This window comes from Equus caballus, chromosome 1 (assembly GCF_041296265.1).
Source record: "Equus caballus isolate H_3958 breed thoroughbred chromosome 1, TB-T2T, whole genome shotgun sequence".
NCBI classification, from domain to species: domain Eukaryota; kingdom Metazoa; phylum Chordata; class Mammalia; order Perissodactyla; family Equidae; genus Equus; species Equus caballus.
Window position 1 is genome coordinate 28,384,261 of NC_091684.1, and position 468,745 is coordinate 28,853,005.

Consider the following 468,745-nt stretch of genomic DNA (forward strand, 5'->3'; position numbering starts at 1 on the left):
TGTAGCTGTCGTAATGTCGTAGCACAACAAATCACTCATGTGTTTGTGGTGATGCTGGTGTAAACAAATCTTCTGGTCCTGGGGGCTGGCCTGATGGCGCAGCGGTTAAGCTCACATGTTCTGCTTCTTGGTGGCCCGGGGTTCCCCGGTTCAGACCCCGGGTGCAGACATGGCACTGCTTGGCAAAAGCCATGCTGTGGTAGGCGTCCCACGTATAAAGTAGAGGAAGATCGGCATGGATGTTAGCTCAGGGCCAGTCCTCCTCAGCAAAAAGAGGAGGATTGGCAGTAGTTAGCTCAGGGCTAATCTTCCTCAAAAAAAAAAAAAAAATTCCAGTCCTTCAGGAGGTATTCCAGAAGAACGAATTGTTATCCTAGGAGATGACAGCTCCATGTGTGTTATTGCCCCCAAAGACCTTACAGTGGGACAAAATGTGCAGGTGAAAGAGAGTGATATTCATGATCCCGACCCTGTGTAGGCCCAGGCTAATGTGTGTGTTTGTGTCTTAGTTTTTAACAAAAAAGTTTAAAAAGTAAAAGAATATGGGGCTGGCTCAGTAGCGCAGCAGTTAAATTTGCACGTTCCTCTTTTCGGTGGCCCAGGGTTCGCCGGTTCAGATCCTGGGTACGGACATGGCACCGCTTGGCAAAAGCCACGCTGTGGTAGGCATCCCACGTATAAAGTAGAGGAAGATGGGTATGGATGTTAGCTCAGGGCCAGTCTTTGTCAGCAAAAAGAGGAGGATTGGCAGTAGTTAGCTCAGGGCTAATCTTCCTAAAAAAATAAAATAAAAATAAAAGAATGAAAAAAAAATTTTAAATAGAAAAAGCCTATTGAATAAGGATATAAAGGAAATATTTTTGTATAGCTGTACAATGTGTTTATGTTTTGTGTTATTACAAGAGTAAAAGTTTAAAAAAGTTAAAAAGTTTATACAGTAAAAAAGATTAAAGGTAAGCTAAGGTTAAAAAAATTAAAGTTAAAAATGCTTTTTTATAAATTTAGTGTAGTCTAAGTATACAGTATTTATAAGTCCACAGTAGCGTACAGTAATGTCCTAGGCCGTCACATTCACTCACCACTCACTCATGGACTCACCCAGAGCAGCTTCCAGTCCTGCAAGCTCCAGGCATGGTAAGTGCCCTATATGGGTGTACCATTTTTTATCTTTTGTTTTTTTTGTCTGTTTTGCTGAGGAAGATTCCCCCTGAGCTAACACCTGTGCCAATCTTCCTCTATTTTTTGGTATGTGGGCCACAAGCACAGCATGGCTGCTAAAAGAGTAGCATATGTCTGTGCCTGGGAGCCGAACCCAGGCTGCTGAAGTGGAGCACACTGAATTTAACTGGTAGGCCATTGGGACTGGCCCCATTTTTCTCTCTTTTATACTGGATTTTTACCCTACCTTTTCTATGTTTGGATATGTTTATATATACAAATACTTATCGTGTTACAATTGCCTACAGTATTCAGTACAGTAACATCCTGTATAGGTTTGTAGCCCAGAAGCAATAGGCTATACCAAATAGCCTAGGTGTGTGGTAGGCTATACCACCTAGGTTTGTGTAAGTACTTTCTATGATGGTTCGCACAACGAAATCACCTAACGATGCATTTCTCAGAACATATTGCTGTAATTAAGTGATAGATGACTGTAATTGCCTGCAAAGTCCTCCACAATCTGGCCTCTGGGTAAGTAATCTCCTATTATTCCCCTTGTCGCATTCTGCTCCAGCCACACTGGCTTCCCCTCTTGTCCCTTGAATACACTTGGTGTGTCTCCCCAACCCCTCAGGGACTTTACAGTTGGTCTTCTCTTTGTCTATGTGTGCAAGTGTGCAGATATCCCTATTGCACACTTCTTCCTGTCATGGAGATCCTTAGTTCAAATGTCACCTATGCAATGAGGCTTTCCCTGGCCTCTGTATTTAAAACCGCACCCCTCCCCCAGCCCTCACTATCTCTCCACCTCTGCGTTATTTTTCTCCATAGTGCATATCTCCATTACTATGTATTCTACTTTAAAAAAATATTATGTATCTCCCATCATTAAAATATAGCATCTATGAAAGGAAAGATTTTCTTTAATGCTGTTATCTCCGGTGTCTAGAATAGGACCTAGCACATAGGTGGTGCCCAATAAAGATTTGTTGAATCAATGACAGTCCCATTCTCTCCATCCCTACTGCTTCTATCCTGATCCAGGCTTGACTGGTTTCCTTGCCTCCAGTCTTGCTCTCTTTCAAAATGCTCTCCACCCAGCAGGCAGGGGCATGGTCCTAAAATGAAAGCTTGATGCCTTCGACCATATACTCTGGGCAATTTGAAGTCTACAGTTCCCAAAAGTTTTGGGGCTTTTGCCTTTGTTGTTCTGTCTGCTTGGAGAGCTTTGCAAAGTAAAACCCCCTCTGCTTTTGCCCAGTTCATCTTTTAACATCCTTCAGGCTTTGATTTACATGTCACTTCTTTCAGGAAGACATTTTTAATCTTCCCAGACTGGGCGGGGCATCTTTTCTGTGTTTACCTATAAAAGGTAAACGCTAATTGAGCAATTCCTATGTGCCAGGCATCTCAGGTATATTATCTCATATAATCCTTGTAAAAACTCTATGAAGTGAGTATCCATTTGCAGATGAAGAAACAGAGGCACAGGCTAGTTAACCTGGCTAAATCACACTGGTAATAAGTGGTGGAGCTGGGGTAGGACAGAAAGCAGCTTACTGGCTTTCCTTTTTAAATGGCTCTTCCTTGTAATTGTTTCCTTGTCTGTTTTCCCCTACTGTACTAAGAGCTCCTTAAGGCCAGGCCTGTGTCCAGTCTCCCAGCACACAGCAGAGTGCCCAGCACACGTCTGTTCAAAGAACAAGTGAATGAACATATTTTCTAGTTCTTAACGTTTCCCACAGTGTTTTTGCAGACGCTCAACAATGCAGGTGGCCTTCCTCTGTCTTGTAAAGGTTGTGACCCAGAAGCCCCATCCTCCTTTCTTTCAGTGCTCTCTGGCCTGAGATGGGGTGTGGGGTGGCAGTGGGTGAAATTGGAAAAACAAAGGCACAGGGTGACTGCCCTCAATTCTCTGGCCCCAATAAGGCCACTACTCTCATACAACCCCCTCAAAGTCTCCCTTGCCCCTGAAGTTCCTCAGAAAGCTATGCTCACACAAACCACGGACACCCACCAGCAGTCATCTTGCCCCTTCCTCCATCCTGCCCTTAGCTGTCTCCCAAGGACTTCCTGGCACTACGAAGGAGAAGAGGAGACTGCGTCAGTGTCACCATGCCCCCATGGAAGGGGCCTGGAGGTGGCTGCCCCTCCCAGAACACATCCTGACCTGCCCATGCATCCCTCTCTTCTCCTGCCCAGCAAATCACTCCTCTCACCCTACCCTGGCCTCCCCCCTCCTCCCCCTCTGCAGGCTGCAGCTGCCTCAGTGCCTGGCAGGCTGGGTTGAGTCACTTCCAGCTTGCATTCTCCTTCTGGTCAGGCCAGTTTGGCAAATCTCTCAGGCTTCTCAGCCCCATAGCTCTGGAGCCCTTGGGCCCCCCTCCCCAGCGCCCCTGATGCTGCCCTAGATGGGGCAGGGCAGACACCTGGAAGAATGTACAGGCCTTTTTGGAGGAGACATTAAAGATCACATGGCAGATTTCTCCCCTCCCTAAATCTAGGGATGGGGTCTCTGCTCTAGGCCAAGGAGCCCTTCTCTTCCAGAAACAACCCCAGCCTAGTCCTGTCTCCTGGAATTACCTAAGCACAGGATCTCACTATTCTGTACTTTCTGCGGTAAGAACTTCACCCTGATCCTAGGTCCTTCTAGGCTAGTCAGATGAGGAGGATTAGATCCCTCTGTCTAAGCTCCAAGGAGAAAGGGGTGTGGCCTGGGCCACCCTGAGGTTGTCAGCCTGGCTCCAGACTCTCCCAGCAAACTTTCTCTGACTGCCAGAGGGACTTAGGGCCCCAGACGGGACCTGCCCCACTACTCCAGGGGCCAGCCACAGTTCAGCAGGAGGTCACGGGGAGGAGGAGTGCTGACCTCCTCCTGGGGAAGGTCCTCCAGGTATGGCTGGTTCTCATAGAGGACAAGGAGGGGAGCTAAGAGTCCCTTCACAGGAGCTGACACCCCCTCCTTCCTCCCCTCTTGGGATGACCCCAAGACCTCTGCCATCAGCCCTAGCAGAACCTCTTGGGTTCTGCTCCATCCTGAGGACCGGGAGAAAAGACCCTGCTACTCTCCAGGACAAACAACCCAGGCCTAGCAGGAAGGGAGAGTGCGTGCGGGCCCAGAGCAGTCCTGCAGGTTCCGGGAACCCTGTCTAGGTGTAGACACCCTCCTGCCTGCCTCCAGGTTGTCACCTCCTCCCCCATGGGCATTAGGCTTTGTTTTGCCACATTAGGCCCTGGAGAGTCAGGAGCTGGGCAATCCAGGGAAGAAAGACCCTCCTGCCTCCTCACCAGACCAGGACCAGAAGAGTTGATAGGAAGGGGGGCTGGCTTCTGTGTCACCAGTGGGTGTGGTTCCGAGGCTGCCCCTCCATCCTGCCCCTGGCCCTGGATTAGGAAGTTGAATTTAGATGGCTGGTGAGGGTAGTGGCTGTCTCTTGGCCCTAGCTGGAAGGGGGCACAAGGACTCCAAACTGGAGGGGAGGAAGGCCCGCTTTCCCAAGGGGAAAGGGTGTTTTGGTGAGAGAAGGGTAGAAGAGGAATGAAGTGGCAGAAAGGGTCTTCCCCACCCATTCATCTCCCCAGACCGTGTCCCACACTCCTACCCTCTTGACCTTAGAGGAATTCAAGACCAGTGAAAGAGCCTGATCCTGCAAAGTCATTTCTGCATGACTGAAGAGTCATCAGCTGCATGATCCTGCTCCTTGACGCCCCCTCCACTCCCAACAGTCCTGGGGCCTTTCCTCATCCTGGCTGCTTCTAAGTGGCTGAGTCCAGCCCACCCCCTCTGCCAGGCCCCAGGCTTTCTGCTCCCTTACTCTAGGCAGCCAGAAAGGAGCACAAGACACAGGCACTTCTGCAAATATGTTTAATGCACTTAGATTACACAGAGGAAGAGGGAGCAAGAAGGAAACGACATCTAAGTGAGTCACCCAAAAATTCTTACAAAAGTCCCAGGCTGGCTGCAGCCCCCAGGAACTGAGTCGCCATTGACATTAGAAACTAATATAAAATTTTACAAAAGTCTGCTCATTGCAGCATTCAGGTACTTGTACAAAAGGAGGGCTCTCTCTACAGGGCTCCTGACTTGTAACAGGGACCCAGGTACCTCACTTGGCATGGAGGACCCAGAAGCCAGAGAGGAATAACCATCAGATAAAAAAATACAGTCAAGGGAATTCTCTACTGGTCTGCCCCATAGGGGCACCAACCTTCAGTTTTTTTCCCTGCTCTCAACTCAGTCTCAAAACCCATCCCAAGACCCTGTGTTTATTTTTTTAAACGCTCTAGCCCTTTACACTCTCCCGAAGTCTTCCCAGTCCTTGCCCTGAAGCCTCACCTTTGGAAGAGGAAGAGGCACCAGCTCCCCGACCAGACCTGAGACCTTACGTGAGCCTCTTCCCCTCTGAATGGCAGCTTGGTCTGTAGTCCTCTTGCAGCTCACACTGAATCGGGGGAGCCACAGGAGTCTGCCTCATGCAGCAGGCAAACAGCAAGGGGGAGCCCCTTCCTCTCAGAAGCTTTAGCCATGGGGACCTGGAGGGAGGGGGTGGGATTGAGCAGGCCTTAAAGAAGCTGGTAGAAGAGGCTTCCTACCTCCCAGCTCACTCTCAGGTCAGGGTTCCCAAAGAGCTGCAGGGAGGGAAAGCAGGGGTACATTTAGTGAGCACTCCCCCATACGCCAGGTGCTGTGCTGGGCATGCTACATGGTCAGTCTCACTTGATCCTCAGTGAGGGTCCCCTCTCACCAGCCAGAAGCTCAATGGAGAGCACTCCCCCACAAGAAACCTCCAGAAGGCACCACTGCCCAAGGAAAGGAGGTCTGGTCAGAGATGGTGGACACTGCCACTCCCCCAGAGCCAATGCACTGTAGGGAAAGGAGATGGAGGCCTGGCCCCAGCCGGACCTTGGAGGTTCCTGACATGGCTGGGCAGGAAGGGGCCACAGGCTTCCTGGGCTCACTGTCTCTGAGCTCAGCTGCTTCCCTCCTGCCTCCCATACTGATGACAAAGCTTAGCTCAGAAAATACCCTCCTTCCCCGCAGCCAAACCAGGCAGGTGAAGGCAGGTCCCCAGAGAGAAAGAATTTGTGGAGGGGCAAGTCAGGGTGGCAAGGAAAGGAGGCAAGCTGGTGGTACCTCTCTGGCCACAAAATGTCAGAAGACAAGAGCTTCAAAGGCAGGGATGCCGTGGTGGGCAAAGGCCAGGAAATGTCCTTTTGGAAAAGTTCTCAGAGCAGAGGGCACAGCTGCTGCCAACATCAGGTCCAGAGGGGCTTCCATCTTCGCTGGTGGGGACCTGGAGCCCGTCTCTCCCAATATTCCAGACTGATCTGCCTTGAAGCTCTGAGTTTGATGGAGTTAACTTGGTAGCCCTGAGGGTGTGTGCAGAGAAGGGGCCAGGCCCTAGCGGCCCCTTGGAAGTTCAGATCCTGCTCCATGGAGAGCCTGGCCACTGCCCTCATGGCGCCTGGAGGCAGCTCTTTGGCTGGCTCTCTCATCAGAGGGGCCCTGCACCCCATGGGCCTCCTGTGACACTCCTGGTGGTAGCCGTGAGTGTGGGGTGCAGACAGGGGCAGTGCATGGTCTTGTGTGGTCCCTGACAGACAAAAGGACTTTGCTTTGGAAAGGCCTGAAGGGTGATCTTGAAATAGTGGTCCCTAGAATCTGGGTTAAGAGGGCATGAAAGGGGCTTGTGGATTCCAGGTCAGAAGTGAGAGATAACCCAAGAGGATCCCCATACCATGGGCCAGGGATAGGTTGGCTTCTGGGAGGAAGACCATGAGATCTGTGGTATTGGGGTGAGGGACCAAGGACCATGGGAGGCCAGGATGCAGGAAAGGAGACAGGACAAGGAATGAGGAATGAAAGATGAGAAATGAATGGATACAGGGAGGATGGGTGGGTGGTAGAGTGCATTGTTTGCAAAGTCAAAGTGAAAGACATGTTGAGAGGTTGACTTTTCCATTTTTAATAAGCCAGAGTCCTACAGCCTGGAGGCTGGGGAGCGCGGGGGGATGAGGAAATGGGACAGGAGTGGTCAAAGAGCTGGAAACCCAGGCCCTGAGTGGCAGGTGGGGATGGTCTGTGAGGTGCCGGGCCTCGCTGTCTCCCAGGCAGGCCTGGTTGGGTGGAAAAGGCCTGGAAGATGAGGCTGCGGCCATCAAGTTTCCAAGAACCTGATGGTCCTTGAACTTTGTGGGGGCCCAGTCCACTTGAGAACTAGCAGCACCCTTTCCTGGCCCCAGCTGAACTGGGCTCAAGGCTGCATGGGGGAGTGTCTCAGCGTTCCCCCTGCCTCAGGCTCCCTTAGGCCCAGCCGGGAAGAAAAGCCTCTCTGTGCAGCTGGCTCCATGTGCCTGGGGCTGGCAGGAGCACACCAGCACCTTCTCTGGTGGCGGCTCAGGGGGAGATGGCCCCCAGCCCCTGTCTGAGAGAATGAGAAAGTTCATCTGGGAATAAAGTTGCTTAAAAAACATTATATACATGGCTTCTGGACATCTTTGAAGAGCAATAAAATACCATCCGGTTTCTACAAAATAAAATGAGGAGGAGGAAAACCAAACCCAATCAGAGGGATCGCTCTGTGGCCACAGGAGCTTGACTACCAAAGGCTTCCCAGGGTTGAGCTGGGCAGTGGCCCCACACGCCACTCCACCTCCCTCCCGCGGGGCTGTGTGGCAGGCGGTAGGAGGGAATGAGGCCCTTCTCCACCTAAGGGCACAGCGAAGGTCCAGAGTCAAATCTCAAACCAGAACCTGCGGCAGCAGGAGGGGAAGGTCTGCATTTGCCCGCTCACGGCCCGCTGGGGCCAAGGCCTGGTCACATGGGCTCGGCTGGCTGGGAGGTGAGGCCCCTGAGCTGCAGGTGAAGTGGGGCCTGTGGCCTGTGCACGGCACCCCACCGGCTGTGGGTGCAGTGGCTGCGCGGTCATCCTCACACTTGTCCTTTTATTTGTGGGAATCTCTCGCACGCAGTTGTTACACTGGCAGTCACCGGGGAGCAGCTGGGCTCTCCCTTGGCCCCTGCAGGGCCAGCCCAGGCTAGTGCAGAGGACTGTCGAACACCACGTCGGGTAGGATGGAGACTTTCAGCTTCTTTTCAGGCCAGCTGTACTCTTTGGGAAGTTTGAACTGTGGAGGGAGCAAGCACAGACCAGAGAGCACACTTAGCAGGACCCACCCCCTTCTTCCCGGATTGCCTAGAGAGAGGCCAGGATCCTCACCCAGGCCCTGTCCCCTGGGTACTGGGGGCAAGACAGGCCCCTGGTTGCCTGGCTTCAATCTCAAATGCTAGACCCAGGTGGGTGGCTGGGGTCAAGCAGCTGGAGTTCGGTGACCCCTTGTGTCTCCTTGCCCTGCCAATAATTAACCAGGGTTGGAGGAGGCCTGTTTTCTAACTCTTTCTTGACTGTGCTGACCTCCCTCCAGCTCACTTCCTTGGTTCTGCCTCTGGCCACAAGCATGTCAGGAATCTGCTCCCTGAGGCCCTGGGGCTAGAGGATGGGGGACAGGGGGAGGGTGCAGATGCTACAGGGAAGTGGCTTGAGGTCTGGAACTCTGTGGTCCTGTCCCCACCATGGCTTCTCTTTCAGAAGCTGGTGTGGAAGGACCCTGGAACCTGCCCTCTGTAGTCTTTGCAAAGCCTCAGCCTCAGTGGGGGAAGAGCAGCAGGATGAGTGCAGCTGGAGGTGATTTCTTGGGCTGGTGCATCCTCAGGAGGAGTGAACTCCCATCCTGCTCCCCCTTGTTCATTCTCATCTGCTTCCCAGGGTTACCAGCCTGAAAGTGGTCCCAATGGTGGCCAAGGAGAGCCCAAGGCCTTCCTGTCCCAACCAGGAATCACTGATTTGCTTACAGTTTTGTTTCTTGAGCTTCTGGTTGGGGTAGGGGAAGAGGCTGACATATCTTATTCCCTCTGTATTCCAGGACCTTGCATGTGGTCTGGCACACAGCTGGTGCTCAATAGATGCTCACTGACTTGGAAACAGGGTCTGCCTTTTATGACTCTCACTGTCCCAGGTCTCAAAAAGAAGTCAGGCCAGGCTGGAGAGGAGGAAGAACAGAGCCCTCAGCCTGCCTAGAGCTGAGGCTGGAAGTGGACAGACCTGACACTTCCTGGCTGGCTTCGTCTCTCCCTCTGATGGGGGACTGTCCAAGCCAGGACCAAAGTGGAGAGTGGGGCAGGGTGTGGGGACAGCCTCTAGACAGGAAAGCAAAAAAAAAAAAGAAGTCATTTTTAGTGACCTACTTTCCTAAGCTCCCCCTGGCTCGTGTCCTTCCTGCCTGGACTGTCCCCCTCCCATCCCCTCAACACCCAAGCTCAAAGCAGCAGTCTGGCACAGCGCCATCCCAGTGCAACATGGCCTCTCTGGAAAGCGCTTCTGGGCAGCTGGCTCTGGTCTGACTGAATGGGAGCCAGGCCTCAGGGACTGGTGATCTGTGGGGGTTGAATGGCTGGCATAGACTGGGTGCTTGGTGACTTCTGAATGTATAAATGAGTTATTTATCAAGCTGCATCCCAGAGGATAGAGAAGACACTATCCTATTAGGGGTGACTTCAGGCTCTGAGGAGTTCCTGTTCACCTGGAAACCTGGACAGGACAGTCCCACCCTGTGCACGCTCCTCTACCCCGTGGACATCACAGGCCACCATGTCCTGGCTGATGCAGCTTGGGAGCCTGTGCAGCTGGAAGCTCCAGCACTGGCTGAAAGCTAGCTCCTGCCTGGTCTCCCTCTTGCTTGAAAGCCTGGTCCCTGGGAGGTGAAGGAGCTCTCCCCCAAACACACTTCCCGGCAGACAGGGCGAGGGAAGGGTCTGTCTCTGCCATAGGCAGAGGAGGGCCCAGAAGAGCTCTCTAGAGGCCAGGCCGCTTGCTAATGTTCCACTAACCTATCAGGCATTGAGGCCAGGAAGGCTCAGATCCTGCTGGGGTGCTGCTTAGTAGGAGGCCGGGGGAGGGGAAGGGGAAGGGACTTTCCAGGATGAGGTAAGTCCCCACAAATGAGGATGCCGGGAACAAGGAAGAAAAACAAAGGGGATTATGGGCTCCATTCCTGTACCCTGGAGGAGTAGCCAGAGAAGGCACAAACCTCCACCTGGCCTGCCAGCTCCTTGGGCTCTGGGCTAGGGCTGCAAGAGGCAGACCAGAGGGGAGGGCCTATGGTTGGGGAAGGGAAGAAGGAGAGTGGCTCCTGGGTGGCCTGAGTCAAGAGCAGGAGTCCCTCGCTGCCCACCAGAACTCCCCAGTGGAATGTTCTCTGGCAGCAGGCGTGGGCTTTCTGTTCAGAACCTGCCAGGGAACAGCAGGGGCTGGGGAGAACTCAGACTAGCCTGAAGGCCCTGGCTGACTCTTCAATGAGGTTCTCAGGAGCCGGCAATTCAGACAATTTGCTGGGTGTCCTTACGAGGGCTGGGGGTGGGGCAGGGGGTAGTGGGAAGACAGAGAGAAATAAAGATGTTTAACATCTCTAGGGTCTCCTTTCCAGCCTATCCCCACAACTCAGACAGACAGACAGACAGACACACACACACACACACACACACACACACACAGAGGCTCCTGGAAGCTGGAACCCACTATCAGTGAGAATCAAACATGCTTACTTCCTCTGGAGAAGTCAAATCTTCTAAGTCCTCCAACATTTTCTCTACAAACTCTCCGGTCAACAGAATCTGGGAAGAAGACACAAGACAGGCTTTTATTTTTTTTAATATGTGGTCTTTTTGCCAACCGCCAAGCTATAGACCTTTCTTCTGGCCACGGAGGAGGTATGAGCCCACAGTGATCTGCTCTAGGGACAGAGGCAAGGCGTGAGGTCCGTCCCCACCCCCTGCCTGCAATCCTATCAGAAGGAAAGGCACCAGAGGACAATGAGGAAGCTTGGGGCCATGTGGTGGATGGAAGTGCGGGTTGCAGAAGGGGCACGGACATGGGTGGGAATTTACCCTATTTTGGCTGTTCGGGCCTCCTGCATGTTGCAGTGCGGTAGAGGGGAAACAGAAAAGCCGATGGGCAGAGAAGAGCGACTGCCAACATCCTCTTTGCCCAACCAGGCTCACATGTTCCCCCCACCTCCCACTTGATAGGACAAAAGGAATCTGTTTGGGTTTGGAATACAAGCCTTGTCTGGAATCTGGAAATGCCCCGGAAGGTACATCCAAGAATGTCTGAGTTGGAGAATTTGGAGATTGTGCACCAATCTGTCTCATTTTACAGATGGGAAAGGGACTCTCAACTCCCATTTCCATCAAGGTATCCGCATTCTCTCAGGCCGGGAGCTCCCAACTCCCTGCCCTGCAGGCCCCATTCAGCCACTGAGCTCTTCAAGACTTCCTTTGAGAAAACTTCTCCAGGTCACCTCCTAGCTGGCCCACTTTGCTGCTCTAGTCTGATACCTTGTTCTTTGATGTCTAGGACAGCCTGGCCCTGCTATTCAGCTGGTACAACCACCGCCCTCACCCCCTAAAGAAGATTTCACAGCCAATGGGAATGTCCAAGGGCACTCAGGCCTTCCTCAGCCTGATGGGCTGTTTTCTCAACCAGCTCCTCTGCTCAGGCTGGCTCTGCAGAGCCAGGCCAAGCTCACCGCAGGCCTGCACCACACCGGGCCCAGGCTGAGGATGTCTTTCCTCTTCCCAGTCTGACCCCTACCTCTACCCCTCTCCTCCCTGGGCTGGTCCATGGGGCCTCCTGGCCTCTGCACCAGACCCTTCTGTACGGCTGGCTCTACCTGCCTCTGCTTTGCCTCCTCCAGCAGACTTTGAATGCCCTGGGTGGGGCCCACAGGAAAAGAGACAATGGGGTGAAGACCAAGGTGAGGGGCTCCTCTGAGGGAAACCCTCCGGTGAGAAGGATGGGGATCAAGAACTTGAGAAAATACCCATCAGGTTTCCCCTGGGAGTTGTCCACTCTGTTCGTCTCACAAGCTGACTATATCCCAAATGTTGTCCAAGAGTTTCAACACTTGGAAATGGTCAGCTTGTGAGATGAAGTGAAATGGCAAAGAAGAGAAAGCAGGGTCACTAGGGGCCCCCCAGGATGGAGGACTCCAAAGGAAGGAAGTTGACGGGGTGGAGGTGGGGACAAGGAACGAGAAAACTACTCAGGTGAGCAGACAAACCCCCACCAGGCAATGTGCTCATTGCTCATATACCTTATTTCCTTCAGTCTGCTTACAGATGAGGAAACAGAGGCACAGAGAAGTCATGTAATTTGCCCAATGTCACACAGCTTGTGAGTGGTTGAGACAAGGCCATATTCTGCTCATGTCTGGACTCTAAAGTTAGTGCCTGAAGTACTGTTTCCAAACTCTGAACTCTTACCCCCACGACATTTACTCATTTTTCCATTCATCTGTCCATCAATCTATTTGATTTCACAGCATTCTCTGGGAGCCTCTGCTAGGCCCAGTCCTGAATGGAGCCCCAGAGACAGGCATGAAGGCAGTCCATTCCCACCTGGACATGCACCCTCCCTTGATTGACAGGGAGCCAAAGGACGTCTCCCTCCCAGGCTGCAAGCCCACATCAGGAACAAAACTGACCACTGGCCCATATCTCACCGAAGTTTCTGTTTGAGGAGCTCAGGGCTCAAGTGAGGACAGAGACAAGGTTTAGATAGGCAAAGTTGGTCCAGGGAGATGCCACTCGAGATGCCCCCTCCCTGCCCCGTTCTTCCTCCACATTCTCCAAGAAGGGGCTAGCTGCCTCCTCTCACGGACTGCAGTGGCCCCTTCCCAGTCACCCCGATCCTCCCACAGCCCGAGCCCGTGCTCCTCTTCCTCTTATCCCAGGGGCTTCCCCCCCACCAAAAGTCCAGTTTCTCTACCAGTTATCACCAGTCTGCTTGAGTAGTACAAAAGTCACATTCATATTTTTGGCATTTCCGGGGCTTGTTGCCATCTCTGCAAATGCTAGCACAAACATGAGCATACCTAAAACCCAATTATATTACAATGGCTCCAGTCCGGGCCAGGCTGGGCTGATTTCTAACCCACAAATAATTTGGAGGAGGGATTTTCTGCCAGAGAGGTAAATAGGTCTGGGGCTGTAACTAGTGCTGGGGTGGGGGGAGGGTTCACAGGAACTGTGGCCACCCAGCGAGACTCCAAAGAGCTGTGTTTCAACAACCCCACCAGCACCGAGTTCAGTCCTAAGCCAGCTCCTCCGACACAGACCTGGAATTGGTGGTTGAGAGAGGGTGAGTTATGGCAGCTTTTAGTAGAGCAACTACCAAGTGTGTACCATCTGTGTGTGGATTCATTTCATACTCAGCTGGGGGAGGGCATGGCAAGACCACAGAAGGGGACAAACCCTAGTCGCTACTCAATTTTCACTTTTGGTGATTTGCTGATTCCTTCTGGAAACTTCACCTTATTTTAAAAGAATTAAACAGGGAAAATTATACATGAGATCTGCATGATATTAAGGGTGACATACCCTGCAAAGAAACACGACAGACTGTCATAGCTCCAGGCATCTAATTTAATTTCCTTTGGGAGTTAAACCTTAGAAGCTTGGACTGAACAAACAGGCCCTGTTCTTTGTATATTTCAGACCTGGAGCTGAGAATGTTCACAGATCTTATCAACAGGACACTGGAGATAGACAGCTATGATGGAGCGCCTCCTGGGTGCTCTCACGAGCAACAGACTCGCCGTTGTGATGCAACTGTGGGAAAAGCCTGTCCAATTCTGGGGCTTGAGGCTCTTGAAGCTTGCTGGGTCCCCATGGAGCTGCCTGGCTTTGCCACAAATAATAGCAGAAATGGTTATGACAATGGCAGCAGTAACGATAACACCACCAATAGCAGGAACAGTGCCTCCTCCATGTGCCACGTGTAAGTGCTTGACGGTATCGTTTCACTGAACCCTTATGGTGCTCCTGCAAAGGAGGTACTTATCATCCCCATTTTGCAGGTGAGCAGGTGTCAAGAGGAGACAAGTCTCCTGGACTTTACAAGAACAGTGATCTGACCTCATGGTGGTAGAGGATGCTCTTTTCCTGTCTGAGGAAAATACCCCAAATCTAGAAGCCTTGTGTACTCAGTGCTGTGTCCTCTCGCTCCTCCAGTGGGGTAGGTGAAGGTGACTTTGGCTTTGACCAATGGCCTAGAAAACTAGCAGTCCCAACCCAACCAGGCACACAGCTCCTGGCCACATGTTCAGTTCAAGAGGGCTGGAATCCTGAGTGTCACAGACACACAACTGCTCAAAAACCAGGTTGACCACCTGGAAAGGAAGGCAAATCATGCCCAAAGATAGTTTCCAAGTGGTAATAGTGGGGCAAATTTCCAGGCCAGCTTACAGAATGTATACAGAAGGAAACAGTTACTCTGGCCCAGAAAACAGCAGTAGAAATAATAATAATAATAATAAAAACGATAATAGCACTCTGACATCTGTACTCACCAAGAGTTGGGCATAAAACGCTTATGTTTGTGCACAAACAGCCCTTAGAGGTAGGCATACTCTAGTGAGGGGAAATCCCCCCAACCAATCTGAGCAGCAAACTTCCCTGGGAAGCTTTCAAAAATATGAAGATGCTAGGCCCCATCCAGACCTTCCGAATCCAGACCTTCTGAAGCAGAATATCCTGGGCAAGGCCAAGACATCGGCATTTAAAAAGGCAGCCCAGGAGATCGTGGTGGGGGGAGTGCCAGGAAATACTGAGGCTCACAGGGGAAGGGACAGTGGGCACGGCTACAGAGCCCCCACCATCTAATTGGCCGAGCTGTGAGGGAGTAGTGGCTCCCAGTTCCCTTCTTCCAACCCCACCTTTGGTCAGGGAGGGGGCTGGGAATCTAGGCCAGCAGCTTACTCCGAGGTGTTCACACCAGGTACCTTAGGATAATCTGGCTGGTTGGTGACAAGGGAGGATTGTCAACAATCTCTCAACTCCCTAGGCCCCAGCAAGTTGCAGAAGGAACCCAAAAAGTGATGTTCCGCCAGCGCCTGCCCTGGGCAGGCCTGGCTGTGCTGCAGGCAGGAGCCCAGCTGCTGCAGATCTGACTCAAATGTCTGTGGTCAATGATATTTCTGAGTCTGCAAACAGCGCTGACAATGCCCACTCCTTCCCCTTGGTACGACAATCCACACTTTGTCCGGGACCTTGTTTGCTCTTCGTGTTGACACGTTGTTCTTGCTTCCCAACAAGTTTGGCTTTCTTTTTCCCTCCCTTTCCTTCTCTCAGGGAAGGAAATGGGTTGTTTACAGGGTAGGGCCTGCCAAGGAGCTGCTCTGGCACCCACAAGAGCAGTGGAGGAGGCAGGGACAAGGAAGTAGTCCAGTCTGTGTCCCCCCCCCCCACACCCACAGGCCAGATAAAAGCCAGAAAACAGCCTGGAGACCCCCCAGGCTCGGGGGCAGAGGTGCGTGTGGCAGGTATGGCTGCGGTGGTGGCACAGTGAGGCCTCACTTGTCTCCTGTTCTTGGTGGGTGGTGAGAAGTTGGCCTTGGTGGCCAGGAGCAGGCTGACTCCTCCTGCCCTGGCTGTTTGCTGGTGAGGGCAAACTCACCAAGAGCCGGGCATTAAGGACTGTGGGCCATCACAGTCCTCTCCCGAAAGGGAGGGTGCTGGACTCCCCAGGTACAGCACTAGGATTTAACCCTAATGGGCGGACCCCTGGGTGATGAGGTCACCATGACAGCCCAAGCAAAAGTCTCTAGGGAGAACACGTCTCCAGGTGCATCAGTGGAAGGAGAAAAAGTAGAGGCACCAAAGAGGAGCTGCCCAGCACCTGGGCCACGGATTGCCAAGTGTCTTCTAGACAATGTCCAAATGGGTGGATCAGGACAGGAGAAGGCAGGGGCTTGTCCAGAGGACTGTGGTGAGTCAGCTGCTGGGCTAGGAGGAGAGCCCAGCCATGATTTCTCAGGCCTGGCTGGAGCAGCAGAGCCCACTCAGAACAGCTGCCGAGTGTCTTCTCCCAAGCCTGGGGCCTCCCATCAGGGCTGGTGGGGAATGGCTAGAAATGGGGGCGCCACCTGGGTGAGCTGTCAGACACCACACAGCTGAGAAAGCATTAAAGGGCTTAAAAAAATATTCTCATATTTGGTGATGTGACCCCTATGTGACCTCTGGGGCTGACTTCTCCCGCTTCAGATCAACCCTGGCTGGGGACGGATGAACGACTCATCTCTGGGCTCGGCTCCCACTCAGAGGACTAACAGCCTGGTGTTGACAGACTCAAGGGAGAGAGGCTTGTTGGAGCCACTGGGATGAGGAATGCTGGGGGAAGGTGTGCAGGAGAGGATGCTGGCAGGCCTCCCCTAGGGTCTGAAGACCCTCCTGCAAAGCTCTGAAGTTGGCTGATGGGCTTTACCATCTCAATGAGGATGAAAACAGCAAATGGTAGGGCAAACAGAGTCAAGGTGTTGACCTCCGGAAACTGAAAAGCTTGCGGAATTGGAACAGGATTCCTGCCTCTCCAGCTCCTCCAGGAAGCAGGGAGTGTCCATTGTGCTCAACCTGGGGTTTCAGATGGCCCTGCCTTTCTGTCTGCTGAGGTCTTGAGGTTCCTGGGGCTGGAGAGATGGGGCGGGGAGCTTGGAGAGCAGGTGCAGGCCCAGGAGTAGGTGGGTGTGGAGGCCTGTCTGGGGCCACCCCACAAGCTCTGGAAAGGGCTGATTCCCTCACCTGCCTTTTTCTCTCAGCCTCTCCTTTGTCACTCTTCCCCCATGTGGGGTGTCTTTGCCATGCCCTTTCCCCAAGAGATAACAGGCCTGGGCTAGTAGCCAGAACAAGGCGCCAAGGCTGGGAGCTAGGGCTTCCAAGGCTGTTGAAGGCTGATGCAAGAAAGTCATCCCAGTCCCTCCCAATTCAGCTGGGACCAACAGGGAGTAGTCAAGCAGTAGCCAAGGGAACAGAAGTCTGGGTCTCTTCAAGTCCTAGGTCTGCTGCATTCAGCAACTTCCTGTTCCTCTGCCCCCAACAGGCGTGGGCACACAGGAGTCAAGGAGACACCCCTGATCCTGGGAGCATGAGCAAGAGCGTCCTGCAGGGGTGAAGGCAGGCCTTTCTGTGCTGGGTTCTCCCTCCAGAGGGGCCTGGGGCTCACTGGTGACTACAAGCCTAACCTCAGGCCTCCAGGAGGTCCTGCAGACTCCTAAGGAGACAGCCAGCCCCAGAGGGAGACCTAGAGGCCCACAAATAATTACAAGCCCAGGTTCCCACAAGCTAGGGAGCTGCCTGTGACTGCAGTGGCAAGACCCTAAGGAGGAAGGTGGGCTGGCAATCACATGCAGAAAACACTGACTGCTTTGGGGGCAGGGAGGAAGGCTGGTGTGGGTGTTGGCTCCACAGCTGAGGACCAGCTGGGCTGGGGGCAGGGGCGGAGAGTTTCCCAGGGCTCCTTGGAAAGGGCCTGAGAAACCCCTCAGTGAACGAGGGTGCGTGCTTGGGGAGTGGGGCCCCAGCCAACCTTCCTGGGAGCTCCCCTGTGAGCTGGCCCCTGTGGTGGACCACACTAATGAGCCCATAACACAGGCCTTTGATTAAGCAGCTCCCAGCACAGCAACTTTATTGAAACATGCCGAGGCCAGCGGCTGGTTCCCACCGCTCCCGGTTCCCAGGGCAACAGTGCATGGGAGGGGACCATGTGCTGAGTTTCAGCGGTGCTGCCCAGTGCTCAAGCTCACTGAGGGGCTGCTAGCGAGGCGAGGGGGAGTGGAGCAGGAGTGGAACATCAGCAGGGGATAAGGGGCTTGGGAACTGGGGTTGAGTCCAGAACTCTGGGGGAACTAAGGAGAAACATGACATCTGCTGAATCCTCTGGGGGCCAAGGTCTCCTGGCTGCTGAGCTTTGGAGATGCTGACCACCCACCTCCTCAGGGAAGAAAGATGTTCTAAGGGAGATGGCAGGACTCCAAGGACAGATTCAGAGTTGAGCATGTGAAAGGTAACTGGAATTTCTTCTTGAGTTTGGGGAGACCCCAGTCCTTACTTTCTTAAGGAAATGTGCTTGAGCCTTCATACACACAAACAGCTATCTGAGGACACTTCTGCTGAGACCTGTTGGCACACTGTGGCCTACTGGGAATGATGACCTGCGACCTCTCAGGGCCTGGGGTCTCCTGCCCCAACCCCACCTCCCCCCTTCTTACCAGCTCTGCCCAGGCAAGAGGCCTACTGCCTTCCTGCTCTCCACAGACGCAGCCTGGCGGCCTGGAGTACGCTGGGGCTGGGGAGAGGCCCCTTCCACTTGTGCTGGGCTAATTTCAAAGGTTACACTTCAGAGCTTTTGCTACAGTAACCACCAACACCACATGGACAGAAATCTAATGTTACCAAGTGGGACTTTTAAAATGTATTTATAACTTTATGGTTCAAAGTAATTTTGTTATGAAACAATGTAATAACAACAGTAGAAAAAGGCAAGATAATTTATGGAACACAATATCCCTAAAGCATCAGCTTCCATTTTGACCTTGGCTCAGTCTGGGGAGTGTGGTTGGTGTCCTTTGTTTGCTGTTTGTTTTAATTAAGGGTTAGTATTTTGGTGGGAGGGGGAGGAGGGAGCTGGCCTGAAGGAGGAGAAATTCGGCTGCAAGCCGGCACACACACGGACAAAAAGTATGCCCACGTTAACAGTATATATGCTTCACAGACCCCCCAGACTGGGTTAAGCTCACAAAACCAGCATAATTCTCCTCCCCTCTACTGTAATCCCTCCTGCTCCCATACACCACAAACAAGGCATGATCACCTTTTGGATTAGGGTCAGATTCCCTTTCTCGTTACTCCTGAGAGAGGTATGGTAGAGTGTTCCTCCTCCCACACCCCCAACAAACAAGAAAGGATGTTGTTCCTCTAACACATCTGGGAGTGTGCTGGACCAGGCCAAGGACCCATGAGAGACCTAGGACGGGTGGCGTCTGGAAGGAGGCCTATGGCTTTCAGGCCCTAGCACCCCGCTTGGCAGTGGCTCTGAAGCAGTGCTCCAGCCAGAAAAGCAAAGGAGGGACGAAGTGTTCTGGACAAGCCAGCAGGTTTCTGCACAGAGAAGCTGGGTTTCCATCAGGAGGAATGGAAAAGCCATTAGATGAGGGGATGGGGGAGGCTGTGTCTGCCGAGGCGTCCCCATCCCAGCCGCAGGTCGAGTTCCAGATGCCTACTTTCTAGGAATTCTGGTGGGACTTCCATATAGCAGTAGAGAGAGGCTTCCACACTGCCTCCCATCCTGTTTCACCCTCGGTTTCCTATACCTTGGTTTACCCAGGGTGCAGAAAGTGTCAGATGCCTCAAACCTGGATTTCCACAGCAAACAGAACTATCAATGGTCAGGGCCTGGAGAGTCATCTCTCATGTCTCAGGCAATAGGCAGAGAGGCCAGCAAGTGCTCCTGAGCTGGTAGGATAGGCAGCAGCATCCACGTTCTACATGGAATTTCACAACCAGCCCCTCAGGAAAGGAGTTGCCAAGGGAGGAGATGGAGGGAGTGAGGGCGGGAAGAGCCCACAGAAAGGAGGTAGGGAGAAGAAAAAGAGCGTTCTCACTTGTAACCAGGGTCCATGAGCTGCGTAAGGGTGCTCCTCAGTGGCAAAGGCACCTTCCACTCCCGTGGAGACGAATGTGATGGCCATGTCGCCGGTGATACTTTTATATGTAAAGTGCCGTCCATGCAGGAGCCTGCCCCTGGGGACGGGAATAAGGAGACAGTGAGCAGCAGGCCTGGCTAAGGCTCAGGGACTGTGGGGACTATGTTCCCCGGGACAGGGTGCCTGGAAAATGCCCTCCTGACTGCCCACCTGCCCACTAACAGGGCACTGTAACCAAGCATGTTCAGTTCAACACCTTCCAAGAGAAGCCTCTCCCAAGTTCTCTACTGTCATTCTTCCAAAGCGCTCAAAGCTAGCAGAGACACTAGCTCAGTGTTCAAAGGGTCTGCAGGGGTAGTGAATGCACCTCCTTTGTGTCCATATGAGGAAACTGAGGCAGAGAGGGTAGTTAGCAATGTGCTGCAAGGTCATGCCCAGTGCTAAGAGGGGAGGTCATGTCCCCCTTTGTTTGGAGGGTGGGGGTGAAGTTGTACCTAAACGAATTTCCCACACCCCTGGATGATGGCATAGTGCCTTCACAGCACAACCCCTGTGCCCAGGGTAGAAGCTTCCACCTGCTCCTGGGCCCTCCCACAAGATTTAAATGGCTAGCTCTAAGGCGACAAGCACATCTTAAAAAAATAAAAAATAGGGGACGGCCCAGTGGCGCAGCGGTTAAGTTCGCACATTCTGCTTCTCAGTGGCCTGGGGTTCACTGGTTCCGATCCCAGGTGCGGACCACTTGGCACGCCATGCTGTGGTAGGTGTCCCACATATAAAGTAGAGGAAGATGGGCATGCTGTTAGCTCAGGGCCAAGCTTCCTCAGCAAAAAGAAGAGGACTGGCAGTAGTTAGCTCAGGGCTAATCTTCCTCAAAAAATAAATAAATAAATAAATAAATAAATGGCTGAAGCCAAGTGGGGTCACTCTGAGGGAGCCACAAGAAGTTACTGCTAATCCCCTGTCTGGAAATACACCTGGGAGAAGGGCAGGCAGGGGCAACCCATGGGGCAGAGATGCCAGTCAGCAAAGGAAGGAAAACCTGCTCTCTGCTTTCTCAGGCTGCCTCAGATTAACCCTTCACCAGACCAAAGGCCCTGAGGTGGGCCAGAGAGGGAGCTGGGGAGGGAATGGCTGGGGTCCTGCCAGGGGGGCCCTGCCAGTCCCTGTTTACTCCAATCATGTGTTGTCTTTGCCCTGTTGCCCAGGGTGGCTGGCCAAGGCTGGTTACCATGCAAGCTCCTTCCCCAGGCTCCGGGGACAGTGGGGAGGGTCCAAACCAGGTAAGTCCTTTCTTCCTTGTCACTGTTGTCTGAGTTGAGTTATTCTTGTTGCCTTCCCTGCTATAAAAGTGAGGGTAGAAGCCCTGAGGGCTTGGAGGAAGCCAGCTGCAACAGATTCAGCCCTGTGCAGCATCCCCAAGCAGAGGGCTGAATTCTGGCCACAGGGCTGGGTTTCCGGCACTGTGGACAGCAGCAGAAGGGACACAGCTGGGCTTCCAAGTCCCTCAAGGAGTCTGCTGGGCTGGTCAGTGGATTTGGAGAAGTGAATGTTTTGCATGGGAAAAGCAGAAAGCAGGAGAAAACAGAGCCCAACCCCAGAGCCCCTGCCCTGCTACCCCAGTTCTACTGGGGACCCTGCCACCCCTGACTCTGGGCTCACGGGATGCCAGGGCCATCCAAGACTCCTAGGTCACTGAACCTTCCTCAGGAAGCAGGGCTGAGGGACACTTCTCTGGACAAAGGAGAGTTCTTCAGCACAGTGGGGGTACTGGCTGGTTCAGAGACCTCAAGCTCCCCCACAGGCCAAGATGGAGCTGCCTGACTAGCTCCCCTCCCTCCCTGGGCCCCAGACTCCACCTACGTCTGGGGGAGACGGCAAGCATAGGCCTGGGGGCTCCTAGGGGCAAGTTGTGTGATGTGGTGCTCACCTTAGGCAGAGAGGAATGAGGGCTCCTGACTCTTGGTTGAATTTCAGGTGCACGCTCTCGAGTTGCCGGGTGCGGATCAGCTCATGGGGAATAATGGCCGTGGAGCTGTCACTCTCCAGGCTGTCTTTGCGGCTCCTGTGAAGGAAGCAGAGGAACAGGTTCAGCACAAGGTAAAAACCACAGGGAGGAGCAAGACAAGAGTTTCTCAGGCTGGGCTCCTGAATGATGACAATGACAGTGACCGATGGTAACAACAGCCACCATTCACTCTGTGCTTGCCAAGTGCCAGCCACTGTGCAAAGCACTCCTCACTGACTGACTACTCAAACACTGCCACGAGGTGGGCACTATTCTTATATCCCTTTTACGGATAAGAAACTGGGGACCAGGGAGGTTAAGCACTTGCCCAGATCGTACAGGCAGGGAGTGTGGAGTTGGGGTTTGGTCGCAGGTACGTCTGGTTCTAAAGCCTCATCTTTGGTCAACACACTAATAAAAGTTTATGTCACAGAGGCTTGTTCTTCCCTATGATAGCAGTAGGAGCTTCTGGAAGCCCTTCTCCCCCTGCCTTGGAGCCTCAGACCCCAAGGTCTCTAAGGCTAGGGTGCTAGAGTATACCAGGAGATGCGGCTCCAAGAGCTTCCTTCCAGCTGACCCTGAAAAGGCTGTGACATCAGAGCAGGCTCTGAGCACGCACACTCCTACTGACGGCCAGGAGCTGCAGTGACACACATATCCTTCATCTAACCAGGAAGTGACACAATCCTCATTGAGGGGGTGGAAGCCAGGCTCTCAGGATTCAGACCAGTGGGCTTGGCTGGGCAGCGGAACCGGGCCACCACCCTACTGGGCTTCAAGGTCCCAGGAGCCCTGTGCCAGATTCCTCCAGACTGTGGCCTCGGCCACAGTGAACTGTCACTGCTATCTCACATTTCCTTCTGTCCTGCTTCCCACCAACAGCTTGTTCCACAGCTGGGCCTCAGGGTCCCTTTGCAATCTAAGGTTTGACCTTTCAAATTCAGCTGCCCCCACTGACAAACTTTTAAATCTGCCTCAGCCGGAAATGAGGGTTACCCACTGATCCCATTCAAAAGGCCGGATCCTGGTCTGGGCTGTGAATCTCAGAACAATTCCCCAGGTGTCCATCAAAATACTAGGTGAAGAGCTCTAGTTATTTACCATTCAAGCAGGAGGAGCTACCCAGGGTGTCTGGGCATAAGAATCGGACAGCCAGTGGGGGTCCAACCTCCTCACACACTAGGGGGCTGAGCGCTAGGGCCTGCGGCCAATGAGGCACCCTGACAAGCAGAGCCCCTCCCCAGAGGGAGGGTATGAGGTCAGCAGACAAAAGGATGGTGGGTGACATCAGACAGCACAGGGCCCTGCCGAGGCAGTGGTTTATAAAAGCCCTTGAGGTAATGGGGACCATTCCTACCAGCTGGGTGGGTCCAGCTGCTCTTTCACGAAGCAGTCTCTTCCTCTGGCTTCCCAAAGCCAATTCTGAAACCGCCCTTTGCCCTACCTTTTCCTTTGACAAACCCTTTCACAAGATCTGTGAAGGAGACAAATGCTATGGCCAAGAAGGTCACGGAATTTCAGGACTGGAAGGAAACTCTGAGACTGTTTAATCTACCTCTTTCCTTTACAGAAGAGAGCCGGTAATGCGTCCAAGGCCACAGAGCTGGTTTGTGACAGGCCAGTGTGGAAGCCTAGGACCTCTAACCAGCTCTCTTTCCCTTACACTTCGGCTGCTACGTCTTTCTTGCGAGGAGGAGGACAACACCAAGCACTAGCTCTCGGCGGGTGTCCTGGGCCCAGACAGGAGCAGAACCCTCCTGTGGTGGGCCCTTACTCTGCTCTCCAGTAAGAAGTCCACAGATTCACTCGCTGCTGAGTCCTCACAGCAAGCACCCCAGGCAGATTCTGTGGTTAACCCCTTCTTTTCCAGATGAGGAAACTGAGGCTCAGAGAGGCGAGGTGACAAGCCTAAGGTCACAGAGTGAGTTTCAGTGGAAGAGCCAGTGTGTGACTCTTACAATCACTTCTGTCGAGGGTCCCACATGGAGACAGCCCACCACGTTTCCGCTCCCGGAAGGAGCGGAGGCCTGGCTGCCAGGCGGGGCCCCGAGCCTGCAGGGCCTGCTGGAGGATCCCCGCCTCTCTGGCACAAGTGAAAATGCTGATGAATAGCAACTGGGGGTGGGGATGGAGGCAGGGGGGCAGGAATCAACAGCACACAGGGCTAGAGACGTCTCAAGCTGGAGGGAAAAATAAATTGTTGAAAGTCAGCTAAAGTCACCTTGGTAACTGCTACAGCACACTCACCCGGAACGGGGACATAAACCCCACTGCAAACAGCTTTAAAGAAATGGAAAAGAACTTAATCATCTGAAGAATTAATGTGACAAGTGCCCACATTTACACCTCCCACCAACCTTCAATCATTTGAAAACGTACTTTAATCTTTTAAGAGAAAAAAAATTGCAAAATGCTAGATCTGCAGTCCTGGAGCCTGGGTATTTCCGGCACGCTGCTTCGATGGAAACGCGGCTGCTCCACACACACCAGGAGCCCAGCTTTTTGCTGATTTGTTTTTTCTGGACATCGATGCAGAAGCATGAATTATTTGTGTGGGCTGGGTGAGGTATTAAATCTGCAGCCGACACAGGTTTCCAATGTTTTGCATGGTTGTCAGCTTAATCTTAGTCATAAAAAAGTAAGTAGTGTGCTCGCCAGAGTGGCCTAATTTTTCAGCCGGGCTGTTTTCTCCCTGAGTTCCCAGTGGAGGGGAAAGTAGAGCTTTGGGGGTTTGGAAGGGAGAAGGGCTCCCAGGGAGGCACGGCCCGCACCCACTAGGGACTGTTAGGGGTACGGGACCAGGGGATGAAGGATGAGCTATTGCTCCAGGAGGCAGAATGGCTAACAGCATATGTTCTGAGTTTGAGTCCCTATGACCTTGGGCAAATGACTTAGCTTCTCTCTAAGCTTCACTATCCTGTTGATGGGAATAAATAACAATACCCTTTCGTTATAAGGATTAAATGAGATGACTCACGTGAAGCACGCAACAGTGCCTGGGATGTAGTAGGTACGCAAAATATATCTGGAATGCATTAACAGGATGTCAGCTGGCTGCCTCTAGAAGTCTATCTGATTCTCCTGCAAGAATATTGATAGCTTAACAGAGACTTATTTGCTTTTACCCTGGGCCCAGAGTCCAACTGCCTCTGGCCAAGTCAGTTCCCCTTCCGAGCAAAGGTCCCTGCCCCTGAGCTTGGGAGAGGGGACTTCTGAGAAGGCGCTTGAAAGGGCTCCTGACTCCCTGAGCAGACATTGTGGGCCCTGGTCCACTGCTGGTGCTCTGGGAAGGCCTGACTACAAGCCAACAAAAACCCTTGAGGCCTTTGTTCTCCTGAGAGAGGCACTGGCAGGGCTGTCTTCCTTCTATGGAGCACAATCAGCCTTCCTGCAATTCTCCTCTACTGGTCCTCAAGTCGCCCAGAAGTCATTTAATTCATCCTCCAAGACAGCCTTTCAAGTCCCTGAGGCTGCTCTCACTGCCCGTCAAGTTTCTCTTCTCCAGTATTTGTGGCCCCAACTTTCAACTATATTCTTAAGACAAGGTTCTGCAGTCTTCCATCCATTCAAGTCAGTCTCCCTTAGATTCACTCTAGCTTGTCAAAGCCAGAGTGTCATAAAGTGTCGTGTGCGGAAATAAATACAGTATGTGGTCTAACCAGGGCAGATCACAGAAGGACTATGAACTTTCCTGTTTGGGATACTTTATTTCTATTAGAACTGTCATAAAATTGTCTATTCTTTGTAACCTCATCACACTAGCAACTCATACCGCACTCCCTCTGTCAACAAAATTTCCTTCAGGCTTTCTCTCATGGGCTGAGCTGAGACCTCTTCTCTTCCATCTTGCCTGTACCATGGATAATTTGGAGCTAAGAGTAGAACTCTGCATTATCTGGCTAGTGTTTCAAGCAGCCTGGATATTTCTGAAACTTGACTCTGGCATCCATCATGTCGGCATTCCCTCCTGACTTCACATCACTGACAAACTGATAAACCCGCCACTGATGCTCTCATCCCAGGCTTTGATTAAACAGTGAAGGGGACAGGGCCAGGCAGACAGGCTGACAGACTGACATCATTACTCTTTGGGTATGCTCATCCAACCAATTATAAATCAACCCAACCATCCCATCACCAAGCCCCTCACCCTCCTGGGTGCTCTGTGGACATTTCTCTGTCTTGCCAACAATGATCTCAGAAAACATTCTCCAAATGTGTTGCTAAACCCCACCTATGTAAGGTCTACAGCACTTCCTTTGTCTACCAGGTAAAAATAGGTAACTGTTTCTTAAAAGGCAGTGAGGATGGTCTGGCAGGCCTGACTGTGAATCTGTGCTGACTCTCAGGGCTCATGGTTTTCCCGTAGAGTGTTCACAGCCTACTTGCTGAATAATCTAGTCCAGAATTTTTCCTGAGAGTTGACACAAGGCTCACTAGTATACAAAGTTGTTTTGTTTTTTTTTTGAGGAAGATTAGCCCTGAGCTAACATCTGCTGCCAATCCTCCTCTTTTTGCTGAGGAAGACTGACCCTGAGCTAACATCCATGCCCATCTTCCTCTACTTTATATGTGGGACACCTATCACAGCATGGCATGCCAAGCAGTGCCATGTCTACAGCCGGGATTTGAACCGGCGAACCCCAGGCCGCTGAAGGGGAACGTGCAAACTTAACCGCTGTGCCACCGGGCCAGGCCTGAGAGTGTAAGTTTTTTGTGTTGTTTTTTGCGTGTGTGAGGAAGATTAGCCCTGAGCTAACATCTTTGCCAATCCTCCTCTATTTTTCGTATGTGGGAGGCCTCCACAGCATGGCTGACGAGTGGAGTAGGTCTGCACCCGGCATCCAAACCCACAAACCCGGGCCACTGAAGCAGAGCTTGTGGAACTTGAACCATTCGGCCATGGGGCCAGCCCCCCAAGATGCTTTTTGCATCTTGAAACTTTTGAGTGTTTTCAGTCTGGCAACACCTCTCCCCCATCTCTCAAAGATTACTGACACCAGCTTCATGAATCTCATCTGCCGATTTGCCTGGTATTCTGGGGAACAATACATGTGCCCCAGGAGATGTGAAATCATGGCCTCAATCCTCTTATCAATGCCTATGTGACCCTTCCTAGTCTGATAACCATTCTTTTTGAGATGGAAGCATAACAGAAGTCGAGTAAATTTCACTTTCTCTCCGCCACTGATTAACGTTACTCTGTCCAAACAATTAGGCCTAGGTTTTCTTCTTCTTGTCGCAAACAGAAGTATAAAAAATAAAGTCCTTTTTGCTGGTCATAGCACTTTTTTGCAAGACTAAGTTCTTCTTGAGTTTCAACTTGTCTTGATCCTGTTCCTCAAAGTCTGTGTTGGTACAATATACTTCTCCTTCCAGCTTTTGTTCAAATTCTTCAAAAAAAATCTGAGTTATATAAAGGATTCTCTATATATCTATACTGGTCCCTGGAGGTATTATACCTCCTTTTAATTTTCAGGAGACTATTCACAATAATAATATTAAGAGGTACATTTTATTGAGTGCAGATTATGCTGTCAGGTCCTATGCTAAACCCTTTATATAATTTGCTTCCTTTCATTTCCATGACGATGCTATAAATAGATATTATTTTTCCCATTTTACAGATGAAGAAACTGAAACTAAGGGACTTAAATAACTAGCCCAAAGTCACACAATGAGCAAATAAAGAGCTGAGACAAAACCCCCAGATCTTCCTGATGCTAGCTAAAACATAACCACAATATTTCTTTTCAGGAACCTCCCATCCCTTTGAGTGGTCCTTCCTTCTGGGGTTTCGAGGCCATGAGGACATCTATTTTTTCCCTGAACTCTTTAAAAGAACTGCTTCCTAGAAGCCAGGGCAGGGCTTCTCAAAGGGTATTTGATGGAATTTTCATTTAAAAGAAGCTTCTAGAAAAGCAGATGTGGAAAGGGCTGGATGCAATAATATGCATATCTCAGATTTGAGATTCACAAAATGTTGGCATTTTGAAGACTCAGGAGGACTCAGAGAGCAAACAAACCAGTTTCATTTTGTGTAAGCCAGTATCTTCCAATCTTAGCCAAACGAACCTCTTTTCACTTACTATCCAACAAAACCCCCTAAAAGGCTGTGTGGGGACCCTCCCCTCTGGGGACCACTGGCCAGGCACTGCTCTGACAGGGCTCAAAGTTTTCCCTCTTGAACTCTGCTGTAACCAAGCTGCTTTCTTCCAAGGCCGTGTCACTCCTACTCCATTAACGTCCTTGCTGGTCAGAATATGGTGCACAGCCGAGTGCCCCTCATCATTTCCTTCACCCCAAGACAGACAAGCTCAGGAGGCCTGCTGGACAGTCATACACTGTTCATCTCCAGCCCTTAGCATGATGCCGGGAAGCTGAAGTTCCTCTGTATTGACCAGGGCTTGCCTTGGTGCCAGTTTTGTGCTTTTTACCTGGAAATGTGTCATCCTTTCTTTTTACTGGGCAGGGTAAGCTGTAACAGCTCCTCCAATATACTTGGTTGACCTTTTTTTTTTTTCACTTTTCCTTTTTAAAGTTTAAAGAGTCAAATAGTTCTAGAAGGCTCATTACAGTAGCCAGCAGTCTTCCCACTCCCTCCTCCTCAGAGACAACCACTTTCATCTCTGTTAGCTGATTCTCTTGGTATTTTCCTCACTATTTCTAATATACTTTATTTCTACTTCCTGGTATTCCCTTTTCAGCTTTACCTACTCACTTCCCACTACAGAAGACGAGCTTTCAGCTCCCTTCCATCCCACACTACCACCTTCCCATCTTCCCAGGGTAACCGTGTCACAAGTTTGTTTGGATCAGTATTAAGTGTTTACATTATTAGGCTATACCAATGCTATTTACAACTGAGCCATGTGGTATACCAGGACTACTTTTCCCTTCTGGTGTAACTTTCTATTTTCTGGTGTAACTTTCTATTTCATTCGATTTAGTAACTGTCTTGGTTTTCTATGTGTCTATCACTAACTCAATCCTAAAGTAACTACCAACGGTATACAGATTCTCCTAAGAGGTTCAAATACATCAAGTATTTATCAATTTTATCTTCTTAAAGACATTTCTTCAGAGGATCCTCCCAAACTACTCCAGTCTGAATTGGTGCCTTCTGTTCTTGCTGCACAGCTGTCTTCATGGGATCACTTGTCCCTCTAACCCTGATGATTCCTCTTGCTTCTTTCTCATGTTGGAACCCATTTCCTGTACCCCATATGTCTTTCTCACTCATTTTTTTTTTTTTTTTTTTAAAGATTTTATTTTTTCCTTTTTCTCCCCAAAGCCTCCCAGTACATAGCTGTATATTTCTCGTTGTGGGTTCTTCTAGCTGTGGTATGTGGGACGCTGCCTCAGCGTGGTCTGACGAGCAGTGCCATGTCCGCGCCCAGGATTCGAACCAACGAAACACTGGGCTGCCTGCAGCGGATCGCGCGAACTTAACCACTCGGCCACGGGGCCAGCCCCTGTCTTTCTCACTCATTTTGATGGAGCATATCCTCTAGCAGATTTCACTTTATTTTTTAGTATGCCTCTCTCAGCCAAATGGTCCCCTCTGACCTGCCACCCTTCTGGGTTTCCAGGCAAACTAAAATACCAACTTCACCCTGTGCACTAGTATGCAGACTTCCAAGGCCCTCTTTCCAGTTATTTTTTCCTGTGAATTGGCAGGCACTTCCTCCATGTTTATCTTCTTTTACAGGCAGTACCCAGTGGTGAAGAGGCCCAGATCTGGAGTCAAACAACCCAAGGTTCAAATCTTGGCCTGGACAGTTATTCCAGCATATTGACCCTAGATTAAGTTACATAATCTTACCTAAGCCTCCACGTTCTAATTTGTAAAATGGGGACAACAGCAGCCCACAACACAGGGCCTGGCACATGGTGATACTCAATAAAAACTGCCTGCTCGGCCTCAGGAACCCGTCCAGCCCAGGACTCTTCCTGTATCTGGAGCACTGAGGGGCAGTTTATGGAATACCACAGGCACACATTTGGTAATTCAGGAATTGATTACATTTTTCCATTTATTTCTTCTCTTTACCACTGACTATATAACACATTCTATATTTACGCTTCCCACTGGATAAGGTGACTTTTTAAGTATCTGAAAACAACTTCTCCTTCCAGTGTCAAGACAGATCCCAGATTTCTAGTGCTGTGCATGCCCCTGTTCACCCTGCCCATGCTTTAGAGACTAACAGAACCTTACCCAGGTTGCCTCTCCACCTTGGTCTCTTCAAATTTAAAAGTCTTAATTTTTCCATTTTAGCCCAAGGGTACTGGTCATATTCTATCAATGGCAGCAGGCATGGAAAGGAGAGGAGCCGAACCACCGAGACTCCTTTTAGCCACAATTCCAGTCCTGTGACAGTGGTGACGTCTGCACTGGCCACATGACTTGGGGCCTTCTCCTTGGGGACGCCCGGGAGCAGGAACCAGGGCATCAGGGTTGGCAACTATTCAGATGTGAAGTGGGTTTGGCCTGCTGAGCCCAGCCCAACCTCTGGCTTCTGCTTCTAGCCTGGGAGATTATTCCTTTTGCTTTCAGATTGCTGACGAAAGCTCTGAACTTTCCAGAGAAAGAACCACTTGCAGGTCTCCCCTCAGGGCAGGACTGGAACAGGGTGTGGGCATGGTGGGGGTGCCTCACTTGCTCGGCTCCACAGCTACTGTTAAGTACAAGGCTGTACCACCTGGTCACTTTGACAAATTCTCTCACGGGGAAGATACGAGGGGTAAAAGGTCTCAAAGGTTATCAGTAAACAGCAACAACCAAACGATATAATGCAACCTTTTCATTATGAACATCCCAAGGATGGAATGCGATACTGGAACAGTGGGTCAGAGTGTGGCCGAAGAAGAGAGGGTGACTAAAACTTGCATTAAGGTTAGTGGATTCCTTAATCAACTATTAACTCCTCTGGGCACCAGGGCCCTCCATCCCCAGACCTGCGCTCCGACTTGGGTGGGAGGTTAGGACCCCTGCTTTCCTGAATGAGCCTGTTCTGGCCAGGGCCCTTGGCTTTCCGATTTCTGAGACACTGAGTCATTTCCTCTCTCCAGCTCTCACCTTTGAGCCTTCCTTTTCCCTTCTCTGGAGAAGTGACTCACTGCTGAAGTGTTGGGTGACACTGATGGGTGATAAAAATGTTCCTGATTGTGCAACTCAAGGAAGGGGGATGCCGTTTAGACTGAGAATCCAACATGTTGGCCATGAACTCTGAGGCTGGGGTGTTAACAGTGGTCACGGCTTCATCTCTTTGGGGAAGTGGAGCAGAGAAGGGAGTTTAAATAGAAATTCACCCGTGCTGGCCTTGCTGTGGGGCCCCTTGTTCCTCCCCTTCAAAAACATGTATTTCTGAGAAAGGCACATAAAGGCAGGCACTTAGCAAGACATACATGGATCACAGAGGCCTGGGCCCTTCATCCCATCAGCCTTTCGGGGCCTGGCTGGGGCCCTGAAAGCAGGGCTGTTTCTCTCCCGTGAAAACAACCCTACTTCCCCAGCGTGGGCGTGGTGAGGGAAGCCAATGTGACAGACGCAGGCTCCGGGCTGGCCGCTGCCCTGATGCGCCAGACCCCTTAAAGCAGGGTTACCCAAGACTATCCTGTGGGCAAGTGGCCATAGCAACAGCCCAGCTGTTTTCCCAGACAGAAACTCACCTTCCTTCACTCAATTCACTGGATGCAAACTAGATATTTTCTTCTTCTAATTAATGTTCATGGACCTCATAAGCTGAGCAAAACAAAACACAATTTTCTCTAAAGGATGACTCCCTGGCCAGGTCACAAACTATTCAAGATGGGAGGCAGTAAAGTCACTGCAACCAAAAGGCCAAAAAGATGGGAACAGAGACACTCATAAAAGTGGAGAAAAATACATGTGTGTACTTGTGTGTGGATTGGGGGGTGGGTGCAGCTGAGAATGTTACAATAGGAGAATTGATGCTACAAAACCTTAATTCTCCAGAAAATTAAGGCAAAAAGAAAAAAAAAAGTCTTAAAAGCTGCTGGTGCAATTCCAGAATACCGAGAAACTTGGCTCAGCAATGATGGTTAGTTTGCTTTTTAAAGGTGCCTCAACTCCAAAGTGCTTCTCCCACAGTCAGGAACCTTTTCCACCAAGACATGTGTACACACATGCATGACCCCTGCTCTTCTTGGGGAGGGTATGCGACCCAGAGAGCTCCTCAAAGGTCCCCCAAGCTCAGTCAGTGAGTCACTGGCAGAGGGAGGAGGAGGTCCTGGTGCACTGATGCAGGTTCCCAGCATCAGAGCAACAGTTTACAGACATGCGAACCTCCCCATGTGATGCACCTGACCACGCACGTCCTCCAAGTCACTGTGGAGAGGCGGGAGCAAAGGCCAGACTCTGTCGAACAGTCCATGTCTAACCAGGCAACCTCAGACAGAGAGGACGCCCAGTGAACCGCCCCCCTTACAAAAGTTGGCAGCCGCAGTCCGTAAGCCAGGCTCCCCTCAGTGGCACAAAGGGATTGCTTCCCAAACTCACCCGGGCAGGCCGTGGGAAGGGAGGCGCCAGCAAGCCGAAGGAGGCTTTTCTCAACTGATCATCTTGGGAAAAGCCAGATACAAATTTCACGGCTGGAATGCAATGGTTGTGAAACGCTGGAAGAAGCCCCAAAGAGGGCCAAGGACTCTCCTTCCCGGAAGGCGGTGGGAGGAGGGCCGGCAAGGGGGAATGGGAGAGGAGCAGGTTACCCACAGGGGCCTGCCTTTCTGGGAAGCAGGAAGTAAGGCCTCAAGAAAGAAAGAAAGAACTCCCCTAGCCCTGAGGAGTTGGAGGGGCTGGAGACAGGGTTGGTTTTGTTTCTGAACATGAGGAAAACAAGGCTTTGTGTCAAAAAGTAATTCTGGTATAAATGAGCCAATTATGACACAGCCTGTTATCTCTGGGATTTGGAAGCACCGAGGCTGACAGCAGGTCCTCCCTAGAGTTAAATGCGCACAGTGAGCTTCTAACACGGGGCTCTACCCTTGTCCTCGGGGTCATGTGAGAGATCTCTATTCATGCTCTGACTGGTTAGATGAGGCCCATCAAAGAGGGTTCTTACTATTTGAGACACACAGTCTCATGTGTCTCTCATGGAGTTTCTGAGAATGGAGTGAGAAGACCACACAGTGTTAATAGCTGATGGACTGCCCTAAGCTCTACCCTCTTCTAACCTTGGCCAAGTTACTTACTAGCCTCTCTGTACCTCAGTTTCCTCATCTATAAAAGGGGGATAATAAGATTATCTACTTCATAAAGTGACGATGAGGATGAATTAAATTAATACAGAATAAAGCACCTGGAACATTTCCTGGCATACGCTAAGCACCATCTAAGTGTTAGTTGCTACTGAGGTATGAAAAGATCAAGTGCCTGACTCTGCCAAGTAGACAGAGCCCAGCTCTAATGTCCAGGTTCCACCCGCTCTTCTGAACCTCTGGCCTATCTCTGAGGCCTCCTCAGACCACATTCAGACCCATGAAGACCCACGCTTCAGAGCGCCCAGCCCAGAAAGCCTGACTAAAGGAAAATCAGACACGAAGACACAATTAGGCCCACGCTGGATGCTCCCTCATAGGGAGAGAGCAAACACTGATGCCAGCACATTTTGGGTCGGCTTTCTTAGTGGCAATCCATGCAGTTTATCTGAAACGGGGTCAGGTCCCAGAGTGGGCAGCACAGATATTACAATTGTGCTTGCTAATCTGAACTGAGTCCATCACCATCGATCTTGAGGTATAACAGGGAGCTGGAGTCTTGAGGGGTGTGTTGGACAATGTTCTTGGCAAAGGAGGAGGAGCCATTTCTCAACCAATTGGTGACCAGCACCGAGAACTTCAGAGGAAATGTTCTGATTCCCCACAGACTGCAGATTCTGGCACCTTGGAGACCTGACTGGGTCCTTGACCTGCAGGGAAGGGAGATGACCCCAGAGGGCTGGCAGCTCTGATGTATTCCCACCTACCTCTCTGTAGCTCAGCCAACTCAGGCCAAAGGGTAGAGGCTGCAGCTTCTGCCTTGTGACCACATATAGCCAGCGGACCAGCTCTGATGCCCTGCTGCCCAGTCAGAGGGTAGGCTGAATTTGGGCTGTATGTGGGCATCCAGGAACCCAGAGCCTTGTGCCCCCTTACAATGTCTGGGAGATGCATCAGCTGGAAGTATGCCTAAGACAGGGGGTGATATCTCAGGCCTGTCCCAGATATACAAGAGGGGCAAGTGGGGTGTCTCTGCAGGAGCCCTGGCTCTTCTGCCCAGAAACCTGCACCTTCCAGAGGTGGGAGGACCATCTGGACTGAAACTGTCTAGAAGTTACAGGGCAACCTGCTTGAGCCTTTAAGTCCTCAAGCACCTCCCAGCCTCCCACCAGTACCAATGGGACCCAGAGGGAGAAGCCAAGCTCAGGGCACAGGAAGGAGTGTAGCCCTGGGACAGGGCATAGACTCACAGGTGGAGTTCTCAGATGCCCCAGCCTGGCCATCTGCTGCTGCCACGGCAAGATCATGTGCCGTAAGCCATCTACTTTAAGGCAGCTGGGCAGAGAAACCCACTGGCTGAGTTGGAAGCTGCTCAAGATGGCAGTGGAGGTTTCTCTAGGCTATTGCTAAAGAGCTCAACTCTCATGGCTTCTGATGGCAGATTCTCTAGGGAACCATCCTGGGCGGCCAGAACAACTCTCTCTACTCCACAATCTGCTCCCAGGTTGCAGCCTCAACTTTAACCAGCCAGGTTGCCCCTGTTTCATCCCTGTCAGCTCCTTCCCTTGCTTGTTAAAATTCTAGGGTGCCTTTAAGGTCCAGCTCATGTTCTTCCTCCTCCAAGAAGCCTTCCCTAACTCTCCAGATCATGCTGTCTTGTCTTTTCTGGAGTGCATTAAATCACTACCACTTCTGAAGATCATGGAGGAGCAAGTGGAGCTAGAATTCAAAGAAGTAGCTATTTCCATCAAATTGGACCTACAGCCAGACTCATGCCAATTAATTAATTAATCCATTGTTTTAGCTCATGCATCCCCAAAAGAGCCTACACCCCAGATGGCTCTCCGGGCCCTGAGCTTGCCCCATAGGGAGTATGTAATAAAGACTTCCTAGAAGAACGATGGATCACCCTGGTCTTGAAGGAGTGGTCTCCCTCCCTTTTAGCCCAGGGCACAGCAACTTCCTCCCTGGCAGGCAAGGTTCCTGCTCTGGGCTGCCAGCTCCCAGGCATCCCCTGCCAGCAGCTATTCCCTAGAGCTGCCCTGGGACTAAGGGCAGAGGGGGTGCCCAGATCCAGCCCTGCCCATCATTTGTCCTCTACCAGAGGAAGAGAGGTCAGCAGGAAGCGGATCTGACCTCTGGGGTGGCCACAGTCTCTCCCAAGGGCTAGAGGGGCCCCCGGACAGGCAGCAGAGGCCTGCAAAGGACTTCCCTTCCCTTCCCTGGGCCCCCATGGAAGGGAGGCAGGAAGAAGGGCCTCAGCAGCAGGCGTCCAATATGAAGCTGGCCAGACAGGGAGGCCCCTGGGGTTGCAGCTATCAGCCGGAGACCAGGCTCCAGGAAGGAAGGAAGGGCAACTCTGGCCGAGGCTGAGATAAGGAGGGGAACTGTGCTCAGCACAATGGGCTCCCACAAGGCTGGGAGGCCCCAAGTCAGATTTTGCCCCAACTTGGCCTCCCGTCTGCTCACACAGCCCATGTAAATATTTACTGATGTTTATATTCCTGGTCTGCTGGGTCCCCTCTGAGGCCCTTTCCTCTGACCCACAGATCTGTGTGCTCCAGAGACCCTGGGCCCATCCAGCAAGGACTATGGACCTTGTTTTCTCTCATGCAAGCCACAGGGACAAGCCCTTCAGAATAAAACTGCCCCCTTGTCCCAGCCCCAGGACACTGCTGTCAGGAAGCTGTACTAACCCCTCTGTGGGCGGGGAACTTACGGGGCCCGGTCGTGGGTGAGGCCGTTTTGCCGCTGAGGGTTGATTGGCGGAAGGACGGGTTTGCTGTTGATCTCAAGTCCTCTCCTCAGAGTCTCCCGGATCTGCTCCGTGTCTGCAACGACACCACTAAGTTGCCTGATGGCCCTCTGGGCTCCCAGCATCCCCCAACACTGCCCTTGGAACCTGGCTCTGCAGATGTGCTAGGGAAAGAACCCCATGAAGGCTGGTCCTGAGCCCACTCGAGGCATCAGCCGTGAGATCTGAGTGAACACAGCGTGAGGACACAGGGCAGACGAGACACCGTGCTCTCAAGCAATTTCTGATCTGAAGAGTGCCATTCTTATGTAACACAAAGCGTGGCCTCCAGGCTTCAGAAGGGCACCCTCCAAGACCGGGCTCTTCTCCACTGTCCTTTCCCTTCCTGCATCACAGCCCCTAGATTTACCCTTAACATAGCTCCAGACGGCGACCGACAAGGCCTTTGCTACTGCCCAGACCACCCAAAGATCTGTCCGCTGAAATGGACGCCATTAGGGGCTGCAAGTGTCCTGCCAGGAATGGGCAGGCACCTTTTACACAAGTTTCTCGGTTCTAGGTGATCAGCTGGTATCTGGCCCTGTCAACTCTTCCCCTTGGGCTGTGTCAGAGGAATGCTGAGGTCATCTCCTCACCTTGGTCCTATCCCAGGAAACCCTGCCTCTCCATGGGTCTGCCAAGGGCCAGGAGGTGAGAGAGCAGTCCCTTGGAGGGATTATTTCTTTGCAAGGTGCTTTGCTGGTCTTTGGGGTGAAGAATACTAGTCTGGTCCCCTATATTGAGGTTTTTGGTCTAAGATTTACTTCTGTAAACTACAAACACACACAAAAAAGCAAACTAATGGTGGTTGCTCAATGGGTAGGCTTAGAGTAGCGATAGAGGGGATTACTAACTTTTCTAACTGTTTGACTTGTTATAGTGACATGGATTACTTTTATAATTTTTTACTTTTTTTTGAGGAAGATTAGCCCTGAGCTAATGTCTGCTGCCAATCCTCCTCTTTCTGCTGAGGAAGAATGGCCCTGAGCTAACATCCATGCCCATCTTCCTCTACTTTATATGTGGGACGCTTACCACAGCATGGCATGCCAAGCAGTGCCATGTCTGCACCCGGGATCCGAATTGGTGAACCCCGGGCCACCGAAGCAGAATGTGCGAACTTAACCACTGTGCCACCGGGCCGGCCCCTACTTTTATAACTTTTAAAAAATAGCCAATAATAGTTAAAATTTTGGACAAAACTAGGAATCCCTCCTTAAATTACCTCTTCTGTCAAAAGCAACTAAATGAATCTACTAACTGTATACTTTCTCTCGCAACCCCCATGGGCTTGGCACACCGTTAGAACAAGCGGGAAGGAAAGAAGAGTCAGATGTTTGCAGCAGGGGTTTAAGTTGCTCTTTATGGAAAGAAAAAACCTTTATAAATGCTATCACGTGTGAGGTATTTTATTCAGGACTGGAGGTATCTTATTCTTCAAAAAATGAGAAAAGTGGAGAAATAAAGAAAGGAAGTAAAAAAGAAACTGTAAATACATGTATTTGTAAATGGATGCGTTTCTATTGGACTTAGTGATGCCCTTTGTTAAAAACCACAACAGTTTCTTTGGCTAAGACCAGCATGGTAAGCATAGTAAGCTTCCAAAAGGAGAGCCATATCCTCCTTCCCCGAGGCCCCACCCAGAATGCAAAGGGTAAGGGTGCCCTGCCCATGGCCCCTTACACTGTATCTGCAGGACAGTGGGGTGGGGAGGTTTGCAAACTGCCCTCACACTCAAGCCTGTCTCATCTAAGGCCTGGGAAGGCCTGAGGCCAGAGTGACCCTCGGGTCTGGCATGGCTTTCAGGCCCTGCATCAATTCCGTGGGCGGCCGGGGCTTGTTCTCTTGCACTTGGGTGGACTATGGCCTTTTCCTGCAACTGTTCTATGGCTTCCACTCACCTCCACAGCCTCAGATTGCAAGGGGCAAATCTAAAACACAATGTCACTGCTGGTGGTGCATTTGAAACACACACAGGAAACAAAGGAGAAATGGCTCAATAGAGCTCCCTTAGTTTCACCCAATACTGGGAGACTCCACTTGCTGTTTAAATCCTGCCAGGAAATAAACTATTGAATGGGCTGTTTTTTGTTAGTGACCCATCCTAGAGAGCCCGAAAACCAGGCCTAGGGAAAGGGAAGGGGGACATCTCCTACCTTTGCCAGAGAGCCGCCGGGGCTGTGTGCCAATGCAGATGCTCCGGCTGTCCTCGTCATCCTCAGGGGGCCGGCTCAGGTCATCCCAGGCGCACTTGGCACTGACACCACTCAGATTGGACCCATCCATCTCGATGCCTTTGTCAACTCTCTCCTGCTTGGAAAGAACCAAAGAGCCAGAGTTCCTTCAGCGAACTGGTAGCCTAAGGTCACAGCCACCTTTCCAGCATTTACTGAGCCCTTGTTAGTGCTGCGCATGGGACAGGTGCTAGAAGACCAGGATCTCTGATCTTACTCTCCCTGGCTACTAATGCGTGGCAGTCTCTGCTGCCCCTGGACTCCTCCAAGGGAACCAGGAATTAGGGGAAGCTGAGAAGAAGGAAAATCCCAAGGGAAGCTTCTCCTCCAGCATCAACCTTCCAGTAAAATGACCTTCACACTTGTTTCAGAGCCCTGACTCAGCCCCCTCCTCCCACCTCCCCTAAGCTGGCCCATGGAGCTGATGTGGCAGAGCTGGGAACTACTTCTCTGTGGAAAGTCACAGTACTTCCTCTCTTCACTGATCATCCAGTAGAACCCCCCAGTCAATGCTACAGAGGCCAGGTTGGAAGCCTGCCACAGGCGGGAGAAGCCAGGACTCAGCCCAACTTCTGACTACACACCTGCAGTTCCCTCTTCTAACAGCAGAGGGTGTGGTCATGCAGCGAAGGGCCACCAGAGAGCAGAAGGGCAGGCCTTTCACTAGCTGCACAGCTAACTTGTTTGGCAAAGGACTTTGGATGGAGTTTCTTTTCCATTTCTTAAACTGAAATGGCCTCGAGGGCAGTGACCATCTGAAGACCTGACCAGAGGCGCTGCCTTCATGCAGGCCTTGGCACTGCTGAGTCCAAACACTCTCCAAATGGCCTCAAGGAGCAGTTGTACCCAAACATCCCTGGGACCTCTGGTAAAACTTAGTTCTGTGATGTTGGGCTTTGGATGAAAGGTCATCTGGAAGGCTCTTGCAACCTTGCTCATAAACAGCCATGTGGGCCAAATAAAGCTCCCAGTGAGCACCTCAATAGGAGTGTACACTTCCCTGTCTGCCTGACTTTCTCCCCACAGTGCCACAGGTTCAAACCGGCCTGCTGCTAGGCTAGGGAGCTTCCCTGGGGAAGCACAGGTTAAGCTTACACCAGGTCCTTATTTCTTGAGACCCATCAGCAGGTGACCTTGTCCTGATGCCTCCTTCCCATCAATCACACTCCCTTCCTTTCTAGTGCTACCATCAGCCTGGGCAAAGCAGGGGGTTCTGAACAGTCAGGGAGAGGCTGATGACAGGGGGCAGCTCTCTGTGCTCTAGGCAGGAGCATGTGGGCCCTGGTTTGCTGGGGATAGAGTCTGAGCTTCTCCCTCTCCACTGCTGCCCTGAGGCCCCTCATCTACGCAAAGAGCTAAGGACACTCTTGGCTCAACTAGTTCAGCCCACTTACTTTATAAGTGAAAAAGAAACAGTTAAGACCCAGAGAAGTTGAGGGATTTGTTTAGGCACACAGCCGGCTAGTGGTAGAGCTGGGAGCAAAGGAACAGGAGCCTGCTCTAAAATGAACACCCTGCAAGCAGGCCCCAGCAAGGCACAAGTGAGCACGGAGGAGTTCCCACTTGATGCACAGAGCCACCAGGAAAGAAAGTTTGACTTTCTCACCAAGGTCCCCTTGCTTGCTTTTAAAAGACCACTTGGTGCTCTGGGTTCTGCTGGCTGGTCTCAGGGAAGCCTGACGATGTGGGAGAAAAACTGTTCTCGGCATGCTGCTTACCCCACCAGCTCAAACGATCAGGTTCTTTCTTAGTACTTGGCACTTACAACAGGGGCCGAACCACAGCCCACAGGGCCCCATGCTGGATCCCAGTGTGGCTGTAGAACAAGAGCTTATGGAAACATAGCCTTCATGATTCCTGGTTCTTGCATAAGCAGAAGCTACAAGGAAACCAAGTTAAAGTAGAGGTAACAGAGGATCCTGGCAGCAATTTGAAAACTTCAGTGTTAAAGGCACTAGGAAAATAGAGGAGCATCATCTGTGAACGAGTAGGGTTTCTGCTCAAGAACTCACAGGTCTGCAGTCAAGAACCCAAGGACTGCTGGCTCCATGTCCGCCCGCTAGCTCGCCCTAGCCACTTCTCATTCCTCCTAAAGGACATATAACTCCTGGCAGCTGCCTCAAGCCTACCAGATTTCTACAGAGGCATAAGAGGTTCAGAGATGGCAATGACCTGCAACTGGAAGGGGGAAGGTAGAAGGAGGCAGACACGTGCCAGGCACATTATTAGCTGTCTGCTGTTCCTGCTTCATGAAGCAGCTCCAAGAAAAAAAGTTAGGCTCTATGTGGCTTTCAAAATTCACCTGCATGGAAAAAGAGTGCTTCTTCTAAAAAACCAAAGATGACACTGAAATCCTGTATAGGCGGCTCACAGTACCTGAGCAACTGCAGGCCTGTGTGTAAAAAAGACTTCCTTTTACACATCAAGAATGTCAACCCACCCAGGGGAGGAGCCCGGTGTCTGCCTGCCCAAGATGAAAAAGTGTATCTAAAGCGGGATGGGATCATTAGACCAATCAGCGCTACTCCCTGCAGCCTGGCTGCGGGCTCAGAATCACCTATTCTGCTGTCTGTTACAGGGTAGTGGCGGCAGTGGGGTGGCGCCCTGAAAGAAAGTCTGTGTTCTTTCACAAAGGGGAATGTGGGAAGATGAATACTGGGCAAGCAATATCCACTATCCTGCTTTTCTTTCATTGTTGGTGATCTAATTTTTTTAAGTCAGGTTTATTGATGTACAATTTGCATACAATAAAATTAATCCTTTTTAAATGCAAAAATACATGTGTCTGAGACAAGCTTTCCTGGCCTGAAATCTCTGCTCCCTTATGCACTCTGCAGAATTCAGGGGACAAGTTCCAAATTATGCCATATTTCTACTCACTCACGAATAAGCTCCTCCGTTTTCCCAGGATGAAAGCCAGTGTTATGTGGAAGAGGCCTAGGCACAGTGTGCTAAAAAGGTATTCCTCACTCAAGACATACTTGCAGGTGTGGATCGATCTCAAATATGGTCTCTCCCCTCCGCATGTCAGTTATCAGCCAGGGGCCGCCAGCGCTGTGGACAAGGAAAGGGGACAGGATGGTTACTGAGGGTCTGGGGCTGAGGGCTGAGCGTACAGCCTGCCATTTGCTGCCCCAGGCCCAGAACACAAGGGAGTGGTTAGTGGTCAGGGACCACCAGGGAGAGCTGTCAGGAAGCTCTGATGTGAGAAAAACAGCGCCTGAACAACAGTGTAAGGGGGATCCCACATGTGAGCGGAAGGGGGGACTCCCACCCCCAGGCCTGGGGAGCTCGTAGGGCAGGGGTGTACTCACACGGGTACTGTCCGCAGAAGCTCCAGGATGCCTTGCCCGTTCCACTGCTGAGCTGCATGGAGCTCCTCAGTGCAGACACCAACAATCTGAGACCCAGGGAGAAGATGCCATTGTGCATTAATGGCCATTCCTCCCACCCATCCAGAAGATCAGCCACCCAGGCTCTCTCAGTATCACTCAAGTGGAAGGACCACAGGCAGGATCTATGCTCAAAGGCTGGTGTGTCCAAAACGGGATGGTTCCCTTAGGAGCAAATAGCTGCCTAGCAAGGAGATGGATGGATCCACAGTTGAGGCACTGAGGACTGACCCTTGCCCTGCTGTGATGGGGTGAGTCCCTGGGTGACACAGTCTAGCTCTAGACTGCAGAGGAGAAAATCAGGGCCCTGCCAACTCAGGGTGGGGGCCCAGCCCCTGTGTCTAGAAACAGGGGAAGTCCAAGGAGATGTTCCTGTCCAGTCTAGAACCATGGGGAATGTAAACAGGAGATTTTGAGACCCTTCAAGCTCAGAACAATGATCAAAGGGCCCCAGCAGCTTGCAGAGAAGCTCCCTTCCTTATCAGGGGCTGAGCCTTTGAGTAAATCTCAAGGGAAAGGACTGAACCTGCACAGACCCCATCATGACCACAGTAAGCCCAAGTGCAGCCAGGGGAGACGTGCACCCCTCCTGGGTAAGGGCAAGTCCAGCCCAAAGTTGCCCTCCTGCGGGGAGCTCCTGTGCCTGTGGCTGTCCGGGCCTTCACTAGTTCGCAGAAATATCCTCCCTGTTATCCCCCTCAGCTACAGCCATTGTCTCCCACTCGAATGGCCCCCTCTTCTCCCATCTCAGCAGGTCAGATCAGACCATCTGAATTTACCTGACAAACCATTAGAAGGAAGGAAAAATGGAAGAAGACCAAAGGAAATCTCCTGTTCCCTTCACTCCCCCCACCCGAGCCTCCTATCTCCCAGGACTTCTCCCACAGGGAAGGCTCGAGCTCATGTCCAACCTGTGCCTCACCTGGAGGAAGGTAACTACTCCAAAGGGTGTCTGCACGGGTTGCATCTGTGGGTCCTCTGTCAGCAGCATGTGCTGAATTCTTGACTCACTGTTATCCAAAGGGCTGTGCCAAGACACGTGGTCCCCGCTGCAGAAGGTGTTCTCTGTGGGAGAGACATGAGGACCCCCAGTGTTTGAGGCCCTGCATCTAGGCCTGGAACCCGACCTGGGATCTGAGAAGCCCAGGCAGAGAGGCTCCCCAGCCTTCCAAGGTAGCCCCTGTGAAGGAGGGGAAGCCTTTACTTGAATGGAAGTAAAGAATGTGGATATGTCCCCAGAAACAAATGTGTTCCTGATGGTCAATTCTGCCAGTCTCCAGTAAAAAGGGACAGGCTGCTAGCATGGATGCTCACTTGGCTTGCAAGGCCAGAGACTTCTGGCACCTTCACTTCTGTAGCACCTTCCATTATTTGCGGGGGGCAGGCAGCCATGATCAGGTCTGCTAAGAAAGAATAAAGTGCTTTACTGATCGGCCACCTGGTCAGAAGTCCTCAGGAAGGCTGGAGGGCAGTGAAAGCCCTTCACCTTGGAAACACATACCAGGATTTCAGTGCTGCTGAAACAGTGTTCGAAAGGGAACCGCAAACCCTGGAGGGCCTTTGAGAACTGTCACCAGTTTCCCACAGGTAGATGAATTCAGGGATTTCTGAGGAACGCTGAAGGATTCAAGTAAATGGAGGTCTGGATCACGCCTCACACGCCTCAGCAGACATGGACAGTCTGGAGGGGTGGCTGTCTCCACGAGGACACAGATGTTGTTCCCAGGCTGCCCAAGAGGAATGTGTACACACAGCCACCTCATAGCCTCACCACTGCACTTCACACAAGCCTATTACTTTAAAAAAATGTATTTAAGGTAGCATAACCACAAGGGAAAAAACACCCCTGTGGTATGAAGTCTCCCACCACCCCTGGCTCTGATCTTGGGTACCCTTCCACGGGTATTCTGCATTTACCAGCCTACATGCATCTATGGGTCCTCTCCATTTTCTTCCTTCTAATACAAATGGCAGCACACTCTTTGGTACATTTCACTTAATTACATATCTTGGAGATCATTTCATATCAGCAGAGAGAAAGCTACCTCATTCTTTAAATGGCTGTATGGTAGTTCACCGTGGTCTATCACTTATGATGTAGGAATCTCAATAGCTGAAGTCCCTTTCCTTTTGATCAATATTTATGGCAAGGTAGAACATGAATGAACACACACAGACACACACACACACACAGACACACACACACACACACACACCAGCCTGAAGGCTCCCAGGAAGGTCTGAAAGCGCTTCTGCTCTCACTTGTCTCAGTCTGAATACTAACTCCTAACTCCTTCCTTTGTCAGGTGAAGTTATAACCACCTTGTCCATGCAAGAACAGGCTAACCTCAAAAGTATTCATTCAGGATGGAGAAGGAAGACTGCTTCCTCTAAGAGACAGGGGATAATAAAGGAGAGAGAAGGCATGGCTCCAGGCAGAGCCTTCTAGAAACCTCCAAACTTCCTAACTCCTGCTGGGCCCACTCACTCTACATTTCCTCTTCTTTTACAGGAATGTGTGTCTATAAGCAACTTGCATGATGTACATGTAAGAAACAATGCAACAAGTAAAAAGATTGAATTAGTAATCCCCCTCCCTACAAGTCCAGGTCCAGATGGCTTCACTGGTAAATTTTACCACACATTTAGAAAAGAATTAATACCAGTTCTTCACAAACTCTCCCCAAAAATAAAAGAAGAGGTACCACTTCCCAATTCATTCTATGAAGCCAATATTACCCTGATACCAAAAACACCAGACAAAGGCATTACAAGAAAATAAAGCCATAGATCAATATCTCTTATTCATACAGACACAAAAATCCTCAACAAAATACTAGCAAACCAACACAGCAACGTATAAAAAGAGTTTTACACTATGACCAAGTGGGATTTATCCCAGAAATGTAAGGTTGGTTTAACATAAAAAATCGATGTAATATATCACATCAATAGAATAAAGGTTAAAAAAAACAACAAAACAAACAGGATCATCTCAATAGACACAGAAAAAGCATTTGGCAAAATCCAGTACTCTTTTATGACAAAAATACTCAAACTAGGAATAGATGGGAAAGTCTTCAACCAGTTAAAGGGCATCTACAAAAAACCTACAGCTAACATCATACTTAATGGTAAAAAACTGGATTAATTTCCCCTAAGATCAGGAACAAGAGAGAGGTACCCACTATCGCCACTTCTATTCAACATTGTATTAGAGGTTCTAACCAGGGCAATTAGGCAAGAAAAAGAAATACAAATCTAGATAGACTGGAAAGTAAATAAAACTATCTCTATTTGCAGATGACATGATTTTGTGCATAGAAACCCTAAGGAATCCACTGAAAAACTATCAGAATAAACATGTTCAGCAAGGTTGCAGGGTACAAGAGCAATATACAAAAACCAGTTGTATTTCTACACACTAGCAACGAACAATCTGAAAATTATATTAAGAAAACAATTCCAGTGGGGCTGGCCCCATGGCCGAGTGGTTAAGTTCGCACGCTCCGCTGCAGGCGGCCCAGTGTTTCGGGTTCGAATCCTGGGCATGGCACTGCTCATTAAACCATGCTGAGGCAGCGTCCCACATGCCACAACTAGAAGGACCCACAACGAAGAATATACAACTATGTACTGGGGGGCTTTGGAGAGAAAAAGGAAAAAAATAAAATCTTAAAAAAAAAAAATTCCATTTATAATAGAATGAAAAAGAATACAATACTTAGGGATAAACTTAACAAAAGAAATGTAAAACTTGTACTCTGAAGACTATAAACATTGTTGAAAGAAATTAGAGAAGACTTACATAAATGGAAAGACATCCAATGATCATGGATTGGAAGGCTTAAATATTGTTAAGGTGGCAATATTCTCCAAATTGATCTACAGATTCACTGTAATCCCTATCAAAATGCCACATGCCTTTTCTGCAGAAATTCATAAGCTGATTCTAAAATTCATATGAAAATGCAAAGGACACAGAATAGCCAAAACAATATTGAAAAAGACAAAGAAAGTTGAAAGACTTAATTTCCTGATTTCAAAACTTACTACAAAGCTACAGTTATCAACAGTGTGGTACTGGCTTACGGACAGACTTTTGATCAAGGTAACAGAATTTAGAATCCAGAAATAAACCCGCACATTTACGGCCAATAAATTTTAGACAAGAGTGCAAAGACTATTCAATATACGAAAGAACAGTCTTTTCAGCAAATGAGGCTGGAAGAACTGGATAGCCACATACAAAAGCATCAGGTTGGATCCCTTCCTTACACCATAAGCAAAAATTAATTCAAAATGGATCACAGGCCTAACTGTAATAGTTAAAGCAATCAAACTCTTAGAAGAAACATAGGAGTACATCTTCTAACCTTGGATTAGGCAATAGTTTTTAGACAAACACCAAAAGCACAAGCAACAAAAGACAGAAAAATTGGACTTCACTAAAATTAAAACCTGCTGTGCTGGAAACAGTACCATCAAGAAAGCAAAAAGAAATGCAAATCAAAACCACAATGAGACACTACTTTACATCCATTAGGATGGCTATTATAAAAATAAAAAATAAAATACCCCCCCTCCAAGAAAATAACAAGTGTTGGTGAGGATACGGAAAAATTGGAATCCTTGTGCACTGATGGTAGGAATATAAAATAGTGGGGCTGCTTTGGAAAACAGTTTGGCAATTCCACAAAATGTTAAACATGGAGTTACCATATGACCCAGCAATTCCACTCCTAGGTACATACCCAAGAGAAATGAAAACACGTCCACACAAAGACTTGTATATGAATGTTCATAGCAGCATTATTCATAAGAGCTTAAAGGTGGAAACAACCCAAATGTCCATCAACTAATGAATGAATAAATAAAATGTGGTATATCCACACAACGGAATATTATTTGGCAGTAAAAAGGAATAAAGTGCTGATACATACTACAACATGAACCTTAAAAACATGCTAAGTGAAAGAAGCCAGTCACAGAAGTCACAAAAGTCCACTTATATGGAATCTCCAGAATAGGCAAATCTATGGAGACGGCTAAATTAGTGGGTGCCTGCGGCTGGGATGGTTAGGGAGGAATGGGGAAAGACTGGTATGGGGTTGCTTTTGGGGGTGATGAAAATGTTCTAGGGCTCATTGTGGTGATGGTTTCACAACTGTGAATTACATGGGATGTGAATTATATCCCAATAACGAGGTTTTACAAAAAGAAAGGATGCAGTAGGTGAAAGGGAAGAATCCTGGGGGAAAGGCAAAGTGGGTGAAGCAAGCCCAAGGCCCTGGGTTCCTTGTGACCACCACCTCAGGGAAGGCAACTTGGCCTGGGAGAAACATGACACATAATGCCCAGACATCACAGCATTTTATAAGTCTACATGACCTGAAAGATCACCTAGTCCAACATTTGCATTTTCTACAAATGAGGAAAGCAAAGTCACGGGGCAAGTCAGCGATGTGGGCACAGCGCAACATTTCCCAAACTTCTGAGTCATCTCTAACACCCCTCAGGATTGTTGACATATCTATGTGCCACCCGTATCATTACCTACGTGTATTTTTCCCCCTAAACTTGACTGACTTTTCCTAACCTAAACAAACTTACTTTAAAAGGAAACTTCATATCACCATACTAAATAAGGAAAATAAAAAAATTAGTGTTGATTATCGTAAAGTGGAAGATAATTTGATAACTTCAAAATAATTCAATGAAAATAAAATGTTATTAATTTATCACTGATACTGTTGCCTCCCTACCTTTGTTAAAAACTGAAATGAACACGGTGTAAAGAGCTGTTAGAGGTTTAAAGAGTCGTATCAAATTGACAAAACCAGCAGGATTGAATCAGAGAACTGAAGGGGGAAGAGAGTCCTCACTAATCATGTTATTGAACATCTTGTCCAGTTACCACCTAAAATCTCCTGCTGGCTCTGGCAAACTCTGGCAGACTGGTTAACTTTGCAGGTGGGAAGGCCCTGCTCCTATTTGCCTCTGCCCCTTACTAGTTGTGACCCTGGGCAACTTGCCCAATCACAATTTATAAGTCTGTTTCCTCATCTGTACGCAGGAAATAGTGTGTCTACTCAGTGTTCTTTCCCCTGCTGCATGTTATTATTCCCGTACTGGAATATAAGACAGCAGCTACTCCCACCCAGGTCCTAGTCCGGTTACCAGAAAACAAGACATGCCACAGAGCCTGTTGTTAACAGCAAGTGCCAGTAGGTGGCACCATCACCCCTGGTTTAAGAAAGAGCTGGGCCCGTTCCCTCCAGTGCCCCTTGTCTAGCTGACGTCTGGTCTGCAGAAATAAATACCCCAAACCTGGCAGGGACTTAGGCTGGAAAGATTTGGAGTCATGACCTTTTATTAACCAGAATTGACAATGATTTAAAAATAAATGCCGTGCAAACGCAAACTGTTTAAATGAAATTAGAATGAACAGAATGTACTTTGTGGACTTCATTTGGGAAGGGGCTTAATTTAGACAGCTAGGAGGGGAGACTCCAAGGCAGGAAAGGGAGACAGACCCAGGTGCTGCTCTAGGACCAATACACTCCATCCTGAGTGCGCGTGATCAAGACTGAGTTAGAGGGGAGAAGAGGTAGAGAAGGCAGAGCCACCCACAGAAAGGTTTGGAGAGCAGGATGCTAAAAACCTTCTAGCCCAGGGGCAGGGTCTTTCCTCCCCAGCCCCGCCTGGTGGCGGAACCAGACTTACTAGCTCTGCTGTGGCCAAGAAACAGTCTTTCTTAACAATGAAAGAGCCTTGGTCACAGTTTTCAAGCCTGGCACAAAGCCACAATGGGCTCATTCTCAAGTCTGGTCTGGTCTTTATGCCCTGGATGCTCGGCCCCATTCTGTGTGGAGCCACCATGGGTCTCAGCACTCAGGCCCCAGCGCCCACCCCAGGAAGCTCTCAGCCCCTTCAGAGGGGTTTTCAAATGCTAATAATGCCTCAGTAGGAGGCCCAGCTGTTCAGTGCAGTAGTTAGAGGAGCTGGCTCCCTCTCCCTTCTCTCTCTAGATCGCTGAAGAATCCTTACCAAGACATTAGGATGCAAATCCCTGGGACACTCACCCAACGACACAGCAGAGGCCCCACCTGGGGTCTGAAGGCAGGCCATTCCAGGTGAGGCCCGGCTGCTCACTTTCCATTCCCTCCTTCCCTCTTCCTCTGAGACCTGCCTCCAAGTACCACGAGAAACCTCCGGCAGCTGCTGCCTGTTTGGCAAATTCACCGGAGGGGAAACACCTCTCCAAGGTGACAAAGAGTCCAAACACTTCCAGGTACAGTCTGCCCCTTGCTTAGTTGAAAGTTTTCATTACTCTGTCTCCTTCTCCATTAACAGACAACTCCCTGGCAAGAACTCTTAAAAGTTGGGGGCGCTGCATGGGTATGCAGATTCTAACTGGCCCCTCAAATTGGCCGTCACTCTACCCCTACCTCCAAAGCATCCAGCTTTAGTCATGGTGGTTTGAAGCTTGACTGTACTGGATATAAGAAGTTAGCAAAATCGACAGAAATGGGTTGCAGAAGAAAACAGCTATTGTTTGCAAAATAATTAGTGCTGCCTTTGAAACACTGAGAAACAAATACATTCTTCAGGAGTCCTTAATTCATCCCAACTCTGGAGAATGACTGTCTCAATTCTGTGTGAAAGTACAGTGCCAGTGATGTTTTTACACAATAGCTCAGAAAGCAATGCCCCATGTCCCACTCCCCATCTCAGTGGTCAGAACTAATACACTTGGTGCAAGGAGAATGCGTTAATGTAGTCTTTTGGAGCCCAAAAGCTCCATGGCTGTAGCTTGAAGTCCCGAAGTTAAACGCCCTTTCGAGTGGTCTGAGATGGTTACATGTTCCAGGGATGGAGGGTGAGGGAAGGAAACCCAGCTGAATAGTGCTAGGTGTCAAATGAGTGGCTGGTCTGCATGAGGTGTTTTAGAGAGAGCAGGAAGGTGGGAGGTGGCCCAAAGCAGGCTGGAGTTTGTCAACTTTAAGTCAAATTTCTGAACAATGGGGTAGCCATCAGAGTCCCTCAAACAGTTTCCATCCTTCTTGCCTTCTTTGTGTTCAAAAATCACTTTGACAACCAGGGCCTAAATATCCTACTGAAGACACAGTGCTGGTTTAAGGGGGTTTAGCAGTTCTTCCCTAAAATGCCAGATACACCCCTAGATGCTCCCAGCAACACAGACTGCTGATAAGGAAGGGTAAGGGAGCCTGTCCTCCTGTCTCCAGAAAGTCCCAGGATGAAGCCAACACACATGGGGAGAATCTGGCAACTGCCTAACCTCACCCTCCTTCCTGAGAACGCCCAGGCTGCTGCTGCAGCCACTGTGGGCTGCTTGGCAGAGCTGGGCCCAGAGAAGGTCTCCTCTGAGATTGGAAGAGAGCCCTTTAAAGTCAACTGAAGCCCATGAACTGAACTATATTTATGAGAGCAAAAATACAAGTCTGCACAGGCCCAGGCAGCCTCATGACCCCCAGTGAGACAAGACAACCTGGAGGTTTTGCTGGATGAACCAGCCCTGGCTGAGGAGTGGAGGAGGTAAAGTTCAAAGTCAGTCCTGTTGGCCTTTGCCCAGCCCAGATGTTCCTAATTGGGGCCATTAAGTGTGCCCACTGCCCTTGCTGGACCCCTCGCATAATCCTATTCTAATTTCTGAAGCCCAGATGTCTTCTCCGCACTCTAATCCAAGCTGGGGGGAGGTAAGCGGGGATGCGTGTGCCTAGTCTATTTGTTTCTTGGTATATTTCCAGAAATGAAGAGCCTACAAAATTTTAGGAAGTCATAGGGTGTAGGACAGCCTGATGCCACTGCCACAGACTACATTTCTGAAGCCCTTAATATACCCATGAGATGCTATGCTCATTCTGGGGAAGGAGTGACCCCCAGCATTGCACAGAGGGCTCTGCCCTAGCTATCCTAGCACCCTAGGACTCAAGAGCATCCAGGCCTCCTCCACCTCCACCTGACAGCACCCACCAAAGGAAGGACACAGGCCCTTTTCCCACTGGGGAAGATCAGCACTCACCTCTTCCTGGTAACAGAAACTCGCCTTCCTCCAGGGATCCTCACAAAGCTGCGAGTGAGCACTGCCTGCCTGCCTGCCCTACTCCCCATCCCCAAGCCAAAGCTAAGAGTTCAGTCCAGAGCCTTGCAGCATGGTGAGGCAAGGCCCCCCCAGGTACTCTGGATAGCAGTGGAGAGCAACGATGTATGCACATCATATAGGAGCAAAAAACAGGTATGTCCTGGGTAATTCCCCTTTAATGCTTGAGCGCTGCAAGGAGAAGATAAGAGTGGGATACTCTGGAGCTCAGGGGCTTCAACTGGTGGAAAACAACAGAATTTGGCACCCGCGCCCTTCTCCACATACATGCACAGCAGACAAGATGCTTATAGAGAAGGAGACTCCAGGAGCATGAGTGCACAACAGCCCCACTACAGGGTTTCAAATCAAACACTTCCAAAGAAAGGCCAAGACAGAAGCCTTTCTTCAAGAACGACAACATAACAATAAAACAAACTGTGTGTGCAGAAGGGAGAGGCAGATTCCCCGCACGGGTGAGAACGAGCCTCTGTGGGTAGCAGGCGAAGTTCTTCATGGCTGGGCGGATAGTGTGGATGGTGGCCAGTCGTCACTTTTCCAACCTGGTCAAGGGGTGGAAGCAAGAATGAAACCCCTCTCCCACCTTTTTAAAGTTCTGAAAGCAGTTTCATGACTTGAAAGTTAATTTGAGTGTTTGGTTAGAGAGCTTCCCTCAACCAGTTCTGTCCGATATTAATTTGGCTAAATGTGGTTGCAAGACACTGTGCGGGAAACAGACGTGCTGTACCGCTTGATTACAGAAAGAGCAAGAGAAAGCATGTTTGTTCTTAAAAAACTGAAAGGAAACATAAAGGATATTCCTTTTAGGTTTTGCCCAGAATCAAACAAATCACCAAGGATTAGAAAGCCAGTCAAAGGAGACTCAAAATTGTTTCCCTATGTATTTTCTTAAAAACCTCTGGCTCTCCAGCTTCCTCCCTCTCCCTCAAAGCCACAATCACAAAGGCAAATACTGAAGTGTAAGGGAAATCTCTTTCATAAGCTCAGCAAACTGGAATAGGGGTTGCAGCAGGGGAGGCAGGAGGCTCATGGGCTGCTGGGGCTCTGGGGCTCTCACCCAAAAGCGAGTCTCTGGGGGCGCTGCAGACCTTTTCAGACTGGCTCACCACCCGGCAATGGTGTGGTTCCCCCAGAGGCAGGCTGCAGATGCCTGACACTCACCTTGAGTCTGCACGCACACGCACAGGGCCACGGCAGGACAACCTCATTCTCTCCAAGGTGACAGTGGGTACCTTGACTGTAAACAGCTTGGCAGGGGTTTACCCGCCACAGCTTGTAGCTGTCACTAGTCAAATCCTATTCATTCATCCACTATGTGCCATGCCCTCCTGTAAGGAATACAGGTCCTTGCTCACCGTTTCAAGGGAGCCTTGAGTCCTAAGCTAGTAGCTGCTTTCACTTTTGTTCTAAACAGCTCTGTCTGTTTAGATGCCTGTCAGTATGGGAAGGAAGAGTCTTCTGCCCAGAGGCTTGTAACAGGGCAAAAACTGCTCTTGCTCCTCTCACTCTCCTTAACCAGCACAGAGGGCCCAACCACCCACATGCAGGTCAGAGTACAAGCTCCTTTGTTCTTAAAGCCACAGTGACAGGGGGTTTTAAACTTGCAGTCCATATATACATTTCAACCAAAGAAATGCCAGGAGATCCTTTAAAGCTTTAAAATCAAGCCTATGACTCTACTTCTTCCCTCTTTTTTCCTGAATAGACTAGCTCGATCTACATGATCGAGAGTAAATGAAAATCTATTTACTTGCCAGGCACATGTAAACTAGTACAGTCACTCTGGAGGGCCACATGGCAGAACCTGTTAATATAAAACCTAATCATTCTACCTCTTAGTATCTATACTACAGCAAAACATTCTCACAAGGAGGAATGAACAAGGATGTTCACAGCATCCGTGCACTGTTTGCAATAGTGGAAAAATGGAAACAATCTAAATGTGCGTCACTAAGAGAATGGCTAAATTATGGCTTATCCATACTACAAAGTCACAGGCAGCAGTAAAAACGAATTAGATCAATCTTCATATATTGACATGGAAAGATCTCCAAGATATACCGTTAACCAAAAGATCCAATTGTGAAAGACAGTACAATTTCACTTACATTAAAGAAGGAAAAAATATATATATAAACCCAAACCATTTCTATAGGTACCTAGAAGGAACATGAATACACAGAAGAAAGTCTAGATGGTTGCAAGGACCCACACCAAACAGAAAAGTGGTTCCCTTTAGGGAAAGGCCTAGGATTGGGTCATGCAATCAAGGGGGACTCTGACATTATCTGTAGAGTCTGAATTTTCAACCTCCAAAATGCATTTATGAATTATCGGGATATTTTTAAAAAATAAAATTAGAGAGAAGAACTCCTCCTTGCTATCTCTGACGTGCAGCAGGAAGTCCTTTAGCAGCTCCGACAGCCATCGCACTGGCTACCCCACCACTCTGAGCGCAGATCTGGACGGGCCTGGAATCTACTGGACCATCCTTGGCTCACATCTAAAATGTCACCAGTGGCACTTTCACCAGCTAAGCTTTTAAGTTCTTAAACGCCCCACCTTCTCCTGAATTAACCAAACAAATGATGCTGGTCCTCTTGCCACGGACTTCAAACTTTCCCCATTTCTTTATTTTTCTTCCTCTCTTAGTGGTTATGGTCAGTTACCTAAAAACAATACCCCTTCTCTCCCTTGCAGTTTTTGTTCTTAGTCCCATTTCTGTACACGGTACACTGTTTCTTATTAGTACTTTCAGCATTCTTACTGCTTTGCAGCTCAGGGTTAACACTGCTCTTAAAACATCTAAATCTAAAATCAAAATGGTAAATACATTTATAGGCCAACAGCCAGACAGGCCCAGTGAAGAGGAGCGTACACACCGAAGAGTCCCATTTGTTAGGGGTGGACAGAGCCGATGCCCTTCTGCTCCGGGGCACAGCTGCATTTCTATCTATAATCATTCCTGAGTCAAAGAACTTTAGCATAGCCCTAATTTTGCCTAATTCCAAAGAGAGAGGGCATTTTGCCCCTTTGCAGAAGTCTGGAAATCTGGAGGGACACACTACTCTAGGACAAACTTTTTTGCTTTACTGTCAATTTGCGTTTGCTTTGGGAAGGGAGAGAGTTGTATTCTTGACATTTATAGGCTAGGAGGTGCAGAGAGAATAAGCATCTCTGTTCTTCCTTCAGGAGAGAGGGTAATGAGGACAGAATGGTCCCGGCACCTTTCAGAAGAAGAACCTGGTTATGCCCTGGCTGTATGTACAGGAAGCATTTGGTTTTCAATTAACACAAAGAGAGAAACCTTCTGGAGCCAGATAAGAAGTTAAGTAGAACAAAAAAGAAATGCTTATCTCAAGTACTGTCCTGATCACAGAAAACAAGTCTACCCTCACCCAGACTACAAGTTCAAACGTAATCGAGAGTGGAACCGTTCAATGGCAGGCCTGGTGCAGCTCAGGGTTTCACCCCAACACTCTCAGGAAAGAGTCACTAGATTCAGTCTGGCGGCAGAGAAAACTGGATGAATCAATCAAACCAAAACAATAAATTTCAACCCTTCTTCCCAGCCACCAACCACACTGAAACCGTCTGACGAGAAAGGAAAGCACGTGGTATGAAGGTGACTTGAGAGAACAGGAGGACATGGTTTCTAAGGAATTCTTTCTCACTTAATCCACTAGGGCTTGCCCACCCCACCAGATAGCTTCTTTGCACTTTGTACCTCGTGAAAGCACGTTAGAAAAAAATTCTGTCACTCCTCATGTGAAACTTAGGTACTGAAAACAAGAAAATAAACAAATAACTTAAGGTGAATTTTCAACCAAAGTAGAGAAAATAATACAATGAACTCCCATCTAACCATTACTTGGCTTCAGTAATTATCAACTCATGGACAATCTGAATCATCTATAACCACCCCCACCAACTTCCCGCCCTATCCCCATAGGATTATTTTGAAGCAAATCTCAGACATCCTATCATTCATCCATAAACATTTTAGTATGAATCTCTAAATGATAAGGACTCTTTCTAAAAACATAACCACCATTACAAGCATCACACCTGAAAAATGACACTAGTTTCTGAATATTATCAAATACCAAAGTTATTGTTCAAACTGACTATCCATAAATGTCTTTTACTGTTGGTTTGTTCAAATTACTATCAAAACAAGGATCACACAGTGTATTGGCTGTTTTATTTTTATTTATTTTGGTGAAGAAGACTGGCCCTGAGCTAACATCTCCACCAATCTTTTTTTTTTTTTCTTGAGGAAGATTGTCCCTGAGCTAACATCTCTGCCAATCTTCCTCTATTTTGTATATGGGACGCCTCCACAGCATGGCTTGATGAGTGGTGTATAGGTCTGCACCCATGATCTGAACCCGTGAACCCAGGGCTCCTGAAGTGGAGCACACAAACTTAACCACTATGCCACCAGGCTGGCCCTTGGTTTGTTTGTTTGTTTATTTATTTATTATTTTTTTTTTAGCAAGATTAGCCCTGAGCTAACATCCATGCCCTTCTTCCTCTACTTTACATGGGGGATGCCTGCCACAGCATGGGTTGATAAGCGGTGTATAGGTCTCCACTGGGCCAGCCCCCCTGGTTTATTTTTTTAAGGCTTTTTATTCTTTTTTTTTTTTTTTTAAGATTGGCACCTGAGCTAACAACTGTTACTAATCTTCTTTTTTTTCCCTGCTTTTTCTCCCCCAATCTCCCCAGTACATAGTTGTATATTTTAGTTGTGGGTCCTTCTAGTTGTGGCATGTGGGACACCGCCTCAACATGGCCTGAGGAGCAGTGCCTTGTCCACGCCCAGGATCTGAACCAGCAAAAACCTGGGCCTCCAAAGCACAGCGCAGAACTTAACCACTCGGCCCCGGGACTGGCCCCAAGGCTTTTTATTCTAAAAGTTTTTCCCTCTTCCTCTTTTTTCCCTCTTGTTGAAGAAACACAGTTGTTTGTCCAGCAGAATTTCCCGCAGCCTGAATTTTGCTGATTGCATTCCCATGGTGTCATTTATCATATTCCTCCGTCCCTTGGCGTTTCCCGTAAATACCAAAGGTGAGAACTAGAAGTTGTGACATTAGCAGCCAGTGATGACAACTGCCTAGATCCAGTATTTTGTTAGGATGTTCCAAATATGATTCTATCATTCTTTATAATTTTTTAGCTGGAAATCTTCTCTAAAGTTACCCTAAGGTAATTTATACAGGAAAATTAGATTAAATGTGTGGCCCTTTTCCTTTATTTGCCAGTTTGAGAATAATAAATTGTCAATCTTCTAAAGATGATCAGTCAAGTTTTTTTGTTGTTTGCCTTTTTAAATATTATTATGAACATATGGATTTTAATATATTTGATGTGTTTCAATCCATTGCAGTTGCTATTGTATTAATACTTATATTGTCCTATCTTTGGCTGGTGGAAGTCTCTACAATAGACTTCTGGGTCTGTTGATATGACCCTCGCAATCTTTGGTAGCTTCCTTGTTTTCTGGTATAAAAAGATGTTGTAAGTTCATCTTGTATATTTTCTGTACCATATCTGGAATCAGCCATTTCTCCAAAAAGACCTGGTTTCTTTTAATAAGAAATGGTAAATAGTGACCACAATCTGGGCCCAGAAGTGCTTATTGCTATTGGATTGATTATTGTTTCAAGAGTTTTTTGGTGAACAGATATTAAATTTCTTTTTTAAAAAGAGAAAACACACCTTGAGTTCATCCTGATATTTCCAGTTAAAATTTAATAATACAGCATTTTTACTTATTTGATTTTTATATCTGTACTTTTTTCTCTTATGCTGAAAATCTTGGTTTCTAATGTAATTACTTATTTGCTTTATCCTATTACATACATACACTAGTTTCAGAATAATAATATTATTATTAACAATATGATTACTGAAAAGTGTTTTTTGTCTTTGTGATATACCTATTAGGGATATACAGTTAAATTACTGTGTTTTAAAATCTATGTGTATTTTTCTGACATTACACTCATCTGCTGTGAATTTTATTTGTTCCATTTTGCTTTTAATTTTTAGGAAATGCAGCAGGCCGACTTTAAGGCTGCCCCCCGACCCCCACTCCTCTGGTGTTCACACCTTGTATAATTCTCTCCCCTTGAGCGTGGGCAAGACTTATAACTTGCTTCTTGCCAACAGAATATGGCAAAAGTAAAGAGATTTTACAGATGTAATTAAGATCCCAACTCAGTTGGTTTTTAAATTTTTTGATTTTTGATTTTTAGTTGTAATAAAATACACATAACATGAAATTTACCATCTTAACCACCTTTAAGCGTACAGTTCAGCAGTGTCACATAACCCACAGTGTTGTGCAGCCAATCTCTAGAACTCTTTTCTTGAAAAACTGAAATTCTGTACCCATTAAACAACAATTCCTCATTCCACCCCTCCCCACAGCCCCTGGCACCCACCATTCAACTTTTCGTCTCTATGAATTTGACTTACTCCAGATATCACATATACGTGGAATATCACAATATTTGTCTTTTTGTGACTGGCTTAATAATAGCATAATGTCCTCAAGGTTCATCCAGATTGTGGCATGTGTTAAAATTTCCTTCCTTTTTTAGGCTGAATAATTTTCCATTGTATGTATATACCATGTTTTGTCTATCAATTCGTCTGTTGATGGACATTTGGGTTGCTTCCACCTTTTGGCTATTGCAAATAATGTTGCTATAAGCATGGGTGTACAAATATCTCTTTGAGACCCTGCTTTCAATTCTTCTGGATATATGCCCAGAAGTGGAACTGTTAGATCATATGCTAATTCTATGTTTAACTTCTTGAGGAACCGTTATACTGTTTTCCATAGTGACTGCACTATTTTACATTCCTACTAGCAACACACAAGCATTCCAGTTTCTCCAAATCCTTGCCAACACTTACTACTTTCTGGGTTTTTTTTTTTTTTAATAGTAACCATCCTAATGGGTGTGAGGCCAAATCAAATGGAGATTTTCTTTAGTAGACTTGACTGAATCGGGTGAAAACCCTTTTAAAAAGGACTGTACACACACACACACACACACACACGTCAGAGACTCTTTCTGCGTTGCTAGCTTTGAAGAAGCAAGCTGCCTTGAATCCTATAGGTGCAAGGAAAGGAATTCTGCCAACAGCCTGAGGGAACTTGAAGGCAGGTCCCTCCCCGGTAGAGCCCCCAGATAAGAATGCAGCGCAGCAAACACTTTGATTTCAGCCTCGTGAGACCCCGAGCAGAGGACCCAGAAAGCTGTGCTCAGACCACTGACCCAACAAACTGTGAGGTAATATTAAATGTGTGTTGTTTTAAGCCACTAATTTTGTGATAATTTGTTTTATAGCACAGAAAGTGAACACAGGAAAAATGTTCATGTTCATTTTGATTTAATTTTGTTTTATAATTATATGAAATTTTACATGGTTCCAAAGTCATAAATCTGAAAAACAAAGCATACTCAGAAAAGTCTGGGTTCCTGTGCTCCCCCTTCTGTTCCCTCCTTTTCCCATAGATCGCCATTTAAAAAATATTATGGTTTATCCTTCCATTTAAAAATATAAAGAAAAACATGTTTTCTTATGCAAATGATAACTTACTATACATACTTTTCTCCACATTGCTTTTTTTTTTTCCTTTTTTCTTTCTTAAGATTACAATAGCCATAGTTTTATTTCAGTCACAATGCCTTCTATTTGATTCTATATCCCTGAATATTTGACAACTTTTTAGGCTGAATGAAAAAGAAAATGTTTTGCATTGATTCATTTGCCTGCCATTTTAAATAATCACCCTGAGGACACTGCACAGACATTCTGTTTTTGTTCTTGTTTTTTGGTGAGGAAGATTGGCTCTGAGCTAACAGCTCTGCCAATCTTCCTCTATTTTGTATGTGGGACACCATCACAGCATGATTTGACGAACGGCGTGTGGGTCTGCACCCGCAAACCTTGGGCCACCAAAGCGGAGGGTGCAAACTTAACCACTATGCCACCAGGCCAGCCCCACAGACATTTTTGATGAGGCAGTTCCACTGGTTACGCTCACCAACGTTATCACTATTACCATCAAGTCCTTTACTGCACAGATAGAATGATGAGTATTCATATTCCCAAACATAACTGCCTAATGTATACTGAAATATCTGAAATACAGTGGTTGGATTTATACATATTAAGAGATATCTCATTAACCTAGAATGTATTCTATTTATATGACCAAGATCATAAACACATAAAACATGCTGTATGAATTACAAGAAAGACTTTAATTTCCTGGTGCCAAACTGATTGCATTAGTAACCCCAATTAATATTCTCTCTGCATTCATGTATTTTACCTATAACTCCTTAATCCCCTCCCCCTCTGACCCTAGGCTTGGCCATGGGACTTACTCTGGCCAACGGGACAGGAGCAAACACAAGCAGAGGCTTGACAAAGCAGGCACCCATGTCCACTTCTTCCCACGCACCCATCACTGCTGTGAGAAGATGCCTGCACTGGTTATTACAAAGAGTGCTTCAGTCAACAGCCATTTGTGAATGTCTTCATATTTTTGCTCAGATCTTTGGGATTCCTAGAAGTGAGATTGCTGCGTCAAAGGGTAAACAGATAAGCATTTTGCTAGATACTCATCCGTTCTCTTCCACACAGCACCATTTTGCATCTCCCCATGAAAGGATGAAAGTGCCTGTTTCCTCCGAGCTTGACAACAGGGTATGCTATCAAAATTGGATTTCTGCTAATCTGACAAGTGAGAAGTTGTATCTCAGGGTAGCTTAACTTGCATTTCTCTTATTATGAGTGAGGCAAACATCTTTCTTTTCATGTCTTTATGGGCCATTTGCTTGAAACATCAACTTTTAACCCAAAGAGCTTTTTAGTTGACCTCATCTATGGCAACCCCCAGGGTTAAATTAATAAAACACTGACTTCTCTTAGCTCTGTCACTGGCCACCAGAGCGTAAGGTGAGAGCATCAGGGGACAGTCACCTCAAATGCATGATGTTTACCCTCAAGTCCAAGGCAAAAACAGATCCTCAAGTGAAGATTCTCCACGTAATGGCACTTCTCTTGCTTTATTCTCAGATTTTCCTTTGCTGTGTAACTTTAAAAGTGTCTTAACTTCTCTGTAATCTTTATTTTGTGTATCAAAACATGACGGTACTGTCTACCTTGCAGGGTAGTTTTTAGAATCAAATAAAAGAGTTAAAATACATAAAAATTGCCTTGTGTGATGAAAATGCCGTACAAATTAAGCAACTGTTATTTATTTGAAAGATTCTACCACTGGAAAACATGGCCACTGTTTACAAGAAAAAAGAGTGAAGGCAGAAGAGTGCAGCGAGAAGTGAGACAGAGAGTCCATCCCCGGGGGCAAAGCAGACCACTTCCTCAGGGAGCCAGGATTCTAATTTTTGGCTCAGGAAACTAACCCCACTCCTTCCTTAGTTTACATCAAGAAACACAGCTACAGTATTTATGAGTGTTCTCAGAGATCACCCAGCTGGGTCAGACCCGAAGGGGCCTGGAACAGAAAGCACCAGGCAGGGGAAGGAGGCAGGCCGTTTGCAGAAAGTCAGATTGGAGCACGGCAGAAGTGGTTCTCAGCATGCTGGATTAGAAGAAAAACAAGCGTGTACTAAGTAGCCTCTGGCTTCAGTGGTCTGAGCTCCCACATCAGCAATCCCATGGCCAGCACTTAAAGCCCCTCTACCAAGACCTGGGCCAGAGATGCCCAGACTTCATTCGTGTGTTTCAGAGATGGTGAGTGTGCTGCCTCCAGAGGCTGCCCACGTGAGGAAATGCTTCCACATCCCAAAGAATGGTTAACAGCTTTCTGGTTCTCTCCTCTGGGTAACAAAGAAAAAGTCAAATCCCTCTTCCATATGGCAAGACCTCAAATATTTTTAAAACACCTGTTGTGGGTCATAGTTCACCACTCCCCACACCTCATCTCAAAGTCTTTTCTTCTTCAGACTAAAACATTTCCAGTTTCCTCACTTTTAAAGCCATTCCTCACATACCACAGTTTAAGAGAGTTTTTGCCCGTCTGAAAGCCACTCTTCTCTGGATACGCTCTGACTTGTCAATGTCCCTCGTAGGACGCGGCACCCAGGAGGGGCTGTTGGGTTGGAGATGGAACACGAAGCAGCCACTTACTCTTCTGAGTGTATGTGTAAAGACCAGACTGTCTACGTGTCTGCCCATGTACTTCTAAGGTTCCCCACCGACCAGATACAGGAAAAGGTTTGGGGATAACCAATTTTGGGTGATCTGGTTATAGGAAGCAGCAGCAATAAATTTTGGTGTTTAGGCCAAACTCCTTGCCAGGACGTTTCTTCCTGCTTGGAGGGACGGAGTAGGGACTGAGTTGTGAGAGTGACCCTGGAAGTGCATTTAGCTGGGCCTTCTGAGAGCCATGGAGTTTTCTCAGCCTATAGGCCTCCAAGCCTCAAAGAATTCCTTGACATTGGAATAAAGCCAGCCTTGAAGTTTTCAAAAGCTGGAAGACTTCTGTGACTCATTTTGTGGACTTGAAAGGCTACACAGTGCTTCCGTGGTGCCTGGGCTGCCAAGTGGCCGTGACTGCAGGTGACAGCACAGTGACAGTCGTGGCTGGGTACCATCCAGCCTCGTGGAATTACTTTCATGGAGGGCAGCTGGACATAAAAACTAAACTGGAAAATGCGCAGACCCTTTGACCCAGCAACCCCACTTTAGAAATTTATTCTGAGATAATTGAACACGGTTGCCAAAATGTACACACATGCATGTTCCTTAGAGTGTTTTTTAAAGTGGGGAAAACTGGAAACTATCCGAAAGTTCATCAAGAAGGGTCTGTTTATACTGGAGGGGTCTGTTATCTTACTATCTGTGATATTGTGATATAATAAGAAATATATTTGTTGGGTTTTGTCCCTGGCTCCTGGCTAGAGCTCCAAAAACCTTTGTAATTTCCTAAGCAATAAATGTGCTAGAAGCATCTTTTATTTTTGGTCTTTGACCCTGGTTCCTGACATAGAGCTCCTAAATCCCTTGGAATTTCCTGGGTGATAGGAGCATCTTTTGTTTTAATGAGGCACCTCTTAGCAGGCTCCTGAATAGCTTAAGGATGGGGGCTGGTCACCAGAAAGACCAAGCCATGATTAGAAGCTTGGAACATTCAGCCTCACTGCCCATCTTCTAGGGAGGGGAGGGGGCTAGAGGTGAAGTTAATAATCAATCACGCCTACGTGATGAAGCCTCCATAAGGATCCCTAAAGTATGGCGTTTGGAGAGTTTCTGGGTTGGTGAATATGTGGAGGTACTGGGAGGGTGGCACACTTAGAGAAGGCATGGAAACCCCACACTTCTTCCCATATACCTTGCCCTATGCATCTCTTCCATCTGGTTGTTCCTGAGTTGTATCCTTTTATAATAAACCAGTAATCTAGTAAGCAAACTGTTTTCCCTAGTTCTGTGAGCTATTCTAGCAAATTATCAAACCCAAGGAGGGGGTCACGGGAACCCTGATTTATAGCTGTTGGTCAGAAGAGCAGGCGACAACCTGGTGCTTGTGATGGGCACGTCTGAAGTAGGGGCAGTCTTGTGGGACTGAGCCCTGACTTGAGGGATCCAATACTAACTCCAGGTAGATAGTATCACAACTGAATTGAATTGGAGGACACGCAGTTGGTAACTGCAGAGAATTGGAGAATGGCTTGGTATGAAAAAACCTACGCATCTGGTCACCGACGTAAGTAGAGCAGCAGAGGAAAACCCCATTTTCCTTTGGCTATCATGCAGTGCAACACCATACAAACATTACAGACGTTGCTATTGATCTCTATTTACTTAGCTAGAAAGACTTCCGTGACATAATGCTGGGTGAAGAAAGCATATACATATAATACTAAGTTAGTTAGCTTGTCTAGTTATTTTATGCATAGAGACATGTCTAGAAGGATGGCAACCAAATGTTAAGAGTGGTTGTCTCAGGGGCTGGGATTTAGATAATGTTTATTTTTCATTTTCAATTATATATTTACTTAAGGTACAAAGTAATACAGGCTTATTATAAGAAATCCAAACAGACAAATATATAAAGTAAAATATGAAACTTTTTTCCCATCAGTCCCATTTCTCAGATAGAATCACTGTTAACATTTGACGTGCATTCTTCAAGATTTTCTTAAAAGCATATATAACCAAATTCATACTTTTTTTTTTTTAAAAGATTTTATTTTTTCCTTTTTCTCCCCAAAGCCCCCTGGTACATAGTTGTCTATTCTTTGTTGTGGGTCCTTCTAGTTGTGGCATGTGGAACGCTGCCTCAGCGTGGTTTGATGAGCAGTGCCATGTCCACGCCCAGGATTCGAACTAACGAAACACTGGGCTGCCTGCAGCGGAGCGCGCGAACTTAACCACTCGGCCACGGGGCCAGCCCCCAAATTCATACTTTTTTAAAAGTAAAATTACAAACCCACTCTACCCATTATTCTGTGACTTACTTTTTTCATGTTTTCAACATTGCATGGATTTTTTTTTATTATTTATTTATTTATTTTAGATTTTATTTTTCCTTTTTCTTCTCAAAGCCCCCCAGTACGTAGTTGTGTATTTTTAGTTGTGGGTCCCTCCAGTTGTGGCATGTGGGATGCCGCCTCAGCATGGCCCGACGAGTGGTGCCACGTCCGCACCCAGGATTCGAACCAGCAAAACCCAGGGCCGCCACAGCGGAGCGCGCAAATCCAACCACTCAGCCATGGGGCCGGCCCCAACATGGATTTTTTTTAAACATCATTTTTTAAACTGGAAAAAACAATAAGGTTATTTTTGTTTGGGGGAATAAAAGTGCATCCAGTCAGGAGAGAACACAATGCACGTGTGATCTGAGAGGTCCACTGAAGAGAGGCACAGGATGAAGGCTTCCTGTGTTCAGGTCACCAGACTGGCCAATATGGGTGGGGACCAAGACAAGCCCAGCCGGCCCAGGAAGTTGGTAAGTGTCCTTTTCTTCCTAAATCTTCAAACCCAAAGAGGGACTGCCAGAGCAAGGCCTGGGGTTCAGGAAGCCCCGGCACTCAGGAAGGCCCGGCCACTGGGCTGCAGCCTGTCCCAGAGATACCTCCCTGCCCAGTGCAGTGCCCCAGAGTCAGCTTTCACTGGACCAAGGCAGAGGATGACCACCCCTCTCCTGTTTTAGAGGTCCCCTGCCAGATGTCAGCAAAACAACCCACCACCCAGGCTTGCTGCAATCTCTCCTGAAAAGCACCCAAGTTCTTTTCTTTTCCTTCCCTGGTACTAGTTTCAAATGACATATTCTTGGAGAAGGAGCTCTGTGAGGGATCAGACATGCTGCTGGAACCTCATCAGAACTCTGCAGGGAGGGGCAGGCCGGTCTCCTGGCCCCTGAGTTCTGGAGAGAAACCAAACAACAAGCCTATCACCATGCCTGCCCTGCAAGGCAAGAAGACAGGCCTGGCTGTGGAGACTCATTGCCAGGGGAGCAGGAGCAGAGCTGTGTCTGGCTTAGGGGAGCCATCTATTTTCCAGTGACAGAGCAATGAAGAAACTAAGCAAGAAAGTAACTAAGCAAGAAGGTAACTGCGCCAGAGAGCACACCTTGAGGTGGTGACTTGTCTGGTGGTAGTGGCCTGGGGCTGCTTCTCAGGGCTCACTGTCCTGTCCTCTGGGAAGTTCTCTGAAAAATTCAGTCATGGCTATCCTTTTGGTTTTCCTTTTCTGATAATAAAACGCATACTCTATGCAGGAAATTCTAAAATGGCAGGAAGGTACCAAAAGGAAAATGTCAATGACTCATAACCCATCACCCTAAGGTGGCCTCTGTGAGTATCTTCATGAACCTCTTCTAGCCATCTATGGGTGTGTACATACTAACAGAATTAGAACCCAACTCTACATAGTGTTGTAATAGGATTCTTTTTTTTCCTTTTAAGCCTGTTTCCTTCTGTTCTGCAACATGCTTCTTAAATGACAACATAAATAATATTAATTGCTTCCATATTTTATGTCAAGTACTGTACTAGGGTCATTAAATATATTATAAAGTAGATATTACTATTACCCCATTTCATAGATGAAGTAACCAAATCTTAGAGATGTTCAGTTTTGACCCCAGGGCCCACATGGGCAAACTGGGAGCCTGTCTCTTGGGTTCCTGCGCTGTTGTTCTCCAGCCCTCTTCACTGAACCTTCTATATGAGCCACTTCAGGTTACCAAAGGGCTTTACCTCCTGCAGAGGTGCTGGGTCTACTCCTAACTCTCCGGCTGCTTTGCTCCACTTGCCAGGGGCTTTCACTGCCCCCTGCAGGGAGCATCCCTGAAATGCAGGTGCTAGAGACAAAGGAGCCACTTTCTGCTGAAAGAGCCAACCAATTAAGACTCCACGGGGGCCAGCTATGAGAGAACTAGTCTGAGGGTGAATTATCCCAGCTTAATGGCTTTATCCAATAGCCCCTTTCTACTAAGAAGCTCAAAGCATTTCATACAGTTCTCCAAGTTAGATACAGGCCCATGGAAGCTAAAGGATTTGTCTCAAACCAAGCAGCAGCTCAGCAAGGGATGCATTCCCGCCCCAGCTAAAGCGATTCATTTCACAGGGCCTCTGGATATCTCACAGAGATTTAAAGATGGTGACCTCTCCACTTAGGTCATTATTCAGAATGGAAAACACTATGTCAGAGGTCAGCAGACTTTTTCAGTAAAAGGCAAGATATCAAATATTTTAGGCTTTGAGGGACATGAGTTTCTGTCATAACTACTCAACTCTGCTGCTGAGCACAAAAGCAGCCATAGATAATACATAATGAGCATAGCTGCGTTCAAATACAATTTTATTTACAAAAACAAGTGATCGTCAGTATTTGGCCCACAAGGCAACTTCTGCTCTTAGGGTTTACCTCTTCTCTAAAAACACCCAGATTTAGATATTGGCTGGATTATCATTTACATGTAAACCACTTAAACTTTAGGGCATAAGCTCATTTCTGAGGGGTTGACCTGTTTTTCTTCAGTGGAGTAGGAACACAATCTTTCAACTATTAATCTAAAATCTTGGGAAAGTGCAGAGAAATCAAGGATTGTTTTGCCTTATAGCTGGTCAGTATTACTAACAGATGAAAGGGAAAATATTTTACAGATCCATAGCAACCAAAAAAGAGGATAAATCAGGCTGAGGGAAAGAAAACGTCAGGAAAATAAAAGAGTGTCTGAGGAAGAAAAATGATATTAATATAACCAGGCAGCTCCATTTGGCTTCAGTTAGCTGACTGGGGCAATGGGCAGCTTATCCAAACCAGGAAACAAGAGGACTCGACAGCTCTCATTGGTAATGATGGAGCATCGCCTTTCAGAAAACTTTACTTGAGGCAAAGATATTAAGATCCCATACACTTGGGACACGTAGCAAGAAGAAAGCCAGGTAAGCTGTTGATGAAAAGCTGAACTGCAGCCCAGCAATATCGCACACCTGGGGACATGCTCGAAGCTCCTCACTCAATCTTCCTGACTTCCTTCACTCACCTGCAGAGCAGGGATGAGGAAGCCAAGCCCCATCTACCTCCCGGATCTGGAAAGAGAGACTGTGGTGTGCTGTTGGGCATAGGTATGCAGAGGCTGCTAACATCCCCAAGAGAGAAGAGGGGTCTCCTCCCTGGGCTGGAGAGCCTTGGAAGAGGCAGGCTGGGGGCAGGTTTCTTTTTTTGTTTTTAAAGACTGGCACCTGAGCTAACAACTGTTGCCAATCTTTTTTTTTTTTCTGCTTTTTTCTCCCCAAATCCCCCCAGCACATAGTCGTATATTTTTAGTTGTGGGTCCTTCTAGTTGTAGCATGTGGGATGCCGCCTCAACGTGGCGTGGCGAGTGGTGCCATGTCAGCGCCCAGGATCTGAACCAGCGAAACCCTGGGCTGCAAAAGCGGAGTGTGTGAACTTAACCACTTGGCCACGGGGCCGGCCCCTGGGGGCAGGTTTCTACTGAGGTAAGGTCCCAAGGATTAGAATGGCAGAGCCAAGAAGCATCCACGACTCTGATGGCTGAGCTCCAAGTGCTGCAGCAGCCCCAGCACCCTCTATGGAAGAGCCACTCTCAAAATGCAGGCAGAAAATCTCAAGTACTTCAAATTCAAGCATGTCTTAATTAAAACAAAACAAAAAACAAAGTTTTTTACTCCCCAAACTGGTCATTTCACCTTCTTCCTTAAAATGCTTTCATAGCTTTCCACTGCCCTTAGAATCACATCCAGACTCTTCATCCCGACTTTGAGTGCAAGTGTGAGGCCCAGCACTTTCCCACGCTGGCTAAGCCTCCAGCTTTCCCTGGGCGCTTTCCTCTCCCTCACCTCCCTCCAGCCACAGGAGCCTTCTTCCAGTTCCTCATATTCCTCAAGCTCTTTCTCTCCTCAGAGGCCTTCAACAGCCATTCCCTCCGCCAAAAAAAATTCTTCTCCTCACTCTTTGCCTTCAGCCCTGTCCTTGCTCAACTCTACAATCTAAAATGAGTCCACCGCTTTACTCTTTTGGAGTACCCTGATCTCTCCCTATCGGCAATCTTAGGGAATCAAACATTTATTCGCCTGTGTTCAGTGTCTCTCCCCTAAGGGCAGGGATCCTATCTGTTTTTCCACACTGTTTACCCAGAATCTGACAGACTCCCTGGCATGTCGCAGGTACTTAAATAAAAAATAGAACTGATGAGGGGCCAGCCCGGTGACAGTGTTTAAAGTTCCCCATGCTCTGCTTCAGTGGCCCAGGGTTTGCAGGTTCGGATCCACAGTGCTGACCTACTCCACTCATCAGCCATGCTGTGGAGGCATCGTGTGTGCAGAGTAGAGGAGGACTGGCAGAGATGTTAGCTCAGGGCTAATCTTCCTCAAACAAAAAAAGAGGAGGATTGGCAAGAGATGTTAGCTAAGAGCAAATCTTCCTCAAAAAAAGGAAAAAAAATGCAACTGATGAAAAAGAGTTCCTTTCCTCCAAGTCCTCTCTCTCCACTTAAATGGATCCTTGCAGGCTCAGAGGTTACAGCACGCAAACTAATGCTGGTTAGGGCATCCCAGGCTTGCTCTTGCCATTCACCAGCTGCAAGAAATTCTGTAAGGCCCACATCTCTCTGAGTTCATTTCCTCATCTGAAAAGTGGCAATGTCACTATCTTCCTCATCAGGCTACCTACTGCAGAGGTTAGATAAGAGAATGCAATTGCCTAAGATAGCTTGGTGTTCAGTATCTACTGTCTCATTTACTACTTTCAATTAAAGTCGTCCCTGGGTATCTGCTGGGGATGGTTGCAAGACTCCTGCAGATACCAAAATCTGCGGATGCTCAAGTCTCTTATATAAAACGGTGTTATATTTGCACAGAACCTATGCACATCCTCCAGTACACTTGAAATCATCCCTAGATTAATATAATACCTAATACAATGTAAATGCTACGTAAATAGTTGTTATACTGTATTGTTTAGGGAAAGATGACAAGAAAAAAACCCCTGTACACATTCAGTACAGATGCAACCACTGCAGGCCTTTTGAGGCATGGTTGGTTGAATCCAGGGATGTGGAACCTGAGGACACAGAGGGCTGACTGTATAAAAAAGCAAATTAACAATAAAAAAAGGCCTCAACAGGAAAAGACTGAACTGCATGGGTAATTTTAACTTTAGGAAAGGAAGGAGGAGGCAAAACTCAAGAAAAATCCACAATTCATTGAGATTCTTTATATAAAACTTGATCTGCTGTCAGTATCTGGAAAAGTCTCTGACCTCAGGCGGCAGGCTGTGTCCCTCACCACTTCCAACTTCAGAGACAGGAAGCATGATGGATGGGTTCCTGTGCTAAATCCGCACTGCATGAGACACCGTATAGGGGCTTGCTCTCTTTCCTAACCCCAAATGTACGCCATTTAACAGGTATTAATGATCTCTCTCAGGCCAAGTAACTTAAGAAAGGGGACTCATTCTCGGGGACTCAGAAGAGGACTTTGTTGCTATAAAAATCATTTTATATGACAATCATTCTGTTGTTTCTTGAGAACAACTGTAACATTTACTGGATGATCACAACAATATTATTATAATAATACAATCATTCATCTGGAATGGCTATTAACATGTAAAATGTTCATTTCCCTTAACCTAGCAATCCTACTTCTAAGAATTTATCCCACAGAAATACTTAGGCAAGAGTACAAACCCACACATGTACAAGGATGCTCACGGCAGGTTTGTGGGAGGGAAAAGCTGGAAATTATCCAAATGCCCAACAACAGGAGACATTAAACAAAGTACAGTACATCTAGACAAAATATAAGTGCACAGTTAGAAAGAACATACTAACATGGGAAGATATTCAAAAGATATTACGTTAAAAAAGCAAGTTGAAAAACTGAAAAGCAGAGTCCCTTTTTATAAAATAATGATAATTCTATATAGATATATGCATTGAAAAGAAAATGTGGAAATAGGAACACCAACGTTTTCCTAGTCGGGGAATGAATTATGAAGGATTTTCACTTTCAGTGTCATACGTTTCTATGCTTCAGTTTTTATAATGACCAAGTATTTCTTTTATAAATGGGAAATGGAAAGAAAATGTAAAAAAAATCTCTGTTAGCGTTAGTCTGTCAACACCCCAGAGTTCAATGAGCCGTGAGCTCTGGTGGCTCAGGATGCTCACGCCGGGCCACCCTGTCTCCCTGCCTGGGCCCGAATCACAAATTGAGCCGACTCAGCACATGTCATGAGGTTGCCATTAAACAGCAGCAAGGGAAGGCGCTTCAATTTCCACAGCATCAGTTACAAGGTTGCCGGGCCATGTTTCTCCTAAAACTCAAGTGAAATTGCCTTGGAATTTGTGGTTAAGGCCTACCAACGGCAGAACGAAGAGCAGACAGCCTCTCCAGCAGAATTCTAAAGCGCAGCTAAGAAATCAAGCCCTGCTGAGTTGGGGAACGGTTTCTTTCTAATGAAACCCAGAGTGTGGGGGGCAGGGGAGCAGTCACCGGCAATCTGAGAAGAAAGAATAAGCTGATCATAAAATTAAAAGGGAATGGGTAAGTAAGAGAAACTGGCTGCAAAGTGGGAAGGAAGAAGTTGAAGTGTCTACTTGATACTGACCCTGGTATCAGTTTCCCCACATTAAACCCAGCATATATGGGGTTAAAACCAAAACACTCATTCCCTGCTTACTCTCTGGCTTCCTGCCTCCAGAATCCACTATCCTCCATGGAGACAGACACCATCAAGGACAAGCACCTGGACCATCTCCTCCCCACAAAGAGATACGGGCTGGTGGGAAAGCTGCTGACCAGCAAGGTCACGAGCTCCCTCCTCTCTGCAAGTGTCTCAAGGCCAAAGACAGGCTGGTGGGAAACCTCCGACCAGCAAGGCCATATGCTTACCCTCCCCTACCTAAAGCCCCAAATAAAAACCCTTCCTTTTAGCTTTTCGGGGAGTTTGGGTTTTCAGCGTTAGCTGCCCTCTCTCCTTGCTCAGCGCTGTGCAAAAATAAAGTTCCTACTTTCTTCCACCACCCCCGGTGTCAGAGATTGGCTTGCTGCACAACGGGTGAGCGAACTCACTTCAGGTTCGGTAACATACTGGCGAAGTTACTGATGTATTTACTGCAGAACTTTCCAAATGATTCATGCTGGAGGTGGGATTTGGTTCTAAGCCTGCTGTAGCAGGTGAAATGACAGCCACCCCGTCCTCATGACTGGAACATTCTCTCCCCATATGACACTTCTGTACTGGCCCAGCATCCAGATCAATTATGAAAGGCTCCTCTGACCCCAGGCAGGGCTGGGCCTTCTCAGGAGTGCAGATACTGTTTGCCCACCTGGTGGCCATTCCCCTCCTTATTAACAGAACCCCAATTTTCTTCCTCTGCTTTTCCTAGGTCATGACCTTCAGGGAACCAGGGCCCATCCCCAGCCCTAGGAAGTGGATATTGATTAGTAAACCAAAGTGCCTGTCTCACTTTCCTGACTAACTCTAGCCAATGAGATCCAAGGAGGAATCAATAAGAGCAGTTCTGTGGAGGTTTGGACTGGTCTTTAAAAGAGACGCAGGACAGAAACGTCTCTTTTACTGCTTGTAGACTCTGTCAAGTGTGATTCCACGATGGTAGGGATTATGGCAGACATCTTTGGAACATGAGGGAACCAGCTTAAAGAGACAAGCCAAAGTGCTGAGGAAGGCAGAGCAGGAAGTTAGAACTCAGGTCCTTAACAACGTCGTTGAACAGATGACAACCAACCCCGGAAGCGCCCACCTCCAGATGACTTGCTGTGTAAGATAAGAGCCCTTTCTGTTAGGCCATTTCAGTCAGGGTGTTCTATTACTTGTAGTCAAAACCATCCCAACAGATACAAGGCAGAACAAAAGGTGCCCACTCCACCTATGCATTCTCTAGTGGTTCAACTTCCAAGCATAACTGCACACCAGGATTACTGAGGTAACAGATGCCCCTACGGCCCTGGCAACTGATTCTGCCTACCCAGAACTATACCTATTCTTTTTCTGCCAGTAGTTACCCTTTGCCTTAGAGGACCTCCTTCTCACTCCATGTGGCTGAAAGTGAGGAGTGGGGAGAACTTTAAACAGAAATCCTGGTGCTCCATCTGGACCACTACTACCAACCAGGGTGGTCACACGACCCAGGCAGAACTAATTTGAGTCCTTCCCTAGGATTGAAGTAGGGATGTTGGAAGAAAAAAGCCGTCTGCCTGCTGGGACTACAAATGGAGAGAACAAGAACTCGGACTGGTGGTGCTCATCTTTCCTGGCACAGGGAGAGAGTCAGCCTAGAGTACAAGACAACACAGGAGTCAGAGCCCTGAGGACTCTGGTTGAACACATAGAACAAGCCATACCTGAAACCCTGGATGTCCCAGTGACCTGAGCCAATAGTTGGTTATTGTTTAAGGTATTCTGAGTTGGTTTCTGTCATTTTCTTATAATAAGCATCCCAACTAAAATAAACACTAACCTGCCCCACCCTCATATCTTGAATCCTTCAGCTTCTCTGGACACTCTTCTTTCACAGGCCTCTCTCATTTCTACTTCCTTTTCTCTTCAGCTCAGCTTCCTACTTCTGAGCACCAACCAAAAGGTAATTGTCCTCTGGCAGTTACAGGACCCATCTGAGTCATTCTTCAGAGCACGCTTCAGAGGCGGCCTCACACAGCCACACAGCTGGATGTGGGGATCACCCCCCACCCCACCCCCCAGAGTTTCGTCATTCCTCTTTTCCTTGCCTACCACTGCCCTGATGCTATTTCCAAGCCTGGATGGTAAAGCTGTAGATGCTATTTAGACCTGGAAAAGCAGGTCTAAGCACTCTATTCACTTTATGACACCGCTCAGCATGTTCTCACATGCAAATGGGCAGGGTGCTCCACATAAAGGCACTGAGTTTAAAGTGGACAGCACAGGTGAGGCAAGACCATCAAACAGAATTACGCAGCTAGTTACACATGTAGGTATATCTATGTACACATCAGACATAAAATACGTGTGCTGTACAACAGCGTGTGTGTAACCCTTGTGAAGTGTCACCACTCAGGGGCAGAGCAACGCCTGCCCGTCACAATGGAGGTTCTCTGCAGCCTCAAGAGACTGTGTCCTGCTCTGAGACAACCTGAAAGGCCTAAACTCAGTCTGACAAAACAGTTACAATAAGAGGAAACTATTCAAACTGTAAAAAGCTTCCTCACTTTATAAAAGGATTTACTATAAGGTCCCACTATTCCTACTGCATTTAGAATAGGACTTAATTTGTATGAGACTTTACAGGCACTATCAACCACGTAAATCAAGGAACCACATTTGAGCTGAATTTGTTTTTTGGTTGTATAACGTGATGTACAAAACAAGGTAATTTTATTTGTGTCACTATTATTGATTTTTCTGTGTGGGAGAAAGATAATGGCACCAAACGTCATCAGATCAGCTGAGGCAGGCATTTGATTCAGGAACAAGCAAGGCACTTCCTTCCTAACAGCACTTTGCTGTTAAATGGGGTCTTATTGTCACTGCAAAAAAAGACCAAGGTACCCACCTTCTCTATCCATATGAAGTTTTTAAAGACTGAGTAATAATAATAACTGCAGGTAATATTTATATAGTACTTACTATGTAGTAGGCACTGTTCTAAGTGCTCTGCAGGCATTAACTCAATTCATCCTCTCAATAACTTCATGCATAGTTACGGTTATTATGCCTGCTATACAGATGGGCAAGTGGCTTACGCTGCCCAAAGTCAGGAGGATGTACGAAGCAGGGCTGAGATAAGAACACGCACAGTCTGGACCCAAGGGCCATGCTCTTAACCATCATACTATGCTGTCCCCTTGATCTGGCAGTCACGAGCAGGGTGGCAAAGACTACGGGGAGAGGCATGGACATGGGAGCTCCTTAGCCTATTACCAACGAATTCAGGCACATGGTGCTAAGGACCTGTACTACACAGTGAAATAGAAAAAAAAGGAAGGGATGGTGACTAAAAGGAGGCTCTATGGAGGTTTCTGGAGAACTAGCCTGTTTCTTGACTTGGGTGCTGGTTATGTGGGTGTGTTTAGTTTGTGAACTCTCATTAAGCTGTACTTTTTTTTTCTTTTTTTTGCTGAGGAAGATTCAATCTGAGCTAACCATGTGGCAACTCTTCCTCTATTTTCTATGTAGGTCACTGCCACAGCACAGCCACTGCCAAGTGGTGTAGGTCTGCACCTGGGAACTGAACTAGGCCACCAAAGCAGAGCGTGCCAAACTTAACCACTAGGCCACAGGGCTGGCCCTGAGCTGTACTTTTTATATACATATTTTCATGAATAAAAAGTTAAAAGATGAAAGGATGGATTTAAGAGGATTTGAGTAATATGAATGGCTTTTGCCATCCTCTATTTTCCAAATGTTCTAGAATGCCCGAGCAAGGCATCATGGAGCTCGCAGGCCGTGTGCACAAGTGCTGTCATCCATGCAGACGATTCTCAAATCTCACTGTCCAGCCCAAGACATTAGCAGCCCAGATGTCAGCTGAGCTACAGGCAACATGGCATCATGGTTAAGAGAGTGGCATTAAGAGATACAATGCCTGGGTTCAAATCTAGCCTTTGTACCTACTAGATGTGTGATCTTGAACATGCTACTTCACCTCTCTGTATTGTCTTGCTTTCTGCAACTGTAAAGCTGGTATAGCACAGTGCCTAACTTACAGGGCTTTACTACATATGAGATGAGCGCTACAGCCATGCCTGGCACAGAGAACACACCACTAAATGTTAGCTCTTGTCCTCACCACTTAGACCTATAGCCATGGTCACCTATCTTACATCAGTCACCACATTTATTTTACTTTCCCATTATTTAAATAATTTATTATTATTCCCTGCCATGTTCCATAAAAGAATTTAAGGTAGATTCGTTTTAGCTACTATTTAAGTAGTACAATCATATTACAGGAAATCTGGCAAACAGAAAATCCAGTATTATTTTAGGAGTGTAGTTGTCCTGCCACTGCTGTGAAACGCCTGAAGCGATCTGCAGGTACAAACTGTAGCCATCACATTGTTGGCACCATAAAAGGGGCATCGGCACAGAAGGGACTGTGGAGCACACGCCAGTCAACGTACACTCAGGAAACAGCCACAACTTGTTATTTTGAAAATTCTCAATCCCACAGAAAAGTTAGAAGGACAGTACAATGAATACCCATATACCCTTCACCTTGATTCACCAGTTGGTAACATTTTGCCACATTTGCTTTCTTATTTCTCTCTCTCTCACAGTTAATTTTTTTGCTGAATCATTCAAAAATTAAGTTGCAGACATCATGTCATTTTATTCATAAATACTTCAGCTTTTATCTCCTAAGAACAAAGACATTATCCTATATAACCACAATACCATATCACCCCCAAGGAATTTCACAGTTGTACAACAGTATAATCCAAAATACAGTCTATATTTATATTTTTCCAATTGCCCTAAAAATGACCTTTTTTTAATTCAGGATCCAATCAAGGATCCTAAGTGCATGTAAACTGTCATGTTTCCTTTAATCTAGGACAAGTTCTGCCCCTTGACTTTTTATATCTTTCACAGCCTTGACATTTTGGAAGAGTCCAGGCAGTTGTCTTGTGAAATATCCCACAATCCGGATTTGTCGGACTGTTTGCTCATGATTCAATTCAGGTGAAATATTTTTAGAAAAGTGCTACAAAGCTGATGTTTTATACTTCACACTGCAATACATAAGGTGGTACATAACAATAATTTGTTCCATTATTGGTGTTGGTACTGTTTAGTTTTTTTTTTTTCTGGCTGAGGAAGATTCACCCTGAGCTAACATCTGTTGCCAATCTTCCTCTTTTTTGGTATGTGAGCTGCCATCACAGCATGGCCACTAACGAGTGGTGTAGGTCCACACCTAGGAACCGAACCCAGGCACTGAAGCAGAGTGCACCAAACTTAACCACTAGGCCACTGGGGCTGGCCCGGTGTTGCTACTTTTGATTATCTGGTTAAGGTGATGTCCTCTCAAATCTTTCCACTGTAAAGGTATTCTTTTTCTCTTTGTAATAAAAGTAATCTGTGGAGGGAGTCTTTGAGTCTTTGTGAATATCTTATTCCCCTTTTTCTAGGAAGATTAGCCCTGAGCTAACATCCGCTGCCAATCCTCCTCTTTTTACTGAGGAAGACTGGCCCTGAGCTAACATCCGTGCCCATCTTCCTCCATTTTATAAGTGGGATGCCTGCCACAGCATGGCTTGATAAGTGGTGCACAGGTCTGCGCCCGGGATATGAACCTGCAAACCCCCAGGCCGCTGAAGCAGAGTGTGCAAACCCAATCGCCAAGCTACTGGGCAGGCCCCCAATGGTCTTTCTCATCCAATGGTTTTAGCAACTATTGATAATCTGCCTGAATTAACCATCATATTAGTGTTGCAAAACAGTCACTAGTGATGTTTACGGTGTGGATGAAATGAACCCTTGCAAATTAAATCCTATTTTTCCACTCACTTACATTATTATTTCAGAACTATAATATCAGAACTATTTCAGAAGTTCATCTGTTTGACTCCATCTGACAGTGATTCATAACACCTGTTTTACATTTCTCTGATCTCTTATCTACCTGAGCAGGTACAGTAAGCAGAAACAAGCATATAAATGCATTGGCTTAAGTAGTAGGCAAGAAGTTACCTGTCTATGCAAGCAAGAGACTGCCTAGCCTTTATAGCCCCCTTTCCTACGGCAGATCAAATTTTTCCCAAAGACAGTTCTATATCGGAGTCAGCTTCAGGCATCCCAAGAAGGAAGTGAGGGGGCACAAAGGGTTCAGGCAGTAGACTCCTGGCACAATTTTAAAAGACTGTGCAAACCACACTAGGAAAGTACCAACCACATGGGCCAGCCGTGTCAGGCAGCCTGTTTTCACTGCCGCTGTGAATGTTACTTCTTCCTGGTCAACAACAGTCCTTTAGAGCCCAAATACCACCCCGAGACCAGCTGCATTAGAATCCCCTGGGAAGCTGGTTAAGAAATGGATGCCCTAGTCCCACTTCTGGCCAACTGAATCAGAGCCCTGTGGGGGGTTTTGGAATTAACGTGTTGACAAGCTTCCCGGGGATCTCATGAGACGTCAGGTTTGCAAACTCTTGCTTAGGAAAGATCCACTGTAGCCTCCAAAAGGAGGCGATCTCACAGACACACAATGGTAGATTAATGGAATTTATTTACCTTAATGGTAATTAAGGAACAGTCTCAATACGTGACAGCCACCCTGCCAACAACTGACTCTCAGCGGTCTGCAACGAGGGCAGAGGGGTTCAAGTTAGAGAATCTATAGCACCCCCAATTTATAACCTACTCAAGGCTGAAAAAGAAGGTCACTGTATTTAGAGAAGCTGCCAGATCTATGGTTCTCCAAATTTAGTCTCTATCAGAAGCATCTGGGAACATCACCCCTAAAGATTCTAAGTCAGAGTTCTCCTGTAGGGTCCAGGAGTATGTGTTTGCAAAGCTCTCTAGGTGCTGCTGATGCAGGGAGTCTGAGGACCACACTTTGAGGAACCCTGGCCTAGATGTAGCTCTGCCGTTATCTATGGCAGTCAAAGAGCGAAAGAGTTGGATAAAAGTATCTTGGCCTCAAACCCAAGAAAGAAAATCTGAGATGATATGGGAAACGTTCCTGGGCAATTAATTAGCCACGGAAACATTCAGATGATATGAAACCCTCCATAAAAGGTACTAAATGTCACTCCAACATTTCATCCCACTGAAGGGCTAACGGGCAGGCTGAGCCAAGAGTGGAGACCAAGGCTCCCAGCACAAAGCCCCACTTCAGGTTCCATCTTAGTAGTCTTCAGAGGGGCACCAGCAGCACAGGACCATTCCCTGGAGGGCACTTGAATCATCTGAATCAAAGAATATTTCTTTTTTTTTTAAGATTTTATTTTTTTCCTTTTTCTCCCCAAAGCCCCCCGGTACATAGTTGTATATTCTTCGTTGTGGGTCCTTCTAGTTGTGGCATGTGGGATGCTGCCTCAGTGTGGTTTGGTGAGCAGTGCCATGTCCACGCCCAGGATTCGAACCAACGAAACACTGGGCCGCCTGCAGCGGAGCGCGCGAACTTAACCACTCGGCCACGGGGCCAGCCCCTCAAACAATATTTCTGACTGTTAAAGTCCTGCCTGATTCCAGCTTCCCCTCAACACTGTGAGGGAGCAAGCTCCTGGCAATTCTTTCTCTCTCTCTGCCCCACTCTCTATTGTTGGTTAACCCAAGGCTCAGCCAAGATTAACATGTGTGCTGGTGGCCCCAGAAACAGAGATGCCTAGGCCACTGGTAGCAGGGAGCAAGGACTGTGCTAATGATGGGAAATGGGGCAGACAGAAAGAGCTTGTCCACTGCACGCTGAGTCGGCCTTGGGCTCACTAGGAATCACAAGCATGGCTGCCAGACTGCAACAAGGGCTCAGGGTGTCAGATCAGTGGCAGAGACTCCCACTTGCTGCCGGAGGTCAAAGTGATGTATCCTTCTCTTCCATGGCCCATGTAGCTTCCAACCCCAGAAACATCAGGCAAAATAAGCCACCCTCATGGTACAAATGGGGTATAGTACTCTCAGGAAAGGTCACTCCGCAGACATTAAAATATACTGCGAGTTCCCAAAGCCAACCAGGCTCAGGGCAGAAGGACCAGCACACGAGCCAGCTCCTGGGGCTCTTACCTGACTGGAACACGTATCTGGCCAAGCCCTGCATTAGCTCTGCTGGCCACGTTGGAGGGGCGGACTCCCCTGTTTCTCTCTTCAGACGAAATGTTAACTCAAAGCCAAAACCACTAGGTCCGTCTGTTCCTGTAAATCTGAAAGGAATAAAAAGCAAATGTTTTTAGTTCAAATACCTTAGGAAAAACACTGTTTTGAAAAGTCTAATTAAAGTTCTCCCCTACTTTGGTGGGCTCAGCATCCAAACCCCTAGTCAGAGGAATCTCTCAGGGTGTGAGCCTTCGGGGAGGAAGGACCTCAATAGCCTGTAAGAAGCCAGAACTCCAGCCTCGCCCTCCTGCCCGCCACAGTATACATGTATGACCTCTGTCCAGCCAATCAAATTCCCCTGCCAGCACTCTGAATTACAAGTTCCACATTTTGTGGCTCCAGAACATTCCTTTCTGTGTGATTGAGGTTCCATTACTGAAAATCTTCCTTATTTTTTCAAGCTACTAATAAGCACCCACTTAGTTTGCTAAGGATACATGTCCTGCTGTATGCTCTGTGAGGACAAGACCCTGTCTCCACTCCCAGCTCCACCCCACCCCACAAGGGTACAGTCCTCGGGATGAGCTGGCTGGCCTCCAAACTCGGCATTTGCAGACCAGTCCCATGGCAGATTCCAAATACCGGAAGGGACCACATTCTTCCTGAAACCCAGCACCCCACATGCACCTGTCAGTCAGCATATGCTCTTCCTGAAACCAGGCACCCCACATGCACCTTTCAGTCACTGGAACCTTAAGGAAGCATGGTTTGCCCTCCTTTCCATCCCCAAGTGGCCCAGAGTGAAGAAAGTTACTGCCTCCGTGGCCACACGCATCACAGCGACGATGAGGGAGGGAAGGAATGCCTCCCTCCCTGAATGCTAGGAAACGCTCAGCAGCCCCAAGTCTCCAGGGAAGTCCTTGAAATGGACTTCTGCCAGAGAGGAAAAGGATGTCGATTAGAGAGCAAGGCCTGACTGGGGGTGACATGCCTTCTCAGGTGAGGGAAGTGTCCAGGGAGGAGTGCCTGAGAGCTGCAGAAGCCTTGCCACCACGCGAAGGGTTAAAAGTTAAGTCTGTTTATGAGTTTATGATATAATTTTCAGTAATTATATCTTGTACAAACATGAGCCACAATGATTATACACATGTAAACTCCTGAGCATACAAATACAAACCATAAACTAAGATGACAGCCAACACCTCCTTGCTAGCCAAGCTACTGGAACAGGCGGTCAGAGGGGAGAATGCTGAAGGGACGATGATACAGTCAGTGCCCAACCCTGGAATTCCACCTGGCATTTTTCCTTCATCCTCATCATCACTCCCAAGAGCCCAGGCCAGGAGACTGGACAGAAGAAGATTCCAAAGTGTCATAAGCTCTGACACCAGTCCTAGCCTGGCTTATGTGCCTGGGTGAGCTCAGCCCTCCTGCCCTTGCTGCAGCGGGGAGGTCACCTCTGATAAGCTAAGTTCTCTAAAGGACTGAAAAGGAATCCTTAAAGTCATCATGGTCATACCCAATTACACTTAAAGGAGATGTCCATGCTTTGCATTTCCTCTGGGTATCTGACAATGTGGGAAGCAGAATCCATTTTGAGGGTATACACCTAGAATTTTGGAGACCAGGCTAGAAGAAGATGCGTGGCAGGACACACTGTAAGCTGTTTTCTTTCCTTGTTGATCTGCCCTGTTTGGGGCAATTCTGTGCAGGGAGGCTAAGGGAATAGCTAAGCAAACTGAGGCTGGAAGAGCTGCCTCCTCGGGGCTGCAGGCTTGAGAGGGATGTGAAAACCTGGGGTAACGCAAGACTGCCTTGGAGTTAAAACTCTACAAAAGGAGATGTGTCACTGGGGCAAAGGGAAGACTTCAGCAGCCACCAATTAGAGGCAGCTTTGTAAAACGTATTAGACCATTACTCCAGGGCTTTCATCTCGGGCCAAGAAAAATACATGATTTCTAACCACAAAAACTTGAGAAACAGACTAAAAGAAACACATTCTTCAGGCTGTGCAATGGGGAGAACCCTCAGATGCAGAGAGAGAAATCATACGCATCCAAGCAGCACCACCTCTCTAAAGACGGCTGTGCACACACGCATGTATGAGTGTGCTTGCACGCACATGCACGTGTACACCATCTGTCTCTACACGGGGTGCTCTCTGGGCCAACTCTGTGGTGGGCAGGCCAGCCCTCACTTGGCTGGTCTGGGAGGGACAGGCCCCGCCAGATGGTCTCCACCTGCGTTTGATTACCACCCACCAGGCTGGCTGGACGCAACCTCTAAACTCTGAAACATGAGTTTGGAACGGCCCAGCCTCAGGATAAACATACAACCTGGAGCCTGTCAGAAGGTCTCTTTTTCAAAGCAGACTGCCCAGGCAATAGCTAAGTGACAAGGTCATTCAGTCTTTAAAGTTCCCTGGAGGAGCCTGGCGTGGTCTGGACTTCCTCACGTGAGGGCTTCTCCAGCCAAAGCGGTTTTGTCTGACCAGAGGACGAAGGCCCTCGTAGGGAGCGGCTGTCTCTCAGACTCTATGAGAAAGGAAAGCAGGGGAGGAAATTGGCATGTGCTGCAGAAGGTAGGATCTGGGTCAGAGCAAAGAATTTTTCTAACACAGAAGGGTGCTAAAATATCGGCTGGTGGTAAAGGGGGCCAGTGGAATTCCTAGAGGGATTTTTAAAGGAATACATTACAGAATCTCCCCAGTCTAGCAGGGAGGGGGTGAGGGGTTCTAACTGTCTTGTTGCAGAAGGATGGATGAGGTGGCCTCTCGAGATTGTTTCCAGCTCAAGAACTTCTGATCCTGTTCACTGAGGTGCCCAGGGGAGAGGCTGGCTTTGCCTCAGCAGTTTGGTGAGCCTAGCACTGGCTGTGCCAGCCTCAAGAGCAACATCAAACCTGCCAACAGGAGGAACATGTGCCTTCCATCTTAGACACAGTTGCCCAACCACTGGAAGCTGTCCAAAGGTCTGCCCCGAAGCACCTAAGAAGGTACCAATCAGCCTCCAAGATGCCAAAATGACCACTAAGTACAGGCAGAAGATGAACAGGAACCCAGGAGAGACTTTCCGGAGGAAACACAATGGCCGAGATGGGCAGAAAGAGCTGACCTAAAAGTTGGCATCTCACACTCAACACCACTAGTTACTGGGGAAATTAAAATCAAAACCACAATGAGGTACCACTTCACACCCTCTAGGATGACTAAAATAAAAGATAGACAATAACAAGTGTTGATGAGGATGTGGAGAATTTGGAACACTCACTCATACATGGTTGGTGAGGACGTAAAATGGTGGAACTGCTTTGTAAAACAGTTTGGCAGTTCTTCAAAAAGTTAAACATAGGGTTACCATATGACCCAAAAGTTCCACTCCCAGGTATGTACCCAAGAGAAATGAAAACGTATGTTCACACAAAAACTTGTACACTAATGTTCATAGCAGCATTATTCATAATAGCCAAAAAGTGGAAGCAACCCAATGTCATCAATGGATGAATGCCTGAACAAAATGTAGAATATTCACACAATGGAATAAAAAGGAATGATGTACTGATACTTCCTACAACACGGATGAACCCTGAAAACGTTATGCAAAGTGAATGAAGCCAGATACAAAAGGCCACTTACTGCATGAGTCCATTTATACGAAATGTCTAGAATAAACACATCCATAGAGACAGAAAGTAGGTTAGTGGTTGCCAGGGGACATGGGGAGGAGAGAATGGGGAGTGAGTACTAATGGGTACAGTTTCTTTTTGGAGTGATGGAAATGTTCTGGAATTAAATAGTGATGATGGCTGCACAACCTTGTGAATATACTAAACCCACTGAATTGTACACTTTAAATGGGTGAATTTCATGGTAAATGAATTATATCTTTAAAAAAAAAAAGCTGGCATTCAAGGTCCACCTAAATGCTAGGGAAGGCAGGGCCAACCACACCAAGTAAGCCAGGGCTTTGCCTGGCTCTACCTATTAAGAACCACTATGATTAACCGAATACCTACTAAGTTGGAGGCCTTGGACTAAGCACTTTTCTTATGTCATAGCGTTTAATTCTCCAACAACTCTATGACTCAGCCATTGTTATTCCCATTTAACTAAACATATAAGAAAATGACACGACAGAGTTTAAGTAATATTCCATAAGTCACACGGCAAGCAAGTGATAGAGCTGGATCTGAGGTCTGTCTGACTCCAAAGACCATCTTCTTATTGCTGTGTGACCTCAGGCAAGACATTTAACCTCTCTGTACCTCAGTTTCCTCATCTATAAAATGGGGATAATAACTGCAACAGTAACTATTTCAGAGTTGTTACGAGGATTAAATGTTTAGAAACCGCCTGGAACACTGTAAGCATTATATTACTTAAATAAAGTGAAGGAAGCCAGTCACAAGCCAGACCACATATTGTATGACTCCATTTATATGGCAGGATAAATAATTTATAATATGTAATATAAATTATATGTATATTATATAAAATGTCTAGAATAGGCAAATCTATAGAGACAGAAAGTAGAGCAGTGATTGCCTGGGGCTGGGAGACTGAAGACAAACGTGCAGTGACTGCCAACAGGGGTGGGACTTCTTTTTAGGGTGATCAAAAAGTTCCAAAATTAGATTATGGTGACGGTTACATAACTCTGTGAATATACCAAAAACCACTAAATTGTACACTTTAAGAGGGTGAACGTATGGTATGTGAATTATATCTCAATAAAGCTGTTTTTAAAAATTGAGTGGAAAAAAACAGACTCAATAGTAAAAAAATTCAAACTATAGATACAGCTAAATCTGCTTTAAGCATACAATAAGATGTTCAACCTCATTCATGATAAGAGAAATGCAACTTGAATACAAATTAAAACAACGTGATACCATTCTTACCTATCAGATTGGCAAAAACTAAAAACGATGAGATCACGTTCTGCTGATGAGGATGTGAGGAAGAGGCCTTCTCAGATGGGGGGCTGCAAATTAGTACAGCCTTTTTTGGGGGGGAAGTTAGCAATACCTAACAAAATTACATATATATTTACCTGTTGACCCAGCAATCTCACTTCTAAGAATTTGTAATTGCAAAATATTGGAAACAACCTAAACGCCCACTCATAGAAGAGTGGTTCAAAGAGTACTATGCAGCTATAAGAAAGCACGAGGAAGAGCTCTACAAACTGATGTGGATAGTGTCAAGTAAGAAAAGCGAAAAGGACTATAATATGCTACCTTTCAAGGAAGGAAGAAGGGAAGAGAGGAAAACATACATATACCTGCGCATTTGTGCAAAAAGCAACAGAGGAGGGGTAAATCAGAAGCTGCTAAAATTGCTTGCCTATAGGCGGTGGATGAGAACGAGGTGGAAAGGACTGCGGGGTAAGGGGTGATATTTCTCTGAATATATATCCCGGTGCATGATAGGTGCTCCTAAGACTTAACGAGTGAGTTAACAGGCTGAGGCAGCAGCCCTTTCCATCCAGATCCAGCCTGACTCCAGAGGAAGTGGCCCTGCTGACCTCCAGTTCCTGACACCCAGGAGAAGTGCTCTGGCAATCCTACAGCATAGCTGGCAACAAGCCTTCCCCATGTCACGTCACAAATGTGACCACCCACCTATCTTTTCAAGATGTGTTTGCCCACTGTAAGCCCACAGCTTGGGATGTTGCGACATACTGGAGCTGCAAGGTAAACATTCTTAGCATTGTATAATCACACCCAACTGGGCTCCGGGCTGAAGAAGTGAGTTGCAGGGGAAGGCTGAGGTGACAGCCAGCCCACACGTCCAGGCTTCTTTTACTTCTCTCTCCAAAAACACATAATCTCATCTACTGCTCTGTCTGGGCAGTTTAAATTCCACAACACCGAGTAGGACCCCTGGTCAGTCTGCCCAGAAACAAAGTGAAGAGGCCAGCAAACAAGAAGTGGATCTGGCCCTTCCCCTCATCCTTCTCCTGGCCATCTCCAGACTCCCATGATCTGGGGAGGCTCCAGCTCTTGACCTAGCTACTAAAAAGACTTCATCGTGGGCCCCAGGACTCTGGTGTTGCTGAAGCAGGGTGACCAATTTGTCCTTGTTGGACAAGGACTTTCCTGGCTTTAGAATTAAAAGCCACACATCCCAGGAAAGCCATTAGTCTCAGACAAATTGGGACAGTTAGTCACCCGACACTGAGGTATCACTATCTGGCCCACACAAAGCCAAATGTTACCACATGCAAAAACCATCAAATATGCATCAGGGGCCACCAAAATGTGAGCAGTGCAGGGGCAGAGTCTTTGGAGTTAAGCTGCCTATGTTCAAGTCCTGGCTCTGCCACTTCCTGGCTGTGTGACCTTAGGCAAATCACTTATCCTCTCTGTGCCTCAGTTTCTTCATCTGTAAAAATGCAGATATAAAGAGCGGACCCTAAGGTAAACTAAGGACTCCAGGTGATGATGATATGTCAATGTAGGTTCATTAATTGTAACAAATGTACCACTCTGGCACTGGATGTTGATAGTGGGGGAGGCAGTGCATCTGTGGGGGCAAGGGGCATACGGGAACTCTGTACCTTCCATTCAATTTTGCTGTGAACCTAAAACTGTTCTAAAAAGTAAAGTCAATTTCATTTTTTATTTATTTATTTATTTTTAAGATTTTATTTTTCCAGAGCCGGCCCAGTGGCCAAGTGGTTAACTTCGCGCACTCTGCTGCGGCGGCCCAGGGTTTGGATCCTGGGCGCAGACATGGCACCACTCATCAGGCCACGTTGAGGCGGCATCCCACATCCCACAACTAGAAGGACCTGCAAGTAAGATATACAACTGTGTACAGGGAGGGTTTGGGGAGATAAAGCAGAAAAAAAAAAAAAAGATTTTATTTTTCCTTTTTCTCCCCAAAGCCCCCCGGTACATAGTTGTGCATCTTTAGTTGTGTGTCCTTCTGGCTGCGGCACGTGGGACCCTGCCCCAGCGTGGCCTGGTGAGCGGTGCCATGTCCGCGCTCAGGACTCAAACTGGCGAAACCCTGGGCCGCCAAAGCGGAGTGCACAAACTTAACCACTCGGCCACGGGGCCGGCCCCTGTAAAGTCAATTTTTAAAAAATGGAGATATGAGTAGCTATCATACGGTAACTACGTAAATGAGTAATATATAGAAACCACTTAGAACAGCGCCTGGAATGCAGGGGGTACCACCTAAGCGTCAGCTATTAGCTATAGTAGTAGCTCCCAGTTTGGGGAATTTACCCTAAGAGAATAACTTGTATTTGGAAAAAGCCTTTTGTGTAAATATATTCAGTCGTATTCACAAGAGTATAAAATTTAGAAACAATCTAAATGGTCTACAAGTAAAGGTATTACAAGTTCTGGTGCATTGTGTGGTGGGACATTACACAGTCTTTAAACACGAGAGTTCTGGAAGCAGAGGACTGTCTCCGAGCTTTGAGAGGCAAAGGGCTTTCCACCTCCAACTGGGGAGGAGAAAGAGGAAGTTGACATTAGAACTCCATCTACAGCCTCTGTTGTTTGCTGATCACCTATTGTTAACTACAGGACAAAAACATACATAACTCTTTTTAAAGTGGTCATGAAATTGGAACCCTTGTGCATTGCTGCTGTGGAAAACAGTATGGTGGTTCCTCAAAATATTAAACATAGATTTATCATACAATTCAGCAATTCCACTTCAGGGTATATATCCAAAAGAAATGAAAACAGGGACTTAAACAGATATTTGTGCACCAAAGTTCGTAGCAGCATTATGCACAGTAGCCAAAAGGTGAAAATAACCCAAGTGTCCATCGACGGAGGAATGGATAAACAGAATGTGATATGTACGCACAATGGAAAATTATTCAGCCTTAAAAAGAAAGGAAACTCTGACACACGCCACAACATGGATGAACCTTGAAGACATTATGCTAAGTAAAATAGGCCAGACACAAAAGGACAAACATTGTATGATTCCACTCATATGAGGTACCTAGCACAGTTGAATTTATAGACACACAAAATGGAACGGTGGCTGCCAGGGGTAGGGGGAAGGAGGAGTGGGGAGTCATTTTAATGGATACAGAGCCTCAGTTTAGGAAGATGAAAAAGTTCTGGAGATGGATGGTAGTAATGATAGCACAACAATGTGAAAGTACTTAATTTCACTGAACTCTACATCTAAAAATGGTTACAATGGTAAACTTCCTGTTATGCATATTTTACTACAAACAAATGGTCATGAGAAAGCATGAAACAAAATTCAATATAAAGTGTGATTCAAAATATTTGTGTATATACACACACAATGTAAAAATATATGAGAAAAAGAGAGGAAGAAAACATAATAATAATATAGTGGCTATCACAGTGCAATTTTTCTTTTTCAAACTGCTTTGTATTTTCTAAATTTTCTACCATTTACAATCTCCAGCTCAGATCATAAGCCCGCAAGGGCAGGACCGTGTCTCGTTCCCGCTGTACCTGCAGGTCTTGCCTGCCAGGGTTCTCACAGAATCTGTCGGCTAACTGTACATATTGGTGCACCAAGGTTATGACAGGAGAAACCACAGTCATGCCCCCTTTCTCTAGGGGTGGCCTGGATACTTCCATTGGTATCTGGAGCAAGGAATGCTGGGCCAGCTAAGGCTGCTGCTGACCTTGTGAAGGTGGTACCTCTCAAGTCAGGTCTAGGGACTGTGGCTCAGCCTCAAGCTCAATGCTGGTGTGAGAAGAAAAAGAAGAGGGAACCATTTGCTTCAGGAAACATAGGGCAGAGGAGGCCAGTCCAGTCCAATTCCAGAACCAGGGGTGATGTCACCTCATTCCCTACAAAGGCTCCTGATGTCCCTCCTTCCCTACCCGCTGGTCCAGGGCTGGCTAGAGAACTGGGCAGACCAGTCCTCCATCTTCGGGTTGGTCTTCCCTTCTAACCCAGCCCTCCTCCTTGGGAATTAGGCCTAGTTCCCTGCCTTGTTGTTGTTCGTGCCATTGAGTTGATCCAACTCCTAGAAACACTGTGTCCAGCAGGGTGGAACGCTGCCTGGTCTTTTTCCACCATCCTCTCACCTTCCAGTGCTATATCAGACAATGCTCCACTGCTATACATATGGTTTTTATGGCCAATTTTTTTTAGAAGTGTGTGGCCAGGTCCTTCTTCCTAGTCTGTCTAGTCTGGAAGTGCCACTGAAACCTGCCCACCATGAGTGACCTTGCTGATATTTGAAACCGGTGGCATAGTTCTCTGACCAAGAAATGAACCCAGGCCGCGGAGTGAGAGTGCTGAATCTTAACCACTAGACTACCAAGGCTGGCTAGTTCCCTGCTTTACCGGGTTGGATATTCGCCCCCAGAAGAAGAGAGCCTCTAGGTCCTGTCCTGGGGGAACAGACACCATACTTTTTCCTTCCGAAACCTCCCTCCAAGTACACACACACATCTTCCATGCACATCTCTAACAGGCATAGGGTGAAGCCTAGCCTTAGCCCCAGCTGGACCCAGGGCTTACAGAAAGACCTGAACCAAAGACCTCCAGTAGCTCTGGGGTTCTGCACAGGAGGCTGTCCACCTCTTCTCTATGAGCTGTCTGTCTCCCAGGGCAATGCCGAGCAAGTCCAAGGACCATTCATCCAAACTCTGGCACATGCTTGGATTGCCAGTTGCCTTTGCTATTTGCACCAAGTTTCTCAAGAAGGTAAATCTGCTCCAGAGCCCTTGGGCTGCCCCAAGCCCCATGATGCCCTGGAATTAGCCACTGCTCTGCCCCTTACACCTGTGCAGAGAATAAAGAGCTGCCTGGCAAAGGGAGGGCACCACTGGAAATCACTTCACCAGGGAAAACAGAATGTGAATATTTCCCTGTGCATGGCCTCTACCTGTCCCCTAGGGGACTTCCTAGGTGAAAAAAGAGGGACAAAAGCCAGAGACTTGCTTTCTCTGGGGCTTGGTTCCTGCCATCTCCTTACTGCACACAGTCTCCCCAGGTAACCTCATAAAATGGCTTCAGGCACCAAGCCTCTGTTGAGGATTCCCAAATCTATCCCCAAGCAAAGGACCAAACCCAGACACCTCAAACTCAGTATATACAAATATGAACTCAGTATCTCCCCAGATCTGATCCTTCTCCATCTCTCCCTAACTGAAGAAGAGCACCTCTGCAGTGTCCTGCATAATGGCCCCCAAAGCTGTCGGCATTCTAACCCCTGGAGCCTGTCTGCTGCCTTCTATGGAAAAAGGGGCTCTGCAGGTGTGATTAAATTAAGGACCTTGAGATGGGGAGATGATCCTGGATTATCTAGGTGAGCTCAATCTAATCACACAAGTCCTTAAAAGTGGCAGAGAGAGGTAGATGAGTAGGGCAGAGAGACGTGACATGAGGACTTGGCCTGCCGTTGCTGGCTTTGAAGACAGAGGAAGGAGCATGAGCCAACGAAGGCGCATGGTCTTTAGAAGCTGGAAAAAAGATTCTCCCTCAGACCTTCCAGAATGGAACACAGCCCGGCTGACACCTTGATTTTAGCCCAGTGAGACCCAGGTCAGACTTCTGACTTCCAGAACACTAAGATAATACATGAGGGTTGTTTTAAGCCACTAAAAGTATGGTAACTTATTATGGCAGCAATAGGAAACTAATCCAGCCACCAAATCAGAGTCCCAGGAGTCATCCTCCAGCCCCGCCTCGTCCCCTGTGCAGCCGGGGAGGCAGTCACCAAGTTCTGTTGACTCTGTCTCCTCCCTCCTCAGCAGCTCTCAAATTTGTCCTCTTCTCTCCATCCTAACTGCCACATCACGGTTGGCTCTCTTCATCCTTCACTTAGATCGCCAACAATGTTCTTTCTCACCAATCTCCGGCCTCCTGCCCTATTTAGTTCTTCACTCCGACATTCCCAAAATAGAGTGATATACCTCTCCTCTTTAAAAAATTCTCCAAAGCCCACCCCCGCTAAACCTGGACTTCTCAGCTAGTCTCACAAGACCACCATGAACTGGGTCCCACTCACCTCTTCTGCCTCACATTCTAAGCACCAGGCCCCAATGAAGGGACTGGCAGAGCTTTGGACACGCTGATGACTTCCTCGCCGCTGAGACTCTGCACAGGTTGTTCCCTTTTTCTTTGCCCTCTGCTAATCTTCAGGAAGGATAAGGTGCTACCTTCTCTGAGCTGGGTGCCTGTGCTGAATATTTTCTGTTTGCCCTTCCAGGTCCACCCCCACAGTGGCAGGCAGATCCTGAGGTAGCCCCTACGATCTCTGCCTCCTGGTATTCATGCTTTGTAGAATGCCCTCTCCTTGAATGAGGGCAGGACCTGAGACTTGCTTCTAGCAATAGAACATTGCTGGGTAACGGATATCACTCCCATACTCCCACAATTATGTTACATTATGTAAGACCCCATCTTGCTAGCAGTCACTATGTCTGTCCCTAGCTTTGAAGAAGCTTCCACAACTCCTGCAAGGAAAAGAATTCTGCCAACAGTCCGAGGGAGTTGGAAGCAGAAATTTCCCTAGTGGAGCCTCAGATGAGAATGTAGCCCAGCTGACACTGCAATTGTGGCCTTGTGAGACCCTAAGCAGAACACTCACCTAAGCTACAGCTGGACCCCTGACCCAAAGGAGATGTGAAATTATGTGTGTCGCTTTAAGCTGCTAAACTTGTGGTAATTTGTTACGCAGTAATAGAAAACAACACACCCACCTTGCTCTCGGCCCTGAGAAGCCAACCTGTGTGGGGCCCCTGAGCCCTCTGGCTTCCAACTGGGGTTAGCCAGCGGAAGCAAGCGCTGACAGGAAGTCAGCGGGAGGGAGGAGAGAGAGGCCAGAGGCCCCTCCCTGCGGATGGCCTGGGGCTGGTCATGCCCCTCACCGAAGGTTACTGCTATAGGTCACTCTGAAGAGGGACACTCTACACAACTCACTCCCTCCTCTGGTCCCTTCAGTGCTAGGAGAGTAGCAGCTAAGCCAACGATGAGCCCCACCTTAGTGTACTATCCTCTATGATGCCGCTCCTTTATAAACAAACCCTCCTCCGGTTATCCTGTTTTGGAGGGACTGAACTCTTTCTTGTTGGGACCCTCACCAATATAGGGCACCTACCACCTCTTCCTCACTCCTGTGCAAACATCCATCACAGGACCCCCTTTGCTGCACTGTAACTGCCTTCCTAGCTCCTCCATTAAGACTGGATTTGCCTGGGGCCAGCCCTGAGGCCGAGTGGTTCACGAGCTCCACTTTGGGTTTCGCTGGTTCGGATCCTGGGTGCAGACCTAGCACCACTCATCAAGCCATGCTGAGATGGCATCCCACATAGCACAACTAGAAGGACCTACAACTACATTGTACTGGGGGGGCTTTGGGGAGAAGAAGAAAAAGAAGAAAAAAAAAAGAAGATTGGCAACAGATGTTAGCTCAGGGCCAATCTTTAAAAAAAAAAAACGACTGGATTTGCATCCCCAGTGCCCAGCGCAGGGATGCTCAGTGAAGGCTCGCTGAAGACGGGAACAGGTAACAGCCCAACGAGATGAGTGACCTGCTTGGCAAAGCCAGCTGGGACTCTGAAGGCCGTGCACATGGTGGGGGCGGCGGGGGGAGGAGGAAGGTAATAAGTCCGAACCAGTGCCACGACTTAGAGCTTCTGAAACTAACCACTGGGGTGCCTGACACCTTGGTCAAGACTCGCAAACAAATATTTTTAAACATATTGATCTGTCAGTTTACACGATAAAGAAATAACTATTTTCTTGGTTCGCAAATGTGGTTAAATTTTTCATAGTGGGATTTGTTTTCCCCATTATGAGAGCAGTATAACAATCATCTATTACAAAAACAGGAAATCGTATATGGTCCTTTACTCGATCATTTCTTTCTTGTTGGACATGAGGTTGCTTCCAAAGCTGCACTCTTTTGTGCTTTGGCAAACATCTTTATGCATATAGCTTTTTTCCCCCAAACAACCCATATTTGGATTATTTCCTTGGGTTTAGGAGTCCCAGAATAATAGATTTTTTTTTTTTAAGATTTTATTTTTCCTTTTTCTCCCCAAAGCCCCCCGGTACATAGTTGCATATATATATATATATATATATTTTTTTTTTTTAGTTGTGGGTCATTCTAGTTGTGGCATCACCTCAGCATGGCTTGATGAGCAGTGCCATGTCCACACCCAGGATTCGAACTGGCAAAACCCTGGGCCGCTGAAGCGGAACACATGAACTTAACCACTTGGCCATGGGGCCAGCCCCAGAATAAGAGATTTTAAAGGTTGGTTTGTGGGCCGGCCCCATGGCCTAGTGGTTAAGTTCAGTGCATTCTGCTTTGGCAGCCTAGGTTCGGTTCCCAGGTGCAGACCTACACCAATCTTTGGCAGCCATGCTGTGGCAGTGACCCACATACAAAACAGAGGAAGGCTGGCACAGATGCTGGCTCAGGGCAAATATTCCTCAAGCCAAAAAAAAAAGAGGAAAATTGGCAGCAGATGTTAGCTGAGGCCAAATCTTTCTCAGCAAAAAAAAAAGATGTTCTGTGAGCACTTAGCAAAGAAGGTGTTATCTCTAGGATGCAGCTGTGTGTGTATGTGCATGTGTGTGCATAACCAAGACTGCATCATGGTATCATCTGTGGCTAACTTCATCCCCCTTTTTGGGTCGGGTCATCAAATTGGTGGGTCAGGGAAATGAGACAGGCCTGTGCTGTGACCCCCAAACAATCCTCATTCCCCAAAAACATCCCCCACCCCATACCATGACTCCTGCTGACCCCTCAGCCTGGAAGGCCCTTCTAATCCAGCTTTATTTTCTCAAGTCCTCTTGTCAAAGCCCTTTTCAAATCACATTACCATGTCTGAAAGTGAAATCATGTTCTTTTCCCATGCCATGTTCTCTCAAAGTACTGTTTTCTCTCTAAGACAGTACCTCACAAGGTCTCCCTTACATTTTAAGCAGGGATCTCTCACATAGTTGGACTCTTGCCATTCTTCTACTTCTCCATAGTCTCCCTAAGTGACAAATGCTGAACACAGAATGATGCTACACACTTAGTAGGTATGTAATAGATATCAATTGACTGACTACTGGTGACATACACATGCTGAGACTTAAATACACGTTTACTAACTAGACTGAATCTGAGAAAAGAAGCACAGTTTTACACGATTTAGTATAATGGGTGAGGGGTAAGACAGTAAACGCCAGCCTAAAGTTATGGACTAAAGGGCTTAGGCAGAGTGGTGAGCCTGCCAAGATTGCAGAGAAGCTGGGAAGTAAGGAAGGCAGACGTCAAAGAACCTTAGTCTTGGGTTCCTTGAACCCTTTGGAGGTCCCAGGGGGGACTTAGGGTAGAAACTGCATAAAATTATACCACCCTAGGATCCCAGTGAGGAGTCCAGTGACATGGGCAAGAACACAGGCAGTGGAGGTCGCCTGAGCTGACACAAACCCCAGCTCCACCACTCTCCAGCTGACCCTTGGGCAGATTAACTTCCATGTGCCCCAGTTTCCTCATCTGTTAAACTGGGACAAGAATACTTGCTTCACAGGGCAACTGGGAGGCTTTTAATAGCATGACACAGGGTCCAGCACCCAGCAAGCACCCATACACGGATGCTAGTATTCATCCTTCCTTTGCTTAGTGCTCACTAGCAGCAGTCCCTGCTCATCATTCCTTCCTAACATTAGCAGACACCTCTAGCTTCCCCAACTTCTGGACTCTGAAGCTTTATCAGCCCCGTCCTTCAGGAGCTGCCCAGGTCTTCGAGCTTTGCCCAAGTTCCTGATGTCGGATCCCTCCCAGAATCCTCAAACCAGGCCCAAGTTTCTTCCTGACTGACGACATTCTTTGAGGGACATTAAAATAGAATTCAGTAAACAATTACTAAATAAACATTTGCAAAGATTATGTTTCCATTCTGAAAAATTCACAATTACTGATATTTCACTAGCTGTTTTGAAATGATGTTTGGTGACTATACAAGGTACTATAGTACTGGTAGTAAAACTCTGTAAAATTCTTTTGAAATATGTTTATATGGTAATATTCTGACATAGCTAAGGTTTTCTAAAAAACTTCTAGCTATATTATATTAATTTTGTATACTCTTAAAAAAAGAAAGAAAGAGCAAAACCACATCAGCTGAGACTCTGCACCCCCACACTGAGCTGGGAGTCTGGTGAGGCTCCAGCGCAGAGCAGCTGCCTTTGAGTTTTAACTCTGAGTAGTAGATGCTCTTTCCACTACACACTATCCAACCAGATTCATGGAATGCGTTTGCCTCACTCAAGTAGATATTTCCTGAGATCCCTTGCTGGGAGCCAAGGACTGCGTTCCCACAGCATTACTCAAGTTTAAAAACAGTAGCTCCCAGGACCGATTCAGCTGAGGATCCAGACAAACTCACCTGGTTCCCAACACTTAGGGTGGCTTAACTCTATCCTGAGCTTTCAGTGAGCAAAGAGCTTCCCATACAGAGACACTGAATCTAAGAAAAGCACCAAGCCAAGAGCAGCAGACCCTTTCTCTGCAGGGTGGTGAAAGCTCACAGTTCATGGAGGTCTTAGTTCAAATGGTATATCTTCAAGGAAGTCATCACTGATTACCTGCTAAATGCATCCGCTCCACCCACCTCAACCCCTACTTCTACCTGGGTTCTCTTCAGTACATCACCCCTGCTTTATTTTCAACATGGAACCAGCATTATCTAAAACTACATATATATTTTACATGTTTCTCCTATTAAAATGTAAGATCCATAAGAGCGGAAACCTTGCCTGTCTTGCTCCCATGATACCCCCAGCATTTAACAGAGCACCAGACATTCAGGTAATGTGCACTAAACACTTAGGGAAATCAGTTAAGGGCTTACCTTGTACCAAGCACTGTGCCAGGTCCTGGGGGTACTCCACACCTCAATAAAGCAAGGTTCAGACATTTTTATCAAAATCACACCCCTCCTCCCAGAAAAAGGCTCTGATCCCTATGAAAATGCCTGTGGAGTGTCAATCCTCTTATGGGAATAAGGGTCCAGGCTGAAGAAAAGCCCCCTAAATGAGCTAAATGCTCAGACTCAGCGCTGGGCCAGAAGAATCCCTCGCCTCTGGTGTGAGAACGCTTTCCTAACAGTCAGAGAAACCCCAAAGCAAGGGCTGCCTCCACCTTATTCATTCACTCAATACATATTTGTTGATGCACTGAGGAAACATCAGTGCATAAAACAGATACACCCTACCCTCCAGGAGCTTACATTCCAGTAGAAAGCAGGGGAGACTGACAACAAGCAAGACAAAAAAGTAAAGTTAGATGGTGATAAGTGCTTTAAAGAAGAATCCAGCAGGAAACAGAGACAGCACCTTGTGGAGGGGGTGAGGGTTCCCACTTTAAATAAGGAGGTCAGGTAAGTCCTCACTGAGAGGTGATATTTGAGGAAAGACCTAAGGAGGTGAGGGAGTAAGGCACGGAGCTATCTGAGGGTAGAGCTTTCTAGGCGTGGGGAGAATAAGTGCAAAGTCCCTGAAGCAGGAGAGTGCCTGGCACTTTGGAGGAATAGCAATGGACTAGAATGGGGGCAGCAGAGTGAGGAAGAAGGAGAGCAGCAAGGGATGAGGTAGACTGAAGGACATTTGAGGCTCAGGTTGTTGGCTTTTACTCAAGTGAGGTGGGAAGCCACTGTACGGTTCTGAGCAGAGGAGTGACATGCATGAGATGCTGTGGGTACTGCCCCCAGCCACAAAGCTAGCACAGAACCAAGAGATCCACATCAGCAATGTTCCTACAAAGCTCCAATCCCAAGGGCTCACTACTCAGCTACTGCCTTCCTTCTGGGCCCTTTCTCTGTGCAAAACCCCTGGCTACAGGAATGAAAAATGGCCAGACTGGCTCCAGGAGGGTGGGAATCCAACATGTCTGCAACCTGATATACTGGAAAAGCTAGAGCGGGAAGCAGAAGGGGTTAGGGCAAGCCATGGTGTCGTCTGTCGGTTTTCTCTACATTTTTCCCTCTAACCAACCAAGCTTTTCAGAAGCATTTAGGAGTCAAATCCATCACAGGCAGAAAGTGCAGGCAGCCAGCTTGACCCTGTGGGAGCAGGAGCCTGGGCCAGGCCCCATTCTCTAGTAGTTGCCCCTCCCCACAGGCATGGCTCCTGAGCTCCTGCCCTCATGTTGAAAAGCCTGAGATCAGAGTAAGGGAAACCAGTGGTCAGAGGCAGGGCTCCAAGCGCCCCCAGGCACCACAGGGAGGTCAGTACTGGAAAAACAAAAATGTCTCCTGGATTGGCCTCCTTATGGCAAAGCTGGTTCTACGACTGGGGACTCAAGACGCCTGAATAATGTGGGAGGGAGAAGGAAGGAAAGGGATCTTTGAAGGCCACTATCTTTTACTAACCTGCCAATAAGGGCCTGGAGTCCAGTGAACCATATCTCTCTGAGAAGCTGCTATGAACCCACACTCTCACTGACAAATGGGCAACTGGCCCAGCCCCAAACATAGCCCTGGCCATGTTTCTGAGCCTCAGGACACCTCCTTGCAAAGAGCCCTCCACTAGGCCTCAACGCATGGACTGCAGAAAAGGAGGCAAGGAGGTTCCGTGTGATGACCTTAGGCTCTGAGGCTGTATCAGGCCCACCTCCACACAATGTATTCCAGTTCAAGGACCCTTCAGCCAAAAAGACTGGAGGCTTCACGAAGACCAGCACTAGAAGTCTGCTGTTCCTTACTATACACCTCGTGCCCAGAACTGTCCCAACAAGGACCATCCCTGTAACGAATGAAGGGCTGGCCTCCAAACGAAGAAGACAGACCAGTGATCAATGCTGAATGGAAACCAAGTGTCCCCACCCATCACCTGGTAGACCCAGTGCTAGAAGAGAACAGCAGGCCACCCTTTCTCCTAGATCCATTGATCAGATCCTGCTGCAAACATACAGCATTATTACATTATTTGATTCCCATCTACGGCATAGATGGTAGCCCATTTATTTCAGGCAATTACCTAAAAAGGGTCTCACTCTTCTTTGTCTTTGTGTTTATACTGGTGAATCTTCTGTATACCTTGGGAACAAGGAGCGTGGGGCACTCTGTAAGCCCAGTCTCAGTCTTCTGTATCCATATAGCCAAGAAAGGGAGAAATAAGGAAGCATACTGTGTTTATTTCCAGCTGACAGTGATCATCAAACCTAATCACTGATCACCTCTCGAAGGGGAGAACAACAGGAGCAACACACCCTTGGAACCACCACCACCCTGTGTGGTGATTTCTTTTTAAAGGATCAAGGTATTAACTGAGAGGTGGAGGGCCAGCACAGTTGGTACATTTACGACCTAAACTGCTCTTCACTTCTATGAAAAGTCAAGCAGCAAAAAAAAAGGATGTAGTGAATGCACATGGCAATGGGTAGGTTCCCTCTTCCCAAGCAAATGTGCTGTTTCCTGGGGCCGGCCCCCAGGCCAAGTGGTTAAGTTTGCATCCTCCGCTTCAGTGGCCCAGTGTTTCCCTGGTTAGGATCCTCGGCTCAGACATGGCACCGCTCATCAGGTCATGCTGAGGCGGCGTCCCATAGAGCACAACCAGAGGCACTCACAACTAGAATATACAACTAGGTACCGGGGGGCTTTGGGGAAAAGAAGTAAAAAAAAGATTGGCAACAGATGTTAGCACAGGTGCAAATCTTTAAAAAAAAAAAAAAAGTGCTGTTTTCAGAATTTGGAACCCTAGCAGCCTCGGGCCAGCTGTATTTAGGAAATAGCATTAGCCAGGTAGTGGGGAAGCCTTGGAAGATGTTAAGTCCCAAACTGAGGGAACTCACAGAAGACAGAAGCCCTACACACACCTGGGAAATGGGCATTACTCATGAGGGATTATTTACAGAAATCATCATGAGGACAGATACAGGATCGCAAACAAAAGGATTAGGAATGATTTTATTTTCCCCTTCTCTAATTTCCAACATTTTTGGTAAAACGGTTGAACTGTCTTTATAAAAGAAAAAAGTGCATTTATAACTAAAAAGTGACTACAATAATGGATGGAACAGGAAAAGCACAGGCCAGGAAAGTTTTGGATTTTGGAAAGTCTTCTTGATGTTGGTTCAACTAAGACAGTCTGAGGTCTGGCTGGGGCCTCAGGAGCCTGGTGTACTCAATTCTCATCTAAGGCAAGGTTAAGCTCACTAGGGTCTAGAGAGGACAAGTTTGTACACCAGTCTTTCTACAGTCTCTACTGGACGGCACAATCAATCTTGAACCTTGGGACTGAGGCTGTAGGCCCAGTACCAGCTATAGACTTTATGGAAGATATCATCATTGGGGAAAAGAAGGTATAGAACTCATCAGCCAGCCCCTGTTAAAACCAACAGAGACAGAGGAATTCAGATGTGGACCCAGCAGCCACTCACGGGAACTAACACACATAATGGCTTGAGAAGTGACCAAAAGGAAAATATGCCCGGAAAACATAATTAGCCCCATTGTATGAACTCCTGATGTGAGAAAAAGGGTCTATGTGGTCGGGGGTGAAGTAGGGAATGGGAGGTGAGGAACAAGAACAAAGATATGTCACTGAAGAAGAGATACAGATGGCAGATAAGCATATGAAAAGATGCTCAACATCGTATGTCATTAGGGAACTGCAAATTAATACAACAATGAGACACCACTCCACTCCTATTAAAATGGCTAAAATAAAAAAAAAAAAAAATGACAGTACCAAATGCTGGTGAGAACACAGAACAAGAGGAACTCTAATTCACTGCCAGTGGGAATGCAAAATGGTACAGCCCACTTTGGAAGATAGTTGGCAGTTTCTTACAAAGCTAAACATAGTCTTACCATATGATCCAGTAATTTTACTCAAATGAGTTGAAAACTTATGTCCACACAAAAATGCACATATGAATGTTTATGGCAGCTTTATTCAAAATAGCCAAAAATTAGAAGCAATCAAGATGTCCTTCAATAAGTGAATGGAGAAACTATGGTACATACACAATGGAATATTATTCAGCAATAAAAGGAAATGAGCTTTTGAAAGCCTCCAAGCCATGAAAAGACATGATGGAACCTTAAACACACACTGGTTAGGGAAAGAAGTCACTGTGAAAAGACCACATACGGTATGATTCCAACCATATGATATTTCGGAAAAGGCAAAACTAAAAAGACAGTGAAACAATCAGCGATTGCCAGGGGTTTTGGAGGAGGGAAGAAAGGATAGAGAAGCCAATCACAGGGCATTTTTAGGGCAGGAAACTATTCTGCATGATACTCTAAATGTGGGTACAGGACACGTGGTTGTCAAAACCCATGAACTGTATAACACAAAGAGTGAACCCTAATGTAAACTAGGAATATTAATTAATAACAATGTATCAGTACTGGTTCATCAATTGTAACAAATGTACCAAAATAATGCAAGATATTAATAATAAGAGAAACTATAAGGAGAGGAGAAAAAGGGTGTATGGGAATTCTCTATACTATATGTTTAATTTTCTATAAACCTAAAACTGTTCTAAAATATAGTCTATTAATTAAAAAAGTCATTACAGAAATTAAAATATTAAAAACAATCTGCACAGATATAAGGACAGAGGGGAAAAAATTTCTTCTGCAGGGTGATAAGACATCTTTATATCAGAACAAAAATCCTTCCCAGATTGGCACTGCAGACACCTCAGCTAGATGGTGTGGGTACCCCCAGCTTTGAAGTGTTCCTCATTTCCACCCCCTCCCCTCTCGCCCCAGGAGAATGATCAGGTACTCCATACATCCTGGTCAAGACATGTGCTGGACTGTTGGAATGCTGGACACATCGCTGACCACACAAGAAGCGTGACCATGTGAATTTGACATCCAAGCTGCAGAAGCCTTGACTTGAGAGATGACACAGGATCCAGTCACCTACTCTCCGGTTTTACCCTCCTTGCCATTATCTAGCAGGATTTTGTCTTCTCCATAAAGCTGCTTCAACATCCAGCTCAACATTTCCCCAACAAAGCACTTCCTGTTTAACTATTCACACTCCATTAATCCAAGATACCTTTGAACTTAGGCGCATAATTGTAATAGGAGTCTCCAGGTGCCCCCGCCTTCTCTCTCTGCACAGGTAGAGGAAGGGAAGGGTGAGGACAGCTGGAGCCAAACTGCCTGGGTTTACAGCCCAGCTCCAGCATTCACTGGCTGGGTGGGTAAGTCCCTTAACATCTCTGTGCCTCAATTTCTGAGATTAATGAGATTAATAATACCTAGGCCACAGAGCTGTTGTGAGGATTAATAGAGCCTTGCACACAGTAAGAGCTTTAAGTGTTTGCAATTATTACTACGTTTTAAGTTTCTTGAAGCATGGACGATCACAGGGTGAGGGGAGACAGCCTCAAAGCCACAGAAGTCAGGCAAAGCCAAAAGCTGCTCCCAGCCCCAATCCTCATTGTCCTCTTCTTTCCCAGGGACTTTGCCATCTCTTACCGAGAAGATGCTGTGTTTTTCAAGGACAGGAGCTGGGTATGACTTCTCATTGTAATGTCACACTCCCAGTGGAACATATCATCTTCTCCAATGTTCTGCCTGTACCGGGGACTCAACATAGCTTTGCTGGTGGAGTGTGTTGCACAGACCAATGCCCTGTGGCAGAGAGCTCAGCAGGCAGGTCAGCGAGCTGCAAAAGTATGTGCAGGGGTGAGGACACCATTCCTCCGGGGCCCAAGTCCCAGAGGACAGATCACTCCACACATATCCTACGACCAGACATAGACCTGAGCTACTGAAACAGGAAATATAGCTGAGTGGGACACCCCAGAGGTAGGATGGAGGAATGAATTTAGGAGTCAAAGGCCAAAGTCCAGAGTCAGAGCCTCTGAGTCAGAATACTGGGCAAGGGAGGTGCCGGTAAACCCAGACCCAAAACATGGCAGCCATGAGGATGAGCACTCAATATGGAAAAAGCCGTGATGTGGAAGATGGGAGCCTAGAACAGTGGGCTGAACAGGGAAAAATCTTGGGATGAGAGAGCCGATCATGTCAAACCCAGAGGCTTCCAAGTCTCTGCCTCTCCCTGTGGGAAGAAAAGGAAACCTCTCAGTGTTAACCGGTGCCACTCTGGCCGGGCAATCACTCCCCAGTAATCAGGTCTCTCGGGCTGTTTAAAGTGAGTTTGACTGGGCCAGTTCAAGGTATCTCTTTCCAACTGTCCCCCCGCTGCTGAGGGACTCTTGGAATTGGAGAATTTGGAATCCCTAGCCTATGAGGAAGAGATAACCCATGCTTCAAATGAAATGCTTTATAAAGGATGAAGCCACATACCCACAGAGATCTGCTGGGAACCCCATAATGCCTTAGGTCTTTCAGTGGTTACAAAAGAAAAGGAATTCTCAATGTTTCAAAATTCTGAGATCTGGGGCCTGAAATCCAATCCAGAATGGTGGTTTCAGCTTCAGGGAGAGCTCTAGCCCCGCTGCTGACCCTTATTCCCACCCTGGGCCAAGACCAAAGGCCCCTCACTCTTTCTAGGTGGCCCAGATCCCCCGCCCTTAGCAGAGAGCACCACCATTTCACACAAACAGTCAAACACCTCTGAGATGAAAGGGAGGGACCAAAGCCTCAGGGAGGCCTGCCCTCCAATGAGCCTACAGAGCACTTCCTCAGCCTGCTGTGCCCACGGGGGGCAGGGCTGGGACCTGCCATCTGTGGGTGGCTTAGAGATGCATTCCAGTTGTCAGCTTCCAGGGAGCTTGGGAAGAAAGCAAAGGCCCAACCAGAGGAGGGACCATACTCGCAAGACAGGTGTGTTATGGCAAAGGCAGGATTTCCATTGGAAACCCCAGGGGATGAAATGGCACATTAAAAAGTTCCTGCAAATCAAGCTTTGAGGAGGGAAAATTAGCATTTCCCAACTGCAGGGGACCAAGGCCACACAAAACAACAAATGGAAAAGTTAATCTGTATCCAGTGTTTTAATAAATAACTCATTCGTGCAGAGCCCAGCTGAGAGGAACCTGAAGGGAAAAGGAGGTTCTCCACCAACCCAGGAGAGGAAGCCACAGAAAGCCAGCGCGCAGCAGTCCCAGCCCCAAGGGGTGCAAGAACAACTCCACACTCCATGGACATACCCTCCAAGAAGCCAGCGTTTGTGGGGCAGAGCCCAGATCAACGATGGTGGTAGAGGTGAGGTGTGGGCTCTGCCATGTGGAACTGCCAGCCTTCAGGCCAACACCACACAAAGCCTGTCTTTGGAACCAGCCCGATGCATACAGCAGATGACCTGCCCAGTGGAATCCCACCAGGGAAGTCTGCCTGAGATCACAAACACACCCTGCAACTAGCCAGCCTCTCCCGCCTTGGTTAGATCCCCAGGGCTGCTGGTGAGTACTGGGGGCAGCCAGAAATCCTCACGGGGAGCCGTGCTGAAGCCACCTCTTCCACAGCCCCACAAATCCCCACATTCCAGTCCACAGCTGCCTGGCCACAAAGGGAAGGGCCAGAGCTGCAGGCTTCCGACAAGCACTTGGCAGCTGAAGCTCAGCTGTCTCACACCTCCCAAGTCCCCGGGAAGAGCAACAGGACAGTCTCTGCCACTGAAGTCAGCTGGGGGTAGCCTTAGGGTTCCTAGAAAAGCACTTCAGTCTCCCCCGTGGCTGCTCCGAGCTGTAAGTTGTTCCATCTCTCCAACTTCAGAAACAGCCTCTTAAGAACCTTTTAAGCCAAACAAGTGCTCCTTTGTCCTGTTTCCTTTAGGGAAGGTGAAGAGGGAAAGAACTTGGGGGAACTGGCCATCCCAGGGCTCAGCCACCCAGCTTGCTCTTCACCCCTCTTGGGGTTACCAGGATGGGGCTCCCCTCCTGCCTCCGAAGCAAGCCTGCCAAGAGCAAGAAGAAATGCAGGGGACCCCTGGGCTTCTGCTTGTCCCTATCCTCAACAAGGTGTGAGGAGAAGGAAAGATGTTAACGGGAGGAGGTACACAGGAGGCATTTACTAAATGCTGTTGACAGATTAATATGGAAAGGCAATAAAGCATAGTGGCTAAGAATACAGGCTTTGGGATCACTAGACTTGGCTTCTAATTTAACACCCACGCAGTAAACTCTAAGCCTAAATTTCTGTACCTATAAGCAAGAGGTAACAAGAATTCCTTATGGCACAGAATTACTACAAGGATAACATAAAATGGTAATTTTATATAAAGAACTTAGCACTAACCTGGAATATAGTAAAAACTTTAAAAAAAGTTCGCTTATATTATTATCTTAAAGACAGATAATGCCCCACGTATTTCTTTCTCCCCAATCACAAGTGAGCAAGGACCAGTGGGGATGTCAGGAAATCCTGCTGCTCTCATGAACTTGCTAGATGCCCTTCGGCAGTTACTGTACTTTCCTCGACTGTACAACTGAGGGAGATGGACTAGATCAGTGCTTCCTATTTGTCTGTGACAATAAAAAATACTGAATCAGGGCAGGCCCCATGGCCGAGTGGTTAAGTTCACTCGCACCACTGTAGCAGCCCAGGGTTTCGCTGGTTCGGATCCCAGCACCACTCATCAAGCCACGCTGAGGAGGCATCCCACATGCCACAACTGGAAGGACCCACAACTAAAAATATACAACTATGTACCGGGGGGCTTTGGGGAGAGAAAGGAAAAATAAAATCTTTAAAACAAAAAATACTGAATCATACTTTTTAAATAAAAGGTTCCCTTTTCAATTCTCTTTCAGTTTTTCTAATCATGTCTACGGTCAGATTCTACTTGGTGTTAGCATACCTTTTTAACACCTTTCCCATACTTGCTAATCGTTTGAACAAAGAGAAAGCTGAAACTATGCCAAATAAGGCCAGCCCTGGTAGCCTAGTGGTTAAGTCTGGCACTCTCTGCTTCAGCAGCCCGGGTTCGGTTCCCAGGCATGGACCTACACCACTCGTCTGTCAGTGGCCATGCTGTGGTGGCAGCTCACATACAAAAAAGAGGAAGATTGACAGCAGATGTTAGCTTGCAGCAAACCTTCCTCAGCAAAGCAAATAAACAAGCAGAGAAAGCTGACCTCAGGCTTAGAATCTTCTGTGATAGGTCACAGTGTTAAGCTAGAATTTAATAACACTGCTTGGTTATCACTGTGTTTATTTCCATAATGACCTTTAAATTACTGGTTTCTATATATGGTAGTGACTTAGCATTTAAAAATATATTGATACCAGTTTTAAAAAGCGGGATTAATGGGGCTGGCCCCGTGGCCGAGTGGTTAAGTTCGTGCGCTCCGCTGCAGGCGGCCCAGTGTTTCATTGGTTCGAATCCTGGGCACGGACATGGCACTGCTCATCAAAGCACGCTGAGGCAGCGTCCCACATGGCACAACTAGAAAGGACCCACAACGAAGAATATACAACTATGTACCGGGGGGCTTTGGGGAGAAAAAGGAAAAAAAAAAATAAATAAATAAATAAAAAGCGGGGTTAATTTAAAGGGAACATAAAGTAGATAATATACTACAGGTGGCAAAAATTATGAAGCTGGCACTAGAAGTTTTGGAAACACTGGGCTAGAAGATTTTTAAAGCCGCTCTCAGTCCTAAAAGTGAATGTTGGTGCCCTAGAGTGTCAGGCTGCAGATGTCAGTCACCCCAGCCCCTTCCTACAAGGTTCCCCTCAAACTTCACCTCCTCTCTGGAGCTTCCTCCCATCCAGCAGCCTGACTAAAAGTCACTCGCTCCACTCTACTCCCAGGTCATGTTCTACATCCATGGATTGTAGCATTTATTACTAGTTACAATAACCATCTCTTTATGTTTATCTCCCCCATAGAACACGAGCTCCTTGAGACAAGAATTATGCCTTGGCATTTTACAGCTATTATGATGTTCTGTGTTTGGTACAAAATAGGTGCTTAATGAATGTATGCCGAATAAATGAACCAATGCTTCTGCCCTTTTTTTACTAAATGAGAAGACAAAAGACAGCAGAAGAAGAACATTGCCAGAGATTCATTTGCCATAATTACAATCCAACATCTCTTAGTACTTAAGCTGGATGGTAGAACACTCATCTCTGACCTCAGCTTCAAGCACTAGATTAAATGAGAATCCATGAATCTGTTTCAGAGAGGCCTCGCCATATGAAAAATTTGGAAAAGCAAACTTTTCTTCAAGAAACTTACCAGGATTGGGAAGAGACCAGTCACACCAGCACAAGGCCAATTACAAAGGTACTTTTGACTTCTGCAATATAGACCAGAACCGGGTAAATATCCAAGAACATTCCTTCCATGTCCTTCTAGTGACAGGATATAATACCAGAAACACTAGGCTTGAGTGGTGAGGTGAAAGCCCAAATGGAGGCCTCACTATTGTCATAAATGACATATGAATATCAAAGTGCTTTATCACATAGAAATGATACACATATAAGGGGGTACGTTAAACAAAGGAAGGCCCTCTTTCAAATTCAGAGATGGCTCCTTCTGAAATACAGGGCTTTCTCAATTATGTCCTTCACGTCATTTTGGGCCTCGGACCCATATCTGATAAGCAGGTAGACTGTAAGAATCTTTAAGCCACATAGGAAATGGTATTCTTTTAACTGGAATAAATCTGTCAACAAGAAGGTATAGGCTAGCTGCACTGAATACCCTTTGCAGGTTCTTATTAAAAATATAAATTAAAGTCCAGCATAGTGCCCTTCCTCTCCGCATCTGTTTGCTATTCTGGCTCCATTATTAATACTGTAATGCAGGGTCCCCATTCAGGCAAGATTAATTCCCTGTTCCCAAAGCCTCCTGCTGACATTGCAATAGATACGTTTGGAAGACTGTGAAGGCAGGCCCAGACACCGCTCCCCACACGTGATCAGTGAGGAGATGAGGCCTGGGCTTCCAAGCTTAACAAAAGAGAAGAGTAAGTTGGGTTGGGCCTGTGATCAGAGAGGTGGTGTAGCCCAGTGGTTAAGAGCTTAGACTTTGGACTCAGACAGCTTGATTAAATCCCAACTCTTTCACAGCCTAGATGTGTGACTTTAGGCAAGTCATTTAACCCTGCACGGGACTCGATTTCCTCATCTATAAAATGGAGATAACAAAAGAAGCTGATAAGACTGTAAAGTATTTGACACAATGACACGAAGGTAAGAACTAAAACAAAGTGGAGGGTGGGGAGGACTATTATCATCTTCAAGTCATCATCATCTACAGAATCAGCCTCTTGTGCTGAGGCAGGGCAGGAAGAACCCTGCTACTCTTTCAACCTACACATGCTAAGCAGCCACCACCAAGATCCCAAAAAGATGGTATAAGAGGCAAAAATGATAGTACAAAAGCAAAAAAACAGAAGAGGATATGATAATAGAAATAGAATCAGTTCTTGATTAACCATGCCAATGAGGGAGAGGGAAGACCATACTTAAATTGAAGAAAAGAACCCCTCCCTCAATAGAGTACAGATGGAAACAATTTTTTTTTAATTATTAGATAATAGTGTATTGAAGTATGTGATGTAATGTTTAAGCGGCAATAGAGCACAGTCATGAAGAGTACAGACCCTGGAGCCAGACCGCCTGCATTAGAATCCTGGCTCCACCATTTCCAAGCAATGTGACCTCAAATAAGTTATGGAATCTCTTTGTGTCTCAGTTTCCTCATCTGTAAAATGGCGCAAATATTAGTACCTACCAGTATTATATGGTTGTGATGAAAATAAAATTAATACATATACAAAGAAAGTGATTAGAAGAATACCTGGTTCATAATCAATGCTGAATAAATGTTAGCTTTTATTATTATTACTGTTGTTGTTATTGTTTCAGCCAATTTAAGACTAAGTTGATTATGTTTAACTTAATATTAAAATTTGTTTAAATTCAGTGATTACAGAGGGAAGTAGGGAAGGCAGGTAGGGTTTAGAAGTGTCCAGGGCAGGAAATGGAAGACAGACTAGGATAAAAAAATGTACTGTGGATAATCTGAGCACAGCTAACTGCAGGTTAAAAGGAAGTAGGTAAGACCAAAAGAGGGATAGAAATGGATATATTCATGATAAAGCAAATATACTAAAATGTTAATGATAGAATCGAGGTAGTGGGTATATGAGTGTTCACTGTAAAATTCTTTCAACTTTGCTTTATATTTAAAATTTTTCATAATAAGCTAGAGGGAAAAAAGAAGTAGATTTAGAGGCATCAGCCTAAGTTCTGGGTCATAGCTATGCTGCCTGTCCTCTGAGCTCAAACACCAGAGGAAGCTTGGGAAAAATATGACGATTTTGGAACTCTTGATCATCACTGACATCTTCCTACACCAGATAAGCAGAGCTCAGGTGCTGACCTGAACCATCTCAGCACGCAGATACTGGCAGAGGGCAGAAACCCAGAAGTTCCACCTGAGAAGTGCCAACCTCACTGGACTATGACATTATCACCCCTGCTCAGGAAAACCTCAGAAATAAGGCTCAAGGCTAAGGAACAGGCAGGTGAAGGGTGGGCAAGTGGTACACACTCACTCATGGACTCTGCTGTCACCATAGAGATCACTCAGGCCAAAGCTGATGTAGTGCCAGTGCTCAGGGATGTTGGCAGAAGGGCTCCCCACGTTCCTGTACATGCTAACATAGTCCAAGGGGTCTGGGCCGCCCAACCTGCAAAAGACAAAACACAAGGGTGTCAGTGTGAGCCTTAAAGCAGCCAATGTGACGCTAAGGGGCTCTGACTTACAAACCTAAAGGCCCCATCCTAGAGGAACCTGGGGCATAAAACAACTAAAGGGAGGCCACACCTCTCTGGGATAAGACCAAGGGATGGGCAGCTGGAGGATGGCTGCCCATCCACAAGCACAAGAGGTTCCCTTCTATCCCCAACAGCCAGGACTTCTTTTAGAGATAAAACAGACTGGGTGGTTGCCCCTTTTGCTTCCTCCTGTTTCAAATTACCAATCCTAAATGGGACTGGCAGAGATTACTTCTCCTCTGTGGTGCCTGTAAACATGCCAAGCATTGTGGCAAGAGGTGCATCAATCAATTGGCCTCTGTTGAAAGACCATCCTGAGCATTCCCAATGGACATTGTGCCTGGGAGAAGAAGCTTAGCCCCACTCCTGCCTCTTAGACAGCTAATTCCTGAAAGACTATACTGTGTCCTATGTTAAACACAGTTTGTTCTAAACAAGTCCAATGCCTCCAAACCGCAGCTCACACCCCACAGACCAAAGCTAGTCTTTTATCACGTAAGTGACAAAGGCCAAACTTAGGCTAGCTCAGCTCTGCACAGAGGACTGCAGCAGGAGCTTGGCTAAACCCCATGAGCACCTGCATCTAGAAGATGATCCCAGGAGACTGCTGCCTCAAAGGTAGAGCTGGAACATTAAATGATTTGGGGCCTCTGTAGACCACATTAAACTTCACCCATAATTCCAACAGCGAGGCAGTTGAGAAAGAGACTCAGTCATTGTCTCACTCTAAGGATTTAATTCAATAAGGGTTCTCCTTAGTAGAGTAATTAGTGCTCTTCAAAAAAAAATCCTGCTTTTCTTCCAAATGGACACGGAAACTTGGTAGATTTAAGAAACAGACTAAATGGAAACCATCAGTAGAAGGACGTCTGCATTTAGCCCACAAACATTCTGCATTTGAGCTGCCTCAGACATCTGACTGTTCCACAGACTGCAAAAATTTTGCCTGTCCCTGGGACATTGACGGAGTGCACTTCACAATTGGGATCGTATGCTGAAGAGATATTAACAACCAAATAAAAGACATGTTACATGTGATCCCAGCAAGCATGACAGTACCACGCAAGTTAAACACTATTTAAAACCAGTAGGTCTGGTTTCATCCTCTTTTGCCAGAATATTATTCGCCTCTGTAGAAATCCTTATTCTCTGCTAGGAAATGCTAAGTTATTTATAGAACTTGTAAGAAAGTCACTACAAATAGCTTAGAATCTCAACTGAGTGGATTAGGAAAAGGGACAAATCTCCATGTCTTTCCTTAACTCTGATTTTACCAAATCACTTGACTAATTCCACAACCAGCTGGATTTTAAAAAGTTTGTCAGGGGAAGGAGGAAAGAAAAGGGTAGCTCTCCCTGGAAGGACCCCATGAAGGCTGCAGAACTCTGGTACAGATGGGAGTGACTACAGGCTTCATATCTGCTCCAGTTTCCTGCTGCAAATTCTCAGTCCTGCCCCTCCCTTAGCTTAGGTCCGTCCAGCAACAAGTGGCAAAACTACATCCACTCTTCCATGCTCCAGCTGCCACCTCACTGCAGTTCTCTTTCTGGCCAAGTCTCCCAGGAGGTATTGCATCCAGGAGAAAGACTTTACCTTAAAACTCCAACTGCAGAGAATGACCAAGAGTCCAGACAAAATTAAGCTGGTCCCCAAGCACAGAATGCAATGTTCTACTAACTCAGAGACTTGATGGGAAGCAGATGAGTATATAGAAAATAGTCATATTTTGCACTTAGAAAAAAGATGCTATCCAAGGACCCAGACCATCCCTCAACTTAATTCCTTAAACAACTGACTTCACTCTGCAGGGTAGCAGCAGGACAGGAGTGGCCCCAGGGCACAGGCTCTGTCTCTCTGCTTCTGCTCCCTGCTCACTCAAGTCTCAGCTGTCAGCCAGGATGTCCTGCTGGCTAGGAACCACTAGCCAAAGAGCCACTCTTCTGTCTCAAGAAAAGGAATCTCAAGGTACCCCGAGCCACAGCCAAACCCAGACAGCCTCAGTCAGTCATTCTGCTATGAGAACTGAAGAGGCCTTGTGGGATCCCAAATGTGAGGAATATCAATTAATTTCAGGATCTTAATTATGCAACCCCCCTTCGAATCTTAGAAAGGACCATTCTCTGAGCTGTTCCCTCATATTTTTCTCTATCTAGGTAACATTTCTAATTTCACACTCCTTTCTAGTGATCATTACATGATGCCCCATCTCTGGCCTGGTTAACAAGCTTGCAGCAAGAAGAAAAAAAAGTCCCAACCAGTCTTAGTCCTTTGCATGTGCTTCAATACCTTGCACACACAATTCTATCCTTCATGGCCATGTGGGTGACATAAAAACAGTTGCCCAAGTCTGTGCAGGGATTTCTCCTTACACTCAAATGCAGCCTGAGAAAACAGCATGGCAGGAGCTGACCCAATTCTCGTGATAAAATCCAAGACTTCATCACAACACATATTTAAACATAAAGGTGCAATTAGAATGGGTGATTAAGTTATCAAGAGCTGCTTTTCACTCAGAAGCTCTCTTCAAAAACTCCTCTCAACCAGAGAACAGTGTGTTTATCAGAGAGAACTCTACCCCTGGCCACACCTCCTCCCGGCTACCAGACAGACAGGCTGCTCCCCACAGCACTAGGAGGAGCAGGTGGCTGGTCCTCAGGCCCTCCACACTGTCAGCCCCTTCACATCCTCCGAAGGACACAGGCAGCTGGCCTCAGCTCTATACAGCCTAGCTTCTGCCATCTACGGAGGAAGTAAGAGGTTGTCAGGGAGGAGAAGGACTCAGTCCTAAAGGGAAAGGTCATCAGCAAAGACATCCCCTTCATTCACTTCCGCCTTGAGTGGCCACAGGCCAAGCAGCTACCTGAAAAGTCTTTCAGGATTCAACGAAGGGGATCATCTCATACAGGGCCTGCATGAATGTGGTTCTGGACAGATTCAACCAATTTTTCAGTCAACTTTTGGTCCCGAAAGACCATGAAGACAGGCTGTTTTCCAGAGTCCCCATAAACCCGTTTTGCCCAGAGGCTGCAGGAAGAGACAGGTTGCAAAGAGGAATGAGAAACTAGAAAAGACCATTCCTACTCCAAGGGCAGCCCATCTGTAAACAGATCTGATCCTTCACAGAGCCACTCGAGGGTTACTCTCGGCTTCCCCGAGAGAAACTGCTGCCTAAATCCCAAGGCTGGTGGCCCGGAAGCTCCTCTTAACATCTCACTGCACTTCTTTCCTCCCTGTCCAAGTCCCTGGTCCTCATCGTTTAGTGTGGTCCCCTTCAATCCTGAGCCAAACCAAGGATCTTTCTGACCCTATCTACCTCTGTTCTAGTCAATGACCTAAAGCAAAGCAGCTGCAGAGCCAGAGGAAGCTCTGCGTAGAGAACGAGAACTGTGTGCAGAGGAAGCAGAAAGTTTATCATGAAAAGTTGCTCCGTGAAACTTCAAACGCAAAAGCACTGCGCTGATACGATGTCTGAGCTTACTAGGCAGGTATCAAAAGAAGACCTCCTCCTCATCTCTTCACAAGCACGACGCTCACAGCTTGCTCCCCTCCTAACCCACAGGAGAGCCCGGGGCCCCAGACCGCCCCCAACCCTATGCAGTCTCGTGCCCTCTGAGCTCCTCCAGCCCGGCTCCTCCAAAGCTCTCTCATATGCTCCCCAGGCCCCGCCTCGCCTCCCCCACCCCGCTTCAGCCTTCCCCCCTTGGCTTCCCCTCGCCCACTAATGACCCCCTACAGGCGCCCCCTCCTTTCACCACGTTTACAGTTCCCTCTCTCCTACCGTTCCCCTCTCAGCTCCTACACACACCCCCAATTCACTCCATTCTCCTAATCCCAGTTAACCCTTCATCCTTCCCTCCCTCGTTAACCTTTCGCTACCCACAGGCTCCGTTAACCCCTTTGTCCCCATTTCCAACTTGAGCCTTAACTCCTTCCCTCGCAGCAGGAATCCCTCCTTCCAAGGGCTTTAACCATTCTCCTTCTCCGCCTCCAACCCTGCAAATTACTTCGCCTCGGGCACTTTAACCCTTCCCAGCCAGCCCCTGTCCGTCCCCCGCGGCCCAGGGCATACCAGTACTTGACGATAGCGGTAACCTGGAGCGGGTTTGGCTGGTCAGGGTAAAGGCGGCGACACTCTCCGTAGATGGCGTGTAGTCCCGGGGGGAAGAGCGAGGCGAAGGCCGGGGGGGCAGTAGGGCCAGGGGCCGGGGGCGCAGCAGGGCCGGGGGCGCCGCTAGGCCGCAGCTCCGCCATCGCGGCGTGTAGGGCGCTGGGGGAACCAGGGAAGGCGGACGAGACGAGAGCACTGATGCGCCAGCGGGCGGACTCCGTGGGTGCGACTCCCCGAAGCGATGGGGGCTGCAGCGAGGTGTAGGCTCCGCGCCTGCGCACGGCGCACCGTCCGCCCAGGCAGTCGCCGCCGCAGACACGGCCAGAAGGTGCCTCTGCGGCCGCGGGGCGCTCAAGGGGGCGGGGCGCCGGCGCGCCCTGTCCCAACATCCATTGGCTAGTGTCTGTGCCAGTCACAAGTGAGGAAGGCGTGGCTTGACCATAGGTCCCGCCTCCTTCTCCCTGTGTTTGGGTTGTCCCAAGGCTCTTGGCCTCCCCCTAGTGTTAGGAGGAACCCAGATTTAAACAGAGATGTTGGATCCTTCTGAGGTGCTAGGGTCTCAGGAAAGCCAGGGGAAGTGCATCGACAAAAGGCTTGTCACTGTTCTACTGATACGCTGCTAACAAGGATTTAAACATAAATCTGACAGTAGATTGATTCATTCGTCCATGTGGTATTCGTTTTAATAGATCTGAATGTTTCCTACCGTCTTTGAATGTCCATTGACCGTATTGACTGACACTAACACCGCCAAATTCAGGGGTCATATGTTGAAATACCTATTTTTGAATTCTGTCAGAAAGTAACAAGAATTAGGTAAACTAGGATCAATTAAAAAGACGGTAATTATTTAATAAATGCTTTTAGCGATGATGACTTTCTTCTTTGTTCTGTTTTAGGCAGATGTATACAGATTACCTTGAGGAACATCAACATTCATTATCTACTGTGGTCCGCCTTTCGTTATTACCTTGACTCTGTAACTGGAAATATTTTTAATTCCTAAGGCACTGGGTTGGGAATTATTTTCCTGTTTACAATAACTTTTCATATAGTAATGTCTTCCACTCTATGATCTTAAAGAAACTCCAAGAGAAAGGGATAGAAGGGAGTCCTGCTTACCAGTACTGTTGACTTAAAGGTCCCTGGAGCTTGAAGGCGGGGAGGAAATAATCTAGAGAACAAAGCACTGGGCTCATTTGAAAGCAGCGACACATAACCTCTCTTCACCTCAATTTTCTCACTCATCAACGTAAATTCTAGCTCGCCATGAAAATTAAAGAGATACCAGAGCAGTTCCTGAAGCTGTTAGATGAACGATGTTTTAATGACCAAAAAAATCACCTGTACCAGTAGTTTCAAATGTCAGTCTTCAGACCAATGTTAGCCTATTGCAAAGTTTACACCTATCCAGGAAAAATAAGAAAAGCAACAAAAATGTACTTCTTTTCCTCAAAATCAAATTTTATGCAATTTATTTTCTTTTGTTCTGGGAATATGTCCTTTCTCGTGTGTGTGTGTGCGTGTATTAAAATTTCCTTTATTAGAGTGTGATGGTGATAGATTTTTATTAATGTCTTACAGACCCAGATGAAGACATAGCAACCTTGTATTATCCAGGGGAAGTGGTGGGGAATGGTAGGACTGATCTGTAAAATCCGAACATGCACGAATTACTGACCAATCCAAACCGAACTACAGACAAGTACTCAAGGAGACTACATACTTCAGCATGCACTGTGAATCCCTTCAAAGGGACTACAGACCCAAGCATGCAATACTACCATCAATCAGTGTGCCTATTATCTATGGAGACTACAAAGCCCAGGGTACTGTGCGTCGGAAACGCGACGCCCCGTCTCGTAAACTAGGCGGGTCTCCGAAGATGACTGGCCGGCTAACCCAGGCGCAAGGCCTGCTGGGGTTGTAGTTCCTCGGAGGCGAGGTCGAGCCGCTCCCTGGCCGCCCTGTACCGGCGGCTAGACTGCGCATGCGTGTCAGTGGCGTTAGCGGCGGACCCGGCTGGCAGTTCCTTCCTCGGAAGGAGAGATTCCTCTGCCATGGAGTCCTACGATGTGATCGCCAACCAACCTGTCGTGATCGATAACGTGAGTTGCGTCTTTCCTATCTTTAAAGGGACTTATGCTCTCCTTCCCGCAGGGACTGCTTCCCGGGGTTCAGCCTGGGCCGCCGGCTCTTTGTCACTGGCCCGGCCTGTCAGGCGGGTTCAGCCGCCGCCGCCGTCTCCGCCCTCCCCCAACCCATAATATGCAGGCAGGGCGGCTGGCCAGCAACCATGGGATGGAGAACTTTGGGGTGGGTAAAGGGAAAAGCTGTAGTCCGGGCCAGGTTCTTGGGCCCTTGGCTTGAGGGGCCTTAACCGCTGTGAGCGCCCGGCGCCCATCCCCTCCCCAGTTTCCGATAACTCTATTGGCTGCTGTAGCTGTCCATCTTGACCGGTGACCCCGCCTCTGGGCCTTGCCGGATGAGGGCAGCCCTCTGCAGTGATTGGCTCACGCCCCTGCCGTTCTTTCAGGCGGCCATAGTGTTTCCTCTCTTTAAGGGGCGGGGCGGTGCACGAGGGCTGTGGGGATTGGCTTCGGGGTTTCCCAGTGTTGGGGCCTGATGGGCTAGGGCCGGCCCGTGGATGCAGAAGGGATAAGTTTCCCTCCGTCCGCAGCCGGTCCGAGACTTGGCGGTGTATCTGGGTGGGGCCCGAGAATCTGGTGCCAAAAATGGCCATAGGATTTCGGTTATTTCTGTGATTATAAATTATACCGTTAATAAAGGTCGAGAAGAAAGGAGAGTGACAAAGCAAGCAGGGAGGTACCTTCGTCTTCGGAACGCCTAGTTACTGGGAGAAAAATTTCAGGACACAGTATTTGCCAGGCGCTCTAGCGCTGACGGGGACGTTTGACATACGTTCGAATTGGATCCTCACAAAACCTAGGTGGATGGTTAAAGCAGGAAGTTTAATCCTTGTTTTACAAATGACAAAACTGAAGCGCGAAGAGAGAATGTGAGCCCAAGGTCGCACAGTTGAGGTGCCCTAAATCCAGTGCTTTATCCGTTAAAATGAAGAGTGACAAATGGAGAGAATCTAAGTACTGCTCTTATTTTGAGTGGAGGGGTACAATTGTAAAACAACTATTTTACATTTCTGTCTTCCACTCGAAGGTTTGGTTCCACCAAGATTGGTTGATACCTTTTCTGTGCCCCTTCTGAGCCCCTCGATTTAGGCAAAACTCAATTCCCTGTCCTAAGCTGACTGTCAGATGCCCTCTGTTGACCTAGTCCTTGGGACACCTTAGGCACGTTGCAGGGTTCTTGCATTGTATCATCTCGTTTAAGCGCCTGGTAGGTAGATAGGAATGACTACCCCGGTTTATGCAGGAAAGTGAAGCTTGGAGAGGTTAAACAACAATATTCAAACTACCTGGCTTATGAATTGAGTACCCAAGGTTCCAATTGCGACTGGGTTCCAAGTTCCTCACTTTTTCCAAGGAAAGGTGCTTTTTTTGTTGTTAGCTTTCCTTCTCTCCAGGGATGTGGCTTCTGCCTTGAAAAGCAGGAGGTTGAACTCAATGAGACACCTCGTTTTGGGAAGGACTTTTTTTTGTCTCCCTCACTAGACTATTAAATCCTTCTGGGGAAAAATGGTTTTCCTTCATTTTTCGTTACTCTTCTCTTCCCCACCTCACTCCACACACACACTACCTAGGGCCTGGCACCACTATGTGCTCAATAAATCTTTTTTCATTGGATTGATGGGTGGGTGGATGAATGGTTGAGTAGCTCTATCCCATTAACAAAGATGTCCCTAAATAAAGACAGGATGGGGGCAATGGGGACCCTAGTTAGTTACTGCAGAGGGTTGAGCAGAACTCCTTGCTCTTTGTGTTGAATTTCAGAGAACACTATCTCTGTCTTCAGTCAGTTTGTGTGTGCGTCATCTGCCTTTTTCTTAGTTTTAAAAAGGAAAAAAAAAAGAAATTAGCCATTTCCTGTTTTCATCAGCGATGCAGAAGGAGCAGTCTGTCCATCCCACCAGGTCCTTTGCTTCTTGAATTGCTGCTGGCCACTAGTTCCATCTCCATCCATTTTCTTTAATGTCACTTAAATTAATGCTTCTTAGTCTCCTCTTTCTCTTTCTTGATAGTGTATTTGAAAGGCATCAAATCAGTGGTGAATTTTCAGTTTTAAGATTTAAAGAATTGACTTGTTTTTTTCCTGGGAAAACATTTCCTTTATTATGCCAATAATTCTGCCAAAAGGTGAAGTAGGAGAAACTTAAGTAGTTTTCCCATTAGAATTTAGTGAGCATCTGCCACATTTTTGGATTTCAGGCCTCAGGTAGTTCTTGCTGTTTGACATTTAGAGAGTTTTGTTTTGTTTCAAAGTGAAAGAGGGATTGGAAAAATCATTTGAAATATTTGAGCCAACTCTTTATGATAATAATGTGTCTCTAGCAGATTTAACAGCTCCATAGTTTAACATGTTGCTACAATTTTATTTTCTAGGCTAAGGAGAGTGTAATTAAAAGAAAGAAGAACAAAGAAAGCAGGGAAAAGAGGGAGGAGCCCTAATATCAGTTCACAGCCTTTCACAATTATTGACCACTCCTTTCATCCTAGTCTGGCACCAAACCAATTCTCAGAATTTAATGAGGAAAATGGAGTGGGGGAGGTGTGCACACTTTAACGACAACAATAAAGTGATAGGTATTTTTAAAAACTAAACATAAGTCATTCTTCCCAAAGGCATATCACAGATAGTAACACAAGAGGAGGGCAGCTCCCAGGCCACATTTTGAGGACCACAACACTGATCAGAATACTATGTTTATTCTGAAGCTGAAATCTTTGCTAAGATCCCAAAGGCTAAGTTCTGTCCTAAAATGAATCAATATTCTGGTCAATCTTAAAACTGTCTTTGTGGGGACTATGTGGGCCTAAATGCACAAACAGTATTAGATCTTTACAAGTTCATCAATAAGGTCAGTGTTTCACTGTTTTGGGGGCATGTTATGCTGCTTTAGCCACCTTTCTAAAAAATGAGATACTTTAAACATACAGAAATATTCAGAGAAGTATATAGCAAGCACCCAAGTAGCATGTGTCTACCATTTTTAATAAAAGTTGACATTTGCCATATTTGCTTCAGATTGTTTTTTAGAAAATAAAGCATTACAGATATAATTGAAGACTCTTTGTACCCCTCCACAATCCTATCCTTTTTTTCTGTTTCAGAAGTAATCCCAGAAGCAAATCATCATCATGAAATTGATGTGTTCCTTTCCATCCATGATTTTATGGACTATGTATTTTATTGTGTGTGTGTGTGTGTATGTGTAGTATTTGTGTTTTGAATTTTTACTTAAGTGCTATCATCTTATTTGCCAGCTCTTCGTTTTATTATAGAAAATTTCAAACAAAAACAAAAGGAGAGGGAATAGTATTAGTATAACAAACATACACATATCAATCACCTAGCTGTAACAGTTATCAACTCCTGTCCAATCTTTTTCTTTTTCTTTTTCTTTGTTTTTTTTGCTGAGGAAGATTCGCCCTGAGCTAACATCTGTGCCAATCTTCCTCTATTTTCTATGTGGGTCGCTGCCACAGCATGGCTACTGACAAGTGGTGTTGGTCTGCGCCGGGGAACCAAACCCAGGCCACCGAAGCAGAGCATGCCAAACTCCTGTCCAATCTTTTTAACCACATTCCCACCCACTTCCCTCTCCTGCACTCTTTTAAAGATGTAATCAGTATATTATTGTCAAACCTAAAATAATTAACAATAATTCCTTAATATCATCAAATATCCAGTCAATATCCAAATTTTGTTGTCTCCATTTTTTTTTTAAAGCTTGTCTATAGCTCTTAAAATCTGCTGATTCACTTAAATTGTTTTTTTTTTCTCTTCTTCTCCCCAAAGCCCCCCAGCACATAGTTGTATATTCTAGTTGTAGGTCCTTCTGGCTCTGCTATGTGGGATCCTGCCTCAGCATGGCCTGATGAGCAGTGCTAGGTCCACACCCAGGATCCAAACTAGCAAAACCCTGGGCTGCTGAAGCAGAGCAGGCAAACGTAACCACTCGGCCACAGGGCTGACCCCTCACTGAAGTTTAAGGAACACTAGAATTAGCTGAGGAGATGAAGTCACTATATTTAACACTGTCACTTGTCATGTGACCTTCAGGCTATTGGTTATCCAACTTCAGCAAGAATCCATTCCCAGCTTGATGGAAAGGGTGAAGAAGAGGCGACTTGTTGAGATAGCTCACTGTTCAATTATGTGTATTTTGAGAGCCAAGGATATGCTTCACACCAAGCTAGGTGCCCTGAGGGTAAGAAAGAAACCAGATGCTATGTGGAACAAGAAACATGCTGAATTAGTTGGTGAGAATGCCTAGAATAGGGTTCTCAAACTCAACACCTGCAGAGGCCAAGCAGAAACATTAAAAAGACGCAGGAAGAGGGTAGCCTTAAAGACAGTGTGAGGAATCTGGAAGGTGCGTTGAGCATGACTGACCAAAGGGCCAACTGCTTCTCATTTCCAACCAGCTGTCCCCAGACAGGAATGCAGACCCAGTGTTGCCAGATCTTCTGATTTTTCAAGAGAAATCAGAAATATTAAATTTCATATGCAGTCGCCAGTTTTTAACTGTTGAAAGTTAATGTAAAAGTAGTTTGTGGTCTATGGAGATAAAAAGTGGAATAGTAGTTGCCTAGGGCTGGTGAGGTTGTAGGATGGAGAGTGATTGCTAGTGGGTACAGTTTCTCTTTGGGGTGATGAATAACCTCTAAAATTAGGTTGTGGTGCTGATTGTACAGCCCTGTGAATATGCTAAGAACCATTGAATTATACGCCTTTAATGAGTAAGTTGTGTGGTATGTGAATTTTATCTCAATAAAGTTGTTTTTTAAGAAGTACTTTGTGAGCCAAACAAAATATGTCTTTGGGCGAAAATGAGCCACCAATGTCGTAGACTCTTGAGTCTCCACCTCTCAGCACCCTTTTCCCCTCCGTGAAATGGGAGATAAATAGCCTCCTTCCCAGCATGTCAAGAACAATCAAGAGTGCTTAGGAAAGGAGCTGGCCCTGTGGCTTGGTGGTTAAGTTCTCATGCTCTGCTTTGGCGGCCCAGGGTTCGCAGGTTCAGATCCCAGGCACAGACCTACACACCACTCATCAAGCCATGCTGTGGTGGCATCCCACATACAAAATAGAGGAATACTGGCACAGATGTTAGCTCAGTGACAATCTTCCTCACTAAAAAAAAGAGTGCTTAGGATAAAGGTTGCCCAAGCCACAAGGCCAAAGCCAGCAGGTACTGGGAGAACCTTGCTGAGAGCTTTGCTAGTTCTTTGCCTGCATCAGAAAGAGAATGGTCAGTGGTGGCTGGCAGCAGACTTGAGTCTTCAAAAATCAAATATTTAGTGAGACTACTTTTTCAAGAGGCCCCGACAAGGTATTCGTTTACTTGGTTTTGCCAGAGTGAATAACAAAGAATGGCAGCTCATTTGCCAGATACACAGTTCCTAGTTACAAATACCGTTAAAGAAATTGCGGGGGTGGGCCCCGTGGCGGAGTGGTTGGGTTTGCACGCTGTGCTGCGGCAGCCTGGGATTTCGTGGATTCAGATCCTGGGCGCGCACCTGGCACCACTCATCAGGCCATGCTGAGGTGGTGTCCCGCATGCCACAACTAGAAGAACCCACAACTAAAAATATATACAACTTTGTAGTGGGGGGCTTTGGGGTGAAGAAGGAAAAATAAAAAAATAAAATAAATCGCAATGAGCCTCTTATATACTCTCATGGTATGGTTGAGCACAATAGAGGCAGCTCAGCTTCCTGCCCCATCCCCACCTATTCTTCACTCAACTGCTGGCCTGGCAGGCCAGCTCATGGGGCTGCAGGGACAAGCTGGGTCTGGTTCTACCTTGTGCATCATTCTTAATGCTGCCTTCACCTTCCTGGCACCACCTCTGCCTGGGGCTTCTGGAATTCCAGCTGCTCATTCAGATTCCATACTTTCGGCTTCATCTGCCAATCATTTGAGCTTGATTTTAATTTTAGTCAGCCAGCATCTGAGTACCCTGTAAATGCCAGGTACTGCTGATCTGCAGAGTCTCTGACCTCGAGGAACTTGGGCTGAAAAGAGACAAAAATGCAAACCATAAATTCAAATAGCAGAATGAAATGCATGCTACCTAGTGGGACAGTAATGGTGATTTTTTGAGATAGTAGGAAGAGGATAATTAATTCCAACTGGAGATTATTCTTCAGGAGGAAGGCAGTGATATTTGAACAGGGCCTGTTATACTCTTGCTGGGAAGGACAGAGAGGAAAAAAATGAACCTAACATCTTAACCTGCTTTGTTACTCAGACTCTAGTCCTTTTGCTAGTAAACTCAAAATGAAATATCCAGGAAAATCACCTCTTAAAGATATCCAAAGTCTGAAGTACAGCTCTCATCTTTACTTTTCTTGTTTTCAACCTCTGCCAGGAGATCCAATTAGTCTGTTGACATCACCACACCCAGAGAAGGCGGTGAGCAATTACGGGAAGCTTGAGCTAACAAGTTCTCGGAGTTCTCTTGTACAGTGCTGTTCTCACTAACCATGTCGCCGAGCCTGCGGGTTTGCAGTAGGATGGTTCTCCCTCCTTCCCCATCTTTCAGCTCAGTTTACAGCTGCACCTTTTCCAGGCTCCTTGCTCTTCTGCCCAGGCTGATGAGTTTGCACATTGTCTCTTGTTTTCTCTCTTTTCTGTTGGCAGAGCTTCCTGCTGTCTTAGAGAAGTGGCTTGCCCTGCTCTCCCGCCATACCACTTTCCCTGTCCTTCAACCACTTCTTATTTCCTCCCTCTGTCTTGCCAGAGTCCGGCACCCCCCCTTCTCCTATACAAGAACTGGAATGAGAGACAGAGAGGGAACCAGGGATGTTGCTGGGAAGCCTTTGGTACAAAGATAACCTTGGCTATTTAGCGTCTCCCCATGTGTTTACTGCTTGCTGTGTGGGTTCTGGAAATATCACACTCCACCCCAGGAGAAGTTGACTGGCAGCAGGAAAAGGCTTGCCCCAATTACCTGTGCAGCTGCAAACCTTGTTGGGGTGGAAGGGCAAAGGTAGCAGATGTAGGGGTAGAGGGAAGGTTAAGAAGGAAGAGAACGGGGTGTATCTGCAAGCAGTATCAAGCCTCGACATCTGTCCTGCATGGAGTTGGTATCTGTGTCTAGAGTCAGTGTTTACTTTGGTTGGGTCCTGGGTGGTACCAGAGATGCTGGGGTGAGAAGTCAGATTCTTTGCTAGGCACCTCACCCAACATACCAAGGACTGGAGCAGCAGAATTGTAATCTTGGGTCTCTTCTCTTCTCAGACAGTGCTTTAGGCTTCCCTGCTCTTTACCATCAGGAGACCAATGAGTAAAACAAAGCATAGTAACAGAACAAAACAGCCCCGACAAACACCCTGCAAAGCCAGTGCTCTGCCCCTGCAGTGAGAACCAGACACTTGTGTTCTTTGATGCTTATAGGGACTTTCCTTTTCTCTCGTCAGGTTTTCTCTTTTTCTTCTCTTTTTAATATCATTTTTAATCCCAAAGTAAAATATGTTCAGTGTAGAAAAGTCAAAGAATACAGAAAAATCAAATAATATTTTGAGTGTACGTTGAAAGTTCTCACCATCTCCAATCCCACATCCCTCCCTGTGGCGTACACTATACAAATGCTCAAAGAAATGGGTACATTCTTCACAAATATAAGGTTTCTGTCTTTTTAAAATAAAAATGGAGCCATATTGTATGTATTGTCTGAGGTATATCTCCTCTTGTTTTTGTGATACTTCTGACGTCCCTTTCTCTCTCCTCTCTCCTCAGGGATCTGGTGTGATTAAAGCTGGTTTTGCTGGTGATCAGATCCCCAAATACTGCTTTCCAAACTAGTAAGTCATTCTGTAGCTTAGCCAGAAGCTTGGGAGGCTTGTCAGCTTTGTTACAGGGTCAACCCTCCATCTTTTAAGGAGAAGGGGTCTCTCTTTTGGGTCAGCCTTGGTACTCAAAACAACCATGAGCAAGGGACAGGAGCTGGCTTTTGGAATAACCAAAGGAAATAATTGCCTACGTGGTACAATTTGAGAGGCACAGGCAAGAGACCTCTTTTTTAAGTTTGATTTTATCTGACACCAAAAATGTTATCATTGGTGACTCATTGGTTTGGATAACTGCCTCTTCCTGGCCTCTTTTTAAAATCCTCCGATCACCCAGGATGGGTTTAATATTAAACCGTCCCTACCGTCTTAGTGAGAATGAGTTTCTCAGTGCTTGCCTCCTAAGGCAGAGAGCCTACAGGCAGCAGAGGGGCATGGGTGCCTGGAGAAGGGGCTTAAAGCGGGAGAAGAAGGAAGAAGGCTGTCTATCGCAGCGACAACACCGCAGTTTTCCTTCGTGGAAGTCCTGGGCCAGGGGCTAAGGACACTAAAATTGTTTGAGTTACCCATTCATTTAGAAATTCTCGTTTCCTTGTCTCTCTTGGTCTGCACATACACTGGGGAAAGAGAAGAACTAGAGACAGTGAATCCTCTAAAATTTTTTTAATAATGTAAAAATATAAATATAATAAAAATAGGAAATAATAGACAAATAAATTAATACATGTTCATTGTAGAAATTGCGGGAAATGCAGAAAAGTAGAAAGAAGAAAATCAAAGTCAACTCTAACATCACTCCTTAAAGATAATCACAGTAGAGCTGAGTATGTTTCTTCCCATCTGAGTATGTACGTCTGCGTATCCTTCCTGTGTTCTGCCGTGAAATGAAAAGTGATGGTCCTCCCCGTTCTCTTTTGTAGTGTGGGCAGACCTAAGCACGTTCGAGTCATGGCGGGAGCCCTCGAAGGTGACATCTTCATTGGCCCCAAAGCCGAGGTAATTCCCAGTTCTATTGAAGAAGCCTCAAGCCAGCAGAAGACCTTCATTACTCCCCACGTGGGCAGTGTCCCAGCAGTGGGACATAGCATGAGTAAAAGGAGCAATTTCCTCTTCAAATCTCCCCTTTGGTTCTCTCATCCTAGGCCTAATCAGTTTATTTATCCCAGGAGTGGCCTGTTGTTTTGGAGAGGAAACAGCTGGAACCCCACTTTGGGAAACAGAGACCAGTCTAGAAAACAGCTTTTGCCTTCCTTCTGTATTGTCACTACCTTGCCAATGTTCAAATTGACTGGCTTGGTTATTTTTTTGGCAAGAGGTATTTGGAGAGAGATCTTGGCTGGGATACCCGGGGATGAGTTAATTAGCACAGTTTGGCAGAGCTCTATGGCATCTTCTAGAAGCAGAACAACAGAATCATTGTTGCCAACCTTGGCTGCAAGTGCTGAGGCCCAGAGTTGGGAGCCAAGAGGTTATGTCCTGGGACCAGGCAATGAGAAGGGGGCCTCCTGTCACTTGCCCTAGGGGCACCTGAGGGCCCATGGAAACGCAGAAGCCCTCAGCTTTGCCAGCTGATTGGGCGGTGAGAGCAGTTTGCAGCATACCATTTAGAGACTTGGAGAATGGGTGCCCCCCCCTTAGCCCTGGGTAAGGACTATGGGGTGGGAAGTCCTAGTCCTGAAAGAGCAAGGTCCACTGGGCAGCCCGGCTGAGAGGCTGGCTGCTACTGTAAGTCCTGCTCTCTGCCCCCAGGAGCACCGAGGGCTGCTCTCCATCCGCTACCCCATGGAGCACGGCATCGTCAAGGACTGGAATGACATGGAGCGCATCTGGCAATATGTCTATTCTAAGGACCAGCTTCAGACTTTCTCAGAGGAGGTGAGGGTCCTGTGCCCAGGGCACCCCTGTGTGGTGTGCGGAGCTGGGCAGAACCCCTACCCCAGAGATAAGCAGGATGACAATGATAACTGCCAAGAGTGTTTGAGTCTTACTATGTGCCAGGCACTGAGCCACGTGGTTTTCAGACATGTTCGCAGTTAATCTTCACACCATTCCTATGAGATGTAGGTCGTAGTATCTCCATTTCACAAACAAGGGGACAGAAGTTCAGAGAAGCCAGTAGTATTTCCAAGATCACCCAGTGAATAAAGTGGTAGAGCTGGGGTTCAAACCCGTGTCTCTCAGACTTCAGAGCCTATGCTCTTTAACTCCTAAAGAAGTAACTCCCAACTCAGAAACAAAAGAAGTTGTATACTAGGTGTGTCAGAATTTACAGGGGAGGGATATGTTCTGTTTTTAAAAGTGCATTCAATATTGAAATTTAATTTTCTATTTTGAATTTTTTTAACTGTTTTTTATCATAATAATTCCAAATTTGGAGTTTAGCAAAATCTTCTCGACACTTGGAGATACACAGTAGATACAGGGCCAATATAAGAATCTTGGAGAACAAGGAGGGGAGTAGGGAGTGGAAGCGAGGACAGAATGAGACTTTAAAGAGGGCGTGAATTTAGAAAGTTGAGAAACTGATTTAGGCAGGGGTAGGTGACAGACCCAGCTTGCATTTTTTTTGGAGGGAGGCTGACAACTGTGCCCTCCCTGGGCTCTAGCCAGCCACACAGGGGCTTCTCTTCCAGTACTAATGAGGGGTGGGAATCTGGCCTCACCCTGATTGCCATCTGGGCATCTTTCACCAGCATCCTGTGCTCTTGACGGAGGCACCTTTAAACCCGCGGAAAAACCGAGAACGAGCTGCTGAAGTTTTCTTCGAGACCTTCAATGTGCCAGCCCTTTTCATCTCCATGCAAGCTGTGCTCAGCCTGTGAGTAGCAGCCTGGCTGGCTAGCCTGGCCCCTCACGGGGGAAAGTAGGTTCTAGTTTCTGCCTCTCCTTTGAGTTGGTTCTGAGCAACTTGAGCACCCGCGCTAGGGCAGGGCTAAGATGGTGGGAAAAGGACTGCTGACACTGTCTCCCAGTCTGGTACTCTCAGCAGGTTTGGCACCCAAGGCTCTCCACTCGGCCTGCTGGGAAGGCCCCTGTACTGTGTTCAGACATTTATTTAGTGCCTACTTGTGCCAGATACTCTGCAAGGCTGGTGATAGGGTTGTGACGAAGACACCATCATGGTCCTGTTCTCACACCCCTGTCATTCCTGTCATACTCCCAGCCTGCCTCACACCAGGGTTAGGTCTATTGTCGAGACTGTACGTTGGTGACCTGCAGATGGGATGTATTTGACCCCATTAAAAGTTTGTGGGCTAGCATTTAAAAATTGGGAGATTTCCTGCCAAAATTCAAATTTCTGGCTTCTCTGAAAAAAATGTGAAGATCTGGTAATGCTAGGCCTGCATTCCTATAGGGCAAAACTCAGTGGGAGCTGAAGCAGCGGTCGCCATTTGAGATAAGAGCTTGCAAATGTGACTTCCCCACAGTCTGCTCCATTCCCTGTTGTCCTCCCAGCATGAAGGCAGAGTGTTGCTTGCTGTTTGTCAAACACTGTGGGTTTTTTCCCCTCATATCACAGAAATACTATCTGTACCCTTGTCTCTACCAAAAGAGAAGAAAACTAAGGACAGACCTAGAGGGCCATGTGGGAGAAAAGCTAGTTTTTTGTGGAAGTGGAAATATTTTTATTTTCCTTTACTTGTTTACTTTCCCTGCCTGGCCCCTGTAGGCATTTGGGTTTTTTCCTCTTGTCTAAAGTGTAAAAACTGCCCCTCAGGCCTTGTCCCAGAAGCAATTGAAGGGCAGGCCATCTCTGAGATTGGAAGGCCCGCTCCTCTGGGAGTGGGGGAGGGAGTTTAGAGAGGCTCGGCTCCTTCATTCAGGTCTTTCAAGGCTTGCTTCAGTGCTCCGGCTTCCTTAGTCCTCAGTCCAGTCTGAGGGCCCTGGAGAAAGGCGGGCCCCAGCTTTAGTTTAGCTGACATTGGACTCTGAAAAGAAGTGAGTTTCTTCCCAGAGTGAGGAGGCAGGGGTAGTGATGGTTTGCCCCCTTTGCTTCAGTTATGCCACAGGCAGGACCACAGGTGTGGTGCTGGATTCTGGGGATGGTGTCACCCATGCCGTGCCCATTTATGAGGGCTTTGCCATGCCCCACTCAATCATGCGCATCGACATCGCTGGCCGAGACGTCTCTCGCTTCCTTCGCCTCTACCTGCGTAAGGAGGGCTATGATTTCCACTCATCCTCCGAGTTTGAGATTGTCAAGGCCATAAAAGAAGTGAGTGCTGCCCCATGGGCCCAGGGATGGGATGGGGAATGGGAATAGAGCAGCCAGGATGTCTATGACCTGGAGTGAAGAAAGGCGAAGCTCCTGTCCTGGGGGTCTCGGGTCAGGCTCTGTTCTCCCCAGCCAGGCCTCCTGGCAGCTGTGTGATCCTCCCCCGGGGCCCCCTCACACCGACAGATTCACCTTCCCGAAGGGCTGCCCTCTTGTGGGGGAAAGGGAGCTGTTTCTATTTCTTAACCTGGGTGATGGGTGCATGGGTATTAGATATTTTATATTTTATGTACATATATTCTTTTATATCCTTGAAGAAGTCAGAATACATTTTTCTTTTGAAGTAAACTGAATCCTCCTGCCACCTATGGCTCTAGGGAAACCTCTGAGCTGGGTAGGCAGGACCCAGAACATGTGAGTAGTAGAGAAGAAAGGTGCCGCACTCTGGACTAAAATTAGGTTATGGTCTTAGACCCAGATCCAGAGAGCCGAGCTTCCGTGCTTGCCCACCAGGAAGGTGGAACAAGTAGGAAGTCATATCCAAAATGCCAAGCAGTAAAGGCCGGCAGAAATCTGCCTGCTTCTCCCTGGGGCAGTAGCTCTAACAGCCTTTAGGGCAGTCATCATGGATGCACACATTTCTGCAGCAGCACATCACTGCCCTGGGACTTTGACCAGGTAGGTGCCAGGTTTCCTGCCTGCCTGACTTGCCCTTGGTTCTGCAGAGAGCCTGCTACCTATCCATAAACCCCCAGAAGGATGAGACACTAGAGACGGAGAAGGCTCAGTACTACCTGCCCGACGGCAGCACCATTGAGGTAGGCAGCTGGACCAGTCCCCAAAAGCTCTGGGCCCAAGCAGAACTCCCCATGGGGAGGCTGGAGTCAGATGTATCCATCCTTATACAGCCTCTGCCTGGAGCAGTGTAACTCTTGAGCAGCACTGTCTCCTGCAGAGATAGGCACCAGGGACTTGGCTTCTCCTGTGTGGAGGGGAGGAGGCACCAGAGGCATTTTCTTAGGTCAGGATAGGATTAGGAAGAGGGGTGGTAAGTGCTGTCCTTAACCACTTGGCCACAGTGTAGGGCAAGTTGCCTCTCCCTGGGCCTCCACTGATAGGAAGAAATTTCTATGAATGAGTGAATCCATGTATTAATGTCAAAGGTCTCTTGGCTGGAAAATGCCAGAGCTAGGATTAAACTAGAAGCTTCTTCTCTCTAGTTTCCCAGGAGCCCTATCTTTGTTCCTTGAGACCCTTGACATACAAGGTCTTCCCTGAGCCTGGCCTTCATAGCCACCTGGTTACTAAGATATGGGCAGAGGGGCCTCTTCCATTCCCACCCCAAAAGGGACCTTGGCCCCAGTCCCAGCCTCTGAAGCTTGCCCTCCATCTTGCAGATTGGTCCTTCCCGATTCCGGGCACCTGAGCTGCTGTTCAGGCCAGACCTGATCGGTGAGGAGAGTGAGGGCATCCATGAGGTGCTGGTGTTTGCCATCCAGAAGTCTGACATGGACCTGCGGCGCACACTTTTCTCTAACATTGTCCTTTCAGGAGGCTCCACCCTGTTCAAAGGTTGGTCTTTGCTCTCGGGGCCCTTCCCCAGGAAGCTTCCAGATCCTGCTGGACCCAGACACCCAGAGAATTGACTCGAGATTCTCTTTTCCTGTCCATTCAGGTTTTGGTGACAGGCTACTGAGTGAAGTGAAGAAACTGGCTCCGAAAGACGTGAAGATCAGGGTAGGAGCATGCTGGGGGCTGGGGCTGGGTGTAACTGGGCCTCCAAGGGTCTGGAGTGCCCATGGTATGGCCTCCCCTCCAGCTTTGCCCAAGCTTTTCGGGCAGCCAAGCCTATACAGGCACTGCCAGATGGCTCCCTGCTTCCACGCTCACCCTGAGGTCTGCCAGAAGGGAGGACCCATTCTCACTCTCCCTCTTCACAAAAGGAGGGCATGTCTGATACCCAGATGTGGCAGGGTGCTAGGCTCAGGGCCCCACATGTGGTCTTTCAGGGGGACTAACAATGACAGGAGATTGGCTTTTACTGCTCCCCTGTGACACAGTCCAACATCTTAGTGACGGCTGAGGGGAGCTAGCCTGGCTGAGGAAGGAGGGATCCTAAATGAAGGATTGTGGCTCCTGCCATGGAATCTGCTTCCCCTTTGCCCCTCACAGAGCCGAATCTTGCCCCCAGAGAGCCCCAGTTTCCCTGGGAACTATGGATACTTAGGGCTGCTGGAAGCTGTCTTCTCCAGATGAGTGTCAGGCTGGTCACAGTACCGCCCAGAAAGCCCACAGAGTCCAACAGGGCCATAAGTTAAAGCCGGTTGTGTGAAATATATCTATTGCCTTGGGCAGTGAGAATTGGCCATAAAGATGAGCCTTGGAAGGGAAAGGGAGAAGGGAGGATGAAAGTCTCAGGTTCCTCTTTCCACCCACCCTTGCAGATATCTGCACCTCAGGAGAGACTGTATTCCACATGGATTGGGTGAGTAGCTCTTCCGGAAATAAGAGCGGAAGAGGAAGCAAAGGCATTGATTACCCCTCACTACCCCACCCCTTTAAAGAAAGGCCTGATCTAGTTTGGCCCCATGGGGACTGGCTGCCTCCACCAATACCCACTCCCTCCCTCTCTCTCTCACGATGTTCCTTTGGATTCCCTCCACTCCAGGGGCTCTATCCTTGCCTCCCTCGACACCTTTAAGAAGATGTGGGTCTCCAAGAAGGAGTACGAGGAAGACGGTGCCCGATCTATCCACAGGAAAACCTTCTAATGTTGGGACATCATCTTCACCTCTCTCTGAAGTTAACTCCACTTTAAAACTCGCTTTCTTGAGTCGGAGTGTTTGCGAGGAACTGCCTGTGTGTGTGAGTGTGTGTGTGGGTACGAGTATGTGTACATATGCGAGTGCCGTGTGGCCCAGGGAGCCCAGGGCCCAGAAAGGACGATGAACTACCCACGATGGTGATGGCCTGAGGCCTGGGGTTGACCACTACCTGGCCCCTGGCAAGGAAGAGTGCCGGCAGAGGGCCCCACTCCTTCGCCAGCTGGGCCTTTGTCTGGTTGTGTGGGACTATGTTTACTACCATAGGGAGACAGAGAGGGAGGTAAACCCAACCCCCGAGTGACCTTGCTGCTGTCCATCCTAGGCTGGGCTAGCCCCACCCCCACTGCACCCTCAGGGTGCCCTGAGGCCCAAGGCAGCTGCTTCCTCCCTTGCTCATCATTCTGCTCTCGATGCTTCTTGATCGTGGACTGAGGACGGGTGCCAGGGTTGAGTTCTGTCTGGTTTTGTTACAGTTTGGGTTTGGGAGGCTGGAAAAGCACTCCAGGAGTTACTGAGACTCTGGGGTGAGGAGAAGGCAGGATGCCCTCAACTTCCCCTGGGGACCAGGACCACACTGGGCATTTGAGAAGGGCAAGAGTCGCGCTACTTCTGATTGGCAGTGGAGTCAGTGCTCTAATTCCCAGCCCCATCCAGGGGGTCTCAGGAGAGTTTGAGAAGCCTGTTGGCCCCAGGCCCTCTTAATTGCTTTCCATCCATCCTTGGGCAATGCCATCTTCACAGTTTTATTTATTGAAGTGTTTGTTCAGTATGGGGACTGGAGCGAGGGGGCTCATCACCTCCTGCCCACCAGTCACCATGTTCACACTAATGTTTACAGCACCTAAGCTTAGCGTAGCATCCAGGGCCCTGCCACTCCTTGCTAATGGGGAACTGACAGTATCCATAGGCCTCAGGACCATTTGGGATCGGAGGCTACACTCAAAGTCACTCCCATAGCCTCTTTCTTTCTCTGTCTTCTACTTGCTCACTGCCCTGGAATCAACAGGCTGGTTGCTGGTTGTATTTTCTGAAACAGGAGGTAGAATCACTCTTTGGCAGAGACCCCTAGCAAAAGAGGGGTATTGGGGATCCAGCCCCCTTAGGACTGGAGAAAGAGCCTCAATTAACCACGTTGCCTTTTCCCACTCTAGCCAACCCAGTGGGGCTAGACTGTAGAGGCAAAAAGGCCCCCTCTGGGCTGACTTGTGCCATTCTAGACTTTGGACTTGTTTGGTTAGAGTGGGAGGGGGTCAGACCAGAGTGCGAGGAGCTCATGGGCTGAGACTCATCTTTCTGGTCCAGTGGGGCCAGGTGCCGACCCTGGACTGGGCTGGCCTAGCAGTGGTCCAAAGGCTCCTCAGCCCAGATGGTCAAAGCTGGGGCTAGCAAATCTTCACCGGCACCCTCATCTGTAACACCAAGACCTGCCCCAATCCCAGAGTCCAGGCAGTATTCTCCCCCATGCCGTCCAACGACCAAAGGCCCTGCCAGGTGTGGGCCGCAGCAGCAGGTGTGTGTGAAAGCTATGTGGCGACCCGCGGACTGCAGTGTGCTTAACCAGATCACCTCCCTTCTCTTAGCCCAAGCCTGTCCTTTGCACAGCCTCGCACAAACCACATTGCCTGGTGGGGCCCAGTGTACTTAAATAAAGTCGTTCCCATAGACACGTCGGCTGGTCATCTGTACACGTTGCTGGGTGGGAAGGCCAAGCTGCAAACCCTGAAACTGAGGCAGTGACTGGGACTGGTCGTCCTCTAGAGGGCACTGTTGCACCAGCCAGACTTGTCCAGACCTTAGCCTAAGTCCCAGCGGTCAGGTGGATGCAGAAAAGAGGGTGTTCAGGCCAAAGCCCAGGTTCAGGAACTGAGGGTCCCAGTCCTGTGTACACACTCAAGCCCACAGATCAGACTTCATCCCGAATAAAGGGAGCCACTCTTGACATCCCTGAAGTCAGAGGCTCTTAAAACTTCCATGTGGGGGCCGGCCTCGTGGAGAAATGCTTAAGTTCACGCACTCCACTTTGGCGGCCCAGGGTTTCACCAATTCGGATCCTGGGCGCGGACTTAGCACTGCTCATCAAGCCACGCTGAAGCGGCATCCCACATGCCACGAGTAGAAGGACCTACAACTAGAACATACAACTATGTACTGGGGGGCTTTGGAGAGAAGAAAAAGAGGAAGATTGACAACACATTGGCTCAGGGCCAATCTTTAGGGGAAAAAAAAAAACTTCCATGTGGACAAGAAGCTTGAGAGCTTATTAAGATGCAGTTCAGATATTCTGATTAATCAGTCCTCCATTCTAAACCTGTATGTTGCGGGGTGGGGATTGCCAGGCACTTTGCAAATGTTAACCTATTTGAGCCTCCCAACAACCCTATAAAGTGCAGGTATTTTTATCATCCACTTTACAGGTGAGGAAATAGAGCCACAGAAAGATTATGTCATTTCCCAAAGCTCTGCCCTACATTAGCCAGAATTTGAACTCAGGCAGTGTGGCCCTAGAGCCTCTTATTAGCCACTGTGCAGACCCTCAAAACACCATTGGCCTAGAGCAGTGGTTCCTAATTAAGGACAATTTTGCCCCCCAGGACACACTTGGCAACATCCGGAGATGTGCTTGTCACAACTTGCAGGGGAGATGCTGCTGGCATCCAGTAGGCAGAGGCCAGGGATACTGCTAAATACCTACAACAAGGAACTACGCGGCTCCACATGTCTCAGTGCTGAGGCTGAGAAACATGGCCTGGAGCAGAGGCTCTCAGTCCCAGCTGCAGGCTAAAATCCCCAGAGCTTTCCTAAACCCCAGTGCCCAGGCCATACCCCAGACCCAGGAAATCAGAATCTTGGGGAACAGAACTCAGACATCAGCCATTTTGAAAGCTCCCCAATGACTCCAAGCTGAGGACAAGCGGCCACTCTTCCTTGCTCACCATGTCCAGCAGTGGTACACGGGAAACGCACTGGGGCTATGGCCCAAGTTTTCGCTCCCCAGTGCCCACACAGCTATGGGTCTGCACACACTCCCTGCTACCTCAGTGAATCTGATGCAGGTGGCTGCCACTCATCCTTGGGAAAATGTTCTCAGGGTGCTTTTCTGATTAAGTGAAGAATCCTGTTCCCCAACCCACCACTCCCACACACAGCACAGACCTCAGGAATGGGAATAGAAATGGCTGACTTTAATCAGTCTATGAAATGAACCTCTTTTAGAGGCCAGGTAGGGGTGGGGGAGCCCTGCCACAGTGGGGCATGCTACTTCAGGCACAACTGAAGCAGAGAACTCTGAGAGAAACCAGTGGAAGGGTGGCAGGAGGGGGCAGGGGGGACTTAGAGTCAGCTTTCCCTGACTGGGTGAAAGTGGTTCCTGAGCCCACGCGGAGAGCCAGCCCCAGCCAGGTAGTGGGAGAAGCCTCCACGCCCCACAGCCACCCCATGTGACCACAGGGCAGCCCCACCCCTTCTTGGTCCTCTTCTTCTTCCTGCCCCATAGGGAGAAGCAGGTCCCTGAGCACACAGAGCCCAGCCCTTGCCCAAGCTGGGCCAGAGAGCGAAGCAGGAACTTAGACCTCAGTGACACTGCTGGCTCAGTCCCAGAAGCTCCCATGTTATCGGTGTTCCAGGCAGCACCCCAGGAAGGCGGAGGAGCAGGACGCTAGGCTGGCAAAAGCGGCTCCTGCCCGGGGCTGCAGGCAGTGTCCTTAGCAGGCTGGCCTTGCCACACCTCTCACACCGTCTTAACGTCCAGGGTTTGGGCCCGTGACAGGTTCTGGCGCTGGGCTTTGACCATATGCAGGCGCCTCCCATGCAGCGTGAACTGGGACCAGGTGAACAGCTGCAGCAGAGCACAGGTGATGGGCACCAGCACCAGCAGGTAGAAGCAGCCCTGGCGGAGTGTCGGGGCCTGCGCTGGGGGCGGGGCCGGGGGCTCTGGCCAGGGCTGGGCACTCCCCACAGGGGTCAGTGGGGGCTGGTGGAAGAGATCATGACCTAGGATGAGAGCATGAAGAATACAGTCAGCCCTGGTCTCCTCCAAAGTCCACAGAGCCACATCTCAAATGTCGCACGTACACATCCAAACCACAACTCTTGATTCCTCCCCCAAACTTGCTTCTCCTTGCTCTTGCCTTCTCGGGGAACCGCACCACCATCCACCCAATACCTCAAAGTCTTACTAGATTCCTCAGTTAACTTCACCACTCCCCAGCAGCCAATCCTTCACCTCCCCCAACTCCAACACACACCCAAACCCAAATACTTCTTCCCAACCCCTGGCCCCACCTGCTCCAAGCCTCCACTGCCTCTGCTACAGCCTTCCTGCAATCCATTCTCCATACAGCAGTCAGAGGGAACTTCAAAACAACGCAAATCAGACCATGCCACTCCCCTGCCTAAACCCCTCCCAATAGCTTCTGTTTGCACAGAGAAATATCCAAACTCTGCCCTGATCTACAGAGCCCTCATCCCCTAGCCACTCCGGATACCTCGGGCATTCACACTTGCCACTCCCTCTGTCTGGGATTCCGAGATCTCTCTAGACCAAATCCTTGCCATTCAGTTCATATCCTGCTGTCACCTCCTCGGAGAGACCTTCCTGGACTACACTAAGTAGCTTCTCAGTCACACGGTCTATTTTTCCCATGGCACTTACCACTACCTGCTATTCTCTTGTTTGGCTGTTTATTGCAACCCCTCCTCCAACTAGAGTATAAGCTCCATGATGGCAAAGATCTTGTCTGTCTTATTCATCGTTACCTCCTGAGAGGCACCTAGAGCAGCACCTGGCAGGGAAGGTATTCTAGACCTATTTGTTGAATGAATGAATGAACTATTGAAAGAACGGAAGAATCAGAGACCCAGTTCCCCCATGTGGGGAGAGGCAGAGGAGGGGTGGCAGCCCGGGGCGGCCCAGGCCCAGCCTCTGTCGGCTGGTTGCTATTCTCTCCCCTTACTGGACCTACAGCCCAGGCTTGCCAGCTGGTGTACCAGGTAAGCTGTGCCCCCTGGAGCCTTGAGAACCCCGTGCCAGCCCCCAGGCCCCACCTGTGTAGAAGCACAGCAGCCAGGTGCCCAGCAGTGGTGCGAAGGTCTGGCCTGGCTTGGTCACCAGGGCCACCATGCCAAAGAGAAGCGCGGAGGCCGCCTGCTTGCGGTGGTTCAGCACCAGGTCCTCGTCCACCAGGTCGGTGACCACCAAGGTCAACAGCTTACAGGTGCCCTCAGTGAAGACACGGTTGCTGCCAGCAGAGAGAGCGGGCCAGAATGAAGGGGTGAGACAGAGGGGTGAGGGTGAGGGAGGGCAAAGCATACCTGGCAATGAAGAGGCAGAGCAGGCCAGGGCGGTCGGGGCCAGCCAACAGCATAAGCAGGCTCAGGCCCAGCTTGAGCAGGAAGAGCCCCCGCACCACAGTGTAGACTCCCCAGCGCCGGCACAGGGGCAGGAAGTAGAGGTTGTTGAGATGGGGAGCGACGTAGGAGATGCCTGAAGAGAAGGGGTGAAGCCTCGTCAGGGGACACTGCCACAGCTCCCACTATCACCCACACTTTAAGATTCAGAATCAGAGTTTGCATTGATTGAACACTAACCATGTGCAGGCTCTGTGCTAAGAGCTTCATGTCCTTTTATTTAATCCTCACAATGCTTTAAGGTAAGTCTCATTATTATCCCTACTTTACAGACGAGAAATGTAGGACCAAAGAGATTAAATAGAAACACGAAAGGCCGCACAGTGAATAAGCAGAGTCAAGACGCACACTTGGGCCTGTCAGACTTAATCTTCACTGTTAACCAGCCACTGCACCACATTACCTCTGGGTGGCACCATCACCAAGAGGACCACCATGAGAGCAGCCCCACCCCTTCACACCCATAACAGGCTCCCGTCCCTTCCTCCAGAAAACAGAGCTGGGGGCTGCGGAGGTGCAACTTCTGCCACCTGGGCCCCAGCTGGAGAGGTGGCTGTGCCTGCAGCTGGGCTAGGGGTTTTGGGGTGCAAGCCTCTGTCCTTCTAGGCTGCCCGAGGCACCCACTCACCCAACAGGAAGGAGCCCATGGAGAGGGAGATGTGGTCTGACAACAGATGCTCCAGGAAGAGGGGGAAGAAGTTGCTGTTGAAATGGCAGTGAAAGACCTGCAACCCAACAGCAGCAGTGAGGAGGTGCAGGGAAGGGGGGTGCCGGGAACAGGGCGAAAGCCCACGGGAGAGCAGCAGGAGCAAGAGCAGCCTTTTATCCCCATGTCCCTCAACATGCAACATGCCAGAAAACCTAAAACCAAATTCCTGTTGCTTATCTAATTTTGCTAAAAGTTAGCAGGAATGATCAAATCGTCATTAGAAAAATTAAAAGTTTTTTATTTTTATTGAAAACACCTTAGTAAAAGAAGCTTAATGACATAAAAACAATCTACTTCTAAATTTGGCTAGCTTACATACTACATGTGTTTTAGGTGTGGCACTTGGTGTTTTAAAAAGATTGTCACAGAGTCCCCAAAGGGGCATCTCTTTTTTATATCCCCACTTTGCTGGTGAGGATGTGGCTGCCCAGAGAGACTGAGACCTGCCTAAGATCACACGGGGAGTTAGGAGCTCAGATGGTGCTAGAATCCAGTGTCCTAACTACCCAACCTGTGTTCCTGACATCAAATCACCCAGCAGTCCTCACTCGAGGGCCAGTATTGATTTCCCAGTTTTTGAGGAGCCTGTTCCCTTGAGTGAGGCATACTGTAGCCATCCTGGGTTGGGGTGAAAAGTGGGGGGACTGCTCCCATACCTGTACCAGGTCCATGCCCACGAACCACAGGAAGTTCCGGTGGTGTGCCAGCTGCCGGAGGTACTGGCCCAAGGTGATGCTGCCCGCCTCCTCACCGCCTGCAAGTGGCTCCTCTCCACACAGGCTACCGGGCAGAGGGGAGTCAAGAATGGCCCAGAGTTGGGCCACAGGGCAGCCACCATCAGGGGACCCAGGATTGAAATCACACCAGGTAGAGTGCTGGTGGGATCCTGGAGAGCTGGGGCTGACTACTCACCTGCCATCCACGGCCAGGGCTGGGTACCCTGGATCCCTGCCAGCTGCCTCAACCCGCCGCTTCAGCAGCCGTGTGGCCCCCACAAAGCCCAGCCCAGAGCCAGCGGCCAGTGCCACGCAGAAGACGCGGAAAGAAGAGAAGTCCTCTTTGTCCCAGAAGGCATAGGAGGCAAAGACAGAGAGGGAGCCAGCCGCACTGAAGAGGGAGCAGTAGAAGTTGAGGTGGGTGCGGTCGTGGGCTGAGAGGGCCAGGTCAGCCAGCAAGGCGTGATGGTGCAGGTCCACGAGCGTCAGGAAGCCATCATAGAGGCACAGGCACAGCAAGAACTGCAGGCCAGCTGGGGCCCAGGGCACCCAGAACGCCAGGAATGACAGTGCCAGCAGCGGCCCGTGCCAGCCCAGTGCCCGCACCCGTGCCAGCACCACGGCCCTCGAGGATAGCCCGGTGCCCAACCTGCCAGGGAGAGGAGGGCTGTTGGGAGATGCCCTCAGAGCCTTGGCAGGCCCCAGTTCCCCCTGCCCCAAAGGAAGGACAGAGGCCCAGAGTGTGAGACTCACACAGGGTGAGACTCTCACAAGGTGGCGCCACTGAGCCCCGAGTCCTCAGCCTCCAACTTAGGAAGCACAACTCACCACTGGGTACACTCTTTTCTCTGCTCCCTTGCCAGCCTGCCAGGGCTGATGGCCAAAGGGTGGGGGATACCCATTTCTCAGTGCTAGGGGCAGTGATGGACCCAAGCAGGGATGGGGTGAAAGAATCTGCCAGAAGCAGCAGAGGGTGTTTGCTGTACAGTGCCCAGTTCTGAGTGCCCTACAAGCCAAGCTGGGGTGAATTTCTCCCCCAGGAGAGCAAAGCAACAGTTGGTCCAGGCCACTTCTCCAACCCGGACACAGCCTGCCCTGACCCTGGGGAAGGGAGGAAGCCTGGACGACAGCTGAAAATAGTCTCCCTTTTTTTCTCCACCCAAACACAGGCAGGGGTCCTCCAGCACTGCGGTAGGGTGGGGTGGGACTGGACCAGTTATGAGCCAACCCCAGGACACAAACCGGGGCTGGGAGCTGAGGAACTGACGGTCACTCAGCCAGCCGAAGAGGGGGTCATTGAGGCTGTTCCAGAGGAGAAACACCGTCTGTAGGCAGAGGGGAGACGGGGCAGGTGGGCTCCGGGCAGCTCCTCTCCAGGCCTTTCCCTACCCCAGCCTGCTCGCCACCCCTCAAAGATGACTCCAGCTTTCCTGCCTGCAAATCTTTGCTCAGGTCAGTCCCTCTGCTAAAACCCCCTCTACCAGCCACTGCCCCAATCAAACTCCCACCCATCCAGGGCCCAGCTGGTAAATGCAACCAGCTGATAAATTAATATATGTGAATATATTTTATTACATATATGAACACACAGAACAGTGCCTGGCTCACAGGACAGTGGCCAGGGGTGCTGGTGTAATCCCCACTGAGGAGGAGTCATCAAAGCTTCCAGCTCCAGCTTTTCTTGCTGAGTCTTGGTAGGCAACCTGGCCCACCCCATGCTCCTGACCAGGGGTCCCTGTACTGCAATCTGCCCAGCTCCCCTGGGCTGGCCCCCCAGCACTGGCCTACCTCTCCAACCCAGAAGGCAGCTTTGTTGATCTTGTACACTGAGACAAAGGTGTCCACGTAGTAAAGCAGGAACACGTTGTGCAGGACAGAGATGAAGAGGGCCAGGGAGCCATAGACCACGGCTGTGGGCAGGCCCAACAACCAGGCCTGGGGCCTGCCCAGCCCCATGGCTGCCAGCCCAGCCTCAGCCCCGGGAGAACTGAGGAGTGCTCATGGCCATGGGCAGTCTGGCCATCCTTGTCTCTGGGGAAGAAGAAGCCAGTTAGCTGCAGGGATCAGAGCCAGCTCTGTTCCTAACCCCAGATGTCTGAGTCATTTAAAAACTCATTTCCACTGGGAGAAAGTTTGTGCGTAAAACAAAGCTGGGGAATCATTAATGACGCAGAGCTGAAACAATGCTGGGCTAGATACCACCACCCGGGAGCAACCCAAGGAAGCTGATAAAGGCGTGGGAAGGGAAGGCAGGCATCCAACAAGTGCTGAGCCAGGTCGTGTGCTGGGCAGTGTGCTCAGTATCTTCTTTCATCCAGACTATCCAACCTTAACGGTCCAGACATAACAACCCTGGGCTTGGGCACATGATGTACCTACAGTGTAACCTCAGGCAAGCTGCTTAACCCAAGCCTGTCTCCACTTCTGTAAGAGGGAAAAGGGGACGATCATGACTACTCTGCAGAGGAATGCAAGGATTAAGTAAGACAACTCAGAGAAAGTGCTCAATAAATGGATGTTGGTGGTGTCATTATTATCTTTATAAAATCCCTACAAAGTTTATAGCACTATTACAGTGTTATAGGAGAGCAACGCCAAGCTCAGAGATGTTAAGTAATTTGCCCAATGTCACACAGCAGAAAAGTAGCAGATGGAACCCTGGCCTGTCTGGCTCCAAAGCCTTTTCTGCCACTTGACCTCCCAAACTGGGCTCCTGTGAACTGCTGGGTGGAATGGAGAAAGCTGCTGTGATGTCAGGTTCCAGAGGTTTATAACAATGATAAGATGCGATAAGAGTCCAGAACTGCTTACACACTTTGATTCCAGAAATTCCAGTTGAAGGAACTAATCCCAAAGGAACGTGTAGAGAGATGTTCGTGGCAGCAACATTAATAAAGAGCAAAAAGTTGGACACAGCCCAAGAAGGCAACAAAGGGACTGGCTCGGCAAGCCCAATGCTCTCCAGAAAGGGCAATCACGTGGGCGACCTCCACACATGGGACAGAAACTCAAGAACATGTTACATGAAGAGAGAACAAAGGACAGCAAGGGTGCATGGCTTCCAACCAGGCCGACTCGTGCACAGCCTGGCAGGCTAGACGGACCATGAGTGGGAAAGGAAATAAAAGTCGGATTTTTACTAGAGCAGCGCTTCTCAAAGTGTAATGTGCTTTCAAGTCACCTGGGGACTTTGTCAAAATGTAGATTTTGACTCAGTAGGTCTGGGGAGGAATCTGAGATTCTGCATTTCTAATCCAGGTGATGTCCCAGGTGACACCGAGACTGCTGGTCCATGACCACACGCTGAGCAGCGGGGCATTAAGTCTATCTGTCTCTTATTTTAGACTCAAAGTTGCTGTTCTCTTTTCAGAAAAATAACCTCATGTGTGCTTATCTGACCCCCAGAGGGAAGCTATGGGGTCTTCCTTCTCTCAAACTCCCTGTTGCAAGTTGAATTGTGTCTCCAAAAAAGATATGTTCAAGTCCTAACCCCTAGTACCAGTAACTGTGACCTTATTTGGAAATAGGATCTTTACAGATGTACCCAAGTTAAGATGAGGTCAGACTGAATTAGGATGGGCCCTAATCCAATGGCTGGTATCCTTATAAGGAAACAGAAATTTGGACAAGAGACAGACATACACAAAGAGAAGACGGCCATGTGAAGACGAAGGCAGAAACTGGAGTGATGCAGCTACAAGTCAAGGAGCGCCAAGGATTGCAGGCAACCACAAGAAGCTAGGAAGACGTGAGGAAGGCTTCTCCCCCAGAGCCCCCGGAGGGAGCGTGACCCTGCAGACGTCTTGATTTCAGACTTCTACCCTCCAGAACTATGAGAGAATAAATTTGGGTTGTTTTAAGCCACCTGGTTTGTGGTAACTTGTCACAGCAGCCCAGGAAACATACACATCTCCAGGGGCTGTTCCTCTGCGAGTCCTCGTGACCCAAGCCTGCCCATGGGCCTCATCTACATTTCTGTGCACACACACTCACACACGGAGCCAAAACTTCTGTTTCCCATCAGGGTCAGGGCTTGGAGAGCCAACTTCAGCCCCAGTACAAGAGTAATGACCCACAGGACCTGTCCTTGCCCCATCACCCACCAGGGGTCCCCATCCCTGCCCAGCCTTCAAGAGCCTCTGCAATCCCGCCTCTCCCAGGCTGTCTAGGCCAGCTTCCCTTGGGTCTTCAAGCCACCCTCTCCTCTGGCCAGGCCTTTGTTCTTGCTAGCGCCTCCCACCAGAAACACCCCCCCCCCCCATCTCCTCATCTCCAATGTCACTCATCCTTCAGGAGCCAGCGCTGTGTCCAGACCTTCTCTCACTCCTTAGGTGCTCACTGATGCCTCCTGCCCCCACTCCAACCTGACTGTGGGGTCTTTGAGGACAGGGCTTGGGTCTTGGCCCTCTATCTCCCTCTCAGGGAGAATGGGTTGACTCGACAACTCTTGCTGTGGGAGGGACTGGCTGGTAGAGAAAGAGGCTCTGAGGGGAGAATAAGGAGGGAATCTCACTGGGATCTCTCAGGGTCACTGGAAGCTGAGTGCAATCACTCAAGAGAGCTGTATGCAGCCCCACCCCCCACCCCTGGACCAGTCTATGCCTAGTGGTGGGAGAACGAGAGGAGAAGTGGACAAAACTACCTGAAACCAGCCATTAAGTCTGTGAGAATCTTCCCTGGGCCACAGTGATGCTACCTTGCCCCAAAGCAGGAGGACGGCCAGGTGGTCTCTCCCTGGGGCCCTTGAGCCCGAGGGAACATTTAGTGGAAAATGCTTCTCTTTTTTCACAGCTTTATTGAGGTATAACTGACATACAATAATCTTCACATATTCAAAGTGTGCAGTCTCATCAGTTTTAACATATGTATGCACCTGTGAAACCATCACCACAACTGAGACCACGAACAGATCCGTCACCCTAAAGCTTCCTCGGCACTTTCTAAGTAATGTAGTGGAAAGAAGACACACTGGAGGTCCTGAAGTCCTGACTCTCCCATTGAACTACCTGGAAGACCTGGAGCAACTTGCTTAACCTCTCTATGCCTGTTTCTTGATCTGCAGTGGGGGGCCAACCTTCCTAAAGCTATTGTTAGCCGTCAACAGAAGATACTCTAAAGCTCTTGGCACGGTAAATGCGGTGAGCACTCTAGACATTATTACCATCAAACCTCTCAGGCCTTCCATCCCCACCTCACAGGATGGGGCGGGGATTAATTATGTACACAATGTACACCTCTGTTACTATCCTTAACCCAGGTCACTTTCTCTGATTCCCCAGGGCCTTTCAGAACTCCCCCACCTCACCTCCGAAGCCTTTGGCCAAGGAAGTGAAGCACCCTCCCCCACCTCCCCACCCTCTACCCAGATGTCCAGTGACCAGCCCCGGTTGCTGTGGAAGGCGAACCCTGCAGGCAAGGTCCCCAGCTTCCACAGTTGGCTTCCTGCACTCTGGGGCAACAGTAGAAGGAAACCTCAAAGGGTGGTGAGAATGGAAAGGGTATGACTTTTGCTATCAGAAGGGCCTAGGTTTAAATCCAACTGCACTTCCTACTGAGTATAACCTCAGGCAAGTCACTTAACGTGTCTGTAAAATGGGGGTAATAAGGCCTATCATTACAGGGGTGCATGAAGGATTAAACTAAAGTCCAGGAAGCCCAGAGTACTGTGCCCATCACACGGAAGATGTTCAGAAACTGGCTTTTTCTTGGGCTCACTTAGATCAAGGCAGGAGCAGGGGAATATCCTGCCCCTTCCCATGGTAAAGCAGTTCAAGAGAAATGACAGGGTACGAAAACGAAAGTCAGAAGAAGAGGGCCTGCAAGGAGCAGGAAGACATATGATGTTCTGGAGTGCCAGAGACTAACCCCGACCACAGACCAGAGCTGCAGGCAAAGCCAGCTGTCGAAGTAAGTCTCTGCCCGGGAGAGGGAGCTGGTGGAGGAGTGTGCAGGGCACTCCAGCGGTTCCTCTTCCGGATTGTGCTCCTCTAGCAGGAAACACCTTCTCCTACTAGCCCTCCCCACCCTCAATCCACCTCAACAGAGAACAGCCCTGCCTCTCCTGGGCAGGAACAGCTTGGAGCCCACACCAGCCTAGCCGTACAACCTAGGTGAGATATCCTGTAACCTGTAACCAGCTCCACCCCAACCTGACACCTTGCAGGAGAGCCTGCTGAAGGCCCCCACAGCCTATCCCTGCCCCTCTGCTGGTATGTCCCAGTTATGTGGCCTTGAGCCAGCCACTCCCTCCCTGGGCCTCAGTCTCCTCATCCATCAAGTGGGGACAATAATGCCAACCTCTGAGAGTGCTGCGAGGCTGAAATGCAAAAGGTATATAAAGCAGCAAGCATAGTACCTGGCACATGGAAGAACTTCAATAGACAGTAGCTATTAATATTATTCTTGCCCATGTCTCTGAAGCTTGGTTTCACGATCTTTAAAGGGTTCCAGTCAGTGTCTCCTTCTGCCAAATCCATGATTGAAGTTCTCTTTCCAGGATCCAACAATGATGCCTCTCACCGGCTGGTATATTCTGCCCTCCCTCAAATTCTTTTTTAAATGCTACCTCTACACCTTTGTTCATGCTGTTCCTTCCACCTAAAATACCCTAGATGTAACTACAGTCATGCGTCCCTTAACGACAGGGATATGTTCTGAGAAATGTGTTGTTAGGCAATTTTGTCGCTGTAGGAACGACATAGAGTGTACTTACACGAACTAGATGGCACAGCCTACTACTCACCTAGGCTATATGGTACTAATCTTATGGGACCACCGTCTTATATGCGGTCTGTCATTGACTGAAATGTTATTACGCGGCGCATGACTGTACATACCATTTCTCAGGCATTTAGGACACTCCCGGCTTTTATATCCATCATCAGAAATCTTTACAACTCTCGTTACTATTTCCGTCCTCATTTTATAAATGAAGAAACCAAGGCTCTGCAGCTTAAATAACTGGCCCAAAACCACAGAGCTATTACGTGCTGGAGCCAAGATTCAAAACAGGTGTTTCTGACTAAAAAAATCTCAGCATTTCTACGTCACTATGCCCACCCTCCACCACTATCTTACCAAATCCTGATGAATCAAGGCCCAGTTCAGTGGCACAAGCCTTCCCCAGTACACCTAGTCAGGTGTCCTCTCCCCTTTTCGGGTCCCGTGACTCCTGTATCAGCATCTAAATGCCTCCCTTGCCTTCCTCCAGCCCCCAAGCTCCATAATGACAGGGCCAGGTCAGACTGGCCCCCAATTTCTGCTCCCTGCCTCCACCAGGCTTCTTCACCACACAGTAGGTGCTGGGTCAATTTGTCCCTAAAAGGCCAATATGGGCACCCTCAACCCTAGGGAAGAGCAGTAGACATAGGAGGAGTGTCACCCCCAGATCCCACTGTGCCCCTCAGCAGTGCCTTCTGCTTGGCTGTGGGAGTCACAGAGAGGCAACCTGGGGAACCTTGAGGTGCCCTGCCGAGTAAAACATGTCCAGCAAGGCAACAGGTGTACAAAGAGGAATAGTGATAATAACAAAAAGTAACATTTATTAACCTTTTACCATGTGCCCAGCACTATGCTAAGGAAAAGAGAAACAATATGGTAAGAAAGCTCAGAACAAGGAGGTAGAAAGACACCAGATCAGGAAGGGTCTTGTAAACAACACACAAGAGTCTCCCCTCTTCACCCCATCAGGGTACTGGGAGATAAAGAACTAGAAAGGGATGGAAATAGCATCTCTCTGACTTCTAAGCCAACCTTTGGCGGGGGTGGGGGTTGGGGGGGGAATGCTGATGGATTTGGTGAAGGAAACCAAAAATGCCATACAGGGCGAGGGGCATCAGAAGGAGGGTGGGTGTTTGCTTCCAAATCCTTTCAGAAGAACTAAAGACTGTATGAGACGCAGTTAGAGCAGAGGGAAAAGGCTACTAATAAGCATAATTTGGAGTTGGGAACCCTGGGTCAGATCTGAATCTTACCACTAAGTAGCCATCTGAAAGTTTGTTGCTACGTCTTTGAAGCAGGATAAAATTCCACTCCCTGCCTGTCCTCAGGGGTATCAAATGCAGCTGAAAGGTATACTACCCTACACAAACACTAGGTGTATCCTTTTCTCAACAAGCAGCTGACTTCTGAATTGTCTGCTGTGTTTCCTGTTTCACAGCCGGAGTCTTGTCTCCCCACCCAGTCTCCCCACAGCAGGGTCCAGCCCACCTTCCACCCCACTACTAAAGGGCCCGTCCTCCTCCTCAGGCAAGAAACGGACTTTCACCTTATTGGAGGAGGGACGTTTTCCCTCCCCGTCCTGGGCAGGTTACTACAACAGTACTGGCGGCTCAGCAACTTCCCCCAAGGACCGCCCGCCCCTCCCATGCCACTGAGCAGTCTGGGGTCACCCCACGAGGGATTTACTCAGTAGCTGGCGCTGAAACATGTGGTGGTCCTTCAGCCCGTGTGCACTTTAAGATCACCTGAGAAGCTGCCGGTATTATCACACCGAGGCCCAAGCCTCACCCCTGACCAATTAAATCGCAATTTGCAGGGGTGGGGCCCAGTATCATCGTTGTTCTTTTAAAGCTCCTCAAGTGGTTCTACTACGCCACCAGGGTTAAGAGCCATCATGTTAATGAACTTGATCCCGACCTGAAGCCTCCCGCGACCCCAACCCCAGGGAGCCCTTCTGCAAGGATTCCACCCTCGCCCCTTGAGCCCAAGCTTCTCCCACCCAGACTCTCAACCCACAACCTGACCACCTCAGGGACCCCCGCAGACAGGCCCCAGGACTCCCAGAACGGACAGCATTCCTGTGCCCCCCGGGTCTGTCCTTTGTGTCTGACGGGTCCCCGGTCCGGCCCGCTCCTGCCCCCAGCCCCGGCCGCGTGCCAGCCCCTCACCGCAATCGTGACAGCGAAGCTTAATTCCGCGGCCGCCAGGAGCCAGGTGCGAGCCGCTGCGCCTGCGCACACGCCGCCGGCCGCTTCCCCAGCCTCTCCCTCCGCCCTCGCCCAGCGATTGGCTCCGCGCGGCTCCGGGACCGCCGCCCGGCAGGTGCCCACGCCCGAGGCTGCCGCCGCCATGTTTGTCATGGGCTCTTGCCCTTAGGGACCAAGAGGAGACAGTGGACTCCAGCAAGAAGAGGGTAGGTTGCCTGGATTCCTGACCGGCTAACCCCCTCTGAAATGACTGAAGTGTCCTTTCAGTTCAAATCAAGTTTTTTCTGAGCGCCCCGTTCCGCTCCCCCGTCCCTCCTTAATTCGGAGATCGAAGAGAGCTCGGCACCTTCCTTCAAGCCTTGTGGTCTGACTGGATACACTGCTGAGGCCGATAAGGAGATGGCAGTGGCACGACCTGGGACTCCCTGTTGCTGAATTATGCGTCCTTCAAGAGTAGACAGGCCAAGCGTGAGCTGTGGGCATCAGGGCTCAGGCCAGAGGCGCCAGACCCTGAGAGAACAACCATGCAGCCCAACCTCCTCGTATTGATAATAGTAATAGTAAAATATAAGGAGTACGGAGCTTTTACTCTGTGCCCTGTACTGTGTGAAGCACTCTACGTGCTTATGATCTTGTTGTGTCCTCACATCATCCCTTCGAGGTCGGTGCCATTTTCCTCATTTTACAGATAAGGAAACTGAGGCTCAGAGAGTTTCAGTGACTTCCACACAACAAGCAAGAGGCCCATACAGCTGGAACTCAGCTCTCCTGACTCCCAGAACAGGAGTCTTTCCTCTTCCTCTCCCAGCCCAGGCCCTCAAAGTTGTGTTTTGCTCAGTCTAGTCTGTGGAGGATGTCCCATGTCTTCTCCCAGGCCTGTAAACCTTGTTAGTTTCCAGACAATCAAACAGGACACACTCCAAACCTGCTGTTTCCCTCCCCTGGGAGGCAGGGGAACGAGCATAGCCTTTGGCTTCTGGGGGACCTGAGACTCAGTCCCCTAGCCCCACTGCTTCTTTGTTAAAGGGTCCCTCCTTTTGTGAGCCTCTGTCTTATGCCTTACAGGGATTTTGTGGGCATTAAATGGGAAACGGGTGGAAGAGGTTTTCGAACTTTTGGCCCTTACCCCTTTGTTGATTGTCAACAAGAATATTGTTCTCGGGGCTGGCCTGGTGGTGTAGTGGCTAAAGTTCGCACATTCCGCTTCAGTGGTCCAGGGTTCGCCAGTTCGGATCCTGGGTGCGGACCTATGCAGCGCCTGTCAAGCCATGCTGTCACAGGCGTCCCACATATAAAGTAGAGGAAGATGGGCACGGATGTTAGCTCATGGCCAGTCTTCCTCAGGAAAAAGAGGAGGATTGGCAGTAGGTGTTAGCTCAGGGCTAATCTTCCTCAAAAAAAAAAAAAAAAAGAATATTGTTCTCTTCCTCCTTCCTGACAATCTGGTAAAGGGCCCACCCACAGCAAATGGCCCATGCAAGAGCCCAGAAGCTAGAGTCTGTTCAACCAGTTCCTGGGGAGCCCCCAGGGATCCCATGAACCTTGCCCCCAGCATCCATCTCCCACAGTCTATCTCATTTCCCTCCTCCCCAATCCTGCCCCTTCAGACCCTTTTCTTACTTCCTATGTCCCCCCTAAGCCACACACACATCACCTCTCTTCTAGACTTCAAGCAATTGCAGGAACCCTTCTTGCTCCAGAAAGTTCTCCTGACTAGAAGGAAGGTCACCATTTCTCCTCCATCCCTACCCCTTACCCACATCTGTACTTTCCTGGCTGTGAGTATAGACAGCAGGTAAACCCACCATTCAGCATGGAGTCTGGCACACTAGGGCCTCTGTAGATTGACTAAAGGGGTCCCCCTGCCTTTCCATCTCTGGCCAGCATGTGCCTTTATTTCAGAACAAACCCTAAGTCTTTACCTAGCCCTTCCTGGGTGTCCAGTTGGGAATGGGGGAACGGGGAGGGCTACAAAGGGGCAGAATGGATGTGACCTAATAGGAAATATTTTGGCTATGTTGAACTTAATACACCATGGTTAGACTCTGAGGTCCCTCAGCCCTCTGATTTTACAGACAGTGTAACCAGTTATCCTTTTATGTCAGCACCAGGGCCGGGCCTTGTGATTATCTCTGATTTCCCTTCCCAGCTGCCAAGCACAGACCTAACTGGGAGGGGACATGGGGTGCAACTGAAGGACATATCACATGCCTTCTTGAGATGTATCAGACTCCCTGGATCATGGGACAGATAAATCCACAAGCACTCTGTCTCCTTGAAATTCTCTCTTCCCTTGGCTTCTGACGTCTCTGATCTAGGTTCCACCACTCCTCTTCACTCTCCTTCACTGGGTCACTTTTTCCCAGGGCTTTCTAAACACGGAGGGAGGGTCCCCCAAGTTTCCATTTTCAATACTCTTTTCATTTATTCACTAAAACTTTCCAGACCATAGACTATATGGGGTAAAATGGACTTCAGAAACAAGATTGCTGCCATGAAAAGGAATAAGTGGAACCCAACAAACTGGCAGCCATGGTGACAGTGTGATATGGGCCAAGGGTAGCAGGTGTTTTGGTAACTTCACCTGCTACTTTTCTCTTTATGACTAACCACCCTCCCTCCTTCAGCCTGAATATAAAACTGCTTGCTGGACAGGTCCCCAGATGCCCCACCTGAACTCACCACTCCCTTAACTTCCAATTGCCCACTAGTGTTTTTTAATTTCCAGGATTGCCAGGCAGCCAAGCCAAAAGCATGTGCATCTGCCTCTATCCTACCATCTCCATCCAGGCAGTTATATGGGATCAAGTCCAGGCGAATCTGCTCCCACCTCTTTCCCATCCCCTGCACCTGTTTTGGTTGTCACTTTTCCTGGGTTAATGTGAGAACTTCCTCCAAGACTGCCTTCCAGCCTCTCTCTCACCCCAATCTATCCTCTACTTTGCCCACAACTGAGCTTCTGATTAACTCAGGTTGCTGAATTTTGAAATTTTTCATAATAAAATGCTGAGAGAAAAACATGCAGGGGTGTATCATGGATGCAAGCAACAGAAGACTCCACTCAAGCTAGATTAAACAAAAAAGGAATTTATTGGTTCGTGTAACTTTAAAGTCCAGGACTCAAACGATGTAATCAGGACCCAATTTCTCTCTCTGTCCCCTGGCTCCACTTCTTCTGTGGCTCCATGCTCAGTCAGGCCTTCACCTCTCAATCCAGAATGCTTTCTTTCAGACTTCTGTCCTGGAGGAAAAGAGCACTTCCCTCTCCACCCAACAAGAGAACAAAGTCCTGGGCTTGGCTCCCGTTAGCCCAAATTGAGTCACATGGCTACCCCAAAGCAATCACAACGGCCTGAGGGATGACAGTGCTGATTGGTTTAGCCCTAAATCATTGACTAATTAGTGATAAAATAGAGCCAACTCCCCCAGGATCACTTTACTGAGAATAAGCTGTGGGACCCCAAAAATCTGGGGACTATAACTAGAATCAAGGATGAACTAATGTGGAGAAACTCACAGCTTGGGCCTTATTTTTCTCTTTTTGCCAGACTTCCTCCCCAGACCAGCAAAGGTCTTCAGCAAGCATGTAGGGTCAAATATGAAAATACAGGTTTCTCACCCTCCCAGGTTCCATCTTGGTCTCACACCCTCCCCACCTCCCACCTAGGTGTGACCAGATCCACCTGGGAGAGCAGGAACAGGTGGAGAAACTGGCCAGTCCCAAGGGGCCCATTATTGAGCTCCAGGCTGGGTTGAGGTCAGTCTATAGGTAGGCTTGGACACTGCTCAGGTGTTGGGATTTGGGGGGAAGGGCAAAGTTATAAATAGGAGTGGAGAGGTGCTGTATGGATTTCGTATTGGTGCTGTAACAAATTACCACAAACCTAGTGGCTTAAAACAATACAAATTTATTATCTTACAGTTGTGGAGGTCAGAAGTCTGAAATGGGTCTCACTGGCGAAAATTAAAGTGTTGGCAGGACTGCGTTCCTTTCTGGAGGCTCCAGGGAAGAATCCATTTTTTCCCCTTTTCCAGCTTCTAGAGGCTGCCTGCACTCCTCAGCTCGCGCCCCTCTTCCATCTTCAAAGCCAGCAATGGCTGGTCAACGCTCATGTTACATCACTCCGACTCTTTGGCCTCCCTCTTCGACATTTAAAGACTCTTGTGATTACATTGGATCTAACCGGATAACACAGGATCATCTTATTTTAAGGTCAGCTACTTAACAACCTTAATGCCATCTGCAAACTTAATTCCCTCTTGCCATGTAACAACGTATTCACAGGTTCCCAGGGATTAGGCCGTGCACATCTTAGGAGTGGGAGGGCACACGTTTTTCTGCCTACCACAGGAGGCCTCCCCCAACAAAGGCCACTGTGTCCTGGGACCAGTTCTTAGAGTGGACAGAGGGTGAGGCTCCCTTCTTGGAACTGTGGGGTAGGGAGTGTTAGGTAGATACGCTAGCCCAGTCCTAGCAGCTGCCCTCAACTAGGTCACTGGCCCAAGTTAGACTTGGGAGAGTAGCTCAGTTGGGAATAAATAAATGTCACATCACCAAGGTGAGTGTCAAAGACGTTACCAGAGGGTACCTGGGCTTTAAGGGATGCGGAGAACCTGGGAGAACCTGTGGAGGTGACAGGTAATGCTGCTTGAGTCCGCAGAAGAGGGGGAAGGAAAGTCTGATGGCCTGGCAGCCCAGCAGCTGGGAGACAATATCGGTTTTCATCATCCAGCAACTACCACCCACCCCACTGGGAAGGAGAGAGGTGGAGGGTTGTGCGCTGCAGCAAGGGCCTGGAGCTCAGACAGGGCTCCCCGTCTGGATGAAGTAATCTTTCTTTGCTCCAAGTAGCTTCTGGGATTTGGAATCAGTTGGACTGAGTTCAAATACCACTGCACTATTTACAGACTGTGTGACCCTGGGAAAATGGCCTAACATCTCTGAGTCTCTGGTTCCTTATCAAATGAGAATATCACATGTTCTTCACAGTTAAGAATCAGAAGTTCTTACATAACAGTTATAGAGCAGGACTGTGCGAGAGTCTGAAAGAAGCCCCAGCATGAATTCATGATAAGGCTAATGTCTTGAGACAGACATGGGGTTGAATTTTGCCTTACCGTAACTGGCTGGGTGAATGTGGGCAAGTTGTGGTGAAGCCAACCATGAGTAAAGGCCTCAGCGTCTAGCTTGGAGCCAGCAGGCTCATCCAATGTAGACAAAGGCTGGCTGGCTCCTGGCCAGCTCAAGGTGTTTCCCTTTGCCTGGAAACCGGGAGGTGTGGCTGAGGCAGGCCATGGAGGGGAGTTCAACTAAAAAGTGGTGGAGGGGAATCCTGCTCTGGACCTCTCCGGCTCCCCCAAATGTTGGGGACCAGTTTCTCGGGGCTGAAGGAGACAAGCGAGCGGGGAGCTACCTGGGAGGAGCATTTCAGGGCTGAGGGCTTGAAAAAGCCTTGGGTCCTCATTGCCTGCTGGGAGCCTGGGGTTCGGGCCCAGCCTTGGGACAACAGGTAAGGTGGGAGCTGAACACCTAAAGGGGAGTTCCCCAAAGCCACTAGGCAGCGCACGGGCTCCTGCTGTGACCCGGAGCCCTGGGTTAGCAGGCGGCAAGGACGCATGGCGGAGGTAAGAACAAAGTGTATCCACACACACCCCCACCACAGGTGTGGACCAGGCCCAGGCCGCAGTAAAAATGCCCGCCGCCTGAGCTTCAGACCATGTACTCGTTCAGCTGCCTGGCGCCCGGGGACGGCATCTGGCCTCCGCTGCAGCCCCTCACCTACACCTACCTGCCGGCCCCTCTGCTGCTGCCCCCCATCCAGGCCCACAACTTCTGCAGCCGGCCCCGGAGCCTGAGAGCGGGGGAGTGGGGCGCCCCGCGGGAATACCACTGCTTCCACGGCCCGGGTGCGCCCCTGGGGGCCGTGCCGCCCTTGTGGGTCTTCCCGCAGGCCTACGCCGCCCCCGGCTACCTGGGGCCGTCGCCTCAGGCGCCCGCAGCGGCAGGGATGGCGGCGGCCGAGAGCGCGGCGCCGTGGCCGGAGGGCGGCCGCCTACAGGCTGAGCTGCGCTGGGGCCACGTGGTGCGTGCGCTGGGTCCGCGCCTGGAGCTGCCCGACTTTGTGCGGCGGGAGCTGCGGCGCGTGTACGGCACGTACCCGCGCACCGACGTGCGCGTCACCTACCGCGGCGGCGAGTTCCTGCTGCAGGCGGCTCCGCGCGTGCGCGAGCCCGAGGACCGCGTGCGGAGGACCGTGGTGCGGAGGACCGTGCTGCGCCCGCCCGCCAGCAGCAGCAGCGGCAGCGGGGACAGCGGCCCGGGCCGGAAAGCGGCGGAGCGCGGCTGCGGCGGGAAGAAGAGGGCAGTCCTCAGCTGAGGGCGCCGCACGGCCCGGCGGCCGGCCCGCGTGCGCTCGCGCCGCTCTCCTCCCTGCGCCCGCCGCCGCCAGCCGGGAGGAGGGAGGTCTCAGCTGTGCGTTGGAGCCCAGTGCACCTGTTTTTTTTTTTTTTTTCCTTACCAAGACTGTCCGCTGCCCGCCTCCTGTACTTCTTTGATTTCTCTCACGTTATTGCTGGATGGTGGGGGAAGGACGAGAAGGGATCAAGGACATGTCTGTGTGAGTGTCCTGTCACTCTTTCTACTTGCGCTTGGGAAGCCTGGACGAGAGATGGAAGACGGGCCTGGATCCGTGTTTCCTCTCTCCTTTCTTCTCCCCATCTTCTTTCCCTTAGAAGCCTACCCTGCAATAAGGCCCCACTTTCCCGTTTTCCTCTCCTCCTCTAGCAAAGCTCCCAGAACTCCCCGAGCTGAGGGCCCACCTATTCCCACCTTGTAGTGAAAAGTGAATAAATGAGTGAAGTCAAGTGTATGCTGCAAGATCATTTTTATGTTTGGAGGTGGAAGTATTTCCCCATCTGTGTAATGTTAGCCTTACTTCCCTGCCTGGGGTACAAGGAGTTGTGCCAGGAAGAGGGGTGGGGGGTTGGATTACAATGGACCTCTGGAAAAAGTGTGCCTCCTCACTGGCTGGGCCTAGTTCCCCTTCTCACTAGCTCTCCTCAAGTGTGTAGGACAACACCCTCCTGGGTACTGCGGCCCACCATCCGCAGAGAGATCCTAAGGGCATAAACGCTTTTGTTGAAGCATGTGTGGTGGGCAAGGCTGAGGAAGGGATGCCTAAGACATCGATTTAGAGCTGGCTCTGATATTTTCTGGTCACGTAAATAGGCTCTCTGAGCCTGAGTTTCTTCATCTGTTAAAGAAGTGTAAAACCAACCCAGCCTACCAGGAAAATTCACTAGGGTTGAAAATTTAAGATAAATGTCACTTTTGTCTCCTGATTCTTGCTAACAGTCTTAAATAGGCTGAATTTGCAATATTCTATGAGCTTGCTGGAGGGTTGGGCCACATATCCAATTTTAACTGTGGGTCTATCCAGACCGCCAGATCTGATGCCCAGGCTGTATAAATTTGGCTCCTTGTGGAATTGCTTTTACTGAACTTCCAGTTGTAGCTGGCCATCAGCTATCTGGGTATATAGGTATGTTATTAAAGCTGTAGACCACCACTTGACTGAACAGTGCTTCCTGGAGAAGTCCTCACAAACCTCAGAACTTGGGAAAGCTTTCTCCTGAGGAATGGTTTTCTTTTATCTTTGAAGCACCAAGGATCTCATAACTGATCGTATTTTTCTCTTTGCCCTGGTTTCTAGAGAACTCAGGGCCAAATTTGCTTAGAATATTTTATGTAAGGTCTTGATCCTGAACTGTTACCCCTAGTTATCATATTTCCCTTTCCTTTTTTAAAAAAATTTTATTTTTCCTTTTTCTCCCCAAAGCTGCCTGGTACATAGTTGTATATTTCTAGTTGTGGGTCCTTCTAGTTGTGGCATGTGGGACGCCGCCTCAGCATGGCTTGATGAGCAGTGCCATGTCTGCACCCAGGATCCAAACCTGTGAAACCCTGGCCGCCAAAGTGGAGGGCAGGAACTTAACCACTCGGCCACGGGGCCAGCCCCTTTTTTTAAAGTATAAAAGCACAAGGAGGTGATATAGGGTGATGGGTCTGCTGTGTGACCTTAGATGAATTACTTAATGTCCCTGAGCCAATTTCCTCATTGAAAATGGGGATAATGGTATTAGGACATATCTCATAAGGTTATTGAGACGATGCCATGAAATCCTGCACACAAAATACTTACCACAGTGCCTGGCATGTACTAAGTGCTCAAATATTAGTGTTTGTTTAAAAAAATAGTTTGCAATACAGAAATATGTAATATAGGAAGTTAAAATCTTTTCTAATATCCCTCACCCCTACATGATCCCTGGGGTCCAATCTCTTTTTTTTTCTGTGCACGTAGTATTAGTTACATAAAAGGAATTGCACTGTTTTGCCTGTTGCATTTTACATTAAGTGTATCTTGGACATCATTCCATGCCAGTGCACATACAGCTACCTCATTCTTTAACAGCCACCCAATATTCTATAGCATTTGGATTCTTTCCAGATTTTAGCTATGAAAAGCACATCCAACAAATTTCTTTTTTTTTCAAAGACTTTATTTTTCCTTTTTCTCCCAAAGCCCCCCAGTACATAGTTGTGTATTTTTAGTTGTGAGTCATTCTAGTTGTGGTATGTGGGACGCCGCCTCAGCATGGTTTGATGAGCAGTGCCACATCCGCGCCCAGGATTTGAACTTGCAAAACCCTGGGCCGCTGAAGCGGAGCACATGAAATTAACCACTCGGCCATGAGGCCGGCCCCCGAACAATTTCTTGAGTGCCTGTTATTTGCCAGGAACTTTTGTAGGCCCTGGGGATATGGTAGAGAATGAGACAGCCATGGCAGTCTCTGCCCTTATGGAGCTTGCATTTTAGTGGGGAGACATGAGGATGAGGCAACACGCAAATAGATAAAGGGAAGTTGTTATAAGTACTACAGCCAGAATAAGAGACGGAAATAGAAATGCGAGTGGGCTAGTGAAACTTAGTTTAGAATAAGGCAATCAAGGAAGGCTTCTCTGAGGAGGTGACATTTAAACTGAGATCTAAAGAATGCAAAGACAAGGGTGAGGGAGAAGCCAGGCAGAGAGCATGGTGGGTGCAAAAGCGCCAAGGAGTGAAAGTTATCTTCATTCACTCAACAGTCATTTGAGAGTCCACGAGATGCGGGCAGTATTCTAGGCACTGGGGCTACAGGAGAAAACCACACCAGTCCCTGCCCTCAGGGAGCTTACTTTAGAGGTATAATGTACAGAAATAGAGACTGACAACAAGCAAACAACAATCTGACATTACATGTAATGTCAGGTAGTGGTAAGTGATAGGGTGCTGTTTTCAATAGGATAGTTACAGAAGGCTTCTCTGAAGAGGTAACTCTTGAATGTGGACCTAATAAAGACCTTTAAACCCATTTGAATACCTGGGGGAGAAAAGCCGGTACAACGCCCCTGTGGCTAGAATGTCCTTGTCCTGTGAGCGAGTGGGAAAGTGGTAGTTAATGAGATTAAAGATGAAGCCAGATCCTGTGGTGCCTTGAAGCCATGTTGAGAATTTTGGGTTTAATTCTTAGGGGGTGGAGGGTTGTGAGCAGGGGAGAATGTGATTCAGATTTTTTTTTTTTTTTAGTTATTCTGGATGCTATGTGGAAAAGAGACTGCAGAGGGGCCATTGTGGAAATAGTGAGACCAGCTAGGAGGCTTTTAAAGTAATATAGGCAAAAGAAGATGATACCTTCGGCTTATTTGGAAGTAGTCAGGGTGATGAGAAAATAAATGGCCTTGAATGTGGATCTTTGTTCACATGTACAAGTGTTACATTGTAGAATCTAAAGTCTAAGAACTAGAAATGGAATCATTGAACAATAACACCCTAGTAGCAACAAGCACAGCCAGCCAGCACCCAGATCTCTGGTTCTAAGTCCATTCTCCATTAAGAGAAACCAGGCCTCTTGGAAAAATGGCTGATTCCAGGGCTGCAGCAGGGAAGACACAAGATAAGCCTGGAACAACGTGTACCAGAAAATAAAGGACAGCTCAAAAATGTCAAAAGAATAAAGGAGCCAGCTTGAAGGGACTTCCACTGATCAAATCAAGGACAATTTAAGCATCAAAACAAATGATCACAGTAGCAGATTATAACCTACTGAATAGAATAAGGATCCGTAAGTGCATACTCACATTAACTAAAGAAATAAATATGAAAGGAAAGCTCTTCCTAACAGTAAAAGGAATAATGAAATTGGAAAGATGACCATTCTCGACCATCATTGTAATAACTGATTCAGGTGAGAATCATTCATAGATACTAAAACTAATGGGTGAAAGTTTGATGAGAAACAGGATATTTAAATAGTTTCAAAGTATGTTCCAATAAAATATTTATTAGTTACAAAGTAAAAACTAGTAACCTAGTAGTGTGGTAGGGAAAACTGGTCCATGACACTTTAACTTCATTGCAGTAGTGCCACTTGAATAAAGTTTTGCTTACCGTCTTTATCAAGTGTCTTGAAAAATTTTTCTTTAACAGAGAGGGATTGACATCATGTACTTTCTGATATGTTAAAGTGAAAAAGCACAACATCAATTCAGCAGTAATGCATAATTGTGAGGAAACATCAGATAAACCTAAATTGAGAGATAACCCCACTGGTCTTTATCGTTCAAAATGTGAATGTCATAAAAGACAAAGGGAGGCTGAGAAATTGTTTCAGGTCAAAGGAGACTAAAGAGGCATGGAAACTAAATGCAATGCAAGATCCTGTTTTGGATTCTGGACCAGAATGAAAATTGTTACAAAGGACATTATTAGGACAAGTAGTAAGATTTGAATAAGGACTATAGATTAGAGAAAGCAACATGGCAAAAGGGTAACAGTTGGTCAATCTGGTAGAATGGTAAGCAAGAGTTCTTTGAACTATTCTGGCAACTTTTCTGTAAGTTTACAATAATTTCTAACTAAATAAAAATAGTAATAATAAGTAAACTGAATCTCTGGGTCAAAAAGGATACATATTTTAAATGTACTATATATCGGGGCTGGTCCAGGTGGCCGAGTGGTTAAGTTCGCACACTCCAACTTTGGCGGCCCAGGGTTTTGCGGGTTCAGATCCTGGGCGCGGACATGGCACTGCTCATCAGGCCACGTTGAGGTGGCGTCCCACATGCCACAGCTGGGAGGACCCACAACTGAAAATATACAACTATGTACTGGGGGCATTGGGGGAGAAAAAGCAGGGGAGAGAAAAAAAGAAGATTGGCAACAGTTGTTAGCTCGGGTGCCAATCTTTAAGAAAAAAAAGAAAAAGAAAAAAAATGTACCATATATCTATGTCACAGAATTTATGTTTTGTTTTGTTTCTTTCCCTCCCCAAAGCCCCAGTGCATGGTTGTATCTCCTACTTGTAAGTCATTCTCATTCTAGTTCTTTTACGTGAGCCACTGCCACAGCATGGCAACTGACAGACAGGTGGTGTGGTTCTGCGACCTGGAAGCAAACCCGGGCCACCAAAGTGGTGAGTGCCAAACTTTACCCACTAGGCCATCAGGGCTGGCTCGATTTTATGTTTTAACCTTGGAGAATTGTCTGCATGCTGGTAAGCCTCCTCAAATCCTTTTTGGAAACAAGGCAGGTCTCAAGTAAATCATGAGTCCCACACTGAATAAGATGTGTTCTGTGTCCCCTTCCCTCTCTATCCTCTGAGTCCAGACCCCTGAAGTCTCCCAGCTTCCCCCATCTCTGAACAACTTCTGCACTGCTCACAGACACTCCCCCCAAGGCTTCCACTTATGCCTTGAAATGCCCACAGGCTGCATACAAGTTTACCTCTATCCCCCAGGCCTGGTGAGGGAGGGCAGCCCCTGATTACAGGCTTTTTGAAGAAGGTGCTGTCACTCAGCCCAGCCTAGCATGCCACACACGTACTTCCAACCCCAGTGCATGCTCTCCAGGCCCTGTAGACGTAAGGGAGCCCTGCAGGGAGCCTAGATGCTTCCTTCTTTGAACTGAACCCTTAGAAGCTTAGAACTCATAAAACATCTGGGCTGCCAGGGACCTTACTGTTCACCTGCCCCAACCCCCTCGATGTACATTATGCTTGGAAACCAAGGCCAGAGAGAAGGAGTGACTCACCCAAGGTCACACAGTAGGTGAGAATCCAGAGCTCCTAGATCCCAGCAGGGCTTGGACCACCAAACCCTGATCCTGATGGCCTCTTCCTCCTGGCCCCAGTGTTACCCAACCCTGGCATCTGGTCTGGAGCCCTTCACTCAATAAACCCTGACTGACAAATTTTAAGTCCTATCCTACCTCCCAACTGGATAGCTCACATTCTACTTAAGGGAGGATAATAAGAATCATAACAACCTCACACACTTAACTGAGAACCTACTATGTGCAGGCACTGAGCTAAAGCCCTGTATGGAAACTATCAGCTCACTTAGTTTAATGTTCACAAAAGCTTGATGTGGATATAATTATTACAGATGAGGAAACTGAGGGCTATAGAGGTTAACAACTTACCCAAGGTCACACGTGGAAAATGCAACTGGGAAATCTGATTAGCTTTAACCTCTAGGCCAAAGTGCCTCTCATATACATGAGACACACTCAGCAAAATGCAAGGAAAACTTATTGAACAGCTACTATGTGCAGAACCCTGGGCTAGATATTATGGGGCTCATGAATCGAGCCCCACTGGAGAGGAGTGGGGGGATTTGCAGAAGATAATATGTACCGCTGGGGAGTTGAGAGAGGCTTCTTGGAAGAGGCATCTGAGAGAGGCTTTGAAGGATGTATAGGATTCCAACGGATAGTGATGGGAAGGAGGTGTCCCCAGAAGAATTGAGGAAGGGTCAGCATGAGTACAAGCATGGAGGGCAGGTTACGAGCAGGGAGCAATGGAAGATCAGGCTTCTAAGTGGAAAAACTTTAATGGCAAGGTAAGGAGGTTTGGGGAGCCATCAAAGTCTTTGAGCAGAAGAGTAACCCAAGTTGCAGTTATTAAAAGATCTGCCCAGTGGCAGGATGGGTGCCTGGAGGAGCGCCTTGCTGGGATGCTATGAACCTGAGCCAGCGGCTTCCCCCTGACCTCAGTATTGATGGTGTAGCACAGCCGGGCACCAGAACTGAGTCCCTAGGGCATTTGCTGGAGCTCACAGCCTATGGAATTCAGTTCTCAGAGCCAGGTGGCCAAAGTTCTCTCAGTCTTGATGCTGCCCTCCCATGCTCTCTTCTGGGAATTTTTCCCATTTCCAGGATGGGTCAGATGAGGAACCTGGGATTCCAAGATTCCTCCTATCCCAGGGAGGGTCTGAGCTTGGACCTGAAAATAGGGCCCCACAGTTAGGGAAAGGGCAAGGGTTCTCTAAATTCCAACAGGAATTGATGTAGGACATGAGGGGAGGGGGCTCAGGGGCTCAGGTAGGGATTCCATAGGTACTTGGGAGTTAGTCCCATCATCTCCTGCCCAGACGTGCTCCTCAGGGGCTCAGGTAGGGATTCCATAGGTACTTGGGAGTTAGTCCCATCATCTCCTGCCCAGACGTGCTCCTGGTGGAGCCAGATGTCGAGCTGGAGGGGCAAAGGACTGGGGGAAGAGCCAGAACATGTACACTGAGAAGGGCATCTCTCCAGAGGCTGAGGGGCTTCCTGAGCCAAAGGGGACGCCAAAAATGTGGATCCCCAACATAGGGGCCCAGGAGTCCCAGCTCCCTGAAAATCTCCACACCTGAAGGGAAAATCTGAAGTACCTGGAATAGGCAGGGCAGTGGAAGGGAAGATTTCCCGAAACACACTTTCACTTTCTGGAGAGTTAAACTGAGGGCTGCGGTGCTGTTCCCACTCACAAGGCAGAGCCTATCCCTGGAGAGGGAAAGGCAAGCCGGCAGGCTCAGAAGCCACCCTACCCCCACCCTGCTTGAGTTGGGAGAAAGGGGGTCGCACTTACCAGTGAAGGCTCCTCTCGCTCTTGGGGCTGGATCTGCAGTGATGCTCTCAGAGAGTGCTCCTTAAATAGGGCCCCCACCCCGCCCCAGCCAACTCCCACCCCTGCCCCATCCTGGCTCTTCTGAGAAAGGAGGAAGGTGTGGGAGGGCTGGGCACCCTGCCCAAAGAGCCCTTTCTGACCTCAAGCAAGAGGGGGGACACTTCTCCAGCACCCACCCCCCCATCCTTCGAAGAATCCTCTTCCTCAACTCAGTCACTGACTGAGTTCCTCCCACCCGTTGAGACCAGCCAGCTGGCTTCTTTCTCTGCTCTTAATGTCTGAGAAATCTGCCCTTTATGCCTACTTCGAGCCTAATTTCTCTCTGAGGTTGGATGGTGAGGCGTCGGTGTGCACGGGGAAGCTTCAGCATAGGCTTCTAGCTTTTCCCCTCAGATGAGGAGACCCAGGCTCCCAAACACCAGCTGCAGAATTCCTTTGAGGGAATGGAGAGAGAGGAGCCATCATGGACCTCCTTTCACCCCGTGTGGCTTCAAGCAGCACTCAAAGGGCAAGTGGAGTCTATTCCTGTCTTGGGGAGGGAGAGACTAAGACCCAAGGGGATGGAAAATCAACGGCTTAAGGTCTGGCCAGCTGTGGAATGCCAAGCAGGAGAGTGTTCCCTGGAGCCCCTACCTTATAGTCTGTGTGTGTCCTTGTGTCTGTGGTGGTCCCTCTCCTTAGCCCACCCTCTCTCCTCTGACCCCAGAACCTGACCCCTGCTGCACAGAGTTGGGACCCTCCAGAGTTTGAGTTGGAAGTTGAGAGGCTCCCCCTAAGTGATCTTTCCCATCATCCTTCCCCAAAAGCTCGGGAAGTTCTTTCCGATGATGTTATCTAGCTACATCCAACTGGCATCCAAGAAACAGGCAGTCGGGGAGGAGGGAAAGGCGCAGTGTCAGCGATGGCTGCAGGGGTCTTGGGCCAGAACTAGGGACAGTTCTAGTGAGGAAACCTGAAATTTCCCGTAATGAGGGTGGTAGGGAGAGAAGAGTCATCTGTATTGTGCAATGGAGGGGGAGGAGGCTGGGGGGCTGGGTGAGGGGAGGAGTGGCCATATCCTTAGAGGGCTGGCAGAGGCCCGGGCCTGACTGAACTACCCATCACCCCCTTCCCAGGGGCCTGCCTGGCCAGAGTTCAAAGTGGCTGTTACCCCACCCCTCATTAACCCCAGCAGCGCCAGGCTGGCAGCACCAGTGTGTTTTTATGGGAGACGCGACGCCAAACGGGCTCCTTCCTTCCTCCCTCCCCTTTCCTGCCTCCTCTCCTCAGCAGCCAACATCTTGCTCTCTCTGAGGCCAGAGGACCCTGGTGGGGAGGTGGGAGCCTGCAGTGAGGGACAGGACTGGAGGAGGGAGCAGGGATCCCCTTTTTCTCCATATTTTGGCACTGCCTCAGTCCTTAGGGGAAAGGATGCAACTTTCTACCTTGGGCTGTGGGCTCCTAAGGGCAGGCACAGTCTCTGAGTCCCCAGCACCCTACAAGAGGACTAGCTCTGAAGAGGGATTCATCCCTGCTGATTGGAGATGAACTAGCTTATCCTTTAAGGGAATTCTTTTCCTCACAACCCACTGTGGGCTTCCCCTCAGGGTAGAACCAGGAAGTTGAGGTGGCAGGAACAGAAAAGAGGAAGCTGAGGCCTGCTGGGTCCTGGAGTTCAGCTGCCCTGTTTTAAATGAGAAGCCCCACCAACATGGGCATGAAGGCACTGGGGTAGGCATGGCCTGCAGGCCATCCAGGGTCTGGGCTCAGGTGCATCCTCACTCAGAGCACCTGCTGCCCTCCCTCCATCCAAACCAGGCTCCATGGTCCTGAGACTGAGGATGGAGTTAGAATTTCCCTGGATTGTGGTGAAACTGTGCCTTGTACCCACATGGTTAGGGAAACAAAATAACCAAGGTTTCTGAGCTTGCCTTGCAGAACAGCAGGAGGACCGCTGATACCAGAGGAACTTGCTGACAGCCTCCTGCCTGCCTAAGCCTCTTGCCCGAGCATTGAGAAGCTAAAATGACTGATTGTAAACTTTAAACTTCAAAGACCAAAACTCCACTGTGTGCAACACATAGAACAGATAGTCATGCCTGTGCAGAAGACTCAGAACTTCAGCGCCAAGGCCACGTGCTCCCCCTCCCCTACCTGAAACCCCAAATAAAAACCCTTGTCTGTAACTTTTCGGGGAGTTCAGGATTACAGCATTAGCTGCCTGTTCTCCCTGCTCAGCACTTTGCAGTAAAATTCCCACTTTCTTCCACTACACCCTGTGTCAGAGATTGGCTTGCTGCGCAATGGGTGAGTAAACTCACTTTAAGTTCGATATCAAATTTGGCGACCCAGATGGGACTGTGTTCAATGTGGACGTCTCACCTCTGGCACACCAGCCTCTGGCTAAAGGCCTCTCTTGGAGGCTGTCCTGCAGCTGCCTGAGCCCCTTGTCTCAGGGACAACCCCAAGCAACTGGCTGCTGACCAGACATCGTTGGCCCACGGCACTTTTGCTTTTGGTGGTGGAAGAAGCAAGGTTGGGGATTTGGGAAGATATCTCTTGTAAGTAGCTGGCAGTTTTTGTTTTTGTCTTTGTGCCAACCTTTTCCAACAGGACCAGCCAGAAATAATGGGTACCTGGCAGCCCTCTGGGTTCCATTTGCTTTGGTTTGCAATGGACATCCTTTTGTTGAGTTTCCTTGTTAACTGACTGGAATCTTATTTTTCCTTTCATTTGTTTGCCCGTTTCAGGGGTTTTGTTCAAGGTTACTGGAGTTTGTTCATGGAGGACCCCAATTTTTTGAAAAGACTAGAGATTTTTCACTCACAGAGGAACTCTTGGCCCCGTTTGTCTTGATATGTGTGCGTGTGAATGGTGCCACAATGGGAACTCAGATTCAGTTCCCCGTGGCAGCCGTCTAGGGTGTATATTGCAAAATTGAAATGTTTTCAATTATGAACCTATGAAGAGGAAAAAAAAGCCAGAAGGCAGAAATTACAATGAGAAATCTGACCAACCGTCATTTGGGGCAACAGTTAAGCCACTAAGGTTGATAAAATTATAAAGATTAAAATGTTTGAGCTAATATTTTATAAAGAGGTTATGTCAACTTTGCCTGAGTGTTTTTTGGGAATGGATGTTATCTCTAGCTGGGAATGCTTCCCCTTGTTAATGGAATCTTAATGGAAGCTATGATTAGAGGTATAAGAGTTGATAAAATAAAGATAAAACCTTGTAAAAAAAATTGGTATATTTAAGTGGGCTTTTTGTGAAATGATTGTATCTCTTTTGCCTGTTTGATAGATTATGTTGTGGGGATAAACATTGTGTCTCACTGGTGAAAGTTTCCCCTGCCTGATATTGTAAGAGCATATACATCCATCCTTCAGGCAATGTTGGTTAAACATGCTAAAGGAGATTTCACTTTAAAATGGCCATTCTGGGGAACCTTGTTTCAGATGAATCCACTTTGAGGGTCACCGTTAAGAGAGAGAGAATTCAAAACCTAAATGTGTTCTTTGATTAATATGAAGAAGCTTCTAAAAGACAAAATGACTTTTAAAACATCTCTTAAAAGGATCCTAACAGCAAAAAGAAAAGAATCTTTTGTAAAGATCTTTGGCCATCTGAACAGGTTCATCTGCCAGAGGCACAGTTTGGATCCAACTGTTCTTTTGAGTTTTGTACCAGAGACATGGTTAAAATTTTGAAGATCTCTGTTTGTGTTTATCTGTATGTTTATATGTGTAAGTCTCTCTATGTATTTGTCTTTCTTGGATGGTATAATTTCTGTCTTTTTTTTTTTTTTTTTGAGGAAGACTGGCCCAGAACTAACATCTGCTGCCAATTCTCGTCCTTTTGCTGAGGAAGACTGGCCCTGAGCTAACATCTGTGCCCATCTTCGTCTACTTTTTATATGTGGGACTCCTACCATAGCATGGCTTGACAAGCAGTGCCATGTCCTCACCCGGGATCTGAACCGGCAAACTTCGGGCCGCCAAAGGGGAACGTGCGAACTTAACTGCTGCGCCACCGGGCCGGCCCCTGGATGGTATAATTTCTGAAGGAGTTCTATTTAATTGGCTTGAAGTCAGCACTTATATAAATTTTTTCTAAATGTTATAGAAACTAGCCCAGAGGTCTTTCAAGTTAACATGATATAAAATGATCTTTGGCAAATAAGAGCTTGTTTAAGTTTGTTGGTTTAATTGAAATAAATGTGATTTCAGCGTTATCAACATTGGATATGATACAAACATGTTATCTCTATTACAAAATTTGTCAGCAAAAAATAATAACTTAGTATAATAGTTAATTTTGTTTGATGTCTCATGAGGTTTTTGTAGGCAACCTAAATATAATTGTTGAGAACAGGTAAACTAAATAGGTGCAAAAAGGATGAAAGTTTTTTGGGGAACTTTTTAACAATAATTATGTGTTATGATGTACGTATTTAAAACATCTTAAAATGATGGCTAACTGCTCTAATGTCACATGAAGTTTCTGTGAGTAATCTAAACCTAACTGTTGGGAATAAATGACTTAGATAGATGAAAATGGGTAAAAGTTTTTGAGTGCAATAATTGTGTTTTATGGTCTGTGTACTTGAAAAACAGCTTCCAAAATCTTTTTGGCAACTTGAAACTTCAGAGTTTTGCTAAATTAAATAATAGAAATTTATTGAGTATCTAGGTCATTTCCATGTAATAAAAAATATTAGAAATTGATTACTAAGCATAGATTTGTCTGCCTTTGGTTTCTTATCTCAGAGAAACTGAAAGATGCTTAGATTTACTGATAAACATGTTTCATGTATGATGGGGAATTTTCTATGAGAAAGTACATATTTCCGTATACAAGGAAAGTAAAATGTATATTTTCATGAAAGAAGGTAAAAAGAATAGAGGTATTTTTCTTAGTTTTCTTAAGAAAGATAAATTTGCCCTAAAGTACTAGAAAAGAAAAAAAGGAAAGAAAACAGGGAACAAATGCTGAATGTAAAAAGCAAGTGACAGAAGATTTGTGGACATAAAACCCTGAGGAATTTTGTGCATGGTCAAGCTGGCTGAGATTTAAATGAATTCAATTAAATGAATGAGTTTCAATATCAAGCGTAAGCTGGTGAAAAATTAGCATTTGGCTTTCTCTCTTTTGAAAGGATGATCTTTCTGAACTTTTGGTCTGCTCTTGACAAAGAGGCTATAAAAGATTTCTCTTTATTTTTGAGTGAGTCTACCTAAAAGGCAAAAAAAATCTATGTTTTGTTAAAATAACTTCTTATCTTCAAAAAGACTGAGGTCTCTTTATTAAGGTTTTAAAAAAAATTATTAATCTGTTTAAACTCTCTCTATTTGCCTTTGACATCTTCTGTTGTCACCTTGATTGAATGGATAAGTAAGCATTGTTTCCTATTTGACCAAGTGTTTTAAACCCTTTTGATATTTTTGACAAATTCTCCCAAGGTTCAAATCCTGGGTAACGTCTTTCTTTTGACTTAAAAAGGAACTTTGAGAATTTCCAATGGGCCCTGGGTCTTCTCAAAGAATGTCTTCTCTCTTTCTATAAAGAGAGATATTAAAATAATTAGACCTATTTGGTGTGTTAAATTACATGGGAAGCATTGTCATATAAATGATGATAAACCTTCCTGGCGTTATTTTGTTTGGGAAAATGTTATTAATATCAGTGTTTTTAAAAATTATACAACATTCCTAAAATTCTGACCTGTCTTGGTTATCAGTCATAATTCAGGTTGTTATCTCAAACTGTTATATGTCACAGAAATGGTCAAGTGTCTTTTGTCAATTGCCATTTTTTAATGTTTCGTTATTTGCAGACAGTTGTTGTTTTACTCTGATGTTTTTGCAGATGTGTTTCATCTTTAGAGAGATTCATGGAAAGGACTCTGACACTTGCTCTAGAATGCAGGTTTCTGATAAACTTGCAGATTATAAACTGAGCTGGATAAAAAATTACAGAACTCTCATGGAGAAACCAATGGCCTCGTAAAACTGCTAACAGAAGATCAGGATCAAGAATTAATTACAAGGGCCAGCCCCATGGCTGAGTGGTTGGGCTCATGCGCTCTGCTTTGGCAGCCCAGGGTTTCACCAGTTCAGATCCTGGGCATGGACCCGGCACCACTCATCAAGCCATGCTGAGGGGGCATCCCACATGCAGCAGCTAGAAGGACCCACAACTAAAATATACAGCTATGTACTGGGAGGATTTGGGGAGAAGAAGGAAAAATAAAAAATAAATTTAAAAAAGAATTTATTACATGAGACTGAATAAATTGATGAGTCATAATTTTTATGACTTTTTGTTTGAAATATGCTGATTTCTTAATGTTTTGTTTTTTCAGATTTAAGAAAATCTTTTTTTCTTTTCACTCTTTTCTTTTTTTTTAAGATTTTATTTTTCCTTTTTCTCCCAAAAGCCCCCCAGTACATAGTTGTATATATTATTTAGTTGTGGGTCCTTCTAGTTGTGGCATGTGGGATGCCACCTCAGCATGGCTTGATGGGTGATGCCATGTCCATGCCCAGGATCCAAACCAGTGACACCCTGGGCCGCTGAAGCAGAGTGCGCAAACTTAACCACTTGGCCACAGGGCCGGCCCCTCTTTTCTCTTAAGGAACTATGCCTTATAGCAATTTGTAAGCAGAATTGAAGCATTTATCTCTTTCTCCCTACCTGATACTTTGAGAATTTAAAAACTCTTGATGAGTGAGTATTCTTATTTTTATGGTGATATAGGTATTTACGTAAGTTCAATAAGAATCTGTTCTCCTTATAGTAGGACACAAGTGGAAACACTGGTTATATTACCCCGACTTTGACTGGAATGTCATATTTGAAAAAAGTGTATAAACTCAGATATGACCATATAACTTTTGAGGAACAAAGGTTGTCTTTATGAAATAAAGCCACTTGGAAATATTGGCCTGGTACCTTGCGAACAGGATACCCAGGAACCTTACCAGGTGAGTAAAGAAGGTCACTTCCCTGGCAGGTGCAAGAACCTAAGGATGTTTGAAGGATCTCGAGAAGAGAGGAATTCACCCAAATCTGTGGGTGTTTCAGGCAGAATCTGATGACAAGTCCTTCGCTTGGCTTTCCTGGCCTCAAGAGGCCTTTAAAGTTCAATCTGAGATTCCTTACAAAACGTTCCATCAAAGCAGATTTAAAGGAGCCTCTATGATCAATTGCTGTTCCTGCTGTAGTTTTGTAAATGGTTTCAAGTTTACTGAAACTAGACTTATTTTGTGAACCAATCAGTCTTAATTTGACTATCTTCAGTAAAAATGAGGGTGATTTTAGAGAGAAAAATTGTGTTTCAATAGAAACTATAATACACATTTGTGGATATTAGATTCTGGTTCTGTTAATTGTATTTGAGATTTTAGTTTTCTATCTGCAAACTGAAGCTTGACAACTTGATGTAAACTTAAGAGAGAACACCATGCTAGCCCATATTTAGAAAATCTTCATGCCTGTTGCTGTATAAACCACTCAAAAAGTTTGCCTGAGCACCTGATGACATCATCAGAGACATTTCAAACTGTAGGGGATACTTCAACCCTGACATCTAGAAATCTTGACGGGTCATCCCCTGGGCTCAGGAATTTATTTATAATTTGCTCCACCCATTAACCTTGTTTTCGTTTTGTTTCTCTAGAAATGCTTCTTATTAAGTACCTGGTTACTTGCTTACAGAATATAGGCCTAGCTTTGGGAGACCCTTCCTATGTTCTAGAGATGATCCAAAAGAACCAGAGAGAACTCAAATTAAGGAACTAGACGCTGTCAGATGTTCCTCTGCATCATCTTTGTAGTGGAGACTGAATCCTATTAAAGTCCTGAAAACACAAGCACCCAGAAGATCAACTTCATCCCCACTGAATGGGACCATACAAGAAATGCCACAAGGGAACAGAAACCATGCCATAGAAGAACATCACAACCAGGATCACCCAAATCTTGGCTGGCTTCATACTCTAGACACTCACTTCTCTGAATGGACAAATGAACCTCTGATAGACCTCAAGTTGCTATACAGAAGACAGTCTCCTAAAGATAATAAATGACTCTCAGATTCTTACCTTACTTGTTGGACTACTAAACAGCATGCTATTTAGTTACATCAGATTTCACTTGAAGTTCCAGGCCCTAACCTTGATTGGTTTACAGGCCTCTTCTCCTGGATTCCCCAAGGAGTAAGGTCCATTGTGGAGGGGATACTAAAATTTTGGTTGTGTATTTTGCTAATATGTGTGGTTGTCTATGTAATCATAAAATGTGGACTTATGTGTTGTTCTGAAGACATTGATCAGAGTAGTAAAATATTAGTCATGCAGAACATACCTCACTCTCCCCCATCTGGTACCCAAGAATATTTTTTAAATAAAGGTAGAACAATTTCATTTCTCTGACCTCAAACTTTGCCCTTTCACAGCAAGACGCAGCTAGAGCAGTCTTCACCCCCATTTCCCAAGATTGAGGAATGATCAAAAGAGAGGGGGGCATTGAAACTGAGGATGAAGCAGTCAAAATTTCGCTGGATTAAGGTGAAATTGTGCCTTGTACCCACAAGATTAATGTGGGAAACAAAATAACCAAGGTTTCTGAGCTTGCCTTGCAGAACAGCAGGAGGACCGCTGATACCAGAGAAACTTGCTGACAGCCTCCTGCCTGCCTAAGCCTCTTGCCCGAGCATTGAGAAGCTAAAATGACTGATTGTAAACTTTGGATGTCACAGACCAAAACTCCACCGTGTGCAACAGATAATCATGCCTGTGCGAGGACTTTTAGAACTTCAGCGCCAAGAACTTCAGCTCCCCCTGCCCTACCTAAAACCCCAAATAAAAACCCTTGCTTGTAGCTTTTTGAGAGTTCTGGATTACAGCAGTAGCTGCCTATTCTCCCTGATCAGTGCTTTGTAATAAAATTCCTACTTTCTTCCACTACACCTTATGTCAAAGATTGGCTTTTGCTCCGAGGGTGAGTGAACTCACTTCAGGCTCGATATCAGTTCCAAGACCCAGACCCTTGTAACCCACCCTGATCTTGAGGGGACATTGCTGTTAAACGAATGCAAAAGGGACAAACAGGGTGGGGAAGTCAGCACCTAAGAGTTCATTGGGTGACAGGGCTTAAACCTGAACTGGACATGAAGGGGGAAAGACACTGGGATTTGGGGAAGAACACCAGGTCCAACCAAGCAGCAACGGGTCTGTGGAAGGACAGGAGAGACAAGGAGAGGGGGAGAAAGCTATAGGATTTGAGGGCAGAAATTCTAGGGTGAGGAAATAAGGCGGACGGGAAGATTCTGGGTGAGGTCGAAAGATTCTCGCTCCCTAGCAGATGACAAGGAACTAGGCGGGGATACAATCAGCCGCTGCTACTCCACCCACTGGCAGCACTTCCATGCCTAACTCCTCCCTACCCGCAAGAAAAACGGCCGCCGCCAAGCGGGTCCAAAGACGGAGACAAACGAGAGTGGGAGCAGAGGCCCCGCCCAGTTTTGGGCACTTGCCCTTCTCCAAAATGGCTACCGCTGCGCTTCTAGAAGGGAACCGCTCTGGGCCCCGCCTTTGATCTCGTTGGTGGGGCTGGGGGATGAGAGCTGCACCGCGCGGGACAAGTCGCCGGCGGCGCCCGACGGAGCAGGTGATTTCCCCTCCAGCCCCCGACCCAGGGCTAGGAGAGTCGCGGAGAGCGTTGACCCAGGGTACCCATTCTGTGTGTTCCCCCACGGCACTCTCCCCCGGGGCCCGCCGGACCCCCATCTCTGATTCTTCCCATAGCCTGTATCAAGGCACATCCCAGCTTGCTCAGGCCTCCCTCGTCATGTGTCCCCTAGGGCCGCAACCGCATCCCGGTGCCCTCTAGCCCACTGTTCTGAACCCTTACGGGTACCGCGCTAGCTTGTTTAGCGAGCTCCTGCTTCAGGGGTCCGCCATCATCGCGGTCCCACTTCCTGTGTTCCCTCCTCCCCGCGTTTGTGCTCCCGCCTGACTTTGGATGCGGGAATTCCTTGTACCCCTGTGTCCTTGGCGCCTCTAAGACCTGACTTGGGGCTCAGGGGACAATGATGTCCTCTGGAACCTGCGTTATGGGACTAGGGCCCCAGGAGCTGGGCTTCATAGGGGCTGGGACAAGCAGTGAAGACCTCCGTGCTAGATCCTCTGAGTGCCCAGGACTTCTTTCACCCTGGTTCCCAGGACTCCTCCCACATGGCTTTCTGCTCTCCCTCCACCTTGAGCACCTCCCCTCCCCAAGGGAACAGCATAGTACTCCTAACCTCAGTCTCACTTAAATTTGTCCAGAGGATCTATACCAAGCATCTGGAGATGTGCTTGGTCCTGAGGACGCTCTCAGGCCAGCTGGGGGCAGTGAGGATGGGCAGTTGGGGTTGGCTGCCTGGAATAAGTGAGTCCTGCAGAATGAGAGGCAGAAGGAAAGACGTTCTGAGTAGGGAGAAATGGTATGAGCAAAGATTCTGAGTTAGGCAAGAGGACCAGCCATGCAGGAGAGGAGGATCAGAATATAGGCTGGGGCCACACGGTTTGCATCCTGAGAGGTGGTGTAGTGTTAGTGGTTAACAGTGAGGGTTCTGGAGCCAGACTGCCTGGGTGTAAATCTACCATTAACTTACTTTGTGACCTTGGGCAAGTTAGTTAACTTCTCAGTGCCTCCATTTCCTTTTAGGTAAAATGGGATAATGTGATAATATTAGTATTTATATTTTAGGGTTATTTTGAGGATTAGGTAAATTAATACATGTAAAGCGCATGGAATAATCCGTGGCACATTGTAAGCAGTCAGTAAATGCTAGGTGTTATTAGCATCATCAGACATGTTTAAACAGGACTCATGACAAGACGACAATTACATTTTATGAGTGCCACTAACCAGTGAGCCCTGATTTGGAGCCCCTAGAAAGTAATGGAGTTCTGTAGGCTACAACTAGAATTTGAAAAGTCTCTTGGGTAGCATGTTCTAAACCTGAAGAAGGCTGGCTGCTCAGGCTGCAGTTTCCCCGACTCAGGAACTGTGGAGGAGAAGACTCTGGGCAGGAAAGAAATGCTGAGGAAGGCTAGGGGAATGGAGAAGGGTGAAAGTAAGAAGTGGAAAGGCTTGAAGGCTGGATAAAGTTTGGGCAGCCCAAGAACAGGAGGCGGGAGGATGTTCCTTTAGGAGACAAGCTAGAGCAAAAGCTCAGGGGAGGAAGACATTTATCTTGGGCACAGTGAGGAGTTTCCCAGTAACAACTCCCTGGCTCCAGACCTTGGTTAGAAACCTAGAGGCATCAGACACATTCCTGAGAGCTTCTTCCCTAGTAACCCAGCTTTCATGCAGCATCCATGGGCCTTTGTCCCAGCAGAGGTTGTCAGCAACTGACAGCAGCCAGGATTTGATGTAACCCAGCGTGGATGTAGGTCTCCACAGGGGGCTGACCTCTTGGGAGAGCTGCATGATGGGATCTGGTATGCCTGGTCTGAGCAGTTCTGCTCCTCCGCAGGGCCCATGCTGGGGTCTGGAGCAAGAGGCAGGCATCCCCCTGGTAGGCTAGGGCTTCTCAGTCCTGCTGTCCAAAGTGACCCTTGTGCTAACACAGCAACTGTGTTGCCACTTGGGACCAGGGAACTGTGATCGTAGATGGTAGCCCTGTCTCAACCCACTGGAGAGTCTTGCTATCTCCCCATCCCCAGAGTAGCCCCTAGAATATGCAGTCAGCTAGGCAACTTGGATTTACATCTTGACTCCCACAGTCAAGCCAGGTGACTTTGGGCAAGTCACTATACTCACTGAGCTTCAGTTTCTTCATCTGTAAGGCAGGGAGTAACTGTTTATCGATTATCTACTTCACAGGAGATACTGAGTGTATTTTGATGAATAAGCCAGGTGTGTAGCGCCTGCTCTCATGAAACAACTAGAGGAAACATTAAACATTGCCCAAACAACTACTTAATTATAACTGTGAAAGGTGCTGCTAAGTAAGGAAAAGTGCAGTCTGCAATGAGGGTGTAAGATGGAAGGGACCAAACCAGTTCTAGAGGGTCAGGGGCAGCATCCCATGAGGAAGGAAATTTTAAACTGAGACCTGAAAGGTGAGGAGTTAGACAAATGAAGGGGTGGAGGTGGAAGGTTGCCTAGGCAGAGCAAACAATAGGCCCTTACCATGAAAGGGCTTGAGTGTTGGCAAACTGAAAGAAAGCCAGGGTGGAGAGGAATGATCCAGGGAGGGTGTGGTGCATGGTGAGGCTGGAGAGATGTAGGCAGGGGTAAGGCCCTGAATCAAAGGCGACAAAAAGAATCTGGACTTATCTGAAGGGAAGGGGGAAGATTTTTTTTTTTTTTTTCCTTTTTCTCCCCAAAGCCCCCCGGTACATAGTTGTATATTCTTAGTTGTGGGTCCTTCTAGTTGTGGCATGTGGGACGCCACCTCAGTGTGGCTTGATGAGCAGTGCCATGTCCATGCCCAGGATTCGAACTGACAAAACACTGAGCCGCCTGCAGCGGAGCGTGCAAACTTAACCACTCGGCCACAGGGCCGGCTCCTTTATACTTTTTTTTTTTTTTTGGAGGAAGATTAGCCCTGAGCTAACTACTGCCAATCCTTCTCTTTTTGCTGAGGAAGACTGGCCCTGAGCTAACATCTGTGCCCATCTTCCTCTACTTTATACGTGGGACGCCTACCACAGCATGGCTTTTGCCAAGTGGTGCTATGTCCGCACCTGGGATCCAAACTGGCGAAGCCCAGGCTGCCAAGAAGCAGAATGTGGAAACTTAACCGCTGTGCCACCGGGCTTGCCCCAGGGGGAAGATTTTAAGCAGGAAAAACATGATTTTTGGTAAAGATCACACAACTATGACCTTTGAGGAGAATAGGTTTGTGGGGCCAAGATGGTAGTGGGAGAAGGGTTAAGAAGCTCTTGCAGTTAAGGCAAGAGATGGAGCAGAGTGGGAGCAGAGATGGAGAGAAGTAGATGTGTTGAGAGATAATGATCAGGGCTTGGAGACTGATTGGATATGGGATGGCAAGGCGTAGGATGATGTCAAGGTTAATTCTCAGACGGTGGCAGGAACAGCTGGCTGCATAGATGTGCATTTACTGAGGACAGCCTTGGAGGAGTAAAAGGTTTGGGAGAATGTCAGTTTGGGACATGTTAAGTCATCCACATGGAAGTTTCAGAGAGGTCTATGTACAATTTTGTAGCTCAGAGGAGTAGACTGGACTGGAGGGTTGGACATTTAGGAATTGGTGACATGGAGTTGGTACATAAAGATGTGCGCCCAGATGAGATCTTCTGGAGATCTAGAGAGAGAGGGTGCAGAGTGAGGACAGAGGAGGGGCAGCCTTGAGCCTGAGCTTTGCTGCCACATTTAGAGGGCAGTAGAGGAGAGGGGGCAGAGAAGTAGAAGAGAAACAGGAGAGTGTGGTGCCTCAGAAACCAACAGTGATGCTGCTTGAAAAGGCAAATATTAGGTGAAACCATAAGAAATTGCCCCTTTCTTCCTTTCTCCCTCTCCCCCTCCCCCCGCCTTCTTTCCCCTCCTTCCCCTTCTCCTTCCTTCCTTCCTTCCTTCTCAAAAACAGGCAGTATTGGCAAGCTCATATGGTTCAACCTAATTAGACCAAAACCTGAAAAAGTAACTCTTGACGTTAGCCTAAGAAATTCTGGGAAAGATTTGGGAGGAGAAGCGAGACTGGAGTTAGAGAGAAGTTGCTAGAATGGAGAATAATAAGGGCATAGAATCTAGGACTTGGTGATTGATAGAATGCAGCAGGTGGGGCTGAGACAGGGCAAAATCAGGGGTAATCCCCAAGTTTCAGGTTTGGCAGCTGAGTGAGTGAATGGTGTGTCAACCGGTGAAACAGGAAGAGATGTATATTTGGAGAGGGGATGTACACAGATGGGGAGGATATCATGAATTTGGAGTAGGTGGAATTTGAGGTGACTCTTGAGTCTTCCGAGGGGGAATGATGGGATTCCTTCCCACCTACATGTTCCTGACTCCTAAATACAGACTTTTGAGAGCCAAAAGCATGTAGGTGGGAATGAAGTAAGTCAGTAAGTATTTACTGAGTACCTACTAAGTGCAGGCGTTTTTCTAGGTGTAAAGGCTATACCAATGAATAACACAAAGTCCCTCCACCTCGCTCTTCTTGGAGCTTACATTCTATGGGGGAGGACAGACAATAGGCAAATAAAGATCAAATAACATTAAGCTGTGGCAAATGCTATATAGAAAATAAAGCAGGGTTGGGATCAGGGAGTATGAGGAATAGCTATTTTCGGTAGGTTAGCCAGGGAAGGTCTCTCTGAGGAGGCAGCATCTGAGCAGAGCTCTGGAGGAGGTGAGGGGGTGAGCCATGTGGATGTCTGGGGAGTAGGTAGGAAGAAGCTGGGCAAGTTTGAGGAACAGCAAGGAGGCTGGTGGGGCAGGAGTGGAGTGAGTGAGGAGAGAGTGGTGAGGTTGGAGAGGTAGGCAAATCTTGTAGGTCTCTGTAGACCTTGGGAAGGAGGATGGAAAGTCCTTTGGAGATAGCCCCAAGCTGCTGGAAGGGCAAGGATTGGGCAGGAAGAGAGAATTCATGAAAGACTTCCCCTTCTATCTGGGCCCCAGAGCCAGAAAAGCCCCTTTGTGCAGGGGTGGGTGGCCCACTCTGGGTGGGGGAAGGGCTGTGCTCTATCCTGAGGCCTGCTCCTTGGGGGGCTGGACAATGGGGCACTTGTGGTTGGACTTGGGGGCCAAGTGGCCCTCTCAATGATGAGATTCCTCAGCCAGGAGGCATGTGACTCCAAGACCTTGGTTTCTTGCCAGAGGGTCTGGGCCTGCTGCTGGGGAATGGGGTGGGGAGATGGGGAGAGGTCAGGGGGAGGGGCGAGGGGCACCCCCACTCTGGAGGCCTTCTGTTGAGACAGTGCCCTGCCCTGTCTCAGGCTGGAGGAGGTGGAGAGACAGGCAGGGAGGGGGCTGTGGCTCTCCTTGAGGGAGCGGGGGAGGGCTGGAGAGCTGGAAGCTACGGGCAGCATCAACAAATGGTTTCCATAGCAGGGCAGGAGGGAGGAGCTGGCAGCCCCTGGGCCTAGTGGGTAGGGGCAGGCAGAAGAGGGCCTGACAAACCAACATCTTGTGTCCCTTCAGAAGAGGAGAGAGCATGGAGCTGGAGAGGATTGTCAGTGCAGCCCTCCTTGCCTTTGTCCAGACGCACCTCCCAGAGGCTGACCTCAGGTAGAAGCAGCTCTCCTAGAAGGATCATGCTAGGGCCAGGGTTGGAGCTGCTGGGCCGTACTCTGGGCCCTGGTCAATGGAAAGACTGGGGTGGGAAGCACTTGGCTATTCCTGAGGTGGGGGAGGGCTGATTATGATTTGCTGGTATGGCCTTTCCTCTTATCCTGTCCCTGTCACCCTTGTTGGATAGATGGAAACCCAAAGTTCTGAGGGAGGGTGGGATACTCTGGCCTCAAGCCTTGAGGTCTGGCTCATGGACCCCGTGAAGCCAAGGGCTGGGGTCTCAGGCTAGGTGGGGTGCTGGAGGTATCCAGTATCCTACCCAGGGCTTGTCCTGTCCCCTTCCTGCAGCGGCTTGGATGAGGTCATCTTCTCCTATGTGCTCGGGGTCCTGGAGGACCTGGGCCCCTCAGGCCCGTCAGAGGAGAACTTCGATATGGAGGCCTTCACAGAGATGATGGAAGCCTACGTGCCTGGTTTCGCCCACATCCCAAGGTGGGGCCTGGCTGGAGCCGAGAGGAGGAGGGGGGCTAGCTGATTGTGGAGGGCGGGCAGAGTTGTCTTCTTACCACCCTCCTTGTCTTTTTAGGGTTACAATAGGGGACATGATGCAGAAGCTCTCAGGGCAGTTGAGTGGTGCGAGGAACAAAGGTGAGTCTGGGGATCAGGCACTCGGGTGGCTCATAACCCCCAACCCCCAAAGCCCTGGCAAACCTGATGCTCTCTCTGCCTCTTTAAGAGAACCTGCAACCGCAGAGCTCTGAGGTCCAAGGTCAGGTGCTCATCTCCCCAGAGCCCCTGCAGCGGCCCGAAAAGCTCAAAGAAGAGACTAGGTCTTCTCCTACTGCTGCTGGGGATACTCAAGATGAGGTACTGCTAGAGGAGGGTACCGATGAGGGAGCAAGGGGGCAGGAAAGGAGGGAGTACTGCCTCTTGTCAACATTTATGCCCACAGGCAGCCGGCACCGAGGAGGAGCTGCTGCCAGGGGTGGATGTACTCCTGGAGGTGTTCCCTACCTGTTCGGTGGAGCAGGCCCAGTGGGTGCTGGCCAAAGCTCGGGGGGACTTGGAAGAAGCTGTGCAGATGCTAGTAGAGGGGAAAGAGGAAGGGCCTCCAGCCTGGGATGGCCCCAACCAGGTATCCTCTGTTAGATGCCCCCCAGCCCATGTAGCCTCAGCTACATCCTACCTTAGTGTTAAGCCCCCGTCCCTAGCCTCTCCCTATCTGCTTCTCCTGCTGGTGCCCTAGGACCTAGACCAGGCTTCCCCTCTCTGCAGGACCTGCCCAGGCGCCTCAGAGGCCCCCAAAAGGATGAACTGAAGTCCTTCATCCTGCAGAAGTAAGTCTGGGCTGGGCTAAGCTGGGCCTTAGAGGGTCTTCCCAGGGTGGCAGGAACTTCACCCAGCCAGTTTTTGGCAGGTACATGATGGTGGATAGTGCAGAGGATCAGAAGATTCACCGGCCCATGGCTCCCAGGGAGGTGAGAGGGTTGGGGCTGCTAGCGGTGTGGAGTGGGTGGGACTGTCTCCTGGGCTCTGCGACTCACTGCCTGATTGCTTGACAGGCCCCCAAGAAGCTGATCCGATACATCGACAACCAGGTAGTGAGCACCAAAGGGGAGCGATTCAAAGATGTGCGGAACCCTGAGGCTGAGGAGATGAAGGCCACATATATCAACCTCAAACCGGCCAGAAAGTACCGCTTCCACTGAGGCATTCACTGGACTCTGCCGGAGCCTTCTAGTCTCAGATCCCAGAGGGATGCAGGAGCCCTACACCCCCACACAGGGTCGGCCCTAACTCCTGTCCCCCTTCTGTACTTCCTTTCTCCACACTGTTAACCTCCTCTTGGAGCTGCCCATGGGCACAGTAAAGGTAGCCCCAAGAAGGTGTGAGTGCACTCTGGTCATTTCTGCCTCAGAGCTGGGGTGCTGGCGTACTGTGTCTGTCTGACTTTCTCTCCCAATCTCACATCCCCTGTCTCCAACAGGGCAGCAGCGCCAGGCAAGAAGGGGTAAAAAGCTCTTTATTTGAAACTCCAGGGTGGGGAGGGCATTGGTCTCTCACCAGAGGCCCCCACAGTCCAGTTTCCCTACAGTTCATAGCCAGCCCCCGCCACACAGTCCAGCTGTGCCCTACTGGCGGGTGGGTCAGACCTGCAGGTTGACAAAGGGTGCAAAGCCGGCCATGTCCTGCAGCAGCACCAGGGCCTGATGCAGTGGCGGCTCCACGTCGATGTCCACGCCGCGCTTCCGCAAGCGGCTCAGGCTGGGCTCGGCCACATGGTGGCAGTGCCGCACCCGCAGTGAGCGCAGCGCTGGGCAGTACTCGGCCAGTGTCCTGGGGGAGGAGGGGGGTGAGGCTAGGGGCATGGAGTCGTTAGTCAAGCCCCTGTCTCCCTCCAACTCGGGGCATACATTTTCCCTCCATGCAGGAGGGAGGGGGCCTGGGTTGGGGTCATACACTCAATGCCTCCAGTGAACCGGAGACTTCCTGTCTCTTAAAGAGGGAACCTGCTGCTCGGCTCCACCTGGGATTGCAAGGTTCTCCACTTGTTGAAGAAAAGCCAGAAATCTGACTTTGTATGTGAAATCTCCCAATGTGTAAATAGCGATTCAAAGAGTTTTTAAACTGTGGGCTTTCTGGTCTAGGCAATTCTAGAGGCCTTTCCTGTTCAGAATCGGGGTGCCGTGGTAGCAGAAAGATCCAGAAACCCCAGTTCTGCCTTTTGGCAACTACAGCCCACGCCTACACCCAGAGGCTAAGTGTTGCCTCCTCCCATCCCACCGACCCCAGGCCCAGGCACCTGACGCCGTCGCTTCCGACGCGGAGGCAGCCGGTTAGGTCGAGGTGCTCGAGTTCTGGGCAGTTCCGAGCCAATTCCTGGACAGCGGTGTCCCCCACATTGGCATTGACCGCCAGCGAGAGGCTGCGGAGGCCCGCGCCGCGCCTCTGCGCCAGGTACACGATGGCCTCATCCTTGAGCTGACGGCAGGCGGTGAGGTCCAGTTCCTCAAGGGCCGGACAGCGGTCGGCAAGGCCCCGCAGCGCCAGCCCGTCTACCCAGTCACAGTGTGCGAGCGACAGGCGCTGCAGGCGGGGGCAGCCCTCGGCTAGCGCCCCCAGCGCGCGGCGGCTCAGTTGCCCGCAGCCTGCCAGCGCCACACTCCGCAGCTGCGGATTCCGTGCCAGCACCGGCACCAGATCCTCGTCCGACAGCCATTCGTGACACGGCGCCAGCGCCAGCTCCTGCAGCCCCTCGGCGTCCCGCAGCAGCCAGGCCAATGCAGCCCGCGGGATCTGCGGACCCACCTGCGGGTGGGGAGGCACCTCGACTCTCAGCTGATCCCGGGGGCCGGGCAGGCGCTGCCTATCCGGCCCTGAGTTCTTTCCCGGCAACAGCCTGCCCTCGGGGCTTGCCACCTGCCCTCCCAGGAGAGACCCCACGCGCCCTCTGAGTTGATACCCAGTACTCGCCCTTTGAGAATACTTCCCGCTGGATAGATCGCTTCCCGGCCATTCCTGGAGGCCCAAGGGGGTCCGGAAGGGTAAACAGCCGGGTTGGGAGCTGGGCTGGGGGCGGGGTGGGGGCGGTACCCAGACGGGGGCGGGGCTGCAGCCCCTGGCTCACCTGAGCGGCGTCAAATCGGCGAAGCCCCGCCAGGTGCAGCTGCACTAGTGCCCGGAAGGCCCGGCTGACGCGCTGCAGCCGGAGCAGCTGGCGCAGCGGCACCAGGCTCAGGACATGTGGGAGCAGCACGTCTTCCCAGGGCAGGTCCAGGAGCCTGCGGGTAAAGGGGCGTTGGCGGCGGCGGCCCCGGGCCGCTGTTACCTGCTAGTCCGCCTCCGTTGTGCTCCTGCGCCCCGCCTCCTAAAAGCGGCCCCCAAACCGGCCCTGGTTCAGCTTCGCTCCCCGAGATCCTTCTCTCTGTCGGCCCCTCCGGTGCTCGGTACCTGACGGCTCCCGGCTCTTGCTCCCCTCCGGACGGCTCCATTGGTGGCTCCATCGGCTGTCTATTGCGCGTGCGCAATAAGGTCTTCTCGCTTTGGCCTTTGAGCAGCCGCAGCGAACCCGCCTCCTTGGGCTGTAGGGACAGACCAATTCAATCGAGTGTCGTCTCACTGAGGATCCTATCTGAAAGCGTTCAGGATGGATCCCGAAACTGAGGGCGGAACAGACCGGTGGTGTAACATCAGAGCTCTCCTCAGCTACATGGCCTGAGACCTGAAGCTGGAAAACGTGATGGTGCTGCAGAGACTGGCTTCTTTTTTCGTCTTGGGCCAGTGGCCGCCTCTGAGTGAAGTGGTGATGGGAAGGGCAGGCAAAGCCAAATACGGAAGGGGCGGAGCCAGGACTCCAAGTTCGGGTCCTACCCTATGCCCTCTGGTCGCTTTTAGCGACTTTGAAAAAGGGGAGAAATTATTCCACCTCTGTCTGGCACGTAGTAGGTGCCCAATAATTGGAGAATGAATTGAATGGGCGAAGCTAGAGTTTTCTTTTCTTCATCAAGCCAACTTGCCAAAACCTCCCATTTGTGGTTAATTTTGAAGTACAGGACTATGCAGCCCCTTCCATTCCCGGATGATTTGGAGTGGGTTTACACCTTGGGGAGAGAGATGTAGGGGGCGCTGAGAAGGACTATATCTTCGGCTGGGTCCCTTTCCTTTTCCCAGGAGGTTTACAGTCCTGAGAAGAATTAGTGCTCAGCTCAGCCCGCCGGGAGTACTGCTTCTCAGTTGGCCTGGGGGCTTAGTTGTGGGATATGGGGCCGGCCCACCCTGGGGCAGTGACGCCCCCGAGCTCTAGGCTCAGACTCGGGGCTGCTCTCTCATCGCGTCCCCAGGTCCTAGTTCCAGGGTCGGCTCCGAGGAACCCCCGGAGCAGTGCCTTTCCCATCAACCGCTGGTGGGGAGGGTGTGAAAAACGCCGAGGGCTAACCCTGTCGCTGAGAGCTGCCCCCCTACCCCCCAGGAGGGTTGCCCTCTCCCTTCGCGCAATCGCCTCACCTGCCTCTTCATAGCGAAAACTACTTTCCGTTCATGATCTCATCAGGGGTTCGGGCGCTTCACTTTAAAGATGAAGCCGAGGCCCTGGAGAGTCGGCGCCTTGTCCAGGGTCAAGCGAGTCGGGATAGAGAACTCAGGCCTCCTGGTTTTCCCAGAATCCCTTCCAAACTCCCCCATCCCCCAATGCAGCGAGAAGGGAAAAGCTATTCGCCGGGAAGGATCAAAGAGGGTCAACTTGGGTGAGGGAATTGCTCCCTCTTCTTCAGCCAGCTTGGGGAGGGAGTAGCTGGGAGGGCCGACCTCTGCTAAGGTAGAACCACAGGGCCGCGCACCACTTCGGGCCGCGCGCCTCCTCCCCCTCCCCATTTTGTTTGAGCCTTTGCGCCTGCGCAGTGCGACAAATCTGGCGCTGTCCCCTTCAGCACCACGCGGAGCCCGCGCCGCCCCTCCCCGCGGTGAGCCCCGCGCGCCCCCGCCTCGCACGTCCTCGCGCCCCCTGGCCGCCCGAACAGACCCCTTCTTCCTTCCGAGGTCACCACTTGCCTGCCCTGGCATTCCCAAGGAAAGCAGTTGCCATAATAGCTCTAGCGGCGCCTTCTTAAAATACCTGGGCCCTCTTCTACCTTGGCCAAGGGCACAAAGGTTGCCTGTCCCCCACTTCCTCCAGTCCCACTTCATCCCGTCTAACCTCTTACCCCGAGTCGGGCAGTAGACCTAACAGGCAGCAAACAAGTTCTTTCTGAAGTCCGACTAACATCCCTCCTGCTGCATCCTGGGCGAGTGGTTAGGGTTGGGTCTCCTGGGTCCGAGACTGAGAACCCCAGAGGGTTTGAGGTGGCGTTCCCTAGATCTCTCTTCCATATGTTGGTCTCCTGGGTTTAGGGGGCGGGTCTGGTCGACACCTATACCGTGTGCTTGGCGCGGCCGCGTGCTGGTGGGGGCGGGAGTGCGTGTGGCATGTAACAGGTCATGTGGCAACCTCCTCGGGACACGCGTGGGGTCTGGAGCGGGACAGGCGTGTGCAGCTGGGTCCTGCATGTGCCTCAAGGGGCGGTGGACGAGAGGGACGTGGACACGATTGGGGTGGGGCACGTGAGGGTCTGGGGAACAGAACCGGGGGTTCCCTACGTCCTCCCCCTTGTCAGGGGCGGGTCTCAGGTTGGCGGGAGAGCCCAGCAGGGATCTAGCGTCGAGAAGGAGGGGCAGCCTTCGGGGCTCAGGGCCCCAGGAGAGGGCGAGGGGGTGGGTGGGGGGATTAGCTCTGCTTGAGACGCGCGTAGGGGGGGAAGGGGAGGGACTGAGAGGCGGGCGGGCCTGGAGCAAGCGGGAGCAAGCGGGAGCCGCGCTGCCTTCACAGCTAAGCTGGGCCCAGCCTCTCCCCTGCCTCTCCTCGGCCCCAGCTCCTGGCGAGCAGCGGTGAGTACTGAGGCGGCTTGAGCCCGGGCTGCACTGAGGAGGAGGTGGGCCCCGACTGAGCTTCAGGAACCTGCCTGGCAGGGTTGCTGCTCCTGACTTCTGCCCCTACCCTGCATTGCCACCAGAAGCCCCTTTTACCCCTTTATGGTCCCACCTGGGCTGGACAAGATCTGTCATACCCCTGGGGGGCAGAGGGGAGAGGGGTCTGGTGCAGCCTTCCCCCAGAGACCAATGACTGGTGGGGGTTGGGGGAGAGGGTGTGTGCCTCTGCTTGAGTATGTATGTGAGTATGCATCTGTATTTGTGTGTGATTGTGACCAGTAGGTCTCTGTGAGTGTCTGATATGCCTGTGTCTCTGTGTGTATTGGAGAATGAGGGCCCCTGTGTATATCTGGGTATCTCTTTGTGTGTTCCCGTTTGATGACAGTGTGTGTGTAAAACAAGCATGTGCTTTTCCATTACACGCATTTTTTGTTATGACTGTGAGAGTGTATGAGGGTGTGTCTTTGAGCAGTGTGTGTGTGTGTGCCTGTGTCTATGTGTGCTGGAGAGTGTTGCCTATGAATGTGTTTAACTGTGTACTGACATTATTTGTCTTTATGTACATGTGTGTTCATGAATGTGTGTACCTGGGTGGAGAACAAGAATGTCCCTTTCCCATTCAGCATGGATGTATTAGGGGTAGGGGCCTCTGTTTAGGGGCTTCCCCTTCACCCTATGCCTCTCAGCCCCTCATGGTCCCTATATAACCCTCGCCCTGCCATCCCTCCTTCTCCTTCCAGGGGTCCTGAGTTCTATCTCCCTGAGTGAGGGGCCTCCATGAAAGGGACTATGGGGGGATCCCTGGCTGTATGGATGGTGATGGTTAGCTGAGACTCCTGGTTCAGAGGATGGGGTAACAGCCTTCCCCTTCCCCCACCAGAAGTAACTCCAAAATGCCACAATGACTCTAGGCTCCCTCAACTTTTGAAATAGTTGAGGTGATGCTCAGGGCCCCTCCCAGGGTGATGCTCAGAGCCCCCAGGCAGAAGGAGAGGAGTCAAGGGCTTGTTGAGGGTACAATTCTTTTCTCCCCAGGCCTCCATGGAACTAGCCCAAGCAACAGGCCTGATTACCCCCAGGGGTGGGATCAATGATGCCAGATTCCCAGGGTGGGCTAGGCCCCTGGTGCTCAGCTGCTCCAGCCAGCTTTTCCCTCCCTATCTCTGCTCTCCTGCCCATCCAACTCCCTGGCAGTTCACTCCCTGCACCCCTTCCTCTTTTGCAGGCCTGTCTGAAGAGCATGCTGCCCCCTCACTCCCCGCCTGGCCTCGCCATCCCTGCCCCCCCAGCCTGACCCCCGGCCCCAGCATGGCCCAGGGTGCCATGCGCTTCTGCTCGGAAGGTGACTGTGCCATCTCCCCACCACGATGCCCACGCCGGTGGCTCCCCGAAGGCCCGGTGCCCCAGAGTCCCCCGGCCAGCATGTATGGCAGCACAGGCTCCCTGCTACGGCGGGTGGCAGGTCCAGGTCCCCGAGGCCGGGAACTGGGACGTGTGACGGCACCCTGTACACCCCTGCGTGGCCCCCCCTCACCCCGTGTTGCTCCTTCACCCTGGGCACCCTCTTCACCCACTGGGCAGCCCCCACCAGGGGCCCAGAGCTCTGTGGTCATATTCCGTTTTGTGGAGAAGGCCAGTGTGAGGCCACTGAATGGGCTACCTTCTCCTGGAGGCTTGAGTCGGAGCTGGGACCTGGGTGGGGTCTCTCCTCCCAGGCCCACCCCAGCCCTTGGGCCTGGCTCCAATCGGAAGTTGCGGCTGGAGGCATCCACATCAGACCCGCTCCCAGCAGGAAGAGGCTCAGCCCTGCCTGGCAGCCAGGGCCTTTCACATGGTCCACCAGGCCAACCTCAGGTTGGGGCAGATGGCCTTTACTCCTCTCTCCCCAATGGACTGGGGGGCCACTCTGAGCACCTGGCCACGCTATTCCGAGGAGCTGCTGACACTGGACTCCTGAACCAGGTATGTCGTGACCTCCCTGGAACCCCAGAGTCCCAGCAAAGGGGCGAGGCTTGGCCCCTTGGCGATATTGGGCCTGTTGGCAGTTCACTCTGAATTCGTCAGTCTATCCTAAATTTGTCTCTTTCTTGCCCTCTGTGTTTGTCCCTGTGTCTCTGCACCTCTTTCTTGGTCCCTGTGTGTTTTTCTTTCTGTGTTTCTGGTTTCTATCCTATTTCTGTGTCTCTGTATGTCTGACTTTATCTTTGGGTGCCTGTGTCTCTCTCTTCCTCCTTGCCTTAGGGGGACACCTGGTTCTCCCCCCGGGAAGTCTCTTCTCATGCCCAGAGAATTGCTCGAGCCAAATGGGAGTTCTTCTATGGCTCCTTGGACCCCCCCAGCTCAGGTAAGGTCTGAACCTGAGGCCAGGGGAACAGGGCCAGCCTTCTGCACAGCAGCTGAGGTGGGGTAGGGAGCCTTCCTTTAAACCTCCCCACTCCTTTCCTGGGCTCGTGAGTCAGCTAATGCCTCTCCAGGCCTCAGTCTTTCCTTCTGTGTTATGATGGGGGGTTGCGGGATGGTGGCTGGGTTGGGCCCCTGGAGGGAGGGGATGACAGGATATCAGGGTCATTCCTTGGAGTAGAAAAGACTGGTCTCCCTCAGGCCCCTCAAATTTGTTTGATAAGAACTTGATTTGAAATGAGCTCCACTGGCACCAGGAATAAGCTGAGTTTGTAGCAGGAGAAATGGTGGCTAGACAGTGAAAGAACTTCCTGCCAATATGAGGCAGTGGGGGAGAGTTCCTTCCTAGAACAGAATCAGGACAGGGAGCTGACCTGGATAACCTCCTGACCGGGATGCCTATGCATACTGCAGGTGCTAAGCCCCCAGAGCAGGCCCCCCCATCTCCACCTGGGGTGGGCTCAGGGCAGGGCTCTGGGGTGGCTGTGGGGCGAGCAGCCAAGTACTCCGAGACGGACCTGGACACAGTGCCCCTGAGGTGCTACCGCGAGACCGACATCGATGAGGTGCTGGCTGAGCGGGAGGAGGCTGACTCAGCCATCGAGAGTCAGCCCAGCTCTGAGGGCCCACCTGGCACTGCCCGCCCACCTGCCCCACGTCCAAGCCCATGCCTTGGCCCTCATTCCAGCCTGGGCAGTGGTAATGAGGACGAGGATGAGGCAGGTGGGGAAGAGGATGTGGACGACGAGGTGTTTGAGGCCTCAGAGGGGGCCCGGTGAGTGGGGGAGTGGGAGAGGAAAGTGACTTGCTCCTTCCCACTGGCCCAGAGGCCGAGCTGGGTCAGAGGGACTAGAAGGGAGACGAGAAGCTGGGAGGGTCAGGACCAAGCTGGTGGTGCTGACAGGGTGGTGTAGCAGGAGAATCTGGACAGGGGCCTGAGGCCTGGCAGAATAGTGGGGGGGGGGGGGGGCGGTATCAGCAGGAACCCAGGAGGGTAGGGGGCAACCTGGATAGAGGAGGAAAGTGGTAGTAGTGAGGAAGAAGGGGCAGGGTGAGAGGCCAGAGGCCAGAATCAAGCCTGGAGGGGTGGGAACATCAATCTGGGTCCTGGATCCCGGTGGGAGAGTGGGGAGTGTGGGGGCTTTCCTCTCCCTCTCACACCCATTGCAGCTTGGAGCCTCATCTTCTTCTCCTAAGATGTTGCCAGAAATAGAAATGGGATGGCAGGAGGGGAGAGGATCAGGGAGAAGGAGGAGAAAGGGAGATTAGCGGGGAGGGAGAGAGGAAGGGGATTGGGTGCTGGGAAGAGTTTGTGCTGGGTTGCCACAGGCGCACTGAATAGCTTGGCGAACGCTGTGGTGGGGCCTCTTACCCAGGTGGCTCTTTTTAGGGGAGGTGGGGGCCTGTGAAAAGGAGATGATAATCCCCTTCACAGAGTCGGTATGAAAGTTCAATGAAATGCCACCCAAGAGTTGTTCCCTGTGCACCTGATCAGAGATTCTCCCTGCCCCTGCAGGCCAGGCACCCGAATGCCTCACCCTGGGCCTCTCAAATCGCCTGTGCCCTTTCTACCTGGGACCAGCCCCTCGGCTGATGGGCCTGACTCTTTCAGTTGTGTATTTGAAGCCATCTTGGAGTCACATCGGGCCAAGGGCACCTCCTACACCAGCCTTGCCTCGCTGGAAGCCCTGGCCTCACCTGGCCCAACCCAGAGCCCCTTCTTCACCTTTGAGCTGCCTCCCCAACCCCCTGCCCCCCGGCCTGACCCACCTGCTCCTGCCCCACTTGCCCCTCTCGATCCGGATTCTGGTACCAGCTCTGCTGCCGATGGGCCTTGGACACAGAGAGGGGAGGAAGAGGAGGCAGAGGCTGGAGCCAAGCAAGCCCCCGGGAGGGAGCCCCCTAGTCCCTGCCGCTCAGAGGACAGCTTTGGGCTGGGGGCGGCACCCCTGGGCAGGTGAGTGATTCCTTTGGAACATTCTGGGAATGTCTGCTCCAAGGGCCAGAGCCTGAGTGCGACGATGTAGTTGATATTCCTGACCCTGGATAGGGTGATTAGGGGATGCTGGTGCCTGTTTTCCCATTTGGAGGACTACTTCCATTGGCCGTGAGGGGGAGCCCCTCACAGCCTGCCCCCTTCGTCTCAGATCCAGTGACTTGAGAAACCATGATTCAGGACTGAAGGGTCCCCCAAGAGCACCCTCCTTTCTCTCCAGGAGGGCCCTTCCCTCCCCAGACAGAGCCTCTAACCTGCTTAGAAGTCTCGTGACCTTAGCCCCACCCAGCCTGGAGGCTTCTCCCAAAGATGCAGCCCCCAGCTCTCCCACTGCCTCCCTCCCATGTTGCCTCCCCTTCCAAGCAGGAGTCTCTCACCCTTCTCCAGGAAGTCCTTTCACCAGTCTAACCTTTCTGCTCTCCCCTCTGCTGGCTACCCTTTCTGTCATGGAAGCCATAGCAACAGAAGGGGGTGGCCAAGGAGACAGGGTTGCTTAGCAACCAGGAGTTTCCGGCCTCTGTCTCTGGGGTGACAGGTGGCTTTGCGAATAGAGCAGCTGGGGTGGGAAGGGAAGGGGAGGAGGAGACAAGGGATGAGGGGATACAGTCTGACCCCCAATTCCCTCTACCCCAGAGCCTACTTCTTTGCGAGTAGAAGAGAAGGACTAAGGGAGAGGTTCCTCTCCCTAAAAGGCCAGAGGAGGAAAGACAAAGGAGTGTGAAGGTGTCCCTGCTGCCCTCAAATCTTTGTTTGACCTTCCACTGTTCCTCCCTGGGAGCCTATCTATCCCACCATTGCCCATATTTTCAGAGATAGAGGACTATGTTTTGAGTAGGGCCAGTGTGGGGACAGGGAATCTACGTCTAGTAGCAAACTAAGGGAGCTTTAGGGAAGCAGCCAGAACGCCCATAGCAGCAAGATGGATGTGGGTTAGATTTGAGGCAGGACTTCCAGAGAGAGGTGGTAATGATGGAGCTAGCTGGTGGAGGGAACCTGCACAATCTCTTCCTCTGGAGAAAAGAAAACTGCCTTCCCCACGTCCCAGTCTCCCCTTCTCTGTCTTCCGGTCTGGAGGCATAGGAAGAATCTGGATGACCCCCAGAGGGCATGCCCCACCTCTGAGCTGGTGTTCTACCCTGGCAGTGAACCACCCCTGAGCCAGCTGGTGTCTGACTCAGACTCAGAGCTGGACAGCACAGAGCGGCTGGCCCTGGGAAGCACAGATACCTTGTCCAATGGGCAGAAAGCAGACCTGGAGGCTGCGCAGCGCCTAGCTAAGAGGCTCTACCGACTAGACGGCTTCAGGAAGGCTGACGTGGCCAGGCACCTCGGCAAGAAGTACAGCCACTGGGGTGGGATTGACAATGGGGGGAGAGGGGATGCATCTTATGGGCAGTACCTCCACATCCCCTCTATCTAATGCTCCCAGGTGTCTAGGTAACCCTCACCTGGCCCCCTGATACTTCCCCTTGAGACTCCACCTGTCTCTCTGCCCTGCCCACAGCAATGACTTCAGCAAACTTGTGGCTGGCGAGTACCTCAAGTTCTTTGTTTTCACGGGCATGACTCTGGACCAAGCTCTCAGGTGGGTGTTGAGCCCTTTGAGGGCAGCCCCCTCTCTCCAGGCCTGGTGTGCCTGGCCTCAGCTATGCCTCCTCTGAGCCCCTGTGCCTCCCCTAAGCTGCCCTGATGTCACCCTTCCCAAGCTGGCTGGGCATGGTCAAGAGCTGGGGCTGCCTGGTAAGGAGACCTTGGATGGGGTGACATGCTCCCTCTCCCCCTCTCCCCAGGGTGTTTCTGAAGGAGCTGGCCTTAATGGGTGAGACCCAGGAACGGGAGCGTGTGCTGGCCCACTTCTCCCAGAGATACTTCCAGTGCAATCCTGGAGCCCTGTCCTCAGAGGGTGAGGAGGCCGGGGGCAGGGTTTTCCCGGCTGGTTACTGAGGCAAACGGCACTGCGTGTGTGCATAGCAGCATGAGTGTGTGTGCAGGAGTGAATGAATGCACAAGCTTGCAGGCATGTGAGCATTTCTGTGTGCAGGCAGTGCTGACATGGCTGTGGAACTTTCCATGTGGGCAGGCATATTGCTAGAGTCCAGTGTGTGCTGTGAAGAGGCAAGCAGCAGGTGTGTTTGCATGTCATCGTTCACATACATGTACAAGACAGTGCTTGGCCCGAGTGGGGATTCTGTTTGGCTGCACTGGTCTGCATAACTGTGTGAGGCCCACCTGCTTGTATTTAGCACATAGACATAGAGGCATGTGGGTGTCGGGGGCAAGCAGTGGGCAGCCCCCAGCACCTTAGGGAGCTGGGGAGGGTGACCAGAGAAGAGAGAGAGGTTCCTTCTGAGGGATCTGCTGGAAAAGAAAGGTCTTTGCTTGGGATCAGGGTGTCACTAATGGGGTTCAGGACTTACAAAAATATGATTGTGGGCCAAAGGGCGTCCTGAAAATGGGCAAGGGATGAACTGGAAGTTGGGGAAGACAGCTGTGGGAAGAGTCCCTGGGAGATGGCCAAGACTGAACATCAATTCTCCCCTAGACGGTGCGCACACGCTGACCTGCGCCCTCATGCTACTCAACACAGATCTCCACGGCCACGTGAGTGGGGGGCTGGAGGGAGGTAGCCTGGAAAACAGACCTGGTCCAGAGACTTCGAGGCCTGGGAGGCTAAGGGTCTCGCCAAGCTCACAGGTCTCTGTGCCCTCCCTTAGAACATCGGGAAGCGCATGACCTGCGGAGACTTCATCGGGAACTTGGAGGGCCTCAACGAAGGCGGCGACTTCCCCAGGGAGCTGCTCAAGGTGGGGGGCGGGGCAGGGTAGAGGTTGCTGGAGGGGAGGGTTAGGGGACCTGTCAGCTGCATTGGAGGGAGGTGAGGTGAGGGGCCTACCAGCCGCCAGCTCCTGCCGCGGGAGCCTGGGCTTGGTGACTCAGCCTGGGGACCGCCCCCTCCCCCCAGCCCCGACACGTAGGCTCTCCTCTCCCGGAACATGCGCACTAGCGTGCAGTCGCGGCCACGCGCAGCGGGGGAGGGGAGACGGATGTCGAAAACACGTGATCAGGCAGCCCTGGACTCTGCTTTTGCCTTTATCAGGGGACCTCCTCCTGTGTTCACTGAGGATGGGAGGGGGTCCCTGCAGGGGGCGGGGTCACACAGATACACCACTTCCTTCCTCCCCTCCACCTCCTGCCCCAGGTTATAAAGCCACAAAAGCCTCCCTGGTACCGCTGCGCTGGAGGAACTCGGAGGTAGAGGGACAGGAGAGGGACGATGGCTTTTCCAAGGTCTCGCAGCGAGTTAGCGCCAAGCTGGGACTAGATACAGCGCTTCTGGCTCCCTTGTGGGCAGGTCCCGCGCCCAGGGGTCAGCACTTGAGGGGTTAGCTATACAGAGGCTGGGTGGAGAATGGGGCGCCCCGGTCCCATGGGTTCACTCATTTCCCTGGTCCGGTGGTGTTTCATCCAGGGAGGCCTGGACTCACTTGAAACCCCTAGGGTTGGCAGGGTTTCTGGGCCACCAGATACATGTGACTGCGCAGGAGTGTCCTTGGGCCTGTTTGTGAGCATGGGGTGTGTTGGGCTTCTGAGTTTACGAATGTCTCTGGGGGGGGGGGTCCATTATGAGTTGGGGGTCATTGAGATGGGGTGATGCCTGAGGTGAGTTGTGTATGTATGATTTAGGGTGTTGGTGAATCAAGGGGGTTTGTCTGACTTGGGGTGTGTTTGTGCTTTAGGGCTTATGATTTAGCGTGTGTGTCTGAGATGGGGTGTAGGTTCGGTGTTTATGTATGTTGGGGTGTACATCTACGAATTGGCTGTCTGATTTATTACATGTGTCCATGAGTCGGGGGTGTATGTGAGTTAAAGACTATAAATTTTGAGATGTGCATCCGAATTTATAGTGTGAGTTGAGGTGAATGTGAATTGGTGCATCTAGCTAGTGGGATGTGTCTGTAAACTGGGATTTGAGTACGTGAGTTGGGGTATATACACGGGCATTTGAGGTAGCTAAGGGTCGTTGGGTTGGATGAGGCCACTGTGATTCCGTGGCTGCCTCCATCCTGTGTCACCTTTATGCCTCGCGGCCCCTCCTGGCTTGGTAAAAAAGGGCCGCAGAGTGGCGTTCCGACCTCGCCCCTCTCTCTCCCGCCAACCCTGACGAGCCAGGAGGGAGTTCCAGACCCTGCGGGGTCTGCCCACCTCCACAGCCCCAGGCGTAAGGGCTCCGAGCGAGCGCAACCTCCCAGCATTCCCAAAGCAGCCCACCCCCACGCAAGTGCCCCACTGGCCTTCCCAGGCCCCTCCCCCGTGGCGGCCGCGCTGCGGGCCCCCCTCTCGGTCGGACGCCTCCAATTTGCGCCGTCCCCGCCCCCAGCCCTCGCCCTCCCCTCCCCATCGGCGCCCCCCCTCCCGCTCTCGCCGAGCTGCAGAGCAGACAGCGCCGCCGCCGCCGCGCGCTTCGTGCGTCGGTGGGAGCCGGGCCGGGCTCGCGCCGGGCCGGGCCGGGCCGCTCGCGCCGGCTGTCGGGGGAGCCGTCCGCGGGCCGTCGGGGGCCGAGGGCGGGCGGGGGCATGGCCGGGGGCCACGGCGCGCCGGCCGGGCCAGCATGATCGGCGTCAACAGCATCCACAGCAGCGCCGGGCGGCTGCGCTCGCGCTCGCTGTGCTCCGTGCGCTACGGGCGCACCCACCGCGGCGCGGAGACTCTGTGCTACGGCTGGCCGCAGCGCTCGCGCAGTCTCAAGCCCGTGCTCTACACGGACCTGGTGGTCAGCCGCCTGCAGAGCCGCAAGAAGAAAAAGGCGGTGAGGGCGTTGGGGCCGCGGCCCACGCCGGGCTGGGGGGGCGACCGAGGGAGTTGCCGAGGGCGGCTCAGCTGAGGGGGTGGCTTGAGGGCGGCACTGAAGGCGGCATGAGCCGAGGAGGACATCGGTGGGGCTGAGGGGGGAGCCCAGCAGGGACAGAGCCGATGGGTAGCCAGGGGTGGGCATGGACTTGAGGGGGAAGGGCACAGACCCTCGGATCAAAGTGGGCATTTCAAACCAAGGGGTCTTTGGGTCTTCTAGATGGGAGTATGACGTGGGGCTCAACAATGGGGTTTAGGACTTTCAACGAAGACCTGGTTGTGGGCCAAAGAGGGTCTTGAGAGGGGGCAGACAGAGGATGAACTGGAAGGCTGGAGACAGGGACTGCAGGTGGGACCTCAGTGGCCACTTCAGCCTCCTGGCCAGAGAGTTGGAGACTGAGGGTTTAGGGTCTGAGCTCTGCTGGGTTTGGGCTGGGTGTGTGCTGGGAGGGCTGTGTGTGTATAAGCCTGGGTTGTGCTGTGTGGGGGATGGATGTTGTGGGGTGTACCCACCCCCAGACAGGGTGTGCTTATCTGGGATGCTTGGCTAGCCTTGTGGCTGGGCATGGCCGTGGGCAGTGAGAGAGTCAGAGAGTGTGATGTGTTGGAGGGGTGCTGTGTCCCATCGCGGAGAAGGTACCGACGTCACCACTGCACCCAGCTCACACGCAGGCAGCATCACACGCCACACGCTTAGCCCAACACGCACATGCCGGGGACACACCCACTCACAGACAGGCTGGCAGAATCGCCCCCACAGTGGGAGGCACTGGTGTAGCCCCATGTTGTAGGCCACTCCTAAGAGTCCCCTATGCCACTCCTGGAGCCCCTTCTCTCCTCTGAGACCACCCCAAGGCCCCCACAGGTACTCCAGGCCAAATATACAGAGGCGAAGTGACTGGTTTAGGAGCACACAGGGACTTTAGGGTGTGCAGCGTTTGAAAGCTAAAACTACTGCCTTTTAGACTAGTGCTCACTCCCTAGTAACATGAAGTATGGGAGTGGGCAGGGGGTTGGACCACCCTGGCATTTGGCTTGATGGGGCTGTCTGGGTTAGGGGAAGCTCTCAGCTTGTCTTGGGGTTGGGAGCCATGAGAGTGTGTTCTCTATTAGCCAAGGAAGGAGGTGACAGGGTGAGTCCCTGTTCCTAGGCCTCAGTTTCCCCATATACTCTGTGTGGGTTTATCCTGTGGAAAAAGGCCAGAGCACACTGTTGGGGAAAGAGCTTCTTGGGCTGCTCTTTTCCATTCCCTCTAGGGTGGTTCTTCCACCCAGGATCTGAACAGGATGACCCTTAACAATAGCAATAACATTAAAGATAATAATAGCAGCTGCCATTTACTATGTCAGGATGCCCTGCGCTGATTGCTTGCCCTACGTTAAACACTTATTACCACGTTTGTTCTCCCCATGGCTCCTTGCCCAAAGTCATGCAGTTAAAATGGCAGAGCTGGGCCCGGGTCCTAATCCTCTGTTCCAGAGCCTGTGTTCTTGGTCGTTACACCCTGCTGCCTCCCTCTCCCCAGCACAGTTCTGTCTCCTCCCCCAAGTTGGGAGGGAGGGCTCTAACTCTGGCATTGGGGTACATGATGCACTGCCCCCACAGGATTGACCCAAACCTCCCTGATTTGTTCCTCCCTTCCCAGGCCCTGTACAGCTCCATCAAGAATGAAAAGTTGCAGTGGGCCATGTGAGTCTTGGGGCTGTGAGGGGGGGTGGGGATGGACTGTGGGGAGGGGTCTGCCTGGAGAAACCAAGAGTGTGAGGTAGGCCCTGTGAATCCTGGGGCCACGGGGCAGGAGGTGGGTGAGGCCGCAAGAGGCAGTGAGGCTACCTCACTTCCTTCTTTGGAGATGCCTGCCTGTACTCGGGCTTCTGTGTCTTGTCTCTAGCTGGGTTGTTATGACAAGCTGGGTTGGGGTGGGTGGCCACTGTCAGCTGGCCGGGGAGGAGGGTGTGGAAACAAAAAGGGGAGGTCCCTTGGCAACCCAAGTGGGAAAGCAGAAGTCTCTGGAGGTAGGGCCCTAACCAGTAGTGCAAGAGCCCCCTCTCGGGTCCTAGGGAGCCCAGGGTGTCACAGAACAAAGGACTACATTGTCTACTCTTGGCAGCCTCAGTGGAAAGAGAGACTCAGAGTAAGTCTTGGAAGAGGCTGAGGGAAGAGGTCCAGTTTTAGCCTGGGATCCTCCAGTCTGAGGGTAGAGCCCTCACCTAAATGGTCAATAGATCACTCCTATTTGCTGGTATCTGCTGAGAGTCCAGTCACTGCTCAGTTTAGCTGGGAGCTCCCAGTCCGCAGGAGGGAAGACCTCAGAGGAGGCAGAGCTCAGGCTTGGGGTGCAGGGAGAGATCAGCGAAGGCTTCCTGGAGGATTGGGACTTGGGGCAAGCCTTGAAGGAGGGGGGAAGTATTTGTTTGGGGAAAGAGAGAAGCTGATATTTGGGAGACAAGTATGTGGTGGCTGAAATGAGTGTAGGGTGGGGAGACCAAGAGGCGGCGGGCCTGGCTGGAATGGAGAGTAGAAGGAGAAAGAGACAGCGTTGGCAGGGATGTAGCATAGGCTCCATGTGGGAGGCAACAGGGAGCTACTGCAGGTTTCTGAGTGAGGGAGTGACAAGACAGATGATATGTTTAGATGGCATCTGACCGAGCCTGCAGACCAGGATGTACCAGGGGACCACTAGGAAGCTACTTCTACCACCATTTAGCCAACGAGCCATGAGCAAAGCTTGGTGCTAGGTGTGGTTGAGACAGCTGAGTCAGACATGTGTCTGCCCTAGTGGAACAGGGTGTGAGGGCTGGGGATGTGTGTGCAGAAATGGAGAGGCTGGGGCAGGTTACATGTGAGGTGAGGAAGGGATAGGCCTGGCCCTACCCTTGGGAGCTCCAGTCTGAGGGAGGTGACATGCTGCCTCCCAAGTCCTGATCTGAGCAGGGAAGCTTCAGCTATACCCTGGGGAGACCTGGTCTGAAGCGGCAGATAGGGCTCTGGGAGCCTCAGGTTGACGGGAGCCACACCCTACAAGAGGAGCAGTTCCCCACCCCCATCTCCATCACCACTGGAGGAGCCTTCCTGGGTGGAGGCCAGGACTGAAGGGGGGGTTGTGGCTCCACAGCCAGCCCCCTCTGAGGTGATCACACCTGCAGAGACGAGGAGGAGCTGAGACGCTCTCTGTCTGAGTTGGCCGACCCCAACCCCAAGGTCATCAAGAGGGTCAGCGGGGGCAGTGGCAGCGGCTCCAGCCCTTTCCTGGACCTGACTCCTGAGCCTGGGGCTGCAGTCTACAAGCACGGGGCCCTGGTGCGAAAGGTGCACGCAGACCCTGACTGCAGGAAGAGTACGTGGCTGGGTGGGAGGGTCTGGGGGATGGTTGGGAGTAGGCCTGAGTCAGGCTCCCCTGACCTGTCTTCCTCCTCGCAGCACCTCGGGGCAAGCGGGGCTGGAAGAGCTTCCACGGAATCCTCAAGGGCATGATCCTCTACCTGCAGAAGGTGCGGGGACAGCCCAAGGGGTTGGGGCTGAGCTGGCTCAGGGGAGTGCGGGGGGGGCTGGGCTGGGCCAGGCTGGGACTGCAGCCAGGACAAGATGGGCACCCCCCAGGAGGAGTACCAGCCCGGGAAGGCGCTATCAGAGGCAGAACTTAAGAACGCCATCAGCATCCACCACGCGCTGGCCACACGTGCCAGCGACTACAGCAAGAGGCCCCATGTCTTCTATCTACGCACAGCTGACTGGCGGGTCTTCCTCTTCCAGGCCCCGTGAGTTTTCCTCTTCCTGCCAATCCCAGACCCCTTCACCCTACTCTCAACCTGTTCCCCTCCCTTGTCCCTGGATTGCCTCATTCCTTCTCAGGCCATACCCTGAGCCAGGACTAGCATCCCTGCACAGGAACCCTCGGCCCAGGTCCCAAATGGCTGTGTTGTCTCCCCAGGAGCCTGGAGCAGATGCAGTCCTGGATCACTCGCATCAATGTGGTGGCTGCCATGTTCTCTGCACCCCCCTTCCCAGCTGCTGTTAGTTCCCAGAAGAAGTTCAGCCGCCCTCTGCTGCCCAGTGCTGCCACTCGCCTCTCCCAGGTACCCACCCCCCCAGCTCTGTCTACTTGGTGCCAGTGGGATGGAGGGGGGCAGACTGCACTCAAGGCTGCAGTGTACGATTACCTAGATGCCCACTACACCAGGACGCTGGTCATGGGGGTGAGCAGAGGCTGTAATCCAGTCTCCACTCCACTTGCCAAGCTGTTAACCCAGACACGGTGCTTTGTTCGCCCAAAGAAAGGGACACCTTTTTAAAAAACTTACACAAAGGCACTGTATTTGCTAGTGATCCTGACCAGCTACCCCTGGCCTCTAGGAGGAGCAGGTGCGGACTCACGAGGCCAAGCTGAGGGCCATGGCAAGTGAGCTGCGGGAGCACCGGGCTGCCCAACTAGGCAAGAAGGCCCGGGGCAAGGAGGCTGAGGAGCAGCGGCACAAGGAGGCCTACCTGGAGTTTGAGGTGAGCCTCCCTGCCTGGGCATCTCTTGGCTCCTTTCTCCATCAGTGGGACCTCTGCATCTCCACACACAGCTCAGACTAGTGGTTAAGGACACAGATTCTAAGAGTGGGACCAGCTGGGTGACCTTGGGCAGGTTGCTTAATCCCTCTGACCCTCAGTTTCCTCTTCTGTGGGACAGGGGTAACATTCCATTTCCACCAGGGTAACGAAGTGAGATGCTGTCTGTCAAGTGCTTGGCTTTCTCAACTCTGGTAAAGGCTCAGAAACATTAGCTGTTACAATTGGCAGTCTTGAGAGAGCCCAGAGAGGGTCACCGACTTACCAGGGGATCATGTCACAGTTCTTGGGGGCTTTTGGGGCTTCAGAGGTAGGCAAGAACCTACTATCACCTAATCCTCTTTGGCCTCCCTCCCTGGTCTAGATGGGGGTGGGAGGGACAGAGAGTGGAGAGCAGGCTCCCAGCCCTGACCCTCTGCCTCAGAAATCCCGCTATGGCACATACGCAACGCTGCTTCGGGTCAAGCTGAAGGCGGGCAGTGAAGAGCTGGATGCGGTAGAGGCAGCACTGGCCCAGGCTGGGAGCACGGAGGATGGACTCCCCCCACCTCATTCCAGTCCTTCCCTGCAGCCCAACACCTCCAGCCAGCCCCGGGCTCAGTGTCATGGCTCAGAGGCTCGAGCAGGCGCAGGCAGCGGACGGTGGAAGCCCTGAGTCGGGGGTGGGTGTGTAGGGGGGTGGTGCCCATTGGGTACCTGCATGACATGGCCCCGCCTAAGCCCGGGCCGGCCTCGGGCCACCCATGAGGGCCCCTTGGCTCAGGGCCCGACCGCGCCGGACGCGGTGTCCGGGGCAGGGCAGGGCTAGGCCATGGGCCTCGGGAGCCTAGGCTAAGGGCCCCTCTGAGATCCCCTTTTTGTGATAATGTTTTGCACTTTTTCGTATGGGGGGCTGGGGCGGGAGGGGCCAGGGCTCCTGGACTTTTGATGCTTTTTTTCTTTTGTGGGGGAGGCCTGACCTTTCTGCTTTCTGCTGAGACCACTCCCACCCCTGACACCAGCAATCTCCCTCCATCCTGGGGCCTGGCTCAGACAGAGGCCAGGAGTTGGGGCTAGCTGGTTTTCCCTCCTTCCTCCCTGAGGGCTCACCCTCTCTCTTTCCAGAGGCAGAGGAAGGGTGTCCATGCCGAGGCCCCCATACACAGGCTGGGGGCAGCATGGCCTTGCTTTCCCTCCTTCAGTGGGCCCTGCCCTTGTACAGCCTCCACTCCCATTAAAACTGCTCTGGACTTGCTGGCTGGGCCTCCTTCTCTCACCAGTGCCTGGCTTGGGGCCAGGGGTAGGCAGCTGGTTCTGGGGACAAGAGTCACATCGGGGCTGCCATAAGTTTGGAATAAGAATCCTTTCCCATGAGAATCTTTTATTTGCCCCAGCTGAGGGGTGGGCATGGGGTGTTAAATAAGAACTGGAATGGGGGGATGCTGTACAGAGGGGCCCAGGAAGGGGGCTGCTGAGTGGGTGACAGTTCAGTGCACCTGAGGCTGTGGGTGCCCATGGCAGAGCCCTCCTGGTGGCTCAGGGGGTGGGCCCAGCTTCTCTGCCTCCTGTTCCACCGACTGGCTCCCATATGCACTGTCCTCCTTCGCCTCTGCTGGGGGAGTGGACACAGGAGCGGGGATAGGGAAGAGTCAAGGCTTAGGCCTCCCACCCTCCAGGCCCAGATCCACCTTCCAGGTAGCACCCCTTTACCTGTGCTGGGCAGCTTGTCTCGGGCCTCAGGACCCCGCAGCAGCCTCACTCCCTCCTCTAGGCCCATGTCAGACAGGGCATCCAGCAGGCCTGCCAAGTCCCCACCAGCCAGCTGAGGAGAAGGAAGAGGCGTGAGACCTGAGTTATGGTTAGGGCATGGGGTCAGGAGCCTTGAGGCCAAGGAAGCACCTGGGATCTGAGACTGGGGAAAGGAAGCTGGAGCGTGGAGCAGGGGACAGGGACTGACTGACCTTGTAGCTGCGCAGGAGGCTGCCACTGGGTGAGGCTGTCTTTCGATACGTGTCCACCAGACTGCGTAGCCCCAGCCGTTCTGCCAGCTCTGCCCAGCTGCCCTGGGCTCCTGGCCCATCTAGCAGATGCTCCAGGTTCTGCAGGACTGTATCCTCGAGTGGCAGCTCTGGTCCTGAAGGCAACACACACAGACATGTTAGTTGCCCCCACAGATGGGCACAGGCACAGACACTTGGACGCCACCCCTCTCCCATGGTAATCTGACAGACAAGGCAGACAGGGCCATTGGGGGCAATGGATGGAGGACAAGGATGGAGAAAGAGAGGCCTCCTGAAGGAGAAGAGACTTCTGTGAGCAGGGCTCTGGGTCTGGCAGTGGGTGGAGAGATCTCACCTGCAGGGCTGGGTGGAGTCAGGGGGGGCGCCATGGTGTCCTGAGCAGCATTTAGCAGCAAGGTCTTCACCTGGGGAGACAGCCTCAGCCTTAACTCTCTCTTATCCCAGTCCTTAAGCCCAGGTACCGGTTTCTCTGGACCCCATCCGTAAGCCCAGATGCCCATTCCCTGGTACTTCTAGTCTCAGGGTGGCCTCACCTTGCTGCTACGAGTGAGGTCAAGAGGTGTGTGGCCCCGGAAGCTACTTCGGATGTCCCTCTCAGGCCCCTCAGAGTCTGAGTCACTATCAGAGGTGGGCGGTGAAGGCAGTGGGCACAGGGGCTCCTCATTCTCTGCATGGATATCAGCACCTGGGGGAGGGAGATAGTCATGGGGAGGTACAGTGGAAGCCCACATTAAAGACTGCAAAGTAGGGGAAACTGGGAGGCACCCCTTTTCCTCCCCAGCCCTGTTCATATGCCCCCAAGGGTGAGACTGACCAGCTTTTAGAAGGAGGCGGGTAAGAGTTGGGGATCCCAGTCCGGCTGCCAGGTGTAGGGGTGTGTTTCCCGCGAAAGTGCGGGCATTCACATTGGCACGGAGCTGTGGGGTGCAAGGGAGTGGGTGATCACAGCACCACAGATTGGCTGCCCCTCCCCCTGTATCTTCACCATCCTTGGTCCCTCCACAACCCTTGGCCCAACCCCTTGCACAATCTTTAGAGCTACCTTGGTGACCAGATGGGTGACCAACCCCAGCTCTTCCATCTCGGTGGCCAGATGCAGGGCTGTTCGGCCCCCCTGCCGCTCTGCAGCCTCCACTTCAGCCCCATTGTCCACCAGCAGATCTAGGCACTCAGGGCTCCGGGCACGGACCGCCAGGTGTACTGGGTACAGCCCTAGGGAGAGAGGATACTCAGGCTGCAGCTGTGATCCCCAACGTGGCTCCCTGACCAGCTGAGCTCGACACCTCATATCCACTCTAGGCACTCACCAATTACTCTCCCTAGTCCCCACCCTTGCCTCCAGGTCCAGATGAGGTGATGAACTTACCTTCAAAGTCCGGCAGGTGCAACAGCTGGGGCATGGCGGGAACCCCACTCTGCAGCAGGGCACGCAGCAGGTCTGGGGCGCCAGCACCCACCCGCAGTGCCAGGTGCACCGCTGAGTCTCCGTGCCGATCCAGCAGTGCCGGGTCTGCGCCTACCTGCAGCAGGAAGCTCACCACCCTTGTCTGCCCGGTGATCACTGCCAGATGCAGGGGTGTCTGGGGACACAGGCAAAGTGAGCCACGCCTGCCCCTGGCCGAGACCCACCTGCCTTCCAACCCCTACCCCCTCACCAATAGGTGCCCCTCACCTGGTGCAGGTGGTTGGTGAGATTGACAACGCCGAGGTGCTGGGCATGGTAGATAACGTGAGCTATCTGCTCGATGACACTGGTCTGCCCATGGATGATGGCCAGGTGTAGCGGCCTGGGGGTTGGGGAGTGAGACTCTAGCCTAGCAAGCCCAGCCTCTCACAGCACCCTCTACCCTGAAAAGCCCACTGCCTCCATAACCTCCCTCGCTGGGCCCGTCGAGCCCAGACATCTCCAAGGGCATCGCAGCACGTAAACTTAATCCTTCAGAGCACCTTTTGCGGTAGATAAATGCTATTATTGTATCCCTTTTAAAGTCGACTAAACTGAAGTCTGGAGAGATTAAGTACTTGAACAGAACTAGTACAGATCGAGGTCGGACTTGAAACCGGGTCTGTCCAACTCCAGGGCCCTGGCTCTTTGCAGGTCCCTTTCCTGCCCCGCACCCCATTATCTTCCATCAGGCGTCGAGCCCGGGCCCTTCTTCCCGCCTTCCCCCGCTAGCCCCCATCGTCCACCCTCCCGCCCACCTACGTGTCTCCGTTCTCGTCCTGCGCGGTCAGCAGGTGGCGCTGTCCCGCCAGCAGCGCGCGCGCGTCCGCTGTGACGCCGTAGTCGAGCAAGGCTCGGGCGCTGCGCCGCGCCAGGCCGAACAGGCGCTCGTTGTACTCCCGGGCTGGGGGAGACAGGGGGCATGGGCGCGGGCTAGGTCCCCATCCCCAGGGTCCCGACCGCCCGGATTCCGGAGGCCATACCCTGCTGCAGCAGCTCCGGGGCCTGTGGTTCGTGCTGAGGGATCACGGGGGACGCGCTCGGCTCTGCCGCTTCCTCCCCAGCATCCACACTAGGCGCCCCGGCGGCCATCTGCGCCCCGCCCCCGCCTCCCGGGTAGCAGCCCATTGGGGCCGCGCCGGACTGGTAGGGGTTGTAGGTCAAGGAGGAGGGGAAAAAGCCGAGGCTGCCACCTGTGGAGACAGGCAGGGCTGCAGGGAGGGAGCACCAGCCAGGACTCTGCCAGATTTCTTCCCCCAGTTTCTCTCTCCTTTACCCTTCCCTCCTCCATCCCTCTTCCCGCCATCAGCACCCCCTCACCTCCTCCTCCAGCTCCTCCATAACCCCCAGCTGAGCCCCCGGAGCCTCCACCCATGTGGGAGCCACCCCCGAAATGCTGAGAGAAGGTGGGCAAGGCTTTCCTCCGCTTGCGCTGCACCTCCTCCTTGTCTGGGGGCAGAGGGAAATGAGATGTTAAAACCCCAACTCATGGGCCTCAAGAGACCTATCCCAAGTTTGGTAATGGCTCTTCCCCCAAAAAGCCCTCAGGCTGGCTCTTAGGACCACCTCTTCCTGGGACCTTCCCCACTTCTGACTTGACTCATGGGTCCCCTGATCTAGTTCTTGGGACTGTCCAGCCCAGCTCCCACCCTCCAGCCCCCCTGGGATCTTCAGCCCAGCCCCACCTTCTACCAGAGGGTAATAGGTGAACTGTTTGGAGTCAGAGACATCCCCCCCACGCTTGCGTTTCAGTTGCAGGAATACGGTTACAGGACGCTCAATCTTCATCTTGTGATAGGGAGGCGTCCGGAACACAATGGCATACTAGGGGAAGAAGAACATAAGGTGTCACTGAGGCCTTGGCCTAGTTAGGCCCCAAGCCCTGGCCCTACGGTACCTGTTTATGGACATCTGTGGGAGAGAAGTCCCCAAAGGCCTGCCATCCATTCTCATCATCCTCGTAGAATCGAACCTCAATGTCATCTACAGGGAAAACTGAAGCTTAGCCACAGCTCCTAGTGGAATCTCCAGGGCCATGTGTCCTGCAGCTGCCCTGACCCTCAGTCTTGACACCCACTGCCCGTAGCTCCCAGCCTGGGCTCCAGCCTCACCTTTCTGCACCTTGTCACAAAGCAGATAAACCTCATCTCCACCTCGCACAGAGCCAGCTGTCTTGTCCATTCGAGAAATCTTCAGGTTCGAGGCCCCAGGAGACTCTAGGGGGTGGGATAGCAATTACTTGAGATGATATAATAGCCATAGCCCCATTTATGCAGCCAGGTGCTTTGTATTATCATTTGAACAACCTCAAGAGGTACAGAAACTGCTAGAATCTTCATTTACCCAAGACAGAAGCCATATTCAGAGAGGGGAAATGACTTGCTCAATGTCATTCAGCTCATCCATGGTAAGGCCAAGTTCAAACCCAGACCTATCTGAATCCATAGCTTGAGGCTGCCCCCCATCTCCCTCTGGCACCCCAGGTGGTCAGGATACTCACTGCTGTCGTGGATGGGTTGGGAGATAACTGGCTTCAGGGGCAGGGAGAAGGAGCCGTCACTGGCTCGAAGGAAGGCAGAGAAGCGCAGGCGCACAATGCTCAGGTCCATCACCTTCTTCAGCTCCTTGGCCTCCTGCTCCAGCTCCCGCCGCTCAGTCTCTGGGCAGTGGGCACACACATGACCCCAGAACTGCTCCTCTACTCCTTGCACGACCACCTCCCGTCACTCCCTCTCTCCCCTCCATACCCGTAAGGCCCTGGGGCCTGGAGCGGAGTCGCTGCCTCTGAAGTTTTTGTATCATAATCTCCATCATGTTCTTCTTGGTCACATGCAGGACACCCAGGTTGTTAAATCTGGTTGGGGAGGGACTCAGAGGCTTTACAGGCAGTTCTTTCCACCTAAGGCACCCTCCCCACTGCCAGGGCTCAGCTCAGCCCTACTTCCTCTAGGAAGTTTTCTGGGTTTTACTTGGGGCCTTGGGTTCTGGGGCCAACCCAAGTCTCTCTCCTTGGTCAGATGCTAAGATCATAGAGGTGGGCTGAGGCCTAGGACTGGCAGGCAATGAAAGGGCAAGCCAGTGGGGGCGAGGGGTAGAAGGCACCTACTGGGCAGTCATGTCCTTGGGTCCCACAGACACGGCGCAGACCCCCAGCTCCGAGCACTGCTTGCCCACCAGGCTGTGGGCGTGAGCACGAGGCGGGTCACTGTGTGTTACCAGGTCCACCTCAATCTTGGCTGGTCCCTCGTAGTTACAGATCTGGCAGGGGCAAGGGCTGTCAGTAATGCCCCTGGACACATTGGCCACTAGCCCACCCTCCAGTACCATCCCCGCTCACCTTGACAGTGGGGTAAGTCTTCCGGCCCTTCTCGCTGGAGGCACCTGGCAGTCCCCCATGGGAAGGGCCTTCACAGCCATATCGAAATCGGAAGCCTCGCTGAAGGTCCCAGGGCAGAGTGACATTGTGACCAGGAGAGACCCCCCCAAGGCAGCCACACCCCCAGACAGCAGTGACCATGATGAGTGGTAGTGTCTGTCCTGAACCACAATCATACCACTGTGATCAGCAGCAACCAACTATCTCAACCTAAATGGCCTCTGGAGTCACTGACCCTTCCCATGGCCACCCAGCTACAACTACCCCACTTTCTCCCAAAGCTGAGGCAATCCCACACCATCCCTTCCACTCACCTGCTTAGGCTGTTCGACGATCACCAAGTAGGGGCCATCAGCTGGGGACAGAGGGGCCTTGCTGAGCCAGGATCTCTGAGCTCATCCACAAGGCAAAGGGCACATGCTCCTCTCTCCCCCTCCCCCTAAGACGAGGGGATGTTAGGGGACTTACTAACCTGTCTCTGGGGCCGGCTCCTTGGGCTCCACAATGGATGGGTTGAATTTGAAATCATCATAGTCAATAATACCATCCAGACCCTGGTTTGGAGACAGGTGGCAGCTGATTCTGAGCCACCCCCAGAGCCCTCCACCTCCCAGCTCTGGAAGCCCTTAGTAATCACTCCTTCTCCTCACCAGGCCCATAAGAAAGCTCCTATTGGAAACAGTTTGCAGGCAGACAGGCTGAGTGATAGGCAGGCTGAGACAATCTGAGGGCATTATAGGTGTAGGGGAGCAGAGAGAGCTCGGACAAACAGGCAGACAAGCAGACACACACGGGGGGCAGCCGCCGGCTTCGGGTCAGGTGGCGTGACTCACTGGGTCGTAGCAACTCTCCATGTCTCTGGGCTAGGCCCGGCTCTGTCTGGTGGCTCCGGCCGGGTTCTGTTTCCCAGAGTTTCAGGCGCCCGCCTTAGGTCGGGGGGAGTGGCGGGGGGAGAGAGAGACAGATGAGGACCAGAGTGGGGGGAGAAAGGGAGGTCCAGATTTGGGGGAGGGTCCGATCTCCTCCAGCCACCCGTCCGGGTGTGGCGGGCGAGATCCGGTGGAGGGCGAGATCCGGGGCTGGGCTGGGCCGGGGAAGGGGCAGGAAAGTTAGAACAGCTTAGGAAAGTCCCGAAAATACCAGGGGGAGGCGGGGCCGGAGGAGGCGGGCCTGGAAATGACGCCACTGGCCACGCCCCCGCGGCGGGAGGGGCGCGAGGTCGTCTTTGGCCTGCGGGCGCCGGTAGTCTTTCGGCGGGCAGAGGGGCAGCCAGACCCAGGGAAGCCCCCGTGGAAACTGAGCCCCCCTCCTCCCTCCAGGCAGGCGCCGGGGACCGGAGGGTCTTTTAAGGCCTGGGGAGGCTCCCAGTCCGGGGCCAGACCTGCCCCCATCCCCTCCCCCGTTCCTGGAGCAACCTTGGGATTTTCTACCCCGAGGGAGGCCACGGCTGATTCACCCCGGGGGCTTTTGGGGGGACATTCCTGTTGCAGGAAGGCCTCCTCCCCGAAGGCCTGTAGGCGGGGGCTCTTCCCAGTGGGGGGCCCCGGGGTTCTGCCCCGAGAACCGAACTCTGGGGCCGCGGGGCGGGGGGATGGGGGTGAGGAGGGTGGAGGAAAGCCGTCTCCTCCTTGGGATGGGCTCCTCTATTCCTTCTCCCCGAAACATCTCAACAGCTGTTGATTCTCACACCGCACCTGCTTTGGGTGCCCACGCCCCCCGCCCCAGTCCCATAGCCGTGTGTATGTGTGTTTCTCCATCACAGGTAAACAAGTGTGTTTCGGCCCATGTGCTTGCGTGCGTGTGCAAGTCAGCATGTCTGTGTACAGATGAGCGTCCTTAAACTTCTCAGTGTAGACACATGTCTGAATATGTTTTAATATGTAAGGGCACAGGTGAACCTGTCTTTGAGTTTGTGCGTCAAGAATATGGATCTAGGCACCTGTGCATGGGTGAGCATGTTTGCGTGTGCAAATGTGTGCGGGTGTAGTGCATGGGCAATGCTGTGCACACGCTGGTATACGTGTAGGTGTACGTACGGGTCAGCATGTCTTTATACAAGGATGTCGCTGTGTATCTGTGTGTCTTGTTCGTGTGCGTGCTCTTTGTGTGTGTGCGCGTGCATAAGCCGCTCTCCAGTCCCGGGCTAAGAGTCAGGTAAGGGCCCTCTTCCCGCCCTTCTCCGTGTCCCAGCCACCCGGGGGTCTGAACCCGGCCACTCACCGCGGCGGCGGCTCCGGTTCCGGCTTCTCTCCCCGCCCGACCCACCTCGGACTGGTGGCGACACCTCTGCAGCCACCAAGGCTCAGGTCGGGAAAGCCCCTTTTCCGCCCCCCGGGGGGGGGAATTCCCGTGACGTGTGCGTGCGTCACGCTCCATGCCCTTTTTCATTGGCCGAAAGTTTAACTCCCTGACCCGCGCAGCCAATCGGGAGCGATTCAGGTGCGCCCCTTAGAGGGGAAAGCTTCGCACAGCGCGCGGAGCCGCGAGCGGGGGTGACGGTCGGGGGGGGGGCGCCAGACTGAGGTGGGTTCCGCTGACCGATTGCCATCTCCAGGCCGAGGGCCCCGGCTCCGGTCTCCTCTCCCGCCCAGGGTTGCCCCAGACGGCTGGCAGTCCTCGCCGCTGCTTGGCTTATGCTGTGCCTAACGCTTGGCCACCTCTGAAGCCGAGGAACCCCAGGGGGAAGCTGGCGGGCCCCAGCCCTCTGGTCCCTCGCCTAGAGCGGGACCCTGCTGCGGGGAAGAGCTAGAGAAGAGGAAGGAAGTTGATTGTGCAGTCGGTCCCAGAGCGCCATCTGGTGGCCTCTCTGGAGCCTCACGGAGCTTCTGTAATCCTCCCTTCCGTCTCCCCTGGAAGAGAGAATACCGACCTAAAACCTCTTCTATAAATGACAGGTTCACAGTGAGCCAGACTTTTACACCCACTTGAGCTCAGGAACTCATGTTAGAATTTAAAATGCATTTAAAATCTTAATATTTCAAACTTCTTCCGATGTAGGAAATTGCCTTTTATATAGTTCTCAACGTCCTCTTGAACGCTGGTGGCAGCAAGGTCAGTACAGGATTTCACAAAGTGCTGATGCAGAAGCTGGACATCTCTGGTTGGAAGAGTTTCTCTTTAGGAGGTGCGATGAGTAATCTCCATTCTTGGAGTCGTCCTCCCTTAGGCTCACGGTAGAACACAGGCTGTTGTTTCAGATCTTTCCTGCAATTTGCCCCTGACCTTCTTCGTAATGGAATTACAGGCCTGCACTGGCTCTACATAGAGATCATTATGGCCCTCAGTTTGGGCTATTTCCTGTTTCCTCTCCTCTTCATCTTGCTGGAAAATGGAATGTGCCAGGTACACTATTAAGGTACTTTGGTATAAGTTATTCTTCCTTCCGACAACCCTAGAAGGTAAATATTACCTTTACTGATGAAGAAATTAAAGCTCAGAGAGGTGAAGTAACAGAACCAAATACACAGCTAGAAAAGAGTGAGAATTCAAACCAGTCTGTTAACTCTGGGACGAAGCTCTTTCCCCTAAATCTGTATAAAACAAAGCAGGCCTTTCCACCTGACTGCGGGCCTCTCAAGGGAACATCATAAGATACTGTCAAACAATTTGCTGAAATCTAGGGATGTTGTCTACTACAGTCCCCTGGTAAATCAGACCTGAACGCTTAAATTAAAATAGAATGAAGTTAGTTTGGTGTACTCCAACTTAGTGAAGCTGTGCTGATTACCATTGATCATGACTATCCTCATAAACCACCGATTGGAATTGGCATGAATTCTCCCAGTCTCCACAGTGTCTCTAAAAGCACCCCTAGGGGTTGAGCTATTTTAGTTATAAGATTCCGAGCTGTAATTTACCTGAAGATTTTAAAAAAGAAAAACCTTTATTATAGAAAATTTCAAACATATAAAGAGTGGAGAGAATAGTATAATGAACCCCCATTTACCCATCAGTGAGCTCCAACAATTCCCAGTGCTGGCCTGGATATTTTACTTGACTCAAAGTTTACTGTCAGTTGCTAAAGCCTTTTCTATCTGGGCTTAAGAAACCTCTTCGTTGTTTGTTCCACTAATTTCCAACCTAATGATTCTCTCTTTTTCTGTACCCAGCCCTAGCATTAGGTCTGGCCCAGAGCAGAGGTGCCATAAATTCGCTCTTCATCAGTAAGCAGTGAAGGCCTATTCTAGAAAACAATGTCCCTGTTTGCAGACAAAAATCAAATGGATGTATAATATGTCAGTTGGCGATAAGTGCTATGGAAAAAAATCAGGTAGGTAAGGGGATAGAGAATGACAAGGGTTTCCTATGTAGCACTCAGGGAAGTTTTCTCTGATGGGGTAACAGATGAACAGTGACTCGAAAAAAGTGAGGGAGTGAGTTCTGTGGGTATTTGGGGGAAGAGCATTCCAGGTGGAGGGACTAGCAGTGGGGAGGTCTGATATGAATGTGTTTGGCATATTTGAGGAAGAGCAAGAAGGTTGTGTAGGTGGCATCAAGTAAGAACTTTGGATTTTATTCTGAATGAGATGAAAATCCATTGGAGGGTTTTGAGCAGTGTAGAGGAAATGATATGACACATTTTAAACAGATCCATTTGGCTGCTGTGTGGAGAGTAGAGTATAGAGAGTGCGGGACTAGAATGGAGGGAGACCAGTAGTCCAATAGACAGTGGCTTGGACTTGGGTGGTAGTGGGTGAGGATAATGAAAAATAGTCACATTCTAGGCAGATAAGAAAGATAGAAGCAATAAGACTTGCTGAGGGATTGGATGTAGGATGTGAGAAAAGGGGGGAGGTTTTTGGCATAAGAACCTGGAAGAATGGAGTTGCCCTGTAGTGATCTGGGGCAGACAGGGGGAGGAGCAGATTTGTAGGGCGTAATCAAGAATTTTTCTTTTTAAGTTTGTTGTATTTGAGAGCTTATAAGGCATGCAAGTGGAGATGATGAGGGGTAGTTGGACATAAAGTCAGCAATGGATGGTATTTTTTTTTAAACCTGGTAGAGTGATTTTATTATTATTTTTTTCTCCCCAAAGCCCCAGTACATAGGTATATATCCTAATTGTAAGTCCTTCTAGTTCTTCTGTGTGGAACGCCGCCTCAGCATGGCTTGATGAACGGTGTGTAGGTCCATGCCCAGGATCCGAACCAGCGAACCCCAAGCCCCCACAGTGGAGCATGAGAACTTAATCACTATGCCACTGGGCCAGCCCCATGGATGGTATTTAAAGTCTTGACAGTGGACACCACATCACCCAGCAATCGAGTGTAGAGAAGGGATTCGAGGGGAAGGGCCAAGCCCTGGGGCATTCTAGTGTTCAGAGGCTGCGGGGATGAGGAGGAGCCAACAAAGGAAATTGAAAAGGCATGGCCAGTGAAGGAGAGGAGAACCAAGAAAAACTAGTGTCTCAGAAACCTAGTGATAATATTTCAAGGAGGGGGTGATGAACTGTTTACTTGAACCAAAAAGTTCTTTCTCCTCACCTGAAGCCCAGGGGCTGAGTGGTTCTTGTTTTCTCATGGCCACTCGTCTCTGAAGCAGTGAGCCCTGAACAAAGGTAAGTATCTGAGGGCTCAAGTAGCAACATTTTTGTTGTTCCTAGCAGTTTTTTTTTTGGCGGGGGGAGGTGTGTGGCAATGGTGTAATTCATCCTTCCTGATATCATTCTTATGTGCTTAGAAAATTTATTAATTCTTAGTTGTGTGTATCTCTTTCCAATTTTCTAGTGAACTCTTAGCTCACTAAGTAATAGCCTGTTTCTTCAGATGCTCAACCTTTTATTCCTCATGAGAAGCTACAGAAAACCTGTGTAGCTTTGGAGGGTTTCCCCACCACGACAACCACTACCTTTGAATTGAGGAAGTGTCACAGGAAAGACCATGAGGTTTAGGGTGAGACAGACCTGAGTTTGAGTCCCAACTCTAACTCCTCAGGGACTTGGCCTCTTTGAAGGTGTTGCCTCATCTGAAAGAGTAAATACCTCGACCAGGCCATGTGAGCAGTGCACCTAATATTGACACATATAGGTGCTCCCACAATGTCACTTCTCCATGTTAGGGTCTTAGGTCTCTGGCTTTCCTCCGGACTTTTTGAAATCTGCTATCCTAGACTTCTTAAGGAGTCATCAATAAGACCAGCATTTCCCTCCAGATTACACTATTACTTTCCTACAAGATGTTTCGTCACTTTCACATCACCAAGCCATTCTTCCCGGTTGGTCAGAATGAAGGCCTTGATATTAGTTTCTCGCGTAGCTTCATTTCCCTTCTCAGAGACAACGGTGTCAACAACACAATCATGTATGTGTCAGATGTTCTTTCTGTAACAGAATGAGACTTCTGATAAACGTTTTTCTTTGCTAAGCAGCCGGGAGAGGGTCAATTTGCAATCACTCCAGCTTCTTTCTTAATATTTGCAGACCATAGGGCACAGAATTGTCATATTCCTTTGTTCAAAAGATGGCCTTCAGAGTTCTTTGCAGCAACCAACGTTACTTCCCCCACAGGGAAACATGTGGAAGCTTCTAAAGGCAGAGCTTGTGGGGCTTAGCAGGGAGAAGAGAGACATCATAACTGAAGCCAAGGTCCCTAGTGTCCATCTGACTATAGGTCCAGACTTTCCTGCACCCATAAGAAAAGTACAGATCAAGAATGCAATCATACTCCTAATTTTCTGAGGGGTAGGGTCAGGCGAGGCTCCTGGTTAGTGTGGAAACCAGGCACGGTCTGGACTACTTGGGGGAGAAGGAAGGGAATAGGGAGAAACTACTGTAGGAGGTTCAGGTCTCATGTCAGTATTTTTCCACATCAGGCTGTCCCTATTTCCAAGGTGCTCTTTTCTACACCTAACGGAGGCACTTACAGAGGTCTAGACTCCCAGCAACCCCCACATAGTTGTGCTAAGCAAAGGGAAGTGCGAGGTGCTGAATGATCACATAGCCACCTGGGCCCAAATGAAGAGGGCAAGTGCCCTTAACTCTCCATGGGGGAGGCCAGCTGGTAGTACAACAGGGTACCACTCCCTGACTTCCCCTCTCCCCAGACGGGGAAGGGACCATTGTGGAGGAGGAAGCCAAGATGATGTAGATGCCTCACTTGGGAAAGCTTAATACATAGCATTCTGTATCCCACCCACAGTACCTCAGCCCTGCAGCGGCCACGCTGCCTGTCCCTCGCACACTCCCACTTGTCTTACCCTGACGCAAAGGGAAAGAAGGGAAGGGGTCCTCCAATCAGGCTTCAGTGACTGGGATGGATGGAGGCTGTGGGGCAGGGAGAAATCATCCCTCCTTGGTTTTGGGCCAAAATGAATGCCCTGTGCCTAGAAACACACAATCACAGCTGTGGACATGATGTTCCCCCTTTCCTAAGCCCCATGGGTTCCTTTGTGCTCCTGGACCATGAGGCACATTTGAAGGAGCACTTCTGAATAACTACAGCTCAGCTCTGGTTCACCCTCCTTTTGACCCCAGTCTAGGCTGTCCTCAGGTGTCTCCCTTGGATCAGTTAGGGAAGAGGACAATTGCCCAAACCCCTGACACATCCCTAGTGACAAGGGCGCACTGCTGTGGTGGTGGTGGGGCGACAGCAGTGGTGAAGGAATCCTGACCCCAGTCCTGGCATCTGGCTGGCTGGTAGCGGGGGGGCCACATGGCCAGAATGTTGGTAGGTTCGGCCTCTCTTCTGTTCACACAAGGCCCAAATCCTGGGTGTCCCAATAACATGGTGTCCATAAGCTCCAGAAGGAAGCCAGAGGGAAAGGCAATGATGTTGGTACTAAGACATTTATTACATCATAAAAAGTCCATTGTTGTCCTGTCTGTTTTTCAATATGTACATGCTCCTGTGGGCAGTTCCCCCATCCAGCCCCACCTGCCCACCCTCTATGGTGCCAATCAACTCTCCAAACTGACCAACTAATTAATAAAAGGAAGAACTGGAGGAGGTGGCCCAGGGCTGATGGGAGTGGGAAACAAAGTGCAGAGTGGTTGGCTTGGCTCTCAATGCCTGACCACAGGCAGGAGGGGCATGAGGGTGGGCACTGCAGGGTTGGCACAGTGATGCCTCCCCAGAGCTGCCAGGCTGCAGGTGATACCTGAGTGCACTCTCAGGTTGGACCCCCAGGAATGGAGAGCAGAGGAGGAGGAAGAAGGTCCTGCAGCCTGACTGTGGGTCCCAGGAGGGGCTATAAAAGTTCTCTTTTTCAGGTCTCCATCCAAGTAGCAGCGACAGCAGCTTGGGCTGGGCCTGAAGAGTTTGTGGCCCCTGGGACAGCCTGGTATGAAGTACTGGTCCTGATCTCTGAGGGGCCTGGCTCAGTTGACCTCGGAGGTGGGCATGGGGTCTGTGGGGCGGGGTGTGGCCAGGAGGGGCACTGGTGAAGTGGCCTCAATGAGAGCAGGGTTGAGGATGATGGGCAGAGTCATGGGTGGCACGCCCACTTGCAGTGGGGAGGCCAAGGGCTGCAGGATCAGTGGGGGCTGAGACAGGGGTGGAGGCCCATCTGGGGTAGGGCTCAGCCTGCTGGGGCTAGATGCCACTGATGATCCAGGGGAGCTGCTGTTCGCAGGTCGAGGGCCCTCGGGCTTCTCAAAGTCTGTAAGGAGAGCAAGGTGGCTATAGTCAGACTCCTTCCCTCACATTCCCCAGCTGGTTTACCAAACCTCTGCTCCTCCCCATTACTGTGAGCAAAATGACCCCTCTCAGGCTAAATAGTTGGAATTCTCCCCTCAAAACACATTCCAATGTCCAGCTACCTTATATTTACCCTCTAGCTCCTTTGTTGTACCTCTAGTCAGGTTAATTTGGTCTGGTCTTTACTAGAATCTCTGCATATTCTTTCCAAGTCCCTGATCCAGACTTCTCCTTCCAAGCCTGAAAATCTCAAGCTGCTAGCTTATCACAGCTTATTTGGTACTGCCATTCCCACAGGAAGAGCAGGGTAACAGGATTCTCTGGTTCCCTCCTTCCCCCTGGCTCACAGCCCAAGCTCAGCAGCAATCCCACGCTACCCTGGCCCTCCTCTTAAGCTTCCTACTTCCTGCTTAACACCCAGCAGGCTAGCCCAAAGGGACTTACCACAGGCCCCCAGCTCCGAGGGCATCTCTGGGGGAGGTGGGTGGCCAGGTGTCCTGGTGTCACCAGCAGCAGGAGTCAAGTGGGCTGAAGCCAGAGGTTTTTGGGCATGAGGCTCCATAGGCATGGGCTCTGGGGAGGGTACAGAATCCAGATGGCAGCTCTTAGTGCTTTCTGTCAAGCAGACCCCTGGCTCCCTACCAGCCTTCCCAACCTCCTAGAGCAGAGAACTAATTAGCTCTAGACTCTTTTTGATGAGGACTTTTTTTGATGAAGTTGGGCTGAGCCCCCTACCCTGGATGACAGTCTGCTTGAAGAGCTCATCTCGTAGATGGGGCAGAAAACAGTCAATGCGCTCCCAGGTGATCTCCCAGAGGGCTGAGGGGCTGCCTCCTCGGGCATCTGCACTGTGGAAAATCTCCGCTGTGTCCATCACCAGAAGCATATTCTTCAGAGACTCAGGGATGGCCTCTGACTGCGGCCAGCAGTGGGACCATGAGAACAGGAAAGAGGGCATGGTGGAATATGGTAAGGAGAAGGTAGCTACCAAGGGGGAAACAGCAAGTCTTCCCAGCAAGTGGGAGAGGAAGCAGGCAGGAGGAGTTGGGCTGAGGTAGAACGTACTAGTAAGTCACTGGAGCCTGCGTGCATGTACTTGTCCATGAAGTCCAGGATGGTCAGCCAGAGGGCGGCAAAGGTAGAGAGTGACAGCAGTGGAGACAGGTGCTGCAGGAAGACCTACGGCCCACCAGCCCCTTTTAGCCAAGGGTAGGGTAGGAGTCTTCTGCACCCCCTCTCCAGGGCTGGGAGGCAAGCCTACCCTATCTTGCATGGAAATCTTAGATCAGAGATGCCTCCGAATTCCAGAATCCTCCCAAGTCCCTGGGTCCTGCTGAGTCTCCATAGCTGGGGGTCCTGAGCACCTACACTGCATCTCTAGATCCTACCAGAAGCCTTGGCTTCCCTCCTTGCGAAGAGGCAGGTATGGGGGAGTGGGTAGGTGCAGGGTGGTAAGCAGTACCTTAGAGAGCAGTGTGGAAGCCCTCATCCGGGTCTCCTCCATCCCGCCCACATCTGCAGGGCTGATGTTCTCCAAGAGCTTGGTCAATAGAGGAAACAGCACCTGGAGGGGTAAAGAGCCAATATCTCCCTAGTAGGGTCAGGTGGCAGCCTTGCCCCAAGGAAGCCAGGGGTTGGGGTGAATGAATAAAGAGCAAAAAGGAAGTTATGGTGCAGGCTGACGACTGATATTGGGACTCTTCAGGCTGCCTGGCTCTCCTTGTCTTAAGGGTTATTTTTTTTTTTGAGGAAGATTAGCCCTGAGCTAACTGCTGCCAATCCTCCTCTTTTTGCTGAGGAAGACTGGCCCTGAGCTAACATCCATGCCCATCTTCCTCTACTTTATATGTGGGATGCCTACCACAGCATGGCATACCAAGTGGTGCCATGTCCGCACCTGGGATCCGAACCAGCAAACCCCAGGCTGCCAAAGCGGAACGTGTGCACTTAACTGCTACGCCACCGGGCCGGCCCCATCTTAAGGATTTGAACTTTACCTTAATACCAGAGGGAAGTCCTACCTTGTTAAAACAGGACTCCCATTCCAGAGCGTCTAGCTTTTGTAGATCATGTACCAGTAGTGCTCGCTGCAGATAGGTCAGTGCCTGCATCCGCACCTGGCGCCGGGCATCACAGCACAGGCAGGCAATGCCTGAGAGTGAGAACAGGCTCAGGATCCTTCAGGCATCCTGATGTTGGTACTTCCCAAGTTTCAGTTCCACCTCTGCCCCTGCCCTGCCCGTTCCCTCCAGGTTTACCCTGCAGTAAAGGGCACCAGCAGTGGGCCCAGAGGGTGCGTGAATCCGCTTCAATCTTCCGGCCACCTGTCTCCAGGTGGCGCTGCTCCTCTGCCCATGAACTGTAGATAGAGGCCGCCCGCGTGTGCAGAGTGTGCATCAGGTCTAGCAACTGGGGTCACAGGAGGGCATGATATGAGTGGGGTTAAGTCTGGTGGACCTCCCCCACACCCCCTCTGTCCCTGACTGAGTCCTCAAGGGAGCCCCTAGTATCCATCACACCATACTCCACCCCTCTCACCACTCCTTTCTCCTCAAACTTTATGAGCTGGTTGCCCCAGCCCTGGCCAGTGTTTCTCAAAGTTGGGTATTACTCCCAGTAGAGGAGACTTGAAGAGGCATGTGGACTAAGTATTTAATAATATTTATTGCACAGTGAGAAAGGTACTTTCTTTTCAATTTTCTTTCACACCTTCTGATGACAGATAAAGCCTCATCTTGTTAATCTCATTTTTTTTTAAGCAAGATTAGCCCCGAGCTAACTGCTGCCAATCCTCCTCTTTTTGCTGAGGAAGGCTGGCCCTGACCTAACATCCGTGCCCATCTTCCTCTACTTTATATGTGGGATGCCTGCCACAGCATGGTGTGCCAAGCGGTGCCATGTCTGCACCTGGGATCCGAACCAGCGAACCCCGGGCCGCCGAAGTGGAACATGCGCACTTAATGGCTGTGCCACCAGGCCGGCCCCCAGTTAATCTCATTTTAAAAACAGAAAGCAAACTCAGGCTCAGAAGCTTTGATGGGCAATAGTCTCTGGCCAGATTTAATCAATTTTTGTTTTCATCATTTTTCTAAAGTTATTCTATTTAAGGCAATTAGTTCTCCATTTATTTAGTGATATAAAGTCTGCTCATAAATTTTATATCCCTCGAATAGACACAGAATAACTCCAGAAGAATAGACAAGAAACTGGTGGCAATGGTTTCCTCTGGTGAGGGGAACTTAGTGGCTGGAGATAGGAATGGAATGGGGCTTACTTTTATCTGTTTACCCTTTTGTACTTTTTGAACTTTAAACCATGTGCATATTATTACCTATTCAAAAAATAAACCTTAATTTAAAAATTAAGCAAACAAAGACTTACAAGTGGTCTTAGATAGGGGGACACTGTGGAGGTGGTGGCAAGGGCCTGGGCTAGAAAACATATGCCCTTCCTCTCAGCCCTGGCTGTCCCTGGCCTCACAGAGGCTCCCAATGTCAGGTGCAGGGAGAGGAGAGGAAGTAAAGGGTGCCATACTTACGTCCTGACTGACCTGTAAAGACACCGTATGGTAGCTGGCAGGCACGCCTTCATCCTCATCATCGTCACTGTGCCCGCCCCGAGTGGCATGTTGGCTGGAGGTTCGAGGCCGTCGAAGCACTGAGCCATCCTTGGATTTCTTCTTGAAGCGGTTCCCTTTGCTGTCATATTTGTGAATCTTGCCACGTTTCTCCTGGGATTTGCACCCTGAGCAGAGACACACTGAGGTCACATTTCCACATCCATGGGCATAGATGCCTGCCTTTCCCTCCCTTTTCCCCGTATATTCACATGGCTACTCCCCAGTTGCCCCTTCATTGGGTGACCCACCACCATTCAGACTGGCCTCCACAAAGATGCGGAGAGTCTTGACACAGAGCTCAAAGTTGTCGGGTGTGATGTGGGCAGCGTCACGCACGATGAAAGACAGTGATTCCACACACTTAAGGAGGGACTTAGTGTCATGTGGCCCGAGGTCCAGCCCCACTGTTAGGCTGTACTGATTGACCAGGGGTGAAGAGCCTGGCCGGCTGGGCCCGGGACCTGGCTTGGAGTTATCGATGTCATCCTTCCCCACCTGTAAAGTACACAGAGGATATGGAACCCAGGCTTCACCCCAATCTTCCCCTAGATGCCCAGGAATCCTTCCCACAGGCCAAGGAGGGAAGACTGACTGCCCATATGCTTACTCACCACTAACCAACCGCTGTTGACGACATCAGCATCTGTGGCTGATCTGTGGATCTTGCCAGGCCTGCCATGGTCAGTGTAGACCTCTGAGTCAGAAGTGTACCCTCGGTCCAGGTTCACATCATTTTGATGGTAGGATGGGAGTTCACTGTCTGATTGGGCCCCTGAGCCAGAAGGGAGAAGGGTAAGGGTCAGACTTGGGATGGGGACATTGGGATGAGGGATAATTTCAGCTCTTAGAAGAAAAGTGCTGAAGCCTGGCCTCCTCTTTCTTGGTCTGGCTTAGTTTCAGCCCTGTCACCAGAGGGCTGAAGGATGGCCTGGACAACTTCTCTCTTCACCAAATGGGGCAGCAGACTAATTTGGGCTCCTGATGGCATCTAGTAGCAGCTGTCAGGGCAGGAGGTGGCAGTGAGGACATAGTTTCTAAAAAAACAGACCTCAGGACAGTAGAAAGCTCGGCTTCATGGCCTTCTCTGTACCTACTTGCCTTCCTGCTGTTTAACGTATGGGTGCTGGGGAGAGGCCAGTGGGCACAGGAAACTCTGGAAGCAGATGGCAGAAGCCAAGGGGGTTTAATCTGCTGAACGCAATAAACTGTGTTTTGTTTTCCTGTGTCAACCCCTGGGACCATAACTGTTTATCTGCCAGTGTGGGTCTCCCTGGGAAAGGGCTTACCAGCATCAGGTGCATCAGCCTGGGCTGTGGCCTGCAGGGCAGCTGGAGGCTTTACGCCTGAGCCAATGCACTCCAACAGCGTGAAGAGAGTGGCCCAGTCATCACCCGAGTGGATGTTGGCTGCGTTGGTCTTAAGGAGTTCATGGAGCCCATAGGCTACCTGGTGACTGACTCGGGACAGCACGCTGGGCTTCATTAGTAGCAAAATGCGTAGGGAAAGCAGTACCTGGGATGGAGATGGGTAGCAGGAAGTAGAAGTGGGCACACAGCTCCTTGTCTCGTCTGCTTCTCCACCAGCCCAGTCTCCTTAGGCCAGCGAGGACAGTTTAGCTAGGACCCAGCTTAAGGTACTGCTGCTGATCTTTTTTTCAGATTTCTTTTAATTGAAATTTTTATTGAGATAATTATAGATTCATATGCAGTTGTAAGAAATAATACAGAGATCCCTTATCCACTTTGCCCAGTTTACCCCAATGGTAACATTACACAAAACTATATAGTATATCATCACTAGGATACTGACAGTGATATAGTCCACTGATCTTATCCAGATTTCCCAGTTTTACTTGTACTCATGTATATGCATGTGTGTATTAAGTTCTACACAATTTAATCACCTGTGTAGGTTTGTGTATCCACCACTAGTCAAGATTCTGAAAAGTTCCAACACCACAGGATCCCTTTTGTAACCACATCTGCCTCTTTCCTGCCCCCATTCCTAACCCCTGGCAATCTGACTACAACTTCTAAAATTCTGTCATTTCAAAAATGTTCTACAAATGGAGTTATATAGTATATAACCTTTTGGGATTGGCTTTTTTCACTCAGCATAATTCCTTGAAGATTCATCTAAGTTGTTGCATGGATCAATAGTTTGTTACCTTTAATTGCTGAATAGTATTCCATGGTATGTGAGTAACACAGTTTAACTATTCACCTGTTGAAAATCCTCTGGGCTGACTTCAGTTTTTGGCCATTACAAATAAAGCTTCTATGAATATTCATGTATAGGTTTTTATGAAATAGTAAGTTTTCATTTCTGTGGAATAAATGCTCAAAAGTAATTGCTGGATTGGGTGGTAACTGCATGTTTAGTTTTATAAGAAACTGCCATTCCCACCAGCAATGTTTAAGTGACCCGCATCCTTGCCAGCATTTCGTATTATCACTATTTTTCACTTGAGCCATCCTGGTAGGTGTGCAGTGACAGCTCATTGTGGTTTTAATCTGCATTTCCCTACTGGCTAATGATGCTGAACATCATTTAATGTCTTCATGTGCTCATTTGCCATCTGCATGTCTTCTTCAGGGAAATGTCTGTTCATATCTTTTGTCCATTTTCTAATTGGACTTTTTTTTTACTGTTGTGTTTTGAATTCTTTTATATTTCAGATTGTTAGTCTTTTTTCAGATATGTGATTCACAAACATATGCTCCTTGTCTTTTCATCCTTTTTCCATGTGCTCTCATAAAGTCGAAGTTTTAAATACTGATGAATCCAATTTATCAATTTTTCCTTTTATGAATTGTGCTTTTGCTGTCACGTCTAAGAACTCTGCCTAGCTCCCAAAGATCTCCTCCTAGATTCTTCCTAAAAGTTTCATAGTTTTACATTTTACATTTAAATCCATGATTCATTTTGAGTTAATTTTTCTATAAGGTATGAGGCTTAGGTCAAGGTTTTTGTCCCCTCCCTCTCCCCTGATGGATTTCAATTGCTCTGGTAATTGAAAAGGCTATCCTTCCTCCACTGAATTGTTTTTGCACCTTTGTCAAAAGATTAGTGGAGCATCTTTGTGTGGGTCTATTTCTGGGTTCTCTCTTCTGTTCCATTGATCTATGTGTCTATCCCTTCACAAATACCACACAGTCTTCATTACTGTAGCTATATAGTAAGCCTTAATATCAGATGAGTGATTCCTCCCACTTTCTTCTTTCTCAAAATGTTTAGCTATTCTAGGGCCTGTGCTTTTCCATCTAAATTTTAGAATAAGCTTGTCTATGTCTACAAAAAACCTTGCTGAGATTTTCATAGGAGTTGCATTAAACTTGTACATTAATTTGGGAAGAACTGACATATTTACTATGTTGAGTCTTCCAATCCATGAACATGGTATACCTCTTAATTTATTTTGGTCTTCTTTGATATCTTTCATTAGCATTTTATAATCTTCAGCATACAGATCCAATACATGCTTTGTGAGGTGTATATCTAAATATTTAATTTCATTTGGAGCACTTGTAAATGTAGTGTGTTTTTGGTTTTATTTTTCATATGTTTATTATTAGTAGATAGAAATGTGATTAATTTTTGTGTGTTGATCTTATATCCTATGATCTTGCTGAACTCACTTATTAGTTCTATGCTGGCTGTCTTTTACAGGTGGGCCAAGAGATCTCAGGAGGGTCCTAAGCATGAGAGCCAGAAAATTAGGTATAGGGCTGGGACTCCACAAGGCAGCAGCTGTCTAGCCCTACAGAGCAGATTCAGAGGGGCCTGTAGAGGTGCTGAGTACCAGCTTCATGCCTGAGGCCATTCCAGACTCACCCTCAGTGCCACCTGTTAGACTCTCTCAGCCCTGTGGTAGGTCACTGGGCTCATGCTATGGGGCACTAAATGTGTACTCTGTCTCAGGCCATATCCATAACTGACACTGTGGCTTGCATAGCTCCTGCCTTCCCAGCTGCACTCTGCTTACCTGGCCACTGATCTCTTCTCTCCGGAGTAGCCTAATAGCCAGGCGCAACAGCCCCACCACTGCCCGCTCCACAAGGAAGCAGAAATCCTGTGCCTGGACACATAGGTGGTACAGATGGTCTCGAACAGTCTGCCATACACAGCCCACACGATCCCTGAGGAACATAAGGGATGAAGATAGTCTCAGCTGGAGAGGCCACTGGGCAATAAGCCTCCCTTTCTGATCCAGGCTAGGCCTTTCAGGGCTCACTGGTATTAATTATACCCTAAGTAGGCAGGTGTAATGAGCAAGCTTCTCCACTGCTCACAGCTTCATGTGGTTCTTGCCTCCAGAGCCCACTCTACAAGATGGCCCCAGGTTTCCATCCCTTTGGCACAAGCCAGTATGAGGCCTGCCTAAAGACTGCCTTCTACCTGTTCTCTAGCACAATCCTCAGCAGCATCTCCAGGCAGAAAGCAGCATCCTCCTCATCATATGTCTCTTCATCTGGTGTCACTGAGACCAGAGCCTGAAGGAGAACAACAGCAGGAAAGTAGTCATGGAGGAGAAGCTAGCCACTGGCTCTGCCCTGACAGAAACTGAGGCATACACCACTGTTCCCGTCTCCCCTCCCAGACCCAACCAGTCCTTTCATCCCTCTTTCCTCTTCATTCTGTACCTTCATGAGTTCCTGCAGTGACTCTAGCTGTAGGAACTTGCTTTCTGTAATCATTTTTTCTGGATCACATTGCTAGAGGGGGCACGAGAGAGAGAGGGGGGTCAGTGACAAGGGCTGGAAGGAAGGGAATGTTCCCAAGGGCCAGGAAGAGAGGGCAGAAGGACTCAATTGGGGTCACAAGCCGTGGATGATTCTATTCTTCGGTACATAAGGTAGTGTCTGTCAAGCAGGGAGGGGTCTAGGCTTGTTCACCAAGGGTAGGCAGGGGTAGTTACCTTGATACAGTCCAAGGCCACTCTCTTGGCCTCTTGGTTCTCAGTGGATGGGCCCCGCACACTAGACTGCTCAGTACCGCTTAGTGTCAGCCAGCTCACGAAGCTCAGAACTGTCGACTCTCCTCTGTAGAAAAAGAGTACAAGCCCTGGTGAGCTCCAGAGTTCTTTTTTTTTTTTTTGAGGAAGATTAGCCCTGAGCTAACATCTGCCACCAATCCTCCTCTTTTTGCTGAGGAAGACTGGCCCTGAGCTAACATCCATGCCCATCTTCCTCTACTTTATATATGGGACTCCTACCACAGCATGGCATGCCAGGCGGTGCCATGTCCGCACCTGGGATCCAAACCAGCGAACCCGGGACTACTGAAGCAGAACGTGTGAACTTAACCGCTGCGCCACTGGGCCGGCCCCATCTCCAGAGTTCTGACCTTGCCTCCCCAAGGCCTTCAGCCTCTGATCTGCCCTCACCGGTTCGATGGTGTCTCCTCCCGCTGTAGAGAGATCTTGCCATTGGGATCCACAAAGTCTTCTACCTGGAGAATCAGGTTAAGAATAATTTCTTTCCACAGGTCCTTTGCATTTCCTGCTCCTCCAGGCAAAGTTCTCTGGCTTTCTTCCTGTAGCACTCTACCCTACACTATTGACTGGGCCCCTTCCAACTGGTGACTGGCAATGGCTTCTACTAGCTCTCCTTTACAGCTATCCTTCACACCCAAGATCTGTGGTTTTCCATTTGAGGTGTTCCTGGTAAGCTTCAGCAGGCATTAGGCCGATGCTATTCTCAACCAATTCTATTTACAGATAGCACATAATCTTGGAGCTCTTGCCTTGTTACTGTCAATTAGTCTCCTACCAAGAATTACCTCCACCATAGCTTTGGGCAGCAGTTGGGCTCGGAAGAGCTGCAGCATGGCCTCCATGATATTCTTCCAGCCTTCCCGCAGGATGTCACCATGACGATGGGCCAAATGGAATACCGTCTTTGCTGCAATGTGGGCTTTAGGGTTGCTTCCAAACACACTGGGCAGGTTTTCAATAGACTGAAAAAGAAGATAAGAAGTTTAGGGCCTGGCAAATATTTGGAAAAGAGATTCTCTTAGGCCTCTACCAATGGTTCCCTGAGGGTCCTTCTGCTGGCTATGCTTCAATCCTCCATAATACTAGTGGGGAAGGCTAACCTGGTTAAGGCCTTCCCCATTACTGCATTTCCTCTCCCATGCCCATTACACAAGGTGATGCTATTCTCATCCTAGGGTGTGTGAGACAGAAATGGTCTAAGCTCCACTGTAGTCTAGGGGGAGTGAGGGAATATGCTGAGGGAAACCAGTTCCGCAGATAAGGGTAGGTCTATGGCTAAAAGAGAGGTCCTCCTTTGGAACTCCAAGTACACAGTTCCTGCCCCTGCTCACCTCACTGCTGAGAGCTGTGAATTTGCACAGAGAGATGATGAGATTGTCAAACACATCGCTGAGGCCATAGTGGGCGGAGATCATGGCACATTTCCTGTAATGTCACATCCCAGAAACAGTCACTGGAAGGCCAGGTAGCCCTTCCAAGTTCCTGAGGAGGCTTTCCCAGGACTCTTCCCCAATCAGTCCCAGGAAGAAACCTTCTACTCTTGAGTCTGTTTAAGACTGAGCTTTGCCAAGCTTTAGCCTCCCTCCAAAGACTCAGGAGGAACCCCATTCTACAGAAAATAAGAGTAGGAGTCAGAGAGGCATAGAGGCAACCATGTTAGCTCAGAGAGATGGGAGGAGGTCAAGACCAGGAACAAAGCTGGGCTACCTGAAGCCTGAGATGGCTTTCTGGATGATTGTCTCCTCAAGGCTTTTGTCAAAGACATAAGAGAGTGCAGCAATAGTGGGGCCCCAGGTCATGGTGAAGAGGTCAAGATCGTAGCTACCAGTAGGCACACGCAAGAATATGCCCTCTGGGGTAGCACCTCGATGAAGCAGCACATTCCACACATAGTTCTCCCGGACTAAGCCTGTCTGCTCCTCAGGCATCACAATTTCCTCATTCCTGTCAGGAGGTAAGGGAAGGAATAGGTGTACTGCTGTGAACCTGACTGGTTCCAAACTAGGACAAGGGGCTTCGCACATACCGGGACTCTCCATCAATGAGAGGTCATCAAAACTGCAGTTCAGTGGTCAGATTCCCACCCACCAGTGGGACCAGGGAGAAAGAAAGGAAGTGTCCCATAATCCCCCATAATCTCAAAGCCCTGTCTCGAAGAGGGGCCTTTAGTCCTATAGTAAGATCTCACATTCTTTCTGGATATGAGAGGAACAACAATTCTCTCTACCTTTTCTGACTTACAGTAGAAAACTAAGCGTCCCATCTCTAACTTCTGACTCAAACCTCACCCTCCAGCACCATCTTAGGTTCTCTACCAGCCCCAGAATGCTTTGGGTTTGGAAAATGGGGCCATGACACTCCACTTAGCAGGGGCAGTTTGGAGAGTACTGGCTCATAGCACTGGAGTTCCCGTAGTGCTCAGGCTTCTTTAAGGAAGAAAAATGAGTTGGGAGAGAGGGGGCTTCTTAGTTAAGTCCCAAGGCTAAATCCCAGGCATATGAGTCATTGTAGTCTGATGTGACTCTAAAATGTGGAAACGGAAGTAGTGTGCTTCTCCTTAACAGAGATGCTACACCCTCCACACATACTCACTTGATGGCATGGTACATGTCCTCCAGGATGTCTTGCTCAAAGTCCTTTCCTCCATTCACACCTTTTAGGTTTTTGCGAAACTCCTAGAGACAGGCCAATAAGCTTTTCCCACCACGTGTTAATGCTGAAGCCCCACCCAAGGAACTCCTGGGTTTATGGTAAATAGGACTTAGGAAACAGTAAGTGAAAGAACCCACCTCCCTACCCCAGTTCCTCTTCTGGATTGGTCAGCTCTCCCTGATTCCCTTGGACAGAACTCTGTCCATTGTGCCCACTGGAAATCCTATGTCCTTCCTGCTACCTCCAGAGCTGGGTTGGATCTTCTCTGCTTGACTGGGAGCCAAGCTTACCTCCAGGGTCATGGGCGCATTCTGTTTGCGAACATTGTGGTTGTGCTGGTCAGTATTAAGCATGATGACAGCATAGGCCAGGGCAAAGCAGGCATCGCTATTGGCAAATGGGGAGCCGTTACAATTCTGAAAAAGCAAAGACCCCACTTGTGTCAATGCCCTGCTCTGGCCAATCAAACCCTCACTACCAACCCACTGGTCAATACTGGTACAGAAGAGAGGTACCAGGCAGAAAATGGCCAACTTCTTGCCAACTCCTTAACAGAAGCTGGCTTCTCTAAGGAAAGCTCACTGATGTTGTTCTCAGCCTTCTTAGAAGACAGCAGCTGGGTCCTTCAACTGGAGCCATAGAAACCCTCAGTCAAACTAACTTGGGATGCTGGGCTCAGCCTCTGCCACTCAAACTTACCCTCCAATGCTCTGTGAATGCCTCTAGCAACCTCTGGATGACTGGTGCTTCCCCAGGCAAGCGGAAGGCTTCCAGGTAGAGACGGAGAGCTTCATCTAGCCGTAGACCCTGAAAACTGAAGGTGCTATAGGGAAAGGAAGAAGAATGAAGAGGCTGAAGATGTATAAGATGCAAATATTGGGCTCTCTCTTAGCTACAGTCCCTCTAACCTCCTCCTACTGGAATAGAGGAGGATGGGGGCTCTGGTAAAGGGGAGGTATCTCCTGGTCATCTCTAACACAGACCAGAATTTGACAACTACTAATTAATCAGTGCATTCTTGCCTAGAAACCCCATCCCTGGAATGCAGAATCTACCCTGTGCTCAGCAACCCTGATCCAACCCTTGGCAATGCTCTCTATGCAGAATGGAATGACTCCCAAAGCTAACTTGCTGGAGATTCTTTCAGGTCCAACAGATATAAATCATGGGAAGAGGAAGAGTGTGTGTTCTGGGTTACCAGCAGGAACTGACTGAGACTGCTTTGAGGGAGGGACGCTCTGTTCTCCCAGATTGATCACCAACTATGTCCCACACTCCTTGCAGCTTCCTCACCTCACAAAGCTCTCCAACAGGTCAATGTTTTTGCGGTCACTCACAAACTCTCCAATCATTTTCTTGTCCAGTCGAGGGTTCTCTCGCAGCCACTGGGCTACCTCTGTGTTGTCCATTGGGATGGTGAGGAGGCCTTTCTCCTGAAGAAACTGGATCCCCTTCTTTGGTTTCTGGTTGAACTGCTCTGTGCCAGTGATGAGCAGCTGAAGGAGAAATACTAGAGGTGTCAAAAGCTGCTCTGCCCCTAAACCAGACAAGGCCAGGCTGGTCACCTAACAGGCTCCTAGAACATGGTTCTAAGTGACTCCAGAACTAAAGCTGGATTATACTGGCCCTAGCTTTCCCCAATATTCATGTCTAATTAAAATTGGCTGAGGAGCTCCTTTTCATTCCTTTTCTGAGTTCTCAAGATGCTTAGGATAGCTCCCTCTCCTCCAACCTCAAGATTAGGAAAAAAGGTAGAGGAAAGAGACTAGAGAAAGTTTTCTTTTCTTCAGTTTTACAGCCATCCCTGGGATCTGTTTACAGCCTAGCTTGGATTCTTCTTTTTTCTTTGGTTTCCTAGCTCTTAAGGCCCTGGGGTTTGAAGGATAAGGTGAGCTAACTGTGATGATAACTCAACTTTTTGTCTGTCCAGTCACAGGCCTGCAATCAAGGGCATACATAAACCACAGTCATTTAAGTTGGCCCTAAGAGAAAGAAAGGGTTAAATGGAAGGTTTTCTTTGTATTAAGAAAACAAAAAAGCACAGTTACTTGAACTTTACTAAAGTACCAGAATAAATGTCAATTCCCTTTTATTGGCAATCATCAGCCCAGAGCTTGAGATGACCAATAACCTTCAGTGACCCACATGATACCAGCTTCCAGGGCTCTTATCACCACCAGTAGCACTTGGCTCTCAGCTGGGGCAGCACTTGCCCAGGGGTACACAATAGGGTATGCCTAACTACTACATGATTTAGGAATAAGAGAATGGCTTCAAAGGAGACTGGGGGGTTGCTGAAGTCTTAACAAGCCCAAAGACTAGCCTTAGGAAGCTGTTCAATGAGCTGCTAGACTCTCCCTCATCCTCTGGGACAGAAACCCTACAAAGGACGCCCAGACAGAGGTGGACAGAGGCTGAGCCTTGGGGATATCTGTATATACCTTCTTTTTGTTTTTAATTTCAATCAGTTCCCGTGGATCTGGCAGGAGACAGGAAAATCGAGGTGGCTTCCGGGTAAACTTTTTGTCAGCTAAGAATGGGAGGAAGAGAGGGAAAAACCCATAAGACATCTTTTACCAGCATAATGACTTTCGGAAAGTTACTGATATACTCTCTAGTGAAGTATATCCACAGTCTTCCACTTCCCTAGAAGTCCTATATTCTAGGGCTCCAAATGTTTTCTTGCCTCTCTTTGGGTGTGAAGGCATGATGAGCAGCCAAGGTTCACTGAGGGACTGCCCTAAGTGTCTCTGCTCCCCTCCCCTCTTATCTCCACCAGGCCTTCCAGTTGAGGGGGCTTAGGATCAAGGACACCTAGTACCCACCCCCAGAGTCACCAGTTTCCTCCAGATCACTGCATCCTGGCTTCCCATGTTCTGTTGGCAGCCGCCCTCCACCTGGCAGATGCAGGCCCGGGATGTCTGGGGCCATGCCCACAGCTTTCCCATCACTGGCTGCTCTCTCAGCTGGTAAGAGAGAAGAAGATAATTGAAGACTTATTGGGTAGGAAACCAAGCAAAGCTCCAGAAGTTGAGTCCCAGGCCAAGGAGACCTGCATGCTTCCACAGAGGTTGCCAGCCTTGAACAGGACAAACCCAAGCCCAAATAAGTAGTCATTGTCCAAAGTCAGCAAAGCATTAGATTCTATAATTTAATAAAGAGATTAGCCAGTCACTTTCCCTGATCTTCTGCAACATCAATCTCAAGGAGAAGTCAGAGAGGATTAGAGTGGAGGCAGATACTGGGGGGGGAAGTAGAGCCTGGAGCTTTTAGGGACAGAAGTCCTATATCCTTTACTCTATGTTCTCTTTTCTCTCCATAAAGAAGTAATAATTCTGTGAAAAAGACAAACTGTGTAGGAGGAGAAGGGGAAAAATCCATGAGTCCTGCTAACCTGCCTGCCTGGCCTACGATTCACTCCACCAAACCTTGGAAACACAGAATTGGGAACACTCCAGAGGAAGTGATGTAAGGGCAGGAGAAAGGATTCAGTGAGTAGAGAAGGCATAAGCATAGAACCCTGGGATCCTCAAAGAAAGAAATGCCTCTCACTATTGCTGGCTTCTCGGGTGCCATCTATTGCCTCGTAGCCAGGTCTGGCTGCCTCTTTCTTCTCTTGCTGGGTAAGATTATTGAGGACTTTGGCCTGGCAGTGGGCCTCGGTGCTGTGAATCACTGTCAACAAGGCATCAAGAGACAGCAGGTGTGTTGTATAGAGCTGACCAGACACAGGGAAGGCATTCTGGAAAGTAAACAGATCCAGTAGACTTGAAGTTAGAATACTTTACACTTTGATCCTTTTCCAAAAATCCTGAAACTTCCTATAACTTCTATATTGCCCTGAGAAAATGCCTTTCTTCTTCCTGTTCACCAGCTCTAAAGTGTTTCCCTCCTTGTATGTAGCATCCTCACTACCACCAGAGATTTCCTTCATGGTGCCTTCATTCCAGAGGTCAGAAATAATGCTCAGCACCTTGGACAGCAGCTTGGTGAGGTCTTCAAAGAGGTTAGAACAGTAGTAGTCACAATCATAGTTGATATAGAGCTCGGTGACAAAGCTGGGGATGTGCCAGAGCTGCACAATGGCCTCCAGTGCCATCTCCTTCATCTCATAAGGCATCTTGGGATTCTCCACAGTGATGATCTCCATGAGCTTTTTGATGTACATCTGCCAATAACCCAGTAATTACCATTTGGGTGGGGAAAGGATTCAAGACAGGAAGAGACAAATTCAACAGGAAAAACATTAATCTGGAAGCAGAAGCCCAGCCAGGAGGCATGTGGTAAGAGACACTTAAAGGTATTCCATCTCCTAAATACATCCCCCTCTTTTGCCTCCATGTTAGGGCAGGCCTGGCTCTCTAGCTCACGCCTGACCCACAACAAGTTTCCTATTGCCCTTTTTGTGCTCTCTACGTGAGCATGGCCTGATTCTACTCAGAGTTCCTTTTTGTAATTTAGTGACAAAGCCAGCTTGACTTTGCCTGTGTTGCAGAGGAACTGCTAGGCAGAAGAGCTGTACCCACTCATGGTAAGGTTACCTGCCAGTCTTCATATTTGGGTTCTCCGATTTTATAGCCAGCCAGTTTTCTCTGGACTCCTTTTAACTTCTCCACTAAAGAGGCCAGCCAATGAACCAAACTATGGGGGTTAAAAGCACTCTCCTACAGAAGCTCCTAAATCCCACGCCTGCAGCATGACAGATCTCGCCCCACTAAAGATGCCATACGTCTTCCTATTTTTTTTCTTCTTCTTCCAAGTTCAAGAAACTCACCTCCAGTTGGAACTTGAGGTGCTCCCTCATGCTCTCAAACAGTAGAAAGCATACCCGCAGGGAAGCAGCATAAAGGTTCAATCGCTCTACGCTGAGTAGCTGGAGAACAGAGTAGGGTAGGCTATTAGGTTTCTGAATATGGCTCAACCAAGAGAAAAGCAGGAGAACAAACTGTGTGAAGTTGCCACTAAGGTCCTGTGCTCTGTGGGAACTCTCTATCTAGCTATTTCTGTATTTCTCTTTGGCTGCCAGAGTCCCTGGAGAGCTACTGGAGTCCTCTTGACTATGACTATGGCCCACTGGGGAGGGAGGTTCTTTCCTGGGTCTTACACTTTTCACACAAATCACCCAAACCTCACTGTGCTCCCCTGGCCCTTGAGAGACCCTGAAAACAGCCAAGGGTTCAGAGCCCCTCTAGAAATCCAATCTTACCTGGAATAAGTGGCGGCACATCTCATCCTTGATGAGGCCCAAAAGGGTTTGGCACTGGGCTACAGGAGCTGATTCAAGAGCCACTGTCAGCAAATGCAGTCCCATGTGGATCATAACCTCTGAGTTGTGGCGGTCATGTGGATTGGTGAGGGAGATGAGGAAGCGGAAGAGCTCACGAATGCAAGGAAGACCATAGGGGACCAAAGCTGTACCTGGGCAAGGCCAGGAGGGAAGTGAGACTGCCAAGAAACAACTAGCTTGATAGCTTGGCCTAACCTGCCCTATAATAATATAGGCAATTTCAGATAAGTGATTCTCTTTAAGAAAAAAAAAACATTTTTTCTGGGGTGGTAAGGAGACTAGTCTCACTTATTGAAGGGAATCAGAATTGATGATCCTACCTTTCTGTTATAAGTCCCGAACTTTCTATTCTTCCCTCTCACTTCCTATTGCCCACCAAATTCCCTCTCTGAATAAGTTAGGGAAAGACTCCATCCATGCCAACGGTCCTCTGCCTTGATATTCATTTCCTGACTAGAAAATGGCCTAGAACTTGGACCAGTAGACATCTTGGGTCCAAGATGGTCTAGGCTCAAGTACCTTAGTGGGTAGGATGGGGGAGGTGAATGGGCAGAGCCTGCTAGAGTACTCACCCTCTTTCTGGGAGGACTGTGTAAAGCGCACACCCCGGGGATTGACATAATCCATGTCATGGACAGAGGCAGAGTCAGAGTGGTCAGCAGGGGACGTGCACTCCTCTAACACTTCAGGGATGGATTCCACGGATGCTGATTGGGCCTTTTCCACATGGGCCCCTTCCTGCTATGACCAATAAAGGGGATACAGGAATAAGGATGAGGCAAGAGCAACTTGGAACTTACTTCCCACAAGTATCTGCCCTCTAAGTGTCTCTGATGGACTGCAGGTCTAGGGCCAGCTCAGTGGGCTATAATCAGTGCAAGATGACTCAGGACAGGAGTATGATGAAGGACTCAGAAAACATCTCCTGAGGCATCACTGACCTACAGTGACTAGAACCCTAGCAGCAACAGAGGCTCTCATATGCTTGGGATTTAGATCATTAACTTCTAGAGAAAGCCATGGCCAGCTCCTTCGTCTTTGCCAAGCACTACCCGTATGCATAACTTGATAAATCCCATGAGCTACCTCTCACAGTGAGTCATGCTGTGGGCTTTCTAGGCAGCACAGCTAATTCTAGGAAACAGGGAAGAACCTCCCTACCCCAAACTTCTTTTGAGCCAAGGCCTAGATAAAGGATCCAAAAGATCAAGCGAATTCCCACAGTAGAAGACTGGAGAGGGGCCTTCAGAAATCAAAGCCATACCTGGAGTTCAGGCTGCTCAGGAACCCCTAGCTCGCTGCTGCCAGGGTCTGCAGCTGTGTTGTATCCTGGAGAGCCAGGTTGCTCCAGGTCAGTGAGGTCCTCCTTAGAAGTGGTCTGGGAGGAAAACTCCAGGCCACTGTCTGTAGAAGGGCTGACCACTGCTGAAGCAGCTTCTGAACTTGCAGAGGAGATGGGAGTGGGCACATCAATGAAGGGCATGCCACCTGCCAAGCAAAGTAAGTGAGGCTTGAAGAGAGACTCTGTGGGAAACACATATACTCCATGTACCAGGGGCTCTATTTCCTAGACTGCATACTAATCTCTGCATACGCTCATCTCTAAAGTAGTCAGAATCTCTCTGGAAGGAGAACAACCTTAAGTCAACGCAGAATTGCTAAATGGTCACAGTCTGATCTGACCTGGAGTTTTTGCTCTTGGCAGAAAGACCAAAGCCCCTCAGTTGGTCTTCAATGCCTGAGAGAGGAAGGAGCTTTTCTTCTATCTATTCTAATCAGAGGAAGCAGCCCAGGGCACTCACCAGTGAGGTTAGAGGATAAGGTGGTTCCAATGGGGGTGGGCAGCTCTGAACCTGGTGTGACTTTGGTCACATGGCGTGGGGGCCGGGGGGATCTCTTCTGTTTCTTCCACTTGGATGAATCACTCATGCCTCCTGCTCTCATTTTCAGCTGGAAATATCATACCTCATTAGCACTGGTATTCAAACTAATACTCTATTCCCAGAAATCTCTCTTCTCTTAGTCCTACTGGTCCCTAGAAAACAGCCTATACCCCGCATCTGTGCCAAAGGAAGAATCTAGACCGTCAAAGCACATTGCTACTCCTCTAACCTGGCTTCTACATTTGCAGGTCAGCCTGGCAGCCTCCATGTGGAAGGTGACATTCTTCTTTTAGGCTGGTCATTGATAAAGGCAGCCCTCACACATCACTCTGCTCCCCTGAGTCCTGGGTGGCACTCCTGAGTCCTGTAGATGGTGCCTGACTCTCTTGTAGAAAGGGTAAAGGCAGGGTCTCCTTGCACAAAGATCTATAGGCCCTGGACTCCTAGGCTTTCCTCCTCAACTACCTGCAGAGCAGCCTCCTACTCCTAGTTCTTATCCAACTATGAGAGCATATTCCTTCCTAGCAAGACTCTTAGCTTTCCTATTGCTTTGTCAACTGGGACTAGATCCTAGACATATCCCCTAGTCTGGAATTTCTGCATCAAACTGGTCAAAGGCTCATTCTATGGAGTTAAGGAAGGAGTGGCATCCCAGTCGATTTGTGGAGTTAAGGTTGGAGGGTCATGTCATGCTACTGCTCTGCTCTCTACTGCTCATATGCTTTTGGCATATCAATGAAACCTCCTGTCCTCACTGTTGGTCTTTCTAGATGCAATTTTATGTTTCCAGATGGTAAAGCTACAGATTTCTTGGACCCCTATTCTATTCCTTTTCCTCTTTCTTGCTGTATTTCTATTCCTCCTATAGCTTCCTTTTAGTCACAGAGGAAAATTTCTATCATCTGTTGACTACTCTAGGATGTAAGTTTTTATGCATTCTCTACTCGAAGTTCACAGCTACTTTGTTTAGGCCCATTTCATTTTCCTTGTCCTGATGCCTTCTCAGTTAGGGTTTGAACCCAGTCCCTCTACAGAGTTAAAGGAAACTATTTATAGACTGATAGACCATTCCTGGATTGGGCAACAGCAATTCTCTTCCAGAAACCATTAGAATGACTCTAAAGAGAGTAGGAGCACTTTTCCTCCCTGCCTCTTTCTCAAGGCTGAATATACCCATATTATCCTTGCTCAACTCCTGATATTTGGGGGACAGGTCCCCCTTCCTCAACCTCCCCCAAGCCCTCCAGAACCAGGGTAACATTTGACTCTTTGCTTAGAAACCACATAATTCTTCTTTCCTTACCCATAGCTCCACCCATAAAGGAGAGAGGCCTAAGAGCTGAGCCTCGCCCCCAGCTCTTAGTAACACAGCAACAGCCTGCCTTGGATTTACACTTCTTGTCCCTCCATCTCCAAAATGCCTGTAGTCATATGCCTAGAATGGAGCTTCAAGTGCTCTGAGCTCTGTGGCTGAGCAGGAACCAGGATGCTCTCTCCAGAAACCACTGAAGCTCATCTGGGTCAAGTTCATGGTAAAAAATGTTCTAGGGGTAAGAGTCAGCCAAACAAGCAGACAGACAAGAAGCCCAAGAGATCAATGAAGAAAAATAAGAATGTCCTGGCTTTGTTGGCAATTGTCACTGAGCTCTAAAAAGTACTAACATTTGGATCCACTTCTGTGAGACATCCTTTCTCTCTAGGCAGGCCCCCAATTTCAGGGACTCCAGGAAGTCGTACTTCCACTGAGAAGCCAGTCACTCAGTGAGATTCCTTTCCACACTAGGATCAACCTTTCCTGTTTCCTTCTATATCCTCTGCAAAGCTGGTCCAATCTGATCTTTTCAGTGAGTGGTCTCGGCCTCCTGGCTGAAGTAGGGGCCGAGAGGCTGCCATGTCTCACAAATGCCTCAGCCCTTAAAACGTATAGCTCTGCTCCCTGTCCTAAGGTCTTAAGGTGGAGGGGGCAGGTGTTCATGGAACCCTATGCCACCTTATCTGTATAACTCTATATTTCAAAAGGACAGTATAAACTTTGCAAAGAAAGGGCATGTCTTAGGTTAAGAATCATGGCAAAATACTGGGCAGCCACTGAAGAGAGCAGCAACTTGAGACCAGGCAAGCACACAAATGAAATTTGAAACAATTCAAAGAGAACACAGGCCTATGGACTGTCTAGCTGGGTCCAGACACATACACAGTTCTCTTTATCTTCAATGACCTGGATGTCTACAACCACACCTCTAGCATGCACAGTCTTGTGATAGATAGCCTACACAGCCCAGACCTCCTTCTCTCCTTTTCTTAAGGCAGGGATATGGGTATTAGGGTAATCTTTAGCTTGGACCCCTTCCATATGCTCCCCTGCATATTGACTTTTAAAGGACAGAAGACATCTTTGCAGATCCCAAAGAATTCCCAGTGTCCTGAGCTATCCTGGCACCTGGCTTCTTTCCATCCATCTAGAGTCCTAAACTTTTAAATAACCCCTTTAATGGTAACCAAGAAAAAAAAAAGACCCCAACGAGATGGACTACCCTTTCCTTCCAACCCAGTTAGGTATCCAGATAGAGTCAAGGACTGTGCTTAAGTTCTCTATGCCAGCTCTGAGACAGGGAGAGGGTAGAGGAGGGAAGAGTCTTGCTCAGAGGTCCTTCATAGTTCCCCTAGAAATGATAGATATTAAGCCTTCCCACAAGATGTCAGCAGGACCCAAGCTCTCTATCTAGGCTTACTGCATGACATATCACCAGTTCAAGGCTTCCTTCTGGCTCCAGACAACCAGATGCCCCAGGAGGATTCCCAACACTGCAAAGCTACGAACACATGCAACTATTCCAAAGCCGTGCTGTGTTACTAGGGAGGGGTAAGTTGTGCTCTATATAATGGAAATGGGACCCAGATGTTACATATAAAAAATAAACATTTAAATAAATAAATAAAAAGGGAGAAAGGAGAGGGAGAGGGAGAGAGACCTTGAGGTTCTTAAAGAGTAGTACCCTCTCTAACTGGTTCAGGGCTTTGGTCTGCTCCCCACTACTTAGCTCCAGTTTGTTGAGGAGACATGGAGAAATCTGTGAAAGACAGGCAAACGAACGATTTAAACAGAGTGAAATAAACTCAGACACACGCCAACAGGGCACAAAGCAGGAATGGGGATGGATGGCAGGGGAAAGGGAAGGTCAGGTGCATGCACGAAACAGCCAAGGGTCATCTCCATGGGCAGAACCTCTTAGGGCTGCAAGCAAAATCCTCATCAGAGACCTGTGAAGTCCAGGGCTTCAGTTCAAGACAGAACGAGGCCATTCTTCTGACCAACATTCTTCTAACAGTTTGAGAACCTTCTGATCTGGAGTCAGGCTTGATTTGTCTTGTCAAGAGACTAGCCCAAGCACGAGCCCAGTCTAATCCAGCATTAGGGTGGGCTTTGGGACATAGCCTCTCTAGGCCTACCTGCTGACAAGGCTGGGCCCTGTGGGGATAACAGGACTTTGACTTTTATCAACATATATTTTTAACCCAGCCTATTAGGCCTCACCCAGTTTCTATGAAGATCTGGGTTACCAGCTTATGTAGGGGTCAACAAAGATACGCTGGAAAGGAAAGGTCCGGGAAGGAGAGGTACCTGGGAAAGAATAAATTTCTCACTAAAGGAGTGATAGCTATTTCTAGATTCCAAGCAGACCTGTCTAGGCAAAAGTATGTATTTGCTAAGCAAGGGTATCCAGGAAAATTCCCAGAGCACTGAAGTTGGGAGATTAAGGTTTGGATGAGGGACAGCACATCATACCTTCTTCATGTTGGTCCCCACATAGTTCTTGGGCTCTTCTTTAAACTGAGGTAACCTATAGAATAGAGAATCCCATGAGTGTCATTAGGGATAATAACAAACCTCCCCCTCCATGCCAGCCACAGCCCAAAGATGCTCTGGGCCAGAGCATACCCTGTCTCTTAGGAAAAGATAGGAAGAGAAGCAGGCTAATTTCACCGTTTTCAGATTTTCATCAAAGAGCCACAGGAATTGGGGGACGTATGACATAGACATTTTCTAAAAAAGAAGGTTGGGGCCGGCCCCGTGGCCGAGTGGTTAAGTTTGCATGCTCCGCTTCGGCGGGCCAGGGTTTTGGCCGTTCGGATCCTGACCGTGGACATGACACCACTCGTCAGGCCATGCTGAGGCGGCGTCCCACATACCACAACTAGAAGGACCCACAACTAAAAAAATATATACAACTATGTACCAGGGGGCTTCGGGGAGAAAAAGGAAAAATAAAATCTTTTTAAAAAGAAGGTGGCCATCAGGACAAGGTGACTAAGTGCCACTGGAGTGTGAAGGCTCTCTTCATCCTTAAACTGACTCCTTCCTGCTTGTGTTCATGTGGCAAGTACTGCTAAAAGCCACGAGATGGGGAGAGGGCAGTCTATCAAAACCCCAGGAGACTGGGCATAGGATGAGAAGTAAAAGGCAGGTTGAAGTTTTGACACCAGTAACTTTGAGCCTGAAGAGTAGGAAAGTCCTTGCAGTAGAGTCCAGGGGCAGATCTAGTCTGTAGATAATAAGGATTATTAATTATAGATCTGAAGGCAAAAAAAAAAAAAATCCCAGGGGGAGCTTTTTTTTTAAATAGACTATTTTTTAGAGCAATTGTAGGTTAACAGTAAAACTGAGTAGAAGGTACATTGATTTCCCACATAACCCCTGCCACTACATATGCATAACCTCCCCCTTTTATCAATATCCCTAGAGGAGGCTTTAAAGCCCTCCCTTCAGCTCTTCTCACAGTTTATTGAAGGGAGGTGTAGGAAACAGACAGTTAGGCATAGTATGAAAAGGCTTCCTAGGCCCTAAGTTGAGGGCCTTGACAAGGGTAACCAACAGTCTTGGTTTGCCTGAGACTTTCAGTACCAAAATGGGGACAGTCTGGGCAAACCAGGATTGTTAGTCACCCTAGCCTTGGCCTTCCTCACAGAAATTGAGCTGAGCTCTAGGAGCTCAGCAACCTACTCCAGGCTTCCTTGAGTTTGGCTTCCTCTCTGGGTTCCCTTTCCCGGCTGCTACCTGCACAGAAACAGGCACAAGTTTGGGAAGCAGAACGAGGTCTGTCAGCCTAGATTAAATAACCCTCTGCCTCCCCCTGAGGCCAAGCCAGTTCCCTCCTCCTTCTCCCTTGCTCCGTAACCCAGGACCCAGAGAACTACCCTCATCCATAATCCCAGTAGCCTCTGATGTGGCTGTGGGGTTGGCCAGGTCCCTGAAGTGGCTGTGTGGAAGCAGGCAGGCTCAAGAGGCCTGGGCAGCCAGGCTGAAGCAAACAGCAGCAGGTTTACCTTGTGAAGAGCAGCTGCACCATGTCTACTAGAGTGTGCTCTGCGGATTTTCTCAATAACTCTGCACAGGCAAAAACAAATAACACAGGTGTCATTACTTGCTGTGCTATTATCAGGAGGCTTCTCAGAGCGGACTCCCCTCCAAACCTTGTTTACTAAGGATTATGCCAAACTTATTAAAACCAGCTCCAGCTCAACCTGGCAGCCATAACTTCACTGGCCCACTAGGTGGCACTACTGGAGTCAGGAAAAAAAGGAGCACAAAGATGTGTTTTCAGGGGTTGCAGGCTGGTGTCAATCCCAGAAACCCCAAGGGAGGGAGATTTGGTGGCTGGGCTGAGTCAGTCTGGGATCTATCCCAATTCCTGTCCTGGCACAATGAGCCAAGGTCTCTATTCTAGCTGTACAACAAACAGTCAAGTAGAGAAACTTCTAGAACCCTATGGCTCCTCAAGATAGGGTGATGGAGAAGTCCTGAGTTTTCCATCTCTCTGGGGTTTAGGGACAGCATCCTGTATTCACACTTACGGACACTGTTCCCAGGAATGGTGGAGGGCCCAATATTTAAGCACTTACCACTGAGCCTCATTTCAAAGCAGATCCGGAAGCAAGACTGCATAATCTCACACACGGATTCATTGGTTAGGTGGGCACCCACTGGGGTCAGCAACAGAGTCCGCAGCACCTACCAGGAAGAAAGAGGAGATACTGTAATAAATAAGGCAGGCTGGATGAAGAGGGGTCCCTGAGAGGAGAGAAGCTGCCTCTTGCTCCTCTAGTCTCCCATGGAAGCTCTCAGGGGTGAGAAAGAGAGGGCAGCAAGAATGTTGACTTCGTTTCACTTGGTAGCGGGGTCTCCCAGGAGCTTGTCTTGGGAACTGCGTCTTTATTCTGCATGACCCTGACATAGTTCAGCACTCATTCCAGCCCTGGCCCATGAGCCCAACGGATGGATGGCATGAATAGTCTGCCAGAGGTACAAGTGTATTAAGGACTTCTGGTATTTGATATCAATTTATTTAAAACTTTTAATTATTTTCCTTAGAAAAAGCTTTTACTTTGGGTACCCGAACTGCTTGTTTAGATACAAGGTAGCTCCCTAAGCCCCACTGGAGTCAAAACACAGCTTCATGCTGCCGAGAGACTTAAGTAAGCAGAGCTGGCAGCACCAGCTCCTGGCCATTAGCCTAATTGCTCTTCCCCTCCATTTACCTGAAGGATTTTCATCAGGACAACCTCATCGCTGGCAGGATCCGTGCCCACAAAACGGGCGTGGGTGACAGCATCTGCCATGTTCTCCATGCCCTCTGCTGTGCCCTCATGAGTAGGATCTGCTCCAGTGAAAAAGGAAAGACTAAACGATGTGGAGAGGAAAGAGAAAAAAGACAAGACATCCTATCTAGGGACTCCTTTAAGAAACTTTAGTTTTCTCCTCTCCAATTCCCTAACCCATGGCTCCTTGAGCTACCTGAGAATCTTTGCCCATAACCAGCTTTTACGAGCTCCTCAACACAAACTCCACTGTGTAAAACAGTGGTTCTCAAACTTAAACATTTATCAGAATCACTTGCAGGGCTTGTTAAACATACAAATTGCTGGGCCCACTCCTCAAATTTTTGATTTAGTAGGTCTAGAGTGGGTGCCTGAGAATTTGCATTTCTAACAAGATCCCAAGTGAAGTTAACACTGCTGGTCAGGGGTCCACACTTTGGGAATCACTGGTGTAAAGCCACTCAGCTCATAGAAGAAGGGCATGAAAATATAAGATTCTGGCCCCAGAGCAAGGGCCGAGTAGGACCAGAGCTTTGAATGCCAAGGTTGCCGCCTTTTTTTTTTTCATGTGTTCTCTTTTAACACATCTCTCTCTGGTTGCTTTTGGAATTTTGTGTTCAGATACAGCTGAGGTAGAGGAGTAGGCGGAAGAAATGGACAGTCATTGCTACTCAATACTCCTACCTGGGTGCCACATTACAGCAAATTAGAGACCTCCTCCTGCTTGGGTTTCATTCTTATTTAAAACAATATGACACGGGGCAAGAATCCTGTTACCAAGCTTAACTAAACAGGACTGGAGACTGGCTAATTGAGGGAGGGAGAATTTCAGCTCTGAATAAGAAGAGGGAAGAAGGTAGCTCAGACAACCAGCGCCATGCTGGAAGCTAACACAAATGCTGCTAAGGGGGAAACTCTGCTCCCATTCATATGTTAAATATCCACAAGGAGTAGCCAAAGAAGAGGGCTTCATCAAGGCCTACAAAAGTTCTGCAGAACTGCCTGGACTGCCCTTGAAAGGGGAGCATAAGTAGGAAAAAAAGGCAGGGATATGGCAAAGTTTTGTGAGTGACAAAGTTGCTCCAGAGGCGGTATGGTGTAACACAGGAGCACCTCCTAGTTTTAAGTAATGGGAATTAGAAAAAATTCTTACCATTTTCCCTTTCCTGGTACATGAAATTAATGGAGTCTCTGAGCCTAAAGTTCAGGGGATGGCTGAGAAATCAGAACATTTCTCTTGCAACAACGAGCCAGAAGACTTTCATTAATTGTGAGGTTTTCATCTTTCTCTTCTGTCCCGCTGAGTCTCTGACACATAGTCAAAGACTCTCTTTGTCTTATTTACAGCATGCTCTACTCAGCATCAGGAGTGGCTAGAGGTCATGCAGAAGGAAGCCAATATCATGATGATATTCAGTACATGGGGTGACGCAGCTCCTATCACCCTGACTCTTCGTGTTTACCCCAATCAATACAGAAAATCCTATATTCTCAAGGCCCTTGCCTGAGTCCTCTCTCATAGCCCTGCCTGATGGTCCTTAATCAGGTCTCCAGGGTCCATAGCAGGAAATCCAGGTCCTTCTCAGTGTTGTGTAGTGTTTCAGAGCTTAGTGAATGGCAGCTTTGCTCCCACATCACAAGGCTCCTGTGGTCTGTTTCTTCCCCCTCTTTCAGTAATCTCCCTTGTTAAAGTAGCTTAAGCTCTACTGATTGTTATGTAGCTCTTATCCTCTGAACTTGAATGAAGTAGCAAAGTTAATTTTCTAAAAAGGCAGGTAAGAGTGATAGGTCTTTAGAATCACACGCAGGGCCTGCCAACAGGCCAGGCAATCAGTGGCACCAGGGTCTGGCAGTTGTGTGGGGCCAAACAAAAGGCTGGTCCTTGGAGTAGGACCTAAAATAATCCTAGAAGTCTTGGGTCACAGGATTGAGAGATGGAGGGTAGTTTCTTCTAGAAGGGCAGCCTAGACAAAAGATTGTTTAGCTTGGGCTCACTTAGCAGACCTTGTCTTCTCTGGGACCCCTTCCTTAGAATGTCCTCCTTTCCTGGCCAATCTGGAGGACACTGCAGGGAAATTTGCCAATCTCATCTCCTTTGCCTTCTGGCTTTCATACACTCCTTCCTGATCCTTTTCTCATGTCCACTGCAATCACCACCTCCAGCATTCTCTTTTCCCACCACAGGAAACTCCAATGACCAGCTGGCGTGAAGTCTCTAATGACCATCTTGTCTGCCAAGCCCAGGGAGGGGAGAGAGTAACACTGACAAGAGAAGGGAGGGAAAAGGCACAGTGGACAGCTGCTGGAGTCTGTGAAGAGAGATTACCTGCAGGTGGTGCTCAGGGCAAGGCTGGAAGTAGCTGGACCTGAATTTTGCTTAGAAAAATTATGAAGCTAGGACTAGAGTGCCTAGAGAGGCTGATGCACCTATTCAGAACCTAGTTGGCACCCAAGATTCCTGCTCAGGATCCTGAATGCTTCAGCTAAGCAAATCCAACTTTCTAGAAAGGGTTTTCTTGCCCTGAACTGAAGGCCATTTTCTTTCCTGGCTAGCTACAGTCTGAGCTGACTCTTTTCTCGTCTCCCTACCTAGAAACAAAGACAGCTGCTTGTTTTCTATGTTCCTCACCCTTATACATGGGCTGGCAATAGGAGAAAAGGAATTCAGGATCCTGAGTAACAAGATCAACTAAAGAGGAATGCAAAAAAGACACCATAAACAAATTCAGAGATAAACATTTGGGTAAACACTGGATAAAATATTTGGGCTAGGGGCCAGCCTGGTGGCGCAGCGGTTAAGTGCGCACGTTCTGCTTTGGCGGCCCGGGGTTCACTGGTTCGGGTCCCGGGTGAGGACATCGTGCTGCTTGGCAAGCCATGCTGTGGTGGGCGTCCCATGTATAAACTAGAGGAAGACGGGCACAGATGTTAGCGCAGGGCCAGTCTTCCTCAGTAAAAAGAGGAGGATTGGCAGCAGATGTTAGCTCAGGGCTAATCTTCCTAAAAGAAAAAAATATTTGGGCTAGACTTGGAAAAAATATTTGTAATATTATGATAGATGATGGGTTAATGTCTCCACTATACAAAGAACTACAAATTGATAAGAAAAACAAACAAAAAACTCCATGAAAAAATAGGCAAAGGACAAGAAATTCAAATGTTCAACCTTGAGGAAATAAAAACAAGAAAATACCCAGTATTCATCCACCAAATTAGCACAAATAAAGAATACTGATAATATTCAGTGCTGGTGACAGGGTGGGGAAATGGAAACTCTCAAACATTACTGTTGGAAATGCAAATGCTGTAATCTTTGGGAAAGGAACTTGGTAGTACCCATGAAAATGTAATATGCACATAGCCTTTAATCCAGAAATTTCAAGTACAGGAATCTGTCATACAAAAGGAAAATTAATAAATAAGGATATATGAACAAAGATGTTTATTACAGCATCATTTATAATGGCTCAAAATAGGAAACAGCCTAAATATTAAATATTAATCAATAAGAGAATGATTGGTGTTATATCTATATGGAAATTATATGGCTACTAAAAAGAAAAAAAATCATACCAGGGGCTGAGGGGAGGGGGAAATGGTATATTATTGCTTAGCGGTTAGAGTTTCTTTTTGGCACGATGAAAAAGTTTGGGTAATAGATGGTGGTGACAGTTGCATAACTTTGTGAAATGTAACTAATGCCACTGAATTATATACTGAAAAATGACTAAAAAGGCAAATTTATATGTTTTTTTGGTGAGGAAGATTGTCAGTGAGCTAACATCTGCTCCCAATCTTCCTCTTTTTGCTTGAGGAAGATTGTTACTGAGCTAACATCTGTGTCAATACTCCTGTACTTTTTATATGGGATGCTGCCACAGCATGGCTTGATGAGCGGTGTGTAGGTCTGTGCCAAGGATCCGAACCTGTGAACCCTGGGCCTCTGATGCTGAGCGCATGAACTTAACCACTATGTCACTGGGCCAGCCCCTATTATACGCTTTTTTTTACCACAATAAAAAAAGAATATACAAACTTATAGTTATAAGATTAATAAGTTCTGGGAATGTAATATACAGCATGGACTATAGTTAACAATACTGTATTATATATTTGGAAAGTTGCTAAGAGAGTAGATCTTAAAAGTTCTTATCATAAGAAAAAATAAATTTGTAATTATGTGAGGTGATAGATGTTAACTAAACTTATTGTGGTAATCATTTCCCAACATATACATATATCAAATCATTATGTTGTATACCTTAAATGAATAGAATGTTATATATCAATTGTATCTCAATAAAACTGGGGGAAAAAATAAAAGATGGATAATTATATCATATATATCTTTCTAAGTTAACACTGCTAAGTGAAAAAGGAAAATATATAGCACATAAGCCTATTTTTATTTCTTTTTTATAAAAGGTAGTGCTATTATATATATACTTATATACATGTAGAGAAAGGTATAGAAAGATTCGAACCACCCTGTTAACATTATTTACCTAAAGGAGGAGGAGGAGCATTCAGAAAGACGGAGGCAAGGCCATTAACTTTTCTTTTAGACAACTCTTTATTGTTTATCTTAAAATAAGCATGCATTATATTTGAAAAATAACTAAAAATAAACCAAACCAAACCAAATTTCCAAGGGCACCATATCTTTAACTCCCTGCAAAGCACACACAAAAAAAACTAGAGTCCCAAGGAAACCTCCTCTCCCTCCCCACTTTGCACAACTTGAGTCAATTAGCATGATGAGTAACCAATAACAATCCTATTTCTCTTCTACAAAGAAATAGATGCTGGGAAAACTTTCCAGTATCACCAGCTCATTGCCTAAAGCCTGACCACCGCAGGAGAGGCAGGAAATGAAGTGCTGTGGTCATCTAACAAAGCTTGAGCTCTTACCTATGAGCGCATATGATAGGAACTTGTTGACAGAGGTGAGCGCCAGTCCAGTGATAGGGCCAGTGGTATCTTCAGAGCGAATCACTTCCAGAAATGGGCGAAGGAAAACATTGGGCTCAATTTCTGAGAGTTCTGCAAGAAAAGAAACAAGAATGAAGAGATGCCATCTAACAAAAAGTTAACCCTAGAAAAAGTCCCTTGTTATCTGTGCCACGAGGCTAGAGCTCTTAGTAGCTGGGTCCATCTTCTTCTCACTGGATTACTTTGAATCAAATCCCAGACACTGTATCATTTTATCTGTAAAATGTTTAGTATGCAGCTCTAAAAGATTAAGCTTTAAAAACCATAGTATTATCACATTTAAAAAATTAACAATAAAATGGTTAAGATGGGAAATTTTATGTTATATATATTTTATCACAATCTAAAAAAGTTAACACATTCCTTAATATCATCAAATATTGCTGGGTCAATTTTCCATGTCCATTTCACCACCCTCCCTAGTGATACACAGGCAAACCTCATCTTGAGTACAGCCAACATGGCCAAAGAGATCCCAGGATAAGCTGCTGCTGTCTTTATGACTTTTGCTGTTATGGTCAAGGTCACTTCTCTTAGAGATAAAGAATGTAGCATATCCCAAGAAGATGAGGGAAGCTTTGAGGTTTACAGTCCTTTGCTGCAAAATAAGCCTAAAAAGAACAAAAGACTGCACAGTCCCTACTCACGGAGGCAGTTTACAATCTTGGAAGGTCCGAACCATTCTCCAGCCTCCTTTCTGCATAGAGCCAGCAGAGGGCTAACTGCCCTGAAGTGAAGGGGCAATTTATAATCTTTATTTTACAGATGAGAAAAGAAGTCTGAGATAAGATAGATGACTGGCCCCAAATCACACAGCTAATAAGAAGCAGAGCTGGGATATGAACCCAGTCTATATAAATGGTGCCAAAACTTGTAAAACCATTAGGTCTATTCTAACTAACTACTAGCACATACTCCTGAATTTAGAAGGTTTCATTCCAGGTCTAAGAAGCTACGCTACACCAGACTTGCTCCCTACCCTACTCTGCCCAAGGTTTAATTTGTTTTCCTAGAGTCTTCTGTGCTTTCATCTTTCAGAACCAGCTCCCTAAAAGGCTTCCTAAATAAGACAGGAAGATTTAGGGACATGATCAAGGCTGCTTACCTTTAGAGACAAAAGGAAGCTGGGTTTCCTAAGCACTTTCATTTTCATGCAAATGCAGGGAGCTTCCCAATCAATTCCTACCACCTCTCTCTGGGTAAACATTCTCTGGGCCCGGCTGCTCCCCAGATTAGTGCTTTAATTAATTGGCAGATTGGGTAGCATTTTCCAAGTTTGTCTGTACAGTGATCACATCAGCTGTATAAAACCTGCTTCTCATCCCCCACAACCCCCACCTAGAGATGTACAATTTGTAGAAAAAAATCTAGAGAAAAACCTTTGTGTGTCTAAGGTGGTAGACGGTTGAGATGGAAGGAATAGAAATACTTGGAAAAACTGAAATATATAAAATGCTTTTTAAAAGCACATTAAAAATTTAAAGTCATCTAGTCCTGCTGCTTTAGGAACATAACTGTATTACACATGATTTTTTCTGTCATTTAAAAAATGGTCATGTTTGGTATATTTGAGATATAAAAGTCTAGATGGAAAAAAATATTTGAGAGGCAGGACAGGGAACGGATTTTCAGAGCTTTCATCCAGTTGCAGTAATTATACTTGCTTCATGTCTTCCTTCATGGTGAATGACTAGGGCAATTTTACAGCCATGGTTTGACACTTCCAAGGCCATGTGCATTCTGCCTCTTTTGTTAAATTTTTTAATTTAGTAAAACTGACTCTTTTCTGGTATAGAGTTCTATAAACTTTAACACTTTTATAGATCCCTGTAACCACTGTGGCAACCAGGATACAGAACTATTTCATCACTCCAGAAAACTTCCTCCGTTATCCCTTCGTAGTCACACCCTCCCCCATCCCTAATCCCTGTCAACCACTGATCTGTTCTCCACCACCATAGTTTTATCGAGAAGGTCGTACAAATGGAGTCATACAGCATGTAACCTTTTGAGACTGGCTTCTTTCTTCTTTCACTTAGCACGAAACCTTTGAGGTTGTCTAAACTATTGCATAGATCAATAGTTTGCTTCCTTTTTATTGCTGAGTAGTATTCCCTTGCATGTCTGTACCAGAGTTTATCCATTCGCTAGTTAAAGGACATTCGGCTTCTCCAGTTTGGGGCAGTTATGAACAGAGCTGCTGTAAACATTTGCATACAGATTTTGTGTGAAGAACATTGGTTTTCATTTCTCTAGGATAAACACCCAGGAGTGGGATTTCTGGGTCAAATGGTAAGTGTATGTTAGGCTTTATAAGAAACTGCCAAACTGTTTTTCAGAGTCTCTTTACCACCTTGCTTTCCCACTAGCAATGAGAATTCTAGTTTCTCCACATCCTCTCCAATAATTGGTATTCTCAGTATTTTTATTTAAGCCATTCTAGTACATGGGTAGTGATATCTCCGTGTGGTTTAAATTTGCATTTCCCTAATGGCTAGTGACATAGAACATTTTTTGTGTGTGCTTATTTGCCATCCATGTATCCTTTTTAGTGACACATCTGTTCAAGTCTTCTGCCCATTTTTTCAATTGAATTGTTTTCTTACTGTTGAGTTTAGGGACTTCTTTATCTATTCTGGATTCAAGTCATTTATTGGCAATAAAATTATTTATAAATGTTACCTCCCAGTCTGTAACTTGTCTTTTCAGTCTCCTACCAGTGTCTCTCATACAGCAGACATTTTTACTTTTGATTAAGTCCAGTGTATGAAGTTTTTTCTTTTGTGCATTGTGTTTTTGGTGTCATATCTAAGTACTCTTTGCCTGGGCCGGCCCAGTGGCGCAGCGGTTAAGTGCGCACATTCTGCTTTGGGGGCCCAGGGTTTGCTGGTTCAGATCCCGGGTGCGCACATGGCACCGCTTGGCAAGCCTTGGTGTGGTAGGCGTCCCACATATAAAGTAGAGGAAGGTGGGTGTGGATGTTAGCTCAGGGCCAGTCTTCCTCAGCAAAAAGAGGAGGATTGGCAGCAGATGTTAGCTCAGGGCTAACCTTCCTCAAAAAAAAAAAAAGTACTCTTTGCCTAATCCCAAGTCACAAAGATTTTTCCTATGTTTTCTTCTAAAAGGTATACAGATTTATGCTTTTCATTTACACTTATAATCTATTTTGAGTTAATTTTTGTATAACGTGCGAGGTTTACACCCAGGCTTTTTCTTGCATATGGATCTCCAATTTTGCCAACATGATTTATTTAAAAAAAACAATCTTTTGGGGCTGGCCCGGTGGCATAGTGGTTAAGTTCGCAGGCTCTACTTCAGTGGCCCAGGGTTCACTGTTTCGGATCCCGGGTGTGGACCTACGTACTGCTTATCAAACCATGCTGTGGCAGGCATCCCACATATGAAGTAGAGGAAGATGGGCATGGATGTTAGCTCAGGGCTAATCTTCCTCAGCAAAAAGAGAAGGATTGGGGGCCGGCCCGGTGGCGCAGCGGTTAAGTTCGCACGTTCCGCTTCTTGGCGGCCCGGGGTTCGCTGGTTCGGATCCCGGGTGCGGACATGGCACTGCTTGGCAGCAATGCTGTGGTAGGCGTCCCACATATAAACTAGAGGAAGATGGGCACGGACGTTAGCTCAGAGCCAGGCTTCCTCAGCAAAAAGAGGAGGACTGGCAGTAGTTAGCTGAGGGCTAATCTTCCTCCAAAAAAAAAAAAAAAAAAGAGAAGGATTGGCGGTGGATGTTAGCTCAGGGCTAATCTTCCTCAAAAATAAATAAATTAAAAAACAATATTTTCTCCATTGAGTTGTCTTTGCATCTTTGTCAAAAAACAGTTGGCTTTATGGGCCAGCCTAGTGGTGCAGCGGTTAAGTTCACACTTTCTGCTTCCGCAGCCCGGGGTTCACCGGTTCAGATCCTGGGTGTGGACCTATGCACTGCTCATCAAGCCATGCTGTAGCAGGCATCCCACATATAAAGTAGAGGAAGATGGGCACAGATGTTAGCTCAGTGCCAGTCTTCCTCAGCCAAAAAGAGGAGGATTGGTGGCAGATGTTAGCTCAGGGCTAATCTTCCTCAAAAAATAAATAAATAAATAAAATAATAACATAATAACATAAAATAATAAATAAATAAATCTGCTTTATTTGTGTGAGTCTCTTCTTGGTTCTCTGTTTTGTTCCATTGATCTGTGGTCTAACTCTCTGACAGTACCACACCATCTTGATTCCTATAGCTATACACCATCTGGATTCCTATAGCCATATTCTAAGTCTTAAAATCAGGTAGTGTGATTCCTCCAACTTCATTCTTTTTTCAATACTGTTTTCAGTATTCTAATTTCTTTGCCTTTCCATTTCAATTTTAAGAAAAACTTGTCTGTATTTACAAAAAATCTTGTTGGGAGTTTGACAGGAATTACAGTGATTCTATAGATCAGTTAGGGGAGAAATGACATTTTTACTATGTTGTGTCTACCAATCCATGCACATGGTATGTCTCTCCATTTATTTAGATCTCCTTGATTTCTTTCATCAGTGCATTGTAGTTTTCAGCATACAGGTTCGGTATATATTTTGTTAGATTTATACCTAAATGTTTAATTTTATTTGGAGTGTTTGTAAATGGTATTGTGTTTTAATTTCAGTTTCCACATGTTCATTGTTCATATATAGAAATGTGATTGATTTGTGTATCGACTTTGTAACCTGCAACCTTACTAAACTCACTTATTAGTTCTAGGATTTTTTTTGTAGATTCCTTGGGGTTTTCTACATAGACAATTATGTTATCTGCAAATATACTGACAGTTTTATTTCTTCCTTTCCAATTTACATGCCTTTTTTGTTTTCTTTTCTTGTCTTATTGCACTGGCTAGGACTTCCCAGACTATGAAAGTAGACATCTTGTCTTGTTCTTTTTATATATTGCTAGACTTGATTTGCTAATCTTCTGCTTCTTAAGATAGAAGAATTCAATGTGGCATTGAGAGGCTTGGAGAGAGCAGGAGTGATACCATACAGAGGCTTGGACAAAGTTCCATCAAGAACTCTCTGGAGGAATTTAAAATTATGGACTAAGAACAGTTTAGTGGATACCAGGGGAAAGGTGGGGTAGGGGGTGGGCACAAAGGGTGAAGTGGTGCACCTACAACACGAATGACAAACATTAATGTACAACTGAAATTTCACAAGATTGTAACCTATCATTAACTCAATAAAAAAAAAAAAGAAAAAAAAAAGAACTCTCTGGAGGCATACACAGCATACAATCCAGTCAGTGGACAAGGGATCATTAGCCTCACTGCTACCAATAGCCAGGCATATGATACTCAAGTTCATCTGTCAAATTAGGTAGTTGGAATCTATGATTACTAAAATCCATTTATTCTAGAACTTCCATTCTGTGAGTCAACACTTTATGGAAACTTAGTGATGGAAAACTAGAGGGGGTGGACTTTTTAATGAGCCCCCAGGAAGCTTTACTATCACCCTCACTCCTCAACCCTCTAAAAAAAGAGAATCACGGTATATAAAATTAACTTTCCCAAAAGAGTTTGGTCTAGGCAGAATTGGAGTTTTGCTCTCTAGGTTCAACTGCTGATTGCTAGGAGCATCAGAGAAGCTTCAACAGGAAGAACTCCTGTAGCTTTTGGTGGTGAGGAGGGGACACAGCAGGGGAGGTTGTGCTCCTAGCAGGGCACCATTAGTAAGAACATTTCTGATTTAAGGGGTACCTCTTTGTAAACACATAGTTTAAAAAAAAACAAAACTAGAATTTTGATTCATAATCCTGGTAAGGATTATGATGGTCCTCTAGAATACTGCTTCTCAAACTATCTGTGGTGAAGGGCCAGAATTTTTTTTATGTCAATCCATTGCAGACCCATAGTTTTATAAATAAAACTAATTACTAGAAAATGCAATTTAAAAAACAAAGACATAATACAAACTCCACTTTATTATTAGAATAAACATACAAAAAGTTACTTGGCAAGATGTTATAAAAATTTCTAAATGCTTTCTCTCAATTTCTGTATACACCCCACAGTGTACCAACCAAGGAGCAGTTTGTGAACCTGAAACCATGTAGAGATTATACTTCGAGTAATAGTGCTCTACAAAAATAAGCCATAATTTTCAACTAGCCATTCCAGAAAATCCTCCAAATCCTAGGATATTATAGTTAAAATAGGTCCTCAAAATAATTTACAAATAAGGTAGTAATTAAGATTTAGGGAAGTTAAGTAAGTTGTACAATGCCACAAATCAGTTAGTGTTAGAACCAGGACTAGAAGTTGAGAGCACTAGGCAAAAACATGGGCTTTAGAGTAGGGTTCAAATCCCAGTTCTGCAACTTAATGGCTATGTGATAGACAGTAAACTTTTCTAAGCCTGATTTTATCACCTGTATAGTGGGTGTTAGAGAATTAAAATAAATTACATTTAAAAATAAATAACAGCAGCTAACATTTATTGAGCTTATACTATGTACAGGCACTGTGCTCAACAATTTACACACATTATCTCATTTAATCCATGTAAAACGTGGTACAATGCATAGAATAAAGTGAACGTGCAATAAATATAACTAAGATATTATTATTCGAGTGTTTTTTTTTTTGAGGAAGATTAGCCCTGAACTAACATCCACGGGCAATCCTCCTCTTTTTGCTGAAGAAGATTGGCCCTGAACATCTGTGCCCGTCTTCCTCTATTTTTCATACGTGGGACGCCTGCCACAGCATGGCTTGATAAGCAGTGTACAAGTCTGTGCCTGGGATCCGAGTGGGCAAACCCCGGGCCACCCAAGTGGAGCGTGTGAACTTAACTGCTACCCCACCGGGCCAGCCCCTATTCGAGACTTTTTAGCTCTAGAGTCCCGGTCCAGTGTTCTTAACACTGAAAGTTATTTTTTAAGATTTAAGTAAATTCAAAAACTTCAAAGGTAAGCCTTCTATCTTTGACTACTGAACCTTAAAAGGGATACAAGTTAAATAAATACCAAGATAACTGGTGGTTGTTATTTATGTATGGTGCAATTTGGGATAGCTCTTTTAAATTCTGAGAGTTTCAGTTTTCTCCAAGGTACACATAGTTATCAGAGAAAGGAAAAAACTTCCTTTTTTAAATGAATGATTGAAGTATTTATCCTCTTTTTAGAAGAGAGAAAAATAACAATAATAGCAGCTACGGTTTATTACTTTGTGCCATGCCATGCGCTAAGCACTTTATATACCTTCTCTCTTCATAATTATCCCTATTTTGAAGACGAAAATGAGACTTAGAAAGGATAAGTAGATCTACTCACCCGCTAAGATCATACAACTAGCAAGTGTTGGAAATGGGAATCAAATCCATGTTCATCTGTCCCCGGCCATTTGACTCTACTACTTCCTATGACGCCAGAACAGAAAAGTTTCTGGTGTTCTACCTACTGGCTCGGCCTGCCTGGGGACTGAGATTCAATTGTCTAGACCTTCTTCAGAAGAGTAAGAGTTGCCTGAGTCCTTCAGGAGAAAGGTGCCATGATGCTGCTCATAGTAAGCAGGCTGAGTAATTTCACAACCAAGGAGATACCTGATACCCCTGCCAAGCAGCCAAAATACCCACCCTGGAAGGCTGTCAACCTCAAGGCACAAACAGTCCAGTAAACAGAATGCAGATCAGGAAGAGGGTTGCTCTAAAGGTAACTGGTTCATGTTCTAAGATGGGAAGAAAAAAAGGAATGTGTACAAAAAGGAGGGGAAATTCAACTCCCCATTGGAGAAAGAAGACTTGGGATCCTTCTAGGACTAGGCCACCCACTTCTAAAATCAAATTCAGGTCCAACTTCTGGCTAGTCAGTGATGAATAAGAACAATTACAACAAGAATTATTAAATTCTGGAGAAGCTCATAGGCCGCTTCAACACAAAGCAAAGTGAAGCCCTTTAGAGACGTCTTAGTGGTCTTCTGTCCATACTCTGCTCAATACTAGTGAGCAGGGAGCTCAACTCCCTATATTATGACATTAAGACAGAGACGTCTCAGTTTGGCCCAATGCCAGTCTGAGAATCTGCAGATGTTCCCCAAGTCTCCTGTCTTCTCAGATAAGGAGGTGATCTGTCCAAAAGGGGATGAATCCTTACACTGTTTTCTCTTTTCATGTCAGAGCTGCGACCCTCTCTGATAATCTATGTCTAAGGCCTCAACATGTAGCCTCAAGCACTGCCCTTAGACAAAAGGGAACACTCTCTTCCTAGCCTACAGGGGAGCAGTCACCATCCTCCCAGGAGGCTTGTGGTCTCCAGCTTGCAACAGCCTTTTCTCATTTGGCCAGCACTGGGCTGGCACATTCCTGAGCCAAAATGCACACATAAGCTGCTTTCCCTGGTAGCGAAGCTCTTCACTCCTGAGTGACTCTTATCAGAGGCAGTTGGGCATTCTCAATTGGATTACGCTGACAAGGAAAAAGGCCTGTGGTATATTATTTCAACACCACTTGGTTTCAGAAATGCCTGTCTCGACTCTTTTGCCCTCAGAGCCTACTTCTCCCTTCTTGCCTACTAGAGGGTCACTAGCCTGCTCCCATCCTAGCTCTTCATCCTGCAAATATTGGCTCATGTTCCTGGAGACAGAATATCGGCATTCACAAGGTGGATCACGTATAACAGACTAATAAATCAGAGCATGGTAAAAACAGAAGTCTAGTTCATTTACCCCTCTTGACATTTCTGTATCCAGAGAAACAGGACAAAATTATTTGAGCATAAAAGCTTTTTGGTTTTTGGCTTTTCTGTCTATGCCTGCACATTCCATTTTAGAAGAAAGTGTTAGGTCCTTATACTCTACTTTTCTGACTATGCTATACCCAGGAATATTTCTTGTGAAAGTGAAACTAAGATTGAGAACAATCTGCAAATGGAATTTTTGAGATACTTGAAGTTCAGTAGGAAGGAGTTGTGCTCTTTTTGGTCACTAGGGAACCTAAAGAGCAGTGATCCAAAGGATGAAAAAACTAAACTTTGGTGAAGCCAGAAGCCTCTGGAATATCTGCCTCACCTTTATTTCCAGACCTTGAATGGTCTGGTGGGGATTTAGGCTTGATGTCAGGAACTGACTTGAGAGAAGACTGCTAAAGGGCAGCTCTCAAAGAATGTATTACCTAGTCTGGACTTAAGGGTCCAACCCAGATAAGCTTTTGCAATTCTGTCCTATAAAACAGGAGAAATGAAATAAAGAAATGTACTAGGCCCAGTCTTGGTCTGTCACTAACTATGTGACCTTGTGCAAAACACTTCACTTCTGTAGGCCATACTTTCCTCAACTAGAGGGTTTTCCTGAGGAAGGTGGTGGTGGTAGTAGTTTAACTAAATTCTACAAGGCTCCTTTAGATCCCTAAAACTTAGTGTAAATGCAAAGTACAGTTTGGGAGTAAATGCACATGAATACAGTCTGTTACAAAGGTAGCCTGGTGGGAAAGTAAGCCTAATTTGTTTGTCTAAGCTCCTGACAGTGGATCCTCTTTTTTCAGCTATCATCCAACAGTTTCCCAGGTCTGTTTCTTTTTCTCAAACAAATGCTTAGTTTCTTAAGGTACCTTTAGACTGGTGGGGCAGCAAGTGGGGTGGGGGAGACATTATCTTTGATATTATGACCCTTTAAGAGACAAAGTATGGTGATGGCTTAATCACTACCACATCCAGGTACAAAGTGGGTCCATGGGTCCACCCAGGGCCAGCAGTAGAAGATAACAGTACCAACCAACTTACCCTAAGAAAGGCAAATTATTTCTAACACTTGATCCTTTAAAAACTCTTTGGGAAATATTCATTTTTCAGGCTGATCTATCCCTTAAAGGCCAACCCAACCTGTTTTTATAACTCAAGAAACCAAACCTTTACTCTTTCTCTGATTAAACATGAACCATTTCTGAACCTATGCATCTTGGGCTTTTACTGAAAGTCTGAAAACCTTAAGGATTAGAAACCACAATTTTATATTTTCCCCTAAGCTGTCTTTGATGAGTATATTGTAGAAGGTCACGTTCATGAGGTCTCAACCTAAGCCAGAGATGACATAAGAACCTCCTCTTCCCTAGATATCTGGCCCAAAAATGTTCAAGATGACCAAGAAAGAAAAGGGTTTTTGGTATTTACATATGCTATCTGGCTCAAGCACTTTGTCGGGACCTTGGTCACCTCTCTGGCCCTATAGCAGGTGCACCTCTCCTTACGGAGAGGGCAGGAAGAAGATGTATCTTTTTCAGGATTGAAAACCCTGAGAGCACACAGAGCCCATAGCAGACTGCTTTCAGTAAATCTCTGCTCCTGAAATCTTCACTTTTACCATCTCCTCCTTGTTGAGTAGGGCCACCCTGGTCTGCCTAAAGTCAGATTTAGCCTTCACTTTCAGAAGATAAGACAAATACTTAAAGGCAGCATACATATGGGAAAATAGGTTATTGCATGACTTTCTCCAATATGATGCATGAATCCTGATTGGAAGAGAAATGTGCATTCCTGCTAAATAGCCAGTTTAGATTGCTGCTAGGAGCTGCTATTTACCATCCTGACAAGAAGAATCTCATTCCATCACCCAGGACAGCAATCTTAATTTGCCTCAGACATCAGCAACAGCTACATGGATTATTAAGCACAATTATTATACATAGATTATTTATTTTATCCTCCCAATAACCTTGAGAAATAGTATTACTGTCCCCGTTTTACAGATAAGGAAACCAAGGCTCTAAGAGGTTAAGTGACTTGCCCAAGGTCACACAACAAGTGGAAGAGGTAGAATTTAAACCCAGGTCTGTTCTGGACTCCAAATCAATGCTCTTAAACACTGCATTATGTTCTTAAATATGCCATGCTATTGCTACCGGTTTACTACTAGATATATTAACTACATGACTTGGATGGCAAATAAAAATTTAAGGCTCAACTATCCTAGAATTGAAGTTTCTTCTGCACCTTTCTTCCTCCTAACCAATGACTAAATACTGTTAGTTATTGATTTTAGTACAGCCACACGAATTAAGCATCAGGTTTGCCCAGGTTCCCTTCGAATCCAATAGGAAGAGTGAGGCCCCTTTGACAAGGTTGGGAGGGCTAACTGAGGCCTACAGGGACTGGCCTCAAACATATCTCAGAGGCCCGAGGACAGACTGATCCATCTGTCTTACTGAAAGCACATGCCTGATGTGTATCAACTCTAAACACTAGTTCTCTTCCTTCTAGAGGAAATCGGCACATATTGAAAGGAAAGCAATTAGGTTGTAACACACAGGCAAACCAGAGCTGCTGTGGTCCTTTACTCTGCCTTGCCGTTTTCTGCATGCATTGCACGAGACCAAGCCCAAGCTTAAGCAGGTAATTTGAAAGCCCAGGAGAAATTAAAAACTTCTGTGGCTATACTTTAAAATAGAACAATTCACCCCAGCTTCATGCAGTCATTACACTTGGAGCTACTTTTTCAATCCAAATTCCTCTTGTAGTTTAGTAAAAAAATTTGTTGTTTGACGGCAGCAAGAAGAGAAGACAATTACAGATTTATTATCAATTACCACCCTCTCAGGTCTCCTCTAGGGGCCTGAAGGAAAGTAAAAGAAAATAAAAAAGAACTAAATTCTGAATTGACAATAGCAAAGTCTACATATGATGGAAAAGACTGAATCAATAGCCAAAGCTTTTGAAGAAGAATCAGAGAATCCCTAAAGAATATCAATTATTTGGGACTGGTAAGCAACATCTCCCGGTCCCTTAAGTGCACAGAATCCTACTTATTCACCTTTCTCCGACAGCTGGAAATGGTTTCTACAGCAGCATATCACAAATTCTTAGAGACACTAAGACTGAGGAATCTTATTCTACCTTAGCCACCCTTTGTGCTAATGGGCTCAAGAACTTCATGATAAGGGACATTTCCCATTTTACTGATGGGGAAAACAAAGGCATAAAAAATGTAACCCATAAGGGCCAGGACAAGTACTCCAACCACTTGCCATTGTTGCCTCTAAAGACACGTTTGTGAGCTGGAGAATGAACAAATAAAGTTTACGGGAGCAGCAGTACTCTGAGAAGTCACATGTTATTTGCTCTGAAACGTGCCCAGAGAATCTTTAAGACAGCTGAATCTGGAAGAGCAATCCTAACATGGTTGGGAAAAAACTTGAGAAAACATGGGACAGAACCCGAGTTCAGCCAACACCTGTTCCTCCAACGATGTCTGTCTATCTCTCTCTCTCTTTCTGTCTCTCGTTTTATCCCAACTGCACACAATACAAAAGCTGCATTATACTGGTAAAGTTGCATTCCAGCCTAGAGTGCGCAGTTAATGTTTTTTACAGCCCACATGCCTCCTTGTGATGGATGACCACTTTATAATGAAATACTTCATGTTCAAACAACTTATAAATAGTGAGTGTTCTATTACATGGCTTTCAAAACAAACCCAAATTCAGAAAGACCCAGAAAGAAACAAGGATGACTCCTGAAAAGAGAGGAGGAAATTAAGAGAGAATCCTCTGTAATGCCTTCATTCCTAAGGAAGGTTTAGTCCTAAGGAGAATTTGGTATCTAAAAAGGCACTGATTTCAACAAATAATGTTAGAACAATTGGACATCCATATACAAAAAAATAAGCCTGGATGTAAACCTCACACATTATACAAAACTTAACTCAAAATTGATTATAAGTGTAAATGAAAAGCATAAATCTGTATACCTTTTAGAAGAAAACATAGGAAAAGTCTTTGTGACTTGGGATTAGGCAAAGAGTACTCAGATATGACACCAAAAGCACAATGCACAAAAGAAAAAACTTCATACACTGGACTTCAGAAAAGTAAAAATGTTGGGGCTGGCTGGGTGGTGCAGCGGTTAAGTGCGCACGTTCCACTTCGGTGGCCAGGGGTTCGCCGGTTCGGATCCCAGGTGCACACATGACACGGCTCATCAAGCCACGCTTTGGTAGGCATCCCCCATATAAAGAAGAGGAAGACGGGCATGGATGTTAGCTCAGGGCCAGTCTTCCTCAGCAAAAGAGGAGGATTGGCAGGAGATGTTAGCTCAGAGCTAATCTTCCTCAAAAAAAAGTAAAAATGTCTGCTGTATGAGAGACACTGGTAGGAGACTGAAAAGACAAGTTACAGACTGGGAGGTAACATTTATAAATAATTTTATTGCCAATAAATGACTTGAATCCAGAATAGATAAAGAAGTCCCTAAACTCAACAGTAAGAAAACAATTCAATTGAAAAAATGGGCAAAAGACTTGAACAGATGTGTCACTAAAAAGGATACATGGATGGCAAATAAGCACACACAAAAAATGTTCTATGTCACTAGCCATTAGGGAAATGCAAATTTAAACCACACGGAGATATCACTACCCATGTACTAGAATGGCTTAAATAAAAATACTGAGAATACCAATTATTGGAGAGGATGTGGAGAAACTAGAATTCTCATTGCTAGTGGGAACGCAAAGTGGTAAAGAGACTCTGAAAAACAGTTTGGCAGTTTCTTATAAAGCCTAACATACACTTACCATTTGACCCAGAAATCCCACTCCTGGGTGTTTATCCTAGAGAAATGAAAACCAATGTTCTTCACACAAAATCTGTATGCAAATGTTTACAGCAGCTCTGTTCATAACTGCCCCAAACTGGAGAAGCCGAATGTCCTTTAACTAGCGAATGGATAAACTCTGGTACAGACATGCAAGGGAATACTACTCAGCAATAAAAAGGAAGCAAACTATTGATCTATGCAATAGTTTAGACAACCTCAAAGGTTTCGTGCTAAGTGAAGGAAGAAAGAAGCCAGTCTCAAAAGGTTACATGCTGTATGACTCCATTTGTACGACCTTCTCGATAAAACTATGGTGGTGGAGAACAGATCAGTGGTTGACAGGGATTAGGGATGGGGGAGGGTGTGACTACGAAGGGATAACGGAGGAAGTTTTCTGGAGTGATGAAATAGTTCTGTATCCTGGTTGCCAGAGTGGTTACAGAGATTTACATATGTATTAAAATTCATAGAACTGTATACTAAGAAAAGTCAATTTTACTACAGTCATGTGCGGCATAATGTTTCAGTCAATAAAAGACTGCATATATGAAGGTGGTCCCATAAGATTAGTACCATATAGCCTAGGTGAGTAGTAGGCTACACCATCTAGGTTTGTGTAAGTATATTCTATGGTGTTTGCACAAGGACAAAATCACCTAACGATACATTTCTCAGAACTTATCCCCATTGTTGACACGTGACTGTATATCATTATTAAAGGAAAAAAGGTATTGAAAGAATCTTAGTCTATGAATCTCAGTCTGGCTCACGTGAAGAATGTCATCCACATGATGCAGCCCAATACCAGGCCTTGGCTTCCAAAACTGAGATCTGAAGATATCCAGATTACGTTTAAAGGAATGGCCACCCATAAAGGTGGACCTGAACTCAGAAACACCCTTTTTCCTTGAGGGTTTGTGGAAAGTCTAGACTGGCATAGAGAGCCTATTTCTTCTCTCCCTGGGCTCTTCTAACCAATATTAGAAAAGATTTGGAATTGGAACCTATTTTTTCGAAATCTTCAGTTGAAGCAGCCCTGTAAAGACAGATCATGCTTCTGTCAACTTCAACCCACTGAGCATGGTTAGAGAAACTACTGCTTTGGTACATTAAGTCATCTGGCTTTGGGAGCCCACACCCCCAACCTTCAGGTTCTTGCTTTAACCTTTGGCCCATGAGAATTAGTTCCCCAAGGCCTAGGTAAGATAGAGGCATTAAAAATATAGAGAAAGAATTTACCAGGGCATAATTTATCTCCCATAATATTTGACACACAGGATACCAAATCCTACCCAGCTAAAGGCCGTTGGCAATATTAATGTCACTAAGAGAAGTGCTGACTTCTACTGCACACAGCTTCAAGGAGAAAAGGTCGGGGGATAAGAAGCAAGGGTGAGGAGGGGCTTTCGTCTGGCACACGGACTTACTGCACGCTCAGGAAGTATTTGGGCCACCAAAGGCCCCTGTCCTATATGAAGATGCTCATTTACCTGCTTCAAATGTACCAAGCCACAGTATATACCACTATGTAGCCATATCCTGAAAAAGTCTCTAATCCAGCATCCATTAGATTAGGTCTAAATTCTGCTGGCCAAGCCCCAGCTTCTCAGGGGGCTGGCATCAAATAGGGAGGCTGGAGTAGGGTTTCAAACACCTGTTTCAGCTTTTTAAGTGTCCGATTCAGGCCACTGTGCTCTGGCAGCAGGGACCCTGGTGATGTGGGTTCTCTTCTCCTGCCAAATCCTCAACTTAAAGAGCCCAGTCCCTCAGAAAAGGAAAAGATAGACTGGGAGGTATAGCCACTTTGAAGAACTGTTTCTTTTAAAGTTAAACACACACCTACTCTATGATCCAACAATTTCACTCAAGTTTTTATCCAAGAGAAACTAAAACACACATTCACAAAAAGACTTGTAGAGGAGTGTTTATAGCAGCCCATTCATAATAGACAAAAAACTGGAAACAATCCAAATGTCTTTCAAAAAGAGAAGAGTAAATTCTCTTATGGTTTATCCATAAAATTGAATACTACTCAGTAAAACAAACAAATCAAAACAAAACTAGTAATACATGCAGCAACATGGATGAATTCCAAAAACATGCCAAGTGAAAAGAAGCTAGATACAAAAGAGTATATCCTGCATGACTCCATTTATATGAAATCCAAAAACAAGACCAATCTATGGTAGAACACAGAAAGTAGTTTTTTGGGGGAGGGAGGGAGAGGGTAACTTAAACGGGGCATGAGGAAACTTTCTAGGGTGACAAAAATGTTCTATACCTAAGGTCTGTGCATTTTAATGTATGTTAATTATACCTCAGTTAAAAGAAAAAAACAAAAGGGGGCTGTGGGCTTGGAGAGAGCCCTCCCTACTTGGCATTATTCAGGAGAATGACGATATAGAACAGAAGAAACAAATTGCTTTCCCAACTCACCATTCTGGGAGGAGAGGCTCAATAGGCAGCTGAGCTGCCACCTCAGTATCCCTTTGGCAATCTTTGGGGAAAGAAGAGATTTTCAGGTGGTAACTGATATACCCTCAAAGGGACCCTGTTGGTCCCCAAAGGGATGTCACTGAAATGTCTAACAGTGTTTACTTCCCCATTGCTAAAAGTATAATCAGGGTCCAAATTTAGAAGAAAGTTCAGATATAAAAAACTAGGTCCTCAATATTTACAAGTCACAAAGTATTCAAAAATTAAATTATAACCATAGTAATAAACAAGTAAGTCAGAGCTCTAGTTCCAGAACTGCCACTACTCTGTCACAAGGCCTTGCATAAGACATGACCTTCTCTAAGCCACAGGTCTTTCTCTATAAAATGGACTGGATGACCTCTATCTTTCATTTTAGCTCTACCACTGTACGATTTTAACTCTTAAAAGTTCATGTGGCCTTCAGGATCAGATGGGGAAGGCAAGCCTTGTAATCCTTCTCAGTACTGTTACAGAGACTTATCCTTTAGCTTAAAAAGGACCCCCATAGGGATTCTGCATATTATGAGAAATGATTTCTCCCCTCTAACACACTTACAGAGTTAGATTCAGGGAGAAAAGCAGTAAATCTAAGATGTGAGGATCTGGTTACACGGCAAACCCAAGGTGGCACAGGATAAAAGTAGATATCCTCAAAGTCCAGTGGGAAGGGGTGAAGGGAAGCACTTATGTAGTGACAGACAAGAAATAATGTACAACTGAAATCTCACATCAATGTAAACTATTATGAACTCAATAAAAAGGAAAAAAAATCCAGTGGGCAGATTGGAGAAGGAAACAAACGTGTATTGAGCGTCTACCACATGCAAGGTATGCATTGTACTAGGCACCTTGCACACATCATCTCATTTAATCCTTAGAAGAACCCTATAAGACACCTTTTTAATTTCCATTTTACTGATGAAAAATGGAGGTTCAAATAGGTCAAGTAAATACTCAAGACCACCCAATGGTAGAGATGGGATTTGAACCCAGGTCTATCCAACTCCAAAGTTTATGCTTTTTTCCACAACCATTTGGCAGGAAATAAGTTAGAGATCCTAGATCTCAAAGGGGCCCTAGGAAATCCTAGCATTTTCTCCTTCTTGAAAATAACTCATTTCATATATCTTGGGTAGCCCTTGGCACCACACAGAATAAAGAGTTAAACCTACAATTAGGAAGAGGAAATTCCCTGGAAAATTGAAACACATGCTGTAGCTCTGACTAAATTTCACACCCGTTCTGTTGAGCAACATCCATAGTGTGTGAGAAAAGATCCCCCCCGAACCTCCAGTGCCCCCATCCTTTATGCATTCCATCACCTGCTGCCTTCCTTCAGACTAAGCTGAGGGGGAGGAAGAGAGGAAGACTATACATCTTTGCGTGGTGCATATTTAAGCCAGAGGTTAATGAACCCAGGGTAGGAAGAAGTACTAGGTAAAAAAAAAAAAGGAATAATGCTTTCTCATTTCTACTTGGACCAGCATAGGTGGGAGCTCTTATGACAAGCCACAATGAGGGAAGGGGTTGGACTTCTGCTGAGGAGGAAAGGGGGAGGCTGTCCTTCCTGGAGAGTAGGCAGAACTCAGAAGAACAAGGGCAATTTACACCTGTCCCCTTTGTCTGGTATTTCATGCTCAAGTAAACTCTGTATTTCTGTCAATGAGAGTTATGGCTCACCTAGGGGAGCAAATGAGAAGGTGGAAACAATTTTTTTTTCCCTCTGCTATCCCCTTCAACCAGATTCCTGCTTATAACAACGAATTTAGTTATTTGGTACTGAAAGTTGACTGGATAAAAGATGCTTGTGGGAACCTAAGAGGCTAGGGTAGCTACTTGGTATAAAAGAAGGAAGAAAAGGAAAAAGGTAAGGACAAATGAACAAATGCCATTATGATAATTAGTCGCCAAAGACAGTCCCATACAATGCCACCCTTCACATGCCCCTCCTCCAATCAAGAGGTGGGGCTTATGTCTGCTCCCCTTGAATCTGGTCTGTGACTGCTTTGACAGATACAATGTAGAGGAAGTGACAATCTGGGACTTAAACGCCCAGCCGCTGAAAAGGCTTTGAAGCTTCTATTTTTTCCATTTTGGAGATCTGAACTGCCATGTACAAAGTCTAAGCTACCCTTTGGGAGAGAAAGGTCATGAGGAAAAGCCCTGGAGACTGAGGCATCACATCAAAAGAAGCCACATGGTGCCAGACATCCAACCAGTCATAGCTGACTGCAACTGCAGGAGACCCCAAGTGAGACAATTAGAAGAACTGCCCAGCTGAGCCCTAGTCCATTTATGGAATTGTGAAATATAATAAAATGGTGGCTGTTTTAAGCCACAAAGTTTTGGAGTGGTTTGTTGTGTAGCAATAGATAACTGAAACAGCTGGCTTTTGTTGAAAATGAAGCTAGTAGTTCTTTTGTCCTGGGCAGATAACATAAACTGTATTGTAGGAAAACAGGAAAATCTACCCAGTTTTAGTTAAAAAAAAAAAAAAGGAATTTTTATTGGGAGGAAATCCCATTCCCACTAGCAATTAAAAATAAAAAATACAGTGGTTCCCCTTTATCCGTGGTTTCATTTTCTGCAGACTGTTACCTGTGGTCAACTGCAGTCCAAAAATATTAAATGGAAAATTACAGAAATAAGCAATTTATAAGTCTTAAATTGTGTGCTGTTCTGAGTAGTGTGACGAAATCTCATGCCATCCTCCCCAGGATGTGAATCATCCCTTTGTTTAGCATATTCACACTGTATAGGCAACCTGCCCATTAATCACTTAGTAGCCGTCTCGGTTATCAAATCCACTGTCCCAGTATTGCAGTGCTTGTGTTCAAGTCACCCTTATTTTACTTAATAATGGCCCCAAAGCACAAGAGTAGCAATGCTGGCAATTCAGATATGCCAAAGAGAAGCCGTAAAGTGCTTCCTTTAAGTGAAAAGGTGCAAGTTCTAGACTTAATAAAAGATCTATGGTAACTTTTATTACAGTATATTGTTGTAATTGTTTTATTTTATTATTAGTTGCTGTTGTTAATCTCTTACTGTGCCTAATTTATAATTTAAACTTTTTTTTCCTTTAGATTGGCACCTAAGCTAACAACTGTTGCCCTGCTTTTTTTTCTCCCCAAATCCCCCCAGTACATAGTTGTGTATTGTAGTTGTGGCATGTGGGATGCCGCCTCAACATGGCCTAATGAGTAGTGCCATGTTCGCGCCCAGGATCCAAACCCTGGGCCACCGAAGTGGAAGGCGCGAACTTAACCACTCGGCCACGGGGCCGGTCCCCTATAATTTAAACTTTATCATAGGTCTGTAGGTATAGGAAAAAACAGTATATATAGGGCTTGGTGCTATCCACAGTTTTGGGTATCCATTGGGGGCCTTGGAACATATCTCCTGAGGATAAGGGGAGACTACTGTACCTAAGAATAAACTCAAGAAATTTATGGCACATAAATGGAGGAAGAACCTACATATTTTACTAGAGGCACAAAAGAAGTCTTGAAAAAATGAAGAAGGCATAATATGTTTCTGGATAGGGTTGTCAAATATATTATAAAGATGTCAACCCTTGCCATATTAACTTGTGCTTTAGAATCAAAATCCCAATGGGAATTTTAAAAAGAACTTGAGTAAGTAACTTTGTACTTCATGTGAAAGAATAACTAGATGAGGGTAGCCAGAATATTTTCAAAACAACTAATGAGATAAAGTTTTCAGTACTGTTTTAAAATGTATTATAAAGCTTTAACAACAAGATAAGTATACTACTAGCAAAAAAATAGATAGGACAATATGTGGTATATGATATATGCTAGAAGAATATTCAATAAATGGTTCTGTAACACATGGTTAATTATTAGGGGGTAAAATTTAAATTCCTATTTCATTCCACTTGACAAAATAAATTCTATTTGATAAATTCCTTTGATTAAAGGAAGACAGTAATGAATTCACTCAACAAATACTTATGAGCATCAACTTTGTGCCAGTCACTGGACTAGATAATAGAAATATTGTGGAGAACAATGCAGTGCAATCTCTGCCCTCATGGAGTTTCCTGTGTAGTGGAAGAGAAAGACATTAGGTAAGGCCTCACACAAATATTATGAAGGAGAAGTGCAAGGTGCTAAGAGTGTTCAAGAGTTAAATATAAATACTGAAACATATAATAGGTAGAATAAAGTGACCTGAGGTGAAAGTAGTAAACGAGATTCATCAACATATTCTCAGCAGAAGAAAAAGAAATGGAAGCAGAGCTGAAAAGGAAGAATACCAAGTGCCTTTAGAGGTAAGCACCAAAGAGAAACAAACTCTGAAGTGGAAGCATCAGGTGGAGGGTGAGAAAAATAGAAGGACCATTTCAGAGAACAGAAAAAAATGGAAGAAGGGGAAATCATTGAAGAACTAATGTAAGATCATCTCCCAAAATAAAATGATATGATTTTCTAGATCAAAAGGACCCTAAGAACCTAGCACAATGAATAAAAAGAGACCCAGACCAAGTGTTTTAGAACACTGGGAACAAAGAGATTGTAATAAATTTCTAGTTCACATGCAAAGGATTGAGAATCAATATGGGACGAGACTACTCAAGACCAACACTGGAAATGAAAAGACAAAGAAGTAAAGCCACCACATTCTGAATGAAAATAATTTCCAACTAGAACTCTACATCCTGTTAAATCTTCAATTGAGCATCAGCACAGAATAAAAAGTTTCAGATATGCAAGGTCTAAAAAAATTTATATCCCAGGTGTCCTTTCCTAGAAGGCTTTGGAGAATTTTTTTTTTTTTTTTAAACAAAATGAGAGAGTAAACCAAGAAACAAACGGACATGAGATTCAAGAGAAAGGAGTCTAGAATGACAGTTGTACCTGATGCCCAGAGAGCAACAAATGCAAAATGGAAGAGGATAGGAGGTTTTGAGAAGGATGTCTCTAGGAAGAGATAAAAACAGGATAGAAGAGCTGTATGTTTGAAAATATGGGAAAATAGTATTCAGAGAGTATTTAAAACTGTATTGTAGAGCTTGAGAAGAAATAGTGATAGTAACACAGAAACTAAGCATAGTTTTTAAAAAGAGAGGAATACTTGACTTGGTAGTGAATAATCTTAATAAGGTAAAGGGGAATATTGGTTTACCCAGTTGGAGAGATAACTATATTGGGAGGCTGGAGGGAAGGAAAATGGGAATACTGAGTACTGCCAAAAGTGCTATCTCTACATTTAGGAGTAGGAAGTCAATAGACAGTGCTTCAAATATAAAAATTCTATTTGAAAAAGAGGTGATATTAGCATACTATCTAGAAATATAAAAGTAAATGTCTGAACAAATAGCTAAAAGAGTTTATGGAGGGGACCTTAACAGGTTGAGGGGTGGCGGTATTGGTTATATGCCTTGCAGCACTACCTGAACATTTTAAACCATGTATTACCTAAATAGAAATAAAAATAATAAAAAGAAATAAGAAGGAAATAAGGAAAGGAAATAAGAGTGTTAGGCAAAGAATTTCGTACAGAAGTATTTATACTACATTGCTTATAATATTGAAAAACTGGAAATAATCTAAATAACCAATGATAAGAAACTGTTTAAATAAATTTTGAAACATTCATACAATGAATATCATTAGATCTTATTTTCTAAAAATGTGTAATGATGTAGGATTATCATATGTAGGATAATATATGATAAAAGAAAAAAAGCAAGAGGAAAACATATATAGAATATGATCCCAATTTTGCTAAAGGGTGTTACTGTGTAAATACGTGAGTGCATAAAAAAGGTTAAATAACAGTTATTTCTAGGTGATTGGACTATGGATGGTTTTTATTTCCATCTCTTTATACTGTGTTGTATTTTCCAAAATTTTTTCTACATGAAATATTATTATGTACTTACTGAATATTATTTTAAATATTTTTTTAAAAGCTATTGGAAAAAAAGAGAGAATTAGGCAGCCTAAATCACAGAGTCTGATGGAATATTATCACTAAGTTTTAGTAAAACTGTCACTTACCCAAAACTTAATATGAACACTGATGATTTTATTATTCATGAACAGCTAAGAATTATTTTTACTATAATATCTCTCCATTTTTAGAAAACATTTAAAAAATCTTATAAGATCCCTTAAATAATACTGGGCTTTCTGGATTCAAATCCCTCATCCTCTCCTTCAACAAGTACTATTTTGCACCTCCTGTGGGCCTAGCCCTCTGCTAGACTTTGGAGATACAAAGATGAATAACTTACAGTCCTTGCTTGCAGACTACAGACTATACTAGTGTGTATGACCATAGCCAAACTTCAAATTTTCTAGGTCTTAATTTATTAGTTTTTCTGTCTGTGTGTCTATCTATTTATCTATCTAAAAAGATAGGAAGTGGAAATGACTGTACAGCTTTAGAATTAATTACTGTGATTTCTAATTGTCAGGCAGGCCAAGGGTTCTTACTTGTTCTGTTTCTAATGCTTGTTGAATAGTCACTAATACTAGGAGGAGACAGTGTATGAAGAAAGGGGAAGGAGAGGAGGACAATTGAAATTACAAAGAAATATAAGCAGGCCACGTCCTTGCCTAAAGTATTCATTGTTAGTGCCGTCAAGTTCATTCTGACTCTTAGTGACCCTGTGTACAGCAGAGCAGAATTCTGCGTGGTCTTTTTGTGCTGTCCTCTCACCTTCTGGTGCCATATCAGACAATGCTCTGCTGCTATTCATAGGTTATTCATGGACAATTTTTTCAGAAGTGGGTGGCCAGGTCCTTCTTCCTAGTCTGTCAGTCTGCAAGCTTTGCTGAAACCTGTCCACCATGAATGACCCTGCTGATTTTTGAAATACCAGTGGCATAGCTTTCAGCATCATAGTGATGACAACTGACAGACAGGTGGTGAAGTTCTCTGACCAGGAAACAAACTCAGGCTGTGGTGGTGAGAGAGTGCCGAATCTTAACCACTAGACCACCAGGACTGGCCACTTAAACTATACTCAGTCAAATATTAGACAAGTAAAGATTCTCAAGAGTATGATCTAAACATAGAAGTAACTGACAAGAGACTATTGTTCTCATCTGGATATGAATTGGTATGCCACTTTGAAATAAAGTGGATAAAGGGAATGACAAAACTGTGAAGTACAAGCGATGAGGTGGATTACCACTGTCCACCTTGCAGTAAAAGCAGGAAGCACTACTGCCACTATGAAGTGTCACAATCCCTATTCTGGGTTAGTTCTTATCCATTGGTTCAGGGTACACAAGGTCTCTAATTTGATGGCGGTAACAAAACCAAGATCTTTCCAAGAGTCTAAGCCCAGCTCTCTCACTTTCTCAATTTCAGCAAAGATAACTATCCTTAATTTCTTGCTACCAGAATTAATCTCTTTCTTCTTGGTATTTCTAGAGTGCTGTTGTTTTTGTATAGCATATTTTGGTTTATGGAATAGCTAATTGTAATCTGTAAGCACCTGGAAGGCAGAGAAGGTCAAGGCTTCTTTGCTTTTGTGTTAACTACAGTGTCTAGTAGAGGGCCATGGACATAGTAGTGCTCAACCAATGTTTCCGAATTAGTTGAAAAACGTCACAGGGAAGTACTAAAGAAATCCATACCCCAATATTCCTATCAAAGATTTCTTGTCATTTCCATGAAAAATTGGTAAAAAGTAATGTTTACAAGGAAAAGGGTAGCACCTGAACAGAAGGTCCCCCTATATGTGACCAGTGGCCACTGGCCAAGAGTGAGAGTTTAGAAAAGTAACATCTCTGAGAACAGCCTGCCGATGGGGATGGAAAGCAGCCTAAACTCTGAGGTGGCTGTCCTGGGAAGGGAGATGGAAGAGAGGCCATTTTGTGCTCTTTGGGGAAAATGTTAATGAGAGGTTTCACAAATGTCAGACTTGCCTGATTAAACGAAGCCAGCTAGGTAGATGTTTTTCATATTAATGCCATCTCTGCTAAAAGAGCAAAGAGGGGAAGAAAAGAAGGTTTGAGAAAGGAAAATGATAAACTTCAATTATTTACAAAAGAAATTATGCTTCTGCTAGCTTGGGCAGGGGTATCAAAGAAGAGAACTGTTATCTGGCAGGCTTGGCTGCTCTATCTCCTTGTTCCTTTTAAGAGGAAAAATTTAAACCCTGAAGCCAGGAGCGGAGATAGACCAGTGCCCTCAGTGCCTTGCCTAGGGTGTCTACTGATTAAGAACTCAATCTAAGCAAGGTAGGTCATAGAGAAAGTTCTGTTTGAATAGTCACTATTAAAACTTAAAGGAAGAAAAAGTAAAGGAGAAAAGTCATTCAAATAATTGAAATGTTTAAGGGATTTCTTCCTCCTTCGTTTAGGCCTATGTCTTTAGAGTTTTTACAGTTTGTGCCACTTAAATTAAAGGCTAGGAGCAGGGAAATGCTATTGATTAGAGAGCTCAGCCTCCTTTTGCCCTTGTTTCTCCCCAGCCCAGCCTGCAATTGTGTCCCAATCAACCAGCATTAATACACTAACACAGAGGTATTTATTTGCTGCTGATTCTGCCTGGCTGTATTCAGACTCGATCTCCATGTGTATTTAATAAATCACACTAGTTAGGTGGACAGGATTAGTTCCAAGTCACCTAATGACTATATCATGAACTGCAGCATTAAAGGGATTAATATTAATCTGAGCTGTTGCAGTTCAGTGGGAAAGGCCAGTCCATTCTCCAACAGGAGCTCCGGCCGGCAAGAAATCCTCAACAAGACCAGGAAGATTAATGAGGGCTTCTACATTCTGCCTGCAAATCTTCACCTACCAGGGTGTGGGGTAGTGAATCCCAGCCCAGACTAGCTCATAAATAATCCACAATATCACAAGTATTTGGGGCAGCTGAGCCCCAGCAAGGGAGGGCCAACTAGCCCTCTACATCTTCTCCTCCTGTAACCCACACCACTGAGATGGCACAAGAATTTTACAGGCCCACACAGCAGCCGGTTTTGTTTTCTTTCATGTAACGGCCCACACCTCGTAAATCACTTTCTTGTTTCAGGAAAAGAAGAGTACTAACTGCAGTTTGGACTTGTGTGTACTCTGCAGAATATGAAACTTTTTATTGTAGTGTCACTTCCCTGAAGTTAGGAAAATAAACTGGCCTCCACAACAAAAGAAACCTGCTTTCAAGTCATGAAATTTTTCCTTTGCCCAGCAGCACAATTCCTCTTCATTAGCACCCACACTATGCTACTCTTGCATGGGCCTCTGGAGTGCACATTCAGAACTACTTTCTTGGTCCTGTTAAAGTGAGCACTCACCAGGAAGGACTAGAGTCATGCACTGCATAACAACATTTCAGTCAATGACAGACTGCATATACAATGGTGGTCTCATAAGATTAGTACCATATAGCCTATGTGTGTTGTAGGTTATGCCATTTAGGTTTGTGTCAGTACTGTCTATGATGTTTGAACAATGATGGAATTGCCTAATGACGCATTCCTCAGAACGTACCCCCATTGTTAAGTGATGCATGACAACACATCATAGGAACCAGCATTTCCTTGCACATTGGCCCTAATTTCACCATTAGGAGACCACCAAGATGAGCCTAGCCAAGCCTCAGATCTCCACAGGACAAGGCACTTCTTTGCCTTAATTGGCTTAGAAAGCAAACTAATGGTGCCAGTGCAAGATGCAGAGAAACAAAGCAACAGGCCACAATTAAACTCAATTTACTGGTAACCTGTTTCTTCCTGAGAGACTCCAGAGGCAGCCGAAGAAAACACCTGGAGCAGAGTTTCATGAGCAGAGTTGTTTCTGCTGGAGAAACCAAACTGAAACAGCTATTTCTACCTTGCGGCATCACAGTTTCACTGTTGGGGAACACCAAAAGTATGGGTTTACTCCAACTAAGACTCTTTAAACTGAAAGGTGCCAAAATTCCCTTGCAATGGATGAAACTGCCAACTAGAATAGTTAGGCCCCTACCAACAAAGGTTATTGAAATAAAAACTAAACTTCAATAGCATTAAAATATAAGTGAATAGAGGGCCTGGTGCCAGGTTATCTGAAGTTTATAAATGCTTGCTAAGCAACCTAAGTATAGAGCTGCCGTGGTTGCAGCTGAGCAGAAGGGCAGGGACCCGGTAAGTGCATTATACCTCAACTCCACAGCAGACTCGGGCAGAGAACAGATTTAACATTTTCTAAGTTCGCAAACATTGCATCATACTTATTAGGAGAGATGTCTAAAAGTGAGTCCCACTCAAGCTCTTCATTAAGTAAAGAAGGAGCTGAGGGAATTGTTAAGGCTGGATCTCTGTTCACCAGTTAAGATGCAAGGGAAGAAAACTCTCATTTGCTGGGAAAATGCCCTGATAAGCTAGGGAACCTGTAAACTCTCAGTTCCATTGGAGTAGTTCAACTTTGAGGAAATTCACAGGGCACAGGAACGTCTGGTTCTACAGCCAACAAAGGCAGTTCACTTGAGTGGGAACAGAAGAAAATTAGGCCCATAGCCACCATTTATATTTTCCTGACAGCCAGGCTGGTTAGCATGAAGTTCCCAAGGAACTGATGGGGTTAACTGACTGACAAAGGCTTTCCTTTTTCAGGCTTTCTTTTTTTCTTAGGTAGCATTGTTTTTTTTTTAAGGATTTTATTTTTCCTTTTTCTCCCAAAGCCCCCCAGTACATAGTTGTGTATTTTTAGTTGTGAGTCCTTCTAGTTGTGGCATGTGGGATGCCGCCTCAGCATGGCTTGATGAGTGGTGCCATGTCTGCGCCCAGGATTCGAACTGGCAAAACCCTGCACTGCCGAAGCACAGCGCGTGAACTTAACCACTCAGCCATGGGGCCGGCCTCAGGTGGCATTTTTTATTTTTTATTTTTTATTTTTTTGAGGAAGATTACCCCTGAGCTAACATCTGCCACCAATCCTCCTCTTTTTGCTGAGGAAAACTGGCCCTGAGTTAACATCCATGCCCAACTTCCTCTACTTTATATGTGGGACGCCTGCCACAGCATGGCTTGACAAGTGGTGCATAGGTCTGCACCCAGGGTCTGAATTGGCAAGCCTGGGGTCGTCGAAGCAGAAGGTGCAAACTTAACTGCCGCACCACGGGGCTGGCCCCAACAGAGGCTTTCTTATTACCCTTACCAAACTAAAGCTCATAAACTCCTATGGGACAACCAAGCCTCATCCTCCACAAGACAGATACATAGGAATTGCAGCATGAGATCACCCTGGAGAAAAAGATGGGTACATGCAGCAACTTTTCTTGATAATTACAAAAGGCTCCATTCTCTCTCTCCAACTTCATTGCCTGTACCATTTATTCACTTTCCCATATCCTGCAGCCCCTCTCCTTGTTCCAAGAAAATTAACTACCCCACAGATAGAGTCCAGAGCCCTCTTTTCATAGCTGAGTCAGCCTAATTTAAGGCTCAAGCAGTGGCCTCAGGACAGCCAAGGACATTAATCAGAGGTGTTATCATGCTAAGATCATGTGTATATACCACAGCAATCTGCTTAGAGCTTCGGTCCCAATACAGAGTGACTAGGAGTATTTATAGTACCTAAGAGCTCCTCTGTCTCTTGCCAGATATTCCTGTCCTTCTAACAAATAAGTCCTCAAACCATCAGAGGAAAGATGCTCTCCAGACACAAGGAACCTGTGTTACATACGTCTATGGGAAGGAAACTTCTGTAAGCAGCAGCAAAAATTTTTTCCTCAAAGCACTCTCTAAAGGAGAGCACTCTGCACACTGCTGAGTCCCCAGGACATCATGTACACAGGAACAGGGCCATCCAGCGGGATGCATCAGGCTCCAGGAATGCTGAAGTCTACATATTTGCCATTCAACACCAAAATGGCTTTTCAAGTTCAATCAGCTATAAATGTTGCTTTGTTTTAATTTTCCACTGAACTTCCTGGAACCTATTGTCCAACTGTCAGGGATGTATATTTAGCAAGAGCAACATGGCCTCTTTGCCGCTGCCCCACTGCTCATGTCACCTCTAATAAACAGAAAATCAACCCCTTCCTCAACCCCTCCTCAAACCCCTACGGCTTGGGGCTGATAAAAAGCAGTCTTGGTATAGACGTCACAAACTGATCAACACCCTCCCCCCCCATAGTTCTCTGCAAATCCCACATCTCCCCTAGGTTAATGCTGCTGCAAGGTTTTCTAATAGTCTTAGGAAAAACCCCTAGTCTTTGTACTCATCAGAATACAAGCATGCATGCATGCCTCTATTTTAGGGGATGCCAGTAGTAGAAATGACCTAACAGAGACCAAAAATCTAACACAGATTAATAAAAATCTCAACCAATATAAGCATAGCAGATTCTGAAATATTCAAAGCTAATATAACATATCATAATTAAAACGAAAGATTTATAAAACCAAAATGAGAGCTAAGAAGAATAAGCAAGGTAGATACATAACTTCAATTTCATCTCAGGAAGCTAGTTTGAAAATACAATCTCCTTTTGGTCAACAGAACACGAAGCGTGACTTTTTCCACTCTGTCAAGATGCTTTTGCCTTTTCGAGCTACTGACACTTTTTACTCTGACATCAAACAGTAAGAATAGACTAGACTTGAATGAGAAACACGTGTACCCTACCACTTTTCCAATTCACCACTTCTACCAAATACAAATCCACCTAAATCCCATAACCATCCACATGGCCTCTTTCCAGTTCCACAGTATCTAACACAGCTCTTCAAGCCCAGCAGAAAAGACGAGGCCTACATATTCCCTATATTATACAAATGTAAACTAAGACTCACAAAATGAGATTTTTCTATAACCCAGAAATACAGAGTAAATTAAACTAGAATTGAAGGCAATTTCTAGGACTAACTTGGCATCACTAAATTAGCTTCTGATTAAAGCTTTATGATAGCATATCTAGAATAGGGAGAAAATTCAGGAGAACAAAATATATCTTGCCTTTCAGTCCACAACTAATAATGAATCAAGTTCCAGATCCACAAACGTGGGACAGATAAAAAGCATAACTAGAAAGACCAAAAAAAAGAGCAGCCTAATCTGAACAAATACAGTGCACAAGAGCTGCTTATCCGCCACGGAAGGTAGACAAGCAGTATATTACTTAAGAATAAGGATAGTGAGGCAAAACTAAGAAAAACCGCACACTGAGCGGCCTAAAGACAAAGAGCAAGCTTCACATTTACAAGCTCTGGAGCCTCTGGCGCCTGCTCTGATGGGGAACATCAGTCTTATCAGAGGAAATAGCACACCTTCCCTTGTCATTTCAGTTTAGTGATCTTATACTCATTTCCCCAAAAGTCAGCTTACTAGTATCGATGACCAAAATAATATAAAGCCTTGCATCAATAGACTTAACATTTACCATTTCAACTATTTAAGAGTAACTCTGAAGATCCAAGATAAATTGTAATTAATAACTTTTCTGAGACAAAAGTTTGAATCCTGCTCTAAGGCTAATTTGTAGCAGTAGGTCATTTAGCTAGTGACTGAACCTGGCTGATTGCTCAGCATCTGCAAATTTAAGTACCCCTTCCCCTTTTTGGGTAACTTTTGAAATACATAACATCATTAAATGCACAGCTCAATGAATTTTCACAGACTTAACTGCCCAACTAGCTAGCACCCAGATCAAGACACAGAACATAACCAAGAACCAAAAGTCTTAATCATGACTTTTTCTTGTCACAATCTCTCCCAAAGTAACCATTATCTTGACTTCTAATACCACTGATTTGCTCTGCATAATCAATACAAAGCATTTAATATATAAATGGTATCACTGGGGCCGGCCTAGTGGCGCAGCAGTTAAGTGTACATGTTCCGCTTTGGTGGCCCAGGGTTCGCCAGTTCGGATCCCGGGTGCAGACATGGCACTGCTTGGCAAGCCATGCTGTGGGAGGTGTCCCACATATAAAGTAGAGGAAGATGGGCAGGGATGTTAGCTTGGGCTAGTCTTCCTCAGCAAAAAGAGGAGGATTGGCAGCAGATGTTAGCTCAGGGCTAATCTTCCTCAAAAAAATAAATAAATAAATGGTATCATGTAATATGGACTCCTTTTGTGTTTGCCTTCTTTCGTTCAATATTACATTGGAAAAATTCGTCTGTGCTGTAATATGTATGTTGTAGTTCACTAATTCTCCTTGCAGTATAATATTCCATTGTGAGAATATACCACAATTTACTTATCCATTTTATTTCTGATGAACATTTGGGTTGTTTCCCCTTTTTTGCTGCTATAAACATTCTTATACACTTCTTTTGGTGAACATATGTATGAATTCCTATTGGGCATATCCCTAGACATGGAATTGCTGGCTCATAGGGTATGGGCATATCATCTCATTTTAGTCATTCTGCTCTATGTGTAGTAGTATTCCATTGTGGCTCTGAATTTTTCTACTGACTAATGAAGTTGAGCACCTTTTCTTATGTTTACTGACTATCCAGATATCCTCTTGTGAAGTCTATGTCCAAGTGTTTTGTCCACTTTTCTGCTGGAAAATCCACCTTTTTCTTATTGATTTATACAAGTTCTTATAGAGACGTTTTTATTTACCAAGTCTGGTGATTTGTAAATATCCCTAGCAATATTTCTCTCAAAAATCAGCAGTTTACTGAGCCAGCCCTGATGGCCTAGGGGTTAAAGTTGGGCGCTCACTGCTTTGGCGGCCCAGGTTTACTTCCCAGTCGTGGAACCACACCACTAGTCCGTGAGTTGCCATGCTGTGGCAGTGGCTCACATAGGAACTCTGGAACAACTTACAATTAGGATATACAACCATGTACTGTGGTTTTGAGGAGAAAAAACAAAAACAGAGGAAGATTGGCAACAGATGTTAGTTCAGGGAGAATCTTAAAAAAAAAATCAGGAGTTTACTGTATTTCATACGTCTCTATCATTCTCTGGATAAAACTCAACTCCATCTTTGACAAAGGAGCTGAGAACGTACAATGGAGAAAGGAAAGTCTCTTCAAAAAATGATGTTAGGAAAACTGGACAGCCACATGTAAAAGAATGAAAGTAGACCATTCTCTTATGCCATTCACAAAAATAAACTCAAAATGGATCAAAGACTTGAAGGTAAGACCTGAAACCCTAAGACTTCTAGAAGAAAATATAGGCAGTACACTCTTTGACATTGGTCTTAAAAGGATCTTTTTGGACACCATGTCTTCTCGGACAAGAGAAACAACAGAAAGAATAAACAAGTGGGACTTCATCAGACTAAAGAGCTTCTACAAGCAAGGAAAAACAGGATTGAAATGAACAGACAACCAATCAATTAGGAAAAAATATTTGCAAATCATATATCTGACAAAGGGTTAATCTCCATGATATATAAACTACTCACACAACTCAACAACAAAAAATCAAAACCACCTGATCAAAAAATGGGCAGGGGATATGAACAAACATTTCACCAAAGAAGATATACGGACGGCCAATAGGCACATGAAAAGATGTTCATCATCACTGATCATCAGGGAAATGCAAATCAAAACTACACTAAGATATCACCTTACACCCGTTAGAATGTCTATAATAACCAAGACAAAAAAATAACAAATGTTGGGGACCGACCCTGTGGCCAAGTGGTTAAGTTTGTGCGCTCCGCTTCGGTGCCCGAGGGTTTCGCTGGTTCGGATCCTGGACGCAGACATGGCACTGCTCATCAGGCCATGCTGAGGCAGCATCCCACATGCCACAACTAGAAGGACCCACAATTACAATACACAACTATGTACTAGGGGACTTTGGGGAAAAGGAAAAAAAAAAGAAGGTAAATTGAAAATTATTAAAAAAAATAATAACAAATGTTGGAGAGGTTGTGGAGAAAAAAGGAACCCTGTACACTATTGGTAGGAATGTAAACTGGTGGAGCCACTATGGAAGACAGTATGGAGATTTCTCAAAAAATTTAAAATAGAAATACCATATGACCCAGCCACCCCACTACTGGGTACCTATCCAAAGTTGAAATTAGCAATTCAAAGAGACTTATGCACCCCTATGTTCCCTGCAGCATTATTCACAATAGCCAAGACGTGTAAGCAACCCAAGTGCCCACTGACTGATGACCGGATAAAGAAGACATGGTATATATACACAATGGAATACTACTCAGCCATAAAAAATGGTAAAAATCATCCCATTCACAACAACATGGATGGACCCTGAGGGCATCATGTTAAGTGAAATAAGCCAGATAGAGAAAGACAAACTCTGTATGATTCCACTCATATGTGGAAGATAAACAAACACATGGACAAAGAGAACAGATTAGTGGTTACCAGGGGGAAAGGGGTTGAGGGGTAGGCAGAAAAGGTGAAGGGGCTCACCTGTAAGATGACTAACAAATAATAATGTACAACTGAAATTTCACAATGTTGTAAACTATCATAATCTCAATAAAAAAATTTATTTACCTAAAAAAAATTCAACTCCAACTAAGCTCATATTCCAATTTTTAACCAGCAGTTGCAACCTCTGATTCTGTCATTCTGAGGCCATCGGCATCTAAGAATAGCAGGAAGCACTAACGTGCCAGGTCCCAGTAAGAGCTGCAAATCATCTTCCCAATATAACAGGGACAAAGTATGGAGAAAGAGGAAGAGAGAAAGCAACACTTTTCCTGGGACAAAAGCCCCTATAGCATACAGGCCTGATTAGTAAATGGAAATTCTAGATAGCCTCTGAATAGAATCCTTTTCCCCCTTTCAAATAATTTACAGCTTAATGTCAGCTAAACTTAGTAACTTCTCCCATTTGTCCAAGGCAAGGAGATTCTTGGCTGGCTTTCCATGGTCATTACAGGCCTTCTCATAGATCCCTGAAATATGATGTGGCCATCAAAATGTCAGCACTTACCTGCTGCCCACACTCTGGACACATGGTCTAGATATCAGGTCAGTAACTGATAACATGAGGAGACAAGACTAGCTTCAGATCTGATTCAAGAACAGACACCTGATAGGTCCCATGTTCTTGACAATATAACCTAATAATGATAACGATGGCCAACTCCTGACCACATCAAGAACTAACTAAAGTGACAGTTCCTCCAGAGCAATCACATAAGGGTAGACGAAGCAGCATTAATAAATAAGGGCATCCAAGCAGTGAAACAGCAGTAACTCTGGGGAAGAAAACTCCCACACTCAGAAACCTTCAATAATTTCCCACTTCTAACTGAATTAAGGAGAATAAGAGAATTTCAGAGCTGTAAGGAAACAAGCACTCATCCAGCCCATTTCCCTATGCCATCTGTGGAGCGTGTGTGTGTGTGTGTGTGTGTGTGTGTGTGTATAACGAAACTGAAATGAAGAGAGGTTAAGTCACTTACCCAAGATCACACACATAATTATGACAAAACCCAGTTTATATCTCAAGACTTCAGATTTCCAGTTAGGTCTCTTTTCACTATACCTACTAGCCTTCCTCAGTTGGTAGTTAAGACCCTCTAGAACATGAGTCCAACCTATCTATCACCATTCTCTTCCACTGGATTCCTTACTCTTCCCCAAACCCTGAACTGTCCTACCTTCATTGTTTGGTAGGAATGCTCTCATTTTACTTTTACCTGTCCAGAACAGTCCCTGACACCGATAAATACTATTTCACTGCGGTAACTAAGTTTAAAGCTGACACTTCCCCAGGCATGTGGAACCAAGAATGCCAACTCAGAGAGAAAAGGAAGTCTTAACACCAGAGGTGGAAGGAACACACACACTTCTGCATATAATTTCAGGGAGTCTATTAATCTCCTGAGACCCATTCCTAGGCCCCAGATCGGAATGTTTGATCTCAATCCTTTCTTTTTTTGAGGAAGATTAGCCCTGAGCTAACATCTGCTGCCAATCCTCCATTTATTGCCGAGAAGGACTGTGCTAACATCCATGCCCATCTTCCTCTACTTTATATGTGGGACGCCTACCACAGCATGGCTTGCCAAGCGGTGCCATGTCCGCACCTGGAATCCAAACTGGCAAGCCCCGGGCCACTGAAGCAGAACGTGTGTACTTAACCGCTGTCCCACCGGGCCGGCCCCTCAATCCTTCTTGAATCAATCTCTTGTATAAAATTTTATAAATTTATTTACAACCACACAAGGAAGAACTTTTTCTTATACCTAATTTCAATTTGAAGATTATGTTCCTGAATTCTAATATTCCAAGAGTTAGAAGTCCCTTCTTCATTTTTACCCTTCTCTGAATTTTTTCAAGTTTTTATACACACACACACACACACACACACACACACACACACATCTCTCTCTTAGATGCTGTAACCAGAACCACATATGGTATTGAAGGTGTTGGCATGCTATAATTTTGTTTTCAAAATCCTGTAGGACGAGGCCCACCATTGTAAGGACCTCTTCACTGACAAACAAGAAGCCAATGTATTCAGAGAACAGTTTACATTCCCTTTCTGGGTTAGAAAACAGACTACAAAAGGTCAAAGAATCTTAAATATAGTTTAGATTTCCCCCCTAAGTATATACTGGCTTAAACTTAAATCTCATGTACCATTTTTCTGTTTGCATACATTTTCATAGTTATTTTATTCCTATTATAAGAACTCTATTTTACATGAAGATGGAGACCTCATTATCTGCTCTCTAAAGGCAGAAGCTTTGGAGTCAAAAAGACCTAGATTCAAATTCCAGTTCTGGTGCGACCATGGCAAATAAACGTCTCTAAGCCTCAGGTGCCACATCTATAAAATGGAGGTTTAAAAACCCTATCTCATAGGCCTGTCTGAGAATTAAATAAAGCATATAATGCATTTGGATAAGAATGGCTAAGGAAATTTTTGAAAAAGCTAGGTACTGAGAGGGTACTTGCTTTGTATATTAAAATGTATCATAACGTTAGACAGAATTCCGAGTACTTGGTAGAGAGTTGGATTAAATGATCATTAAGGTCTTTCACAATTTTAACGCCATACCTTAGCCTGGGGAACCCTGAGGCCACATGACATGAACTGCCTGAATGTATGACAGGAGGAGGCTTAGACATACCCTAACCCTTAACCTGTTCTCACTAAGGTGTAGCAGCATCCATATGGAAACACCCTGAGTTATTCCTTAGATAGCTGAAGCGATACAGAGTCATCAAGATTATCTAAGACCTCAGGGAGGCTTTGTAAGAGTTTTCTATGAGAAATCTGTATAGATATCAAAGTCATTTTACACCAGGGTCATTTATGGTCAATTGATTTGGACAAGGGTGCGAAGATCATTCAATGGGTAAAGAATAGTCAAACAAATCATGCTGGGACAACTAGATCCATGTGAAAAGAAGGAAGTTGGACCCCTACCTCATACTATAAACAAAAATTAACTCAAAATGGATCAAAGACAGAAATGTAAGAGCTAAAACTATAAAACTCTTAGAAGAAAACGTAGGTGTAAATTTTACACTAGGGTTTCTCAACCTTGGCACTAAAAATTGTTTCAGCCAGATAATTGTTTGTTAGAAGGCTATTCTGTGCATCGTAGGATGTTTAGCAGCATCCCTCCTGGCCTCTGCCCACTAGATACCAGCAACACACCTCTGTCCCCAGTGTTGACAACCAAAAATGCCCCAAGAGATTGTCAGATTTCCCCTGGGAGACAAAACTGCCCAGCTGACAATCACTATTTTAGGTTAAATGACGCTCCTTATCTTCCACCCCTGCAAAATTACCTATATCTATGTCATGACTACCTGAATAGTTATTTGCTCAGTAGATGAACTCTTAAGAACTCTTTAGGAAAGTCAATTAATATTCCATAATCCATCATTTTGGGATGTTCTGAGGACCCCGCCTAGGTACCAATGGCTCCATTTTGAAAAGTTCTTAGTCCAACTCCTTCCATTAAAAGGTCACAGATGAGTATGATGATTTTTGTTTTGGTATGACATTTTTTATTTTGGTTTTGGCAACAGCTTTATTGAGGTATAATTCACACGACATATAATTCATCCCATTAAAGTATACAATTCAATGCTTTTTAGTATATTCAGAGTTGTGCAACCAAGCACAATGATCTTTGAAAATACTGATCCTCTTATATTTTAAACCATTGTCCTAACCAACTACTCAGCATAACTACCAGGGAACTAAAAACCAAAACCAAAATCAAAGCAAAACAAGAGGGTAGTTACCTTGGCATTGTCTACTCACAACCTAGAAAAGACTAATGTTCCTCATACCAATCAATGACTTAGCCACATATATAGAATAAGACAAGCTATGAAAGAAGCAATCGAATGAGAGAGGTTTGCTTGAAATTTAGTGTCACTGCTATAAAGAAATTAGGAAAAAATAAGTCATTTCTCAACAAAAGCCCTGTACCAAGAACCCCAAACATTCCCTTTTTTTGTCTGCTTCCTGAATTCTAGTGTCATTAGCTAAAATGAATATAATCCACAGACAGTAAGTGCTAGAAAGACTAGTAAGTAACTACTAAAACAGGTATTGTAAGGCCAGAATCCTTTTTACTATCAATTAAACTTGTTTTGATTCAGGTTTTGAGCTATTGTACAAGACAACCAATCTAAATGATGGAAAGGTCAAAGTTTCACTTTAGAGCCTCTTTTTCAATGCTGGTACAACTACAATGCTACTTTGACCTTAACTTTTTTTTTAGCTCTTGGATAACGCTTGCCCTGCTGCTGTCACAGTTTAATCCAGAGACTCCGGCTGGCAGGAGGAAATGGCTCTGGAAGCCACAGCTGTTAAACAGACCAGCTACCATCTTCCAAGTATGAGAACTACTTCCAGCTCTTTCTTTGATCAGTTTGCTCAATCAAAATTTCAGATCTAATCCAAAGCCAGTGAAAGGAGCTGTGGTTTCTGAGACCAAAGCTATTTTGTTGAAGAATAATATCAAGGGAACTGTACATGCAGCCAGAAAAGAAGCCAGCTGCAAGATACTCCAGAAATACTAGGCTTAATCTTTCCCTACCTTCCAGAAGACCTCAAGTCCCTTGCCAAATCACGTGAAAACAAATACTCTATCTGACTCATGGTTACTCATTTTTCTCACTGTTTACTGACCGTACCCAGGCAGATGGTGTGAAAGTTTATCCCATCTTCTTTTCAATGATATCACTATATTTAATATCATACTTTTAAGGATAATAATAAAAACTACAAGCATTTAGTTGTACAGTTGTAGAAATTGTGTACTACATACCAGGTACTGTGATAAACACTTTAGTTATATTATCTTATTTTTAATTTTCACAATAACCTTAGGAGAAAGGTTTTATTACTACTCCCACTTTTTACATTTGACTTATTGTCTAAAATTAACATATAGTAAGTTGACTTTTTTTTTTGGTGTACTGTTATATGAGTTTTAATATATAAACAGAGTCATGTAACTACCACCACAATGAGGATACGGAACAGTTCCATCACCTCAAACATTCCCTCTACTATGCTTCTTTGTAGTCACACCCTCTCCCCACCTCTAACCCCTAGCAATCATAATCTGTCACTTGTCTCCATAGTTTTGCCTTTTCCAGAATGTCATATGACTGGAATCATTCACTCAGCACAACAGCTTTGAGATCTGTCAAAGGTCTTATATGTATCAATAGCTTATTCCTTCCTATTGCTGTGTAGTACTTCATACTGTCTTTGTTTTATAGATAAGGCAGCTGAGGCTCAGAAAGGTTAAGTAACCTGCTGAAGGTCACCAAGGTGAGGCCAATATTCAAACTCAGGTCTGTGTAGCTCTAAAACCCACACTCTTAACCATTATAGTATACTGCCCCCTATTAGCCTAGGCTCTCAGAAGAGCAGTCCATGATCCTGCTTTAAATATGAAGGGCTCTTCTGGAACAACAGAATGAGTTTCACATTTACCAGTAAGGAGGCTGAGATTAGTTTGTCAAGACTTCTAGCAAAGACTCCAAAGCTCTTAAAGGAGCATGATATGGAGGTAAGAGAAAGAGCTATAATTAGTGAAACAAGCCAGTGAAACTGCGTTTAGAATCCCAGTTCTGCCACTTACTAAGTACATAATCTTACACAAGTTTTTCACTTTTTTGAACCTCCATTTTCTCTTCTATAAAGTGGAGATAATATTATGTTGAAATATTCTTGGAAGAATTAAATGAGATGTATATAAAGTTCCCGACACACAATAACATTATTGCCACCTATATTGAATAGAACTAATAATGTCATGCCAAACAGTATCCCTACTAAATATATAAGTCAGTATTTATTTAGCTCTGAAAGATGTAGAAGGAATAGTCCCCGACTACAAGGAGCATATATTCTAGCTAAAGAAACAAACACTTTCCTAAAAATAGAATTGATGCCATTAAATACAATGCTAAATTGTGTGGCTGGATCTATAAATAAAATACAGAGATAAACTCAATTTAATTTTAGTCAATAGCTTTAACTTTCTATTTAATTGTTTTAAAAATGAGAATCAAGACTCAGGTGTGGAATCTACCTGACTTCTAGCCTAGAACATTCCCAAGGCATAGATAAGGACAAAGTCTTTAGTAATCAACATCTAGAATGTATTCTAAAAACTACTGGTTCCAACTCTTTCATTCCTGGTATCTGCATCAACTTCAAAATGGTAAGTATTTGTCTTAATATTTTTTGAAACTTGAGAGGAAGAAAAATCACTAAGGCCTGAGTTCTGTGACACTTGATGAGTGACTGGTTTAATAGCAATTTCAGGTTGTTTAGGAAAACAGGGTATGCTTCAAAAGGTTTATTGAAGTAAGTCTAATAGAACTTAAAATCTCTGCTCAAAGGAATTCTGTAAGATCATTTCATTCCCTCCTGCCTCTGTTTGGTCTTAGTAGGAAAATATATAAATAAACAGGTATAGGGTAGGAAGGTAAAAAAGAAGAGAATGAGCTGGAATGGTGGAAAGACTATAATCTCTCTACAAGAGTCATTGTACTTTCTTCTGGTGCTTTCTATAAATCCTTTCTTCAACTGATGTTTACTATGTGAATATTTGCCAGTACAGCAATAATTCTTTGAAAGTCAGCTCAGGTTTATTAGGCTTTTAAATTAAGCATGTAAATAAAATACATACAAAATAAAACTGCCCAAATCTTCGTTTTCCAATTTGACCTGGGAACAAAACCTAGTAACAGCTCTATAGCAAAGCATAGACACAGCTGACAAGTCTATATACCTACGCTGCTGGCTCAGTGCTTTGGACTTGAAGAAAATAGTTAAATTTTGTTTTTAAGTTAAAGTCCACACATAGAAATAGTTCTTAGTGGGAGTGAAATCTCACTTGGGGATCAAATAGAACCAAGGGGTTCATTTTTCCAGTCTTGTCTCAGCTAAAGTTTTATGCTTACAACTTGCCTAAGCTCTGGAATTCCTTATCAACCTAAGAAATATCACCATCCCTAGACCTGGATTCCCACCAGACTTTAATGTTGAATCTCTTATGCCTATCACTTTACAAAAAGAGAGAAGCCAAATCTCTAGCCAATGTTCTAAAAACAAACAGGTAAAGTTAGGAAAGAGAAGAAAACTGCCAGATAAAACCATAACCTTTTTTCTTATTTAAGTGAGTTGGGCAATTTTCTCATAAGCAGCAACAGACACGGAATCAGGAGACCTGAGTTCTAGCTTTCCCCATTAATAAGCTGTGTTACCCAGTCAAATCATAATCACTCTGTGCTTTAGTTTCCTCTTCTGTAAAATGAGAAGGCTGGAGCAGACTCAGGAACCACAGGTAAAAAATTTGGGCTGGTCCATAAATCTATTTTCTTTGATGTACACTATGAGTTTTATTTTTAATTTTTTTTGTAACAATAAATGAAGTTATTGAGAGTAATTGGAACCACATTTTGGAATGACATGTTAGTACCCACTACTTAAGAATACAGGGCCAGCCCGGTGGCACAGCGGTTAAGTGCGCATGTTCCACTTAGGTGGCCCGGGGTTTGCCGGTTCAGATTCCAGGTGCAGACATGGCACCGCTTGGCAAGCCATGCTGTGGTAGGCGTCCCACATATAAAGTAGAGGAAGATAGGCGCAGATGTTAGCTCAGGGCCAGTCTTCCTCAGCAAAAAGAGGAGGAGGATTGGCAGATGTTAGCTCAGGGCTAATCTTCCTCAAAAAAAAAAAAAAAAGTAAAAAAAGAAAATATTTACTTAACTAGGTAGACAAATAAATATTTAACAGAATATACTAGATGAACATAATAACAAATAGTTATTTAAGTGAATATAGTATTAAGGGTCTGGTGACAACCTTTAAACAATATAGCTAATAGAACTGCCTTTGTTTTAGCCAATTCTGGATTCCTTTCCTCCTCATTCTAATACTCCTCTGCTAAGAGGACCAGGTTCTGAACCACGTAATTTTTTTTAACATTTATTATGAAAATTTTCAAAATTATATAAAAGTAAACAGACAAGTATAATGAACTCCCATGTACCCTAAACCCAGCCTCATTAATCAGCAACTCAGGACTAACCTTGTTTTTTCATTATCCCCTCCCAATTCCACATTATTTTGAAGCAAATTCTGCACATACCATTTCATCCATCTTGAACCATAAATATCATTAACATCACATCTAAAAGAGTAATACTGCTTTAGTGTCAAAGTTTTAGTTAGTGCTCAATTTGTAACTATTCAGTTTCTATAATCATCATAAACTTTTGTTTTATGTTGTTTGTATGAATCAGGATCCAAATAAGGCCCATATCCTACAACTGTTTGATACATGGAGTTAAAAACAGAATTGAATGCCTTTAGATGGGGGCAGACTTCCAGTTTGCCACAGTCCACACTGCTCCCTATTTCTTACGTTTATTTAAGTTACGTGCTAGGCCACTGAAGTTTTCTGAGTTTGGGTCTTTGGAGCATCTAAAGTCTCTTCCAGTTCTAAGATACTTGTAAACATTAACAGAGAGATAAAACAAGTAGGTGGAACTTAACACTTAAAACTGAAAAACCGAGAAGTTGCAACATGTTTGTTACTTAGAAATGCAGAAGTAAATTCCAAAACAATCTACTAAAAGAGATCAAAGGAGTTGCCTTTGGGAAGTAGCATATGATGGAAAGAGTAGGTATTGGGGACTATTCCACATCCTCATGTCTACCTCACCGGCTTGTTGTGAGAGTTAACGTCTTCATATATATTAATATACAAAATGTAAGATACATTCATGCAATATGAATCCATTTTGAAGAATTACTGAAAATTTTAAGAGATACAAAGATCTTAGAATCATTCACTTGGAAACTGTGTAAGAAGTTTGAAGCACAGTTCATCTGAAAACTGACGTAACTGAAACAGAAAGACCATAGAAAGACAAATGGAAATTGTAAAGTTAGACTACCTCAAAAGATTATGCATATTTTCTTCTTTAAATTACATTCTGTAATATTCTAATATCAAAATTTTCATTACAAATAAAATGTGATGACATTCATATAGAATAGAATCCCTCCAAAAGTATTCCCAAATTTGCATGAGAAGACAATCAACCCAAAGAATCTTAGGACTTTAGGGACATTAGAGATCATCTGGTCCACTTTTCTTATTTTAGAGAAGAAAAGTGAGAGCCCAGAGAGAACACTAGAAACTAAGATCTTAGAAAAAGTTCTAGGAGTCTGGGCCTCTAACTCTGTGCAGGGAGACCAATGAGAATGATTGGGCATGGCAGTCTACAATAGAGGTAAAAAAGGACCTTGCTCAATGGTGAGGAGAATGACACATGCTGGGTTACCAGCTCCCCGTTCATGTGGTCAATCTGTCCTAGGCATGGTGCCAATGGCAAAGGGATACAGGGCCTTTCACCATTTAGAATTCCACTTTCTCACTTAGGAAGCTGGATATCATGTCTAGTTAAACAAATTTCCAAACCCAGACTTTTCACTCAGTCATCTCATTCCAAGAAATCAGAAAACAAGAGGCAGAGCTGACCAATATCAGCACTTTTCACTGTTCTGAGAGCTAAAAACAGTAACGTTTTATCCAAAAATCCTAATGCCTCCTCTTCATGGCCAACCAGTAAGTACCTTGGGGAAGACAATAAAAGTGACCTAATTCCTATTTCAAAGTACAAAGCTAACCCTTAGGTTATTTATAGGTCTGGTGTCAGCCTTGTCCTCATCTCCCCTCCTTACACCTTGGATTGCCCGCTCTCCACACAGAGAGGCTCCTGTGCACACTCTGAGCCAAAGGCTCTCACAGGACGTCTCAGGTCTATACTTCAAATGCAAATAAACTAGTTGATGCCCAAGTACCTCTCTGTAAGGATCAAAAATACCACTACCTACCTAAGTTTCAAACAGTCCACAGTAATAGGAAAAAAAAGGCATTGACAATAAATACGAAGAGAGAAAAAAGCATTATCCAGATATGAAAGGAGCTGATACAAATCTGAAAGGACATTATCCAATTTCTGTCAAATAAATGGTCAAGAGTTAAGAAAAGACAATTCACACAGGAAAAAATCCAAACAGTAAAACACTTGAGAAAATGCTAGTAATTAAAGAAATGTAAAACATATTATAAAGGTATCACTTTGTCAACTAAATTAGCAAAAATAAAAAGAGATTAGAAAACTCAATAAAGGATATAGCACCACTATAAAACTACTAATGGGACTATTATTTCATGAAACTAATTGGAAAGAAAAACAATGTTATCAATACAAAGATGATTAAAGTTGTATGATATATAACAAATTAAAAATTTAAAAAGAATAATTAACCTATGGCATTCTAATTTGATGTATTTTTATAGTGCCATTAAAGATGATAAACATATAGGTGAATGCATAGAAAATTCTGTATTAAATTATGCTAAATGAATAAAACAAACAAAAATAATATGGCATATTGATTATTTAAATTATATGTCTATAATGATAAGGATTAGAGGAGGTCAGAGAGTTAAATAGTGATTTTATAGTGAAAAGGTTTTTTGTTCTTGTTTACCTGTTTTGTTACTTTTGTTTATAGTCTTCTCAAGAGTTAAACACAATTTTGGATCCTCTCTGGTTCTGTACAGCCTAAGCTAAAAAAAACGCATCCAATGGATTTTCCCAGGTATGAATTTTCTAATAGGCCAATCAATGGTAACAGGAATATGAGGTCAGAGTTCATTCACAGCTTCAGGCTATTTCCTAGAAAGCCAAAGATGCTCCGGAATTTTTGATAAAGTAAACTAGTTATTTTAACCCCTCAAGAGCTGAACAAGTTCAATTTCACAACAGAGATTTCTGCTACCAGGTTTGGGTTTGGTATATACCAAGGTAGGGGAAAGATGTCAATGTAACAGCATGGTTTGCATGGTCCCCAAACAGGCAGGACAGTGTCCCTGGTTAGCTTCAGGATCAACCTGTGTATTCTTCATCACTGTGACTATAGACCTGATTGTCCTAGAAAGTAGGAGAAAAGCAAATAACTCTTCAGGCTCTTTTCTGACTGATATACAAAGGACCAGATGAATCCATCAAGTAACAAACAAGTAATTTAGTTTTTAAATATCTTCCATGCACAAGGCCTTGATCTCCATTTCAGAGCTCCTGGATAGAATTCAAGAAGAGCTCATATCATTGTATATCTCAGTCTGGAAGATCCATGGCGGCCCCATAACTCTGGGCACTCTAGTTTATTTGCACCAAATTTTAGAGAATCAGTAGTAAACAAGTTGAGGAAGCACAAAGGATTACCTGAATCCAATTGAGGGGTTCTCATGAGGAGAGGGTCCTTGCACCAGCTGCCAGACATTCTCTCAAAAGAAAGAGAGAGACAAGAGAGGGAGGGGAGGGAGGCAGCAGCAGGAAAGGGAGGGATCATGCTTACTGGCTCGCTTTAGAAGAAGAGAGGGTTTTTATTATGCTTAAGGCTGAGACGGTAATAGAAGAGAAAGATTCACATGTTGAAGCAATATTCACACATACATTTGCCATATACACCCTGGACAATTTCAGAGATATGAAAGTTTGAGAAAAGGCAGAGAGGGCTGAGTGAGGAGAACATAATTTTTCAGGGAAAAAAAATCTATCTGGGGCCGGCCCAGTGGTGCAGTAGTTAAGTTCACACTCTCCACTTTGGCAGCCTGGGGTTTGCCAGTTCGGATCCCGGGTGCAGGCCTATGCACCACTTATCAAGTCATGCTGTGGCAGGCATCCCACATATAAAATAGAGGAAGACGGGAGTGGATGTTAGCTCAGGGCCAATCTTCCTCAGGAAAAAAAAAATCAATCTTGAAGTCCAAGTGAACATCTGAAATTTTCCACTTAACTTCCTGTGTAGCCAACCTCTAAGACAATCCCCAGTGACAATGACTACACACTTTTATGTAATCCTCCCTCAGATGGTATTAGGGTTGGTCTGGGTGATTAATCCAATATGGCATTAGTGATGGTAGTTACTTCTGAGACTAGATCAGAAAAGGTAGTGTAGCTTCTGCTGTCTTGGATCATTCACCTGGGGGAAGCCAGCTGCCAGTTGTTAGCAACCCTGTGGAGAGGCCACCATTGTGAGGAACTGAGGCCTTTGTACAACAGCCTGCAAGAAACCGAGGTTTGTTACCAATAGCCATATACGTGAGCTTGGATATGGATCCCCCAGCCCAGCCAAGCCTTCAAATGACTGCAGCCCTGGCTGACCACCTTGAGATACCCTAAGCCAGAACCACTAGCTAAGCAGCTCCCAGACTCCTGACACTCAGAAACTATGTGAAATAAAAAATTTTTTAAGTTGGGAAGTTTTGGGTAATTTGTTATACAGCAATAGATAACATGATAACATAACATCAAACTAAACAAGTTGGATGGGGAACTGTATCATATGGTAATATGATGATTTCATCTACTGGGTGAGGAAAAGAATCATCTTCAAATTAAAAGTAGTCTGCTGCCCAAGGTACCACTAAAAGCTAAATAAGGGTAAAGAAGAGGCTCCATCAGAGGGAATGAATTGTCCTTCTCTTCCAACACTAATCTAAGGATTGTCACAAAGAGGACGCATCAGAAGAGTCCAATACAGTTCCCTCCCACTAATTATATTATCTATACCACAGCCATAGACATGGGCTTAGTTAAGAGTAGGTTTCACGTGCAAGCCACTGTGAGAGTAATGTCCTATATCAGAGCACTCAAGGGTTAAAGTTGAGGCAGCAAACTTATCCCCAGAGATATATGCCTGGCACTAAGCCGAGATTCACAAGATTCTCCCTGAGTCTTCCTTACCTCTAAATGCTGGGATAACTGATGTTCACTGAATGCCGATATTTGTATGAATAGAAATGAAGGGATTTAGCAAATCTTGTTCCTGCACACAGTTGTCAAAAAAAATCTGACCTTTACAACAGGAAAAAGAGGGGGGATTTAAAGATTTAAAGAAGAGGCAGTGACTGTCTGATGTATAACAAACCTTTGAAAAATTATGAAGCAGTGAAAATCCCCTACAGGTCCTAACAAAATGTGTCCAATTTGCATTCCAGCAAAGCTTTCCATACATACCATTTGGCTCCTGTGTGTACTTCCAGGCAAATAAATCCCAAGGAATAATCCCACTGGGACCTAAGTCTGAGCTCTGATATATTACTGCTCCACAGCTCCAGACCAAGCTCCACAAACTGCCTTTTTGGTTCCAAATAACTAAATCAAAGTCATCCTGATAAGCTTTGAAAACAGGAATGTGAAGAGTGGTTTAATGAATGTTACAACTCAACCTATTATAGACCACAGTACATTATTGGAAGAGAGAGAGAAAAAAACTCTCATACTTTTACATCCCCAAATCTCTCAAGATCAAATCCAGACATACCTGTCATTCAACCACACCTGACTATAAAGCCTTATTCAAAGCCTGACTTTGATCAAATGGTTAGGATGCATTTGCAAACATAACACCAGTGTGTGTTGGGGGTTGGGGGGTGAGGCATAGTAGAGATTACAATTTTCTGTTTACTTTGAAAACTGGTCCACTCACTTTTAAAAAAAGCAACCAATGGAAGCAGCAACACCAAAACGTATTCTGATTTAAAATATTACAAGGAAAAAACACAGCAAACACATTACAGCAGCAAAAAATAATTTTTCTAAAAGTTAGAAAAACTACTACCCAACACATAAACTGAAGAAAACAGTTTTAAGGAAAAAAACAGTTATATTTATAGAGAAAACTGAGACAACTAGAAATTCAAGCATTCTAGATCCCAGCACCAATATTCTCCTTCCACTAGAAGAAAGTAATTTTTACAAAAGAAAAATAAATTTAGATAAGACATATTAAAACAGTGACCATAGTGACTAATATTAGACAAATGACAAAATATATAGATATAAGAAGTAGAAATTGATGGACTGAAAAAGAGAAAGTAAGAAAAAGGCATTTAGGAACTCAATAATTTGATGCAGAAGACATGAAAATAAGAAACCATCCTGTCAGATAGCAAAGAAATGGGAACATTACAGTTTTAATATCTGTATATAATCTCACGAAGTAGTAATGGATCAACAACTGAAATCAATTCATATAGCACCTAAAAAGAACCAGTCACTCATCAGGAATTAGAGTTAACCCCCTCTGTAGAAGACTATTCAGCAAGCAGGAAAATAAGCTGGTAATCTGCAAGCAAACTGAGTCTCCACTATAGTCAGCAAGACCCAGCCCATTGCCTGGTCCAAGATTCTAAAGGCAGATGAAACCAGAAATATGGCCATCTACTCTCAAGACCCAAAGTGTAATCAACACTCTTGTTTTGGCAAGTCAGATTTCAACCCTGTCTAGGCAATCCATATCAGCTGTGATCACTGCGTCAGATTTCAGAAGAAAGTCATTCTTTAGCACAAAAGCTAGAACCTCACTACCTTATTTGGCTCAGAAGAGCCACCCAGCTACTTCAAGAGAAGCATGCCAGGAGATCTGTGAGGACTGGAAGGAGTTTTACCATCAAAGTCCTATCCAGTCTCAAAAGATTTTGAAGCTATAACTAAACCAAAAAATAAATAAATAAAGGAAAATCTAAGTGTTGGTGAGGATGTGGAGAAACTGGAGCCCTTACACGTTGCTGGTGGGACTGTAAAATGCTTCAGCCACTGTGTAAAACAGTTTGGCAGTTCCTCAAAAAGTTAAACATAGAGTTACCATATGACCTAGTAATTCTACTGCTAGGAATATCTCCAAAAGAATTGAAAACAGGTACTCAAATACATGCACATACACATTTCTAGGAGCACTATTCACAACAGCCAAAAAGGTGGAAACAGTCCAAATTTCCATCAATGGATGAATGGACAAATTGTCGTATATACACACGATGGAATATTATTCAGCTGTAAAAAGGAATAAGATACTGATTCATACTACAACAAGGATGAACCTCGAAAACACTACACTAAGTGAAAGAAGCCAGATACAAAAGATCACATATTGGGGCCAGCCTGGTGGCGTAAAGGTTAAGTTTGCACGCTCCATTTCAGCGGCCCAGGGTTTGCAGGTTCGGATCCCAGGCATGGACCCACGCACCACTCACCAAGCAATGCTGTGGCGGCATCCCACATACAAAATAGAGGAAGACTGGCACAGATGTTAGCTCAGGGCCAATCTTCCCCACCAAAAAAAAAAAAGGAAAAAAAAGTCACATATCATATGATTCTATTTATATTAAATATCCAGAATAGGTAAATCCATAGAGACAGAATGTAGATTGGTGCTTGCCAGGAGTTGCAGGAGAGGGAGAAGGGGAAGCAACTGCTTAATGGGTACGGGTTTTCCTTTTGGGGTGATAAAAATGTTTTGGAACTAGATTGAGCTGGTGGTTGTATAACATTATGAATGTCCAAATGCCATTCAATTGTTCACTTTAAAATGGTTAATTTTATGTTATATGAACTCTACTTCAATTTTTTTAAAAAGTTCTTGAAAATGAAAGTAAAGATTCTCTTATTTCTAATTCTACTTTATTTTTCTAAAGTGCTTTACCAGGATATGAGCTTCCTTCTGGGAAACCATAAACATACTCCAGCTAAAGACTGTGGTGTCTCCTCTGTAGCTTTTGTAGAAACAGGCAGTCAACTCAGGCTACAGTGTAAAGAGATTCCACTCACCAGAACTGGTTGCCCTGAAGCACAAATGTCACTGAGCCATCTCTGTCCAGCACTCCCACTGAGGCTTACTAAACTCAAGCCTCTTCAGCTGGCCACAAACTCCTCCTTGGAAATTCCACATCTGTTGAGACTTCATGTTCACCTTATGCAAGACAACAGTAAGGACTTTCTCCCTTCCCCATCAAAGCTCAATGCAGAGTTCTCTGGAGACACAGGTCCTTCATTGTTTCCTGTCTTGCATTTCGATCCTCTCCTAGTCTTTTCCCCTGCCTAAGCATCGCTTAAATCTCACCAATGGACAGGATTTTCTGGTAGAAGCACTTTGAATAGCCATTCTTCATATTGTTACTTTGTCTTTCACATTTTCTCTTTCAAATTGTTGAAGCAAAAGCATTTTCATAGGATGAGGTCCATCCTATGATGTTTAATACCTGTTGTCATCTTTGCTCCCATCAGTAACCTCCCACCCTCCAGGCAGAAGGCCTCAGTCACTCATGCCCTTAATTTAAAAACTCCAATAATTGGTGGTTTATAATAGCTACCCTGTCCCCAACCCACTCCATGATGCCATGAAGATACCCAATACATGTGAACTTCCTGAAGGGCTTCTTCATTGTTTTACTCATTTCTATTTCCATAACTTCCTTTTGGAGAAAAAAATTGGGCTTTTCTCAGCCTCAGAGTAAACCAAGTAGGGCAACAGTCAGTCTCTCCGAAGGGGTTCCAAACTAGCCTCCATGCTCACAGCTATATATCATAAGAGCGTAAACTGAGAAGTATCCTCTTTCCATAATTTTAAAAAACAAACTGCTCTAATAAAAGTAGTTGTTAATGGTATCACTAAACTGTTTACCCTGTCAGCTTAAGTTGGAGCACTTTAAAAGCTGCCCTTTAGGATCCAGGTACAATCCTTACAACTACTCCTCTAGGCAAGAAATGCTATTCCCTCTCGTAAGATCTGATGGTTTGTACCCCCATAGTTTCCATCACCCTGAGATGATCTTTTAATAGTATCTAGGATCATTGGTAATATATTACTTTACCTCCTCTCACCACTTCTCCTCACTCATCCCTCTGGGTAGAGCATTCAGAGCCAGTAACTGTCATGTCTTGTTGGATTTTTGATTTTTCTACTACCTCTCAACACTACAGTTCTGTGAATCTCCTAACCCCAAGCCAGAACTTTAGCCTGTCCAACTATACAATGAAACTATAAAAAACTCATGTGCTTTATTCCCAGATAGTTACCTCCACACATGCCAGAAACAGCCTGGTTGTGTTAGTGTGTATGCCATGTTTTCAGTGCGCTTTCCTATCGAACATGGGGGTCTAACAACAGGGACCAGTGAGCAGCCTGAAGACTGCTGCTAGAGAACAAGGTTGACTGGATAGGCAGCCCAGGGATTCTCTGGGATCAGCTCCTTTGGTTGACATAGCAGAATCACAGAGAAAAAGTGTTTCTCATGGAATTGTGATTAAAATAATAACGTTGGGGCTGGCCCCATGGCCGAGTGGTTAAGTTCGCACGCTCCGATGCAGGCGGCCCAGTGTTTCGTTGGTTCGAATCCTGGGCACAGACATGGCACTGCTCATCAGACCACGCTGAGGCAGCGTCCCACATGCCACAACTAGAAGGACCCACAACGAAGAATATACAACTATGTACCAGGGGGCTTTGGGGAGAAAAAGGAAAAAATAAAATCTTAAAATAAATAAATAAATAAAATAATAATGTTAATCTACATCCAGGTAAGATACGAAGGTCCAGAAACAAGTAAGCTATATTCACCTCTGTCTCTTGCTCTTCTTCTGCAAATGGCCCACCTGAAGTGAGCTATACTTCTGCCTTCATTCACATAAAAAACAAATAAATAGTTACCGCATTGTCTTTTTCCAAACCACAATCACATTTCAACAAAAGCTTTTACTAACTGTGTAACCTTGAACATATTACTTAACCTTTGTGGAGCTTGAGTTTTATCTAGTTATATATTATCTATTTATATTTATATATTATCTTATATGATATTTATATATTATATATTATATATTTATATTATATATATTTATATATTAAAAGGGGTATACTAATAAAGACCCAGGGCATTTTGTGGGTTGTTATAAAACTCAAATGAAAAAAATACATGCAAACTGTCACAGCCAAGAGGAGCCTAAGGCGACATGACAACTCAATGTGACATGGTATCCTGGATGGGATCCTGGGACAGAAAAAAGCCATTAGGTAAAAACCAAGGAAATGTGAATAAAGTATGGACTTTAGTTAATATAATGTACCAATACTGGTTCATTAATTTTGACAAATGTACCATACTAATGTAAAATGTTAATAAGAGGGGAAACTTGGAGTGGGGTATATGAGAACTTCTTTATAGCTTCCCTATAAATCTAAACCTATTCGAAAATAAAAAGGCTATCTAAAAAAAATTGAAAAACTACACAAAATCACTTTATAAATTGTAAAGTTCTAGTCAATTGTAAAATATCACATAATTTAGTGGATTTAGTCTCTTATGTAGGTTATTGGTAGGTAGGCAGTCATTTTAAGTAGCTTAGATAACCGAGATAGCTTGAAGAGTTAAGTTCTGGTGTGGAAGAGTCTAGCCCCCAGAAACATCCCAGCTGTTTCCTGCCAGCTGGTGCCTCATGTCTGACTTTCAACAGAGTTGATTTTCTTTGTATAATTATTTTTGTGCCTCAACCTGTCTGTTTCACTAAAAGAATAGTTACTTTTTAAAAAGAGGCTCTATGCAGGTTATGTGCTTTAATTTAAGACTGCAAAAAGTGAACTTTAAGGCATGGGTATGGCTATTTATTAGGTCCATTTCCTAAATGGCTGAAATAGATCTGATTTCTACTCCCAACTTCAAATGTAGGAACAGACAGACACCCAGAGACAGAACACAGCAAGTGTACCAAACCCCTGCCAACTCCTGTTCTGCCCTGAAAAAAAAAAAGAAGAAGAAAGCAAGAGTCCCAGAAGTGCAGGAAATTGTTTCTCAGACGAAAGACAACACTTCCTTTCCCAGAACAATCCATCTCCCACACTGACATCCTGCTCCTGCTATATTTACCCAACCCAAATCTGCCGATGATATACTTCCAGCTGCACTCCTGCCACATGGTCCTGTCACTCAGCTGCAGCACTCAGAGGGGAATCTGTCCAGAGGGCAGAGCCTAGAAATCACTACACACTAATCCATGCTTCCTCTATCGGTAGCCTTCAGAGTAAAGTGAGACAAAATACGGACAGTATTACTCCCTGTTTATTTTGGAAGTGACTAAAGAGACAAGAGGTACTTCATTTTATATAGTTGCTAATTTTGACTGCTGTCTTGGTAGCCAATGGAGCCTAAACAATGAAGGGATTGAAACAGGAGGTTAAAAATAACTCTATTAATGCTAGCTGCCCAAAATGCCTCACTTAATAGCCTCTTCCACTCCAACCTACTAGGATCAGGCTATCAAATCACCTTGTTACAGGGTAAACCCTTCAGTTCTAGGTGGATGGATCCAAGGAGTCAAGGGTGAGACCATTTCATTCACCCCACCTCACCCTAGTACACTCTACTGAAAGGGGAAAGCCCAAACACTGGACTGGGTACAGGTAAATGTTAGAGCTGACTCCCATTTTCCTATTTTAGTGGTTCTCTATTCTTGGTCCTTCCCTCCCACTCCTGTACCCCCATCCCAAGTCCTTTTCTTCTGCTCCTTTGTGTCCATTCCTCCTTACTTTCTGCCTCTCTGGTTAGTTGCTTTTCTTTTTTTCCCTAACTTCTCTCTCTTTTTTTATTGACCATGGGCAAAGTTTTCTCAACAAAACCTAACTGATAGCTGATAAGGCTTTCATTAGTAATGTCATATCATTAGCCCACTCTCCACAATAGTAACAGTAAAAACCTGAGACTCAGCAGCAATACCTCTTTCTCTCTCTGCCTTTTCTTTTCCTAAGGAGGCTCAGTCATGCATATTGATCAGATCCTTCAAAGGAATGAAAGGAAAGTAGAGGCAAAAGGAAAAATGCAGAGAAAAAAGAAGAAAGTAGAGAAAAGGGTGATAGCACGTAAGAATGAGGAAATGCTTTTCTAACTTTTTCTTTCTTAAAGCTCCTGGATGATGGGAATTGCCAAACTACAGATTTTAAAAAGGTGAAGTAGAAGTTCTTAATGAGCCCAATCAGGCTTTTAAAATAGATTTGAGGATAAAAGTTGAAATATGATGATGAATTCATATTGCTGTCCCACTTATTAAAAGGAGGGGGAAAGAAAAAAAGAGAAGGGAATCAGCTTCACATGGTTGTTCCTAGTCCGGCTTAGAGGAGGAAGCATTTACACTGTTGGTTGAGTGGAGAACGAATTCCACTGGGTGATGTTGCCATAGTCTAGGAAATTACCAAGCCCCTAGTCAAGCCACATTGAGATACAGCTTTTTCCAATTTTCAAAACTCTTTTTAGTTACTAGATATTTTTTAAAAACAGCATCACCAAAGCCATAAAGAAATAGACCTTTAGGGCATGCAATTGTTTTTCTTAAAAAGAAGAGAAACTCTTAATACAGCAAGCTAGGAAGACAATTCATGTCCATGCCTAAGAACAAGTCCTTTAAGAAGCAATCACTCAAAATTTACCATCACTGCAACCTGAAAATGGTCCAGGCAAGATTCATCAACGTATGATAATTGTTGGGGGAAAGTTTAATGAGGAGCAAAATTTGGTCTTCAGCGTCCCCTCAGAGACTGCTTATGAGTTCCCAAGGGAAAAGAGTATCTATCCAGTCAAGAAACAAAGTTACACCTTGACCAGGTGATCAAAATTAATTATTACCAATGAGGGGTACCTCCACATATGATATCCTGAGAAGGACACTATTATCAGTAGTGGCATGTAAAGTCATGCCAGACACATATAACCTGAATCTAATCATGAGGAAACATCACACAAACCCCAAAATGTGGAACATTCTCAGAAGCGAGGGGGAGAAGAGGAGGAGGGGAGAAACAAACAAACAAACAAGGAAAGAAAGAAAGATAGAAAGAAAGAAAAGAAAAGAAAAAACTGGCCTGTATTCATAAAAAATGTCAATGCCATGAAGGACAAAGAAAGGCTGAAGAACTACTCCAGATTAAAGGAGAGTAAAGAAACCTGACAACTAAATGTACTATGTGATCCTTGACTGAAGGAGGAAAAAAACACATTAAAAAATTTATTATTGGGGCCAGCCCAGTGGTGCAGTGGTTAAGTGCGCACGTTCTGCTTCAGCGGCCTGGGGTTCACCAGTTCGGATCCCAGGTGCAGACACAGCACTGCTTGGCAAGCCATGCTGTGGCAGGCGTCCCACATATAAAGTAGAGGAAGATGGGCATGCACGTTAGCTCAGGGCCAGTCTTCCTCAGCAAAAAGAGGAGGATTGCCAGCAGATGTTAGCCCAGGGCTAATCTTCCTCAAAAAAAAAAAAAAATTATTATTGGGACAATTGACAAAATTGGAAGTTCCAATTTTGTCAAAGTATTATAACAATGTTAACTTCCTTAAATTTGATAACTGTACTAAAGATTATGGAAGAGAATATCCTTCTTAGGAAATATACACTGAAGTATTAAGGGATAAAAGGTCATGATGTGTATAACCTACTCTTAAATGGTTTAGAAAAAATTTTATATACATATGTGTGTGTGTGTACAGAAAGAGAATAATAAAAACAAGTTGCAAAAGGGTATAAGGAGACCTCTGTATTATTCTTACAACATTTCTGTAAGTTTAAAATTATTTCAAAATAAAAATTCAAAAAAATTCACCATCAATTGACCTGATTAAGTGTCCTGACACCAATTAGGTAGAGAGGAAATGGAGATAAACTTATAGTCTAGATAACACAAAAAGAACCTCTGGTAGGGAAGCAAGCCAAGTTTTTCCCTCCTTTTGGAGCTTTTAGAGGAAGACTATTACCAACATAAATATTTCTCATTCTCTGCCTTCTGTTACTCCATGCACACAAGCCAGTTTTGTTGACTCTTGAGCCTGTAGTCTACCCAGGACCACTCAGGACTGTGGCAACATTTCCCATTCTCTAAAATCCAAAGAGTTCTACCAAATACAGCCACTGCTCACTTTCTTCCTTATACAGAACTTAAGAGAACAGAATGAGTCCCCTAAACCTCTGTAATGAGACTGATTAAGATGCTAAATTTGGGCTCATCTGGGAGGATTAATGAGCCATATCTGGATTCTGAAAACAGAAATCCTTTTTCCCTTGACTACTTTCCCCACAATGCTTCTGTCCAGGTGGGCTGAACCAAGAACTTCTCTTCCTGGGCCAGAGGGAACCAGGATATTCTGCCAGAATCACCAGGCTATGGTTGCAAAAAGTATTTGGCTATAGTAGGTATTAATGATGTACCTTTTTTTTTTTTTTTGAGGAAGATTAGCCCTGAGCTAACATCTACCACCACTCCTCCTCTTTTTGCTGAGGAAGACTGGCCCTGAGCTAACATTTGTGCCCATCTTCCTCTACTTTATATGTGGGACACCTGCCACAGCATGGCTTGACAAGCAGTGCATAGATCCCACTAGAGATCCAAACCTACAAACCCCAGGCAGCCAAAGTGGAATGTGCGAACTTAACCACTGTGCCAAGGGGCCAGCCCACTAACGATGTACGTTAAATGTAGACTCATCCCAGAAAAAAGAGACAAAGGAGAAAGATGTGCATTTTAAATTCAGCAGACAATAAGCTATCAAGCAAATGATAGGTCACAGGTCTTTTTGTGTAATACATTTGTACTCCAACATCCACTCTAACTTTCTCTTTTACAAAGATCTTAAACACTGTTTAATTGCTTCACTGCCTCACTATCTCTTTCCACTCCTGAAAAATCCCAGGAATACTTTTCCTAAGGAAAAATGCCTTTTTCTAAAAGGTATTCTCTCTGAGGACCCAAGGTTCCTAAGGCCTACTTCTAAATAAGGTTGCTTTCTCTGGATTCAAAAGATAAATATATGATGCGATGTTCCAACCAATTTGGAGCCAAATCCTATCCAAAGTTACATGGGTTTTGACACTTCTTTGCTCACATGAAGCCTTTGGGCTAATGGGTTGCTACTAAAAATGCTTATGCTATTTTTGAACTGGGACTATTAGAACCAAGCTGTAGAAAAGGACTTTCCTCATTCTTTTAGCACCTTAGCTAAATAGCTATTAAATTCTTTGTTTTGTGCCCCTAGACTTCAAAATCTTAACAATTGTATCAGAAGCCCAAGCCTGAGAGCTGAATTTTATTAGAAAATTTCATTAGAAGCTAAATTTTATCAGGAAAGGCAATCAGGGGACGGCCCAGTGGCGCAGCGGTCAAGTTCACACGTTCTGCTTCAGCAGCCCAGGGTTCGCCGGTTCGGATCCTGGGTGCGGACATGACACCACTGGGCAAGCCAGGCTGTGGTAGGCATCCCACATATAAAGTAGAGGAAGATGGGCATGGATGTTAGCTCAGGACCAGTCTTCCTGAGCAAAAAGAGGAGGATGGGAGCAGATGTTAGCTCAGGGCTAATCTTCCTCAAAAAAAAAAGGTGATCAGCCATTAATATCTTATCCTACGGTACAATTCTAGTCAGTTCAGTTCCGAGATGCACAGACTGATTAATCAAAGATGAATATAAATAGACTAATCAAGCCCTAAGCCATCCAAGGCTCTAAAGCAACTAATGAAGCTGCCATGCACTTGGTTACTGCCAGGCAGCCAGGGCTAGGGCAGAGGGTGGGGGTGGGAAAGACAATCAGACAAACACCACTGCTCTTCTTCTGACCACGCTAGAACCTCTTTCAGCACATCAGGGCATACAATAATTTCCTGAAGTCACATGTGGAAGCTGGGCAGACTTCAAACCAGTGCCCAGCTGTCCACTCAAATTCTAAAGCTTCTCAAATCACCAACCCACTAGACTATAAATTTATGAGGACAGGAATTGTGTCAGTCCCCTTGAAAACTAGGTCCCTAATACCTAGTTCACTGTCTGGTGCATGTTAAGTACTCAAGAAATATTTGTTGACTGCACATGTAAGTGTACTTCTGCCAAGAGCAATGTTCCTGGAGAAGACGCTATTTTAGAGTCTTCCCAATACAAATGACTCCCTCCTTTACCCACCAAAAGAACTAAAAGGGATGGCCAGGCCATGTTTAACATGAATAGCTATCCCCCTTTCCCTGAACAATCAGCTTAAGATCACATAAAAGGGATAAGGTACAAGGTACAAAGTGACTAGTCAGTCACAATTACATCCACAATCCTTATTTCCTTGGAGAAGAATACTTATTCTAACATTCTCCAGGAAGTTATGACTCATATGGTCTCAAATTAATCTCTGCCTTGCAAAAGCCAATTCATCCAGAGAGAAACAACTATATAAACAGAACTGCTTCAGTTATAAAAAAGAAGGAAATTCTGTCATTTGCAACAACGTGGATGGACCCTGAGGACATTATGCTAATTGAATAAGTCACACAAAGAAAGATAAATAATAATGAACTCACTTATATGTGGAATCTTAAAAAGCCAAATTCATAGAAACAGAATAGAATAGTGGTTGCTAACGGGCTGGGTGGTGAGGGAAAAGGGGAAATGTTCGTCAAAGGCTTTAAACTTCTAGTTTTAAGATGAATAAGTTCTGGGGATCTAATAGATAGCATAGTGACTAGAGTTAACAATACTGTTTTATATACTTGAAGGTTGCTAAGAAAGTAGATCTTAAATGTTCTCACCATACACACACACAAATTGTAATTAATTATGTTAGGTAATTGGATGTGTTAAGCAACCTTATCGTGGTAATCATTACATAATATATACATGTATCAAATCATGACATTGTACACCTTAAACTTACACAATGTTATGTGTCAATTATGTCTCAGCAAAACTGGGGGAAAAAAGAAAACAATATGTAATAGTAGAGGGAGGAAGGGAAGCAGGGAGGAAGGACTCCTTTACTGAAACTGAAGTTGATAGGGATGAAACCCAGATGTAACAGTCCACTAGTTCCCAAAGGCAGCTAAGGCACGTCAGAGTCCCTCATAGAATGCCAAGAATATGGTGGAAAAGGCACTCTGACTCAACATCCTCTTTGATTCCGTACACAAGAAATAACATTGCAGAGAGACAAATTCAAACAAGTGCTGGAAGAGAAGTAGATCACAAGCTCTCTGTACCAGTGCTTTCAAACTTTTTTGACCATGACTTACAGACAGAAACACAGTTTACACTGCAACCCAGAACATAAACGTGTTTCCAACTGAAACAAAAGTTTCCCAAAACAATACTTATCCTTATTATGTGTGATGCACAGATACCTTCTCTTTTATTCCTTTTTTTCCTCCCTTAATGCCCAAAGCTTGTACCAAAAAGCAAGGAAGTGCTCAAAGGGGTCATATCAAAGGAACAAAGGAATTAATTTGAAGGAGCTCTCACTGGCCAAACTTGGAATGATATGACGACCAAAAATAATCATAAATGTAATTAATTGTAAAACATTGAATAAATAAAAATTCACAAGCCCCAAAAAAGGGGGAAAATCTCTAATTTGCCACCATTTGTGGTCTTTATTAACAGTACTCCTTACTCTGAAAACTGGCCATCAAGGGGAAAGAATTAAGCATTTTCCTTGCCTTTTTAAGGAGAAACGATGGTCCATCCTCCAGTTTATGAAGGAAAGATATTCTTTACAGAGAATGCCAGCTAATAAATGTAGAAAAAATGACAGAATTAGAAAATCATCATTCTGCAACCCCCAGTGAAATAAACGATTCTGGCAAAAATTCATCAGTAGATGATCACTGGGTAAAAGAATATTAGAGAGCAGGATATTCACAAGGTGCCAAATTATAACTTCACAGATTACTTACTAATTGCAAAGAGAAAAATAAATTTACTTTAAAATGAGGAGATAGGGCAATATACACCAGAAGCAAGTAATCTTAACATCACCAATAGTGGGACAAGCTCACAGTATATGCCTCCTGTGGTGATATAATATGAAGTACACGGTATCACCTATGAAGTAGTCATGCCAAAAACGTTTAACCTGAATTGAATTAAGCCTTTAATTCTAACTTCTAGAATACAAAAAATATATGGGATAGAGGAACAAATTAAATGACACCACAAGGACACAGACAAACCCAGAATGTAAAAGATTCTAAAGATAAATGGCCTGATCTCTTCAAAAAGTCAATGCCAAGAGGGGAAAAAAAAGGGTGGAGAAAACTGTATTAGATTTTAAAAGTCAAAAGAGATGTAACTACCTAATGAAATGAGAATTTTGCTTGAATTTTGGTTTATAAAACCAGTTACGTTATAAAAGGCAGTCAGCGGACAAGTGGAAAAACTTTAATATGGACTGGATATTAGCTAGTATTAGTAAATCATTAAGTTTCTTAGGTGCGGTAACGGTACTGTGATTATATAGGACAATGTCCTTATTTAGAATGCATGCTGAAGTATTCCAGGGTGAATCGTCAATGTGTCTGCAACTTATTTTCAAATGGCTTATAAAAAAAATAATACACATATATATGGACAAAGCAAATAAGACTAAATGTTAATAATTCTGACTCAAGTGTGGGATATGAGTGGTCACTGTGGTATTATTTCAATTTTTGGTATGTTTGAAATTTTTCAGAATAAAAAATCGAGGAAAAAAACGCTGTGTGACCCTTTCAAATGATACCACAATCCACTCATGGAATGTAACCTGCAGTCTGAAAGATACCACTCTATCCCAGATAGGGCAATGATAATAATATCTTAGCTCTCACTTTATTATCAATTTGGAGCCAGTTTTCTTAAACCTGTTGTTTGTCCAAAGAGAAGAATGAACCTTCATAAAAAAGCTCATGCGGAATGAATGAGGCTTTCTTATTCTGCAACCCCCATCAAGAGTTTCCCAAGTTTTCTGTTTTTTTCTGCCAATTAATAACTCATTTTACTTGAAAAGGAAGAACAATCAGTGGAAAAATTCCTGCCAGTGGCAGGGAAATTTCTTTTGTCCCTCTACTTTTAGAGGATTTTTCCCAATTCAGGGCCCATCACAGACAACATTGAAGTCCTTTTGATTCTTTTCCTCCCCAATTAATGTCCCCACTACCCTCAGCCTCCAGTTCCCAAGCTGCTTTCCAGGACACCTGGAAGCAAGCTGCATGGCTGACTGCAGAAAAACCCTTGCTCCCACACTACATCTGGCTCTGCCTTTCCACCAAATCAAACGCCAATTTACTGCCCTCTGATGTACAGTCTATCAGGCTACTTCCTGGATGCCCCCACTTCACACTGGGCCAGAAACCCAAGGCAATAATGTGAGTTCCACAAACGGGCAAGTAATCGCTCAATAGGCGTAGAACAAGGAAAGGTCAGTTGTGATGTGTGCACATGTGTCAGCCCTTCACAACTCAACCTACAGTGGTAACAGCGGTAACAGAAGGCTGGTATTACAGAAGAGGCATGCAATCACAAGCCAGCCAACAGGCAGCCAGGAGTGCTTGTCCATCTAAGTCCTTCAGGATTTCCAAAGACCAAAATAAAGAAACACAGGCCTCAAAACTGGTAAGGAGCATCTTAACTCCAGGTTTCCAGAAGGAAACCTGAGAGCTTAAGGTAGTCACTGCTCTCCATCTATCACCTTTTCTTAATGAGGTGATCTGAGCTGAAATGATCTAATCTCCATTTTGCTCTATACCCGGCTCTATCTTCTAAAGGGTGCCAGGAGAAAGACAAATGCACTTACCCTTTTCATAAACATAGCCAATATTACTTCAGAAACTGGGACAACCAATTAAGCATCTATGAGCACACAGAGGTGGTTAGAAGGGGCAAGGCTAAGAAATAACCCTTTACTCCCTCCCCTAATCAAAACCGCACATTGAATTTCAAACATTTGGCTTCTTCTGAAACCCTCTTGGCACTACCCTGAGTTTGAGTGGGCGGAAAAGAAGAAAGGGACTTTGCCTTCTTCCTTGTTAAAAACAAAGCAGCAGCTGGCTTTCCCTCTTTCTACTCATCTGACTGCTGTCATGGCAAGTTGGGCACATACCCAGAGAGTAATTTCAGGCCTCAAGAGATGGCTGTGCTAAAGAGGACAATGGCAATGAGAGCAATATCAGAAACTTTGACACCCATCTCAGACCACATTGCCCCCTAACCCAGACTAGAAAGAAAGTAGGTTCCTTTGCCTTTCCTTTTGAGAGCCAAGCTATTAAGAATGCCCCTTTTTTCACAACCCCCTTTCAGATACATATAGTGGAAATGTGCCAGCAGACTACTTCTGATGGCTAAGTGTATCTGAGTATTAAGGAGAGAAAAAGGGAGGGCTGGAGGCATAAGAAGCCAGACTTTGTACAGCTGCTTCTTCTCAAGAAAGTCTTCAGGGAGCCAGCCCCACGGTCTAGTGGTTAAGTTTGGCACACTCCACTTTGGCAGCCCAGGTTCAATTCCCAGGTATGGACCAACATCACTTGCCAGCAGCCATGCTGTGGTGGTGAACCACATACAAAATAGAGAAAGATTGGCGATAGATGTTAGCTCAGGGCGAATCTTCCTCAGCAAAAAAGAAAGAAAGAAAGTCTTCATTTTCTAATCTCGAGGACAAACAAGTGTTTGGAAGAACTTCTTGGTTAGAAGTCTCAAGTGAAGAGGGCTCAGATCATTTGGGGAAGGTCCCACTAAAAAGAAATGACAAAGTAAAGTCATCAAAATACAGGCCTCTTGGAGCGACCTTATTTATATGAATATTCCCTGAGGAGAAAAATATCACAGTACCTTTACTTTCTCCAACTGTGCTGAAACACCCACAAGTCTGAGGCCACTCAAGCTACCATGATTCTAAGGTACCAAAGTCAGTCTTATTCAAATTCAAGCCACATCCTAATGTGTTGCTCAACAATCTCCAAACTAATATAGTGTCATATTTTATTATAGAACAAGAAAGTCAAAAAAGACCAAGAAATAGATATTTGCATAAGTGTGCCCAACCTTGCCTCTTCCAACACTCAGCCCATTACGTGAATCTGTCTGCCAAATTTTATCATACCTGGTTCTTTAGTGTCTACTTAGTCAGGCTTTGAACAATTTATAAGATCAATTCCAAGTAGGAAAAAGCTAATGACTCATTCAACTTTCTTCTCATGCTGATTAATAGTGATATATTGCTTACTCTACTACTCCCTGAACTACAGGCCCCTATAGAAATAACGAAAGTATGCATTCAACCAGTATGGGAGAAGCTAACTGTAGGCAATTTTTTTTTTTCCAAATAATGTACCCTTACTCAATATTTTTCCTGACAGTGACTACTAAAATCTCTTGCCCCTACACCTCCCCATCTTCCAACTGCAACAGATTAAACTTGAGATATGAGGTATCCTTAAACACTTTTGCTTCTACCTAGAAGGCTGTTTCTAAGAGGCCTAGGCCAGATAGGTGTTAAGTCATAGTTTCTCCCAGGTTGGCTTCCAGATTCTGTTTAAATGTTCTCTACAAACCTCTGGAGGTTACATGGATTCAAACCTCCTAACTCAGACTCTGAATTCACAAAGCTTGAGACAGACAGGACCCCACAGGTGTGTTTGTCCAGGATAAACTATATTTAAATAAACTCCTGATACATCCACTTTCTTCAGGCACCTGCTTCTCCTCCTTAAACTCAAGCCCCCCATATCCTGCGTCCAGGTAAGCTCGGTAAAGAAATATCCTATCCCTCAGAGTTACTGTATGCAACCCACCAATCTCTTTGAGAATATCTGAACTCTGGCCCAATCAGCTTTACATGAGAAAGCCAAATAAGCAAATGTATAAGCTATAATTTTTGTTTATTTCTTTGCTTGTTTTTAGCAAGGGAAAGAGTGGGAATAAGAAAAAATGACAACAGGTTGCTCTCATTCACCATCATCCATTCTATGCCTGATAGGGAAACATATAGCACAGAGTAGAGGCCACAAAGGTTAGCCTTGGAATAGTCAGCTAGACCCGCCAGTCTTATAAAACCAGTGGCTAGGAGGGCAGTAAGTTTGAGTGTTTGTTTATGATTATAGCCCCAATGCCTAAGTGCCTAAACAAAACGCTTAGCACACAGCAGATATTCAACAAGTATTGGTTAGAAGCAATTTAATAAGCCAGGCCCAGAAGGAATCCAAATCTTGGGGAATCCCAGAAAGAAAAGGTTCAAGAAGCTAGAAGAGATCCATAGTTAATACAGGTGCTTACACTGGGCCTCAAGACCACCTTAGTCTTACGCTGAATACCCCCAATCCTGACAGGTCCTCAGAATTACAAGATCCTGGGGTTAAATTTCCAAAGGCAAACTTACTACCGCCCCCACCCGCCCCCCCCAGACACACACACACACACACACACACACACATATCACTAAGGAGTCTTCTCAAGCCCTGGCCATGAAGGCTTGGAAGTCATTAAGAGGTGGTCCCTTAAGAGAAGATTCTGGTTATGATACTTTTAGACTGTTCCTCTCTCTCTGCTTGAAACCAAAAATTTTCTGGAAAAGAATCTCTTTATTAATGTTCTAAGGTTAAAGACCAATGACAAAGGCAACCTAAATCTGGAGGCAAATGACCACAGCTAAACACCACAAATCACAACTGACTATAGCCCTTTCCATGAAGCTATACTGGATGAAGGGTACTAAGTCTTGCAAGAACTTGTCTAGTCTGGGAACAAAAAGATCATAGATCACAGACCATGTCAACCAGAAGGATTCTTCTAAACTATCCACTTTCTTCAGACCTAAAATTAAGAGCAGTATCAAATATCCTGATATTTCACTTTCTCTTCTATCCCCCTATCCTAGGCCACAGATCTCACCACAAGGTCTAGCTGTGAAATCGAACATAACTCCAATATGCAAAAGCCCCCACAAGATCTCTAGAAGGATAAAAGGAAACACCTCTTTGGAGTCTAAGCCCATGGCAGGGCTTGGGCAGATGTAAGGAAGAGGAAGTCGTCCTTCTGCCCCTAATGCCAGGACACCCCAGCCCTGCAGGCAGTACAGAGTTAACTACCCACCCGCTTTGAGAAGCACAAAGGTACATCACTGCAACATGCCTAACATTTACATTGCCTCTCTCTGCTCATTAAACAGGTTTTGGTTAAATAATGAACAAACTGTATTACAGACTCCGATGAGAATTCCAAAATTATAAATCAACTGGGAAAGCCCAAAGGGGCAGACAGACAGGGAGGGGGGAGAAGGATAATATTGACTAATATAAAGGGCGCAGCTTGACAGTGGATATTCCTGCCACACCTGATCAAACACACTCCATGGGGGGAGGGGAAACAGAGCAAGAGAGGGGAGATGGGACAAGACAGCCTGAAATTTGCATCCGGAAAAGATTAAAACGGATTCTTTGGGGATAGAGAAAATACATAATATATATTACTATAAATGCAAAACTGTACTAAAAGCTAACTCAAATGTCAAAGATTACAGCTTGAATAAATTTAAATATAAAAGCCATGTGCTTCCTTGAGTTAATGAGAGAGACATAAAAGGACAAACTGGGCCAGAAGGCTGAACAGAGTCTTATGCTGCCTTTGCTGGGCAATGGGTTCAAAGCATAGCAGTGACTACAGTCAGAGGCTTCCCTCCACAGCTCTGAGCCCTGAGAAAGAAGTGGCGAATTCCATCACTTTTCCAGCCTACATTCTGTTTTTAAAAATTAAAATATAATTTACATGCTATAAAATTTACCCATGTAAAGTAGACAATTCAATGGTTTTTTAGTATATTCACAAAGTTGTACAACTATCACCACTATCTAACTCCAGAATATCTTCATCACTCCAAAAAGAAACCCTGCATCCATTAGTAGTCACTCCCTATACCCCTTCCCAGCCTCTGGCAACCATACGTCTGCCTTAATTCCTTCAGAATGACCTCCTTGGGGCCAGCCCCACGGACAAGTGGTTAAGTTGGTGCTCCGCTTCAGTGGCCCGGGGTTTCACTAGTTCCGATCCTGGGCGTGGACATGGCACCACTCATCAGGCCATGCTGAGCGGCGTCCCACATGCCACAACTAGAAGAACCCACAACTAAAATATACAACTATGTACTGGGGGGTTTTGGGGAGAAAAAGCAGAGGAAAAAAAAATAGAATGACCTCCTTCCTAAAAGGATTCCTAAGAGGATTTAAACACCAAATAAGGAGCAGCAGTCAAGTCTCACTGGTGGTGAGCTAAGGCTTCAGCCAAAGTAGCAATATGCAAACTTTGCTCTTGGGCACCCTGCATCTTCCAAGTGCAACCCTCTCTTAAGATTTGATATTAGAATATTCTATTACTTTAAATGCTACAGAGCATGCAGGCATTATGCAATTTTGACAAATACTGACTGCAAACGTGGTCCAGAGACACATATCTGTGAGAATAACCAGTATACACTTAACCAACCTCACTAGAGACAACAGACTTATTCCCTTTGTAATATTCAGATAATACTCCTGGAGAAGTAGGTGGTGCTTCAAAGAGCCTCTGTTCACAGAAAAGAAAAAAAATCATTTTGGTTTACTGACAATGCCCAATGAAAGTGGTGATGGTCCAGTGAACATTTCCAACAGTGCTATTCTTAACCAACCAAGCCAGCAGATAGTTTAGAAAAATGCAAATAGAAAGCCTTTGTAAAAAGAGACCAAGTCCAAGTCAGTTTCATGAGCTAAACTGAGTGGAGGTCCTATAATTCCTGCCATACCTCCTCCAATCTAAGTGGTACACCATTCCCAGTGATATAGCATGGGGAGTCCCTTCAGTTTCTCTCTCCAAGTTCAAAACCCTTTCCCAGCCTCCTACCATTAACAGGCTTCCAAGAAAGCAGTCCTCCTGACACTGCCAATCAGAAAAATCTGTTTGTTTCAGTAAAAGAAACAAGGAATTGGTCATGGATTGCAGAGTCCAGGACCACAGGGGCAGCTGACCCATAAACCTGCTCCTGGAAGCCAGCACTGTGTAGGGGGTCAGAACCAATCAAAAGACCATGAAATGCTCTATTTTGGGTCCACTCCATCATTTTCTCAGGCAGGTAATATGCTAAAACCCAAGAATTATGGGGCAACCTTGGCAGACACCATTTCAACATCCACCACAGCTGTTGGCCCCGGGAAAATACCACCACTTTCCTCCACGCTCCAGAAGAAAGCTCAGCAACACCCAGCTATGTTCCTAGTACCACTGACAGCTCTGGCTCCTCAGCACATTCTGGTTTTATTAGTTTCAAGCAGCAGATAATCTGGAGTCCTAACCCAAGGATGTAAGAAAATTAGGCAGCAGACTCAACTTTGGTAGTTTTTACGTGGTCTAGAGACCTCAAGTCCTGGATTGTACCACTCACCACACATACGATCTCTGAGCTGAAGTTTCAGGATATGTCAGGATGGGGAAAATAAGTGTGGGATATAGACTGGATGGCAAGCAGGAAATGTGGCTCTGTCAGGATAGCAGCACCACTTCAGCAAGTCAAGATCTGCAGAGTGCCTAAAAGACTTATAAGGCTACTCCAGTCTGATCTCAGCCATTTTAGGGTGTTCCCAATCACTTACAACAATAATCCCTCACTGTGTATAAACTGTTTGCCAAATGCTTCCAAATATATTCACTTGTTTAATCCTCTTAACATCTCTTAGAAAGATAGTACTCTGAACTCTGGCCCACCAAAAAGAATTGTAAACATCTACTCACTACATTTTCTTTCTAATTGAGATATAAGCTTTATCTGTAAAGCAAAAAGAAAAAAAACATCTGTGCAAGCTGCCAACTTTCTAATGCAGCCAAGTCACTGACAGTGCAGGCCATAAAGCAAGAACATGCCACCTAGGTGCAGCATTAGCCCTGCAAACTAGCTAACAACCACAACCAAGTCCTCTATACTTGACTCTTCTTGGCTAATATTTGCAACACTTCTCAATTGAGTGAAATCTGCTCCTTTAAAGAAAACATTTAGGGAACCTTTAGATAACTTCAGCCCATGATTAGGAAAGGAAAAAGGAATTTTTCTCCAGATATTCTCCTATATTTCTCATGAAAGGGGGAAATTTATTTGTTTGTTTATTGTTTATTTAATTTGCAGAGGCCTAAAAACTATTTCAATTGTGGTCTTAAATATGTTACTAGCTAAAAGCATTCCAGGACATACATTGCAAAAGCCCTTTACAGTCAACAGAGGAACACAGCTCTGCAGCTTTCCCCTTCAGTCTGTATCTCCCCCTTGAAAAACCCAAAGGTGTTGAGACTTGCCTTCTCCCTTGACACGTCTATATACAGAAGATGAAGCACTTCCTGTGTACATTCTCCTCTAATTGTACGAAGAGAAGCAATGCAGAACAGAGCATTAAACCAGGCATCAGAGGCCAGAATTCTAGTTTTGAGTCCACCTCCTAGGATCAGTGCAAACTCAGCTAAATCACTTAAAATGTCTCTGGGCTTAAACTATATTCATAAAAAGGAAACAATATGCGCCAAGTCTCCCTCACAGGGTTGTATAAAAGTTCAGTAAGGTAATAAATGTGAAAGTGGCTTTGAAACTTCTAAACATATGAATACTACATAACGTTATTATGATTAGAAAAACAGGAGAGAAAAAAAGGGACAAGAGATTCTAGGAATGCATGAAGACTGATAGCTCTTCATTAGAGAGCTAAGGCTCTAAAAGCGACAATGACTTTCTATAAGAGAAGGGTTTTGTTGCAAGTACTAAAAACTCCATTTGTGCCACCAACTTCCTACCTCATGGCATGCATGAGGTAGACAAAGAAAGTAGTTAAAACAAAACCAAAAATAACTTACTCAAAAGACGAAGGAAGCTTATAATTGTATGAATGCTAATTACCCATTAAAGCAGGACACCCTACTGGGAACTCAGGGAAAAGGCTCAGCAATATAGTACACCAGGGGCAAACTACAACCATGGGCCAAAGGTGGCTTGCAGTCTGTTTTTTTAAAGAAAATTTTATTTCTTGCTCATTCATTTAAGCATTATTTGTGTCTATTCATTAAGCATTATCTCTGTCTGCTTTTGAGCTAGTAGTTGCACAGTTGCTATGGCCTGCAAAACCTAAAATATTTACTATACAGGCCTCTACAGAAAAAGTTTGTCCATCCCTGTAACAAATCAAACACATGTTGTTTTACAGGATAAGTAATCCTTCCTATATGTAGGGACTTACCTGTTATATTATTTAAAACTTCCTTTAGATGACTGAAACTATGCAGCAGAGGATCCCGTTCTTCATCCTGTAACATATGGGTTTAAAAAAAGTCATTATTGGGTCAAAGAGGAAAAAGGAAATAAAGAACAGATCAAGGACTCTTTCTCTGAATCCAACCAGAAAATCCTGTAAATTTTCCTTCTGAGGAAAAGAAAATTAGCCATCGTTTGTTTTTCCAATTCCTTTATCTCTTAATTCACAGAGGTCCTCTGGGCTTACTAAAACAGTAAATCCTAAAGTACTAACCTACACCATGGCCATAGCATTCAAGATACCACAGATTGCCAGGTCCTTTATATGTGCTGTAGTCTGAAGGTCTGTGTCCTCTTAAAAATTATACGTTGAAATTTTAATGCCCAATGTGATGGTATTAGGAGGTGGGGCCTTTAGAAGGTGAGTGATTAGGTCATGAGGGCAGACTCCTCAAGAATGGAAATAACGCCCTTATAAAAGGAACCCAAGAGAGCTCCCTTTCCCCTTCGGCCATGTGAGGATACAATGAGAAGTCTGAGACCCAGAAAAGGGCCCTCACCTGACCATGCTGGCATCCTGATCTCAGACCTCCAGCCTCCAGAATTCTGAGAAGTAAATTTCTGTTGTTTATAAGCCACTCAGCCTGTGGTATTTTGTTATAGCATCCCAAACAGACTAAGACATCTCTATTATTCTATCTCTTCTCCTTCTTCGTACTCATTATATAATCACACATAGTCATTTCAAAGACATTCCTGACTCCACTCTCACTTCTAAAACAATCCACTTTTATAAACGAACATGACAAATTTCCAAACACCAAGTTGGAAATGTCTAAACTTGTTTTTACAATTGTGCCAAAAGCTGTTTTATACAACTACAAAAAATATCCTTGAACATACATATGCAACAAAGAAAGCCAGCTTTATGACAGGTAAGTTTCTTACCCATCTGACTGGCAAGATACGGCTTGCTCCATATATGGAAGTTTGCTGAACTCCCAAGGAGTACCATCACCAAGCCATACTCCATGTATCAATAACTAAACTAAACTAATTTAATTTGATAGCTAATGACTGCCCGAGGGAATTAGAAGATAAGGAATCTTTCTGACATTTTTAGGTATATTAAAGAAGTCCCAAGTACTAGCTTAAGCTTTTTACAAAAATAGCTAGAAGAAGAATAGTATCATCTTTTGGGTCCCAGAGGAAAAAAGGCAGCCCATAAATTTGATGCTAGTTGGAATAAACCAGAAGGGTCCCCGATTACAAGAACAACTCTGAATTCCTACTATTTTTATTATTACTGGGAAATTGATTACTGTTTTAACCATGCATCAGATCCCCTACAACAATTCGGTGACCAAGCTATCTGCCCATTCCCCACTTACCAGTGGAGTATGGGTGCTCCATCGTGCATTTCGTTTGATGGCCCCAACCACAATGTTAATCTCTCCTTGAATGATGTAAATACTCTTATCCACCATCCTGGCAAACCTACCAAAAAAGTTAAGAGAAAAGTCTAGTTAATATTTGGTTACCCAGAGCATACTCATGCTTAAATCAGTAGCCGGTAAGATTAGAACTATGATTTAACTTTTTAGTACCAAGATTTCCCATCTATAATACAAGATGGGATGAAGTCCATCTCATATTATGAATCCAACCACCTGGCTCTCCTAGAGTCTCTGGAAGTTCAAGACACAACTCAAAAAGCATCAATCCAAACAGCATGGTACTGGTACAAAAACAGATGCACAGATCAATGGAACAGAATTGAAAGCCCAGAAATAACACCACACATCTATGGACAGCTAATCTTCAACAAAGGAGCTGAGGGCATACAATGGAGAAAAGAAAGTCTTTTCAACAAATGGTGCTGGGAAAACTGGAAAGCCACATGTAAACGAATGAAAATTGACCATTCTTTTTCACCATTCACCAAAATAAACTCAAAATGGATCAAAGACCTAAAGCTGAGACCTGAAACCATAAGCCTTCTAGAAGAAAATGCAGGCAGTACACTCTTTGACATCAGTATTAAAAGGATCTTTTCGGACACCATGTCTTCTCAGACAAGGGAAACAATAGAGAGAATAAACAAATGGGACTTCATCAGGCTAAAGAGCTTCTTCAAGGCAAAGGAAAACAGGATTGAAACAAAAAAACAACCCACTAACTGGGAAAAAATATTTGCAAGTAATACATCCGACAAAGGCTTAATATCCATAATAGATAAAGAACTCACCCAACTCAACAACAAAAAATTAAACAACCCGATCAAAAAATGGGCAGGAAACATGAACAGACATTTCTCCAAAGAAGATACACGGATGGCAAATAGACACATGAAAAGATGTTCATCATCGCTGATCATCAGGGAAATGCAAATCAAAACTACACTAAGATATCACCTTACACCCATTAGAAAGACAAAAATAACTAAAACAAATTGTAACAAATGTTGGAGAGGTTGTGGAGAAAAAGGAACCCTCATACACTGCTGGTGGGAATGCAAACTGGTGCAGCCACTATGGAAAACAGTGTGGAGATTCCTCAAAAAATTAAAAACAGAAATACCATAGGACCCAGCTATCCCACTACTGGGTATCTATCCAAAGAACTTGAAGTCAGCAATTCCAAAAGTCCCATGCACCCCAATGTTCATTGCAGCATTATTTACAATAGCCAAGATGTGGAAGCAACCTAAGTGCCCATCAACAGATGATTGGATAAAAAAGATGTGGTATATATATACAATGGAATACTACTCAGCTGTAAAAAAGAAAAGAATCATCCCATTTGCAACAACATGGATGGACCTTGAGGGAATTATGTTAAGTGAAATAAGCCAGGTAGAGAAGGACAGTCTCTGTATGACTCCACTCACATGGGGAATTTAAACATGTGGACAAAGAGAACAGATTAGTGGCTACCAGGGGAAAGCGGGGGTGGGGGGTGGGCACAAAGGGTGAAGGGGTGCACCTACAACACGACTGACAGACAATAATGTATAACTGAAATTTCACAAGATTGTAACCTATCAACTCAATGAAAAATTTTTTTAAAAAAGCATCAATCCAGAAAATTTCTCAAAAGCACCTCAATAATCTCTAGCAAGTACATCAAATTCTTCAAATCAACTATCCCCAAAATCTCTCCAATGAAACCTTCAGGTATGCAGATGTCTGTTGCTGGTTTGTTAAACATATATTTCAGATCTTTCCTTTGTTCTTTTCTATCCACTCAATAAAGTAATAATGAAGGTTCAAGTTAAGAGAAAAGAACAAAGACTGTTAGAAAAATAGCCTTGGTTTGGAACCACAGTTATAATGTCACCTTATAGACTGCATCCATTCTGCCAAGTCCCCTCCAGAAAACTGGACAGTAGCACAGTGACACAACCTTTGAAAAGTTCTAAAAATAATAATAAGCAGACTGAAAGGCAGACTCTTTAAAGCTGTTTCTATATGAATATCTGAAGTGAAGCTGAAACACTATTTTAGTATTTTACGTGCTTCCAACTGAACTACCAAAGGATTTTCTTTGCTGCCTCAAACAGCACTTAGAAAAGATATTTAATTCTCTCCCCAGGTAAAAATATAAAAAACAGAATTTCTTCTTGGCATAGAGAAAACCCTCAGAGCATGTGAAACGAAATTTAACCCCTTCTATTACTTAGAAACCCTCCCCAGAAAGACAAAATTTTAAAAAGCAGAAAGGGAAGGGGTGGGGGGCATATAGTTAGACAAACACCTAGATCAGGCTCAATAAAGTTAAAACAGTAACGCTATCAGGGTAAGGGAAGAAGGAATTCCAGAAATATTTACTTACTGAGCACCTACTACTCATAAGGCATCTTTCAGAGTGCTAAGGATTCAAAGCAAATAAGATATGGAAAGAGCTCTCAGACATACTGTGGAATGAAAAAAAAATTGTAGTATATGACTGTGTGTCACCATCTATGTAAAAACCAACCAATGAACCCATCCTACACAAAATATTAGATTTTTGTTTTTAAAAATTATGCAATATTTGGGGCTGGCCCCGTGGTCGAGTGGTTAAGTTTGCACGCTCCGCTGCAGGCGGCCCAGTGTTTCATTGGTTCGAATCCTGGGCGCGGACATGGCACTGCTCATCAAACCACGCTGAGGCAGCGTCCCATATGCCACAACTAGAAGGACCCACAACGAAGAATATACAACTATGTACTGGGGGGCTTTGGGGAGAAAAAGGAAAAAATAAAATCTTTAAAAAAATAAAAATAAATAAAAAAAATTATGCAATATTTAACATAGAGTAAGATATAAAGAGTAATATAACAGCGAGTACCCAGATTAAGAATAGTGCAACTGGGGGCTGGCCCCGTGGCCGAGTGGTTAAGTTCGCGCACTCCGCTGCAGGCGGCCCAGTGTTTCGTTGGTTCGAATCCTGGGCGCGGACATGGCACTGCTCATCAGGCCACGCTGAGGCAGCGTCCCACATGCCACAACTAGAAGGACCCACAACGAAGAATATACAACTATGTACTGGGGGGCTTTGGGGAGAAAAAGGAAAAAAATAAAATCTTTAAAAAAAAAGAATAGTGCAACTGAAGTCTCTGTGTGTTCCCCCTAACCATATCCTTGTCTTTTCATCCATAGGTCCTAATATTCTAAATCTGATGTTTATTAAACTTTCATGTTACTTTATACTTTTACTTCACTGATATGTATCTTTAAACAGAATATAGTATTATTCTGCATATTTTTATACTTTAAATCACTAATATCATATTGTATGTATTCCTCTACAATTTCTCTTTTCCCTTGACATACTATGTTTGTGAGTCATCCCATGTTGTTAAGTGTACTTAATATATTTTGTACAGGTATATATAGAGATATATAAACAGAGAATCAAAGGTCTGGGCAGATGTACCTCAAACTCAATAACCACAGTTATCTCTAGAGAAGGTACTGTGAAATCAGAGGATACTTTAGCCTTATCTATAATGTTTTAATTTTTTACAAGGAAAATGTATTACTGTACTATCAATATCATAATCAAAAATTAATGATGAAAGAGATGGAATATAATTTCTGCCCTTGAGGCATTTATAGAGTTTAGTGGGGTCTAAAAAAAACTGAGCCAGAGACATAGAGGAAAAAAATGCATCCTGCAGGTAGCTCCATTTGCATATTTTGCACAAGACAGGACCCCAGAAGTACGAAAATCACTACGATAAGGGAAAAAAGAACTGGTACAAATTTTGTCCAGACCCATAACACCTCCCACGATCCACAAGGGAATCCAACATACGACAATATTTATTTGAACGACAATTTAAAGAAACAACTAGGTTAGTCTCAGAAGACTATTTGCTTTCCAAATGCTCTGGGTGCACACAATAATGTTCTCTCCTGAGACGATTCAAAGATGAGAATATACAACAATGTTCTCTTCTGAGGAGGAGGAGGAGAACCAAGAAATAGAAGAAAGATCAACAAATCTGAAACTAATTTAAAGTATCAGAAGAGAAAAAAATAAAATCTCTAGTATCCCTCCTTCCTTAAATTATTTAGATAAGATGGATATGCTCTAGATCTCTGGAAGGATTTTTAAGAAACTGCTAACAGAGGTTGCCTCCAGAGAAAGGAACTGGGGAACTGGGAAACAGGGGTGAGAGGAAGACTTACTTTTCTCTATATATTCTTTTGTACCTTTTGAATTTTGGGTCACATACATATATTACCCTTTCCTTTTATTTAAAATTTAATTAACTGATTTTTAAAAAATGAATAGGCTCTTAGAAAAGTAGTTGTATTAGTCCAAGTATAAATGATTAAGAGAAGAAAAGTTAATTAACATTTACTTCAGTGAATCAGACATTACTTAGCACACGCTAAGCAAAATACTAGGCACAAACAGAATTGTTCCTATCTCCCTACAAGGAATTTATAATCTAGATTAGATAAAACCCATAAATATACACATAAACCCACATATACCTCCAATACATGAGTGACAGTGTCACAGTAGTGAAGCAAAGAAAGTTATTTCTGGTAGAAGGTCCTAGGCAACTGAAAGACAGACAGGATTCAGTCAAAAATATACGGAGAGAACGGCAAGAGGAAAGGCTTACAAGTGGGAAAACTCAGTAGGTATTTAGGGGATCATGATTATTCCAGACTGACTGGAACAATATTTCTAGCGGAGTAATAGGAGGTAAAGTTAGAAAAGCAAGTGGGGAAGGAGGTGGGCACACCATGGAAGGCCTTCAACACATAGTTATTATTCCATATATATACTAAATATCTATCATTGTAGAAAATATTTTGGGGGGCCTGAAAGAGCACACTATAAAATAAGAATACTTAATTTCTCTTTCAAAGAACTAAGAGAATGAGAGAAAACATCCAAACAACACAGAAACAAGTAAACACCACCACAATATTACAAATTGGAAACAAGAAAGCCAATGGGACTAACTGAGATCTAATAGGATCTACAGGCTATTTGGAATGCTTCTTAGGGGAGATAAATGTTGAACTGGGATTCCAACTGATGTAATCAACCTAACAGATCAAAATTCATTAGGCACCAAAAGCTAACAACTTCCTAAGGTAGCACAGATCTAAGCAAAAAATCATTGTCTTAAGCTTCTTTTCTTAGTAAAAAAGAAACATCTAGGGAATGAAGAGGAATTATTTTCAAGGACTATGCAGAGTTGCCTAATCTCCCTCCAGGCCTCTGAGCATTTTGTCTCTGCACCCAGGGAAATCTGTCCTTCATCTTCAGATCCGAAGCTCTGATGAACTACTTGCTGCTTGGCAGCCAATGGCCTAGAACCTCTTGTCACAAGGTCACAAAAGCCCAGAGACCTTATATAAGCACAGCAGAAAAGAACTTAAGGTTTATCTTGTATTAGAAATAATATGAGGAATAACCAAACACACATTAACTAACATCCCCAGCCAGATAAGCCACTGGCCCAGGCACCGAGCAATATATATCCTTTGAAAGCACCTTCTGTCTGTTTAAAGCTAGGTCTATAGCATTCCCCTGGTGCTTTGTAGCATCCCAGTTACTCACCCCAAGGGGATCCAAAGAGAAGGAGTCACTATATCAACTGGCAACTCCCTCTAGATCTAAACAAAAGCAGGAGAAATGGAAATAATTGGATCCTTACTTCATGAAATACCAAAAATTCTATTTCAAATGAAGACTTAAATGTGGAAAAACAAAACTTAAACACTTTTAGAAGACAATATGAAATATTTTTATAATCTCAGTATAGGGGAGAAGCACCTAAAGAGGAAACAAAAAGCAAAACCCATAAAAAAATTGGTAAATTAAACCATGTTAAAATTAAAGACGTTTGGGGCCGGCCTGGTAGAACGGCGGTTAAGTTCGCGCGTTCTACTCTGGTGGCCCCGGGTTCACCGGTTCAGATGCCAGGTACGGACGTGGCACCACTTGGCAAGCCATGCTGTGACAGGCATCCCACATATAAAGTAGAGGAGGATGGGCACGGATGTTAGCTCAGGGCCAGTCTTCCTCAGCAAAAAGAGGAGGATTGGCAGCAGATGTTAGCTCAGGGCTAATCTTCTTCAAAAAAAAAAAACAATTAAATTAAAGACGTTTGTTTGGCATTATCTTGCAAAGTTGAAGAACTTCATAACCTATATCTTGGCAATTCTACTCTTAAGACTATACCTCAGGGAAACTCACAAAAAATTTAGAATAGTGGCAGGAGGGGGAGATGACTAACAAGGGCATACGTGTGCCCTCAGTTTTGGTGATATTCTGTTTTTTAAGCTGGGTGGGGGACACTGATGCACCATATATGTATATATATTCTTTGTATGTATAAAATAGACTATCAAAAGTTCCTTTTTTTTTCAGTTTCTTTCTTTTTTTTCAATTATTTTATTAAGGTCATAATGGTTTATAATATTGTGTAATTTCAGGTGTACATTATTATTTATCAGTTTCTGTATAGACTGCATCATGCTCACCACCAATAGTCTAATTTTTAAAAGTTCCTTCTTTTTAAAGTCATGGCCTTTGCTGTCTCTTTGCCTTTGCACATGCTGTTCCCCTCCTGTTTCAAATATTTTTTCCCACTCTTATCCATCTAGTAAACCCTCATTCTATCCAAAAGTCAATAAGAGAGTCAGAATACCACAGTGATTACAAGAAAAAGCTTCAGAGCCAAGACAGATCTGAGCTCCAGTCCTGACTGCTACTACCTACATGATCCCAGCCCAGTTTCTTAGCATCTCCGAGCCCCATTTACAGTCCTCCATCGCAAAGTGGAGATCATACCTCCTCATCTGTTTATTGTGAGGTCTAAATAAGAAGCCTGTAAAGCACCTAGCACAGTACCAAGAATATTAAAACTCAAAATATGTTAGCTGTTATTATAAAGCCTGCTCTACGAAGTCTTCCCCAGCTAATCCACTGCCCCAGAGAGTATTACTACTCCTTTTTTGTCACCCCATAACACTGTACATAGCTCTATTTAAACACATCTTATACTGATTGATTAATCAAAGATTGGCCCTAAGGTAACATCTGTTGCCAATCTTCTTTTTTTCTTCTTCTTCTTTTCCCCAAAGCCCCCCAGTACATAGTTGTATACTGTACTTGTAGGTCCTTCTGGTTCTGCTATGTGGGACACCCCCTCAGCATGGCTTGATGAGCAGTGCTAGGTCCCCACCCAGGATCTGAACCGGGAAAACCCCAGGCCACAAAGCAGAGCACAAGAAACTTAACCACTCAGCCACAGGGCTGGCCCCCTTATACTGATTTATAATTATTTAGTCTGTCTCTCCCAGAGCCTATGAGAATCTTAGGAACAGACTATGAGTTATTCACCTTTTTATCCCCAATGTCTGACACATAGTAAGAAAAATGATAAATAAATACTGAATGAAAAAATGAATAAATGAATGAACTAACATCAAAACTGACTTCAATAGTAGGGCAGCTCACATCCACCTCTTGTGAGAAAATGACTTCCTAGAAGACAAGAACTCTAAGCCAGGCAGGCAAACCTGTTTCCTGCATTGCATCTTATTATTTGTTTCTCTACCAGAAGTTACAAACCTTCCATACAGGCCACCCTACAGACAAAAAGAAACCACACTTACCCACCAGCCAAATCATAATGCTTTAACGCTTCTGTTTTCACATCTATCTTCCTGAAGTCTCATGTGCTATTTGCATGTTCATATGTCTTCTGTGAAATATATAATTCTTTATGTAATTGTCAATTCTTCATATATGTGTAGTATATACGTCTTATTTTCTTTGGTTCTAAATAGCTGATATTAGTACACCATTGTTTAAGTTATTTTTTCTTAATGGCTTTTAAAAGCTGTCCTAATCCAGTTAGAAATTAGATTCTCCAAAGTCAAAGAACCAAAACTTATTTTTTTTCTTTCTCATGGTGCTTTGATGTCTAGTACAGAGCTGTGCAAACCAAGAAAACTCTGATAGACTTTCTGAGAGGGTAGAAGGTACCAGGGAGCTGAATGACCCTCAGCTGGCCCTTCTAAGGTTTATCTTTGCTCAATCTCTCAAACAGAGCAGCACTAAAGATGCAGAGCTTACAAGATTTCCAGAGCTGGCCAATGAAAACACCATAGTTCTGAGCTTTACTGAAAGAATTGACAAGAATTACTGAACAAGTGAACAACTTACTGGGCTCAAGAAACTTACTCAAAGGGTGGAGGTAAAAGAAAGTCAAACCAGGAAAAAAGTTGGTGCCCTGACAGAGTATAACTGGCAAGTCCTCCCGAACCCCATAATCAGGCAACCAGTGTCCCTCAGCTGTGCCTTGGCAGCTCCTCCCTCTGTGGAGATTCTGAGTCTATCCCAAGAACTATATGTAAGGTGACCACTGAGATATGTCCAAAGATGTCCCTTCTGCCAGCTTGGAGATGAAAAACGAAACAAGGCTTCTCTCTCTCACTCATCTTTGAACCACTCAGGACATCCAAGGTGACACATGGCCAAGTAGGACAAAAATAAAAACTTGGTCTGTATGATTATACACAGAGAACTGCAGTGATTAAGTCTCATGAGGGCTGCCCATCGTGTACATCAGGGGTCACCATCCACTATCATGGGGTAGAACCCAGTCTACAGACATATTTTGTTCTGCCTGCAAAAGGATTTTTAATTTTTTATTTTTTTGAGGAAGATTAGCCCTGAGTTAACTACTGCCAACCCTCCTCTTTTTGCTGAGGAAGACTGGCCCTGAGCTAACATCCATGACCATCTTCCTCTACTTTATACATGGGACGCCTACCACAGCATGGCGTGCCAAGCGGTGCCATGTCCGCACCCGGGATCCGAACTGGCGAACCCTAGGCCACCGAGAAGTGGAACGTGCGAACTTAACCGCTGCGCCACCGGACCAGGGCCCCTGCAAAAGGTTTTAAAAAAAAAATTTAACTAGTTGCTAACAATTTAAAACAATGATCTCAACAAAAGCAAAAATAAATAAGTGGGACTACATCATACTAAAAAGCTTCTGCACAGCAAAGGAAACCATCAACAAAATGAAAAAGCAACCTACTGAATCAGAGAAAATATCTGCAAATTATATATCTGATAAGAGGCTAATATCCCATATAAAGAACTCATACAACTCAACAGCAAAAAAACCCAATAATCCGATTAAAAAATGGGCAGATCTGAATACACATTTTTCCAAAGAAAACATACCGAAGGCCAACAGGTACATAAAAAGATACTCAACATCATTAATCATTAGGGAAAGGTAAATCAAAACCACAATAACATATCATTTCACACCTGTTAGAACAGATATTATCAGAAAGACAAGAAATAACAAGCATTGGAGAGGATGTAGAGAGAAGGGAACCCTTGTGGGAATGTAGATTGGTGCAGCCACTATGGAAAACAGTACAGAGGTTCCTCAAAAAATTAAAAATAGAACTACCAAATGATCCAACAATTCCACTTTTAGGTATTTATCCAAAGAAAATGAAAAGACTAACTCGAAAAGATAAATGCACCCACATGTTCACTGCAGCATTATTTACAATAGCCAAGATATAGAAACAACCTAAGTGTCCATCAACAGATGAATGGACAAAGAAATTGTGGCATTTGTATACAATGGAATATTATTCAGCCATAAAAAAGAATGAAATCTTGCCATTTGCAACAACACAGATGGACCTTGAGGGCATTCTGCTAAGTGAAATAAGACAGAGAAAGACAAATAGCATATGATCTCTCTTATATGTGGAATCCAAAAGCAACAACAAGCTCATAGATTCAGAGAACAGATTGGTAGTTGCCAGAGGTAGGGAGAGAAACGGGTGGAGGGTGTCAAAATGTAAAACCACCACCACCACCACAATGATCTGAATTTCCAGTTTCTCCTGAAAAATAAGACTAGTTATATGGGCCCACATTCCAGGACACTACATCCTAATATAGTCCCACCTGGCTCACTTCACTCATTTACATTGCCTACATGATACTCAGGCATTTGAGCTTGTAATCCCTGGTTTACATGATGGCAACAAAGCACTACTTTCATGATCACTTCCACTACAGTTGGGGTCCCAAATCACCACAATGCTCTATTATATTTTCATTTAATTAAACAACTGCTGTTGAACATCCTGAAATATATAAAAGCTAAATAGCTACTAACTACATTTACACAACTCGTCCAGCCTGATGGTAAATGAGGGTAAAATAAACTTCTCCTCTCTTCTACTCAATTCCACCATTACCCCAATAGCAGAATCATTCTAATTAGTCACACTAAACCACAGGGACAGACTGTGATCAATCAACAGAAGTGGCATACAAAGGCTAGGATGATCCTTCCAGTGAGTACTGTATAAATACAGTGGGTCTCCTCAAAAGCAGGAGCTGTGTCTTCTTCCTCTCCAGCTGCCCTCACTAGCCAGTCTAAGTACCCTATCAATGAAGTTATTATCTAAAAGTGGCAATCATCCTGCCTTCTGAAAGACAGGGAAGTGAAATAATAGTGGAACTCTGAGAACTGGGAGTTCAACTGGGATTGGTGCCCAGCTACTCATGAGGAGATGTGTCTACAACCTGAGTTCTCACTGTGGCAATGAACATCACTGTCGAGACTGGAATGTACTATCTCTCTATAGGCACCTTTAAAAGAAGCTCAAATAGAAGTCTTTTTTTTTTTTTAAGATTTTATTTTTCTTTTTTCTCCAAAAGCCCCCTGGTACATAGTTGTGTATTTTTAGTTGTGGGTCCTTCTAGTTGTGGCATGTGGGATGCCGCCCCAGCATGGCTTGACCAGCGGTGCCAGGTCCACGCCCAGGATCTGAACCGGCAAAACCCTGGGCCCCGGAAGCAGAGTGCGCACACTTAACCACTCGGCCACGCGGCCGGCCCCTCAAATACAAGTCTTGAAGGAAGAACAAATTTTCTGATTTGGGGTGGGGCTGGGGGTGAAGAACTATTCCTATCTAGAAAATGACTTTTTAAGTAAAGAAAGGGAAAATCAGGGCCGGCCCATGGCCAAGTGGTTAAGTTTGCGCACTCCACCTCGGCAGCCCAGGGTTTCGCCTGTTCGGATCCTGGGCATGGACATGGCACCGTTGGTCAGGCCATGCTGAGGCGGCATCCCACATGCCACAACTAGAAGGACCCACAACTAAAATATACGACTATGTACTGGAGGGACTTGGGGAGAAAAAGCAGAAAAAAAAAGGGAAAATCTTTGATGCCTGTCACCTCTAGGTCCAACTGAAAAGATGCTGGATTGGTTACACTCTCTACCCAAAGACTAGATTGCCTATTATGCAAAGCATATCAACTCAACAGGGCATATCAATCCAGATGAGTAAGGCAAGCCCAACCTGGGTAGTTCCTGGGCTGACTATATCATTTCATTAGCCACTTTCAACTACTTTTTTGGAAATTCTGCAACTTAGATCAGCAAATCAAAATGCAAATCATTTCCTGTACCATTTCCATCCCACTTATTTTAAATCAATAAATACAAACAATAAATACTATTCCCACCAACGCACACAAGCACACAATTTCAGGAGGACGGAGGGCATTAGACAGGATGAAAGTGAGTTTAGTCACTCTAGATTCTAGATAGTTTTCCCTTCTAACACAATGAGGTTTTGATCCCCCTCATTACTACCTCACCATGCAAAAGTCCTGACTGCCAGGGCCAGAACCAGGCTGCAAGTCAGGATCACATACTAAGGCTAATCCTAGGTATAGATAACATTTACTGAGCGTCCACTACATGCTGAAAGGCATTAAGTTGATACTGCTTTATCCCTACTACATGCTCTAACTAGGCCACTGTACATACAGGCTATGCTTTTAAGAAGTACATAAACTGAGCAATCTCAAAACAGACCTTTCCTTTTGTATCCTCCTCAGGGCCCAGAGCAGTGCCTTGTGTACCTGAATTAAAGGAATATAAATTTCTAAGTTGTGCATTTAAAAACACTATCTATACTATCCTTCATTTCTAAAGGCACTCTTTACCCTTGGGAGACTTTTATAGCTTTACAATACAGCTATACAGTTTATCAAACGTCATTGCAGTGCCATAAACTACACTCTTTGGAGTTACGTTCCATCATTCACTCTGCTGCCCTAACTCTATCACTTTTAAATTGGCTGAACATCTCTCATGACTCTTTTTATCCACTCAAAATAATAAGGCAACAGTACCAAACTTCACCAGTATTCAAATCCCTCTCTGCTGTCAGCCAAATATGTCATTAATAAAGTGGCTTCCTTGCGACTGAACCTCAGCTTCTTAGGCCAAGTGAAGAGAAGACCTGGGGGAAAGATGTCAAGGAGAACATACACCGGAAGAGAATATCTTCTCAGGCTCAAAAGATAAATCCAGCGTTGACATACAGACCCAGACTGGCAGTTGAACTGCCCTGTAAGAGGACAGCCTTCTCAGAGCCCAGGTCCCCACACCTCTTCTCACTGCCTGAGTCTAGGTTCATCATCCAGTATTAACGAAGCAGTTCAGTTGCATTAATGAGGCAATCACACGGAAGTGGATGCTGTACGGAATCTGGAGAGAGTCTCACATCTAAGGTCTAAAAATCAACCCTGAACAGTCTTTAGATTTGCTTTCAGATTTTGAGGACTGGGCTCTTTAGGATGCAGAAAGCTCCGGAACAGAGGAGCTGCAGGCTAGAATAAGCCTGGGAAGTCAGGAAGAAGGATTCGGGCACCCGCAAGGAATCAGAAGTCAGAGGTGAAGTCGTCCCCCTCCTGCGGTAGGGGCCTGACCTTTGCCCCGTGCACGCCTCCCAGTTTCCTCCCACAACAATCTCTCCCCCGTCTTATTCGTGCCCCTGCGTGCTTAACCCATCCCGGCTCGTCCAACTTAAGGGCCCTCCTCCCCTTATTCCCCATTGCGATGTCAGGGCGGCCTCACGACACTGGAACTCTAAGAGACTTGGCTGACCTGTCAGCGGATCCAAAATGGCGGGGCCTAGTCCCAGGACCGGCAGCCGCTGCTCATGTCCGGCCGGGGCCCCGAAGGCGTCTCCGAGAGGCTCTCCCGGCTCTGGTGGCAGATGGGAGAAGGGAAGGAGCTTGTTTCCTGGAAGTTAAGGCCGAAGTCAAGGACGACACAGTCGGCCGAGAGGAGTCGGCCGGAACGGGCGGTGGAGCCGGCTACTTTCCCTGTCAGCTCACTGACGTGGTAACTAGCCTCAGTCTAGCCCGCTGCCTGGTAACTGCGCGAGCCCTGCATGCAGAGCCAATCATAGCTTTGCATCGTGAAAAGTGGCATTCCAGCTATCCAATCGAAGACAGGAAGTTGGCTTCGGGAGGCGGGTAGTGCCTGAAGAGGCGAGATTGCAAGGAAAGCAAAGGGTAGACAGGGAACAACCAACAGATGCGAGAACTCTCTGAGTGACAGTTATGAAAGCCAGTAAAAAATGAGAAATCGTGCTGGGCGGTTGGAGAGGTGGAGTTAGGTAGAGTTCGGTTGCAGTGCGCGGGTGGGCAGTGGCTGCTGTGCATTATGGGGAGGAAAGCATCGATTTGCAGGAAAGGGGGCGGGGTCCGTTTTGAGAGCCTGAGCGGGCGACCCCCTAATCCCGTCGTCACTCCCTGTGAAAGTCAGGTGGGCCAATACCATGCTCCTTGAGGGATCACTTCCTTTCGAGGTAGCTCTGGGTTCCCTCCATCCTAGGACCAGTCCCGCAATCTATTCCAACCTCCCTCCCAGTTCCCGCTTCCCTCCCTCCCGCCCCCGCCTGTCTGTCTGCCCTCTTTGTCTTCTCATGGATGTGTCTGTCCCATTCCAACTCTGTTTCTGTGTCTTGTGCCCCATTCCAAGATCCAGAGATAGAGAAAATGAGAGGTGGCAGAAACCTTGGATATCTAATTCAGGTCTCCTCATTTTACGGAGGAGGAAACTGAGTCCCAAAGTGGAAAGATGGCCCCCACGTTCGCATAGCTACTTAATGGCAGAGCAGAGACAAACCCAGGTATCCTCAGCCCCAGTCCAGCTCTGTTTTTCACTGCTCCTTGATACTTATGCTTTAGTCTATCAGGCTGCGACTCCTAGCTCTGGCCCTCATACTAAGCCTTGAATACTCTTTACCTACCTGGAAAAAAGATAATCACCTAAGTTAGTCCACATCACCAGTGACAGGAAACTGGAGCCTTTCCTGTTTGCCTTAGAAATGCTAAGAGGCCTGAGGGCTAGATGCCCACCCCAGTCTTCACTCTCCCGCCCCCAGCTGCCTCTCCCCTTGCAAGAGATGATAGAGGCTAGGATATTTAGAATTACCTGGAAGTGAGAGTAAGTAGGAAGAAGACAGGAGGATGGCTTTTCTCCTTGCAGATTGAATGGTGGAATTCCCAACCTGCATGCTGGAATAGAGCCCAGGTTTCTCTACATACCTGGAGAGACTGCTGGGAGGCAGTGAAAAAAGATACAAACTCTCTCCCCATTTCCTCCCATTTATGGATGAACCAAGTCCAGGGAAGCTCCACACCTAACCCCATAGGAATGTGGTCTCAAAACCAGACATCTAAAGACTATCCGTGTATCTGGATCCTCTAGTTTGAAGAACCCATCAGACCTGACCTCAGACCTGAAGAACTCCTCAACAGCTCCCTGCACATGCACATTGGGCTCCTGGTCTCTGGGTCAGGGTGAAGATCTTGCTTCTTTCACCCAAAGAGAGTCAGGGGAAGAGGCTACAACCACTACAGCACCTCCTTCCACACTACCTCTGAGCCATTGTCCACCTTTATTTGAAAACAGACTTGGTTTCCTGGACCTGTCTGAGGTCCTGGATAGCCAGTTGCAAAATCCACTAAGTGGGCCCAAACTTCCTATTCCCCCATCTCCACTCCCACATACCTCCAGAAATTAATCAACCTAAAAGCATGAATGGAATTGTGTGTTAGAGATGAGGAGGAGAGAGATGACAATGCTCTAACCTCTCCTAATCTCCACCATCTTACCAGGCAGAATATCTCCCTTTTAGATTTCAGTATTGAGTTTCTACATTATGCCTAGGAATAGAAAGATGAGGAAGACATAGTCCTTGCCCTCCTAAATCTTACCATCCTAGAGGACAACACGTAAGCTGATCTCTTCAGTATGGTGGGTGGGTAATAGAGGATACGCACAGAAGAGTTTTAGGAGCAAGAGGCTAGATATCTGGCTAACCTGGGAGTTCAGGAAAGGCTTTCCAGAGAAAATGAGGCCTGAGAGGAGCTTAGAAGGGTGAGTAGGAATTGGCAAGATGAAGACTGATTGGAAATATATTACTGTCAGAAGAAAGGCCAGAGGTGTGCAGGAAACCACTAGGAAATTGGAGATTAAGACAGGGTCAGGTCCTGGAAGTCTTGTATGCCAGGCAAGGGTGCTTGGCTTTTATCCTGAAGGCAATCAGGAGTCATTGAAGGGTTTTAAGCGGAGACATGACTGGTCAGATTTACCTTAGGAACATATCGTGTGATAGGGCTTAGGGTCCTCAGGGGCACCAAGCAACCCAGCCCAAGTCCATATGTCCCTGGGGGATGTCTGTCCTATCCCTTGCAACTTCCCAACTAGCAAGCACCAAGGCCACACCTTGCCCACAGAACTGAACCTGGTGTCACCAAAGAGAAGCTAGCCCTGTTAAGACTGGGAGAGTACAGCCTGGGCAAGCCAAGAGTGCAGACTGACAGGCGAACTGCCCAGGCCTCTGAGGAGCGCCCAGCCTAAGCCCTGAGATCTAGCAAGAGTCTCCTTTAATTTGGGGGGTAGGCGGAGGTAGGGGAATGATAGTTACTTGTCCAAGGTCACTCAGTGATGGTGCGGTTGGTGGCAGGATTAGAATGCTGCTTTGGTTTGTCTCATTACAAACTCTGCTCTCTCCACGAAGCCACCTTTCTTGGAGGAGAGGAAAAAAGGAGGGAGGAGGCCGGAGATAGCTGAGAAGAGGAAGAGAGAAAGATGTGAGGAAAAAGGAGGAGAGAGAAAGAAAATTTAGTCTTTCAAAGAGGCAGAGGAGGGAGGAGAGGGACAAACAGCAGGAGCAAAGCAGTGGAGGAGAAAAAAGAGGAAAGAAAGGCGAGACGTGGGAGGATTGGAGCAGAGACAAAAGGGCGGAGACAGACAGCGACAAGTGGAGAAAATCGCCGAAACTTGAGCAGCGACCGAGTCTGAGAGCTGAAACTCGGCGGCCTCTCCTGGCCCATGCGCCCTCCCACCTGGCACCCCGGCATCCCTATCCACGGCACCGCTCCACTTCGTTCGGGGTGGCAGCCCGGCCCCACCTTGCCGCCGGCGGGCCCCGGCTCCGTGGGGCTACCCGGCGCACTCCACGCTCGCCCGCTTCGCTCTGCCAAAGCTTTCCTGCTCGAGCGCAGTTTCAGCCACGTGGGGATGGGCGTGGCCCAGTTGACGAGGAGTGCCTCCGATTGGCCAGGGGGCGGGGTTCCAGGCAGTGCGCCGGCTGGACCCCTCCCCCGAAGGCGGGGCCTAAAGATTCACAGCTGGAAAGGGTGGAGCACGGGCTCCGCAGCTGGAAGGGGGCGGGGCTCGACGCGAGAGGCTCGCCGCTGCGGGTTGGGGGCGCCCTGGGTTGCCATAAAGTGAATGGGCTCTGGAGTTGGGTGGCAGTCCACGGCGAGGCTCACTCCCTCCCTCAGCGTGTCTAGGAGCGTTGGAGCGGAGCGGCGGCCCGGGCACAGGGGGGCGGCCCCCACCCCGGCCGGGTGCCCGGCCCCTGGCCCCTGCCTGCCCTCCAGACTGCGGCCGCCGCCGCCGCTGCCGGGAGCCTGCCTGCTGCGGGACTCACTGTGAGTGCTTGACCACGCGGGGGACAGGGGCTCACAGGGCCGAGGGGCCATGGCTGGACTTCGGGATCCCTAAAACAGGACGTGGGTCGCCTGAACCGGGGAACGGTGCCTGGGGAACGGGTCGAGACTAGGAGGGTGGACTGCAGACCCGGGGCCAGGACTTTGGAAAACGGAAACTGAGCGTCAGGACTCGGGGACAGGAGACTCAGGGGATCCGGAGGGAAGCCGAAGACATGAAGCCAGGATAGGAGCTCCGCGAAGCAGGGAGTAGAGAGTCGGGAAACCATTACCAGAAAGCGCCCTGGAACCTGAAGGCGCGAGGCAGGCAGCCAGGGAGTGAAAGAGGTTGCTGAGGCCCTGGCCAGCTGGGGGAGCTGGTGGCGGCTGCCCAGCATAGGGACAGTTGGCAGCACCCGACGCCCCTCGGCAGGGGCTCAGACTCCAGGGCCTGGGAGCAGGGGTGCGTCTGGTGGCACACGCTTCTCTTCCCAGCTGCTTCGCAGTTGGGATGGGAGCTGTGTTGTGAGAGCCCAGCCGCAACCGAGTCAGATGGCCGCTGTGCGGTTGGCAGGGCCGAGGCTGGGCAGCCCGAATGACCAGGCGACGAGTCTGCCGTGTCCAGCTTGGAATGTCAGGGCCCAGATGGGTCCCGGCCTGGGGCCGCCACCGAATCGGACGGAATGTCGGCAGAGCGCGGGGCTCGGAGCGGACAGAATGTCCGGGGCGGCGAGGTGGGTCTCTTCGGAGCAGGCGCTGCGTGTGTCCGGCAGCGGCGGACAGAATGTCCCTGGCCGAGTGGCGTATTCATCTACCGGGCAGCGCCTGCCCAGCTGCTGCATATGCAGTGGGGTTTCTGTGGTGGTTTGCTTAGAATCCCAGCTCACACTTTGCAAACTTGTTTCTGTTCCTAGGGACTGCGGCCGGGAGCAGGGAGTGAGAGTAAAGGCTGCAGCCTGGCCTTAGGGTGGAGTGACGCTGGGAGACATGCCCTCTCCAACCCAGACTAGATCCAAGCATCACCCCTAGACTTCCAGAACCCAAATTTGAAGAGAGAAAGCCAGTGGTGGGAATGCCAGTGGGAATCAAGACCAGGGAAGGAAGGAATGAACCACAAAGGGCAATGGGAGGGGAAGGAGGAGCCCAGCACAAGCCCCTGACAGCCTCAGTTCCTTCACAAACTCGGAGTCAGCCCCTAATACCGTTACAGCTGACCAGACACCCCCAGACTCATTGCCTGAGTATCAGCAGACTAGAGAATCCTTCCCTGCAGGGGCAGGAGCAAGAGCCCAGGCTGGAAGAGAAAATTGCAGCCGTTTAGGAAAGCAAACCCTGTGGTCTTGTTTCCCTTTTTGCTTCCTCAGCTCCACCAATCCCAACACCAGCTTGGTGGCTGAGAAGAGTTAGGAAGGAGACACATGGAATCCAAACTCTGAGGTCAACATGGGGCCTATATGGCCCTCCAAGTCTGGTTGGGAAGGATGTCTCAGCCCTATCAACTGCCCCGTTTGCTTTCCCTGTAGCTGGGGAAGGGCCCTGATTCTTTTGGACCCATACAGTGACTACCCAGCCTGACCCCAGCTCTTTAACCAGAGCCTTGTTAAGCTGAAGGGAACAGAGCGGAGAGAACTTTCCCAGTCTATGTAAGTGAGCAAAACAACCCAGCTGGGGGCTGAGTTTTCGTGGAGACAAGTGCAAGGTGATGTGTTTAACGATGAGTAATCTAAACAAGTGAGGCTCACCCTTTCTCACTTCCCACCCATGAGTGGCATACAATACAACCCCCATACTCCCACCTCCATTCCACAATTTTAAAGTTTGCTTATCCCTGGCTAGGACATTGTTTCTCAACCGTTTTTGTCACTTGCCCCCTTTTGATAAATAGAGAGTCACACCCCAATACTCCCACTACATTCTGATACCCTTTTCAGGGGTTTGTGCTGCCATCACCTTTGAAAATCACTGAATTTATGGGTGAAATGAAAGGCTCTGAGCCAGGAAAGGAACAGGGAAGGCATTACAGATGGTTCCCTGGAGACTTTAACCCAAGATCTGCTTTTGCCAAAAAGGCCAAAGAGAATAGCATTATAATGAAGAAGACTGGAAACAAAAGACAGAACCTTCTCCCATCCTTGCATAAAACCACCTAGCTGAGTGCTTGTCTAGTTACTGGCTCTTAGGGAGAATGTCATGGGCCTAGAAAGGGTCAGAGACTGGTCGGCATAACAGGGTGCCAGGGTCTGCTGGAGATCGCAGACTTCAAAGTTTAGGCCGCTGGACAGTGAGATAGGATGGAAAACCACAAAATAATTAAAGGTCTAGATAAGCAGAAGACGTTTGCTCCCCAAATCCTAAAACCAGAGATGAGGGGGCCTCTTAGAACTGGAGTGATGCAAGCTCAGGATGAATAGGAAAATGTTCCTTGGCACACAGTGGGCAGCAAACTTCCAGAGCTCATTTCCAGAGAGTGGTAGAGGCAGGAAATAGAAATGGAATCCTTCAGGGCTTGGGAGGATCAGTGCATGTCAGAGCCACAAATGGCTGCTGGGGTGGAGGGGGCGAGGAATGGAAGAGCTCAGTCCCTGGTCTTAGGAGAACCGGATTCGAATCTCTTCAATCTGTGTAACCTTGGACAAATTTGTCTTATTAGAGGTGAAATAGGGATGGTCATTCCTGCCACTCAAGATGGTTGTAAGAGTTAAATGAAATCATGTATATGAAAGCCCTTCATAAATGGAGAATTACTACAGAAATAAGAAGCATTATCGCTATTATTATGGCCAAACTTAAGTTCCTTGTAACCACAGAATCTTTGTTTGGAAAGGTGGAGTCTCAAGTCTTAGATCAGCCTAAGAGCATCCCTGATCCAGACACAGGGAGATTCTCAAGGACAGACGGAACACCCTATCCCAGGCTTCAGAAGCCAGCTACTACCCAAGCCTCTCTCTAAGAGTTCCAGGGAGCTCCCAAAATGCTTAGCTTCTCTACCAGGCCAGATATCCTGATCTGATCCCTGACAGTCTTCTGCTCAAGGATGTGACTATGAGCCCAGAACCCAGGTCCAAGAAGGGAGGGCAGGGGAGACAGGCTGGAGTTGAGTTGGGGGTGGGCATGAAAGAAGGATGGAGCCACACAAATCTTTTCTTCTCCATTTACTCTAAATGATGTTTCCTAGAGTGTGAGGGAGGGAGATGACAGCTAACCTGAAGGGTCCATTAGGTCCTGAGCTTTGGGATTATCTAAAGTGTCTAGCCCATGGTCATCAACAGGGATCCATGCTAACAGTGATGGGGAGAGAAAGGAAAAGAAGATAGGCTGTGGAGTGAAAAAGAGCAGCTTTCAAAACTCTCTGCACTCCTTTTCCATTGCCTCCCCTTGGGCCCTTCTTTACTTTACACCTCTCAGTATTATTTTCCCTTTCCTATCTCTCCCCTGCCCAATGCATTCTGCTCACCATTGCCAAAAAAAGGTCCCAAAGATGCTGCTTTTATGTCACTCCCCTGCTTACAAGACTCCAGTGACTCCTACTGCTTGGAGCAATGTCCCTCAGTGGGGAGGTGGGGTGGGAGAGGGAGTTATAGGAGTGGGAGAGGCTCCCATGATGCTGAACATGGCCTATCTTCCTGGCGTGGCGATGTCACTTGAAGATGTCACTTGGAGATTTGGAGAGAAAACTTTATTTTTATATTAAAACAGACACAATTTAAGTATAGAGTAGAATGTAAAATTAGCTTCAATTTTTAACAGAAGGCTGGAGATCACAAAGAAATTTCATACTGGTAGCAGCTGTTTCAGGTTGTGCGCCTAGTTTCCCAGGGTGATATTCTCTTACTAGGCTTAGGGGTGTTTTGATGGAAAAGCTGGAGATGCTGTAGCCTAGGCTGTATCAAACCTGAAATACCACCCTTGCCCCTCATTGGAGGCACCCTCAGCCTGATGCATTTTTCTCTGATGATTTCCCATTGCCTACACTGGGACCCCGGACAAGCTAGGCTCCCTGTTGCCCTCTGAAACTGCCAGCTCATTCCCAATACTACTCTATTACTTAGAAGCCTCTGCCCCTTCTCTGCCTTCCCAGTCCCCAGCTCAGCCATGTGCTACATTCTCCCAGCCCCCAAACTTGATACCATCTTACATGGGCTTCCATTTCTCTGATCTCCCCAATCTGAGAATCAGGCCCATGCAGCCCAGCGTTCGTTCCATCCTGTGCTCTGTTTGCCTTCCCAGACTGTAGGCTCCTAGAAGTTAGGGTCTGTGTCTTACCATTCTTGGGGATCTGTTTAAGCACCTAACACTTGCTGAAGGAAAGTAGGAAGGAAGGGAGGGAAGGGTGTGGGGGCCGACTTCTCTGATCCCTGATTTACCCCTTGATAAATTCAGTGCATGGAATCATTGCTGCCTCCATCTGAGTCTTAGGGTTTCCTCTTGGGACTGTGAACCTTGTCTATAGCTGTCTTCATTTGCTCCCATTTGCTCACTGCAGTTAAGGAGACCAGACAGTTTGGGTGCTCAGCATCCCTAATGAACATGATGCTGTGTGCGCCTATGGGCCTCACTTCAGTTTCAGGTTTATGGGATAGTTCCATACTAGTTTAGGGCCCTGGTTTATACCTATTCGCCAACTTGCTGCTTGCCGAGCTGAGCCACAGCATCACAACTCCATCCCCTCTTATCTTCCTCTTCATTCAGTCCCTGCAAGGGAAAATTTTCTCCCATTTCAGTTCCAGGGTTTGCCTCCTGCCTTGGGCATTATTATTGCAACTACTTGGGGGCTCTCTGGCTGTGGCCATGGTTTACCCTTTGGCTTCAAGACACAAGGCAGCTGCCTTCTTGCCATGAGCTTTTGTCCCTTGGAAACCATGGCCTCCCCACTATGGCCTCTCTGGCCTGTGACAGTCTCTGCTCTCCACCTTAGTGTATCTTGGTTGTTTTGTTCTTGCTGCCATCCATGACAGCTTCCTGTAATTCCAGCCTGTACTTCAGAATCAGAGAATGCCTGTAGGCCCTGTATTCTCCCTAGGGGTGGGATTGCCACCCTCACACCAGTAGTGCCTGGGCCCTTAAGGGTGTGTCAGAAAGGCCAGAAGTGGGGCAGACAGCCCATCCCAGAGTTGGACTCAGCACTATTGTTATCTCTTGATTCTCTTTGGCCCTGTCTGGTATTTCCTACCAGCATTCACCAAACCTGAGGCTTCCAGACCTCCTGCTTCCAAACCTGTCCACTGAGGGAGGCGAAGTCCCTGGCCTCAGTCCCAACTCCCCAGCTTCCTGACCCCCAGCAACTTGAGGGGAGCTTAATCTTCAGCCAGCCGGTCTCCAGCTCAGACAACAGCTTGGCACCCCCAGCCTCTGCCTGACCAGCCCACCCAGACATGAGTCTGCCAGAGGCCTATGCCCCCACCCTCTATCTCTATTGCCTGCCTGGCTATAGTGTTCTTGCCTTTTCAGTTTCACGGTCTCAGCTTCATCCCCTCTCTCTGCTATTACTAACCCGGTCAAGAGCCTGAAGACTTTATTCTTCCCTTTACCAATCCTTGGTCCCCAAACTGGCTCCCAGCTTGGATCACTCTGCTCATTTGGCTCTCACCTTATTGCCTGGGACTTCCTTTATGTTTGGCACAGAGTGCTCACAACACACATTGCATCCCTCTCTAAAATGCAGCATACTCATCTTTATTCACCAGAGAATTCTTCACTGGGAAATAAAGGGTCTAGGGAAGTGAGCCACTTAAGCAAGGGCAGAGACAAGGATGAGGTCTTATTTACCACTCTATCCTCCGTGCCTTACTCAATGCCTAGCTCACAGAAGGTGCCAAATAAACATCTGTTCAATGATTGAGGAAAAAAAAAAAATACTTGGATAGAGTTTTATCCTTATCCATTTTTACATGTTATGTTTTATTTTAACCTCATAACAATACTGAAGGTAGTTAAGCAAGAGATTATGATCTCCCTTTTAGAGATGAAAAAATATGCCCAGAGAGGTAAAGTAATTTGCCAAGTATGCACAGCTAGTAAGCTGGGGAGCCAGGACACGAACCCAGATCTTTTAACTCCAAACTGAATTTCTTTGGGCTATACCAGATTACTTCCCTAAGAGGGGCCTGAGCAGTTTCTGGCCCCACTCCCACCCCATCCTCTTCCTCCAGCATTTTCATGCCTTCTCCCCACTCAGTCAAACAGGCTCTCCTCAGCAGCCACTGAATGTAGACCACTCCCCTGGCCCCTTAGCCTCCTCCTCCCCAACAGAGTCCTTAGTTTCTGGGACTGAAAGCTGAGGTTCAGAGGGGCCAGGAAGGGGAGGGGGAAGGGTAGTGGCTAGCTCCAAAACAGCCAAGGCAGCTGTCCCTGTCACAGAGAGAGGAGACTGTGTGACGGTGTATGTCTGTCTGCCTGAATGTGGGAGCGCATGTGTGGGAGAGTGTGTGTTTGTACGCCTCTAACTCCAAGTCCAAGTGCTTATTTTGTCTGAGTGGGGGCCCATGTGTGTCTGTCTGTCTCTGGGAACACACAGCCTGAACTCTGCTTTCTCTGCCTCATTTTTTACCCTGGCCCTTATCTCTCCTCACCCTGCCTCCCTCTGCTGAAATAAAGGGTGAAACCAGGACACACAGGTATGGAATGCTGGGGGAAAGGGAGTTTGGAAAATTGGAAGTCTAGAGTCAAAGCAGACTGGAAGGATGAATGGCAGTGGTGGATTTAGCTTTCCCTACAGGCGAAGCCAAGTGTCCCTCTTTTCCCTGCTCTGTGTTGCTCTCGTGGCCTCTGGAGAACTCAGGGGCATTCTTTGCATTTTGAGCGCATCTTGGATATAAAGTGAGAGGAGACTTCAGAGCACCCCTTTTTCTAGCTGTCAGTTCTAAGTCTGCCCAGCTATTTTGGAAGAGCTATTAGTCAAGGCTGCCACAGGTCTCTCCCAAGGGCACCTCTCTTCTATCAGAGCATCACTGGGCCAGCCCCAAGCCCCTAGCTCCTGACCTCAACCTGGAAGGGGAGGTAAGCTGAGCACCCCCACAGCTGGCCTGACTTCTTTCCTTCCTTCCAGGGTTCCCTTCAGCTCTGCCTCTCGAACCCTAGGAAAAGGTCCAAGGTCTAGGCCCCTCTGCCTGTGGAAAGAACAGGGACTGTTTCTCAACCTCCTGCCTTGACCTCTGTCCCACCCCCAATCTCACTTAGGGGGCGGAGGGCAGCTGTCACCTCTGAGCTGGTTGAGGGGGCATTACCATGTGCAAATACAGGCCACTGCCCATCTGTGCCTCCCTGAGAAAGGCTCCTAATAAATTCAGAGCAGCCAAGTGACATACATCTCAATCAAGGCTAATCCACCACATTAATGCCACCTTGCACAGCCTGCATTAAGTCCCTGTTAATGGGGAGGCACATGAACCCCTCCCACCCAGCTCTTCACCCCTGTTCTTTTTCCCTAGCCTGCTTTGGTTCTCCTCTGACCAAGAGGCATCCGGAGTTCTTGAGACCCACTGGTGCCCCTTTCCCTTCCTCCCAGCAAAGAGGCCTGGGAGAGTCAGCGGGAAAGAGGACTCTGCAGGGAAGACTTGGAGAGGGACCCAGGCAGGTGCCTGGGCAACGTCAGGTGAGGTTTGGGATAGGAAGGTTTGGGATAGGGTAGGAAGGTGGTATTAAGAAGCACATGTCTACTGCCTGGGGTGGGCCTAGTAAAGGCCATGCATGAGAGCGGAACAGTGACTAGTGTGATGCGATGTGTGTCTGGAGACATAGAAGCAGACAGGATGGGAACCCCTAGTGATTTTCAAACTTTTTTTGATCCTGGAAGGCTTTCTTCAAATGAAATCTCTCCAGAAGGCATAAACAGGACAGACAAAGGCAGGGCTGCCTGAGTTGAAGCAGACCCAGCAAGGCCAGGCTAGAGTTCTATCCCTGAGGCTAGCCCCGAGTCCCAGTCCTTGAGGGGGTTTCCGATAGGGCCCCAAAGGACACAACTTGAAAAAGCAAGGAAAGAAAAAGCGTTAGGGGGCTGACCTGGTGGCACAGCGGTTAAGTGCACAGGTTCCAATTCGGCGGCCCGGGCTTCACTGCTTCAGATCCCAGGTGCGGACACAGCACCGATTGGAAAGCCATGCTGTGGTGGGCATGCCACATAGAAAGTAGAGGAAGATGGGCACGGATGTTAGCTCAGGGCCAGTCTTCCTCAGCAAAAAGAGGAGGATTGGCAGCAGATGTTAGCTCAGGGCTAATCTTCCTCAAAAAAACAAAAAAAGAAAAAGAAAAAGAAAAAGCACTAGCTTAGGAGTCTCCCAGACATGCTTCAGATCCCAGTTCCACTACTTACAAGCTCTGTGACCTTAATTGTTACTTCCAGACACAGTTTCCTCACCTGAAAAAGGGTGATAATGCTTAAGACTAACGTATTCTTGTGAAGGGAGAGATGATGAAGTGAATGTACAAGGGAGTACTCACAAATGAGAGCAGTGACTATCCTTGTGGGAGAAATATCAGGCCTGGTCTAAAATTAAATCTGTCCCACTGGACAGTGAATAACAGAGGTTCCGGCTGCATCTCAGGTGTGATTGGCCAAGGGGCATGTATGAGTTTATGGGGATATTGGGCATTCATGTGAGAGGGAATTAAAGTTTTGAAGATGTGCGATAGTAGTAGTCTTCATTAATTCAATCACTATCACCACCAACTGCGCATCAAGCACAGTTCTAGGCGCCCAGCAGTGAAGAGAACTAAGTCTAGCATGTATACCCGTACATAAGACCTCTGAGTGTACACCTTTTTGCCCTTGGGCTGCTGTTGCCCCCTTCTATCCCAGGGCACCCCGCACACAGGTAGCTTTACGTCCGTGGCTGAGAAAGGGCACAGTGAACTTGTGGGGAAACACTCTTGGGAACTGGATAAGCCAGAGATTTTAGTCCCATTAACCTGTTGTGTCTTCTCTTCCCTCCAGAGTCCTCCCTCCATGGAGTTTGGCCTGCTCAGCGAGGCGGAGGCCCGCAGCCCGGCCCTCTCGCTGTCGGATGCCGGCACTCCCCACCCCGCCCTCCCAGAACACGGCTGCAAGGGCCAAGAGCACAGCGGTGAGCGCGCCCCCTTCTGGGCGTGGGGGAGATAACAGCTCAATCCTTGCTCAGGGTGGGACCCGGGAGCGGAAGCCCGGGTGCGAGCGAGCGGGCGGTGGAGGAGGTCCCCCAGCCAGAGAATCCGCGCAGGCCTGGGCGCCCTGTGACCTGGCCCGCACCCGGCCCCCAGACTCGGAGAAGGCTTCGGCTTCGCTGCCCGGCGGCTCCCCGGAAGACGGCTCGCTGAAGAAGAAACAGCGGCGGCAACGCACGCACTTCACCAGCCAGCAGCTGCAGGAGCTGGAGGCGACCTTCCAGAGGAACCGCTACCCAGACATGAGTACGCGCGAAGAGATCGCCGTGTGGACCAACCTCACCGAGGCCCGCGTGCGGGTACAGCCGTCCCAGACCTGCAACCCTCCCCCTCCCCCGAGCCTCCCTCTCGCGCGCCGCCCAGCGACTAGCTCCGGAACCAGCGGCCTGTGGTTCTGCTCTGCCTGCCCCATCCCCGGACCCAACACCCCACGCCCCGGGCCCCGGTCCACTGCCGCACACGCCCTTCTTTCCACCAACCTCCGAGCGCTGCTCTTGCTCCACGCTCTCACTCCAGGCCGTGCGTTTCTTCTACCCTGACGCTGTCTCTTGTTCTCCTCTTCACCCTTCCTTGACCCCATCCTGCTAGTCCCCTCCCCAGACCGCGTCGCCCCGGACTCAGCCCTGCCGCCCACTGCTTCTGTTCTCAGCTCCCTGACTCCGTGCACTCCTCGGGCTTCTCCACGACGCTCATTCCCGTCTCCAGCCACCACATCTGGTTGATCCTCAGGACGGCGCCGGCTTGAAGCCCCGTCTGGGCGACCCACCCACCGGCCGCGCTGCCCCGGTCCGGGTCCCCCGCTCGGCTCCGGGCCCTGACGGCCTTTCTCCCATGCCCGCAGGTGTGGTTCAAGAACCGGCGCGCCAAGTGGCGAAAGCGCGAGCGCAGCCAGCAGGCGGAGCTGTGCAAGGGCGGCTTCGCGGCGCCGCTCGGGGGGCTGGTGCCGCCCTACGAGGAGGTGTACCCCGGCTACTCGTACGGGAACTGGCCGCCCAAGGCGCTCGGCCCGCCGCTCGCAGCCAAGACCTTCCCGTTCGCCTTCAACTCGGTCAACGTGGGGCCTCTGGCTTCGCAGCCCGTCTTCTCGCCACCCAGCTCCATCGCCGCCTCCATGGTGCCGTCGGCTGCGGCCGCCCCGGGCACCGTGCCAGGTCCCGGGGCCCTGCAGGGCCTGGGCGGGGGGCCCCCCGGGCTGGCTCCGGCGGCAGTGTCCTCTGGGGCAGTGTCCTGCCCTTACGCCTCGGCCGCGGCAGCCGCAGCTGCAGCCGCCTCCTCCCCCTACGTATATCGGGACCCGTGTAACTCGAGTCTGGCCAGCCTGAGGCTCAAGGCCAAACAGCACGCCTCTTTCAGCTACCCCGCCGTGCCCGGGCCGCCCCCGGCCGCCAACCTCAGTCCGTGCCAGTACGCCGTAGAACGGCCTGTATGAGCTGCCCGGCCCGTGGATCCTCCTCGAGGGCGGGGCTAATAATTCACAGCCTCCCCGGCCTGGGGTCGTCTTGAGTGGCTTGCCCTCGCTCCGGGGTCTGAGAGGGGCGCTTGGCGCAGCTGGAGAGGGCGGCCGGCTCAGGAGAGAGCCTTCCCCCTCCCAGCCCTGAGGGGTGGACTGGGCCCTACACACGCTCCGCGCCCCTGGGACTAAGGCCAGGAACAGGGACCACTTCCCCGGGGGCCAACTCACCCTTGGCCCACCCCGCCTTCTCCAGACTCTCCCTTCCCCGTTTTCAAAGATGACTGAAATAAACGTGCGCGGACTGTCAAAGGCCTGATGATTCAGAGTTGCGGTTGAGCTCACCGCCGGCCCCCACCCCCCCCCCACGCCTCCCCCCCCTCCCCACGGCTCCCCCCCACCCCACCCCACGCCCCATGTCTAAAGGAGAGCTGGGTGTACAGGAAAGAGGTGAAGGCCCAGGCTTCTAGGGCTTCAGTCCCTCTCAGTCGCTAACATCAGGATGGGGAAGCCTGGGGATTCCTGGAGCAGAGGGGCGCACGCGTGCGTGTATGTATGCATGGCTTGAGGATTAGCTACTCGGCCGGCGTTGGCCAAAGCTGGTGCTGCGGCGCCACCTCGTGGCCTCATGGAGAATAACTGGAAGGTCAGCTCTCGAACGCTTACTTGCAGGTGTCAATTCTGCAACCTAAGAAGCCTACGACATTAGATAAGTTACTCTGCCTTTCTGCACCTGTTTCTCACTGTTCCTGTGAGGGACTTGGGTCTCTAACAGCAATAAAATTCTGGTTTGTAACGGACATTTATTAAGCGCCTACCAGGCCTAGGATTTTTATTGAGTGTTTGTGTGTGTGCCTCTCATCCTTCCACACACCCTCCTAGGCATCTCACCCACTACTCATCCCACTGCCAGCACCCCTCTCCCATCGCAGCAGTCCCCTTCTTCCCTCAAATCCAAAAACTCCAAAACCCTCGTTGAAATGTTTAATTAAAAAAATAGGGCAAGAGGAAGAAAGATTTATGGATAGAAATATAAATAACTCAGCTCTGGGGATCTTCCTCAGTCTCATTCCCATCCTAGGGCCTGCCTGGCCTTCACATTAGACACAGAAATATCAAAGTACTAGATCACACCCTCATCCCAGGGGTGATGCTTCTTGTCTGTCATAACTTCCTACCACCGTGGGGCACACATCCCATGGGGAAACCATGAAGGGAAGGCGTCCTAACCATTCTCCCAAACCTAAGCTGAGCCCCTCGGTGCCCTGGGGAAGAGAGAGCCTGGGGATCCTTCTTTTTATCCAACCCTTCATTGGCTCTTGGTCTTGGCTTTGACCTTGGGCATTAGGTAGGTTTGATGGAAGAAGCGGGCAAAGAGGATGAAATAGGTCATATACAAGACGCAGGACCAGAAGAGCTGTTTCGATGTGCTGTGGCATCCCGGATCCTGTCTCCAGATGTGATTCAGGATGCTAACAAAGGCTCCCATAAACATCTGCAGGATCTGCAGGCTGGTGATGAGCATGGGCAACCACCTGGGAGCTGTTACTTTGGCAGCCTTCAGAGTGTAGTAGGTGTACATGATGGCGTGCACACCGTAGTTCATGGTCATGAACCAGGCGCCTGAAGACACTTTGTCCTTGTATCCATAGCTCGTGTACAGCAGCACTGTGCTGTGGTGGTACCAGTGCACAAAGCTGAGTGGCCGCTTACGCAGGATGATGAAGGCCGTGTCTCCTGGGAAACAGGGAGTCACAGCTGGCATACCACCCAGTGTTGGGACCACCGTCGGCATTGGATTTGGGGGCATGGGGGAAATTCTCAGGACGGGGAGAGGCGTCTTTATGTCAGAGTTTGAACAGGGGCTTGGGTGAGAGGTGTTGTTAGGACCCAGGGGTGGGGAAGGGACTCTCCATGTGATGGGTGAGGGGTCCCTGAGGAGGGATGCAGTTGACTGGGCACCTGAGAAACAAAGCCTTGCCACTCACCAAGTTCAATGATCTTGCTGAAAAGAAAGAGGCAGGACCAGCATCTGACTACGGGATCTTGGATGTGGCTGGAGAAGCACACAGTTTGACCTAGGTTCCCCCTGAGTAGCAGGATCCCCATATGGCTCCATGTCCTCACTGCCCCCAGGATGCTGATATGGGACAGAGGAAAAAGGTGTAAGGGTCATCCCCAGATACCAATCCCCCCTCCCCCCTCAGCCTGGTCAGGTCACTGGCCCAAGCTCCGCCACCTCTCCACCCTTCCAGGGGAGATGGGTCACAGCTTCTGAGATCCTGAGCCCAATCTCGTAGATCCAACCAGTAATGGAGAGGAGAGGAGGGCTGGGAAAGGACCAGGGAATGCTGGAGGACAGGACTGAAAGGTGAGTTAGGAAATAGGGTTCTTGGGATGGGTAGGAGCATGGCGGGGGGCGGGGGGGGGAAGGATGAGGGAGATCGAAGTAGTTTGGGGGAGGAAATTTGGGAAGGAGGGGCTGGGGAAGTTATTGGAAGGTCTTAGGAGAGGCTGTTAGATGCTGAGAGTATTAGAGGCTGGAGAAATTTGTTGGAAGTCCACAGACTTCATGAGCACGAGAGAGCAGAGACTGCCAGCTTGGAGCCTGGGGAAGAAGGAAAACAGGGTAACATGGGAGAAGGGTGGAAGCTGGGGAGGGGAGCTAGAGCTGAGAGGATGGGATAGGGAGTGAGTTAGGGGGCAGCTTGGAGAGCTGATGCAACTGAGGTTTCTAGAAAGCTTTTAGGGATAAAATGAGGGTCTCTAGCCTACAGGATAGGCGGGAAGTCGGGGGAGGAGTGTCTTACCTGAAGACTGCAAGGCAGAAGGACCAAAGGATGAGAGGCCCCCGCAGGCTGAAGCCCTTCCGTGCCTTCATGTAGTTCTGCCCCACAAAGATGAGCAGCAGGTAGATCAGAACTACGAGGAATGAGGCTGCCCTGGCAGGCAGAAGGCAGAGGGGATGGGCCCATGGGTGGGTGCTGGTTAGAGGAATCCCCACTCAACTCTCCAGGTGAGTGCTCTCGGTTGGAGTCCCACTCTACCATTTACTAGCAGTGTGACACTGGAAAACCTACTTAGTTCTCTGAGCCTCAGTTTCCTTATCTGTAAAGGGGGAATAAGACTCCTCTCCTGACACCGTTAATATTTATAAAATACCTAGCACAGGCCAGGGACTACATCCAAGGTTTCTATGCTTATTGCTCTCTCAGTGGGGTTGGGAGTGGGTGACTTGGCTGCTGGCCCAGCCTAGAAGCAACCCACGCCCCGTGGGGTAAGAAGAATGTGGCAAAAGCTCTGCCTGCTTAGGTCACAAAGACAGCCCATGAACACCTCTGAGAAGCTTTCGGGCAAAGCCAGAGAGCCTGGGGAAATCCTCGAAGACCTCCCTGGCTTTGCCTCCTTCTCCACAGCAGGGACGGTGGAGCATTTGGGAAACATCGTGATAATTGTGAAGGGCAGGCTGTCCCTGGACGCCAGCACTGTGCAGGCGCGGCCACGAAGGACGGAGAAGAGTCGCTTCCAAGGTGGGTGGGAGAAGGAATTCAGATAACCCCCATTCCTCAGAGGCCAATTCTCACTACATTCTTTCCCCTTGGTTTCCGTCTCCTCCCACATTCCTCAGCCCATCCTCTATTTCTGCCTTTTTCTCTTTCCCCCAGCTTTACTCTCTTTGAGGGGCCACACCACTTGCACCTTGGACAGCGGAGATGTGGAGCCAGTACAGGAGAGTCTGATACCTTTGCTCTCCAAGAAAATCATTGCAGGCGTTCAGCGCCTCCCCCCGCACCACCCCAACTAGCAGTCATCAGGGTCGGGCCCCTGGCACGGCCCTTCCCCTTCCGCAGGTCTCACCAGTACTCCTCCAAAAAGGGCCTCATGTCCTGGAACAGCTCAAAGTTGTAGGGCTGTAACACCTGCCCTGTTTCCTCTGACACATTCAGGGCTGTGACCATTTCGTTCTGCAGACGTCGAGGTCGAGAGCTTCGGGAGCCGGGAAAGAGGTTAGAGGGCCAAGGATACAGCGAACCTTGGGGCGGGACGGAACGAGCCAAGGATCAAGGAACTCCGCGGGAAACGGAGGAGCGTCGGATTCAGGCCGGCCGCGGCAGCTCAGCCCGCTTCCTCCGCGGCCGCCACTGGGGTATACAAGGCGGAATTGCAAAGCGGCGGAGCCAGGCGGCGCGACGCCCCCTCCCTGCGCCCGGCGGGTATCCAATCTCGACCAAGACACGCCCCTGTCCCGCCCCTGGGCAGCAGCCCGCTCTCGGATTGCTCGCCCTCAAGGGAGCCTCCCCTAGGCGCCTCGCAGGCCCCATCCCAAATACCGGTCGTAGGCCCTCGCCGCGCCCACTTTCCCATCCTTTTCGCTCCGAGCGCCTGCGCTCCCACCTGCTGGTTGGTTTAGCCCTTTTGGCCTTGCCACGTACCGGGACAGGCCCGTCTTCTTCTGGCCCTGCCAACTATAGCGTTTACTTCGGTTTGCATTAATCCCGACCTGAGGCAAGAGTAGAGGTGTCCTCAACCTCTGGTGCCCCCATCCAGAAATTGGGATGTCAGTTTCCCGCCTCCCTGAGACCCTAGGAAACCCAGGTCTGGAATGCGGATGAATCAGGCCCGGGAAGGGGCAGCAAAGAGCCTCTGTCGTAATTCCATCTGCCTCCTTCACGTTTGGTTGTGGGTGGGAGGGAGATGAATTTTAACAAATTTTATTGTTAGGGTTGTTGACGTTGATGTTTGGGGAGATGGTTGTTTAGGTTGTGGTTTCTTTACGGTTTTCCGAATTCCTGAACTGCTCCAGCCTGATACCTCATAATTAGCTTGGGGAGGAAATGGGCTCACCCTCTGGGCTTCTGGGATTACTGCCTTCAGGTTCCCTGGAGGCCTCCTGGGGTATGAGTGCCCTGCTTTTGTCTCCCCCAGGCTGTACTTGTCTAATCAAATCTACTTTTTCCTTGTCTGTGTACCCAGCCCCAAAGAAACAAATATTTTTTTCTATTTTATTTTTTTATTGAGGTTATGATAGTTTACAAGCCTGTGAAATTCCAGTTGTGCATTATTATTTGTCAGTCATATTGTAGGTGTGCCACTTCACCCTTTGTGCCCACCCCCCAACCCTCCTTCCCCCTGGTAACCACTAATCTGTTCTCTTTGTCCATGTGTTTGTTTATCTTCCACATGTGAGAAAGATGAGAGGTTGTCTTTCTCTATCTAGCTTATTTCGCCTAACGTAATACCCTCAAGTCCATCCATGTTGCTGTGAATGGGACGATTTTATCCTGTTTATGGCTGAGTAGTATTCTATTGTATATATATACCCCATATCTTCTTTTTTTTTTAAAGATTTTTATTTTTTTTTCCTTTTTCTCCCCAGATCTCCCCAGTACATAGTTGTACATTCTTCGTTGTGGGTTCTCCTAGTTGTGGCATGTTGGACGCTGCCTCAGCGTGGTTTGACGATCAGTGCCATGTCCGCGCCCAGGATTCGAACCAATGAAACACTGGGCCGCCTGCAGCGGAGCGCCCGAACTTAACCACTCAGCCACCGGGCCAGCCCCACCCCATATCTTCTTGATCCAGTCATCAGTCAATGGGCACTTAGGTCGCTTCCATGTCTTAGCTATTGTGAAAAATGCTACGAAACAAACTTTTTAAAACTTTTAAGGCCTTACTTGTCTGTCGTTTATTCCTCTCCTAGGCTTTATGAAAGTGAGGGAGAAATACAAAGCTTGAAGGCAGTTTGAGATAACATGGAGATTTGCAAAACAAGTGCTAAGAGGAATACATATAAAATATTTAAAATGAAGATGTGGCTATTAATGGCTATGTGCAGCAAAGCCCACAGGCTCTGGAGCCAGAGGACCCAGGTGAGGATCCCAGCTTCACTTCCGTGAACCTCAGTCCTTGTCCAGGGAAGGGTGGAGTGGACAGTCTTGTCCGTGCTATCTAAATGACTCTCAAGGGCATCCCTTTGTCTCTGTATTGCCTCACCTCTCACCGGGTTACCACAGCCACTCTGTTAGTCATGGTAATTGGTTGCACCACCTCCTTCTCTAATAGGGTGCTAGAATCAGAAAACAATTCTTTCCAAAGCTGGCTGATCATAAGATTCCTGAGCCCCAACCCCAGAGATTTTAACCCAGGAGGTGGCCCCAGACCATACTTTGAAAACCACCACTTTCTGTCCTCTAATCCAGAAGAGCGCTCTAAAACTTAAAGTGGATCATGCTGCTTTCCTTCTTAAAACCCTTCAGTGGCTCTTGATTGCTCCATTCATAGCCTGACTCAGAAGGCGATCAGCACATGTTTGGTGGATGGATGAATAAATGAAAGAACGAATATTATAAGAAAAATAACCGTCTAGGTGTTACAAGACCTGGATTCAAATCCCAGCTCCACCATTAAGCAGTCATGTGATTTCAGGCAAGTTACCTGATGTCTCTGAGACTCCCAGTCTTCATGAGTAGAATGTAGATAGTCGTACTTGCCTGCCTACCTCACGAGGTTGGCGTCAGTATGAAAGTCAGATAGTGTCAATGAAAGTTTACAATGGTATTGTAAAGTAGACACATGGAAATGTTAGGGTGAATCACTTTGGGAGGTTTACAGATGCATACAGAATATGTATACTCAGTCCTTGTTTTCTCTTAAATGAAGATATTTTACACTGTCTTTCCCTGTGAAGTTTAATGGTGAGGCTTGGGGAAGGGGTGGTGTTGGAAAAGGGGAAGGAGAAGAGAAATCTCTAGAAATTACTTCCTAGGGGAAACCTTCCCTGACCCTTGGACTTGGTCTGGTACCATATTATATAAGAATTGCTCTCGTAGCGTGCTAGTTCCTTCTTTCAATGAGAGTTTACCATTACTCTGTTATTTTTATTATTTCTTGATGAGTGCCTATTTCCCCTACTAGTCCTTGAGCTCCATAAAGGCAGACACTATATCTATTTTGCTCAACGTCATTCTCGTAACACTGAGCTTATGGTAGGTCATCAGGTAATATCTGTTGCATGAATTATTGAATGGATGAAATCCTCAGCCTACAAATCTGGACGACACTCTTTGTTTCTCCAGGACACAGCAAGCTTGTCCGGTCTTTTTATCTCTGGATCTCACCTTTCTCCTCTGTAAAATGGGGACAGTATCCACCTCAGAAAGATGTTTATGAGGATCGAATGAAATCATATATATTAAAGAGCATTATACGATGTAAAGGATTGAGCAAACATCAGTAATTATTACCAGAAAAAGTGAATTTGTAGAAATTTCAACTTCTTTTTTAATGAAACTCAATTAAATTAAAATAAAGGAAAGTCATGATCTGGTGATTGGTTGCACCATAGTGTGAATGTACTTAACAATACTGAATTGAACACATAAAAATGGTTAAGATGGTAGATTTTATGTTATGTATATTTTACCATAATTTAAAAATTTTTAAAAGGACAGCCATGAAATGGGAATATAGTTTTATGTGGGACAGATAAAGAGTTAATGTGCATACTACACAAAAAGTTTATCCTTAGTCCTATCTCTGACCCTTGATAAGTGGCTAATGACACAGATAGGCTCATCTTATAGACTCCAGTGTCCCCAAATCTACCTCTGATTAGCTGCCAGAAAGGTGTTTCTAAAACACACATTAGCTCATGTCATTCCTTTTTAAAAACAAAAAAATCTTCCGGACAAAGGTCAAATTCCTGAGGTTAGTCCTGGCCCTTCCTTTCCAGCCAATGTCCCATCATCCCTCAGCCCCAGCATTCTACATTTTAGCTGTAATGGAAGAGTCACAACTCCGTAACACAAGTACTATATTTTTAGGGTTTTCAACTCCCTTATCTCTCTCTATATTGTTCCCTCTCCCCAGACATCTTTTTCTCACCCGGACAAATGTTAGTCATTGTTTGCTCCTAGCTCTAAAGTCACTTGCCCTGCCAAAGCCTAATCTGTTTCAGACAGGGACAACCCTTTTCTTCTTTGTCTTCCACCCACAGGACTTGACCCAAACTGCCTGCCAGTATTGTGTTTCTACCAGTGGAGTAAGACTAGTCATATATTTTCTTTACCATCCTGGCTCCACCACCTAGTCCCAAATGGTCATTTTTGTTAGGTCACTAATCCTTGAGGGAAGCACACAGCACTCAAAATATGTCTGTTGCTTTGACTCGAATAGGCACCTAAGAGGAAATATAAATAAACATATGTATATATATATAAGACTCAACGCCCTTAGTAATTAGGGAAATGCAAATTAATGACTGTATATATACTATGGTCCCCATTAACAACCATTAAACTGAGTAGAAATTAAATACCCAATGCTGGTCAAAGCTTTGGGAAACAGACACGTTCACACTTGGCTAGTAGACAGGTAAGCTGACATGATCCTTTCAAGAAGCATACTTAGGTAACACTTCGCAAGAGCCAGCTGGTATAGTTTGACTCAGTCCCTCACCTAGGAGTTTCAAAGCCAGTGAAATAAGCCAAAAGAAAAAAATTCTATAAGTAGTGAAATACTTATATCCGTGGGACTTAAAATAATAGAGACAATAGAAAGAATAAACAAGTGGGACTTCATCAGACTAAAGAACTTCTTCAAGGCAAGAGAAAACAGGGCTGGAACAAAAAAAAACAACCCACTAATTGGGAAAAAATATTTGCAAGTCATATATCTGACAAAAGGTAAATCTCCATAATATATAAAGAAATCACAGAACTCAACAAAAAAGATCAAACAACCCGATCAAAAAATGGGCAGGAGACGTGAACAGACATTTCTCCAAAGAAGATATACGGATGGCCAATAGGCACATGAAAAGATGTTCATCATCACTAATCATCAGGGAAATGCAAATCAAAACTACACCAAGATATCACCTTACACCCATTAGAATGGCAAAAATAACCAAAACAAAAAGTAACAAATGTTGGAGAGGTTGTGGAGGAAAAGGAACCCTCATACACTGCTGGTGGGAATGCAAACTGATGCAGCCACCATGGAAAACAGTGTGGAGATTCCTCAAAAAATTAAAAATAGAAATACCATATGACCCAGCCATCCCTCTACTGGCTATCTATCCAAAGAACTTGAAGTCAGCAATTCCAAAAGCCCCATGCACCCCAATGCTCATTGCAGCATTATTTACAATAGCCAAGATGTGGAAGCAACCTAAGTGCCCATCAACAGATGATTGGATAAAAAAAGATGTGGTATATATACACAATGGAATACTACTCAGCCGTAAAAAGAAAAAAATCATCCCATTCACAACATGGATGGACCTTGAGGGAATTATGTTAAGTGAAATAAGCCAGATGGAGAAAGACAATCTCTGCATGACTCCACTCATATGTGTAAATTAAACATGTAGACAAAGAGAACAGATTAGTGGTCACCGGGGAAATGGAGGGTGGGAGGTGGGCACAAAGGGTGAAGTGGTACACCTACAACACGACAGACAAACGATAATGTACAACTGAAATTTCACAAGGTTGTAAACTATCACAATCTCAATAAAAATTTTAAAAATTAAAAGATTAAAAAAAAATAATAGAGAACTGGAAACATCCCACTAATGGATGATTAAATAGTTAAATTCTAACATTATGAAACACCTTGCAGCTACCAGAACATGGAGAAACATGAAACCGTGTTTGCAAAGTAATGTAAAAGAACAACAGTGTTTAAAACTGTATCTACCGGGGCCTGTCCGGCGGCGCAGCAGTTAAGTTCGCACGTTCCGCTTCGGCGGCCTGGGGTTCACTGGTTTGGATCCCGGGTGCGGACATGGCACCGCTTGGCACGCCATGCTGTGGTAGGTGTCCCACATATAAAAAAAAGTCGAGGAAGATGGGCACAGATGTTAGCTCAGGGCCAGGCTTCCTCAGCAAAAAGAGGAGGACTGGCAGCAGTTAGCTCAGGGCTAATCTTCCTCAAAAAAAAAAAAAAAAAAAAAAAAAAAAGGGAAATGCTCAGGATATAATGTTAAGTAAAAAAAGTGTAGGATATGAGTCTATGCATAGTATGGTCTCAAATTCATGGAATGAAAATGTGGAAGAAATGTAGATGGAAAGAATATTGTAAACTTTTTATAGAGAAAAAATAGGGAAGAAATCTATGTTGAGAACAAATATCAGAAGAAAATGCACCAAAATGCTAATAGAGTTTGTCAGGATGGTGTAATAATGGGTGATTTAAAAATTATTTTTATAATCAGTAAGTGTTCAAAACTAATAATAAATGTGTTGAAATTTGTTGGATTTAAGTCTTTCTTTTCCATGTGTTCTGACACTGATTGCTTTCTCTGCTTCTACCTTCCCGCCTTAAGATCCTGCATGTCCCTGTCAGAGTCATCTCCTTTCCCCAGTATTTTTATTGCTTGGTTTTGCTTTTGTATTTCTGCTGGTTCTTCCCATACTTCCCACCTCTTTAATGCTCTTGTTTCTTAGACTCCCGTCCCTGTCCCTTACTCCTTCTCACTCTGTACTCTCTTTCCTGGTTAATTGCCTTTCATGACCTTACCTGTTACTTCTATTTGGATGACTCCAAATTACGTATCTTCTGTCTTGATCTCTCTTCTCTATTCTTGCTCACACCTCACACTTCCCATTGGACTTCTCCACCCAGCTGACTTGAGTTACAGACAGCTCACACTGAGGTGCAGAAACTCAGCTCACCTTCTACCCAGACCTGTTCTTTTTTGCTGACCTCTCTATTTCTATTGAAGCCACGACCAGGCTCCTAGGCTCCTAGGCAGGACTGGTTAGATAATTTGTGGGGGCTAGTGTAAAACAAAAATGTAAGGCCCTCTGTTAAAAAATTAAGAATTTCAAGATGGCGACAGCAGAACATCAAACCAAGTGCAGGGCGCTTCCAAGTATGTGGGCCTGTGTGGCCGCACAGGTTGCACACCCGTGAAGTGGGCCCTGCTCCTAGGTTTAAATCTGGGGGTCTCCTTTGACTCCTCTCTCTCCTTTAATCTGGTTTGGCTGACAGGGTAGATGGTGCATCCACTCGCAAAGGTGGGAAATAAAGGAAGAGGAATACATTTGAACGGTGGTTTGAGAATGGAGATGACTTTAGTTTGGGCCCTACAACTGCAAGGTGCCAGTGGAACACTGAAGTCAGAGGATCCAATAACCAGTTGTCTAGAACTCAGGCTGTCAGTCTGGCTTCAACATTCAGGGTAGAGGATGTCACTGAACTTCTGGCTGTGGAAGAAACTGTGCAGAGAGAGAAGTCAAGCAGGGCTTTGCAAAGTGGAGTCCATGGACCACTGACACTGCAACGTCCAGCTTGTTAAAAATGAAGTCTCTTGGGGCTGGCCGGGTGGTACAGCGGTTGAGTTTGCGTGTTCCGCTTCAGCAGCCCAGGGTTTGCTGGTTCGGATCCCGGGTGCGGACACGGCACCACTTGGCAAGCCATGCTGTGGTAGGCGTCCTACATATAAAGTAGAGGAAGATGGGCACGGATGTTAGCTCAGGGCCAGTCTTCCTCAGCAAAAAGAGGGGGATTGGCAGCAGATGTTAGCTCAGGGCTAATCTTCCTCAAAAAAACAAAAAAAGAAAAAGAAAAAGAAAAAGCACTAGCTTAGGAGTCTCCCAGACATGCTTCAGATCCCAGTTCCACTACTTACAAGCTCTGTGACCTTAATTGTTACTTCCAGACACAGTTTCCTCACCTGAAAAAGGGTGATAATGCTTAAGACTAACGTATTCTTGTGAAGGGAGAGATGATGAAGTGAATGTACAAGGGAGTACTCACAAATGAGAGCAGTGACTATCCTTGTGGGAGAAATATCAGGCCTGGTCTAAAATTAAATCTGTCCCACTGGACAGTGAATAACAGAGGTTCCGGCTGCATCTCAGGTGTGATTGGCCAAGGGGCATGTATGAGTTTATGGGGATATTGGGCATTCATGTGAGAGGGAATTAAAGTTTTGAAGATGTGCGATAGTAGTAGTCTTCATTAATTCAATCACTATCACCACCAACTGCGCATCAAGCACAGTTCTAGGCGCCCAGCAGTGAAGAGAACTAAGTCTAGCATGTATACCCGTACATAAGACCTCTGAGTGTACACCTTTTTGCCCTTGGGCTGCTGTTGCCCCCTTCTATCCCAGGGCACCCCGCACACAGGTAGCTTTACGTCCGTGGCTGAGAAAGGGCACAGTGAACTTGTGGGGAAACACTCTTGGGAACTGGATAAGCCAGAGATTTTAGTCCCATTAACCTGTTGTGTCTTCTCTTCCCTCCAGAGTCCTCCCTCCATGGAGTTTGGCCTGCTCAGCGAGGCGGAGGCCCGCAGCCCGGCCCTCTCGCTGTCGGATGCCGGCACTCCCCACCCCGCCCTCCCAGAACACGGCTGCAAGGGCCAAGAGCACAGCGGTGAGCGCGCCCCCTTCTGGGCGTGGGGGAGATAACAGCTCAATCCTTGCTCAGGGTGGGACCCGGGAGCGGAAGCCCGGGTGCGAGCGAGCGGGCGGTGGAGGAGGTCCCCCAGCCAGAGAATCCGCGCAGGCCTGGGCGCCCTGTGACCTGGCCCGCACCCGGCCCCCAGACTCGGAGAAGGCTTCGGCTTCGCTGCCCGGCGGCTCCCCGGAAGACGGCTCGCTGAAGAAGAAACAGCGGCGGCAACGCACGCACTTCACCAGCCAGCAGCTGCAGGAGCTGGAGGCGACCTTCCAGAGGAACCGCTACCCAGACATGAGTACGCGCGAAGAGATCGCCGTGTGGACCAACCTCACCGAGGCCCGCGTGCGGGTACAGCCGTCCCAGACCTGCAACCCTCCCCCTCCCCCGAGCCTCCCTCTCGCGCGCCGCCCAGCGACTAGCTCCGGAACCAGCGGCCTGTGGTTCTGCTCTGCCTGCCCCATCCCCGGACCCAACACCCCACGCCCCGGGCCCCGGTCCACTGCCGCACACGCCCTTCTTTCCACCAACCTCCGAGCGCTGCTCTTGCTCCACGCTCTCACTCCAGGCCGTGCGTTTCTTCTACCCTGACGCTGTCTCTTGTTCTCCTCTTCACCCTTCCTTGACCCCATCCTGCTAGTCCCCTCCCCAGACCGCGTCGCCCCGGACTCAGCCCTGCCGCCCACTGCTTCTGTTCTCAGCTCCCTGACTCCGTGCACTCCTCGGGCTTCTCCACGACGCTCATTCCCGTCTCCAGCCACCACATCTGGTTGATCCTCAGGACGGCGCCGGCTTGAAGCCCCGTCTGGGCGACCCACCCACCGGCCGCGCTGCCCCGGTCCGGGTCCCCCGCTCGGCTCCGGGCCCTGACGGCCTTTCTCCCATGCCCGCAGGTGTGGTTCAAGAACCGGCGCGCCAAGTGGCGAAAGCGCGAGCGCAGCCAGCAGGCGGAGCTGTGCAAGGGCGGCTTCGCGGCGCCGCTCGGGGGGCTGGTGCCGCCCTACGAGGAGGTGTACCCCGGCTACTCGTACGGGAACTGGCCGCCCAAGGCGCTCGGCCCGCCGCTCGCAGCCAAGACCTTCCCGTTCGCCTTCAACTCGGTCAACGTGGGGCCTCTGGCTTCGCAGCCCGTCTTCTCGCCACCCAGCTCCATCGCCGCCTCCATGGTGCCGTCGGCTGCGGCCGCCCCGGGCACCGTGCCAGGTCCCGGGGCCCTGCAGGGCCTGGGCGGGGGGCCCCCCGGGCTGGCTCCGGCGGCAGTGTCCTCTGGGGCAGTGTCCTGCCCTTACGCCTCGGCCGCGGCAGCCGCAGCTGCAGCCGCCTCCTCCCCCTACGTATATCGGGACCCGTGTAACTCGAGTCTGGCCAGCCTGAGGCTCAAGGCCAAACAGCACGCCTCTTTCAGCTACCCCGCCGTGCCCGGGCCGCCCCCGGCCGCCAACCTCAGTCCGTGCCAGTACGCCGTAGAACGGCCTGTATGAGCTGCCCGGCCCGTGGATCCTCCTCGAGGGCGGGGCTAATAATTCACAGCCTCCCCGGCCTGGGGTCGTCTTGAGTGGCTTGCCCTCGCTCCGGGGTCTGAGAGGGGCGCTTGGCGCAGCTGGAGAGGGCGGCCGGCTCAGGAGAGAGCCTTCCCCCTCCCAGCCCTGAGGGGTGGACTGGGCCCTACACACGCTCCGCGCCCCTGGGACTAAGGCCAGGAACAGGGACCACTTCCCCGGGGGCCAACTCACCCTTGGCCCACCCCGCCTTCTCCAGACTCTCCCTCCCCCGTTTTCAAAGATGACTGAAATAAACGTGCGCGGACTGTCAAAGGCCTGATGATTCAGAGTTGCGGTTGAGCTCACCGCCGGCCCCCACCCCCCCCCCCACGCCTCCCCCCCCTCCCCACGGCTCCCCCCCACCCCACCCCACGCCCCATGTCTAAAGGAGAGCTGGGTGTACAGGAAAGTGGTGAAGGCCCAGGCTTCTAGGGCTTCAGTCCCTCTCAGTCGCTAACATCAGGATGGGGAAGCCTGGGGATTCCTGGAGCAGAGGGGCGCACGCGTGCGTGTATGTATGCATGGCTTGAGGATTAGCTACTCGGCCGGCGTTGGCCAAAGCTGGTGCTGCGGCGCCACCTCGTGGCCTCATGGAGAATAACTGGAAGGTCAGCTCTCGAACGCTTACTTGCAGGTGTCAATTCTGCAACCTAAGAAGCCTACGACATTAGATAAGTTACTCTGCCTTTCTGCACCTGTTTCTCACTGTTCCTGTGAGGGACTTGGGTCTCTAACAGCAATAAAATTCTGGTTTGTAACGGACATTTATTAAGCGCCTACCAGGCCTAGGATTTTTATTGAGTGTTTGTGTGTGTGCCTCTCATCCTTCCACACACCCTCCTAGGCATCTCACCCACTACTCATCCCACTGCCAGCACCCCTCTCCCATCGCAGCAGTCCCCTTCTTCCCTCAAATCCAAAAACTCCAAAACCCTCGTTGAAATGTTTAATTAAAAAAATAGGGCAAGAGGAAGAAAGATTTATGGATAGAAATATAAATAACTCAGCTCTGGGGATCTTCCTCAGTCTCATTCCCATCCTAGGGCCTGCCTGGCCTTCACATTAGACACAGAAATATCAAAGTACTAGATCACACCCTCATCCCAGGGGTGATGCTTCTTGTCTGTCATAACTTCCTACCACCGTGGGGCACACATCCCATGGGGAAACCATGAAGGGAAGGCGTCCTAACCATTCTCCCAAACCTAAGCTGAGCCCCTCGGTGCCCTGGGGAAGAGAGAGCCTGGGGATCCTTCTTTTTATCCAACCCTTCATTGGCTCTTGGTCTTGGCTTTGACCTTGGGCATTAGGTAGGTTTGATGGAAGAAGCGGGCAAAGAGGATGAAATAGGTCATATACAAGACGCAGGACCAGAAGAGCTGTTTCGATGTGCTGTGGCATCCCGGATCCTGTCTCCAGATGTGATTCAGGATGCTAACAAAGGCTCCCATAAACATCTGCAGGATCTGCAGGCTGGTGATGAGCATGGGCAACCACCTGGGAGCTGTTACTTTGGCAGCCTTCAGAGTGTAGTAGGTGTACATGATGGCGTGCACACCGTAGTTCATGGTCATGAACCAGGCGCCTGAAGACACTTTGTCCTTGTATCCATAGCTCGTGTACAGCAGCACTGTGCTGTGGTGGTACCAGTGCACAAAGCTGAGTGGCCGCTTACGCAGGATGATGAAGGCCGTGTCTCCTGGGAAACAGGGAGTCACAGCTGGCATACCACCCAGTGTTGGGACCACCGTCGGCATTGGATTTGGGGGCATGGGGGAAATTCTCAGGACGGGGAGAGGCGTCTTTATGTCAGAGTTTGAACAGGGGCTTGGGTGAGAGGTGTTGTTAGGACCCAGGGGTGGGGAAGGGACTCTCCATGTGATGGGTGAGGGGTCCCTGAGGAGGGATGCAGTTGACTGGGCACCTGAGAAACAAAGCCTTGCCACTCACCAAGTTCAATGATCTTGCTGAAAAGAAAGAGGCAGGACCAGCATCTGACTACGGGATCTTGGATGTGGCTGGAGAAGCACACAGTTTGACCTAGGTTCCCCCTGAGTAGCAGGATCCCCATATGGCTCCATGTCCTCACTGCCCCCAGGATGCTGATATGGGACAGAGGAAAAAGGTGTAAGGGTCATCCCCAGATACCAATCCCCCCTCCCCCCTCAGCCTGGTCAGGTCACTGGCCCAAGCTCCGCCACCTCTCCACCCTTCCAGGGGAGATGGGTCACAGCTTCTGAGATCCTGAGCCCAATCTCGTAGATCCAACCAGTAATGGAGAGGAGAGGAGGGCTGGGAAAGGACCAGGGAATGCTGGAGGACAGGACTGAAAGGTGAGTTAGGAAATAGGGTTCTTGGGATGGGTAGGAGCATGGCGGGGGGCGGGGGGGGGGAAGGATGAGGGAGATCGAAGTAGTTTGGGGGAGGAAATTTGGGAAGGAGGGGCTGGGGAAGTTATTGGAAGGTCTTAGGAGAGGCTGTTAGATGCTGAGAGTATTAGAGGCTGGAGAAATTTGTTGGAAGTCCACAGACTTCATGAGCACGAGAGAGCAGAGACTGCCAGCTTGGAGCCTGGGGAAGAAGGAAAACAGGGTAACATGGGAGAAGGGTGGAAGCTGGGGAGGGGAGCTAGAGCTGAGAGGATGGGATAGGGAGTGAGTTAGGGGGCAGCTTGGAGAGCTGATGCAACTGAGGTTTCTAGAAAGCTTTTAGGGATAAAATGAGGGTCTCTAGCCTACAGGATAGGCGGGAAGTCGGGGGAGGAGTGTCTTACCTGAAGACTGCAAGGCAGAAGGACCAAAGGATGAGAGGCCCCCGCAGGCTGAAGCCCTTCCGTGCCTTCATGTAGTTCTGCCCCACAAAGATGAGCAGCAGGTAGATCAGAACTACGAGGAATGAGGCTGCCCTGGCAGGCAGAAGGCAGAGGGGATGGGCCCATGGGTGGGTGCTGGTTAGAGGAATCCCCACTCAACTCTCCAGGTGAGTGCTCTCGGTTGGAGTCCCACTCTACCATTTACTAGCAGTGTGACACTGGAAAACCTACTTAGTTCTCTGAGCCTCAGTTTCCTTATCTGTAAAGGGGGAATAAGACTCCTCTCCTGACACCGTTAATATTTATAAAATACCTAGCACAGGCCAGGGACTACATCCAAGGTTTCTATGCTTATTGCTCTCTCAGTGGGGTTGGGAGTGGGTGACTTGGCTGCTGGCCCAGCCTAGAAGCAACCCACGCCCCGTGGGGTAAGAAGAATGTGGCAAAAGCTCTGCCTGCTTAGGTCACAAAGACAGCCCATGAACACCTCTGAGAAGCTTTCGGGCAAAGCCAGAGAGCCTGGGGAAATCCTCGAAGACCTCCCTGGCTTTGCCTCCTTCTCCACAGCAGGGACGGTGGAGCATTTGGGAAACATCGTGATAATTGTGAAGGGCAGGCTGTCCCTGGACGCCAGCACTGTGCAGGCGCGGCCACGAAGGACGGAGAAGAGTCGCTTCCAAGGTGGGTGGGAGAAGGAATTCAGATAACCCCCATTCCTCAGAGGCCAATTCTCACTACATTCTTTCCCCTTGGTTTCCGTCTCCTCCCACATTCCTCAGCCCATCCTCTATTTCTGCCTTTTTCTCTTTCCCCCAGCTTTACTCTCTTTGAGGGGCCACACCACTTGCACCTTGGACAGCGGAGATGTGGAGCCAGTACAGGAGAGTCTGATACCTTTGCTCTCCAAGAAAATCATTGCAGGCGTTCAGCGCCTCCCCCCGCACCACCCCAACTAGCAGTCATCAGGGTCGGGCCCCTGGCACGGCCCTTCCCCTTCCGCAGGTCTCACCAGTACTCCTCCAAAAAGGGCCTCATGTCCTGGAACAGCTCAAAGTTGTAGGGCTGTAACACCTGCCCTGTTTCCTCTGACACATTCATGGCTGTGACCATTTCGTTCTGCAGACGTCGAGGTCGAGAGCTTCGGGAGCCGGGAAAGAGGTTAGAGGGCCAAGGATACAGCGAACCTTGGGGCGGGACGGAACGAGCCAAGGATCAAGGAACTCCGCGGGAAACGGAGGAGCGTCGGATTCAGGCCGGCCGCGGCAGCTCAGCCCGCTTCCTCCGCGGCCGCCACTGGGGTATACAAGGCGGAATTGCAAAGCGGCGGAGCCAGGCGGCGCGACGCCCCCTCCCTGCGCCCGGCGGGTATCCAATCTCGACCAAGACACGCCCCTGTCCCGCCCCTGGGCAGCAGCCCGCTCTCGGATTGCTCGCCCTCAAGGGAGCCTCCCCTAGGCGCCTCGCAGGCCCCATCCCAAATACCGGTCGTAGGCCCTCGCCGCGCCCACTTTCCCATCCTTTTCGCTCCGAGCGCCTGCGCTCCCACCTGCTGGTTGGTTTAGCCCTTTTGGCCTTGCCACGTACCGGGACAGGCCCGTCTTCTTCTGGCCCTGCCAACTATAGCGTTTACTTCGGTTTGCATTAATCCCGACCTGAGGCAAGAGTAGAGGTGTCCTCAACCTCTGGTGCCCCCATCCAGAAATTGGGATGTCAGTTTCCCGCCTCCCTGAGACCCTAGGAAACCCAGGTCTGGAATGCGGATGAATCAGGCCCGGGAAGGGGCAGCAAAGAGCCTCTGTCGTAATTCCATCTGCCTCCTTCACGTTTGGTTGTGGGTGGGAGGGAGATGAATTTTAACAAATTTTATTGTTAGGGTTGTTGACGTTGATGTTTGGGGAGATGGTTGTTTAGGTTGTGGTTTCTTTACGGTTTTCCGAATTCCTGAACTGCTCCAGCCTGATACCTCATAATTAGCTTGGGGAGGAAATGGGCTCACCCTCTGGGCTTCTGGGATTACTGCCTTCAGGTTCCCTGGAGGCCTCCTGGGGTATGAGTGCCCTGCTTTTGTCTCCCCCAGGCTGTACTTGTCTAATCAAATCTACTTTTTCCTTGTCTGTGTACCCAGCCCCAAAGAAACAAATATTTTTTTCTATTTTATTTTTTTATTGAGGTTATGATAGTTTACAAGCCTGTGAAATTCCAGTTGTGCATTATTATTTGTCAGTCATATTGTAGGTGTGCCACTTCACCCTTTGTGCCCACCCCCCAACCCTCCTTCCCCCTGGTAACCACTAATCTGTTCTCTTTGTCCATGTGTTTGTTTATCTTCCACATGTGAGAAAGATGAGAGGTTGTCTTTCTCTATCTAGCTTATTTCGCCTAACGTAATACCCTCAAGTCCATCCATGTTGCTGTGAATGGGACGATTTTATCCTGTTTATGGCTGAGTAGTATTCTATTGTATATATATACCCCATATCTTCTTTTTTTTTTAAAGATTTTTATTTTTTTTTCCTTTTTCTCCCCAGATCTCCCCAGTACATAGTTGTACATTCTTCGTTGTGGGTTCTCCTAGTTGTGGCATGTGGGACGCTGCCTCAGCGTGGTTTGACGATCAGTGCCATGTCCGCGCCCAGGATTCGAACCAATGAAACACTGGGCCGCCTGCAGCGGAGCGCCCGAACTTAACCACTCAGCCACCGGGCCAGCCCCACCCCATATCTTCTTGATCCAGTCATCAGTCAATGGGCACTTAGGTCGCTTCCATGTCTTAGCTATTGTGAAAAATGCTACGAAACAAACTTTTTAAAACTTTTAAGGCCTTACTTGTCTGTCGTTTATTCCTCTCCTAGGCTTTATGAAAGTGAGGGAGAAATACAAAGCTTGAAGGCAGTTTGAGATAACATGGAGATTTGCAAAACAAGTGCTAAGAGGAATACATATAAAATATTTAAAATGAAGATGTGGCTATTAATGGCTATGTGCAGCAAAGCCCACAGGCTCTGGAGCCAGAGGACCCAGGTGAGGATCCCAGCTTCACTTCCGTGAACCTCAGTCCTTGTCCAGGGAAGGGTGGAGTGGACAGTCTTGTCCGTGCTATCTAAATGACTCTCAAGGGCATCCCTTTGTCTCTGTATTGCCTCACCTCTCACCGGGTTACCACAGCCACTCTGTTAGTCATGGTAATTGGTTGCACCACCTCCTTCTCTAATAGGGTGCTAGAATCAGAAAACAATTCTTTCCAAAGCTGGCTGATCATAAGATTCCTGAGCCCCAACCCCAGAGATTTTAACCCAGGAGGTGGCCCCAGACCATACTTTGAAAACCACCACTTTCTGTCCTCTAATCCAGAAGAGCGCTCTAAAACTTAAAGTGGATCATGCTGCTTTCCTTCTTAAAACCCTTCAGTGGCTCTTGATTGCTCCATTCATAGCCTGACTCAGAAGGCGATCAGCACATGTTTGGTGGATGGATGAATAAATGAAAGAACGAATATTATAAGAAAAATAACCGTCTAGGTGTTACAAGACCTGGATTCAAATCCCAGCTCCACCATTAAGCAGTCATGTGATTTCAGGCAAGTTACCTGATGTCTCTGAGACTCCCAGTCTTCATGAGTAGAATGTAGATAGTCGTACTTGCCTGCCTACCTCACGAGGTTGGCGTCAGTATGAAAGTCAGATAGTGTCAATGAAAGTTTACAATGGTATTGTAAAGTAGACACATGGAAATGTTAGGGTGAATCACTTTGGGAGGTTTACAGATGCATACAGAATATGTATACTCAGTCCTTGTTTTCTCTTAAATGAAGATATTTTACACTGTCTTTCCCTGTGAAGTTTAATGGTGAGGCTTGGGGAAGGTGTGGTGTTGGAAAAGGGGAAGGAGAAGAGAAATCTCTAGAAATTACTTCCTAGGGGAAACCTTCCCTGACCCTTGGACTTGGTCTGGTACCATATTATATAAGAATTGCTCTCGTAGCGTGCTAGTTCCTTCTTTCAATGAGAGTTTACCATTACTCTGTTATTTTTATTATTTCTTGATGAGTGCCTATTTCCCCTACTAGTCCTTGAGCTCCATAAAGGCAGACACTATATCTATTTTGCTCAACGTCATTCTCGTAACACTGAGCTTATGGTAGGTCATCAGGTAATATCTGTTGCATGAATTATTGAATGGATGAAATCCTCAGCCTACAAATCTGGACGACACTCTTTGTTTCTCCAGGACACAGCAAGCTTGTCCGGTCTTTTTATCTCTGGATCTCACCTTTCTCCTCTGTAAAATGGGGACAGTATCCACCTCAGAAAGATGTTTATGAGGATCGAATGAAATCATATATATTAAAGAGCATTATACGATGTAAAGGATTGAGCAAACATCAGTAATTATTACCAGAAAAAGTGAATTTGTAGAAATTTCAACTTCTTTTTTAATGAAACTCAATTAAATTAAAATAAAGGAAAGTCATGATCTGGTGATTGGTTGCACCATAGTGTGAATGTACTTAACAATACTGAATTGAACACATAAAAATGGTTAAGATGGTAGATTTTATGTTATGTATATTTTACCATAATTTAAAAATTTTTAAAAGGACAGCCATGAAATGGGAATATAGTTTTATGTGGGACAGATAAAGAGTTAATGTGCATACTACACAAAAAGTTTATCCTTAGTCCTATCTCTGACCCTTGATAAGTGGCTAATGACACAGATAGGCTCATCTTATAGACTCCAGTGTCCCCAAATCTACCTCTGATTAGCTGCCAGAAAGGTGTTTCTAAAACACACATTAGCTCATGTCATTCCTTTTTAAAAACAAAAAAATCTTCCGGACAAAGGTCAAATTCCTGAGGTTAGTCCTGGCCCTTCCTTTCCAGCCAATGTCCCATCATCCCTCAGCCCCAGCATTCTACATTTTAGCTGTAATGGAAGAGTCACAACTCCATAACACAAGTACTATATTTTTAGGGTTTTCAACTCCCTTATCTCTCTCTATATTGTTCCCTCTCCCCAGACATCTTTTTCTCACCCGGACAAATGTTAGTCATTGTTTGCTCCTAGCTCTAAAGTCACTTGCCCTGCCAAAGCCTAATCTGTTTCAGACAGGGACAACCCTTTTCTTCTTTGTCTTCCACCCACAGGACTTGACCCAAACTGCCTGCCAGTATTGTGTTTCTACCAGTGGAGTAAGACTAGTCATATATTTTCTTTACCATCCTGGCTCCACCACCTAGTCCCAAATGGTCATTTTTGTTAGGTCACTAATCCTTGAGGGAAGCACACAGCACTCAAAATATGTCTGTTGCTTTGACTCGAATAGGCACCTAAGAGGAAATATAAATAAACATATGTATATATATATAAGACTCAACGCCCTTAGTAATTAGGGAAATGCAAATTAATGACTGTATATATACTATGGTCCCCATTAACAACCATTAAACTGAGTAGAAATTAAATACCCAATGCTGGTCAAAGCTTTGGGAAACAGACACGTTCACACTTGGCTAGTAGACAGGTAAGCTGACATGATCCTTTCAAGAAGCATACTTAGGTAACACTTCGCAAGAGCCAGCTGGTATAGTTTGACTCAGTCCCTCACCTAGGAGTTTCAAAGCCAGTGAAATAAGCCAAAAGAAAAAAATTCTATAAGTAGTGAAATACTTATATCCGTGGGACTTAAAATAATAGAGACAATAGAAAGAATAAACAAGTGGGACTTCATCAGACTAAAGAACTTCTTCAAGGCAAGAGAAAACAGGGCTGGAACAAAAAAAAACAACCCACTAATTGGGAAAAAATATTTGCAAGTCATATATCTGACAAAAGGTAAATCTCCATAATATATAAAGAAATCACAGAACTCAACAAAAAAGATCAAACAACCCGATCAAAAAATGGGCAGGAGACGTGAACAGACATTTCTCCAAAGAAGATATACGGATGGCCAATAGGCACATGAAAAGATGTTCATCATCACTAATCATCAGGGAAATGCAAATCAAAACTACACCAAGATATCACCTTACACCCATTAGAATGGCAAAAATAACCAAAACAAAAAGTAACAAATGTTGGAGAGGTTGTGGAGGAAAAGGAACCCTCATACACTGCTGGTGGGAATGCAAACTGATGCAGCCACCATGGAAAACAGTGTGGAGATTCCTCAAAAAATTAAAAATAGAAATACCATATGACCCAGCCATCCCTCTACTGGCTATCTATCCAAAGAACTTGAAGTCAGCAATTCCAAAAGCCCCATGCACCCCAATGCTCATTGCAGCATTATTTACAATAGCCAAGATGTGGAAGCAACCTAAGTGCCCATCAACAGATGATTGGATAAAAAAAGATGTGGTATATATACACAATGGAATACTACTCAGCCGTAAAAAGAAAAAAATCATCCCATTCACAACATGGATGGACCTTGAGGGAATTATGTTAAGTGAAATAAGCCAGATGGAGAAAGACAATCTCTGCATGACTCCACTCATATGTGTAAATTAAACATGTAGACAAAGAGAACAGATTAGTGGTCACCGGGGAAATGGAGGGTGGGAGGTGGGCACAAAGGGTGAAGTGGTACACCTACAACACGACAGACAAACGATAATGTACAACTGAAATTTCACAAGGTTGTAAACTATCACAATCTCAATAAAAATTTTAAAAATTAAAAGATTAAAAAAAAATAATAGAGAACTGGAAACATCCCACTAATGGATGATTAAATAGTTAAATTCTAACATTATGAAACACCTTGCAGCTACCAGAACATGGAGAAACATGAAACCGTGTTTGCAAAGTAATGTAAAAGAACAACAGTGTTTAAAACTGTATCTACCGGGGCCTGTCCGGTGGCGCAGCAGTTAAGTTCGCACGTTCCGCTTCGGCGGCCTGGGGTTCACTGGTTTGGATCCCGGGTGCGGACATGGCACCGCTTGGCACGCCATGCTGTGGTAGGTGTCCCACATATAAAAAAAAGTCGAGGAAGATGGGCACAGATGTCAGCTCAGGGCCAGGCTTCCTCAGCAAAAAGAGGAGGACTGGCAGCAGTTAGCTCAGGGCTAATCTTCCTCAAAAAAAAAAAAAAAAAAAAAAGGGAAATGCTCAGGATATAATGTTAAGTAAAAAAAGTGTAGGATATGAGTCTATGCATAGTATGGTCTCAAATTCATGGAATGAAAATGTGGAAGAAATGTAGATGGAAAGAATATTGTAAACTTTTTTCTATTTTATTTTTTTATTGAGGTTATGATAGTTTACAAGCCTGTGAAATTCCAGATGTGCATTATTATTTGTCAGTCATATTGTAGGTGTGCCACTTCACCCTTTGTGCCCACCCCCCAACCCTCCTTCCCCCTGGTAACCACTAATCTGTTCTCTTTGTCCATGTGTTTGTTTATCTTCCACATGTGAGAAAGATGAGAGGTTGTCTTTCTCTATCTAGCTTATTTCGCCTAACGTAATACCCTCAAGTCCATCCATGTTGTTGTGAATGGGACGATTTTATCCTGTTTATGGCTGAGTAGTATTCTATTGTATATATATACCCCATATCTTCTTTTTTTTTAAAGATTTTTATTTTTTTTCCTTTTTCTCCCCCGATCCCCCCAGTACATAGTTGTACATTCTTCATTACAAACCGGTACTCATCTGAGTGTGGTTTCTTGACTGGTAAAATAGGCGTGTTGTATGGTGATTGGCAGGGCCTTATTAGCCCATGCTGCAAAAATCTTTGCAAAACCGGTTGAATACCTTTCAAGGCCTCTTTCTTCAGGGGATATTGTTTCTTTCTTGGACAAAAGGCTCCTTTTTTAAGTTTAATTTTTATTGGGCTGGCAGATCGAGCTCGTCCGGGCACCTCATCAGCCCAGACGGCTGGACTCACTCGTTCGTGGCTCTCAGGCGGTATTGGGTGCTCTCCTTCTTCCGTTCTTTCCAGGAGGGCTTGTAGTCTGAGTGCATTTTCCAGTGGCACCTGTAGGTGAAGCTGCTTCTTCTTGGGTTGAAAAGTTATCTGAGCATTCAGTTCACAGAGCAAACCTCGTCCGCGGAGAGGAATGGTATGTAGAAAAAGCTATGTTTTAACTTTTGTTCTCCCAAGCTGCATTCCAGCGGTTGTAGCATGGGTCTCTGCTGAGTTTCGCCTGTGACTCCAACAATGGCAATTGAGGAATTACTTAGTGATGTCAGTTTGCTGTTTAACACTGAATAAGTGGCACCAGTATCCTCTAGAAAATCAACCAGTTGGGTCCCCACTGTCATTTGTACCCGGGGCTCGTGGGGGACTATTGGAATGGGAGCTGCCAGCATGGCAAGGAACCCCGGGCCCCGTCAATCATCATCTTCCTCCTCTAAGTTCCGGACTCGAGGGGCCATGGGCCTTCTTGGGGGAAGACATCTTTCCCCTTTGGTGTCTATTTCTAGCTTAGGGCATTCGTTTTTCCAGTGCCCTTTCTCCCTGCAGTAGGCTCACTGCCTTCTCTCTAACTTTCGGCGTCTTCTCCTCCTCAGTCTTGGACCCCCTTCCCCATTTCTCCAGTTTAGGGAAGCTGCATAGAGCACTTTGACTGGCCCGGCTTTATGCTCCTCCCGAGCATTATAAACTTCAAAGGCAATTTCCACTAATTGACCAGGGCTCATGGCTATGGCCCCTTCAACCTTATTAAGCTTCCTCCTAATGTCTGGGGCACTCTGTCCAATAAAGGCCATGTTGACCATCCGAAGGTTTTCAGGGGCTTCTGGGTCTGATCAGTATATTTTCTGTATGCCTGATATATGCATTCTAAAAACGCTGCAGGATTTTCTCCTGTTTTTTGCCGGAGTTCCTGAATTTTGTTTAGGCTCCTTTGTTTGGGGACTCCTTTTTTAAGTCCAGCCAAAATACACCTTCGGTAATGGCTTAATAGTGCTTTCCCTGCATCCGTGTTTGGGTCCCAACTGGGCTCTACTTGGGGTGTGGCCACGTCGGGAGTGGGAGTTTGAGTGGGATCCTCATCATGCAAATGCTGAGCCTCTTCCCTGATTTTTACCACTACAAGGCGCCGCTCGCCTGTAAGCATTATACTTAACAAAGATTGAATGTCTGCCCAAGTAGGGCGATGGGTAGAAAAATAGTTGTAAACAAATCTGTCATCTTTTGTGGGTCTTACCGGTAGGACGGGTTCTGGTTTTTCCAATTTAGCAAATCAGAGGTTGAGAAAGGGGTATAAGTCCAATAGTAGGTGGCCGGTTGCCCCTGACCGTTTGTCCCTACGGGCAGCTGGCGCAGAGGGAATTGCCCTGCCCCCCTTCCAGAAGACCCCTGGCCAAAAGGAGCACCCTGTCGGGTTCTCGAGGGAGAGACAGTTTCTGCCCCTGGTTCGTTCCTAGGCTGATCTGTTGGGGACTCGGCCCCCACTGCCACCTCTTCATCTGATACTGGCAGACACAAAGGGGGCAGTTGCCGTGGGGGTTCCCTCCCGCTTCCCGCCGCCTGGGGTTGCGGTGGGGAGCGGGAGGCACCTACCATTGGTGGTTGTGTCACATTGAAATTAGGATTAAAAGGATTTAACACGCTCAAGGCAGTTATGTCCTCATCAAGTTTTTCTTCCGGTGTCCGAATATCTTTGATTACCGGAGGCTTAGCTTTTCTTTGGACCATCAGCTTGGTCCCTGGCCGTTCACCTTCCTGATTATGCAACCGCATAAAAGCCTGCACATACGGAATCTCATCCCACTTCCCAGACCTTTCACAAAACCACTCCAACTGCAATATAGTGTAATAATTTAAAGTTCCATTCAACGGCCATCTTTCCTCGCTTTCCAAGACATGCATTGGCCAGGCAGTGTTACAATAGAATACCATTTGATTTTTCCTCATTGGCTTATAACTATAGGTCGACCAGTCAGCCAATATTTTCCCCAAGGGGCTCTTAGGTGGAACAGATATGGTGCCTCCCATGTTGACACTTTGAAAGGACAGACAGACAGACAGACAAAAACAAATACCAAACAAGCGCGCTTTCCCAAAAACCCACGGCCACAAACGGAAGCCAAAAACCAAAACCCAAACCAAAGTGCTTCCAGTCCCAGCTTAGTCCGTGTCCTACACTCGGGGGCGCCCAACAAACGAAGATCGGCCATGCAGATCTTCCCAAACGAGCAAGGACAAGGGACCTCGGTTGTGCACGCCCGGGGGACTTACCAAAATTTGGCCGGGGCGTCGTGGCGACTTCAAACAAATGCACTTTCCTTTTCCTCAAGATAGCTTCCCTGGTAACCAGAGGTCCGAACAGTCGCCCTGGGAGGAGGCAGGAGGGAAGACTCCCAAAGCAAAATGGGCTTTGGCAGCTGCTGCAGCGGCCCCTCCAGATGTCCCTGGTGCTCCGCGGAGTCGGGCCAAGGGAGGCGACCTGGATTCGACCTGGGATGAAGTCCCACCAACTAAGCACCGGCCCTCGGCGATCTGGCCTCCCTGAGTCTTCCTCCAACCCTCCACTTCCCCTATTGGGGCAGTCGCGGAGTACGACTCTGGAGCATCCGATCAAGCCAAGAGGGTCTCAGTGGGGGCCACCCACAGGTCCCATCTGGGTCGCCAAATTTGTAACCGAAAGTTCGGTCTCTGAACCCGAGGCCAATCCAAATAACGAGAACAGAGTCTTGAGTGGAAGAGGAAAGGTTTTTACTATGCCAGGCACAGGGAGCAAAGCAAGGGCTAGTGCCTCAAAAATTGCTAGCTCTCCGATGAGGAATGGGTAGGGATTTTTATTTGGGGTTTTGGGGAGGGGAGGGGGCGCATGTAGCTTGTGCAGTTTGGCATTTTCCCACCAGCCTGCGTTTGGCCATGAGAGGCTGCTTGCAGCCAGGCGGGGGGGAGGGTGAGATAGGAGGATGGCGGGTGGGCGTCCTTCGCAGTTGTCTCGTCTTCTTGTTTGAGGCGGGTTCGAGCGCCGGGAGTAGGAGTTGAGGTCTGGGAAGCCTCCGCTCCTCGATATCCTTGAGACAGCGGCTTTCCTGGCAAACTCAAGGACACATGATTAGCCAAACTTTAGTGTGCCTCCAACTCCAGGCCACCTGGGCTTTTCACAATTTGTAACTCCCATTTAGTTGTAAAGCTCAAGGAGTCCAAGTTTAAAGAAACAGGTATTTACATATGAGTGGAGCTAGAGAAGCAGGAAAGGGGGTGGTGGGTTTTAGTTTTAACCCCATATATGCTGGGTTCAATGTGGAGGAACTGATATCAGGGCTGATGTTAAGAGCCTGTAACATTTGGGGTGATGAAGAATTTTTGGAAATAGAGATGATGGTTGCACAACATTGTGAATGTAATTAGTGCCACTGAAATATACACTTAAAAATGGTTAAATGACAAATTTTTGTCATATATATTTTACCATGATTTTAAAAAATGAATAATGTAATATACCAAAATCCATTGAATCGTGTACAGGGGCCAAGGGATGTTGGGAGGAAATCAAGTACAAAGAGTCATGAGGGAAATTTTGGGGGTGATGAAACATTGTGGTGATGGTTACACAGCTGCATATGTTTGTCCAAACTCCTTGCATACTAAAAACTGGTGAACTTTGTTATATATGAATACCTTTGTTATATATGAATACCTCAATAAATCTGACAAAACATGAAAATATAAAAGTAATCCCCTCGAATAGAAAGTAAAATGAAATTAAATGAATCTAACTATGTATTGAATTGGTGGTATCACTATACAAAGAAGAACTCTCTCAGGTAACTGAACTACATTAATTTGACTACACATCCACAGTCAAATATGCCCCAAGGACAAAAAGAAACTAAAAAAAAAAAATCTCAAATTGTTTTTAGTAATTTTATTGTTGGTGGTTGTTATTGTCATTGTTGCTCTGAGACTGTGTACTGTGGGAGATATCAAATAATAATGATGTTGCTGTTACTGAGAACTGAGATTTTTTATACTGTTGATAGAAGATACCGATGTAAGATGATGATATTAAGTAAAAACTCTGTAGCATAATTTTGAATTGGAAGTGTCAGTATGAACTCATGATGTATTTTACCTTTTTTTAAAAAAATTATATTTTCTAGCTCTGTCAGCTGAAAAGAGCAATGCAAAACCAATGAGCATCCCCAGCACCCACGTTGTTGTTTTTAAAGATCATTTCCTGTTAAAAATAACCTGGACTCCTTGGAGATAGCTGACTCCTGGTCTGGAGCAGGAATTGTAGAAAATGAGCCTAAAATATCTTGTCATATCAGGAAACAAAGAAGTTAACGAAGACAACTAGTGTATCAAAAGGACTCAGGAGCCAACCTAAATAAACTCGCACTGGCCAAAAGATGTACCATTTGAGCATCAGTAAGAGTAACAGCTGCAACGGATTGAAACATCAAATAGGATTAAATCTGTTTATTCATAATGATACTATAAAACCCACTTTATTGGTCACTTTTGAAGGATGGTAGGGAATCAACTCATTATTTTGAAAATTGGTAAAGAAAAAAGAATGAACATTTGTTATGCTTTCCCTATACAAACTGATTATCTCAGGGTAACTGAATATGTGATCAGAGGAAGTATCTCCTTATAGAAGTATTCCAACCAATAAACACAGCAGAAATGATAGAAAGTAAAACAGTAGAAATTAAAACATCACCCAGTTGGCAACCCCTAATGAATTAATGGATCTAGGAAAAGCTCATCAATAGTTGATAACATTGCAAAAAAAGAGACAAAGAAATTATATTCCCTCTGATAGAAGCATGCAACATCATTTATAATGTAGCCTTGCTTTTAAAAAAAATCAGGGGCCGGCCAGGTGGTGTAGTGGTTAATTTTGCATGTTCTACTTTGGCGGCCTGGGGTTTACCAGTTCAGATCCTGGGTGTGGACCTACACACTGCTCATCAAGCCATGCTGTGGCAGCATCCCACATAGAGGAATTAGAAAGACTTACAGCTATGATATACAACTATGTACTGGGGCTTGAGGGAGAGAAAAAAAAAAGGGGGAAGATTGGCAACAGATGTTAGCTTAGGGCCAATCTTCCTCACACACACACACACACACACACACACATAAAATCTGAATCTGATCAAGACTTTAGATGTGACTATCAGTTTAAAGTGAATAGAAGGGAAAGAGAAACATGTTAGATGATACCATGGAGATGCAATCAGCAAAATCTATACCATGGGAAACTCAGCAAGACAAATGACTGAGCATGCACATACATACACATGCACAGATATATTGTTTGTTATTTTTAACCCTACAGAATTTTTACATTTTATGTGGCAAAATATAATTGCTTTTGGACTTTACTTCTTGCTTAGGAATGTTATGCCTATCCTAAACGTATTTAAAAAATCATGTATAATATATTTACATTTGGTATTTTCTGAATTCAAATTTGTAAATGGGATGGAATAGGACTCCATTAATTTTTTTTTTTATAAATAGTCAGGTCTCATCATCATATTAACCCACTCTGATTTTAAAATTCCACCTTTATTGCGGCTGGCCCCGTGGCCGAGTGGTTAAGTTCGCGCGCTCCGCTGCAGGCGGCCCAGTGTTTCGTTGGTTCGAATCCTGGGCGCGGACATGGCACTGCTCATCAGACCACGCTGAGGCAGCGTCCCACATGCCACAGCTAGAAAGACCCACAACGAAATATACAACTATGTACCGGGGGGCTTTGGGGAGAAAAATTAAAAATCTTAAAAAAAAAATTCCACCTTTATTGTAAACCAATATCTGTAGCCACATGACCCTGTTTGTAGACGCCCCGTATGATTCATCTGGGAGGTGTTTGTCTGTGACAATAAACTATGTTTCAATTACTATCGTTTTAGGGATAGTTTTAATATCTAGTAGGACCCATTCTCCTTCATTTTCAAAATTGTCTTGGCTCTCCTTACAAATTTACCCTGCCAGATAAACTTTAGAATCAGTCCAATACCATATAATATGCAATTTAGTTTTTCTCCCAGCTTAGCATTTAAAAAAAAAATTTTAATTTAAAGAAAAATGGAAAGAATAGTAAAATGAACATCTATCGACTCTTCATCCAGATTCACCAATTGTTAACATTTGCTACTTTCGATTTATTGCTTTTTCTGGTCCAGCATTTACATTCCAGCTGTTATAAAGAACAAAGCAAACTAGAACTCCAACACATTGTAGATGAGATTGCAAAATGGTATGGACACTTGAGAAATAGTTTGGCAGTTAAACATACACTTACCTTTTGACATAGCAATCCTACTCTTAGGTAGTTACCCAAGAACAGGTGTGAATATCTGTCCACACAAAGACCAAGATGTAAATAGCACTATTTATAATAAGCACAAAGTGGAACAAACTAAATATTTCTCAACTGGTAATTGAATCAACAATTTCTTTATTATGCAATACTACCCTGCACTAAAAAGAAATGAGATATTGATATGTGCGGCAACATGGATGAATCTCAAAAACATTATGCTGAATGAAAGAAGCCAAAAGGCCACATATTATATGAGGCCATTTATATGAAATTGGAGAAAAAGCAAAACTACAGTGGCAGAAAGCAGGTCAGTGTTTGTGTAGAGCTAGGTGTCAGGTGTTGGGTGTTAGGTGAGGTTGATTGCAATGGGGAAAGGGAACTTTTTAGTATGATGGAAACGTTTTATATCTTAATTGTAGTGATTGTTACATGACTCTATACAATTGCCAAAACTTATTAAACTGTAAAATGTTTAAATGGATGAATCTTATTTTATGAAAATTATACCAAATTTATAAATAAATTTGGGGAGAATCTGAAAAAAAGGGGAAGAATTAGGCAACTCAGTAAGAACTGATTTGAAAAGCTCTCCAAGAGATAGTGTTATGGTTAGTATTTGTACAAGGAAAAAATGTCTGTGTCTGTAATTGCCTAGAATATCTCTCGAAGTCTAAGGAAGGAATTGGTAAGAGTGCCCTTTGTGAGGAGGTGAAATAGGTGTTTAAGAGAAGTAGTGGGGCTTTTTACGTTTTTGGAATTTTTCTGGGTGCATATGATACGTAGTTAAGAAATAAGTAACTAAAATAAAATAAAACAGGTATAAAAATAAACTGAATTTAGACTCCGAATTTTAAAGAGAGAAATGTGACCATTTTTTAGACTCAAATTTGGTGAAGTGGGTCATACCAGTTACATGAACATATTGATATTTTTAAAATATAATAATAACAACAACTAACATTTACTGAGTTTTGCCATGTGCCAGGCCTTGGCTAAGAACTTAATAACAACTTGAGGAATACAGAAGTTAAGCAATGTCTTGAAATCATACATCTAGTTAGAAGCTGTGAATGACTAAAGGATGCCTAGATCCTTGCAGCATGATAGGGAGTAAGATGAAGTGATAAGTCTTTCTTGTAGGAATAAAGTAAGTGTGACCAGAAAGAAAGAGAGTTTACTGTACTGGCCACACCCACTCAAGGGGCCTTGGTCTGAAAGGCTGAACCAACAAGCAGCTTCCAGAGCCCAAGACCTAACGATCACGTTGTAGGAGACACCCTAATCAGAGTTCTCTGTGTGGAATCAAAGGGAAATAAGCCAGGAAGGACATTAAAGGTTTCCAGTCTGACTGGGGAAACTCTGAAGTGTGTGGGTAGCACCTCCACCTCAGATGCTCTGCCACCTAGCAGGGATGTAGGTTGATGTGTGCCTTTCAGCAGCTGGAAGAGGCAGGGAGGGTGAAAGGCATTCAGGAAAAAGAGGAAGAGTGAGGAAATAGTTGGGAGGTACAACTGATATAGGGTCTGTGATGAGAAATCTCCCCCATTTTGTCCTGGAATGGAATAGGCAGAGGAGGACAGCTGCTGGATGTAACAGGGTGTTGCTCCATTAACCCTGAGGCCTGAACATCTCCACGTTCTGCTGTTCCCATTCATCTCCAGATCACCAGGGTGGGAGGGCTGAGCCGCTGCAAGCCAGTGTCTGAATCACTTCACCCAACTGATTAGACCTTTTCCTGGGATCATTTCCAAGAACCTCTATTTCACTGCTTCCTTTGGACACTTCACTTTTCTGACTCCTCTGTGGAAAACAACCACCTCCCTCCAATTTCTCTCCCGCATATCGGAGAGTTTGGAGAAGAGTCAATTCTGTCCCCAAAGCAGGGAAATAGATGGGTTAGTGCATCGAGCAACTGGTTCCAACCATTTTGGAACTTGAGTCTATAGCTGGACTATAATTAGTCGATATGAGTCTGAATCTTGCATTTTTTTCTAGACTGTGTATCCTGTCTCCCCAAAGTTATGAGAACCTTTCTGAAAGCCAGGGGCCATGTCTGTCACACCATCCAATCTATCAAAGCCTCAAGGCTCTACCTCCAATATATCCATGGTTCTCTGTACTACACCCACCTTGATCTAAGGCAGGAAACTGATAGCACACTCAAACTGGGTAATTCTAGGGAAGTTAAATAAAGGAATTATTAAACTAATAAACTGGCATAGGGAAATACAAATGCACTAGTAGTGGCCACTCTACCTCTAGAAGGAATGAGTGAAGGGAGCCATTACTAGACTACAGAGACAGGGAGAGCTTTGTGGAGAGGGCTGCCTGACAGGAGCCGTGACTTTTCATCAAGGAATATAGATGGCCACAGCAACCCTGCAGACTGGGAGCCAGGAGAATACCCCGACCTCAGTCTCCTCACACCCTCTGATCTTGTGCCAGTGCTCTGCTTTGGCCAGTACTCCTCATTGGCCACCTTCAACCAGAAGCCAGACGGCCTAGGAGGTGGTTAATCAGTCAACACAGGTCAGCTTCTCAAAGCACAGAGCAGGATAGAGAAGGATAGAGTGGACCTGAAAGGGTAAACAGAACATCATCTTTAACCTGGATTCTTGCTGTAACCTTGACCTATAGTCTGATTTCTTCACAGCTGCCAAAGCAGTCTCTCTTTTTTTTTTTTTTAACTTTTATGAAATATATCTAACATAAAATTTGGACTTTAACCATTTTTAAGTGTACAATTCAGTGACATTAATTACGCTCACAATGTTCTGAAACCATCACCACTGTTGATTTCCAAAACTTCTTATTTTTTTTTAAGGTTGGCCCTGAGTCAACATCTGTTGCCAATCTTTTTTTTTTCCCTTCTTCTTCTTCCCAAAGCCCCCTAGTATGTAGTTGTATAGTCTAGTTGTAGGTCCTTCTGGCTCTGCTAGGTGGGATGCTGCCTCAGCATGGCTTGATGAGTGGTGCTAGGTCCACGCCCGGGATCCGAACTGGCAAAACCCTGGGCCACCAAAGCAGAGCACACAAACTTAACCACTCAGCCATGGGGCCGGCCCCTCCAAAACTTTTTTATAACTCCAAGCAGAAACTCTGTATCCATTAACCAACAATTTCCCATTCCTCTCACCCCTAAGCCCCTGATAACCTCTAATCTACTTTCCATCTCTGTGAATTTGCTTATCCTACATATGTCTTACTAGTGGAATCATACAATATTTATCTGTTTGTATCTGGCTCTTTTCACTTGGCATAATGCTTACGAGATTCATCCATGTTGTACCATGTATCAGAGCTTCATTCCTTTTATGGCTGACTAATATTCCATTGTGTGCATATAGCACATTTTGTTTATCCAGTCATCTGTCGATGGACGCTTTGGTTGTTTCCACTTTTTGGCTATGAGAAAAATGAACAGAGCACCATTTATGCATGGAATAATATTAAGCAGACTGATATATGAATACTATACCACAAGGATCCCATAAGGAAAGAAGATGGGTGAGAATAGCTTTAGAAAAAATATTTAAAGATAAAATGGCCAGAAAATTTCCAAACTTGTTGAAAGCTATAAATCCACAGATCCAAGAAGCTCAATGAATCCCAAGCAGAATAAACCTAAATAAAATCACACTGAGCCATTTCATAATGAAATTTCTAAAACCAGTGAAAAAGAGAAAATATTAAACGCAGCCAGAGAAAAAAGACATAGTACTTACAGAAGAATAAATGTAAGAATGACAACAGACTTATCAGAAACTATGAAAACTAGAGGACAGAAGAAAAATATCTTTAGAGTACTGAAAGACACAAACCTGTCAATCTAAAATTCTTTACCCAGTAAAATTATCATTCAAAAATGAAGACACAGTTCTTCAAAAAGTTAAACATAGAATTATCATATAATTCAGCAATTCCACTCCTAGGTACAAACCCAAACTAACTGAAAATAGGAACTCAAACAGATACTTGCAGGCAAATATTCATTGCAACATTAGTCACAATAGGCAAAAGGTTGAGAAAACCCATAGACAAAGAGAACTGATCAGTGGTTACCAGGGGAAAGGGGGGGAGGGCACAAAGGGTGAAGTGGTGTACCTACAACATGACTAACAATAATGTACAACTGAAATTTCACAAGGTTGTTAACTATGATAATCTTAATTAAAAAAATAAAAAAAGGGAAACTTCAAATGTGAGGAAATTTTAGAAATACCTTAACCAATTTACTTCACTTATATTTGCCTTTTTATATAGGTACAAGAATGGCATGTGATATAAATTGATGGCTAAATAAGTCTAAAAGATCTTTCAATAAGTCTAAAATAACAAGTATGCATAATAAAATGCATTGTGTCATAGTTTAAAAAAAAAAAAAAGTTTGTGAAAACCCAAAATGTGGTATATACAAACAATGAGATATTACTCAGGCATACAAAGAAATGAACCTGCTACAACATGGTTGAACCTTATAAATGTTATGCTAAGTGAAAGAAGCCAGACACAAAAGGATAAATAATGTATGTTTCCACTTAGATGAAATATGTAAAAAAGGCAAATTCACAGAGACAGAAAGTAGATCAGAGGTTACTAGGGGTGGGAAGTGGGGGTAATGGGGATTTGCTGCTTAATGGGTAGGGTTTCTGTTTAGAGTGATGAACAAGTTTTAGAAATAGTGGTGATGGTTGTATCACATTGTGGATATAATTAATGCCACTGAATTCTAAACTTCAAAGTTCTTAAAATGGCAAATTTTATGCTATGTATATTTTACCACACTAACAAAATGAAAGCAACATGAACTATTTTTTAGACAAACAAAAGATGAGGAAATACATCATAAGAGTTTTGATGAATGAGAAAAATCATGCTCTACAAGAAATGTTAAAGGAAGTTCTCCAGGCAGAAGGAAATGATACCATGTAGAAATTTGGATCTACACAACAGAATGAAGAGTGCCAGAAATAGCAAATATATGGATAAATGTCAAAGACATTAATCTCTTCAAAAGATAGTTGGGAGGCCGGCCCAGTGGCACAATGGTTAAGTGTGCACGTTCCAATTCTCAGTGGCCTGGGGTTCGCCGGTTCAGATCCCGGGTGCAGACCTGGCACCACTTGGCAAAAATTCATGCTGTGGTAGGCGTCCCATGTGTAAAATAGAGGAAGATGGGCATGGATGTTAGCTCAGGGCTAGTCCTCCTCAAAAAAAAGAAAAAGTTGGCTCTTTAAAACAAAAGTGACAACAATGGGGTTTATAGTACATGTAAAAGCAAAATGTATGACCACAATAGCACAAAGAATGAGAAGGAAAAAATGAAAGTATACTACTGTAATGTCCTTATACTACACATGAAGTGATATATTATCTGAAGGTAGACTGATATTTAAAATGTATTTTACAAACTCTAGAGCAACAACTAAGAAATAAAGGTATAACTTTATTTGCCAACAGTGGAGACAAAATGGAATCACAAAAAATATTCAATCCAAAGGAAAGCAAGGAAACAAGAACAAAGGAACAGAGAAGACGGGACAAATAAGAAATAAACAGCAGGATGTTAGCTTCAAACTCAACCATATTGATAATTACACTAAATGTAGATATTGTAAGCGCCCCCAATTAAAAGGCAAGGATGCTCAGATTGTGTAAAAAACTAAAACCCAACTATATGTTGTCTACAAGAAACTCACTTAAATATAAAGGAATATAGTTAAAAGTAAAGAGATGGGAAAATGAATATTACACAAATAAGAATTAAATGAAAGCTAAAGAGGCTGTACTGAAAATAAGAAATAGACAAATCCACAATTATAGTTGGAGATTTTGGCACTTTTCCCTAAGTAACTGATACAAAAACTAGACAGAAAATCAGTAATGATATAGATTTGAAGAACACTATCAATCAGTTTGACCTAATTGACATTTATAAACACTCCACTAAACTCCAGAATACACATTCTTCTCAGGTACTCATGGAACACTTACCAAGATAGACCATATTCTAGGCCATAAAATAAATCTCAATTATAAAAGGATTCAAGATGTACAAATTCTGTTCTCTCTTACCACAATGAAATTAAACTAGGAATCAATAACAGAAAGACATCAGAAAAATTCCTCAAGTATTTGGAAATTAAATAACAAACTTCTAAACCCATGAATCAAAGAAGATCTCTCAAGGGCAATTATAAAATATTCTGAACCTAAGTGACAATGGAAATATAACACATTAAAATGTGCAGGATGCAGCAAAAGTACTTCCTAGAGGCGGGCTGGCCCCATCGCCAAGTGGTTAAGTTTGCGTGCTCCGCTGCAGGCGGCCCAGTGTTTCATTGGTTCAAATCCTGGGCGCGGACATGGCACTGCTCATCAAACCACGCTGAGGCAGCGTCCCACATGCCACAACTAGAAGGACCCACAACAAAGAATATACAACTATCTACCAGGGGGCTTTGGGGAGAAAAAAGAAAAAAATAAAATCTTTTTTAAAAAAAGTACTTCCTAGAGGGAAATTTACAGCACCAAATGCTTACATTAAAAAAAAAAAACAGACGGGCCGTCCTGGTGACATAGTGGTTAAGCTTGCATGCTCTGCTTCAGCAGCCCTGGGTTCAGAGGTTCAGATCCTGGGCACAGACCTAGCACTCCTCATCAAGCCACGCTGTAGCAGCATTCTACATAAAGTAGAGGAAGATTGGCACAGATGTTAGCTCAGCAACAATCTTCCTCAAAGCAAAAATAGGAAGATTGGAAACAGAAGTTAGCTCAGCAACAATCTTCCTCACAAAAAAAGAAAGAAAGAAAGAAAAAAAAGACACCTATGAAAGGAGCTAAAATCCAAAATACTGACAACACCAAATGCTGACAAGGATATAAAGCAACAGGAACTCTCGTTCATTGCTGGAGGGAATGCAAAGTGGTAGAGTCACTTTGGAAGACAGTTTGGCAGTTTAATACAAAACTAAACTTATTCTTACCATACAATCCAGCAATCGCACTCCCTGGTATTTACCCAGATGAGTTGAAAACTTATGTCTACACAAAAAAACCTGCACCCAAACCTTTATAGCAGCTTTATATAATTGCCAAAACTTGGAAACAACCAAGAAGTCCTTCAAGAAATGAGTAGCGCATCCATACAATGGAATATTATTCAGTGATTAAAAAAAAGAAATGAGCTATTAAAGCATGAAAAGACATGGGGAAACTTTAAATGCATGTGAGTAAGTGAAAGAAGCCAATCTGAAAATGCTACACACTGTATGATTCAAATAATGTGACATTCTGGAAAAGGCAAAACCATGGAGACAATGAAAAGATCAGTGGTTGCCAGGGGTTACGGAGGAGGAAGGATGAATAGGTGGTGCACAGAGCATTTTTAGGGCAGTGAAACTACTGTGTATGATACCATAATGGTGGATACATGTCATTATACATTTGTCAAAACCCATAGAACATACAACACAAAGTGTGAACCCTAACGTAAAGTATGGACTTTGGGGGATAATGATCTGTTAATGTAGATTCATTGATTGTAATTAATGTACCATTGTGATGTGGGATGTTGATAGTAGTGGAGGCTGTGTGTACATAGGATCAGAGAGTACATGGGAACTCTCTGTTCTTTCTGCTCCATTTTCCTGGGAACCTAAAATTTCTCTAAAATATAAAGTCTATTGATTTAAAAGACAGAGAATGGTCTAAAGCATGTTTTTCTCCTTTATTTTGTTAATTGGTGATTGTATCAAATGGATTTTGAATGTTATACCAACTTGTGTTTCCTATAAGCAGCATGTAAGTGGGTTTGTTTTTTGTTATTTATATGCAAACTGACATTCTTTTTTATTTTTATTTTATCTATTTTTTTTTTTTTTGAGGAAGATTAGCCCTGAGCTAACTGCTGCCAGTCCTCCTCTTTTTGCTGAGAAACGCTGGCCCTGAGCTAACATCCATGCCCATCTTCCTCTACTTTATATGTGGGACGCCTACCACAGCATGGCTTTTGCCAAGCAGTGCCATGTCCACACCCAGGATCCGAACCAGTGAACCCCGGGCTGCCGAAGCGGAAGGTGCAAACTTAACAGCTGCACCACCAGGCCGGCCCCTGAGATTCTTTTTTACTGGAGTGCTTTTTATTGGAGTGCTTAGACTATTCACATTTAATGTAACTATTGATATAGATAGACTTAAAACTACCATCTTGCTATGTATTTTCTATTTTTCTCATCTGTTATTTGTTCCTTTGTTCTTCCTATCTCATCTCCTTTTAGATTAATTTTTTTTTTTCTTGGAAAGAGTCACCCTGAGCTAACATCTGTTGCCAATCTTCCTCTCCTTTTTTTTCCCCTTCCCCAAAGCCCCAGTACATAGTTATATATTCTAGTTGTAAGACCTTTTAGTTCCTCTATGTGAGCTGTCACCACATCATGGCTACTGACAGACAGGTGGTGTGGTTCCATGCCTGGGAATCAAACCCAGGCCGCCGAAGTGGCACAAGCCAACTTTAGCAACTAGGCTATCAGGGCTGGCTCTGGATTAATAAAGTAATTTTCACTCTATTTTTTCCATCCTGTTTGGCTTTTTAATTGTGATTTCTTTTATTATGCTCCAAGTGATTACTTCGGAGATTATAATATGCCTCATTACAAGAGCGTACTTACCTCCATTTACCTCACTTTTTTAATTTAATTTTTTAAAAGTTTTATTTATATTCTATTATTATATTTTTGCTGAGTAAGATTCGCCCTGAGATAACGTCTGCTGCCAATCTTCCTCTTTTTGTATGTGAGCCACTGCCACAGCATGGCCACTGACAGATAAATGATGTAGGTCTGCACCCAGGAAACGAACCTGGGCCACTGAAGTGAAGCATGCCAAACTTAACCACTAGGCCACTGGGGCTGGCCCCCACTTTTTTTTTTTTTGAGGAAGATTAGCCCTGAGCTAACTACTGCCAGTCCTCCTTTTGCTGAGGAAGACTGGCCCTGAGCTAACATCCATGCCCATCTTCCTCTACTTTATATGTGGGACGCCTACCACAGCATGGCTTTTGCCAAGCAGTGCCATGTCTGCACCCCAGATCCGAACCGGTGAACCCCAGGCCAATGAGAAGTAGAAAGTGCGAACTTAACCACTGTGCCACCAGGCCGGCCCCCCGACTTTTTTTTTATTGAGGTAATATTGGTTTATAAAGTTATATAAATTTCAGGTGTACATCATTATATTTCAATTTCTGTGTCAATTACATCATGTTCACCACCCAAAGACTAATTACCATCCATCACCATACACATCCATACACCATACACAGTCACCCTTTTCCCCCTCCTCTCTCCCAACTTCCCTTCTGGTAACCACCAATCTAATCTCTGTATCTATATGCTTGTTTGTTGTCATTGTTGTTTTTATCTTCTATTTATGAGTGAGATCACATGGTATTTGACTTTTTCCCTCTGACTTATTTCACTTAGCATAATACCCTCCAGGTCCATCCATTTTGTTGCAAATGGAAAGATTTCATCTTTTTTATGGCTGAGTAGTATTCTATTGTATATATACCATATCTTTTTTATCCATTCATCCCTTGATGGGCACTTAGATTGTTTCCAAGTCTTGGCTATTGTGAATAATGCTGCAATGAACATAGGGGTACATATATCTTCACACATTTGTGTTTCCATGTTATTTGGATAAATACCCAGCAGCGGAATAGCTGGCTCATACGGTAGTTCTATTCTTAATTTTTTGTGTGTGTGTGAGGAAGATTGGCCCTGAGTCAATATCTGTACCAATCTTCCTCTATTTTGTATGTGGGATGCTGCCACAGTACAGCTTGATGAGCAGTGTGCAGGTCTGTGCCCAGGCTCTGAACCTGCAAATCCCAGGCTGCCAAAGTGGGAGTGTGCTAACTTAACCACTATCCCACCAGGCTGGCCCTCCTATTCTTAACTTTTTGAGGAACCTCCATACTGTTTTCTATAGTGGCTGCACCAGTTTGCATTCCCACCATCACTGTATGAGAATTCCCTTTTCTGCACATCCTCTCTAACACTTATTTCTTGTCTTGTTAATTATACCCATTCTGATGGGCATGAGATGATATATCATTGTAGTTTTGATTTCATTTCCCTACTAATTAGTGATGTTGAACATCTTTTTATGTGCCTGTTGGCCAACTGTATATATTCTTTGGAAAAATGTCTGTTCAGATCTTTTGCCCAATTTTTTTTTGAGGAGGAGGATTAGCCCTGAGCTAACATCTGCCACCAATCCTCCTCTTTTTGCTGAGGAAGACTGGCCCTAACACCCATGTCCATCTTCCTCTACTTTATATGTGGGACGCCTACCACAGCATGGCTTGCCAAGCAGTGCCATGTCTGCACCCAGGATCCAAACTGGTGAACCCCGGGCTGTTGAAGCAGAACATGTGAACTTTGCTGTGCCACCGGGCCGGCCCCTACCCAATTTTTAATTGGGTTGTTTGTTTTCTTGTTGTTGAGATGTATGAGTTCTTTATATATTTTGGATATTAACCCCTTTTCAGATGTATGGTTTGCAAATATCTTCTCCCAATTGTTAGGTTGTCTTTTCATTTTGTTGATTGTTTCCTTTGCTGTGCAGAAGCTTTTTTTTTTTTTTAAGATTTTATTTTTTCCTCCTCAGCCCAAAGCCCCCCAGTACATAGTTGTGTGTTTTTAGTTGTGGGTCCTTCCAGCCATGGCATGCATGATGCCGCCTCAGCATGGCCGGACGAGCAGTGCCATGTCCGCGCCCAGGATCCGAACCGGCGAAACCCTGGGCCCCCAAAGGGGAGCACATGAATTCAACCACTCGGCCACGGAGCCGGCCCAGAAGCTATTTAGTTTGATGTAGTCCCATTTGTTTATTTTTTCTATTGTTTCCCTTGCCTGGTCAGACATGGTATTTGAACATATGCTGCTATGACCAATGTCAAAGAACACACTGCCTATGCTTTCTTCTAGAAGTTTAATGGTTTCGGGTCTTACATTCAAGTCTTTAATCCATTTTGAGTTAATTTTTGTGTATGGTATAAGATAATGGTCTACTTTCATTCTTTTCATGTGGCTGTCCACATTTATTAAATAGACTTTCCTTTCTCCATTGTATGTTCTTGGCTCCCTTATCGAAAATTAACTGCCCGCAGATGTGCAGTTTTATTTCTGGGCTCTTGATTCTGTTCCACTGATCTGTGTGCCTGTTTTTTGCCAGTACCATGCTGTTTTGATTACCATAGCTTTGTAGTATATTTTGAATTCAGGGAGTGTGATGCCTCCAGCTTTGTTCTTTTTTTCTCAGGATTCCTTTGGCTATTTGGGGTCTTTTTTTGGTACCATATAAGTTTTATGATTCTTTGTCCTATTTCTGTGAAAAATGTCATTGGAACTTTGATAGGGATTGCATTGAATCTGTAGATTGCTTTAGGAGGTGTGGACATTTTAACTATGCTAATTCTTCTAATCCAAGAGCACAGAATATCTTTCCATTTCTTTGTGTCTTCTTTAATTTCTTTCAACAATGTTTTATAGTTTTCAGTGTACAGGTCTTTCACCTCTTTGGTTAAATTTATTCCTAGGTATTTTATTCTTTTTGTTGCAATTGTAAATGGGATTGTATTCTTAATTTCTCTTTCTGTTACTTCACTGTGAGTATAGAAATGCAACTGATTTTTGTATGTTGATTTTACATCCTGCAACTTCAGTGTATTCATTTATGATTTTTAAAAGTTTTTCTGGTGGATTCTTTAGGGTTTTCTATATATAAAATTATGTCATCTGCAAATAGTGACAGTTTCACTTCTTCCTTTTCAATGTGGATCCTTTTTCCTTCTTTTTCTTGCCAGATTGCTCTGGATAGAACTTCCAATACTATGTCAAATAAGAGTAGTGAAAGTGGGCATCTTTGTCTGGTTCTTGTTCTTAGAGGGATAGCTTTCAGTTTTTCTCCATTGAGTATGATATTAGCTGTGGGTTTGTCATATAAGGCCTTTATTACATTGAGGTATTTTCCTTCTATACACATTTTATTTAGAGTTTTTATCATGAATGGATGTTGTATCTTGTCAAATGCTTTCTCTGCATCTATTGAGACAATCATGTGATTTTTATTCTTCATTTTGTTAATGTGGTGTATCACACTGATTGATTTGCAGATGTTGAACCATCCCTGCATCCCTGGAATAAATCCCACTTGATTGTGGCCTATGATCTTTTTAATATTTGCTAGTATTTTGTTGAGGATTTTTGCATCGATGTTCATCAGTGATATTGGCCTGTAATTTTCTTTTTTTGTGTCGTTCTTGTCTTTTTTGTTGTTGCTGTTCTTGTCTTGTTTTGGTATCAGAGTAATGCTGGCCTGTAGAATGAGTTAGTAATCTTCCCTTCCTCTTCAATTTTTGGGAAGAGTTTGAGAAGAATAGGTGTTAAATGTTCTTTGAGTGTTTGATAGAAATCACCAGGAAGCCATCTGGTCCTAGACTTTTATTTTGGGGGAGATTTTTGATTACTGTTTTGAGCTCCTTACTGGTGATTGCTCTATTCAAATTCTCTATTTCTTCTTGATTCAGTTTTGGAAGGTTGTGTGATTCTAAGAATTAATCCATTTCTTCTAGATTATCCAATTTGTTGGCATATAGTTTTTCATAGTATTCTTTTGTAATCTTTTGTATTTCTGAGGTGTCTGTTGTAATTTCTCCTCTTTCATTTCTGATTTTATTTATTTGAGCCTTCTCTCTTTTTTTCATGGTGAGTCTGATTAAAGGCTTGTCAATTTTGTTTATCTTTTCAAAGAACCAGCTCTTAGTTTCATTTTTTTCTATTGGTTTTTTTGGTCTCTATTTCATTTATTTCTGCTCTAATTTTTATTATTTCTTTTCTTCTTCTGATTTTGGGCTTTGTTTGTTCTTCTTTTTCCAGTCCCTTTAGGTGCACTGTTAGATTGTTTATTTAAGATTTTTCTGGTTTGTTGAGGTAGGCCTGTATTGCTATAAACTTCCCTCTTAGAACTTTCGCTGTATCCCATAAATTTTGTCATGTTGTATTTTCATCTTCATTTGTCTCCAGGTATTTTTTTATTTCTCCTTTGATTTCTTCATTGACCCAAGCATTGTTCAGTAGCATTTTCTTTAATCTCCACATATTTGTGGCTTTTCCAATTTTCTTCCAGTAGCTGATTTCCAGTTTCATATCATTGTGGTCAGAAAAGATGCTTGGTATAGTTTCAATCTTCTGAAATTTATTGAGACTTGTTTTGTGGCCTAATATGTGATCTATCCTGGAGAATGTTCCATGTGCATTTGAAAAGAATGTGTAGGGGCTGGCCTGGTGGCACAGTGGTTAAGTTTGCACATTCCGCTTTGGCAGCCCGGGGTTCGCTGGTTCAGATCCCGGGTGCAGCACATGGCATCGCTTGGCAAGCCATGCTGTGGTAGGCGTCCCACATACAAAGTAGAGGAAGATGGGCAGGCATGTTAGCTCAGGGCCAGTCTTCCTCAGCAAAAAGAGGAGGATTGGCAGCAGATGTTAGCTCAGGGCTAATCTTCCTCAAAAAAAAAGAAAGAAAGAAAGAAAGAAAAGAGTGTGTATTTTGCAGTTTGGGGATGGAATGTTATGTATATTTCTATTAAGTACATCTGGTCTAATGTGTCATTTAGGCCAATGTTTCCTTACTGATCCTCTGTTTGGATGATCTATTCATTGATGTAAGGGGAGTGTTAAAGTCCCCTACTGCTATTATATTACTGTCAATTTCTCCTTCTATGTTGGTCAATAATTGCTTTATATATTTAGGTGCTTCTATATTGGGTGTACAAATGTTTACAAGTTTTATGTCCTCTTGTTCCCTTTATCATTATGTAGTGCCCTTCTTTGTCTCTTGCTACAGTTTTTGTTTTATAGTCTATTTTGTCAATATAAGTATTGCTACCCCAGCTTTCTCTTATTTTCATTTGCCTGAAGTATCTTTTTCCATCTCTTCACTTTCAGTTTGTGAGTGTCTTTAGGTCTGAAGTGTGTCTCTTGTATGCAGCATATATATGGGTCTTGTTTTTTATCTGATCAGCCACCCCATGTGTTTTTATTGGAGCATTTAGTCCACTGACATTTAAAGTAGCTATTGAGTGCGGCCAGCCCAGTGGCGCAGTAGTTAAGTTTGCACATTCTGCTTCGGCTGCCTGGGGTTCGCTGGTTTGGATCCTGGGTGTGGACATGGCACCGCTTGGCAAAAGCCATGCTGTGGTAGGCATCCCACATATAAAGTAGAGGAAGATGGGCATGGATGTTAGCTCAGGGCCAGTCTTCCTCAGCAAAAAGTGGAGGATTGGCAATAGTTAGCTCAGGGCTAATCTTCTTCAAAAAATAAATAAATAAATAAAGTAGCTATTGATAACTATGTACTTACTGCCATTTTGTTACTTTTTTTCTAGGTGTTTTAGTAGTTCTCTGTTCCTTTCTTCTTCTTTCACTCTCTCCCCTTGTGGTTTGATGGCTTTCTTTAGTATTATGTTTGGGTTCCTTTCTCTTAATTTTTTGTGTATTTATTATAGGTTTCTGGTTTGCAGTTACCATGAGATTCATATATAATAACCTACATATGGGGGCCGGCCCCATGGCCAAGTGGTTAAGTTCATGCACTCCACTTTGGTGGCCCAGGATTTCACCAGTTCGAATCCTGGGCTCGGACATGGCACTGCTCATCAAGCCATGCTGAGGCAGCATCCCACATGCCACAACTAGAATGACTCACAACTAAAAATACACAACTATGTACCGGGGGTCTTTGGGGAGAAAAAAGGAAAATAAAATCTTTAAGATAAATTAATTAATTAAATAACCTATGTATATAGCAATCTATATTAAGATGATGGTCTCTTAAGTTTGACCTCTTGGTAATAGCTCTACTCTTTTACTCTCCTCCTCCCACATTTTATGTTTTTGATATCGTATTTAACCTCTTTTTTGTGCCTGTGTATCCATTACCCTCTTATCATGGCAATAGATAATTTTAGTGCTATTGTCTTTTGACCTTCATATTAGCTTCACAGCTAGTTGATCTGCTCCCTTTACTATATTTTTGCCTTTACTAGCAATTTTATTGGGGTTTTTTTTTTTTGATAATTTTCTTATTCCTATTTGTGGTCTTTTCCACTTAACTAAGTCACTTTAGCATTTCTTGTAAGCCTGGTTTATTGGTGATAAACTCCTTTAGTTTTTGCTTTTCTGGAAAACTCTTCATCTCTCCTTCCATCCTGAATGATAACTTGGTAGAGTATTCTTGGCTGTAGGTTTTTTTCTTTCAGCACTTTAAATATATCATGCCACTCCCTCCTAGCCTGTAAGGTTTCTGCTGAGAAGTCAGCTGATAGCCTTAAGGGGTTTCCTCTGTATGTAACTTTTTGCCTTTCTCTTGCTGCTTTTAGGATTCTCTCTTTACTTTTTTTTTTTTTTGAGGAAGATTAGCCCTGAGCTAACTACTGCCAGTCCTCCTCTTTTTTTTTGCTGAGGAAGCCTGGCCCTGAGCTAACATCCATGCCCATCTTCCTCTACTTTATATGTGGGATGCCTACCACAGCATGGCATGCCAAGCAGTGCCATGTCTGCACCCAGGACCCAAACTGGTGAACCCCAGGCCACCAAGAAGCAGAACATAGGCACTTAAACGCTGCACCACCGTGCCAGCCCTCTCTTTACCTTTAATTCTTGACATTTTAATTATAATGTGTCTTGGTGTGGGCCTCTTTGGGGTTCACCTTGTTTGGTGCTCTCTGTGCTTCCTGTACCTGGATATCTGTTTCCTTCCTTAGGCTATGAAAGTTTCCAGCTATTATTTCTTCAAATAGATTCTCTGCTGGGGCCAGCCCCGTGTCCGAGTGGTTAAGTTCACACGGTCCACTGCGGTGGCCCACAGTTTCGCCAGTTTGGATCCTGGGCACAGACATGGCATTGCTCATCAAGCCATGCTGAGACAGTATCCCACATGCCACAACTAGAAGGATCCACAACTAAGAATATACAACTATGTGTTGGGGGGCTTTGGGAAGAAAAAGGGAAAAAAATTAAAATCTTAGAAAAAAATAGATTCTCTGACCCTTTATCTCTCTCTTCTCCTTCTGGGACATCTATAATACAGAAGTTAGTACACTTAATGTTACCCCATGGGTCCCTTAGACTGTCTTCACTCTTTTTTTTTCTGAGCAAGATCTGCCCTGAGTTAACATCTATGCTGATCTTCCTGTATTTTGTATGCGAGTCATCAACACAGCATGGCCGCCAATGAGTGGTGTAGGTCCGTGCCCAGAAACTGAACCAGGCTGCCAAAGCAGAGCTTTCCAAAGTTAACCACTAAGCCACAGACCTGGCCCCAGTCCTCATTATTTTTAATCTTTTTTCTTCTAGCTTGGGTGATTTCCTCTAGTCTTTCATCCAGCTCGCTGATCCATTCTTCTGTATCATCTACTCTGCTATTGATTCCCTCTAGTGAATTTTCATTTCCATTATTGCATTCTTCAGTTCTGATTGGTTCTTTTTTATATTTTCCAGTGCTTTGTTGATGTTCTCACTGTATTCATCCATTCTTCTCCCAATATCAGTGAGCATCCTTATGCCTATTAGTTTGTACTCTTTATCAGGTAGATTGTTTATCTCTGTTTTGCTTAGTTCTTTTTCTGAGGATCTGTCCTGTTTCCTTATTTGGAACATATTCCTTTATCTCCTCATTCTGCCTCTTTCTCTGTGCTTATATCTATGTATTAGGTAGATCAGCTATGTCTCCCTATCTTGGAGAAGTGGCCTTATGGAAGAGATTCCTTATGAGGCCCAGCAGTGTGCTTCCCTCTCATCACCAGTTCCAAATGTTCCAGGAGTGTCCTCGATGTGGGCTACATGTATCATTCTGTTGTGGCAGGGTTGGTCTTGCTGCAGGTGCCCACGGAGACTAGGCTGTTCCCCTGGCTGGTTGTAATGCTCAGCTGCATGCCACTGTCCCTTCAGTCACTTTGTCAGGTAGGAGGAGCCCCAGCACAGTTGGCTGCAAGGTCTAATAGCACATTTCTACTGCAGTTTTTGTGTTAAATGAGTAGGCCCCCAGCGTGGCTGGTTGCTAGGCTCAGGGGTTTATAATTGCTGTAGGCCTCTGGCCTGCAAGGCTGTTGTCAGCTCTTTCAGTAGTGCAGCTGGGTGGGGCTAGCCACAGGTGTGGCAGCATACAATTGTTTCAGGTATTGGAAGGTGGGGCTGAACCCCTATGTGGCTACTTGAGAAGCACAAGTCTGCTGCAGCTGACAAGCTCCACCACCCACATGCCCACACATCCCATCAATGCAGTCCTGCCCCATGCATACACCCTGCCCCACAGAGGCAGACCCACTCATCCAGCTGCAGAGGATCCAGGCCCCCAGCCTATGTGGGCCCACAAGTTGCCCAAGGGCTTGTTGCTGGGTGGGACCAGCCCTTAGGGCAAGCTGCCTGCTCTAGCTGAGCTGGATTAAATCAGTGTTCTAGAGAGTAGGGCAGACTCCAGTGCTAAGAGGCCAGGGGAAGAACTTCAATGTGTCTGGGTCAGCACACCTGTACGAGGTCACAATAATGGCTGCTGCAAATGTCTCAGTCCTTGGGGAGGTGGTCCCAGCTGCCTCCTGCCTTGCCAAGATGCACCCAGAGCCTATCAACTGAGTCTCTCTTCACTAAAGGACTGTGCACCTTTCTTTCTGGTGATTTTAGGTTGCTTTCCGAAATGAATGAATATGTGTAGGGGCCTTTTAAAAGCAGGCTTTCTTTTTCTTATGTTCAGTAGCTTTTCTGGGGGTATCCCCCATTGTTGTTAACAGCCAGCAAAGCCAGATATTATGACACTCGTCTTGGTTGTGCTAAGTTCAAAAGCTGCTTATTATGGCAAAGCTCTCCCGCTGATATTCCCCTACTCCTCCAGGGGAAGTTTTGTACCTTAAGATTGCTCACAGCCAGGAAGTGCTATGGATAGAATGTGGCTTTCTCCTCTCCAGAAAGGAATTTCTGCCTCTTCCACCTCAGTCAGCACTGTCCCTTGTTGTGGGGCTTCTTTTTATCCAGTTTCCATTCCTTTCTCAGGGGTAATTTTTCCAAGGGCAGTTGTACATTTATTGTGTCCGTGGGATGGGGTGAGTTCAGAGTACTCCTACGCCACCATCATCCCATCAGTCTCCACTCACCCCACTTTGATAGTCAATGTTAGCAGCTCGCTGTGTATCCTGCTACATCTTTTTCCTTATTGTATTTGTTTTAAAAGTTGCATGATATTTCATTGTATGTGTAACATTATTGAAACAGGACCAAAATTCAGAGTTTCTGAAACATGACTTTTTGGTATTTACTAAGAAATCTACATGCAGGAAGAAGTGAGAGGAGCCTCCACCAGTGAGAAGCTGGGCAACTATTTCACCTCAGTTATTAACACATTGGTTTTATGGGTTCTCTGACACAGAATTCAACTCAAGATCTGCTGCCTCCCCAATCTTTCCCTAAATCATTTTGGAATATAGAGGTAAAGAAAGCCCCTGTCCTCACAAGTAAATAAATTTCAAAAGATGGAAAAGGGATTGCAGTATATATTTTGAAAATGACAGGGGTTATTAATAGTAATTAAGATAAAATATTGGGGCCAGCCCAGAGTGGCATAATGGTTAAGTTTGGTACGCTCCACTTGGGCAGCCCAGGGTTTGTGGTTCAGATCCCAGCATGGACCTACACTGCTTATCAAGCCACACTGTGGTGGAAACCCACATACAAAACAGAGGATTGGCAGAGACATTAGCTCAGGGCCAATCTTCCTCAAGCAAAACAGAGGAGGATTGGCACACATGTTAGCTCAGGGCCAATCTTCCTTACACACACACAAGATAAAATACATATTTGAAATATGCTCCAAATATACATTTTGAGAACAAGTGGAGTCAGAGTAAACAAGATAAAGTATACATCTGAAAGGAGATTCAAATATTTATTTGAAAAGAAAGGAAGTCCTAGTATCGTATTCAGTGTTTAACCTGTTGAACATGTGACTTAGAGTTCCTTTGATGAGGGGTTTGGAAGATTTCCCTCTCTAGAGACTGATATATTCGTAGGCTTTCCCCACCATCCTCTGATGGACCACATTTACAGCCACACCCAAATCTCCAAGGTCTGATTTCAAGATCTCCCTCGACAGTTATTTCCCGGGAGGGGGTCCTTCAAGGTGGAAGTAGAGATGTTTATTATTCACATAATCAGGACAGCTGCCAACAGGGGCTGGCCATGTGGCCGAGTGGTTAAGTTCACACATTCCACTTCGGTGGCCCAGGGTTTCGCTGGTTCGAATCCTGGGCACAGACATGGCAACACTCATCAGGCCATGCTGAGACAGCATCCCACATGACACAACTAGAAGCACCCACAACTAAAAATACACAACTATGTACCGGGAGGCTTTGGGGAGAAAAAGGAAAAATTAAAAAAAGAACAGCGGCCAACAGCTTAGCAAGCCATCAGTTTTCATTTCAACTGCTATTATTGATCTGCTGGCTACTGCTCTGCTGGCTGCTGTCACCCTGCTGCCCACAGGCCAATGCCCACATTGCTGACAATTAATCATGATGGTCTCAGGGCCTGGCCCCGTGGGCAAGTGGTTAAGTTCACAGGCTCAGCTTCCACGGCCCAGGGTTTCACTGGTTCAGATCCTGGGAGTGGATATGGCGCTGCTCATCAAGCCATGCTGAGGCAGGATCCCACATGCCACAACAAGAAGGACCCACAACTAAAAAAAATAATAATAATACACAATTATGTACTGGGGGAATTGGGGAGAAAAAGAAAAAATAAAATCTTTAAAAAAAAAATCATGATGGGCTCAGGCTGCTGCTGACCTGTTCTTTTCTTCAGTGTCACGGCTACCGGGCTGGCCACTACCTCAGCAGCTGCAGTTGCTGCCAGTCTCCTCCAAACTGCCAACCTTTAGTGCTCAAGACCCTCTGGACAAAGGGATAATTCCTCTAGCACAACCAGAGGGAATTCCCACAGCAGAGATGTTGAGCTCCTAAAAATTCAGGTCGTTCCTTAACACCACAGATCCCCTCTTTACTGAACATACAGGCTCTCCTGAGAGGCTCTGTCAGCAAGTGGTCAGGATTCCTCACCACCACAGATCTATAAAGTCTAGAAACACCAGCAAAGAGACATGATACCAGCAAGGATATCTTCAACTGTAAAAATAATAAATACTGTTATCTATGTTTCCAGACTTTGTGGACATCTTGTATACAGACAGGAACCACTGCTCTTAGTGAAATCCAGCTCTGCTGTATGGTCCAGCCTACTCCAGCAGATTCCAATGAATGATTTATCTTTCAAAGTTTCCAATGATTCTGACTTTTTCAGAAACCCTCAGAACATCTGGCAGCTCATATTTGAATTCTAAATATGGTCAGGTTCCAGTTCTCACCTTACATGACTCCTAGGCCTTGTGCAAACCTCACGTTTCAGTGTCTGCCAACATCACATGACCGTTTAAGAAGCGCTGTAGTATTCTGTCAGTTGAGGGGCTGGTGTGGAGTAAGCACACAGAGGACCTCTAGTGTATTGCTACACTCCAGCCTAACAGTGTCTCATCTCTAAACCAGCGAAAACACTATTGCGTAAATTTATTACTACAAACATAAGTTGGCGAAAACAATTAGTAACCAACATTGTTTTTTTTCGTTTTTTTTTTTGTTTTTTGAGGAAGACCACCCCTGAGCTAAGATCTGCTGCCATCCTCCTCTTCTTGCTGAGGAAGACTGGCCCTGAGCTAACAGCCGTGCCCATCTTCCTCTACTTTATATGTGGGATGCCTACCACAGCATGGCTTGCCAAGTGGTGCCATGTCTGCACCCGGGATCTGAACCAGCGAACCCCTGGCCGCTGAAGCGGAACATGCACACTTAACCACTGCACCACCGGGCCGGCCCCCGAACATTGTTTTTAAAGTTGGATTGAAAACCCTTAGAAGCATTAAACACTGGAAAGATTTCAATGCTCCTTCCTATGCCTATATAAAAAATAAAAATAAAAACACCATTATTGCTAAATCAAGTGTAAGAAATTCCACCTGGGCCAGCCCAGTGGTGTAGTGGTTAAGTTTGCGTGCTCTGCTTCAGCAGCCCAGGGTTCACAGGTTTGGATCCTGGGTATGGACCTAGCACCACTAATCAAGCCATGCTGTGGCGGCATCCCACATAAAATAGAGGAAGACTGGCACAGATGTTAGCTCAGTGACAATCCTCTGCAAGCGAAAAGAGGAAGATCAGCATAGATGTTAGCTCAGGGCCAATCTTCCTCACACAAAAAAATAAATAAAAATTCAAAAACAAAAAAAGAAATTCCACCAAAGCTGATTTTTCTCAAGCTAATTTTCTCAACGCTGTTTCAGAATATCAAATTATTTCAAAAAAATTTTTTTATCCTTATTTTGCTACCCTTGCTCTGTTGGTGCACAAAGCAAATACTGAATATCCTTTTCTGTCACAGCATTGACTCTTGTAAATATATAATTTTCCACTTGTATGAGTAATTCTCTAGAACACCTCTCCCTAGAAATGGAATTATTAGGTCAAAGGACATAAAAGTTAAAATTTCAAGATATTGCCAAATTGCCCTTCATAAAAAGTGTACCAATTTACACATTTACCACCAATATATAAAAAATGGCTATTTCCTCACTCCCTTACTAGGACGGCAAACTTGTAGGTACAAATCCCCTCTGCTATGTGTCAATTTCTATTTATTTAAGTATTAGAGTAGATGACCATCTTTTTATATTGGCTATTTTTATTTCATTTTCTGCAACCTATTTCCTGTCTTTTACCCAATTTTAATAGGATTGTTTTATTTTTCTTTTATAAGATTTCTTTGCATGATAAGGAAATGGTCCTTTGCCTATCCTACATTTTGTGAATATTTTTCCCATATGTCTTCTGTCTTTCGACTTTGTTTTTTCTCCCTGGAAAGATATCCTACATTTTTCTGTAGTCAAAATTTTTGGTCTTTTCTCTCCTCATGGCTTACGGCTTTGATACCATGCTTAGAAAGGTCTTCCCCATTCAAACATTATAAAAGTATTTCACGTTTTACATTTAAATCTTATCTCCATCTGAAGTGTTTATTTTGATACAAGACATGAAGTAGTCCTTTATACCTTGCCAGTGGTTCCGTAAAATGGTGCAGCCCCTTTGAAGAACAGTCTGGCAGTTCCTCAATATGTTAAACAGAGCTATCATATGACCCAGCAACTTCACTCCTAGGTATATAACCAAGACAAATGAAAATTTAACAATCTGATATGATCTAGCTGTGGCACACCATTGGACGGATTACAAACAATTACAAGAAAATTATGTTTATTATCTTGATTGTGGTATTGGTTTCACAGGTGTATACATTTGTCAAACCAATTTACACCTAAAATATGTGCAGTTTATTGTATGTCAATTATACATCAATAAAGCTGTGGGAAAAAAGGTAGAGAAAAGATAACTGATTATTTAAAGCAAATAAAATAACAACATGTTGGGCCAGCCCGGTGGTGCAGTGCTTAAGTTTGCACATTCTGCTTTGGTGGCCTGGGGTTTGCTGGTTCAGATCCTGGGTGCAGACATGGCACTGCTTGACGAGCCATGCTGTGGTAGGCGTCCCACATATAAAGTCGAGGAAGAGGGTCATGGATGTTAGCTCAGGGCCAGTCTTCCTCAGCAAAAAGAGGAGGATTGGCAGCAGATGTTAGCTCAGGGCTAATCTTCTTCTTCAAAAAAACCCCAAAAATAACAATGTGTTTTTGGCTTTATAACACATGTTGAAGTAAAATGTATGACAACAGTAACACAAAGAATGGAGTGGGAGAAATGGAAGGTTTTTATATTATACGTGAAGTGTTACATAAAAGAAGACAGTGATAAGTTAAAAATGCATATTGTATACCCTACAGCAAACACTAAAAAGTAAAATGAAGAAGAATAGCAAACAAACCAATAATGGAGATAAAATGGAATAATAAAAAGATGGCAGGGCCAGCCCGGTGGCGCAGTGGTTAAGTTTGCACGTTCCACTTCTCAGTGGCCCGGGGTTCGCTGGTTCGAATCCCGAGTGCGGACATGGTGCCACTTGGCACGTCATGCTGTGGTAGGCATCCCACATATGAAGTAGAGGAAGATGGGCATGGATGTTAACTCAGGGCCAGGCATCCTCAGCAAGAAAAAAAAAAAAAAAAAAAAAGAGGAGGACTGGCAGTAGTTAGCTTTGGGTTAATCTTCCTCAAAAAAAAAAAAGAAAGAAAATAAAAAGATGGCAGATAAAAAGGAAGAGATGGGAAAAACAGAAAATTCATAGTAAAAGGATAGATTTTAACCATCCTATACTGGTAATTACATTAACTATAAATGGTCTAAATACATTAGCTAAAAGGCAGACTATCAAACTGAATAAAAAAGTGAGATGATGCTGTTTTCAAGAAATCTACTTTAAATACAAAGACATGGGTGAAAAGTAAAAGGATGGAAAGAGATACTATTCAAACACTAATCTAAAGAAAGCTAGAATGACTATATTAATATCAGGCAAAGTAGACTTCAGAACAAGGAATATTATCAGAGATAAAGTGGGATATTTCATAATAGTATGTCCAAATATGAGATGGCTTGACTCATAAAGGAAATCATAGACGTGAGTCTACAGAAGCTGAGTAGGGCTCCTGAGGATAGAACATTGTAGACATCACTCACTCATAGGATTGTCAGAGTCAAAGCCAACTTGATGGTATTAACAAAAATGTTATATCAAGAAGACAATTATCTTAAATGGGTTGGTACCCAATAATAGTGTTTCAAATTACATGAAGAAAAAGCTAAGAGAACAGAAAGGAAAAACAGACAAATCCACAATCATAGTTGTTTAAATACTCCTCTCTCAGTAACTGAACAAGTAGAAAATCTGCGGAGATGCAGAAGACTTGAACAACATTATCAACCAATTTTCCCTAGTTGACACTTATAGAACATTCCACATAACAACAGTACAAAGTACACATTCTTGGGCCGGCCCCCTGGCTGAGTGGTTAAAGTTCCAGGTTTGCGGGTTCGGATCCCTGGTGTGGACGTACTGCACTCATCAGTCTTGCTATGGAGGCATCCCACATACAAAAATGGAGGAAGACTGGCACAGATCTTAGCACAGGGCTAATCTTCCTCAAGCAAAAAAAAAGAGGAAGATTGGTAAAGGATGTTAACTCTGGGCAAGTCTGCCTCACCGAAACAAAAACAAAACACAAATGCACATGGAACAGTCACCAAGACAGACCATATGCTTGGCCATAAAACAATCTCTATAAATATTGAAAGACTTAAAAATCACATCAGGTAAACTATAGGCCTAAATAAAGAAAACAAATAATAAAGCTTTTAGAATATAATATAGAATATCTTCGGGGGCCGGCCCTGTGGCTGAGTGGTTAAGTTTGCAGGCTCTGCTTCCGCGGCCCAGGATTTCACTGGTTCGGATCCTGGGTGCGGACATGGCACCACATGGCACCATGCTGAGGCGGCGTCCCACATAGCACAACTAGAAGGACCCACAAGTAAAATACACAGCTATGTACCAGGAGGCTTTGGGGAGAAAAAGGAAAAATAAAATCTTTAACAGAATATCTTCATTACCTCAGGAAAGATAAGAAAAAATTTCTTAAACAATACACGAGAAGCACTAATATTTTTTTCTTTTTTTTTTTGAGGAAGATTAGCCCTGAGCTAATATCTGCTGCCAATCCTTCCCTTTTTGCTGAGGAAGACCAGCCCTGAGCCAACATCCATGCCCATCCTCCTCCACTCCATATGTGGGACGCCTACCACAGCCTGGCTTGCCAAGCGGTGCCATGTCTGCACCTGGGATCCGAACTGGCGAACCCCGGGCCGCAGAAGCAGAACGTGTGCACTTAACCGCTGAGCCACTGGGCCAGCCCCAGAAGCACTAATTTTAAAAGAAAAGATAAATTTATCAGTCGGAAATCCAATAGGAAACAGATGACATGCTCAAATTAAAATGGTATGATTGGGGCCAGCCCCGTGGCCGAGTGGCTAAGTTCTTGCACTCTGCTTCGGTGGCCCAGGGTTTCGCTGGTCCGAATCCTGGGCACCGACATGGCACTGCTCGTTAAGGATTGCTGAGGCGGCATCCCACATGCCACTAGAAGGACCCACAACTAAAAATGCACAACTATGTACAGGGGGGCTTTGGGGAGAAAAAGGAAAAATAAAATCTTTAAAAAAAATAATAAAACAAACAAATAAATAAATAAATAAAATGGTCTGATAAAAGGTCCTTTATAAAAGATTATTTGGGGCCGGCCCCGTGGCCGAGTGGTTAAGTCCGCGAGCTCTGCTGCAGGCAGCTCAGTGTTTTGTTGGTTTGAATCCTGGGCGTGGACATGGCACTGCTCATCAAGCCACGCTGAGGCAGCATCCCACATGCCACAACTAGAAGGACCCACAACTAAGAATATGCAACTATGTACCGGGGGCTTTGGGGAGAAAAAGGAAAAAATAAAATCTTTAAAAAAAAAAAATTATTATTTACAGTGGTGTGGGTATAGGGGAATATAAGGACAGTGCTATCACTGGGAACTAGCAGCAATCGGATGTTACCACACTTGGGCACAATCAATGAGAGGAAGGAGCAGTTGAGGACCCCTGGAGGGAAAAGTCTGTGAAGGAGACTGCCTGGAGGGGAGCAGTGATCTTTGATTTGAGGACACTGCAGGTTGGGGCTAGGAAAAATAAATACTTACTCTCACTCTCCGCCGCCTTCTGATTTCCTGCTGAGGTCCCAGTGGCCAAAATCCAACCAGAAGCCAAAGGGCACAAAGCCTAAAGATGTAGTTCCTAGAGGTCAATCTCCCCAAGCAGAACACCAGTGAAGAAAGGTGGAAAGTGTACATGAAGGGGCAAATGGAAGATGTCTGACATGTCTAAATAAATAAAAAGTAAATGTTCCATTCATCAAAAAATACAATAAAGAGGGGCCAGCCTGGTGCCGCAGCGGTTAAGTTCCCATGCTCCGTGTTGGCGACCCAGGGTTCGCCATTTCGGATCCCAGGTGCAGACCTACACATCATTTATCAAGCCGTGCTGTGGCAGGCATCCCACATATAAAGTAGAGGAAGATGGGCACGGATGTTAGCTCGGGGCTGATGTTCCTCAGGGGGAAAAAAGGGATGATTGGTGGCAGATGTTAGCTCAGGGCTAATTTTCCTAAATAAATATTTTTTTAAAATACAATAAAGTAAGGCAAGACACAGAATCAGAGAAAATATTTACACAGCATAAAACCAACGAAGGAATTATATTCAAAATATATAAAGAACTCCTACAAATCAGTAAGAGAAAGACAGACAACCCAAAAGAAAAATGAGCGGGGCTGGCCCCGTGGCCGAGTGATTAAGTTCGCGCGCTCCGCTGCAGGCGGCCCAGTGTTTCGTTGGTTCGAGTCCTGGGGGCGGACATGGCACTGCTCATCAAACCACGCTGAGGCAGCGTCCCACATGCCACAACTAGAAGGTCCCACAAAGAAGAATGTACAACTATGTACCGGGGGGCTTTGGAGAGAAAAAGGAAAAAAATAAAATCTTTAAAAAAAAAAAAATAAAAAACATTTAAAAAAAAAGAAAAATGAGCAAAAGCAGTCATCTTCAGAAGAGGAAATCCAAACAATATGTGAAGAAGTGTTCGACCTCATTACTAGTCAGGGAAATCCAAATTAAAACTACAAGATACCATTCTACACCCAGAAGATTGGGGGGAAATTAGATTTAATGATTTACCTCCTGTTGGGTAGAATGTGGAACAAGGGGAACTCTCTTGAGCTGCTGGCGGGAGTGTAAATTACTAAATACCTTTGGAAAACTGACATTATCTGGAAGATTGAAGATGCACTTTATGATCAGCACTTTCCCTTCCAGATTTAAACTCAGAGAAACTCTTGCACATGTACACCAGTAGACACAAGAATGTTCAGAGCAGCATTGTAACCTGAATGCCTGTCAATGAGTGAATTAAAGAAATGAAAGTATACAACGGACTACTTACACATCAGTGAAATAAGCAAGTCATGGGAGAATAGATACAGTATGGTACCATTTACATAAAGTTTAAAATTATGTAAAACAAGACTATATATTCCTTAGGAATATATATACCAAAATCAAAAAGAACTGTGCAAAGGATAAAAACCAAATTCAGGATACTTCAGGAGACGAGAAGGAGAGGAAAAGGGAGATGATTGGGAAGGGGTAGAGGTGAAAAAAATTAACTTTAGAGCAAAGTGTTTTCTTTCTTTCTTTCTTTTTTTGGTGAGGAAGATTGGCCCTGAGCTAACGTCAGTGCCCATCTTCCTCTATTTTGTATATGGGATGCCACCACAGCATGGCTTGATGAGGAGTGCGTAGATCCACACCCGGGATCCAAATCTGGAAACCCCAGGCTGCTGAAGCAGAGTGCATGAACTTAACCACTATGCCACTGGGCCAGCCCCCAGAGCAAAGTATTTAGGGCTTCTCTGTGCCAGACATTAACCCTTTATTTGTTGGATTATGAGACAGTTTGGAGGAGGTAGTGTGTGTCCCCCCAGACAAGGATAGTGACAGTCCTAGAGAGGAAGTGAGTTGCCCAAAGTTACCTGTGAGTCCAAGGCAGGGCAGGAACTAGAATCCAGGACTCCTCGCTCCTGCTCCAATGCCCTTTTTACCACACTGCTGTCTCAAAAATTATTCACTGATGAGTCCCTATTTTGTATCCTCAGCCCAGACCCCTCCACTAAGCTCCTGTAGCATAAATCTCCACTGACTTCTCAAGATTTTCACTTAGATGTCTCAAAAGCACCTCAAAGTAACATGTCCTAAACCAAACTTTTTCAGTGCTCCCCATCCCATCCCAAGTGTTTCCCATCTTGGGAAAAATTCACCCAGTTCTTGGGAAAAATTATCTAAGAGTCGCTCTTTTTTTTTAAAAAAAACAATCATTTTATTTTTCCTTTTTCTCCCCAAAGCCCCCTGGTACACAGTTGTGTATTTTTAGTTGTGGGTCCTTCTAGTTGTGGCATGTAGGACGCCACCTCAGCATGGCCTGATGAGTGGTGCCATGTCCGCGCCCAGGATCCAAACCGGCGAAACCCTGGGCCGCCGAAGCGGAGTGCGCAAACTTAACCACTAGGCCTCGGGGCCAGCCCCTAAGAGTCACTCTTAATACCTCACTGCTCCCTCACTCCCATCCCACCATCCAAGTTCTAATTTATTTCTTAAGTATTTCTCAAATCCATCCACCTGTCTCCATCTTCTCTATCCTTCCACCACTTTAATTCAGGTGACCAAAACGATCTCTCACCTGGCCTATTGTAGTAACTACCTAACTGGTTTCAAAATATCTGCTCCAGACCCCTTCAGTCTACTCCCACAGCAGCCAGATTAGGCTTTTCAGCATGCAATCTGATCACCTCACCAGCTTTTAACACCACTCAGTGATACCGACATATTTAATATCAACTGATTACTATACTGATAATTCTTTTAGACACAATAATAGAATTGTGCTTATTTTTTAAGGCTTTAAACTTTAGAGATACATACGTAAGCTATTTATGAATGTAATTAAAGTCTTGTTTTTACTTCAAACCAATCCAATGGCAAGGGGGTGGTGAAAGGTACGAGTTGAGGTATTAGAAATGAAACTAGACAGACTCATTGATAAGAATTGGATGGGAGGATGGGGGCTTATTATACTACTTTCTCTACTTTGGTATATATTTGAAATTTTCCCTAATAAAAAAATTTTAAGACTTAGATATATATACTCACTGTTATGGACTGGATGTTTGTGTCACCCCAAAATTCGTATGTTGAAGCCGTAACTCCCAATGTGATGGTGTGAGGAGGCAGGGCCTTTGGGAGGTAACTAGGTTTAGACGAGGTCATGAGGGTGGACCCCTGTGATGGGATTAGTGTCCCTATAAAAAGAGACCCAAGAGATTGCTCTTTCTCTCTCCCCATGCCAAGTGAGGACACAGCCAAACGCCATCTCCAAGCTGGGAAGAGAGCTCTCACCAAGAACCAATTGGCCTGCATCTTGATCCCGGCCTTCCCAGCCTCCAGAACTGTGAGAAATAAATTTCTGTTGTTTAAGCCACCTAGCCTATGGTACTTTGTTATAGCAGTCCAAGCTGACTAAGACGCTCACATGCTATTCCATAGCTTCCCATTGCCTTCAGAATAAAGACCCAAATCTTAAACATGCCTTACAAAGGCTCTGCATGCTCTGGTGCCCACCTACATCTCTAGCCTCATCTTCCATTGCTCTCCTCCTCACTCTGCCTTTCAGCTGCATAGGGCTTCTTTCAGTTTGGGGTCTCCATCATGCTCCCTCTCACCAAAAGGCCTTTGCACATGCTACTCCCTCTAACTAGAAAAAACACACAGCCCTGCTCAACTTGCACCACCACCTTCACCTAATTAATTTTCACCTTCAAGTCTCAGCTGAAGTATCACTTCCTCAGTAAACGTTTCTATTACTCCTGTGACGATATATCCTGGCTTGCCTAGCATAGTTTCAGTTTACACCTGTTCATCTCAGCCTAATGATCAATTGCTCTACCTTTCACTCTCAAAAGCCCCCCAGTTTAGATGATAAATTACACGGTCACCCTATCTGTGAGGAAGTCAGTTGCCCATTACACATTCTCATAGCTCTTTGCACTTTGCTTTCATTGCATTGAAGTTTATTATTTACACATTATTTGTGAGGATTAATAACTTTGCTCCTTATTAGTCTGGGTAAACTCTAGTTGCTGGAACTCTTGTCTGTTTTTTCGCTCATTCATGATTGCCCCCTCAACATCTCCCACACAGAATCACATATCATGTGCCTGGCACACAGTGAGCACTCATATTTGCTGAATACATGAATTTCTGTGTCTGACAGGCTAATCTACTGAAATACTCTGTACTCTCCCCATTCTCCACCCCACTTCCAAGGTGCAAGCTTGGCATTTGTTCTCCTCAATCCTGAGCTCCACAAGGGATTATGCTGGAAGAGGAGAGGAGAAGGGGAGACAGGCGACAGCGCCAGGGCCTCTGAGATCCCAGGCCTCAGAAAGACACAGGTTGGAGGTTTCCATAAGCAGTGGGGACCTGTGGCTGGCCCCTAAGGACCTAAGGGGAAGGTTGGAGGTTCCATGGTGAACACAGGGCTCCTCTACAAGCCATAATGCCTGCCGCTGGCTTTCAGGTAACAAGTGACTTCTCAGAGATAACCAGGACAAACTAGAGACCAGAAAGGCCTCCCCTCTCTACTCTCCAGAACCAAGGGTCCTCAAATGAGGGCCTATGTCTTATTCATCGCTGTGTCCAAAGGCTCACAGCAGGTTCTCGGAGTTTGTGGAATGTAGCTGGAGTAAGAACCTCAAGCTTCAACTAAAGTCTGGTCCAGCCCCTTCAATGGGCAGGAGCTCTACCTACTGGCCTCTTCAGTAACTGCGGACAGCTTAAGCAGTTTCTGCAGGGAGAAGGGTAACTCAGCGGTCAACAGGAACTTTGCTTTCCTGTATTAGCGCCAGGAGCATTGCATTGGACTACCCATTCCCCAACACACTCAGGTGGACAAAATAAAGTATGAACTCATCACTTGGATACAAAAGGCCATTGCCAGTGAACCCTGAGTCAGACTTAGCATTATTTTGCCCCTACATCCCACACACCCTCCACTTGACCCATCCTAAGGGCCCTCTTCTCCCGGAAAAATTTCCTCTTCCTGGCATAATACGTGCCTTCCTCACACCTGACAAACTGCTACTGTCCTCAGAATCCTGGGCCAAGGCCAGCTAAGCCTTTTTTTGTTTGTCCCCTTTGGGGTGCTACTCTGGCCCTTGAAGAGAGGACTCAGCACAGTGTACACAATTTTCCCATGTCCAACTTGCCCCCATTAGACATTGACCTCTCAGAGAGTTCTACGGCTGGTACACAGTAGGCACTCAAACAATGCTGAATACAGGTAGATCAATTTTCAGACATAGACAGAGATGTGGGTTCTTGTCTCAATGTGCCACTAACTTGCGGTTTTATCAACCCTAAGCAAATCATTTGATACTCAGCTGTTTCCCCAGTGGTTCTCAACTAGGGGCAATTTTGCCCCCCAGGGGATATCTGGCAATATCTGAAGCATTTTGTTGTTCAAACTGGGGGATACTACTGGCATCCACGGGGTGGAGGCCAACATACGTTGTATGCTACAACATACAGGACAGTCCTCCACAAAAAAGAATTACCTGACTCCAAACGGCAATGGTGCCAAAGTTGAGAAACCCTGACCTAGTTAATACCCACCCACAGCCCACAGGGTTGGGCTGCGGTGAGGACATAACCTGTGACGCAGAAATGTACAAAAGGGTGTTGGAGTCTCCTGCCTCGTGTCCATATGAGGTACACTGCAGAGGGACAGAAGCCATCGCATGTGTGGTTCACTGAACTTGCGGATTTCAGCAACAGTGCCAGAACCCATCAGCAACAAGTGGGAGTTCCAGATCCCTCACAAAACCAAAGTTTCTAAGAAATAGGATCAATTCTGCATATCACTGTTTGGCATCATGAACAAAGAAGCTAAACAGATAAATATCAAACAGCAAAAACCACAGTCTGGATATAACTATCAATTCTAAGATATGATTCAAGTCTTTGTTGAAATGGCACGTTGCACATCACAAGGACACCAAGGAATGTCATTTTCAAAATCCTTTTATTGTGAATGCGGCAGTCATGGAGTGCTCACAATGTGCCAGGGACTGTGCTAAGTGCTTTAGATAAACTCTCAGTCCTTACAACAGCCCTCTGGGGTAGGCAAATTTTACAGATGAGATGAGAGAATACTCTCATTTTAATTATGAGAAAGTAGACTCAGAGAGGTTAAGTAATCTTCCTAGTAAATACTGTTAGACAACTTGCAAAATTGCCTCATTTGTGTAACACATTAGCTGCATATATGTGGCATGTTTAGCTTTGCAAAGTCTAAGGGGAAAGGAAGTCCATTAAGTTAAAAAAGCAAACAAGATTGGAAGAGGTTGTTTATAAAATGCCAAAGAAAAAACAAATAAGCCATAGCTTTAAACAGTAAGCTTACAAATTATTCATCTATTTTAAGGAGAAGAGTTAATGGACGTTAACAGATATTCCATTTTACGATGAAAGTACCTGAAAAGCAAATATTTGCAATCTATGATTAAGGGTTAATCTCTTTAATACATCAAGAGCACTTACAAATCATTAATCCAATTGAAATAGGTGACAGCGTTGCTCACACTTCATAGAAAATACAAATGACTAAATGTGTAAGAGAAATGCAAAATAAAGTAAAATGTGGTATACACATACAATAGAATATTATGCAGCTTTGAAAACACAAATCCTGTCACATGCCACAATATGGAGAAATCTTGAGCTAATTAAAATAAACCAGTCACAAAAGGACAAATACGGCATGATTCTACTCATACGAATTATCCAAAGTAGTCAAAATCACAGAATGTAGAAATATGGTTGCGGAAGGGGAAATTAGTACTCAAGAGATACAATTTCAGTTTTGCAGGATGAGTAAGTTCTAGAGATCTGTGGCAGAACAATGTCAATATACTTAACACTACTGAACTGTACACTTAAAAATAGCTAAGATGGTAAATTTAATGTTGTGTTTTTTACCACAATTTAAAAAGTGAGATAGTATTTTCAATTAACCAAGTGGCAAAGATCAATTCCCAGTGTTGGCAAAGGGCACTTTCATAAATTGCTGCTGGAACTACAATGCCTTTGGAGGGGAATGATGATCAAAATGTTAAATGCACATATCCTTTGACCCCGCAATCACTTTTAGAATATTTCCTATAAAAATATCCAAACAGATACTCAAAATCTTACGTATAAGAATATCTACTGTGACACGGTATTTGTAATAATGTAACCTAAACATCTACCAATAAAGTACTAAATAACTTATGCTATTTCCATACATTGGAAATTCCAGTTCATACATGGAATACCATGCAATCTTTAAAAATGAGCTGCTGTATTGTTATGCAATGGGCTCCAAAGTTATGAAACACTGCATACAGCAAGCTACCCCGTTTGTATAAGGAAAAGGGTGAGAGGATGCACACAGTAGTATATACAGAGAAACTCTCTGGAAGGAGACACAAGAATCAAGGCCCAGGAAACAAAGCTGAGATGGAAACTTAATTTTCACTTTATACTATTTATACCATTAGGTCTAACAAGCATATTTGAAAATGGAAGTATGAGGGGAGGAAAGACAAAATACCAATTAATTTCTTTTCATATACTCTTAGATTAGTGGTTTTCAACTCTGGTTGCTCATTAGAATCACGTGGGAGCTTTTTTTTTTTAAAGATTGGCACCTGAGCTAAGATCTGTTGCCAATCTTTTTTTTTCTTCTCCCCAAAGCCCCCCAGTACTTAGTTGTATATTGTAGTTGTAGGTCCTTCCAGTTCTGCTATGTGGGATGCCTCCTCACCATGGCTTGATGAACAGTGCCACGTCCACACCCAGGATCCAAACTGGCAAAACCCTGGGCTGCCAAAGCACAGCATGTGAACTTAACCACTCAGCCCTGAAGCCAGCCCACCTGGGAGCTTTAAAAAAATCCTAACACCCAGGCCCCAACAGAGAGGACCAGGGTCTGGCTCAACTGGGTCTGGCGATGGGCTCCGGGATGCGTGTTTCTAAAAGTTCCCTAGAGGATTTTTTTTTTTTGCTGAGGCAGATTTGCCCTGAGCTAACATCCACTGCCAATCTTCCTCCTTTTGTATGTGAGCTGCCACCACAGCACGGCCACTACAGACAAGTGGTGGAGGTCCATGCAAGGGAACTGAACCCTGCTGCTGAAGCAGAACGTACCAAACTTAACCACTAGGCCACCAGGGCTGGCCCCTGAGATGATTTTAATGTTTGGCTAGTATTATGAAATCACTGATTTAGAGCAGGGGTTAGCAAAAGTTTTCTGTAAAGGACTAGACAGTAAATATCGTAGGCTTTGTGGGCTACATAAAGTCTGCCACATTCTTTTATTAAAAAGCCCTCTAAAAATGCAAAAACCATTCTTGGCTCCTAAGCAATACAAAAACAAGCCATGGGCTGGATCTGGCTCATAGGCCATTTTGTCAACTCCCAATTTAGACAATGCAGACTGGACTATTGCCTGGAAAGGGCACCGTGAGACAAGGTACAGCCAAGAAGAGCCAGCAAGCTGCTGCCAAGAAGGCTCTGCAGTGAACTCACAGGTCTGGACCCCATCCCTCTAACTGGCTCCCAAGCTGTTCTGATTTGAGTCGGATGTGGGAACACTTTGGACTCACAATAAAACTCCCCAGACACATTACAAACCAGCCAGTTTATTTGGTAGTAAGATGTATAACTTTTACCATGCAGACTGACAATACCTACGTCAGCATGAACTGTGCCTTTTCTTCCTAGAGGCAGTTACACAGAAAACCACGTTATTATCAGGTTCCTTGGCGAGTATGGAATCCGAACGAGGGGAGGCTAACCTTAAGACCTAGCGTCCATGAAGCTAGGGCCTACTTTCCCACCACAGGGACAGCCCAGCCCCCAGGGAGTTTGTTGACTCTTCTCTCCCCATGTTGCTCTGGCTGAGCACTGCCAACGGTCACCTGCTACAGCTTTACAATCAGCCAGCTTGGCCCAGGAGTCCTCTCTCTGCTCGCTGGCTTTTACGTTACCGCCACCATTACTGACAGTTAAGGTTCTGAGGGGGCACATCAATTGCTCCCATTTACCAACTACAAGACAGAGTAATCCTGTTAGGATGCCTCCCAACCCTACTCTACTCAAGTTTTACCAGATAATATGCTTGTAAAGGTTCTTCCCATCTCCATTAGTACATACACAGGTCACCTGTAAATTCACCTGACTAATGTAACCTAATTCCTACTGAGGATTGCGGTTTTTAATTAGTTTTTCTTCTTTCACTTTCTTGATCAGTGATTCCCAATCATGTAGGAGTTAACGAAACTAATTTTGTGTCACCACTGCTACCAAGACAGAAATACCAAGTGATATGTACTTTTCAGATTAACTTAACAGTATTTTGTTCTCTAAAATCTAAAAAATGAGAAGATGCAGTCCTGAATTTAATACTCAACACTATTAAGGGTTAAGCCATCAAAAATGTCTTTGAACAATAGGAAAGTTTATGCTTCCAAATTAAAAAACAAAACATATTACAAATATTAGGTAATAATGATAAAATTACAGAAAACAAATATTTACACCGACACCACAGCATTCACACCACACCAGAATTTTGCCTGTAACAAAACAATGAATTTTATCCCAAAAACTAGGCAAGTCCATGCTGGCTGTTCAGTCTTAGGCCCCATGAATGAGGACAAACTACATAGTGCATGCTGAGCAGACATACACATTAACCATTCTGAACTGCACCGCACCAGGGCTGAGGTGCAGGAGGGATGAAATTCGGACATGTGCATCCACACATGCAGAATTCTTCAATTACAAAAATTCGTACATGTGACCTCTACTATGTCTTGGGCAACAGCTGAGATTTTATCTGTGGGAACCCACCTCTGAAAATCACAACAAAAATCAATAGGCAATGATTTAATATAAAATATACAAATTTTTTAGTATGAGGATTTGCACAGAACAGGTAGAAGGGGGACAACTAAAACACATTTTTCTTAAAAAACAACACTCCCTTACCTTGTCCTCGCTACTCAACACTCAAAACCAATCTGTACAAAACCACAAATACAGAAAAGGACCAGAGAGGATGTTACAATGCAAAGTCCTTGGACCTATTCTACACTGCTATCCTCACTAAAACCCTCCCCTAACAGAGCTGAGGGTTCCCAGGTCCACTGGGGAAAGTAAGAGTTCTCGGATCATCATCTCTGCTTCACTACAGATGGCCCCAGGTCACTCGCTATCAAACTTAATGGAATTGACCTGGACAGAGATGGAGCCTCCCCGGTAGCTGCCCCGCTTCTTCTTGGTTTTCTCATGCCGGAAGGATTTGCCTTTGGTGAACTTCAGAACCTGATTGGCTCGCTCCCCCCAGTCTCCAGCTGCACCTCGCTAGTAAATAGAGAGAAGTGGTTAACACATGGAAGGAAAACACCAGGGCCATGTCACTTCCTTTCCCCTGCTCAGGCAACCTGAACCCAGAGAGCTTCCCACGAACCTGAACTAAAAGCTGTCCTCTCTCCCACCCCACCCTCCTCAAGAATGGTAAACATCTTCTCTCCTCACCTTGGCATCAAAGGAGTTGTCTGCCACTCGAGCATCCACCTCAATTTCCTCTTCTCTGATTCTTCGGAATGGGGACGATGCCCTTTTTTCTCCCTGGAGAGGAATGAAGTAGGAAATTAAAGATGGAGTGGTCAGGGGCCAGCCCGGTGGCGCAGTGGTTAAGTTCACACGTTCTGCTTCTGTGGCCCGGGGTTCACTGGCTCGGATCCCGGGTGCGGACATGGTACCGCTTGACAAGCCCTGCTATGGCAGGCTTCCCACATATAAAGTAGAGGAAGATGGGCATAGATGTTAGCTCAGGATCAGTCTTCCTCAGCAAAAAGAGGAGGATTGGCAGCCATTTGCTCAGGGCTAATCTTCCCCCCACCAAAAAAAAAAAAAAAAATGGAGTGGTCATGTAACAGAAAAGCCCTCCTGAGGTATACACACGTGCACATGCGCCAGGCCAAGCAGAGAGCTGTTAAGATGATTCCAGATATTTCTTTCTACTCCTTAAAGGCTAGCTCCTGAGAATAAAATAAGGCAACTTACTTTCTTCCTTTTTGGAAATGTGTTGGGGGTCTGGGGCTTTATCTTCTTGGCTTGAGGAGTCTCTGCCTCCTTGGCAGCCTCATTTTGCTTCCGCTTCTTGCCTGAACCAACAAAACAAAAAGCCGGACTCAGAAGACCAGTTTGGTGTTCCTCCTCTCAGGTGTACACACTAACAGCCTGCAACTAGAAGCACAGTCATGGGCCTCCTCCCCTACCCAATCCCCCAAGGGTATATCCCATCCCCATTTGGGAGGACAAACCCATGCAGCAGGTTCTCTGGATACAGACCTGGCTTAGAAACCGCCACTGCTACCTTTTTCTTTTCTTCCTCTTCCTCATTGCCGTCCCTGTCTGCTTTTCCATCCTGAGGAGTCAGTGCAGAGGTGCCATTGGTCTTAGGGGCTTGTGGTCTTGGACTGCCCTTGCTCTTGGGCTTCTCCTCCTCCCCCTCCTCCTCCTCACTGGAGTCATCAGAGGAAGAACTGCTGCTGCCCTCCGCCTTTGCCTTCTTTGTGGGGGCTGGCTTAGAAGGGGCTACAGCTCCTGCTGCCTTCTGTGGCTTCTTTTTAACTGGAGGTTTAGATGTCTTCTCCTCCTCCTCTTCCTCACTGCTGGAGCTGTCCGAATCAGAAGTGCTGTCCCCACCACCCTGAGAGGCCTGTTTGGCAGGCAAAGACAGAGCTGCTTTGGCCGTCACCTTGGACTTAGGAGTGGCTATGGTCTTCTTCGTCTTCTCCTCCTCACTGGAGCTGCTCTCCTCCTCACTGGAGCTGCTGTCAGCCTTTCTGGTCAGAGGCTTTTGGCCATTGCCTACAGGCTGCTTGGGAATTGTGGCTGGTTTAGCTGCAGGCTGCTTGGGAGTGGCAGCTGGCTTACTTGACGGACTCTTGGTGGTACTGGCTGCCTTGGCAGGAGCCTCATCCTCAGAACTGTCCGAGTCTAGACAGAGAGGAGAGAATGAATAGCTCCCCAAAGCAGACTGAGGGGAGCGCCCCTGGAGCCCCCTCTGCCTTCAGGGCCTCCATAAGCCTTACCTGAGCTGTCTGAAGAGCTCTCTGCTGCCTTCTTTGCTGGAGCTGGTTTAGTGGCTGCTTTAGAGATGACTGCCTTAGCCGAGGGTTTCTTTTCTTCCTCAGAACTTGAATCTGGAGAGAAGCTATGGCATCAGGCTGGGTCCAGAGTCCCGACCCAACCAGAAGCAATAAAAAGAAGGATGCGAAGACCTACACAGAGCCTTAGCCCTATCTTGCTTCAGTGAAAAGCAAGAGAGACTGAGAGTTCTTGTCTTCCTTCTTCCTCATACACTCCCCAGAACCACTCCCCGCCACTGACGACTCACCAGACTCATCACTGCTGTCTTCACTGCTCGCCACAGCCTGTTTCTTCTCTGCAGCTTTCTTGGGAGCCTGGGTTCCCAGGGACTTCTTGGGTGGGGGAGCAGAAGGTGGGGGGACTGAACTATAGGGACCTGTTTAAAACAGACAGTGTGGTGGTTTTAAAATATGTACACAAATTCTTTTTTTTTTTTTTTTGAGGAAGATTAGCCCTGAGCTAACTACTGCCAATCTTCCTCTTTTTGCTGAGGAAGACTGGCCCTGAGCTAACTAACATCCATGCCCATCTTCCTCTATTTTATATGTGGGATTCCTACCACAGCATGGCTTTTTGCCAAGTGGTGCCATGTCTGCACCCAGGATCCGAATCAGTAAACCCTGGGCCCCCAAGAAGCAGAACATGCACACTTAACCACTGCACCACCAGGCCGGCCCCTGTACACAAATTCTTTGATACCACTCCCTTCTAGAAATGGAGCTTAATTCCCCTTCCCTTGAGTGTAGGCTAGAATTTGTGACTTATTTCTAACAAATAGAATATGGCAGAGATGACGGCACGTCATTTCTGAGTCTAGGTTATGAAAGACAATGCGGCTTTCTCCTTTCTCTGGGAGAAGCTAGCCGTCACGTCAAGCGGCCCTGTGGAGAGCTGCATGTGGTGACTGCTGAGGTCCTCCTGCAGTCGGGCCCTGGTCACAGTTGTGCAGCTTGACTCCCCATGTCCAGTCACCTGGTTTTTTCTTCATGGGTTTTCTCTGCTCCTCCGCCTCCTCCTCATCATCACTGGAGGAGTCCTCACTGCTGGAACTCTTTTGGGGAGGGGTGGCAGCTGCTTTCACTGGGGCCTTGGCCATAACTTGCTTTTTAGGTAAGGTCTGCATCACACAGAGAAAATTAGTTACTATAGGAAAATGCTGACCTAACCAATCCTGCCAGGAAATAGAGACGACCCCTCCCCTCCACTGTGTGCCCCCGGCCTCCTCCTCCTTGGTAGAAATTATGGCTCAAACCTTTTTGGAGATGGCTGCTGCCTTCTCCTCCTCTGAGTCATCACTGCTACTACTGCTGCTGCTGCTGCTGCTGCTGCTGCTGCTGCTGCTACCTGCTTTGCCATTGGCTACTTTAGGTGTTGCCCGAGCTGGTGAGCCTAACAAGAAAAACAAAACAAAAACAATTACAAACAAACACATAGCATTGGAGATTAGATTGGTGGTTACCAGAGGGGAAGGGGGGAGGAGGGAGGGCAAAAGGAAGGGATGGACTATAATTAGTTTTTGGGTGGTGAACATGATGTAATGTACACAGCATTCGAAATATATGATGTACATCCGAAAATAAACAAATAAATGGAAAAAGAAAAACAAAACAGTGTAAGGAGTATCAAGGCATTAAAGAAGCATAAAAACCTCCTTCTTTTTTAGCTCAGAACTTAGGAGTCTTTCAGTTCTCTTGCCTTTAGAGCAGGTTTGAAGGAGACTGCCACGGTTTATCCTATCAAAGGATGTCTGTCCTGTCCAATTTCAGAAATAAAACTATCTTTAAAAAAATGATATGATCCCACAACTAAAATATACAACTATGTACTGGGGGGATTTCAGGAGAAAAAGCAGAAAAAAAAGAAGACTGGCAACAGTTGTTAGGTCAGGTGTCACTCTTAAAAAAAAAGATACACCCACAACCAGAAGGACCTGCAACTAAGATATACAACTATGTACTGGCGGGGTTTGGGAAATAAAGCAGAAAAAAAAAAAAAAAAAGATTGGCAACAGTTGTTAGCCCAGGTGCCAATCCTTAAAAAAAAAAGATATGATGCAAATAATTTAAACATGCTCCCTGAAGTCTTTCACCCCAACTTCAGAGAGGCTCCTATACATCTTAACCTAATCTTCATCACAGGAAAATTACAGAAGAAAACAAATTCTCATTTGTCCCATGGAATGAAGGTGCAAGAGAAAAAATGATAGTGAAAAGCACAAAGAATATAGAGATATAAGTGGTCACAGAAGAATGGGATTTGTAGGAATATAAAATATCTATGAAATGCAACTTAAAAAATCCCAAACTCACACCATTTGTTAAAAACACATTTTCCCTTTGCTGAAGACTGTCTACTTACTAGCCTCTAATTACGAAATTTTTTACTTATTAATAAAAAGCTTTTTTTTAAAAAAAGAAATGACACTGATCGGGGCCAGCCCCGTGGCCGAGGGGTTAAGTTCGCACACTCCACTTCGGCGGCCCAGGTTTTCACCAGTTTGGATCTTGTGCACGGACATGGTACTGCTCATCAGGCCATGCTGAAGTGGTGTCCCACATAGCACAACCAGAAAGACCTACAACCAGAATTTACAACCATGTACTGGGGGGCATTAGGGAGAAGAGGGAAAAAAAAAAAGATTGGCAACAGATGTTAGCTCAGGTGCCAATCTTTAAAAACAAACAAACAAAAAGACTGTAATCAATACCTCTAGTTCAACAGCCAGTGCCATTTCAACTCTGTGCTGAATGAGCAATTTTAACACCAGTTCCCAGAGCAACCTAGTCCCCAGCCCAGACTCCTGGGAACAGACACTGTACCTGGTTTGGCTGGGGCCTTAGCCTGAGCTTTAGCTGCCACAGGTGTTGTCTTTGGCTTCTGGTTCTTTGGTGCCTCATCCTCTGAGCTTGAGTCAGAATCAGAATCAGAACTCTTGGCCTTCTTAGGAGGAGCTTTGACTGCCTTAGCTTGGGGCTTAACTCCCTTCTATGACAAAACACACAACGAGGAGAATCAGCAAAAGCTTCTGAGTACCCAAAGGGCATCCTACGGTAGAAAGCTTCCTAGGTTCCTTTTATTTTTTAGGAGACAATGGAGTAAGCCAGCCCTGGTGGTCTAGTTAAGATTTGAAGCTCTCACCACTACAGCCTGAGTTTGTTTCCCAGTCAGTCAGGGAACCACACCACCTATCTGTCAGTTGTCAGACTGTGGCAGCTGTGCGTTGCTATGATGCTGAACACTCTGCCACTAGTATTTTTTCCCCCCACTGGTATTTCAAATACCAGCAGGGTCACCGATGGTAGACACATTTCAGCAGAGATTCTGGACTAGGAAGAAGGACCTAGCAACCCACTTCTGAAAAAATTAGCCATGAAAACCTATATCAGTGTCTGATATAGTGCCGGAAGGTCAAAGGATGGTGCAAAAAGCCTGGGCAGGGTTCCACTCTACTGTACACAGTGTTGCTAGGAGTCAAAATCAACCTGATTGTGGGGCCGGCTCTGTGGCCGAGTGGTTAAGTTTGCATGCTCTGTTTTGGTGGCCCAGGGTTTCGCTGGTTTGAATCCTGGGCGTGGACATGGCACCGCTCATCAGGCCACGCTGAGGTGGCATCCCACATGCCACAACTGGAAGGACCCACAACTAAAGATACACAACTATGTACCGGGGGGCTTTGGGAGAAAAAGGAAAAATAAAATCCTTAAAAAAAAAGAATCAACTCGATGGCACTGACAACAAAATGTAGCAGTAAGAGTGAGGGAAAGCTAATCAGGACAACATACGGAAAAGGTACACTCTTAATAAGAAACAAAAAGTTCAGCCACTTGATATACAAGCCCTGTCTCTGCCATTTCCTGCCTAGAGCTCCCAACATCTATCTACAAAATACTCTCTTACACTTGGAGTCCTAGACAGTGTCCCATAGAAACCCAATAATGCCAGGGAAGCAGAATGGGTTGAATTTCCTCTAGATTCAAAGTCCAACTTCAACCTCACATATCCTTTCCAGATCTCACACCTCTCTATTGCTTCTTTTAAAGTTCCCAGATTTTCTTCCCCATTATCACCTGTTGTATACCTACCACCATCCCTTGGTCATAAGCTAGAAGCCAAGATTTTAAGTTTCTTTTTTCTAATGCTTTGAGCAACCCTCTTTCCTTCCCAAAGCTGCAAACCTGGACAGGCTTTTTCTTTTTGTCCTCCTCCTCCTCATCACTGGATTCTTCACTGCTGCTGCTCTCTGATGCTTTGGATGCAGCCTTTCCAGGATGCTGAGGCAGAGTGGCCCGCTTGGTAGGTACAGCTGAACAAAAGCACAGGTCCCCATAAAAATCAGCCATATGGTACAGGCAGACCACAAATCCTTTTCCTGGAACCACTAATCCCCAACTCCCAACCTGGCCTTACCAGCTTTCTTAGACGGAGGCCCTTGGGCTTTCTCCACCTCACTGCTGTCCTCACTGCTATCACTGGATGATGTCTTTTTCTTAGCCTTCTTAGTCACTGGTCCATTTGCCTGTAACTTCCGCTTTGGGGCCTTAGTGGACCTGCTGAGGTAGATTAGGCTAACTTCTAGGAGATAGGACTTTCCCACACCAAGGAACACAGCCCAGCCCACTTGAGGGGAGAAAACAGCCACAGTGGTATAGGGAAGGCTTACTTGAGCCAGAAGCTATAGATGTCCAAGAGGGAAGAGGCATTGGCATCCTGCTGGGTCTATAGGAGAAAAGAGGAAGAGCTAAGTAAGAAAATTTTATCCTGGTTATTGTAGGGGAGATCAGAGTTTGCGTTATTCTCTCATTAAAAGAGCCTATTTTACACCTGGTATACTTGGTATAACTGTTACATCTTCATAAGAGTTCTCCTACCTGCATAAATTAGGAGAAAAACATTCTATTTATGTATTTCCCAATTTTTGGTATCAAAAACTTGGGCTAGGCGCCGGCCCTGTGGCCAAGTGGTTAAGTTCCTGCGCTCTACTGTGGTGGCACAGGGTTTCGCCGGTTCGGATCCTGGGCACGGACATGGCACCACTCATCAGGCCATGCTGAGATGGCATCCCACATGCCACAACTAAAGAATATGTACAACTATGTACCAGGGGGTTTTGGGGAGAAAAACGAAAAAATAAAATCTTTAAAAAAACTTGGGCTATTCCCGTGGTTTCTGGCACCATCTATCCCCCTGCCTGTCAATCCTATTTATCAAAGCTTTTAAAAACGTGCATTCTCTTTACTCTAGCACTATATTACCTAGTAATTTATCCTTACTCACAAAACAAGGGCACAAATATTTATACCAAGAGGGTGTTTGCTGCAATGTGGTTTATAATACCAAATCATTGGAAACCAGCCTCCAAAAGAAAATTGGCAAAAAGTTGTGTCATGTATTCAGCTCAGAATCGCACTCAGTTATTAATTACACTGACTTAAATTATTAACTGATGCAAAAAAAAAAGGCAAGGAATTACAGTACACAAGAGTACCAGCTCAGAGCCAGATGAGTATAGACATAAAACTCACCTTTGCCAGTTATTACTGTGTGACCCTAAGCAAATTATTTAATCTTTCTGAGACTATTTTCTTGGTAAAATGGAGCTAATACTACACATCTTATTAAGCTGTTGAGAGAGAACAAGAGATAATGCATTTAAAGGGATTAGCACCTGGAAAGAGCATTTGGCCCTTAGTTAGCCCTCCACAAAGACTAGTTTTTGTCACATGAAAAAGAATCCTGATTCTGAAAGGCTTCATTCCATCTAGGCCATTGTGGAAACACTCTTTGCAGCCTCCCTAACAGTCAATGCAAAACAGTTCCAACATGAATGCAGTTCTATCAGCTCACACGGCAGACTGTCCCAGCTTAAGGAAGTACTTCCTGAGGCTGATGTAATTCTCTCCTTTCTCACCCTGATTCTGCCACAAAGAACAAGCCTATCATCTTAGTCAAAGTCTAAGACTGCCAAAGATAACCCTTCTACTCTACCCTCTCTCAAGGTGTCTTCCCGTGCAATCATGTCTGCTTTTCTTGAGATGTAGTTTCCAAACATTTCACATTCCTGGTCATCTTCTTTTACATGTGTTTGGAACATCCTAAGTTTCTTTAACTACGATAACAGCTTTTGCCAGATGCCTCCTGAGCACCAGGCACTGGGACTACCATTTTGCATACATCGTGTTACTGAAACTAATAAAAATCCTATAAAGTGAATTATGACATCCCAGTAGAGAGACTCCGAGAAGTTAAGCAAGCTGCTAGGGCCATACATCTTAAAAGTGGCAGAGCCTGGTCCCAAATCTAGATTTGTTTGATTCCAGATGTCAAAGATCCAAGCCCACTGCTACGCCTGCTTGGTAGGGCTTATGATGCTCAATTCCGTTTCAGTAAAAGCAGAACCCTGCCTCTACTCTCGTTCATTTTCTTCTTTTTTAACGAAAATCCCAGCCTTCATTTCTAAAGCATTTCATTTATCTTCGAGTCCCGGGTAAACTCCATTGAGAGTTAAGGTCAAGTCACGCTTTACATCTGCCAACATAAAGCTCAAAGAAGGAACTTGGAGCCTCCAATGCCCCCGCGGCACACCGCGATCCCTCCTCGCCGCACTCCGCCAGCCACGTGACCGGGGCCACGAGGGTCCCACGCTGCCGCCGCTGCACTGGTCACCAGGTAAAAGCAACAAAACTCAGCGCTGTCTAATCAAACCTCGTGGAAGAGGAGGTGCTGAGACTCCAGGCGTTCTCCGGTCACCGCCGAGAGCTCGGCACAAAGGAGTCGCAGACACTGGGCTGGCGGACCCCACAGACCTCCCTACCCGCAAACCTAAGCATGTTAGGGCCCAGAGCCCTGCGGTCATCCCACCGCAGCCCATGCCCCACGCCCGGAACTCACAGCGCCTGTTGCCTTGGCGAACTTATTGGCCACCTCCGAGAGCTGGTTATCCCGCAAAAAGCCGAGCACGAGGGGATACAGGTCGCTGGGAACCACGCGGCGCAAGCCGGCGTCCGCCATCCTCCGGGCAATACGCGTCACTACCGTTTCCGTCGCACCCAACTCAGAAACTCCGGAGTCCTGAGGGTGGGGGCGGGCCTGCGTGACGCCATCGCGCCGCGCGGGCGCACAGCGGAAAGGGAGGGCGCACTCCACAGGGCGGTCCCGCCCCCACCTCGGAGGCAGGGTCAAGGCGAAATCTATAAGCTCTTTCCGGTCCCACGAGTGTCGCCATCTTGGTGAGGGCGGAGCCGGCTGGTCGCCACCTTGTGAAGGCGGAGCCCTGACGTCAGAGGTCACACCCTCGGCCGTGGCGGGAAAACTCCAGATTTCCCGCGCCCTGTCTTCCCGCTGGAAGCGCCTTTTCTCAGAGCAGTGGTTTCCAGCGTCACGGCTGGGATTCAGATTCCAGAGTAATCAGTGGACTGGCGGGCTCGAAGTGTTCTTGGTCTCTAGACTTGGTCACAAGATCTCCCAACCGCTCCCATTCGCGCTGCCAGTGGATTCCCAGCCTTCATCTTCACGGCCTCCAACACCTATGGAGGCCCTTTCTCAGACACCACCTCAGCCTCAGGACTCCCACCTACACTACAGAGGATCCTTCAGATTATCCGTGGTGGTGGTGGGGTGTTGATCCCCAAAACTCCCCTCCCTCAATCATGACTTGCCCATGAGACAACCCTTTCCCCCCTTACTTAGACTTAAATCAGCTCCATGAAGGGAAAAGGGGTTTGCACCAAACCTGACACAGTGGCAATTTCTTCAAACCTATAGTTTTGAAAATAAGCTTTCTACTTCCTGAGTTCATATGGAGAACTCTCCCTGTGGGAGAACTAGAAACCCCGGCACTGCCTCTCCCTTTGTTGTGAGTACTCAAATATCAATGGCCCGGCCTGCCAAGTTAATTCCAAGTTCTATCATATTTCAGTTCACATTAGCAGACAGCAATCCCTTCAACCCTACCCACTACCCCTTGACTACCTCCCGTTAATGCCCCTCAGGAAGGGTAAGGATCCACTTTCTCAGGGGACCCACCTCTCCTTTGCCGTTCTCAAAATAGGCACTCCTCTCTCCTAGATGTAACTCCTACATCTCCCTCTTCCCCAGAGGTCTATCCACATGCATGCATTCTTTAAACATCTGAGCACCCGCTGTGTGCCAAGCATTGTGCTCAAGCTAAAATGGTACATGTACACACAAGGCTTAGAAAACATTTTTAGAAAACCTTTATTTGGAACAAGTATGAGCTTCCTCTAGGTCCCTGATATTAAAATCTCTTCCCAGACCAGTAGCATCAGCATCCTCTAGTTTGAAATGCAGAATCTCAGGCCCCACCCCTTAAGTCAGAATCCGCATTCTAAAAGATCTCCAGATGATTCAAATGCCCTTTTAAAGTTTGAAAAGCACTGCCCTAGATAACTGACTTCACTGACAACACACTTCAGGAGCCAAGTTTCAAGTCCCATAGGATTTTGCACCTGACCAAAGAGGGGTCCTAGGAACTCAATGGAGGTAAGCATGTCCCTGATTGTATTCACAGAGGACAAGTAATATGCCCAGCACCAGCACCACAGAAAGAAGCACAACAGCACTTGGGAGTTCTCTCTAGTTCATGTTTATTAGTCTGCATAGTGACTTAGATCTTCCAAACTTTGGGGGAACCCCTCAGCCCCATCCATCTCACATAAGAATGCAAGTTAACTTGTTTCGATGCTTGCTATAAAAAACAAATACCCCTTTAAAAAATCGGATTTAACACATTTTTTATTTCACTTTTTTCCATTTCTTTATAAAACAGTCATCTCCTCACTAGCAGCTCTCTCCCCTAGAGTGGGGGAGGGGGATGGAGGAGGTAGGGCACCTCCAAAGAAAAGGGGGAGGGGGAGAAGGGCCCAGGGTTACCTCCTGAGGTTCTTCTGGGCCTGTTTCAACAATGTGTCAAAGTCAAGAGAATCAAATTTGCTCTTTACAGGAGCAGGGTCAAAGTCTTCCCGGTTGGAGTCTATAAAGGTAGAGACAAACATCAAGGTCTTTGACCACACTTCCCAACCACAGGGACCTCAAATGGCCAGCCACCTCCTATCCCAATAATGGATGGACCTAAAATTGCCCTGATTTTAAGTCAAAAAGACAAGAGAACCCCCATTTCTCCTCTCATCCCACCCCTTAGGTTCTTCATGTGTCAGATGAAGCGAAGTCTGCCTAGCCCCACTCTCCAAAGGTTGGGAACCCTTCTGGGGAGGAGATGAAGTAGTATATCAAAGCCTCAGGGCCTCCCTCTACTCACCAAGATCAGAATAGCTTCTCTTGCAGAACTGCCTGCGGCCCCCAAAGCAGAGATCAAAGGGCTGCTCATCTGCCTGCCTCAGCTTGTGGCCACTCTCGATGGCTGCAAATGCCTCCTCAGCATAGCGGTAAGTGACGAAACCGTAGTTGTCACTGGTGGGAAGGGTGAGGCAGGGGCTGGGACGGCTACTTGGGCACATGCCATGGAAAAGAGAGAGCTCCCCAGGGTACAGAGAGGAACTGGGGTGGTTCTTCTCATTCCCCAAATGGCCAACCCTTGGTAGAAATGAAGGTCTCCTACATTGCCCAGCACACCAGAGCAAGAGGGAAAGAAAAGAAACATCAAGGTAGATGAATGGGACAGAAAGAACATCCTAACCTTAGAGCCCAAGCTTACCCTTGGACACGGAAGTGGATGGTGCACTCCTCAATCTCTCCAAAAACAGAGAACCTCTGTTTCAGCTCTGACCGAGTCATGCGGCCAGGTATCTTCCCAATGAAGACCACTCTTCTCTCTTCCTGTGTTGGATCAAGGAAAAATGACACACCATGAACCAGGGCCACAGCTGCAGATGGCTCTCTGAGGTCATGGCTCAGGGGCAAGCCCCCTCCTCCCAAGACCTGTTCCTCTACTCACTATTGCACGCTCCTTCTGCAGGACTCTCTGCCTTTGGTAATGGTCATGTGAACGGTAAGAGCTGTACCTGACAGGAGAAGAAGGTGCCATCAGCCCCCTAGACATTAGACAGCTCAAGTCTCAGAACTCTCAGGCACTTGCATCCCAGATGCACTGACTCCCTGAACACATGCTCACCGCCGCCTCCTGTCACTTCTCCGGCGGGGGGATGGGGAGCGGGACCGACTTCGGGAACTGGATGATGAGGATGAGGAAGACGAGGAGGAGGATGAGGAGGAGGAAGAGGAAGAGCATCTTCGGGAACGTCCAGAGGAACTGCAACTGGACCTGGAGAATAAAGGGGCAGGCAGGAATGCTGCGAGTGGTGCAGGTATATTCCACTTACCTCACCTTGGCCCCAGCCCTGTCTCCCTGTCAGGAAGCTCAGGACCAAAGGCAAAGCAAAGCAGAAGAGATCTAAAAGGACTCTTCATAGCTGACCAAACTGAGGCCCTCATGAACTTCAGATATATCTGGAATGTTTTAAGAGTTTTTTGCCACAGATTATATTTATTTTCAGTTATGCAATTAAAAATTGAAAAGTACTTAACAAATCAGAAAGAGGCGAAATAAATGGAGACTCAGAAAGATAAAGGGTTGAGCCCTAGGTCTTACAACTAGCAGGGGGGCCTGAGTCTCTGGGTTCCTAGTCCCCTAACACGTCTCACAGGAGTGCTGTGACCATGGCATAAAGCAGAAGTGGTTGTGCTAGACCTGTAGTAGGGGCCATTTCTGAAGATATACTTCACCATCAAAAACTAAGAATACTTAACTGATTAAGTAGGAAAATTTGTGTCTGTTACTGAGAAAAACGTACTGCCAGAAAATAGATGAGGCCACAGTGACACCCAAAGGAACTGTCTTAGACTCCTTCCTCAACAGATGATTAAAAGGACTGTTTGCCATTAACGACCCACTATCCCACCTTCCCACACACCAGGAAAATACCAGAACATGAGGACTGATACAGTATGCGAAGGAATCCACATGGTCAAGATCAAACCCTACCAGTCTCCCCAAAGAAGCAGGAGACCTCAGGGATACCCTAAACTCCAAAAGGGTATACAAGGTATCTTCTCAAGCTTGGATGAAGCTTGCCTCCTTCAACAATCCAGGGAAAGGAGAGAAGACAGAATTAGAAGCCTTAGTGCCTGAAAGTATTCAACTCAATGTGCAAAAGCTTTCAAAGTAAACTAGAAGAGAGTACATGAACTTCCTAAATGGAGAGGACCTAACAGGCCATCAGAGCTCACCTTCGCCACCTCTTGTGTGGGGGGGAGAGGGACCTGGACCGGGATCGGGATGAGGAAGACGACGATGAGGATGAGGAAGATGCTTCGCTGGTCCGGTTGGACCCAGAGCTGACAGAACGGCTGCTGTGGCCACGTCGGCCCTGCCAGCCCCGGCTTGGGGGGCTGGCTGACCTGCAGGCTTTTCGATAACAGCGCACTGACCGCTGCTTGGCTGAGGGCTCAAGGGGAATCCTAGTGTTCACATCATTCCGGCAGGGCGAAGCCTCAGGGGACAGCAAGGTGGATGGGGCAAGGCAAGGGGCTGCAGGATCTGCCTGCTCATTGCTAGTCCTGTGATCAAGTGGCTCCTGGGAGGCAGCTGTGCATGGGGGCAGGGGGGCAGCTGGGCCCAGGGACAAGACGGGTTTGATGGTGATATCCTGATGGCGTTTGACGTTCCATCGGGAGCCCACCTCTGGAATGACTAAGGCAGGCATCTTTTTTGGGGGGGTCCTGCTCCGAACACAATAGTCATGGTCCCCAGAGCCCACATGGACTGGACTAGGGCCACAGACCCCTTCTTGGAGGCGGGCTGCAGGTGGATGTTTGGCCTCTGTAACTCCTTCAGGCTTCAGGGTTCCCTCCTGGGCGGTGGACTTAGGAGATTTGGCTTTGGCCAGCAGTGAGACAGCAGCCAGGGGCTTCCATAACTGGTGGGGAGGGGTAGCTGGAGGGGTGAGCCCTGTGAGGGGAGGGAGGATGGAGACAGCAGGATGAGATCCGATTCTGCACTTCCAAACACTGCGTATATAGGCTCCAGAGACCCCCACCTGATCTTATAAAGTACACTAACAATTATCAACAACCCAGCTTGTCCCACTGTTACAACTACTCCTTCTCCTTAGTTCCCCATCTTGGGAACCAGCAATAGAAACTCAGCCAGTTAGGGTCCTCCTGAACCCCTCAACCTCTCACTGCCCAAACCTAGCTGGTGACCAGGTCCTGTCTGATCTACCTCTCCATTCTGAGACCCATCCCCCCGACTGCATGACCTCTAGGCTGCATCATGCCTGGACTCACGTAATCATCCAATGATCTCCTACCTCGGGCTTCACACCCGTTCACCTGTCTTCTACATTCCTGTTGGAAGGAGCACCCAAAAACCAATCTAGTAAAGCTTTTCCAATTGCTTCTTCAATGCACAGGATAAAGTCCAAACAGCTTAACATGGCTTTCAAAGTTCCCATAATCTGACCTCCTACTTACCACTCCAGCTTTATTTCTTGCTTTAGCTCTGCCCACCATCCTGATCAGCCCTACACTCTGGTCAAACCGAACCACTTGAAATTCCCCCAAAACATACCAGGCTGGTTTTGTTTCTTCAGTTCACTCAAGCTGCTCCGTCTACCTGGAATGACCCATCCCCTGTATCTGATTGGTATCAGTGATTTTCTCAAGCCTCTGCTTTGGGATTACCTTCTATATAACCCTTCCCTGACTGTCCCCCTTAAGACCCTATCATAAACCACACAGGCTTCTTTAATGTACAACCTCTGATACTCAACAGGCTCATTTGTTTACACATCTGCCCCCTGTACTGTACAAACCTTAAAGATGAAGATCAGATCTCTGTATCCCCAACATGTACACACACCTGGTGCAGAGCAGGCCCTACAAGCATTTGCTAGATAAACTAATCAAAGGCAGAGTTCCCCACCCTGAACCCACCTGCCACGTTGGCCAGTTCTGGGGCTTGTAACCGGTCTAGGGGCCTCTTCTCCTGGGGAGTGTCAACGCTGCTGGCGGGGGAAAAGGGAAAGCCTGGTTCATTGCCTCCTCAACATCTTGTATATCTGCTTTCCTCACAAAGCAATGGGAGAGGGGGCCATACAGAGGAATGGGATGCATAAGCTGCCCCTATCATTCTCCTCCAGCACAAAAGGGGTCTTAGTGACAGAACTGTAGGTGGGGTCTCAAGTCAGCTCTGCCCAATTCCAGGAGGCAGGCCAACTATGACCTTGAATATCCCCTACCTCCTTCAAGCTAGGAGCCTCGCCTGCCTGGCTCAAACCCAACCCCAAATCAATATTGGGGGGAACATGCTTGGCAGAACAAGATGGAGTACCATGAACATGAAAAATGAAATAAGGCTCTCAGTGCTGGAAGACTAGGGAACAAGGAGGTCCAGGGTATCTCTGTCCTACAAGGAGTCAGGGGATCCCTAGCCATGAACATCTTCTACTTTTTATCTTACACCATCACCAGTGTTGAGCAAGCTTAAAGTTTGTTAAATGAAGGAAAGAAATCCCCATAGGCAAACTTGCCAGAAGATGAAAGACACCTCTAGGACATTTAGAATCCCAGAATGGAATCAGCCAGAGGATGGTACACATCCTCCTACCTCACCACCCAAGACAGTGCCCAGTAGTGATGAGCTGAGCAGGGGATGGGGAAATAGGGAGAGACTCTAGGGCTGACTAAATGTCCCTGCCACAGAGGCATCCAGTTGATGGTCCTGGAGCGCCGGCCGGCTGCTGACCAACAGCTGTAGGGTAACTCACTCATTATGTCTCCATACTTACCCTGAGTTTCCTACAGCCAAGCTGTCAGCAGGAGGCGGGGGAGGGCACTCCTTTTTGGCTGCAAAGAAACCATACTAGTTAAAAGCCCAACCAGATGTTCCAGACTGATGAGGCACAGAAGGGATGGCTTTGAGACCCAAAGGAGGAAAATCTACTTTGCCTACACACTGCACTGGGTTCTCCCCAAAGATCCATTCTCCTCCAGTGGGTGCCCAGGTACCAATTTTACTCATGTCTCTTCTCTGCTCAGAAACATCCACACGCCCCACCCCTGCAATGAATCTGAGATAGAGTCCAAACTTCTAAACCTAGCAATTGAGGTTCTACATCAATTGCCTAACTTCCTAGTCTTGTAGCCTATTTTTATTCTACACTTAATGTATGTTATATGTTGCCTTATACTATAGACACCTGTTATCAATTCAAGAATCATTTCTGCAGATTTTTCTCACCAATTAGATGAAAAGCTCTTTGAGAACAGGACACAGGATCCTCCACAGCACCTAGATCCATGCCTTGTACTGAGAAAGCTGAACTACCCGTTACCTTCCAAATATACCACACACAATCCTTCCTATACCTCTGCCTTTATTCACCACATTCTCTCGCTCTCTGAAATCCTGTCTTTCAAGGCCCAGCTTGACAGCTGGTTTCCTCTAGAAAATGGCCCCAAGCACCTACTGCACTTGGATCTCCCCAAACATCTACTCTTACAGTTCTTGCCATGCTGTACCACCACCCTCTCTAGGGCTTAGATTTATGTCACAGGTGAATCTTGTCTCCCCATTCCAATTAGGGGGCTGCTCTAGGAGCTGAGACTGCTCCTCCCTCATTCCCCCCAGCTTAAGCAACGACAGGGCTGGGCCCAAAGGAGAAATCAACAAAAAGGGGTTGAAGCAAAGCTACCCAGGTTCTCTCACCTTCTGATTTCTCAAACTGCTCCAGCAAACTGGACAGGTCCGATGCCTCAATTCCTGTGGAAGCACACAAAACAGCTTTGGAAACCAACCGCTATCAACTGAGAACACAGGTCCCAGGAAGTCTGAAATCACCTCACGTCTCCCTTTATGCTCCCCCTGCCCACTGTACTAAGTAAACCAAGGCAGCAACACAAAGCAGGAAGGAATCAAACAAATCCAGAGCTCTGCCTCTCAAGAACTCTCCAAAGAAATCCAACAAAGGCCAGACCCACCAAGGTGGTTTATCCTGTTCTTTGGAGGACTCTCCCCACCCAACCTCCGTGCCCTTCTTCACACCTACTCAACTGTGTGGCACTCACCAATCTCACTGATGAAAGCCTGCACCACATCCTCAGGACCCTGGGCACGTGGGGTAGGCAGGAAGGACAGCTTCCTTAGACGGGCTGGGTGGACGGCAGGCAGCTTGGTGATAGTGCCCTGCCTTGGTGTGGGAACAGCCTTGGCAACAGGAGAGGGAGGCTTCTGCCTGGGCCTGGTCTCCTGGGTCTCAGGCTTCAGTCTCTCTGATGCAGGCTCCTCAACAGCCACACTCTCAGTAGACAGACACGATGGAGCCTTGATCCGGGGGCTTTGCACTGGGGAGGACACCTTGTGTTTCAGATGGGGAGATGCAGGCACTGGCTTGACCTCCACCTTGGTGGGCTCTATCTGTGGAGCACCGTGGCCAGCAGACCCAAGGCTGAGAGGAGGAGTCATTGGTAAAGGAAGTACACTTTCAGGGGAGCTAGCTGGGATGCCACTGGGCTCCACCTTGGGTGAGGGAACAGCCCTCCCAACAGAGGCTAGAGGCAAAGGAGGTGGGGGTACAGTAGGCCAGAATGGAGGGTGTTGCAGGCCTGGGCCCCATCCCAAGGGCCCATAAGTACAGTTGGAGCTGTAAGGTGGGACTGGGGCAGGAGGGGGTACCCAAGGCACATTGCAAGTGGGGGACACAGCATAGACGCCAGGAGTACCAGACACTAGGGGCACCGTTGGTGGGGGAGGCAGGCAAGGATAGCCAGAAGGGGACACAGGGGGATAACAAGGCCAGGGTGGTACAGGGGCATAGTGAGTATAAGGATCAGGGGGCACTGGCCCCACAGACATAGGAAGACTAGGAGGCTGCAAGGGTGGTGGAGGCAGACTGGGGACCCCTTGTCCACTTGCAGGAAGGCGCAGCATGGAGGTCATGCCCAGCCCACCCGGGGTAAAAGGCAGAGCAGTGGGCATTGTTGAGGGCATGGATTGCACGGTAGGAGCTGGAGGTCTCACTGGCAGTGGCATCTCTTGGAGTGGCACCTGCTCAGTGGGAGCTGAGGCCACAGGTTTGCTTGCAGGTGGCTCAGGACTAGGAGAAGCAGAGCTGGGACCCAAAGGCACAAAGCAAGCCTCAGGAGGAGCCTCAGGGCTTCTCTGTAGAGCTGTCTTCTTGGCTGGGGCTGGTGGGATGACAAGACAAGGGATATCTGCCAGCCCTGTGGGGGTTTCTGGGAGGCTCGGCCACTTCCCAGCTGGGGGCTGGGCACTCCTCTCTTCTGCCTCTGCTTGGCGCTGTTGCCTTCGTCGCCGGTACTCAGATAGGCTAAGAGGCCGAGGTCTGGCTTCCTGGGTTGTGGCATTGGTACCATTTTCCACCTTCAGAGAACCCACAACCTCCTTGATTTCAGGGATAGCCTTTGGGGGATCTGAGGACTCTGACTCCAGGAGGACCTGGGGGGCTGGACTTCCCTGGGCTGATGATACTGCACCACGTCTGGGATCAGTTGGCCTAGACTTAATTAGCACAGGGTCAACTGGAGCCAGGTCAACGGGAACAGAGTCAACTGGTGCTGGGTTAACTGGGACAGGGTCAACTGGTGGTAAGTCATCTAAGATGGGAACAACCACTGCAGGGTCAATTGCTGCTGAGTCAGCCAGGACTGGTTCAATCAGCACTGGGTCAGCTGGGAGAGGGTCAACCAGCTCTGAGTTGACTGAAACAAGGTCAACCAATGCAGGGTCAACAGCTACAGGGTCAGCTAGACCCGGTTCAACTGCAGTGGGATCAGCTTCAACAGAGTCAAGCGGGATGGGGTCAGCGCGAGGAGAGTCAACCAATGAGAGATGGGCTGGAACAGGGCTGGCTTGGATGGTGTCAACCAGGTTGGGGTGGAGGTCTAGAGGACCTTCTTCAGCAGGACTAGCTTGTCCAACACTACTCTCCAAGTTCCCAGAGCTAGGCTTCTCCAAGGCAGCTGCCCAGGCCCGAGCCCAAGCCCGGGGCTTCCCTCTACCACGGGGAGGCTCAACCTCTCTTTGAAGTTCCTCCTGAGGCAAGTTGCCTGCCTGAGAGGTCACCTCTGTAGCCACAGTAGACTGCCCACGTGAAGATGACCTCAGCCTCCTGGCATAGCCTTCTGCATAGGCTGCTGGCTGCTCCTTGCTCTTCTTCCTCCTACCCTTTCGAGCTCTCTGGGAACTCTGCATTGCATTGGCAGGTGGGTTCTGAGGCCCCTTGGGTGCTACTGGCTCCATGACCTCCCTGGGCTCCGACAAGCAAGCTGACTCCAGCTTTTCCTCTGAGTCCAGTGACAACCCCTCTTTCTCAGGGCAGAGGGCTTCCTTGGGCACAGCAGCCTCCGTCTCTGACTCTAGTGTAGGCAAGAGCAGCTGCAAGGCCGGACCAGCCTCTAGTGAGTCACCCAAGAGCACAGGCTGAGGTCCAGTAGGGATCTGCCGCACCACAACTGGGATCTCTAGGTCATTGCCAGCTGTGGCTGCCTGGCCCACAATCTCTAGCACCACACAATCCTCAGGCAGTGTCAAATCATCTGGCTGCTCCTGAAGCTCATCCTCGAGTGATGTCAGGTGGGTGAGGTTTGGCAGGCAGTACGGGTGCATGGCCCGCACCAGCTCACTCAGGGAGGAGATGCTCTCGTCGCCAGCTACCTGCACTGCCATCTCTGCTGCTGCTGTTTTATCTTCCTCCTCAGGGCAGGCCAGGTGCATGGGGAAGTCTGGGATGTTGCTTATGGAGTTGTCGAGCTCCCCAGCAAGCATTTGGCCACTGAAGCTGGCCACCTCCTCCTCTTCTTCCCCATCACTACGTTGTTGGTGAGGAGGGGATTGGCCCCAGCGAGGTCGTGATCTTGGAGGTCTCCAGCTAGGAAGCTTGGGGGAGGAGGTCTCTAAGAAGGAGGGTGGAGAGAAGTCCCAAGGGGGATCTGTGAGAGACATCTCAACCTGCAGGAGAGAAGAGAAGCCACAGAGGGAGTTTTCTCCAGGAATATATTCTTCCAGACCTGTCCCCACATACTCCTCCCTCCTGGGAGTCCTTGAGGCTCCCTAAGTCAGGCTTACCCCACTCACTCTACTACTGCCTGTGCTGGGCCCCAATGCGTCAACTGGGGCGATGAGGTCACGTTCTGGGGGTGTCCGAGAAAGGGTGAGCAGCTTATGCAGCTAAGAGGGGGAAAAAGAACTGAGATGAGTAGTGCTTCAAAACTATGTGAATAAGGGGCTGGCCCCGTGGCCGAGTGGTTAAGTTCTCGCGCTCCGCTGCAGGCGGCCCAGTGTTTCGTTGGTTCGAATCCTGGGCGTGGACATGGCACTGCTCATCAAACCATGCTGAGGCAGCGTCCCACATGCCATAACTAGAAGGCCCCACAACGAAGAATATACAACTATGTACTGGGGGGCTTTGGGGAAAAAAAGTAAAAAAATAAAATCTTTACAAAAAAAAAAAAAAACAAAACACTATGTGAGTAGGCCCACAGACATGGTTCTAACCTTTGCACCAACCACACATCCCCTTCCCCTGGTCCCACACTCACAGAGGAGCCCTCCCGAGGTGACACAAGCAGCTCCGAGTCAGGAATGCTGTCAAATGGAGACAGGTTCTCGGAATCTGCATTATCCAAGATCTCCGTCAGAGCTGTGAGCAGCGACACTTCATTCTGGTCCTCCAGAGATAACCTGCTCTGCTCCAGAAAAACAACAAGAAGGTCCCACTAATATCCCTAATGACTTACTGGGCCACTGAGAAGGACTGGAGACCAAGAGACTCAGTCTGCCTGGCTCAGTTCAGCTCAATCTGCCAGATTTGAGTACCAGGAAGCATGGGTTCCAATCTCATTTACTACCATCCACTGCCTCTGTAGTGTCAACAAAAACCTACCAGAAATGAGTCTTAAGCTTAAGCTTATGTTTCACACACATCCTCCACCCTCAGGTAAGATGTGGGATGCTCAGCAAACAACCCTTGACTAGGCTGGAATTGGGATCAAAACAGAGATCAGAACCCTCTGGATATGTAAGTTAGGGGCTCAGGCAGGGGGAAGGGCCATGGACTATAGTCAAGCCTGCCAGAGCATCCTTACATGGGATATAATCCGGCAGCCTGCAGCCCAACACTCACCTAGAGACAAAATCACTCTTCAAGGACTTGGGTTGGGTATCTAGCAGCCAAGGTTCTGGGAGAGCAGAGCCACTGAGCCATCATCTCCCACGCAAAGTCTCGCCTGAAGACCCCCAAGCCCCGCCCCAGCTCACCTCTCCAAGGCTCCCAAAATCCTCAATGAGGGAAATGAGGGAGGCATCCATGTAGCTCTGCATGGTCCCCAGCAGTGTCTCATCCTGCAGCATCAGCTCCTCCATCTCCAGGTCCTTGTCCCTCAGACAAGGGCCCAGCCGAGACAGACTGACAAAGCCAGAATCATCCCCCTCCTCATGCAGTAGCACCTGGGGCAAAAGCCGGGGAAGGTCAGAAGGGCATGGTAAAGGCTGCAGGGCATGTGGGGTGGCAGCTGATTGATATGCTCTGTAAACCAGGAACCCAGCCCTCCACCAATGGCCCCAGACTCAGTAGGAGCCCCACCACAGCCAAACCTCTGGACTTGCTGGGCAGAGAGAAGTACAACCCATGAGCCAAAGCCCCAACCAGGATGGTAGTGCTCAGGGACCTTCTGAGCAAAAAAAAGTTTGGACTCCATCCAGACACAGTTGGAGCCATAGGAGATTATGAAACTGGAGAGTAAAAACATCAAAAAGATCAAGGTTTTTCAGAAGAGTCGTCTGCTGGTTGTGATAAAGGCAGACAGTCTGAGGGGAACACCAAAGGAGAGGACGTCAGCAAAAAGGCAATTTCAGCTACATCTACCTTATATTCCTCATATCCTGCTTAGGCCTCTCTTCTCCGCTTAGCTCAAATCCCACCTTCTTCAAGAAGACACCTCAGGCTTCCCCATCCCATGCTGATTTCTACTCACAACCTTGAATTCACACATTTCCGTACCACTCGCTTTTCTGGCAATCACATCCTGCCCCCTTCCCACCACGTGACATTCCTTGCATCATTACTGAAATTAGATTCCGAGTTCCTCTGGGGCAAACAACCCTTTGTATTCTATTAGTTTATATTCTTCTTGGTTTTTGGAAGGATTTAAACTCTGCTTATACTTCCTGGTTATCCAGGATGCCTGGCAGTGTCTTATACACAGCTGATATTCACACTTTTATTTTGAAGGCCCTACAGTATGCCACCCAACCCCTCAATGGTAGTCCCAAAAGAAGTCTCTTTCCCTACCCCTACCAAGTGAGAGCTAGAAAAAAGCTTGATTCTGTAGATGGAAAAGCCTCACCCCACCACTTCCCTGAGAACTAGCAACATCTTCAGCCTTGTCAGGCAAGGAGCCGCCCGCCCAGGCCTGTCAAGAGTGTGGGTGTGGGTAGGGCCAGAAGTGACTGGAATGGGGCTGGCAAAGCCAAAGGCCAGAGCCTTGGGTATCTCCCCTATAGGAAACAGATGATACAAAGGCCGGAGAACTGGAACAAACCTGGGCAAGTCAGTCCTCCCTCCCCTTCTGCAGCAAAGGGAAACTCTGCACCTCTTCCAATAATGAAAAAAAAGCAACAGGTGTGACTACACCCCCACACTCACCCTCTTAACCAAGCTGAGGAATTCCTATGCCCAGGGAGAAGAAAGGCTAGATAGAGACACTTTAGGAGGCCAGGCCCAGAGATGAAGTGAAAGGTGACAGGTTTTAGGCACTAACTCCTCCTAGGTCTTCACAATCCTCTAATTACAACCAGCAACTGAATAGCACCTGGCTCAGCAAACACTCCTGGGTAAGCAAGGAGGCTGCATCTCTACTTGCCCTGACACCTTCCTGGCCCAACTACTAGGCCAGAATCTGAAGACAATACCCAGCTCTACGAACCACTCATCACCACCTCCATCGGGCAGGTACCGGAGCCCCAGTTAGAGACACTCTCCTCTTCACCTGACCTCACCCATACCTCCATCCCCAAACAGCACAGCTTCCAGAGTACCAAGAGCATCTAGGGGCTAAACCCAAGCTAAAAGTAAGCCAGTCACCAGCATCTCTAACTTCAACAACCTCCCAAGTGGCTTTCCCACATCCAGTCTTGTCCCTGCAGTGTTCAAAATCAGCTACAAACTTTTGAAAATATACATCAGGCTGGCCCGGTGGTGCAGCAGTTAAGTTCGTGCGCTCTAGTTTGGTGGCCCAGGGTTCGCCAGTTCCGATCCTGGGCACAGATCTATGCACCGCTTATCCAGCCATGCTGTGGAAGGCATCCCACATATTCGAAAATAAAGGAAGATGGGCACACATGTTAGTTCGGGGCTAATCTTCTTCAAAAGATAAAATAAAATAAAATAAATAAAAATACACATCTGATCCCTTCCTGAGACCCTCCCTAGACCCCTCCAAAGGCATCCTACTGTTCTTAGCGTCAGGTTTAAACTCCTTAAATATGGGTTACAGGGATCCTGGTCTTTCTCACCAGACTAGACTCTCCTGCTACCGTGTGTCCTCTCTCACCATGTTGCCTGTCTCTCAGTTTCTCTAATAAGCCATGTTCTCTCCCACCTCAAGACCTTCACATACTATTCCCTCTGATGAACGCTTCCCCTGCCACACACATACACAGCCAAGTCTCAGCTTAAAATGTCCCTTCGCAGGCCCTGCAAAGTAGATTATTATTGCTGATTATATAATCCCAAATATGCTGCACTTTCCTTTTGTCCCACTAATCATTTATTGTCTATCTTGATAAAAGCATAAGATCCCAGAGAACAGGAACCATGTGTGGTTTAACTACAGTATCCCTCGTGTCTGAACATAACCGTATCTCAATAAATAGCTGGTTGACTGACCAGCTTCCAAATACCCATCTTTCTGTGTGTGGTTTTTTTTTGGGGGGGGGGGGTTTATAATCTCTCCATGAGACCCTCTTTAACCCCAAATGACCACCTAACTTGGATTACAGCTGGATCACAGATCCTTCCTGCCTCTCCCCCAAAGAGTGAGCAGCACCAACAGCACAAGATGTGACCTCTGAGAAAATGAGGGAAGAGAGGTAAGCAGCTCCCAAATTAGGGCCCCAGAAGCCATTCTCCCCTGGGCAAGGGCCTGGATTGGTCTGCTGGAAATGACATTACCTGGCAGCCTGCAGCCCAACTCCCACTTAGAGACCAAGAAAAGAAAAAAAAGAAAAGAAAAAAGAACTTTCAAGGACTCAGCTTAATTGCTTAAGAGAGATAACAGTTCAAACTAAGTCTTTCCCACCTCCACTCTGGGTGGGAACTTTTAAGAAGCCCTCTACTCAGGAGTGGGACGATAACACTTTTTAAATATGGAAAACTGAAGGCCAAGAAAAAAAAATCTGACAGAAAGAACTTCCCCCCATCCAATAAATGTTCAACTAGTGTTGGCTAGTTCTCACATCGCCTCCAACTTTTGCCATCCCCAGCAAAAATTCCAGAGAGCCTTAAACACAGACCACCCCAATTTCTATGTGTCAGTTCACAAGAGCAGGCCTTAGCTGCCTCCTCGAAACAGATGCTGGAGGAAAAAGTGAGGAAAGGAGAGATTCCCTTTCCCTCTAGCTTGTCCCATGTATACATTAACACTCCCATGCCCCTTGAATCACGAATGAGGCAGGACTGCAAGCAACCAAAACGCCAGTGCCCGTGACTCACAACCTACCCCAAGCCGGTCAGACAGAAACCCGCCACAAGCTCACTCTACAGCCCTTCAGCCTCAGCTCTCTACGCTCGCCAACACACTCCGCCATCCGCAGGGAACAGACGCCCCGCACATCTGGAAAGTCCTTCACCATCCGCTATCGGGAGGCGCCGCGGACCAAAGCAGAAGGAAAAAAAACTTCTCCAAGGTTGTAGGCAAAGTTGACTCTAGCAGCCCCTACCTTCCTTCCCGGCCAGGGGCCCCCTGCCCGGGTCGGAGATGGCGGGACCGGCTGAGACACACCCAGTTCCCGGCAGTGCGGCTCCAGCGCCGATACGAGATGCCGGGCAGCCTGGGGCGGGAGCCACGTGGACATCCCCTCCCCGCCCCCACGTGGACCCGCGGCTCGCCGGCCCCCCCCTCACCCGGGAGCCCAACCCACGTGGGTGCCGCGGCCGCCTAGAGGGGGAGGGGAAGCAGACAAGTTCTCCCGGGAAAATCGCTTCCCCCACCCCACGTGGCTCCGAAAAGGCACTGCAGCGCCCGGCTAGAGGCACCCCGACTCGGCATCCTTAGAGGAAGATCTTAGCCCGGCACTCCAAGTTCGAATCCTTGATCCCCCGCCACGGGCCGTGTTTCCGACACCCGGCTCTGCCCCACCAGCGTTCTGGAGGAATGGCCCTAAGAACCCTGTCTCTGCTCGCGTCCCCCTAGCAAATGGCCAGTCCACTCGGCCCAACCTGTCTCCCGCAGCCACCCAGCATCGACTCCCGAGCGCTTCCTTCCTTTCCTGTGGCGTCCACGTGTCACCGCCCGGCACACGCCGCTTTGCTGCCAGCCGCGGGCCGGCCGCCAGCCTCTCACCTGTTCCCCTCCGCTCACAGCGCCCGCAGTCCCATAAGGCGCTTGGCTCCGACTTCCCCAACCGCTGCCGCGGACTCCACCGCCAGGGTCGGGGCCGGGGCCCCCACTCGGAGGCGGCGCGACTCCGTCTCTCCGTCCCCGGCGCGCCGCCATCTTGGCCCCTGAACACCCAGCGCAGCTGTGATCGCCGGCGCCGCCTCGCCCAGTCGCTTGTGGGGGGAGAACTACAACTCCCGGAAGACAGTGCAAGACTACGAATCCCAGAAGGCCCTGCAGGGAGACCCACTTGCACCCGGGAAGAGAGCCCTGGCCTCGCTAGGGAGCCTGGGAATAGTAGTCGCTTTAAACGGAGCCCGCATGGCACATGCTATAGGCATACTGAAATGCTAAGTTTTGTGTTGCGCGGGGATCTAGTTAGGGAGCGCGAGGTGATGAAGGGAGAGTAAACATTTGCGCATCTTTTAATTTTCTTAATTTGTGCAACTGTTGGAACACTCTTTGTCTGGCGTTATACCTGCTGTACCTTCCTTTCACCTTAATCTGAGTGGGCCTATGTTTTGAAACAGCACCCCCTAGTGGGCACCTCCCTCCTGGAGCTAACCCTCACCTAATCTCATACTGCGGCACTACTGCGAGTTTAATCTTAAAACCCCGCATTCCGAGCTTCTCTTTGGGTTACTCAGAAGTCCACGTTGGGGGCCAGCCCCACGGCCGAGTGGTTCAGTTCGCACGCTTGGCTCTGGTGGCCCAGGGTTTCACCAGTTTGGATCCTGGGCGTGGACACGGCAGCACTCATCAGGCCATGCTGAGGCGACCTCCCACATAGCACACTGGAGGGACCTACAACTAGACTATACAACTTCTTACTGGGGGCTTTGGGGAGAACGAAAAAAAGAGAGAAACCGACGTTGGCGTCTCATTGCCAAATTTATTTCCTGCCACTGCAGATCATCTTGCTGCCCTCCAAAGACAACAGGTGTTCTCCTGCATTTGTTTTTCTGTCCAGAATACTTGAACCTCCAAACATTTTTCATGCCGTTTTATCCAGGAAAGCCTTTTTGATCATGCCAGCCAGCCGTGATCCCACTGTTTTTCTCCAGTCCATCACTATCTCTACCATTCACTCATTTGCCATTTAGAAGCTACTTCATATTGTTTTCCTATTTTTAAAAAGGTTTTTTTTTTTTTTTTTTTTTGGAGGAAGACTAGCCCTGAGCTAACTGCTGCCAATCCTCCTCTTTTTGCTGAGGAAGACTGGCCCTGAGCTAACATCCGTGCCCATCTTCCTCTATTTTATATGTGGGATGCCTACCACAGCATGGCGTGCCAAGCGACGCCATGTCCGCACCCCGGATCCGGGCGGCAAACCCTACCTAGGCCCCTGAAGCAGAACGTGCGCTCTTAACAGCTGCGCCACCCGGCCGGCCCCTAAAAAGGTTTTTTATTACAAAAGTTTAAAAGTCACTTCAGAGTACAAACCTATAAAGTAAAAGATATGCTTGGCCTGCAAATACCAATATTACTCCCCAGATTTAACCCTTGCCACTTACGCGTGTATTCATCCACACTTTTTCTATACGTATAATAAGGTACAGAGGGGCCGGTCGGTGGCGCAATGGTTAAGTGTGCACGTTCCGCTTCCGCAGCCTGGGGTTCCAAGGTTCGGACCCCAGGTGTGGACACGGCACCCTTTGCACACCATGCTGTGGTAGGCGTCCCACATACAAAGTAGAGGAAGATGGGCATGGGTGTTAGCTCAGGGCCAGTCTTTCTCAGCAAAAAGAGAAGGACTGGCAGATGCTAGCTCAGGGCTTATCTACCTCAAAAAATAAATAAATAAATAAACAAACAAACAAATAAATAAATAATAAAAATAAAATAAAAATTAAAAATAATAATAACAAGGTATAGGGACACATAGTGGTCTTTTCTTCATCCAAAAATGGAACCATTTCGGGGCTGGCCCAGTGGCACAGCAGTTAAGTGCACACGTTCCACTTAGGCGGCCCGGGGTTCGCCAATTGGAATCCTGGGTGCAGACATGGCACCACTTGGCAAGCCATGCTGTGGCAGGCATCCCACATATGAAGTAGAGGAAGATGGGCATGGATGTGCGCTCAGGGCCAGTCTTCCTCAGCAAAAAGAGGAGGATTGGCAGCAGATGTTAGCTCTAGACTAATCCTCCTCAACAAAAAAAGGAACCATTTCATGTGTTGTTCTACAACTTGATTTTTATCATGTAACAATACATTAGTCCATTCACTAACCAAATATTTACTGAAATCTTAGTGAATACCAGTACCATTATACAAATATACCATTATTATTTCCAGCTTTTCACTGTTACAAGTTAAGTTACAGTGAACATTCTTGTACATCTATACATGCATCTTTGCACTTTTGTTTACTCTATGGAATAGCTTCCTTAAAATGAGATTGCTGAGATAAGGGATGTACACATTTGAAATTTTGGTGGGTAATGCCAAATTGCCCTTCAAGAAGGTTGCATCAATATACATTCCCACCAGGGGCTGGCCAGCCCCATGGCTGAGTGGTTAAGTTTGCATGCTCCTCTTTGGCGCCCAGGGTTTCACCGGTTCGGATCCTGGGCGCGGACATGGCACCACTCAAAGCCATGCTGAGGCGGAGTCCCACATGCCACAACTAGAAGGACCCACAACTAAAAATATACAACTATGTACTGGGGGGCTTTGTGGAGAAAAAGGAAAAATAAAATCTTAAAAATATATATATATATACATTCCCACAAAAATTCATGAGAGGAGAGGACCTTTGTTATGGACTGAATTGTGTGCCCCACCCCCACGGCAAAATTCATGCTGAGGGCTTCACCCCCAATATGACTGTATGTGGAGAGAGAGCCTTTAAGGAGGTACATATGGTTAAACGACATCATAAAGGTGGGAACCTAATCAGATAGGACTGGTGTCAAAAGAGGAAGAGATGCCTGCAAGCCAGGCAAAGAGGTCTCACCAGAAACCAGCCCTGCCAGCACCTTGATCTTGGACTTCCAGCCGCCAGAGCTGTGAGAAAATAAATCTCTGTTGCGGGGCTGGCCCCGTGGCCGAGTGGTTAAGTTCGCGCACTCCGCTGCAGGCGGCCCAGTGTTTCATTGGTTCGAATCCTGGGCGCGGACATGGCACTGCTCATCAAACCATGCTGAGGCAGTGTCCCACATCCCACATGCCACAACTAGAAGGACCTACAATGAAAAATATACAACTATGTACTGGGGGGCTTTGGGGAGAAAAAGGAAAAAAGATAAAACCTTTAAAAAAAAAATTTCTGTTGTTTAAGCCTCTTAGGCTGTGGTATTCTGTTATGGCACCCTGGGCAGACTAATGAAACCTCATTTTAGCTAGTTTCTTAATCTTTCCGGTGAATTAGTTTTGTTCCCCCAAATAGGCTTTAAATGCCACAAATTCAGCAACTGAATCTGTTCACAATTTTCTCAATAAAATAGTCATTTGAGGGGCAACAATAAAGTTTATTTCCAAAAACTTGGAAACAATTGCCTATGAGAAATCAGTAAGAACCAATACAGGATGACACAATTCTTTCTCCGTGGAAGAAACATACTCTTAGAGATGCTCTGTAAATACTGGTGATTTGGACACTAATTATGGTCATCATTATGTAGATGAGGCTTAGGGAAGAAGATTAATGTTAAAGAAAGCAGAAAATTGTGCCACTTTTGCTTTATTCAGCATCTGATGAAACAATCTACTCACCTAAGTATGGTGTCTGCATGGAATCTACTAAAAAAGATAAGACTATGTCTCTGGGGGGCCACCCCATGGCCAAGTGGTTACAGTTCCTTGTGCTCTGCTTTGATGGCCGAGGTTCATGGATTTAGATCCTGGGTGTGGAACTACTCCACTCATCAGCCGTGCTGTGGAGGCATCCCACATACAAAAGAGAGAAAGATTGGCACAGATGTTATCTCAGGGCTAATCTCCCTTAAGCAAAAAAAGATGGCAATGGATGTTAGCTCAGGGCAAATGCTCCTCATGCAAAAAAAAAAGAAAGAAAGAAAGAAAAGAATATGTCTTTGGGTCTCCAATGCCACCTGGACAGGGGTGTCATGGCTACTAGTATCCTCGGCAGGTGCCTTTCTAAGGTCCATTACGAAAAACCTCAGAGATGCAGGCCACCAAACACTGGGAACCTCCAACCATGTGTCCTTGCCTGGCTCCAAGCTCATCAAAGACTCATCTGACTATAATAACTGACTTCCCATATCATTTTCTATGGGGAGAAAGTGCGTTGATCAAGTGAGACAAAGTGTCCAGTTCATATGACACATATTTCTCAGTGTGAACGAACAAATCAGCATTCTAATTTATTTACTGAGTGCCTACTACATGCCAGGCATTGTTTCAGGCATTGGAGATACAGCAGTGATAAAACGGACCAAAAACCCTCCCTAGTGCAGCTCACATTCCAGTGGGGAGACAATCTCCAAGTAAACAAAGAGTTAAAATAATTTCACAGAGCCATAAGTACTATCAGAAAATAAATGGGATAGAAAGTGTAAAAGGTAAGGGGGAACAATTTTATATGGTGTGATCAGGGAAGGCCTCTGAGGAGGAGATATTTGAGGTAAGACCTGAATCATGAGAAAGTTCTAGCCATTCAAAGAGCGTTCTGTGGTAAGAACAGCCAGTGCATAGGCTCTGAAGTGGGAACACGTTTGTTGTCTTCAGAAGGAAGACCAGTTTAATTAAAGAGTTCTAGAAAAGAGGGAGAGCAGTACCCAGATAATGCATCACGTGTATTTAATTTGTGTGAGCCAGTCTTCTGAATTTGATGAATTCTGATTCGCCTAAATTGAATCTCCAGACCTACAACACTGAGGACTGAACCTGGTGTGATTGGAAACCCTCAAGATGGCCCCTAATAATCTCTGCCTCCTGTTATTCACACGTTTTTTGGGTTTTTAAAAAGATTTTATTTTTTTTTCCCTTTTTCTCCCCAAAGCCCCCCAGTACATAGTTGTGTATTTTTTTAGTTGTGGATCCTTCCAGTTGTGGCATGTGGGACGCCGCCACAGCATGGCCTGAGGAGCAGGGCCATGTCCGTGCCCAGGATTTGAACTGGTGAAACCCTGGGCCGCCGAAGCAGAGTTCAAGAACTTAACCACTCGGCCACAGGGCCAGCCCCTGTTATTCACATTTTTCTCTAGTTCTCTCCCATATTGTACCAGGGTTGGTCTGTGTGACTAATACCATAATGCAGAAGTGATGATATATCACTTCCAACATTAGGTTATAAAATGACTGAGGCTTTCAGCCTAGGTGCTCTTGTTCTCTCTCTCTATCCCTCTCTTGCACATCTCTTACTCTAGTGAAAGCAATGTGCCATGTTGTGAAAGCCCCATGTGGCAAAAAACTGAAGCCTCTGCCCACCAGCCATGGAAGCACTGAGGCCTGCCAACAACCATGAGAGTGAACTTGGAAGCAGATTCTCCAGCCCCAGTGAAACCTTGAGATGGCTGCAGAACTGGAAAGCAGCTTGCCTACAACCTTGTGAGAGACCCTGAGCCAGAACCACCAGCTAAGCCACTCCTGGATTCCTGACCCTCAAAAACTGAGTGAGATAATAAAAATTTGTTGTTTTAAGATGCTAAATTGGAGGGTAACTTGTTACACAGCAATAGATAATTAATATACTTGGATTGCAGTTACTCTACCAAGGAGCTGCAAACCTTCAGGCAACATCCGTTTTAGTGCTTTATTTTTAGCCCCAAACTGCACACATTTGAGGAATGATTTACAGTCCTCAGCTTGCTGTCACATACCATCAAATCTTTGCAATATCCCTGAAAGAATTAGAAAAGCAGGGATTACTATCCGCATGCTAATGAGGAAGAAATTGAGGATAACGATGAGTTAAACCATTTGCTACATGGTGTATCCTCCACTGTACTGAGCAATTGCTTATGGGAGGAGAGATGAACAAATAGGTTTCTTCCACTTGGTGGGCAAGGGCAAGGATCCTTTTAGAAGAAAGAACTATCCCCAACCTGGCATATATAAGAATCACCTTAGGAACTTCTTTAAAATGCAGACTCCTAGATCCCTGTCCTTCTCCAGATATAAGATTTTCTCCATCTGAGGGTGGGTCCTTCTACATCCTTAACAGGTTTCCTGGGAGTTTCTTTCTTCTTCTTCTTTTTTTTTTTTTTGAGGAAGATTAGCCCTGAGCTAACATCCACTGCCAATCCTCCTCTGTTTGCTGAGGAAGACTGGCCCTGAGCTCACATCCGTGCCCATCTTCCTCTACTTTATATGTGGGATGCCTGCCATAGCATGCCTTGCCAAGAGGTGCCATGTCCGCACCTGGGATCCGAACCAATGAACCCTGGGCCATTGAAGCAGAATCTGCGCACTTAACCACTGCATCACCAGGCTGGGCCCTCCTGGGAGTTTCTTACATGCTTGAGACACTCCTTTGGCAGAGAAAGGAATGATGGTGGTAAATGGTGATGGTGATGATGATGGTAAACGGACAAGAGGGGAAGGAGACATGTTGAGGCGGGGAAAATAAACCCTATCAGAATTCTTATAATCATTCAACAAATGTTGTAGGGCACATACTAGTTTCTAGGCACCCTGTTAGGTGCTGGGGGCACAGCTATCAATAAGACATATATCATCTACTACATCTATGGAAAAAGATTCATCCTTGAAAGAGCAAGCAACGCCAATAAGTATTTGAGGAAGTTTCAGGAATAAGAGAAATGTGGGAGAAAATAGAGAAAGCCAAGGTCAAGGTCAGGAGAGGGAGTTGGATGGGACAGGTTCTAAGAGCTGGGAGAAGCAGGGAGCCCACCTCTCCTGGAGCAAGCCAAGCCAGTTGCTTCTGCTTTCTGCCTTTCTGTGGGGGTCCTCTTGCCTCCACCGTTCCTTACCTCACCTTTTCTCCTGTGTACCTCCCACTTCACTGCATCCCATGTCTAGAATCCATCTTGCACTAATGACTGGTATGAAAAAATATTGGAATGCCACTGAATTGTTCACTTTATAATGGCTAATTTAGGGGCCGGCCCCATGGTTGAATGGTTAAGTTGGCGCGCTCTGCTTCGGTGGCCCAGGGTTTCACTGGTTTGGATCCTGGGTGCAGACATGACACCACTCATCAAGCCATGCTGAGGTGGCAACCCACCTGCCACAACTAGAAGGACCCACAACTAAAAAAATATATACAACTATGTCCCCGGGGGCTTTGGGGGAGAAAAAGGAAAAAAAAAAAAATCTTAAAAAAAATGGTTAATTTATGTCATGATTTCATCTCAAAAAAGAAGAAAAAGAAAAAGAATAGTGGGTGCTTGTATCCATCCATCCAAATCAGCTAAGTCCGCCATACTCCAGGACATTGTCATTAAAGACCTTCCACATGGGTTCACCACCTCCCTACCACACCTCAGGTCTATCTGCCAGGCATCTGTGACTTCTCTTCTCATTTTTGCCTGCACCACAATTCCCAGAGCTGCTTCAAGGATGTTCTCTCCTTCCCCAGGTCTGGTCCATACTGGAAGTAAGGCAGGAAGAAGAGCACTGGGTCAACTACCTGTTAGCTGTGTGACCTCAGGGAAGTTACTTAACCTCCCTAAGCCCCATCCCTAAACTCCTCAAGGAACTGAAGTCACTTACCTTAATCACCCATTCAACCTTGTTGAGATATTTCTTTAAAGGAAACCGGGCCACTAGATCCACTGAGGTGGGAGTGAGAGGAGCATCTTCCCAGAGAAGGTAAAGCTAGAACTCAGGTTTAAAGGAGGCATTAACTAGTGGTAGGCAAAAAAGAAAGAGAAGAATATTTTACAGACAAGTTTAAATTTATTAACCTCTCTGAAAATCAGTTTTCTTGCTTGTTCAATGGAGGTAAGAGCACCTTCTTCCAAAGGTCGTCAAGAAAAGCAAATGAATCCTCAGGTACATAGTGCTCAGTGCTTGGCACATAGTGTTTTCTTCTTCCTTGCCTTCCACCTTCCACACATGTAATCTGCTAGAAGGGAATCTCAGATTCAAAGGAGGCAAAGTCCCCTTCAGGGTGGGTTGTAAGCCCCTTTGTCTACCCAGGTGATTGGTGATCACCATGGAATCTGGCCAAGCTAGTTGTTTGGAATGACTGGCCTTAGGGGTAAGTGGTCACAGGATTGGAGGAAGGCAAATTCATGGACAGCAGAGAGTAAAATGGGTCAAGGCATGTAGTCCTCCTCCTCCACACTACCTCTAGTCCTCCAGCCAATCCAGCCTGCTCCCAACACTCTTGAAAAAACAGATAACCACAAAGAAAGCAGAAAGGTGCTAATGTATACTGAGTACTGCTGGCATTGGGCTAGCTGACCCGGCACACATTGTCTAGTTTGAGTCTCACCAAGGTGCAGGTACCAAAGCTAGAGCAGTTATCCCAGATCATTTGCTAGTGAAGGCAAAGCTGGAATTCAAACCTGGGTCTCCAAAATTCCAGTTCCCTTTAGTCCCTCTAGTGCTGACCTTTGCCTGGGAGAATGTGGGAGGAGGCTGACACAGGCAGGGGATGCTGCCAAGGAAACACTTGTATAAGTGTGGACGGCTTCAGTCACGTCCCTCTGCAGCCCCCTACCACCACCTCCCTCCACCCGCCACCACCCCCTGGTGGGGGTGGGGATAGGGAAAGCTGGGGGTGGGGGAATCCACAATGTGGGTAGGAATGCCAGAGTTAGCCTGTGGCTGTACTCACAGCTCCCCTCCCCTACCCTCTCCTAAGCACCTGGGAGGGGGTCCTCATAACCTCGCAGGCCCTCTTCTCAACCCCCGGACTCTGCATCCATCCACCCATCATTTCGTGATCCTTGGCAAAAGCTGAGGTGGAGAGAAGGGGTCTTATAAACACTTAAGCCTCCACATCTGTAATCCCCTCCCAGGCAGTCAAGCCAGCTGTGCTGACTTTGGGCAGGAGTGAGGGAACCTCTGCAATCAATCCCCTGCTAAGTAACAACCCCCCTATCCAATCTGGGCCAGATGCCCTAGGAAGGGGATACCAACCCAAGTTCCCAGCATGTACTCCTAGAGCCCACCCTGAAGCTTAAGGAAGAGAAGCTAGCAGCTGGGGACCCCCCCTTCTTGAGGGGGACAACTCTCTCTTCCAGACGGCTCCTCTCTCCTCCCTCCTCCCTGCTAATAGGTATTTCCTGTTTATGAGGCAGCTAAGGCTGGGCTTTTGGGAAGGGATGGAGAGGGAGCTTGCCCCCCCCCCCCCCCCCCGCCCTTCCCAGGGCTGGGTTGGGGAGTCCTTGAGGAATGCCTGAAGGTTGGGAGGCTCCTCCCTGGGGAAAGAGAGTTCTTTACATTGACCATCCAGATCATCCTCCCTCCCACCCACCCCGCACCATGGCCTCAGCCTCTACGGGTAGGGGGCACTGGAGGGGTCTGCTTCCTGTCCTCCCCAGTCTCAGAGGCCCTCAAAGGAAAGCAGCTTCCAGGCGAGGGGTGGTTGGGGGAGGCCGAGACTGGATGGAGAAAGGGGGAAGGGAAGAGTCTCTTGACTGATGAGTCACAGCCTGCAAGGGGGAAGCATGGCTTGTGATTCCCCCACTCCCCAGTCCAACCTGGCGGTCATTCCGCTGCCTCCCTCCCCCCAGCAAAACACAGATCCCAGGCCCTTAGGCGGAGCAGGGCGGGGAACCACTTAATTAACCCTTTTAGCTCTAATCCCAACTGGTTTAGCAGGCAAGGGAAGGTGGTTAATTTTGGGAGGAGGCGAGTTGAGGGTTTGCTACAAGAATTAAGATAATACTTCTTTTCCCACCCACGTTGGGGTGGGAACGCGTAACAGGCAGTCTCCAGAGTAAGACTGGGGTCTCAGCAGAGAGCATGGCTGGGGGTCGGCAGTACCTTTTCTCTCCCTCAGCGCGGCCGGGGGTGGAGAGAGAGCTACACCTCACAGCCCACCCTGGCTCCGCCTCCCCCAGTCCCGGCTCCCGCTCCGGCTCAGCTACGCTCCCAGCTCGGCGGCACGCGAGGACCGACACCGAGTGCGAGGCTTCGCCTCCGAGCCCTCCTCCCCGCCCTCCCTCTCTGGGGTCTCTGCCTCCTTCTCCTTTTTTAAAAGCTGCGTCACATGCATGCCGTTCCCTGAACGCTCTCGGCCCCTCGCCGCCCGCCCGCCGCGCGGCGCACGCACGTCGTCGCTCGCTGCGCGCCCGCCCGGGTCACTTTGACACGGCTCTCCCCTCCCACTAGCAGGCAATTAGCATATTAATAAAGCCCGGCCCAGCCCGGCTGGGGCTGGAGAGCGGGCGCGTACAAGAGCGAGAGGGAGAGGGAGAGCGAGAGGGAGAGGAAGAGGGGGGCGAGCCGCGGCGGCGGTGGCGGCGGGGAGGGCGGCAGGAGCGCACAGACACGCACACGCACACGCGCACACACGGACACACACTCCGGGGACGCACACCCGCGCGCACACACGCAGAGGCAGCTCGCCTTCCTGCTTGGCTTCCTTCCTGTCTGCTCCGCGCCTGACAGGCCCCTCGCTGCAGCCAGGGGCCGCCCGCACCGGGCCGAAGCCGGGCCGGGCCGGCGGCGAGGGCAGCGGGGGCCGCGGGCGGCGGCGGCGGCTCATGCCCGGCCTGTCCCCGCGCGGGGCGGGCACCGTGACTCGGCTGGGCCCTCAGCGGCGGGCGATGTGAAGATGTCAGTGGGCTGTGCCTGTCCTGGTGAGTGGGGCCGCGCGGCCGTCCGGCCCCTCCCTCCCTAACCCTCCCGGCAGATCCCTCACCCCTTGTTTGGCGAGAACTTGTGTGGGGGGCGTCCATGGCGTGGCGGAGGTCGGGGGCTGTGAGGGATATGCGGGGCCTCAGTCTGGGGGAGGGCTTTCCCCAACTGTGTAAATGCGCAGCAGCCCAGAGGCACGGGGAGGGGATGCTGGGGGTAGCTTATGAGTATGTTTTTGTGGGGGGAGGCTAATTGGGGCTGGGTTGGGGGGCAGAAATTCCCAGAATTCCAGGGTGTTAGCCAATCAGAAGTGAGTCTGGACTTTTGACCCCCCCCCTTGGGTCATCATAGAGTTGTGATTGGCTGGTTTGGGTTGCCCCCACTTCTCTTCTGCTTATTCCCTCTTACATATTTTGTGACACCCCCTCTTGTCTATTTCTGAGGTCCGTGTTTGGGGATAGGGATTGATTGGAGCCCTTCTTGCCCCCCTCCAAATTTTCTTGCCTGTTGTCAGGGAAGGTTGGCCCTCCTGAGGGACTGGAGGTACTCCTGTGTGTTGTGGGGGCGGGGGGGGGGGGGAGATAATTGGCCCCTCGGGTCTGGCAGTCTCTGCCCTAGTGGGAGGGGGAATGTGGCAGCCCCAGGCAAGCTAGGAAATAGAGTGATTTGTGAGACTTGAGTTGAGGGGAGCAATGTTTGACCCCAAAGTGAGAACTGGGGAGACGACTTAGGCTCAGTTCCCTCCCTCCCCGAAACACACATCAACTCTTGCCAGTGACAGCCTGGGTCTGAGTTCTTTCCTGGGGAGGAAGAGGCTCTGCCTCACTGCCAAAGGGAAAGAGAGAGGTTATGTGACTGGAGAGGTATTCTTCAGACAGTCTCAGAACACCGTCTATCCCCATCCCTAGGACTCTGGGTTCTTGAATTATTTGCAGGACCCCCTCCTGTCCCAGGCTGTAGTTAGTGTCTTTCTCATAGTCATGTGTCCCTGAATCTAGCCTGGTTTGGATCCTTTGCCCCTCCAGATGCCCTGTGCTCTGGGAGACCCAAACCCCACAACAGCACCCCCACCCCAGCCCCCAGGCCCCAAGGGAAGCTGCCAGTGCAGAAGCTTCCTTGAAAATCATGTGACCCAGGCCAAGCTATGCTGGGCTGGGCACACGGTTAAAGTGCCTGCTGAGGGTGACATTTAAGGTCCATGAGGCCCAGAGGAAGGGCTAGTAGATCCTGAGGATCCTGGAATATCTGGGTGTGGGAAACCCCTGCCTCCTGCTGCAGAGGGTGAGGGAGAGGGGGAGAGGGAAGAGCTTGGCAAGCGGGAATCCTGCCTGGCCCCATCATTCCTCCTCCTACCAGCTTGGTGTGTATGCTTGTGTGTGTATTTTCTTTATAATTGCCCCCATGCTGGGTACCCTGTTCAGATCCATCCATGCTCTGAGTCCGCCCCATGGCCTTGGTCTTCCATCACCACACATGAGCATAGCAGAAGCTAAGTAGGGCTCTGAACAAGCTATAGGGCTGAGTCTTAAATTTTGATTCTTAGTTCCTAGGAATAGGGGATAGGAGGTGGATATGGAAGGGTTGTCAGGCTGGAGGTAAGGAAGGTTGGCCCTGAAGTTGGGGCAGAGTGTCTAGGTCTAGTAGGAGAAGGGACAAAGTTTCCCCCTCAGTCTCTCTGGGAGCAGCCTGGGGACAGGAAGAGGACTCATCTACAGGGGTGTATGTGACGGAGAACAACTTCAGTCAGTGCTCCAAAAGGCATGTTCCTTTTGTGTGTCTGGTGGCCTGGTTGGGGGAAAGGGGGCAAAAGATGGTTAAGAGTGAGGAGTCTTTTTCCTCAATATCTGAAAGTGAAGAAGTCTTATGGATTGACGCCACATAAGATGGATGGAGGTTAAACTTCAAGGAGAACCACATGGGGAGGGGCTTGAGAGTGCCTGGGGGTGGGGAATGGTAGGAATTGGGGTAAGGGAGGGGACCAGGCTTGCATGGGTGAGTGGGAGCACATGGCTGAGCACAAGCGTATCATGGCAGCATGTACAGTCCAGGCCCAAAGAGCCCCCCCTAACCTGAGCAGCCCTGGGGTGGGGGCCAGGGCGCCCTGGCAGGCCGCCTGCCTGCTGCCTGCCTGCCTGCCTGTCTGAGTCTCTCCTTTGTGCTCTGCTGTCTCCCGGCTCCTCCTCCTCCCCCAGCCCGGCAGAGACAGCACATGCCCCACACATGTGACTGAGGGAAGCCAGAGCACACGCAGACCCACACGCATGCACATGCGGAAGGAAACACCACAACATACACACACACGCACACACACACACAGCTCCCATAGAGCTTCTTGGAGTGGGGAATAGCTTCTGGGGCTTTGGTCAGGAGCAGGGAGAACCTCTGCTAAGGGGCATCACCCTGGGCAGGGCAGGTTGCTGAGGGGGCCAGGGCCTGTCTGGGGCAGCATGTGGCTCAGAAGGGTTAAGGCAGGGAGGAGTAGGGGGAGGGGAGGAGGCAGCAGTGGTGGCGGCTGGGAGCCAGGAGAGGAGGATGGCAGAGCGCCAGGCCAACGGGAGGCCGGGCACAGACAAAGGAAGGGGGGCAGGCACACTGGAGGCCTGGGTCAGGGAGCCCCGGGGGCCCGGGCAGGGGGCAGTGCTGGTACCTTATCCTGTGGGATAGGGGAGGCTGCTGACCTTTGGAGTTCCCACCTCCAGGAGAGGTGGTGTCTCTCATCTCTCCCTCATCACCTTTGTCATTCTTTGCTGCTCCCTGCTTTCTCCCTACTCCACCCCATCCAATTTTAGGGCCTTCAAACTCAGACTTGATCTCTTTAGCTGGCCCTCTTCTGTCCTTGTGCAAGTGGGGGAATTAAGTCAGAACTGAGAGAGGAGCAGACTTGCAGAGAAGAGGAACTAAGAGAGTGCCTGATTTGAATGATATGCCTGAGTCTTGATGCATCTTCGTATTTAGGAGCCCTTCTCTCTGAAATTTGAGGGGATAGACTGGGTGCGAGTTCTAAGCTCTGAACTAGGGGCAGACGCCAGAGCGCACACCCATCCCCCCTCTCCATGTAGACAGTCATTTGTGGCCAGGAGTGGCCATTCCTTGGAGGGAAGGGAGTAGAAATGCCCAAAATGCCCCAGGGCTGGGCTTGTATGAGTGGGGTTAGAAGTCCTCGGTTCCAGCCTCAGGCCCTCCTGTCCCACTGTTCAAGTTAGGATAATATTTGGCCCTGTATACTGTGACGATCTCTTGAGGTACTACCTATAAATGCACCCATGGAAAGTTTAAAGGCACAAAACAAATGACAGGAATTGTCTCACACAAAGGGTGAGGGGTCTGGTTATCCCAGAGTTGGGCTGTAAATTTGGAGTTCAGTGGGAATGTCTTAAGTCCTGGTGGTAGGTAGTATGTTGCAGGGTCTGGCTGAATGTCACAGATTTCAGTATGTTTGTGAAAGCTAGGGTGTATCGTATGGTCAGGCCATGATGGAGAATGGTATGCAGGTTTCAGGGAGGGTGATTTATGGGGTTAGTCCCTGCGTAACAAATGGTAAGGGTGTGTATGTAATAGTCTGCCACAAGTTCAGGGGATGTAATGCAGTTTTGGTGTGTGTGTCAGGGTCAGGGGGCATGTGTGTCACAGATGCCAGTGTGTATGGAAGTCGGGGTCTGACATAGACTGTGTATGTATGTCCTGGGTTGGATTTATTTAGAGTTTGAGGTGTATCACAGGTTGAAGTGTATATTAGGTACTGATTTATGTAAAAGTAAGATGTGTTATTTATGTGTGGAGGATGTTCACAGAGCCAGGTGCAATATTATTATCACACAGTCATGAGAAATCCTGTCATGGGGCTGTGTGTGAATATGGTTGGGTGGGTCGACAGGGGATAGGGAGCAGAGACTCAAATTGCAAAGAAGTAGGAGGTCTGTACTGCCCCCCACCCCTGTGTGTGTGTGTGTGTGTGTGTGTGTGTGTGTGACTTTTTTCCTATCTATCTGGGAAGCAGGTCCTGGACCACTACCCAAAGTTTACAAACACCCATTCTCTTGGGAGTTCCGGCTTGCATTGGAGAACAGGCCCTACCCCTGTAACCACATACCTTTTTGGTTGGGCAGGGGTGTGTGGGTGGGGAGGACTCAGCAGCAGACTAGCCTTTCTGGGGACCCTTGGATGGGCAAGTTGCCTTCCCCAGCTTTGACAGGGCCTCTTTGCCCTGCACCCACGTGTCTCTGGTGGAGGGGGACCGGGGGCTTCCTGCTAAGGCAGATCTAAGTTGGGGCTTGGAACTTAGCTGGGTTGGGGGCAGGGAGCCTGGAGTGTCCCCCCTCCCTCCAATCAGTGTTTACAGGCTGAAGTCAGAGTGTGTCTCTGTCAAAAATAACCCCCTAGAGCCTCCCCCCAGCTGCTCTGGGATTTCATCAGGGGCTGAAGCCCAGGGTGGAAGCCCAGGCCAGCCTTCAACCTGAGAGATCACCCGGGAGAGGAAGAGAGATTTGGGGGACATTTGGGGGACGTTTGGGAGGTGGTTTGAAGATACTGGAAGTCTCCAGAGAGGAGAGCACCCTCCTCCATCCCTGCCTGTGGCTTTGGCTCCCCTGCTCACCCCTGAGCAGCACGCTTGGGGCTGAGGGGGGCGCATTTCAGTTCTTGGCCCCCACAGGCCTCCCCTCGATCCAGGTCCCTCCAGGCCCAATCTGTTCCGTCTCCACCTCTCTGTCCCCCATCTCTCCCAGTCTCTATCTCTCTTTTGTTTTTCTCAGCAGTCCTCCCTGCCTGCCTCCCTCTCTCCCTCCCTCCCTCTCTCCCTCTTCCTCTTTCCTCGCAGGGAGGGGGCGGGGCCGGTGGGGGCAGCTCCACCCTCCGCCCGCCCTGGGGCCTCATTCTGAGAGAGGCTCGGAGAGAGCGAGCGAGGAGGGAGGGAGAGAAAGGGAGAAGAGGAAGGGAGCCGGCGGGCGCTGCGTGTGTCTGTGCGTGTGCGAGTGTGAGTGAGTGTGAGTGCCGGGCCCTGCCTCTCCTGGTGCCCCGGCAGAGGGGCCCGCTGGCTTGGGGAGGGCGGGCGGGCTGCTTGGAGGCAGAGGCAGCGAGAGGCGGCGGCGGGGAGAGCCGAGGAGGAGGAGGAGGAGAGAGGAAAGAGCGGAGCAGCCATTGTTGAGGGAAACCTTGCAAACAAAGAAGGCTCCGGACTCCCCGCGGCCCCCCGCCCCCCAGGCCGGCCCCCTGGCCCCCAGCCCCCGGCCCAGTGGCCATTGTAACTTTCCCCCGGGGTTGTGGCTGCCGCGGGGCTGGCCGAGGCTGTGCGTGCGAGTCTTTGTGCGGCCCGCGGAGTGGAGCTCCCAGCCAGGCCTGCCTGTCCCACTCGGGACATGAGCGGCTGAAGTTGGCCCCCCCTCAGTCCTCACCCCTGCCAGGGCCCCTCTAGGCTTCCAGCCGCTCCCCGCACCTCTCCTGGCCCCCTCAGTTCTCCCAGGTAAGTCTGGGCACCCTGCAAGCCTGTTGGGGGTGGGTGGCAGGTCCTCTGTTTGGCCCAGGCCTGGTATGCTGGCTGAGGGAGAGGTGCCCCAGCTCAGAGAGGCCAGGGCTCTCAGGCCTGCTGACCTGTGGCCAGTCCCCAAAGGGAGGGGGCCTGCCCTCAGGTCCGGCTGGTTACCATGGAAATGCCCAGCTGGAGGTGCCCCCCTCAGCCCCAGGATGCAGCTTCCATCCTGAAAAACTTTACTAGTTCTGGGCTCTTCCTCTCTTCTCCCCCTTCCTAAGGGCTCCCCAATTGCTAGAGGTGTGAGCTGGCGCTGTGTCTGACTCTATGGCTGCATGACACATCCTCTTCACTCCCACCCCCACCTTGCTCCCTCTACCCCTGCTGCTGGGGACAGGCAGCAACAGGGACAGATGGTCTGGGTGATGTTCCCTCCCCTTCCCTTCTCACTCCCAAGCCCTTGTGCTGGGGCTACTGGGAGTTGCTGTGGCTCTGGAGAGATGCTGAATTTGTTTGTGTCCATTCACTGGAGGTGTATGTAGAGGCCCCAGAGCTTTGGGGTTTAGCTCCTAAGAACTGTTACCCAGCCCCAGGCAATGCCTGTCAGTTCTCTAGTTCTGAAAAGCTCTGAAACTTTGTTCAAACTTAGAGAGGAACCCGGGGTTCCTGCCTCCCTTCTCTTCAGTGTCTTGAGCTGACTCCTTTCTTCAAGTGGCCCTGAAACTGAGGGGCAGGGGCAGTGATGCTTTTGGGGAATGGATGGCCTAGTTAGGGGACAAGGGCCAGGTCTGATAATCTAGGCTCTTGGGCTCAGTGCCCAGGCCTGGCCTCTGGTGGGCTGTGTGAACTTAGGCTTCCTACATGGCCTTAGTCTGTCTGTCTCTGGAGTGGAGAGACTTGCGCATGGGAGAGACTGTCTCTTTCCTGAGGACATAGGCTCCTCATTCAGTCTAGAGTGGCATGTGAAGGCTGTGTGTGCTGTGCTGGGAGCACGTGGACGTGGCCTGTGAGAGCTCACGCATGGGGTGAGGGCCTGTTGTGGGCACCCTGATCCTGCCTGGGGCTGCTGGGTTACAGCCCTTGGTAGGCATGTTGGGGCGAGCTGAGGGTGGAAGCCTGCTAGGCAAGATGAGGCACACGCGTGTGCAGGCACACACAGGCTCTGACTTTCGGCTCCTTCAGGGACTGTGCTATAGGCCCCTCTGGGACCTCCATTTGCCCATATTATGAGGAGGGGGCTCTGGGGAGAGAATTAAATGACACATGTTGGCACGGGGTCTTCCTTTGTCTCTTCCCCGCAAGGAACAAAATGGATTTTGTATCTAAATTGCGGAGGGGGCTCAGATACAGCCAATACAGCTACCCTTCCAAATTTAATCAAGTTTTAGGAACGTGAGGAAGCAGCTATGACTGGGGTCAGGACCTTTGGAGCTGTGCCTCCGTTTCCCCTCCTATCTGGTGGGAAGGGGGAAGATAGTACCTGGCTCATACTCAACTGTGAATGAAACACTTCTTCCAGTCAGAAAATGGTACACCAGGAACTGTGTGCTGCTGGGTGAGGTGGAGAGGGGACACGTGTGCACATGCACAGATAAATACAAGCAGACACCCTTGTCTAGTTACCAGTTGCCTCCTAGACTGAGCCCCCTGGCATCTAGACTCCTTCCCAGGTCTCCTATTTTCTGTTTGTAAGTAGAGTGGGATCCAGTGGAGGCCCATCTACCTCTCTCCCCAACTGCAAGTCTCAAAAGAGAAAAGGGGTTGAGGCCTTGGGTTTCTGGTTTGGAGACAATACTAGACCCATGGCTGGTGTGGGGGAGGGGGCTGGGCTGATAAGGGAGTGGCCGTTGGTGGGGGAGGCAAGAGGCCCAACTGGTTATCTAGTGGGCGGCACCCATCAGGCACCCACCCCCCTTTATCTTTGATCCCCTGCCCTCCTGAGACCCTGGGGTTGGAGGAGGGGCAGGGAGTTGGCAAAATCCCCATTCCCCCTCCCCCAACTTGATTTCCAGAGGGCAATAGAGAGGTAGAAATACTACAGAATATGGGAATCAGAAGATCTGGGCTCTAGTCCTGGCTCTGCTGGTTACCAGCTATGATCTTGGCAAGTCTCCTTAAGCTTTCAGTTCTTCATCTGTGAAATGGGAATGTTAGAGTTGACCCTGCCACCTCACAAGGTTGTTGTGATGATTGAACAAAATAATATAGATGAAAAGGGAGGTTATCAAAATGAGATTCTAATGTTTGGATATTTATTTGTTCTATGGTATTGACATTTCTTCCCAGCTTCAATTCTGTCATCCAGGGCTCAGCCACGTGAAGAAATGGGGTCTTGGGTATTAGGGCTGAGTACTTCTAGTTTCTTTTCTTTTCTTTTTTTCCTTTTTTGAGGAAGATGAGCCCTGAGCTAACATCTGCCGCCAATCCTCCTCTTTTTGCTGAGGAAGACTGGCCCTGAGCTAACATCCGTGCCCATCTTCCTCTACTTTATATGTGGGACGCCTGCCACAGCATGGCTTGACAAGTTGTGTGTAGGTCTGCACCCAGGATCCAAACCAGCAAACCCCAGGCCACTGAAGTGGAATGTGCGAACTTAACAGCTGTGCCACCAGGCCGGCCCTCTAGTTTCTTAATAAAACAAGATTGGAGCCAGATTTAGAAGCAGAGATAGGTGCTCCCTAGAGTAGTCCCCCTCCCCTAGTCCACTCTGGGGCCTCCAGAAGATGAGTCCCTGTCCACACAGTCTAGCAGACTTCTAGGAGAGCTCTCAAGGGGGACTCGGGACCCCTTCTTCTTTTCCCTTCTAGGTTGTTCCTCAAAGTCATTCAAGCTGTACTCGCCGAAGGAGCCCCCGAACGGCAACGCCTTTCCCCCTTTCCATCCCGGCACCATGCTAGATCGGGATGTGGGGTGAGTCTCTTGTCCATTTCAGGAGATGGATCCTGCCTGAAAAGGGGAGGGATTGATACCCCCCAATAATTCCTGTCTTCCACCCCCATTCTCATAGCCTCTTCCCTTACACAGCCCAACTCCTATGTACCCGCCTACATACCTGGAGCCCGGGATTGGGTAAGTAGAGTCCAGTGGAGAAGGAGGTGCTTTCCATTATGTGGGTGAAAGTAGAGGCGGGGGTGTGGAGAGATTCTGCTCCTACTGACTTTCCTTCTTCACTTCCCCCAGGAGGCACACCCCATATGGCAACCAAACTGACTACAGAATATTCGAGCTTAACAAACGGCTTCAAAACTGGACAGAGGTATGGCCAGGGGGAAGGGGCTGGGAGGAGGAGGGCCATCTGGGCACTCCTGTGGGATGTTTTCTGGCACACACAAACATTCCTCCTTGTGCTCCTTAGGAGTGTGACAATCTCTGGTGGGATGCTTTCACAACTGAGTTCTTTGAGGATGATGCCATGTTAACCATCACTTTCTGTCTGGAGGATGGACCAAAGAGATATAGTGAGTGGCCTCTGGGGTTCCTGCCAGCTCTGCTGTGACAGTGTATACCTCCTGTGTCCTTCTAAGTTCTGGGAGTGGGTATTTGTCCCAGGGGATCTGTCTTGGCAAGGGTGACATCTGCCTGACCCTTTTTGAGGCCCTTCTGTTCTGAAAAGTTTGTCCCATCTCTACAGCCATTGGCCGGACCCTGATCCCACGCTACTTCCGCAGCATCTTTGAGGGGGGTGCTACAGAGCTGTACTATGTGCTTAAGCACCCCAAGGAGGCATTCCACAGCAACTTTGTGTCCCTTGACTGTGACCAGGGCAGCATGGTGACCCAGCACGGCAAACCCATGTTCACCCAGGTTAGCAACCCAGCTGAATGTGGCACACTGAAGCACCTGGGTTTGATTCCTGTCCTCTTTCCCAAAATGTGCTCAGCTGTTCCCCAGGAAGGCATACTGGGAAGTGGCAAGATAAGAAGGGAAGGCAGGCATGCTGCAACATTCAGCAGACATTTATTGAGTTTGTATGTAACAGTTTTCTGGACCACAGGGGTATGCCAGTGAACAAGAGCCTGCCCTTATAGAGCTTAAAGCAAATAAGTGTGTCACTAGCTACATGGGGAGAGGACAAGGATCTGACAAGCATTTCTACTGTCTATGTGTATGAGTGTGAAAGGGCCAGCAGTATGACAGGTATATGAGGGGATGGTCTATGTCAGTTATGCACCCAGATTTATATGCAGGTGGCAGAAGTGTAGGCGGTGGGAGAGTTGTGAACAAATGGGAGAACAGGTATACTTTCAGGTATTGGGGAGGGGACAGTGTTGTGACAAGCTTGTCTCCAGGTGTGTGTGGAGGGCCGGTTGTACCTGGAGTTCATGTTTGACGACATGATGCGGATAAAGACGTGGCATTTCAGCATCCGGCAGCACCGAGAACTCATCCCCCGCAGCATCCTTGCCATGCACGTGAGTTGTGGGCAGGACCCAAGACACGAGGGTGAGGGCAGGCAGCGGGGAGGGTGGAACAAGGGCTGCCATTTTCTGACAGTGACCTTAGAGGGTTAGAGTTTCTCCTTCTGAAAAATGGGTTTAATAACAGCCCCTCTTCTCTCTCAGGAGTGTCACAAGGCACAGATGCAACCCAGGTACTAGTATTCTTATCTGTTTCCCCCTCTAGGCCCAGGACCCCCAGATGTTGGATCAGCTCTCCAAAAACATCACCCGGTGTGGGCTGTCCAATTCCACTCTCAACTACCTCCGTGTGAGTCTCTGATCACCCAGTTTTTGCCCCATCCTATTTAGTCTCAGCTCCATGTCTCTCCCCTGACAAGCCACCTTCTGGTCTCCCCCAGCTCTGTGTGATACTTGAGCCCATGCAGGAGCTCATGTCCCGCCATAAGACCTACAGCCTCAGCCCCCGCGACTGCCTCAAGACCTGCCTTTTCCAGAAATGGCAGCGCATGGTAGCACCCCCCGGTGAGTGCCTGGCACCTGCACCTACTCTTATCGGGATCTGATGCTGCTGCTCCCCAAGGCTGTATCTCTGTCTCCTCATGAAGCCCCTTCTTCGCTCCTGGGTCTGCAAGATTGGGATCAGGGTAGGCTCAGGCTCCTTAGGAGCCAAAATGGGGAACAAGGGGCCCAGGGCCCTGCCCCACCTGAGTCTCCTTTCTCTGGCACAGCGGAGCCTGCACGGCAGCAGCCCAGCAAACGGCGGAAACGGAAGATGTCAGGGGGCAGCACCATGAGCTCGGGGGGCGGCAACACCAACAATAGCAACAGCAAGAAGAAAAGCCCAGCCAGCACCTTCGCCCTCTCCAGCCAGGTACCTGTAAGCATCTCGGCTTTCTTCTCTCTTCTGGGCTGCCCCACTGCTGACCCTTGACCCTTGACCTTGTCCCAGCCTGAGCTCACGAGCAGGCATCGAAGCAAAGACAGTTTTTCTCACTGTACTCTGCCAGTTAGCATGGGCTAACTCCTGTCACTGATGAGAGACCGTTTCAGTCACATGCATGGTTGTGATCATGCAGGCTCAGACATAGTATCATAGGACATAAAGGGACAGAGACAGCCCTGAGAACATACGGACGATCAGGACAGACAGCTTGGGGGGACACAGACCATCAGAGATACACACACTCATACTGATAGAGGGATACACAGACTTGAATGTGTGCAAATCTGGAATACATACACATGCACATGCACACACTTCCCACATTGATGTTTTTGATCTACTCTCTCTCTCTCTTACATGTGGACAGAAGTTTAGGAGCCCCTAAAATTTTGGAGCGATAGACTAGGGAGCTAGGAGAGTAGGTTGACTTCTCCCAGAATCTAGTGGATGTGGGTTAAAGGCTCTGATGCTCTGCAGTCCTGCAGTGGGAAGGATTCCAGGGCCTGAGGGTGTCAGAGGAGTTGGGGTTTTAAATCTGGGTATGAGAGAGGGGTGGGGGTGTTGTTTCCTGGGTGGGTATTGGGGCTCTGGGGGTATCTACTTCCCTGGGCCGGGCGAGCCCCTGCCCCGATTATGTTTGGGGACCTCCGCCACTCTCAGGATGTGATGGTGGTGGGGGAGCCCACCCTGATGGGCGGGGAGTTCGGGGACGAGGACGAGAGGCTCATCACCCGGCTGGAGAACACCCAGTTTGACGCGGCCAACGGCATTGACGACGAGGACAGCTTTAACAACTCCCCTGCCCTGGGCGCCAACAGCCCCTGGAACAGCAAGCCTCCATCCAGCCAAGAAAGCAAATCAGAGAACCCCACATCACAGGCCTCCCAGTAAAGGCCTCGCCACGGCTACCCAGCACTCTGCCTACCTGCCCCACCCTTCGCAGCCCCAGGGAGCAGAAGACAGAATGAAGAGACTGAGCATCTAAAATGGGCAGCCTCTATCCACCCGCTTCAGGGAGGAACTGGACTTGCTGGGGGCAGGTGCCAAGATTTGCCCCCCACTGGCCCTGGGCTGGGCCTGGCTTCTGCAGATCCTTTTGGGGGAAGGGGGTACTCATGTGGATGCCTATGTGGACCCCGGGCCTTTGAGAAATGTCCTGACCACCCCCCCAGGGCATTTACCTCCATCCTCACCCCAGGTTTTGGGTTCCCCATCCTCCTGACTCCACCCCCTTCAAGCCTGGGGTTGTCTGTACCCACAGCCCTTAGAGACTAAAGTTATGGGGCTTGGTTGAGTTTCCCTCCCTCAATCCCTCCCCTAGGTGGCTGGTAGTAGAGGAGTAAAGCTCTGGGCTTCTCCTCCCTTCTGCCACCTATCCCAGCTCCAAGTTTTTTAAAAAATAATATTATTAAAAATGTAAGTTTAAAAAAGATCACTCATGTCCCCCCTCTTCCCCTTATTAAAAGTCCAGCTACCTCCCTACTCCTGGCAGATGGGGGGCTTAGGGCCCAGATGGAGGTGAGCATGGGGGTAGGGGGGTGTGCATTACCATTTTATACAGTTTGAGAGCTGCAGACCAAGGAGACACTTTGCCATCTCTCTTCCCTTTTCCTCTGGGGTGACTGGAGTTGGGGAAGGCATGGCATGGGGTAGGGGGCCGTTGATGGCCTCACCTTCGTGACAACCCCCTGCTGTTGTCTCTGTTTCCCCATCCTCCAGGACTCTGGCCTGCCCTCCTAGTGCTGTGATTCCCTCTGTCCCAGCCCCCTCCCCCCATGGTGTGTATATTCTTTACAAGTCCTCCACTAGAGCAGCTGTCTTGGATGGGGGAGGTGGAGGCTCCCTCCCTTAGGGAGTATGGAAGGAAGGGAGCAGCCTTGTTTGTCACTGTGTTTTTTGTTACGTCTCAGTTGGGCAGGCCTGGGGTGGGGGATGGGTTCATCTGCTCTTTCCAGTACTCTCTTCTCCCAACCCCTCAAACTGCATATCTAGTCCTCTTCTGCCCTCCACAGAGGGGAAGGAGCCACTGAGGATGTGCCAGCTCTAAGCCCACCAGGGAGCCTTAGGCCTCTGTCCCCCAGCTGAAGTAGAGGGTCTTCATCTTCCAATATCCCCTCCTTCGCCTTCCTCATAGAAGGGAGGGGGAGGCAGCCAGGATCCTCAGCTCTATTTCACGGTTGGACATGTGGAGGCTCCGGGCCCAGGGTGAGGCCAAGAGGTGGGTCCCACGAGTCTGGCCCCAGCTCTCTGGCTTCGCTGCCTTTCCCTGTGGCCAGTTCCAGAAGTGTTAGCACCACCTCTCTTCCTTCTGGATTCTGGGGCCCCACACCCTGTTTCCTCCACTCCAGCTGCCACTGTTGGAAGGGTATTGTGTCAAGAGCTGAGGGAAGGGGTAGGGAAGATGGATGTCCCGCCCTGACTGTAATGCCTTTTTTTTTTTTTTTTGGGCCATTTGAGTCATGTATGGTACCAATCAATAAAGAGACTTTTCGGTTTGAGAGTGTCTTGGTTGGTCATTGATGCCTAATAATGACTCAGTCCAAGGCAATCTTTTTCCCCTCCTTCCTGCAGTGCTTATGACCAGTCACTGGGGGGAGGTGTGAATTGGACTTGTCAATTCCCCTTCACTCCCATCTCACATTTCCCCTCACTCCTCCCTCTTCTGGTGTTGCTCCTTGTGTGTCCCAGGCTGGCCTTGTTGTTCCCTACCTCTGTCATGGGTGCCAGATAGGTGGCTCTCCTGAGGAAGGGTTCCTGGGTTAGACAGCCCTGGATTAAGTTGTTGGAGGTGGGGTGGGGAAGGGGTCCTTGCCTAGGAGGGGCTTGAGTTGGAGGAGTTGGTTAGAATGCCTGGGAGTCTCGTCCTGTCTTTGTCAGTGAGCTTCCTACTCCTACCCAGCCTCCAGCCTACGAGCCCAGCTGAGATCTCTTAACTAGTCTCCCCTGGCAGTAGGTCCCTAGGTGGGGAAGTGAGAGAAGAGTAGCAGGCTTGTTTGTCTCCTTGCTAACTTTGGGTGGGGGCATGGGGAGGAGGATGCCTAAGTACTATTGCTTGGGGGCAGTCTGAAGCTCCCTAGGAAGATGGAAGGAGCAATAGGGCACTTAGACTCTTCCAGACAGTTACTTCCCGCCAAGTCCTCTCCTCCCTCACCATTAAAGATTGGCTAGATAGGGCCACCCTGCTGTGGGTGGGGGATGTCGTCTTAGTACACACAAAGCCTCCTACCCAGTCTCCCTCATTTTCATCCCAGGCAGAGGAATCTGAGGCCTCAGACTATTCCCCAACTGAGGTCTCTGCATCTGAAGTAAGGCCTCATAGACCTTATGTCTCTACCCTCACCTCCCCAGCTGGCAGGAAGATACCAGAGGAAAGGACTACATGATCACCCCACCCCGTCTCCAGTCCACTCAGTTACCTTGGCCCTGTCCTGCAGCCAGCCCTGCTGCTCCTTATTGCCCCAGGGCCTTAAGACCCCAAGGCCTGCACTTAAACACATATACACACATGCCCCACCCCCTGACTCCTGTGCAGGCCTGACTTGACTGAAGGACATTTACCAGCCAGCTGCTACCACCAACTCACTCTGGGAGTGCTAGGTAACACTTATCTGCATTGTGTCTGTGTCTGGCACTAGGTGTATATCTGGCCTTTTTGCCTGAGTGTGTGTGCCAGTGTATGTATATATGTGATTGCTGAACTGGGAGAGGGCTTGCACGTGTGTGTAAGGGAACATCGACATGTGTGAATATATATGCGGGCTTGTATTTGCATTTGTTTATGGTATGTGTCCTGGCGGATTTATTCATTCAGCTAGTGTTCATTGAGCCGTCTCCAGGTACCAGGCCCAACTCTAGGTGCTAGGGATACTGTGCTAAACAAGGCAGAGAAGGCATGACTGCTGAGTGTGAGTGGGAGGCCATAAGTACATAAATGAGGGTGTGTTGTTGATTACATGGCTTTGCAGTACAATTCTGTTGGATTATGGGGCTGCCGGGACAGCAGTTGTGTGAGTGAGTCGGTCATTTGCATGTTCACATTTTGTGTGTGTGTGTGTGTGTCTTGGAGGAGGTGGGGGTCAAGGGAAGAGACAGATTGCCAGGCTTGGACTCTGCCCCACTTGGGGGAAGGGAATGGGCCAGAGAGACAGGGGAACCCACTTTTTAAACTCAGGAAACATAGTGGCCTGCAACTTCCTCTGGAGCCCCAGATCTGGCTCCTCCCTATTTGCCCCAGCAGCCCCTCTGGGAAAGGCCCTTGGTCAGGAAGAATTGCTGGGATGGGGGAAGGAGAGGCCCTTCAAGGTCCTCATAGCCTCTGTTTCCAGGTGCAAGTGAGGGCCTGGCCCCAGCATGATGCTGAAAAACTTGTTTTAGCCCACCTGTGTACCCCAGCCAGGTCCCACTACAGAGGCATGGGCCCTGAACCATGCAGACCTCCAGCTCCACCTGAGCCCAGCTCCTTCCCTGTGTTTTCTGTCCCAGCCCAATCCAGTCTCACCTCCAGTCCCTCCTTTATACCCCTGGCCCAGTTCAACCTGACCTCTAACCCCTTCCCCAAAGGTGAGACTCCAGCCCAGCCAGCCAGCCCAGTTCAATCTGACTTCAAGCCCTATCCCCTAAAGTGAAGAGGTCTCAGCTTCCTGCTGAGGGCTTTCCCCCATCTCTTTTCTCACAAAGTAGGGCTCTGTCTTGGGGATTAGGAGCTACAGCCTGGATAAAGAAGGGAAGGGCAGGGAAGACAGGGAGATGAGGGGCAGGAGGTGCTGAGGATGGCCCAGGTATGTTCTGGGCCAGGCTGAAAGGAAGGGGATGTGTAAAAAGTTTTGAGTCAGCGGCCCGCTAGTTCCAAGCTGAATTTCAAAGACGCTGGTTTTGGCCCCTGCTAGTCCCTGCTCCCCAGGACTCGCAATGCTTACCACAATTATGTCCCGTCTGACCACAGTCCCATTCTCTCAGGACCCACCTCTGAGGCTCCTCCTCACCCCCACCCTGAGGTCTTTGATGAGGCAGAACGGGAAAAGGGTGGAAGACTACACACCCTGCAGTTCTTAGCCTGGGGAGTAGGGGAAGCTGAATGGGAATGGACACTGACCCACACCTCTAGGTTCTTACTCCAGCCTTGGGAAGGGTCCATTTCCCACCAGTTCCAGGAGGAACTAAACCCTGGATTACTCCCTTCCCTACTGCCCCACCTCTATGCCACCAGCTCACCTCTCCAGGAGAACCTAGAGACGGTCCCTGGAGAAAAGTCTCAGAGAGGGTTGGGGGAGAATAATCTTTTCCCCGTCACCCCCAAACAAGTAAGGCTGCCTCGAGGAGGTAGGCATAATTTCTCTTCCTTTCCTTTAATGGATGTCAGATGCACCAAATTAGATTAATCATAACCTTGGTTCATGACACAGTCTTCATTGCTCCATGCACAGGACACATTTTTTTTACTTATAATGCTGTCATAAGAACTCATCAACACGAAAGCTAGGAACTTGGCAATAACTGAAATCTAACTTGTCTATCCGCATCCCATCCTTCTCCCAAGGTATCCATCATTCTTTTTGCCTTTTTATATATTTATCTTAGTTATATGTATTCCTAAAAATTTATCTTTTAAATTTTAGTTTTTTTAACCTTATTATAAAGGAATACTTCTGTATGTAATTTTTGGCAGCTGATTATTTTTACCTGGTGTTGTATTACTAAGATTCATATTACATGTTGCTGTAGTTCATTCATTTTGAAGGCTGTGTAATATTCCATTGTGTGACTATACCACAGTTCTTCATTTTTCTGTCACTGGACATTTGGATTATTCCTACGTCTTTGCTATCATGAAGAACACTTCCATGAATGTTTTTATTCCTATCTCCTATTGTACATGTGCAGAGTTTTTTTTGGTGGTATATTTAGGTGTGATCTCTGCAAACTCATGTTCCCATCTCTGAAGCCCAACTCCGAGTGCTCTTGCTATGGCAGAGGGTCTAGGGTTAAGTCAAATTAAAGTTCAAACATTTATTGAGTACCCACTATGTAAACTACTCTACATTCATTCATTCATTCATTCAGCCAGTCAAGCTACATTTAGTGAGCATCTACAACATGCCATGAGCTGGAGATAGAACAGTGAACAAGAAAACATGGCACAGACAGTTGGGCAGGGAAACAGATACTAAACAAATGGTCACATACATATGCTATTGCAATTTATGATACAACTGAATAGTGCAGGATAAATATATAATAGGGAGACCTAATTTAAACTGGTGTGTTAAGGAAGACCCTTCAAGGCAGTGATCTATCAGCGGAGACTTGAAGGATGAGGAGGACTTAAGTGAAGAGCATGGGGAACAGGATCTCAGGTAGAGAAAACAGGTCCGATGCTGGGAAGCGCTTGGCGGGTTGGAAGTGCTTGGTGGGTTGCAAGAATAGAACACCAGTTGGGTTCTCAGCCTAGGGAGCAAAGGGAAATGGTGGCAGGAGAGAGGCTGAGAGTAGATGGGACAATGTCCTGGTATCGATGATGATGATGATGATGAAGGCAGTTATTCATTCTGCATGAGGTATTGTGAGAAATCCTTTTTTTTTTTGAGGAAGATTAGCCCTGAGCTAACTACTGCCAATCCTCCTCTTTTTGCTGGGGAAGGCTGGCCCTGAGCTAACATCTGTGCCCATCTTCCTCTACTTTATATGTGGGACGCCTGCCACAGCATGGCTTAGGCGGTGCCATGTCCGCACCTGGGATCCGAACCAGTGAATCCCGGGCTGCTGAAGCTGAACGTGTGAACTTAACTGCTGCGCCACTGGGCCAGCCTCTGTGAGAAATCCTTTATATCAATTATCTCATTAAAAGCTGACCACAACTCTGTTGTAGGTACTGTTATTATCTCCCATTAACAGGAAAACACTAAAGGCCAGACACTAAGGGGGAAACTAGGGGCCAGAGAGGCCAAGCAATTTGTCCAAGGTCACAGAGTTTGCAAGGATTTTGAATTTCAGCCAAATGTAATGGGATGTGTAAGGCAAGTCATGATTAAGATCTGCCCTCCAGAAACTCCCAGAGCAAGGCAAGTCAGAGTTGGCCACAAATTTGAATACACAGTAGGGAGACCTGCGAAATGCTATAGACCAGGGCCAGCTGGTGGCGCAGCGGTTAAGTGTGCACGTTCAGCTTCAGCGGCCCAGGGTTAGCTGGCTTGGATCCCAGGTGCAGACATGGCACCGCTTGGTAAGCCATGCTGTGGTAGGCGTCCCATATATAAAGTAGAGGAAGATGGGCACAGATGTTAGCTCAGGGCCAGTCTTCCTCAGCAAAAAGAGGAGGATTGACAGCAGACGTTAGCTCAGGGCTAATCTTCCTCAAAAAAAAAAAAAAAAAAAAAATGCTATAGACCTTTAGAGAGAGAAATGTGTTTTGACCAAAGAGATCTGGGAAGCCTTGTTGCTGAAGGTGAAATTGGTCGTGATTGTCTAAGGGAGGTGGACCTATGGCAAGGACTGACAGACATTCTAACTGGAAGGATAGCTTTAAGGAAGGTACTGAAGGAGGAGGGTCCAGGGAGAAGACAATTGACCAAGGAGGTGAGGCTGTAGCAGCAAAAGGTACGCGGGTGGGTAGGGGGTGGGGTGGGGGGCCACCGTTGGGGTGTCAAGGGAAGGAATGGTGGATACTTTGATGGATGGGAGAGAAGAAATCAGCAAACTGCCCTCCACAATCTTCCTAAATTGTAGAACTTTGAATGACAGGTTGAGAAGTTTAGACTTAATTTTATAGGGGATGGGAAGCCACCAACAGTTTTGTGTGTGTGTGTGTGAGGAAGATTAGCCTTGAGCTAACATCTGCTGCCAATCCTCCTCTTTTTGCTGAGGAAGACTGGCCCTGAGCTAACATCCATGCCCATCTTCCTCTACTTTATATGTGGGACACCTGCCACAGCATGACTTGCCAAGGGGAGTCACCAATAGTTTTTGAACAGAGAAGTAACCTAGTTAGATGTGCTTTTTAATAAGATTAGTTTAGTGTGACGTAGAGGACTAGAGAAAGGGGACCAATTAGAAGACCATGAAGTTCATGCTGCTAGCAACTTAGAAAACCCAAACAGGAGCTGGCCACGTGGCCGAGTGGTTAAGTTCACGCGCTCCGCTGCAGGCAGCCCAGTGTTTCGTTGGTTTGAATCCTGGGCGCAGACATGGCACTGCTCATCAAACCACGCTGAGGCAGCATCCCACATGCCACAACTAGAAGGACCCACAATGAAGAATATACAACTATGTACCAGGGGGCTTTGGGGAGGAAAAGGAAAAAAATAAAATCTTTAAGAAAAAAAAAGAAAACCCAAACAAAAAGATCCAAACTTATCGTAAAATAAATTATACAAGATTAAAGGATTAAATGTAAGCAAATAAAATTAGAAAACAGATAGTATTTGTCAACCTTTTAGGAGTATGTGTAAGGAGGATAAACTTGCAAGTTTAAATGCCATAGAAGAAATCAAAAAGGAAAAGAGTGAATTTCACCTTGAGAAAAAAAGAAACAACAAAGGAAAAGAGTGATCAATTTGACTACATAACAGACTAAATTTACAACTTTGGTATATGTGTGTATAAATAAAAACAAACCAGATCCCTACTCCCCCAAGCCTCCAAAAAAGCAGAGACACTGGGAAATATATTTGCAGCATATGCGATGAGTTACAATATTTTTGTATAACTAATTCATGAAAAATAGATTAAAATAGAGGCTACTCAATAGATAAATGGGTGAAGGACAACTTCAGAGGAGGAAGCAGTAAGACTAAAACACATCAAAAGAATGTATATTGGGGCCAGGTCGGTGGCACAGTGGTTAAGTTCACATGTTCCGCTTCAGCAGCCCAGGGTTTGCCGGTTCAGACCCCGGGTGCGGACATGGCACCGCTTGGCAAGCCATGCCATGGTAGGCATCCCACATATAAAGTAGAGGAAGATGGGCATGGATGCTAGCTCAGGTCCAGTCTTCCTCAGCAAAAAGAGGAGGATTGGTGGCAGATGTTAGCTCAGGGCGAATCTTCCTCAAAAAAAAAAAAGAAGAAAAGAAAAAGACAGAATCCTAGTGGGAACTAACAAAAACGTGAATTAGGGCATTTGTGGTGGGACTGGGCAGAGAAGGAGAATAGATAGAATTTGGCTGCTTACTGAGTATGAGGAGTGAGTGGGTGGGAAGAAGGGAAGGCAATGTTTGGAGGACCTGGAAGGACACTGGTGCCGTGAACTAAAATGGGGATCCTGGAATAATCACAGCACCTTGGTTCAGAGCATAGGCTCCTGCTATAGATGCCCCTGTTTTGAATCTTGGCCCAACCACTTATGAGTGGGTAACCCTGAACAAGTTATTTAACCTTTGAGCTTGTTTCTTCATCTCTAAAATAAGGATAATAATAGCACCTGTCTTATAGGGTTGTTAGGAGGATGAATTGATATATCGAGTTTAGAAAGTGCCTGGCACAGAGCAAACTTTCAATAAAGATTAGCTATTGTGATATGTCCAGAGGCCCTGGGAGATCAGGGAGGGAGGTAGAGGTAGGACTTCTCTGTCCCCAGCCACCTGTCAGACTAGAAGACTAGAAATAGTCCTTCCACCTCTCCTTTTCCAGCCAGCTCACTCTCAGGAGGTCACCCCAGGGGATGCTCCAAAGGCCACAGGAGTGGGAATGGATGGGACCCTGAAGTGGGATGTGTGGGAGGTTGGAGTAGAGGAATGGGAGAGTCAGGAACTAGGAAATGGCAAATTAAGTAGGCCAATCTAGCCGTAAAACAAAGAGGCTCTGGAGCACACCCCATCAGAGGCCTGTATGAGAGTCCCATGTCAGTGTATTAGGATGATTTCTGGATGGTGTAAGGAGGGGGCACAGGAGAAGCTGTCTCCCTTTGCCCAATAGGTGCTGGCTAATTGGGTCCGTTCTGCCTCACCACTCTGCCTCCTCCCTGACCTAGACCTAGGCTTGCTGAGAGCAGAAAAAACAAAGACAGCCAATGAGACATCCACAGGAAGATAAGGGGAGCTCTGTTTGCAGGTCTGCCTCCAGAGGCCATCCCTGCCACCGCAGCTCGCTGCCCTGCACACACAAGAGGTAGGACATATGAGTAGCTACCCGGATGTCTGGCTGAAGCCTAAGACCACATTCCCTCCTGTCCTTTCCCAGGTCTTGAAATGTGAGGCTGGCTATGTAACAGTGCCTGGTGTTTGCCTTCATCTTCAGTCTGGTATTCTTCCTGTTCAGCCTCAGCCTGTATGGCTGCCTGTGTGAGTTCTGCAGGGGCTGTTAGTTCCATCAGTCCAGTTCCCAGCACCACTTGCAAGCCTGCTTCCTGCTGGCCATGATCATGCTCCTCCTGTATGTTGCCCTTTCTGTACCTAGTACCACCCCTCATGTCTGAAAGCTGGTTCCTCAGGCTGGAAACCACCTTTGGTCTCCTCAGAGAGATCCCATCCTAATCTGTGACTCCTCCCCACCTTGACTATCTGGGCCCCATCCCTCCATGAACCAACCCTTTCATTGCCCAGAATTCCTCAAACCCATCCCTTCCCCAAACCATGGCTCCTCTCATCGGCTCCAACCCCTCTTCCATTTTCCTTTCTCATCCCTGACCTCCCCACCTCCATCCATCCCCTTCCAACTTCCACACCTCCACCTGTCCTCTGCCCCATTCTCCTCTTCTGACTCTCTTGACCTCTCTCCACATTCTGACCTGGCCTTGAGTTCCCTCCCTCCCCTCCTGCCTTGTCTCCCCAGGGACTGGAGCATCTGCAGCTTCATAAACAATAAGCAGCTATGTAAGGCCCTTTCCTACAGTGGCCAGTCCCTCAGAAATAACAAGTACAACCTTTGCTCCTCCCTTAAGTCCATCCCCCAGGCACAGAGGGGACTTAACTCTCCCGCCACCCCTGGGAATTTCCCTCAGCCCCAGATCCCATCCCCACTCCAGAATCCCAGCCTCCCAGAAAGCCCGGGTCACACCCATGGGAGCGTCAGATTCCAGGCATCACAGTCACAGATGTGAGACCCCAGCCCATCCACTCTAATTTCTCTGTCCCTTCTCCCTAGGGATCATATCTGGGCAGGAAATACCCTTCCCTCAAAACTTTTCTGATCTCCCAGAATCCTGACCCTGTTCCCTCTACCTCCCAGAACATGGATACAAACACTATCTATGGATGGGAGCCCATCAGAAAAATCCAATCTAACCTGCTGGGTGAGGTGGAAACAGCCTGCAGTGAGACTAGGAGGGGTGGGGAGCTCTGGTGGTTCATCATCACCCTGTCTCACCCAGACTTCAGGCCCTTGCCGGGGATCAGCATGTGGATCACCCTCCATGGGTATCTCCATTACGCGTTTTTTTTAACGCCACCAAGCAATTCTCCAACACCAGCTGGATGTCCTACAATTCAACTCAATTCTGACACTATCTATCTGGAGAATAGCGTTAGATCCCACAGGTTAAGGGTTCAGTCCCACAAGACTCCCCCACTTCAGATGCCAGTCACAAATTCAGGTTGTTACCTGTGCTTCTGACCGACTAGTTATAAATTGGACATTCCCACGACTCCCTCCTCAGTTTGATTAGTTTGCTAGAGCAGCTCACAGAACTCAGGAAACCCATTTACTTACTAGATTACCAGTTTATTACAAAGGATATTAAAGGATACAGATGAACAGCCAGATGAAGAGATACATAGGACAAGGTCTGGAAGGGTCCTCAACACCAGAGCTTCTGTCCCTGTGGAGTATGGGGTGTGCCACCCTCCTGGCACGTGGATGCATTCTGGTTCATCCACCTGGAAGTTCCCTGAACCTTGTCTTTTTTATTTTTTTATGGAGACTTCATTGCATAATCATGATTGATTAAATCATTGGCCATTGGCAACTGATTCAACCTCCAGTTCCTCTCCCTTCCCCAGAGGTCAGGGGGGTGGGACTGAAAGTTCCAACCTCTAATCACAAGTTAGTTCCCCTGGTAACTAGCCCCCAACCTTAGGTGCTTTCCAAAAGTCACTTCATTAACATATGCTCAGGTGTGGTTGAAAGGGGTTTGTTATGAATATCAAGACACATTTATCATTCTTATCTCTTAGGAAATTCCAAGGGTTTTAGGAGCTCTCTGCCAGAAAGGGGGATGAAGACCAGCTATGTCTGTGTGATAAATCACAATATCACAGCATCAAAAGCCCATGCTGGAGTCCTTGTCTGAGCTGATTGGGAATGAGAAGGATGGGTTTGGGGAGTGGCTGTGGGTGGGCGACCCAAAGCAGGCCCAGGAACAAGCAGGCCCACACTGATAACAGTCAGGACCCCCTAGCTGGAAGAACAAATGCTTGGAAGGGAGACACAGCTATTAGGTTTAAATCTTGCTTCAACCACAGTAGAGCCACATCACCTGCACATTTAACTTAGGGCCAGTACAGCTATGTGCACTGAGCAAAGAACTATTCCACTTTGAACAGCTGGCAGGGTGAGAAGGGAGATAGCATCTCAGTTACCCTAGGTGTGAGTTCAATGATTCAAACATTTTTCACACAACATGGACCCTAAAAGCAAGCCAACTTCCAAATCTGGTGCCCATCCATTGAAACAGCAATTGGTTCCAAAGGGGCTGAGCTGGATTTATTGAGAGGTTGGTTGGCTCTGGTTTATTTTATGGATGATTTAAGGAATTTTCATGGGGCCAGCCCGGCGGCGCAGTGGTTAAGTTCGCACTTTCTGCTTCGGCGGCCCAGGGTTCGCCGGTTCGGATCCCGAGTGCAGACATGGAACCGCTTAGCAAGCCATGCTGTGGTAAGCGTCCCACATATAAAGTAGAGGAAGATGGGCACGGATGTTAGCTCAGGGTCAGTCTTCTTCAGCGAAAAGAGGAGGATTGGCAGGAGATGTTAGCCCAGGGCTAATCTTCCTCAGAATAAATAAATAAATTAATTAGTTAATTTAAAAAAAGGAATTTTCATGTTTTGACTATATTCAATTTTTGACCTATGGGTTGACTTTAAAACCTAAACCCTTTGTTATGATATAATTTTGCTGTACTTTCTGACTTTTTCTCAGTCATTTAACCTCTGAGCCTTGGTTTCCTCCTGTGTAAAAGAGACTTAGAGAAACTGACCTTAGAGAGTCCTAAAGTTCCTATTAGTGCCCTCCAAGTGATATGTGTACAATTTACAATTGACAAGTAATTTTTTCCACATTCATTCTCTCTTTTAGTCCTCAAAACTGTCCTATAAGGTAGATACTGTTACTTTTCCTATTTTATGGCTGAGGAAATTGAGGCTCAGAGAGGTTAAGAAAGTTATTCAAGGTTACACAGACAATAGGTGGTAAAGGCAGGATTAAATCCATGTGAGTTCTTATCCAGCAAGTCTCCAGGTACACTTCTTTTTTTTTTTTTTTTGAGAAAGATTAGCCCTGAGCTAACATTTGCCACCAATCCTCCTCTTTTTGCTGAGGAAGGCTGGCCCTGAGCTAACATCCATGCCCATCTTCCTCTACTTTATATGTGGGACGCCTGCCACAGCATGGCTTGTCAAGCATTGCCATGTCCGCTCCCGGGATCTGAACCGGCGAACTCCAGGCCACCGAAGCTGAACTTGCGACCTTAACCACTGTGCCACCGGACCGGCCCCTCCAGGTACACTTCCAACAGTTCAGAATGCAGGAAAGCGTGGATGTCCAAATCTGAGTGGGCAGACAGGCTCTCTTGAAGGGTTGGGGCTAATTGAAACTGAAGGATGTTGTAATTTTAAATGTACCCCCTTTGCTTTATGAGTTTCAGTGCACTGGGTCCTTTGTTCATACATCTGCCTTCCCCAAGTCCAAAGTTAAAATCCTGCTACTAGGACAGTCCACGCATTGCTGGGGGTCCTATCCTAGAGCTGAGAGGGGCTCCCCAGGTCCACGGGAGAAACAGAAGGGCGCTGGCCTAAAGCCTGCAGACCCGTCTCCTTTCTATTCCCAGCTCTCTCACCTGCTAGCTAACGATTTAGCTTACCTGTGTGCAGCTTAATTTGTAATAGTTTGTAATATGGGCATCATAACCCCTACCCTATGGACTTCGGAGGGTAGGAGGATCAGATGAAATGACTGACAGGGAGGTCCTTTGAGTTGTGAAATGTTCTTCCAGTGTGTGTGTGTGTGTGTTGGGGAGGGCAGAAGTTATCCAAGGAGTCCCCAGCATTGTGGCCCCAGTTTGGCCTAGCAGAACAGTGCCTCCCTGAGCTGAGGTCAAAGCTAGGTCCTCTTCCTACTGTCAACATCAGGGTCTAGGTCCTGTTTGTTTTTCTTGGCACCTCTCCTAGCAACCAAAGCTTCAAAGAAGGTTCTGCAGAGCAATGGGGATCTTGCCTCTCAGCTTACTAGGAAGAGGGACCAGCTGAACCATATCTTCAGACCCTGTGCAGCAGCATTAAACTACACTGGGCAAGTGCGGGGAGCTCTGCCAGAAAGTGCAAGTTCATGGCCTAGGGCTCAACCTCAGCCTTAGCCTGGTGAGGAGCCTCCTCAGACTCTCAGCCCTTTACTGTTATCCTGAGTCTGCCCCAGAAAAGATATCCTCTACCCAAGATATACACCCTATCCTTAGGGAGACCTGATGAGGGAGATGTGACTTCCTTCCTGAGGTGTATATTAGCTTTCTAGAGTTGCTGTAACAAGTTACCACATACTTAGTGGCTTATAACAACAGACAGTTATTTTCTCACAGTTCTGGAGGACAGAAGTTCAAAATCAAGGTGTCTACAGGGTTGGTGTGTTCTCAAGGCTCTGAGGGAGAATCTGTCCCATGCCTCTTTCCTAGCTTCTGGCGGCTGGCAGCAATCCTCGATGTTACTTGGTTTGTAGACCCACCACTCCAATCTCTGCTTCTGTCTTCATATGGCCTTCTTCTGTGTCTCTGTGTTTTCTCCTTTTCTTCTGTCTTATAAGGATACTTGTTCTTAGATTTAGGAGCACCCTCGTCCAGGATCGTCTCCTTTTAAGATCCTTACCTAAAAATAAGGTCCATGTGCAAGGACCTTATTCCAAATAAGTTCACATTCTGAGGCTTGTGGTGACATATCTTTTGGGGACCATGATTCAACCCACTATAGGTACCTCCAATTTGATGGGGGAGGCCTAAGCCCACTCTTGGAGAGTCCCCAAGTTTCAGAGCAGAAATCTATCCCTACTTTAAGAAGCCCTTTTATGACGGGGAAGATGTTGATTCCCAGCCTGGTCTCCAAGAGCCTTTTTGAGACAGGCACACATATGTTGGTGGCAGGGAAGGGTCAGCACTGGCAGAATCCACACCACTGTTCTGTATAGAACAGTGTCAGGGCATTGTGTCCAGTTCATGTCAGGATTTTGGAAGAGGAGGGAAGAGAAGTTTCTGCCTCTACGAGGCAAATGAGGCATGCAAGGTGTGGGGTCCTAGTCTTTGCCCACCCCCTTTTTTTCTTCCTCCAGCTCCCAGTTTTAATGAACTGATATCATTGATAAATACTTTTTTTGAAAATGAATCCCCATAAGATCTTCAACATGGTGGGACTATTCCCAAGGATGGGAGATGTCTTAATATGCTGCGGAAGCCATCAGGGTTAAGCCCCCAGAAGGGTCCTTTTGCCAATCCATACTAGCTCCCTGAGCCCTGTTTTCTACTTTCTTGCAAGGGCCTAACCATTCAGCTGGGCTCTTTTCTTTCCCACTCTGAGGATTCTGAACTGGGAGCCACACAAGCCTTGCAGTTGGTACTCCCTTCCTACAAGCTCCAAGAGCCTCAGCCTGCTTACTGTCTACCCATTCAATCCCTGCGGGTCCTCACACCTATAGACTGGATGCTGAGTGAGGCACCAGCTCTCCCCACACCTCTCTGCCTCCCCTGTTAAGATCTCCCTAAAGTCAATTGCATGGTATCTTTTTCTTTCAAAAATTTTATAGTTGATCATTATGGGGCAAGAGACCCAACGTTATCAAGTCACTAGTCTGGGGAAGGTTTGAAAATTTCAGAAAGCTGGGAAACTTCTGCTGGCCCTGATCCATGGAATGAAAGGGCAGCCAGCAGCCTGGCTCTTTCTCCTTTCCTCTTAACCCTGGCCTGAAGACACCAACCAAGGCAACCATTCATGTTCCTCCTTACCTCCAATATGGCTGCATCTAAGCATCTCCCAAATGGTTATTCTCACCTCTGTATTTCCAGCCTCATGCAGGAACAACCCCCTTAGGGAAAGATTTTTAGGAGAGCCACAAAAGCTAAAAGATCTCATTCCAAGGAGGTCCGAGTAGGGTCGACTCCTAATCACCCTTTCCTAGAATCTTGAAATACCATTATTTGGGGTTAGGAAAACTTGGAATGCCATTAGAGGACCCATAATCTCTCTATAGTACCCCAGAAGTAGTGGACAAGAAGGCACAGACATTGCGGCAGGTATGGGGTGGCCTATCCCCCCAGCTCCGGATCCTACTCTTGTTACTACCACCCCATTTCCACCCACCCCCACATATGACTACCCAGCTGGAGGATACTGGGATGTCAACAGAATGTATAACACAGAAGATTTGCTGACTTCAACTTTTAAGAATTTCAGTGTACTGCTGGACTCAGTGGATTTGACCCTCAGTACACACAAGCTTAAAATCCATTACTTTGAGAGACTGGGTGTGAGAGATGTGAGAAATGCAAAGACATGACCAGGGCTTGACAGGGTGGCAATGGGGAATTGAAGCTGGGGACAGAGCTGGGAGGGGCAGGGCAGACTTGGGACTGACTGAGAACTGTTGTTTTCTTGTTTTCTTTTGTTTATTAGTATGCAGATCAGTTCTTTTTTTTTTCCCAGTTATTTTATTGAGGTCATAATGGTTTATAACATTGTGTAATTTCAGGTGTACACCCCTCTAGTTTTTCTTGATGGCTTCTTAGCTGTCCCTACCTACATGACCCCTTGGAGCTCTGCTTCCAAAAAACTACTCACAGTGGAAGAAATGGATTGACCATAGATTCTCTTCCTGGCTTTCCTGTATGCGAAGTACATGAGCCCTCTTTGTGTTTTTTGTTTGTTTGTTTTTGAGGAAGATTAGTCCTGAGCTAACTACTGCCAGTCCTCCTCTTTTTTGCTGAGGAAGCCTGGCCCTGAGCTAACATCCGTGCCCATCTTCCTCTACTTTATACATGGGACACCTACCACAGCATGGCGTGCCAAGTGGTGCCATGTCCGCACCCGGGATCCGGGCCGGCAAATCCCGGGCCGCAGAGAAGCGGAACGTGTGCACTTAACCACTGCACCACTGGGCCAGCCCATGATCCCTCTTTTTTTTTAAGATTTTTAAATTTTTTTTCCTTTTTCTCCCCAAAGCCCCCCGGTACATAGTTGTATATTCTTAGTTGTGGGTTCTTCTAGTTGTGGCATGTGGGACGCTGCCTCAGCGTGGTTTGATGAGCAGTGCCATGTCCACACCCAGGATTCGAACTGACGAAACACTGGGCCGCCTGCAGTGGAGTGCGCAAACTTAACCACTTGACCATGGGGCCAACCCCATGAGCCCTCTTTGAGTTAAGGGTCTGACTGCTGATAATTAAGGGGATGATGGACAAGGCTAACAAAAGTGACAAATGTGGAGTCAAGAACCCACTCCCAGCTCCAGTTAAACTTGTCATTTAAACAAAAAAACACCACTTCAAGGTCACAGTAGAGAGATCATCTGGGACCACCTGGGAAGGTGCTGCATTCTACAAGGAGAAACTACTTATATCTTTTATTGGAAAAGCCACAAAGGTTTAGGCAATCCAATCAGTGTTCCCCATTCTGTCTTTCCGACTCTCCTTTTCTGGTCTGACCTCTCTTGGCCATCCACTTCCAAATTTTCTACTCTGGAGCCGTTCCCATTCCCTCTTCTGAAGCAGTCCTTGCCTTATACCCCATAAAGGCCACTTTATGTCCTTCCCTTTCCCATCATTTACAGGGGAGACCTACTCACTGGGGAACTCACTAGGGCATGACCGATGTGGTGAAGGGGGAAGTGGGTCACTGATGTGTCCTTCCTCCCTCCTCATGGCTCTCCATTAATCCCCTATCCCCCACTGACCCTCCACTGTCCCCAAAGGGGCTATGAGAACAATAAGCCAATCTAGTAAGTGATGAGCGGTCACTTGGTTTCCCCTCTGGACAACTATCTCAGTGATCTTCAGGTCAGTATCCCCCCTGCCTTGGCCCAGAACACTGACCAGGCTATGTCTAGGTCCTCTCTGCCCCTATACCTGCCCTCAACCTTTCCTTCCCTTCCCTCACCATAGCCTTCCCATCCCTAGCATCAGGGCTCTGTCTACCTCTGCTAGGGAGACCCTGTCTCTCAATTCTGAGGCTCCAGGCTGCTCTTATAGCATGCCTAAGGCTGTTAGGGATGGGGGCAATGCCCACTTCTCCCCACTTTCTGGTACAAAACAAAAATAATGAAGACTTTGAGAACACTGTATATCACCTTGGAATCTGAGTGGCTGCCAAAGCCTGAGGACCTAAAACCTATGAAACCCCTGGTCAGTCTGCTCCACCAGAACCTCCACCTCAGGGAGGCCCAGGATGAGGTGGACCAACCTCATTCTTGGTGAAGGCCACTCCCTCTCTCCCCCTTCCCCAGGTCTTCCCAGCTCCTTCCATTGTCCTTTATTTCCCAAATAATGGAAACACTGGAAGACCAGATCTAGACCAGCTGTCCCACTAGTTCTATACTTTAGCTCTAATTCTGGTGAGAGGCCCCAAGGGACCCTTCTCCGCTCCTTCCTCCATCCTCCCAGCATTCACACCTGAGAGCCTCCTCTGCTCCCCAGCTTGAGAGCATTTCCCTGCCTCTCCTACGCCCCCTCCCCATTCCCATTTGTCTTCTCTCTCTTCTCCTGGTCCAATCCTATCCTCTTACTCATCTCTCTGACTCTGTCTCTCCTCACCTTTGTTCCTGCTTCTATGCAGAGACCTTTGGAGCCAGGCCCAGTCCCTCCCTCTGGGAATCAGAGGAGAAACTGCTCCAAGACTTCTACCCACAACAGGTGAGTAACCCTGGCCACTCAGCCCTGACCTCACTGCCGGATTCAGTCTCTCTCCCCACCTGAATTTTTGTTTACTAGCAGAAATGGGGACCCATGTGGTAATAATGTAAGCACAGTTTACAATTCACCCTGTCCATTAGCCTTGAAATTGTGATTCTCAAAATTTTTTTATTTGGGGAGATTCACTTCCATTTCACATTTTGTGCATAAAGTGAGACTTTAATAATTTTGAATAAGACCTGGCATCTTATTCCTATATTTCAAATTCATATAAAATATGACCTCACTGTACCTTCCAAGGAAACTCTGCTGTGCCCTCAACTTCCTCTCCAGTTAGACCAAATTATCCAGGTCAGGCTGGTAGCTGGGGCAGAGTTCCAACCCTGGAGAGGGAACATCCTGTCAGCTCAGGACCCTTTTCTTCTTCTTCTTTTTTTAAATTTATTTTTATTTTTTAATTTTTTTTTTTTTTTATTTTTTGAGGAAGATTAGCCCTGAGCTAACTACTGCCAGTCCTCCTCTTTTTTGCTGAGGAAGCCTGGCCCTGAGCTAACATCCATGTCCATCTTCCTCTACTTTATATGTGGGACGCCTACCACAGCATGTTGTGCCAAGCGGTGCCATGTCCGCACCTGGGATCCGAACTGGCAAACCCCAGGCCGCCGAGAAGCGGAACGTGCGAACTTAACCACTGCGCCACCAGGCCGGCCCCAGACCCTTTTCTTCTGAGTGATACTGTCCTACTACAAGTCCAGGGTCCCTTCCCCTCCCCATGCTTTTGCCCACTGAATTCTACTCTGACCTCCTCCTCCTGTCTTGCCCTCAGAGAACCTTAATTTACTTCCTCAGCGGCTTCCTCAGTCCTTAGTCAAGAAATGCGGAAGTAAGTATGTGCATCTTTGAGGGCGGGTGCTGCTGGCGGTGATAAGAGTAACCACCAGGGGGAGCCTGTGCCTAAGAAGAGACTGAGTGGGGGCCTAGGGGAGCCAAACTGAGGATTTTTCTTCCCTTTTTTCCAGGGCAGTAAGGGTGGCAGGCATTCCAGCCTGGGGTGGCTCCTTATGGGGCTGGGGGTCTGGAGCTGCCCCCTCCCCGCTCTCTGACTCCCTCTCTTTCCTTCACCACCCTGGGAAAGTGTGAGCCAAATTCT

General features: G+C 47.2%; 16 protein-coding genes, 5 long non-coding RNA genes and 1 other non-coding gene across 116 annotated transcripts; 10 read left to right on the top strand and 12 right to left on the bottom strand.

Annotated features, from left to right (window-relative positions):
• Window positions 1–5,012: 5,012 nt before the first annotated feature.
• SUFU (SUFU negative regulator of hedgehog signaling) lies at window positions 5,013–110,917 on the bottom strand. 2 transcript variants are annotated; one of them, XM_001498704.7, is made up of 12 exons: window positions 110,478–110,917; window positions 106,186–106,320; window positions 77,723–77,859; window positions 42,269–42,411; window positions 41,269–41,354; window positions 40,936–41,008; window positions 37,877–38,030; window positions 35,646–35,757; window positions 21,626–21,760; window positions 19,654–19,792; window positions 10,763–10,831; window positions 5,013–8,289 (listed from the first exon to the last, which is right to left on the bottom strand). In XM_001498704.7, exons 1-12 carry the CDS (start codon window positions 110,903–110,905, stop codon window positions 8,200–8,202), a joined length of 1,701 nt encoding a protein of 566 aa, XP_001498754.2. In that variant the 5' UTR covers window positions 110,906–110,917; the 3' UTR covers window positions 5,013–8,199. The 2 variants fall into 2 exon arrangements, with proteins under 2 accessions (XP_001498754.2, XP_005602327.1); XM_005602270.4 differs by having other exon boundaries at window positions 37,877–38,033; window positions 110,478–110,875.
• A 1,482-nt stretch (window positions 110,918–112,399) lies between these two features.
• Window positions 112,400–129,156, top strand: ACTR1A (actin related protein 1A). Of its 2 annotated transcripts, XM_003363429.5 has the most exons (11): window positions 112,400–112,624; window positions 120,402–120,466; window positions 121,372–121,447; window positions 122,201–122,326; window positions 123,145–123,269; window positions 124,451–124,667; window positions 125,393–125,485; window positions 126,065–126,239; window positions 126,343–126,404; window positions 127,112–127,152; window positions 127,336–129,156. In XM_003363429.5, exons 1-11 carry the CDS (start codon window positions 112,577–112,579, stop codon window positions 127,436–127,438), a joined length of 1,131 nt encoding a protein of 376 aa, XP_003363477.1. In that variant the 5' UTR covers window positions 112,400–112,576; the 3' UTR covers window positions 127,439–129,156. The 2 variants fall into 2 exon arrangements, with proteins under 2 accessions (XP_003363477.1, XP_023496043.1); XM_023640275.2 differs by lacking the exon at window positions 120,402–120,466 and having other exon boundaries at window positions 112,434–112,624.
• A 1,497-nt stretch (window positions 129,157–130,653) lies between these two features.
• On the bottom strand, window positions 130,654–143,331 carry MFSD13A (major facilitator superfamily domain containing 13A). Of its 4 annotated transcripts, XM_023640281.2 has the most exons (10): window positions 143,212–143,331; window positions 136,112–136,354; window positions 135,566–135,648; window positions 134,520–134,972; window positions 134,264–134,387; window positions 133,527–133,623; window positions 132,803–132,974; window positions 132,536–132,729; window positions 131,774–131,844; window positions 130,654–131,482 (listed from the first exon to the last, which is right to left on the bottom strand). In XM_023640281.2, exons 2-10 carry the CDS (start codon window positions 136,277–136,279, stop codon window positions 131,453–131,455), a joined length of 1,392 nt encoding a protein of 463 aa, XP_023496049.1. In that variant the 5' UTR covers window positions 136,280–136,354; window positions 143,212–143,331; the 3' UTR covers window positions 130,654–131,452. The 4 variants fall into 4 exon arrangements, with proteins under 4 accessions (XP_023496049.1, XP_001498876.1, XP_070077974.1 ...); XM_001498826.6 differs by lacking the exon at window positions 131,774–131,844; XM_070221873.1 differs by lacking the exons at window positions 131,774–131,844; window positions 135,566–135,648.
• A 3,807-nt stretch (window positions 143,332–147,138) lies between these two features.
• LOC138915558 (uncharacterized) lies at window positions 147,139–149,178 on the bottom strand. The gene is made up of 2 exons (XR_011421608.1): window positions 149,040–149,178; window positions 147,139–147,429 (listed from the first exon to the last, which is right to left on the bottom strand). It is a non-coding gene; the product is annotated as an uncharacterized lncRNA (long non-coding RNA).
• Window positions 148,278–162,193, top strand: C1H10orf95 (chromosome 1 C10orf95 homolog). Of its 2 annotated transcripts, XR_011421607.1 has the most exons (6): window positions 148,624–148,760; window positions 148,914–149,867; window positions 152,880–153,537; window positions 154,626–154,764; window positions 159,154–159,522; window positions 161,034–162,193. XR_011421607.1 is itself a non-coding variant. In XM_023640282.2 (2 exons), exon 2 carries the CDS (start codon window positions 148,968–148,970, stop codon window positions 149,625–149,627), a length of 660 nt encoding a protein of 219 aa, XP_023496050.1. In that variant the 5' UTR covers window positions 148,278–148,760; window positions 148,914–148,967; the 3' UTR covers window positions 149,628–150,114. The 2 variants fall into 2 exon arrangements, 1 of the variants encoding a protein (XP_023496050.1); XM_023640282.2 differs by lacking the exons at window positions 152,880–153,537; window positions 154,626–154,764; window positions 159,154–159,522; window positions 161,034–162,193 and having other exon boundaries at window positions 148,278–148,760; window positions 148,914–150,114.
• On the bottom strand, window positions 156,364–156,437 carry MIR146B (microRNA mir-146b). The gene has a single exon (NR_032778.1). It is a non-coding gene; the product is annotated as a microRNA mir-146b (primary transcript).
• Window positions 162,194–166,604: 4,411 nt separating the features above from the next.
• CUEDC2 (CUE domain containing 2) lies at window positions 166,605–174,349 on the top strand. 2 transcript variants are annotated; one of them, XM_005602273.4, is made up of 9 exons: window positions 166,605–166,887; window positions 172,375–172,461; window positions 172,813–172,956; window positions 173,051–173,112; window positions 173,201–173,331; window positions 173,417–173,599; window positions 173,740–173,801; window positions 173,882–173,942; window positions 174,027–174,349. In XM_005602273.4, exons 2-9 carry the CDS (start codon window positions 172,388–172,390, stop codon window positions 174,171–174,173), a joined length of 864 nt encoding a protein of 287 aa, XP_005602330.1. In that variant the 5' UTR covers window positions 166,605–166,887; window positions 172,375–172,387; the 3' UTR covers window positions 174,174–174,349. The 2 variants fall into 2 exon arrangements, with proteins under 2 accessions (XP_005602330.1, XP_070078397.1); XM_070222296.1 differs by having other exon boundaries at window positions 166,699–166,887; window positions 172,378–172,461.
• A 121-nt stretch (window positions 174,350–174,470) lies between these two features.
• Window positions 174,471–183,795, bottom strand: FBXL15 (F-box and leucine rich repeat protein 15). Of its 8 annotated transcripts, none has more exons than XM_070222266.1 (6): window positions 183,700–183,770; window positions 177,469–177,567; window positions 176,416–176,546; window positions 176,093–176,246; window positions 175,268–175,773; window positions 174,471–174,801 (listed from the first exon to the last, which is right to left on the bottom strand). In XM_070222266.1, exons 2-6 carry the CDS (start codon window positions 177,478–177,480, stop codon window positions 174,612–174,614), a joined length of 993 nt encoding a protein of 330 aa, XP_070078367.1. In that variant the 5' UTR covers window positions 177,481–177,567; window positions 183,700–183,770; the 3' UTR covers window positions 174,471–174,611. The 8 variants fall into 8 exon arrangements, with proteins under 8 accessions (XP_070078367.1, XP_070078368.1, XP_070078366.1 ...); XM_070222267.1 differs by lacking the exon at window positions 183,700–183,770 and adding an exon at window positions 183,097–183,160; XM_070222265.1 differs by lacking the exon at window positions 183,700–183,770 and adding an exon at window positions 178,164–178,394.
• PSD (pleckstrin and Sec7 domain containing) lies at window positions 177,839–193,959 on the top strand. 9 transcript variants are annotated; one of them, XM_070222198.1, is made up of 19 exons: window positions 177,868–177,923; window positions 178,826–178,884; window positions 179,667–179,779; window positions 180,152–180,888; window positions 181,168–181,270; window positions 181,741–182,101; window positions 182,843–183,283; window positions 184,466–184,660; window positions 184,827–184,907; window positions 185,113–185,225; window positions 185,865–185,923; window positions 186,037–186,126; window positions 189,817–189,860; window positions 191,318–191,508; window positions 191,592–191,662; window positions 191,772–191,929; window positions 192,103–192,247; window positions 192,525–192,668; window positions 193,150–193,959. In XM_070222198.1, the coding sequence occupies exons 4-19, from the start codon at window positions 180,235–180,237 to the stop codon at window positions 193,378–193,380; spliced, it is 3,081 nt and encodes a 1,026-aa protein (XP_070078299.1). In that variant the 5' UTR covers window positions 177,868–177,923; window positions 178,826–178,884; window positions 179,667–179,779; window positions 180,152–180,234; the 3' UTR covers window positions 193,381–193,959. The 9 variants fall into 9 exon arrangements, 5 of the variants coding, with proteins under 5 accessions (XP_023496066.1, XP_070078299.1, XP_023496063.1 ...); XM_023640298.2 differs by lacking the exon at window positions 179,667–179,779 and having other exon boundaries at window positions 177,839–177,923; XR_011421567.1 differs by lacking the exon at window positions 179,667–179,779 and having other exon boundaries at window positions 177,877–177,923; window positions 192,495–192,668.
• A 109-nt stretch (window positions 193,960–194,068) lies between these two features.
• NFKB2 (nuclear factor kappa B subunit 2) lies at window positions 194,069–202,287 on the bottom strand. Of its 8 annotated transcripts, none has more exons than XM_070222229.1 (23): window positions 201,766–202,287; window positions 200,379–200,471; window positions 200,018–200,099; window positions 199,860–199,900; window positions 199,507–199,605; window positions 199,276–199,427; window positions 198,917–199,023; window positions 198,670–198,828; window positions 198,281–198,385; window positions 198,067–198,152; window positions 197,855–197,993; window positions 197,490–197,618; window positions 197,153–197,362; window positions 196,932–197,073; window positions 196,398–196,512; window positions 196,092–196,305; window positions 195,768–195,937; window positions 195,540–195,642; window positions 195,259–195,410; window positions 195,060–195,129; window positions 194,666–194,838; window positions 194,415–194,526; window positions 194,069–194,313 (listed from the first exon to the last, which is right to left on the bottom strand). In XM_070222229.1, the coding sequence occupies exons 2-23, from the start codon at window positions 200,397–200,399 to the stop codon at window positions 194,192–194,194; spliced, it is 2,703 nt and encodes a 900-aa protein (XP_070078330.1). In that variant the 5' UTR covers window positions 200,400–200,471; window positions 201,766–202,287; the 3' UTR covers window positions 194,069–194,191. The 8 variants fall into 8 exon arrangements, with proteins under 8 accessions (XP_070078330.1, XP_001916453.3, XP_070078341.1 ...); XM_001916418.6 differs by having other exon boundaries at window positions 194,069–194,316; XM_070222240.1 differs by having other exon boundaries at window positions 194,069–194,316; window positions 200,018–200,214; window positions 201,766–201,869.
• A 5,025-nt stretch (window positions 202,288–207,312) lies between these two features.
• On the bottom strand, window positions 207,313–333,865 carry GBF1 (golgi brefeldin A resistant guanine nucleotide exchange factor 1). Of its 50 annotated transcripts, none has more exons than XM_070222034.1 (42): window positions 320,022–320,278; window positions 315,846–315,962; window positions 306,937–307,042; window positions 305,532–305,598; window positions 238,124–238,255; window positions 233,153–233,271; window positions 232,517–232,625; window positions 231,941–232,001; window positions 230,403–230,457; window positions 229,612–229,686; window positions 226,535–226,682; window positions 225,997–226,220; window positions 225,305–225,470; window positions 224,652–224,863; window positions 224,220–224,318; window positions 223,419–223,613; window positions 222,998–223,187; window positions 222,271–222,411; window positions 221,887–221,975; window positions 220,739–220,941; window positions 220,145–220,268; window positions 219,736–219,861; window positions 219,386–219,468; window positions 218,501–218,737; window positions 218,125–218,218; window positions 217,579–217,755; window positions 217,184–217,248; window positions 216,716–216,839; window positions 216,441–216,512; window positions 216,196–216,290; window positions 215,783–215,936; window positions 213,084–213,309; window positions 212,409–212,569; window positions 212,046–212,292; window positions 211,729–211,922; window positions 210,437–210,587; window positions 210,200–210,330; window positions 209,641–209,742; window positions 209,244–209,357; window positions 208,914–209,094; window positions 208,623–208,751; window positions 207,313–208,140 (listed from the first exon to the last, which is right to left on the bottom strand). In XM_070222034.1, the coding sequence occupies exons 2-42, from the start codon at window positions 315,851–315,853 to the stop codon at window positions 207,860–207,862; spliced, it is 5,667 nt and encodes a 1,888-aa protein (XP_070078135.1). In that variant the 5' UTR covers window positions 315,854–315,962; window positions 320,022–320,278; the 3' UTR covers window positions 207,313–207,859. The 50 variants fall into 50 exon arrangements, 48 of the variants coding, with proteins under 48 accessions (XP_070078135.1, XP_070078126.1, XP_014588704.3 ...); XM_070222025.1 differs by having other exon boundaries at window positions 211,717–211,922; XM_014733218.3 differs by having other exon boundaries at window positions 211,717–211,922; window positions 225,305–225,473.
• Window positions 323,670–334,763, top strand: LOC111767454 (paired like homeodomain 3). Of its 2 annotated transcripts, XM_070222258.1 has the most exons (5): window positions 323,670–323,869; window positions 331,294–331,457; window positions 332,796–332,925; window positions 333,098–333,300; window positions 333,843–334,763. In XM_070222258.1, the coding sequence occupies exons 3-5, from the start codon at window positions 332,808–332,810 to the stop codon at window positions 334,428–334,430; spliced, it is 909 nt and encodes a 302-aa protein (XP_070078359.1). In that variant the 5' UTR covers window positions 323,670–323,869; window positions 331,294–331,457; window positions 332,796–332,807; the 3' UTR covers window positions 334,431–334,763. The 2 variants fall into 2 exon arrangements, with proteins under 2 accessions (XP_070078359.1, XP_070078358.1); XM_070222257.1 differs by lacking the exon at window positions 323,670–323,869 and having other exon boundaries at window positions 331,163–331,457.
• A 658-nt stretch (window positions 334,764–335,421) lies between these two features.
• On the bottom strand, window positions 335,422–338,952 carry LOC111773424 (very long chain fatty acid elongase 3-like). Of its 2 annotated transcripts, none has more exons than XM_023640411.2 (4): window positions 338,310–338,952; window positions 337,262–337,393; window positions 336,440–336,591; window positions 335,422–336,188 (listed from the first exon to the last, which is right to left on the bottom strand). In XM_023640411.2, the coding sequence occupies exons 1-4, from the start codon at window positions 338,408–338,410 to the stop codon at window positions 335,761–335,763; spliced, it is 813 nt and encodes a 270-aa protein (XP_023496179.2). In that variant the 5' UTR covers window positions 338,411–338,952; the 3' UTR covers window positions 335,422–335,760. The 2 variants fall into 2 exon arrangements, with proteins under 2 accessions (XP_023496179.2, XP_070078427.1); XM_070222326.1 differs by having other exon boundaries at window positions 337,262–337,338; window positions 338,310–338,643.
• Window positions 338,953–340,152: 1,200 nt separating this feature from the next.
• On the top strand, window positions 340,153–341,781 carry LOC138915599 (uncharacterized). Its single transcript, XR_011421629.1, has 2 exons — window positions 340,153–340,321; window positions 341,528–341,781. It is a non-coding gene; the product is annotated as an uncharacterized lncRNA (long non-coding RNA).
• Window positions 341,782–346,707: 4,926 nt separating this feature from the next.
• PITX3 (paired like homeodomain 3) lies at window positions 346,708–348,678 on the top strand. Its single transcript, XM_014733225.3, has 3 exons — window positions 346,708–346,840; window positions 347,013–347,215; window positions 347,758–348,678. The coding sequence occupies exons 1-3, from the start codon at window positions 346,723–346,725 to the stop codon at window positions 348,343–348,345; spliced, it is 909 nt and encodes a 302-aa protein (XP_014588711.1). The 5' UTR covers window positions 346,708–346,722; the 3' UTR covers window positions 348,346–348,678.
• A 659-nt stretch (window positions 348,679–349,337) lies between these two features.
• Window positions 349,338–352,704, bottom strand: ELOVL3 (ELOVL fatty acid elongase 3). Of its 2 annotated transcripts, none has more exons than XM_001499143.6 (4): window positions 352,227–352,704; window positions 351,179–351,310; window positions 350,356–350,507; window positions 349,338–350,104 (listed from the first exon to the last, which is right to left on the bottom strand). In XM_001499143.6, exons 1-4 carry the CDS (start codon window positions 352,325–352,327, stop codon window positions 349,677–349,679), a joined length of 813 nt encoding a protein of 270 aa, XP_001499193.3. In that variant the 5' UTR covers window positions 352,328–352,704; the 3' UTR covers window positions 349,338–349,676. The 2 variants fall into 2 exon arrangements, with proteins under 2 accessions (XP_001499193.3, XP_005602333.1); XM_005602276.4 differs by having other exon boundaries at window positions 351,179–351,255; window positions 352,227–352,621.
• A 73-nt stretch (window positions 352,705–352,777) lies between these two features.
• On the top strand, window positions 352,778–354,032 carry LOC138915596 (uncharacterized). The gene is made up of 2 exons (XR_011421628.1): window positions 352,778–352,964; window positions 353,746–354,032. It is a non-coding gene; the product is annotated as an uncharacterized lncRNA (long non-coding RNA).
• A 37-nt stretch (window positions 354,033–354,069) lies between these two features.
• On the top strand, window positions 354,070–355,698 carry LOC138915601 (uncharacterized). The gene is made up of 2 exons (XR_011421631.1): window positions 354,070–354,238; window positions 355,445–355,698. It is a non-coding gene; the product is annotated as an uncharacterized lncRNA (long non-coding RNA).
• A 44,247-nt stretch (window positions 355,699–399,945) lies between these two features.
• On the bottom strand, window positions 399,946–410,730 carry NOLC1 (nucleolar and coiled-body phosphoprotein 1). 2 transcript variants are annotated; one of them, XM_005602278.4, is made up of 13 exons: window positions 410,377–410,730; window positions 408,149–408,204; window positions 407,896–408,035; window positions 407,664–407,791; window positions 406,308–406,473; window positions 404,741–404,877; window positions 404,461–404,605; window positions 403,736–403,864; window positions 403,431–403,541; window positions 402,685–403,335; window positions 402,397–402,497; window positions 401,866–401,958; window positions 399,946–401,691 (listed from the first exon to the last, which is right to left on the bottom strand). In XM_005602278.4, exons 1-13 carry the CDS (start codon window positions 410,494–410,496, stop codon window positions 401,533–401,535), a joined length of 2,136 nt encoding a protein of 711 aa, XP_005602335.1. In that variant the 5' UTR covers window positions 410,497–410,730; the 3' UTR covers window positions 399,946–401,532. The 2 variants fall into 2 exon arrangements, with proteins under 2 accessions (XP_005602335.1, XP_005602334.1); XM_005602277.4 differs by having other exon boundaries at window positions 407,896–408,038; window positions 410,377–410,717.
• Window positions 410,731–412,074: 1,344 nt separating this feature from the next.
• PPRC1 (PPARG related coactivator 1) lies at window positions 412,075–427,300 on the bottom strand. Of its 10 annotated transcripts, none has more exons than XM_014733298.3 (14): window positions 427,045–427,300; window positions 422,741–422,929; window positions 422,023–422,169; window positions 421,550–421,651; window positions 418,531–421,432; window positions 418,172–418,225; window positions 417,252–417,309; window positions 416,398–416,465; window positions 414,691–415,411; window positions 413,576–413,725; window positions 413,399–413,465; window positions 413,159–413,280; window positions 412,763–412,914; window positions 412,075–412,477 (listed from the first exon to the last, which is right to left on the bottom strand). In XM_014733298.3, the coding sequence occupies exons 1-14, from the start codon at window positions 427,195–427,197 to the stop codon at window positions 412,374–412,376; spliced, it is 4,989 nt and encodes a 1,662-aa protein (XP_014588784.1). In that variant the 5' UTR covers window positions 427,198–427,300; the 3' UTR covers window positions 412,075–412,373. The 10 variants fall into 10 exon arrangements, with proteins under 10 accessions (XP_014588784.1, XP_001499257.1, XP_070117288.1 ...); XM_001499207.6 differs by having other exon boundaries at window positions 416,398–416,468; window positions 427,045–427,266; XM_070261187.1 differs by having other exon boundaries at window positions 421,559–421,651; window positions 427,045–427,258.
• A 1,954-nt stretch (window positions 427,301–429,254) lies between these two features.
• On the bottom strand, window positions 429,255–437,131 carry LOC138915602 (uncharacterized). Its single transcript, XR_011421633.1, has 5 exons — window positions 436,947–437,131; window positions 434,721–434,854; window positions 434,490–434,598; window positions 430,797–430,957; window positions 429,255–430,267 (listed from the first exon to the last, which is right to left on the bottom strand). It is a non-coding gene; the product is annotated as an uncharacterized lncRNA (long non-coding RNA).
• Window positions 437,132–437,346: 215 nt separating this feature from the next.
• Window positions 437,347–451,067, top strand: LDB1 (LIM domain binding 1). 4 transcript variants are annotated; one of them, XM_014733242.3, is made up of 11 exons: window positions 437,347–437,764; window positions 446,034–446,136; window positions 446,251–446,295; window positions 446,407–446,482; window positions 446,582–446,684; window positions 446,858–447,030; window positions 447,516–447,638; window positions 447,850–447,933; window positions 448,025–448,148; window positions 448,355–448,503; window positions 449,230–451,067. In XM_014733242.3, exons 1-11 carry the CDS (start codon window positions 437,740–437,742, stop codon window positions 449,458–449,460), a joined length of 1,236 nt encoding a protein of 411 aa, XP_014588728.2. In that variant the 5' UTR covers window positions 437,347–437,739; the 3' UTR covers window positions 449,461–451,067. The 4 variants fall into 4 exon arrangements, with proteins under 4 accessions (XP_014588728.2, XP_005602339.2, XP_001499283.1 ...); XM_005602282.4 differs by having other exon boundaries at window positions 437,369–437,764; window positions 448,355–448,497; XM_001499233.7 differs by lacking the exon at window positions 437,347–437,764 and adding an exon at window positions 442,609–443,220.
• The last annotated feature ends 17,678 nt before the right edge of the window (window positions 451,068–468,745 follow it).

Excerpts from the sequence above, each read along its gene's own strand:
- SUFU (XM_001498704.7), bottom strand. The coding sequence starts at position 110,905 with ATGTTGGGACAGGGCGCGCCGGCGCCCCGCCCCCTTGAGCGCCCCGCG. Across the intron at positions 41,355-42,268 it reads GAGTAGTTACCTTCCTCCAG|ATTGTTGGTGTCTGCACTGA; the intron begins GTGAGGCACAGG and ends CCTGGGTCTCAG. Across the intron at positions 19,793-21,625 it reads CTCATTCCTCTCTGCCTAAG|GGGCAGGCTCCTGCATGGAC; the intron begins GTGAGCACCACA and ends TCCCGTCCCCAG.
- ACTR1A (XM_003363429.5), top strand. The coding sequence starts at position 112,577 with ATGGAGTCCTACGATGTGATCGCCAACCAACCTGTCGTGATCGATAAC. Across the intron at positions 122,327-123,144 it reads TTCAGACTTTCTCAGAGGAG|CATCCTGTGCTCTTGACGGA; the intron begins GTGAGGGTCCTG and ends ATCTTTCACCAG. Across the intron at positions 125,486-126,064 it reads CCGACGGCAGCACCATTGAG|ATTGGTCCTTCCCGATTCCG; the intron begins GTAGGCAGCTGG and ends TCCATCTTGCAG.
- MFSD13A (XM_001498826.6), bottom strand. The coding sequence starts at position 136,279 with ATGGGGCTGGGCAGGCCCCAGGCCTGGTTGTTGGGCCTGCCCACAGCC. Across the intron at positions 133,624-134,263 it reads TGGGCATGGACCTGGTACAG|GTCTTTCACTGCCATTTCAA; the intron begins GTATGGGAGCAG and ends GTTGGGTTGCAG. Across the intron at positions 132,730-132,802 it reads CTCTGCCTCTTCATTGCCAG|CAACCGTGTCTTCACTGAGG; the intron begins GTATGCTTTGCC and ends CTCTGCTGGCAG.
- C1H10orf95 (XM_023640282.2), top strand. The coding sequence starts at position 148,968 with ATGTACTCGTTCAGCTGCCTGGCGCCCGGGGACGGCATCTGGCCTCCG.
- CUEDC2 (XM_005602273.4), top strand. The coding sequence starts at position 172,388 with ATGGAGCTGGAGAGGATTGTCAGTGCAGCCCTCCTTGCCTTTGTCCAG. Across the intron at positions 172,462-172,812 it reads CTCCCAGAGGCTGACCTCAG|CGGCTTGGATGAGGTCATCT; the intron begins GTAGAAGCAGCT and ends CCCTTCCTGCAG. Across the intron at positions 173,943-174,026 it reads GGCCCATGGCTCCCAGGGAG|GCCCCCAAGAAGCTGATCCG; the intron begins GTGAGAGGGTTG and ends ATTGCTTGACAG.
- FBXL15 (XM_070222266.1), bottom strand. Across the intron at positions 175,774-176,092 it reads GCCGATTTGACGCCGCTCAG|GTGGGTCCGCAGATCCCGCG; the intron begins GTGAGCCAGGGG and ends CCCCACCCGCAG. Across the intron at positions 174,802-175,267 it reads GTCGGAAGCGACGGCGTCAG|GACACTGGCCGAGTACTGCC; the intron begins GTGCCTGGGCCT and ends CTCCTCCCCCAG.
- PSD (XM_023640298.2), top strand. The coding sequence starts at position 180,235 with ATGGCCCAGGGTGCCATGCGCTTCTGCTCGGAAGGTGACTGTGCCATC. Across the intron at positions 185,226-185,864 it reads TGGAGCCCTGTCCTCAGAGG|ACGGTGCGCACACGCTGACC; the intron begins GTGAGGAGGCCG and ends ATTCTCCCCTAG. Across the intron at positions 192,248-192,524 it reads CTGCCACTCGCCTCTCCCAG|GAGGAGCAGGTGCGGACTCA; the intron begins GTACCCACCCCC and ends CCTGGCCTCTAG.
- NFKB2 (XM_001916418.6), bottom strand. The coding sequence starts at position 200,399 with ATGGAGAGTTGCTACGACCCA. Across the intron at positions 198,829-198,916 it reads CAGGCCCCAGGGCCTTACGG|AGACTGAGCGGCGGGAGCTG; the intron begins GTATGGAGGGGA and ends CCCACTGCCCAG. Across the intron at positions 196,306-196,397 it reads TCACCAACCACCTGCACCAG|ACACCCCTGCATCTGGCAGT; the intron begins GTGAGGGGCACC and ends CTGTGTCCCCAG.
- LOC111767454 (XM_070222257.1), top strand. The coding sequence starts at position 331,200 with ATGCCACCTTGCACAGCCTGCATTAAGTCCCTGTTAATGGGGAGGCAC. Across the intron at positions 332,926-333,097 it reads CAAGGGCCAAGAGCACAGCG|ACTCGGAGAAGGCTTCGGCT; the intron begins GTGAGCGCGCCC and ends CCCGGCCCCCAG. Across the intron at positions 333,301-333,842 it reads TCACCGAGGCCCGCGTGCGG|GTGTGGTTCAAGAACCGGCG; the intron begins GTACAGCCGTCC and ends CCATGCCCGCAG.
- GBF1 (XM_070221931.1), bottom strand. The coding sequence starts at position 333,581 with ATGGGGTCAAGGAAGGGTGAAGAGGAGAACAAGAGACAGCGTCAGGGT. Across the intron at positions 224,319-224,651 it reads TGTGCCGCCACTTATTCCAG|CTACTCAGCGTAGAGCGATT; the intron begins GTAAGATTGGAT and ends TCTGTTCTCCAG. Across the intron at positions 208,141-208,622 it reads CTCGGAGCTGGGGGCCTGTG|ACTTTGAGAAGCCCGAGGGC; the intron begins GTAAGTCCCTTT and ends CTCTCCTTACAG.
- LOC111773424 (XM_023640411.2), bottom strand. The coding sequence starts at position 338,410 with ATGGTCACAGCCCTGAATGTGTCAGAGGAAACAGGGCAGGTGTTACAG. Across the intron at positions 337,394-338,309 it reads CCCTTTTTGGAGGAGTACTG|GGCAGCCTCATTCCTCGTAG; the intron begins GTGAGACCTGCG and ends TCTGCCTGCCAG. Across the intron at positions 336,189-336,439 it reads CAGCAAGATCATTGAACTTG|GAGACACGGCCTTCATCATC; the intron begins GTGAGTGGCAAG and ends CCTGTTTCCCAG.
- PITX3 (XM_014733225.3), top strand. The coding sequence starts at position 346,723 with ATGGAGTTTGGCCTGCTCAGCGAGGCGGAGGCCCGCAGCCCGGCCCTC. Across the intron at positions 346,841-347,012 it reads CAAGGGCCAAGAGCACAGCG|ACTCGGAGAAGGCTTCGGCT; the intron begins GTGAGCGCGCCC and ends CCCGGCCCCCAG. Across the intron at positions 347,216-347,757 it reads TCACCGAGGCCCGCGTGCGG|GTGTGGTTCAAGAACCGGCG; the intron begins GTACAGCCGTCC and ends CCATGCCCGCAG.
- ELOVL3 (XM_001499143.6), bottom strand. The coding sequence starts at position 352,327 with ATGGTCACAGCCATGAATGTGTCAGAGGAAACAGGGCAGGTGTTACAG. Across the intron at positions 351,311-352,226 it reads CCCTTTTTGGAGGAGTACTG|GGCAGCCTCATTCCTCGTAG; the intron begins GTGAGACCTGCG and ends TCTGCCTGCCAG. Across the intron at positions 350,508-351,178 it reads TTCTGCCTTGCAGTCTTCAG|CATCCTGGGGGCAGTGAGGA; the intron begins GTAAGACACTCC and ends GTCCCATATCAG.
- NOLC1 (XM_005602277.4), bottom strand. The coding sequence starts at position 410,496 with ATGGCGGACGCCGGCTTGCGCCGCGTGGTTCCCAGCGACCTGTATCCC. Across the intron at positions 407,792-407,895 it reads GCCTCCGTCTAAGAAAGCTG|CTGTACCTACCAAGCGGGCC; the intron begins GTAAGGCCAGGT and ends GCTTTTGTTCAG. Across the intron at positions 402,498-402,684 it reads AGTGGCGGTTTCTAAGCCAG|GCAAGAAGCGGAAGCAAAAT; the intron begins GTCTGTATCCAG and ends TTGTTGGTTCAG.
- PPRC1 (XM_001499207.6), bottom strand. The coding sequence starts at position 427,197 with ATGGCGGCGCGCCGGGGACGGAGAGACGGAGTCGCGCCGCCTCCGAGT. Across the intron at positions 416,469-417,251 it reads TTGGCTGTAGGAAACTCAGG|CAGCGTTGACACTCCCCAGG; the intron begins GTAAGTATGGAG and ends TTCCCCCGCCAG. Across the intron at positions 412,915-413,158 it reads ATCCACTTCCGTGTCCAAGG|TGACAACTACGGTTTCGTCA; the intron begins GTAAGCTTGGGC and ends CCTTCCCACCAG.
- LDB1 (XM_014733242.3), top strand. The coding sequence starts at position 437,740 with ATGTCAGTGGGCTGTGCCTGTCCTG. Across the intron at positions 446,483-446,581 it reads GGCTTCAAAACTGGACAGAG|GAGTGTGACAATCTCTGGTG; the intron begins GTATGGCCAGGG and ends TGTGCTCCTTAG. Across the intron at positions 447,639-447,849 it reads GCAGCATCCTTGCCATGCAC|GCCCAGGACCCCCAGATGTT; the intron begins GTGAGTTGTGGG and ends TTCCCCCTCTAG.